Below are 573,227 nucleotides of genomic sequence, written 5' to 3' on the forward strand. Positions count from 1 at the left end.
TGGACCAAATCAGCTTTTTCCAAAAAATACATTCACATTAACAATTTCAGACAATATATATAAAAGAAAGCCAAAATCACCCATAATCCCACCGTACAGACGATTCTGTTTTTTTTTAACCAAGTTTGTATACATTTATGCCTGAACAATTATGATGCGTACTGACTTCTGTGTCAGTTTTGTTTCTCCATCTCATGAATGTGTGCTGATTGTCTTCTCCCCATCCAGATGATAAACTCCTGAGAGGTACAGGTTCTGTCATGTTATTTGCGTGCCCCCCTTGTTCCCCATGAATGTAATACAATGCTGTTTTACCCATTCAGATGTAGTCATCATTTTGAAACTTCAGGATTCAGAGGTTTAAAGGTGCTTCTATTGGATACAGCATGTCTCCTGCCTGTACTGTCTCTAGAAGGAAGATGTTTGGGATTTCTGTCTTTAGTCTAAGGGTTGCTATTTTATAGAAACTTGGGATTGCCTTCATTCTGTTCATTATAGATTACAAAATATTTTAAAATTATCAATAGGTCTTGGCTTACAAGGAAGAGGGCCAAATAGGAAGGAGGACTTGAGAATCAGATGAGCAGAAGAGACATGATCCTAAAGAAAAAGATGATTAAAATAACTTCTTACTCCTTTTGTGACTCACTAGTGTGGGTTTCTAAAAGGAGGAGTTGATAGAACATCTTTTGAAAAAAATAGCCAAGCACATTACTTTGTTCACATTTTTTAACCTTTGGGTTTGGTAAAATAGTACACTTCACAGTGTTGTTACTGAAGTGCTCAAGAGAGATAAATAGGCCCTATTTAGTCATTGATTTTTGGCTGTACTGGGTCGTCATTACTGCACTGGCTAGAGTTTCTGTAGTAGAGAGTGAGTGAGTGAGAGCTACTCTCGCTGTGGTTCGCGGGCTTCACATTACTGTGGCTTCTCTTGTTGCAGAGCACAGGCTCTAGAGTGTGCAAGCTTCCGTAATTGCAGCGTGGGGGCTCAGTCTTTGATGCACGGGGTTTAGTTGTTCTGCAGCAAATTGGATCTTCCCAGATGGGATTGAATCTGTGTCCCTTGCATCGGCAGGTGAATTCTTAACCACCGAACCACAAGGGGAGTCCCTATAGGTAAGCTTGTTTGGGGGGTTTTTTTCATTTTAATTGGAGGATGATTCCTTTACAGTATTGTGATGGTTTTTGCCATACATCAATATGAATTGGCCATAGGTATACATGTGTCCCCTCCATCCTTATCTCCCCTCCCACCTCCCTCCAGGTTGTTACAGAGCACTGGCCTTGGGTACCCTGCATCATACATCAAACTCTCACTGGCTATCCATTTTATATATAGTGATGTATATGTTTCATTGAAGGAAACAGCCATAGTATGAACTTGATGATTGGATCAGCTGGGGTTGGGCTAAAGGAATCCACCCTTGGTTGGCACTGGGCTGAAGGAATCCACCCTTGGTTGATAAATAATAGGCGTTTTATGATCATGTTCTGTGTACAAGCCACTCTCATATATATTAACTCATTAAATCACAAACAGTTGTGTAAAGGGACAGGGAACTGGCATATGAATCAAGGCCATCTGGGCTTCTGGGTCTGATCCCTTCACCACTCCTTCTGTGTGGCAGTACAGTGGTCCATCAGTATTTCTAAGGGTTTGGTTCAGGATCCCCACAGATAACCACAGTCTGCACATGCTCAAGTGCCTTATATAAAATGTTGTAGTGTTTGCTTATAATTTTCCCATGTACTTTAAACCATCTCTAAATTACTTACAATATCTAATGTAATGTTAATAGTTGTAAATACAATGTAAATAGTTGATAGTGTTAGTCATTCAGTTGTGTTCGACTCTTTGGGACCCCATGGACTGTAGCCCAGCAGGCTCCTCTGTCCTTGGGATTCTCCAGGCAAGAATACTGGAGTGGGTAGCCATTCCTTTCTCCAGGGGATCTTATCAACCCAGAGATGAAACCCGGGTCTCATGCATTGCAGACAGATTCTTTACCATCTGAGCCACCAGGGAAGTCCTAAATAGTTGATGGCATGGTACAAATTTAAACTTTGCTCTTGGAACTTTCTAGATTCTTCAAATCGTGATTGGTTGAATCTGTATGTGGAACCAAAATATACAGAGGGCCAGTTGTATTTCAGAATGGTCCATGTTCATAATGGCCAAGGTGATATGGGGAAGCAGCACAGCATTCCAGAAGGGGCTTTGGCCATGGGGTCAACTCTAGATTCACCCCTCATTTTATTTTTAAAAGAATGTAAATTTTAATTAAGAAAAGTCCACAACTTAGTTCATCAATTTATTTATTTTGGGGGCTGCAACCAAGACTTCAGTTCCCCAACTGGGGATCAAATCTGTGCCCCCTGCAATGGAAATGTGTTGTCTTAACCACTGCACCACCAGGGAAGTCCTCAACCTGCATTTTAAGTGGTTAAATAACTTCAATCTCACAGCTTTCAATACTAGCCACTCACTGTTGACCCCCTAAATTTGTGCCTCCAGCCTCTCTTCTGTACTGCTGACACAGGATACCTCATGTCTTAAAGGCTCTTGGAATTATTGTTGTTGTTCAGTTGCTCAGTTGTGTCCGAATCTTTGCAACCTCATGGACTGCAGCATGCCAGGCTTCCCTGTCCTTCAACATCTCCCGGAGCTTGCTCAAACGCATGTCCATCGAGTCGGTGATGCCACCCAACCATCTTGTCCTCTGTCATCCCCTTTTCCTCCTGCCTTCAATCGTTCCCAGCATCAGGATCTTTTCTAATGAGTTGGCTCTTCATATCAGATGGCCAAAGTATTGGAGCTTCAGCTTCACCATCAGTCCTTCCAATGAATATTCAGGACTGATTTCCTTTAGAATTGACTGGTTTGATCTTCTTGCAGTCCAAGGGACTCTCAAGAGTCTTCTCCAACACCACAGTTCAAAAGCACCAATTCTTCAGTGCTCAGCCTTTATGGTCCAACTCTCACATCCATACATGACTACTGGAAAAACCATAGCTTTGACTAGATGCACCTTTGTCAGCAAAATTATGTCTCTGCTTTTTAAAACGCTCTCTAGGTTTGTCCGGCTTCCCTAGTGGCTTAGTAAAGAATCAGCCTATGATGCAGGAGACCAGGGTTTGATCCCTGAGCCAGGAAGATCCTCTGGAGAAGGAAATAGCAACCCACTTCAGTATTCTTGCCTGGAGAAGTCCATGGACAGGGAGCCTAGCAGCCTACAGTCCATAGGGTCGCAAAGAGTCGGACATGACTGAGCAACTAACATACACTAGGTTTGTCATAGCTTTTCTTCCAAGTAGCAAGTGTCTTTTAATTTCATGGCTGCAGTCACCATCTGCAGTGATTTTGGAGCCCAAGAAAATAAAGTCTCTCACTATTTCCATTGTCTCCCCATTTATTTGCCATGAAGCGATGTGATCAGATGCCATGATCTTTGTTTTTTGAATGTTGAGTTTTAAGCCAGCTTTTTCACTTTCCTCTTTCACCTTCATCTAGAGGCTCTTTAGTTCCTCTTCACTTTCTGCCATAAGGTTGGTGTCATCTGTGTATCTGAATTGATTGATATTTCTCCCTGCAGTCTTGATTCCAGCTTATGCTTCATCCAGCCTAGCATTTTGCATGATATACTCTGCATATAAGTTAAATAAGCAGTGTGACAATAAATGGCCTTGATGTACTCGTTTCCCAGTTTGGAACCGGTCTGTTGTTCCATGTCCAGTTCTAACTGTTGCTTCTTGCTTACAGATTTCTCAGGAGGCAGGTAAGGTGTCCTGTTATTCCCATCTCTTAAAGCATTTTCCACAATTTGTTGTGATTCACACAGTCAAAGGCTTTAGCATAGTCAATGAAGCAGAAGTAGATGTTTTTCTGGAATTTTCTTGCTTTTTCTATGATCCAGTGGATGTTGGCAATTTGATCTCTGGTTCCTCTGCCTTTTCTAAATCCAACTTGAACATCTGGAAGTTCTTGGTTCATGTGCTGTTGAAGCCTCGCTTGGAGAATTTTGAGCATTACTTTGCTAGCGTGTGAAATGAGTACAATCGTGCGGTAGTTTAAACATTCTTTGGCATTGCCTTCCTTTGGGATTGAAATGAAAACTGATCTTTTCCAGGTCTGTGGCCACTGCCAAGTTTTCCGAATTTGCTGGCATATTGAGTGCAGCACTTTCACAGCGTCATCTTTTAGGACTTGAAATAGCTCAGCTGGAATTCCATCACCTCCACTAGCTTTGTAGTGATGCTTCCTAAGGCCCACTTGACTTTGCACTCCAGGATGTCTGGCTGTAGATGAGTGATCACACCATCGTGGTTATCTGGGTCATTAAGATCTCTTTTGTATAGTTTTGTGTATTCTCGCCACCTCTTCTTAATATCTTCTGTGTCTGTTAGGTCCATACCGTTTCTGTCCTTTATTGTGACCGTCTTTGCATGAAATATTCCCTTGATATCTCTAATTTTCTTGAAGAGATCTCTAGTTTTTCCCATTCTATTGTTTTCCTCTGTTTCTTTGCATTGATCACTGAAGAAGGCTTTATCTCTCCTTGCTATTGTTTGGAACTCTGCATTCAGATGGATATATCTTTCCTTTTGTCCTTTGTCTTTCACTTCTCTTCTTTTCTCAGCGATTTGTAAGGCCTCCTCAGAGAACCATTTTGCCTTTTTTGCATTTCTTTTTTTAGGAGATGATTGAAATCATCGCCTCCTGTACAGTGTTATGAACCTCTGTTCATAGTTCTTCAGGTACTCGATCAGATCTAATCCCTTGAATCTATTTGTCACTTCCACTGTACAATCTCACCTACTTTGAGGACCTAAATCTTGGTGATAAACAGATTAAATGGCTTAAAATAGTAAATTTTTTCCCAACAAAACTCTCACACATTTATTACTAAGCCAAAGCACTAGTGCAGAAACACTGACACCAAGAGAAAAATTATTTTCCCAATAAAACACATCCAGTCATTGAAATAGTAGTGCTGTTCTCAAAGTGATGCAGTCAGATGCAAGTGACCTTGACACGACATACACTTGTACTACTTCATATGCGAGGCTCCTTACAGACCCAGCTTGGTTCTTTTCCATTGCCTTCTCTTCGAGTTGTACCTGATGTTATTACCAGTTTTCATTCAAATCCAGTAAGAAATGGGGCCATTCGGTTTTTGTTTCTTGGCCAAGAATCGCTTGATCCTGAAAGTCATGTGAGAAGACATGGCAAGGAGCAAATTCAACTGCACATAGGATGACAGAGAAGAGAAGAGAGTGGCTATGATTTAATGATCATCTATCATGGTTGTGGCTGTGCTGACTCAACAAAGCAGTTCTCACTCAGACACTCTTAGGCCATTGCATTCATAGTGGCTGATCCTGGGGTCATTGCAAAGTCTTTTCATTCACATCTGGCTGTTGGCTGGGACCCAGCTGGGACTGTTGGAATACCTACACGTGGCCTCTCTGGCACTTTTATCTTCACATTCCAGGTTCTAAGAGCTAACACCCCAAGAGGACCAGATAAAAAATTGGTCTTTTATGACCTAGCAGTCTCAGAAGTCACACGCTGTCACTTCTGCTGCCTTCACAGACCTGCCTGGGTTCATGGGGAGGGAATACAGACCTCATCTCTCAATGGGAGAAATTCCAATGTATTGCTCAGCTGGTAAAGAATCCGCCTGCAATGTGGGAGACCTGGGTTCGATCCCTGGGTTGGGAAGATCTGCTGGAGAAGGGGAAAGGCTACCCACTCCAGTATTCTGGCCTGGAGAATTCTATGGACTGAATAGTCCATGGGGTCACAAAGAGTCGGACATGACTGAGTGACTTTCACTTTCACTAAATGTTTGGCTTGAACAACTTGAGAGATGGAGTTTCCATTTACTTACAAGCTGTGCTTCGTCACTCAGTTGTGTCTGACTCTTTGTGACCCTCTGGACTGTAATCCACCAGGCTCTGCTGTCCATGGGGATTCTCCAGGCAAGAATACTGGAGTGGGTTGCCATGCCCTCCTCCAGGGGATCTTCCCAATCCAAGGATTGAACCCAGGTCTCAGGTCTCCTGCATTGCAGGTGAATTCTTTACCATCTGAGCCACCAGGGAAGATCAAGAATATTGGAGTGGGTAGTCTATCCCTTCTCCAGGGGAACTTCCCAACCCAGGAGGTGAACCAGGGTCTCCTGTATTGCAGGCGAACCCTTTACCAGCTGAGCTACTCAGGGAAAGACTGAAAGAAAAGGGATGTGGGGATGGGGAAATTCACTTGCTTCATTTTGTTCGCTTTAAATTGAGGGTGACTTTAGTCGTCCAAGTGGCTATGTCAAATAAGTAACTGGATAATTGAGCCTAGAGATCATGGCAGAGGTCCAGACTAGAGAAATTATTTGGGGAATCATTCTTATACTTTAAAAATGTTTGATTGTCTTATCTATGAGCTTAGTAAATATATTTGATTTTGTTTTTAATGTACCATAAAAATTTAAATTTTTCTGTTATGGTTTTGTGCATGTTAAGTTTATTTCCTAATTACTTTAGCCAAATTTTTTATTTTATTTCATTTTTTTGACCATGCTGTGTAGCTTGAGGATCTTCTTTCCCTGACCAGAGATTAAGCCTGGGTTCCATGGCATTGGAAGTTCAGACTCCTAACCAGTGGACCACTAGGGAGTTCCCCCTAATTACTTTAGTGTTCATATAGTTTTATAATGGAAAATATATCTTTTCTACTATACTTTCTAGTTAGATATTATTGGTGTAGAGATATGAGTTTCTGAAGTATATCTTTTGTCCAGCAATCTTATTTCTATTAATTGTGGGATTGTGATGGGGTTTCCTATGTAGATACATATATCATCTGCAAATAAAGATAGTTTTGCTTCTTCCTTTCCAATTTTTATACAACTCACTTTTCTTATTACATTGGCGACAGCTTTCAGCACCCTGTAGAACAGAAAAAGTCAGACTAGGCATCTTTTTAAAAAAATACATTTATTTATTTGGCTGCATTAGGTCTTAGTTGTGGTGCACAGGCTCTATAGTTTTGGCTCACGGGCTCCAGAGTGCATGGGCTCAGTAGTTGCGGTGAATGTGCTTAGTTGCCCTCTGGCGTGTGGGATTCTAGTTCCCTGACCAGGAATCAAACCCACATCTCCTACATTGGAAGGCAGATTCTTAACCACTGGACCACCAGGGAAGTTCCCAGACTAGGTATCTTTGTTCCAGAATTAAATGGGAGAGCATATAAAAAATTTTGTGTGTGTGATTTTTTAAAAATAATTTTATGTATTTATTTTATTTTTGGCTGCTCTGGTCTTTCTTGCTGCATGGGCTTTTCTCTAGTTGCAGCTAGCAGGAGCTACTCTCCAGTTGCGGCCCCTGGGCTCTAGAGCATGGGCTCAATATTTGTGGCACATGAGCTTAGTTGCTCTGTGGCATGTAGGATCTTTCTAAACCAGGAATCGAATCCCTGTCCCCCACATTGGCAGGTGGGTTCTTTACCATTAAGCCACCAGGGAAGACTAAGGTGTGTAATTTTTTTAAGGGAAGTTTTGGGGAGATCATCTGTATCAAATTGTGCAGTTTCCTTCTATTTTTTATTTTAAGAAAATTTCTGGACTTCCCTGAAAGTCCAGTGGTTAAGACTCTAGGCTTCCAATGCAGGGGGGCAGGGGTTCAATCCCTGGTCCAGGAACCAAGATCCTATGTATTACTCATCCAAAAATGAAAAAAAGAAAAAGAAAATATCTCTGTTAAGTAGATATTGAAAATTATCAAGGGCTTTTTTTTCAACTCCTGTGATTTCACATGGAGACTACTATTGCTGAGAATTACACTATTAAATATTTTTATCTTAAACCATTCTTGCATTCCTGCAAGATTAGTTTCAGCTACCTAATATTTTATTTAGAATTTTTGATCTAATTAGCAAAAATGAAATGACCCTATGTTTTGCTTTTCTACTTTCATTCTCATCCAGTTTTGGAATTAAACAGTTTATTGGCGTCAGAAAATTAGTTGAAGATATTTTATTCACTGAGTAAATATTTCAAAGCTATTCACTGAGAACCATTATGTGACAAATACTGTTCCAGATACAGGAAAATAAAAATCTTTTCATCATGGAATTTATGTTCTAGGGAGAGAAAACAGAAAATAAACATGATAAATAAGTAAAATATACAGTACATTCCCTAGTGGCTCAGTTGCAAAAGAATCAATCTGCCGATATAGGAGACACAGGTTCGATCCCTGGGGTGGGAAGATCCCCTGGAGAAGGAAATGGCAACTGACTCCAGTATTCTTGCCTGGGAAATCCAATGGACCCAGGAGACAGGCAAGCTAACAGTCTACAAGGTCACAAAAGAGTCGGACAAAACTTAGTAACTAAACAACATACAGTGCAGTGGATGGTGGTAGATGATAAAGAGAAAAGTAAAATAGAGAAGAGGGAGGTGGGTGGGTTCCAATTTTATTTAGGATGGATAGGCAAGACTCCTGAGAAGATGACATTTGATCTTTCCCTTTTTTTTTTTTTTTTTGGTTTTCTGGAACAAACTTAGATGCTAGGGATCGTATATACTTTGAAAATTTTATGGGACCTTCCTAAAATAATCTAAACCTGGCACTTTTTCATTGTGGGATACAGTTAGGAGTATCAGGGGCATCTAAGGAACCTGTCACTTTCTTTAGTCGTAGTTATAGATGAGTTCAACATAATATTCCTTTTTATTATGTTTATGTCTGTAGTTAACTTCCCTTTTTCATTATGAATAGTATTTATTTACATCTCTTTGCTTTTTCTTTATTATTCTTATCAGATGATTCTCTAGTTTATTATTTTTTTTCAAAGAACCAGCTCTTGTGTTTCTTATCAAAGCACTATGTACATACAGAAAAGTACACTTCTCCTACGTCAGCAGCTCCATGCCCCTTCAGGGACCCAACCATGCAGTCAATGTCTGACCAAGAAAAAACATCACCAGGACTTGAGACCCTTCCTGTTTTATTCCAGTTACTGTTCTTCCCAGAGACCCGGAGAGGGACCACCATCCCCATAACTAACTTCTGATTAACTTTGTTTATCGTGCTTTTGTTCTTAACTTTTTATTCCCTCTCTGTACTTTGGGTTTACACTTGTTCATTTTCTAGCCTCTTGAGTTGAACACATATATTTTCTGTTTTATTTTCTGGTAAATGTATTTTAAAGTTATAAATTTTTCTGCAGTGCTGTTTTCTTTTAAAATAAGTTTATTTATTTATTTATTGGCTGTTCTGGGTCTTCGCTGCTGCCGTGGCTTTTCTCTAGTTGCAATGTGTGGGCTTCTCATTGCTGTGGCTTCTCTTGTTGCTGAGCACAGGTCCCAAGGTGCTCGGGCTTCAGTAGTTGTAGCACATGGCCTCAGTAGTTGCGGCTCGAAGGCTCTAGAGTACAGACTGAATAGCTGTGGCCCATAATCTTAGTTGCCCCACGGCAAGTGGGATCCTCCTGGACAGTGGATACAACCTGTGTCTCCTACACTGACAGGCAGATCTTTACCACTGAGCCATCAGGGAAGCCCTACAATACTGCTTTAACTGTTTTCCACCAACTTGGACATGTAGTGTTTACACTGTTATTCATTTCTGTCTTTTATGATCCCTTTATGCTTTTACTTTCAAGTGTTACTTAGTAGTACTTTTAAAACTTCTAGACATGCATCTATAGTGACATTTAAATCAATTTAAAATTTATTTCTCATTTTATCGTATTGTGCTCTGAGAACAATTGTCAGAATGATGTTGATTCTTGGAAATCTATGAAGGCTTCTCTGAGGCCTTATGTATGATTATTTTGTAACTGTTCTGTGTATCTCAGTGTGTTTTCTCTGAGAAAGAAAAATTGCAGGTGTGAAATTCTGTGTGTACTTATTGTGTGTGTGCTCAGTTGCTCAGTCGTGTCTGACTCTTTGCCACCCCACGGACTATAGCCAGCCAGGCTCCACTGTCCTTGGGATTTCCCAGGTAAGAATACTGGAGTGGGCTGACATCATTTCCTTCTCCAGGGGATCTTCCCAGTCCAGTAATCTGAACGCACATCTCCTGTGGCTCCTGCATTGGCAGGCAGATTCTTTACCACTGCACCACCAGGAAAGCCCATATGTATTTATTACATCTACTTTGTTAATTATGTTATTTAAATTTTCTCTATCTTGGCTAACTTTTTTGTCTGGTTTCTGGGGACTCTGTTTATTCCTGAAACATTTGATAAAATCTCTATTCCCATTGTTGAGTAGAGATTTTATTTCTCTCTGTGGTTTTATTAGTAATTGTTTTATATCTTTTGAGGTTATGGTGTAAGGGAGATAAAATCATTTTTATATTATCTTGATTATCTTTCTTTTTGCCATCTTTTTGTCTCTTAGGAAGTTTGTGTGTGTGTGTGTGTGTGGACCCTTTTTTTTTTTTAAGAAGTCAGAGGTGGAGTTTTTGGTTGTTATATATTTATTTGTTTTTGGCTGCACTGGGTCTTCATTGTTTCTCTTTCTGTAGTTTCAGTGAGTGGGGGCCTCTCTGTCGTGATGCTTGAGCTTCTCCTTGCGTTGACTTCTCTTGTTGCAGATCACAGACTCTAGGCACACAGGCTTCAATAGTCATGAAGCACGGGCTTAGATGCCCCGTGGCATGTGGAATCTTCCCAGACCAGGGACTGAACCCACACCCCCTGCACTGGCAGGCAGGCTCTTATCCACTGCACCACCAGGGAGGCCCCATGGACATTTTTGAGAAGAAAGTTGAGCCGGATGTGGTGACTGTGGGAAGGAATAGGCCTTTCTCCTCCCCTTTTCCCACTCTCTCCAGGGGTGAGTTGTGGAGATGGGGTGGGCTGTGGCTGGCTTGAGGCATCCCTGAGAACTTGCCGGCCCTGACTGTTTTCTCCTCTGTGTCTATCTACCCCTCTTAGGAAATTTTTCATATTAATTTATATCTTGTGTGGGTGTTAGTCGCTCAGTCGTGGCCAACTCTTTGCAACCCCATGGACTGTAGCCTACCTGTCTCCTCTGTCCATGGGATTTTCCGGCAAGAATACTGGAGTGGGTTGCCTTCTCCAGTGGATCTTCCCAACCCAGGGACTGAACCCGAGTCTCCTGCATTGTGGGCAGACTCTTTACCATCTGAGCCACCAGGGAAAAATCTTATCTAATATTAGAATTGTTTCTATGGTGTTGTTTTGGTTTATAGATTTGCCTAGTATGTCTTTCTTTTTCCTTGTTTTTCTCTCTACCTTTTCATTATGAAATATTAAACCTATTCAGAAAAATTCATAAAACATAGATGTACAACTTAATTATTATAAAGTTTATACGGTGTAACTACCACCGAGGCAAAGAAACAGAACATTCCTAGTGTTCCAAAAACCTGTTTAGTGCTGGTTCCTCATAACAACACTCCTGGGACTTCTCTGGTGGTCCAGTGGCTAAGCCTCCATGCCCCCAATGCACTGGGCCTTTCGTTCAGTTTCTGGTCGGTGATCTAGATCCCACATGCCACAACTGAAAAAAAAAAAAGATTCCACACACTGCAATGAAGATAGAAGATTCTGTGTGCCACAGCTAAAACCCAGTGCAGCCAAATAAATAATTATTTTTTTAGAGATGAATACTCTAAAAAAACTCAACACTCCTAACCCCCACCCAAAGGTAAACATTATCTCAATTTCTAAGACAATCACTTCCTTACTTTTCTTTCTGGTTTCATCACCTAGGTATGCATCTGTACACACTAGAATTTAATTTTATCTGTCTTTTATATTAATTATTTAATTATATTTAAACTAATTTAATATAATTAATTTTATATTAGTTTATATAATATAGATTATATAATTTTATATTAATGTATTTATAAATTGAATATATTTATGTCTGACTTTTCTTGATATTTCATCATAAGAATAAGTATAGTCAGTATTACTGCATTACCCATGATTCATTCATTTTCATTGGTATATATATTTCACTGTATAAATATACCAAAACATTTTTTATCCATTTTCCTGTTGATAGACACTTGTAGTTCCAGTTTGGAACTATTACAAATAACTTAGCTGTTACAAATAACTTAGCTGAATAAGTTTCAGGACCCATTTGATGTTAGATTTTGGATCCTGGATTTTTGTCAAATGCATTTTCTGCATCCATTGAGATGTTAATGTAGTTTTTTATTTTAGGTTGTTAATATGAATTACACTGATTAATTTTTTAATGTTGAAACTTGCTGTTCTGGGAACAATCTCACTAAGAACATCATGTATTTTTCTTTTTATTTGTTGTTTGACACAATTTGCTAACATTTTGTTAAGAGTTTTTACATTTCTTTATATCTAATATTTATATTGGATTGTGAATTTTTCTTTTCTTGTAATACCTTTTTCTAGTTTTGGTAACACCCTCCTGAATTTTTCTCTGGATTTGGGATGCCAATTTTCAAAGTCACTATGCTGTATGAAACAGTGCTTCAGCATTATCATCCATGATGCCATTGCTCTCTTTCTCTGTAAATGTATACACATATTTTTGTAACGTTTTCTCTCTTAGTCCCTTCTTGGTGTCTTCTAGCGGAATTTCACAGTTTGGTCTTCCTACTCACTAAATCCTTCTTTGTATGCATTTTCCTGTTGTAGCCTCTATCTCCAATTAGTTTTTAAAAACTGCTTATTTTATTGCGTGTGTGCTCAGTCACTCAGTCATGTCTGACTCTTTGCAACCTCTTTGGACTGTAGCCTGCCAAGCTCTTCTGTCGGTGGAATTCTCTGGACAAAAATACTTGAGTGAGTTGCCATTTCCTTTTCCAGGGATCGAACCCGCATCTCTTGCATCTTCTGCATTGGCAGACAGATACCTTACCACTGAGCCACCTGGGAAGCACTTACTTCATTAATTACTACCAAATAGCCTATCTCTTTGAAGATATTTATTATGCTTATTGGAAATTTTTGTTGTGTTTTAGTCCATTAATTCTGCTTCCTCTGATATGAGTGGTTCTGTTTATGGTTTCTGATTTATGTTTTAGCTGTTTTGCTCCTTAGACGTACATTATTTTCTTATGAGCTCACCTTCCTCTGGGCACTCTTAGTTATCTGCATGGTAATGGCAGTGTGTAGTGAGCAGGAGCTAAAGCTCAGGGCCTAATGTGTGCCCTCCTGGTGAGTATATGTGTGTGCACACATGTGTATATTGGAGGGGTGCATCTAAGAGGGAAGAATTGGTGACATTATATTATAGGTCTCATGAGTCCCCATTTGTCATCCCAGCAGGTCACACTGCCCTTTAAGAAAACTTCTCCTGGGAATTCCTTGGTGTTCCAGTCATTAGGACTCAGCACTTTCACCAAAGGTGTCCAGATTCAATCCCTGGTGGGGAAACTAAGATCCCTACAAACTGTATGGCGTGGCCAAAAACACAAAGAAACCTTTTTGTACCTCTTCCCCAGCACTGTTCTTTTCCAAGAGCCTTTTACTGTGGTTAGTATCACCTGGTCCTTAGGGAATTGGGGAGGAGAAGAAAATAGTGGGGTCAGGCTTCTGTCTCACAGCCTAACTACCTTGTGTCTCCTCACGGATTTCTGTTTTTGTAGTTTCTCAGTCTTCACCTCACTCTCTATCCTGGCCTCTCCATGGCTGGGTTCAGTGGTATACATTACACCGTCTAATTCACCCAAGAACCCTTCTGGTGTTAATAGATAGTACCGTCATCCCATGCTATCTGCAGGGGATTAGTTCCAGAACCCCTGAAATACCAAAATCCATGGATGCTCAAGTCTCATATAAAATGCTGCAGTGCAGCTGGCCCACCTTCTCCCCGGGTTCCACAGCTGTGGATACAGAGGGCTGACTGAATTATCCTCTCATTTATTCTGGCCTAGAGAATTCCATGGACTGTATATAGTCCATGGGGTCACAAAGAGTAGGACATGACTGAGCGACTTTCACTTTCTGTGTGCTTAGTCACTCAGTTGTGTCCAATTGTTTGTGATCGCATGGACTGTAGTCCAACAGGCTACTCTCTGCATGGGATTTCCCAAGCAAAAATACTGGATTGGATTGCCATTTCCTCCTCCAGGGGAGCTTCCCAACCCAGGAATCGAACCAGTGTCTCTTGTGTCTCCTGCATTGCATGTAGATTCCTTACCCGCTAAGCCATCAGGGAAGCCCTCTCATTCTACAGATGAGATTCAGAGGAGTTACATTACTTGCCTGCAACCACACAGCTGCTAACTTAAAACACTGAAGCTTATCTATTTCTTCTTGTAAGGTACTCTTTGGAATATTTTGTCTCAAAAATAAAGAAATATGGGCAAGAGCTTTGCTTCAGTCAGTTTGAAACCCCATGGGATCCTGGGATAAATAAAGAAACGTCAGTGCTGCCGACAGTACCAACCGGACACAGCCTCCTTTAAATCTTCCATTCTTTTGTATCCTGTATCACTTTTTATGGTGTTTTAAATTGTTTATGCTCTTTTGTTGAAAGCTAAGCACAATTTATTTTTGGATAAATTGCCACTAATTGAAAGGTAGAAAGTGGACAGGCAAACTGGATTGTGATTAAAAAGCAAAACCAAGGGACATCCCTGGTGGTCTAGTGGTTAAGACTCCATGCTCCCAATGCAGGGAGCCCGGATTCAATCCCGGGTCAGGGAACTAGATCCCACATGCCACAAGAAAGATTCAGGGTGCAGAACATAAGACATGGCACAGCCAAATTAAAAAAACCAAAAACGTGGCATCTCCAATCCTGTGATACCTTGAAGCTCTTTTGGTGCGAGGTATATGTGTGTGTGTGTGTGTGTCTGTGTGTGTGTGTGTGTGTCTGTGTGAGAAGGAGTAACAGAGACAGACAGACTGACTGTGGGGGCTGTGGTCAGAACTTGTCTGGTCCCCAGACCTGTCTGCTCACTTCACTGCTGGGCTGATAGACTCTGGAGATTATTTCTGTAGCTTTCCATGTCCTTGTAAAACAAGCATGTTACCTGTCAACATTACATAGATGGAAGAAAATTGCTGATGTAATGACTTAAAAAAAAAAACACCTTGAGCTCTCAAAAAGAACAGCACATTATGAATAAACAGGGTTAATTTTGAGCCATAAGTTCAGAGTCAGTTGTTTCATATAAATATTATAGATCTAAATGCTTAGCTTCTTCCTCAGAGACACCTTGTCTTGAAGACTGTACTTGATCATCCTTTCAAACCACAACATACCTAGTCTGTTTTAGTAATGTGAAAACATTTTTCTTTTCCAGTTGATTTCTTTTGGATGATTGACAAATACTATAGCAGCCAAGAGGAGCTCATGCTCAGTTCTCTCTATGCTGCCTGTGTTGTGCCCATAAATCTGGGTCAAGAAAAAGATTTAATTTAGAGTATTGCAGACCATGGGGCTTCCCAGGTTGACTCAGTGGGAAAGAATCCACCTGCCAGTGCAGGAGACATAGGTTCAATCCCTGGGTTGGGAAAATCCTCTGCAGTAGGAAATCACAATCCACTCCAGTATTCTGGCCTGGAAAATCCCACTGACAGAGGTGCCTGGTAGGCTACAGTCCATGGGGTTACAGAGAGTCGGACATGACTGATCAACTGAGTATGCATGTCCAATGCATGCACTCACAGACCATATTGCAATTTTGACCATTTATTTCAAAACCTTGAGCATATCCTTTTAAATGGCCAAAAAAGAGGAGAAGGGAGGTAAGAGGAATAAGACCGGTGAATTTGGCAACACACACTGGTGACTATAAGAGGCTCAGACTATCAACTGGAAGTTTAACGAGTATTAAGAGATGAGAGTCTCAGAATTCCCTGGCTAGTAGACTTCTTGGTCTAGTGTTTAACAACCTGCCTGCCAATGTAGGAGACAGAAGAGACTCGCGTTTGATCCCTGAGTTGGGCAGATTCCCTGGAGGAGGGCATGGCAACCCACTCCAGTATTCTTGCCTGGAGAATCCCATGGACAGAGGAGCCTGATGGGCTATGGTCCATAGGGTCACAAAGAGTTGTACACAACTGAAGTGACTTGGCATGCATGCATACACTAGTGGTTAAGACTCTGCGCTTCCAATGCGGGGGGCACAGGTTTGATCCCATGGGTTTAGTCAGGGAACTGAGAACCCACATGCTGTGCAGTATGGCCAAAAAAAATTTTTAACTTAAAAAAATTATAAAAAAGAGAGATATTCTCATTCCAACAGAGAAAAATGTGGGCTCAATGTAGATTAGGGTCAAATTCGAATTGGGGCTTCCCAGGTGGCTCAGTGGTAAAGAATCCACCTCCCAATGCAGGAGACTCAGGTTTGATCCCTGGATTGGGAAGGTCCCCTGGAGAAGGAAATGGCAACCCACTTCAGTATTCTTGCCTGGAGAATCCTATGGACAGAGGAGTCTGGCAGGCTACAGTCCATGGGGTCACACAGAGTTGGACACAACTTGGTGACTAAACAATTTTCCCATCAGCTGATTTGCCTGAGAATTGCAACCATCAGGAAGGTAGCAAGTGAAAGGAATGAAAATCTAGTTATTAGTCCTTGTGAGTGAAGTGAAAGTTGCTCAATCGTGTTCGACTCTTTGTGACCCCATGGTCTATACAGCCCATGGATTTCTCCAGGCCAGAATCCTGGAGTGGGTAGCTTTTCCCTTCTCCAGGGGATCTTCCCAACCCTGGGATCAAACCCAAGTCTCCTGTATTGTAGACAGATTCTTTACCAGCTGAGCCACCAGGGAAGCCCTACTAGTCCTTACCCATTTTCCTTTTGAGAAAATTGAAGACAGCATCCCTATTGAAGGAGAAAAAAGGAAACAAACCTTTAAAAAAGTTAAGAGGCCTCTGTTTCTCTGATTGCAAGCGTGGACTAAGAGGCTGAAAGTGCTGCCAAGTAACCTCTTTAGCTATAAACTAAATATATCATCTCTTCTCTTTTTACAGATTGTATCTTCTCATTGAAGTGCATACATTCTTGGCTGTGATGCAGGTATGACCTAATTTCGATGTGAAGTGTGTGGGAGAATGAACTTTTAAAGACAAGCTTCTAAAGCTGAGATGTTTGCAGCAGAGAGAATGGATTTGGTTGAATCAACCAGAAGGCCACTCTGCTTTTGATGGAATTCCAATTTTCCTTCTCCATTCTTTTTTGATAATTAATATTTCATCAATGTCTGTTTGTTTTATGTATTATAAAGAGTGTACTGTACCATGCTGTGTTGAAGAGCATGGTTTATTTTTGTTTTTATTTGTTAAAGATTTATTTATTTATGGCTGGGTCTTTGTTGCTGCTTGAGGGCTCTCTCTAGTTGCTGCGAGCAGGGGCTACTCTTCATTGCAATGCACCGGCTTCTCATTGCAGTGGCTTCTCCTGTCTCAGAGCAGAGGATCTAGAGCACTGGCTTAATAGTTGTGGCATACGGGCTTAGCTGTTTCTTGGCATGTGAAATCTTCCCGGGCCAGAAATTGAACCCATGTCTCCTGCATTGGCAGGCAGATTCTTTACCTCTGAGCCACCTGGGAAGCCTGAGCATAGCGTTTGGAGCCAGATGTTCATGGATCTGAATCCTGACTCTACCACCACTTAACTGTGACCATGAATAAATTACTTAATCTCTATATGAGTTTTCTGTGGCCGCTGTAACAAATTACCACAAACTGGGTAACTTAGAATAATAGAATTTTATGATTTCACGTCTCTGGAGGCCAGAAGTCCAAAATCAGTATCATTGGCTGAAAAATCAAAGCCTTGGCCAGGCCATGCTCCTTTTGGAGGCTCTTGCCTCTTCTGGTTTCAGGAGGCTGCTCTCTTGGCTTGTGGCTTCATCATTCCAGTCTCTGCCTCCATGGTCGCACTGCCTTCCCCATTTTTGTATATGTGTATGTGTGTGTGTGTGTGTGTGTGTGTGTATTTTTTGTCATGCCCCCAAAGCAGGTGGGATACTAGTTCCCCAACCAGGGATTGAACCTGTGCCCCCTGCAGTGGATTCTTAATTACTGGACCACCAGGGAAGTCCCCCTGCTTTTATATGTGTTGTCAAATTTCTGTCTGCCTCTCTTTTATAAGGATACACAGGATTGCATCTAGGGCCCATTTTTTGATCTCATCTCAAAATCCTAAATTTACATCTACAAAGACCCTGTTTCCATATAAGGTAGTACAGTTTCCAGGGGTTGGGATGAGGCATACTTGGGATGCAAACTCCAGGAGATAGTGAAGGACAAGGAAGCCTGCTGTGCTGCAGTCCATGGGGTCACAAAGAGTTGGATAAGACTTAGTGACTAGACAGTGAACAATAGTTGGGACGCAACATTCCAGCCTCCACAATCTCTCTGAGTTTCCTTAAATGGGAATTTGCAACAGTAAAAGTACCTATTTTATAGACTGTTGTGAAGATCAAACGAAATAATTAATGTGGAGTGCTTAATATAGTTCTTGGTTTATAGTAAATGCACAAGAAATACCAACCGTAGGTATTCCCTCCCTGGTGGTCCAGTGGTTAAGAATCCGCTAAGATCCCCCATGCCATGCAGTGCTGGCAAAACAAAAAAAATCAGCTGTTAACATCACTATCACCATCATCTGTTGAAGTTCTTTGTGTCTGGAGAGGAAGGAAAAAAAACCAGTAAGTATAGAAATCCAAGACATTAGAACCTGAATGTTCTTTAGAACTCACCTACTCTAATTGCCTTATTTAATCATCAAAAAATGAAGTCTAGAGATATTGACTTGCTCAGGATACCACAGCTAGGATGAAACAGGTGTATTTCTTTATAACGTTTTCGATACTGTGACTCTATAATCAATAGATAGGAAAACAAAGGAAAGGAGGAGCAAGATCACTTACAGGGAAAACTTCAAGAAAACTTACAAGAAAACTTCAATGAGCTTGTTTTTGACTTGATGGGACTATGGCTTTATTATTATTACTATGACAGCACATGGGACATAGTGCCTTACACTCAGGCTTGTTTTTGGCCACTCCACGCAGCCTGAGGAATCTTACTCCCCTGACTAGCGACTGAAACTTGGCCCTCAGCAGTGAAAGTCCTAACGACTGGACTGCCAGGAAATTCCCTACACTCAAACTCCGACTTAATTTGCACAATGTAAAGAGTAAACTAGGTATTATCTTTACTTCTATTTTATTTTTCTGTATTTTTGGTTGTCCTGGGTCTTCCCTGCTGCACCCGGGCTTTCTCTAGTTGTGGCAAGTGGGAGCTACTCTTCCTCGCTGTGAGCGGGCTTCTTGTTGCAGTGGCTTCTCTTATTTCGGAGCGCAGACTCTAGGTGCATGGGCTTCAGTAGTTCTGGCGCATAGGCTCAGTAGTTGTAGTGCATGGGTTTAGTTGTTTCTCAGCATGTGGAATCTTCCCAGACCAGGGATTGAACCTGTGTCCCACTGCATTGGCAGGTAGATTCCTATCCACTGCGCCACGAGGGAAGTGTTCTACTCCCATTTTAAAGATGAGGAGACCAAGGGTTATGTGCTCAAGGAAATGTGGCAAGTGACAGAATTAGAATCCAAACATTTCGATTGTAAAGGCCAGGTGCTCTCAGCCCATCCCTGCTCCCTCTTTCCTGTAGATGCTTTCTTTCTGCATGAATTATTTGTTCGTCTCAAGTGGCTGTACGCTAAACAAGGGTGAAGTGAAAGTGTTAGTTGTGTCTGACTCTTTGTGACTCCCTGGACTGTAGCCAGCCAGGCTCCTCCGTCCAGGTGATTCTCCAGGCAAGAATACTGGAGTGGGTAGCCATTCCCTTCTCCAGGGGATCTTCCTGACTCAGGAATTGAAGCCAGGTCTCCCTCATTGCCGGCACATTCTTTACCGTCTGAGCCACCAGACAAGACCCTAACAAGGTGCAGTTGCCAGGAGGTGCTGTCTAAGAGCTGGAGCTTTAGGGCAAGCTCTGCCTTCAGGAAAGTCTCCTTGGCCTGCAGATTGGGAATGATGGAGATGAGGGATCATCTGATGTATCATGACCCTGCTGAGCCCCATTCCCCTGCACTGTGCTCCCAGCTCTGTTATGCCTGGATCGTCCCCAGTCCTGTGTCCTAGCATCCCTCCTAGCAGCTCGACTCTCTCTGGAGCTGTAGGGAGCCAGTTTCAGGCTCCATCTTCTTCCCATGTGTTCTGGGGCCATCTGTCCCTGGCACAGCAATTTCCAGAAACAACAATTTGGTTTCTTTAATCATGGTTTTAAGACTAAAGTTAATTGATACAAGGTTGTGCCTAATTAGTAAAAATGCTTGTTACAGAAAAATGATACGTAAACTGCAATTCAGAAGACGGGAAATCTATGCAGAGGATTCTTATTTGGCTGAAATGATGGATCCCCAGTCAGGACCAGGAAAAAGCCAGACGCACTGATTACAGCTGACTGTTTTTGTGACGAGCCACCAGCTGATTAAAACAAAATCTTGCACTAATCACTGGGAACAAAGAGAACATACTAAATTAAAATTTCCCTGAGATGGAGGAGGTGGGAGAGAGACTAAAGAGAGAGGGGATATATGTGTACATATAGCTGATACACATTGTTATGCATTAGAAACTAACACAATATTGTAAAGCAATTATATTCCAATTTAAAAAATTTTTTTAAATAAAATTTCTCATTTTTTTAGTTTTGACAAAATTATTTGTGCTTGATTCTAGATTTGTTACTTCCTCATGGATTGTTTGGTATTTACTGTGTGACCCTCAGCAATTGTGCTAACGTGCAATGTGTTGTATATATTACTTGTTAAACTGATATTCATTTCATATTTAAATGAACTGATCATTGGAGAAAAAGGGGGGAAATCATACCAAATAATTTTTCTACTGACTTTAACGTCTTTAGAGAATGTGTCACTTTTGGGGCCCTACTCGATAGGACTTTGAAATTACTTTTCTAGAATGGTGTTTATATGCTGCAGTATGATTTTGACAGTTCTAGACAATAACAGAATTCAGTTTTTGTATTAGTTTGGTTTTTGGAGATAGATAAAAGTCATTTGGATCCAAATGTTATCAGACAGCCAAGTTTTTTTGAGATCTTACATATGCTTTTCAAAATTTTAATCCTTGTCATAATAAGCCTCACTTCTAGCGTTGCAATCTCCCATTTCCAATTTGTTCCCACCAATTTCATTATCTAAATAAAAAGTCAGGCAGTCATGCTTGTTAGAATTAGTGGTACAACATACGTAAAGAGACACTGAATGCAGGCCTGAGGAATTTTCCAGTGGGTAAGATATTTTTAGTTTTATAACATCTATATTTGTTGGTTTTCTTTTCCTTCCTTTTGGATTCTGGGTAGTTGAAGCTATCAACAACAACAAAAAATTAAGTCCTCAGCAAACTAGAAGGTTTTCTGTGCTCATTGGTTTCCCGATGTGGTGAACTAACCAGTTCTAAAATATCTTCCTGTTCTGTTTCTCTGATTCCAAATAACCTCAGCATAAGTGGTGTCACTGTATGTGAATATTAATAAGTTGAACCCAACTTCATGCTATCTATGGAGAAAAGCAGAGCACTTATTGATTTATCTTGAGCTCTATGTTTTTGTTATTTAATACAGTGTTTAATATGCCCGTCGATACTATCGATTGCAGGTTTAGTGAGGCAGGCCCTCAGATCCGCCCCGATGGGGTCGGCCCAAGGCCCTGGCAGAGTGCTGAGAAGACGGTCAAACTTGACTTATCTAGAGGAAGTAAAAGTCGTAACAAGGTTTTGTAGGTGACCCTGCGGAAGGCTCATTAATGTGGTAATCCTGGATCTGGAAGATCCCCTGGAGAAGGAAATGGCAAGCCACTCTAGTACTCTTGCCTGGAAAATTCCATGGACGGAGGAGCCTGGTAAGCTACAGTCCATGGGATTGCAAAGAGTATACACATACTTACTTATATGAAGTAGATGTTGTTGACGGATTAACATTTAAAAAGACTTTATATAAAAACAAAGGTCTTTTCTGCTTCAACACAGCAATCTCCTAAGTCCAGAGTCCAAAAACATAAGCAGTTTCTATTTTTCAATGTGCAACATGATCCAAGACTTAAGTACAAGTGTTACCTGATATTGGTTAAAATAACCAGAAGAGAATTCTCTTCATGGACTTGGATAATTCTGCCGAGAACCGCAGTCTGAATCCTCCCAGAAATGAAAATGGGCTCTTCCTAGATTTTTGTCAGTGTGAGTGGTGCCATGTGCGAGTTTTGAGTGAATACAGACTCAATCAGGAAGGCCAACTGTTTGGCTAAGATGAGGCGGCCTTTCACATTGCAGGCTGTGGGACCAGTGCATCTGAAAACCAGGTCAGAAAGAGGATTATGGCTTATGGTCTCCCGCCCACTCAGCCCTTCATGCTTGGTCCAGCTGCCACCAGTCAGTCCCTCTGATCCAGTTGCTGACCCAGCCTGCAAAGAATTACCGGTGGGACCACAGCTGGGATGCCTTAGGACAAATACTGCCATTTTTTTTTTAATTGGAGTATAGTTGCTTTACACTGCTATGTCAATTTCTACTGTACAACAAAGTGAATCAGTCATACATGTACATACATCTATTCCCTCTTTTATGGATTTCCTTCCTGTTTCAGCCACCACAGAGCACTGAGTAGAATCCCCTATGCCATATAATAGGTTCTCATTAGTTATCTATTTTACACATAGTAGTATACATATAGGGCTATCCTGGTGGCTCAGCGGTGAAGGAGCCACCTGTCAATGTAGAGACATGGGTTCGATCCCTGGGTGGGGAAGATACCCTGGAGAAGGAAACAGCAACCCACTTCAGTATTCTTGCCCGAGAAATCACAAGGACAGAGGAGCTTGGTGGGTACAGCCCATGGGGTCGCAAAAAGTCAGACATGACTTAGTGACTAAACAACAACATCCTGATTTTCCAATTCATCCCACCCTGCCCCTTCCCCCTTGCTATCCATATGAAATATTTTGCAACAGGCAGTAAAAAATAGAGACTAACCTTAATGGTACCCACACATGTATACACCATTTAACTCTATCAACATTCCCATCTCAGATCATGTTTTTCCTAAGAAGTAAAATATTACAGATAGAGTTGATGCCTCCTGTGTCCTGCTTCCTGCTTCTTTCTCTCTCCTGGGATAACCTATATTCTGAATTTGGTAATTATCATTCTCAAATGTTTTTTCAACTATAGTGTTTTATAGTGTTCTTCTGCATGTTTTCAAACTTTATGTATAAATGACATTATATGGCACACTTTTTTTTGGTCAACTTTATGTTTTTAAGATTAGCCATTGTGCTGGCTATTTACCTACTGCTTCTCAGCCCTGTACCTACCCTTCTATAATCTGTATTTCTCAAGCTCCTTTGCTAGTTGATTTCCCTTTGGGTTCTGCCAGTAAGAGGTATTGAGGTGAGTAGAGAATTCATAGTTTTTCTTTTATTTTCACCCTTTTCTTTCTTCTGGTGCTTTTTCCTGATGCAGCAGCCTCTCCTCTTCACCCCCAGCTCCAGTCTTGGCCCCTCATCAAGTTTCCTAGCTTTGGTAACACCCCTCCTCATTTTTTTCCCTCCCAATGCTATGGGTGTAGCACTTTCCTACAGTTGCTAGTGTCTGATTTTTATGTTATCCTTTGTTTTTTTCTCTTTGAGCCTGGGAGCAGCTGGATAACCATTTCTTCTATTAAATCTCCTGTGTTTGTAATAACTGTCATGGTTTCTGTTTCCTGACAGGGTCCTGACTGCTGTAGGTGTGTTGTTAAGTGTAGCTCTGGATCTTTTGTTTTTACTTCTGCGTAGCATCCTTGTGTATACTATGTACGTAGTATATAGTGATATAATTATCACTACATCACAGTTTATTCATCCATGTCTCCAGTTAGACATTTCCACTTTTCCTTAGTGCAAACAATATTGCAAACACCATTTTTTTTAAATGTATTTATTTATTTTTGGCTGCACTGGGTCTTTGTCGCTATGCCCGGGCTTTCTGTAGTTGTGGTGCGCCGGCTTCTTTTGTTTCAGGTCGTGGGTTCTAGAACACAGGCTTAGTAGTTGTGGCACTCGGGTTTAGTTGCCCTGAAGCATGTGGAATCTTCCCGGACCACGAATCAAACCTGTGTCCCCTGCACTGGCAGGTGGATTCTTAACCACTGAACCACCAGGGAAGTCACTCAAACACCATTTTGTACCTGTTTCCTTAACTACCTATGCAAGAGTTTCTCTAGGGTATATACTAGAAGAGGAATTGCTGGGTTAGAGGGCTATGCTCCTCTTCCAATTGTCTAGTTGTTAACAAAGTTGTACCATTTTACTCCCTGACATTACTTGGTATCATTATATTTTTCATTTCTGGCAACTGGATGGATGTGGTATCTTACTTCCAGTGAGTTACATGTCTTTTCATACCTTCCTCTGTGAATTTTCTTTTTTGTTCCTTAAAAAAATTTTTGGTCACACTATTTGCACATTTTTTTCCTGCTACATTATTTATATTTTCACATTGATTTGTATTATTGTAAATTGATTTCTCTGTATATTCTGAATGCTTCGTTGGTGAAATGTGTTACAAATACATTTCTCCAATCTAAGGTTTGTTGTTTTATGGTATCTTTTGTTATATAGAAGTGTTTTTTTAAAAAAAATTATAGTTAAATTCATAGCCTTTGTGATTAGTACTTTTTTTCTCTTTTTATTTCAAGGTGATAACAATATTTTATATTTCTTACTAAAACATTTTAAGCTTTGTTTTTCTGATTTAGGCTTTCAGTCCACGTGAAATTTACTTTTTGTATGGTGTGATGTAAGGAGCATGTTTCAGCTCGTGCGTTCTAGAGCACAGGTTTAATAGTTGTAGCGCTCGAGTTTAGTTGCTCTGAAGCATGTGGAATCTTTCCGGACCAGGGATCAAACCTGTGTCCCTGCAGTGGCAGGTGGATTCTTAGCTACTAGACCACCAGTGGTTTACCACATACTTAAGCAATTATCCCACATCATTTATTATCATTTATAGCTTATCATTTCTCCACTGATTTTTAATGCCAATGCTGTCATATGTTATATTCCCATATGTGTGTGATCTGTTTCTGGACTCTATTCTGTTTCATTTCTGTATTTGTATGTTCTTGTGCCAATGCAACAGAATTCTAATTAGTATGATGTTACAGAAAATCTTGTTAACTTATGGGCAAATCCCCACACCTCATTCTTCAAAATTGTCATGGATACTCTTGGATATGTTCTAGCACATTAATTTTTTAAAATGGACATAGACTAGATTTACTATTTGCATTTTACTATCACTTTGTTAAATTCCATAAAAAATCCTGTCGAAATACTCATTGAAATGACATTAAGTTTGTAGATTAACTTGGAAAGAACTGACATGCTAATACTTTCTTCCTGCCCCCAAATAAAGAACACCTCCATCTATTTAGATCTTCTTTAGTATGTTTCATCATCTAATTTCATACTACCCTGAACGCACTTCATCTCATCGAATGTGTTTCAACAATATAGTTGTATAACTTTTTTCCATATGGGTCTTGCTTATCTCTTGTCAACTTACCTTTAAATATTTAATAGTTTTGTTGCTATTTTTAACAGAAGCACTTTAAATCACATTTTCTAGTTAGCCATTCCTAATGAAAAGGAGTACCTTAGATTTTTTTATATTGACCTTGTATCTAGACACTTTATTAGTTGTGGTAGCATGGCTCTGTGCATCACATTTATAAATCTTTTGATGTTCTTTCCTTGTATTCTAGGGATAACTATTGGGCCATGGCTAAATTCAATTGTCTACTACTATCCGACTTTTGAGAGATGGCTCTGTACAAAATCTGTAACCTGAGAACCTGAAGGTCTCTGCAGAGTGATTTCATTTGTCAGAGGGGCAAAAAGCTTAGGTAGAGCAGGCTATTTTGGTCTTGAAACCTAGCACAGTCTTATCTGCCTCTATTGACCCTTCTCTGTGTACTTTTGCTTAATTTGTCTAGAGCTGATTACCACCACATTCCCTTCACTGTCTCAGATTCTTTTTAATTTGAACTCCATTGAGGGCTCAAACAATACTACCATCCAGGTTTTTGTAACTCTCCATGGTGCTTACCTGAGTACTTATGCAAAGAGCTTTTTTTTAAATTATGAAAGTATAACACATTTACAGGAAATTTGGAAAATACAGAACAAAGTTACATATAGTTCCACTATATATTATGATTATTTTTTAAGTAGATAAATTAAGAGTTTTAGTTGGCATTTCAATATCAAACTCTCAAAAATTAATAGAATAAACAGACAGAAAAGAAGGCTATACTAGATCTGGAAAGCGCTATGAAACAATTCAACACAATTAAGGTTTATACAATTTTCACACAACAGCAGGATACATATTCTACTCAAGTTCCCATAGACTATAAACCAGGAGACGCTGGAACATATCCAGGGACATAATACAAGGTGAAAAAATTTCATGGGCTAAAAAGGTGTTGAAATCATACACAGTGTCTATTCTCTTATCACTGTGGAATTATGTTAGAAATCAGTATCAAAGGATATTTGAAAATAACCCACATGCTTTCAAGTGCAATGTGACATTTACCAAGAGAGATCTTTGACTTAAGAGATTTTCTTTTTGTTAAGGAAAAGGTTGGTGTCTACTGATGAATCCGTGAGCTTCTGTTTATTAACTCATTGTAATTCTGTTTTTGTCATGGCCTTCAGGAAGCTACCAGGTGGGTTTTGTGCTCAGTGGTGGCACATTCCCTTGAATCTATTTTTTAATATTATTTTTCTTTCTGTGCATTCCCCTGTTTCAGACAGCCCTTTCCCCTATACAGACTTTTATTACTTAAAAAAAATGATTAACTTTACTCCTACTTTAATGCTATACAGTTTTATTGCTTGTATGCTTCAATGCAAGCTATGTCAAATCCTTCTTTGGATAGGTGGAGTTTACATTCTATACGAAATGAGAACTGTTCAATAGCTGTTGGCTGGGTGGCGAGTATGAGGAGTTTAGCGGTGGCGCAAATCGTCTGAAATCCTTAGTGTGGAATTTTAATTTTGATGTTTTAGCGTCTCTGCTTATACAGAGGCTTTTTAACATCCAATTCTGTATTGAATTCAGGGGGGGAAATCAGATTTTACTTTAAATTTCTGCTAGTAAATCAAAAAGCATATCATAACCTTGTAAAATAGTGATGCTTGGCATGATAATTACCCATATTACTGTAGAATTAATATTTTGTTAAGTACTGAATTGTACCTCACGTGAACAGTTGTGTACTTTTTCTTTTGACCTGAATCTAAACCTGATTTTTAAAAATCGCTAGCAGAGCGCGTGTTCTCCGGGTTTCTGAATTCCAATAACCCTCCTTCAAGGGAATCTCCCAGCGGGGAGCTCGGTCGGTTAACTCCAGGCGATACAAAGCATTTTGTTCCTTTACTCACGGCCCTTACTCGGTCTCCCAAGGAGACAAGTTGAATGCCCACTAAGTCATGCTTTTCCATTACTCATTCCGCCTTTTTTTCCCAAGGTGGCGTGTGGGAGGTGTTGTGCTCGGGCTCGCTAAGAATAGGCCGGCAAGCTTTCTGCGGGATAGTACACTCATCCTTTTGCGTGTTTCAGCTCCGACTGCGCAGTGCTCGGCGGCTTCAACGTGGTGAGATGTTTTCCAAACGGACAATGACTCCACACTCGGCCGCCTCCCACATTCGTCTCTGCCCCTCCGCAGGCGTCGGGTCCCCACAGTCCCGCCCCGCCCCACTTAGCCTTGCTTTGTCCCCTTACAAGGCTGATCACCGGGTTAGCCCGGCGCGGCAGCTGCCGACTAACGCCCTTCGGGGTCACCCGGGAGGGGACTCTGGGCGCCGCCTTCCCCCACCCCACACCCCCACACATCAGCTCCGGCTTCTGAGCCACCAGGGGGCGCCCAGCCGTCTCCGCCTCTCTCACCGCTCCCTTCACCGGCTTCCCCTGCGATTGGCCGGCCGCTCGGAGCTCTGCACCCCGATTGGTCGCCGCCCGCGTCAGTCGCGGGCGCCAAGGCGGACCGAGGTGACGCACGGCAGCCGGGCTCCGGGCGGTGTCCCAGGCCGGCGGCAGCAGGCGGAGCTTGGAGAGGACGGACGCTGAGCAGTCTTACGGCGGCGGTCCTGGGAGGTGCCAGCGCTAGGCTGAGCCGCTCTTCGCCGGTCGCCGCGCCCGGGTCTCCTGGACTCCCGCCCTCCGCGGCCCTTGATGCCGGGCTGGCCAGCTGTGTGATGGGGCTGCCGAGCGGCGCCCTGCGGCTCTCGGCGGCCGCTGCTCGCGCTAAGGAACATCGGTGCCGGGTTCCCCGCGCCCCCGCGCGCCGCGGCCCTTGCTGACCCGGCCCTCCCGCCCGCCCGTCTGTCTGTCCGCAGAGCGGCTGAGGTAAGGCGGGCGGCGGTTGGCGCTGCGCCGCCGGCCTGAGAAGGGGACCGCCCGGGGGGAGGGGCGGCCAGGCCGGGGGCTGACGGGTTCCGAGCCGGGGAAGCTCTGAGCCGGGCCGGAGCCGCGAATACTGAGGGCGCTGCCCCAGCGGGGCACCGAATGGGGCGGGGCGGGGTGGGGGAGCCTCGGCTTCGGGGGTGGGGGACCGTCCCCGGGCCAGCAGCGAGCCCCGGGCTTGGGTCCAGCGGCCTGCCGGGTTCCCCGCAGTGGCCCGCTCCAGCTCTCCGCCTCCCCTGAGTCGCCAGGTTCCGGCTGTCCCCGGCGGTCAGCCGAGCCGCCGCTGCCCGTCGGTTCCCGGGCTCTCTGCGCACGTTACGGCTCTCTGCTCTGTGCTGAAGCCACCCTTTCTCATTTCTCCCCATCCCCTCTCCCCCGTTAGGGTTGGCATCGAGGCTTCGGCTAGGAATGTGGTTGTGCCCTTTTGCCAGATGAAGGCAGGCGCGGGCATCGCGTGGGAGGGGGGGAGCCGCTGGCGCAAGGACTGGAGAGCAGCGCGGTGGGAAGGGAGGGGGCTCGCTGGATGCTGGCCATCCGTGGCGGGGGCTGGTGTGGTCTCGGCGGTCGGCAGCCTGGGATTACTCTGGCAGCCATATTGGGAGGATGATCTGACAAATCCTTTAGGAGCCAAGTCCCGTTGCTGGAAGGCACCGAGTGACAGCCCTGGCAGCTTTCAGGGTGACTGGCCACACCGAAGCCAAGTTGTGGGGGTTGGGAGCCTGCTCCAGCGAGCTAGTCATTGTTCATGCAACACAAAACATTCCGGGCCCTAAAACCAGAATGGAACTCCGAAATCACTTTTTTTTTTTCCTCCTTGGTGAATCGCTAATTGAGCTTCCAAGGCAAAGTGCCTTCAAGATTGCATTCTCTTTGGGGTGACATGGTGCATTTCTATGTTCATCGCCTATGATCAGGGGTATGGACACAGAGGGATGGTGATGCCTTACTCGCACAGAGGCAGATCGGAGGATTGCTAAGGCCAGTTTACCAGGGTGGAGGCCTGGCATTATCAGTGGTATATTGCGTCGCCGGATGGATAGATTTTCAAAGTAGCTCAATATGCAGAGGTGAAGTCAACTGGAATATTCTGATGATGGAAGAGGGTTGCAGCAGTATTTTTGAGGACGCAGGTTGTCATGTTTGTGGAATCTCGAGGTGGCTGAAATTAGATTGTCAACAGATCCCTTGCTCACATATCTTTTTACTGTTCTAGGCAGCTGTTGTGGTGATACTGAACATGTTGCTTTGTGTCTTAAATGGGTCTTTCCGAGCCCCCTGAAAGTGTAGTGGTTGGGTTCAAATAGCTCTTAAGAGGTGATATCATGGTGGATATTTTATTTAAAGGCTGGCATTTTGTCAGCTTAGCTTAGTCATAGTAAAATCTTAGCTTGTGTTCTCTAAGAAGTGAGGAGATGCTTTCTAATTAACTTGGTATGGCTGTTGGATTATGAGGCAAGTGAAATCGGTAAGGTACCACTTAAGGATGGAATATGAAGAGTGCACACATGTTAGCCTTGTAAAAAAAAAGATCTGGATAGGAGCAACAACTGAATTTAGTGTGAGCCTATAAATCTGTCTTTTCCTACATTCTAGGTGTGGAGAGGTCCTGGAGAATGGCATGCCCACCTTTTTTGTCCTATTGCTTTCATTCACACTCCCTTTCTTAATGAATAAATTCCTGTAACTTAAGTGGAACTACTTAAACATTTTCAGATAAGGTTTTCTAAGAAAGGTCTTAACACTTTCTTTTTAGTTTTATCATTAAGCTTTTCTTTTGAAACTTGGTTGAAATAAAAAAAAATGACTTCAACAGAAACTAGTGTTTTTTGCATCTTACTAATAATGGGAGAAATACAGAATGTCTTATGTTTAAATTCCATGCCCCAATTAAGAAATATTTCTAAGATGTAAGTTTTTACATTTATTTTATTAATAAGCAAGATCTGAAGGATGGTAGTTAAATGTAGTCTCAGCACGTTAAAGTCAGACCGGACTTGGAGTCTGGGAGGCAAGATTTTGTGCAGCTCCACTCTGATGAATGTTTTTCCAAAGTTTATCCAATCAGGTACAACTTCTGAGCAGACTTTCCAAGACCAGATACGAATGCAATTTTCCTTTTTTCTCTTTTTTCTTTTTCCCACTTTGAATTTGTGCTGGGAATAAACTGCCAAGAGAAGTGCCAACAGAGGCTCTCCAAGGCCAGAGCTTTCTAGCTCACTTCCTGCTATGGTCTTGTCCTGGGTACAAAGTGAAGGACAACAAAGGGCCCCTGCTTTGTAAACCCTTCCCAGGTCGCTGAGCACAGTAGGTCTTTCTTGGGAGTAAGATAGCCCTTTGGTCTTATAAACCCATGTGATATAATTTCACCAGTCTCTAAAGTGAAAGGTATAGCATATCTTTATATTGTTTTCTTTAAAAGGTGGTCTCGCTCAAGCAGATACTGGTGAATTTCTGGAGTTCATGAAAGAATATGGATAAATACACATTTAGAACTTTTTCATCAGTAGAAGGTAAATGAAGCAGATGTAGCTGTGACAGGAAAATCCTGCAAAGGGTGCTTTGGACTTCTGACTTGGATTTTTTGATGACTGGCCCAGTAATTCGTTTATGCTCACTTTGACAACATTCATTCCCAGTTGAGTATATGTAGAGATGTGGTTCTTTACTCAAGGAACTTATGCTTTACCCTATGTCTGTGGATATGGTGAGATCAGGTTAACTCCAGCACCTTTCTGTTTTAGTACATATGGTTTAGCGTATCACTACCCTTGCCATGGCAGTTTCTATGATTTTCAGTCAGAGCCTCTTCCCTTTCTGTGTTGTACTGTAATATGTGTTATCTAATACTCAGTTGGTATTTTTGTTTTGTAGTGCTTTGTATATTTGTTATAACTCACAAGATTGTAAATGGCTGATTTTAGAATATTTTTTACATTTAGTATCATTGTTTATGCAAAGCAAAGCATGTCATTCAATTACACTATCCTCTACCATTGCTCTATTTGAAGACACTGGTACTTGTCTTAGTTCTTCCTTCCATCTGAATTTCTGACATCATTCTGGCAGATGTCCATAACTGTATAAACAACCACCATCACAACAATAGTGATAGAATAGCTTACTCGTACTGAGCTCTTTCTGTGTGCCAGGCTCTTTTCTAACCATGTTACATTTACTCACTCAATCTTTATAACGGCCATATAAAATACATACTGTTATCCCCATTTTATAGGTGAAACTGAGAGGCTAAATGATTCCCCCAAGGTCACTAGAAGTAGTAGGTGACCATTAGGCTGAACTTCCTTTGTAACTACTCTTAACTGTAAAATTCCTTAACTTCAGCTCAAAGTTAAGGTTCATTCTGTTCCAGTAACTCATAATGTGACCATATCTTCTAACATGTCATCACCTTCAGATCTTAAACTCGGATAATTTACAGCTCTCACGTTAGTTGTCTCTTGCTATGCGTTCTCCTACCTCAGGTCTCTGGCCTTATTAGCCCCTTTCAGATTTTACTTCTTTGTCTGCTTTTTCTCCACTGTCATTTCCAGGGTGCATTGCCTCAGCTATTTTCTTACTAGCAATTGCAGTTTTTATTTCTTCTCCTGCCAGTCTTCAGTTTTCTTCTCAATGCAGACTTGAATCTTTCCCATCACCCATAGCCTCCCTTTTCTAACTGTGTTGTGGAGAAATCTCACACAGTGCTGCGCATTAGTGCCTCAGTGGGTGTCTAGTCTCGGATCTCCCGTAAGGCTGTCTTTGGTGTCTGTCAGAGCATTTCTGCTCAGTTCCCTCTCCCACTCTCCACAGTGGCTTTTCTAAAATCTTGACCATTTTGGTTAGGCCTCCTTACTGCCCCACAGTGAGGCAGTCTCAAGGGAAAGGTTACTCTCTTGACTTCAGCTCACCCCTGGGCTTGTGTTTTGGATATCATTGCCTTCTTTTCCTTTGGGACTTGCTGTATTGGCTACTTCCCTTTCCCTCTTCTGCTGTTTCCCCTCAGTTGCTTGAAAACTGTAGACACAGTCCTACGTTAGGGCCTTTGCTTTGACTCTATGCTACTTGAAACACTCTTTCCCTGAAATCTGCTTGGCTAATTCCTTCACCTGCTTCAGGCCTTTGCTTAAACTTAAACCTCACTATCTCAGCAAACCTCTCCTGACCTCATTCATGCATCTGCATGGCACCCCTTCCCACCACACTCCTGATCCCCCCAACTTTGCTGTAATTTTCCTCCCTCACAGCACTTATTGACACCTCACATTCTGTGTAACCTATTTTAATGTCCCCTCTGCCCTACTAGGGCTTCCCTTGAGGCTCAACTGGTAAAGAATCCACCTGCAATGCGGGAGACCTGGGTTAGATCTCCAGGGTTGGAAAGATCCCCTGGAGAAGGGAACGGCTACCCACTCCAGTATTCTGGCCTGGAGAATTCCATGAACTGTACAGTCCATGGGGTCACAAGGAGTCAGACATGACTGAGAGACTTTCACTGCTCTACTACAATGAAAACTTCTCCATGGCAAAGATGTTTGTCTGTTTTGTTCACTGATTTATCCCAGACTCCTGCAACTGCCTGTTACGTTGGAGGCACCCCATACATAGCTGTTGAATCAAGGATAGAAACATAGAAGTCTTTTGTATTAATGAAATGGGGTGGGGAGGGGAAGAATTCTTCATTACTGTTCCCTTCTGGCCATCTCTCTGCCCTCATAGCCAGGTTCTGGAAGCAGTGAGGATACTTGCATTTCCAGTTCTTGCCTCCTCATTACTCCCCAGCCCACCACAGACTGGCTTCCCTGAACCCCCACTTCACCGACATTGCTGGCGCTCTCATTACCAGCCCTTTGTTATGATAGCAGGGGGCACGCTTCACGCCTGTGCAGTGTTGGAAGTACTGCTCACTTCACTCCCTCCTTTGTCTGCTTCTGTTTTGTGGGGCTGGTTTCAGTCTTCTGGGCTTTGTGCTTTTCTGGCCATTCACATGGCTATCATTTATTCAACACAAATTTTTGTATAATTTTTAAAGACTTACTTTATTTGTTTTTAAGAACTAGAATTTTGACTACATAACATTTTCAGTGTCAAATAACAGATTAGGCATTACAGGAAAGTTTTATTTAGTTATAATTTATATCACTTACTGCTTTGAGAAAGGTTTTGAGCAGCTTGCCACAATACTGTAGAGGCTGTTAAATACGGAGAAGAAACAAAAATCTATATGACAGGAGGAAAAAGTAAATATGCAGATTACAGCAGTTTGTCTATGTGTGCATGCATGCTCAGTCGTTCTGACTCTTTGAAACCCCATGGACTGTAGCCCGCCAGGCTTCTCTGTCTGCGGGATTCTCCAGGCAAGAATACTGGAGTGGGTTGCCATGTATATAAAGTGTATGATATGTTATTGTAACTTAGTCTTGAAACTTTTGAAAGTCAGATAAAAAGGGAAAAGGTAATTATACAATTTTCATTCTGGTAAAAGAAAGGTAATGGTTTGTCAAGAGCAGCTTTTTTCCTGGTAATGAATTCTAAAGAAATTTTAAGAGGAAAGCCTTACAGACATCCTGATGCAAAGATATACATACTAAATGTTTTCAACAGATCTTTTAAGTAAAAGGAAGTGTTCTTCAAAGACCTATTTTAAAAAAGTAATCCACCTGCTTTTCACACTGAGTATACAACATTAAAATATAACTTAAGTCTTTTCTGTGACTAATGTGGTTTGGGTATATAACTTTATGTAAAGGTAAGTCTGAGTATCCCAGCAGAACACTCATTATTTAATAACTCTGGTGAGAACCTGGAATACTTGTATTCTGTGTTGTCATCTCAGTGCAAACATACCTATTAAACTTTGGGTAGTGGTTTATCATGTGGCAAGACTGACACATTGTTGCCACAGGGAGAAGTCTGACCTGCATTCTTGCCCAGCTAAGGAGCTACTTACCAGGCAGGTAGCTGCAAAGGTGTGGTCACAGGAAGATTTCAGAGAGAACCTTGACTCATACCAAATTTGAATTAACCTTTGATTGAAACTTCCATTTCTACATCATAGCCAAGCTGAGTTCATTTTAACCTGGACAGTCACCAGGAGTAGCTGTTGTCATCCACTTTGACAGTAGAACATCAGTGGAATATTGGGTTTTGAGTGACAGAGTTCCCAGTGGATCTGTAAAATAAAAATTATAAGATGTGGTTTTAGTTATTAGATTGAATTGACTTACTAGATAGAGTTTAGTGTTAGCCATCCAAACAGTGAAAAATAAGAAAACAATGGAAAACTTTCATTTAGAATAATTTATTTTAAGCCATAGGCCATAGAAGCTGTTGTTTCTGAATGGACCTCTTGGTTTATGAGAATCAAATCATGTCACCAGTAAAAAGGAAGGTTCTTGATTTCTTAATTGCAGTGACAAGAAGACACGTGTCTAATCTAAAAATTGTTTTGGTTTATTTTCATAAATGGTTAAAACAGTTGGGTAGCCTAATTGAGCTAGTTTAATCTCATTGGAAACTGAAAATCTCATCTGTCAGGAAACTCTTCCTGTGCAGTCTGATTCTTGTCATTGGGTTAGAATGCAGAAAGAAGCTTTCCTAGCATATGATCCATTTTGAGCTTTTGCAGCCTGGCTCATGGCTGATTTTTATCCATAGAGTCAAAGACCAAGAATAGACGTACGTGCATACACAAAATACATAAACATACAAAAATGAATTCTTACATTTTGGGGGCCATTTTATCAGTACAGCCTTGGTCAGTGACATAGAGTATTGGATCCTAAAGCCTGCTTGGTCCTCATGGAAAGTATTCAACCAAGAGGGCACAACTTCCATAATAACAAGGAAATTTTCACACCTTCCCCAAATGGGCTCATTAGCTACAGATATTTATTTTGAGGGTATCCACTTATTCTTTGCTATCATTCATTCCTTTTTTTTTTGGCTGTGTCACTCCGTTCCCTGACCAGGGATTGAACCTGGGTTTCTCGGTAGGGAAAGTGCCCTAATCACTGGACCACCAGGGAATTCCCTAATTCATTCTTTAAAATGTAATTCGATAGAAAAGATTATTTTTTTAAATAGATTGCTTGTTGATATTATAAATTTGTGGGAATATAGCAGATTGTGTAAAGGTTGAATTTAAAAGATTGCATTTCTTGGTTAAATTCTATTTTTAGTTGTGACAAACATACTGAATAAAGTAGCAATGTACGCGAGTTAACTGCTGACTGCAACACAGGGCAGAAAGAAGTAAGTAGAAAAATAAGGAATCAACACAACATTTTTAGGGAACAACGAGATAGAAGGTATGACTTTTAGCTTAGAAAGGGGGATGTTAAGGAAGATATGACTTAATGCTTCCTGCCTCATGGTGGCCTTGACCTTGTCCTCAAAAGATATGGACTTTTGTAATAGATTGGAAGGGAGATTGAGCTTCTAAGCATTGCATGTTTGGTGTGATAAGAATCTTGGTGAAGAAGGTTTCAAGTTGGACAGTGAAAACTGAGGCTGGAGAAAGAGGTTGGATTGTGGAGGCTTATCAATTTTTAGGTTGTTTTCTGAGGCCATGGGAACCAACTGAAGGCTTTTAAGAAGAGGGAATGACATGAATTGACCTCTGTTTAAGGAATATAATCCTGGCTGTTTTCTGTTAAAAAAAAAAAAAGGAGGGGGGGCATTACAAAACCAGCCAACCAAAAAACTAAGATTATTTCCTTCTTGTTTGTTCATTTTGCTGAAAAGTCAGTTTGAGAATTTGTCTTAGGCTCCCAATAATCCAGAGTGCTTCTGAGGGCACGAGAGAATTGCACAAGATCAAAGTTAAGCAATGGGGCAAAAATTTAGAAAAATTCAAATGAATTAGATCTAAATGTTTTATTATCCCTTTATTGTTAGTGAACGCTTCTGGAATTTTTGCTCCATTCCACTTTATAATGCTTCTAATGGTATGTCATAACGAACGAGAACTGGTCGGAGGAACAGTCTAGAACTGAGGCTGTTAAGAGATTTAGAGTATGTATGGTTGCCTTTCCTACCTGCCTTTGGCTTTTTAAAACTTGGAAAATGTATTTTTACTGTTTTCCTATAACTTCTTAAAAATATTCTGTAATTGTTATTTCTCACTGAAATTTAAACTTGATTTCAGATTTACATAATTGGTAATTTTTTTTAAAGAATCAGGAGGTTTTGAAACTGTAATTCTTTGATGGGCAACTATTATAAAAGAGATACTCTTTGTGTGTAGGAAAGTAACAAAGTAACACTTGCTATAGCCCGCTCAACTGTAGTTTCTTATTTTACTGTGTAAAATTTTAACTTACTTGTGAAGATGCCTGGAGCCAGCCCACGAGATCCCACCCATGACAGACTCATGGGAAAGAGGAATGATTGAGCACGGCTTCTCAGGCCTCAGGGATTCTCAGAAGGCTGCCTCAGTGCTCACCTTAAAGATATCTGTCTCTCTGATGTTTACTATAATAAACCTCTTCTTATTTTCTATGACTTAGGCAAAAGGCCTTTCCTGATTCCCTTCTAAAATAGATCATTCTGAAACCTCAAATCAACAAGGCCCCTGAACGGTAGCACCCTAAATAAAATTATCTGAGATATAGAGTATGCTGATCTAAATTCCTTTTGCTAACATATTAGTTTGTTTAATAAATAAGCCTGTGCCTTTAGAGCTAATATACATAACTGTTCCTTAATAATAAAATAACATTGAGAGCCTCCACACAGAAAGCCCCTATGGGCACAAAACCCTTCGCAGGAAAAAAGGCTTGTTAGGAAATATAAGAAATATTGCTTTATGAAACTGTTACTTAATCTATATTTACTCACTATGTTTTTACTCTTAACGTATTTAGCCTATATAATAAAAGCATAATAGAGATTTATATAAGTAGAAGTTTAGCTTTAATACAAATAATAAGACAATTGTTGATTTAACTGATGATTCTTACTTAAAGCTGAACTTCAGCTTGCTGTTCTTTGACTTTATGGAACTGCATTCTTTTCTGTTAAGCTCAAGGCATAGAGTAAATTACCAAAAACAGGTTTTACCTTAAAACTTCCTGTGGATGAATTCTTTCCTGATGTGCCCTATACAAAAGTGTTCTAATTGGTCAACCTTTATCAATAGAGAGTCACAAGATGTTAGCAGGCCCCCAGGCCAGAAGATGATGTAAACAAAATGAGGCTTTTGGTAACTAAAAACATGCAAACGGTTTCGATGAAGGTCAAAACTGCTGGCCTATTAAGCTGAATTGGTATGCCCACTAAGCTGAATTGGTATGACTCTATACTTTACATTTGTTTCTATGTACCACAAAAAATATAAAAGCTGTCTTAAAAGTAATAAAGTTGGAAGACATTTGGGAGACACTTGGAAACGCCAAGACTTTCTGTGTCTTCTCATTCACATCGCCGACACCATCCATCCTGAGGGAACCCCTGGACCTGCTGGAGCTGGACTCCGGCATGAAGGTAGTTGCAGTTTTACAACAGGACACTTAAATCAGAAAACAAAATATGTGTTTAGGTTCAGGTAGTTTGGGGAAAGTAATTTTAAAATGTACATATCACTTCCAAAGAAGAATGACTGTTAAGCTATTTTAATTAGGGAGGAGTCTGAAATTAATTTTATCCTTTTTCTTTTTCATCAGTCCATCTTTCTCTATTTTGAAACAGCTTGCTTTTTTATTGATACCATTCCAACATCAGTTTGTTGATACACAGTTGTTCAGTCACTAAGTCGTGTCCAACTCTTTGCAACCCCATAGACTGTGGCACACCCACTCAACCAAAATATTTTGACTCCTCTATTCAAGACCATGTGATGTATGGGATTAGAAACATGACTAAAATTCTGTCTTGTCCTCAAGGAACTTTAAGCTGTTTTTCTTTATTGCTAATACAGCTTATTCTGCTCTTGATAAAGTTAATGAGTTGAGAGGTATTAAGTGGAGAAACATTTCCCTTTGGTTTGCAAGAATTGGAGAATCCATGAAGCCTTTAAAAATAGGTAGCATATGAGAAGGTCCTGGAAGAAAAATTGGATTTTGAGAAGAACAGGGGAGGTAGAAGAGTACAGTGGGTAAAAGGAGCTTTGGAGCAAAGGCACAGGCACAGAAAAACATGAGATGCTATCAGAAAACCCTCTCGTGGGTGGTTGTTAAGGAATGTGGATGAAAGGCAGTGTTTTGTGGGCTTGTAAAAATAGGTGGTTTATGTTACAGAACACATTGAATGCCAGTGTGGGGAGTTCAGTCGTTCTTTCGTAGGCAGTGGAGAAACTGAGGATTTTTAAGTGAAGAGACTTGTGCTTCAGGAATATGACATTGACAGCTTTGCATAGTGTGGATGGAGTAGATGAAAACGGCAGTATGGTGTAGTGTGGTGGGGATAGGAGGAAGAAAGAGAAAAAGTGCTTAGGACAGTTAACAGTCTTGGGTGAGATGTATTGAAGGTGTAAAAGGGGTGGTATGGTGGTGGTAGAGATGAGAGAGATTTTATAGGTGAAAGCCATGCAAGTTGGCATTGATTAGATGGGTAGGGGAAGCAAGCTCTTTAGCCTGCGGAAACAGGAGAATGGTGAGAACACTGAAAGAAATAGAAAACAGCTGGAAGAGCTGGGGGAGGTGGAAAGATATTTGAGGTTTGGGTGTGTCGAGTTGAATGAAACACTGGGAGGATAGCTGGGTAGAAGGGTCAAACAACTGATGAAAAGTTTATGTATGGGGACACTCTGTATTAAAGATGTTAGTATTTTGGTTCCTGGTACTTTATATCAAAAGTTAACAAGGAGATTTCAGCCTTTATTGTTTATAAGTCAGTTAGCAGCATTCAGCATTTCAGTAGGCCCTGGGTAGAACACAAAAGAAGAAAGTGGTTTTTTTTTTTTAATTTAAATATCCACAATATTCATTAATTGTCAGCATTTGTCTCTTTTATTACTGCCCCCTTGCCCATCACGCTATTTAATTAAAGTTACTGGGTGTCTTGAGCTGTAGAGTTTTCTCTACTCTGGGTTAGGCTGTGACTGTATCTTCTGGGTATTGTTTAAACTGTTTCTTTGCTCCCCATGTATCCTGTAAACGAGGCTTGATTCTGTCTTTTTTTAAGGGGGTGGGGTAAGAATATGTGCTAGGAGGTGCTGTGTGTCTCCTGTTGGAACGCATCAGGAGGTGTAGGCCACGTCGGTATCCCACTTTTAGTGTTGTTAAGGTTGATGATCCTTTGGTTCAGATTATGTTTCCCTAATTCATACAATATAATCTTCCCACATCAATCAGCCTTTCATTTAAGGCTTTTTTAGTAGATAGTTTTGATGCAGAGAGCCTTTTTGTTAGTAGGGGTGGGAAATGGTGACATTCTATTTCTGTCATTTCTTCTGTATTTATTAGCTGGACTTTTTCCATAAAAAAGAACTTGCCCTCATTGACTAACTGTCCTGGAACATAGTTTATACAGGATACAGGGACTGGATGTATGCTCCATTCCTTTGTTTTATTTGCAGTTTTCAGAATAATGAGCTTTTTGGAAGTATTGTTATGAACTTACGAATTTATGTGTTTAATGTTTTGCAGTCCGTATGCAGTGTGCTTGTACGTATGCATGTGTTTTTATGCTCCAGTTATCCCATCTTTGTCCAGTGGGGGCCCCTTTCAGTTGGCAGCTGTGTCTTTTCACCATGACCCCATTCGTCTTTGATTTCTTGCTTATGGTCATACTTAAATGTTCCAGAATCATCCTGAAATTTCTTGCTCAGGCTTGGAATTTGCCATTTTTTTCAAGGAACCTAAGTTTCAAAGAGTTTTTGAAGGAATAGGATGTTCACTTTGGGAAGCTATTAAAGAGCATACGAGCTAGAGTATGGTCATGTAAAATGATAGCAGTGTTCTCACAGTGCGTTTGGGGTTATAAGTGCTATAGGAAATACCAGTGATTCCTGGAATGTTTGGGTCCTCATTTGAAAGAGGTAAGACTAGAGCTGGGCCATCAGCTAGAGGAGAAAAATGAAGGTTCATGGGGGAGAAATTGTTATAATGTGTGAAAGAATGTGTGTGGGATCATAAAGGCACTTGACCAGCCACAGAGTACCTTGACTGGTCTTGTAAGCACTGGGGGAGTAAGGAAACTTTCTTGGATTTGGAAGTGAAATTGAAAGTCGTGCTTTAGAAAGGTTAATACTGCAGTAGGGTTAAGCAATTGCATAAAGTTGGGTTCTCAGCGGGAGATTTGCAACATAATTTTTCAAGAATGAAAAAGCAAAACAAAACTAGCCATACCTGGGCCCTATCTCAAAATCTGAAGTCTAGGCTCATTTACTTTTCTAAAGACCCTGTGATTGTTTTGTGCAAACCCCTTACCCCCATTTAAAGACTCGGATTAAAACTAAAAGCTCAAAGATTAGTTTCTCTATTGCATGTATGCTAGGTGTGAGGTAGTAAGGAAATGGATTAAGGTTAGGGCAAAGGAAATGAGAGGAGGGAAGGGATAGAAAAATGGAAATTTATGTTTTAAAAGTTTTCATGTGGTATTTCATGAATAATGTTACCACTAAGGAAAGGATTCAAAGAGAAGGAAGCAAAGATGACTCCCAGGTTTATGGTATGGGGCCAGATAGAAATCGGAAGATTGGCAGAGATTGCTAGTTTTAGGGAGCAGATAATGGGACACATTGAGTGTTGAGATGCTGGCTGTATATTAAAGTGGACTCTGCGCGTTAAAGTGTGTTCTGTGTCTTGCATTTTGTGAATGCTTCACTCACTCTCTTGACAGAGTACTCAGCTACTGACTATAGGTCATGTTATATAGATTGGAAGAGTTAATAATTCTAAGCTTTCATTTAATAAATGTAATTAAAATAAATGATGTACTGAAAAAAAGAACCATCTGTTTATTGTAAAATAAAATGTGAAACAGACTGGAAAAAACATTGTAGCAAATATAAAAATATTAATATCAATAAATATTGTAATCATTTAAAACACAAAAAAGTAAACCAGATAAAAGATAATTCTTACAATTGAAAAATATAATTCATTAGTTCATTCCTTCAGCAAACATGTAGTGAGCTCTTTCATCAGATACTATTTTAAGTGGTAGCAGACAAGATCTCTGAGCATTCTGGTGGTGGTGTGAGAGACAGACAACAGACGTGTTTCCCAGAAAACAAGAAATAAGATAGAGTATTTTTGCCTTTTCTTATGGAAAGCATTAGTTGTACAGCTGGAGGTGAGCATTTTTAACGGTTGGTTACTTAATATGTGGAAAAAGCTGGTCAGGACCAAAAAATTGGTCTCTGGTAATTGGACCCGTAAGTATTTTTAGTTTTTAGTTTTTTCTTTTGTTCATTTCTTCTTGAAGGTGTTTATATAACAGAGTACAGATTGAGATCTGTTGTTTCTTGTAGAAATTACTTATGTGAGTTCTTTTCACAGAATAGTGTTCGTTTAGTTCTGTGGGGAGGAAAACTATTCCTCTAGAAAATGTTCAGTTTTCCCTGTGGCTTCATTCAGTAGTGAAATGTAGTGAAATGATTCTCCCATGGGTCAGAGGATAGAACTTGGGTCTCTTGGAACCATCTCTGATTATTGTACAGGATGGTTGTGAGGGCCAAATGAGATACCTGTGAAAGGGATCAGCAAAGTTAAAGGAATTCCTAGATACCTACAGGTAAAGAAGCTACCTGGAGCATATCTCTGTCCTTTGCTGTTTAAATATACACCGTGTAACTAGATGTTTCAAACTGAAATTAAAATATAAAAAGTTCAGTACATTTCTTTAAAAACAAGTAATAAGTTATTTTGCAGATGGGAGGTTACTTGTGTAAGAACCCTCTTTAGCCGATAAACATTTTTTTCTATATGTTATTGAAAATTGATCCAGAAAAACACAGTAAATAAGATGTTTGTTATTTTGCAGTTATATTTTTTGTCATTAAGTCTAGGAACTTTTTAGGTTTGGTAAAGAGATAATGGAACAGGAAAACAAATTACAGTCTTTAATTTTCTATCTGATAATTTACTGTTGAGAATATAAGATTTGTGGGGCTTCCCAGATGGCACAGTGCTAAAGAAGCTGCCTGCTTGTGTAAGAGAATGCGAGTTCAATCCCTGGGTTGGGACGATCCCCTGGAGGAGGAAATGGCAATCCATTCCAGTATTCTTACCTGGAAAATTCCATGGACAGAGGAGCCTGGTAGGCTACAGTACGTGAGATCACAAAGAGTCAGACAAGACTGGTTACTGATTTATTCATGGACACATACAAGATTTATAGGGAAGAAAAGGGATGAGATTTTTAGAAATGGAAACAAATTGTACTAAGATTTAATAGCTCTTATGCTCAAGTTAGCCTTGTTTTCTTTAATTCTGCCTATCTTAAATGAACTTTTTTTCTTTTTTAAAGGAAACTTGAACGTAACTTCCTGAGAAGATTTGATTCTTTATTTCTGGACTTCGTGTATATAACAAGACCATCAGAATGTCGGGAGCCTCAGTGAAGGTGGCTGTCCGCGTTCGGCCCTTCAATTCTCGAGAGACCAGCAAAGAATCCAAGTGCATCATTCAGATGCAGGGCAACTCAACCAGTGAGTGCATGTTGTTTTCTGTCAGTCCTGTCTCATCTTCCTATCCTTCCCCCCTTTCCTTCTTGCTGTCATCAAAATAATGAACATGTGGCTAGTAACACTTTGAACTTTGCAGTTCTGAATGTTGCACTGAATGTTTCCCCCTGTGATTTTTGCCGTAGCATATTTAAATAGTGGCTGTTCTTTACAATTGAGAATTCCCTAGAGAACTGAATGAATTCAGCTAGTGTTATTAAGTTGAAATCTTAATGATAGTGAAGGTGTAAGCAGTGATTTTTAATAAATGATGCTGTGAAATATACCTTATTGAGGGTGCAAGATTGCTTTACTTCCTTGATTTTCAATAGTACTTGAGCTTGCCAAGATGGTCTTAACACTTACACTGCTTCCTTACGATGGTTCTTTGAGTTGAACAACAGATATAGCTAAAGCAGATAATAAACTTGTAAATTATTACTAAAAATGATCAGTCATTGCTTCCTGGTTTGTTTCTCTGTACAGTTCCTTAGGTGAAAAATGACGGAAGCTGGAGTTTTTGGTACTTGCATTAGTTACTTGATGTGGGTCTGTAGGCAGACTATTACTTAAATAATGGTAGGTTCTGCCATTTTAAAACCTGTAACTTTGGGATAAAGTAGAATTGTTGTTCTTTCAGAGCCAAGTCAGTGCTAAATATTTGAGGAAATATGCTTATCTGTGGGCCAGTGTTCTGTGTAGAGGATTCTCCCAGTGGGGAGTAAATCTATATGTTATATTTGAGGTAGACAATGTGGTGCTTTGATATGTTTATACATTTTTAAATGATCAACACTATCTAATTAGCATATCCATCACTTCTCATAGTTACCTTTTATTTTAAGGTAAGAACACTTAAGATCTACTCTCTCAGCAAATTTTACATAAACATCATTAACTATAGTCACCATGATGCACTTTAGGTCTCCAGAACTTTGTACCCTTTGATCAGTGTCTCCTTTTCTCCCCCAGCTCCCAGCCATCATTCTCTGTTACTGTGAGTTTGCATACATATTCCCCGTATACAACTTTGAACTTTCTTTTGCTAACACATTTTTCTGAACTTGCTAAATAGGACTTGCAACATTCTATTTTTTCAAAAAGGGTCAAATGTTGAAGTCTAAATTGCTGTACCATTGTTTGTGTTTTACATTTCCTTGTCAGTTGTGCCAGTGGTTCTGTGAATTATATATCCTATGAATAATTGTAAAAGAAAGATGCAGAATTTGGTATTATTCTCTAACTAATGTTATATTCTTAAATGTCACTCATCGAAGCTATGTTCTTATTTCTATTTCATTTTAAGAATTAAGTTTTACACAGTATATAACTAAATCCTTGCACAGGGCCTTGTTAACCTTCTCTGTATCGTTCCAGTTTTAGTATAGGTGCTGAAGTGAGCACATTAAATTTTGATTTTTGCGCCCTTTGCATTTATTTATAACTTAGTATGGAGGCATTTTTGACTGTTGGTGTTGCCTCTAAATGTGCTGGTGTATATCACAAGTTCTTTTAAAGGGTGGACATTAGGAAATCCTGGATCAGGAGCCAGAATTGATTCCAAAAAAGTCTACTTTTCTCTGATCAGTTTTGCATACTGACTATCCAGGAGAAATCCCCAGTGTCATGGAGATGGAGTTTCATTCATGGTTGGGATGTTGGTACTTTCTTTGTAGAGTTGGAAATCTTATTAAAACTTTTAAGTAGAAAGTGAGTATTAAAAGACCATGTCCATGAATGCAAAAGTCATATAATAAAAATAAAGGAAAATGCTTACTAGCACAAGTAATAATATTAATGTTTTTCCTTGATGAGTAATCATTTTAGAATGCCCACATCTTAAATGGATTATATGTTTCTAGTCTTGTCAGGTCAAATAGCATTACCTAATTTCCCCCCAGTTTTGACTTATTTTTGTGAATAGGTAGGACATTCACAGGGTATGAATTTCAAAAAGTGTGAAGAGTGTACAGTACAATCATTCCTCTTACCCCATCACATAGGCAACCAGTTCCTCTCCCCAGAAGTAACTTCAAGGGGAGATTTCCTTTGAGAGATGGTTTAATTAGTAGCAGGTGTAATAATAACTTTTCTTTCAGTCTTGACTGCATTGTAAACACACGAATAAAACTTCATGTTTATATCTTGTCAAAATTGGTTTTTTGTTTTTATTTGAGATTTTAGCATGCAAGGTTATCCATATAAGTTAATAGGATTTTATTTACTAACAAGTATCTACTATATGTTTAATGATATGCTACGTACTAAATAGATATAAAAAAGCTAATCTATTGACTGTTCAGGGGTATGTAGCAAAATTAAAATTTTCTGTAGTTCTGGATAGTTATGTGAAATGGATTTGGGTCCACTTGATTTTCTTTGCTTTTATTTTTGATTATCTGAGTTAAAAACCTCATTGAGTTTACTGATGGCTAATAAGAAAGGTATTAGTCTTCATTGTATCTAAGATATATGGCTGTCTTTTTTACTTTATTATTTTGACTGTATAGACAATAATGTTAGGTTGGGGGAAAAAGGTAAAATTACCCAAACACTGATACTCACTCTGGATGAAAGATTTCAAGTGTTTTCACTGGTAGATAGCAAACTGAAGAAGGAAATTAGATTCCTAGTTGAACATTTTCTAAGGATAAGGCCATACATTTTGGAGTTTTGTTTACTCATTCTTGTTTGTTTCCCACAAAGATATCTCCAGAATTATTGAAAATATTTGTCTTTTGATGAAATATTCACGAATAAATGCCTAGTTTTTATTAAAAGTAATTAATATGGTTCAGTTCAGTCACTCAGTCGTGTCCGAGAATAGACCTGAAAAAAAAAAAAAAGTAGACCTGGGCATATTCTACTAGTCCTATGAAAACCAGCCTGTGGACCAGCTTAAACACCATGCTGAACTACCAGTGGTTTGTCCATCATATTTTGTCCACATCCTTTCTAGACAGCAGTCTGAGTGGCTCTGCTCTGCCTTGCTCTTTCTTTCTCTTCCTCTTTAACACATTAAGCATGCACGCGTGCTCAGTCACTCAGTCATGTCCAACTCTGTGCGACCCCATGGAGCCCTGCCAGGCTCTTCTGTCCATGGAATTTTCCTGGCAAGAAATACTGGAGTGGATTGCCATTCCTACTCCAGAGGATCTTCCCGACCCAGGAATCTAACGTATGTCTCCTGCGTCTCCTGCATTAGCCAGTGGATTCTTCACCATTGTGCCACCTGGGAAGCCCCTGTAACGCATTGCCTCTTTGCATTTAAACATTTTCCAGGAGAAATTTGTGACTTTTAAAACAATATTAGTCTCCTGAAACAAAAATCCCTCATTAGCCTTAGAAAAAGTAGTGTTAGTTTTCTAGCTGAATGCTTTGTCATGGTTCAGTAAGTTTGGGGTAATTTTGGTTCCTCTGAAAAGTGTTTATTCTTCGAAGGCTAATTCACTAATTGTATCAGAGACATTTTCCTCTAGAATTTTTGGCATTTTTCAGTTTTCTTCTATTTTTTTTTTCCCTACAATTTTATATGGCATTCTCTTAGTAACTTGACTAATATGTAATCCAAATAACTTCTGAGTGAGACATTTTACGTGAGTCAGTTTGTTATATTTAGAAAGTATTAATGGCTTGTTTTTTTAAAAATTGGGCTTAAGATTGGGAGAGAGCATGGATTTGGAACCTCGAATTGTTGCAAAAAATGAAATGAATTTACTGTAGCCACATGTGTTAGCTGCATTAAAAGATTGCTATGCTGGCAAGCTGGCCTGGACTGCTGCTCGCTGGGATTAAAGCTGGCTGTAGATGGAATGCAGTGGAATGTTCCTGCCATAAGGTCTCTTATGAAAAAGTAGAAGAGGGTGAAGAGTACTTTAGGGAATGTGCCAGAGTTGAAAACTGAGTAGTGGCAGTTTTATTCAAGCACTTTCTGGTCTCAGAGGGAGTGTTTTCCATGACACAGATAAATGTTACTGCCTTGACGTTTTGAAGACTAGAGTGCATACAAATAGCTTTGCTTAATAATACCCTGTTATATTCTAAGTTTCTCCCACTTTGGAAGCATTTTTTGTTGTCTAATTACTTTAAAAAAGGAAAATGGGAGAAAATTAATGCTCTTACTGCTCACATTTATGGTTAGGTTATGTTTGTAAATCTGGAGACTTTGAAGCTGAATAAACTCCCCTCTGATCTTTGGCTTTGTTTTTAACCATAATAGTCTGTCTCCAGCCCTTTGGTAATTCTCCTTCATATTTTTATTAATCTTTCTGAGTCTAGGGTCTTTTATTTATTTTTTTCCCTAGGCCCGGGTATCAAGGTAGGATAAAATAAATCTTGGGTTGTTTTCTTTTTCTGCTGATTACTTACATTGTACATTTAAAGACTTTTTCATTCACACATGTGCATTTCTAAACCACATGCTGCGCATCACAACTGGTACAGAGAATGACTTCATGTCCATTAATGAAAATCTGGAATCAGGGAAGGGCTGGGACAAAAGGGAGCTTGGAAAGGAAGACTTTTGAAAGGAATTCTTAAAAAATCTGTATGCTTTTTTGGCATAAATTAATAGAAGGGCACAAAAATAAATGGGACTTGCCTGGTAGTCCAGCAGTTAAGACTCCGTGCTGCCAGCACAGGGGGCCCAGGTTTAATTCCTAGCCAGGGGATGAGATCAGCTTGGGTACCAGTGGCATTAAACTTTTTAAAAAATTCTGACATGAAACACTTTTCCTGTGGTCCAGACTTGGTGCTAGTCTCCTCCTCACCCAGGGGGACAGCCACACCCTTTCTCTCTGGGTGTGCATCTCTGCCTTCCTTCTTAACTGAACAAACCACTGCTCTGTGTGCTCTCCCACTAGTTGTTGTGGTATGTCTCTAATAATAGACTTTGTACCTGCAAAAAAAAAAGAGAAAGACTTGAAGCTATAGCAGACCTTTCATTGTGTGTGTTTGGGATGGAGAAATAAAGGTGCCCCTGAAATGGTATTATATTTACTCAGTTGCAGTTGATTGAAACCAGTTTTGTCCTTTAGAATGACTTTTGGAATGAGTTGATAAAGGGAAGGTCCAGGTGGTGCAATGTCTGTTGCCTTCTCACAGTTCTGTTTGGTATTCAATGATTTCTCATATGGCAACTTACTAAGCTGGCTTTTTGGAATGTATTCCTGTTTCTTAGGTTTTTCTTATACTGGATAAAGTTTATGGTCTTAAGGAAGGGCATTAAAAAAAAAAAAGGAAGGGCATTAGATTGCACCCTCTACTAGATGAGATTAATTTATCTGTAACTTAGTGAGCACATTTTTTTTCTTTTAAATTGGAGAATAATTGCTTTACAATGTTGTGTTGGTTTCTGCCATATATCAGCATGAATCAGCCATAGATATGAATGTCTCCTCCTTCTTGAACCTCCCTCCTACCTCCCCTCTCCACACTGTCCCTCTAAGTTGTCACAGAGCACAGAGTTGAGCTTGCTGTGTTATACAGAAACTTCCAACTAGCTATCTATTTTACCTGATGCTGGGAAAAATTGAGGGCGAGAGGAGAAGGGGATGACAGATGATGGGATGGTCAGATAGCTACACTGACTCGGTGGACGTGCGTTTGAGCAAACTCAGGGAGATAGTGATGGACAGAGAAGCCTGGCATGCTGCAGTTCATGGTGTTGAAAAGAGTCAGACATAACGTAGTGACTGAACAACAACAAATGTGTATGTTTCAGTCCTGCTCTCTCAGTTTGTTTCACCCTCTCTATCCCCCCTGTGTCCGCAAGTCTGTTCTCTATGTCTGTGTCTCTATTCCTGCCCTGCAGATAGGTTCATCAGTGCCATATTTCTAGATTCCATATATATGTATTAATATACGATACCTATTTTTCTCTTTCTGACTTACTTCACTCTGTATGGGGCTTCCTTTGTGGCTCATCTAGTAAAGAATACACCTGCAATGCTGGAGACCTGGGTTCAATACCTGGGTTGGGAAGATCCCTTGGAGAAGGGAAAGGCTACCCACTCCAGTATCCTGGCCTAGAGAATTCCATGGACTGTATAGTCCATGAGGTTGGAAAGAGTCAGACATGACTGAGTGACTTTCACTTTCTTTCTTTTCACTGTGTATGACAGGCTCTAGGTTTAGCCATCTCAGTAGAACTGATTCAGATTTGTTATTTTTATGTTTTGTTGTTGTTTCGTCTCTTAAATTGTGTCTGAGTCTTTGCAAGCCTATGGACTGTAGCCTGCTAGGTTCCTCACTGTTGCCATTCCCTTCTCTAGGGGTTCTTCCCCACCCAGGGATCAAACCTGGGTCTCCTGCATTGCAGGCAGATTCTTTACTGTCTGAGCCACCAGGGAAGCTCTATATAGTCAGCAAGAACAAGACTGGGAGCTGATTGTGGCTCAGATCAGGAACTCCTTATTGCAAAATTTAGGCTTAAATTGTAGAAAGTAGGGAAAAACACTTGACCATTCAGGTATGACCTAAATCATATCTCTTATGATTATACAATAGAAGTGACAAATAGATTCAAGGGATTAAATCTGATAGAGTGCCTGAAGAACTATGGACAGAGGTTCATAACATTGTACAGAAAGTGGTGACCAAAACCATCCCAAAGAAAAAGAAATGCAAGAAGGCAAAATGGTTGTCTGAGGTGGCCTTACAAATTGCTGAGGAAAGAATGGAAGCGAAAGGCAAAGGAGAAAAGGAAAGATATAGTCAATTGAATGCAGAGTTCCAGAGAATAGCAAGGAGAGACAAGGAATCCTTCTTAAGGGAACAGTGCAAAGAAATGGAGGAAAACCTTAGAATGGGAAAGACTAGAGATCTCTTCAAGAAGATTGGAGATACCAAGGGAACATTTCATGCAGAGATGGGCACAATAAAGGGCAGAAACGGTAAGGACCTAATAGAAGATATTAAGAAGCGGTGGCAAGAATACACAGAACTGTATTAAAAAGGTCTTAATGACCCAGATAATTGCCATGGTGTGGTCACTCACCTAGAGCCAGACATCTTGGAATGTAAAGTCAAGTGGGCCTTAGGAAGCATTACTACAAACAAAGCTAGTGGATGTGATGGAATTCCAGCTGAGCTTTTTCAAATTCTAAAGATGATACTGTTAAAATGCTACACTCACTATGTCAGCAAATATGGAAAACTCAACAGTGGCCACAGGACTGAAAAAGGTCAGTTTTCATTCCAATCCCAAAGAAGGGCAATGTTAAAACTGCTGTACAGTTGCGCTCTTTTCACATGATAGCAAGGTAATGCTCAAAATCCTTCAAGCTAGGCTTCAACAGTATGTGAACTGAGAAATTTCATATGTACAAGCTGGATTTAGAAAAGGCAGAAGAACCAGAGATCAAATTGCCAACATCTGTTGGATCATAGAAAAAGCAAGGGAATTCCAGAAAAACATCTACTTCTGCTTCATTGACTACACCAGAGCTTTTGACTGTGTGGATCACAACAAACTGGGGAAAATTCTTCAAGAGATAGGAATACCAGACCTCCTTACCTGCCTCCTAGCAACCTATATGCAGGTCAAGAAGCAGCAGTTAGAACTGGACATGGAATAATGGACTGATTCAAAATTGGGAAAGGAATTCATCAAGGTTGTATATTGTCACCCTGCGTACTTAATTTCTAGGCAGAGTACATTGTGCGAAATGCTGGGCTGGATGAATCCCAAGCTGGAATCAAGATTGCTGGGAGAAATATCAACAACCTCAGATATGCAGATGATACCACCCTAATGGCAGAAATCGAAGAGGAACTAAAGAGCCTCTTAATGAAAGTGAAAGAGGAGAATGAAAAAGCTGGCTGGAAACACAACATTAACAAAAATAAGATCGTGGCATCCAGTGCTATCACTTCATGCCCAGTAGATGGAGAAAAAGTGGAAACAGTGGTAGATTTTATTTTTTTTGGCTCCAAAAATCACTGTGGATGGTGACTGCATCCATGAAATTAAAAGATGCTTATTGTAATTCAACTATTCTTCCATAAAGTATATATATTATGGGAAAAAAGGTACTTGCTCCTTGGAAGAAAAGCTATGACAAACCTAGACATCATATTAAAAAGCAGAGACATCACTTTGCTGACAAAGGTCCATATAGCCAAAGCTATGGTTTTTCCAGTAGTCATGTACTAATGTGTCAGTTGGACCAGAAAGAAGGCTGAGTGCTGAAGAATTGATGCTTTTGAACTGTGGTGCTGGAGAAGACTCTGGAGAGTCTCTTGGACAGTATGGAGATCAAACCAGTCAGTCCTACTGACTAATAACCCTGAATATTCCTTGGAAGGACTGATGCTGAAGCTGAAGCACCAGTACTTTGGCCACCTGATGTGAGGAGCTGGCTCACTGGAAAAGACCCTGATGCTGGGAAAGATTGAAGGCAGGAGGAGAAGGGGATGATAGAGGATGAGATCGTTGGATAGTATCATCAACTCAATGAACATGAGTTTCAGCAAACTCTGGGAGTTAGTGAAGGACAGGGAAGCCTGGCGTGCTGCAGTGCATGGGGTTGCAAAGAGTCAGACACGACTGAGTGACTTAACAAAAACAAAACACTTTAAAACATAGCATTTAAAAATTTTTTGTTTATTTATTTTTTACGCTATGCTGAGTCTTCAGTGCTGCTTGGGCTTTTCTCTAGTTTTGGTGTTAGGGGCTTCTCTTGTTGCAGAATACAGGCTCTAGGGCGCTCGAACTTCAGTTACTGCAGCACATGGGCTCAGAGGTTGTGGCTCCCAGGGTGTAGTGCACAGGCTCAATATTTGTGGCGCGTGGGCTTAGTTGCTCTGCAGCATGTGGGATATTCCCAGATCAGATATCTAACCCATATCTCCTGAATTGGCAGGCAATTCTTTACCACTGAGCCACCAGGGAAGCCCCATCAGATTGTTTTTTGTGGTTGCTTTTGGTACCTAAATTGTTGTATTCGATGGGAATATACATTTAAAGGCAGAAACAGTTGAGCCTGTCATTAAAGGAGGAGGCCATTGGTATTACATATTTTGAATTGCTTTTTATTATAATGTTTAATTCAGAGTTCTTTAATTATCTAAATAAGTTGTTTTCACATCTAGATTGTGAAATAGCGAAGAGGGAAGACTGAAAAAAATCTTGTAGGAAACCTGCTGCTTTGCATTTTGCTGTTCTAGTCTTTTGAGGTTGTCTTGATTAAATCCAGACTATACTTTTTAGTATAGGTAGCCTTTTTATATGCATTTGTTGCTTTTTTCAAAGGGGAAAGCAACCATGCCCAGTTGTTTTTTTTTTTTTTAATGCCTTCTTTGTGATTCTCAAGAGATATTTTGGAGTTCATTTTTTTTTTTTTAGTTCATTTTTGAAAGTCTGTGCTATCATTGAAGTGCTGATTGCTTTTGGTAGCTGCCCAGTGAAGTGTGAAGCACTGCAGTGAGAGCTAGGAGGTCCAGAGCGCGTGGTTAGAGAGACTGAGAAAGGAAGGGGCTGCTGCTGCCTGTCATCTTGTGGGCCAAGTTGGTTTTTGGAGATTTAATTTTTGGTCATATATCAACAACATGCTTATTTTATGAAAAAACATTTCTAGTGGGGTAAGAACTGTTCTTGGCTGTACTGTGTAGAGATGAATGCTTTGTACAATAGGTGGTAAGAAAAAGAAATACAAAATTAGGTCCTTGAGAGCATCTGTGGGAATTGAGATTTTTGTTATTCAGCAAGCATAGGCTAGGAGGCAAGTAGGGGCCCAGAGTGTGTTTAGTCTGAGAGATAAGTGATCAAAGCAGTGTGGTGACCTTTATGAGGCTTTAGGAGAGAGATCTGAATAATTGAGGGGCAGGGCCAGGAAAGATAGAGAATGTCTCGGAAGCCTCTTTTGTTTTGGCAGAACAGAAAACTGTAAGGCCAGAATTAGCAGAAGCTGTACAGATGAGGAAATGATTTAACTACAGTTATTGTTTTCCTGTGACATTGTTCAGGTCTGATTCCAGAGTTCATTTTGTAGCTGTGAATAAAATGGAGAAGGCAAAACTGGTGAAGGGGAAAACAAAAGCAGCTTTTACTTTTTAAATTGCCTTTTAGTTGGGGAAAAACCACTACGATTACCAGTTAACACAATAATAAACACTTAAGCTGTGCCAGCCACAATTAGGCCCTTACAGACTAACTCATTTAATTATCAGAACAGTCCTATGGCAGATATTATTTTTCTCATATCACAGATGAGGGCATGAATTCTGGTTAACTTGCCTGAGGTCTCACGTCTAGGACTGAGAGAAACAGATAATGAACTGGTGCTGTCTGACTCCAGAACCCTCATTTTTTTTTTTTAATTGAAGTATAGTTGATTTGCCAACATCTGCTGAATCATAGAAAAAGCAAGGGAATTCCAGGAAAACATCTCCTTCTACTTCATTGACTACGCTAAAGCCTTTGTGTGGATCACAACAAACTGGGGAAAATTCTTAAAAGAGATAGGAATACCAGATCACCTTACCTGCCTCCTGAGAAACATGTATGCAGGTCAAGAAGCAACAGTTAGAACTGGACATGGAACAATAGACTGGTTCCAAATTGGGAAAGGAGTGTGTCAGGGCTGTATGTTGTCACCCTGCTTATTTAACCTATATGCAGAGTACATCATGAGAAACGCTGGGCTAGATGAAGCATAAGCTGGAATCAAGATTGCCAGGAGAAATATCAATAACCTCAAGTGCAGATGACACCACCCTAATGGCAGAAAGTGAAGAGCAACTAAAGAACCTCTTGATGAAGGTAAAAGAGAGTGAAAAAGCTGGCTTGAAACTCAACATTCAAAAAACTAAGATCATGGCATCTGGTCCCATCACTTCATGACAAATAGATGGGAAAACAATAGAAGCAGTGACAGACTATTTTCTTGGGCTCCCAAATCACTGCAGATGCACTGCAGATGGTGACTGCAGCCATGAAATTAAAAGGTTTTTGCTCTTTGGAAGAAAAGCTATTACAAACCTAGACAGTGTATTAAAAAGCAGAGACATCACTTTGCTGACAAAGGTCCATCTAGTCAAAGCTATGGTTTTTCCAGTAGTCGTGTATGAGTGTGAGAGTTGGACCATAAAGAAGGCTGAGCACCAAAGAATTGATGCTTTTGAATTATAGTGCTGGAGAAGACTCCTGAGAGTCCCTTGGATTGCAAGGAGATCCAACCAGTCAATCCTAAAGAAAATCAGCTCTGAATATTCATTGGAAGTACTGATGCTGAAGCTGAAGCTCCAATACTTTGGCCGCCTGATGCGAAGGGCCAACTCATTGGAAAAGACTGATGGTGGGAAAGACTGATGGCAGGAGAAGGGGGCGACAGAGGGTGAGATGGTTGGATAGCATCACTGACTCAGTGGATAGAGTTTGAGCAAACTCTGGGAGATAGTGAAGGACAGGGAATGCTGCAGTCCATGAGGTCACAGAGTCCAACATAGCTGAGCGACTGAACAACAGCATAGTTGATTTACAATGTTAGTTCCTGGTGTACAGCAAAGTGATTCTGATATAGATATATATATCTTCTTATATCTATTTTCTTTTTGATATTCTTTTCCATTATGGTTTATTACAGGACATTAAATAGAGTTCCCAATGTTCTGTAGGACCTTGTTGTTCATCTACTTTTATATATAGTGGTTTGTATCTGCTAATCCCGAACTCCTAATTTGTCCCTCTTCTACCCCCTTTTCCCCTTTGGTAAACATAGGTTTGTTTTCTATGTCTCTGAGTCTGTTTCTGTTTTGTAACTACATTCATTTGTGTCATAGTTTAGATTCCACATATAAGTGCTATCATATGGTATTTGTGTTTCTCTTTCTGAGTTACTTTTTAATACTCTTGAGATTGAGTATGTAGTTGACCCTTGAATATCAAGGGGGTTAGGGTGGCAACCCTCTGCAGTTTAAAATCTGCCTATAATCTGTAGTTGACCCTTTGTATCCGTGGTTTGCATCCATGGATTTAACCAATCCTAGATTGTGTAGTACTGTGTATTTACTATTGAAAACAATCCATATATAAGTGAACCCATGCATTTCAAACCTGTGTTGTTCAAGGGTCAGCTATGTAGTAAACACATATAGTACATTTATCCTATTTTATAAGATTTAGAATCTAATTTTGTTGTGTTAAATGATTAGGAAATTTTATGATTGTAGGTTTTGTGCTCAAATCTACTTTATGGTAATATACTTTATACCATTTTAATATATTTTGAAAATATACTATTCTAAGTTGGGAAGAAGCTGCATATGGGGTTTAGTTTTATGGTTTTGGATATAAATTTAAGAAAAATGCCATATTTCTTAAATTTGGATATAGAAAGCTTTTGGAAATGCAAGTTGGTGCTGAAGATATCACTGGGATTTTTAACAAGCTCAAAACATGCTGTTTTAGAAAAGTTAATTTAAAGTTACACTGTTGCCACAATGATATGTTAATTGTAGTTGCAGGCAAAATCTTTAATAGTTTGCCAACAACAGTGTAATTGCTACATAGAGACTTTGAGATATTAGATAAACAAATTTATTCTGGAGAATAAAAGGGCTTTTTGAGTACAACTCTTGTTTTGACTGCCTTGTTTTCTAGGACTTAGTAATTAAAACATTTCTGCATCTTGATGCTGAAGTAACAAAGTTGGAAAGAAGGCAAGGGAAAAAAGGGGGTTAATTTGGGGGACTTAGCAGTCTTTTAAAAGCTAATTTTGACTTGAAGGGACTCCAAGAAAGAGAAGATGGTCCATCATCAATAAACTAAAACCTATAGAACATTTTATGGAAATCATTTTAAAGGTATTTCCATTTATCTTGGATAAGGGTCTTCAGGCCTTTACATGAAAGATGCTATCCTGTTTACTCTTCTCTCGGTCTCCTAAGGTAAGGGATATCAGCAGGAAGAAAAAAAAGTTTGAAGACAAAAGGGGCAAGGTGTGAAAGTTGCAGGGGAGGATAAATAAATGTGAAGTTATCTACCCTGTGGACTTGGGGAAGATAGAGTCAAATCAGACCTTCAGTTCTAAGGCTGCCTTTCTGATTTATGAAGGGAGACTTAAGAAAACAGCCTTGAAGCCAGACGAGATGTGGATGATCGTGATGGGAGCCAAGGCCCAGAGGTGAGGATGAGCAGAGTGAGTTATGGGGAAGTGAGTAGATCGCCTGAACAAAAAACTCTTCCTCTGGGGAGTCCAGAAGATGGTTATGATAATAAACACTAATGACAGTAGCTAACATAGCCTGACTTCCTTTGTCTCTTGTCTCTCAGGATCCTGTGCTCTCCTGATTGCCTGCCTTCCTCACAGGCCATTCTATTCTGTTACCTTATTTCCTGTGTTAAAAGTACATGAGGACTTTGTCTCTTCTCTTTGATATATTTTCTGTCTCCAGAGAAGACAGACTCCCTAGGTGATTTCATCTAGGCTCAAGGTTTTAAATGTCCTTGAGGTGACAGTAACTCCTAAACTCATTTCTCCAGCCTGAACCCCTTTTTAGAACTCTAGACTTTACCCAACTGCTAACTTAACTGTACTTAAAGGTCTAAGAAGTTATCTCAAGCTCAGCATGTCTTCAACAGAACTGATTTCCTCTCCTCACCCAGCTCAAGTGGCTCTTCCTTCATTCTTCCAATTCTTTTAGTTTCTTAGACCAGAAATATTGGAGTCACTGTAGTCTTCTTTTTCTTACAGGCCATGTGTAATTCATCAGTAAATCAGTTCTGTTTTCTCTACTTTCACCATCTCTCCTGAATCTGGTTACTTTTTATCATTTGCACTCTTGTCCAAGAACACTCCAGTAGCTTCCCGTCTTTCTCCTTCTGCTTTTGTTCCTATGCAGTAGCCAGAGTCCTGTTTTAGATATACCTTAAAACTCAACATTCAAAAAACTAAGATCATGGCATTCGGTCCCATCACTTCATGGCAAATAGATGAGAAAACAATGGAAACAGTGACAGACTTTATTTACTTGGGCTCCACAATCACTGTAGATGGTGACTGCAGCCATAAAATTAAAAGATGTTAGCTCTTTGGAAGAAAAGCTATGACAAACCTAGACAGTGTATTAAAAAGCAGAGGCTTTACTTTGCCAACAAAAGTCCGTCTAGTCAAAGCTATGGTTTTTCCAGTAGTCATGTATGGATGTGAGAGTTGGACCATAAAGAAAGCTGAGCACCAAAGAATTGATGCTTTTGAGCTGTGGTGTTAGAGAAGACTCTTGAGAGTCTCTTGAACTGCAAGGAGATCCAACCAGTCCTCAAAGAAATCAGTCCTGTTCATTGGAAGGACTGATGCTGAAGCTGAAGCTCCAATACTTTGGCCACCTGATATGAAGAATGGACTCATTGGAAAAGACCCTGATGCTGGGAAAGATTGAAGACAGGAGGAGAAGGGGGCGACAGAGGATGAGATGTTTGGATGGCATCATGGACTCGATGGACATGAGTTTGAGCAAGCTCCTGGAGTTGGTGATGGACAGGGGAGCCTGACCTGCTGCATTCTGTGGGGTTGCAAAGAGTGGGACATGACTGAGTGACTGAACTGAACTGAAACCTCATTGTGTCAACCCTGTGCTTCAAATCCTTTTTTGGTTTCTTGTCACTTTCAGAATATAACCAAAGATTCTTACCTTGACCACACTATCTGGCTAGCTCTCTGACTTCACAGGTCATTATTGTTTATACTGGTGGTCCTGCAGTGCCCTAAATGTCCTGCAGATCCCTGCTCAAGCATCATCTTCTCAGACATGGCAGTCTGCCTATTCTCATCATTCCTCCCACCTCCATTACTACTTTGTATCTCCTAACTCTTCTTTAATTTTCTTTACCAGGTTATACTATCTCTCTTAGTTAACTGGCTGATTTCCTGATTAGAATGTAAGCTCCTTCAAGGCAGGAACTGATTTTTCATTGGATACCTTCTTGCTTGGGGCATGGTAGGCACCCAAATATTTGTTAAATGAAAGAATATTGTGAATATTTACTTTATGCTAGGTCCTGAGCTAAAACTCTTGACATTGGTTGGTGTCCAACAATTCTATAAAGTTAGGCTCTATTATTATTATACCCAGTTTACAGATAAGAAAATTGGTGCTTACTGTTTATTATGTGCCGAGTTATACATGAACCTTAGAATGATACTGGCAACCCACTCCAGTATTCTTGCCTGGAGAATCCCAGGGATGGCGGAGCCTGGTGGATTCCGTCGATGGGATCGCACAGAGTCGGACATGACTGAAGCGACTTAGTAGTAGTAGTAGAATGATACTGGATACTCATGGTGGGGTTAGATCAAATCTTCTATAGTAGTCTATTTTCTTCACTGTTAAAATATTTAATAATGTCTTCTAGAAATATATTCTAGGTCATCATAGGTTTTGATTATTGAATATTGGGTCAAATTGTAAAACAAAATTCCATTTTGGATCAAGAAACACAATGGTTTTGATATGGAAGTGGACCTTTCTTTCTCCTGGCCCCCACAAATGCCACACACTGGAACTTATGGGTTTCTGATGCCTGATGCAGTTCTCATGGGAGTTTTTATGTAAATGGAAAGCAGAAGTTCCCACATGTTCTACAGTGGTGGTTGTGTTCTGTGTAATTGGTCTCCATGCTTCCATTCATGCTTTCTTCTAGTCTTGTCTCCATGTTGTGGCCCATCCATCACTGTAACCAAGTCACTCCAATGGCTTCTCATTGGTCAGGGATTCACCCGCTCCTTGGAGTCTGCCCATGATCCTGAGATTTTAGTGCTTTTCTAGTCTTTGCTGCTCACTGCACGTGAACTTCACCTGTCAAGCCAGTACCTGCGATTCACATGCTTCTTTTTGCCCCCGGGCTTCTTAGTGCAGTTCCCTGGCCTGTGATATACCTTGCCCAGTGGTTCAGAGCCTTGGAGTCAGATGGTCCAAATTCCAGTTCAAGCTCTGGCCTTGGGCAACTCAGGTGCTCCAAACGTGAAGTGGAGATGATGATTGCATAAGGTTATTGCGCAGGTTAAATGAGTGAGTCCATGTGATGTGTTAGCATGGTGCTCGGGACATAAGTGTTCGTGCTCGGTCATGTCCAACTCTTTGTTGTCCTATGGATTGTAGCCCACCAGACTCCTCTGCCCATGGAATTTTCCAGACAAGAATACTAGAGTGGGTTGCCATTTCCTACTCCAGGAGGTCTTCCTGACCCAGGGGTCAAAGTCTCGTCTCTTGTGTCTCCTGCATTGGCAGGCGAATTCTTTACCCCTGTTGCCTCCTGGGAAGTGTTAGCTGATATTATCAGCACTGTCTCCTACTTATCCTGCAGCCTGGCTTTCTCTTTCACCGAGTCAGAGTCTATTGACTACAAAGCATCTGTTTTTTTGTATATTTCCTTTTATATATTCCTGATTATATGTTCTTACAGGACCCAAGGCTTGTGTAGCATGGATTGTGCCAGAATTTGAAAGCATGTATTTATTTTGTGGGATTGTATGTCTGTCTCCTCCATTGATTCTGCGCTCTGGAAGGGCAGAAAGAACTCTTTTGCTTGGCGTCACATCCCTAGCCCAGTGCTTGGGACATAGTTTTACTTCATAAATGTGCTCAGTACATGTGCCCAATGAAGAAAGGGCTGCTTAACTTTTCCTTTCTTCAATTAGGATCTTGAAATCTTCTGCAATAGCCCTTCCTTTGAGAAAGAGTAATGTTGGTGTAGAAACTAGCTTTGTTTCACACTTGGGAGCTCATTGAGTATATGTACACTGGGCAGGGACCACTGGAAGACAGGCAGAAAGATCAGGAGCATGGACTTTTCCGGATGGATGCTGTTGGGACAGTACTTTTGTCCAAGGGCTTTGAGTGATGCACCATTCTGGTTGTAGCTGTGATACTCAACAGTGATTCAGCCACTTCCTGTTGAGTCTCTGCTCTGTGCTGGGCATTGAGCCATTGAGATACTGAGCACCTCACCCTTCTAATTGAATGTATGTTTCAGGGGAACTACTTGGGAAGGTGGAACTACTTGAATGCTGAGAACTTAGCATTTATTTACATCTTCTAGTGTTTATGATAGGGCAATGCCTCTTGGGTGTGTGCCTTGTGTGTGAGGTCAAGAATGTGTTTCATACCTACATAAGAAGTCTCATGCAAGGCAAGCTTATCATGTCTAGACCACAGGAGAAAATTTGGCAGCAGTAGATTTCAATGGTAAGATACCTCTGTCTGCCATGAGATCCTGCATTTCCTGTGAAATACAAACTGTAAGTTGTTGTTGTTTAGTTGCTAAATCGTGTCTGTCTCTTTTGCAACCCCATGGACTGTACCCTGCCACACTTCTCTGTTCATGGGATTTCCAGGCAAGAATACTGGAGTGAATTGCCATTTCCTTCTCTAGGGAATCTTCCTGACTCAGGGATCAAACCTGCATCTCCTGCTTGGCAGCGGGGTTTTTTGTTGTTTTTTTTTTTTTAATCACCGAACCACCGAAAAGACAACTCTGCAGACCTGGGGAAGAAGAGGGTTTTTCAATACCCATTCCACCCTTGGGCCTCCAACGTATGACTGTCCATTATCCTTGCCCTTCCTGCTGACCTCCATCAGTACTTCTTCCTATGCCTATACTATTAAAACCTGGTCATTTTCCCTCTTGTTCCTGATTTACCTACTACTGCTGTTTCCTAGAAACTGTATTTCTGTTCTCTAGTTTAAAATTTAGATACCTCGTTCCCAGAGGTTAATGATTCTTGCCAGAAGCTGAATATGTTGGCTACTCAGGGAGAAGACTCAGGAAGCAAGTGGTGTTGAGAGAGTTACTTTCCTGTTCACACATAAGCATCACCTACTTACCAAATCAGCACTGTGAGTGATATAGAAAGAGGAGTCATGGTTTCCAGCCACAAAGAAGTGACAATCTATAAGGAAAGATAAAACTAACAAATTCATTGGCTCTTTGGTATATATTGAGTATCTACCATGTGTAAGGCACTTTCCTGGTACTAGAGAGTAGAGCAGTGAATGAAACAGAAGTTCTGGTCTCATGGAACTTACTTACACGTGAGTGACTCATATAATAAGTCAGGTACTTATGAGAGCAATGAAGAAAAATCAGGCAGGGTAAGAGGATGGAGAGTGAAGTGAATGCCGATTTAAATCAGATGGTCAGAAAAGGGCCCTGTGATAAAATGATGTTCAGTTGGAGACCTGTGTGAAATTGAGGGGTGCTGGTCAGATACCAGGGAGAAAGTATTCCTGCAGAGTAGTAAGTACAGAGACCCTGAGATGAGAATGTGTGTTTAGTAAGAAGGCCAGTGGGACTGGCGTGAAGGGTGCCTCTTTGGAGAGGAGGTTGCGGAAGGAGTGGAGTTTTGTTGTGTATGATTGGAGGGTTCCCTGGAGGCTCATCTTGAAGCTGGTCTGGATTGCGTCTGAGAAGGATCATTACCTGCAGTGTGGAGATGAGCCTTTTCAGAGGCCCAAGGGATAAGTGGGGAGCCCAGTTAGGAGATGTTGTAGTCATCCAGGTGGGAGAGAAGGTGGCTTGTACCAGGATGGTGATAATGGTGGTGGTGACAAGTTGTGGGATTCTCAGTACATTTTCAAAATAGAGCTGACAACGTAGATGAGATGTGGAGGGTGAGAGAAAAAAGTCATAAGTGATTTCATGATAGTCTGCAGAAAATTGCTAGTGGAGGTGGGTCCAGATCTGGAGTATACAGTGTGTCTAGAGAAATCTTGATGGAAGAGGAGGCCTCAGGTGCACAAGGAGTCTTGAAAAGCGGTGTGAAATAATTTTATATGAAATAAAGCACCATGAAGTATAATGCAGCACTTCATAAAATAGAATTACGTTTAACTCTAGTCCTAAAAATATACGAGGAATCCTTTCCTTGAAGAAGTGTTGATTTATCCTAGAGAAAGCCTGTATATACTGATGACACTTGACCCTGGGCGGCATACTATATTTGTAATACCTTTTGCATTGGTGAAAATATGGTTTAAATATTGAATGTATTCATTAATTGCTATAATTCCATTCACATGTGAGTGCTTTTAGTTCAGTTCAGTTGCTCAGTCGTGTCAGACTCTGCGACCCCAAGGACTGCAGCACACCAGCCTTCCCTGTCCATCACCAACTCTCGGAGTTTGTTCAAACTCATGTCCATCGAGTTGGTGATGCCATCCAACCATCTCATCTTTTGTCGTCCCCTTCTTCTCCTGCCTTCAGTCTTTCCCAGCATCAAGGTCTTTTCCAAGGAGTCAGTTGTTTGCATCAGGTGGCCAAAGTATTGGAGTTTCAGCTTCAGCATCAGTCCTTCCAATGAATATTCAGGACTGATTTCCTTTAAGTTTGACCAGTTGGATCTCCTTGCAGTCCAAGGGACTCTCAAGAGTCTTCTCCAACACCACAGTTCCAAAACATCAATTCTTCGGTGCTTAGCTTTCTTTATAGTCCAACTCTCACATCCATACATGACCACTGGAAAAACCATAGCTTTGACTAGATGGACCTTTGTCGGCAAAGTAATGTCTCTGCTTTTTAATACGCTGTCCAGGTTTGTCATAGCTTTCTTCCAAGGAGCAAGTGTCCTTTAATTTCATGGCTGCAGTCACCATTTGCAGTGTATTTGGAGCCCGAGAAAAGAATGAGTGGCAAATTAGAAGCCCTGCACACTGTGTTTTGGCTCATTTGACTTTGATACAAGAATCACTGTTTTAAATATTGCCCAGTCTTTTCAGTGATAAAATTCTCTATTCGGTGAAAGTTGATAAAATTTGTTGGTATATTTTTTTTAACTACTGGTATTTTATGTGTATACTGCATAGGTATATACTGTTTTGGCTTTTCTTTTTTGTTGTTTTTCTAGAAAATGGTACAGGATTTAATGAAGTTAAAGTTATATATGACCCGTGGAGGACATTCATCTGAGTGCCTGCTTGATGTAGGGCAGCACAGAGGATCCATAAGACATAGTCCATGTACCGAAGGGATTTTTAATGGGGTAGGAGCACCAGAGATTTGATGGCACGTCTAAAGGACTCCAATGTAGTATTGATTCATTGACTCTTGCCAAGAAGTTGAATTCTTATATTATGCATTAGCTTATTTTACCAGTAAACTTTTCTCACTTTGGCTTAAAAACCCATAGAATATGGGTTATCATACCCACTGAGGGAATTTAAAACAAGATAAAATACCTAGTTTTGAAAATTAGCATTTGTGTAGTGCTTTACTCATTTAATCCTGTGAACTAGGTATTACCTCAGTTTTAGAGAGGATACGAAAGTGTGACAACACCCAAGGTCATAAGAAAATCTAAATATATTTCTTGTTCTTACTGATACTGGTCCTCTGATTACAAGTCCTATATCCTTTACACATGTACACTCTCCTCTCTCCCCTCTTTTATTAATGGTTGGAGACATCCTGTTTCTTAGTCGACTTAAAGGAAGTGAGTTAGATTTTAGCTGTTCAGGAAGAAAAATCCTCTGGCACGTCCTTTGAAAATGTGAATTCATTGTCCGTGAGCTCAAGTACTATCATTAATATTTTATCCTTATCACAGTTTTTTTCTCTTTGCAGAGTTCTGGAGTCTTAAAATTTTTTGATAGTAAATATTTAATATATTCAAGATAATATTTATGTTATATATATGTAAATATAAAGAATAGTATAAAACAACTCTTTAACTGCTGCCCATTCTAATATATAGAAATAACCTATGCCTTCTGAGTCTGCCTACACTTCCCCCTGCAACAGGTAACAATATTGAATTTTGCATTTTTCCAAGGTGTCTTATTTCATTTAGCAATTAGAATTTTTTAAATATTGTGGGTAAATTTCATCTTGTTTGACATAACTGTTAACATAAATGGCTCTTTAAAATTCTGTTTTGATTTATTTATTTTGGAGAAGGAAATGGCAACTCACTCCAGTGTTCTTGCCTGGAGAATCCCAGGGACGGCGGAGCCTGGTAGGCTGCCATCTGTGGGGTCGCACAGAGTCGGACATGACTGAAGCGACTTAGCAGCAGCAGCAGCAGACATACTTTTGTTAATAATAAGGCAGTTATAAAAAAGGCAGTTTGATGTAGAGTATTCAGAAGTAGAAATAAAATGTTGTACACATGAACTTAATCTAATGTTGTAAACCAGTATTACTTCAATAAGATATAAACATTCAATAGAAATTTGAAAAAGAAAAGGTGTATCTTTCTTATCTTTGTATACGAAACGCTTACTATGCAGCAAATGTGCCCCCACCCCTGCCAAAGTTTGTTAAATAAATTCATGCATCTGTGTGCTGAGTGGAATACATCGTAGCTGGAAAGAAAAAAATAGATAAAAATAAAAGGCAGCTTGATTTTGAAGCTGGAAGTTAGGAATATTTATTAGTTTCAGAAGTTTCTAAGATCAGGGAGAAGACTCTGTTAAGGAAGAGGAAAAGGATTTTGTGTAATTCAAGGAAATTACTCGCTGGAGGACTTTTTCTTTTGCTTTACTAGAGAAAGGAGAACAAAGGGGTAGGATTGGAAAACTTGCCCTTTCTTAAATTGTTCTTGGCAGACTGGTACTGCCAGTGAGTAGCCTAAGAGTGAATAAAATATGGTTTCAAGTTTTATGACAGCAGGTCTTCACCGTGGTTTTGAGTGGTGATGACTACTTCATAGGTCATTTCCTAGATCATGTAATTTTCCTTTTTGCTGAGCCACTGAAACCTGGAATCTGATTCACCAAGTATGATGCTAATTTCCGTTTTCTTGGTAGAGTTTCTGTGTGGTCTTTCATCTTTTAGGAACTGTAATTCTCATAGTTCCTTGTTTCATATGGATGAGGAGAGTTCTGAACAATGCCTGCCATACAGTTTGGGTCTGAGGTGGTCATAAATGTGCATACACATGCACATGCATAATCACATGTATAAAAGTGCCTTACTCTGAAAGAGATGGTAATACCAGACCATCTGACCTGTCTCTTGAGAAACCTGTATGCAGGTCAGGAAGCAACAGTTAGAACTGGACATGGAACGACAGACTGGTTCCAAATAGGAAAAGGAGTACGTCAAGGCTGTATATTGTCACCCTGCTTATTTAACTTCTATGCAGAGTACATCATGAGAAACGCTGGGCTGGAAGAAACACAAGCTGGAATCAAGATTGCCGGGAGAAATATCAATAACCTCAGATATGCGGATGACACCACCCTTATGGCAGAAAGTGAAGAAGAACTAAAGAGCCTCTTGATGAAGGTGAAAGAGGAGAGTGAAAAAGTTGGCTTAAAGCTCAACGTTCAGACAACTAAGATCATGGCATCTGGTCCCATCACTTCATGGGAAATAGACGGGGAAACAGTGGAAACAGTGTCAGTGGAAACAGTGTTTATTTTTTTGGGCTCCAGAATCACTGCTGATGGTGACTGCAGCCATGAAATTAAAAGACGCTTACTCCTTGGAAGGAAGGTTATGGCCAACCTAGATAGCATATTTAAAAGCAGAGACATTACTTTGCTAACAAAAGTCCGTCTAGTCAAGGCTATAGTTTTTCCAGTGGTCATGTATGGATGTGAGAGTTGGACGGTGAAGAAAGCTGAGCGCCGCAGAATTGATGCTTTTGAACTGTGGTGTTGGAGAAGACTCTTAAGAGTCCCTTGGACTGCAAGGAGATCCAATCAATCCATCCTAAAGGAGATCAGTCCTGGGTGTTCATTGGAAGGACTGATGTTGAAGCTGAAACTCTAATACTTTGGTCACCTCATGCAAAGGGTTGACTCATTGGAAAAGACCCTAATGCTGGGTAGGATTGGGGGCGGGAGGAGAAGGGGACGACAGAGGATGAGATGGTTGGATGGCATCACCGACTCGATGGACATGGGTTTGGGTAAACTCCGGGAGTTGGTGATGGACAGAGAGGCCTGGCGTGCTGCAATTCATGGGGTCGCAAAGAGTCGGACACGACTGAGCGACTGAACTGAACTGAACTGTGTTTTCCTTGGTGATCGCTGCATGTGCAGAGTATTTGAGTGGTGGCTGTCTGGGCTCAGGAGCTGGACTCCCCAGATTCACCTCCTGAATTGCCACTAGCTAGCCCTGGAGCCTTGGGTTTTCCTTAACCTCTTTGTGATGGTTTCTTTATAAAATGGAGATAATAAAGCATCTGCCTTATTAAGTGATTCGGAGGATTAAATAGGTCTGTGCATAGAAAGTACATACAGCCTGATTAAGTGCTCCATGGATTTGGCTGCTATTTAAATCTTGCAGGTAGGGCCTTTTGTTTAGAAACATACTTCTTTGCTTAGATTACCATTTGTGTGGGGGGGAGATGTTCTTTCTAGAACCATGTCTCCTTGTCACATGATTATGTGCTGTGAGCCTTATTAATCTTCTGTCAGCATTTGAGGTTGGAACATAAGTGTGGCCATACCCTGTGGAATCCAGTGAGAGAGAACTAAGCACCGTAGCAACTGTTGCTATTTGTGTCCCAAGCAGCAGCTGCCCGGGGGACAGATTTATTTTTTAATCCTGATCTCACTGATAGCTTGGGATGTGGCCCTGCCTTAGAGAAGTGGATTGGTTGAGATGCCCGGTCTTTGAGGCGACTTCATGGCCACATGTTACAAAGATTCTATTCCATGTGAAATATGAGGTACTAAAGCTTTGTGTATGTGAGGGAGGAAGAGAGGCCAAGCCTCAGTATTCAGTTTAGGCCCTGAAGTATGTGACTGGATTAAGTACACAAGAAATCACTTTTGATGTAAACAGTGATTTCAGAAATAAAACTCTCCTTCCAATGAATGCTTCCTTACTGAATGCTTTTCTTAAATAGATAATAAGATCTTTAAAAAGAGTTTGTTTCAAGCAGTGGTTGGATTAATTCAATAATTTTTCTACATTTTATTTTTAATGTGTTGATATATTTCAAGCCTTAATGCTGCTGCTGCTGCTGCTAAGTCACGTCGGTCGTGTCCGACTCTGTGCGACCCCATAGACGGCAGCCCACCAGGCTCTGCCATCCCTGGGATTCTCTAGGCAAGAACACTGGAGTGGGTTGCCATTTCTTTTTCCAGTGCATGAAAGTGAAAAGTGAAAGTGAAGTCGCTCAGTCATGTCCAACTCATCGCAACCCCATGGACTGCAGCCTACCAGGCTCCTCCGTCCATGGGATTTTCCAGGCAAGAGTACTGGAGTGGGTTGCCATTGCCTTCTCCGCAAGCCTTAATGAAGTACCTTGAAACAGTCACATGACCCATTTCCAGATTTTTTTTCTTCGAACTTACCTAGATTCAGTCACAGGATATTTACTGAATATCTACTAGATAGCAAGCTCTGTTGTAAATCCTGGTGACATCTTGTAAATGTTGTTGGTCGGATTTTTTTTTTGAGTTCTATATATAGACCCTATCTATTAAAAATGTGATTAATTTTATTTTTCGGTTGCTCTATTGAGATTCAGTTGTATGAGTTTACTGATTTGAATGTTTTGAGCTTACTGCATAATATCATGTTGAACTAACATTTAATTGAGTGACTTATAAAATCAAAACATTTTCCTCCTGCAGGTATTATTAACCCAAAGAACCCAAAGGAAGCTCCAAAGTCTTTCAGCTTTGACTACTCCTACTGGTCTCACACCTCGGTGAGTGTACCCATGGTGCAGTGCAGTAGAACATTGTGGGTTATAAATGGTTTGAAAGAGCCTGCAGGTCCGCAGGGAAAGCAGAGATTACCAACATCTAGGCAAATGAAGAGTAGGACCTTTTGCAGTGTGCCCTTAGTTATTACAGGACCCCAAATCTTGCTGGCTTCTAGTGATTGTTCCTAGAGTTTGCTTCTGCATCTCTATTACACATTTTTTGTTTTTCCTGTTTTCCATTAGAGTAGGAGATGTTTTAAACTACTGCAAAGCCTAATTGCCAAGGGAAGAGTCTGTGAAAGGGACTGGAAAACATTCTCCAAAAGCTGTGTTTATTGAGAAATAACCACACTACCTGGAGCAAGTTCAAAGAATTTTTTGTTGTTGTTGTTGCATGTGGGTTGCATTTGTTGCAATTTGTTGCATTTGGCATGTGGGCTCTTCCCCAACCGGGGGTCAAACCCATATTCCCCTGCATTGGGAACACAGTCTTAACTACTGGACTGCCAGGGAAGTCCCCAAAGAAGTATTTTTATATGTGGACTTGATGTTTGATTTTCTAGTCACATTTCCCACTTAAGAAAATTTTCTTGGAGCTCCCTATGAATGGAAGAGTGATCCTTTCAAGGTTATGGAAAATGAAATGTAATCATGTCAGATAATTTCATGTAGATATTTTTATGTATGGGTGGCCTTAATGTCTCTAATAGTACCTGTGTGTGTGTGTGTGTGTTTAATGAGAAAAATAAACTATATATAGGGGGCACTATTCTGATTTGAAACACTTGTTTATTATAGAAGTAATAAGCATAGGAAAAAGTATAAATAAATGCCATTTATTTTTCCTTTTAATCTTTACAGCCTGAAGATCCCTGTTTTGCATCTCAAAACCGTGTATACAATGATATTGGAAAGGAAATGCTCTTACATGCCTTTGAGGGATATAATGTCTGTATTTTTGCCTATGGGCAGACTGGGGCTGGAAAGTCTTATACAATGATGGGTAAACAAGAAGAAAGCCAGGCTGGCATCATTCCACAGGTACAAAACACAGCAACAAAAAACTTCTGTTCATTATTACTCTTAGTCCTTAATTACTTTAACAGTTTTTATTTAGCAAAAATTTATTCAGGGACTATCGTATGCAGGGCTCAAATGTAAATCACCTGTCCCTTTCCTTCAGAGGAGCTCACAGCCTGATGGAAAAGACTGATATGTATTCAGAGTCTGTTTTTTAGCCAATATCATGTTACTTTATCTTTTGAACAATGTTATCAGCTTCTTTTAAACATGATGGTAGGTGCCAGGTTCTGTTCTGAATCCTAGGAACACCTAGTGAGTGTTGTTGGTCTCATATTTTCCCCCAGTTCATGTTTCTTAACATTGTGAGCACCCAGATCACTTCTTAAGAATATGATTATTTTTGTTTTTTGATTGCCTTCTCTTTTGTGTTATTAAATTAATTCTATCACTTAAACTTTGAGCAGTCTGAGATTTTTTTTAAGAGCAGTTAGTCTTGATTTTGTATTTTGTTTGGGAATTGAGAAAAGTTGTCACATAGGTATATTTAGAAGGAACTTCTTTTGCTAATAACAGGAACATGGTTTGCTTTTATTAGTGATATTTGGGATTAATTTTAAAATGTCCTTTTACTGTAGGCCTAGTGTGGCCATTCGGAGAAGGCAATGGCACCCCACTCCAGTACTCTTGCCTGGAAAATCCCATGGACGGCGGAGCCTGGTAGGCTACAGTCCATGGGGTCGCTAAAAGTCGGACACGGCTGAGCGACTTCACTTTCACTTTTCCCTTTCATGCACTGGAGAAGGAAATGGCAATCCACTCCAGTATTCTTGCCTGGAGAATCCCAAGGACGGCAGAGCCTGATGGGCTGCCGTCTATGGGGTCGCACAGAATCGGACACAACTGAAGCGACTTAGCAGCAGCAGCAGTGTGGCCATTGCTGTATTCTGAAAATAAAATACATAAGGAGAAATAGCTACTTTTTTGAAAGGATTATTGGATTTATACTTTTAAATTCAGCTATATAATTGAAATTATTAAAAAAAATGGAAGATACTAGCATACTTTTTTCTGTAAAAAGTATGTGTCTGAATTAAGACATATGTTTGGGAACTGTCCTTTATGTAGAGTAATGGTAATAATTATAATACTAGTTAGAGAAAACATTGTGAGCACTCATCACACGCCAGACACAGGTCTAAGTTCTTTACAATTCTTAGCTCATCTAATCCTCTTCATGTGACCCTGAGAGGTCGGTGCCCTTGTTTCCCTCATTTACAGATGAGGGAACTGAGGCACGGAGAGAGCATGTCACCTGCACACGTACATGGCAGATCCAGGATCCACGAGGAGGCAGGGTAGTTCTGGAGTCTTTGCTTTTACTTTTATGTAGTAACTTCTTCAGCAGTAAAATAATCGTTTGTAGATTATAAGTTATTTATTTTATCCTATTACCACACTTAGTTTCTCTTTCTCTTTTGTTTAATTTGTTTGTTATTGTAATTCTTGCATGGTTACATATGTATCTCTTTTCCTGATAAAATTTTGGAATATTTTAATGCCAAAGCATGAATTTTTAAAAAGATTGTTAAGTTCTAGAAACTGACACTTGTAATTACATATTAAGTTCTATTTGAACTTCTAAAGAATCATGAACATATAGCTCATTTTTCAAAGGTATGTTGATTGCTTTAATACGAAGCATATAGCAAATGAAAATTCAGTGGATTTTTATTAATATTCTTATTTAAAGCATCACATATTTTAAGTAAATTAAAGGATAGGGAGACTAAAATTTTATAATTTTCCTGATCTAGAAAAATTAATGTATTCCACCAGAAATGTCACTATGTAATGGACTGGCCTCTCATAAGAGGGGTTGGAATCTTAAGGCAGAGGTAAAGGGGAGAAATTATAGAGTCAAAACTCTTCTTGAAAATACTTTCATTTACTTCCTTCAAATAACGTGTGTTTTCCCTATACATGTATATATGTATGTATAAATTTACAATGTATATATAACTGATAACATATAATAAAATTTATATATCATGATAAATAAGTGTGTAAAATAGTTTAATAGTAATTTTACTTCTACAGTTACAATACTCATGGTAGAGTCACAGTTAATTCTAGTATGATATGAAGAGTTGAATTCCCATGAAGTGAAATCAGTGACATAACAATAGAAGACAATTCTCTTCCCCTAAATGTGATTTTCTTTCTAAGGAAACGTTGAGGTGATATTGTTGAGGGAAAATAGAGATTAGCTGAGAGGAATGTGTTCCAGACTTTCCTTTTATTTCATTTAAAGCATTTACCCTTGATGTTGATGCCATTAACATTTTGAAAAAGAGAAAACGAATCTTGCTAATCTCTAGCACTCATGGGTAAGTTCTGACTTATGCCTCTCGTTCTGCTCCTACAGTTATGTGAAGAGCTGTTTGAGAAAATCAATGACAACTGTAACGAAGAAATGTCTTACTCTGTAGAGGTGCGTACAGCTGTGGGTTAAAAACAGTCCTCGGTGCTCCATTTCCTCAAATGCTACTTTTAAATAGTTCCAAATTATGACAGAGCTATAGATCACTTAACTATTTCCCCACTTCTGTACTTTGAGGCTATTTCTAAAGTTATGGTTAATATGAAGAATGTTGCAATTAAATCTTTGTTTGAAAGTCTGTGGCTTATTGTATAGTTAAAATTCAAAGGGTAGGGAGCATGATAATGTGATTGAAATTTTTGAGCTTATAGGTAGTAGAAGAGGATGCCATTTTCTTTCATATTATGCAGAATTCACAGGCCTTTTTGGAGCATAGGGTGTATCCCTAGTTGATATTTTGTTTTTCTTTACATTGGTGGGACCTCTACCTCCTATCTTGTTTCTCTTCCTTGTTCACTCTGCTTCAGCTGTTTCTGGAACACACCAGGAACATTTCTGCCTCAGTGCTTTGTCACTTACACTTCTTTTCGCTGGAAATTTTCTTTCCAGGGTATCTTTTTGACTAAGTTTTAACACTAATAGAAATCTTATTTTCAAGCTTTTGGAGTAATTGTAATCCTCAGTTATTGACAACATCGTACATTAGAAAAAAAGCCCCATGAATAACTGATTTGTTGTTTAGTCACTAAGTTGTGTCTGACTCTTTTGTGACCCCACGGACTATATGTAGCCCACCAGTCTCCTCTGTTCCTGGGATCTTTCAGGCAAGAATATTGGAGTGGGTTGCCATTTCCTTCTCCAGGCTATCTTCTCTACCCAGGGATCAAACTTGCCTCTCCTGCATTGGCAGGTGGATTCTTTACCACTGAGCCACCTGGGAAGCCCTAATAACTGATAAGTTACTACTAAAAGGGCTTCGCAAGTGGTACTAGTAGTAAAGAATCCACCTGCCAATGCAGGAGATGCAAGAGACACAGGTTCGATCCCTGAGTTGGAAAGATCCTTGACTGCGAGTACTCAGTTATATCTGTGCTACTGGTAAGAGAATAAAAGGGACTAGAACTATGGCATTTCACATTGTAAAGGCTGTTGATCTTGAATTGAGAGCTTTTAATAAAAGATGGAAAGATAAAATGATTTAAACTTTGTAATGTATAGGATTTCTTTTTCCAAGTCCTCTAAATCACTTTAATAACATATTCATAGGTGAGCTACATGGAAATTTACTGTGAGAGAGTACGAGACTTGCTGAATCCCAAAAACAAGGGTCATCTGCGTGTGCGTGAACATCCCCTTCTTGGCCCTTATGTGGAGGACCTGTCAAAGTTGGCAGTCACTTCCTACACAGACATTGCTGATCTCATGGACGCTGGGAACAAAGCCAGGTATGGGAGGAAACAGACTCATGATCGAGGTTTTTGGTACGTTTTGAGCCCCTTAGTTCCTGGTTAAGGGTTTGAGACCACATTTATAGCTGTGGAAGTTGCTTTTACCGTGGAGTGCTCTGATCCTTTGGCTGTACTGGAAAAGCAGTGGTCTCAGCGTATTTGGTGTTCTTATCCAGACAGCACACTACTGAACCACATCAGAACTTTGGTTAAGTTCTGCTGTTAGGTTTTGATCAAGTCATGGTAAAATATTGGTCATCACACGCCTATGGTAGTAATTGATTCTTGAATAATCGAGCATCTAATGAACAATAAAAATCAGATGCCTCAGTGCTTTCTAAAGGTAGAGCTGGAATATCAAAAATGATTCTGATGGGGTGCCTTTGAAGTTGGAGGTAGCTTGATAGGATCACAAATTGTATTCAGAGCAGTTTTGTGAAAGTGGCAGTCTTGTAATATGAAGAAGTTTAAAACTGTTGCTTGTGATTGATATGCTTATAATTTGGAGGCTGCTGTCATTTTAACATTCATCTAAGGATTCCATTATCATGTGATCACCTTTATATTTTTTAGGACAGTGGCAGCTACCAACATGAATGAAACAAGTAGCCGTTCCCATGCTGTGTTTACCATTGTGTTCACCCAGAAGAAACATGATACTGAGACCAACCTTTCCACTGAGAAGGTAGGAGAACTTCAATGTCTGGGCTTGAATTGTGTGGAGTGGAGATTTTTGGAAGCCCCTCCTGCTACCTTTGGATTTTGTGGAAGGAAGGAAAGTGCCCTTTTACCTAATGGAGGGTACCTTATACTTTATGCTTGTCATTTATATTCCACTCTATACCAGTTCTGAGTGTGGGTTTTTAAGTGAAATTGCAAGGTAGAAAATAAGAAACAAACCAAGACACTTGAGTCTCAAAAACTACTCCATGCAAGAGGGTTAAGCAGTTCTGTGGGGAAGAAAATGCTTCCTTTGTTTCTTGATTGGAACCTCTTAATTACCTTACTAACATCTTTGGTATATGTATTTTACTTTTTTGAGCTCTGATAATATTACTGTGGAATTAAACTGTTTAAGCAAACAAGATACGTTTTATTTGGGGGGTTAAAAATAGCTACACAGCATTTTTGGTATTCTTCAAATGCTTGTGCTTGTTAATTTCTCATTTTCTACAGTGGTTGGCTAATACAGTAGATTGGAATTAAATTGTTTTCTTTAGATCTTGGCCTTCCATTTTTCAGCATTGTTATGTTGGGCAAGTCACTTAAACTCTTTGTGCCTCAGTTTCTCTAACTTCATAGGATTGGTAAGGAGGAGTAAGTATTAATATAGGTTAAGTGCATGTGTCTAATGCCTGGCACAGCATAGCCATTTAATAAATGTTAATTTTATTGGCATTACTATTAATAATAAACTTATGTTGACTTCTACTCTGCCTGCTTTCCTAAGTAGCATGCAGCTGGATTTTTAAATCTGAAGTTAGTTATTATACTGGCTCTTATGAAAGATCTCGCCTGAGAACTTTGTGATGCCAATATCATTAAAAACTAAAATCACCTTTTACTTGATGACTTGTTTGTTTTTAGCTGAAGATAATTTTTTTAAAATGTACTCTTCATATAAGTAATCAAATAGCTTGACACTGCTTAGCCAGAGGTTCTGTATTAATGTAATTTAGTAGTATTTGTCTGAATGGCACCAAGGAACATCCTGTGTGAAAGCATTTTTTTCTTTTCTTCCATCATGTCAGCTCTACAACAATAATGATATTAACCCCATAACCGTAGCTTCCCTGACAATCCATTTTGGATACTTTGCTGAAGTATTTTTAAAAAAACAACTTTATTGAGGTGTTATTGAAGCACAATAAACCACACATATTTGGAGTATAAAACTAGATCAAGTATGTATATAGTAAACCCCACCTCCCCCATCTGCAGGGGATACTTTCCACAACCCTCAGTGGATGCCAGCAACTGCAGATAGTATCAAAACCCTTATATATATTGTTTTTTTCTCATACATGTATGCTGCTGCTACTGCTGCTAAGTCGCTTCAGTCGTGTCCGACTCTGTGCGATCCCATGGACGGCAGCCCACCAGGCTCCGCCATCCCTAGGATTCTCCAGGCAAGAATACTGGAGTGGGTTGCCATTTCCTTCTCCAGTGCATGAAAGGGAAAAGTGAAAGTGAAGTCACTCAGTCATGTCTGACTCTTAGCAACCCCATGGACTGTAGCCTACCAGGCTCCTCCATCCATGGGATTTTCCAGGCAAGAGTACTGGAGTGGGGTGCCATTGCCTTCTCCGTATGTTGCTGCAAATGGCATTATTTCCTTCTTCTTATGACTGAGTAGTATTCCATTGTATGCATGTCCTACATTTTCTTTATCCATTCTTTTGTCGATGGATATTTAGGTTGTTCCCATGTTGTGACTATTGTAAATAGTGCTGCTATGAACATAGAGATACATGTTTCTTTTAGAATTATATTTAAAAACTACTTTTTAAAGATGAATTTCAGTATAATGCTAGGAAAAGACTATAGCAGGTTGAGCATGTCAACCCTCCCTCTGAAAGGGATGAGAAAATAGGATTACAGTAGTTTGAGAAGACCTCAGATGTTGTTTCGTTCTGAAAAAGTAAAAACTAAAGCAGTTGGAAATGCTGATGGGAAAGAACTAGTAGAAACAAGTTGAACAATGCAGCTGGTCAAAGAGGAATTCAGAGAGGTGGTACAGAATCTGAACAGGCAGCAGAGTCTTCAGTTCTGAGTGTGGACAAACAGTGTTGCTTGTCATGCCAGTAAACAAAGGATGTTGAGGCCACCAAGCCAGCAGCCTCTGCAGCTACCTTCAAGGGACTCAAGATGGGAAGGAGTAGGATACTGGTCCGGGATAGCTTGTGATAAAGTTTAATTTATAAATTAGGGACATTAAGAGATTAACAACAGCAATAATAAAAATAGGACAATTATAACAATATACTGTGATATTGATACGTAAATGTTGTCTCTCTCACTCTCAAAATATCTTTCTGTACAAGCTTAGTGCCTTTTCCCTCTTAATGAAGCAGTCATCACACACTGTGGGCCTAACTTTTGCAGCCTGAAGTTCGGCAGTGAAAATTAACAGAAATTTCTTTTTCCCTCTTTGCAATTTCATGATTAGAAGATTCATTGCTACCGTAGATAGTAGCAACCTTAGCATACACTTAAGAGAAGCTCTGTATTTATATGTCAAAGGCTTCTCTTTGACATACCTGAATTATCAGTATTACTGCTTTTGTGTTTTGGGACTATTTTTAAATAAGGATCACTGGAACACCAGAACTGTTGATACCCCAAGAGCTAATCTGGTAATTGAGATGGCTACTAAGGTACTGATTAGTGGGATATGCTGGATAAAGGGGTGATTGCATCCCGGGCATGGACAGGGATAGAGTGAGATTTCTTCATGCTACTTAAAATAACACACAACTTAAAACCTATGAATTGTTTGTTTTTGGAATTTTCCATTTAACACTTACCAAAGATCCGCTAGAGAAGGGAAAGGCTACCCACTCCAGTGTTCTCATCTGGAGAAATCCATGGATTATAAAATCCACGGGGTAGCAAAGAGTCGGACACCACTGAGCGACTTTCACATAGTTGACCATGGATAACTGAAACCATGGGAAGTGAAATGAGATATACTGCTGCTACTGCTAAGTCGCTTCAGTCGTGTCCGACTCTGTGCGACCCCATAGACGGCAGCCCATCAGGCTCTGCCGTCCCTGGGATTCTCCAGGCAAGAATACTGGAGTGGGTTGCCATTTCCTTCTCCAGTGCATGAAAGGGAAAAGTGAAAGTGAAGTCGCTCAGTCGTGTCCAACTCTTAGCGACCCCATGGACTATAGCCTACCAGGCTTCTCCGTCCATGGGATTTTCCAGGCAAGAGTACTGGAGTGGGGTGCCACTGCCTTCTCCGGAAATGAGATATAAGGAGGGGGCTATTGTACACCTGTAAAACCGGTACCACAGTTCAGATAATGAGAATTTCTGTTACCCTAAAGAGTTGCCTCATGCTCCTTTGTAATTTCTTCCACCCTCATCCTCAGGCCATCTCTGATTGGCTTTTTGTCACTATAGATTAGTTTACACTTTCCAGAATTTTGTATAAATAGAATCATATTGTATGTACTATTTTCAGCCTGGCTTCTTTCAACTTAGCATAATGGTTTTGAGATTCATCCGTGTTGTTGTATGTATCAATAGTTATTCATTTCCATGACTGATTAGTATTCCATTGTGTAGATATCTCACAGTTTGCTCATTAATTCATCTGTTGATGGGCCTCTAAATTGTTTCCAGTTTTTGATCATTACAAATGAAGATGCCATAAACATTTATGTACATGAAGGTCTTTGTGTGTGTGCTTCTTTTTTGTTTTTCTTGGTAAATAACTAGGAATAAGATGGTTGAGTCTTACGGTCAGTTTTTGTTCAGATTCTTAAGAATCTGCCAAACTGCTTTCAAAAGTGATCATATCATTTTGCATTCCTATCAACAGTGTGAGAATTTCAGTTGCTAAAGCTTCGTTTTTAATATGTCACTTAGGGACTTCCCTGGCGGTCCAGTGGTTAAGACTTCGCCTTCCAATGCAGGGGGTGAGGGTTCGATCCCTGGCAGGGAGTTAAACCCCACATGCCTCCGGGCCAAAAACTAAAACATAAAACAGAAGCAATCTTGTAACAGATTCAATAAAGACTTTAAAAATGGTCCACATCAAAAAAAAAATCTTTAAAAAAAAAAAAAATGTCACTTAATGGGTTAGTGAGTTTTATATATTTTTATGACATAGCATTTTAAGATGTGTTTATTCTGAAATTACTTCTTTTAAACCAAGATAATTGCTGTGAACTCTTTTTGCATGCTGTTTAAATTGACTGCCATATATTTGTCTTCCTGTGCCACATATGAGGCCTAATTAATCTTTTTAGTGTTCTCTATGCCTTAATCTTTTAATTTCTTGCCTCTAAATGTTTTCTGCTTCTCCCTTGCTTATTTTTTAACTGCCTCAATGTTCTTTACCAGGTCAGTAAAATCAGCTTGGTGGATCTAGCAGGAAGTGAACGAGCTGATTCAACTGGTGCCAAAGGGACTCGATTAAAGGTATTTATCTTACCAAGTAAATAGCCTAGTCAATCAATGCTCTATGACACAGGTTAGCAAGCTATGGCCAGTAGGACAAATCCACCCCACTGCCTGTTTTCAAAGATAAAATTTTCTTGGGATACAGCTGCATCTATTCATGTATTGTCTGTGGCTGCTTTCGTGCTACAGTAATAGGGTTGAGAAGTTGCAGCAGAGGCCGCGTGGCCCACAAAACCATTGACAGAAGAAATTTTCTGACTTCTGACTTGTAACTTCAGTGCAAGATATGTTACATGATAATAGTTAAGGAGGACTTCATAGTCAAGGTGAAAATTGAATTGTATTTTGGGGAATGGTTAGAATTTGGTTAGATGGAAGTAAGGGACAATAATTGGAAAAAGATACACAAGATCCAGATGTGAGAACAAGCATGGTCTTTTCTAGAGATTTGCTTAACGAGAGGAGAAATTGCACATCAGTGAGTTGTGGAAAGAAGGCTGCATTTGTGAGTTTTTTGAGCATAGACATAGTGACGATAATTTAGGACTATAAGTTAAGCATGTGGTCTTGGCCTGTCAACAAGTGGAGAGGAGAAAAGATTGAGGGTTGAAGTTTTTAGAACTTGTGGTCATAAATAATGCTAGCATTTGGCTAGTTGTATTTTATGTATTATATATGATGTGGCATTAGTAGAAATTCTTTATCATAATTCTTTTATGTTTCATATTGATTTCAGGAAGGAGCAAATATTAATAAGTCTCTTACAACTCTGGGTAAAGTCATTTCAGCCTTGGCAGAGGTGGTAAGTGTTACACTTCATTGTAAGGGAAAATTTGTCTACTCAGCAAATGTACTTGACTAATATTTTATGATTGCTCATAAAGGGTATTCTCTTTTTTCCTTTTATATAATGTCTTTCTCTTTTTAGAGCTTTTCAGATAAGATAGTAGGTGTGGCACACTTTGTGCTGAAAATAAAAGTGATTAAGGAGAATGAAAGTAAATGTAGATCTGTAAAGGCTAGAATTAAACTAGGTCTTTTCAAAGACCTGAGGTTTGACTGTTTGAGCCTTACTTTGTAGCTCTTGTAAAAGCAACTATATTTATTGTATTTTATTTTCTATGTGATCTTTTCTAAGTAGGTTACTGTACATTTTGGAATATTTTGAGCAATTTGCCTTGACAAGTGCTGTTGATTTGTGGGCCAATAAACTATTTTTTAAAGTAGTTTTATTTTTTTTCTTATTTCTTAGAATTAAAATGAAGCCCCTTATACAAAAATAGTTGAAACAATTTTTGTATAAGGGGCTTCATTATTTAGGTTAGAAGCTAAGGAAGTGCTGGTTATTTTATGCTCTAGTTTGGTACCTCATTTGAATCTCTAAAAAGGATTAAATGTTTTCTTGCTTGTCTCTGAGAAGTGATATTCAATTTACGACTTAAAAAAATTTTTTTAATGACTTAAAATATTTTCTGTTTGGAGGCTTATCCTGTGTTCTCATTCTCTTTTAAATGCTTTTCCCCATAGGATAACTGCACCAGCAAGGTATGGTGGGGCTTGATAGAAATGATCTAGCTGTATAATCAGTTGCTGATTTTAAATCCTCAACAGGATGCTTGGAGGCATAAGTAGGAATGGAAACTTCAAGAAGCATTATATTTGTTTTCTAGCTCTGGAATTTAGAATTGCTATTTAGGGTGATCGTGAATCACGAGACAGCACACCAATACAAAGAGGTTTAAGAAAAATACAGCTATCATGTCAAGAAGCCAGCTATGTTTTAGAATGGTGCCCATAAAAAATTTAATTTTATTGCTCTTAGGAGGCATATAGGTGATTGCCATATAGATTTTCTACCATGAAAAGTCACGGATTATTTAAATTATTAAATTTTTTTCTTATTCTTTAGTTATACATAAATTGAAGGCTCTAAGATCAAATTGAATTTCTAACTGTTTTTAACTGTTAAATGTTTCCAGAAAACATTGTTTGCATTCTTAGTAATCCAGATACAGTAGATTTTTCTTTTCCTTATATTTCTACACAGATATTCCAAAATTTGTTAATACTCTTTTGCAGAAATAATAAGGCACTCAATAGTTTGATCTGAATCACAAGAGTATCATGGGGGATAGAGGCAGTGTTTGCTTTGAAATATTTTTAAATATATAGCTTTGCATATTCTCTAGTTCTATAAAAATATTTTAAAAAGTGCTAGCTTTCTGGGTTTTTGCTTTTTGTTTTGTTCTGTTCATTGGACAAAGCTGCCTGAGACAAAAACATCTCTCTGCTATTTGATATAATACATGTGTGGATATTCTTCCAATATTTAATAGGTCCTAGAACAATGAAGACTTAAAATTTAGTGATTATTCTAACTTGTCCTGTCCATTTGCTCATCTATTTACATCTGTATCAACCAGAGGAAAAGTTTACGAAGTATTTTTCTGTGTATTTCCCACACTGATCTATGTCACAAAATTTTGTAAATGATCTTTTATAATCTGTTTTATAAAACCCAGTTTAGAACTGTGTGTCTGTGTCATAAACTGTAACAGGTCAGAAATAAATGTTAGTTTTTATATAACAAGCATGATTTTTGGTGAATTAAGATGTATTGTTATTTTCACTGGGAAGAGAAGCAGGATTATTTCCATTCATAAAATAGTATTAAATTTAATACTATTTAATTCATTAAATAGTATTTTTTAGTAAGGTTAATGATCTAAGTAAAGCTTGTAATGTAGCTGCTGAAACACTTATTTTTTTTTTTGATTGTGGATGTGAGAACAGGAGATTAATTTGTATGAGAGCAAGCAGAGAAGAAATGGCTGAAGTTCTGGGATATTTTTAAATGGAAAAGATTGAAGTTCTATTTATACTTCTTCATTTAGCTACTCCTTCTTAGTTTAGCCTAATTGACAGAAATGAATATGGAACATTTTAGAATCTGACACTGCTTACTTATTTTTACAGTTCTGTTGGCAGTCACTGTAATTGGCATACTGTAAATCTTGCAGCATTTTCAGTACTAAGGATAGGCAAAGTGAAGTGTTTAGATGCAGTGGGGAAAGGAGAGGATAAACTGAGGTTTCAGGCCCCAAGAATTTCATGTGGAATGAAAGTCCCACTCAGCTATGAATGACTGAGAGGATTAATTCTCCCTAAAGGTCTGAGTAACTTAGAAATACAACCTGCTGTGGGAAATGATGTCCTCATAGGTGAATGTGTCTGTGAGTGGAGCGGGATGAGATGTTGTTGTTCAGTCACTAAGATGACTTAGCCTGACTCTTTGCGACCCCATGGACTGCAGCATGCCAGGCTTCCGCCTGTCCTTCACTATCTCTGAGAGTTTGCTTAAGTTCATGTCCATTGAGTTGGTCATGCTATTCAGCCATCTCAAGATGTAGGGGACATGTTTGATGAGACGGAATTCAAGTACCAACTTGCCTACTTCCTTTCCTTCTCAACAAATCAGAAGTCACCTACTTAGTACTCTTTTTCTGAATACCCAGGATTTAGCAAGTAGCAGATTATGCTCAATAACCTCAGATATGCAGATGAACCACCCTTATGGCAAAAAGTGAAGAGGAACTGAAGAGCCTCTTGATGAAAGTGAAAGAGGAGAGTGAAAAAGCTGGCTTAAAACTAAACGTTCAAAAAATGAAGATCATGGCATCTGGTCCCATCACTTCATGGCAAATAGATGGGGAAACAATGGAAATAGTGACAGACTCTATTTTCTTGGGCTCCAAAATCACTGCAGATGGGGACTGCAGCCATGAAATTAAAAGACACTTGCTCGTTGGAAGAAAAGCTATGACAAACCTAGTAAAAAGCAGAGACATTGCTTTGCTGACAAAGGTCTGTCTAGTCAAAGCTATGGTTTTCCCAGTAGTCATGTATGGATGTGAGAGTTGGACTATAAAGAAAGCTGAGTGCCAAAGAATTGATGCTTTTGAACTGTGGTGTTGGAGAAGACTCTTCAACGAGGAGATCCAACCAGTCCATCCTAAAAGAAATCAGTCCTGAATATTCATTGGAGGGACTGATGCTGAAGCTCTAATTCTTTGGGCACCTGATATGAAGAATGGACTCATTGGAAAAGACCCTGATGCTGGAGAAAGATTGAAGGCAGGAGGAGAAGGGAATGACAGAGAATGAGATGGTTGGATGGCATCACTGACTCAATGGACATGAGTTTGAGCAAGCTCCGGGAGTTGGTGATGGACAGGGAAGCCTGGCATGTTGCAGTCCACGGGGTCACAAACAGTCGGACACGACTTAGCGACTGAACTGAACTGAGGTCATCCTTAGTTTAATATGACCTCAGATTATGCTAGGAATAGATTATAAAACTGCCTGTTACTGGGGCGATGCCTATCAGTGAACCCTGGCTTTCCCCTTAGTAACTTCTTAAATTATCACCACACAGTAGTCAGCCAGCAGATATTGGAGTAGCCAAAGCATTTGCATTGTGTTTTACTTTCAGAGGGTATAATTTCCTTCATTTCAGCACTGGTTTTTCATTGGTGTCTTTTGCTTTATCCTGTGATAATGGGATGGGGCATGGAGAGAGCAGTACAAGGAAACTTTTGATAAATACAGAAACTTTATCTTGCAGTGTTTCTAAATCTCCTGATCAGCAAATTGCATTGCTTTCTTAGACCTTTTCACTTTGACTCCTAATTCTAATGGTCAGATTTATTTTTGACATAATTTTCTTTTAAAAAGAAAATTTCTTTTAAAATTAAACAACACGCTTCTGAATAACCAACAAATCACAGAAGAAATCAAAAAAGAAATAAAATTATGCATAGAAATGAATGAAAATGAAAACACAACAACCCAAAACCTATGGGACACTGTAAAAGCAATACTAAGGGGAAGGTTCATAGCAATACAGGCGTACCTCAAGAAACAAGAAAAAAATCAAATAAATCAACTAACTCTACACCTAAAGCAACTAGAGAAAGAAGAAATGAAAAACCCCAGGGTCAGTAGAAGGAAAGAAATCTTAAAAATTAGGGCAGAAATAAATGCAAAAGAAACAAAAGAGACCATAGCAAAAATCAACAAAACTAAAAGCTGGTTTTTCGAGAAGATAAACAAAATTGACAAGCCATTAGCCAAACTCATCAAGAAACAAAGGGAGAAGAATCAGATCAACAAAATTAGAAATGAAAATGGACAGATCACAACAGACTCCACAGAAATACAAAGGATCATAAGAGACTACTACCAACAGCTATATGCCAATAAAATGGACAACTTGGAAGAAATGGACAAATTCTTAGAAAAGTATAACTTTCCAAAACTGAACCAGGAAGAAATAGAAGATCTTAACAGACCCATCACAAGCACGGAAATCGAAACTGTAATCAGAAATCTTCCAGCAAACAAAAGCCCAGGACCATACGGCTTCACAGCGGAATTCTACCAAAAATTTAGAGAAGAGCTAACACCTATCCTACTCAAACTCTTCCAGAAAATTGCAGAAGATGGTAAACTTCCAAACTCATTCTATGAGGCCACCATCACCCTAATTCCAAAACCAGACAAAGATGTCACAAAAAAGGAAAACTACAGGCCAATATCACTGATGAACATAGATGCAAAAATCCTTAATAAAATTCTAGCAAACAGAATCCAACATCATATTAAAAAGATCATACATCATGACCAAGTGGGCTTTATCCCAGGAATGCAAGGTTTTTTTAACATCTGCAAATCAATCAATGTAATACACCACATTAACAAATTGAAAGAAAAAAACCATATGGTTATCTCAATAGATGCAGAAAAAGCCTTTGACAAAATTCAGCATCCATTTATGATTAAAACCCTCCAGAAAGCAGGAATAGAAGGAACATATCTCAACATAATAAAAGCTATATATGACAAACCCACAGCAAACATTATCCTCAATGGTGAAAAATTGAAAGCATTTCCCCTAAAGTCAGGAACAAGGCAAGGATGCCCACTCTCACCACTACTATTCAACATAGTTTTGGAAATTTTGGCCACAGCAATCAGAGCTGAAAAAGAAATAAAAGGAATACAGATAGGAAAAGAAGAAGTAAAACTCTCACTGTTTGCAGATGACATGATCCTCTACATAGAAAACCCTAAAGACTCTACTAGAAAATTACTAGAGTTGATCAATGAATATAGTAAAGTTGCAGGATATAAAATTAACACACAGAAATCCCTTGCATTCCTATACTCCAATAATGAGAAAACAGAAAGAGAAATTAAGGAAACAATACCATTCACCATTGCAACAAAAAGAATAAAATACTTAGGAATATATCTACCTAAAGAAACAAAAGACTTATATATAGAAAACTATAAAACACTGATGAAAGAAATCAAAGAGGACACAAACAGATGGAGAAATATACCGTGTTCATGGATTGGAAGAATTAATATAGTGAAAATGAGTATACTACCCAAAGCAATCTATAGATTCAATGCAATCCCTATCAAGCTACCAATGGTATTTTTCACAGAACTAGAACAAATCATCTCACAATTTGTATGGAAATATAAGAAACCTCGAATAGCCAAAGCAATCTTGAGGAAGAAGAATGGAACTGGAGGAATCAACCTGCCTGACTTCAGGCTCTACTACAAAGCCACAGTCATCAAGACAGTATGGTACTGGCACAAAGATAGAAATATAGATCAATGGAACAAAATAGAAAGCCCAGAGATAAACCCACGCACCTATGGACACCTTATCTTCGACAAAGGAGGCAAGAATATACAATGGAGAAAAGACAATCTCTTTAACAAGTGGTGCTGGGAAAACTGGTCAACCACTTGTAAAAGAATGAAACTAGAACACTTCCTAACACCGTACACAAAAATAAACTCAAAATGGATTAAAGATCTAAACGTAAGACCAGAAACTATAAAACTCCTAGAGGAAAACATAGGCAAAACACTCTCCGACATAAATCACAGCAGGATCCTCCATGTCCCACCTCCCAGAATATTGGAAATAAAAGCAAAAATAAACAAATGGGACCTAATTAAAATTAAAAGCTTTTGCACAACAAAGGAAACTATAAGCAAGGTAAAAAGACAGCCTTCAGAATGGGAGAAAATAATAGCAAATGAAGCAACAGACAAACAATTAATCTCAAAAATATACAAGCAACTTCTGCAGCTGAATTCCAGAAAAATAAACGACCCAATCAAAAAATGGGCCAAAGAACTAAACAGACATTTCTCCAAAGAAGACATACAGATGGCTAACAAACACATGAAAAGATGCTCAACATCACTCATTATTAGAGAAATGCAAATCAAAACCACAATGAGGTATCATTTCACACCAGTCAGAATGGCTGCTATCCAAAAGTCTACAAGCAATAAATGCTGGAGAGGGTGTGGAGAAAAGGGAACCCTCTTACACTGTTGGTGGGAATGCAAACTAGTACAGCCACTATGGAGAACAGTGTGGAGATTCCTTAAAAAACTGGGAATAGAACTGCCATATGACCCAGCAATCCCACTGCCGGGCATATACACCGAGGAAACCAGAATTGAAAGAGACGCGTGTACCCCAATGTTCATCGCAGCACTGTTTACAATAGCCAGGACATGGAAGCAACCTAGATGTCCATCAGCAGACGAATGGATAAGGAAGCTGTGGTACATATACACAATGGAATATTACTCAGCCATTAAAAAAAATACATTTGAATCGGTTCTACTGAGATGGATGAAACTGGAGCCCATTATACAGAGTGAAGTAAGCCAGAAAGAAAAACACCAATACAGTATACTAATGCATATATATGGAATTTGAAAGATGGTAACGATAACCCTATATGCGAGACAGAATAAGAGACACAGATGCATGGAACAATTTTATGGACTCTGAGGGAGAAGGTGAAGGTGGGACGTTCTGGGAGAATAGCATTGAAACATGTATATTATCATATGTGAAACAGAACACCATTCCATGTTCGATGCATGAGACAAGGGCTCAGGGCCGGGGCAATGGGATGACCCAGAGGGATGGGATGGGGAGGGAGGTGGGTGGGGGGTCTAGGAAGGGGAACACATGTAAACCCATGGCTGATTCATGTCAATGTATGGCAAAAACTATTACAATATTGTAAAGTAATGAGCCCCCAACTAAAATAAATAAATTTATAAAAAAAAAAAAAAAGAAATCTAATGTGTATTACAATGTAAGAGTTACGAGATATGCAATAACCCCCTTGATGATTTTGTGGTTGACCAGATAAATTTATTAACTAAATGAGTTGCTCCTACACATCCAACCTGTAATGCACAAGATTCATATTTGCCCCTCTGCAAAAGTAAAAATTATTATTTGAAGTTTGGCATTAGATGATATTAAAAAAAACCATTGCTTTAGAGCCCTACACAAGCTATAAATGACAGGATATTAGATAGTAGTGTTATATTGGTGTTAAATTTCCTGACTTTGGTCATTGAACTGTGGATGTGTAAGAAAATGTCCTTATCTGCTGAAGTGTTTAGGGATAAAAGGGCATAGGGTCTGCAGTTTCCTCCAGAATGGTTCAGAAAGAAAAAAATGTAAGAAAGACTTTGAGTGAAATTGAAATGTGATTGGTGAAATATTGATAATGGTCAGAGCAGCGTGATGGATATATGGTAGTTCGTTAGGCTATTCTCCGAACTGCTGTGAATACTGTAAATTTTTCAGAATAAAATATAATAAATAATTATTTATTGAATGAGCTTTGGGTTTTGTGAAGAACTGAAGCTGTGAGTGTTAAATTTCAACAGTGATGGCACCTCACTGTAATTTAATTTACTTGGAAATTTTAAACTGGTTTGCCTTCCATCTGAATTATTCCTCTCTAACAATGCTAAGAAAGGCTAAGGCTATTTCTTTCTGTTTAATAGAGTAAGAAGAAGAAGAAAACTGATTTTATTCCCTACAGAGATTCTGTACTTACTTGGCTCCTTCGAGAAAATCTAGGTATGTAATCATCTTTTTAAAGGTGTGTAATCATCTTTTTGAAGCTGTTTACCAATTATCTTTGTGGTTCATTTTCCTGTGTGTCTGCTTTTTGAAAAGAATAATCTCTGTTACTAACTTTAGTGATGTTTCTCTTTTTTCATTTTTACTCCTGATTAAAGTTGGATGAATTTGCTTACCTTAATTGTATTTACTTATTTTTACAAGTTTTTTTGAGATATAATTGACCATACAGAACTGTATAAATTGAAGGTGTGCAGCATAATGATTTGGCTTACATACATCATGAAATGATTATCACAATAAGTTTAGTGAACATCCATTATCTTGTATAGATTAAAGAAATTAAAGAAATAGAAAAATAATTTTTCTTGTGATGAGAACTCAACAACTTTCATATATAACATGGCCATCGTTCAGTCACTTAGTCATGTCCAACTCTTTGCAACTCCGTGAACTGCAGCACGCCAGGCTTCCCTGTCCTTCATTATCTCCTGGAGCTTGCTCAAACTCATATCCATTGATTTGGTGATGCCATCCAAACATCTCATTCTATGTCATCCCCTTCTCCTCCTGCCTTCAATCTTTCCCATCGGCGTCTCTTTTAATGAGTCGGCTCTTTGCATCAGGTGGCCAAAGTATTGGAGCTTCAGCTTCATATATAACATACTTCAGTGTTAATTATATTTATCATGTTATAGATTATATTCCTAGTACTTATTTATCTTATAACTGGAAGTTTGTACCTTTGGACTGCATTCATCTAATTTCCCCTCTGCCCTAATCACTGAAACTGGTAACCACAAGTCTGTTCTCTTTTTCCATGTTTGTTTGTTTGTTTTTTTTTGAAATATAGTTGACCTACAACGCTAGGTTAGTTCCTGTTACACAAAAAGTGATTTGGTATTTCTATGCATTTCAAACAAGTCACCAATAAGTCTACTTAACTATATGTTACCATACAAAGATGTTATGTAGCTCTTCACTGTATGTCCCACACTGTACTTAGCTGTCTTTATATGTGGATTATTTTGAATTATTGATCTAAGTTCATGCATTTTAACAACCCAGCCTTTTTACTGCTCCTCAAGTCATGTTTAATGTTTTAACATTGTATTTTACATCTTTTGTTTTGTGTATCCCTTAACTCTTTATTGAGGATAGAGATGATTTTACTACTTTTGTCTGTTAACCTTCCAACTTGCTTTATACATGACTGATATACTGCCTTTACTGTATATTTGCCTTTACCAATGAGATTTTTCCTTTTGTAGTTTTAATGTTTTTAGTTGTGGCCTTTTCTTTTTTAATTAGAGAAGTTCCTTTAACATTTCTTGTAAAACTGATTTGGTGGTGCTGAACTCTTTTAGCTCTTGCTTAAATGTAAAAATTTTGATATCTCCATCAAATCTGAATGAAAGCCTTGCCAGCTAAAGTATTATTAGTTATAGGTTTTCCCCTCTCATCATTTTAAATATGTTGTGCCACTCTCTTCTAGAGAGTTTCTTCTGGAAAGTCAGCTGAGAGCCTTATAGTAACTTGTTTCTTTTCCCTTGCTGCTTTTAATATTCTCTCCTTATCTTTAATTTTTGCCATTTTAATTACAATGTGTCTAGAGTGATTCTCTTTGGGTTGATCCTGTTTGGGACTCTCTGTGCTTCCTGGATGTCTTTTTTCTTCCCCAGGTTAGGGAAGTTTTCATCTATTATATCTCTCTCTCCCTCTTCTCCGTGGGCAGCCTTGTGTTTGTACACTTGATGTTGTACCAGGGGTCTCTTAAACCATCCTCATTTCTTCCTATTCTTTTTTCTGTTCAGCCTTAGTTATTTCCTCGATTCCTTCTTCCAGCTCCCTGATCCATTCCTCTTTTTCATCTAATCTACTGTTGATTCCTTCTAGTGTATTTTTCATTTCAGTTATTGTGTTCTTCATTTTTTTGTTTGGTTCTTCTTTATATTTTCTAACTCTTGTTAAAAACTTTTATCTTCTTACTCTGTTCATTTAGTCTTCTCCCGAGTTCTTTGAACATCTTTACAATCATTACCATGAACTCTCTATTTGGTAGATTGCCTTTTCCACTTAGTTCTTCCAGGGTTTTATCTTGTTCCTTCGTTTTGAACATATTTCTCTGCTGCCTCATTTTGCCTATTTGTTGTTTTTATTTGTGTGTATCTGGTAGGTCGGTTATGTGTCCTGACCTTGGAGAAGTGGCCTTTTGTGGGAGACATCCTGTGTATCCTAGCAGTGCACTTCCCTCTGATCACCAGAACTGTATGCTCTAGGGGTGTCCCGTGTTTGGGCTGCATGGCTCCTTCTGTTGTGGCAGGCTGGCTGCTGTGGGACATCTGGGAGGGATGGCTGACCCCGGTTCTGGTTGGTTTCCAGGCCCTATGTTGTGTGGAGGCTGCCATCCATTGATGGGTGGGGCTGAGTTCTGGAGTGGGTGGTTACAAGGCTGAGGGCCTGGATGTGTTGTCAGTCTGCGGGCAGGCAGGGCTAGTTCCCAACAGGATGCTTGCAGAATCTGGTGTCCCAAAGCTGGTGTTGGCATGCCAGTGAGTAGTGCTAGGTCCTGGAGTAGCTGCAGGGTCCAGGGTGTCTTGGAGCTGGTATTGGCCTGCTGGCAGATGGGACTGGAGCCCAGGACATCCTGGGGCTAGTGCCAGCCTGTTGGTGGGCACAGCTAGGGCCTAGGGTCTCTGACTGTAGGTCCTTGGGGCTGGGGCTAGTGCCAGTGCTCTCATGTAGGGTGGGGCGCAGGTCCTGGGCACTCAGGTAGATAGGACTGGGTGGCTGTGGGTTCTGGGGTCTTAAGACAGCAGAACTGCTGGTGGGTGAGGCAAGTCCCAGCATTCATCAGCTAGAGGGAGAATTCCAAAGTGGAACTTTCTGTACCAGTGTCCTTGTGGTAGAACTAGCTCCCAAAATTGGCTGCCTCCAGGGAGCACTCCTGCCTCTTGTTCTCCAGGATCAGCCTAGGGGTCTGATCCAGTCTCCTTTCAGGTTGCTGCTTCTGCCCTGGGTCCCGGGGCACGTGAGATTATGTGTGTACTCCTTAAGAGTGGAGTCTCTTTTCCCACAGTCCTCTGGCTTCCCCAAAAATAAGCCCCGCTGGGCTTCAAATCCAAACATTCTGGGGGCTTACCTTTTTGGTGCAGAAGCCCATGCGGAGCTCAGACCCCTTGTTCTTTGTGGAGAACCTCTGCAGTTGTAATTATCCTCATTTGTGGCTTGACCACCCAGGGCTGTGGGTCTTGACTATTCCGTATCTCTGCCCCACCTACCTGTCTCCTTGTGATTCCTTCTTTAGTTTTAGGACTTTTCTGCTAGTCGTTTGATTTTTCTTACCAATAGTTGCTCTGTAAATAGTTGCTATTTTGTGTGCCTGTGGAAAGAGGTGAGCTCAGGGTCTTCCTGCTCTGCCATCTTTGCTAATAGAGTAGCCAAGGTGCTACTTTTAGTGAGCATCTTTAATATCTTTCCTGTGATATTATTGCCCACCTTTAAATCAGGGTTTGCTCCCATGTCTTGTTTACCTCAGGACATGAACTGTGGAGTTGTTGTTTATCTGACCACACACCTGCTTCAAACTGTTGTTCCTTTTTGAAAACCCCATGCTCATTTGAGGGGCATGTAATCAGATGTAACTCCTCTTTGCTGATGTTTTTGGATCTTTTTACCTGTCATTCACTGTTCTTTTAGCCCCTTTCCCTCTTTCTTGATAAGGAGGGAGTGATTAGCTGTGTTACATGTTGCTGATAGAAGGAAGTGACTGAGAATGGCTGTTCATGTCACCAGTGACTTTTGTATCATTAAGAGTGGCTCTAGTGGAGTGTCTAGGGAAACTGGACACAGGACATTCAGACACCAAGATTTACATGTAACCATACCTGGCCTGGGGACATTTCAAAAATTTACTGATTAAATCTTAGAATCTGAGGTTTTGCTGTCTGATTTGACACAGTCAATAAAGTTTTTTATAAAACAAGTATGATTTGAGATAATCATGATTCATCTTTTTAGGTGGCAATTCTCGGACTGCAATGGTTGCTGCTCTGAGCCCAGCTGATATCAACTATGATGAAACTTTGAGCACTCTGAGGTACTCCTGTTTGATCTCAATAGTTAACGAAAACACAGTGTTCCCCGTAAGTCATCTTGTTAGGTCATGGGTTGTCTTATGCTATGTGGGTAGTTGCTTGAGTAAACAATGACCCATCCTTTTTATAACAGAGGACACACACACGCGCGCGCGCGCGCACACACACACAGACACACACACACCTGTTTATACTTTTCAGTTTCATTGAGAAAAGCAGGAACTTTTTCATAGGAAAGATATTAAATTTGCTCTAGTGAGATTTTTAGATAACTTTTAAATAATAGCAAAAACTTCTTACAATATTTTCAATAAAAAGAAGTGTCCCCTTCTCGTGTTTGTCATTATACAAGTGCTCACTCACATCATAAAAAGTAATAAAGTTATGAGTACATGTCATATTTTAAAAATTACTGACAGAATGTTCACTAATAGGATAGTTTTGTATATGATTAGGTTCGATTACATTAATCTGGAACTTTCAACTCTTCTCTCATCAAAATATTTTTGATATAATGGAAGAAACACTATATAGTCTAATAAATTAGTTTCGATATTTATTTCGATATTAGTCTCTGATATTTACTTCCTTTGTAATCTTGAGGAAATCACGTAGATTCATTAGAGCCTTTTCCCACATCTTTATAAGGTACTAAAAATAATGCTTTCTACAAATGTATTTTTACTAAGGCTCGTAAAATGTGTAAACACTCAAGCTGTTTTTAGAAATAATGGTATGTTACTTATGACAAGTAGAACATTTAAGGAATGGCAAAAATGTGTCTTCTTTTTGGATCTAGATATGCAGATCGTGCAAAACAAATTAAATGTAATGCTGTTATCAATGAGGACCCCAATGCCAAACTGGTTCGTGAATTAAAGGAGGAGGTGACACGGCTGAAGGACCTTCTTCGTGCTCAGGGGCTGGGAGATATTATTGATAGTAAGTGAATTAAGGACCAACACAAAATCTATTCCTTGATGAACTTGATGAAACTTGATGACAGAGAGTTTTTTTGTTTTTTCTTAACTTTTTAAGAAGCCCATTGAGGGTAGTTCCCTGGTGGCATAGTGGTTAGGATTTTTGGCTTTTACTGCCATGGCCCAGGTTCAATCCTTGGTCAGGGGAACCGAGATCCCACAAGCTGTGCAGCACACCCACCCCAAAAGCTCATTGAAAATGATCTCCGGATTTCTTTTATGTACCCATGTATCAGGTTTTGAACTCATGAAATTACTTTTTAAAACATTACATATCATTACTTATATTTTTAATTGGATTTCTATTTTAGATCAGCAATGAAGTTTATTTGGAATGTTAAGTTTATTCTCATTGCAAAATTAATCACTTCATAAAATTGTTACTTCAGTTTTTCGTTTTTGTGTTTTGTGTTTCTTTGGATTAATGTAGTAGTAATACTGAATATATTTGCAAGAAACCCACCATTCCAGTCTCCTTTCAGATAAGATTTACCTTTGAGTGGTTAAATGCCCCCCAACTCACTCCTTCTAAACTTGTAAAGGGGCAAATAACCAAATCCTGTCAAGTTCAAGAATTAGACTTCCAGAGAGTCTTACAATGTTGTCTTAAAATGACTCTCTAACCTCAGTGATATGCCTACAAAATGTCTAATCAGAAGTTCTCCTGAGGGAGTTAACTAGAAAATTCAGTATAATAGTATATGAATTTACTCAATAAAGCATATTTTTATTTTTTGAGTTTCAGATTAATATTATTATTTGGCATTCTAATAAGATTTTCAAGGCCTCTTCTAGTTTAGTTCTTCTTACTGATTAACACCTGAATTTAAAGGAATACATACAGTTTGTAAAATGGTAGTATGTTATTCTAAGTGTTAATTATTTTCAGCTTCCCAAATACCAAATACTGCTCTGTTCCCTCTCTGTCACTGCTGAACCTGAACTTTGACCCTTTTTGTATTTTCCCTCTTGCTTACCTTCAGTTGATCCATTGATCGATGATTACTCGGGAAGTGGAGGCAAATGTGTGTATCTCATGTATTGGTGGTTTCCAGTACTCTGACTTGCTACTCTGCCTCTGCTGGATCAGCCTTAAGATGAGCTTTGCATGTCAGCAATCCTAACAGGGAAATCCCAGACAGAGCATAGTAGATTTAGAAATTATTCCTATTTTTGTCCTTTTCCATTAGCAAAGCAGACTTTGCTAAATTTCAGTTTGTGGCTTAAATTAGGTCAAGAGACTTAAAAACCTCTTGTTGCTTTACTCTTTAGTTTTTCCACTTCAGCTTTGTGTGATTAAATTGAATCCAAACTCATAGATGATGATAGTAGTGATGACAGCAGCTCACATGTATTGAATGTTTATAATGTGCCAGGACTTGTTCCAGGTATCTTGAATATATTATCTCTTTTAAACACAGGTATCTTGAATATATTATCTCTTTTAAACCTGTTAGTGACTCACACAAAGTTCCTTTTTTGCCCATTTTGCCAACGAGGACACCACTGCCTGGAGTGGCTAGTTTGCACTAAATGAGATCCCGTGGTTTCTGTGTGGTCAGACTGGATAAGAGCCCTCATTTTTAATCATTATGACACCTTTTTTGGCCTCTTGATCCCTCAGGGTCTGATTACTTATTAGAAAAATCCTTTTAAAATAGCTGTCTAACTCTGAGCCTTAGTGTATATATAATTGAAAGAAGTCACTTCTAGTTAGCCAAATCTCTGTGCTGGAGTAGCTCTGTGATGTTGGATTAGCACATTGTGCTTATTCCAGGCATATTTCCTCTAGATCTTGGATCTCAGCTTACTTGATGATTAGGTAAACTTTTTCCCTCATTCATGAAATACGAATTAAATTTTTTAAAACCTGGGTGTCAAAAATGTGTGCTTGAAATGAGGACTTTTTATAAAGGGATCACACCTCATTACTCTCTCCATATCTATCACCCTTTTAAGCTAATTCATCAGGAAAGTATTAGAATAAATGAAGAATCTTCATTTGGGGGTGATTCAGTTTTAGATTTTTGTTGATTTGTTTGTTTCTATGGGAGGTCATGTGATAGGACTTGGCAGATGCAGGAGAAGCCCGGTGCAGCCCTGGCTGCTGTCTTGAGTTTTGGCCTCGAAGGCCCTGTAATGTCCTAACCCACAGCGACTCTTGGACCGGAAATGCTCTGTCTGAGATTTCTGAAGCCAGCTGGTTCTCGTGTGGGAAAGACACCCTTTGTTCTTGCTTTTGTGCTGCAGGTGCTGCTGCTGCCAGCTTGTTGCCTCACTTTTTCTGAGCAGTTGTGGCATCTCCCAAAAAGCTATGCATGACTGAGTTTTAATTCTGTGCCCGTGCAGGAGAGCAGCCCTGACAACTGAGTTTCCGTTTCGATCACTGCACTTAATGACTTATAGGGCTTGCATGTGTCAGCTGGACCTTCCATCCTGTTCTTTCCCACCTTGCTGGCACCACCTGATGGCTAATTTTTTGCAACAGTTCCTACCACCCTCCCTTTTAAAATCTGCTTGTTTTCCTATGTTCTATTTTTGCAGATGGTGGTTCTCAAACTGTCTTGAAGCAACCACTGGTTTTAAGGGGATTCAGAACCTGGCTTTGACTAAATTCCTGTGGGATAGACTCAGAGAAAGCTAATAAGATTTTTTCTGACTGTTTGTATTGACTCATATCCTTTAAGGAAAACTTACTTAGTTTTGATATGAATTTTGAGCAGTGTAGATTTTCTTACATATAAACATGAGCTAATTTAAAAATAAGAATGCACCAGTACTTATGGATTTCCTCTGGTGCCTACTGGAGAAAGGTGACTAATGAAGAAAAGTACAAATGGCAATTTAATGGATTTGTTGTTTGTGGCTCTTTTTACCAAAACTAAGTTTAAAAGCAGAACTTAGAATTCTGTTAAAGACTTAAGTAAATTAAAGTATCTCCCTAAAACTTGCATATCATACTAGGAGCTCGGCTTCCCAGTGACTCATGGTCATTCTGTTAGGCAAAGTGAGAGCCTTACTTAAATTAGTAGATAATCAGCCTTAATTTTTGCTTGCTCCAGTAGATGAATGTGAGCTACACCAGATTTAATAATTTGCTCATTGATCGCTCATTGTTCATCCCTGTTGAGGTAATTAGCCCTGAGTTCTTAGCCAGGACTTATACAAGACTCCTGTAGTTTCTGCACTTACCTCTCCTTTTTTTAAAAAGGTATATTTAAAAAATCCTTGTTAGCATACAAAGAACACTACTAAGTGCTCAGATTTTTGTTTTTATGTAACATTTTCTTGGGAGTTTTTCCTGAGTTCCTTAAGTTACTGGGCCAGGCTGATATGTACTGATATTGATAGATAAATGATCATCTTTTTTCCTTTTCTGTTAGAACTATTGGCATTTAACAGTTGTGTAAACCTAAGACATTAGAAATTTGGAACCATGGATGGGATGGAAGGCAGGTTAGCCTGGTTGTGGGGACAGAGCTTAAGCAGTGTCCTTGGAGGCTCTGTGTCCCTCTACCAGATACAGTGTTAACCCACACTGGACTTTCTAGTTTCTAAATTTAGGAGCAGTTCTTAACCTCTGCAATGCCAGTATTAAAAACAAGACAGTCATGTTTGAGAACTGCCATCTAGAACAATTACAACTTGTCTTCGTATCATAACTTGTCTTTGTCTTGCTGCTTTAATGCTCTCCTTTCTTACACTGGTGTTCCTTCCTGTCTTTCTTCTTCTTCTGCTCCTTTCCTCTTTTCTACTTTTTCTGCCTTCCCTTCTTTCCCTAGATCTGAAAGATTTTCAGAACAATAAGCATAGGTACTTGCTAGCCTCTGAGAATCAACGTCCTGGCAATTTTTCCACAGCATCCATGGGGTCCCTTACTTCATCTCCATCTTCCTGCTCACTCAATAGTCAGGTGGGCTTAACATCTGTGACCAGTATTCAGGAGAGAATCATGTCTACACCTGGAGGAGAGGAAGCCATCGAACGTCTGAAGGTAGGTAGTACCTACTCAGACTCAATGGAAGGTATTCTATGTCATTCTACAAGGCAGAGTAAGGATGAGAAACCGTTGAGATGTTGGTTCAGCACATGAAAGAACTTTCTAACTCTCAGAGGTGTCCTGAAATTACTGCTATGTAAGGTGATTAATTTCTTTTCATCAGAATGCTTGAGTCTTACATGGCTGGGCAGGGATGGGAGGGAGAGTTGCATGCGCAGGTGAGAGTTTGGTCAGGCAAGGTAACTGATAAGTAGGTGTGTCCATCTGTCATGTCTGTAAGTAGATGTGTCCATAGTTTATAAGTCATGGTGAAATCGTTTAGTTAGAAATTTCATTGGATACTATTAATTAAACATTTGGTTTCTTTGGAAGATGAAATTCCACAAAGAGCAGAATCGGCTTCTGTTAGTAAAATATGTAATCAAAAGAAGGTTTACACATTTGAGTAGCTATACCAGCTTTATTCAGAGACACGTGAAATTATATTTTCTGGAAGTTCATAGAAAGCGCTGTGATCACTGCAGTGGAAGGGCTGCCCCTCCTGTGCAGGTGCACACAGGTCATGGATCTTCGTGCTGGTGCCATGTACTGGAGTCCCATGTGTGCAGGTCACCCGCCATGCCACCCAGTGGCTGACTCTTTGAGGTACTTTCTTGTCTCTCTCCGTGAATATGAACGTTGTTCCTCCTCTATGACTACAATGAGAGCAGACAGTTGTCACCTGTGGTGCCATCCATCACATCATCGTGACAGCAACACAAATGCCTTTTCTTTCCCTGCTTGTCACTTCCAGGATGAGAGTTTGATCTGTCCCTTGTGGCCTTTGTATTCAAGAGACCAGGTTGGGAAAAGCAAGGAGGGCAAAGAAACTGTAAGGAGCTGGGTGGTTGCAGCCCTGTGCCCAGCGAGCAGTCCTCGTCACATGCACTCAGCATTCTCCACCACGGCTGCTCATTCAAGGACCGTGGGGAACAGTGACACACTTTGACAGGTTAACAATAGAAAAAGTTTGCTGAACCTTTTTGCTATAAGGGAGTTTAGCTTGATAATTGTTGATGCTTCCATTTTGATTTGCAGATGAGGCTGCAAAAGATGTTAAAGAATTGACTTCTGCCTGTTAATCAGCCTACCTTTTCTTTGGCATTTCAGTTACTTCTAACATAAGGTGCTTCAGAAACAAAAGTAATGATCTTGCTGCTTCCTTCAGGATTTGTTAGTGGAAAGGGGGGAAATTCTGAAACACCTGACAAAGGGACAGGGAGTGAGAAATCTTTTCATTAAATATTGCAAAGAAAAGGATAATTTCTGCTATTGTAAAATTGACTTTGGAATTTTACTGAAGATGTTAGTGAAGGCCTATGCAAGAATTGTTTTTTGTTTCTGTATTTTATCATGAGAGGCATCAGTGACAAAGTTGCTGTGTAGGGTTCTCTTCAGGCCAGTGGCAACATGCAGGGATTCTGTGGAAAGGAAAAATGGAATCTGTCATTTATTATAAAATGTCATTTTTCTTTGGGAATTTGGAGTCTTACTATTTGAATCTTACCTAATGTACAAATGAGATTATACTTCCTTAAACACTTCATGTATGAAAAAAATTCTTCCCAACTGCTAAATGGAACCAACTGAAAATAATGTTGAATGTTAGGAGTCAAGATGTGGACCAGATGCTTTAAGTGTTAAGTCGCCCAGTATCTTCCAGATAGTTTCTAGGGAATGACACTGTCTTTATTCAAGGAACCCCCTCCCCAGCCTCCCTACTTCCCACCCAAAACAAAACTGTATTATTACTTTTAGCAGAAATAAGTTTCTCTGTTTTAATTCTCCTTTAAGCCAATCTAAATGACATTTCCTATTTTTACTAGCTTTAGAAAATAGTTTCTTTATGGTTTTGCATTCAGTCTTGTTTTTTAATGCAGCATGGTAGTAGTGTAAGCACCGTAGTTCTGCTCCTAGTTTGTGAATGGTGAGAATTCCATGTCAGCAGACCTGCATTTTAATGCTGCAGGCAGATGACATCCTGTGTTCACAGAGCAAGATAGAAATGCTTGCAGATTTCTCATTTTGGAGACCGTTTCATTGTTCTGAATGTGAAGGAATGGCATTCTTAAGACATGACACTGTAGGAGAAAAATACCGTAATGGAAAACAGTAATACAGGAGGGTCATTCATTTTCCTAACATTTTATATCCCTTTGTTTCTTTTTACTTTTGACTTTTTAAAAAAAGGATCAGTTGGTAGAATACTTTTACACAGGGCATTACTATTGCTTCATTCATTAAATATCCTGTTTCCATGTGGAAGAGACCCAGATTACCCATCATAAATACCCAGGGCCCTCTGCACATCTCTGGCAAAGAGAGTAAAATGTAACTGCTTTCTGTTTTTAGCTGCACCTCAAAGTGAGTTGAAATGTTGTATCCTTGATTTGGATTCCAACTTAAGAAGGTTTTAAATATGTAGCAATAGCTACTAGGTGGTGCCTCTGGTGTTTATTAGTCTGGCATCAGTGTCAGCACTGTGAGTGCCATTGCTCAGGCTTTTAGACTATAAATATCCACAGATATCCATTACAGAAGCACGCAAGGGTAAATTCTGTGCTCAGCAGCCTGAGGGCCCCACACTTGGAGCTGCTCACTCACAAAGCAGGCTGCATTCAGTACAGTAAAACTTATCTGATGGCTTCAAGGAATGTTCCATGTAGTAAGCATTTACCTATTTAAATATCTCAATCTAAACTATAATTTTTTTTTTTCTGGGAAAATGTTTCTGACTTGCTCTGTGGACTTGTCTGCCATCTTAACTGATCATGATGAAGATTTATTTGTGTTCAGCATTATGAACTGACTTAATAGCCAGTGCTGTACAGATAGCCAGACAGACATGATGTGAGATCAAAGGTAAATGATACCTGAGCCCAGCATGCCTGCAAGCTTAAAAAATGTTCCTGATGTCACTCTGTTTTTTCAGGATTTTTTTAATGTACAGTACCTGTAGGAAGGAAGACCTTTGAAGAGTCTCTCCCTGACTCCTCATTTCTAAAGCATGAATTCCAATTCAGTTTAATCTTAAATTCAGCTTCTAGAATAAGTTATAGGCAGTGCTGGACACTCATGTGCCAGGCCTGCCTGCAGAGTGAATTGGTGACTCAGACTGGAAGCTACCATCCTGTTGGCATCTCTGTTTCATTTATACTAAGTTTGTTATTTAGCCTTGAAGAAAGAATATTCCTCTCTCTTTCTTAATTTACGGTGAGCTATCTCATAGAATATCTTATTTAAAGCCTGTGGATTCTGCCTTAGTTGGAAGAAGAACACACAGGAAACGCAGCCATAGACCTGGCTCTGGGAGAAATGTGGCCTGAGGATAGTCACTTAGTTTCTGTGTGTTTCTAGAATGTCTCAGGAACAAGTGGCTTCTTCTAGCTCTAAAGTTTTGCTAAAGGACACTCAACATTGTTTCCTCAGAGTTAAAAAAAAATAACTTTCTAGACAACATAAAAGTTGCAGCTTGAAGCTATAATGAAAGAATGAAAGTAGTCCCTTCCCCAGCTTACTCCTTAAGTCTCTTTCCTACAAGGAGGTCATATTCTGACTTACCCTCCAGATGGTGAGTAAAATTAGAGAGGTCACACCAGAGTTGGCAGCAAGATGGTAAGAGGATTCCTAGACAGTAACTTGCTTCCTTGGGGTGAGTTTACAGTTGCCCCAAAATATCTGGCTCTTTATACTTTAACAGAGCCAGATAAATCTCAGCTCTGACATACTCCTTCTCTAAAAATAACCAATCAGAAAAAAAATGTATTTCAAGCATCTCATGGGTCAGTTTGTGTTTTATAACTGACATCAGTGTGGCTTGTGGACCACAGTATATAAAATAAGCCCTAGTGCAGGTGCTGTGGTTTGGGCATCTTGTTATCCTGTGCCTTTGTTTTTGAAGTTGCCACATAATGTGAAGGTTTCTATCCAACTCTCTTTAATAAGCCTGAGACTCTTACAGGTTATGAGGCCTGCTTGTACTGTACTTGCCCTTTGACAGTCATTTGCAGAAGCATTAATGCACCCCTATTTGAGCTATTGAATAACTTTGGTGGTGAGTTAGACAGGTTCTTGACCACTTTATACTCAGTACGCTTCCTTTCCTGCCCGTCCTCTTTTGGAATTGTGTGCCTTTCTTGGCTGCCGGCCCTCTACAGCAGCTTGTAGTTCCTCACTTGGCTGTGGAGTGGCCTTTGCACTGCAGATTGTTCATTCCTGTTGGAGGACTGTAGAGATGCCATCAGGTAGCTATTCTAGTCTTTCAGCCTGTGAGTGTGTTCAGGGGGTTAATGAGAGCCAGTTCAGGTGATTTTTGTCTCTGCCCTCCTGCCTTCCACTGTAGGCTGGCTGTAGCTTCTTGCACTTTGTAACAGACTCATTTCTGAGTACCTCCTACATGGTCCCCTTTCTACCTCCCTCCCTGATGCCCAGGCCTTTTCTGAGTGTTATAAGTTTTGTTCTTTGTTCGTTGTTGCTCCTCCTCCTCTGCCATTATCATCACCCTTCTCCTCATCATGCCCTCCTGTGTTTCTTCTGGCTCCTGAACTCCTTTGCTTTTGTAGTTGCTTCCGTGAGTCTTTACTCTGGGCTTTTACCATGCTCTCTTCCTCATTCTAGAAAACCAAGTGCCAGGTGCCTTAGGGCATTATTGTATTAAATCTTCATAGTTTCTTTATATGTAGATATTAATACTTCTCTACATTAACTATTCTACTCTTCTACAATTCTACATTAACTATATTAATAGTCACCTACATTAACTACATTACATTTGCCAGAATGGGTGAATTTAATTCAGATGACCATTATATCTACTACTATGGACAAAATTCCTTAGAAGAAATGGAGTAGCCTTCATAGTCAACAGAAGAGTTTAAAATTACCAGTACTTGGGTGTAGTCTCAAAAACTACAGAATGATCTGTTTGTTTCCAAGGCAAACCATTCAGTATCACAGTAATCCAAGTCTATGCCCCAACCACTAATGTGGAAGAAGCTGAAGTTGAACATCTCTGTGGAGACCTACAAGACCTTCTAGAACCAACACCAAAAAAAGATGTCCTTTTCATCATATGGGACTGAAATGCAAAAGTAGAAAATCAAGAGATACCTGAAGTAACAGGCAAGTTTGGCCTTGGAATACAAAATGAAACAGGGCAAAGGCTAACAGAGTTTTGTATAGAGAATGCTCTGGTCATAGCAAACACCCTCTTCCAACAACACAAGAGATGACCATCACCAGATGGTCAATAGCGAAATCAGATTGATTATATTCTTTGCAGCCAAAGATGGAGAAGCTCTATATGGTCAGTAAAAACAATAGCAGGAGCTGACTGTGGCTCAGATCATGAACTCCTTATTGCAAAATTCAGACTTAAACTGAAGAAAGCAGGGAAAACCACTAGACCATTCAGGTATGACCTAAATCGAATCCCTTACAGTTATACAGTGGAAGTGAGAAATACATTTCAAGGGATTAGATCTGATAGAGTGCCTGAAGAACTATGGATGGAGGTTCGTGACATTGTACAGGAGATTGTGGTCAAGACCATCCCCAAGAAAAAGAAATGCAAAAAAGGCAAAATGGTTGTCTGAAGAGGCCTTACAAATAGCAGAGAAAAGAAAAGAGGCAAAAAGCAAAGGAGAAAAGGAAAGATAGACCCATGTGAATGCAGAGTTCAAAAGAATAGCAAGGAGAGATAAGAAAGCCTTCCTCAGTGATCAATGCAGATAGTAGAGGAAAACAATAGAATGGGAAAGACTGGAGATCTCTTCAAGAAAATCAGAGATACCAAGGGAACATTTCATGCAAAGATGGGCACAATAAAGGTCAAAAACAGTATGGACCTAACGGAAGCAGAAGATATTAAGAAGAGGTGGCAAGAATAAACAGAAGAACTAGACAAAAGAGATCTTAATGACCCAGATAACTATGATGGTGTGATCACTCACCTAGAGCCAGACATCCTAGAATGCGAAGTCAAGTGGGCCTTACGGAGCATCTCTATGAACAAAGCTAGTGGAGGTGATGGAATTCCAGTTGAGCTATTTCAAGTCCTAAAAGATGATGCTGTGGAAGTGCTGCACTCAATATGCCAGCAAATTCGGAAAACTCAGCAGTGTCCACAGGATTGGAAGAAGTCAGTTTTTATTCCAATCCCAAAGAAGGGCAAACTACCGGTTTCAAACTACCGTACAGTTGTGCTCATTTCACATCTAGCAGGTAATGCTCAAAATCCTTCAAGCTAGGCTTCAACAATATGTGAACTGAGAACTTCCAGATGTTCAAGCTGGATTTAGAAAGGGCAGAGGAACCAGAGATCAAATTGCCAACATCTGTTGGATCATAGAAAAGGCAAGAGGATACCTGAAAAACATCTACTACTGCTTCATTGACTATGCTAAAGCCTTTGAGTGTGTGGATCAAAGCAAACTGGAGAAAATTCTTAACGAGATGGGAATACCAGACCATGTTACTTGCCTCCTGAGAAACCTGTATGCAGGTCAAGAGACAACAGTTAGAACCAGTCATTAAACAACGGACTGGTTCAGAATTGGGAAAGAAGTATGTCAAGGCTGTATATTGTCACCCTGCTTATTTAACTTATATTCCGAGTCAGTACATCATGTGAAATGCTGGGCTGGATGAAGCACAAGCTGGAATCAAGATTGCCGGGAGAAATGTTAATAACCTCAGATATGCAGATGACACCACCCTTATGGCAGAAGCAAAGAAGGAACTTCACCTGCTTTATGAAGGTGAAAGAGAAGGGTGAAAAAGCTGGCTTAAAACTCAACATTCAGACAACCTTAAGATCATGGCATCCAGTTCCATCACTTCATGACAAATAGATGGGAAAACAGTGGAAACAATGAGAGAGTTTATTTTTTTGGCTCCAAAGTCACTGCAGGTGGTGGCTGCTCCCATGAAATTAAAAGACACTTGCTTCTTGGAAGAAAAGCTATGATGAACCTAGACAGCATATTAAAAAGCAGAGACATTACTTTGCTGACCAAGGTGCATATAGTCAAAGCTATGGTTTTTCCAGTAATCATGTATGGATGTGAGAGTTGGACCATAAAGAAGGCTGAGCGCTGAAGAATTGATGTTTTTAAACTGTGTTGTTGGAGAAGAGTCCCTTGGACTGCAAGGAGATCAAACCAGTCAGTGCTAAAGGAAATCAACCCTGAATATTCATTGGAAGGACTGATGCTGAAGCTGAAGCTCCAGTACTTTAACCACCTGATGTGAAGAGCCGACTCATTGGAAAAGACCTTGATGCTGGCAAAGATTGAAGGCAGGAAGAGAAGCGGATGACAGAGGACAAGATTCTTGGAAGGCATCACCGACTCAATGGACATGAGTCTGAGCAAGCTCTGCGAGAGATGGTGAAGGACAGGGAAGCCTGGCATGCTGCAGTGCATGGGGTTGCAAAGAGTCAGACATGACTGAGTGACTGAGCAACAATTATTAATAGTTATGTTGGGGGATCACAGAGGCTTTGTAAAATAGCCTGTTAAATGAATTTGAAATATTTTTTGAACTATGAAGACTTCTCATCCTGAATCACGAGCGCTACTGTTATCTTGTCATCGTTATCATCATCATCATCATCTGAGTTTCTAATTTCATATCCATGACTAGCATTTTCTCCTGCTTTTTGCATGTGCTCATCTCCCTTTTTCGTATCCCTTCTTCCTCCTTTTTTTTTTTTTTTTTGCCTGAACAGTTCCTGCTTGTCCTTCATTCACAGTATGAATATCACTCAGCCTTGACTCATCCACCTTCTGGCAGACCTGTGAGCACTTCATTTCCAACACTGAGCAAACTGCCTGCTGTTCTCCTACCATTCCCATCACAGTCCTGCAACATGCTGCTCTAGCTTTGCTGTTGTTCCTGGAAAATACTAGGCATTTCCCACCTATTCCCTCACACACCCATGCTCTTTCCTTTTGTCTGCTCGTGTAGAACCTTGTCAGTGAGCCCAGTTCTGCCAGCCCCACTGCAGATTGCTTTCTCCCCCTACCTTCTCTCTTTTCTTTGCTTTATTTTTCTACAAAGCTCTTATCTCAGTCTGGCATTCTATAAACTTGACTTATTGATTAAAATGGATTGATTATCGCAGTCTCTCTTCTGGAATATAAGTCTCATGAGAGGTAGGAATTTTGTTCCCTGCTGTATCTGTAGTTACCTAGAACAGGGCTTGGCATGTAATGAGGTTATATATGATTACTGAATGAATGAATAATGGTTACTTCTTTCTCTCCGTATTATACAGTAAGCTCCTTGAAATCAGGAAACATGTTTTAGTCCTTATGTTCCTGGCACATAATAAACACTCAGCTAGAGATGGAAAATTGTCTCACTAGTGGCTACATGCCTTCAGATGAGATTAATATGAAACCTTTCTATATTGGGAATTGGGCTGTGTTCAAGGGGGTATTGTGTAGAAGGGGAGGAAAAATATCTTTCCTTTTACCCTTCTAGGTTCTTGGCTGGGGCTTCTGTAACAAAACGCAGATTAACAAGTGAGAAGTCTACAAATTTATTTAGTATTTGTTTACATGACGTAGCTCAATGGTAAAGAATTCTCCTGCCAAATGCAGGAGATGCAGGTTTGATCCCTGGGTTGGGAAGATCCCCTGGAGAAGGAAATGGCAACCTACTCCAGTATTCTTGCCTGGGAAATCCCCCGGACACAGGACCCTGGTGGGAGATTGTCCATGAGGTCACAAAAGAGTCAGACATGACTTAGTGACTAAACAGCAACAACTGTGTGACATGGAAGACTTCATAAGGAAATGAAGACCCAAAGAAGTGTTAAACGTGAGCATTTTTATGCTAGGGCTTCCCTGGTCACTCAGACAGCAAAGAATCTGCGTGCAATGAAAGAGACCTGAGTTTGTTCCCTGGGTCAGAAAGATCCCCCTGGAGAAGGGAATGGCAACCCAGTCCAGTATTCTTGCCTGGAGAATTGCATGGACAGAGGAGCCTGGTGGGCTCTTTGGTCCATGGGTTTGCAAAGAGTCGGACATGACTGAGTGACTAAACATACACACTTGGTGAAGTGTGAAAAGTGGTGGAAAAGTGTGATAGAACAAGGGGGAGTTGAGCTAAGAGTATTGGCACCGCAGAGAGATTGCTGGTTTACTTCCAGAGCTCAGCAGTAAAGCAAATAGCACAATAAAGTGAGTCACATAAATTTTTTGGTTTCCCAGTGCATATAAAAGTTAACTTCACACTATACTGTAGTCTAAGTGTGCTGTAGCTTTATGTCTAAAAAAAACTATGTGCATACCTTAATTGAAAAATACTTTATTGCTAACAAATGTTGTCATTTGAACCTTCAGCAAATTGGAGTAGTGACATCAAAGATCACTGATCACCTGTCACCATAACAAATGTAGTAACAGTGAAAATGTTTGGAATATTGCAAGAATTATCAAAGTGTGATAGACATGAAGTAAGCAAATGCTGTTGGAAAAATGGCACCAATAGACTTGCTACATGCAGGGTTGCCACAGACTTTCAATTTGTAAAAAACACCTTACATGTGAAGTGCAATAAGTGAAGTGAAAGTGAAGTCGCTCAGTCGTGTCCGACTCTTAGCGACCCCATGGACTGCAGCCTACCAGGCTCCTCCGTCCATGGGATTTTCTAGGCAAGAGTACTGGAGTGGGGTGCCATTGCCTTCTCCGAAGTGCAATAAAGCGAAGCACAATAAAACAATGTCTGTCTGTAGCAACCTGGGGAGACTTACCAAGGTTTGTCTGTTCAGATTCTTCTTAGTGTTCCTTCATCTTCTAGAAATAAGGATGCTGCATTCCTCCAGGGGTAGGAAGGTTATATCTCATGAGGGTCTTACGACTAGCTTTAGGAGGTCAGAGATTCCTTCCTACTTGTACCATTTCTTAAATCACCGGGCTTAAAATACTCAGTGTGCCAAGATATCATATTTTAGTGAAGAATATTCTAAACCCCTTCAGTGTTGTGGTGAAATTATAGTGAAACAAAAAACAATGAATACCTTAGAGAGCTTTATTCTTTAGTAGATGTAGCTGTTAGAAATAGTGCTTTGCATTTGGAGATTTAGTATTACCTTTTCTTCTACACACACACACACACACACGCATACACCCTCTCTTTCTCTCTCTTGCACTGTAAAGGTATTTTTATTAGGACTTAAAGGGAATTAATGTATCAGGGGCTGATTTCTTTCTTTATATAGTAAGAGAGAAAAAAAAAAACCAAAACACCTCATCATACTAGATTCTGCCTCACATGCTCTGAGGGCATCATCTGCTTCTTGCCATCCTTCCTAGGCACAGAAGGTTAACTTACAAGACTCTTTAACACTGTAACTGTGGACTTCCTCCTTAGGAATCAGAGAAGATCATTGCTGAGTTGAATGAAACCTGGGAAGAGAAGCTGCGTAAAACAGAGGCCATCAGGATGGAGAGGTCAGGAAGTTAAACTCTGGAATGTTTCTAAAATATCTGGGGAATTTGGATTACGTTTGTAGTAAGAAAAGATAAAATAGAAGTTAAAAACAACCTTTCCTTCCCAAATACAGAACCAACAAACAAAACCTGTGTGGGACTTCTGGCCAGATTCACACTCTGAAGTGAAATTCAGATATTTGAATATTCTCTAGGCAGTCTTGTTCTTAGTTACCTACTACATGTTGCTAGGGATCCATATAAAAATTGAAGATATTGAGGAATGAGTTCTTAATTTGCAAAAAGATTGCCTTTAATAAAAGCCCAGAGGAAAAAAACCTGTTCTGATTATTGTCTTTCAGAGTGACTTTTCCTAAAACCTCTTTGGTAAGAGGTTAAGTAGTTTCAGTCGCCAACTTTTAAAATCTGTATTTTATCTTAACCTCCTGATTCTCTACCCTAAGAATGAACAGGACCTCAAATAATACTTTTGCTGTTGGAATAAATAGATATTTTAGGGACTTCCCTGGTGGTCCAGAGGTTAAGACTCTGTGCTTCCAATGCAGAGAGCATGGATTCAGTCCCTGGTCGGGGAAATAATATCCCACATGCTGTGTGGCATGGCCAAAAAATAATAAGAATAAAATAGTTGCTAAAAATATGTACATTTTAGTTAATGTTAGTTTCTTCTTGCTTCCTGGAAGATGAGGCAGAAGTGAGTGCTAATGTGCTGATAAAGTGAATGTATGAAACAGAATTTTCTTCTTTATTGTAGAGATTTTAAGCTAAAATTGTTAAATCAATGTGATGGTGGGCATGGGAACATGACATTTGAGAAAACCACATTTATAGATAATACTCCCCATATCAGAACTACTTTCTGACTGCTTTTGTTGATTTTTAAGAAATGGCTCCTTTAATTGAATGTATTGCCTTCAGGGCATATTCCTTTCTTCTTTTTTTTAATATTAATAGACATATTATTTATGAATCATTTTCTGCTTCCAAAGTCAGATGTGACAAAGTTCCTATTTGGGTAAATACAGTTTTACATAAGACAGGAACATAATTTACTTTGTACTATTTCTCTTAAAGATAATTTCTCTTTGATGAAGGGTTAAGTAGATTCTTTCACATTTGTTTTACTGACTTTAAACATAGATAATTGTTTTTGCTTTGCTTGTTTTACCTTCCAATTCATGTTAGACTGATTTACTTATCATTTTAGTACTGTGATTCTGATATGCTTGTTGCTCTTTCTAGAGAAGCCTTGTTGGCTGAGATGGGAGTTGCCATTCGGGAAGATGGAGGAACCCTTGGGGTTTTCTCTCCTAAAAAGGTAGGAAACAGTGTTGTGAAAGTGAACCAAACTGAGACACTTTTTGTTTGTCTTGGTCCTCGAGGTACTTCATATCTTTCAGGGCTGGCTCCTCTTCTTCCTTTTCTTTTAAACCTTGAGACATGGCTTAATTTCTGATATTTTTTATTTCATCTTATACTACAAGGCCAACCTGTTTCTAAAATGCTTTCAGAAATGTTTACTGTGTATAAAATAAAATCCAAGGCAGTAAATCGGTAACTTTTGGTCATTATTCAGTGTGTTTACTCATCTTAATGGTTGCTTTCTCTTAAATGCCTAGCCTAACCTAGTACATCAGGCCTCAGTTTGGCTACTCTTTCTATGTAGATTTCCCCACAGGTACCAGCAACCCTGAATTATAACTCTTTGGAAGCAATTTCAGCTGTTCAGGTTTGTGTAGAAAAATATCGCTTCAGTTTGCTTCTACACTTTGTGTGATAGCCATTGTCCTGAGTAAAGCAGTTTCTGTGCTCATCCTAACCTCCTCTGCTCCCTTCTCATTTTTTTTTTTGAATGACTCCAGTAGTTACCCTCCTACTTACTTATGTAATCATAGTTGTTAAGTAGTAAATTTAGTTAATTAGAAAAACAAGCTTTTTTTTAGTAAGTTGCTTCTTAGTTATTAATAGACACTGGGAAGCTATTATGAAATGGTTATTTTGTGTGCTTATTTATATAATAATAATAGAACATATACTGGTGTACAAAGCATAAAATTATACTAATAACAAATGGTCTTTCATTTCAAATGACTTCACATTGGCTACTGGATACTTAAACTTCTTCATGCAAGGGTCTGATGGTGGTCTTTCTAGGTTAGCCTAGAACAATGGGGTATAGAGTTTTCAGTTGGTACTTTTATTTTATTTGATATGAGATACTCCTGTGGTTTTTGTTAGGATATTTTTGGTTAGGTTTTTCTTTTTTTTAAATAAGTTCTGCTGTATTATTTTCATCAAAGAAGATTGATTTAAAGACATTTTAGATATGTGCTATACACCTGGAACAATAGTAACAGTATTTTATATGTTTATATTGCCAAAGGTGAGTGATTTTCACAATTTAATAATTTTTCCTTCAGTAAGACACTATTTTATTCAGATACATTATTTGTGATTTTAGAGTTTTTAGCAGTTATAGGCTTAATAAAATTTAGATTGTGCCTTTGCATATATCTAAAGTTATTTTTTAACATCTTTTAGTGTTAAGAACAGTGAGGAAAATTTTTATAACAACTTAAATAACTTGAATAAGTACTGTGTTATAAACAGCACAGAATTCCAAACTGAGATATCTGTTTCCAGAGCATTTTCTTACTTGCTTTAACTTTCTAGACTTCTTCAGGAAAGAAAGGGATACCGCTAACCACATCCAAATTCAGTTTTAGAACCTGTTCCTGATGTATTAACTTGATTGGTAATCCTTGCACATATATGTATCAAATTGACACCTTTTACAATCACATTGTGCAACTTAAATATATGTAGACTTTGTCATTCATATCTCAAAAGAACTAGGAGAAACTACTCTTCAGGCAAGAGAAAAAATGAAAACCTGTTCTTGAGGTTCTGATTTCCTTAGGCCAGTGCCATGCTGGGTTTTAAAGAATGCTGCCCAAGAGGGCTTTGACTTTCTCAAACCAGCTATAGAGACATGTTAGTTGGAAAGATGTAGAGGTTTTCCTAAATTTCTTTTAAATGATCTTTTGCACTCCCTTTTCTTAACCTGCTCATCTGACTCTCCTTTCGTTTTTCCACATTTGCTGGCACTGTATCTTGAGTAGATTTTGACCCCAAGACCATGTGACTTATTTTTGGATCCCAGTGGGGTATTTTCACCAAAAAAGGTTGGTTTTTAAAAGATTTTAGAAACATTAAGAGTTAGATGAAGAGGATTTTTATAAGATGTGTTATTGAATGTCAGTAATTTTTAATTCTTGTTTAAGATAAAGAAGGTTGGTTTTTAAAAGATTTTAGAAACGTGAGTTAGACGAAGAGTATCAATAATTTTAATTGAGTATCAATAATTTTAATCAGTATGTTATTGAGTATCAATAATTTTAATTTCTTCTTTAAGATAAAGACTGACAAACTAAAGACAATAACTGGGACCATGGAAGAACTGATAAAAAATTATAGAGGGAGATGATAGGAGACATGGGAACATTTTTATGATGTAAATGAAAAATTATATATTTCTTGGCTGTTGTAGGGGATGAAAAATAATTTTTCCTCTACCCTTCTGAATTCTTGAATGAGAATAAAAGATTAACCAGAGGAAAGAAAAGTTTATTTAAACATGTGTACCTCATGTATACATGGGAGAACCCCATGGAAAAATGAGTAACTCCCCAAGATGATTTAGAATTCTGGTTTAAATGCCATTTTAATAGGGAAAGGGACAGGGAGGCAGGCCTCTCAAGGGAGGGTAATTGGCTTTTAGGAAAAGATGAAGGGGCCCTTTGAAGAGTAGATGGGAGATATGATAAAGTTTGTTTGGTGTGGTGTCAACTTCTACTTTTCTCTCCTGGTTGTTAAGACTCCAGGAGGGGATTTCTAAGTTCCTTTTGGACAATATGTGTTTAGGCAGGAAAGGGGATTCAGAGGAAGCCTCTCCCTGCCTGTGCTATTGTGTAACAACTCAAAATAATCAGTATGTCAAAGTGGAATATTAGGAGTGGCAAATTCTGCTGCTCTTCAAGAATTTTGAACACTCTTGAAGTGTTGTAAAAAATGATGTCCCCCGCCTCCCCAGAGAATCAGCCTGTTCTGATTTTTCTATTGTATTCTCCATGCTTTGACCTTATTAAGAATGGGATATTGTTCTTTATCCCAGAGCTCATGTTTTTAAATAGAATGCATTAGTGTGGTTTGAAAAGGCCTGAAGAGAGTTATTCTCTGTTTATCATGGAATTGCAACTAAGAATGAAGGAAGTCCTGCTTCTAGGCACTCTGGTAATCTAAGGAGCCCTCCAGCCTCCTCTGTGCCCCTATCACTCTTGCAGCCCTCTCAGTGGTGCTTGCTCCATGCTGATCATCTCTAACCTTTTTCAGACACCACATCTTGTTAACCTCAATGAGGACCCTCTAATGTCCGAGTGCCTGCTTTATTACATCAAAGATGGAATTACAAGGTACATTTGTTTCTTCTTTTGGTCACTCAGTGCTTTCTTTTCTCTTAGGATGATTGCATAGCTAAAGGGAAGTTGTTTGGTAAAAAACTTCTTTTATTAATTTGCTGTTTTTCTCATCTGTAATAGTTAAAAACTGTCCTCTGTACTCTTTTCAAATCAGTGTTTTAACCAGCTGAATCAATTAGCATGTGTAGTTTTAGAAGACTAAGTAAAATTTATCCTCCTAACATCATATATGAATTCTTTAAGGAGATTAATTTACTGGTATCTTTTTATGATGCTCTCTAAGTTATTTGGTGTATGTGCCTCTTCATTTTTTTTTCTCATGTAGGGAGGTTGATCACATATGAAAATAGAGTTTGCAGTTCAAAGCCTCTGATTAAAAAAAAAAAAAGCAGTACCTTTTTTGTACATACCAAAGAATATTCTTTGGGAGAAAGAGGCTCATTGTTTGTGGTGCTTTCTGTGTCTGAATTTCCCTGGGAAACACTTTGCCTTGTGTTCAGGGTTGGCCAAGCAGATGCTGAGCGGCGCCAGGACATCGTGCTGAGTGGGGCTCATATTAAAGAAGAGCATTGTATCTTCCGGAGCGAGAGGAACAACAGCGGGGATGGTGAGAGTTCTCGGCTCAGCTTTTCCAGCAACCTTTTCATTCTATATTATGAGAAATCCCCAAGACATGGTATTCCCTGTCTCTTTCAGTGATACTTTCTTATACAATCTAATATTTGAAAATGGGGGGACCTGGGCTGCTTATGAATGCAGGCATGAACATAGCTACTTTACATGAAAAAAGCCTGGACAAAAGCAGCACTTTAGTTACCGTCAAGAATTGAGTAGGACATAGGCAATTAGGCTTGGTCTTGAATCTTAATTATTTAATAGACGAGTAAGAAGGGAACAGATATCCTGGGTAGTGGGAGATTTGAAGGGCCTTTAGTCTTGATTCAGTACAATTTATTTATACCTAAAAGGGAAGAAAAAGTCAATCTTGATTTTTGCCCAGGTTATTAATGAAACCACAAGCTAATAGTGTGTTTTTGTGCTATATAATTTATTCCTTGCTAATCAAAATATTGGGCTTCCCAGGTGGCTCAGCAGTAAAGAACCTACCTGCCAATGCAGGAGACATGGGTTTGATCCCTGGGTCGGAAAGATTCCTTGGAGAAGGAAATGGCAACCCACTCCAGTATTCTTGCCTAGGAAATCCCATGGAGCCTGGCAGGCTGCAGTCCATGGGTTTGCAAAAGAGTCAGATATGACTTAATGACTGAACAAAAACAACAGCAATCAAAATATTAGCCTTCCCTGGTGGTACAGGGAAAAAATTTCTTCCCTGATGCTGGGAAAAATTGAAGGCAAGAAGAGAAGGGGGTGACAGAGAATGAGATGGTTGGATGGAATCACTGACTCAGTGGACATGAGTTTGCAGAAACTCAGGGACATAGTGTTGGACAGAGAAGCCTGGCATGCTGCAGTTCATGGGGTCGCAAAGAGTCAGACAGGACTTAGCAGCTGAACAACAACAGCAACAACTGGTGGTCCACTGACTGGGACTCCACACTCCCTATGTGGGGGCTCAGGTTCCATCCCTGGTCAGGGAACTAGATCTCACATGCTGCAGCTAAGACCCCGCCACAGCCAAATAAATAAAATATTTTTTTTAAAAAAAGAAAAAATATTAGCTTTTGATCATAATTTTCTGATTATTACCTATATCTCATACTTAAGATTTCTGATGGTTTTCATTTTTATATACTGAACTGTCCAGATATCACTGAAACTAACATTTCCTGTCTTCTTCTGAAGTTTATCAAATTCTTAAGTGAATTTAAGTATGTTTCCATCTGAGCCATAGCCCTGGTCCTGGTGCCTTAAAGTGAACTGTTATATAGACACTGAGCCAATTGATTGGTTGCAGAAATCTATGCTAGTCACCTTGAGTCCTCAACTGCTTCCCATTGTTTTCTTCCCATGGTCTGTGATGCTAACATTAGTTTGCCTTCCTCTTAGTTATTGTGACTCTGGAGCCCTGTGAACGTTCAGAAACCTACGTAAATGGCAAGAGGGTGACCCAGCCTGTTCAGCTGCGCTCAGGTGAGACTGGAAGAGGCTTGAAGTCTTCAGAGCACATGGCTTGCACAAACAACTTTTTAATTTTTAACTCTTTGTCTCAGGTTGAAGTGATAACATTAGGATTTATGTTCTTGTAAAACTCCAGAAACTGCTTTTTGCTTTAGGGAGGGTGAGGCTATTAACCAAGATACAGTACATTTAAAAAGTGATTTCTTAACCCTATTTCTGTTTTGTGCTAGGAAACCGTATCATCATGGGTAAAAACCACGTGTTCCGTTTTAACCACCCGGAGCAAGCACGGGCTGAGCGGGAAAAGACTCCTTCTGCTGAAACCCCCTCTGAGCCTGTGGACTGGACGTTTGCCCAGAGAGAGCTTCTGGAAAAACAAGGAATTGATATGAAACAGGAGATGGAAAAAAGGTAATGTACAGATGTGATGTAGCCCACATGACTCGTACTTCTTTTTGGTGTTTAGTAGAATTCCTGAAACAGCTCCATGATTTTACAGTTTCTTTTCTCTCTTGCTCTTCTTTTCCTTCTAGGCTACAGGAAATGGAGATCCTATACAAAAAGGAGAAGGAAGAAGCAGATCTTCTCTTGGAGCAGCAGAGACTGGTAGGAGCCCATCCTGCATCCTCCGTTAGGGAAGGGCAGCTTGCTCTCATGTCCCACCTTCCCCATCCCACAGACGAGCACTTGCCCGTTGCTTCTCCCGCTGTCACTGACACCATGCGCTCTTGTCTCATGTCCTTCATGGAGAAGGACTTTCCATCCCCTGGTAGCCTTAGCCTGAAATACTGTCCTTAAAGGTACTACTTCTGTGCCTCTATGTCTTAAAGTCACATCTTCTATCAAAACCAAGTGCTTTTTGAGGAAATACTGAGAGCTTTTCTGGTAGCCTTGGCCTCTTGATAGTGGTTTTAGAATATGCACCAGTGGTGACTCTCTCAATAATAATTACTCTGAATATTGAATTTGATGGGTGTTTGCCTTGGTTTTGTTTCTGATCACCTGATAGTACTAATTCTCTGCTCTTGGGCTGACTTGGGGATTGTTCTTATGCTGGGTGGACTTTTTTTTTTGTAAGTTAAACTGTGTCTAAAAGTGTTGCTGCACAGTTGCATGTGTTAATCCTTTTCTGTTCCCTGCATGGAGTCTGAATTCTCAGTAAGGGTCTCCGTGGCATGTGGGGTGACAGTGGAAGTAGGGGCTGCCCAACCAACTCCAAGAGGAGAGGGAAGTCTGGTTTCTCTGGGTTGAGAAAGCATTTGTGTGAGTAGCTGAGAAATCAGTTTCAGGTTGCAGCTTGTGTTGCTAATGGCAATAGCATTTTATGATGTTAATTGATTTTCTAGGTTTTATAGAAATTGAATCGCATGAATAAATAAGTTTATCCGTTAGTTAGATTTTCATGTTTCAAGCCATCCAGTTTTAGATTACAAAGCCCTGGTTATAGGAAGCTTCTAGGCATTCATCTGGTATATATTATTGAGAAAAAGGCATAACAACCTTTGGATACTGTGGATCCAGTTTAGGAATTTTTCATTTTTTAAGATTGATGGACTTCTTGGGGGTATTAGGAAGAAAGGGGGAACTGGTTAAGGAGGCATTAGTGAGAAAGCTGGGATACTGGTTTCTTCCCCTAGCATAAAATACAGCATATAGAATACCAAGTGTAAACTACAGTGTGTAAACCATAGCCTTACAGCTGTGCTGTGCTTTGAAAAAGAGAGGCTGTTGCTAAATTAATCAGAAAAGCCAAGGACTTGTGCAAAAGCAGTCTTTTCCAGGGCAGCTCGATTCTCACGCTTGGCAGTGCGTTAAGTCAGTTAGTTTGTTATCTTGGAAGTTATAGTAAAGCCCAAAAAAGAATGGATTGCAAGAATAAATCAAGTGTTTGGGGCAAGATAATAGCAGTGTAATAGAGTCTCTTTAGGAGGCCTCGTTGGCATTTAGTTTGTAATGAAAACACAAAGATTCAACTACAGTGTGATTAAGGGCTTGAAAACTTTGTGACACATGAAGGAGCCTTTTATCTCGATAATGTAGTATATCTAATAGCATGCCTCTGATGGTCTGCAAGAGATCAAATGAACACAGGTATAATTAAGCTGTATTCATTTTTTAACAGTAGTATCTTGTATTTGTGTACAGCTTTATAATTTACAGCGAGTTTTAACATCCATCATTTTTCTGATTTCCAAAATAACCCTCTTTGGTTGCTATATGTAAATAAAGTGACAAATATTTCCTCTGGTTTATAGTTGAGGAAGCCAAGTCTAAAAAAATGCTAGCTTGCCCATTCTTCACTGATGGGTCTGAGGCTTAAACCTGAGTCTTCTGGCTTGCTTCGGTGTTCTGTCCAGTAGAGCAGTGCTTCTCAACATCTTGGGAGTCTTGTCAAATGCTGATGCTGATCCTGTAGGTCTAGGGTAGGACCTGAGATTCTGCATTTCTAAGAAGCTCCCAGGTGATGCCAATGCTGCTAGGACCATTTGAGTCACTATCCAGATGTAAAAGAATAGTGATGGCTGGTGATCATCTGTGCTCTGAAATAAAGACAGTGACTATTAATAAACAGGAAGTAAATTCAGATAGTTAAAGATATGCCTGCAATGCAGAAGACCTGAGTTCAATCCCTGGGTCAGGAAGATCCCCCTGGAGAAGGGAACGGCTGGCTACCCACTCCAGTATTCTTGCCTGGAGAATTCCATTGTCGGAGCCTGGCGGGCTACAGTCCACGGGATTGAAAAGAGTCTGACACGACTGAGTGAATTTCACATCAAACCAGATGGCTCCAGGACACATTTAGTTTCCAGAGGACATACTTAGTTTGCAACTAATCAGGTTCTGATTGTCAATTGCTCTGTATCTGAAGGCAGTCTAGGATTTTAAGAGCAGCTCCTTAAAGCAAGGGGGTTCTTTCCTCTCATAAGTCCAACTGTCTGTTCCACTTAAATTTCTCGTCCTCAAAAGGAGTTGATTTCTAACACTTCAGCCTGAGGAATATTTAGCCATTAACAGTACTGAATTAAAAATGTATTTTTATGACCCTATATCAGTCAACCAACAGATATGTTTTAAATGCACCCTATGGATAAACACTGAGAGGATACAAAGGACTTAATATTCAGTAAATGTTAATTATTTATTGTATGTGATTATTTTTGCATAATAACAGCATTACAAAAAATGAAATTCAGGCTCATGAGTTTTTTATTACAATAATTCCCCCACTGTGTCCTATTGTTACGTTGCTGAACATTCTTTCTTAGTTAGTGCTTGATTGTATGCCTGATCCTTTCTATGCTTGCTCTTTGACACATGTTTTGGGAATCTTCTCTCCTTTATTTTCATAGTCTTCAGGCAGAGTCTCTTCAGGAGGCCTACTTTGCATTTGGTATTTAGTCAAAACAGAAGGATCATTTAGTGACATGTGAGTTGGACAGATCTGAGTAGTTTTTCCAGCCCTGTAATAAATGAATCTAAATATCTTAAAATCTTTTTTTTTTTTTTTTGACATGAGAGAGGATTTGAATCTTGGCACATAAGTTTTGCAAGAGTTTTCAACATTGTGGCCAGTAATAAGTGATAGGGGTGATATGTTTGAGCTTTAAAGAGAACATATTCTACAGAGGCAATATGATCAGTATTATAAAAAGAAAGAAAATTATGGCCACTTGATTTAATTTAGTTCTTTTGAATTTATGTAAACTCGTTTAATTATGTTTTATTTTAGAGTTTAAAGGCGTAACTTTTGTCTCTTAAATATGATATTAAAGTAATGATTAGAATTTTTATTTCCTTAATTAGGTATTCATTTCATCATTAGGCAATTTTTAAAGGAAAATAAAAGAAGCCCAGAGGAAAAAACTGATAGTTAATTATATAGAAAGAATCAGAGCGAATTTGTGTTCTATATAACTCAGTTTTTGCATGTATACAAGAAAACCTTTTTAGACGTCAGACATACTTTTTTTCTCTAATGTTTATTAATGTCATCCTTTATCACTTAAGATTAGATTTTATTACTTAAGATTTTTAAACTAAAATGGAAAAGGAAAAAATAGCATAGAGTCTGTAAATTTAGCTTTATCTATAGTTTTTTGTTGCTAAATTTTCAAATAGGTAGGTATTATAAATGGTTTAGTATTCATTTATAGGCAAATGTCAATAATACAGATCAGTAGTAATGTCTCCAAATTCAGGGGCCAAATTATTGGTATTATTGTTAGGGTTTATTTTTTCATTTCCTAGAAAGTAACTGTACATACAGACATAGAAGTCTTTGGTCTATAAAACAAGATACTATTTATCAGTTTCAATTCTTTTTTTTTTTTCTAAACCTTTCCTAGAGATGATTATGGTAACCATAGCCAAGTCAAAGATACTGTTAAGTAAGAACATTTCATTTACTAGACTACCTTGAACTACCCTTTTAGTGAGTAATTTCTTTTCCCGGTAACTTTCATCTCCTGAATAGAGAGCCCTCCTTAATCTTGTATGTCATAGGGAGTTCTAAATCCAACCCAGCTTTCATTTAGAAAATGTTACCAAGATTTGCTTGTGTTTGTTAAAAATAATTGGTTATTATCCAAATAGCCATGAAATTGCTTAGTTGTAAAGTCAGACTGCTGTTTTAAGCCTAAGTAAAGTTGTTTGAAAAAGAGGTAATGGTGCAAAAACAGCTGGAAAGACAGAGAGTTGGAGATAATGTTTTAAATAGCATCCACAAGCAGAATATAATCTTTGTGTTTTACATGTTGATAACGAGAGTTGTCAACTTAAAGTAATATTCCTCAAAAAACTAGAAACACCATAGGTTTTCATAGATGAAACAACAGATCTCTAGGTTGTATTTATTAAAATATTACTTTGGCAATTTTCAATAATATTTAAATGAAAGTATGTTTTCCTAGCTTAGTTTATGTTCTGGAGATTTGTTTCCTAAAATTTTGGAGATGAGGTATTTATTGGTTTAAGTGTGTGGAAAACAAAATAGCAAACTCACTATAAAGATCCTTTTTTTAATGTGCCCTTATTGTATGGATAACAAACTTTAATTGTACAAATGAAATAGATCAATTTGTCATGACACAGGAAAGTAGCAAATCTGATGTGTGCTCATGGAAAGGCTAGTTTCAGAACCCTCTTACCTTCTAGCAAAAAAACAATTTGGTTGATAAGAATCTCTCATGGTCTGCTAATAGGGATTCTTAGCATTTTTAACATCCCTGTTTGACTGCTTCTTTTTCTACTTTCTCACCTCCTAACTTTTTTCTAGGGCTGCTCTTTTTAGTAAAGCTAAACAAAACGTGGCATCCTCCAGCATTACTAACCTTTGTTAATCCGCCTGCTCGTCACATCTTGTATGGCATCTGTGCTCACTCATGGGGGAAAGAGTTTCTGGAAGAAGCAACAGCAATAACCAAGGCAAATGTGGGGAAGTGGCTGCATGGGTGTTAGCATGTATGGGTTGAAGGTTTTAGTTCATTCTTTTGAGATAGCGGAGATGTTATTTCACACCATTTTGTTAATAACTTCATGTGACCATACAGTGAGAGACTTTCTCACTGTTTCAGCCCTCCTAAGAAATTTGATTGCAGGTTCCATCACTTAAGCCACAAAGTGGAAATTTGGATTAATGTTACTAGAAAAAAAAACAAGCAAATCTTCATATTGATAATAATCTACATAAGCATATGTCTTAATAGATTTGTACATTATCTAGGGGTTTTTGTTTGTTTGTTTTTGTTTTTTTAGCTTTTTTGGTTTCATTTTTAAATTTATTAGGGCTTTTTTACTTGCTTTTTCTTCAATTTGAGTTTCCTTTTTGCATTTTAATTTTGGTTATTTTGGGGCCATTTTTGATTTTGTTTTTCCAAAGGACGCGGATTCTGATAGCGGGGATGATTCTGACAAGAGGTCCTGCGAAGAGAGCTGGAAACTGATTACTTCTCTGAGAGAAAAGCTGCCTCCCAGCAAGCTGCAAACCATTGTTAAAAAATGCGGCCTCCCCAGCAGTGGGAAGAAACGGGAACCAATAAAAATGTATCAGATCCCCCAGAGAAGACGCCTGAGTAAAGATTCCAAGTGGGTCACCATCTCAGATCTTAAGATTCAGGCTGTGAAAGAGATATGCTACGAGGTTGCTCTCAATGATTTTCGGCATAGTCGGCAGGAGATTGAAGCCTTGGCCATTGTTAAGATGAAAGAGCTTTGTGCCATGTATGGGAAGAAAGATCCTAATGAGCGGGACTCCTGGAGGGCAGTGGCCAGGGATGTCTGGGACACCGTCGGTGTAGGGGATGAGAAGATTGAGGACGTGATGGCCAGTAGTAAAGGCGGGACTGATGTGGACGACCTCAAGGTTCACATAGACAAGCTGGAAGATATTTTGCAAGAAGTCAAAAAGCAAAATAACATGAAAGATGAGGAGATAAAAGTCTTAAGAAATAAAATGCTCAAAATGGAGAAAGTCTTGCCGCTGATTGGGTCTCCAGAACAGAAAACCCAAGGAAACCAAAAATCAAAGGAACCCGGTGGTGCTGGTGGCAGTAGCAAGCCTGAGAATGATGTCAGTAAAGGTGACAGCGGAGACCTTGGGAAAGAAGAGCGTGTCTCCCAGCTGATGAATGGAGACCCAGCTTTTAGACGTGGACGTCTGCGTTGGATGAGGCAAGAGCAAATTCGGTTCAAGAACCTGCAGCAGCAGGAAATAACAAAGCAGCTTCGTCGGCAGAATGTACCTCATCGCTTCATCCCTCCAGAGAACCGGAAGCCCCGGTTTCCGTTTAAGAGCAACCCTAAACACAGAAACTCGTGGAGTCCCGGGACACACATCATCATCACAGAAGATGAGGTGATAGAGCTTAGGATTCCCAAAGAGGAAGACGGAAGGAAAGGAAGTAAGCCGGAGAACCAAGAAAAGGGGACTAGAGCAGCTTCTAAGGATCCCCAGTTACCATGGGGCCCTCAGGGCACTCGAAGTCAAGATCACATTCAGGTTAGCAAGCAGCACATTAATAATCAACAACAGCCACCTCAGTTACGCTGGAGAAGCAATTCTCTCAATAACGGCCAACCGAAAAGTGCACGCTGCCAGGCATCTGCTTCCTCAGAAGTGCTCGCCTCCCACAGTGGCCACCCCACCGCTGACCTGCAGACTTTTCAGGCGAAACGCCACATGCACCAGCACCGTCAAGCTTACTGTAATTATAACACTGGAGCTCAGGTGGAGGGCAATGTGGCCACTTCTTGTCAGAAGCAGACTGACAGACCCAACCACTGTAGCCAGTTTGTGACACCTCCGAGAATGAGGCGACAGTTCTCGGCACCCAATCTCAAAACTGGTCGGGAAACCACAGTCTAAATTACTGGACAAGCTTGAATTCTTGGTGGAGGAAACAGGCAATGGTAGCTTATGATTTGAGTTGGTTCTAGCCTTGGCCTTGAGTTCTTATATTTACATTGTGACTGTAATGTTGTGTTCCTAAAATATGAACTGATTTTATTGTTAAAACATAAGACACTGGTAAATGTTTCAACACCTCCCTGTTGTTTGTGTACCGTAAGTGGGCAGTTTCTGGAATTTTGGACAAAACACTGAGACCTCCCTTATTTTTCTGAGACTGTCCTCCTTTCTTGGTGCCTAGATAATATACTTACTTACCCAGACTGGTCTTGTTTTGGTGTAAGTTTGTTATGTTTTTGTAAAACCTATAAATTTATCTGATATCCAGAAAGACCTGCCTCTTGGTTTATGCAAACATTCTAAAGAGGAATTTGAGATGTTGAATGTCTATTATTTCCCCATGAATGTTAGCCATTAGTTTAAAAATAAGAACATGCAGCTGTAGACAGACACAGCTTTGGATTTCCTATCCATGTCTGTTTCTTTTTTTAAATATCATTGGAAGTTTCATGAGCCAGAACAAAATGTCTTTGGACATATTTTATAGTCCACAACTTTGCATCTTCTGGGGAACTTCCACATCTTCTTACTCAGCTGTATTTTGCATAGAACTGATTCAGTAGGTTTTTTCCCTTTTGAATACATCGGTGTATGTATAAATTGTCATAATACTGAAATCTTTAAGTTGGCACCTGCCTGGATTTCTGTTTGTGGTTTGCATTTTGAAGTTTAACATAATTTCTCACACAAATACATACAGAAAGACACTGAACTATTCACCAATGTCACGCCAACAGAAATACCAACAAAGTACTCATATAATGCTTTGAGCAGTATATGTAAGTTTATTAAGGAGGTTATTTGGTGAAGAGAGGGAAGAGGTGGAACATGGGGAGAAGGCTGCAGCCTTTGGCTGTGTGCTGCTTGTTTTCAGTAGGTGATGAAATATTGAAATAAGTTAACTTTGGTCTGATTTAGAATAAAGGAGATGATGTTTAATAAACTATTCTTTGGTCAGCAGCAATAATGCTCACAGATACTCAAGCAAGGAAAGAGACGTCCTGATGAACAGTTACTGTATCAATACCTCATTTTACTGTGTTGTGGTCTCAGTTTGCCTCACTGGAGAATCCACTAAAAAAGATGGATTTTGATGGGAAGAAAAGAATAGTTTTCTACATCCTTCATTTCTTGAACTTGTCAGAAACTTTTTTAAGAGGCGGTGTGAAGAGCCAGAGATGTCTGTGAGATTGCCTGACACCACGTTGTTGAAGATCCCCAAGTCAGACGCTTGTCTTCCAGATGGTGTGAAAAATTACATCCAGGATAGCAGCTAATGTTCAAGGAAGCCTCACAGATTATGGTTATATAGGATGTTTTTCCTTTGCGTGTGGGCACTATGCTTTATTAGAACATTGTTTTTAATCATAGTATTTTTTTTTCTTTGCTTCTAAGAAAATGCTTTCATAATGCACAAAAAGTTGCTTCTAGTTAACTTCGGGGGCTATTTTTGCTTTCATAGCTAGAGCAGTCCTAGTTTGCAGCTGAAGTTTTATGGCAGATTAGACAGGAGTGATGTTTGTAATGAATTGACTTAGTTGAGATGACTGTCCTGTACCAAGTGGTTTGAATGTACTTGGTAGGCTACTTCAAATCAGTCACTTCAGTGCATCTTGTGTACTCCACGTTTGTCCTTCTTAGGCATAGTTTTCTATTTCTTTCTTGCAAAAGCTCATTTTCTAAAACTAATAATAATAATAACTCAGCTTTCAACTCTGTATCAAAAGTGGGCTCTCAATTTTCCAACTTGAGATAACATAGGATAGACCTATGTATTTTCATTTTTATGGTAGCCTTTTTAATCTTCTTATGGACAGGTATCTCCCTTTGGCACTGAACAATGGGAGTGAGTTTCTACAGGTGATCAGGAGGCTGTAGAATGAAAAGAAATACAGTGTTTTCATTCACAAATGTGGGTTGTGGTAGGCACTGTACCCACACTGATACTCCAAAGGATTAGATTTACATTGTGCTTCATCTGCTGATCCAGGCACCCTCAGATTACTGAAATGTTTAGATATCTAAACTAGCCCTTAATTTCAGATGACCAGAAAGAAATGAACCAAGGTTTGATTGATTGCTCTGTATGTCCCTTCATGTATTTCAGAGCAGATGGTTATCTTAGAAAATAACTATATGAATGAAATTACTTTATTGACTCTCACTAAAGAAGTAACTAGTACCATGCTTTTGTGATTGGTTATATTGCTTTGTTTTGTTTTTAAATTTGACAGTATCCCCAAGCGTAAATCCTAGAAGACCAAAGGTAAATGGTCACCACTAAGTCGTTATTGTATTACTGAAATATCCCTAGCTGTTATCATGGTGCAGTTTTTAAGAAAAGTTTGTGTTGTTGAAATTACACAATGATCTGACAATAATAGACGTTGAGTCCTAATCAATTGGTACAATTTCACAAATCAAGCCACACACTGTGGTATTCTTTGCAGAGTTAGTTTGTTTATCTAACAAGTCTAAACCACAGGGCTTTTCCTTTATTTTTACTTCTAATTCTTTCTGGTGCTTCTCTTTTCACTGGAAGTGCGTTGAATGGGAATTGTTTATTCCATTGAAGTGACTTGAAGTGACCTCTTGTGCTTTAGGTGCAGATTGATGCTGGGGGAAAAAAAGAAAAAAACAGGACAAAACACAGTTTGCCACACCGATGTCTGCATTAAAAGCTGTCAGACTACAGGAAGTTACATAGGTTTCCTGCGGTCAGCTGCTATGCCCCTGTGCCTTCCTGGTCCTTTGTAGACTTGCCTTAATGATATACACAAAAGGCTGGGAGCAGGGGAAGCTGCTGTCCTGGCATACCTTAATGAAGTTGCCTTCTTAGGTGCAATGCAAAGCAAGTATTTGTTCTATGCTGTCAGAGCCTGATTCTGTATTATGAACAGTTTTCATAATTGTCCACTTTATGTCATCTTTATGAGATTTAAAAATCTGCTCTAGATACTTGGTTTGAACCACTGTAGGTTGTGAAGTGTATTGGTTTCCTCCCATCGTTACTGTAAAAAGAAGTTGTGGATCTTCTTGTTAATGAACTATGGATTTCTCCCCCAGTTTCTTTTTTGAAAAATGCTTGAAGATTGGTCTTTGAGTGTAAGATCTACCTTTACAGAAAGGGAGAGTTAGTTTGTAATGTTAAAAAATAAAGTCCTCATTCAATAAAAACTGAAGTTACCTTTTAAGAGTGTGATTTGTCTGTGATGTGGGAGGAGGGGAGAGGGAAACAGCATGATTCTGATTAAACCTGGTCTTGACTTTTATTTATTGCTTTTTCATCTGAAGATGGTTATAAACCATATCTTTTAAACAATATTTCTACATGAACTTCATTTGTTTAGAGCTTTTACTTTTCTTACCCTTTTTATCAAAATTCTGTCTTAAATGAGATCTTCAACCCTTATTTTATGCTACCTTTTACTTAAATAAAACCTTTTCTACTTTTGACGATGAAGGAAGATATCAGATATCCCTGTATGATTTCTCTGAGTTTACCTTGAGCTGTATTTTCTATGTTTTTACTATGTAATTTTGATTTAAAGTTTTCTTTAAATGAAATGGTAAACTTCCCTTCATATGGGTAGACGTGAAATTTCTAAAAAGCTTTGAGTAGCTCTGTTTAACTTTTCTTTTTTTCCTTTAACCATTGCTTTTCTCCACCCCGAGTATTGTGATATGTTAGAGGTGAACAGGACAAAACAGAAGATTTTTCTGGAACGGACCATCAGTCTCATTGAACATTTGGACATGCATTATTTTTTGTGTTGATAAACAACATAATCATACATAAGAGAGTAGAATACAATATCTACGTGGGTTTTTTGTTCCCCTGCCATAAGTTTTTAATATGAAATCTGGAGCTTGAGGGAAACATTATACTTGGATTGGTTTGCTTCAGGCTTTTTCTCTTTCCCTTCAGGTACTTTGTATCTCTCTGCTGTCGGTGAAACTGGTGGAAAAGTGGCCAATATCTGACCATTTCTAGGACAGTACAGACGATTCCAGTGTAGTATAATATGTGTAGTGATATGCACAGGATGAGCGTGGGCAGAGTGGGAAAAGATTTCTGAAAGAGGAAGCCCTAAGCCAAGAGGAGAATCCCAAAGCACAAGTGCCAACGTATCCAAGTGAAGAATGGCAGAGGGAAGGAGGAAAGGTGTCAGGTCCAGGGACCTGCACGTGACTTGGGGGTGGTTGGAACACAGCTGTGTGTTGGAGGGTGATAAGAGATGAGTGGACCTGGGGAGAGGGAGCAAGGGTCAGACTGGCATGCTGGGTTAATGGCATCCCATCCCATGGCTTGGGATTTTGTCTTGAGTGTGATGGAAGCTAACACATATTCTACAGGGAGATTGCATTATCAGATTAACCTTTTAGAAATGGCTGAAGTTTGGGTGGGAGGATGAGTTGGAAGAAGGCAGATTCAGAGCCCAGTGCTTCAGTTGGGAACTTGCTGGAGGAACTGAATGAGAAATGACGCTTTCAGAGCAGGCAGGGAGAGAGGAGAGAGGGCGTGACTGATAGATTATTTGGAGATAGAATTAATGAATCATTTTATGGTGGGGATAAGCCTGTGTATATATCCCACGAGGTGGTGAATGGCTCTTGCTTGAACCATGGTTGGAAATTAAAGTAAATGAGACCAAAACAGGAGAAGACAGGACAGTACAGATGATACAGTACTGTCCTGTACTGTCCTAGTACTGTCCTAGTCTGTACTGTCTTTTCCTGAGAGACAGGAAAAGACAGGGGCTGCACAGGTCTAAGAACAGGTGTTGCGGGACCCCCAGAGGCATAGATCTGAGGCTGTGTCTGCATGGTGCTGCTGGTGGTGAGTAAATTAAGGTGTTGACAAGAACTGGAACATGGATGTTTCCCTTCTAGCTATTGCTTGCTAATTATAATCCACCGCAAAAAGAGGAAGGCAGTATTAGCAAAAAGAGCCAAGCCTCTAATGTCAAAAGCAGTGTAACTGGAAAACCCAGAATTATGAGATTCATTTTTACCTTCAATGCCATCTCCTCAGAGATGCCCTCGTTGTGACACCATCATCTCTCACTAGTAGTACTGCAGTAGCCTCCTAACGAGTCTCTGCTCTCCTGTTCCTGACCTCTGTACATCATTGTCCACACAGCAACCCGCATCATCTTTTGAAAACAAAAGTCAGTGCCAGTGGCCTCCAGTGGCTTCCCATGGCACTTGGTAGCCCCCAAGGCTGTCCGTGTTTTGGCTTCTTGCTTGCCTCTCTGACTTAACATTCTCTTACTGTGCAACCACTTTGTTCTTGGAGCTTGCCAAGTTTGTTCCCACCTCTGGGCTTTGGCACTTCCTCAAGACTAGAATCCTTTCTCCTTGTGCCTAACTCCTCTTCCAGATCAATGCTCACGTGCCCCTTTTCCTGCCACAGCCAATCCCAGGGCAGCTCACTGTTTAATATTAACTCTGTGCGCTTATTTGGTCCTTGCATGAGAATGTAAATTCACTTAGAATAAGTATCTTATCTGTTGTGTTTTCTTCACCATCCATCTGTGCATGTCACCCAGAAGAGTGGTTCTCAAAACTGTCATGTGCATGAGAAGCTTCCGAGGGGCTTATGAGAACATAGAATGCTGGGCCCAACCCCAGAGTTTCTGATTCAGGAGGTCTGGAGTGGGGTCTGATACTTGTGTTTCTGATAAGATCGCAAGTGATGCTGCTGCTCCTACTGCTGCTGGATCAGCATCTGTCTTTGAGAACCACTGTCTAGAACAGAGACTGATAAACTTTTTCTGTAAAGGGCTGGGTAGTAAATATTTTAGGCTTTGTGGGCCTCATATATAAGTAAGTGTTAGTCAGTCAGTCATGTCCAACTCTTTGCGGTCCCATGGACTGTAGCTCGCCAGGCTCCTCTGCCCATGGGATTCTCCAGACAAGCATACTAGAGTGCGTAGCCATTCCCTTCTCCAGGGAAACTTCCTGACCCAGGGATCGAACCCAGGTCCTGAACACAGGTCTCCTGCATTGTAGGCAGATTCTTTACCTTCTGAGCCACTAGGGAAGCCTCCTGTGAGCCTCATGGTCTTTGTCAAAACTGCTCAGCTCCACCCCACTCCAGTACTCTTGCCTGGAAAATCCCATGGACAGAGGAGCCTGGTGGGCTGCAGTCCATGGGGTCGCTACGAGTTGGACATGACTGAGCGACTTCCCTTTCACTTTTCACTTTCATGCATTGGAGAAGAAAATGGCAACCCACTCCAGTATTCTTGCCTGGAGAATCCCAGGGACGGGGGAGCCTGGTGGGCTGCCGTCTGTGGGGTTGCTCAGAGTCAGACATGACTGAAGTGACTCAGCAACAGCAGCAGCAGCTCAGCTCCGCTGTTGTAGCAGAAAAGCCGCTGTAGATGATACGCAAAGGGATGGATGTGGGTGTGTTTTGCTAAAGCTGCTCTATTTATAAAGACAAGCGGTGGTCTGGAATCAGCCTGCAGATTTGCCAACCCCGGAATGTGGTCGCTTCTGAGAACTGTTGACTAGAAGATCAGCACACAACTGTGTATCTGCTCTAGAAGACAGACAAGTGCCAGATGCTGGTGATTCAGTGGTGAATGAGAGCTTCCTGGCCTCATGAAGGTCACAGAGTCATGGAGGAGATAGCCATTAGACGGTCACACCAGTGGTCATGTAGTACGTTTGTGACAAATACCTTGAAGGAAAATCACAGGATGCCCTGAAGGTTTACAACCAGGCATCTCAGGAGATGAAAGATGGCCTTTTTTTGCTCTCAGCTGATGACTTTCATTTTGCGAAAGAGACGGAATCAGGAAATTTTTCTTTTTCTTCCCACGTCCAGGTCTGCATGTGTCCACACATCCATACCCATACCTGGCCGTCCCTCCTCTTGGTGGAAGAACTGTCCGTGCTCCTGTCTTAGCCCAGCCCTCGTTCCCTTCATTCCGTTTTCTGAGGGACTTACTGTACACCTACCCCTTCTCTTTCACAGCATCTGATTTTCTCCTTCTACATTATTCCTGCCAGCATGCAAACACCAGTTTCAAAAGAAGTTTGTGTTCCCTGTGATCTGCCACTGTGTTTGTCTGTTCCTTTTTCTAGAAATACTCCTCAGAGTGTTTTCTGTACTTTTCCCCACTGGCTACCTTCTTTTTCTTGTCTCCACACATTTCTGTGGCCTCAGCTTCCGTGTTCACACAGTTGATAACAAAGACAGCACCTCCTGTTGAGCATTTACAGTGAACCTTTGAAAGACACATGTTTGACCTGCATGGGTCCACTTAGATGTGGATTTTTTTTCAGTGAATACGTACCACAGATCCACATTTGGGAATCTGCAGGTGTGGAACCTTGGAAACTGAGAGCCGACTGTAAAATTATATGCAGGTTTTCGACTGCATGGAGGGTCAGTGCCCCATCCTGTATTGTTCAAGGGTCAACAGTACTTGGACCAAATACATGTAATACATTTTACATGTATTAACTCGTTGAATCCTCCCAGCACCCCTCCTCTGTGAAGTGTAGGTGTTGTTAATCCCATTTTACATACTTTCCCAACCTCGCACAGCTGCTCAGTGGAGTCCAGGTCCAGTCTCAGGCAGGCAGTCTGTCTGCAGACCCCTGCCCTGCCTCCCTCTCTGCTGACTCTCAGAGGTACTCTCTCCAGCCTGGGCCTTCCCGCAGTCTCTGGTCACAGACACACAACTGTGACCTGACTTCCAGAGAGTTAACCGGCACCTCACATCTGAACTATCTAAACCAGAGCAGCTAGCTCAGACCAGAATCCCAAGAGTGATCCTCAGTTTCCCTTTCTTTCTCACACCCCACGGTCACATCTTCATCGGCAGGGCACACTTCTTCTGCCTCTAAAACATATGCCAGCTCCATTTGCTTTTTATCACCTGCTGAGACCCTGAACCAGGCCACTGCCATGTCCCTTGAAACTGCAGGGACAGCTTCATGGCTCCTGGCCTTTTTTCCAAGTCCACAGACAATTCTCCATGGACATTGGTATTTTTACTACATGCGCTAGATTTCCTGGCTCTAGGCTACCAGTGACTCCCTTAGAATAAAATCCACAGTCCTTTCTGTGGCCTGTAAACCTGTCCATAACCCAGTCCCTATCTGATAGTTGTCAACTGCTTCTCCGACTCTTCTCATTCCTCCAGTCCACCCGTACAGGTTTTCTTGCTTTTCCTTAAACACACCAAGCTCCACACCAGGGCCTTTGTGCTTGCTGTTAGCTAAATTTGACTGGAATAAACAACCTCCACCAGGGATCTCAGAGTGCTTGCTTAGATCTCTGATTAAATGTTATCTCTGCAGAGAGACCTTCCCTGAGCACCTAATCTTAGCTTTCCTCCACCCATCTCTTCTCTCTATTGGCCTCTGATAACTCCCTTTCTTCATAGCACTTCTCTCTTCTGAAATCATAGCATGTACTATGTCTGGTTACTGTTTATTATATCTCTGTCACCAGTGGAACTTTTGTCTTATTGACCACTCACTATATTCCTAGCATCTGGCACATAATAGGAGTGAAGATGGTATTCATTTGTCAAATGAATGGATGGATAGTGGTTTTTCTTTGAAAAAAATAGCATGCTCTGAGTCCAGTTGCTTGGGTTCAGGTCCTTTTTCTACCACTTTCTAATTTTGATCTTTGGAGAATTACTTAATTTCTTTAAGGTTTTTCTTCTTTTTTAACACGAGAATAACAATAGAAACATTTTCATAGCATTATTGGGATGATTGGAACAATCCATGTTAAACATTTAGAACAGTTCCTAGCACAAGGTAAGCTTGAAAATAAGCATAGTCGGGTGGGAGAGAACATTCCAGAAGAGGAAACAGTCAGTGCAGTGCCTTTATAAATATGGAGCATATATTCAGTTAGTTGGAACTTTTTATAAACACAAAAGACTATTGGTAAATATATTATTTTTTAGCATGTTTTCTGTAATGATTCTAATTTTCTCCATGAAATGGACAGAACAGTAGTATCTGAATCTCTTTATCCATTTATTGCAGGAAAATCCAGGGCTTAATATTTTTCTGGTAACATACAAAATATCCTTGTTGGAAGCTCATATGCAGCCTGGTTTGGGGAAGAGGAGGCCAATTCAAGAATTGGTGTTGACATTTGGGGGCTTCCCTGATAGCTCAGCTGGTAAAGAATCCACCTGCAATGCGGGAGCCCTGAGTTCGATCCCTGGGTTGGGAAGATCCCCTGGAGAAGGGAAAGGCTCCCCACTCCAGTATTCTGGCCTGGAGAATTCCATGGACTGAATAGTCCTTGGGGCTGCAAAGAGTCAGACATGACTGAGTGACTTTCACTTTCACTTCACTTTAATTGACATTTGGACTAGCAACTGCTTATAGGAATTTTTCCTGGTCAAAGTGCAGTTAAAGTTTTAGGTCTATAGCATTATTGAACATCTTTTTATGTCAGCTTTACTGCCACTAAAGCACAACTACAGCTTTTAGGAAAAGTCACTCTTTTAACTGTCAGAATCTAAGAATTTTGTCTTCATTTGGTAGTTTGACCAGCTTGTAAACTCATTTTTTTTCCTTTTCTTTTAAGTATAATTGCTTTCCCATGTTGTGTTAGTTTCTGCTGTACAACAGAGACTCAGTTGTATATATATGCATATCCCCTCCCTCTTGAACCTCCCTCGCCTCTCCCGTCCCACCCATCTAGGTCATCACAGAGCACCAAGCTGAGCTCCCTGTACTATACAGCAGCTTCCCACTAGCTATCTATTTTACCCATGGTGTAATCCTATTCTTGAGGAAATCCTCAAAAATAAACCAGTCACAAAAAGTCACAAGTGTATATGATTCCACTTATATGAGATACCTAGAGTAGCCAAAATCATAGAGACAAAAGGTAGAATGGTGGTTGCCCAGGGCTGCAGGGGTGGGAGTTAGTATTTCATGGACAAAAAGTTTCAGTTTTACAAGATGAAGAATTCTGGAGCATGGACAGTGATGATGGTTGTACAACGTTATTATTTCATGCATTAAAATGGTTAAAATGGGAAATTTTATGTCATGTGTATATTACTATAATTAAAAAATTGGGGCAAAAATGCAAAACAAAAAATTCTCAAGCTAAAATATTAACATTTTTTTCCATCTGATACTCTTTAGGTAAATCAACAGTCTTTCTCTTTTTGCTGAAAGAATCCTATGTCATACATAGGTTTTTTTAAAAAAACCCCAACCTCTTATTTTGAAAAAAAGAGTACAGTGAACCTTTGTATACCCATATGTATATACTATTTCTGAATCATTTGAGAGTAAGTTACAGATACCATGTTAGTTTACCCCTAAATGCATGTATATATCCTAAAACCAAGTATATTCTCTTAATACCATTATCCCATCCAAATATTTAATACTGATTCAAAATCATGTAATATACAGATAATTTTCAAATTTCCATAATTGTCTAAAAAATATAAATGTTAGAAGTGTGTATGTTTTTTTAATCCAAGATCCAATCAAGGTTTATTTATTGCATTTGGTTCTGGTGTTTCTTTTATCTTTCATTACATAGGTATTTTTGAAGAGTCTAGGTCACTTTCTAATTTGATTGTTTCTTCAAGATTTGATTTAGGTTAAACATTGTTAAGAATGCTATAAATGTTACATTGTGTACTTCCATCTGCTTCACATCAGTAGATGTAAAATGTCCATTTGTCCTATTTTCAGTAATGTTAAAGTTTAATAAATTTAGTTAATGTGTTTTTTTCTAGTGCTTTCTCAGTAGTAGGCTCTTGCGATTGTGTGAATATTCTGTTTTCCATCCATCTTTCACTCAGTTGTGATAGCTTGTATTAATGATCCTTGGATGATTCAGTTACTGCATCTGGGGTTGCAATATAGTAGTGATTTTCTATCATTCCCTCTTCATTTATTAACTGGCCTTTTGTTTTGTTTTTTGGTAAGGAAGAGCTTTCCCTTTTTTCTCTCCATCTTTCAGTATCACTGTAGTATCATGGATTCTTTTTATACTCAACATGCTATATATTCTTTTCCTGTTGTTATTATTTATTGACCAGTGGGAGTCTTTGTCCTTTTGAAATGGTCCTGTTGGTCTTTGAGTACTCTGTGCTTTCTGGCACAAGATATTCTGGGGTTACCTTGTATTTTCCTTGCTCCAAATCTGAAATCAGTCATTTTCCTAAGGAGCCCTGGTTTCTGTTATTGGAGAATGGTATTTAGAAACCAAGATGGGGGGCTGGATGTACGTAGACAAGAAACTTTCTAAAAACACTGCTTGCCATTTTGATAGCATGTTGCCATTTAAGAGGACTTTCACATACATTTTAAAATGGTTTGTCATTTGGTCCCTCCTGGAGTCCTGCCTTAAATTTAGGCAGGTGGAATAATAAAATCTTCATTTTAAAAAAAGGCCAAAATGAGGTGTTAAAAGGATTAACTTTCCCAGAATTATAAAACTAGTAAGAGCAGGTTTGAGGAGCAAACCCCATGTCTTTATACCTGGTACTTTATATTTTTCTTTTTCTTTTTTCCCCACAGTACATGGTCTCCTAAAAAGCATGTTTAGATGTCTTTAAAAAGCTGTTTCGCTGGCTCTTGGTCACTGCCAGCTCCACTAAAGAGAGAAAGCTTCCTTTGTGAGACTAAACGATAAATGACTAGAGCCTGGAGAATGTTTGCATCCTTCTTGGCATCGCCATTGGGAGCCCCTTTTGTGATGGAGTTTGCTAACTGGAGCTCCTCTGTAATTCATGGAATATTTGATTTGTGACTTGGAGAGCTTTGTTTAAAAACAGTACACGGTCGTACCTAAACCTTCTATCTCTTTACAGCCTGTAATCATACCACTCCTAGAGAAGCAGGAAGCCTAATAGTTTATTTTTTAAAGGCTGTGCTTAATGCTGTGATTTGGTATTTTACTGTGTGAAGGTCTTTTTCTTAACTTGTTTTGTTGTCAAAAAACACAAGCTTTTTTTTTCATGAACACTCCAAGGAACTGTTTTAGACATTTTTTTCCCTGTTCTCTCCCCACCATGCTATTTTAATACCTCAGATATACAGGGTATCAGTTTACATACTTTATGTATATTTGTACTTTATACATTAAAAAGGTTTTTTTAGTCCCCAAGAACCATTTTATTTTTCACTAATAGTACCGATATGGAAGCAAGGGAGAAAGGAAGGATGAATATGATTTGTAATATAATAGTACATTTTATATTGTAACAGTATACTTTGATATAAAATTTCTCTATTGAATAAATAAATGCAGCATGTAGATTATTTAAATCCTAATAACACTGTCTTCTCTTAACACTCAGGTTCCCTGAAAGCTAAACTTATCCTACATCTGCAAAGATAGTAATATTTCATCCATAGAGAGTTTCAGAGTCTACGATCTGAATTTTTTCTCCCATCCAAACAGATAATTGGAACTCTTAGCAATACTAGTGAACTTAATCTTTTCTAGTATTGTTTTTCTTTGGAATTCGTGGATGTGTCAAGATCCTGTGCTATACAAGCAGCTTCCCACTAGCTATCTGTTTTATACGTGGTAGTGTATATATCGGAGAAGGCACTGGCAACCCACTCCAGTACTCTTGCCTGGAAAATCCCATGGACGGAGGAGCCTGCTAGGCTGCAGTCCATGGGGTTGCTGAGAGTCGGACACGACTGAGCGACTTCACTTAACCTTTAAGGGACACATGCATTTTTTTTTCCTTGAAAATTCCCCCTTTTCTCTACTGTAATCCCAAATCAAGAACTTTTTGAGTCTAAGGAGTAGAAAGAGAGACTGCAGTTAGATTCCCTAGAATACAAGATCTTTTAAAGCATTTACCCAGTGCAAACTATTTTGTGTGCTTTATGGCTTTGTTCAGAAGCATTTCTCTCTATGTCTGTCTTTTTATTGTAGCTTCCTGCCTCTGTCTTCTTGTTTCTTTGTCTTTTGCTGTCGCTCCCTCGCCCAATCTTCCTTTCATTTCTCTTTTCCTTCCCTCCTATTTCCTCTCTCTCCTACATGTTATCTTCTTTGTTTTCGTTCAGGACTATGAGAGTAAATTGCAGGCCTTGCAGAAGCAGGTGGAGACGCGATCCCTGGCTGCAGAAACAACTGAAGAGGAAGAGGAGGAGGAAGAAGGTGAAATCTAGAGACTGAAACTTTCCTCTGTAGATGTTTTGAATCTGTGTTGTCAAATTCCTGAGCCAGTTTAAAGATGATTTAAAAGATGCTCAAGGTTAAGAGTCCGGGCTGTACTCTGTGAGGTGGGGGTGGGACTAATAGTGTCTCTTAGAACCCAAGGTTTCTGAGCATAGTCTCCATAGAAATCTCTTGGGCAGTTTACATAAACTATCTCATATTACTATACATATGAAATTTATATATATGTGACAAGCAAATACAGAGCTTAATCTTTGTTAAGATGCTCTGTTTTAGGGACTCCCCTGGTGGTCCAGTAGTTAAGATTCCACATTTCCGATGTAGGGGGCGAGGGTTTGATCCCTGTTCAGGGAACTAAGATGCCACATGCTGAGTGGTGTGGCAAAAAAAAAAAGGATGCTCTGTTTTATTTGCTGGTTTATGTCAGGGATTTCCCCATGAGGACTTTGGAATATAGAAGCGTGCATTAAATCTCTTTCTGGCAGATTGCTCATCACATTGTTTTGTCATACCTACCTATCTTAAGTTTTCTAGAATTTCTTAGTTGAAATTAAAATGCAGTGTGAACATTCATATTTTATTTTTTCACCCAACCTCTTTAGTAATCTCAAGGCTTCATAATAACTTTAAAGGAACTCTTAATTTATACACTGAATTCTTTATTTTTAAATATCTATGTGAAATATGACCTTCTTTTTCCTCTACTAGAAAGGAAAATAGATCTGTTTCAAGTTGTACAACAGACTAAGGGTTTTTCTTTATTATAAGCCACACAGAGCTGTATCTAAAAAAAAAAGAAAGAAAAACTGGAAAGTAACTTGATTTTTTAAAAAAGCTGAGGTAAAGGAGGGATATAATTTCTACATAGTTATGAGTCCACCATTAAATACACCTGGTTTGCTCTTTCAGTTCCGTGGACACAACATGAATTTGAGCTGGCCCAGTGGGCCTTCCGGAAGTGGAAGTCTCACCAATTCACCTCATTAAGGGACTTACTCTGGGGCAATGCCGTTTACCTAAAGGAGGCCAATGCCATCAGTGTGGAACTAAAGAAGAAGGTATGGAGGTTGTGGGAACAGGGACCATCCCAAGGCAGAGCTGAGCCTGGTGGGCTTCATGGTCCTCCTCTTAAGACCACTTTTCCCTTGGGTGAACTCAGCAGCTTTTTGCTGTGAAATATGTTTATATATGCCTTCATTTAACATATGTGTCTGGAATGAAGTAGGTACTAGTTGTTGTTCAGTTGCTAAGTCATGTCCGAGTCTTTGCGACCCCATAGACTACAGCACACCAAGCTTCCCTGTCCTTCACTATCTCCCAGAGTTTGTTCAAATGCCCATTGAGTTGGTGATACTATCTAACCATCTCATCCTCTGCTGCCCTCCCCTCCTCCTGCCTTCAATTTTTCCCAGCATCAGAGTCTTTTCCAGTAAGTCTGCTCTTCACATCAGGTGGCCAAACTATTGGAGCTTCAGCTTCACCATCAGTCCTTTCAATGAATATTCAGGACTGATTTCCTTTAGGATTGACTGGTTTGATCTCTTTGCAGTCCAAGGGACTCTGAAGAGTCTTCTCCAACACCACAATTCGAAAGCATCAATTCTTCAGCATTCAGCCTTCTTTATGGTCCAACTCGCACATCCAAACGTGACTACTGGGAAAACCATAGCTTTGACTATATGGACCTTTGTTAGCAAAGTGATGTCTTTGAGTATTTGTTAAATGAAATTTTTAAAATAACATGTTTTCTAGCCTATTTTATATATGAGGAGACTGTATTCCTGATGAGAGTTAAAGAAACATATCAGTAGAAAAATATTTCTCTTGGGTTTTGAAAATCTGTTTTCCTTTAGTTCTCTGCCATTATGTTGGCACCTTTAAGTCCTCTGTGCCTTCTCTACTAGGGTCTGAGAGGCAGTTTTGTGTAATGGACAAGCACATGCATTCTGCACCCAGACAGCCAGGTTCCTACCCCAGCTCTCCCAGTTGTTTGACTCTAGTAACCTGGGCCTCTAGTCCCTCATCTACAGAAGGAGTTTGGCAACCAGGCCCACCACCTAGGGTTTTTGTGATTTCGTGAGGGGTGAGAGAATGAATACACATACAGTGCTAAAGTAGTGTCTATGCATGGTAATTGTGACGCCGGAAACATCACACCACAGTATAGATTCATTGTTCTGCATGTCCCTCTGTTTGACAGTCTCCTGACTGCTAAGATTACGGGGAATAGGATGAGGGGCAGTACTGAGAAGTAGGTAAGATCTCACACTGCCTGACTTTGGGGGGAAATCGTTCTCTTTTTCTAGGGCTGTATTTTTAGTTCCGTGAAATAGGGATAAGATCTCTTATTCTTTTGTAACTCCATTTCATTTTGTGATTATATATTAACTATTTCCCTCTTCAAATAGATTAAATGATGGCAGGGGCTAGATCTTTCTTTCTCACAGCTGTACCTAGCATTTCATTAATGGTTGGTTAAAAAAAAAATAGGGAGTTACTAAGAAATTAATGACAGGATGAATGCAAAGCACTTTTCTGTAGTAAACACTTTTAAGAGTAACAGTTATAACCCTCTGAATTTTATAGAAAACCTTAGCACGTGTCCACCCGCTCTCATTTGGAGATGCATTCCTGGGTCCACCTTCTGTTCTCTATGGAAGTCTTCGTTCCGTCAACCAGGATATATTTATTGAGATTTTAGATTATGCAAAAACACTGTGCCAGGCCAGGAAAACAAAGGCTGTAAATAGCTAAATGATTAATATACAAGTAGCCACGTTTCTCACTTAATCAGAAGCTGTTGACCACATGCTGCTGTTTGACGTCTTTCCCATTGGGCCTGATTATGTTGCCTTGTTTCTCAACCTCACTTGGAAAAACAAAAAGCCTGTTTGTCCATGGTTTCTTCTGTCCATTTAGGTGCAGTTTCAGTTTGTTCTGCTCACGGACACGTTGTACTCCCCTCTGCCTCCTGAACTGCTTCCCACTGAGATGGAAAAAACTCAGGAAGACAGACCTTTCCCTCGTACAGTGGTAGCTGTAGAAGTTCAGGATCTGAAAAATGGAGCAACACATTATTGGTCTTTGGAGAAACTTAAGTATGAAAATGTTACATGTAAAGCCAGTTGTTTTATGTAGAAAATAATAATGAATTGCTCACATGGGCTCTTCTCTCTGTGATGTTGCCATTGCTTCCTTGCTATGCATCTAAGTGCTGTTGCTGGTGTTGGTAATAGCACTGTCCATTCATTTTGTTCTAAGTGAACAAATCGCGCTCTGTGAATACCTTTGTCATTTGTAGAGGTGGTTTACATTTACCCTCCATAATGCTGCTTTGGCAGCATGTATACTAAAGTTGAAATGACAAAGGGAAGGTTACATGGCACCTGTGCAAAGATGGCACGCAAATTTGGCAGGGAGGGGGGTGGAATTAAAATTAATTAACCCTCCATAGACCCTCTTATATTTTAACTCTTTTAATTTTATAATATCTGTTTCTGTCTTGGATCTAGCAATTATTCATCTTTTCTGTCCTGGATCTCATGATGATGATGAATAAACAGGAAAGTTATAGCATAGCTTCCTTTGCCTTTAGTATAATGAGGTATTTTGTGCTGTTTCAGTATATTTGAGATACCATATGCCATTGAACTACATTTATCCTGGGACTCAGTAGAGATTAGGTGGCCATTCTTGACTTTCTTGATGGCTTCTCTTTAGACTCTGACACTTTGGATACTGAGTGTTAGAGTTTCTGTGCTTTTTGCCTTCATTCTTTTTTAATATCATTAAATGGTGGGAGCAGCTTTTTAAAACCTTGCATGGAAGATCCTTCCAGTTGAAACTTTGATGTGACCTTGTGATATTAACCTAGTGCACTTTACGTTTACTGTCCAGGCAGAGGCTGGATTTGATGCGAGAGATGTATGACAGGGCAGGGGAGATGGCCTCCACCACCCAAGATGAAAGTGAGAGCACCATGACTGGCAGCGATCCATTTTATGATCGATTCCATTGGTTCAAACTTGTGGGAAGGTATGTGATGATTTTATTCTTTTCAGGTAATGGTTTTAATTGTTTAAAACCTCACAGGTATTACATAAAGTTAAAGAAAAAAGTACAAAAAAGCCCCCATTTATAATCTTATTCACTCATACACAGCCACTGTACCATTTGGTATTTTTCCCTCCCCTTTTATCCAGCTGGCATGTTTAAGTCTCAGACTTTGAAACAAAGTAGCTGACAGTTTTCCCTGCCTCTCAACTCATTCACAAAATGTCTTACTCTTGACCAAGATAGATTTAAAAGAAAAAGAAAACCTGTGTCTGTATCCTGTGTCTGTATCCAGCATGGTTCAGAAGCACCGTATGACATGCAGTTTATCAGACTACAGCTTCTCCATGACCTGATATGTTCTCACTTTAATTTTTAAAACAGTGCATCTCAGTTTAGTCTTTACCAAGAGTGAATAGTTGCACACCTGAGTAGCCCACTTGCACCTCTTTTATGTATACTTTAGTTTCAGCGTTGAATGTGAGTCCATATTGAGTCAAGTTCTTAGAGATTTGGAATTGTAAAAGCAGAGAAATGTAAGTTTTTACCGTAACAATTTCAGAATTTGAATTATTTTCTGATTGAGAAAACAGTTTTAAAAGAACTGGGTTCAAAGGTGGAGCTGAAGTTGTAGTATTTCGTAGAAATGAAATTAGTCTTTTTCACTCTACTCTAATAGTAGAGTGTTTTTTTTTAAAGAGATGAATTGGCCAGACACGTCTTACCTAAGCAAGGTGTATACCTACTTTGCCATATATCATTCATCCATTTTGTTTTCTGCTCCATGATGACATGGAGATTGGAATAAAGATTTAAGCTTTATTATTTCACTTGATATTGAGTGGCTCCTCTGAGGCCTGGCTGCTAATCTTTTGTGTGAACGGGAGAACATTAATGTTTTACGTTATTTACCTGGCATATTCTACTCATGTATTTCCTTTGCTTTTCTTATTCTAAGGATCAGTCCTTGTTCCCTTTCACCTGAACCAGATGATTTATGCTTATTTTATCCTTTTGCTTTTCCACTTGCTTATTTTGTTTTGGTTTCTCAGTGGGTTCTGTCCTGTTGGCACCTGTAGCTTCCTGTTTAACCGACTGTTCCTCTCTCCTTGGCTGTGTCCATCGGCGTATCCCCTGGTGTCTAGCTCCCCCATTTTCCACGGCTGTGTGAATGAGCGCCTTGCTGACCGCACACCCTCCCCCACTTTTTCCACGGCCGATTCCGACATCACTGAGCTGGCTGACGAGCAGCAAGAGGAGATGGAGGACTTTGATGAGGAGGCATTCGTGGATGACACCGGCTCTGACGCAGGGACGGAGGAGGGCTCAGATCTCTTCAGTGATGGGCATGACCCGTTTTACGACCGGTCCCCATGGTTCATTTTAGTGGGAAGGTTGGTGAGGTTAAAGTGAGAAAGGCAAAAAGGGACCAGCTCTTGCTCTAAAGAGGCTCCTTGTGCAATTTTGGACAATTTTGCTTTAATCTAGTTCAATTCATGATGCGGGTGAGAGAGCCCTCAGGCAGTGTCTGGGAGCTACTTGGCCTCCTCAGTACAACATATGTAGCAGCATGTGAAGACTTTACATGGAGGATCCCTTGTCTTACATGCCTAGTAATTTTGTTCGGAACGAGGAGACCCCAGAGGAGAAAGTAATTAAAGCCAAGAGTCACACTCTTCTGGAGTTGAAGAGTGTTATTGTGGTCTGATATTTCCTCTTGTAGCAATGTGAGTGAGGAAGCCTAAGGGAGAAATATGAGAGGGAGAACAGAGCAAGTCCAGTGTTAGGAGGAAGGGATTCTTGGCATCAGCAGGAATCATAGGGACAAACGTAGAGTAGCATTAGGTTTATTTCTTGCATAGTCTGTGAGCCCAGAAAAGAATCAGGAACGTGAAATTCCCTCTTCGTCTAACTCAGATGGATACCTCTCTTTGGCAGTTTCATGGATCTTTGGCTTCTGCTAAGATTTTACCTGTAGGCATTGTAATGATGAATCTCATAAAATTATCTGTTGAAACCGTCAACAGTGGATATTTGTTCAGTGCACCATGACACTGCTTTGTGTTGAGTTTAGCTGCCAAACTGAGGCATTGTCTCTGGCCCCATCTGTCAGTGATGCAGAGCTTTCATGCACATGTTCCTCATACTGGGGTCTTTGTCTACATCCTTCCAGTCTTCTTGCTAAAGTAATTTTAATTACAAATTCAACAGTGCAGCACTCACTGGATTAAAAGAAGTATTATGTTTCAGGTATTAAATTTAATTTCAGTGGTACTTTAAAACCACGTTTTGTTGAACCCTTTAAAAATAAAGAGAAATTACTTCAGTGTTAATGGATTAGCACCAGTTATCTAAAAATAAACCTAAAGTGCAGCAAGTCTCCTGATCCACTAGGTATGTAAGGTTCTAAAGCTTAGCTCATAGTATGGTGTTGGTTGGTTACCTGGTGAGAACTAAATGTAGAAGATAATCAGCTTTATGGAAAGGGAGAAAAGAAAAGCTCTTTGATGAAATGAAGACCTCAGTTATGACCATGGGTTGGAATATTAGACAGCCTCAGGGTTTTATAATGGTAAAGGGGCATTTATTCAGGTTTTCCATGAAAAGGTATTATAAATGTAAAGGTATACAGCCATGAATATTGTCTGGTGTATGCCGGGAACAGATGTTCAAGATTTCAGAGGAGCTGATTTATATTAAAACTGAGGAAGGCAGTTCTGTGCACGAATCAAGGGGCCATAATGCGTTCCTTGTTTTACGGCCATTCCTACCTTCTTTTCTAAGAGGGTCTGAAGTTGGAACCAAGTTTTTATACATAAACTGCTCAGTCCTGGTGCCGGTTGTGCAGCTTCCCACCTTCTCATGCTGCTCACTTTTGTTCTGCATCATCACACATGAGGAATAGATGGCTTCACACTATGTGGCGTGTTGGGAAGAACACTGACCTAACAGGGCTGACAACTTAAACTGAGGCCTGTTGGGTTCTCAAGTGTAAGACAGAGTTAGGTAAGGAAAAAAAGAAAGAACCTTATAGATCTTTTTATTCTTTCCTATTCTTTCATGCATACTAGAAAAGTGAATATTCTGGTTAAGAGTTCCACTCGGAAGCATTTGTATTTTGAGCCAGTTGTATAGAAAACTTAAGTCAGAATCCCATTTAATGGGGGAATTCTCTGCCTTAAGATGTATGTACTTTCTCTCCTTTTAATCATATCAGATTTGTATAAGGCAGTCACCTCTGCTTCAATTTTCAAATAAATTACTTGTGGAACTATGGCTTAGGAATTGACTTTTCCATTTCTTTGGGTTCCCTGGTTCTGAAACTCACTTGACTTTGCAAGGAAAGCAGTAGGGAGGAGGTGAAATTGTAGTGGTCAGCGGAGTGAAGGCTGGCTCTTTATTTTTGCCCTTGACAGCATTCCTTACCTACAGACAATTCATAGCAACAGAGTGTCACCCAGTTACGTACTGGTCATTCTCTGTGTAAGAGGAGCAACTTCTTTGCTTCATGGGATTAGATTTCCCCTATTGACATATAATTGCAAGTACAATTCACATAAAATTTTCTAGTTTTTAAAAAAATTCCATTTGTAGGTTTTGATTCATGGCCTTGGCTGCCTCTGGTGAATTTTTACATGAAAATTAAAAGAGCTTGTCCCTTTAGCTGTTCTCTTATGGCATGCTGGGATGTTATGAATCATCCATCTTCACTTGGGATGAAATGTGAAGTATTTAAGCTAGTTTTCTGGTTAAAGGTCTCCTGTGTTATTCTGTGACCTAAGTACCTGAACTGACATTCGTTCTGTAACTAGGATCATAATTGCGCTGGTCTTCATTATCTTTGTGTTGACAGAATTTGTTTCTCTTTTTATGTAACCTCACAGAGCTTTTTGCTAATATGTCCTTTACATCTTCCCCTCTCTCATCCCTCTTCTCTTTCAGTCTGCTAGATCAGGGAACAAGGATTCTCAAGAATGAATAATAACTATAAAAATTCCAGTTTTAAAAGCTTCGTAAGAGGACTTTTATAAAATCCAAAGCATTGATTTTGGGTTAGAGAGCCTGTGTTCTCATAGGACAAAGAGCTGTCTAGAGACTGTGGGGTTGTGTAGACACAGGGCCGATGCCCTTAACACTGTCTTTGAATTCTAGAGTTCTCTCTCTAAAAAGGGAAATCCACAAGGATGCTTTCTATTCTTACGCTTTTGAAGTAGCCATTACCATAGACAGAAAGGAGATTCTCATCTTTACTGTGTGCTCAGATAGTACTTATTTCTTGGGACTTCCCTGGCGGTCTAGTGGTTAAGACTCTGAGCTTCCACTGCAGGGAGCCCAGGTTTGTACCCTGGTCGGGGACTTAGGATCCCGCATGCCATGTGGCACAACCAAAAAGTTAAAAAAATAATTTTAAAAAAAGTGTTCTTGTTTTTGAATAGCTACTTTTAAATATGAAAACAGCCGTGTAAATTAAATATGGTTAAGAATCTAAACATGTCCTATATAGTTAATATCTATTATGAGTATGACTTTGAAAAATCAACCCAATATAAAATTGAATGGTTTTGCTTCTTACCTCTGGTTTAACCTGTTTTTCTGGAAAGATCTTCCACTTCTACTTAAAGATAAAGGGCAAATCATTTTCCCATTCACTTATGTCCATAGATATTCAGTCATTTCACCAGCTATTTTTTGAGTGTATTTATTCAATAAATCTAGCCAGGCCCTCTGCAGACAATGGCAAGTAAAACCAGACATGGTTCCTGCCCTCACGGGTTTTCCATGTGGTGGGTGAGATGGACAGATGATTGCATAAATAAATGGAAATCATAGCAATGATGGAGTTGTGTGTTACTGAGATCATAAAACATTGGGGAGACGTGTCCTAAGAGAGTGGTATTTGAAATAAGACCTGAAGATGTTAAATCAAAGGTTTGAAATGGGTAGTAGAGCTCAGAGAGGACAGCAGACAGGGGTGGAGCATACGCCATGGCTCTTTAACGGTCAAGGCATTGGAAGGGGGCAGTGGCTGGAATGCTGGCAGAAGATGAAGGTGGTCTGTATGTGTGCTGACTTTGGAAGTGAAAAGATCCATTTAGTACCTTATGCCAAATTCTTAGTCTTTAAACTCTGTCATGGTAGTTGATGTTTGAGAGTCTTGTTTGTAATCCTTTTCAGACTTTTCATTTAAAGATTTTTGCACCACACAGCTTTTAGCCCTCTTTTTTAGCATTGACCTCCCCCACCTTTGGAGCAGACTGAAAGGGAAGCAGATGTCGTTTGATCTGATTCCATGTTCACTTGCAGTTGGGTTTTTTTTTTTGGGTATACTTTCATTCATACTTCATTTATGCTCTTTTACTTTTATTAACATTTGTTTTTCTGTGGTGTATTTTGTCTGTTTTCAGAATTGTTTTCATTTCTTTGAGTTGAAATCCTAAGAATCTACTCCATCTTCCTTTGCTTTGTTTTAAAGTAGATTCAGAGCAGGAAAAGGTACAGACATGCATACAAGCATACCTCGGAGATATTGCTGGTTTGTTTCCAGACTACCACAATGAAAGCAAATATTGCAGTAGCCAGTTGCATGCCTTTTTTGATTTCCCAGTGCATGTAAAAGTTATGTTTACATTACATTTGGTCTATTAAGTGTGCAAAGCATTGTGTCTAAAAAAACAACATACGTATCTTAATTTGGGCTTCCCGGGTGGCTTAGCAGTGTAGAACCCACCTACCAGTGTAGGAGATGCAGGTTCAATCCCTGATCCAAGATTCCCTGGAAAAGGAATGGTAAACCACTCCAGTGTTCTTGTCTGGGAAATCCCATGGACAGAGAAACCTGGTGGGCTACAGTCCATGGGGTTGCAAAAGAGTCGAACACAACTTACTGACCAAACAATGATGACCTTAATTTAAAAATACTTTATTGCTAAAAAAAAAAAAAAATGCTAGCCGTCATCTGAACCTTCAGTGAAATAGACTCTCTGCTGGTGGAGGCTGCTGTTTGATAGCATTTTGCCCACTGTGTTGTTTTTACTGTGGAGCTTTCCAAATTGGAATCAGTCCATTCAAACCCTGCCACTGCTTTATCAGGTATGTTTATGTAGTATTTTAAATCCTTTGTTAACCATTTCAAAAATCTTCCCAGCATCTTCCCTGGAAGTAGTTTCCATCTCAGGAAGCCACTTTCTTTGCTCCTCCATAAGAAGCAACCCTTCATCCCATAAAGTTTTATAAGACGGTAGTTTAGTCACATCTTTAGACTCCTCTTCTAATCCCTTTTCTCTTGCTGTTTCTACCACATCTGCACTTAACTTCCTCCATTGAAGTCTTGAATCCCTCAAAGTCAATCATGGGGGTTGAAATCAACTTCATCCAAACTCATGTTAATATTGATACTTTGACTTCTTCCCACGAATCACAGATGTTCCTAATGGCATCTACAATGACGTTTCCTTTTCAGATCCATCAAAGAGATCACTGTCTATGGCAGCTGTATCCTTACAAAATGTACTTTTTAAATAATAAGACTTGGAAGTCAAAATAACTTCTTGACCCATGGGCTGCAGAGTGTGTGTTGTGTTAACAGGCATGAAAACCTTCATCTCCATCAGGGCACGTGGGTGACCAGTGCATTGTCAGTGAGCGGTAATATTTTGAAAGGACTCTTTCCCCCCTGCCCCTGAGCAATAGGTCTCAACAGGGGACTTAAAATATTCCATAAAGCATGTTGTGAAAAGATGTACTGATCATCTAGACTTTGTTGTTTCATTTATAGAACACAAGCAGACTACATTTAGTTTAATTCTTAAGGGCCCTAGGATCTTCAGAATGGTGAGTAGGGATTGGCTTCAGCTTCAGGTCACCAGTTGCATTAATCCCTAACGAGAGTCAGCCTGTCCTTTGAAGCTAGGCATTGACTTCCTTCTAGCTCTGAAAGTCTTAGATGTCATCTTCTTCCAATAGAAGCCTATTTCATCTGCATTGAACATCTGTTATTTAGTGTTTTTGTTGTTGTTGTTCAGTTGCTAAATCATGTCCAACTCTTTGCAACCCCCTGGACTACAGCATGCCAGGCTCCCCTGTCCTTCACTGTCTCCTGGAGTTTGCTCAAATTCACGTCCACTGAGTCAGTCATGCTATCTAACCATCTCATGCTCTGCCACCCCACTTCTCCTTTTGCCTTCAATCTTTGCTAGCATCAGGGTCTTTTCCAATGAGTTGGCCCTTCACATCAGGTGGCCAAAGTATTGGAACTTCAACTTCAGCACCTGTCCTTCCAATGAGTATTCAGGGTTGATTTCCTTTAAGATTGACTGGTTCAATTTCCTTACAGTCCAAGGGACTCTCAAGAGCCTTCTCCAGCACCACAGTTCAAAAGCATCAATTTTTTGGTGCTCAGCCTTCTTTATAATCCAACTGTACATAACTACTGGAAAAACCGTAGCTTTGACTATACAGACCTTTGTCAGCAAAGTGATGTCTCTCCTTTTTAATATGCTGTCTAGGTTTGTCATATCTTTCCTTCCCAGGAGCAGGTGTCTTTTAATTTTAAGGCTGCAGTCACCATCCACAGTGATTTTGGAGCCCAAGAAAATAAATTCTGTCACTGCTTCCACTTTTTCCTCATCTATTTGCTATGAAGTGATGGGACCAGATGCCATGATCTTAGTTTTTTTGAATGTTGAGTTTTAATCCAGCTTTTTTTCACTCTCCTCTTTCACCCTCATCAAGAAGCTCTGTAGTTATTTAGTGTTAGCTACCTTCATTAATTATCTCAGCTGGATCTTCTGGATAATTTGCTGCAACTCCTACATTAGTACTTCTGCTTCCTTTTGCACTTTTATGTTATGGAGACAACATCTTTCCTTAAGCATCATGAACCAATCTCTGCTAGCTCCATACTTTTCTTCTGCAGCTTCCTCATTTCTCTTGGCCTTCATAGAATTAAAGGGAGAGGGCCTTGCTCTGAATTAGGCTTTGGCTTACGGCAATGTTGTGGCTGGTTTGATCTTGTATCCAGACCACCCAAACTTTATATCATCAATTAGGCCTTTTCACTTTCTTATATCATCTGTATATTCACTGGAGTAGCACTTTTAATTTCCTTCAAGAACTTTTCCTTTGCGTTCACCGCTTGGCTGACTGACACACAAAGCCTAGCTTTAATTGCCTTCCTCACTAAGCTTAATTGTTTCTAGCTTTTTATTTCGGGTAAGAGACATGAGACTCTTCCTTTCACTTAAACACTTAGAGGCCATTGTAGGGTTATTACTTGTCCTGATTTCAATATTGTTGTGTCTCAAGGAATGGGGCGGGAGGGCTCAAGTATAGGAAGAGAGACAGGGGAATGACCTGTTGGTGGAGTAGTCAGAACACACATTTACCGAGTAAGTTCACTGTCTTGTATAGGTGTGGTTTGTGGCATCTCAAAACAATTACAGCAATAACATCAAAGATCACAGATCACCATAAAAAATACGATAGTGAAAAACTTTGAAATATTATGAGAATTACCCAAATGTGACAGAGAATCATGGAATAAGCAGATGTTGTTGGGAAAATGGTGCCTTGCTGGAGACATGGTTGCCACAAACCTACTTACAAAAAATGCAATATCTGCAAAGTGCAAAACAGTGGAGCACAATAAAACGAGGTATGCCTGTATGTGTCACATTGGGTTACATTTGATTTCTTGATGTAAATGTTTACCTTTTGTCTTGTCTCATGTCCAAGGATCAGCATATATCAAATGGGAAGACAGGAGCAACAGTAGGAACTAGGTTCTGTTTCCCATCCACTAATTGGAATAAACACCGAAACTTTGTGATCACCAGTTTGTATTGCTTAAAGAAAAAAATCAAAAGCTACAAAATTATGAAAGAAGATAAAAAGAGAACCAATATGATACAACTTTGCTAGTTCATCTAAAGTAGAAAATGTTAGGTCTTACTTTGTGTATCTGATTTCTGAGTAAGGTTTTGGGCCCTAGAAACAAAAGCCACCCTTTGCGGATCAGTGTCTCCTTCCTTAGCATTTTTGTTGATGTCAATCTTGAGTCTCCTACAAGCTCACTAACAGATATTTCTGGCTTCATAGCCTTTCTGCCCATATGTGTCAGTCACCTTGCCTAAATATCATAGTCATTTCTTAGAGTAAAAATAAAGACCCACAGTGTTGTGACTTTAAATCTGTTTTAGAGTTATTAACTGTATTTCAGTCACATTTCTCTGGGCTTTTTTTTTTTTTTGTCTCCTGATTTCTGTTTTATCTATTGGGAAAAACAAAACCAAACCTCTTTATATAGTTACATGAAAAGGTTGAAACTCCTTAATAGGCTCCCTTTTCCCTACCCTTAGCAGTATTCATATCTTAGAAGTCTACTTCCAACTGTTACTCCTCTACCTGTTGTAGTAATTTTTATAGGGAGTAATTAAGTGTAAGTTGATCTTTCACAAGCATTTGCATTTGTTTATACGTTATTTGTGCTGAAAAAGCATCTGGAGACAGTCTGAGAGTACAAAACAGAGTGGCAGCCTTAAGACAGGGCCCAGAAGCCAGCTTACAGTTTCATGAAGATATTCTCGGTAAATCTGAAAGTCAGCCTCTCTGTCTGTGGGATGCTCAGATGCTTGTCTCCTGGTTTCTGTCTCTAGGGCCTTTGTTTACCTGAGCAACCTGCTGTACCCCGTGCCCCTGATTCACAGGGTGGCCATTGTCAGTGAGAAGGGAGAGGTGCGTGGATTTCTGCGTGTGGCTGTGCAGGCCATTGCAGGTAGGTGCCCCTCTTCTGAAAGGAAAGCTGTGGGTTCTTTGCCTTGAGACAAAGGAGGCCGGTTCCGTTTGGGCCGCATTTCAGTTACACACTTCAGAACAAACTGTGGTGCATCTGACTGTCTCAAAGAGAGCCTTTACTGCTTCCTTTCTAGCTTTTCTTCCCAAATTTCACAGGTAGATCCTGTTTGGTTTGTAGTAGATCCTATTGCTATTTTTGAATAATGGGGTGAAGGGATTTCCTTTACCATGAGGAACAACTCTTGGATTAACTTTATAAAAGTCATTTGCATTTTAAATAATGGATTTTAACTGCTTTAGAAGTAACAAGATTTTCAGACGTTTTCTTGCCTACTTTTCTCTCAGGGTACAGCTAGACAGTTTGTGCTTTGGCTGCAGTTTTGTAATGTGTGGATCAAGATTTTGATACTTTACACTTTTACAAGATCCAGCCTACCTCCTGAGGAAAGAACATGGCTATTCCCTGTTAACTTTTCTGTTTTAATTTCCAAATGCTGTGCTGTATTTAATGACCTTTCAGCTTTTCCCCATGGAAATGTGTGACAGTCACCGATGTTGACTTTATGATGGTCTCCAAAAGTTCAGTCTAGTATTTTCAAACATTTGTTGAGTATTATTGAATATAGTCTCACCAAGGAAAGGGAACAGTATTTCTAAGTATATTTGAGCAGTATCAAGAAGCAAACTGATTCTTTATTAACTAGTTTCATTTGAGTAAGGAGGGGGGTATGTTTCCCTGAGTGGAGGTGGAAACCCTATTTGATCTTACTGCTTTGGTCTCATTCTTTTTCATGCAAAAGACTTGTTCTTTAGTATCTCCTCTTACATTAAATTTTTGGGACCTTAAGTTTCCATTACTTTGCTGTTTATTTTGTAATCCAATGAGTCATTTTCCCTCGGCCCCATATGTCGTCTCATCCTTGCTTTTTTTTTCCCTGCCTAGCGGATGAAGAAGCTCCTGATTATGGCTCTGGAATTCGACAGTCAGGAACAGCTAAAATATCTTTTGATAACGAGTACTTTAATCAGGTGAGAAATCTTCCAGGAAGAGAAAAACCTTGTGGAAGAAGAAAGTAGACAGATTTATTAGGAGGACGGATGTTCAGCACTGGAGAGAAGTTCACCCTAGAACTAAAAAGTGTAGGTCATAGGACATGTCTGACAGTTCCCAAGGTGAGGGTGAAGGCCCAGCATTTACACTATGTGGTATCACCTTTTCTCAGGCAATCCTTAATCCACGTAACTTTTCAGTCACGATTATTTGTGGGGCACATAAACAGATGTAAAAGAAACGTGGGAAAAATATGTTGTCATACTACTTATCATCTTCTTACGCTGCCTTGTTTTCAGAGTGACATTTCTTCGGTTGCACTGACCCGTTGTGGTCTGTCCTTGGAGGAGCTGAGGATTGTGGAAGGACAGGGTCAGAGTTCTGAGGTCATCACTCCTCCAGAAGAAGTCAACCGAATGAATGACCTGGGTGTGTAATCAGAGTGCTGTGACTGGGGGTGCTTTCAAAGAGGGGAAAACACTGATCATTGTCAAGGACGATCACCACTTTTATCAACTAGTGATGGAAGGATACGCTCGTCTCTCTGAAAGGTGCTTTGTCATTACTTGAACTGTACCTGTGTTCATTTGACCCGCTTTAGACCTGAAGTCAAGCACTTTGCTGGATGGTAAGATGATGATGGAGGGATTTTCTGAAGAGATCGGCAACCACCTGAAGCTGGGCAATGCATTCACTTTCCGGGTCACAGTGCTGCAGGCCAGTGGAATCCTCCCAGAGTATGCAGACATCTTCTGTCAGTTCAAGTAAGCCCCACTTTGCTCCGCCTCCCCAGCCGTTAACCTGGGTGATGACTTTTGTGCACTGTAGAGTGCTCTTAAACTTTCCAGATTGTTCACTCTCGAGAGAGAAATGACTCCCAGACCCTGAAATAAAATGCTTTCTTTACTCTGGATGGGAGTAAGAAGTGGAAACGGGCAATGGAATAAAACAGAGTTCATAGTGGGAAGGAGTGCGGCCACACATCCTGCTAGAGGTTCAGTTGTGGACTGTCCCCCTCTGCCAGGAGTACAGGGTCAGATCCAGTTAAGCTTACTCATCAGCCTTTTTAATATTCTTCATGCCAAAATGTCTTGTTAATAAACAAGTCTGAAATCAATGAATTATCCAACTGCCAATTTTGCCTGTTTAATGCTTGGGAAAGGCAAAATATATGTCATTTAAAGAACAGCAAAATTCTATATCCATTGAAAGAAAGCTAGTAAGTAAGTAGAGAAGATGTGACAGGTTTCATTTCTCATCTGTTTAATAAGCATTTTCTATCCTGTAACCCTCTGGAGCTCTGTGCTCTACTTACTTTTGTCTTAAGACTTCCAAAAACATTTTTTTGGAGAATCTTAAGTTTTAATGCTCCCAACATCAATATGTCTTTTGAGTACTTGGAAAGGGCCACAGTATAAGAGAAGGAAGTCTGAACTGCCCCATTCCTAAAGCCCATGGTTTGCTGCTGGTGCCACCAAAAGGCTGCCTTATCCTTTCTGGAGGCCTCATGCAGCTTCGCTTTCTATGTAGTTGTCAGCCAAGTCCTCAATTAAATGTGGTTATTACGGAGTAAGCTGCTAATGTCATTTGCTGAAACTTAACAATTGATGAAATATTATCCATCCAGTGTAGATTTTACCCATTTAATGTGTTTTCACTAACAGTCTCCATTAGTAGCTGATGTATTTTACAGAAAAGACCTGCTTGGTCAGCTGACATCTGAAATGGCAAGAATGGTCTATTAACTTCTGTCCCAAAGTCTCCTGAAAAGAGAGTAGCATTTCCACCTGGTGTAAGCACTAGAGGAAAGGGTATGTTGACTCATCTTGAAAGAAGACTCAGATTTTTCTGGGGTTTTTATAAACTCTCATCTGACCTGCATTGGGAAGACACAGCTGTAGAGCACAGTCAGTGGACTCATGTGTTACTTGTGTGGAACCCCAGGATATTGGTATCTACTCCAAGGAGAGCCTTGGAGGAGTGTAAGGCAGAGACCAGCTGATGCTTATGCGGCCTCTGGCAGGTGCACTATGTGGTCTGGAAAGAAAGAAATTGGAAGAAAAAGAAAGGAGTAAAAAGTAAGAGAGAGGGAGAGAGGTAAGGAGAAATGAGAAGAAAGAAAATAGGCAAGAGTACGCATAGTGTGGAAAGATGCAGTGTCACGGTGCTACGTGATTTGATCACCTGGCAAAAGTCCAGCACAGTCTTCAGGCTGAAGAGAATTATGGTTGACCCTTGAACAACTCAGGAGTTAGGGGCACTGACCCTCCTTCACAAAGTCCGAAACCCAAGTGTATATCCAGGGTTCCTCTGTATCCGCAGTTCCACATCTAAAGATTCAACCAACTGTGGATCATGCAAAACCATAGAATTTACTATTGAAAAAAATCTATATATAAGTGGACCCATGCAGTCCAGACCCAGAACACCAATGGTGTTCAAGGGTCAGCTGTAATATGGAAGACCAGGAGTTCATGGAAGACCTGGTCTCTCTGCCCCCTCTTTTTCCCTTTTTTCTTGCAGGAGTGTAGGGTATCTTTCTAGTGGATATTTCTGTCTAGCAGTACATCTTTGAATTGTGTATTCTGTAATTCTCCACTTCTTTTTATTTCAGACTAATATTAGGGAGACAGAACAATAAAATCTCATTGTTTAAGAGAATAAGTAAACATAGCCCAGTGACTCAGCAAACATTTCAGGAGTAAATGTGCCTCCCTGTGGGAGACACACACTCTCTTTTGGGGAAACAGGCAAATAAATACATTATTACAAATAATAGTATCATTGCTATTGAAGAAAAATGGGTCCCTGTTGCTATGGAAACGTAGAACTGTTTGAGTGAGTCAGGGAAGTCTCCCTGGAAGAGGTGACATTTGAACCTACTCCTTGCTGGTCTTAGAGAAGGCTCCCAGCAGATGTGCCATCCACAGGCTTTAGTACCTTATAGAAGCATCAATCTGCCAAATCTTTTCTATACAAAATGATTTCACAGTTTTTATTTTCAGTAAAAAACTTCTACATGGGAATGAGAGTTCACTGAATTCACTCTTCATACGTTTTCATAGCTAAGTGGTGTGTACTCAGTTGCTTCAGTCATGTCTGACTCTTTGAGACCCCATGGACTGTAGGTTTCCAGGCTCCTTCTCTGTCCCATGCCCTCCAGGCAAGAATACTGAAGTGGGTAGCCATTCCCTTCTACCCTACCCAGAGGATCTTCCCTATGCAGGGATCAAACCCATGTCTCCTGCATTTCCTGCATTTCAGGCAGATTCTTTACTGCTGAGCCACCAGGGAAGCCCCAGCTAAGTGGTAGGGTTAGTTGATTTTTCAGTCAGTTTTGAAATAAAATCTAAAATGCTATCTGTGTGATATGGAACATGTTCTCTACAGGGAAATGCAGATAACTTGTCTCAGTTAAAAACTCGGCTTAAGATGCTTCTTTCCATGGGATCCAAGATAATCCTGATGAAGCCATTTAATGTGAAATTAACATGGGTTTTTATCTTTTTCTCTCTCTTAAGCTTTTTACATCGGCATGATGAAGCATTCTCCACTGAACCCCTCAAGAACAATGGCAGAGGAAGTCCTCTGGGCTTTTACCATGTGCAGAATGTAAGTCACGTGGACATTTTTTGCCAGGTGTATTACAGGTTGGTGGTACCCTGGAGCAGCTGGTGCGAAGCAGGCGTCATGTACGGGCTTCCTTTGGCTTTCTCAGCCGAAGAAGGATGGTAATCTGAGCTGCTATGCAGGGGGAGCTCTGTGGGTAGAGTGGACAGTGGAGGGAGCGGCCAGGGCCCTGAGTTCATCCTCAGTGGACAGAGAAGTCAGCATCTTCTCTGAATGACAGTGGGCCTGTGCGTAGCATTGGGGGTTGGTCTGCCAGTAAATTCTTTGTCATCAAATTGTGAATTGTTTTTAGTGTTTCCGTCCTAGAAAAATAAGCATGTTTAATACGAGTTTTGTTAAAGTTAATATGTTCTTTAAAGCGTAAGAGACATAACATTGTTCGGTTGCAAATAATGTAGAAACTATGAAATTCTTTTGTAGCTAAACTAAGCTTCAGAATCTTTTTCCTTTCAGCTGATTCGATGATTAATCCTTTAATGCCCCTTACAACTCTCCCATAAGGGAAGTAAGAGAACAGACCCTCCATCTCTTCTAGAAAGATTTACTTAACCCCGTTCAAAAGTCGTCATTCTCATCACAAGAGCTAATATTCACTGAGAGCTTATGTTGTGTCAGTCATTGTTAGAGGTGCTTTTTCTGTCTTAATTGATTTAATCCTTTCTTTTATGCCACATACTGTCATAATCCCCATGTTATAGTTGAGATAACTGAGGCACAGAGCAGTTGAAGTCACTCACCAAGGTTACAAAGCTAGGAGGAGACAGGTGGGATTGAACCCAGGGAAATGTGACTCTAGCATCCAGGATCTTCACACCTGTACAGGAAACAGTCTCATTCTCTTGCTAACCATAGTCCACTCTCTAAAATACAAAAGGGGGACTCCCTTGTGGTCTAGTGGTTAAGACTCCACTTCCACCGCAGGGGAAGTGATCCCTGGTCCAGGAACTAAGATCCCACATGCCGTGCAACTTGGCCCAAAAAAAAACAAATAAAGAAGAAAGGACAACTCCAAAAATGGAACGAGCAAACACAAAACACAGTTTTCTTTTTTATGTTTAATTGTATAAACATGAACATGCCTGTATATGATCAATATTGATTGTCTCCTGTGTACAAGGACCGTGCCTGATGCCACTGTGTGGGGATGAGGGGGACACTTAGATGAATCACAGGGGATTATGCCTCTGAAGACTTTAGAATTACGATAGGAGAAATAAAATGCATATTTATTTTATGTGCAATTTATAAAAATAGTAGTACAACTTATGGAGATATTCGAAAGGTATTCTTGAAAGGCAGTGGGAATGGGAGTAGGGAGAAGTATTTCTACTAATGGAAAGAGAATTTTATGTTACATTCTTGGTTGAGGGTGGATGATTGGATGGAAAAAGAAGGTTGAGGAACTTCCTGAAGGCTGCAGTGTAAATAAGAAAAGGTGGGTCACTCTTGGCCTGGTACCTGGCACATAGTCAGCAGTCCCAGTTTTCATGTTGTTGTTGCTGTTTGATCTGTGCCTTGAAGTACAGGGATAACAGAGGGACAGAAGTGGGAATGCCTGCTGGGCAGGGCTGCCGTCTGGGCCTACCCTCAAAGTGGAGGAGAGAACAGGCGAAAGGAGCAGCCGATGGAGTCCTCATACTGACTGAAGGATGCAGAGGGGCTGGAGGTCAGTTAGGGTAGGTAGTGGAGGGTCTTGAATGCCCGGATCTTGGTCAAGTTGCTGTAGAAGGAAAACCAGAGAAGAGCCCGTCTCTTCTGGTGTGAGAGGCCTACAGAGTAAAATACCCAGCACATACTGGGTACTCAAAAGTGCCTAAGTGCTGTTTGCTGCACACATGTGCATTTTCCTATAAAAAAATCTTTTCCTAATCGAGCTTGGCTCTACTCCTTATTAGATTGCAGTGGAGGTTACGGAATCATTCGTGGACTATATCAAAACCAAGCCGATTGTGTTTGAAGTCTTTGGGCATTATCAGCAGCACCCACTTCACCTGCAAGGACAGGAGCTTCACAGGTTTGGGCCAAATGAGCAAAGATTTTTATTGTTGATATTGTTGTTGTTATTGTTACTTGCTGGAAAGGAAGAAATCTTTTGAGGGGTTAAGATAGGTAAGTGACAGTTTTATATATTGTCCTACGTTTCCTTTTTAGAAATGTCACCATCTTTCTTCTAAGCCACCCAGTCACTAATTGTAGGAGGAGCAAATTGAGTTTTGCCCAGGGGGCCTTGAGTACCATTTTCTTGTAGGAAGAGACCTTTGAATAAGATAAAGTTGAGGTAATCGAGATACAACGTGGAAATTGTGTATAATTATTCCTACCCATCTACAACTGCATGGAGCATAGAGTCACTGTGAAACGTGTGTCTGAGTGGAGACACCAGAATGAGGGAGGAGACCATGATGAGGACTCTGGGATGATGGCAGAGTGTCAGTGTTAACAGAAAATTTTTCTTATTCATTAGGTAAGACTTACAAGGGGACTTCTATTAGAATGTCTTAGCCTCAGTTTTACTGTGTGGGAATATATCTGATATCTGACAATGTGCCAGTGTTGAAAGTACAGATGATCTGCTTCTAAAGGGGATTTAAACATGCCATTAAAATTAGCACGGGGGTCTTTTTAGTCTTGAAGAATTTTCATCTTCCTTTGCAGTCCGCCCCAGCCATCTCGACGATTCTTCCCTCCACCCATGCCGCTATCCAAGCCAGGTGAGTGCCGGCTGGGTTCTTGATATGCTGTACAGCTCTTATTCTGTGTGACTTTGCAGGTAAAAAGTCATATTCAAATTCCTGCTCAACTTTTGTGCATCCCGTGTGTTCCAGTATCTAGCAGGACCTAGAATTGTTGGTGAGAAACTCTAGGGCTCTATCCACTCCAACACTCTGGTCTTCTTGTTGCAGATTTTGATAAACTCCCTGCTCCTCAGTCTCTCTGCTCTGTGTGTAACCCCTTTAACTTAAATGGTGGGCATTTTTTTGCATGTTACATTTGTTCTGCATGTTCATGTATCTTGTTTTGACTTTTCTTTGTTTATTTTCATCCTTTTTCCTCATTGCCCACTTGCCACATTCCTCCCAACCCCATGCTCATTCTCCACCTCTGTGCGCCTTACCTCCATCTTGTCTTCAGACCATGAGAGAAAGATTGAGCTGATCCGATTTCTCGTATCTGACTATGTGAATGTGCATGTGTTGGACACATTTTCTGAGCATGCCAGCGTGCTTGCCTCCTCCACCATTGCCACCTTCCAGGATGGGACTGACCCATCACCACCTTTTCTCTTTCTGCCAGTTCCCAGCTGCCAGCCCGAGAGGGTACCTAAACGAGATGGTTAGTAGCTAAATTAGTTCTGCCATAGATGTAGAACCATCCTCAGCCAGTCCCAAAGCCTGGCTCTCTGTGTAGGAACCACAGATGTTTCTGTTTGCTACTTGACCTGAGTGTAGAATTCACCACATTGTCAAAATCATGTCACATTTCCTTCAGAGAGATTTTTAGGAGGCACCTTGTCTATTTATGCCCTTTTCACATCATGGGGTGGGGGTGCTCCTTAGGTATGTTGGTTTGGATTCTTGGCAGTGGTATTATTAATATGAAGGTTTTTTTAATAGTAGATGGCTTTTAAAAAAAAAAATGCTTCTGGTTTTGCTTTCTGACCCTTAGATGCACACCAGTAACCCCCTGTTACCTTCTTGAGTAGCATCATCACCAGATCACCTGGAATTCAGCTAGGGTGAATAATGTCGACAGGCCATGCATAGTGCTGCAAGAGTCATAAAGCCCCTTTAGATTCATTGCATCAATGGTTTCTCACAATATCTTTTCAGATAGTAAGCTAATATTATGATCTTCATCTTAGAGGTGAAGAGACAGACTCCCAGGTGTTAAGTGACTCAACCAAAATTTCAAAGCTAGTTAGTGGTCGAGTGATAATTAGAACCCAGGTCCCTGGACTCGCACACCACTGCTCCCGGATTTGAAGCAGAGAACCCTCTTCGAATCACCAAGATTTCAGGATTTCTATGTAGTGTTTCAAAATGCCCACCTTGTAGAATCTGACATTCTTGGAAGTACTAGGGTTTTGGTTAATGTATTTCATCAGTACAGATAAAGACTTGGAATTTACATCTGAAGAAACTGGGTAACAGATCATTTACAGAATCCTGTGTCTACAGGTTAGACCCGTGGTTCCCAGACTTGTCCATACACTGGAATCACCTGGGGGGCTTCAAACCTCTCAGAGGACTGAGCCCCATCCCTGGAGATTGTTCTTTAATTGGCCTGCGGGATGGCCTGGTCTGTCTTTGAGATCCCCAGGTGATGCTCATGTGCAGGATGTTCAGGAACCACTGGGTTAGGGTGCTCTCCACACACAGCACACACAGCGAGACCCTCCCCACATTATCTCTCCCACGTTGTTATGTGCTCTGCATGCTGCAAGTGTGAGAGCCTCAGGGAGGTTTTTTTAATGGTTTCGTGAGCACATTTATGTTGCGCGAAACCTGTGTTCACATCATTGGATATTTTGTTGAGAGGGAGAAAGATGCTGACCCTCGGTTTTCCTTGTTCCCTGAAGTTAGAGGTGCACACAGAGTTGGTGGTGTCTCTGGGTCTCCTGCACTGAAATCTGTCCCCTGATTCTTGCTGCCTTTGCCAAGTGTGTCCTTGAAGACGGACATTAGAGAACCTTGTACCTTTGCTGAGTAGACTTGGACCACATGCTAACATTTTCCAAAAACTTTTAAAAGTTCCAGCCACCAAGTTAAATACCATGAGCAAAACCAGCCTTGGCCAGAGCATGAGCAAGTATGATCTTCTGGTTTGGTTTGAGATCAGTGAACTGGAGCCTACAGGAGAGTAAGTCCAGCTTTATATATTTTTAAATATGACAATTTTGCAAAATTAAAAAGTGTAATTTTGAGTCTGTCTTCAGATTCACAAAACGTCACATTCTAGTTTTGAACTGGATTTTAGGGGTGTTTATTCTTTGAATCAGATGTTTGACAGAGAACTACCTAGTATTATAATTTACTTTTTAAAAAAATGTTTTCTCATTTATTTCCTTGTAGAACATACCATATTCTTATTCAAATGAGAAAATCTAGGCTCAGAGAAATTAAATAATATGACCAAGGAAGCAGTAGGGTGGGGTTTGAACTCAGGACTGTCAGCTTCCATAGGACATCTTTTATTTCCACATTTTGTAACAGTAAACAATACTTACTGACTGAATAATTTAACTTCTTGTTAGCAGGAGCATGGAGACTGGCACTTTGTTAGGAGAGAAGGCAACTTACATACTGGGTTTTATCAGCAAACAAGCAAAGGGAGTCAGAAGCATATTGTGCACAATGGGGCCAGAGACTTATATCCACATCTCAGGGGCTTACGGGACAGAATATTTCCGTAAACCAGGGTTTCTCAGCCTCTGCACTGTTTGGGGGCAGATGATTCCCTGTGGTTGGGGGCTGTCCTACATGTTATAGGTATTTAACTGCATCCTTGGCCTCTACCCATAAAGTGCCAGTAGCCCCTCCCCTCCAGTTGTGACAGTAGACATTGTCAGATATCCCATGGGGGCAGAATCACCCCCAGTTAAGGACTTTTGGCTCCAGTCAAAATAATCAGCATCAGCTTACTTTTAGCTATGTTAGACTCAGTGGCAAATGTAATCACTGTTTATAGTTGTCTTGGAAATCCTTTTGAAAAAACACAAAAGAGATCCCTCTCCTGAAACAGAGGGAAGAGGCTGTATCAGTTAAAGGATAGAGGATAAATGTTATCTTAACGATCCTCTGCTTATCATGCTGGGTACCACCATCACAGTCACCTCCAGGAAACATTAATTGAGTTCCTGCTGTGTGTGAGGTTTGGCTCTATCGATCCTGTATGTAGTCATAAGTAGTGACATTACTTTAAGGAATTTGACTTTCTGTAGACAGATCCATAATGTGATTATAACTTGCATTATGACAGAGAAGTAGTTACAGTGAATGGTTTCCACTGAGTTAATTGCTTTCTGATTCTTAAAAATCTGAAATTATCTCTTCCTTATCTCCTGACACTTGCCATGGCAGTAATACATTATTTATAGAATATCCGTTAGACAGGGAGCTGGGATGGAGCCAAAAAGTGTTACTGCCGTTTGAACATTTCAGTCTAGTCAGGATGATGAAACATGGATATGGAGAAGTTTTACTAAATGCAAATGACTGTGCGATTGTGTGTCTACTCCAGATGACGAGAAGGACGTGGGATTGGAGTTTAGGAAAACAGAGACCACTGAGGGGTAGCATGACCAGGGAGGACCTTGCAGGTGAAGTCGCAATTAGTTATTAGCACAAGCATCCATCTAACCTCTTTCTTTTGTATTTCTTTTTTTATAGGTATATCCCAGCCGTGGTGGACCATACAGCAGGCTTGCCCTGCCAGGGGACATTTTTGCTTCACCAGGTACTAACAAAGGAGCCAAAGAGGGCCTAGAGGGGAACACCAAAATGAGTTAGAATAAGAAACAGCTGTGTTTCTTTGCCTTTTTCTCTTCATTTGAAGGGAATATGGAGGTTGGGAGACTTTGCCCTATCCTTTCCTTAAAATTTCTCAAACCTTAGCTTCTGTGTATAAATACACATGTTAAAAGAGCTATTTTGAAAGAATTTGTTTAATTCAGTTATTAGAATGTATGCACCTCCCCTGTGGTTTTATGCCATTTTCACTCTGTGATGTTTAGAAACTCTGCTTTCACAGCCGAAAGATTTTAATGGAGATAGAGCAGAAGTTTCAGTGGACTGAAAATCCGGCCGTGAAATGCATGTCCCTCTTTGGCAAATGGAAAGTAGTTTTAATCAGTGCTCATAAGTTCTTGTGAACCAGATGGGCACACTCTGGGACTTACAGTCTGGGCATTGGTTCTTGAAGCTGTATCAGCACCTGGCTCTTCCTCAGTCCCTCACCTGTGTCCCTTGGTTCAGAATAACAGTGTGGACAGCACTTCCCGTCTCTCTCCATACCTCCCCTCCTTGCCATCCCCACACCAGATGACCCAGTAAAGGGCAAACAAGAGGAAATAAGAGATGGCCCCAACTAAATTGCAACCCTGCCCCATTACCTAGGGCATCCAGCGGAGGATCACAGTGACCATCATCCATGAGAAGGGGAGTGAGCTCCACTGGAAGGATGTTCGTGAGCTGGTGGTAGGTGAGTACATTTCTTCAGATGAGGACGGAGCCAGGCTTTTTTGGAGATGTGATTAGTCCCTGTTTGGAGCACAGGGAGTATGTGGAAGTCTGCACTGGAGAACATGCCCATCAGAAGAGAGACTTTGAGTTCAAAAGTACTCTTGTTTCCCAGCTCCCTTCATAGGTTATTCAACTGCCATTATTTTTCTCAAGGACTGTGGGAGTGGTTCTGTGACCAAAGGCCCCGAGAAGGCCCCAGAGAAACCTCTGCTCCTTGTGCACTTGTGATCTAGTGAGGAACAGCATGTGTATGTGTCCAGAGCTGTTTGAGGAGTGAGTACCAAATGAGGACAACTGAAACAGACCTGGGCTAGGAGAGTGGACAACAAAAAAGATCCAAGAGAACTGGGTTAGCTGGTAGATGCTCTGAGTAGATTAGAGAGAAATTGGAGGGTTTTGTTTGTTTTTTTGCAAGCATTTGGAGTTAGAGTCAGGAATATCTAATGAGCATATGGCTAGAAACCTATGGCCAGAGAGGAGAGACAGAATTGAGGTCCTGTGAGAGGAAAAGATTGAACCAACAGCATCAGCTGTAGAATGAGAGGCCAAGGCAGGGGCCTGAACCTGTTTTTACCATGGACCCATTTGGCAGAGATGAAGCCTCAGAATTATGTTTTTAAATGTAGAAAATAAAGTACTTGGGATTACTAAGGGAACTAATAATATTGAAATACAATTGTTAAAATACTAAAATTTGTAACATAGGCTTTCTATGATGTGTTAAATAAGCAGAGGGTCTAATTTGTATCATTTCAAAGTGGTAATGAGTGTCATATAGTTTATATTAGTGTGATACGGAAACATCTGTGACTCCTGCCTGGGACAAAGGTATGAGTACTGCTCAGTCTACTGTGGTTTGTGCCCTCCCCTCGTAATTAAAGGAAAAGCCAGTTTCAGTTAGAGACTCCTGAAAATAAAGTTGTGATTTTTTTCTCATACAGTTTAGCCTTTCTGAATTTTATGCATAAACCTCTTGGGTACCTGCAGACCAAATTAGGGACCTCTGGAAGGATGGTTATATACTCTGTCCTATCCAGGACAGTGATTTTCAAGCTTTTCAAAATTAATTTTTACACACAAAAAAAGAGAGATGCTTTCTGACCAGAATGGGTGGCGAGCAGAGGCAGCAGTTACTAAGGCTTTTCTGTAACCCTGTGGCTTATTATTATTTTTAAAAAAGCATGAAATGTGGCAGGTGTTTTCCTGAATGCTCTAAAAGTGTTAGTTCACATAATATAACATAACATATAATATGATCATAAACATCTTTAAAGGGAGGAATTGTTTTTCCCAGTTGGCAGGTGAGGAAAGTGAGGCTCAAAGAGGTTGAGCATATGCCCAGGCCTCACAGACAGTTAGTGTTGGAGCTGAGATTTGAACCCAGGCAGTCCTGCTCCAGAGACTGTTCTGAAACTGTGCACTGCTGCATACCCTAGTCTTAGTATTTGAAAACGAAATTGTAAGATATTAAACAAGAAAGTGGTATAATGAAGGCAGTGGCTTAAGAACATTATAGAAGGTGAGTGTGGGGTGGATTGACATGAGAGCAGCTGGGAGACCAGTTAAATGACTGTTGCTTGTCTCCGATCAGAAGGGGATGACCTTCCCCTGATGAGCAAGGCAGTGATGTTGGAAATAAAAGTCGAGATGAATATGAGAAGCTCTTTGAACAATGAATAAATGTTCACAGTTGACTGAATGTGGGATGTAAAGGGGAGACAGAATATGGAAAAGAATGGAAGACTGAGAATTCCCAAATTAGACTTCAACTACAGTTAACCAAATGACCCTTCCAGCACCTGAAATTACACAGAGGTCTGACAGTCTCTTTTTGGCTTAATGGATTACTGTTTTGTTTTTAAATGTCCTCATGTCCTGGTTTCTTTCTCTTTTTTTAAATTTAATTTATTTATTTATCTATTTTTTTACTTTACAATATTGTATTGGTTTTGCCATACATTGACATGAGTCCTCCATGGGTGTACATGTGTTCCCCTTCCAGAACACCCCTCCCACCTCTCTCCCCATCCCATCCCTCTGGGTCATACCCGTGCACCAGCCCCGAGCACCCTGTATCATGCATCGAACCCTGGTTTCTTTCTTGTCTCTCTCAGGCCGGATCAGGAATAAGGCTGAGGTGGATGAAGCTGCAGTGGACGCCATCCTCTCCCTCAATATCATCTCTGCCAAGTACCTGAAGTCGTCCCACAACTCTAGCAGGTGGGCCACTGGGGCGAGTGATGAGTCAGCCCTGGGGGGTTGATTGCTTCACCATTAGATTCTTCATTGATTAATGGCTCCCCACCTTCTCACTTAAACTCCCTATTTCCTCCTCTGCCTGTCCTGTTCTTCAGAAATAAATAACATAAATCATTGGAGATACTCATATATTATGTTACCCCCAGAGAACGAAAATTTTCTTTGCTTTGGGGAGTTTGAACGTTGTAGCACAATGTTAGAGCAAAAGCTATAGCTATAGCACAATGATAGAGAAAAAGCAGAAGAAAACTCAGCATGCCACCCAAGGGTTTACATGTAGATTAACTATGGCTAAGACTATGAATTCATAAGAATATGAATGTCTTCCTATGAAGTGATTCCTGGAGAAAGACCTCTCTCGTTCGGCCATGGAAACCTGCTCTCCAAGGTGTAGTGAACTCTTGTGTTCATATTTGCTGCTGCCAGTGTTGGCTCAAGCAGTCTCGCTATTTTACTTACGCATTAAAGGCAATAAATTATTATAAACTCTTCTGACCAAGATTGGCTGCTATAAATAATGAATTTTAATTTTAAGCTAGTTTCCCTTAGAATTCCATTTTTAATCAAATAATGACAGAATGCATAAAGTACATAGCTATTCTGCTTTTCCATGTAAGACTAAAAATAAATCTTCTGGGGCGCATTTCCCTCCCTGGGGAAGGAGCCCCGTCGTTGTGCACAGAGGCTCCATGTCTTTATGAAGTGAGGTCTGGGGAACAGGAGTGGCTGTGTGTTCTAATGTGGGTCGGAACACAACCTTCGAATTACGGGATTTCTCTGTGGTCTGTCTGCTCCTAAAAAGTTGCTCCCATCTGTTGGCAAGCAGGAGAGGAAAAATAAGACAAGAAGCAGAAGCAGAGTTAAAAGTTTGGGCCAGGGTTAATTTCTTTCCATTGCTCCCTTGTGTTTCTGATTTGCATGGGAATGAGGAAAAGGAAGCAGATGCGTGTTTGCTTTTTTGCCTGTTGGAGAAACTGGCAGGGACTGTGGGGAGAAAGGGAAGGTGACTGAGGGGGCGGGGGGTGGGGTGACAGAAATAAAGCAGGCTGCTGCGATCTCCCTTGGCCTCTTCCTGGGCGAAATCTTGAACAACACCATTTCTGTGAAGTTAGCATTAATCCCACACAGTGTTCTCTCTGCTGCCAGACGTTTACAGAAAGTGTTCAGCTGGCATTCATCACATTTTCCTTGCAACTATGAGAAACATATCTTAACCCTCCCTGTGGTACTCCGTGAAAGATGGTGAAACATGGTGTTTCGTTGACGTACTGGTTGTGCTGAACTTGCCTCCATTAGAGTAACCTTAACCAGTCCTTTGACTCATGCCTGGCAGTGGGTTAGATATGTAGAAGATTAATTTGACTTTGTTAGAAGCAACTTATCTTAGCTTCTCCTTTGTTCAGCAACTGTTCTGCCCTTTGGAACTCAGAGAAAGTCGTGGAGGCTGGACTCTAGCCTACAAGGAATGGGGGACGAAAAGGCCTTCATTCCAGGGGCCCCACAGGGCCATACTCGGCATCACCACCACCAGCAGGGGCCTGAAGTCAGGATGACTGGCCAGAGACAACCTATAAACTAACCCCATCACCCTAAAACCCAAGACTGTGAGCCATGTGGCAGAGCAGTCCTCCTGGGTTCCCTTACCCTGCTGCTGCCCACCCTGGTGCCCCTTCCTAATAAAATCTCTTGCTTTGCTTAAAAAAAAAGAACCAACTTCTATCTTTCCCAATAGAAGCTTAGAATTAATTAATCAAAAAAGTTGCTAAAGTCAAGAATAATAAAAAGATACAGACTATAAACACTTGTTTTAAAGTATATAAAAGTACATAAATTTGTCAAGCTCTTGCTGTAGGGCCAAGGCCTTTTCTTTAATTGTAGGCTCATTTATTAGACTTCTGACTGTCTTTCTGACAAAGCCACACCCATAATTTGTCATCTATAATTTTCAATTTGGTGGAACTAGAAACTTATGAAGAAAATCTAAGTGCAAAATCCTTTTTATCATGTATCACCAAAATTTTATTTCCCTCTTTCTTTTACATTCATCTCACCCAAACTTAATTGAACAGCTGTTTTTTTAAACAACTCACCATTATCAAGTCTTTTAAAGACATTCAGTTTAGTTTTCACACTTAGTTTTGTTTCACACTAAACAAAAATTCTTATTGCTCTCATGTTTCAGTGATTTATCTAATATTAAATTAGATCATTGTAATAATGAACACAGCTGCATAGACAGGTTTGGGACCAAATACTACTGATACTTGAGAAGCACAAAACTCAGCTCTTTGGAGCAAATTGTCTGGGCCTATGCATGTATACTAAGTCGCTTCAGTCATGTCCAACTCTTGGTGACCTCATGGACTGTAGTCTGCCAGGCTCCTCTGTCCTTGCGATTTCTCCAGGCAAGAATACTGAAGTGGGTTGCCATTTCCTTCTCCACTGGGCCTATGAGCTACCTTTTTATTTTAGAATAATGCTCAATGAGAAATGGATGTCAGTCTTTACATTCTAGGGTTGTGAAGAGCATAAGTTCATATGGTGAGTGGCTAGATGGAGTTTGGTTAGGAGAGCTTTTGTTCTTTCTGCCTAAAGGTTTAGTGTTTAAAGTTGAACTTACAGAACTCCAGTTGGGTGTATTAAGTATACATGATTAGAGGACACTTGTGATACATTGATGGCAGAGTGCAGCTGACAAGAGCCATTGCTCCTTTTCTTCCCGGTCCTACATTTCTCTTACCTAATTGGTTTGGTTTTCTCATAACTCCACAGCAACTTCCTACCATTTCCAATAGTAAGTCACCTCCTAAAGGGATGTTAATCAAAACTGTCTCCCTTCCACGTCCAGCATTTCCTTAACACAGCATCTCAGGAGAGGGACTCTTGTCATTATAAGCTGTTTATCAAACTGTGTCCCATGAAATTCACTGTTAATTGTCCACTTGAATTCACTTTGCTTGTCAGAAAATTTGTGTTATATATCTGTTTTTTTCTCTTCTCCTCTCTCTCTCCCCCTCTCTTTCTTTCCTTTTTTTTTTTTTTTGGACTTTTGCTGTACTAACGAAAGTTTTTTCTATGTTTTTGCAGGCTCTGTCTTGATAAGGATATTCCTAGGTATTTTCTGTATGCTTTTTTGCACATAAAGATTCTGTTTTATCAGAATGCTTTATGTCTTATGTTGCTTTGACTGCTATTGTAATTTAGTAGTTCTCCCCTATGTAAACTTGCACCCACCTAGGAATAGAGCAAGACCTTACTCTGCACCCTTGTGCCCTAGGTTTTTCTAATGCATGTATAGTTTCACTTGTAGGTTCTTAAGTAATCTGTAGAGTTCATAATTATTTTCTCATTCCATTTAGTAAACCTGCTCATTTTATTCTTAGGCCACGTCAAGTTTTCCCCTTCCACATTGCAAAGTAGAATGTTTCTGCCTTCATTTCATATGGAATCTCAGGCTTATGTGACTGTTCACCTTTTTCTTTGTTTTGTCCTATGTAGTATCAGAGACCAGTTTAGTTATTTGGGTAGCTGAGTCTGTGAGAAATATTTTTTATTTTTAAACATTTCTCTGTCCTGTCAGGACTACTTGTCTCATTTATTGTCTTCTTTTGGAATAGAAAAAATTCCTAGTTTTGTAGTGAAGGAAATTTCTTCCCATCTCTCTCTTCATCTGATTGAGGAAAGAAAACTGAAGGAAGTGACACATAACAGTATAGCCTAAATGTTTTTTTAAGATGCATATACGCAAACACCCACACAACACGTAAACACACGCTGCTTTTATTTAGAATATCTTGAGAAATCAACCTGGGGTTATTTCCTGACCACCTTAAAGTCATATAAGACAGCATGTTTTAGGACTCAGCCCTGTTTCTGACTGCCAGTTCTCTTGCTCGCTTGAATCCATTGACATTACTCGTGCGTCTTGGTTGTAGTTTGTATGACCTCTTCTCAAGAACTGCCACCCTTGGTGAGTATTTTGGGAAAAAATGTGCAGCTGTAACTCCCAAGCACCAAACAAATCAAACCAAAAAAAAAAAAAAGCCACCTTTTTCTCCTCATCCCAATACAGGGAGATCTTAGTGATGTAAGAATTTTTCTATGTTAGCCAAGTTTCTATCATAGAAATTTCTTCTTTAGGTTAAATGAAAACCAGACAACAGGAATGTGAAGAGGCTTTCTCACACACATTCAGAACACTTGCCTCATTTGAGAGGGAATCATGAACTGTAAATCCTGGCCGCAGGAAACACAGGTTCTGGTTCATTTCTTAATGAGTCACAGGTCCAGGCAGCAGGGCTAGGAATCACTGTTCAGTGTCTCCAGGGTAAGACACGCCCTCAGCCTAGGAAGGGGCTTTACTTAGGTGGGCCCAGACCTGTAGGGCCACAGATAGGACCCATTCCAGGTCCCTCGGCAGACACTGGGACACAATAAAAGAGCCCTCAGGTGGCTTCTGCTAAAGTAATGGATTCCACCACCCAACGTCAGAATTTGTCTTAAACCAAGCTAAAATTTAGATTCGATCAAAACAGGGCTCTGTGGGTGCATAAGGGGCTCTCTGGTGAGCCCAGGGGCAGGGGAGAGGCTTCTGTCGTCCTCCGTGGTTGCTGTTTGGGTCTCTTGGTTGCTTCGTCCATATTTGTCTTGCTGTCTCTCTGTTCCTTTGGTGTCTATGTAGAGAATTTTCTTGACCCCTTATGCACTACCTTAAGAGCTGGATCTTTGCAAGAGTATCATGTATAGCTGATGACTCTTAACAACACGGTCTTGAACTGTGTGGGTCCACTTATGTGTCAATTTTTTTCAGTAGTAGGTACCACAGCACTCCGTGATCCGTGGTTGGCTGAACCTGCGGAGGCAGAACCTTGGATATCGAGGGCTTACTATAAGTTATACATGGATTTTTTCTTTTTTTTGGCTGTTCTGGGTCTTCATTGCTACACAGACTTTCTCTAGTTTGGGCTAGCAGGGGCTACTCTTAGTTGCAGTTCACGCTTCTCACTGCGGTGGCCTTTCTTGTGGAGCACGGACTGTAGGCACTCGGGCTCAGTAGTTGTGGTGCAGAGGCTTAGTTGCCCTGTAGCATGTGGGATCTTCCCAAACCAGGGATCAAACCCATGTCTCCTGTGTTGACGGGCAGATTCTCAACTACCAGACCACCAGGGAAGTCCTATACATGGATTTTTAAGAGCATGGAGGAGGGTCAGCCCCCTATCCCCTGTTGTACAAGGATCAACTGTACTTCAAGATGACTTACAACTGTACTTCTAGAAGCAGCTACAAGATGAAATCATCAGGCTTCAAACACTAGCACTCAGGATGAGGTGTGGTTACGGAGTTCATTTAGAAGTATTGTTTTCTCTGATTATTTCTGGAGAAAGTTTAAGCACAGAGATGTGTTTAGAGAGAAGATATGCCAGCTATTTGCTAACATCTAGAAAAGACAGCTGCAGTGAGATTACTGTTTGGGAAGGAGCGAGGTGGAATGTACTAGGCAGGGAATAAAGTGTGCAAAACTCCAGTTGTATCGGGTGATGTGTGTTACACATGCAGAGAGTGTGGTGCTGGACAGCCCACTCTGCAGGGGTGGACAAGGTGTTTTCCCTGACAGTTCTCTCGGGGGTTGAGTTGGGAGTTGATCTCTGACACTGCTGTTGAACTCAGGATGGTGTTTCAGGTGAGACCCGCTGAACTGGAAGGTTTAATGTCAAGTAGGGGCTATGGTGTTTTTACTGGGAGGAAAAAAGAAAGGTATTAGAACAGTTTACAAAATCCGTTTATGGGTGTTTATTAAATAATCAAACTTCTAGTTGCTATTTGAATGTTAGATTCTTATGTGGATTTTTGGAAAACTGATAAATAGTAGTTGGCTAGCTCTGGTACTAAAAATCATTTCCTTTTACTGAAATGTCAGCTGAGAATGACCTCATATTTTATTTAAAACAAGGTTCTCTATACTGTCTCTCTCATCAGTCCTCCTAGATGTGTGTGTGACGTTTCTAAGGTTCAGCAGGACGGGATTGAGACATGAAGGAGGCTGCTTCAAGTGATTGAACCTCTGCTTCCTGCCCTGGTCACTGACTCACGGAGGAGCTCACTTAGTCTTTCTTATTTTAGTTTCTGTCCACACTCATTTCTGATTTTCATCTTAATTCTTTTGATTGATCTCACTATGTTGATGTTTATAGGCAGGGAAAAAACAGACTTGTCAAAAAAAGAGCATAGCTAAGTGTTCCTTGACAACAGGTGGAGGCAAGAGTCTGGAGGCTGACCTTTTTCTCCCAAGAGATGAAGGTTCTACTCCGTTTTCAGAGTTTGGGAAGTTAGAACTGTGGGTCGCTGTGGGTTCTGCAGCATTTCTGATTGTGGCATTACCTGGGCCAAGGTGACTTCAGGGCTCTACAGCGTTTCCGACTGTGGCAGTACCTGTGCTTAGGTACCTGCAGCTTTAGGTGACCCCTCTTGCCTTTTCGACCGTAGGATCTTCTATCGTTTCGAGGCCGTCTGGGATAGTTCCCTCCATAACTCCCTCCTTCTGAACCGAGTGACACCCTACGGGGAAAAGATCTACATGACCCTGTCGGCCTACCTGGAGGTGAGAGGACCCACAACTTGAGTTGCCGTGACCTGCCAGCCCTGCACAGTGGGCAGGTTACAACAAGGAAATGGGGAGAAATGATGCAATTGATTTTGTCCCTTTCTCCCTGCTCATCCTTAAGTTACTTATTATATTATACTTTGCTAACTACTCTGGTTATATTAGGTTCTGTTCCCAATCTCTAGTTAACCAAAAAGTCACATAACTTCTATTTCATTTTCAGTTTTAGTAGCCTAATCCCCATCCTTCAGAGAACGCATGATTTTAAGAAAACGGCCTCTTGTTTTGGAAGTTGTGGATGGAACCAAGTAGTGGTTAACATCGCAGATGGTATAGCTAGCCTGTCTGGGTTTAGGTCCCTGTGCTGTCACTTAACTGCCCTCCTGTCCTTGGACAAGTGATTTCTCCTCTATGCCTCAATTTCCTCATCTCTTGAACAGGGGTAATGAGAGTATTAATACCATTTACCTAAGAAGGTTGTTGAGAGGTCACAAAAGGGATTTAGGGCAAACAGTGCTGGACATATGACAAATAATAAGTATCAGCCATTGCCTACAGAAAAAAGCTTTGAAAAAATTTTGAGAAAAGTAAATGCACCTACAAGGAATACCACCTGACCTTGCACGTATTGTTTTCTGATTTTGCTGTTGAAATAAATTGTTGGTAGAGCTGAAGTCCTCCACTTCCCACATCTGGGACCAGCTTTCCAATGCTATAGTGCCCAGACTGTAGTCACAGGTTTTCTGTCTGCTTTCAGCTGGATCACTGCATCCAGCCGGCCGTCATCACCAAGGACGTGTGCATGGTCTTCTACTCCCGGGATGCCAAGATCTCGCCACCACGCTCGCTGCGCAGCCTCTTTGGCAGTGGCTATTCGAAGTCACCAGACTCGTAAGTTTTGGAGACAAGTATTGCCTTGGGTTGGTGGGCCCCATACAAAATGAGCAGTCTCCTAACTGCTGTTTTCAGGGTTCTCAGCCTGTAAACCATTTGTTAGCTGACACCTGGAGTGCAGTGAGGTAAATGTTGGCATTTAGTAAAATATTAATAGATGGATGAGTAGTAAAGAAAGGAAGGCATGTTACATTGTGAACACTTCTCCAACAGTTTTGCAGGGACTGAGTGTTCTTTTAAATGTCATTATTATTATTTCTAACAGCTTACTGTTGGGACGTTCTTATTCTTAAGATTTATTTGTGTTTGAGATACATACGTGTACATCAAGAATAATACAGTGACTACCTGTGCATCACCACTCAGCTTAAAAATGGTTACTTAAAAATGCAGTAGAAGGTTCAGTCCCCTTCCTAACCACACCCCCTAGAAGCTGGTATTTATCATTTTCATTCTACACAGACTTTTACTCCCTCGTCTCTTCTTCATTGTGGTAAGAAAAGGCAAAATTCAATTTTCACATTTGTATTATACATTTTCCAGTTTATTATTCAGTTTTTTCCTAAGTTCAGAATAGGAGAAGAACAGCGACTGACGAGAGATGTCTGTAATTATATTTGAGGGTGGGTTGCAATTCCAGCCCAGAAGACAATGTTTTAAGCAGAGAGAATTGAGATTCTTCCTGTTTTTGTGCTGTTTGAAATTAAGCAATTGTTTGTTTGTTTTAATTTGCATAGCAATCGAGTCACTGGAATTTATGAACTCAGTTTATGTAAAATGGCAGACACAGGAAGTCCAGGTAAGCTCTGTGGATCAGGGAAGGGAGAGTTACCTTTGCATTTGACCGCAGTACACTGTATCAAAAGTTTACCCCCCGCCATGCAGGAAGGATATACATTTTTGAGACACCAGTTATATTTTACAAGCCACTTTGGTGGTGGTGGTGGGAGTTACCATTTTCTGAGTTAAAACACTGTTTGCTTTATGACATGCTATACAGTTATAAAAACTGTACAGAACAGAGTGTTACTAGGCTGTGGAATATTATCAGTATAACAAATTCAAGCATATTATGAGAATTCCCTGGCGATCCAGTGGTTAGGACTCAGTGCATTTACTGCCATGGCCCCAGGTTCAGTCCTGGTCAAGGAACTAAGATCCTACAAGCCCTGAGTCATGACTCCCCTACCCGCCCCCCCCCCCAAAATATCAAGTGTATTACACTGAATTTGATTTGGAAAACTTCAGAACCATTTCCCTTCCTACCTTAGCCCCAAAGATAACTCAACAGTGTGACTTTACAGGTGCTGTCAAACTAGAATTTGAACCTCCTAGGCTGTGGAAAGACAAATTATTAATATTAAGCTGAGCTTGTTCTGTGTCCCTTTTTATGTCTCTGTGGACTGCTGTTATTCCTTCAATGTGGTGGCCTTAAGCAGCCCTCTGTGTTTCCATGTTTGTGAAACTGGCATGGACAAAAGTATGGGTTTTTCAAAACATTTAGTGTAAGTTTGAATCATTTTAGAGAACATATGTGCAAAAGAGACTGAGGCCCACAGGTAAGAATGGAGATAAAAGGAAAATTCTGAGTATGAATCTAAGTCCCATAGCAGCTAATTACAGTGTCTAGAGAATTCCTTCAGAAATTTTTAAATTAACATAAATCCATGTCTTTCAGGGGCTTCCCTGAGAGCTCAGTTGATAAAGAATCTGCCTGCAATGTGGGAAACCCCAGTTTGATTCCTGGGTGGGGAAGACCCATTGGAGAAGGGATAGGCTACCCACTCTAGTATTCTTGGGCTTCCCCTGTGGCTCAGCTGGTAAAGAATCCACCTGCAATGTGGGAGACCTGGGTTTGATCCCTGGGTTGGGAAGATCCCGTGGAGAAGGGAAAGGCTACCCACTCCAGTATTCTTGCCTGGAGATTTCCATAGACTATACAGTCCATAGGGTCGCAAAGAGTTGGACAAGACTGAGTGCCTTTCACTTTCACTTCACTTTCATGTCTTTAAATTTGAAACCAGTTCAGTTCAGTTCAGTTGCTCAGTCGTGTCCGACTCTTTGCGACCCCATGAACTGCAGCACGCCAGGCCTCCCTGTCCATCACCAGCTCGCAGAGCCTACCCAAACTCATGTCCATTGAGTTGGTGATGCCATCCAGCCATGTCATCCTCTGTTGTCCCCTTCTCCTCCTGCCCTCAATCTTTCCCAGCATCAGGGTCTTTTCAAAAGAGTCAGCTCTTTGCATCAGGTGGCCAAAGTATTGGAGTTTCAGCTTCAACATCAGTTCTTCCAATGAACACTGAGGACTGATCTCTTTTAGGATGGATTGGTTGGATCTCCTTGCAGTCCAAGGGACTCTCAAGAGTCCTCTCCAACACCACAGTTCAAAAGCATCAACTCTTCGGCACTCAGCTTTCTTTATAGTTCAACTGTCACATCCATACGTGACTACTGGAAAAACCATAGCCTTGACTAGATGGACTTCTGTTGGCAAAGCAATGTCTCTGCTTTTTAATATGCTGTCTAGATTGGTCATAACTTTCCTTCCAAGAAGTAATTGTCTTTTAATTTCAGGCTGCAATCACCATCTGCAGTGATTTTGGAGCCCCCAAAAATAAAGTCAGCTACTGTTTCCATTGTTTCTCCATCTATTTGCCATGAAGTGATGGGACCGGATGCCGTGATCTTAGTTTTCTGAATGTTGAGCTTTAAGCCAACTTTTTCACTCTTCTCTTTTCACTTTCATCAAGAGGCTCTTTAGTTCTTCTTCACTTTCTGCCATAAGCATGGTGTCATCTGCATATCTGAGGTTATTGATATTTCTCCCAGCAATCTTGATTGCCCAACGTTTCTCATGATGTACTCTGCCTATAAATTAAATAAGCAGGGTGACGATATACAGCCTTGACGTACTCCTTTTCCTATTTGGAACCAGTCCATTGTTCCATGTCCAGTTCTAACTGTTGCTTCCTGACCTGCATACAGGTTTCTCAAGAGGCAGGTCAAGTGGTCTGGTTTTCCCATCTCCTTCAGAATTTTCCACAGTTTATTGTGGTCCACACAATCAAAGGCTTTGGCATAGTCAATAAAGCCGAAATAGATGTTTTTCTGGAACTCTGTTGCTTTTTTCGATGATCCAGCGGATGTTGGTAATTTGATCTCTGGTTCCTCTGCTTTTTCTAAAACCAGCTTGAACAATTGAAAGTTCACAGTTCACCTATTGCTGAAGCCTGGCTTGGAGAATTTTGAACATTACTTTACTAGCATGTGAGATGAGTGCAATTGTGCGGTAGTTTGAGCATTCTTTGACATTGCCTTTCTTTGGGATTGGAATGAAAACTGACCTTTTCCAGTCCTGTGGCCACTGCTGAGTTTCCCAAATTTGCTGGCATACTGAGTGCAGTACTTTCACAGCATCATCTTTTAGGATTTGAAATAGCTCAACTGGAATTCCGTCACCTCCGCTAGCTTTGTTCATAGTGATGCTTTCTAAGGCCCACTTGACTTCACATTCCAGGATGTCTGGCTCTAGGTGAGTGATCACACCATCGTGATTATCTGGGTCGTGAAGATCTTTTTTGTACAGTTCTTCTGTGTATTCTGGCCACCTCTTTTTAATATCTTCTGCTTCTGTCAGGTCCGTACAATTTCTGTCCTTTATCGAGCCCATCTTTGCATGAAATGTTTCCTTGATATCTCTCATTTTCTTGAAGAGATCTCTAGTCTTTCCCATTCTGTTGTTTTCTTCTATTTCTTTTCATTGATCACTGAGGAAGGCTTTCTTATCTCTCCTTGCTATTCTTTGGAACTCTGCATTCAAATTGCTATATCTTTCCTTTTCTGCTTTGCTTTTTGCTTCACTTCACAGCTATTTGTAAGGCCTCCTCAGACAGCCATTTTGCTTTTTTGCATTTCTTTTTCTTTGGGATGGTCTTGATCCCTGTCTCCTGTACAATGTCACGAACCTCTGAAACCAGCACAGCATTTTAAAAAATTAGTGTGAAATAATGGAGGCAGAACCAGTTGGTCATCTACCATCTTGACTGAGCCATGAAACATGAGGGAGGTGCATATAGTCCTTTCCCACTTTTTTCCTCTTAGTGTATTTTTATATATTTGAACCAATAGTGTGCAGACTATTTAATCTCTGTGTTTTCACTTAACATAATATTTAGCATTTTCTCAAGTTGCATTACCAGCTTCATAATTATCTAAGAATATAAAATTCAGTTTTAAAAGAAGTTCAGAGAGTTGCTTTGGAGCAAAAGAGATACATTTTTATTAATAATACCCCATGTATCTTGAGACTCAACTGTCCTAGTGTGCAATATGTATGAATTATTCATTCCTTTTGAGCTAAAATTAGACTTGGGTTTTTCTGTGGAAAAAAAGAAAAAACTGGTTTCCTCTTATCTCAGGCATGCAGCGGAGGAGAAGGAAAATCTTGGATACCTCAGTGGCGTATGTGCGCGGGGAGGAGAACTTGGCCGGCTGGCGGCCCCGGGGAGACAGCCTCATCCTAGAGCACCAGTGGGAGTTGGAGAAGCTGGAGCTCCTGCACGAGGTACTGGGGGCAGGGGGAGGCAGGCGCAGGCGAACTCTTGGGCGAGATGCCCCAAATATCATCTTATGCTCAGCTGCTGCCTGTGACCCAGGCTTGGCAGTTTTCCTTCACAGTGGAGGTGTGATATAATACATTGCTTATTAAGACCTTGATAAGCTTGCATTTGCTGAGGCTGTACTGTTGGTCTTCTTAGGTGGAGAAAACCCGCCACTTCCTGCTGCTCCGCGACAGACTGGGTGACAGCATCCCTAAATCCCTGAGCGACTCGTTGTCCCCCAGCCTCAGCAGTGGGACCCTCAGCACCTCCACTAGCATCTCCTCTCAGATCTCAACCACCACCTTTGAAAGTGCCATCACACCCAGCGAGAGCAGTGGCTACGACTCAGCAGACATTGAAAGCCTGGTGGATCGAGAGAAAGAGCTGGCTACTAAGGTGGGACTCCCTGTCTCTGCTGAGCACTTCCCCCTGAGGCTCTGTGAGCTGGTCTTTCTGTTTTCTCTTTTGCATTTTCATCTTTCTTTGAGGGCCTCTGATTCAAGGCCTGTGCTGACACTGTGAATATAGGAGTAAAGAAGACTTAATTTCTACCCTTAATAAGTTTACAGGCGAGTAGGTGGCCAGTTTTTAACAGAGGCGTGATCTGAAATGCTGTGGGAGGCAGAGGAGAGGCCTGCCCAGGAGGGCACTCGTGAGCTGACCTTGGAAGGATACACAGGCGAGAGCCAGCAATGTCCTGCATGACCAGTGTGAGGGAATCCGTGCAGGAGAGGGACAGGAGATGGAGTTGGGGAAACCGGCCAGGGCCAGATCACGAAGGGCCTGGGTGCTGGACTAAAGCATTCAGAGTATTCTGGAAGTGACCTGGAAATGCTTCAAATGGGTATTTGTGTTTTAGAAAGATTTCCCTGGCAGTAATAAAGAGGCTAAATTTGTGGTGAGGAGACTAGAGGCAGAAAGAATTCTTTATTTCAGTAATCCAAATGAGAAATGATCAAGTTTTTTAACTATGTTAGGAGTATGTGGAATGAAGAGAAATCATCAGAGAGACGTTTGGAAGGTAGAATCCACATTGTTTGTTGCCTAGGTACCACAGGAGCGGGCATTGGGCTTGTTTGGGATGACCACCAGGCATGTGGGTCTGGGCAACTGGCTGACAATAGAATATAGAAATAAGAGGGAGTCTGTGATTGTTTCAGTAATCAAATGCTAATCTAGTTGATTTAGGAACATATGTCATCTAGAAATCTCCGTGCCTTTTAGTACCAAGGCAAGTTGAGAATTAGAGATGCCATTGCATTCTTAAACACTTTAAACTGTGGTGTTTGCAGTAATTCACTTCCGCAGTTTTGAGAATGGCTTTTTATCCACTTATAATAACATCTTTATTAGGCAGGTCCAAGGCTTCCCTTGCTATATACCTAGCTAATTTCCCAGGTTATTTGAGCAGCACCTGAGCTCCACTGTGGGTCTTAGGCATGTTATTTTCCCTCCCTGCTTTAATTCAGGGCTTTGTTTAACCATCAAAACTTACTCTTCTCATTCTCTTCCCTAGTGCCTGCAACTTCTCACTCACACTTTCAACCGAGAATTCAGCCAAGTGCATGGCAGCATCAGTGACTGCAAGGTGAGCAGCTCATGTTTCCTGTACTCAGGTTCTGCTGCTTTTAGGTGGCTTGAGATGGGCCTGGTGTTATGTCTGAGGATGTCTGACATACCTCCTCCTGCATTTATTTATTTAATTTTTCAGTCAGAACACTGACTTCTGAAGATGAACATATCCATCTCTGTCTCTTAGACCAATTATCAGATGGGAAACATTTGGCTTTTCCCTGGATCCCTTGGAGAAGAATATTCTGTTGAGGGTGATACATTATTATATAGCAGGGCACAGCAAGTCCTGAGGTTCTTGGTGGCATGAAATTTTGTTGTCCTCTACAGAGAGTGAGGTGAACACTTGAGAGAACTTCTGCTTCACTCTCCTCCCTGCATTATCCCCTTTCCTGCTCTTCCCTAGACACACCAAGCTTTCCGCCTTGGATCTGTACACGGCCTGTTCGTTTGTCTGGAATAATCCAGATAGTCCCATGATTGGCTTCCTTAGCTATTTCATCTTTTTGCTCAGATGTTGCCTCTTTGAAGTGAATTCCCTTAACCATTCTCTGTGAAGCCAACAGCTCTCTGAAACTTTTTAACCTGCTTCCCTGCTTTCTGTTTTGCTGTAGCATCAATCCCTGCCTGATACTTCTTAAAGTGTTTGTTGATTGGTTGATTCTCTGCCTTCTCCACTTAGAATGTAAGCTTCAGGAGGGCAGGGCCTCTGCCATGTTCTTAGAACAGTACCTGTTGTTCTCGGTACTCGGCATGCATAGACAGGGTCATTTAGTCAATGAAGGAGGCTATAGCAGTAGAAAATATAGGCATATTTTAGAAATATAAAAAGCAAGCCTTACCTCTTTTGTAAATATGTGTATTCCTATTGTGACACTTAGGCCATTAAATATTTGTAGAAATTGTTTTCTTGAAAGACCCGAAACACAGGAGATTTATGAATGTGAGATCCCTGGCTGCCAAAGCTTCTCAGTGCAGAGGTCATTGTGTTCATCTGAATCTCACTTGCTGAGCTCTGTTTTCTTCCAGTTGTCTGATATCTCTCCCATCGGCCGGGATCCCTCTGTGTCCAGTTTTAGCAGTTCTACCCTTACTCCCTCCTCTACCTGCCCCTCTTTGGTGGAAGCTAGGAGCAACTCCTTGGATCAGAAGTAAGTACCCAGACTTCACCGAGAGAAGCTAACGTGAGAACCAAGGTAAATGCCGACCTTCTGCTTGCTCAGTGGTTCCTAGCTGAGCGCAGCACCATCTCCCAGGCAGCACTGGGAGATATGTGGGAGCCTTTTCTGGATGTCACAGTGGCTTGGAAGGTGCTCCTGCCATCTCTGAATGTCACACCTTCCTAAATCTCTGCACCATATCACTGACTCCTCTTCTTCACCCCTTTGCTTGATTTGTTCTTCAGTTCACAACCCCAGGTGTCTCCCCATTCATATCAGACACAGGAAGCCCCATCTAGGGAAAAATATTTTGAAATGACTTTGGAAAAAATATTTTAATGACACAGCCAAATATATAGGTAAGAGTAATAGACACCAAGTCTAGGTCTCGTGACTTAATCGTTATAATCACTGCTGTGCAGTTGCCGTCAGTCTCCTTCGCCCTGTCTCCATTCGTTACGCTCACCTGTCTGAACCCACCTGGTTATCATCCAACTGTCTATCTTTCTGTATCAATACTGACACAGTGGGCTGCAGAAAACAACACAACAGGGTGATTTAATTGAATTTCACTGCCATCAACTGTAAGACATTATTTTTATATGGCACTAAAAAAACTTCCCTGTTGGCGCTAGTGGTAAAGAACCCACCTGCCAATGCAAGAGACATAAGAGACATGGGTTCGATCCCTGGGTTGGGAAGATCCCCTGCAGGAGCGCATGGCAGCCCACTCCAGTAGTTTTGCCTGGAGAATCCCATGGACAGAGGAACCTGGAAGGCAATGTCCATAGCGTCGCAAAGAGTCAGACATGACTGAAGTGACTTAGCACATAGTGTCCAAGAAAGCCAAAGCACTGTCACTGCAATGTGACATGGCATCAATTATAAGATTCATCCCAATTCGGGAAACAATGAAGTGTGAGAAAAATGGGCTTTTTGGAGTTAGTGAGATACAATTGATTAGACCAAGCTGTTCTACAAAGATAACAACACAGAGCGCAGGAATTGTCTCTCACAGCAGCTTTGCTCCAGACGGTCACATGGGAACCCAGTTCTTTTCATTTGTTGCATGTTCCACTGGTCCTTCAGGCAGTGGTTCTCAGACTTTAGAGACATCAGCATCACCTGGGAGGCTTCTGAGAGCCCGTTGGCTGAGCCCCATCTAGGGTTTCTGATTCCACGTGTCTGAGCTAGAGCCGGAGAATCTGAATCTCTAACACTCTTTTCAAGTGAAGTTGATGCTGCTGATCAGGGACCTCACCTTGAAAACCCCTGCCCTAGGTGGTGCCCTAGGTGTGGCCTGGGGACTGGACAGGAGCATACCAGGGAATGATGTTCATACTCCTCAGCCTTCTGTTCAGAGGGCTTCCAGACAAGAGGGGAGACTGAAAGACTTGCTGGTCATCAGTGAGAATTTCCTTTGTGTTAATAACTACCGAAGGATGACACCCAGTGGATGTGGGATTAATTACCTTTTGGATGCCAGCTCTGTCTTCTTAGCCAGGCTCTGAGGAGCTGATGTTGGCAGGGTCCCTGGTGTTTGGGGAGAAGCATTGTTTTGTGCATTGACCTCATGGAAGCTCTTGGTACCCCCTTTCTTTCTAACCTCTGTCTCTTTTCAAGGACCCCAGAAGCCAATTCCCGGGCCTCTAGTCCCTGCCCAGAATTTGAACAGTTTCAGATTGTCCCACCTGTGGAAACGCCCTATTTGGCTCGAGCAGGAAAAAATGAATTTCTCAATCTTGTTCCAGATATTGAAGAAATTAGACCAGGGTGAGTACTGTATGGAAGAGATGCCGGGTATTAGAAGACAGATTAGCGGGAATTTACTTCCAACTGTTAGGCTTAAGTCTAATGCGGATGGACCCGGGATGCAGGAACGGGACTGGGTTCTGCTCCAGGTGTATCTCCGTCCCTCTCACCTGACACGGCCTGGCAAATAGATCATTGCCTGTTTCCTTCAACCTAGGGATGTGGCCTCAGTCTGTTTTGTTGGCCTTCAGCTTGTGATGACTATTTTTCTGAGGAACTAACCGCTGCTGACCTGTCCTTTCAGCTCAGTGGTCTCCAAGAAAGGATATCTGCATTTCAAGGAGCCTCTGTCCAGCAACTGGGCTAAACATTTCGTCGTGGTCCGTCGCCCTTATGTCTTCATCTATAACAGTGACAAAGACCCTGTGGAGCGGGGCATCATTAACCTGTCCACAGCGCAGGTGGAGTACAGCGAGGACCAGCAGGCCATGGTGAAGGTCAGTCCTGCCCTCTTCGCTCTTCCTTGCCATGCACGGCCTGCCCTTTTGAGTTCTGAACCCTGTTGTGTGGTACAGAATCTCTGTTTTGTGTTTGGTGTATCTGAACCGTCCATGTGAAGGGCCGTGTGCCCTCTGAATGTGGCAGGCGGTCACCATTGTTCAGTATCCATAGGAACCTTCTTGTTCTCCTGGGTCTCTTCCAGACACCGAACACCTTTGCCGTGTGCACCAAGCACCGTGGAGTCCTTTTGCAGGCTCTCAATGACAAAGACGTGAACGACTGGTTGTACGCCTTTAACCCGCTCCTTGCTGGCACAATACGGTAAGAAGCTCTTCTTGTGTTTCCTTCCTCTCCTTGGCTGTTGGTTCCAGGGACGTCAACATAAACAGGAAAGGAAGCCTTGTTGCGAACGCTTGTAAGTTGGAGGAAGGACAGGAGTGTGAGTGTGGGCTTAAGGTCATCAGGTGTCCTGAGGGGCTCAGGAGACTCTGAACGCAGAGTTACGGTTGTAACCAGAGTTACATTTGAACCCAGTTAATCTCTTGCTTCGACTTGTTCTTCTTAAGGGGGCTGCAGCTAGAGGCTGTGGGACTGAGTAAAGCAAAGACTGGGAGAACCTTAATGGTCCCCAGTGTTCAGCTGTGTGATCCAACCTCAGACCCCATGAGGGGCCTCTTTCCCAGGATCCCCAGAGTGAGGAGGACCGTTGGCTGGTCTGTTTGTCCAGGGGCCTGACGACTGGGCCTGCAGTGCAGGATGGGAGGACGAAGGACGTGAAGGAGTGGGCACAGAGAAGCAAACCTCTGGGGCAGGGCCCTGTGAATCCCAGCCTCCAACTCTGTGTCTATCTCATCCTCTCATCCCTTTGTCGCCTGCAGGTCAAAACTCTCCCGCAGATGCCCGAGCCAAGCGAAGTACTAGGTGACTGCCGAGCACACTCACCCGCCTTCCGAAAGATAAAGAAAGTGTTTCCCCTCATTTCTCTTTGTGATCCTTGACGGTTACTCTTGTGTGTGATCCTGTGGCTTAACTACTTGTCCCTCGTCCAGCACTTTTTCTAGTGCTCCGGGTCCCCATCCCCATTGCTCTGTACTCTTTTCTTTTTTCCTGTGCTGAGAATCTTGTTAGAAGCATGTGGCCTAACAAAAGTGGGGAAAAAACAAACAAAAAAACACACACAAAAACCCCAAGGAGATCCAAATTATTTTTTGGTGTACTTTGGCTTCCTTTTGTATGATAGGTCCCCATTATGACCACTGACATCTGTGCTGCTGTCTTTGGATATCTCTGTCTGTTTTTCAAGACACCATAATACTTCTTTCTTTTCTCTGTTTGGGATATAATTTTAACTTTTCTTGGGTGGCTTAGAGACTAAAGGAGGAAACATCTTACCCTTCCCCTTTCTGTCGCTTCTTGCCATGACTAATCCCTGCATTTTCCATTCAGGAAAACAAATGGTTGTAGTGAGCTTAGAGGTGGGAAGGTGTATTCTCTGAAATTGGGGCTTATTTAGGACATAGTTATGTAATTTTAATATGGTGGAAGAGAGGAGAAGAGAGGGACTTTTCAGCAGGTTTGGGACAGCAGTCGCTGTTGACCGTGTTAGAAGGGAAGAGCCAGGGCTGCTGCCAGTGGGTCTCACAGGCCCGGGGGCCTTGGTGGTGGTGGTCCAGAGGATGCCGGTGTTCCCTCATAGGAGGGCTCCTGTGAGCGGTTTGTCTCACTGGGAGGGAGCCTCTTCTGAGTCCCAGTTCTGTTCTGGGCATTAGTAATGATGGTGGCTCAGTTCAGAATTCCTGCCATGATGTCATACACAAATATCCCACCAGGAGGGAGTGTCTGCCTTCCTGGTGATGAACCTGGTGGTCTTTGTCATCATCATGATTATAGTAAGGCTGGGTAGTGACCTTGTGTTGGTTGTAGCTCCCTTTGATCAAAGAAATGTAGCTCTAAGAATACACTTGAACAGAGGAGCCTGGCGTACTGAACTCCATGGGGTCACAAAGAGTCGGACATGACTAAGCGACTGAACAACAAAATACACTCAGAAGCCTCCCTCTGAATCCAGTGGCCATTTTCAGTGAGCCTCATCCAGTTGGAAATCCTGTCAGTGATGCTTGTCTCCCTCCATGAACAAATAAATAAGTAAACGTGGCAGGCTTTGTTTTTTGGACCCCAAAATTATAACAGACTGCCTTGCCCCACTGAAAGCAAAAGGACACCTGGGAGCAGAGAAGCAGTTCCACCTGAACCCTGGCCCCAGACGTAGTTGGTCGTCTCCTCTGTAGAAATCCTGCCAGAGGGGAGAGGAGCCCACTACCCACAGCCTCCTGCTGTGACAACAGGCTCGCCTGCTGCCCGAGGCCTTGGCAGAAGATGCGCCTCCTCTTCCAGCTGCAGTGCGTGTCCCAGGAATGAACAGGAGAGGAGCCTCTGGGTACTTTGGTTGCTTTGCAGTTGACTTGGGGATGTCCTCTACCATCCTTTCCCGCCCTCACTCACACCTTTCTTTGACCATCCCCCAGGCGATCAGGAAAGTGGCTGCTCTGCTTTGTGGAGACGGGAGGTCCCCAGTCTCAAGGGCACTGACTCAGGCAGTGAGGGGGAAGGGCCCACTTGCTCCTCAGAACTGGTGCTGGGCAGGCATGCCAGCACCCAGACTGTGGCCTCTGCCTTCCTGCTGGGGCTCATCTTCTGGCTTCATTCGTAATTGCTTTGCAAAGAGGAGGGAAAGGAAGTCACTGGAGAGCTGAACAAGAGAAAGAAGAGTAATCAAAGGCTATGGCCTTACCTGAAAAATTATTAAGAAAAACTGTAGTAGATTTTTAAACTTTCTTCCTCTCCTTAAATGAAACATAGGTCACTAACCCTAATGTTACTTGTTTTCTAAGTGATACTTGAGACTTTAACATAGTTAGAGGTTTCTTATCTAATGGGCACAATATGCCCTTCCAGTGTCTACTCAAACCCAGGGTCTGTTTGTGCTTAGAGACAGCTTCCTGGGCTGAAATTAAGTAATTTCAGGGAACAAAGACGAGATTCGAAGGTTAACGTTTAGAGTTAGGTTATGGATGCTGCTGCTGTTAAAGTCTGACAGGAGGACCCATGTCTGCAACTGAAGGAGGTGGGGGAAGCAGAGGGAGAGAGAAATCAAGTGACAGACTGACATGACTTGTTTTTTTTTCTCACTTAAACAAAACTGACTGGGAAAGTCTTTGCTTTGGGATGTCAGATACTACAGACAGGCTGAGGTCAGAAGGCCTAGTGAGGCGGCGGGGGCCACAGCCATGGCTCACTTGTACAGCCCCCATGGGGGTCCCTCTTCTCTAGGAGCCTGTTTTCAGATTAAAGCTGGAGCAAGGGTTGATGTTCCCTTTCCAGGCAGGCCCATCTCCACTTTCAAGCTCTGAGAGGGAATTTATGGCAGGAATTATGAGGCTTTTGTGGAAGAGGAAAAGTGAAAGAACTCAAATCTTTAAGGAAGCTACCTTTTAAGGTGGTTTTGGTTTTTTTTTTTCCCCCTAATGCACTCTTTTAAGCAAGCAGAATAAAAACAACCAAGCAAGGAAGAACACTCATACAAAGTAAGGAGAAATGAGTGCTATTTAAAAGTAACCATCTCCTCCCTGCGTCCTCCTTACTCCTGTCAGAGCAAAAGACGGCCCCATGGCTTCCACCAGACCGGTGTCCACACCCTCCTTGTCTCTGCGCCTGCCTAGGGGTCAGTCAGCTCCCGGGCTGGGCTCTGCGGGGTCAGCCAGCCCGTGCACGGCCACCAGCGCAGGGAGGGGCTGCCTCTGGCAGCTGGGTGGGAACTTGAATTCCAGTCCATTTTTATAAGGTGAGGGAAGTTGAGGGAAATGATTTCTCCCAACTAAGAAACCACTACTTTTTTCCCCTTCAGCTGTATAGAACTTACACAACTGCTCACTTTCAATGGGGTTTTTCAGCCCTTTTAAGATGAAGGAATCAGCTAAATCACTGCAAGATCTTTTGGTACCTAAAGTAAAAATGACTTCTCCTGGCACATATATCAAAGCAAAGACTTTGTTGCCTGCTGCTTGTTGTCTAATTTACAGGGATATTTAATTTTGTAAGGTATTTGTATATTTACACAGCTGTAATTAATTGCACATTGAACTGGAAAAGCAAAGTGATGCGTTCGTAGCACCTGTCGGTACTTGGCACCCCTCATCCTGGTTCCACTCGGCTTCTCTATCAGGGCTTGTCCGTTTCTTGTTTGATGTGGGTCCTTCGTTTTTCCCTTTTGGTTCCCTTTTTAAAATGTGATTGTTAACCTGCTCTTTAAAAAGAAGAGACTAATCCTGCTGCTGCTCTCAGAAGGTTTGCTGAATGTATTTTCAATAGGACTCTTAATTCCTGTGCACTGCAGCTTTCCCCTGTGGCCTGTGACGCTTCACCAAGGTGTGGCTAGACCGTGACCGTGTAGCGGGAACGGATCGACTTGTGTTTCCTTAGTAAACGGCTCGATCGGCTGAGAGACTCCCTGCTGCTGTTGTTCAAAAGGCCATTTATGAAACTTGTATTTGAGCCCCATCAAATGTTATGAAAGCCTCTGATCGCTTAAAGGAAGGAATCAGAGTTGATACAAATTTCACGTTACAGAGTCAGAGCCAAATGGCCTGTGCTCAGATAGTAAGTCCTAGCTGAGGTTGGTCTCTTGCCAAACCCTGGCTGTTGCGTGTTGTTTTCACGTCTTCGAGTTCATCCTTTTCATTTGCACATCCTGGCATCATTCACCTGAGGAACCTAGCAGCCTTCGATGAGTCGTCCCCAACTTGGTGGTTCTGAAGCATTTGTCCCGCGAGACTTCGGGTCTCGTCACCCTCCTCGTGCACAACCACAAGACCCGTGAAGCATAAGTGGCCTTTTTGAACCAAGACTTTGCAAACTGATCTCTCCCCAGGGAAGGAGTTGAGCACATTAGCAACAATGTACATTATTAATTTCAGATTTTCATTTTCATGTTTTATTATGTAAATATGATCTGACTTCGGAGCTTGAGTATACAGAATGTAAATATAGTTCTTGTATTTGTACTAATTCTGGTTCTTTTGCTGTATAGCCTTAGATGTGCAATGCAGACATTATCTAACTGTGTATGGTAACCTTGCATCACGGAACTATTAGTAAACGAGATCATATTAATAAAGGTACAACCAGTGCATCAGAAGGCTCTTGATTTGCATTTATTCTTGCACCATTTGAAAGGTATTTACACAAAGATTTTTCTTGACTGGGAAAGATACTGCTCTTCTGGGAAAAACGTCACAATGCCATGACCTACACATTCCTTTCTGAGAATTCCAAACAACAGTTATTATGTAACTACTGTTTCTTTGAAAGTACTGCCCTCCCAGGTATGGGAGTGGCTATTCTAGATGGAAGATTTGTCCCTTTTTTCTCCTGAGGTCCCTCTTTGTAAACCTATCAGTGAGTCTGTAGTGTGTGGTATGGTAGTGATTCTGTAGGTGGTGCAGTGGTTGGGATTTTCGCTGTATCAGTTTAACAAGTTCCTGTTGTGAGCAGAGCACGAGCAGGGGTCACTGTCCTGGGTGCGTGGGGAGGAGTGGAAGCAGGGAGTTGAAGTGACGTTCAGATGAAAAGCATTGACTCAGTTCACCTGTGCCCGCATGTGTCTGGATGCTGATGACTCAGCAGCGAACCAAACAGGCCTGGTACCCGTGGCCCTCCCATTCCGGTAATGGAAGACATGACATTCATTACACAAATTTAAAATGTTACAGAGCAAAGTAAAGCTGAATAAAATGTTAGAAGGGAGGGGAAAGAGGTGTCTTTTTAGATGTGTGGGCAGAGAAGGCCTCTGTTGGGAGATGACATTAGAGTAGACTCAGAGTAAATGAAAGGGTGAGCCATGCAAGGGGCATGTGTACTTAGTCGTGTCCAGCTCTTTGTGACCCGTGGACTCTAGCCTGCCAGGCTCCTCTGCCCGTGGGATTCTCCAGGCAAGAATACTGGAGTGGGTTGTCATTTCCTTCTCCAGGGAATCTTCCCAACCCAGGGATCGAACCTGTGCCCTGCATTGGCAGGTGGGTTTGTTACCACTGTGCCACCTGGGAAGCCTGAGCCATGCAAATCCCTGGGCACAGAGGTCTCCAAGCAGGGGAAATAAGTACTTTAGGCAGCTGTGTCCTCAGAAGGTTCCAGAATAGGGAGGTGGCTGGGGTGGAGACAGGAAGTAGTCAGGCCTGGGTGGTTTCTAGGGCTTAGGTAACTAATTTCATTAGAGTAAATAGGAACCAAGGGAGGATTTTGAGAAGATGCATCCCATGATCTTCTTTGTGTGTTTTCTTTGTTTAAATTTTTTAAATATTTATTTGGCTACTCTAGGTGGGATTCTCGATCTTAGCTGCAGCATGCAGGCAGGTTCTTTCTTGTGGCATGTGGGATCTAGTTCCCAGGCCAAGGATTGAACCCGGCCCCTCTTCATTGGGAGTAGGGAGTCTTAGCCACTGGACCACCAGGGAAGTCCTTTATTTGTGTTTTTAAAAAGGCCATCCTGGAAAGCAGCCTGTGTGCATAGAGACAGGTGTGTGGAGGAAGAGGGACCACGTGGGAAGTTGTTACCCCAGCGTTGAGTGGTGGGGGATGGAGGCTTGGACTGAGAGCAGCGAATCTGGGGAGAAAGGGTCAGATTCAGGACATGTTATCCTGTTAGAACTTGGAGTTTGCTGAGTGACTGCATGTAGAGAAAGGAGGAAGGTAACTCCTGGGACGCATGCCTGAGCAAACAGGAGAGACTTGTATATCCCTGGGGTGAAGGAGGCTGGAGGAGAAAAGCAGAGGGTGGTACTGAGTGGATGACTTGGCTGTGGCCTGTTCACTCTGAGACATCAATGCTCCCACCTGCAAGTGTGCTCCCTGAGGCAGCTGAATGTACTTGTTGGATTCAAGGGGAGAGGTTGGGCTGGAGGCACATTTAGGAACTGTCACATGAAGGTGACAATAAAGGCAAGATGAACTTCCCCGCAGTCCAGTGGTTAAGAATCTGCCTTGCAATGCAGGGGACAAGGATTCAATTCCTGGTTGGGGAACTAAGATCCTACATGCCACGAGGCAACTAAGCCCGGCACCGCAATAAAGAACCCACAAGCAGCAACTAAGATCCGCCAAGGCCAAAAATAAGGAAATCAATAAAGGCAAGAAGTGAGGAGACCTGGGGAACGAGAAGCTGGTGAGAATCAGGGCTCTGTGGCCTGGGGCAGTCGGGAGAGAGGACGACAGCAAAGCCCAGGAGAAGTGGTCGTGAAGAGGGCATGGTATTTGGCAACCAAGTTAAGGAAGTGTGCGAAGATGGAGAAAGTGACAACTGTGTCCGGTGCAGCTGACTGGTTAAAATAAGAACTGAGCAGTGACCACAGGTTTTGGCAATGAGGAGGTTCTAAGAAGTTTGAGAGACCAGTGGAATGCCATCACTGCTTCCCAGTTTCAGAGCCAACTGAGAAGGCAGAAGGGCAATCAAAATTTCACCTTCATAACCATTAAAGCTGCAATTGGAGAATGTGGCTTAGGTCTGGGGTTTAATGGATTCCCTAATCCTGAATGTCAGAATTAGAGGGTGGGCAACAGTGTGTCTTGAACTTTAATGTGCACTAGACTCCCCTGTGGGTCATACTAAATGCAGATTCGGATTGAGGAGACCTGGAGTGGGGCCTGAGACCCTGCATTTCTCATAAGCTTCCATGTCAGCTGAGAAGTTCCCTGATAGCAGCCAAGATCCCCAGAGAGAGAAAATGGCTGGCTTGGCCATGCCAGGGTCTCCTTCCAAACTCAGGCAGTTTCATTTCTTTCCTGTGTGGGGCTGATGGAAGCAGGAATGATCCAGTAACAGAGTCACTTCACGTGAGAGGAGAACTCAGTGGTGCCTCTGCTCTGGTGAGGTCGTCGGCGACTAGAACATCTTCTGAGTGGTGCCAAAGAGAGTCTAGCTGGAGTATGTGCCAGGGAAAGTAGGAGGAGGGAAGGCTGAATGAGGAGTATGGTGGGGAGGGGGACGGGGGAGACATGGGGTTACAGAGAAGTTTTTATTCTAAAGCAAGGTGATAGGCCAGCATGTATGTCCACTGATGGGGATGAATGAACTGGAAGGAAAATGCGATGGGTAGTGTGAACCCCTGGATGTTGCCGGTGGGGTTGGAGCCAAGACAAGAGGGGAGGTCAGATCCAGGTCCTGTGGGGAGCAGCATGGTTTATCCTAAGTGCTAGGAGGTGATGCCAAGTTGTAGGCGGCCTCCAGACAGACAGCTAAATGACAGAGCTGGAGTGGGTCGTCCTGGTCACTGGTTTTTCCTTGGACTCATTGGTCAGCTGTAGGTCATGTCTTCCTGAACTCCACTGAACTTTTTGCTTGAACTGTGTTAGTTTTTATAAAGTGGGTTGTCCCCTGCACTTGGCCTCATCCAGGGTCTCGTGGCCACCATGGTGCTCACAAAGCTGATGGCACAGAGCATCAGGAGGGTCCGTGGAACTGTGTGTTCATTTAATGCATCACTCCCACATCTGATTTTTCTTGGCATTCTGCTTTCAATTTTAGAAACTTCTAGTCTCTGCATAGTCCTAAATCTTTAGCTTTTCAGAGCACATCACACACTTACATTATTGCTTTTAGAATATATCAGTTCAGTCACTCAGTCATGTCCAGCTCTTTGCAACCCCATGGACTGCAGCACGCCAGGCTTTCCTGTCCTTCACTCTTCTCCCAGAGCTTGCTCAAACTCATGTCCATTGAGTTGGTGATGCCATCCGACTATCTCATCCTCTGTCATCCCCTTCTCCTCCTGCCCTCAGTATTTCCCAGCATCAGGGTCTTTTCAAATGAGTTAGCTCTTTGCATCAGGTGGCCAAAGTATTGGAGTTTCACCTTCAGCATCAGTCCTTCTAGTGAATATTCAGGACTGATTTCCTTTAGGATTGACTGATTGGATCTCCTAGCACTCCAAGGGACACTCAAGAGTCTTCTCCAACAACACAGTTAAGAAGCATCAATTCTTCAGTGCTCAGCTTTCTTTATGGTCCAGCTCTCACATCCATACATGGCTAATGGAAAAACCATAGCTTTGACTAGACGGACCTTTGCTGGCAAAGTAATGTCTCTGCTTTTTAATATGCTGTCTAGGTTGGTCATAGCTTTTCTTCCAAGGAGCAAGCGTCTTTTAATTTCATGGCTGCAGTCACCATCTGCAGTGATTTTAGAGCCCAAGAAAATACAGTCTCTGGGTTTTTTCAAAAATCACACTTTCTTTCTACCTACTGTGTAAGCAAGCCATTTGAAATCAGCTGTGGGGATTATACAGCAAGTGAGAGACCGTATAATCAAATCCACCCCAACTAGTATGTGACTTACACATCCTCTTATGTAAGTAAGTCAAGCAAAGGGTTTGACCTGGGGAGATTTGCAGGAAAGGGTTGTTTCTGTAAAATTTCTGCTTAGACTTTGGTTTTGGATTTGGGGATTTAGGGCAAGGCAAAAAAAAAAAAATGATAAGATGAAAAGTAAGTTAACTTGAGCATTATAAGCCAAGAACTTGAGGGTTTTCTAAAAACTAAAGGTCAGCCTGGAGCCATGACCCAGTCATCCTGGATCTACCCTCTTCATCTTAGGGGAGACTTGGCTTTCTCCCAGCCCTGCTCTCTCTAAACCAGTCTGCAATAGTTTTCCAACCATATTGGGAAGCAGTATTTTTTTTTTTGCTGGTTGTTAGCACTGTAACAAAAACATGAGAGGCTGTGTAGCACGTATCGTTAATAATAGAAGAAAAACTGATTGACAGTTTAATTTGATGTTTAACATGTTTGCCTAAAATGATGCTTCGCAGTAGTAGCTTGGGTGTGTCCAGATGTTTAGTCACATTGACTCAGCATAATTTCTCCCTTGCTAAATCTCAGACTAGAGCAATCAATTTTTTTCCTGCAGCAAAATCTGATAGTAGGTTTTCTTTGTAACGGAGCCTCACAGAAAAAGGAAATAGTTGCAAAAACTTGAAAGTTCTGAGAGGCATGAAGGCCCTCTTGAAGAAAGCAGTTAAAATTGTGTTAAGTTCTGCCTTGTAAAATTATTACAAGTACTGTTTGTTCCCCAAAAATAGTCACTGAAAGTTCAATTTACCTTTCCACTTTAAGTCAACTACACGTCTCTAACATACAGATACACCCAGTTTCTTTGTGACAGTATGTCTCTGTGAGTTTGCTTAAGTATGGCCTGCTTATCTGATTAGGAAAGAGTGTTGGGCTCAGCTCTAGCAGACTTGGGTTAAAGTTCAGTTCTGCCACAAATTAGCTGAGAAAGTCAACTTCCCTGAGCTGAGTTTCTTATTTCAAATTAGACAATATTAATAGTGGTATCTTGAAATCATACAGCATTGGAAATTCTCAAGGAATTTTCATGTTTTTCAGTTGCTCAGTTGTGTCCAACTCTCTGCAACCCCATGGACTGCAGCACGCCAGACTCTCATGTGCTTCACTATTTCCTAGAGTTTGCTGAAACTCATGTCTATTGAGTCAGTGATGCTATCTAACCATCTCATCCTCTGCCGCCCCCTTCACCCTTTGCCTTCAATGTTTGCCAGTATCAGGGTCTTTTTCCAATGAGTTGACTCTTTGCATCTGGTGGCCAAATTATTGGAGCTTCAGCATCAATCCTTCCAATGAACATTCAAGGTTGATTTCCTTGAGGATTGACTGGTTTGATCTCCTTGTAGTCCAAGGGACTCTCAAGAGTCTTCTCCAACACCACAGTTCAAAAGCATCAATTCTTCAGCGTGCAGCCTTCTTTATGGTCTAACTCTCACATCTGTACATGACTACTGGAAAAACCACAGCTTTGACTACATGGATCTTTGTTGGCAAAGTGATATCTCTGCTTTTTAATATGCTGTCTAGGTTTGTCATAGCTTTCCTTTCGAGGAGCAAGCATCTTTTAATTTCATGGCTACAGTCACTGTCTGCCGTGATTTTGGAGAACAAGAAAATAAAATCTGTCAGTGCTTCCACATTTCCCTCTTCTGTTTGCCATAAAGTGATGGCACTTTCATAGACATTAGCTTACTCTGATATGGGGAAGTTAGCAGGACACACAGAAAGTGGTGCCCTGTGGTCAAGGGGCTATTAACCCCTAGATGATGGCAGGAGTTTGGGGAGGTTCCATTCTGTTTGCCCTTTATGAAGCTTCTCTGCATTTTCTGACTCTGGGTCTCTCTCATTTGCTACAAGGCTGAAGTGTCAAATGCATTCTGTGGAAGAGGATGGAGATCTCTGAAATAAAAAATACATAACTAAATATAAGATACTTTATATTTTTTTCTCTTAATTGAAAAATAGATTATTTAAACTAGTAATTATAACATGTATTATTGGACTTACAATATATATTGATAAAAAATACACGACAGTAATAGAAAACAGGAGAGGGAGAAAATGGAGCTATATTGTAGCAAACATTCTGTATTTATGTGAAACTTTCAATATTAAGCTGAAGTACATTATAATAAAGATGCATGTTGTAATCCCTAGACAACTACTTTTCATTCCAATCAGTTTTCTTTCCAATCCCAAAGAAGGGCAATGCCAAAGAATATTCAAACTATCGCACAATTGCACTCATTTCATACGTTAGCAAGGTACTGCTCAAAATCCTTCAAGCTAGGCTTCACAGTATGTGAACCGAGTGAGAGCTTCCAGATGTACAAGCTAGAGTTTTAAAAGGCAGAGGAAACCAAAGATCAAATTGCCAACATCCGCTGGATCATAGAAAAAGCAAGAGAATGCCAGAAAAACATCTACTTCTGCTTCATTGACTGGCTAAAGCCTTTGTCTTTCTTAAAGAGATGGGAATACCAGACCACTTTACTTGCCTCCTGAGAGACCTGTATGCAGGTCAAGAAGCAACAGTTAGAACTGGACGTGAAACAATGAACTGGTTCAAATTGGGAAAGGAGTACATCAAGGCTGTGTATTGTCACCCTGCTTATTTAACTTATATGCAGAGTACATCAAGCAAGAGCCAGCCATATGTTCTCTACAAGAGACTCTTAAGATTCAAAGACACAAATAGTTTGAAAAATTTACCACATAAGCAGTAATCACAGGAGAGCTTTAAAGGCTCTGTTAACACCTGACAAAACTGACTTTTAAGGCTTCTCTGGTGGCTCAGTGGTAATTAATCCACCTGCCAATGCAGGAGACATGGTCCCGGAAGATCCCACATGCCATGGAGCAATAAACCTGTCCTCCACATCTACTGAGCCTGTGCTCTAGAGCCCAGGAGTGGCAACAAGAGAAGCCACTGCAATGAGAAGCCCACACACCACAACCAGAGAATAGCCCTCACAACAATGAAGACCCAGCACAGCCAAAAAAAAAAAAAAAACAAAAACCTGACTTTGAGGCAAGAAATATTAGAAACAAAGAATATTTCATGTTGATAAGAGGGGTCAACATGTCAGGAAGTTATAACCATTATAAATGTATATGGATCTAGCTTTAGAAAATCTTATAGAACTTAAAGAGTTAAAATACATGAGAGTTAAATAAATCTTAACAGAAAAGAGAAATAGCTGAAAATTCACAATTAAAATTCTCAACAAATTAGGACTAGAGGAGAAATCCCTCAGCTTTATGAAAGGCAACTATGAAAAACCTAAACATACATACATAACAGTGAAAAACTGAATGCTTTCCCTCTAAGATGGGGAACAAAGCAAGTATGTCTCCTTTCACCACTTCAACATAGTACTTGAGACTGTAGCCACTACAACAGGCAAAGAAAAGAAAAGATGTTCAGACACGAAAGAAGTAAAATTGTGTTTATTAAAAGATGACATGCTTGCAGATGACTAAGTCTCCAGACAGAAGATCAACGTACAAATATTAGTTGTGTTTCTTTGTATGAATAATAAACAATCTGAAAATGAGATTAGAAAAATTTCATCCACAGTAAGACCAAAAATTGTATTTGGAATACATCTAATGAAAGAAACAAAGACTACACTCAGACTACAAAACACTGCTGAAGCAAAGAAGATCTAAATCAATGGAGATGGCAACTCTTCCAAATAATCTATAGCTTCAGTACCCTCCCTATAAAATCCTAGGGGCATTTCGTGTAGAAATCAACAAACTGACTCTAAAATTTATACGGAAGTGGCAAATGACCTAGAATTAAAAACTGTTAAGGTCATGAAAAAAAAAAAACAAGAAAAGATCAGAAAGTGTCATAACCCAAAGGAACTAAGGCGACAAGGGTGACATAATGTTCTGGATAGAAGCAGAGCAGGAGAAATGCGTTAGTGGGAAAATTGTACTTATTTTTAAAAAATACTTGTTTATTTGTTTGCACGGGGTCTTAGTTGTGGGAAGCAGGATCTTTAGTTGCAGCTTTTAGGATCTAGCTCCCTGACCAGGAATCGAACCTGGGCCTCCTGCATTGTTGTGAGTGCCGAGTCAACCACCAGGCAAGTCCCCAAATCGAACAAGCGAAGGGTCTGAATGGATGTCTTTTTATTTTACTCACTAAAGAAGATACGTGAATAGTTAATAAGCACTTGAAAATGTCTTCAACCTTATTAGTCATTAGGGAAATGCAAATTAAAACCACAAGGAGATACTACTTGACACCCACTAGGATGGCTGTAGTCACAAAGACAGTATCAAGTGTTGACAAGGATGTGGAGAAATTAGAAGCTTCATACTCTGTGGGAAATGGTAGCGCCACTTCAAAAATAGTTTTAGACTTCTTAAAAAATCAAACATACACTTAGCATATAGCCCAGCAATTTCACTCCCAAGCATCTACCAAAGTGAAAACATACGGCCACACAATGGATTTGTGCATGAATGTTCAAAACAGAATTATTTATTCTTTATTGCCCAAACTAGAAAAATCCAAATAGCCAACAGATAAAAGGATAAACAAATTATGCACAATGGACTATGGCTCAACAATAAAAAGGGATGTACTACTCTATAAATACAATGACATGGATAAGCCTCAGAAACATTATGCTAAGTGAAAGAAGCCAATCACAAAAATTACATATTATTCCATATTTCTAAGAATAAGCAAAACCATACAGACATTAAGTAGATCACATGTTTCTGGGGCTGGGGAGGGAGCAGAGATGGACTACAAAGGCATTTTTGGGGTGTTGGAACTTCTGGGGGTGATGGAAGTGTTCTCAAAAGGATTGTAGTGATAGTTACACAACAGTGTAAATTAACTAAAAATCATCCAACTATACATTTTTATAATGGATGAATTGGCTTGCATATAAATTATACTTCAATAAATCTTTTTTTTTGAAGTGCAGTACTATGAAGAAGTGATCATATCATTTTACAGTAGGGTGCCACTATGTCATTCAAGCCAGAACAATTGTGAGAAATGAAAGTGATTTCTGTGAAAACTATGTAAGAAAACAAGTGTGAAAAAGGACTGTCCCAGACTGACTGGCTTGAATGGTGCCCCTTTAATAAAACTGTCATTTAATATCAACCGTTAGTGACCATCTGTTATGTGCAGGGCATAGGAAGGTGATAGAAACACACTTAGGAATGAGAGAGACATTGTCCCTGTCCTCTTGGACGGATGGTGCAGTGACGGAGACAGAAATGAAGGCAGGCTGTGGCAAGCACTGTTCCCACAGGCACATGGCATCTAAGTCGTCCTGGGAAAAGAGAGGAACCCATGAGCCAAGACTGCAAGGTGGCGGGAGGTAGCAAGGAAGAGAGCAGGCCAAGCAGCAGCTCAGGCCCTTCTCTGGAACCAGAAAGTATTTCAGTGTCTGGAACACAGCCTAAGAGAAGAGAACAGAAGTGAGTCCTTGTCTCACACTGTTGTGCATTGTGTGTGTGTGTGGGGGGGGCAGTCCTTGAATTTGAAAGTAAAATCTATTACCTGGGCTGGAGATTTAGCAGAGAAAGGGCTGTGTTCACCTCCCTGGTTAATGTGAAGAGCTTCCCTGGTGGTTCAGATGGTAAAGAATCTGCCTGCAGTGCAGGAGACATGGGTTCCATCCCTGGGTCAGGAAGATCTCCTGGAGGAGGGCATGGCTACCCACTCTAGTATTCTTGCCTGGAGAATTTCATGCAGAGGAGGGCTACAGTCCATGGGGTCGCAGAGAGTCGGTCATGACTGAGCAACTAAGTCAGTCACATTGGTCAGCCCTGCGGACCAAGCTCAGACTGAGCGTGTGTTCCAGACAATTGGGATCCTCTGGGGAGAAAAAAGCACTTTTAATAGGATGTGCTGGGACTTCCCTGGTGGTCCAGTGGCTAAGACTCTGCACTCCCAATGCAGGGAGCCTAGGTTCAATCCCTGATCAGGGAAATAGATCCCACATGCCACAACTAAGAGTTTGCATGCCCCAACTAAAGATCCTGTGTGCCGCAGTGAAGGTAGATGATCCTGTGTGCTGCAACTAAGACCCAGCACAGCCAATAAATGAAATTAAAATAAAAGGGGGAGGGATGCTTGTGCATCCTAAAGGGGTGTAGAACTGAGGTAATGATCATGGGGAAAAGGAGGAGATGCCTGGAATGATGTATTTGGATTGGAAAAACAGATGTTGTGAAATGCACTGGCATGTCATTGTCAAGTGGGAATATTTTCTACAGCAAACAATTCAAGTAACAGACCACTTTCTCACCAGATGGGTTTGGTCTGTGAGAGCATGGCAAGAAGCTGCAAAAGTGTTTTTCTACCCTTGTCTCCCCAGAAGCTTTCACAAGAAAGCTGAGAGCAATTTTTAAATTCAGTCCTATTTTCCATTGTGGTTTATCTCTCCTTTCTGAGACTCCTTCATAACAAAGGAAGAAACTAAGACGTGAGTTCTAAGTACCAGACACAAGTCCAGTGGTCTTCATTTAACCCTAGTGTTACCCTGTGAGACCTTGTCAATCCTGTTTCACACATGAGGAAACTCAGATTTGATAACTTGCCCAGTTGCATAGCTAGAAAGAACTGGAACTAGAGCCAGCTAAGGTCAGAGTGTCACCAAAACCTATTGCTTTTCCTTCTCCAGCCAGCAGCCTCCAAGAAAGACATTTTGGATCATTCGAGAAGCCATCTGATCTGACTTCTGGGACAACAGGCTCCCCGACCACTGAGGCTGTCTTCTGATTCCAGGTTTTACTGAGCAGGACTTGGAGAGCACCCAGTCCATCCCACCAGGCAGCTCTGGTGTCTCACTGTGTGACTCAGCAAGTCTCGGCTCTCTGAGCCCCAATTTCCTCCTTCCCTAAAATATGAGTTGGGCTAGATCAGTAGTTCTCACACTTGTTGATGTCAGGACAACTTTACATTCTTAAAAATTATTGAAGACACAACAAGCTCTTGTTTATGTAAGTTATGTCTATTAATATTTACCATTTAAAAAAAAAGAATCCTTGGAATAACCATTTTCCAAAACAAAAGGAAATGCAGTGAGATGAGCGGTGCGTGCATGCTCAGCTGTGTCTGACTCTTTTGTGACCCCCATGGACTGTAGCCTGCCAGGCTCTTCTGTCCAGGGGATTTCCCAGACAGAAATACTGGAGTGGGTTGCCATTCTCTTCGCCAGGGGATCTTCCCAACCCAGGGATCAAACCCCTGTCTCTTGCTGAGATGAGTGGTATTGTTTGACAGTTTTTTAAATCTAACGAACGCCATGCTTCATACAGCTTAAGATAGACGGATTCTCATATCTGTTTCTACATTTAATCTGGTCAATGTTACATGTAATGCAGCCCCTAGGGAAACTCCATGGTACACTTGTGAGAGAAAGAATGAAGAACGCAAATAATACCAGGAAATAGCTTCGTCCCCACTTCCCCGAAAAGGGTCTCAAGGACTTCCAGAGGTCCTGATCACTCTTTGAGGATTCTTTCTTCCCGCACTCAGAATCACCCGGGGGTCTTGACAAAATGCACATTTCCTGGCCTATCCCAGACCTGTGGTCTCAGAATTCACATTGAACAAACTGTGGGACTTTCCCTGGTGATCCAGTGGTTAAGAATCTTCCTTCCAATGCGGGGGATGCAGGTTCGATCCCTGGTTGTGAACTAAGATGCCATACGCCATGGGGCAGCTAAGCTCGCAACACTGCAACTAGAGAGAAGCCTGAACACCACAACACAGATTTGATGAGCCAATAAATAAGTAACACTGGAGTTTGGGGACACTGGGCTGAAAGAGCTCCAAGATTCCGACCAGCTGGTTCATCTAAAGCTACCAAATACCCCGTTTGGGTAGAAATGGGATTAAGGCTCAGGTCTCAGTGCAGTGCTCACTGTGGCAGTCAGCTTGCGTGCTCTGGTTTGCCTGGCTTATCAGTTCATATCTCCCTAATCACCTCCTTCCCATTTCAGGGTAGTGCTGAGGCCAGCTGGGCACCTTGCTTATAGCTTTAAAATAAATATGAGGCTTGCTTACAGCTATATTCTGCACCCATAGAAGCAAGAAGGGACCCATGGGTGGGGACTGCTCTTGCCCTCAGGAGGAAGTTCTGTGCCAAGCTTGGCCCCACCTGGACATCTGAACGGTGAGTCAACCACAGTCCATGAACGTCGTGCCTGCCAGGCAACAGGAGAGTAAAAAGAAAAATTGTACACTAAAAAGTGTAATAAGGCCTGGCCGGTGCAAAACAGGCAAATATGGAAGCAATTCAAGGAAAAAAACTGATAAAAAGTATGTCTCTAGGGCGGCGAGGGGGCGGGCCCATGCGCGGGAGTCCATGTGGGCGCCGGTGCAGCCGGGAACCGTGCGGGTCGCCATGGCGGAGCCGCAGCAGCTCCGGGTGCAGGAGGCGGTGGACTCCATGGTGAAGAGTCTGGAGAGGGAGAATATCCGGAAGATGCAGGGCCTCATGTTCCGGTGCAGCGCCGGCTGTTGTGAGGACAGCCAAGCGTCCATGCAGCAAGTGCACCAGTGCATTGAGCGCTGCCATGCACCTCTGGCTCAAGCCCAGGCCCTGGTGACCAGCGAGTTGGAGAAGTTCCAGGACCGCCTGGCCTGGTGCACTATGTACTGCAGTGACAAGGCCAAAGATTCAATAGATGCAGGGAGTAAGGAGCTTCACGTGAAGCGGCAGCTGGAGACCTGCGTGACCAAGTGTGTGGATGACCACATGAACCTCATCCCAACCATGGCCAGGAAGATGAAGGAGTCTCTCTCTTCCATGGGGAAATAGCTGTCTACTCGTGACCATCAGGGCTGAGGGCAGGAAGCGATTTAAAAAGAGGAATGGGGATTTGGGTCTTTTAAGGAAAGTCGATGAATGAGGAAATTAAGGATGGCAGCAAGTCTAAGGCCTGTGCTTCTTTCCTCTGGACGCTGGTTCCTTTGTGTTTCAATCCTAGAACGTGAAATGGAAAAAAAACGGTGCTAAAATTTGGGTCACAGATAGCACAGGAGGTTTGTTATGAGCCTGAACTTCATGTAGCAAGTACTTCTCCTGCCAGTAGGGAGTCTCCCTTGTACCAAACCAGGGCCCTCCGAGGTACCAGATTTTCTTACTGCACAGATACCAAGAGGCTGGCAGGTTCATGTAACCTGCTAATGGTCTAGTGGAGTATGAAAAGAGGTGTTTCTATTTGTTGCCCACCTGCTGTTTACCAGAAGGATCACTACAACATTTTCCACAAACTGATAAAATCCATGCAGTCACTAATGTAGAAAGGGGCAGGGGGCTTCTAGGGGGTTTGTTTTGCTTGTTTTTCTTTTATAGACAAGGGCATGACGTTAAGATGTAAAGTTGGGGGAGGCAGTTTGAATAAAATCTTTGAAAAGTACCACCTGCAGGTGGTACTCATTTCTGACCATCAAGATGTGGATGTGTGTTTCTTAAAATTCTCACACATTACATCATTCAGCCTGGAGACCCTGCAAAAATGTAAGAAGTGCTATCACACTGGTAAGGGAAGCAAGTGATCCCTCTCACTGGCAGCCATGGTGGGCCTTGAGGCCGCCTGCAGCAGAGTCAGCCAAGCGACAAGACAATCTTAACAGTGACACTCAGCCTTGAAGGGAAATGGGATTTTGGCAGTATTATGTGCTCATATTCAGGAATGAACAGTGAAAGAGGAACTGTTAGCTACTTAAATAAGAGGGTTATGAAGTACGGGCTTTGGAAAAATCTGTTTTTCATGAGACAGAATGAAAGCCTAAACCCAGTGTTGCTTACTTTGCCCCCTGAAATAACAGAGCTTTGTTGAGACAATCCGCTGGCAACAAAAAAACTCGAGAGGAAAAGTAAGCAACTCAGGGATGAACTGTGGCTCCTTCAGAGCGATAAAGGGACTGCCCTCCGTTACCAAATACCACTTTTGCCAGGGCCTTTGTTACATGCGTTGTTCTTGTTCCAGTTCTGGCCCCTTATCATTTTGATAAAGACCTTGTCTTTTTACCAACTTACTACTTGAAATGATAATATTGTCTCTATGCTGTTTCAAGACTGTGATATATTTTCCTAGTGGTTTGGTTTTCAAAATAAATAAGACTTAATTTTCAAAAAAAAAAAAAAAGTATGTCTCTAGTGGAGGAACCCTCATATAGAATAGGTACATACAAGATAAAGTGGGCTGTGATACCATTTTAAAATTTCAGAGTAAGATTCCACTATTGCATTAACAGAATTAACAGAAACATTGCATTAACAAACATTGTTTCTGTGATTTAATTAACACAGGACTTTCAATAGGCAAAAAAGGGCTATAGTGGGACATCTGCTAAGGTGGAAGTTGTAACAGTATCTGTTAAAACCTATGTTACAAATTAACCTGTGCAATTGGTGCCGTGGAAATAGCCTTGAATGGGTCACAACAGGGTCACTATCTAGCCATTTACTGGCTGTGTGACTCTAGTAATTAAGCAGCTGCTGAGCACTTACTGTGTGCAAGGCACTGTTAGGTGATGCCAAGCATCCACAGAAAACAGAACAAAACTCTAAAAGGTACCCAAGGAGCTAAGCTTCGTTCACAGGCATCTGCACAGGAGGAGGCAGGGTTCAGGGATGAGAGTGAAGACGCCTCCCGCACCGGGGACTGCGCACGTGGGAGATGGTATTTAATGCCCTGAACTACCCTTTCTCCCTTATGTGGTTTCTCGACCTCCAAGCCAGGCCCCATCGCAGCCCAGCAAGTGCATACCCCGCCTGCTCTCTGAGCCTGTTTCTTCACCTGTTAAAAAGAGGCAACACGTCTCCCCCACAGGGTCGTGGTGAGGAGCAACGTTTCTTGGCACTCGTCACACGTGCCTACAGACAAGAATACACCTCCGGGGACTTCCCTGGTGCTCCAGTGGCTAAGACTCTGCGGGGTCCGGGTTTGATCCTGGTGGGACAACTAAGATCCCCCATGCCACAACTGAGAGTTCTCATAATGCAACTAGAACTAAAGATCCCTTAAGCAGCAACTAAGAGCCAGGCACAGCCAAATAAATACAAATTAAAAAAGGAAAGAATACACCTCGGGCCCTGCCCAGGGTGGAGCAATTCCACGCATAATCCCCAGAGTGCGCGCAGCGAAGGGAGGGAGTGATGGACACTTGGACAACAGGCGTCCAAGTGCCCGCTACACTGGAAAGCGCGGCCCGACGTGAGCCACCACTCTTCCGGACAGAGGCTCGGAGCAGAGCCTAGGCCCTACGTGTCCTTTGCCCGGGACCCGCGCCCACCGCCCGCGCCACGCCCCCGCGGGCGAGCAGGAGATGTCATCGATGTGCTCGGCGCTCTCTTGAACCAGCCCTAGGAGTGGGCGGGCCTACTTGCCTCAGGTGGTCTAACAGGCGCCGGGCCGGACCAATGGCATGGCATCAAGACTCCGCCCCGTCCTTCCGATTGGCCAGCGCTGGAAAGCCGCGGCCTGAGCCTCCTGGGACGAGCCGGATCGGGACTCAGCCTGGGTCATCCTCGCTGTGCGCTCCCTGCGCTTCGCGTCTGCTTGCTTCAGCCCGCTCTGCCGCCGCCGCCGTCGCCGCCATGGCCCAGTGAGTGACCCCGCGGGTGGCCAGGGAAACTTCCGGGGGCCGGCGCTGACACCAGAGCCGCCCCTGACGTCGCTTCGCCCCGGGGGTCTCCAGAGCCCGGCCTCGTGGCGCCCGGAGCCCGGGACCTCCAGAGAAGCGCCAGACCTCATGCCAGCCCCGCGGCCTCTCCTTTCCTGGGACCCAGCCCCTCTGCCTCTCGCGGCGACGCGGGCGGATCCCGTTCCTCGGAAAGGGGAGAGGGGAGGGGACAGGCGTGGCCGAGGGCAGCTCGGGTCCCTGGACGGTCCGGCTGCGGAGACGGAAGGCCTCGGGCGCGTCATCACCAGCTCGGCCGTAGCGCAGAAAAGACTCCGTGCCGTGAACGCCCTCCTTGTGCCTGTGTTGTTGGTCCAGGAGAACTTGGGGACCCTCGAAGTGGTAGATGGGGGGTGGCCTGAAGGCTGCAACGGCAGGGTCTAAAGTGCAAGAGGGAGGAGTGGGCTAGAGGAAAGTTAAGACGAGTTGTTAATTGTGTCAAAAGCTAGAAAACTCTGCGTTGTGATAAATTAAGTGCAACTGACACAGTTTCCTTTGTTCCTCTTCCCTTCTTTCAGAGCTGACATTGCCCTGATTGGACTGGCTGTCATGGGCCAGAACTTAATTTTGAACATGAATGACCATGGCTTTGTGGTAAGTGGGGAGGGGCACACTCTTCCCCTTTGGGGTCCTGGGTGCCTTAGCCTGAGTGCTGGGGACTGTTCTGATTTGGAAGATACCCTGTAACCTGGACTGTGGTTCTCTTTCTATGTGCTCTGTTGCTGCTCAACATTTTTGCAAGAGAGAGAAGCCCCACTTTACATGTGGGGGTGGGAGGGCCCACTCTACAGGCCTCTCAGGAAGGAGTCCTGCGGAATGGATCTGCCCATTCTGTAAGGTGGCCTTGAGTAAACTTGCCCCTCTCTTGAGGAATCTTGGAGAAATCCCTCCACAAGTGTAGATCTCTAACTTTATTGCCTAATGGGATCTGGAGAAAAGTTCTAGTGTGAGTACTAAACTGGCTTAGATACAAGGATTATCAGTGACCAAAGGTAACAGTCTGGAACTAGCCAGTTCCCAGATTTAAGTCCTAACCAAATAGTGACAGGCTCTGGCCCGATATGTTACGGTCAGTTGACCTTTGCTTATATCCAGTCCTTTGCTTTTTTATCCTATTATAATTAGCTTGACGGTGATCCACCAGCTCTTGGAGAAAAGTTAGAATCAGGGTCCTCCCTCTCCCAAACCTTGGGCTGTATAGAAACCCATTGTCTTGATCCTCAGCCTGAAGATCTTCTGTGTCCTAGATCTCCTAATCCGGCCCTTTGTCCTTCTAGGTCTGTGCTTTTAATAGGACAGTCTCCAAAGTTGATGACTTCTTGGCCAATGAGGCGAAGGGCACCAAGGTGCTTGGCGCTCACTCCTTGAAGGAAATGGTGTCCAAGCTGAAGAAGCCACGGCGGATCATCCTCCTTGTGAAGGCTGGTCAGGCTGTCGATGATTTCATTGAGAAACTGGTGAGGCCGGCTCTCTCCCAGCTGCCACTCATCTGACAGGACTTCCTTTAGCTGTTTCACTGCTTTTTGGTTAAGAGCTTTTGTCCCTTTTCAGTTTATGGATGTGATCTGCTCACTTCTGACAAAACTGCTGCTTTAATGACTCAGTGGTGGTTAACTTGATCGGTGCTAATTAAGTAACAGTATATCCTCGGGTGGTAATAATTCTTTGTATATAAAATTCTGAGGCCACCAAGAGACATGTCAGTAAGAATTCATTATCAACCAGAATAGAAATATCAGTAATCTCAGTGAACTCTATCTTTGATGTTCAAAAAAACTTAACAGTTCTGGGACTTCCCTAGAGGTCCAGTGGTTAAGACTCCACTATGCCTCTGTTAAAAAAGAAAAATGACCTAGAAAAGAAGAACGTTGTGATAAATGACACACCAGATTTTTTGTGTAGTAAGATGTCAGGCTGCCCGGGACTAGTTCCGGACAGAATGAACTGGAAAATTGCAGAGTACTCTTCACTGTGTGTGTGTGAGAGAGTCACTCAGTCGTATCTGACTCTTTGCGAACCCCTGGACTGTAACCCACCAGGCTTCTCTGTCCATGGAATTCTCCAGGCAAGAATACTGAAGTGGGTAGCTATTCCCTTCTCTAGGGGATCTTCCTGACCCAGGGATCGAACCCGGGTCTCCTGCACTGGAGGCAGATTCTTTACCATCTGAGCCACCATGGAAGTCCACTCTTCAGCATAGGACAATATTAAGTAATGTAAACTGGAGCCTTGGGGAAGATTGAATAATGAATCTCCCTTGTTGGGGGAGACTGAATGATAAAGCCAGCTTGGTTGGTGAGCCATAGGAAGATATCCTCATTCAACGCCTGGTCTTTTCCTGCCATCTTCAAATGGTGGTGATCAAATCATTTATTCATATACCAAACCATTAGATATTTACTGGACCCTCACGCTGTTCCAGGCAGAGATTTTATAGATCTTTTAAAACTAATCCAATCTAGGAATATAAATCAGACAGGTGGTACCCATTGGAAATATAAAATTTTCCAAGTCGGATTTGTTTGTTGTAAAAATCTTAGTTAGAATTATTTCAGTTGTGGGGAGTTCTGACTGGGTTTGCTTGCTAGCCCTAAGCTTTTAAATAGGGTTTCCCTGGCCTGGTGGGTCAGACAGCAAAGAATCTGCCAGCAGTGTGCAAGACCCGGGTTCTCTCTCTGGGTTGGGAAGATCTCCCAGAGAAGGAAATGGCAAACTGCTCCAGTATTCTTGCCTGGAGAATTTCATGCACAGAGGAGCCTGGTGGGCTATAGTCCAAAGGTTTGCAAAGAGTCAGACATGACTGAGTGATTAACACTTTGACTTTCAGCTCTAGCCTCAGAGAGGATTGTTGAAGATTAAACTTTACACACACACACACACTTTTAGGCTGGGTTTATTTGGGATAAATTCTTGTTTGTTTTAACTGGTCAAGGTATGTTCATTTTTGTCTTTCATTTCTTTGCCTTAATGTTGCTGTCTGGTTAACAGGTACCTCTGCTAGACATTGGTGATATCATCATTGATGGAGGAAATTCTGAATACAGGGATACCACGGTGAGTGTTCCTCAGTCCACATTCTTCCAGGTTCTGGGAACATTTTAGAAAAAAGTAGCAGCACTGCACATGTAACGGAAGAGTGGACATCCTTCTGTGGTGCTGATTCTTTGGGGACTGGCCATCAAGACATACCTGATGGATGAGGGTCTCACTGGTCACACATGTAACTCAGAAGGATGACTGTTACTTAGACTTGGCAAGCTGGGCTTTTATGCTCATGTTCCCTTTCTCTCCACCAATCCCTGATACATCATTGGACAGTGTGGGTGAGGACTGCTGTGCTAATGGTTTCATGTGCTGGGAAAGTCCCGGTACAATCTTAAGTGCTGAATGGCCGTAAGTCATGCTTGTATTATACCACTTCTTCATTGAGTCTTATTGTACAAGGTCTGTAAGGTGAGAATGTATGTTTGGCTTTATTATTTCCCTTTGGGATCAGGGTAGCTATCTTAAACATCCATGGATTTTTTTTTTTAATTCCCAAACTGAGGGAATTAAATATCTTGAATGGCCAGGTTATTCTTGGATTCTTGGGTCACTGAAGTCAAATGTGGGATCTCCACACCTGTCTCATATGGTGGGAGAAACTGATTTTAGGAAACATGATGAAATTCTTTTTCTTTCCTGTAGAGACGGTGTCGAGACCTCAAGGACAAGGGCATCTTGTTTGTGGGGAGCGGAGTTAGTGGTGGAGAGGACGGGGCCCGGTATGGCCCGTCACTTATGCCGGGAGGGAACAAGGAGGCCTGGTGAGTACCACAGGCACCACCCACTTGGGCACAGGGAGCCTGGACCTGGAGATTGGTGGGTGGAGACCAGCCCTGCCACCCACTCTCCTTTGTGCAGTCTGAGTGATGGAGATGGGAGATGCTGGACATAGTCTTTTATCTATACATTTTGTTGCTTTGATGTAATGTGTGTGCCTGTTTTTCTTTTCCCTTTTTTCTCTGTTATTTCCTCCAGTACCGATCATGGAAGTTCTAAGTAGGCTTCAAGGGTTCAGAGGCTTTAAGAAGGCAGCTCAGATAATGTACTCTCTGGACTTAGGAGTAAGATTTGCCTCTTCAGCTCAGATATGGTATAGTTAATCACTATGAGTAATGGCAGTCAGATGGGGCCTCTTCCGTTCCCTGGAAACCAGGTAGAGAATTTTTACTTAACTAAGGAAGAAACAAATTTTACATTGCTCACTGTGCTGTGTGTAAGAGGACGGGTAGTCGGCAGGAAGGGAGGTGCTCTGGTGATGATGTAACAGGTGGGCTGTATGAGACACAGGGGTTGGGGTGGTAAGCTGGGTAGAGGATTAAAATGAAAAGATGCAAGTGATTAGTTGTATGTAACTTAGACTGAAGGAAACACTGCTACTGAGGCTGCAGGAAAAGAGAAAGCCAGATAGAGGACGATAGATGGAGCAGAAGAGAAAGAAATAGAAAAGGAAGGATCCCTGTGAGGGAAATATGGACAGGTAACGTGCTTTTTTGAATGAGTTTGGTTTCTAAATATTCTAGGCTTATATTAGGCAATTTAAGTAAGGTGTGATCGGAGGACTTCCCTGGTGGTCTTATGGTTAAGACTCCAAGCTTCCATTGTAGGGTGCATGGGTTCAGTCCCTGTTTGGGGAACTAAGATCTCACATGCTTGAAGGCTTGGAGGAAAAAAGTTAAAAAAAAAAAAATTAAAGAATTTATTAAAAAAGCAGTGATCAAATCCAGTCCTTAGAGATGAGGGGTTTATTGAGGAAGATTATTCTTTTAATTTCTCCCCTAACGATTAGTTAGTTCAGTTGCTCAGTCATGTCTGACTCTTTGCGACCCCGTGGACTGTAGCACAGATGGCTTCCTTGTCCATCACCAACTCCCGGAGCTTGCTCAGACTCATGTCCATCGAGTCGGTGATGCCATTCAACCATCTCATCCTCTGTCGTCCTCTTCTCCTCCTGCCTTCAGTCTTTCCCTAATGATTCTCTTCAATATGTTAAAATCTAGAAGCAGAGGCCTTCCTGCTTCTCAAAAGTTTAAAAAGATTTACCTTGGGTACTGCCCAGTGGGAGCTGTTAGAATTGGAGACAATACACATGAAAGTGCTATACAGACATTCATGAGTGCTCCAGTTCCCATGAATACATTTTCCTCACTGGCCCGTCAGGAGGAGAAATGGTACTTTTACCTGAAAAAGTGAGTCAAAGTTCAGGGAAGCTCTAAAGGGTTAAAGTGGAGCTGCCTCAGCCCCTCATCCTGAGTGTTCACTTTGCAGCCCTGTCAGGTTTTGTGTCTTCACCGAAACCCTTTTGTGAAGTAGCCTGTACTGGTCAGTAGTGAGGAGAACAGAAGGAAAAGGTGTCAGGAGTTACAGGAGGCGTGCAAGGAATGCAAAGCAGCCGCTTTTTCTCCGAATGATAAGGAGTGCAGCTCTTGGAGGCGCTGCCAGGTTCTGTCTGTCCAGGATCCTGCTGTCCATGATAACATCATTCTAGACAATAGAAGCCTCTCTGGGAATGGGCGGGGATCACAGTGTCTTCTGAGATGCACGGAAATTTCTCCTGGGGCTTTGCTGACCCTTTCGCCCAGGCTTTTTGTCTCCTGTCTCAAATCAGATAGTCCGCAGCCCCCAACTGGCTTACCTTGAGGACTTAGCTTATTCATTACTTTTTCGAGGGCACTTCCACCTCCCATTAGAAAGGAAAAATTGGCTGAGAGGGGCCCGTCCTTGAGAATGTAAGGGAGCCCTCAGCCCTTCTGTTCTCGGCAGCTGAACCATACGCTTCCCTCCCGCAGGCCCCACATCAAGGCCATCTTCCAAGGCATCGCCGCCAAAGTGGGGACGGGAGAACCCTGCTGTGACTGGGTAGGTTCTGGGCCCCCCTCGAGCCGGTTGGCACCACAGGCAGAGGTTGCAGAGGATCACCGCGGGCCTGGTGGTTTTGTTTTGTCACATGAGCGCCTCAATCTTTTAAGTCACTAGCATAGCTGGTGCCTAAAATGTGTCTATTGTACATTCCTTGTAGCTTAGTATTCATAACTGGAGGTTGATATTAAAAGGAGCGCTTCTTAATTCATCTAAAATATGGATTCCTTAAAAGAACTGGAAAGACAAGGTGAACTAAGATTTTTAAGTCGTATTACTTCATGGCTAAAGAAAGAATGCCAAGGGAATTCGCTGGTGGTCCAGTGGTTCGGACTTTACGATCTCACTGCCATGGCCTAGGTTCAGTCCCTGGTTAGGGAACTAAGATCCCACAAGCTGCACAGCCAAAAAAAAGAATGTCAGAATCAAATGTGGAGTTTGCTCCTGGATTGGTTACTCTGTGCTATATTAGGACAGAGAAGCTGCAGCTTTTTGCCCTCACTGAATGTGACAGAGGCCACGGTTAATACCCCTTCCTATATTTTGTGTTATGAATAAAATACATTCTGTCTCTTGTTACAGCCTCAGTCCATCCCATCAATGAAAAGAGTGCTGGGCTGGGGACACCTGAGTTGTCATGCTGGCTCCCCACTAACTAGAACTGTGACATTAGGTGGTCACTGTGTCCCCTGGGCTTCAGTCACTGTGTCCCATGGGCTTCAAACACTATGTTCCCTGGGCTTCAGTCACGGTGTTCCCTAGGCTTCAGTCACTGTCTTCCATGGGCTTTAGTCTCTGTGTTCCCTGGGCTTCAGTCACTGTGTCCCATGGGCTTCAAACACTGTGTTCCCTGGGCTTCAGTCACTGTGTTCCCTGGGCTTCAGTCACTGTGTTCCCTGGGCTTCAGTCACTGTGTTCCCTGGGCTTCAGTCACTGTCTTCCCTGGGCTTCAGTCACTGTGTTCCCTGGGCTTCAGTCACTGTCTTCCCTGGGCTTCAGTCACTGTGTTCCCTGGGCTTCAGTCACTGTCTTCCCTGGGCTTCAGTCACTGTGTTCCCTGGGCTTCAGTCACTGTGTTCCCTGGGCTTCAGTCACTGTGTTCCCTGGGCTTCAGTCACTGTCTTCCCTGGGCTTCAGTCACTGTCTTCCCTGGGCTTCAGTCACTGTCTTCCCTGGGCTTCAGTCACTGTCTTCCCTGGGCTTCAGTCACTGTCTTCCCTGGGCTTCAGTCACTGTCTTCCATGGGCTTCAGTCTCTGTGTTCCCTGGGCTTCAGTCACTGTGTCCCATGGGCTTCAAACACTGTGTTCCATGATCATCAGTCACTGTCTTCCCTGGGCTTCAGTCACTGTCTTCCATGGGCTTCAGTGTTCTCATTTGTCAAGTATGGGGGTTGGGCTGGGTAACCTCCAAGATCGCTTTAGCTCCTAATCCCCTGGAATTTTATTCTATGTGCCATTTTTATGATGTTTTGTTGTACATGAGATAAAAGGTAGGGATGAAACAAGGACTCGAGGACACAGGGAATTGAGGGGTCCTCCCCATGCCCGGGCCTGACAGGGCCTGGTGACTAAGCTGCCCTCACATTTTAACCCGTGGTCACTGAGGTCAGTCAGAACCCCTTGTGTTGAGGGGCTGGTGCTATGATTCAGAGGACTGAGTAACTTCCTCACAAGTGTGGAGGACTGGGAAGGGAGTTTGTTCCTTGAATAAATTGCTACAGTAAAAATGAAGGTACAGTGGCAGTAACTTTTTTTAGATACATTTAGGACATAACCATGGAGAAAATAACAGTATTTGCCTGTGTATCTTGGTCAACTCTGGTTGACTTTCCACAGCCCCAAGCCTTACCCTTAGGTTATTGAAAAAAACTGGTCTAGACACTAAAAGCGGGCACCCCTTAGTTCAGTACTGAAGTTACAGGAAGGAAGGGGTGAAGCAAGGTGTTACTAGCCATGTTATTTCATGGCCAAAGAAACTGTCAAAACCAGGAGGGGGTAGGTCAGCAGTAGAACCGTGGACGGAGGAAGTCTCTGTGTAAGGGTGACCTGTGACAGCATTTCTCCCGGCTGTGTGGCTGCGGGGACACCCCTTGGGCCACCAGCACCGTCCACGGGCAGGCACGTCCCACACGTCCCCATCCTGGAGATGGCAGCACCTGACTGTGGAGTCTGATGCCCCGTCACTCTCCCTGTCCAGACTCCTTGCCCTCCAGCCAGTTTTCAGGTACTCTGGCTTCCCCTGTGGCTTTGTCCACAGGGACAGAGGAGGGTGTTGCTTGGACTAACATTGGTCACCACTAAGATACACTAAGTTAAATTTCTCATCGTAAATTCACAGACTGGTATTGTGGTTTTATAACCTTGCTGGCTTTATTATACATCAGAACCTTGTCCACTCTGGCACCCTGGTGAGAACACATTTCTAGGCTTACATGGTTGAGGGCCAGACCTTGCATCTGAGGTCTCCTTACTTCTCAGTGGCTGTTACAACTACAGAACATTTCTATATTGTTTGAAGTACAAGTGGTTTAATTGGCCAGCTTCTTTTCCCCTTGTGGTTGAAAATACTATATATACTAAATTTTTTTTGTCTGGGGAGGGAGCCTGGCCAAAGAATTGGACATGGGCTCCTCTAGTGTGTTCTGTGGCCCCCTGAAGGCCTCCTGGCTTGTGGCTCTAACAGGTGGGTGACGAGGGCGCGGGACACTTTGTGAAGATGGTGCACAACGGCATAGAGTACGGGGACATGCAGCTCATCTGTGAGGCCTACCACCTGATGAAGGACGTCCTGGGCATGGGGCACGAGGAGATGGCCAAGGTGAGCCTGGGCAGGGGGTGGGGCGGGGCGGGGAGGGACTGCTGTGTGCTCAGTCGTGCCTGACTCTTGGCGACCTCATGGACTGTATAGCCCGCCAGGCTCCTCTGTCCATGGGATTCTCCAGGCAAGAATACTGGAGTGGGTTGTTCCTTCTCCCGGGGATCTTCCCCACCCAGGGATCTAAGCCATGTCTCCTGCATTGGCAGGTGGATTTTTTTTTACCACTAGCACTGCCTGGGAAGCCCCAAGGCGGGTAGCAATAAATCCTTGCTCACTCTTTTTCCCTTGGTCATTCTGGTGGCCTGGCTGGACTCAGCCTAATTCAAGGGCTGCTCTCAGTAATAGGATCATAAAATCTGACAGGCGGTCACTCAGCCAGGGGCTCTTGATGGTAATCACCACCCCCACCAGGGACCTGATGGTGTGTCAGGCCAGTGTCACTCAACTGCAGGGTCCCTCGTGGGAGGAGCAGCAGAAGCCCGCTTTTCTGATCAAGGTGGGACTGGCTGACAGTTAGTCAAAAAGTTAGAGACGGAAACAAGTATCTCCCCCAACATTTTATTATGAAAGTGTTCAAACATACAACACAACTGAAAGAATTCAAGTGATCACTTACATACACACAACCAAGACTATACCATTAACATTTTACTATACTAAGTACTTGCCTTATTGAGTATCTGCCCATCCCTCTATTAGTTTTATCTTATATAAATATATTTTATATATATTTGAAATATATACTTCAAAATAAACTGCAGATGTTAGTACTCTTTAAATACTTCAGCATCATTAAATAGGCAAACATTTATTTTTTTGCCACATAATGGGTGGGATCTTAGTTCCCTAACCAGTGGAAGTCTTAACTACTGGACTGCCAATGAAGTCCCCTATTCTGAGCTTCCACTGCAGAGGACATGGGTTCCATCCCTGGTTGGAGAACTAAGACCCTACATGCCTTACAGTGCAGCCCCAAAAAGAAAATATAGGAAAGTATGTTCAAGGGTTCATTCACCCATCATTTTATGAGACTTGGGTCATTTTAAGTATGGCCATGCTGATCAGCATTCTAGTCAACCTTCTCATCTAGAGTTCGTCCTTTCAGTTATTTTCAGTGGAACATGATTGAAAGACACTTACTTGCAAGGCACACAGTGTCCAGATTCTCTACATTTTTTTCCTCCTAATTTTTAAATGTGTGTCATCCCCATTTACCTTGTTTTACTGACTTTTCTTTATTGTTCTTTCAAAAACAATGACTTAGTTTTCATAGAAACATTACTTTTTTGTGTGTGTTCATATTTAATTGGTTTACATAATATGAGTGCTGTATTATATGCCAGGCACTCTTCTATGTTGGGGATGTATTAGTGGAAAAAAAAACAAAGTCCTTGCCCTCATGGATCTTGAGAAGACAAACAATAATGACTGAATATAAAAAGCTAACTCATGATCATCACTGTAAAGAAAAGTAAAGGGATGTAAGAGGCCGCTCTCCGGATTGGCTGACGGAGAAAGGTGACTGTACGGAGACCCATGTGAGGTGAAGGTACACCCGGCTCAGGGAAGCACAGTCTGGTGATCAGAAGACCAGCATAAACAGGCTGCAATCAGACGCAGCTGACTCTTAGCATAAAACTCAGCTGGTGGGAGAAGTGTTTGGGTGTCCTGGAGAGGAGCCGGTTAGCCTCAGGTGTTGAGCAGGTTGTGAGCATCCGTCAGTATTGACGGGAGAAGGATGAGTGTGTTAATGGAGTGTGTCTTGTATAATCCTGGTTCCTCTCACATTGTTTTCTTTCATGTCTTGCACACAGGCCTTTGAGGAATGGAATAAGACAGAGCTGGACTCATTCCTGATTGAAATCACAGCCAATATTCTCAAGTTCCAAGATGCTGATGGCAAACACCTGCTGCCAAAGATCCGGGACAGCGCCGGGCAGAAGGGCACTGGGAAGTGGACCGCCATCTCCGCCCTGGAGTACGGCGTGCCTGTCACCCTCATCGGTAACGCTCAGCTTTTGACTGACCGTTCTGTCTCACGGTTTTGATCCTGACATCCTTCTGGAGTGTTAGTATAGCCCGGCCACTGAGAGTTAGCAGGTCTTTCAAAAGAGCACCTGTTCAACCCTAGTCGGCTTTCCGAGTACAGTCTGCTCTTTCTGCATTTGCGTAAGTTTACAGTGTGAGACAGGCTGAAGCTGCCTTTGAATCTCTTCTTTGTAATCCTTCTGCCAGTCATGTGAGCTTTGAGATGAATTCCAGAATCACTATCTGTCTTTTGCAGTTTGACTTTGAGGATTATTATTATTATTTTTTTGGCTGCACTGCTCAGCTTGTGGATCTTAGTTCTCTGACCAGGGACAGAAGCTGGGTCCCTGCAGTGAAAGCGCTGAGTCCTAATCAGTGGACTGCCGGGGAAGTCCCTGGATCATTTTAACATGAGTGATTTAATTATAGTCAGTGACTTAAGGTCTTTTTAATAGGAAAGGTAACTGTAATGGAATTTTTCATACAACAGTTCACACAATAATAAAGCTTAGGTACTCAACATTTATTACTATTTTGCTAATGTTTTTTCTCAGTTATCTAATAAAATATTACTTACGCATTTCCAGTCCTTTAATATTTCCTTCCTAAGTTCCTTCTCCTTTTAGAAGAGTACTGCTGTCCTGAAGTTGTCTTATATCCTTCCCACCCTTGTTTTTTTATCTTAATGAGCTAAGCATCAAACTAAAAAAGATGTAGAGAGAAGGAAATAATCAGCAGAGATAAAAATACTAAGAGGATTAACAGAACTGCATGATGGTTCTTTAAGAATAAAATAGGGACTTCCATTGCAGGGGGCACAGGTTCAATCCCTGGTTGGGGAACTAAGATCCCACATGCCTTTCTGTGTGGCAAAAAAATAAAAAAGAATAAAATAGATACATTCTGGCAAGACTGAAAAGAAGAATGAAGGCAGGCTCTGGCCTGTTTAATGACAGGTTGTTCATTGCTCCTGGCAGAGTGGTTCCCCAAAACTGTTGGCTCTTCCAGACATGGGTTGCCTTTCCCTCCCTAATCTCCTCCCACTTTGGTTTTGTGGTTAATTACACTTCACTGTTCACAGTGAACAGGGTGGTTGCAAGCCTGGTGAGGAGGGAAGCAGTTAGTCCAGCTCTACAGAGAAGGAAGTGGACTGCTATTTAGCTAATCTGAATACCATCCGGGGGGGCGGGCCACAGGACCAGTAACTGGGAGCAGTTCGTTCATCATTGACTCAAATATATGAGTATTACAGCCCTCAAGAGAGTCCTATTCAGATGTTTCAGAGACATTGTCCCTTCCTAGTGGACGGCAGGCAGGTTTCCTCCCTGGCCAGGTGCCATTCTTGCTTGCTGAACTAATGGGGAAGCGAGTCTTCTGTCTAATCTTTAGGCAACCCTGCGGTTATACCACACTTGCCTTCTTGTGCCTTTTGTCTTTCGAAGCCTCCACCAAGGACTGCTAAATATCATGTGTGTGCAGGAACCCAGCCAGAGAGGCAGACAGGGCCAGGGAGACACCTGCTCTCAAGTCTATGGCCAGAATCCTTTCCTCAAAACCGAGGTCCCGTTAGTTCCTAAAGGTTTTACTTCATTTTGTCTGTTGGGAAAAATGGTCAATTATTCTAATTTTGTAAATTTTCAATTAGGAGAATATAAGTGATGATTTTTAAGATACCAAATGGTCTTAATATTAAAATACTATACTGAGGGACTTCCCCGGAGGTCCAGTGGTTAAGACTCTGCACTTCCACTGCAGGCACCATGGGTTCGATCCCCAGTCAGGGAACTAAGATCCTCTATGCCACCTGCCTCACCAAAAAGATAAAGTACTATATTGAAATTTTTTTATTCAAATGAATTAAAACTGTTAAACTGTAACAATGATCATGGATATACCAAAAATTAAACTGTAAGAATTAGAAAATGGAATTTTATGAAGGGTGAAGTCTGTGTTACTTCTCAATGTACTGGCTGTTTCAAAGTTATGGGTATTAGTGCTTAAAAGAAAATAAATTGAGTCGTTGTTGAGCATTTGAAAATTAAAGTCCTCCCAGCTGAAACAGGAATTTTTCTGTTGGACCAACACTGAGTTAATGCTTAATAGTGATTTTGCTGCTTCGTTTTCCCCCTTAAAGCACCCCCTTTGAATTTCATGGTGGTCTTTGTGGTTGACTGCCTGCATTTATGTGGAAGACTGACTTGGGCTTTTAATTTTCAGATTAACTGTTTCGAGCTTCTTATGACAGTTTGTTTTAACTCTGGTGGCCTAAGGTTGAGACTTTCAGCTCTTTGTAAAACTGAAGTTGTGGCTCCACTTCTGCTCCCCTCGCCCACTCTGGCTCGAGCGCTCCTCCTCGGGTTCTGTGTGTGCACATCGGTGACACATTATCTACCTCCTCCCCCCACGTAGGAGAAGCTGTTTTCGCAAGATGCTTATCATCTCTGAAGGACGAGAGGATCCAAGCCAGCAAAAAGCTGAAGGGGCCTCAGAAGATCCCGTTTGAAGGAGATAAGAAATCATTCCTGGAGGACATTCGAAGGGTGGAGTGCAGGCCCCGTGGTGGGGGGTAGGGGAGAGGGCTGCTGCCGGAGAGCATCCTGAGGACACATGGACAGGGAACAGTCCAGCCTTGCCCTTTGATCTGATCTGCAGCCTGTCCTAAACTGTAGTCCTTGCACTGCTGGGGGTGGGGTGGGGTGGGGATGAGGCAATAGGATCTGTGCTGCTGGGGGGAGTGGGGAGGGGGCAAGGAGGATAGGGCATCCGTGTGCTGACTGCAGTTCTGATGAGTCTTGGTGTCCATCTTCAGGCCCTCTATGCTTCCAAGATCATCTCTTACGCTCAGGGCTTCATGCTGCTAAGACAGGCAGCCACTGAATTTGGCTGGACCCTCAACTATGGTGGCATCGCCCTGATGTGGAGGGGGGGCTGCATCATCAGGAGGTGAGTGCCGGTGGGGGAACCAGGGGCTCAGGCACTCTCAGAAGGGCTTTCCTGGAGCTGTACAGGAGTCCTCTCACTGGTGACCAGGCAGCTTTAGGTGTCAAGTCTCACCTTCCTGTGTGTCAGTTACTTGAGTGTCCACACTGCCCCATCTAAAGTGCTTCCATGTGCACCATCATACCCTCTGCCCAGACCTCTTAAAACCTGGACTTCGGTGTTCCTGGTCCATAAAGCAAGCTTTGGGGGTGGGGTCGGGAGGATAGGTAGCTCACTGGGGTATCTGTTACTTCCCCTCCTTTCTGCCAGGCCGTCAGCCTGCTACTTGAGATTCATTGACTTCCTCTCTCTTGGTTATTTCAGTGTATTCCTGGGAAAGATAAAAGATGCATTTGATCGAAACCCAGGACTTCAGAATCTATTGCTGGATGACTTCTTTAAGTCAGCTGTGGAAAACTGCCAGGTGTGTAGCCCAGAGCTGGGTGGTACAGGAATTCCATCTCAGTGGGTTTTGCTCTGAGGGGTGTCTGCTTTTTTACACACGCCTGAAAGTCAGTTGTCTTTTCCGAGAGCTAATCACTAGTTTCTGGCCTTGCTTTTCTGGCTCAGGACTCCTGGCGGCGGGCCATCAGTACCGGTGTCCAGGCAGGCATTCCCATGCCCTGCTTCACCACTGCTCTCTCTTTCTACGACGGGTACAGACACGAGATGCTGCCGGCCAACCTCATCCAGGTGAGCTTTAGGGTGGGTGGTGAACATCCATCTGGGTGGTGCCTGGGGTCCCGTGCCTGCCTCTGTCCTAACCAGCCTGTCCCTTGTTCTCCAGGCTCAGCGGGACTACTTCGGGGCACACACCTACGAACTCTTGGCCAAGCCGGGCCAGTTCATCCACACCAACTGGACGGGCCACGGGGGCAGCGTGTCCTCATCGTCGTACAACGCCTGATGGGATTCTGTTCCAAGCCACGACTCCACAGACTGGGACATTCCATTTGCCACACAGCACTGCTTACATGGCCCTTTGCCCTACTTTCTGCTCAGATCTTTTAAAATATCATGTGTTGTAAGAGACTCCTCTGAAGAGTTGGCCCTAGTCTCTAGGTGTCAAATAGTTCTGAGAGAACCAGCATGCCCTCTCCCCTCACCTCTTGGGACAGAGCAGGAGTGGAGTGTGTGTGAGACAGCGTGAGCCAGCTCCCCGAGGCAGAGTTCCCCACATGTCCCCGGTGGGTGAGGGAGGCAGCAGTTCTCATCAAGGTGGGGAAGGGTTTTGTGGAATTTGATCAAACTGGAACCTTTGTATCACACACCTGAACTCCCTTTCCTTTTACTTAATAAAAGAAAAAAAAAAAAAAAAAACCATGAAAAATCGTATTTATGCTTTTTCTCCAGACTCTAAGTAGTCTTACCTCATCCACACTGAGCCACAGCCTCACTGGCAGAAAGATGTGCATCTGATTTCATTACATTTGAATTAGTTTATTTCCTTTATTTAGTCTTGTTAAATATTTTCTTCTTTATTTTCTTTAAAACAATAAAAAACCAATACCAGAAACACCAAAGTTAAGTAATGATTAACTCTGGAGGGAACGGTGAGGAAATAGTCAAGAAGTGAGTGAACTAGCTTATGACCTACTAGCTATATGACTTAAGACAAGTAAATTATTTAAGATCTCTGGCCTCAGTTTTCTCATTTGTAAAATGGGGATAATAATCATACCTGCCTCCTTAAGACTCTTGTGGCTCAGCTGGTAAGAATCTGCCTGCAATTTGGGAGACCTGGGTTTGATCCCTGTGTTGGGAAGATCCCCTGGAGAAGGGAACGGCTATCCACTCCAGTATTCTGGCCTGGAGAATTCTGGCCTCCTTATGGCTGTTTTGAAGATACACCTGGTAAAAACTGAACAACACTTGACACATAATAAGCACCTACATCAATGGTAATTATTATTGGTAATTATTGGTAATGGTAATTATTACCACTTGAGGGTGTGCCTGTCCTGGACACAGTGGTGTTTCTGAAGAAACTAAATGTTACTTCTCAGCACTTACTGGTGAATTCACTTTACAAACCAGCCCCGAAACAGTTCTTGGCAGGGCTCCTCTGTGTGCTCAAGTGTGTAAGTTAAGCAGATCTTCACTGAATATACCACCAACATAACCCCTTCACCACCACCCTGCCAGGGGGTGGAGCTTGGCAGGGGTTAGGGGTGGGAGGAGGTAGACTCTTGAGTCAGCAGGTCTGGGGCGGGGAACCCATAGAGAGTAATTACTTCACGATATTGTGACGGTTTTTGCCATACATCAACATGAATCAGCCACAGGTATACCTGTGTACATATTCTGCATTTCTAGCAAGCTTTCAGGTTCCCATTATGGCACAAGAAGGGCAAGATAAACGGAAGCTGTTTTTATTGTGAAAATAATATGAGTCCTTTGCCTGGGTGTTTTGTTTTTTTTTTTACTATATATGATTTCATGCCTTAGGAATTTTACATACCATGACTTATTAGAAAAATACATTGATAAAAAACTCCCTACATTAGCTCTAGTAAAGGCAGCCCAGCCCAATGGTTAGAGCCTGGGCCCATCCATACCTTAGATTCACCATTAATTCATGGTTACTTTGATCCATAATCTTGGTACCTATGGGCTGCCTTGTATGTAAAAAAGATGATAATAGCACCTGTGTCACAGAGCTCTTTTGAGGATTAGTGTTTGCCACACAGTGAATCCTATTTACAATTTGCCATTTATTACCTACCTCCTGGTGAAGGTGAGGTAGTTGAACAATTCTAAACGTGGATGGAGGTGGACACAGACGGGTTCTGCTCCCAGCCAGGTGGGTCCTGTCCAGCACAACCGCTGCAGGGACAATCCGGTGGCTGTTCTCGCAAAGGGCCTCCCTTGGCAAAAAAAACCTGTAGGTCTATTATGATGTCAGCCACAACTTCTTTCTGCTTTATTTGGGACAGAAAGAAGTTAATTAGAAAGATATGTGGGGGAGGGAGGGAGGCTCAAGAGGGTCAGGATATATATATACATATATACACACATAGACCTGATCGATGTTGTTGTAAAGCAGAAACTTAACAACACTGTAAAGCAATTACACTTCAATTGAAGAAAAAAAAAAAAGACATGGATCCGACAAGGGAGCAAACATGATCTCTCAGCAGAGGCTTTAGTCAGGGGATTTGCAGCTGTCATCTTCGAGGCAGATGGAAGCCATCTTTTCAGGAGGAGTAGAGAGACCGTCAGGATGTATATGCCATGTTTAGTGTGTATGTTAGCACAGACATGTTCACTGTCTAGTAATGGATACGCTGTGCCAGTTTCTGCCCAGTATGTAACAAACCACCCCAAACTCCACTGTGTAACATAACTACCATTTTTTCATCCTAATTCTGAGGGTCAGAAATTTGGAAGGCTACCGGGGTGACGGCTTATCTCTGTTCCACATATCTGGGGGCCTCAGCTAGGAAGACTTGAAAGCTGGGGGTGGTTCCATGGCTGGGACCATGTGGAGGTGTCTGTCTTCTTCATTCATCAGGTGGCTAGTGTTGGCTGGGACCTCAGCCCCGGCTATCAGCTGGAAAGGTACATGGCGGCCTCACCATGTGGCCTCAGCTGAGGCAGACATCTCACTTGGTGGCTCAGTGTTGCAGCTAACAAACACCGCCTTGCCTTTAAGGCCATATTGGCCGGTAGATGGGGAGACAATGGAAACAGTGAGAGACTTTATTTTCTTGGGCTTGAAAATCATTGCAGATGGTGACTGCAGCCATGGAATTAAAAGACGCTTGCTCCTTGGAAGAAAAGCTATGACCAACCTAGACAGCATAGTGAAAAGCAGAGACATTACTTTGTCAACAAAGGTCCAACTAGTCAAAGCTATGGTTTTTCCAGTGGTCATGTATGGATGTGAGAGCTGGACTATAAAGAAAGCTAAGAGGCGAAGAATTGATGCTTTTGAACTGTGGTGTTGGAGAAGACTTGAGTCCCTTGGACTGCAAGGAGATCAAACCAGTCAATCCTAAAGGAAATCAGTCCTGAATATTCATTGGAGGGACTGATGCTGAAGCTGAAGCTCCAATACTTTGGGCACCTGATGTGAAGAATGGACTCATTGGAAAAGACCCTGATTCTGGGAAAGACTGAAGGCAAGAGGAGAAGGGGACGATGGAGGATGAGATGGACATGAGTTTGAGCAAGCTCTAGGAGAATAGTGAGGGACAGAAAAGCCTGGTGTGCTGCAGTCCATGGGGTTGAAAAGAGTCAGACACTACTGAGTGACTGCACAACAACAACGGATGTAGCAGAGCATTACTCCAGCCATATTATATCAGTTACAAGCGATTCATAAGTTAACAGAAGGGAGTATTAGGCTTTACCTCTTGATGGTGGAGTGGAAAGTTCTAGAGGAGCATGTGGGTCAGGAGATTTTTCTTTTTTTTTTTCAAATATAATCTGCCACATATGCTTCCTTTGAAAAGGACAATTTGTGACATGGGAAGGTTGGGAACTCTGGCCTTATTTGGGGGTTTTCCTGAGGGTCTCATATAGTAATCAATGGCACGCATGAGAATATAATAATAGCTAACAGAGGGTATGCCAGGCACTGTTTTGAGTTTACTCGTTTAATACAACAGCCTCTGAAAGAGGTACTATCATTATTCCCAGTTTACAGACAAAGCTTGAGGATGTGAAGTGACCTGTCCAAGGTCACAGAGCTCCTGCAGAACCGAAGTCTGAGCCGGAATCCACACACATGATCACCAGATTACCCTACCACTCAGTGTGCCCAACGGGTACAGTCACACACCGCCATCACCGTTTGTTTGGTGGAGAGGGAATCTGAAACTCCTGACCCCATGAGTTCCTGTGCTCAGTCACTCAGTTGTGTCTGACTCTCTGACCCCATGGACTGTAGCCCGAGAGGCTCCTCTGTCCATGGAATACTCCAGGCAAAATACTGGAGTGGGTTGCCATTTCCTCCTCCAGGGGATCTTCCCAGCCCAGGGTTGAAACTGTGTATCTGTGTCTGCTGCACTGGCAGGCGGTTTCTTTAACACTGTGCCACCTGGGAAGCCCCTATACGACACTTGATCTTAGCCAAAAGCCACCAGCTCCTAGAATATATGTAACAGCTGATGGAGATGGAGTTTTGAATTGACATTTTACAGTGCAAATTTAGGGAAAATAAAGGATTCAACATTTATGGTCCCCTATTTCATGCAGCTGGAAAGGACCCAGGAAGCCTGCACTGTGCTTGCCCTGTATATGGTGAGGGCACTGGGACCAGAGCAGAAGACTGTGGACTCAGAAGCCAGGCTGCTTCAAATCTGGGCTCTACCACTTCCTGCCAGTTTTAACCTTAGGCAAAGTTCTTTCACCTGTGGGACCCTCTTCATAATAAAAATGGGGGTAATAGTACCTACTCCCAGGGCAGGGCACCTGGTGCACATTCATGAGCAAGTCAGCGCTCTGCTGCTGCTGCTGCTAAGTCGCTTCAGTCGTGTCCGACTCTGTGAGACCCCATAGATGGCAGCCCACCAGGCTCCCCCGTCCCTGGGATTCTCCAGGCAAGAACACTGGAGTGGGTTGCCATTTCCTTCTCCAATGCATGAAAGTGAAAAGTGAAAGTGAAGTCACTCAGTCGTGTCTGACTCCTAGCGACCCCACGGACTGGAGCCTACCAGGCTCCTCCAGCCATGGGATTTTCCAGGCAAGAGTACTGGAGTGAGGTGCCATTGCCTTTTCCAAAGTCAGCGCTCAGTGAGTGTTAAGCCCCAGTGATCACCAGGAGGGCCTAGTTTCCTGGTGTGATGCAATGCTGCCACATAGTGGCCAGTTTGGAGAAGAAAATGGCAACCCACTCCAGTATTCTCACCTGGAAGATCCCACAGACGGAGGAACCTGGAGGGCTACAGTTCATGGGGTCGCAAAGAATCGGACACAACTGAGCAGCTAAGCACACAGTGGCCAGTTTACATGGCAGCTTTTCATCCAGTAAAAACAGTTCCTACCAAACAGCTGACCTTGAACAAGAAGTGGGTGGGGTTCGCACCACCCCCACCCCGCCCTTGAAAATCTGTGTATAACTTATACTCATTATAACCTCCAAATCTGTGGTTCTGCACCTGCAGATTCAACCCACCTCAGATTCTGGGTGTGCTAAGTCGCTTCAACCATGTCGGACTCTTTGCAACCCTATGGACTGTCACCCACCAGGCTCCTCTGTCCATGGGATTTCCCAGGCAAGAATACTGGAGTGGGTTGCCATTTCCTTCTCCATGGGATCTTCCTGACCCAAGGATTGAACCCATGTCTCCTATATTGGCAGGCAAGTTCTTTACCACTGAAACCTCCTGGGAAGCCCTAATCAACCCCTAATGACTTTGTTGAACTTCTGCCTCCTCTGCACCCCTCCCCTGCTTAGGATTCAGTTGAGATGAGGGGTAGCTGTGGGCTGAGGAGTCAAAGGAAACCCTGCATGATTCTTCATCTGCAGTCTCTTTCTCCTCTATCCCTGACTCCTCTGTAGAGGTAGTAAGAGGGAGGCTGCTTGTATATTCTTTCAATTAAGCACAAATAAACAAACTCTGTGCACCCTTCTTCTCCTTGGTAGTTTTACATTTATCAAGAAAGCCATATGATTTTAACCTGCAGTGAGAAGGTGCTGGAATAGAGGAAAAGTCTTGGGTGTGATGAGGCCTCTAGGGGCTCTCAACATGAGTTAAAAGTAAACACAGTACTACACTGTAAAAGAAGTGTGAGAAGGTCTGAAAATACTACTTCCCCCTGATGACTGCAATAAGGCTTTAGAATATAAAGAAGTTCCCCCCGTCCTGAAAGTTCAAGTTCTGCCACTTGGTGGCGCAGTGGTAAAGAATCCATCCGCCTGCCAATGCAGGAGACGCAAGAGGCCGAGAGACATAGGTTTGATCCCTGGGTTGGGAAGATCCCGTGGAGGAGGAAAAGGCAACCCACTACAGTATTCTTGCCTGGAAAATTCCATGGACAGAGGAGCCTACAGTCTATGGGGTCACAAAGAGTCGGACGCAACTGAGCACCTGAACACATACCTCAGCACCTGTTGTTTTGCTAACAGAAAGAGAATTTTCACTTTTACCAGAAAAAAAGCCATAACCATAGTAATGGAGAACTTCGTAAAAAAAATGAAGTGGCTGAGGCACTTCCTTGGTGGTCCAGTCGCTAAGACTCCATGTTCTCAATGCAGGGGGCCAGGGTTTGATCCCTGATCAGGAACTAGATCCCCCATGCCACACCTGAGAGTGCGCCTGCTGCAACTAAAGTTCTCGCATGCTGCAATTAAGTGCCAGCGCAGCCAAATAGATACATAAATAAATAAATATTTTAAAAAACAAAGAGGCTTACTGCAAACTTTCAAAGGCAGGGGATACCTGTATGTCCGAATCAAATTTCTTTTCAAAAGAATTGGGGGCCCTTGCATTGCTGATGACCCGGCGAGCTGGTCTGTTAATTAAGGAGCCCCTGCTTTTTCAGGACTCACTGAGATGCTGCTGTGAGTCAGATCCTCAACAAACATTCAGTGAGCCCCCACCACGAGCTGGGCCCTGGGCTCTCACTGTACCTCAGTTAAGCAGGCTGGGCACTCAGGTCTTTAAAAACTGACTTCAACATAGTAGATTCTTTCCACTTATTAAGTGCATACTATGCACTCACTGGGAGAAGGCAATGGCAACCCACTCCAATACTCTTGCTTGGAAAATTCCATGGGGTCGCACAGAGTCGGACACAACTGAAGCGACTTAGCAGCAGCAGCAGCAGCATACACTCATAAATAAGTGCATACTATGTGCTAGGCCAGAAGTGTGCTAGAGCCAGTTGCTACAGCGAGAGGTGAATGCTTAATTTTCAAGATAACAGAAAACTAGAGACAAACACAGCCATTACTAAGAATTAAGTTACAATGGGACTTTCCTGGCAGGCCAGTTGTTAAGATTCCGAGGTGTGTGCAGAGGGTAGGGGGGTTGATCCCTGATTGGGGAACTAAGATGCTACAGGCCATGTGGTTAGGTCAAAAGATAAAACAAATAAGGAGATTTTTAAAAAATTTATTTTTGGCTGAGCTGGGTCTCTGTTGCTAGGTCTTTTTGGGCTTTCTCTGGTTGTGGTGCGCGGGCTTCTGGTTGCAGCTGGCTTCTCTTGTTGCGGACAGGCTCTAGGGCATGCAGGCTTCAGTAGCTGTGGCTCATGGGCTCAGTAGTTGTGCATGGGCTTAGCTGCCCCATGGTGTGTGGACTCTTCCCAGATCAGATATTGATCTGTCTGCATTGGCAGGCAGATTCTTTACCACTGGATCATCAGGGAGGTCCAACAAACAGATTTTTATAAAGACATTAAAAAAAAAAGAATTAAGTTACATAAATTCAGACTTAGAAAACTGTATTAAAAACAAAGGTAGTAAAAACTCAAAAGTCATCACTTCTTAATTATGCTACTTGCTGCACATTTTTCTATCATCTGTTCTTGGTTATCTCTATCTATAGTGTCTGAATGGTGGGTGTGCAGCATCTCTTCCCTGTGTGAAATCACGTCCAAAGGGTTAACAGAAGCTCAGCGTGTGTCCTACAGAACAGCAGATAAGGGAACAGCATGTCAGAAACCTTCCTGCTTGCAGCTTCTTTACTGATTAAGCCTGCTGACTTGCTTTTTTCCCCATTTTCTAGCTGCATACCCTCTGAGCTTCACATAGCCAAAGTAATGTATCACTAGACTTTGAAACCAGCCCTACAGATAATGCTTCTGATGTATGGGTCACTATAGTAACGGGGATTTTACATTGTTTTCCAGAACTCTGGAGTTGGCTCCTGCCCAGTTCAGACGAGCTAAGACCAGTTCAGACCACTGAGCCTAAAATTGGGCTGGTGCAGGACACGGATTGCCTCACCTTTTCCCTGGTTCCAATCATCCTTCCTCATGCCTAAGACCACTTTGCTGCTTTTAATTTGACCTTGCCCTGCGGCATGTGGGCCCTTAGTTCCTCTGCCAGGGATTGAACCTGCACCCCCCTGCATTGGAGGGCAGAGTCTTAACTGTCTCAACCACTGGACTACTGGGGACATCCCCACCTGCTTCTTTATCCCATAACTATCTCAAGCCTCTGGCCCTCGGAGTTGGATCTGTGATTTGTTTTCCTTTTGTGATGACCTCATCAACAGACTTTCTCTGCTGCAAACTTCAGTGTCAGGCCTGCTGCTTGTGGGGCAAACAAGCCTGTTGTTGTTCACTCAGTCATATCTGACTCTTTGTGACCTCATGGACTGCACTGCAGCACGCCAGGCTTTCCTGTCCTTCACCACCTCCCAGAGCCTGCCCAAACTCATGTCCATTGAGTCGGTGATGCCATCCAACCATTTCATCCTTTGTCATCCCCTTCTTCTACTGCCTTCAATCTTTCCCAGCATTAGGGTATCTTCCAATGAGTCAGTTCTCATCAGGTGGCCAAAGTATTGGAGCTTCAGCTTCAGCATCCGTCCTTCAATGAATATTCAGGATTGATTTCCTTTAGGATCGACTGGTTTGATCTCCTTGCAGTCCAAGGGACTCTCAAGAGTATTCTCCAACACTACAGTTCAAAAGTATCAATTCTTAGTGCTCAGCGTTCTTTACGGCCCAACTCTCAAACAAGTCTCAGTTCAGTTCAGTCGCTCAGTTGTGTCTGACTCTTTGCGACCCCATGGATTGCAGCACGCCAGGCTTCCCTGTCCATCACCATCTCCCGGAGCTTGCTCAAACTCATGTCCATCGAGTTGGTGATATCATCCAGCCAACTCATCCTCTGTTGTCCCCTTCTCCTCCTGCCTTCAATCTTTCCCAGCATCAGGGTCTTTTCCAATGAGTCAAACAAGTCTAGTTTGTAACAAATGCTGAGTTCAGCTTCTTCAGATTGGTTGCTGGAAATCTGGCAATAGTGGGAGTATTTATACCAAGGAAACCTGCAAATCAGGGTTTAATTCCTTGTTGACAGCTTACGGAAGGAGGGAGGGGCGGATGTTAATAATGCAGATTGAACTTGAATGTGCATGGTGTCTGTACCCTTTGTAGCATGAATAGTATAAGTTGAGGAAATATTCTTTCAGTACTTGACACTATTATTCAGTTCAGCAGAGAAGTTCCTTCCTCACGTCATCCAAGAGTGAGTGAAACTCCAAAGAGTGAAGCTGGGGAGGAGGATACAACTGAAGAAAGTTTGGAAGCAGTGAAGATCCAACTGTCAGGTTTCACTGTTTTTCACTTCTTCTTTTTTTTTTTTTTAAGTCTTCATTGAATTTGTTACCGGGCTTCCCTGATAGCTCAGTTGGTAAACAATAGTGCTTCTGTTTTCTCTTTTCTTTTTTTTGCCACAAGGCATGTGGGATCTTAGCTCCCTCACCCGGGATTGAACTCTACTGGATGGACCACCAGGGAAGTCCCTTATTTCCATTTTTTTTTTTTTAAATTTTTGGCCGCCTAGCATGTGGATTCTTAGTTCTCACACCAGGGATTAAATCCGCACCCCGTGCAGTGGAAGTGCGGAATCTTAGCCAATGGACCGCCAGGGAAGCCTGGGAAGTCCCCTAATTCTTAACATAAAGGAAAATCAGCTAACACTTGGGTCAAAACTATATTCCTTTGGCAACAGCAATGGGGTGAGAAATTTTTTCTTTGAAAGGGATAGAAATCAAACATTTATCAGTGATCTGACTTTGTGACACTATAGAATTATAAAAAACTCACACTAGATTTTGCAAGGCATATCGAAGTTTCAGCCGCATGGAATTTACAACCGAGTTGCGAACCCTTGTCCCTACACACACGTTGTTTCTGAGAGCTGGTGTTGACAACTGTGCGGGACGCAGAGCTGGGTCTGAGGTCCCCGGGGAGCTTGGCTGGGGCGGGGCGGGAGCAGGCGCGCCGTGAGGCCCCCTTCCCAGAGTCGCCGCTAGGGGGCGCGCGAGGCAGCCGGCAGCTTCGCGCTTTGGCCCCCAGCGCGGCCCGTCGCCCGGCACCGCGGCGGAAAATCCGACCAGGTCGCCCTGGCGGGCGCGTTTTTCTGTCCTGGCGCGCCTGCCAGGGTCCACCCGCGGTGATGATGGAGGAGGAGGAGGGGGCCGAGGAGCAGCAACGCTTCTCTTACCTACAGGTACAGGAGAACGGGGTCCTGGCGGGGCTGGGGAAGGACGGCGTCGAAATTCTGCGGGAAAAAGGCGCCACCTCAGCCCAGCCTCGTCTTCGTACCTAGGCCCTGGGTCGGAGGTCGAGCCCGGCCGCCTCCGGCCTCTGGCGCCTGCGCAGGAGCTGACCCGGCTGCCGCGGGGGGTGCTGGGAGACGGTTTCCTTGGTTTCGCGGGTAGGAGCTTGGGATGGCTGAGAGGGAAGGTTCGGGGAAAATACCTCCCGTGCACCGGGAGTCCGGCGGCGGAGGCCCCTCTGGCTTTGTGACAGGCTCAGTCTCCTTCTCGGACAGGGTTGTTTTGAGGCACGCGGCACGAGCTCTAAAAATGTTGGCTCCTTTAATCGGTGCGTTCTCCATCCTGCGGAGGAGGAGACGGCCTCGGAACCTGGTGCAAACCCGGGCCGTCCGGCTCCGGAACCCATCGAATGTGGGTTCACTCTAGACTCGGCACAGAGGGTTGTGTTGACTCTCCCCGAACTCATTTTCCTAGATGGAAAAATCGGAGTGATAATAACCAGCTCTCGGCGTAGTTGCTGGTATTCAGTCTTTCAGTCAGCACCGCTAATAAATACCGTGTGGGAGAGTCGTGAGAAAAACCAAGAATCTCAGAGGATTAACCGAAGAGAATTGGGAATGAGCTCAGGAAAGGGACGCTTCCTAAATTTCAGAAGCTGTTAATCCACCGCCTCCCTTTATTTTGAAGTTCGAGCCTTCAGAAAAAGTTGCAAAATTAGCGCATTCATCACCCATGTGCCCCGATTCACCAGTTAACATTTTGCTGTATTTGCTCCCTTCTTTTCTCGAAATTATTTAAGAATTAAATACACTTGACGCTTCACTGTTAAATTTTAATGCTTTAACATGCTTCTTCCAAGAACACGATTATAATCTCTGATCACATTCAGGAAGCTTGATATTGATAAAATCCTATTATCTAATATGAATCCATATTCAGTTTTCCCCAGTTGTCCCAAAGATATTCTTTCATGGTGTTTTTTTCCTTCACCCAGAATCCAGTCGGGGATCATGCATTGTGTCTAGTCCTGGCTTTGGTCTCTCCTGGAACGGTTCTCCACCTCCTTTGGGTTTCATGATATTGACGGTTTCGAAGAGTCCATTGATGGCAAAGATGTGGGAGATAAACTCTTTGAGAGTAGGGACTGTCCTTTTCAGTTTTGTATTCTCAGCCCTTAGTACAGAGCCTAGCTCTCAACAGACAATAAATGCTTACTGAATAAGTGAGTCAAGCTGCAAAGATGGACTGAGAAATTTGAACCTCATCCTCTGTGCAGTGGTGAGCTAATGGAGGATCCCACTGTTCACTCAGCCAGGTGTTCTTGGCGCTAGGTGGACAGCCGTGAACAGTACTGAAGGGTCCTGCCCTCGAGGAATTTAGAGTCTAGTGACTTAGCCTCTGACCCAAGCCAGTGGCTCATTGGTAAAAAGTCCGCCTGCAAGGCAAGAGACCTGCAGGAGTCCTGGGTTCCATCCCTGGGTGGGGAAGGTCCCCTGGAGGAGGAAATGGCATCCCACTGCAGTATTCTTGCCTGGAGAATCTTGTGGACAGAAGAGCCTGGTGGGCTGTAGTCCATGGGTCACCGAGTTGGACATGACTTAGCAATTGAGCACGCACAGGCACGACTTAACCTCTAAGTGAAGAAGGCCCTTAACCTATTCTGGGAAGTAGAGGAGGGGGAAGGATGGAGGAAACTTCTGGACCAATGAGAAGGGTCCTTGTCCTGTTCCCCCATCCCTAACCACACCTCTACACATATCTAAAGAAAAGATGACTTTGGAGGGTCTTTATTCCTCCCATGGTGGTGGTCTCTTTGTCTTCTTCCACCAACACTTTCCACTTACCTGCTCTTGTGACATCTGAAACTAAGGAAGGCAAGTCCCTTTCTTATCTGTCTGACCTCTCCTCTGGGGCCCTGGACTTGTGTTTTTGCACTCCCTCCTTGTCTTCTCTCTGCCATGAATACTTGCTGTCTTGGGTTCACCCATCACCACGTCCAGTTCAGCTCCATCCGCAGCATGGGTGGCGTACACACAGGGCTCAGCAAGTTTGTTGACATGAGACTGAGACCTTGGCATGGCTTGTTTTGTTTCTTTACTCCTCCGCATGGGGAAGAAGTGTTTTCCAGCACTGGAAGGTGTTGCTAAGGAGCAGTGAGGATCCTGTTGAGGTGGGCTAGCAAACCAGCAAATCAGAGGAGGATCCAGTGTGCCCTCGGGAGCCTTCCACAGTGTTGTCCTGATATTCATCCTTTGTCTCATGCAGGACTGGGGCTGGCAAGGACTTGAAGCACAGGGACCAGTCCTTTTGTATTTGCTTGATTAACTTCCATCTAGAGGCAAAAATCCCTCTCTTTTTTCACTGTGTTCCCCAGATATCTGATACATTATTGACCAGGGGATTCTTTTGCAGAAACTAATTCCTGTGGCCAGCGATTTGTTATGCAAGTGATACTGAAACATCTCGGGTCAGTGACGTTCACGTAGCACATAATACTAACGTGTTAGCACACGCCTTCACCCAGTAGGCACTTGGCACATAAATGTGGAATAACTGAGTAAAGTTACACAGGTGCCTCCCAGATACCAGTCTGCCTTCTCTCCCCACTGACCTGCCATCGTCGTTCCTTATATTTACTTGACCTAAATCATCACCATTAACTAGGAAGTGATGTTTCTACAAGTCGCATTCCAGAGACCCCATTGATTTATTAGTACACTGGAAAAGTCTCTCAGCCATTATGAAAAGTGCCGAAGGAATTTAGGCTGAGCAGACCCTCTTCTTGGTCTTCATTTTTTAAGATGTGAAGAGCTCTTATTTGCAGTCTTACCCGTGAAGTGTTTTGATTTTACTTCAGAGGCTAAAGGCAGCGGTTCACTACACGGTTGGTTGTCTCTGCGAGGAAGTTGCGTCGGACAAAGACATGCAGTTCAGCAAGCAAACCATTGCAGCGATCTCAGAGGTGACCTTCCGACAGTGTGGTACGCAGCCCTGGTCTTCCTGTGGGTGTGTGGAAAGCCTGGAGGTTAATTTTGCCTGGGAAAAATGCAGAGTGGGTGCCATGGTGTTATCTCACCAGCAGACAGAGAACATTAACACTGGACACCATTCATGAAACGTGTCTTCTATTGGCTGTAAGATTCAGTTTATGGAAAGAGCTGTATTTTTTTCTATTATAAGATTTATATATTTTTCTTTCTGTTACACTAACGGGGGCATCAGCACCTTTATTTTATTGTTTTAAACCACCCAGAATACTACTTTTTTTTTTTAAAACAAGGGCTAGGACGGGCTGCCCTATTTATTTATTTAATTTTGGCTGTTCTGGGTCTTCGTTGTGGCTTCTGGCTTAGTTGTCCGGAGGCATGTGGAATCTTGGGGGCTTTCCTGGTGGCTCAGATGGTAAAGAATCTGCCTACAACGTGGGAGACGCAGGGGGTCGAGAAGATCCCCTGGAGAAGGAAATAGCTTGCCTGGAGAATTCCATGGACAGAGGAGCCTGGTGGGCTACAGTCCATGGGGTCACAAAGAGAAGGACACGACTGAGCAACTAACAGTTTCACTTTCTTTCATGTGGGATCTTAGTTCCCTAACTAGGTATAGAAACCATGTCTCCTGCACTAGAAGGCCGATTCTTAACCACTGGACCACCAGGGGAAGTCCTTGGACATTAAATTTTTTGTTTCATTGCTTTATAACTTTTTTATATCACCCACAGTTTGACAGCTGGTATTTGCTTGACGTCAGGGGAGATGAATGTCTTCACAAGCTCTAACTCCTAGCAGAATTTAAAATTAAGGGATAGTTTCTAGGGAGGAGAGGTGTAGACACAATTACCAGAGGTTTGTAATGAAGGATGGAGGTGGCAGGGAGGACACAGAGGTTGTAATGAATTCAGCAATACAGCCGCCCGAAGGGCCTCCTCTCATTTTCAAAAGGATTTGTAGTATTAGTCACTACATTTACTGTAGACATTGAGATTTCACTTTTCTGCTTCTGAAATAAGGTTGAGATAGGCTAATTAAAGCACATCTCTTTTTCTCTTTCAGAAAATTTTGCCAAAGACCTTGAAATGTTTGCAAGGTGGGTAGAGAGCTTGATTGTCGGATGCTGGGCTTGTTTCCATGCTTTGATGCTCCCCATCTGGTGGTGAATTTCAAGGAAGCTTGAACCCCTCCCTGCCCCATGTTTTGTGGAGACTCAGTCTCTAATCATGATTCTGTAAGAATGGAACATCTGCCTTAATCATGTCCATTCAGACTTGATTGGGCATTTTTTGAAGTTTTCCTCTTATTTGTCGTTAAGGGAAGTGAAGTTATTCAGTTCCAGGTTAAAAAGGTGTGAGTCATGTCTCCAGGATTCTGTGCATGGTGCACTTGCTTTTAAGACTGTTTCTGCAGGTGGTGCAGTGCTGGGGTGTGAGGCTGGGCACTGGGCTGGGCTGCTTCGTGCTTTGTGGGGCAGTGTGTAGGTGTCGGGATAATACAGCCCACGGCCCCCTCAGCCTTGCATTTGCCTGCTGGCGACAAGTGAGACACACGCTCCTTGAAAAGGGTGTGTGACTGGCTTTCAGCTGGTAAAGTGTTAGCTTTTACAGGTGATTTATGCTCCTCTCTTCAATTAGTTCCACAGGTAATTGAAAACAATTGCAGCGAATTGCTTTTATGAAGCAATTTGAATGACGAAGGCCTGAAAGGGCTAAAGCTTTCTAATTTGCTCCCACTTCTGATTTGGTGCCAGCCTCTCCCATACCCCATACTTTTCACCTTTCTCCTATAGCTCTTTGTTTCTTCCATGAATATTCTGAATGAATTAAAGCAGTAGGTTCTCAGAGGGCAGGCTCTAAATCTTGCCTATTCCTGTGTATATGAGTCCCTAAAAACTGCTTAGCATCTTCAACTTGGCCAAAAGGGATCAGGATAATATATGGGATAAGATGGTTCCTGCGTCTTATCATCGTTAATTCAGGTGGTTGCCCCTTACCTGTGCCCTGCTCCCACCCCCACCCCAAGTCTCCTGTGAAATACATTTACTGCCTTTACTTGCCATCTTTTTTTTTTTAAAGATTTATTATTTTATTTTTGGCTGCACTGGGTCTTCATTGCTGCGCCTGGGCTTTCTCGAGTTTCCATACAAGGTCTCCTCATTGCGGTGGCTTCTCTTGTTGCAAAGCACGGGCCCTTAGGCACACGGCGCTATAGTTGTGATGCACAGGCTTAGTTGCTCCAGGGCATGTGGGATCCCTGGACCAGGGATCGAACCCATGCCCCCTGAATTAGCAGGCAGATTCTTAATCACTAGACCACAAAGGAAGCCTCTTGCCATTTCTTCTTCTTTTTTTTTTTTTGACCGTGCTGTGGGACTTGTGGGATCTTAGTTCCCTGACCAAGGATCAACCCCACACCCCCTTCATTGGAAGCGTGGCGTCTTAACCAATGGACCACCAGGGAAGTCCCTTTTCTTTTCTTTTTTTTTAAATATGAGTTCTTTTTTTTTTTTTCATAAATTTATTTATTTTAGTTGGGGGCTAATTACTTTACAATATTGTAATAGTTTTTGCCATACATTGACATGAATCAGCCATGGGTTTACATGTATTCCCCTTCCTGGACCCCGCACCCACCTCCCTCCCCATCCCATCCCTCTGGGTCATCCCATTGCCCCGGCCCTGAGCCCTTGTCTCATGTATCGAACATGGAATGGTGTTCTGTTTCACATATGATAATATACATGTTTCAATGCTATTCTCCCAGAACGTCCCACCCTCACCTTCTCCCTCAGAGTCCATAAAATTGTTCTATGCATCTGTGTCTCTTATTCTGTCTCGCATATAGGGTTATTGTTACCATCTTTCAAATTCCATATATATGCATTAGTATACTGTATTGGTGTTTTTCTTTCTGGCTTACTTCACTCTGTATAATGGGCTCCAGTTTCATCCATCTCAGTAGAACCGATTCAAATGTATTTTTTTAATGGCTGAGTAATATTCCATTGTGTACATGTACCACAGCTTCCTTATCCATTCGTCTGCTGATGGACATCTAGGTTGCTTCCATGTCCTGGCTATTGTGAACAGTGCTGCGATGAACATTGGGGTACACGCGTCTCTTTCAATTCTGGTTTCCTCGGTGTATATGCCCAGCAGTGGGATTGCTGGGTCATATGGCAGTTCTATTCCCAGTTTTTTAAGGAATCTCCACACTGTTCTCCATAGTGGCTGTACTAGTTTGCATTCCCACCAACAGTGTAAGACCAGAAACTATAAAACTCCTAGAGGAAAACATAGGCAAAACACTCTCCGACATAAATCACAGCAGGATCCTCCATGACCCACCTCCCAGAATATTGGAAATAAAAGCAAAAATAAACAAATGGGACCTAATTAAAATTAAAAGCTTTTGCACAACAAAGGAAACTATAAGCAAGGTGAAAAGACAGCCTTCAGAATGGGAGAAAATAATAGCAAACGAAGCAACAGACAAACGATTAATCTCAAAAATATACAAGCAACTTCTGCAGCTGAATTCCAGAAAAATAAACGACCCAATCAAAACATGGGCCAAAGAACTAAACAGACATTTCTCCAAAGAAGAAATACAGATGGCTAACAAACACATGAAAAGATGCTCAACATCACTCATTATTAGAGAAATGCAAATCAAAACCACAATAAGGTATCATTTCACACCAGTCAGAATGGCTGCTATCCAAAAGTCTACAAGCAATAAATGCTGGAGAGGGTGTGGAGAAAATATGAGTTCTTTATATTACAAAGAAAGACACAAAAATGTAAATTAGTAGACAAATGGTTATTTGATTTGAACATAGAGTTTATCAATACAGATCAGAGTTTTTCCACCTCAGCACTGTTGACATTTTGGACTGAATGATTCCTCATTCTGGTGGGGGCTGTTCAGTGCATCGTAGGGTATTTAGTGGCATCCCTGGCCTCTACCCACTAGATGCCAGTAGCAAGTCCCCAGCTGTGAGCTTCCTCCTCATTTCTGTGTTAGCTGTAGGAAAAGTCAATGACAAATTTTAAATACTAGAAATAAAAATGAAGCTATAGCTATTTAGCATTGTAACATGTTAAGTTTTCAGGTACTGTGTGTTTTTTATAGTTGAGAAGTCTACTTCCTTTTGCTGGGCCCTAGGGCAGAGAGGTAGGCTTCTCAGGTGGCATAGTGGTAAAGAACCCACCTGCCAATGCAGGAGACATAAGAGACCCAGGTTCGATACCTGAGTAGGGAAAATCCCCTCAAGGAGGGCATGGCAACCCACACCATTATTCTTGTCTAGAGAATCCCATGGACAGAGGAAGCTGGCAGGCTACAGTCCATGGGGTCACAAAGGGTAGGACATGACTGAAGTGACTTAGCATGCACACACGGGGCAGAGATATGTGGGCATCACTTAGACTGTCAGCTGCACAAGGAAGGACTCATCTTTTGGGTAAAGGAGTCTGAGTAGAGGCTGTCAGCTGATGCTCTCTGAGCAAGACTGTCAGAGGCCTTACCTAGAGATGTTTCCTCTTCCGCGGTGCTCAGGGGTGTATACCAACACTCCTTAGACTTCTTGCTAAGAACTCTGAGTGAATTCAAGTACACATTTTCTTTGAAGAATTATCTGTTGTCTTAATTTTACATTGTCAAAATATTCCATTAAAAAAAAAATCCTGTCTTAAAGTTTATCACTGAATAGGACTCCCTGGTGGTCCAGTGGTTAAGACTCTGCACTTCAGATGCAGGGGGCCCCAGGTTCAATCCCTGGTTGGGGATCTGCATGCCATGGTGTGGGGGGAAAAATGTTTATCACTGAATAAAATAAAAAAAGCTTCCCTGGTAGCTCAGTCAGTAAAGAATCTGCCTGCAGTGCAGGAGACCTGGGTTTGATCCCTGGGTCTCGAAGATCCCCTGGAGAAGGAAATGGCAACCCACTCCAGTATTCTTGCCTGGAGAATTCCATGGACAGAGGAGCCTGGTGGGCTAGAGTCTGTGGAGTTGCAAGAGTTGGACGCAACTTAGCGACTAAACCACCACCACTGAATAAAATTGATAGTCCCAGAGGGTCACCTTTATCTTATGGTTTTGAGTTTTCCCTGTTACATAATGCCTGCTCTTATATTACCCCAGTTTGAGAAATCTGAAATAGATACTGCTATTTCAGGTTGGCTACATATTAAATAGTCTTTGGAGGCTGGGAACCTAACTAGTATTGTAACAATGTTTCTATGAAAAAAAATGCGCTTAAATTGTAAATACTATAAACTCAGTTCACTTATAAACTTTGGAAAATAATCTCTCCACTTAAGTTGTGAATTTCCTTCATTTAATGTCTAGTCACCTAATGTTAACATGGTAAAGATGAAACATTTTGAAGAAGATAGGTATTCTACGGTAAATGAAGTCTAGGGGCATTTTTGTTGTTGTTCAGTCACTAAGTTGTGTCAGACTCTGTCACACCATGGACTGCAGCACACCAGGCTTCCCTGTCCTTCACCATCTCCCGGAGTTTGCTCAAACTCTTGTCCATTGAGTTGGTGATGCCATCCAACCATCTCATCCTCTATTGCCCCCTTCTCCTCTTGCCCTCATTTCCCAGCATCAGGGTCTTTTCCAATGAGTCAGCTCTTCACATCAGGTGGCCATAGTATTGGAGCTTCAGCATCAGTCCTTCCAATGAATATTTAGGGGCATTTTGGGAACAGTCTTTAAAACCCGTGTTGCTAAAAGTGTTGTATGAAAAATTGCTTTGTTATGTTCTCTAGAGTAATTTTCTGGAGCCAGAGGTTTGATTTAGGGGAGTCTGTGGTGTGCAGTGGCTGCATAGGATGTACCTGCCCCTTCATCTGGGAAAGTGGCATCGTTAAAACATGGTGCAGAGAAACCGGATGACCAGTCAGGTGGTGGAGAGGGTTGGCTCTGCTGTTTCCTGAATGCTTCCTGTGATCATATATGCTGATCTTAGCTGAATAGTTCAGTGCTGCTTCCTCCTTACTCTTTGGCCCTTTAGGAAGATGGTAACACCAACAAAGCAGCTTGTTGTGTGATACAGATGAGGGCCACAGCATATCCGTGGCTCCTGACATCCTCCATGCAGGGCACCTCAGGACCGGCTTTGTGGTCGCTATTCTGTCACTTTCTGTCTGATTCCACCACCCCCCCCGCACCGCCCCCTTTCCTTTGTACTAGTCCTTACAGGTGGCTAATGAGAAGTTATCTTCTGACATGGATATTATCCCAGGATAGGCAGATACTGTCTGTCATGATGAGATGGCATGTGATCTTTTCATGTTTGGCAGGATGTGAAGGACTAATGTGGCCAAATTACAGAATATAATTTCTGTGAGTTTTATCTTTAAGTCAACAGATATTTAGTGAGGACTTGCCATGTGCTGGTCACTCTGATAGTTATTAAGAACACAAAGATTTCCGCTTATTCCAACTTACAAAGTTCCTACTTAATTTTGGAGGAAGTTAGAAATGGCAAGAAAGGGTGTAATTAGGGTAATAAATTATTGAATCGAGCTCATTGTTTCAGATTACCTTTTAAAGCAGAGATAAGAGAACTGGAACAAGAACTTGAGTCGGTGTTGTGAGCAAGAAACAGACTCTAGTTGAAAGGATGTTCTTTGTCCTAGCTCGGCTGTTGTCCGGGACGCATTATCTCCTAGTTAGGGAGGGACACGTGCACAAGCCTTTCCCTGTAATGTAGCCTTTGGAGAAGAGCATTAGGACCTTGGTATAAGCAAAGCCGTGCTCTGTGGAAATTCTCTGTTTCTTCTATTTAGCGTTCATTTAAGCAACGACGATCTTTGTATCATGAGCTCTGTGCTGTTTCCTCTTTTCACTGAAGGTGCCTCACGGACCCGCTTCTTTTTGCATGGTGGTCGCTGTGCCCACTGAGCAAGCAGGCCATTTGGGAAGGCTTGACTGCCTCTCACTCCTCTCCATGCTCACATTCTCCAGATAACCTTGGCCCTCCGGGGGAGGTGGACAGACCGGCTTCTGCCTGCTCTCAGTCTCTTTATTTAATTTGTATCTTGGCTCATCACTTCACTCATTTCTGTGTCATTGTCACTTAATGACCCTCACCTGAAAAGATGGGCTACTTAGAGATCCTTGCTAGTGTGAAGTCTGGCCATGAACTTTTGTGTTTCATCAAAACTAAATAATATGAAACATTTTGGCGAATTGTTTCTGCCCTTTCTACAGACATGCGAAAAGAAGCACAATTAACACTGAAGACGTGAAGCTCTTAGCCAGGAGGAGTCATTCACTGGTGAGAGATGGATTTCTTTCCTCACTCCCCTTTCCCATCAGAATACATTATTCCCAATTAATCACTGGCGTCCACGAAGTGATTCCCTCAGGGCACCTTGCGTTAAAAATGAGACACGTTTCAACCGCTCAGACCTGCCTGTAATTTACAGTCTTTCTTTCACGATGATGGATCTTGCTAAGCCAATTTGAAATTTTCTAATCAGCGCTCTCTGGATTTCATAATTTGCCTTTTCTGTAATATCTCAAAACTTTGGTCCCATGTTTCAGCTACAGCATGGTGTCAGAGACAGGTCACAAGCTGCAGTATCTAGGGGGTGTTTTTGTATGGAGCCCACAATTTTGGTGGGCCAGGTGTGGAAGGAGTATCAGTACATCTGGGGTGTGCAGGCAGTTGAGCACATTTTCTGTCTTTTTGGAGACGTCGGGACGTCGTCCCATCCATGCCCTGACTTTACAGGTGATGCTGTGATCATCCTAGGCTAGTGGCTGTGGCCGATGGCAGATCCAAGACGCCTATGAGGTTTCCTGACTTAGTCTGATCTTAGCAGTCAAAATACTTTTACGTTCCTCCCCAGGATGTGAGCTCTATAAGATAGGGATTTTTATGTCTTTCTTCTCAGCTCCATCTGCCATGCCTAGAAAAGGGCCTGACCCACAGTAGGGGCTCATGAGTAGTTGTTGAATGAATGAACTTGTGTAGCACTTGACATTTCACACAGGACTTCTGTAGGTCATATTTTACACACATTATTTAAAGCTCACAACCACCCTATAAGGGTTTTTCATAACATGACTAATTAGCCCCATTTTATAGGCCAGACTACTAGAGTTAAGTAATTTCCCAAAGTTAAATATGAAGTTTTCTGGTTGACAGCTGACCCTTAACCTTCAAACCCTGAATCCAGTACTGTTTCCATTGGACTTTTTTTTCTGTCTCTGCTCTTCTAATATTGTTTCTTTAAAGTTTAAGTCAAGGTTAAGGATGATACGATTCCTAATAACTCCGGTGCCTGGTGGTGCTGCATATCAGTGGAAAAGACATTTTTCTCTCCTCCGAAATTCTTTCTCAGAACTGTAACTTGGTCAGCTTCAGTAAGCCGTTTCTATCTTTTGCAAGGAATTGTCGATGCAAGTCATCTTAGACTATTAATTGGGAAGTTTCCTGCTTATTGCGTATGTATTTACCTCAGAATGTTGTTTTAATTTAGGACTGTTAAATTTTTTTCATCTGACAGAAACCTATTACTGAAGAGTTGCAGCTAAATTTGTGCGTTTGACTAAATCTTCCCTGAGGGCAAGGACCTTGTCTTATTACCCTTGTGTCTCTAGGATCTGGTACACAGGAATTGCTCAGTAATTTTAGTTGGGTAAATTTAGGGCTTTTGACTTTATTTGTGCTTTGTAGAGTATATTTGTGATTGGCATGCCTTTCATAAACTACAAGTTTTAATTCTTCTGATTATTCAAGGAACTCCTATGTGAGTAAGCAGTGAGCTGACTTTTGTCATTGATTCCTTCCAGAAAAAAAAATTTGAACCCGTGTTTAACTCCAAGGAACATAACCCCGGGCAGGAGTGGTTGGGAAATGGCATAGATTTTTTTCTCCCCGACTAGACTTATCAATGGCTTTACAATCAGGTAAAAATGTAATTAAAAAAATATTTTTTGTAGCTAAAATACATCACAGAGAAAAATGAAGACATCGCTCAGCTTAACCTGGAAAGAAAAGCAAAAAAGAAGAAGAAGTTGGAGGATGAAAACAGAAATTCAGTGGAGTCAGCAGAGGCTGGTGTAGAGGAAAGTGAGAATTAAATCCTGTTGCCGTTTGGAGAAAGTGGCCTTCAGCAGGCAGAGTGGCTAAAAGCACATATTGCCAGTAGAGGGTTCTGAAAAGATAAGTGGAGATTAAAAGACAAAAGGCTTGAGTGCCTTTTGTATTGTACACTCCAAGTCATTGACTACAAAAGCTGGTTTAAAAGAGAAGTGGCAACTCTTAAGCAAAATACTTCCATGTCTTACTGAAGCACATGAAAAGGGCATGTATTTGAATGGTATATGTTGGAAATTGTATCTATTGTGTTAATAAAATTATGTTAGCAATTATATATGGTTGACTTTTTCAAGCAAAAAAATCATATGTTCATTCTTTTATATAATTTTTCAGGTTGACAATCCCTGAAAGATGACTAAAGCTATATGTATTTAGTCCCTTTTTGGCTGCACCATACAGCTTGTAGGATCTCAGTTCCCCAACCAGGGATTGAACCTGGGTTCTTGGCAGGGAAAGCGCTGAATCCTACCCCCTGAGCCAACAGGGAAGTCCACCAATGTTGTTTTTTAAACACATGTCACTTGTGATCATAAGGTAAAAGCGTGGATATTTGGAAATGGTCCTTTTCACTTTTTAAAGGTGATTTTCTTCAGAAACAGTTCATGTGACTTTTCTCTGGCTATTTTGTAATTGTGGTTGGCCACAGTGGATGGAACTTTTGCTTGAGAAGAAAGTCTAACTACTCCTCCAAAACAGTTCAGTGTGCGTCTTCTATTTCAGGTTGTGAGAGGTGATGCTTCCAGGAATCCCAGGTCTGCTGTCTTCTCCTTGGGGTTTCTTAGAGGGCCAGGGCGAGCGTGCCTTTTAACCCATTGGGACAATAGCGGCAAAGAAAAGGGACTGGCATTTACAGAGCCCATTCTGTGTGCCAGGTGCTACTCTAGGTGCTCCATAGAGTATTTCTTCACACACTTTCATGGTATTTTTATTTACTTTAAAATATTGATTTATTTATTTGGCTGCACCAATCTTAGTTGTGGCCCAAAGAAAGTTTAGTTGCGGCATGCGAACTCTTAGTTGAATGGGATCTAGTTCCCTGAGCAGGGATCGAACCCAAACCCTCTGTGTTGGGAATGTGGACTCTTAAGCCACTGGACCACAGGGAAGTCCCTGACCTGTTTATATTTTAGACAAGTAGTCCTACCACACATTCTTCAGGGATTTTAACACAGGGGTGGTCAGACTTTGTAAGGAGTAGCTGGGTGTAACCCTGAGTTCTCAGGAACTGCCTCTTGCCCACTGCATGTTCTGCTCAGTTTAATTTACTCTGGCGTGTTCATGCGATGTCAGTCACCCTTTCCCATTCCATCTTTGCTGACCGTTGGCAGAAAGGAGTTGTAGGGCTCGTTCTCACAGGCTTGCTTCCTTAGAGTCCTGGAAGCTTGTCTGAACTTTGCTGCTAAGTCACTTCAGTCGTGTCCGACTCTTAGCGACCCCGTGGACTGAAGCCTGCCAGGCTCCTCCGTCCATGGGATTTTCCAGGCAAAAGAGTACTGGAGTGGGGTGCCATCACCTTCTCCAGTCTGAACTTTAGACATATTAAACTGTATAACCAGCTGACTGCCATATAAAGCAGCACATGTCTTTGAAATACATGTGGCCTGGTAACATAGTTGGGGCAATTTACATTTATAATGTTTGTCTTCTTTGTTACACCAACTCCTCAAAAAAAGGTGAAATAAAAGATCCTGCATTAATTTTTTATTACTAAATTAACAAACCAGGGAAGTTCCAAAGCATCCCCTTCTATACACAGCAACAGCTGGAATATGCTGGTCGACACTTGTCATATACAGCTGGTACCTCGACACCTAGACGTCTGGGAAAGTGTAATTAGGGCCCGCTTACTGCCTTTACTGAATTGTGGAATCTGTAAAGAACCCTTAGAGGTCATGGAGTCCAGTCTTCTCACCAAGTAGGAAGCCCTTCTACAGCACTGATGACTAAGGTCCCCTAGGCTCTCCTGAACTCCTCAGGTGCAGAGTGCCCTTTCTGTTAATGGACACTAATTGTTGCAAGTTTCTTCTGTGTGTAGAGAAAAGTCTTTCACCTTCTATTTAGGTCCAAGTTCTGCCTTTTAGAAGAAACAATCTCCCTTTTTCAAAATAATCCAGTACTGAGTCCCTTTTAATCCAAGTTCCCATAGTACATCTTTTCAGAAACACACTTTCTTGCATAAAACATTAGATTGTCAGCTCCCTGTGGACAGGCTTTGAAATGGTGATCACTTGGTGCCTTGTGTAGGGCCACACACACACAAATGACAGGTACCCCATGAATACTGGGTCCCTGGAGACTGAGATGAGCGGCGGGGGCACATGGGAGGAGGAACCCTTGCTTGGCTTTCATGGCTCTCACCAGGGATTTCCATTGTTTGTGGTGGGGAACTTTTCCTTATACTGTGGGGAATAAGGACTAAGGACTTGGAGTATCTTCTTTTAAAAAAAATATATTTTTGGCTGTGCTGGTTCTTTGCTGCTGTGTGCAGGCTTTCTCTTGTGGTGGGTGGGCTTCTCATTGCAGTGGCCTCTTGTTGCAGAGCACGGGCTCTCAGGTGCCTGGGCTTCGTTGCTCTGTGGCATCTGGGATCTTCCTGGACCAGCCAACGGACCACCAGCAAAGTCCCAGGATATCTTCTTGGTGACAGTTCCTAATGTGAGTCCTGTTGTGTTTTCCACTTGTGTTAGGTGCTTATCATGATCTTATTTGATTCTCACAATTCTACGATGTAAGCAGTAGGTACTGTTTTTATCCCTATTTTATAGATGAGGAACCTGAGACCCTAGAGAGGTTAATTAAATGGCAAAACCATGATTTTAGTCTAGAGCCCTCACCTTGAAGTACTAAGATATATTACCACCTCCTTGAAAGCAGCCAGTAAGATCACACAAAGCCTTCCCCAGCCTGCAGCTCATAACCTTCCTGTCACACTGAAATTTTACTTTTCTCTCATTGCAGAGCATGTATCCTGCCCCTTAGCGAGGCTGGAACAGCCCCATCAGGGTGGATGGTCTTTGTCCTTCTAGGTAGTACACACTAGATGTTCAGTGTTCAATGAGTTCATGAAACAAAATCTTCAAAATATTCTAAAGCTATAAGAAGCTGGGTGAGCTACCATGATTCTCTCATCTGTAAGAATATCTGAAGTGAAAGTCGCTCAGTCATATCTGACTTTTTGCCACCCCATGGAATATACAGTATATATACAAAATATATAAAAATACACTCAGAGGAAAAAAGTGGGAAAGAACTATATGCACCTCCTTCACGTTTCGTGGCTCAGTCAAGATGGTAGATGACAAACTGGTTCTGCCTCCATTATTTCCCATTAAATTTTTAAAATGTTGTACTGGTTTCAAATTTAAAAGACATGAAAGTGAAGTGGAAGTGAAAGTTGCTCAGTCCTGGCTGACTCTTTGCGACCCCGTGGACCCCATACAGTCCTTGGAATTCTCCAGGCAAGAAGACTGAAGTGGGTAGCCCTTCCCTTCTCCAGGGCACCTTCCCAACCCAGGAATCCAACTGGGGTCTCCTGCATTGCAGGCGGATTCTTTACCAACTGAGCTATCAGGGAAGCCCTAAGAATATCTCAACGTTTTAAAATATCATTTGTAGGAATTAGGCAAAAAAAAAAAATTGGGGGGTACCAAAAAAGGACTAAAGCAAGATGCACTTTATGGCCCACGGTGGGTCATTTGGCTGTGCTGATCTTACCTAGCATCTTAACTAATGTGCAATGCAATGAAATTTTAAGTTGAGATTTCCCTTGTGGAGGGGTGTGAACCAGCACTTTGGAAAACTGAAAGTGTCAACATTCACTTCTGGAACGTGCCATCAGTTCTTTGGTCGCTTTACTTCCCTTTAAAACCTGGCCTCTGATGTCATCTTAGTAGGTTTGTGGTGGATGTTTCTGATTTTCCTAGCTGTCTCAGGTGGAGAGGGTCTGTACATTTGTCTGTGTGATTCTGAACCTGGGACCCACAAGGAGGAACCAGGGGTGGCAGAGACAGCTTGATGTTGTGGATTCTCAGCAGTGGAGCTGTCGTCAGGAGGAGAGGAGACCCTGGGAGCTGGTCAAGTGTAGGGCATTCACTGGACTTCCCTGGGGGTCTAGCGGCTAAGATTTCAGGCTTCCACTGCAGGCAGGGCGGGGCAAGGCGGGGGGAGCGGGCATGGGTCAGGAAAGTGCCACATGCCTCGAGGTGTGGCCAAGAAAAGAAGAATCTATCTGCATTTCCACCTTAATAAGGTGACTGATGCAAAGAGCTGACTCATTGGAAAAGACCCCAATGTTGGGAAGGATTGAGGGCAGGAGGAGAAGAGGGCAACAGAGGATGAGATGGTTGGATGGTATCACCGACTCACTGGACATGAATTTGAGCAAACTCCAGGAGATAGTGAAGGACAGGGAAGCCTGGAGTGCTGCAGTCCATGGGGTGGCAAAGACTTGGACACGACTTAGCAATTGAACGACAGCAAAAGGTGATTTGGGTCCACATCACAGTTCGGGAAAGCCTGGGCCAGAGGACCGTGGCCTGCTGGCAGGGAGGTGGTGCTGGGAGAACCAGCACTTAGTGGCCTGAGCTGGTCTGGTGAGACCAGTGGATGCTCTGAGCGGCTCCCGGAGTCCTCACCATCTCCTTGTTGCTTCTGCCCAAGCTGATTCAGTCGTTCTTTCATTGGGCAAAATTGCAGATTTTAAGTTCCTTTGTTGTTGAAAGTGTTAGTCCCTCAGTCGTGTTTGACTCTTTTTCGACCTCATGGACTGTAGCCCATCAGGCTCCTCCGTCAATGGAATTCTCCAGGTAAGAAGACTGGAGTGGCTTGCCATTCCCTTCTCCAGAGGATCTTCCCAACCCAGGGATCGAACCTGAGTTTCTTGCTTTAGCAGGCAGATTCTTTACCACTAGCACCACTTGGGAAGCAGGTGGTGTTCCTTGTTCAGTTGCTCAGTCATGTCTGACTCTGTGCGACCCCATGGACTGCAGCCCGCCAGGCTTTCCCGTCTTCCACTATCTCCCGGAGTTTACTCAAATTCATGTCCATTGAGTCAGTGATGCCATCCAACCGTCTCATCCCTCACCCCCTTCTCCTGCCCTCAAACTTTCCTAGCATCAGGGTGTTTTCCAGTGAGTTGGCTCTTCTCGTCAGGTGGCCAAAGTATTGGAGCTTCAGCTTCAGCTTCAGTCCTTCCAATGAATATTCAGGTTGATTTCCTTTAGGATTGACTGTTTTCATCACCATAAGCTCCTTATTCAAGGCTAATTTTGTATTATGTTAAATCACTTGGTTTTGTTCTCACGACTTCCTGATTGCTTTGGCATAATTGCGAGGAGGTGGAACTTCTAGGCAAGCGCACGTGCATCCCCAAGTAGGAGCAAATCCACTCTTGACACAGGAAGAGCACTGAGGCTTTAATGAAGGGGTTAAATCCAGTCCTGAAGCACTTTTGTGGGTACTGATTGCTCAGGCTCGTGCGTCACCACTTGAATGTGAGGGGAGAGGGGGTACAGGCTTTAGATAGGCATATATACAAAAAAAAAAAAACAGCTGCAGGTTGAGCTGAAAATAGCCCCCTCAGTCTGCAGAGAAGAGACTCAAGTCCACAAAGCACTGGTTTCAGGGGCTGCCAAGCAGGATGAGCAGCTCCAGAGCTGGAGAGAAGTACCAGCCAGCCTGCAAGATGCTGCCCCTCTGCTTGCTGCTGCCGCTGCTGCTACTGCCCTCTGGGGCCACCACTGCCCTCTCCCCAGAGGGCAGCCTCGCCAGCCACGAGAGCGGGGTGAGTAGTCTGACTCGGCTGCGTGTTCACCCTCTTGTGAACTGTCCCTTCCCTTGGCACATCTGGCCACCCCGTGGATACCCCCTCTTCTCTGTGGCTGAGTGTGTGTACAGGACAGACTGCAGGGCTGGACTTTGCCATGTGCCCCTCAGCTGCCCTGTGCTGTGATGTACACGTAGACCATTGACTCACCATCATCTTCAGTCATTAGGAAACTTGTTAGAAAACGCTGACACTAAGGGGAGCTTCTTCAAGCTAGCGATCTCCATCTGCCAGTCTTTGAAACACGAAGCCACCACACTGGTCTATTGCAGTGCAATCGGTCTACTGCCGCTGCCACTGCGGTGTTAAGTCACACTTACTTGTAGAATCTTAATTTATACATACAGCGCAGGTTCTCACTGGCTTAGATTAATTGACATCATTACATTTTCCATTGTGAGAAGTTGTAACTTTATGAGGTGATTTACTTGTCTTTTTTTTCATTTTGAAAAACTTCCAAGGAAGAGTACATAAAGTTGACCATTAAAAATGGATTTTTCTCTGAAATTAGCAGCTGAGTTCCAGACAAGCCATTCATCATCAGATTACTCCTTAAAGCTTTCTAAGGAGTCTGAAAGGCCAGAATATAATGTCTCAATCTGATCTGTCTTAAAAAGCAATTTGTGGACAGCCAGGAGTAAGACCAGAGATGGAGAGATGGGAAACCAAGTGAAAGGAGCCTCATCTAACTTGGGGGGCTTCTTACCTGCCAGTCACTTGTCAGGGAAAAGGAGACATCTCCCAACCTCTTATAATTAAAAATATTAGGGGCAAAATAAACAGGTTTTTTTCCTTGATTGAATATATTCAAGTTTTTCTTTTCTCTAATTAGAGCAATTCTCTTGAGGTGTTCTCTTAACTTTGCATGCATGCTAAGTCATTTCAGTCATGTCCCTTAACTTTCTCATCCTTTAAATGGAAATTTGGTTTGTTGTTCTGGAGCATCATTTTTTTTTTTTAAAGGAAGGAATTATTATATCTTAATGCTGGCTGAATCAGATGATTGATTTGTCTTTCCTTTGTCCTCTGCTTCTTTTTAAAAGCACATGCAGGAAGTGGCAGAAATAAAGACAAACAGCCTGTTGACTTTCCTTGCGTGGTGGTACGAGTGGGCCTCCCAGGCCAGGGCAGTGCCCTTCATAGGAGGGGAAGCCAGGGAGGTGTCCAAACGGCAGGAAGGCGCACCCCTCCATCAGTCCACGCAGCAAGATAAAACGCCCTGCAAGAATTTCTTCTGGAAGACCTTCTCCTCCTGCAAGTAAAACTCCACCCATAATTACTCGTGCAAAGAAATGTAACAATGCATCTGAATAAAATATATTAAGCAGCTGTGATATTTCTTCTTTGTGCAGTTATCTTCTCTTTCTCATGTAATTTGAAAAGTAGTTTTTATGTAAACTTTATTATTTTTTTTTTTATGTAAACTTTAAAAACACTGACTACTAGATGTCTTGAGTAATTTGGAACCCAAGAGAGTATTTTTATTTATTTTTTACTGAAGTAGAGTAAATAGACTAGTAGTCTACTTACTAGTAAGTAAGTAGACTTACAGTGTTGTGCCAATCTCTGCTGTACAGCAAAGTGACTCATGTATACATACATACATACATATATATATGTATATACATTTTTAAAATATTCTTTTCCATTATGACTTATCCTAGGAAACTGGATATAGTTCCCTGTACTATGGAAGAGAACCTTGTTTATTCATTCTAAATGTAATAGTTTGCATCTACCAACCCTGAACTCCCAGTCCATCCCCCTCCCTCCCCCATCCCCTTGGCAACCACAGGTCTGATCAAAGAAGAGTATTTTTGATAAAGATTTTTGTGGTTTTTGCCATTATTGTCAATGCAGCCATGAGGCTTTCCTTCTACATTCATTATGTGCTTAGAAGTTGTTCTATCCTCATCTTCCTTGCTTTGATTTATAATAGGTGAAAGCTACATATTTAAGTGTTCAGAATAACATTTCAGTTTACTTTGATATAAACTGTCTAATGTAAAAAATATTTCCCTCATATTAAAAGCAATTTTAAACACTGTTCTCAAAGAGCAAAATGATTATTCCTCATATTTTGGCTAAAATTAATTTGAAAACAAATATCATGCTATAATTAAACAGACAACATCATGATGACATGCTTATGAAAGTTCCATTTGAACCTGCTGTTGTAAAATACCCATACTAATTGTAATCAGTAAGTTAATATTGCTATTACAATTCTTATGGATGAGAGCTTCAGGTTTATTTCAAACCAAATAGAGTGAGCAGTGCTACTTCCCAGCCTGTAGCTTGATTGTCTTAACTTCTAATACAAGGACCTCCAGGAAATTCCCTGGTGGTCCAATGGTTAGGACCCTGCCCTTTCACTGCTGAGGGTCTGGGTTCAATCCTTGGGGAAGCAAGATCCTGCAAGCCAGGCCTCAAGGTCAAAGAAAACAGAAAAACAAAACCTGGGACCTGCAGAGTCACAAGATCTGGACTTGGTCTGAGACAGAGACTATGTATTGAAATCTATTATGTATATAAATGTTTTATTTTCCCATTCCTCAATATTTCCCACAGAAGTAAGTGGATGATGGTGAAAGGAGGGGGAGATTCCTTTCTCATTTCTCTTTCTGTGATGTAACACAAAGCAACTGTCAAGCCTCGCGTGGATCAGGATCTGGGTCCGCTCAGATGGAGGTAGGAGTAAACACATGCTCAGGTTCAAACCCTAATCAAATTTTAATCCTCCCCATTAGCCCCGTAATGCTTCCTTGATTACACACATTGTTTACAGCTCTTGAATCCTAGACTCTAAAGAAAACTTCCAGCATGTGGTTTTTTTAGATGCTAAACTTTAAAGCTTAGAGATTCCTACCAGGAGTTAAAGAAAGTTTCTGACGTTCAGGATTACTATCAGGAAACTGGCAAAGGCTGGCATTTGCCAGGATGGCATTGTGAGGATGTTTTCTTCTCTGGACACCCAGGGAGCAGACTCACAAAGTATGACTGCTGACAGTTCCTTTCCGTCTTCCACAGAGCTGAGCTCATATTCGTAATTACTAGCTGAGTGAAGTATAATGCGATGGAAGAGTCTTAATAGCATCCTCATTTTCAAACACAGCAGCTTTCAGGGACCTGTAAGTGGGTCAGCGCACTGGTGGAAGATGCCTACCTGAAAGGCCAGCTGACCTTCAGGATTTAAGATTCTTCTAGAAGAAAAGCATGCTCACTGTCTTTCAGTTTTGCTTAGGGCCATACGTACACATTCCTTAGGATTAGGGATTTTAACTTTATAAAAAAATAAATGTTATCTTTGGCTGCACTGGGTCCTTGTTGCTGTGTGTGAGCTTTCTTTAGTTGCGGCGAGTGAGAGCTACTCTTCATTGTGGTGTCAGGCTTCTCACTGCAGTGGTGTCACCAACAAGAGAGCACTGGTGCCCGGGCTCTAGGGTGGGTGGGCTCAGGAGTTGTGGTGCATGGGCTTAGTTGCCCCATGGTAGGTGGGATCTTCCCAGACCAGGGGTCGAACCTGTGTCCCCTGTACTGGCAGGAGGATTCTTAACCACTGGAGCACAGGGAAAGTCCAGAGATTTTAACTTTTAACTAAGTAATATCTGAAGGAAATGAGGCTACATTAATGGTACCTCCAGGAAATCCATCAAGTTTAAGCCCACCTTAGTTCAGGGGCCTTAGAAAAATGTAAACTGGCATCAACTGCATATTAGACTACATTAACATGTTCATCATTAGTAAACTAGGGTAATTTCCTACCATCAGGTTTTTGGTAGACTTTAATCCTACCTGGTTCAATTCCTGGGTTGGAAAGATCCGCTGGAGAAGGGATAGCCTACCCACTCCAGTATTCTTGGGCTTCCCTTATGGCTCAGCTGGTAAAGAATCTGCCTACAATATGGGAGCCCTGGGTTCGATCCCTGGGTTGGGAAGATCCCCTGGAGAAGGGAAAGGCTACCTACTCCAGTATTCTGGCCTGGAGAATTCCATGGACTGTATAGTCCATGGCATCGCAAAGAGTTGGACGCGACTGAGCGACTTTCATTCATTTGCATTTGTGTAGTTCAGTATAGTCAAATGTGCAGATCTAGGACATCGAGGCCTGGACGGCTGCTAACTCATTCTCTCACATTTGTTTCCAATATTTGTCACCAAAGTAGATCCTTAACTGCTAAGGAAGAACTGATGTGACATAAGCATTCAACAGAAGTCCTTTCATAGTATTTGAATGTCAGGGCTGACAGCAAACCATTTCAGTGGAAACTCAGGCCTGTGAGCTCATGGGGGATACATACACCTTGACCTGACAGCGCTTGCTGAAGGGATCAGTAAAGACAAGGATTTGATCTTGAAGAAATCAGAAGAGGATATGTCATTCAGCTGTTGAAAAGAAGGAGATTAGAAAGAATGAGGCAAAGACACTGGGCAACCCCATTTCTAGCTTCTCATAACTTTAATAAAAATTAACACTAATTTATCCTTTTTGTCTATAATTAAATAGTTAAGTGATAAAAGATACACATTCTGTTCTTATCAAAATAATTGTAAGTTGGGACTTCCCTGGTGGTCAACTGGCTAAGACTCCACGCTCCCATTGCAGGGGGCCTGGGTTCAATCCCTGCTCAGGAAACTAGATCCCACATGCTGCAGCTGAGTTCGCATGCCACAGCTAAAAGATCCTGTGTGCCGCAACTAAGACCTGGCATAGCCAGATAAATAAATAAATAAACTATTTCAAAAATAACTGTAGGCTGGAGAAAAGCTAGAATTTTCATGGTGATAGTTCCTGTAACATGGTGTTAGAATACTGAAGAAAATCTCATAGCTCTGCAGTAACCTGTTGGTTACTTCCGTGTATTGATAATCGTGGAAGTGCTGTCTGACTTAGTTTGACCAAACAGCCAACGTTAAGGATGTGCAATCTGAAAATTCAGTGCATTTCCTGGGGAGGAGGGGATCTGTTCCCTTTACTGGGGGCTTCCTGACAGGGCAGAGGACCTCACTCTGTCAGCTGTGTAGCAGATTCAGGCAGTGGATATTTGGAGTAAATAATTTCCAAGGTCCTTAAAAACCTCAAGTAATATAAGACAGCCAAAATAACTTAAGGCAAAATACAACAAAATAGGAGAAGAAATGCTGAAGGCAAAAAAAAAAAAGATAATAAAAGTTAATTAGGAAATTAAAAAATCTGGTGAGTAAAGGCACATTAATAATTCTTGTAACTAATGTATTTTTTAACAGACTACTATTCTTTTATTCCTTTCTTTCTGGAAAATGAAAAATCCATTAGTTTTTTTTCATTTTGCTTTTACCCAGAAATTAAAGGTTGGTAAGTGGTAATTAGCACGGCTCCTGTCAAAGCCAATTGCCTAATGGGGACCGACATTTGACTTGAGTCGAAAGAATGGAATATGGCTAATGTAGAGTTCATTAGTCCCAGCTGCTTTCTTTAACAGTCTTTCCTCCTAACATGGGCTGTGCCCTGCTCCCTCTCTCTCTCCTATTTTTAGACTATTGCTCTGCTGCTAGGTTCTATTCTAGAAGGCCTGGAGGCACAGTGGTGTAGGGGAGGTAAGTGGTACCTGGGGCAAAATAACTTTTGACTCTTCTTTTGGTCTAGGGTTTGCAGAATAAGGTCTCTATTCCCACCCACCTCTCTCTGGCCCTGGGGAGATGAAAGGGAACCATTCCCTCTACATCGCTGGGCTGGTACTATGCTCTTCCTCATACTTGTTGTTCAGTCGCTCAGTCTTGTCTGACTCTTCGCCACCCCATGGACTGCAGCACGCCAGGCTTCCCTGTCCTTCACCATCTCCCAAAGCTTGCTCAAACTCATGTCTACTGAGTCGGTGATATCATCCAATTTCCTTTCATTTAATTTAACCCCTTCCACCTTGAGGCCTTAGGCTAACCTTTCATTTTTGGAAACTGTCCCATAAGGTTAGACTCCATGTGGGTTGGTCTCGTTCCAAAGGCCAAAGTACTTTTTCTTTTCTCCTATGCAGCTGAGATGCTCAGTAGGTTTGTTTCTAATACAGAAGACCAATACCAACACCCAGCCCATCAACTAAAGCTCTACCGTGTATTTGGTGGAAATAATTGAAGAAAACATTTTTCAATCGGTAGGGCAAAGATGGAGTTGCTGATGTAATTGGTGAATAGAGATAATTGCTGATACAATTATTAAATAGAGATGCTGTTCTACTATTTCTGGAACCCAGGCTTCCTTTGCTTCTGTGCTAACTATAGTGTTCACAAGGCTAATTCACTTCTTTTACACTATCAGCACAAGGACTACATTTAGAAATCTTTTAGCAATCATGTTGCAAACATATTAGGTCTTTTCCATTTGGAGCTGAGTTCAACTTATTATTTTGGTATTAACAAAACAAAATAATAGGGAAGGACAGGGAAGCCAGGTGTGCTGCAGTCCATGGGGTCGCAGAGTCAGACACAACTGAGTGACTGAATCACAAATTAACAAAACCAGTGATCTGGATGTACAGTAGAAGAGTATGTAGACTTAAGAGAAAATACAAGTAAGTGGAAAGAACACCAGGACTGCAACCAGAAGACCTAGGAATTCCTGGTGGTACAGTAATTAAGACTCTGTGCTTTCACTGCCAAGGGCCCAGGTTCAATCCCTGGCTGGGGAACTAAGATCCCACAAGCTGGGTGGTATGGCCAAACAAACCCAAAACCCCAAACCAAAATAAAGCCAAAAGACCTGCCTTTGAACCCTGGCCCTCCAATTAGCCTTGTGACATGAGGCAAGTCACTGATCCTTCTTGGGCATGACTTTGCTCGTACAAAATGAGATGACATGCCACACCCTCTTTAGCTCACTTAAGTTTCGAAGCTCCACTTGGCACAGAGCTGACTGCAAACTGCAATAAAAATCCTCAACTGGCATTACTGCCCCTCCAGGGGCATTTTGAGAACCTGGGGGCTCTTGTCAGCTGTCTCAGTACCTGGAGGCTGCTACTGACACTGAATGGGTGGGATGGGAGGTAGGCTGCTAGTCTTCCTGCAAAGCCCAGGACAGTTCAACATAGTGAATTATCATCCCACATCCCACGTGTCTTCCCTCCCACTCCCACCACATGACTTTTATGTCATGCTGGCTGTTCACAGGAATGAAAACCCATTCCAAATCAGCCCCAAACCTAATTCTGTTTTATACACAAAGTATTTTTTCCAGTTTTAACATTCCCTGGCTTTGTCAAGAATGCAGCCACCTTGTAAGTGAAGGACAGATGTGTTATACTGCCCAGAATGTCACTGTTTTGGGAACTTCCATTACGAAGGGCGACGCTGCTTGTGGAATTTGAGTCACCAATCACTATGTACCATGCATGGCTGCTTCTAACAAACTCAAGGTAATTCAATTGTAAGGATAAGCACCCGAGAGCTTCCTTGTGCCTTTTGATGGTCATCTACAGAAAAGGGCATACTGAGATGGGTACAGACCATCTTATTGAAAATTATTTTCCATTGTTTCCATTTGGGGGTATTGTGTTGATGAAGGTATACATGTAGGTAGGTTATCAGCTCTGGCTTTCATTTAAGGATAATTAAGAAGGCATTATAAAATATGCTATTAAAAAAGAAAATATTGGGGCAAGTGAGAACCAATGGCATAAGGCACTAGTAGGAGTATGCTGAGTAGACCTGAGCCCTCCTTGAGGAAGGTCATAGGAGAAGCAAATAGCTCTTTTTGTTCTGTTTGTTTTTTGCATCTCTGCCTCACCTTAGGACTTATTATTACATTTCTTTATTTAATAATTAGCCAATGTATTCTTAATACTATTCCATTTTCCTCTAAGTATGCTTAAAAAGTAAGTCAAATAAGTCAATAACTAATTATCTTTTTCCTGCAAGAGAGATTGCATTGTAGATTATAAAACTTGAAGAACAAGTTAGTACAGAAACAAGAGGAATATAAACCAGAAGTCTCTGTTCTGCACCCAGAGAGACCTGGAGTCGTATCTCACAGAGATCAATTTAATGACATTTTATACCCCCTGCTGATAAAACATATTAGAAAACTGAAAAGTTTCACAGTGGTAATGGATATAATTTCACAATACTGAATTAGATATTAGAAACGGTGAATTAGACTCTCTGTATGTCCCTCTGGTCTGCAAATTTAATATGTGCCTTTAAACAAACAAAAAAAATTCATTAACTTGAGAAACAAGTTTGTGGCCATAATCAACACTGATGCGTCACCTTCTCTACCATTATTTGTGTTTAAAATTCTGCAGTTCCATCTTTAGAATAAGAATTGTGCATCTGGGCTTCCATGATGGTCCAGTGGTTAAGAATCCGCCTTCCAATGCCGGGGGTTCGGGTTTCATCACTGGTCAGGGAGCTAAGATTTAACATGCTCCGGGGCCAAAACACCAAAACATAAAACAGAAGCAGTGTTGGAATCAATTCAATAAAGACTTTCAAAATGGTCCACATCAAAAAAAAAAAAGGGAAAGAATAGTAGGTCCATTACTATGATGGTTGCATAATTATATCATGAAAGAGATATACCATTTGTCTGATGTAGAAGGAAAAGAAAAAAAAAAGGATAGTTGGTCTGAAACATGACAGCTTCTTTTCCACGCCCTTCACAACTACTATTACACAAAGAACATATGAACTCGCAATTAGAGGAGCTGGTGCAGCCTTATGGTTCAATAAGTAAAGAGAGCTGGAATGGCTTTTCTGAAGAAGACCTGAAGCCCGTCTTCCAGTCTGTTCCAGGAGAACATTCTGAAAGGCAGGGGGCAGAGTAGTATGTAAGTAGCTATAATGATTAGGCTAAAGGTATTTACTGACACTGACACAAAACCCAAGGTTTTCTTTGGTATGTTGCTGGCTGCCAGCTACATGGGGTCTCGTCTGGTTCGTTTGGGGTTCTCCACGTCTCCAGGCAGTGAACTCGTCCTTGCTGAAATGCTCCTCAGAGAACGCAAGCTCTGCACCTGCTGGAGGCGTAGGCTAAGTTCCTGATTACAGGCCTGTTGAACGGCTTCCGTCTTCTTTATGTCCCAGTTCAAAGCAACAGCCAGTGCTTTAGGGTCCTCCTTGGCAACCAACTGCGGTGAGAACAAGAACCACTGAGAACCAGCCCCTCTGCTGCACTCGCGATTTTCTTTAGAGGAGGTGAGAATCAGCAGTATCAGTCTCTAGCTTTATGCTGAGATGCCAGGTTTCCCTCCTATTAAGCTGTCACAGGTCTCTGCTCACCGTACAATAACAACAGGAAAGGACCTCTAGAGAGTAGTTTACTTGGAGCATAAAGTCCTCCGCTCACAGGAAATTTAGCCAAGTTCAATTCAATACACCCTCTTTCCCTTCTAGGGACACTGAGGTAGTGCTGGGAACAGGGACAAGGAGGAGTACCCACTCTGATGGGTTCCCTTCTAGTTCCCTGGTCTGAGAGTCAGTACAAGACGACCCCGTTGCACAGGTCCTTCCCAGGAATATTTCGTGTACCTCTGGGCCTGAGGATCTTTTTCAACCACTGGCAGATGCATCTCAGAAGCCTCAGTCCTATAATTCCTCCCTGTCGGGGTCAGACATTTCATTACCTACTCTGGACCAGAGAATAAGGTTGGATGATCCGAGGGAGTGCACCCATTTTGTTTAAGATTTAGATTATGTGAGACGTTTGCAAACGCTTTGCACGCGGTGGTTTAGTTGCTAAGTCGTGTCCAACTCTTGCAACCCCATGGACAGGGAAGCCTGACAGGCTACAGTCCATGGGATTCTCCAGGCAAGAATATTGGAGTGGGTTGCCATTTCCTTCTCCAGGGGATCTTCCCAACCCAGGAATCAAACCCAGGTCTCCTGTATTGTAGGCAGATTCTTTACCAACTGAGCTACAAGGGAAGCCTTGCATGTAATAACAGGCAAATTGGCAGCTATGATTCAGAGTCTGCAGAGGTGGAAAAACCCGATACAAGTGTCTCCCTGCAAAGGTTAGGGTCCCTGGTGCTTGCCCACCTCCAGATCCTGACTAGACAAACTCAGCTCTGGGGCAGGTTTCTCCTTCAGCACCAAGAGGATCTGGCTTGCAGGCGTAACTTTGGAGGAGCTCTCTCTAACGCCCGTGTCAACAGCGTCCCTCTCATCCCCGAGGTCAGCTCTGGATTCTGAAAAGCAGATGTGAGACAGAGGGTCCATCAGCATGTCACGCGCACACATAGCCAACCCAACAACCAGCCAGAGCAATCAGGCAGGCAGATAGCAGCCTGTCATCTTAGAATACCCACAGCTGTGGCATCACTCTTCTTGAGCACACGGGAAGCATCTGGCTATCTCTCAAGGAAAGGCTCTACCGAGATCTCAGCACAACGCCTACCTTGCTGCTTCGACAAGATGCCGCCTTCCTTCTCCAAAGCCCGGAGGTAAAGTTCCAGGAGCTGCCTGGACTGACGGGCTTCCTCTCTCTGGTCAAGCACCTGCTGGAGGGTGTTCTGGAGCCCCTGGACTGCCACATGACTTTGGCCGAGCTCCTGAGCCAGCTCCAAACAAGGGACATCAATGAGCATCTGACAAACAAATACTGGCTTTAAGACATCTGAAAGTACTTTCCAAACATGATGTTATGTCTCTCAAATGCATCAATTTCAAAGACTCATTTCATCTAGTTCCCAAAGTTACCCAACATGGCTGCCTGAGAGTCAGGAGTGCTGTGCTGTGCTGTGCTAAGTCTCTTCAGCTGTGTCTGACTCCTTGCAACCTCATGGACTGTAGTCCGCCAGGCTCCTCTGTCCATGGGATCTCTCCATGCAAGAATCCTCTTGCAGGAGATCTTCCTGACTGAGGGACTGAACTTGCGTCTCTTAAGGCTCCTGCACTGGCAGGCAAGTTCTTTACCACTAGTGCCACCTGGGAAGCCCAAGAGTCAGGAGAGAGGCATGTAATTTTTTCAGTTTCCCTCTGGTGAAAGAATTAAGAAAATGTTGCCTTAAGTACCTTATTAAAAACAAAAGAGGACATCCCTGGTGGTGTAGAGGTTAAGACTCTGCACTTCTACTGCAGGAGGCTCAGATTCAATCCCTGGTTGGGGCACTAAGATCCCACCTGCTGCACTCACTATGCACCACTGAGAAAACAGACGTAAAACGCTTAGGACAGAAAGTGACAAGGAGGGCTGCTGGAGTTTGCAAAAGGCTTCTTTGAGGAGGCCACTTTATAAGTTACCCTTAACTTTCACATTGCATCCAATTTTGAACAAGTAATATTAATACACATTCATAAGGTCCAACATTCAAGAGGCACAAACTTTATGAGGGAAGTACTAGTATTACCACCATTTCATAGATGAGGAAAATGAGGCAAGAGCAGTTAATAACTTTGCAAGGATCAGTGTCAGTGCTAATCCTTAGGACCCTGTGCTCTTCCCTTCTCTCTCTTCCGTTCTCACTCCCCTTGGTTCCTTTACCTGCCATTTTTCTCCTATCTGCCATGTGGCCAGCCTCTGCAAGCTCCTGTCCTAAACTTCCCTGTGCAGAGTCTAGCTGTCAGGGCTGGGTTCACTTGTATTCTAGCATCCCTGTTCTGGTGAGGACTGTTATGCCCTTTATCCTAAGGGTATCATAATTTGCTAGCCTGTTGGGATGGGAAGGGATCTCACGACCCCTTTCTGTTTCTTAAAGAAGAAAAAAACAAAGAAGAAAAAAATTCCTGCCTTTCCTCTGCTTGGCCCCAACCTTTCCATGGCAGGTACCTCTTATTCTTCAGTTTCTTTCTGTGTCCCCTCTTGGGACCTGCCAAATGTTTCTCAACTAAACTTCTATGAATTTATTCTATGGACAAGCACGTGTGCAAAATGACACTGCTCTAAGTTTTTTTGCAGTACAGACTGAATAGCAAGATTGATAACAACTTGCATGTCCCCCACTGGGGAGACTCATTAAATAAGTTATGGTGGGACTTCCCAGATGGTCCAGTGGCTAAGAGTCTGCTTTCCCAATGCAGGGGGCTTGGGTTCAATCCCTGGTCAGGGAACTAGGTTCCAAATGTTGTAACCCAGAGTTCACATGCCTCAACTAAAGATCCTGCATGTCACAACTAAGACCTGGCACAGCAAAATAAATAAATAGAAAAATATAGGCATGAAATGGAATACTATGCAGTGATGAAAAAAGAACAAGATATCTTTTATAAAGTGATCTGGAAAACTTTCCAAACTTTTCTTTGAAACAGAATACCTATGTTTCCATTTATGTGATGAAAGTGAAGAGGAGAACATATATATGTAATTGTATATAAAATGGGCCTCCCAAGTGGCTCAGTGGTAAAGAATCCACCTGCCAACGTAGGAAACTTGGGTTCAATCTCTGGGTTGGGAAGATCCCCTGGGGTTAGGAAATGACAACCCACTCCATTATTCTTGCCTGATAAATTCCATGGACAGAGGAACCTGGGGTTGCAAAGAGTTGGTCACAACTGAGTGACAGCATATATAAACTATCTCTGGAATGGGAAACTGACAGACTAGTTGTCTCCAGGAAGGAAAGCTGGGTGGCTGGGGACAGAAGTCAGACTTTTTCTGTATATCTGTTTTTTCCAAACAGCTTTATTGAGATATAGTTCACACACCACACAATTCACTGATTGAAGCATATAAATAAGTGGAGGTTAGTAAAATGAGTGGGATTTTTTGTGATTGTGCAGTCACGACCACAGTCACCAGCCCAGAAAAACCGTACCCATCAGTAGTTACTCTCCATTCCTCCTCATCTCCAGAAACCCAACCCCCAGACAACCACTAACCTACCGTCTATCTCTACGGACTTGCACAGTTTGGCCATTTCATAAAAATGCTATCATGAAATCTGTGGCCTTTCATGTCTGGTTTCTTTCACTTAGCTCAATGTTTTCAAAGTTTCTCCATGTTGTCGTCATTGTTAGGTGCTAAGTCTCGTCCAACTCTTCGCAACCCCGTGGATGGTAGCCCACCAGGCTCCTCTGTCCATGGGATTCTCCAGGCAAGAATACTGGAGTGGGTTGCCATTCCCTCCTCCAGGGTATCTTCCTGACCCAGGGATCAAATACGAGTCTCCTGCATTGCAGGCAGATTCTTTACCGTCTGAGGCACCAGGGAAGCCTAATGTATTAATACTTCATTCCTTCCTACGGCTGAATAAAATATTTCATTATTTGGATAGACAACATTTTATTTATTCATCAGCTGATGGACATTTGGATTGTTTTATTTTTGGCTATGTCTCTCGGATTTTGAACCATGCGAATGCATTAGTATTATTTATTCAAAATAAATATACGAGATTAAAAAATAACCGAAAGGTCACCTCCTTCAAGGAGACTTCCTTGATTTCCCAATCTAGAGTAGCCCCCATGCTCTGGTCAGACTGTTGGTTTTGTCCACCTCCTTCCACCAGAATTTGAGTTCCATCAGAGCAGGGACTGTGTCTGGCCTGTTCACCACTGTGGGTGGTAAGTCGCTTCAGTCGTGTCTGACTCTTTGAGATCCCATGGACTGTAGCCCACCAGGCCCCTCTGTCCATGCGGATTCTCCAGGCAAGAATACTGGAGTGACTTGCCATGCCCTCTTCCAGGGGGTCTTCCCGACCCAGGGATTCAACCCAGGTCTCCTGCATTGATAGGCAGGTTCTTTTCCACTGCCACCACCTGGGAAGCCCTGTAACCCTATGGAAAGAACTATGCCACACACAGGAAAGGGGCTCAATAAATATTTTTCTGAATTATCACATACTGTTTTTACCTCAGTTTTACTGGAGAGGAAACGTAAGCAGAGAGGGTAAGTGACTGGCTACAGTCTTTGTGATGGAGCTGAGATTTAACTCACATTCTTTAGCTGTACCTTCTTGTCCCACCCCTTGGGCCTAAATAGTCTACATGGGGCTGTGGCATCTGTATTTTTTAAAAAAAGCGTCACTGGTGATTCTGACGGACAGTGAGGAGTAAACAATTTCTACTCCAAGCAAGAGAATTAGAAAAATGAAGAACCTTGGCTGTCATCTGAGAACTACTTAAAAATGAAGGAATAATGAAATTATGGTGGCAAGATGCATGGAAACTAGGACGCAGAAGGTAGCAGAGGCCAGGTGAGTGTGGCTGCAGAGAAGGCTCACCTGGAGCTCCTCCTCAGACAGCAGAATGATGCTGGATAGGTCTTCCTTCAGCTGCCTGGCCATGTTTTTCCACTTCAACCCTGTCCCACTGTCTGTTTCATCTTTGTCGAAGGACTCTTGGGTAATCCACGCTGTACCTCCATCTGATACAGGGAGAAAATGCCAGTTAAGAGTCAGATTAACCTGCAGTGCTCTTTTCACTTCCTCCCCCAACTTAGACCACCAGGATGTCAGCACATCCTTCCAACTGACCATTTAGAATAATTTCAATGCTGAAGGAAGCACCTTTTCTCAGGGATTCATGGGAAAACCAATCCCCATCTAGGGCTTTAACTTTCCCACTTGTTCCATCTTCCATTTATTTCTGTGTGAAACTGCTCTGTATTCTCTTATGGAAAGAAGCCACTTAAATCCAGTGTACGGTCATGCATACCCAGGATGCTACCACGCTTCCCTTTAGGTTAGTTTTTTGTCTATTTCCCTATCCAAAAACATTCCTCCTCATCAGCATTTCTCTGTGCTTGGGGATGGGTCTCTCTCTTTTTTTAAACTTTTGATTTTGTATTGGAGTATAGCCGATTAACAATGTTGTGATAGTTTCAGGTGGACAGCAAAAGGACTCAGCCGTACATGTATTCGTCCTCCCCCAACTCCCATCCAGGCTGCCACATAACACTGAGCAGAGTTTAGAGTTCCCTGTGCTGTACAGTAGGTCCTTGTTGGCTATTCATTTTAAATACAGCAGTGTGGACATGTTCATCCCAAACTCCCTAACTGTCAGGATGAGTCTCATTCTTTTTTTTTTAATTAAATTATTTGGCAGCACAGGGTCTTAGTTGCAGCACTGGGGATCTAGTTTTCTGACCAGGGATCGAACCCAGGCCCCCTGCATTATAAGCTTGGAGTCTTAGCCATTGGATCACCAGGTAAGGTCGGGTCTCATTCTTGATTGGAGGAGCTGCAGCCACTATTTGCTGTCCCTAGGGCCCAAGTAAAAAGGTGGTTGGGAGAGTCATTGCTGAAGGGTGATTTCCACACTTTGGTGGCCTGGGGACTCTCCTCAAGACACTTCTTTAGCTCTTTGATCCTTGTTCATCCATATTAGTTCCCTTTGTATTGCCGGTGAGGATGACGGTAATGATAGTGACAGGTAATATTGATTTATCTGACTGTATGCCAGATAAGATCTAAATGCTTTCTATCAGTGGCTCTTTCCTGGGAGTGATTCTGCTCACCACACCCCCGTAGACACGTGACAATATCTAGAGGCATTTTGGGTTGTCACAATTATGGTGAGGAGATGCTACTGGTACCTTATGGGTAAAGGCTAGCAATGCTGCTAAGTATCCCACAATGCATAGGACAGCACCCCCACAACAAAGAATTTCCTGGCCCAACATGTCAATAGCATTGTTGAGAAGCCCGGGCTTGATACGTACTATGTTCTAGCATCCTTACAGCAACCCGAGGAGACAGGTACAATAATTAAAATCTCAATGAGGGGCTGAGAAATTAGATAATTTGCTCAGGGTCACATGACTAGTAAATGGCAGAGCTGGGACTCAGACCAGGTAGTCTGACCCCACCTGTGGCCCAGATCTCTCTGCCCTGCTGTGTTTTAGTTACTGTGGGTCAGTGAGTTACTTGAGACCTGACCCCATCTCATTCATTTTCATCCCCAGACTCAGTGTCACTCTGGCATACAGAAGGCGCTCAGTAACGCTTGCTGCATAAATGCTGAAACAGCCAGCCAAACAGCAACCAGGTGCCATGTATAGTAAAGTAAATCACAAAGGAGGGTATACTGTATATATGGCCAGCATTTCTTACCTGAATTGTGTGTCCACTTCTCATTCCCAGCCAATGCCACAAACTTAGTATTGGCAGGAAGACACAGGAAGTAATCATCGTCATCCACTATGGTGCCATCCTCTGCCAGGACCAGGGTTACTGGTGCCAGGGACTTATCAATGGCCAGAATGTCACAAGCTGAGAGGAATAAAATATTTGGCAATTGACAAATATCCATAGGGAAATTATATCTGTCTTTGTACTCAGTATGTACGCCCCCAGAGCCTAGATAAATCCCTGGTAGCTAGTAGTAACTATAATGATGACCACTAATACTAATATAATATTTACCATGTGCCTGGTACTATACTAAGTGCTTTTCATATACAGTACTTAATCTCATGACAATCCTATAAGATAGACACTACTGTTACTCCCATTTTTACAGATGTCAAACTCAACGCTCAGAGAGGTCAAGTAACTTGCTCAAGGTCACACAGTAAGTAATTGGCATTTAAACCCACACAGTCTGGCTCTCGAAAATGTTTTTCCTCCAGCTACTCAACACCCTCATTAGGAGGCACTTGACTCTTTCCTTGGATGAACAACCAACAAAAGTCTGATTTGATTCTTTGAGAGTAAGTGTCTTTTGTTCATTTTCTAAATGACTCAAATTCTCCCATGTGTCCAGAGAAAAAGAAAATTTTAAAAAAGAAAGAAAAAAATACTTTATGTTCTTGCAATATCTTCTTCACAGTCTTACTAACCTATAGGAAAGTATAAAGGAGGCAGAAGACAAGTTTGTAACAGGAACTTTTCATCTGTGTGATCAATGGGCAAGAGGTTTTGTCCAGGGCAGGTCTGTACTTGCCTAATGATGGCACTGCCTAAAATGCTAATGAGACTAGAGCACGCAGAGACGTAGCCAAAAGACTACAAATATCATCGGGCAATATCGTCTTGCACCCTGCAAACTCTGCATAGGCTGAACTCCAGAAACACAAGCACTTATATGGGCCTCTGTGCCAAGTGCATCCAGCCACTGCACTAGAGGGGCACTAAAACTTAAGAGCCCTCATACCAAGAAAAAATATGTAAACACTTACATGGCAAAAGCTATGTCACTGAAGCATTTAGAGTGCTTTGGCTGTTTCTGTGTCTCTGAAAGACTTCTTTCGGATACCAGCTGGGCTGAGTGACTCTGGGAGGAAGCTCTGAACAGGCAGACATACACCTTCACTACCTGCCTAGGGATGACTCACATGTTTAACCTAAAGAACTTCTTTCGGTAAACAATTTATTGCTACAGGCTAATAACTTGTAAGTCATTTGAATATATCATCTCTTTGGAGAGTCCCAACAATTCAGTGAATCAGGACTGGAAATATAGCCACTTTGCCGATGAGAAAACTGGGGATCAAGAGATGGTTACCTGTAAGGTCAGGCAACTAGTAACAGTATGAGGCTCAGAACTTTTGAAAGCTAGGTCACTCACAGCAGCTGTTCCTTTTCTGGACCTCTGGGACGGTGGGTAGCGGCTCCCTCTTTACCGCACAGGTACCTGCTAGAGCTGACGGTGGAAACCCGCCCCCACCTCGCCGTAGGCTCACCTGGGGACCCCAGTACCACCTTAGGGAGCCCAAGTGGCAGGAATACATCGGGCTGGGTTCGATCCACAATTTAAGTCACCGGAGGCAAGACACCGAAGTAGAGTCTGTTTTAATTCATTTGCATATTGCTTCCCGTCTGCCTTTCCACCATATGAATCTCACATAAAGTAAATTAACTTAAAGCGCTTGGCACAAACTCTGTGAAACTGATAAGTCGCTATACCCACGTGAGTCATATCCGTCCCAAGGCTCCTCCATTTGAGTTACAAGAAGCCCCAAGTCGCCTTTCTTGATCTCGGTTAGCCCCGCCGGACATCCTCACCCTGCCCTTGGCTCCCTTCAGCCCGGGCTCCAGCCCCCCAAAGCCCTCGCCCCGGTCCCGTGCCTACCCTTGTTCCTCAGCTCCTCGAGGCAAGAGGCCGCCACGCCGTGCTGTTCCCGGCCTTTGTTGCGGCGCAGCAGACACTGCTTTAGAGCCCGGATCTCGCCGGGCTCCGGAGCTGCAGAGCCGCTGGCCACCTCCATCCTCTTCAGGGTGGGACCAGACCGACAAGAAGTCAGGGAGGCTGGGGCGCGGGAGTCCGCCCCAACTCCTTCCCCTACGGCATGCTGGGAAATGTAGTTCTCTCCATAGCAAATCACGCGTGGGACCAAGGCACGCCGGGAGATGGAGTTCTCGTTGCTCCTAATCTCCTGCGGCCCACGGGGGCATGCCGGGAGCTGTAGTCTGTGGGTTCAAAGCCAACTTAAGACGCGCAATTCAGTCCAGGAGGTGTTTTTGTTTTTTTCCTACCTTATATTAAGGAGTTGCATTTGCTCGTTCAAAATGAGGTCAGTAGGGGTTAATTTTGCAGTATGAAGGACACGCTTGTGTATCTCCTTGAATTATTTCCTTGAACTCTTTCCTGCGTGTATATTGTTTAGTTGCTAAGTCGTGTCCTACTCTTTTGGGAACCCCTGGGCTGTAGCCCGCCAGGCTCCTCTGTCCATGGAATTTCCCAGGCAAGAATACTGGAGTGGGTTGCCATTTCCTTTCCCAGGGGATCTTCCCCCACCCAGAGATTGAACTGGGGTCTCCTGCATTGCAGACAGATTCTTGACCACTGAGCCACCTGGGGTCGCAAAGAGTGGAACACGACTGAGTGAATGAACTGAACTGAGCCGACTGGGAAGCCTCTTTTGCATATATAGATGCATGATATTAATACTTAAAAGTGTCCTTTTACTTTGTACTGTGTTTGTTTTCCTTTCCAACCTGAAAAGATCTATAAAATGTCCCAAACTTCACGCTGATCTGAAGGAAATGAGTTTTTAAAATTGATGAGTGTAGTTTTCAATCTTGCAGAAGACATAACAGAGAAGCGTAAAATACTCCCACATTTCCACGCATTCGATTCTCTGCTTCAGCTCTGTAAATTGGGTTGGGACCTCAGAATGAAATGCTTAAATATTAGGTTAAACATTATGATCTCAAATCAGAGAGGAAAGGGGAAATGCAAACCACATCACTGTTGAGATTGTCCAGATGCTGCTTGACAACATATTTGTCCTTGTTCTAATACTGCTAGTTAGGGAAAAATCTATGTTTTTCACCCCTGAAAAACCAACACTTAAGATTAAAATAATACAAAAAATATCAAAAAGTTTCCTGGCTTAAAAGGGGGCCTTGTTTATTTTACATAAACAAGGAATAATTTGTTGTTCCTGTTATTCCTGGCCTGCTGCAGTCCATGGGGTCGCAAAAAATCAGACGACTGAGCGACTGAACTGAACTGAACTTAAGGAATAATTATCAGCCTGTACTAATTCAGGGTCAATCCCTTTCATATTTTATTAAAGGAAATCAGATATTATCTCAAAGAAAAATACATTTAAAACAGTGTTTGGTAGGAAGAATTGTTAACTGAGGCAATGCTTTTGAATACGCTGTCACTGATCAAAACACAACTGTGATATGAACTGACTGATGTTTCTAATGTATACCGGTCTTTCGTGTAATGTCACAGTTGGCTTAAAATCTAACAACTCAACCACTCTAAAGTAATAACGGTTCGTAGAAGCCCCGGCTCTCCCAAAAGCACTCTCCTCTTGAGTTCTTCTAATAGACCTGCAGACAGTTATCAGACTCCTATCTCCAAGATGTTTTAATTATGTGTGTGTGAGTGTGTGTATTTGGCCTGGACTCGAAAGCAGGAGTTGAGTCTTGTATCTTATTTCTCGCACCTACCAAATAGCCAATAGTAAGCACTCAACAAATGATACTGAACTAAATCATCAGTTGATTAATTTCCAAGTCTCTTCACATTCATTAACTACTTAGCGTGTCCCTACATGTGCCCATGGGCAGAGATTTAATCCAGTAAGTGTAATACACATATAAGAATGCAAAAAGGATAGACTTCGGTTTTGCTGTAAAGGAGAGACCTAAAGGAAATAGCGCATGCTGACCCTGTGGTGAGAGTTCCCCTCTTCTCCCACAGTGACCCGCCCGCCCCCTCATCGACAGCTCAGTTCCGGCTACATTAGTCTGAGCAGAGAGCGAGAGCGAGGGCTCTTGGGAGAAGCCTCGCCCAGCGGCGATAGATTAGTCAGGCCTCAGAAAGATGGCGTCCTCGGAGCAGGCTGAGCAGCCGAGCCAGGTAAGGGGAGTGGGGTTGCCCAGTCGTGGTGGCGGGGACCCCGGCTGGAGTGGGGGGGGGGGTGGCTTGGCGGGTGGCTGGGAGCCCAGTGGGGACCCTGAGCCTCGGAAGCAGGCTCTCGCGACCTCTGGCCACCTCCGGGGCCCCGCCCCTCGCCAGGTCCTCGCCGCCCGGCCCCTCCCCCGGTGACCCCTCTTTGACCACATTCCCGAGCCGGGGCTTGGAGGCGCCCGCGGGCCCCCCTTCCCGCCTGCCGGCCCCTCGGGACGCACTTGTGCTTGGCTGGGGCGGTGGCAGGACCCTTAAGAAATCCCCCAGCCTTGAGCTGCGAGGGCTCCTGCTTGAGAGGGGTGAGAGGCTGGATCGTTCCCGGCCCTTCCGTCCCGGGAGGGGCCTGACTCCCTCAGGGTTCCCACTTTCTCGCAGCCTCAGCCTCCCAGGCCACCCTGCTGCCAGCCTCTTCGTTTTCAGTCACCTTTGCTCTTCCCCTTCTAAGTTGGAGGGTGGGAAATATACTTGGACTCTCTCAGTGCCTTGGTAGGAAGGGGACTCATTGTAAACAACAGACGCCACCGAGCTAATGGCTGGTAATCTGTCTTTGCTGCCCGGTTTGGTTTTCTCAGCCAAAGACTCTAGCCTTTCAGCCACAGATGCAGCCAAATCCCACTCCAGTCCGGGGACCTTGAAGAACAGTGGTCACCCCTGTCAGGAAGCAGTGGATGAGAAGGCTTCTGAAGGCGTTTGTAGTCCAAAGGTGGGGTGGACTGGGGGTAAGCGGTACTTTACAATTACTGAGTGTGTGCTATCATGCCGAGGACAAATTACGCTTATTATCTTGTTTAATGCTCATTACAACCTTTATGAAGTACAGGCTATTAAGCGCCATTTTGCAGGGTCTGTAACGAGCCTGATTAAGCCTGGATTTGTGTCTGACTCCACTAGTTAGCCCTGCATATGTAAGTTTAGTTAGGATTGGACAGAAGAGGAAGAAGATGGTGTCAACCTGGGCTCATCGTTCATTTCTCACCTCCTTGAAACACCTGTGGACTTTTCAGCCGCCTACTGGTATTTCACTTCCTTCCTTGGCAGAAGAATACCACTTAGTGTTTCTTACTACTCTTTCATTCTTTATGATAAGTCTATTACGGGAATTGCACTTAGAGGAGTAGCATGTTCCCCAGACCAGCTTCTGCTAGCGGAGCGAATAATTCAGAGAGATGTCTGCATTGTAAAACATGAGAAATAAAGAGGGCTGCTTTGGTCTTCTCATTGTCGAAAATTCTGGAGTGTGGGGAGTGTCCTGAGTTGGAGGGGGCGGGGCTCTTCATTCTTGCCTTAACCCACTTAGCTTGCTGAAATACTGAGGCTTCTCAGAATCTGGGCTTCTCTGAACTGTTATGTATTAGGAATGCCTATAGGCTGGGATTAAAGGATGCCAGAACATGTAATTTTCCTGTAACTGTGAAGGTTACTAAAATTTTTGCTACTGGAAGGCTTTTTAGCACCCAGGGAGTCCTTTGGTCTTGTCTTCTCTGTGCAAGTGGAAGGGATCGAAGGTCCTGAAGGGGGCTTGGCCAGCATCTGTTTGATTTTCAACTCTGCTTCTCCTTTGCCCTCCTTTACAAAGCTGGTAGAGATGGGATTGCATCAGAAAATGCTGGCAGCCTGGGGCAAAACTTGAATGTTTCTCACCAGATTCTGTCACTGTCTGACAATAAGCTGTAAATGCATGCATTTTTAAGTGAACCAACTCTCTTTAGCAGTTGCTTCGCATTTCATTTTCTAGTCCTGATCAATGGTTTTCCCATTTCTCCAGTAAAACACAGTGGAACTGAAGGAACTGTTTGTATATTCCCCCAAACCTGGTTTGGATGTGAGAAGAACGTATCACACCTGTGGGATTGAGCCAGTATTCTGTCTCTTGTAGAAAGTTTGTTAGCTTTGTGGCATCAATCTCTTGTTTTGAAAGATTGAGGGTAGATAACCAACACTTTCTTTGAAAGGCAGTATAGAGCAGTGGTTAAAAGTATGCACTCTGAAGCCGTCCCCACTGGGCTAGAATCCTAGCCCCACTACTTACCAACTGTGTTGGTCTTGGACGAGTTACTTCTTTGGCCTTAGTTTCCGCATCTGTAAAATAGGAACAATACTAGTGCCTATCTCATAGCACTGGTCTGAGGATTAAATGAATTAACTTGTTTTAGAACAGTGCCTGACATAGCATTATCGATTAGTATTCCGTGTAGTAAACTCTGGAGTTTCACTCACAAGCCATCTAAGCCATTCCTCAGTCCCTGTTGTAACATTTTTGGGAGTATGAGTTTTCATATGTTGACCAGAAGTTCACTAAAGTTTTATTTGCTCTGAAGTAATCACCTTAAAATTTAAAGGAATACCCTACCTAGTGATTATCCTTGCTGTCCTTTGTAACATAGATTTCACTGATACACTTACTTTTTCATAAGGGTATAGTTGTTCTAGTCTGTCTTCAAAACAGTCTGTTGGAATTGCATTTATTGCTTCGTACTATTGTTGTATTTACTCTCCATTACTCTGTTTTGCAAGGCTGATCTCTTATCAAAGTCCCTTTTAGTCTGTACATGTTATAGCCCATAGGAACAGGAAATGTTATCCCTATTTCTGTACTTTCCCACCAGCTTTTCTGTCTTTAGTGAAGAGAAGAGGTATGGTTCAATCTGACGGTTTAATGGTTGTTGAGTATTGAGAATTATTACGGAATGTAGGTTTCAGATCTGTTCACGTTCACTGGATGTAGTCGATTTTGAACTGAAAAAACACAGAAGCAGGGAAGGAAGAAGAGTACAGCAAAGATGTTATGGAGAGGAAGACTTGTTTTCCTGATTGACTTTGGTTTGAACTCTAGCACTCACTCACTCACTCTTGGACTTACCACTGCACCTCTCTGAGCCTCAGTTTTCTTCTCTGTAAAATGGGAGTAATAATAATTAACCTAGAAGGTTGCTTTGAGGGTTGACTGAAGTTAACAGATGTTAAGAGTATGTGGTGCATTTTAAGTACTCATGTTGTGAATGTTAATTTCCTTCTCCAGGTCTCTGCATGCAGTTTTGGAAGATACTGAACTCTTGAATAACAAGTTCAAACAACATATTTTGTCCCTCACTATTTTGAAAAGTTTTCAACCTATAGAAAAGTTGAAAGAATAATCCAGAGAATTTCTCTAAAACTCTCATAAAAGCTTACAAGATGCATTGTTTACCTTTTGCTGAATTTGCTCTATTTCAGTCTGTTTATATTTTTCTTTTCTTTGGCAAGGATTTGATAGTTACAGACATGTATTTCGTTCTAGAATACTTCACCTTGTCTTTCGTAAGAGTAAGGTTCTTCTTCTACATAACCATAATACCACTATCAGCACAAGAAGTTTGGTATTGTTAAAATATTATTTATTAGTACAGAGCACATTCAAATGTTTCCAATAAAAAACAAATTTAGGATCCAATGAAGAAATAAGGAGTGCATTGATTTGCCTCTTTAGTATAATTTAGGTTGATTTCCCTAGCCTTTAAAATTTTTTAAAAACTTTTTATTGGTGTTTAACATACACCCAGGAAGTCCACTAATTATGTGTACAGTTTGGTGAATGTTCACAGAGCGAACACAGTCTTGTGTAACCAGTACTCAGATCAAGCAATCAAACATAACCGGGACCTCAGAAACCTCTCTGGCGTCCCTCCTATTACTGTCCAGTCCCCAAAACGTTGCCCCATCCTGACTTAACCGTATGTTAATAGCTTTTTGACTGACTGAGTCTTTGTGGCCAAAGCTTTACCATGGATTTCAAATAGATGTCTTGTGGTCAGTTTTGACAAATGTATATATACCTGTTTAACCACCACCACAGTCAAGATCAAAACAATTCCAGTATTCCCAAGTGTTCCCTTACTCTGCTTCCCCAGAAAATCCTAGCCTTTGGCCTCAGGAAATCTGAGCTGCTTTTTTACCACTAATAGATGGTATATGTCTCTCCTAGAATTATATATGAATGTATTCATAATGTATATAATCTTTTATGTCTCACTTCTTTTGCTCAGAATAGTGTTTGGGAAATTTTATATTGTTGTACATATGGCTTAGCAGTGAAGAGTCTGCCTTCAATGCAGGAGATGTGGATTTGATCCCTGGGTCAGGAAGATCCCTTGGAGGAGGAAGTGGCAGCCCACTCCGGTATTCTTCCCTGGGAAATCCCATGGACAGAGGATCCTTGTGGGCTATATAGTCCATGGGGTTGTAAGAGTTGTACATGACTGACCAACTGAACCACCACCACCACCGTGTATCAGTAATTCATTACTTTTTACTAGTGTGTAGTATTCCATTGTATAGGTAAATCGGCAGCTCAGTTGATCTGTTCACCACTTAATGGACATTTGGTGTATATTAATTGCCTGTTGTCTAACAATGTTATTACAAATTTAGCAGCTTCATGCAGCACACATTAATTGTCTTGCAGTGTCTGTGGGTCAGGAGTCAGGACACAGTTTAGCTGTGTCTCACAAGGCAGCAGTCAAGCTGTCTGTCAGGGCTGTGATCTCATCTGAGTCTTGACTGGGGAAGGATTTGCTTCCGAGCTCATGTGGTTGTTGACAGCATTTGGCTCCTTGTGGACTGAGGACCCCATTTTGTTACCATCTGTCGGCCAGAGGCCACCCTCAGTTTCTTGCCACATGAGTCTTCCCTGGATGGCCACTTGTTTCCTCAGAGGTGAGTGGACATTACGGTCTTGCTGCTGCTGCTGCTAAGTCGCTTCAGTCGTGTCCGACTCTGTGCGACCCCATAGACGGCAGCCCACCAGGCTCCGCCGTCCCTAGGATTCTCCAGGCAAGAATACTGGAGTGGGTTGCCATTTCCTTCTCCAGTGCATGAAAGGGAAAAGTGAAAGTGAAGTCGCTGAGTCGTGTCCGATTCTTAGCGACCCCATGGACTGTAGACTACCAGGCTCCTCCGTCCATGGGATTTTCCAGGCAAGAGTATTACGGTCTAACGTAATGTAATCACGTACGTGTAATTACATGTGTTCTGTCACCATACTATATCGGCCAGAAACCTGTCACAGTTCCTGCCCACACTCAAAAGGGCCAACACAAGGGCATGAATACCAGGAGATGGGGATCATGGGAGCCATCTCGGAGTCTCTTCCCCACATAGTTGGTTCTAGTTTGGGGCTACTATAAATATTCATGTGTGTTTGTGGAAACATAAGTTTTCATTTTTCTTGGTAAATACCTCCAAGTGTAATTGCTGGGTCACATGATAAATGTATGTTGAGCTCTGTAATAGATTGTGTTCTTGTTTTGCAAAGTTGTTGTCCTTGTTGTTGTTTAGTCACTAAGTCATGTCTGACTCTTTGCGACCCCATAGACTGCTGCATACCGGGCTTCTCTAACTTCCACGGTTGCCCAGAGTTTGCTGAGATTCATGTCCGTTGAGTTGGTGATACTATCTAACCATCTCATTCTCTGCTGCTTCCCTTCCGCTTTTGCCTTCAGTCTTTCCCAGCATCAGGGTCTTTTCCAGTGAGTTGGCTCTTCACATCAGATGGCCAGAATATTGGAGCTTTGGCAAAGTTATACTGTTTTTCATTCCACTAACACAAGCCAACTTTTTCACTCTCCTCTTTCACCTTCATCAAGAGGCTCTTTAGTTCTTCTTCACTTTCTGCCATAAGGGTGGTGTCATCCGCATATCTGAGGTTATTGATATTTCTGCCGGCAATCTTGATTCCAGCTTGTGTTTCTTCCAGCCCAGCGTTTCTCATGATGTACTCTGCATGTAAGTTAAATAAGCAGGATGGCAATATACAGCCTTGACGTACTCCTTTCCCTATTTGGAACCAGTCTGTTGTTCCATGTCCAGTTCTAACTGTTGCTTCCTGACCTGCATACAGGTTTCTCAAGAGACAGGTCAGATGGTCTGGTATTCCCATCTCTTTCAGAATTTTCCACAGTTTATTGTGATCCACACAGTCAAAGGCTTTGGCATAGTCAATAAAGCAGAAATAGATGTTTTTCTGGAACTCTCTTGCTTTTTTGATGATCCAGCGGATATTGGCAATTTGATCTCTGGTTCCTCTGCCTTTTCTAAAACCAGCTTGAACATCTGGAAGTTCACGGTTCACGTATTGCTGAAGCCTGGCTTGGAGAATTTTGAGCATTACTTGACTAGCATGTGAGATGAGTGCAATTGTGCGGTAGTTTGAGCATTCTTTGGCATTGCCTTTCTTTGGGATTGGAACGAAAACTGACCTTTTCCAGTCCTGTGGCCACTGCTGAGTTTTCCAAATTTGCTGGCATATCGAGTGCAGAACTTTCACAGCATCACCTTTGAGGATTTGAAATAGTTCAACTGGAATTCCATCACCTCCTCTCGCTTTGTTTGTAGTGATGCTTTCTAAGGCCCACTTGGCTTCACATTCCAGGATGTCTGGCTCTAGGTGAGTGATCACACCATTGTGATTGTCTGGGTCGTGAAGATCCTTTTTGTACAGTTCTTCTGTGTATTCTTGCCACCTCTTCTTAATATCTTCTGCTTCTGTTAGGTCCATACCATTTTTGTCCTTTATCGAGCCTATCTTTGCATGAAATGTTCCTTTGGTATTGAAAAAGTTGGCTTAAAGCTCAACGTTCAGAAAACTAAGATCATGGCATCTGGTCCCATCACTTAATGGGAAGTGGATGGGGAAACAGTGGAAACAGTGTCAGACTTTATTTTTTGGGCTCCAGAATCACTGCTGATGGTGACTGCAGCCATGAAATTAAAAGACGCTTACTCCTTGGAAGGAAGGTTATGGCCAACCTAGATAGCATATTTAAAAGCAGAGACATTACTTTGCCAACAAAAGTCCGTCTAGTCAAGGCTATGGTTTTTCCAGTGGTCATGTATGGATGTGAGAGTTGGACGGTGAAGAAAGCTGAGCGCCGAAGAACTGATGCTTTTGAACTGTGGTGTTGGAGAAGACTCTTGAGAGTCCCTTGGACTGCAAGGAGATCCAATCAATCCATCCTAAAAGAGATCAGTTCTGGATGTTCATTGGAAGATCTGATGTTGAAGCTGAAACTCCAATACTTGGGCCACCTCATGCGAAGGGTTGACTCATTGGAAAAGACCCTAATGCTGGGTAGGATTGGGGGCGGGAGGAGAAGGGGACGACAGAGGATGAGATGGTTGGATGGCATCACCGACTTGATGGACATGGGTTTGGGTGGACTCCGGGAGTTGGTGATGGACAGAGAGGCCTGGCGTGCTGCAATTCATGGGGTCGCAAAGAGTCGGACACGACTGAGCGACTGAACTGAACTGAACTGAACAATGTATGAACATTCTGATTGCCCCACACCCATACCAACACTTCGTATTGTCTGTCTGTTTTAATTTTTTTTATTTATTTATTTTTTTAATTTTTTTTAAAATTATTTATTTATTTGACTGCACCAGGTATTCATTGAAGCATATGGGATCTAGTTCCCTGACCAGGGATTGAACCCAGGGCCCCTGCATTGGGAGCACAGAGTCTTAGCCACTGGACCACCAGGGAAGTCCCTGTCTGTTTTAATTTTAGCCGTTGGAGTGTGTAGCTTGAGTGAGTGTGTAGTGGTATTTCGTTGTGGTTTTTCTTTGCATTTCTGTCATGAAAAATAACATTAAGCATCTCTTTTCATATGTATATTGGTAAAGGCTGAGGTTAATGTTTTTCCCCATATGAATATCAGTTGTTCCAGCATCATTTGTTGATTTTGCCATCTTTGTAAAAAAAAATTGAAAAATAGTATATAATAGAACTGTCTTCTGTTCCATTCATCTGTTACCTATATGTTTCTCCTAGTGTAAATGAAGTATAGTTGACTCTTGTATAACATGAGTTTGAACTGCATTGGTCCACTTATACTTGGATTTCTTTTTCAATAAATACACAGTACAGTATATAATATACTACACAGTTTGTGGTTAGTTGAATCCATAGATATAGAGGGCTAACTGATACTGATTTATAGTTTGTGTGTGTGTGTAAGAGAGAGAGAAATGTGTATCTAACTGTCAAGGTAATACTGGCCTATCAGAATGAGTTGGGAATTTTTATCTTTTTTTTTTTTTTTGGCTGTGCCATGCAGCTTGCAGGACCTTAGTTTCTAGACAAGGGATTGAACCTGGGCCGCAGTAGTTGAAGCCCAGAATCCTAACCACTAGGCCACCAGGGAGCTCCCTCACCTTTCTTTTCTCCTTTCTGAAATAGTCTGTGTAAGACTGCTATTCCTGGGCACTTCCGTGGCAGTCCAGTGGTTAAGACTCCATGCTTTCTGCTTTTTTTCTAGGGTCAGCTTTGACATAATGTGTCTCAAGGAATTTGCTGTCATTTCAGTTGTCAAATACGTTTTTAAGGTGTTCCATAATATTCTTTTTTTTTTTTTAAGGTTTCTTTTTTCCCCATTGTGGACCATTTCTATAGTCTTTATTGAATTTGTTGTATTATTTCTGTGTTATGTTTTGGTTTTTTGGCCGTGAGATCTTAGCTCCCTGACCAGGAATCCAACCTGTATTCCTTGCATTGGAAGGTGAAGTCTTAACTAGCGGACTGCCAGGCAAGTCCCTCCATTATCTTTTATTTAAAAAGAAGTTAATTATTTATTTTGTTTTTGGCTGCTCTGCGTCTTTGTTGCTTTGTGCAGGCTTTCTCTATTTGCGGCGAGTGGGGTCTACTCCTTGTGGTTTTGGGGCTTTTTGTGGTGGCTTCTCTTGTTGTGGAGCATGGGCTGTAGGCACACAGGATCAGTAGTTGTGGCCCTCCCTTATCTTTTAGATGTCTATAAAATATGCAGAGATTTCCCCCTTTTCATTCCTAATATTGGAAATTAATGTCTTTTTTTTAATTGATCAATCTGGCTACAGATTTATCAGTCTTAGTATTCCTCAGAAAAATGGTTTTTACTTTATTGATTTTCCTCTGTTGTTTTTAAGTTTTAAACTTTATTTCTTTCTGTTTACCTTGGGTTTCACTTGTTCTTTCTCTAGCTTCTTTTCTAAAGTCACTAACTAAAACTGTAAACTTCCTTCTAAGCACAGCTTTAGTTGTATTCCACAAATTTAGATGTGTTGTGTTTTCATTTTCATTCAGTTCACTTCAGTCACTCAGTCGTGTCTGACTCTTTGTGACCCAATCGACTGCAGTGTGCCAGGCTTCCCTCTCTATCACCAACTCCCGGAGCTTGCTCAAACTCACGTGTGTCATGTTGGTGATACCATTCAGCTATCTCATTCTCTGTCGTCCCCTTCTCCTCCTGCCTTCAATCTTTCCCATTATCAGGGTCTTTTCCAGTGAGTCAGTTCTTCACATCAGGTGGTCACAGTATTGGAGCTTCAGCTTCAGTCCTTCCAGTTAATATTCAGAACTGATTTCCTTTAGGATTGACTGGTTTGATCTTGCAGTCCAACGGGCTCTCAAGAGTCGTCTCCAACATCACAGTTCAAAAGCATCAGTTCTTCCATGCTTAGCTTTCTTTACGATCCAACTCTCACATCCACATACGATTACTGGAAAATCCACAGCTTTGACTATACAGACCTTTGTCGGCGAAGTTATGTCTCCACTTTTTAATATGCTGTCAGTTCAGCATATTTTTTCTGTGATTATTTTGTCTTCTTAATGCCTTTATTTTGAAAAGGTCCTTGTTTATCATTGGTAATATCTGTTAGTTTGAAGTTGTCTGAGATTAATATTGCCAGTACAGCTTTCTTATGATTAGTGTTTGCATGGTCTATCATTTTCCATCCTTTGGCTTTTGAGCTGTGTGTGTCATTTTGTTTAAAATGGGCTTCTTATGGGCAGTCTAGAGCTCAGTCTTGGGTTTTCTCACCACCCTGTCTGACAGTCTGTGCCTTTTAATAGGAGTGTTTCATTTGTACTCAAGGTAAATATGAATGTGGTTGGGTTTAAGTCTACCATCTTGCAATTTTTTTTTCATGTTCTTTATTTTCTCTTTTTTTGTCTTCTGTTGGATTGAATTATTGTTTCGATTTCATTTTATCTCTACTGTTGATTTGGCTGTACCTCTACCAGTTTTTTTTTTTTTTTTTTTACTAATTAATGATTTCTCTAAGGTTTACAATATGTTACTTTAAGTTACCACAGCCTATTTTCAAATGATATACTATTAAATAATTCACATATAGTATAAGAACCTAACAGAAATATGCTTCTGTTTTTCCTTTTATCCGTTATACTATGTGTCATAGATTTTACTACTACATATGACATAAACCTCACAGTACATTTAAATTATGTTTTAAAAATAAAAATATTTTGTATTTTTGCTAACATGTTGACCATTTCTAACGTTCTTCTTTCATATAGATTAAGTTTCCATCCAGTATTGTTTTTCTTCTGCTTAAATAATTTCTTTTACCATTTCTTGTGTTACAAATATACTGTTGATGACCACTGCCTCTTTTTCCTTTTGAAAAAGCCTTTAATTTGTATTCATTTTTGAAAGAATTTAATTAGATATAGAATTTCAGGTTGACAGTGGTGTTGTGTCCTGCCCTCTGTGGGCATTTTAAAGATTTTTTTTGAAATGCCAGATGGCCAAGTTTTTGTGGTTTTATTAACACAAACGGAGTGTGCACATGAGCTGTCTGTTCATCTTCTTTGCTGGGCAGCCTGGCATAGGATTGGTGATTCTGAGGGCCGGCAAGATTGCACTTTCCACACTGGCTTTGAGTTCGTGGAGGAGACATTGTGAGTAGTGACCTAAGCACAGAAAGGTTGTTGCACGTCAGCAGCACTTCAGGCTCTTTGAAGTTGTGGACTAGGAACTTCCAGGAGCCGTTGGGCAGTATGAACTTTTTGTTCTTGTTGCTCCCGTAACCAGTGTTGGGCACTCATATCTGGCCCTTGAGTTTCTTGACCACCCTGTTGTCAGTGCCTCTGGGTTTCCATCAGTTCCACTTAATTTTGACATATCAGTCTGGCTGGTGTGGGTTCAACTTCTTGGTCCTCTTTTTGACGAGCCTCATGAAGGGTCTGAAGGTGGCCCTGATGGCTGTCACCTCTGTAAAGGGGGCAGTGCTGAGGAAGAGCCAAAGATACTATCTCATTGTATTTTTTTTTTGGCCTGCACATTTATTGATCAGAAGTCTGAAGTCATTTTTAATCTTGATTAGTATCTGTAGGTAATGTTTCTCTTTTTTTTCTGGCTGCTTATATTTTTCCATTTTCATATATTTTTAAAATTTGGTTATGGTGTACTTTAGTATACTTCTGTGTTCTGCTTGGGGTTTGCTGAGCTTCTTGGATCTGTGAGTTTCTAGTTTTCATCAAACTTAGAAACTTTTCAGTCGTTATTCAGATATTTTTCTCTTTGAGGTCCCCCACCATCCTTCATTTTAATCAGTTTCTGCTGCAGTGTTTTCAAGTGTGCTTACTTTTTTTTCCTGCAGTATCTAATCTACTATCGTTACCATTCAGTGAAATTTCTATTTCAGATATGTTTTTTCATCTCTAGAAGTCCTACTTTCTTCTTATACCTCACATTTCTGTCCTTACTGTGACCATGTTTTCCTTTAAGTTCTTTTTTAAAAGAAAATATTTTATTTAATTTATTTGGCTGTGTTGGGTCTTGGTTGTTGCACATGGGATCTTTAGTTGTGGCGTGCAAACTCTTAGTTGTGGCATGTGGGGTCTGGTTCCCTGACGAGGGATTGAACCTGAGCCCTCTGGACTGGGAGCATGGTGTCTTAGCCACTAGACCCCCATGAAAGTTCTCTTTTTAAAATTTATTGAGGTTTTTTACTTGACATACAGCATTATATTAATTTCAGGTGTACAGCATGATTTGATATTTGTATTTTTTAATTGAGCTAAATTCTTGAATAAAGCTGGACTGGTGAGACTCATGGATCTGTGTGGACTTGGTTCAGCTTCTGACAAGCAGTTTGGCTGCTCAGACCTTACCCCTCTTTCAAAACCATGTCTGAGCTGCGTGTTAAAGATGGGAGTCTATCCTCCTCCTCGTCATAAGGAAGTGGACTTGTTAGGATTCTTCCAGGGGTCCGATTGGTGTTTTGAATGGAGCAGTCCTTCATTGTGTCCATTGTAGGACATTTAGCCCCCCAAACCCCTGCCTTCTAAATGCCTGTGGGGCTCTCTGGTTACTGTGACAGCCAGAAGCACCTCCACACACTTTTAAATGCCTGTCTGGGGGTGATTCCACCCCAAAGTTGAGATCCATTGGGTCATGACATTGTTTTGAAACTGGCCAGGTTTGTATTTTGTTGGTGAAATGCTCCAGGGAAAGCCACTGCCATTGTCCTTTGCCTGCTTCATTTTGGCCTGTGTATATGAAGTGGTTCCTTTGTTTTAATTTTTTAACTAAAAAATTAATTAAGTACATATTAATTGAGTATCAATACCAGTGACATTCTAAGTGCTGAAGATCAACTTTCACCAAGGTGGTACAGTGCCTGCCTTCAAGGAACTGAAAACTAGCAGGGACAGACATTAATAAGCAAGTTATATAATGAAGAATTTCAGATGGTATCATCAAGGAAATCAACATGCAGAGTAGTAAGGATGAATGATGCCTGTCCTGGTCATCAAGAAATAGTTTTCTCAACAACACAGGTATCAGCATGAGCTAGAGAATCTGGAAAATAATCGTATTAGGCAATTCTCAGATTGGTAAGAAGTCATCTGTGAGGTCACTGTAAGGTCTGATTCACCTCATACAGAGCAGTGAGTTGGAATACGATGTGGGGAAATGCTTGCTCCTTTCTTAGCAGCCCCCGAGAATGGGCTTGGAGGTCAGGCTTTGGTGTGCTAAGACCCTAGAAGGCTCTGTGAAGCCAAAGTTTGAGGAATTCAGAGAGTGTTGCTATTTAAGCTCCTTGGTGGGGCTATGCTTCTTACACACTTTGAATATCCCAGAAAGACTGTAAGGAGCGAGCTTCAGTGGTGGGTCCCCAAGGAAGAGGAGACTGTTGGGATGAGAAAGGAGCTCCTTTTTAAATTTTTTAATACTCAGTTTTTTAAAACAGAGTATATTTACATGGCTCACATAAAAAGGTACAAAAGGATGTATGATGAAACAGACTTCTTTGGTGCTGTGTATGGTTTAAAGTTTTTCCTCTGGCAAATACTAGCTGTTCAGGAGATGAACTAATTTAAAGGGAAGTTCCTTGGAGGTTATGATTCAAAGTGATTAGTTGTATCTCAGGAAGCAAGTGTTAGTTTCAATCAGAATGAAGCTTCCTGAATAATAGAGCTGTTTGTGTTAGTTCCATCTAGTCACATAACTTACATTATTATTTATGGGATAGCATTAAGGTTGTTGCTTAATAAAATGTGGTCTAAACAAAACTCGATTATTTTGATTAAGTAGAAGAGCTCCAGTCCTTTTGGTACCCGTCCTTTTAGCTGAGTCATCATAGTTCATAGTTAGTTCAGTCGCTCAGTCGTGTCCGACTCTTGTCGTGTCCGACTCTTCGTGTCCCACTCTTTTCGTGTCCGGCTCTTTGCGACCCCATGAATCATAGCACGCCAGGCCTCCCTGTCCATCACCAACTCCCAGAGTTTACCCAAACCCATGTCCATCGAGTCGGTGATGCCATCCAACCATCTCATCCTCTGTCGTCCCCTTCTCCTCCTGTCCCCAATCCTTCCCAGCATTAGGGTCTTTTCCAATGAGCAGGTTATTTAACCTCCTTTGCCTCAGTTTCCTCATCAGCAATACATACAGAATGAAATGAAGAAGGAGCTAAGTAAATGTTTGCATTTAATATTTACCAGACGGACTGAAGGAAGCCCTCTAGAAGGCAATGAACTTTATATAATCTGTTCAAACCCAATCCATTCTGCTCTTTGTTGCCCATTCATTCATTCGACAAGTATCTATGGAAGGTCTGTGGCTCAGCGGGTGAAGAATTTACCTGCAATGTAGGAGACACAGGAGAAGTGAGTTGGATCCCTGGGTCAGGAAGATCCCCTGGAGGAGGAAATGGCAACCCACTCCAATATTCTTGCCTGGAGAATTCCAGAGGCAGAGGAGCCTGGCGGGCTATAGTCCAAAGGGTTGCAAAAGAGAGTTGGACACGACTAAGCAAACAAGCACATAACCTGTGCCTGATACTGACCTAGGGCCCAGGGATACAGTGATGAGTAGACACGGTTTCTGCCCACTTGGAGTATATAATCCAGTGAGGACACAGACATCAGTCGGATATCACACACTTAAAATTGCAGTTCGGCTTAGTCCTTGAAGGAGAGGTAAACAGTGTGAGTGTATATTCAGGAGATTTGAATATACAGATATTCTCCTGTCAGAGAAGGAATGCTTTCCCAAGAGTGACTTAGCTGGCATCTGAAGGATAAGTTAAGCCGTCAGAGAGAAGGGAAGGAACAGCTGGTGCAAAGGCCCCTTGACGGAGGAAGAAAAGGCGAATGTGTGCGTTGTGGGCAGGGCTGGGGAATGTGGTGCCAGACATGGTATGTAGTCAGAGGAGACGCATGGCCAAACTGACAAGGTTTTTCTGTATTAGAGTCGTTGTTTACTGGGGCAGGTGGTGGATGAGATCAGATTATCGTTTTGAAGTGATAGTCTGCTTGCAGGGTGGAAACTGAATTAGAAGAGAGAGCCAGCATGGATGTGAGTGAACTGATGAGAAGGCTGTGGCAGTAGTCCAGGCAGGGGTTTTTGGAAGCTTGGACCTAAGTGACGTTAGAAGAAATGGAGCAAAGTGGATGGCCTGATTCCATGGATGTTTAGGAAGGCATCTGGGAAGACTTGATATGGTGTTTGCTCTGGCAGATGAGGGGAGGTGCTGCCCAGGGTGGTCTTTTGGATTCTAGTTTGTGTATTTTGGTGGAAGTTTGACTTTCACCCACACAGGGAAAGCAGAAGAGGTCATGTGTGGCGGAGGGAGAGGATTATGAATCTGCTATGGGATTTGTTAAGCCCAGGAGAAGGCAAGAAGTTGTAGAACTCAAGAGAGGTGTGGACTGGAGCCCTAAATACATCAGCTTGTGGATGCCTGGAGCTTTAGGAGGGAGGGAAAGCATGCTCAGGTTTCTAGTTACTTTCCATACTTTCTAATTTTATGCTGCTCACCTTCTTGTCCTGAGGAAGAAGGGGCTCTTGAGAAGGACCTTGGATGAGGTGAGGTGGTAGGGTCCTTCCAGCAGAGTCCTTGCTTCCCTGTGTGGGAGCAGCTGGGCATGAGGAATCTTTGGGGACCCTCTGTGGACTGGACTCTTTCCTCTCTCCACTTCCATCCTTTTCCCCAGAAGGCTTAGCACTTGCCATCTGAACCAGCTGGGAGGAGTTTGGAGGCTGGCTCCACAGATTAGCTCATTTGTCTGGATATTATCTGTGGATAATTGGGAATTGGTTTGAACATCAGTAACAGTAAACTAATCATGACTCTCTCAAGCTGCTTGTCTTCTTCCTTTGGAGATTTGTAGATTTCCTCCTAGGCTGTCTGCCTCTGTCTCTGTCTCTCCCTTTCTCTGAACTGTGGCCATGTCAGCTAAGGGTTGAAGGTAAATTTGAGGGTGAGGGGAGAGATCCAGAGAAAGAAACAGACTAGGACCAGGCGAGTAGGCCACATGCTCTCATTGGTCTGTTTATCTGTCACTTGTCACTAGCTTATTTTCAAAAACCCGACTTTCTTTTCTGCTGGGAATTGGTATCCTGAGGACAGGTGGTAATAGGAACCAGTGTTCATAGTTTACTGTTGCCCTGGCTCCAAATAGATGCTAAGTGTAGGCAACTGGGGCCCCCTTGTGGCTGGATCTGGTTCTCCACTTTTGCTCTGCTTGCTGGTCAACATGGAGAGGGGCCGTGGGCAGAGATGGCAAAATGAAAGTTTGGCTCTCACCTAACACCTTTTGTGGACTTTGCTATTGCTGTGAGTTTCATGATGGTCCCCAGCCACTGCTGCTCAGCTGCTTGGGCCTTCTGAAGCCAAATGCAGCCTTCTTGAGGTGTTGTGACTGTGAACCTGAACCCGGAAGCCCTCTCTCCATGTTCTCTAGGAAATTTGGGCTCCTTGGGCTACTTCTTACAAGGAACCCACCACAGACCTTTCCGCCGTATGGAAACTGGGGAGAAGTGCCAGAGGTAGTTGTTTGTGTGTGTCGCTCTGGAATGGCACGCCTTTGGTTTTTTGATGTCCATTGGGTGGCACTGCAATCTTACTTTTGTTTTTATTTTTCTTTTCAGCCAAGCTCTGCTCCAGGAAGTGAAAATGTGGTGCCTCGAGAGCCGCTGGTAAGAACCCACGATATATAGTATGAGTCTCTATTAATTAAAATACATAGTATGATTCTCTATTAATTAAAACACTGAGTTTAAAGAAGCCTGATGATCCTATAATCGTGCATCAGTAGTGCCCCCGAATATAGGATTGGAGGTGTTCTGTGGAAACCAAGCCCATCAGCGACCTCTCGCTTCTGACTGCTTTTCAGGCATGCAGAGGTTAGCGAGATTCCCTCTTAGTAAAGCCTGGTCTTTTCTGGAATGAAAAGCATCCACCCCTGGTCTGGTGATGCACCATTTTATTTATTGTTAATCAGTGGGACACCCGAAACCTATGGAGACTAAGCTGAAGCGAGGTTGCTGGACCTGACCAAGAAGCCGAGCTGCTTGATTGTCTGAAATAGCCATTCTGTTCCTTAGAGTGAGGGCACTTCAAGTGGCCTTTGAAGAACAGATGAGAGTTCTGTTTCTGCCTGGCCTGTAATTAGGTTTGTGATGCTCACTACCAACATTCTCTGCTTACACAATTGATAGGGAAGGGGCCTACTAAGTACTGAAGCTAATTTTCTTTACACAGTGCATTTGCCTTGGTGGTCTTAGCCCTAGTGCCTGCCCCATTTTCATTCTGTTTTGCATTTCAAGGCCTGCTGCAAATCCTCTTGGCTGACTATTAAGCCCTGTTCTGTACTGGAAATTCCCTGGCAGTCCAGTAGTTAAGACTCTGCACTCTTATTGCTGGAGCCTGGGTTCAATCCCTGGTTGGGGAACGAAGATTCCACAGACTGTGTGTCACAGCCAAAAAAAAAGACTTGTTCTCAAGATAAGTTTTACAGAGGGGCCAGCTTTATGTTTAACTTTGCAGAGCTTTTTCTGTCCTTGAATAGTGATAGCAAGCTTAAGGATATACCGCCAAGCTTTTGTTTCAGCAGGGCCTGTAGTTTTACCCGTTTTCCTTCCCTCTCGTTCTGGAGGTAGTGGGAGGAGGTGACGTGAGGCCCTTAGCTGGTAGGAACAAGTCTGAATTCCGTTCTGTGCTAAGACTTTCCAAGGCAGGAGGTGAGTTGGATCTGGCTGAGCTGGAGGAAGGCCCAGGTGATACCAGCCCTGCCGGGACTGGTGGAGGGAGTCACTGTTGTCCTGTATGTCACCTGCTCTTCCCAGGTATGGCTCACTTCCCACCACTCCCCCAGTGGCTTCATTTCTCTCTTCTGGTATTGCGTGTTCTCTTCCTTGTGGTCTTGGTGTGAAAGCCAGAGGAGGCTTTGCTTGGCCAGTCCCTTAGTTGGGAGCTTGTTTCCCATGGGGCCTGCCTCAGTGCCCCTTGGACTAAAGTTGTGGTTGACTTTGGACTAAAGTTCAAATTGAACACTCTAGTCCTCTTCAGTCCTTTATTCCTCAGTCTCTTTTCACATTTTTATCTACTCATTTAACTATTGATCACCAGAAGAGCGAGCGGCTGGACCATCTTTTGGGCATTATACTTTTGGCTGTTCTTTCTAGCACGGAGCCCTGAGCAGTTGGTGGCATCACTGACTTCTGGGTGCTTGGAGCCCCATGGCCCCTTTGCTCTGCTAATGTTTCTGTGCACTGCTCTTTTCCTGCTGCACTCGGCATCTGCATGTTGGTTGCTTATATTTTTATTTCTTTCTTTTCTGGGAGGCCCTGAGCAGCCTTCAAACCCTAGTAGCCGGCGATTGTCCAGAGTTCAGACTCATTCTCTCCAGGCCAACTCCACAATTACCTTATATTTAATTAATATTTTTTCCCCTCTTTACGTACTTGCTGCATAATTGCTCAGAGGAAAGAAAACACATAGCAGCAATTTATATATATATAAAAAAACAATAATTAAAAAAAAAACCCGAAATAAACTCCCATCTCATTTGGGTTGATCCTATGAGTTGGGTAATTAGGGCCCTATTAAAAGGTAGACCTTTCCTCCTTCCCCCTTTTTTTTTTATTAATTTTTTTATATTAAACTCCCACAGTCTCTCAGTCATGCCCTTATTGCTTTTGGCCAACCATTTGCAGCAGCCTGATTAAATGAGGGCACCAGCCGAGTTGTACACTCTTGTGTGAGCTACTTCTGCCTCTTGGGAGAGGCAGCAGGAGGGTGCCAGGCAGAGAAGCCGCCGAGGGCTAGCGGCGGCTTGTGTGGCTGGTCGGGGACAGGACGAGCTGCTGTGAACTGGCAGCAGGCTAGAGAGAGTCGCAGGGTGCCAGAGAGGTGATGGGGCACCCACCCACAGAAAGCCCCCTAGCACTCAGCCCGAGGGCCTATCTACACCCTCACCCCCACCCCCCAGGGAGGTTCCTCAGGCTGTATGTGTTAGCTGTCTCCTGGGTGCTCAGGAGGAAGAGACAATTGAAGAATAAAGCTAAGCCTTCTTCCTAAGTAATTTATGTATCTTATTTGGGGAAGAAAATGCATTTGTTACATGCAAGACAATTAGCAAATGGCACAAGGTTGTATATAATTTTAGCAAACAGTACAAAATTGTATATAATTTGGTGCAGAATTGCCTGGCTGGGAGTATAAGAGAGCCTTCATTATTCAGAGAAGGAAGAGTTCTCTGGTGGGTGGGGGGTTGGGTGAGGGGTGGGGAGGGTTGGGGTGGGGTAGGGTGGGTGGGTACTTAGTGATGGTTTTTGTGAAACTCGAGGCCAGGGCTGGAGGAATAGGGTAGTCCAGTGTTGGAGGGAACACCGCGCTCAGTTATTTTTGGTTTTGTTTTTAACCAAGTGGAGTGCATATTTTCCACAAAATTCCTAAATGGAAGATGCCTGTTCTCTATACTAAAAAGGCTAAGCTTGGGATGCTGAAGGCAAGTAATCATGTTCTTTGTCTTCAGAACTAGATGAGCACTTTGGGGTAATTTTCCCCTTTATTAAAAGAGAGGCTGTCCTGAGGGATCAGCATGGTGCAGGTGACGTCAAGTGGACGTATTCAGGTGTCCGCACTATTGCTTTGCTCTGTTTCTAGGAAAGGAGGACCTGGTTTTCATCTCTGTCCTCTCTGGACCCTAAAAGCTGGCTTGTGATTTTGAGTTGATAATAGGCTCATTCGGGTCTGACTGTTTTGTGATCCTATGGACTGTAGCCCACCAGGCTCCTCTGTCCATGGGATTTCCTAGGCAAGAATACTGGAGTGGGTTGACATTTCCTCCTTCATGGGATCTTCCTGACCCAGGGATTTAACCTGAGTCTCCCGCGTTTCCTGCAGTGGCAAGCAGATTCTTTACCACTGCGCCACCTGGGAAGCCCTGATAGGTGGTCTTGTGGTCTCTAATTGGCACACTTGTGGGTATAGCCATCCCCTCGTCTTGATTCTGGCCATGTAGTGACACTGCACATTACCTTCTCTTGCCCCTTCAGACCTCTTCCCTTCACTAAAGAACCAACCCAGCAGCTCTGGCCATATTAGTGGGGTAATTGCTCTATAATGTCATGATATCCTTGAGGTGGTGATTGGTGAACAGACTCCCCTTGATAAATTCTGTGAACTCCCCGTTGAAATTCTCTGATTGTTAATGACAGAACTCTTTGCCAGAGTTAAAATGGCTGATTACTTTTTCTTTACACTTTTTTCACTGGGCTTTGCCTCCCAGGGCGAGCTCCAGAGTACTGACCTCTAGCTTCTCCCAGACCTGCTCAAAACCTGTAAATTTCCTGCAGACCTGGGTTTTCTCATCACCTGTGTGGGCACATGCTCAAGCCGTCGCAGAGGCTCTGGGCTGGTCCCTGCGCTGCTCTACCAGGATCGAGTGCTCCTGCCTAGTAGATAAATCTTGAAGAATGGCTGGACGATTGTCTGCATAGAGTTCCTCCCTTGCTTTGATACAGAAACAGGGGTTAAGTAATCTTCTTAGAGTCCTTCCAGTCATACAAGTTCAGGGTATTTGAAGCAGCTGTAAATATGGTTTCGTTTACGTCTGCTCACTTTTTTCAGTACAAGTTCCTCAGTGTTCAGCAGTACAGTTGCTTACATACGTTATATAACGCTTATGGATCTGGGCTAAACGAGAATTTCAGCATTTTGCTCTTTGAAACCAACTTATTTCTAATGGGTGAGTCTTCTACCGTCTTCTCTTCTGACCTGTAGGTATAGGTTTTGTTTTTGTTTCTGTCCTTTTCCTGCATCCCTCTACCAAAATAACCTCAGACAACAGCTAATGTACCTTTATAAATGACGATGGTAATTCTACTTTATCACCTTCCCTAGGATTAATGTTTTTTGGTATGCTGAATTCTCTCCTTTTTTTTCAAACCTTACATCCCCATGACTTAATTATTCTATAACTGGAATTTTGCTCCTTTTGATCGTTTTCACCCATTCCCCCCACCCTCCTCTGAGTTCTATTTTTTAATTTTAATTTTTTAGGCTCTACATATCTGAAGTACAGAAGTATCGTGTCTCCTCAAGTTTCTCCCTGAGGCTAAGACAGAGCCTTGCCTGGGGTGGAGGGGTTGGGTGGGTGGTTCATGTGTTTGATCTCCACCCTTCTGGGGGAGCTCTTCTACCTCATACCTGGACACCTAAGATTTTCTCTTTGGTTTTTAAGTCAGTTAACCAGAGGCTGGCAATCAAAAGGCTTTTAAGGGACTTCCCTGGTGGTACAGTAGTTAAGACTCTGTGCTTCTAATACGGGGGGTGCGGGTGGGGGGGAAGGGTTTGATCCCTTGTTGGGGAACTAAGATCCCACATGCCGTGTGATGTGGCCAAAAAGTAAAATCTAAAAAAGGTCATTAATATCTTGATGAATTCAGGGAGCTCCTCTTTAGGAGAAGAGCTGTGGCCAGTCTCCTGTCTCCTGGAAACCTCTCACTCGTACCTCTGGCACAGTCTCCCCTGCATTTGTATCTTTTGTGGTTCAAGTACTTAGGTAAACTTGTTGGCAGGCTCACTGTGGGTAGGTGATTCTCATGTTTTTTTCCCCACCAAAACATTTCTAAAAGACGACATTCACATGCCCAGTGCGTTTCTTTGTGTGTACTCATATGCATAATGTGTGTATGTGTATATGCACGTATAGAACATATAATACACCTATATTTATTTTATAAAGTTGAAAGCACTTGGCAGAATAAAATTGATTTTAACATTGTATTCATGGAAGTATTTTATAAGCATGGAGTAGTGACACTAGCCACTTAGATTTTAGGAAATTGTCATTTATTTTTCCAGGAAAAATAAATAAATATGGCAAATCTAAAGTATTAAGCATTATTATTTGAAGAGTCTGTAATGGTTGATTTCTGTGAGTGTAACAGAGTTGGATTTGCTCAACTGGCTGTGATTTCCATCTGTTTCCCACTCAGGGTCTACTTGGAGGCAGGTGACTGGGGATGATGATGTAGTCGTGTCCGACTCTGTGTGACCCCATAGACGGCAGCCCACCAGGCTCCCCCGTCCCTGGGATTCTCCAGGCAAGAGTAGTGGAGTGGGTTGCCATTGCCTTCTTTGATGATGTTGTAGGGATAACCCTAAATCTGCTCTATTTATTTATTTGTAAAAAGTGAGCCATCTGCCAGTTTTGGTCCTTACTGTACCAAAGGCACAAGGCACCCCTCACAGCTGCTGTAAGAAACTTGGAACCTAAATCAAATGTAAACACCCAGAGGGTGGGGCTTGTGGTACACCCCCGGCGTGTCGTGTGTCCTGACTCCAGATGTGGGGCTGGAGATCCGGGCACTGCAGATTGGAGGAAATGTTGGCTTTCCTCCTCCCCAACTCCCCCAAAACGTTGCTCTTTAACACTGACACCCCTTGTCAGGAGGGAGCCTGAGATTCCTGCCTGTCCTGTGGATTAGGGGAGGAAACTGGTGAGAACTAAATGCTGAAATGGACGAACCTGAGAAAAGCCTCATTCTGTCTCTGGTGGCTTCTCTCTAATCTCTAGGCCACTTACTGATTTTGAAATTACTGCCTCTTCCTGCTCTGTCCTTCCTATTACAGACTGAGGAGGTTTATTGAATAGACCAGGCGGTGCCCTTTAAATTCTTTCCTCCTTCAGGTAAATGAAGAGGTGTGTTTTTTTGTTTTCTTTTTTCAGTTTTAAGGTATCCTTTTACAAATAATTATTGGATGAAGCGAAACTCTTAGGAGTAATAATTAGAGAAATGGAATTTGAAATCATTCAGCTTTGTTTATATTTTGGGTTCCTGCTTTTGTGGTGATGCTTTATATTTGCTGTAGTTCCGGTAATCAGAGGCCCAACTTTTGGATAACTGAGCAGTGTCCTCCTTCTGGAGATGTGGAAACTGGCAAGCTGAGTGCCCAACTGCCTTTTTTCAGAGCCACAGTGATCAGGGAATTGGGTTTTTAATCTTGTCACTGGCCTCATTCTTTGAAAAACTGAAAATCACTCAGTCGTGTCCGACTCTTTGTGACCCCATGTACTCTAGCCCGCCAGGCGCTTCTGTCCATGGAATTCTCCAGGCCAGAATACTGGAGTGGGTAGCTGTTCCCTTCTCCAAGGGATCTTCCCAATCCAGGTATTGAACCCAGGTCTCCTGCATGGCAGGTGGATTCTTCACCATCTGAGCCACCAGGGAAGCCTCCCTTTCCTCTTGGAAACATGGTCTCAGAAGTTCCTACCCAGGCATCGCTGGGCATGGGGTGTTTAGAGCTCTTATTTGGGCAAAGTGACCTTCTGAAAATGTTTTTTTGTTTAAAATAAGTCGGTATCTTATTTAGTTATTTTTGGCTGCACTGGGTCTTTGTTGCTGCACACAGGCTTTCTGTAGTTGTGGCGAGCGGTGGCTACTCTTTGTTGTGATGCATGGGCTTCTCATTGCAGTGGCTTCTCTAGTTGTGGCTTGAGGGCTGTAGGACTTGGACTCAGTAACTCTGGCTCATAGGCTTAGATGCCCTGTGGCTGGCATGTGAGATCTTAGTTCCCAAACCAGGTATCGAACCTGTGTCCACTGTATTGGCAGGCAGATTCTTAACCACTGGACCGCCAGGGAAATCCCTTAAAATCATTCATTATCTTATGTGAAAGAATTTTCACACTAAAGCTGATTTTACAGTGTGACTTAAAGGGGGTTATTCTGTATGACAGACTCAGCAAATCCCCCACAAACCTCCAGTTTGTGAGGCACCGGATATCATGCTTTGGGCAGCCGTGTGCCCTGCGCTCTCCAGGATAATTTCAATTTAAAATACTCTAGCCCCTTGTCAAACCATGCAGACCAATTTGGGTTTGAAGAATCCGCTCTCGTAGTTAACCCCACTCTGCGCTGAGAAGCTGCGGGAAGATAAAGTGGTGCTCGGGAGAAGGACGCGCTCGCAGCCCTCCCTCCTTCCCTCCCAGCTCTCCTTTCTTTTATGGTTTGTAGTTATAACCAAGATTTATGCCTGTTGCTCCACAAATCTTCTCCCTGCCATTATGAGTTTGTCTGCGCAGTCTAGAGATGGGCCGACGCTGAGTGATGCTTGAGGTAAATCTGCGAGGGGCACTCCCTGACACCGAGTCAGCCAGGAGCCGACTCCTGGACCCCGAGGATGGGGTGTCCCGATAGATCGCCCCGTCGGGAAGAAGACGTGCTGCCACCTTTGTGACCTCTTGCCTTTGGTGACCTTGGTGGCACTGCTCTCCTGCTTGTGTTCACAGAGTCTGCGGGGTGGTACCAAGAGGCCTTTCTCTGTCCACTCTGGTCCAGTTGGGCCACAGCAGAGCATCTCTAGGGGCAAGGCTGCCTTCCAGCTTGGAGGGGAGGAGCTGCTGATAGAATCCAGCACACAGGTTGATGATCATACATGTGTGAGTGCCCAGTCACTAAGTCATGTCTGATTCTTTGTGACCCCATGGACTGTAGCCCTCTAGGCTCCTCTGTCCATGGGATTCTCTAGACAAGAATATTGGAGTGGGTTGCCATTTCCTCCTCCATAGGATCTTCCTGACCCGGGGGTTGAACCCACCTTTCCCGCACTTGTAGATGGATTCTTTACCGCTGGGCCACCTGGGAAGCCCTGATCATACATAGACATGCTTTAGCTTTACAACAGTTTGCTGAAAATGGGTTTACTAGACATCTTTTCCCCCCTTTCCTCATACTTTCTATTTGCTGTATCCTTTTGTGTGTACCTTTGACTCATTTCAAATCTCTTGTGAAATACATATTTTAAGAAAAGTGTCAAGAGCTTGCATTAGACACCGACTAGCCGTCATGGTGCTGGGAAGCTACTCGCCAGGCCTGGGCGCTCTGGGCAGTTGCTGCCTGGTCACACCCACACCCCTTCTGCAGACCAGGAGGGAGTCAGCTTGTCTTCAACCTGTGTGCCAGTTGATTTGTTAGCGAATTTTTTAATTAAATATCCTGTAAACAGGTGAAATATAATGTGAACAGAGGGATAAACAAATATGGTGTGTTTTGTAAATATAGATGTAAAAAGAGGATTCTGTGAAAACTAAGCTGAATGTTTTGTTAAATGCAAATTGCTAAAAAGCTTACTGTCCTTTTAGGTGTGAGTGAGGAAGACCCTAAAAATCTAGAAGCATTCTGTACTTTAAGTTTGCTTTGCTTTAGAAATTGTGAAGGGTGTGTTATGGGTGAAGTTTATGCAAGAAAGACGTCTGGGAACTTCAGTCTGTGGGCCCACGCTCAAAGAAAAGCTCTTGGCTTCACATCAAAAGATTAGCAAATGACTGTACATTTGTTTATAGGTTTTAAGTTCATGTGAAATGTTGAAGGTATGTAGATAGACTCCATTTTTAATGATTCCCTGCTTTAACCGATTTTTCGATTAACTAACCCATTACTAGCTCTGATCACCGAGGCCGGAAGGACTTCTGCTCTGTGATGTGCTGGCCTCTGTGCTGGTTTCTTTGTTTTCATTATCTTGTTTCATCCTAACAAACTGGTGAAGATCCCTCTTCCTCCGGGTACAGCGAGGAAAACAAGCCCAGGTTCCCCTGGCTAGTCAGCAGCAGGACTGGGGTGTAAACCCCAAGGTCTCGAGCAGGCTGGGGGAGCAGGTGGACGGCGTGCCCACCTCGCGGGGCACAGAGGGGTGGAAGACTTTGGCTTTAGGCTGTTTTAGACTTAATTTTTTTTAGGCTTTGGCTTGTTCACGTGCTGCCTGGTGAGTCTGTGCTTCTCTGAAGCCGCTGCCTTCATGCACTGTCGCTGGTTGGAGTCTTTTGTGCACACCTTAGCTGTTGAAAAGGCACCTATTAATTTATCACAGGTGATGTGGGCCTCCTTGTGCTTGGAGGAGGCGTCTGCACCCATGTACCTCACTAATGACGGGTTACAGGATGGAGGCGAGATAATAGGATCTTTTCATCTTCTGTCTGTTGAGCAAGGTGCTGTGTCCCTGGTAGCTTCTAGGGGGCAGCAGCTGCTTGTTGTTCCCTCTCCTGCTGGCAGAGGGGAGGGTCCACAACTGAGTGCTTTGCTTTCCACACCACAGAAGTCAAGAAACTACAGACTTCGAGATCTTCCTCTCTGGCTTTCCCTGCCCCTCAGGTAAATCTTTTATCTGTGTCTCCATCAGCAGTCACAAGTCCTTCACTGTCAGAGTTAAGGCAGCAAAGGTCACTTGCTTTGAAGATAAGAGACTAGAGATGTCTTCAGAGAGTGAAATCTTTTTGTCACATCTTACTTGTTGCCATTGATAACCCACTCCATTACTGTTTGGATGTTTTGAAACTTCCCCCGTGAACACGAGCCTTTATTCTGTTGGGAACACTGCTCTCATGTGGTTGATTATCTGTTCTTCCTGTCAGCACGTCCCTTCACTTCCTCCAGTCCCCCACCCCCACCCCAAGCCGGGCTGACAGAGGTTTCTCTTCCATTCTCAATGACTCATTGCATAAGCACATTAAAGAGGAAACTTCGGATTTGTCAATCCTTTTAGACTTTGGGGCCCACGATCCATATGGCCAACTTGTGCCTTGTTGAAGTGAGTGACTGACTCCCCCATGCAGAAGCCCCAACCCTCAGATCTTCTTCCAGTTGTGTGGCTGAAGCAAGTGACGAAAGGGGGAAGGTTAGGTTGCAGGCAGAACTGGATGGTTGCAGTACACTCGGAGAAGCAAATTGGCCGCACCGGTTCAGCCCTGTGAGGTTTATTTAGGATTAGTTAAGAATTCTCAGTCCTGACTCCACTGTGGAAGGAGCTGGTGACTGCCGCTCTGCCTTCTTGCAGGCTTTCATCTGAGGAATCCTAGGACCCTGGCTCGCTGGGGACTGATAGGAGCTTCCTTGCCAGCTACGAGTGGCTTTCCTCAGAGACACAGCAGGCCTCCTAACCTCACCTCTCTAGCTCACTCTCTGTTGTCTCTCTGAAAAATGGCAGTTAATAGAATCTGCTAATGAGCAGAAGTAACTAGAAATAGCGGCAGATCATTCAGCAGTGAAGTGGTTTATAACTTCTGTTTATCAAATGATTATTATTATCATTATTGTTATTTCTGTTGGATTTTGAGGAATTCAGCCTGGTCTCCAGAGCCGCATCTATAAGACACTTTATTTCTTCCTTTCTCATGTCTAGAAATAACTTTATTCCAGTGAAATCCAGGTCTGTGGTTCCCCTCCGCCCAGCCCCTCCCAGCTGTATTTCTCCTCTGCCTTTCCGCTCAGCTTCCATTACTCAGCGGGCTCAGGCAGGTGGGGTATCCCCGGCTGACCAGACTGGCAGAGCTAATACCGGCTGGAGGCACGCTGCAGTGTTTGTTTTCGCAGTTCCTGGATTTGGTTTAATGTACAATTGATTTTTTTAATGTATTTAATCATTTTTTTCTTACCTCATAAGGATTAACCTGCACAAACCTCATTTTATCCTAAGTGTGGCTTTGGGAGGAAGGGAGAAGAAAATTGAGTTTCTCCAGCTTATTTTATTCTTTCACTTTTTATTTTCTGAATGGCTTTTCCTGCTGAAGCAGCTCAGTAAAATACAATGTATTTTAGTGGCCATTACTTACTCATTACTAACTGGTCTCTCCTGCTTCCCTTTGTCTGTGGACTAAATACAGGGGGCCTGACGATAATTGGTAGCTCCATCACAGACTCACCAATTATAGATCAACAGGGAGAGCAGCCCAGTGATGGTTTGTGGTTGGCACTGGCTGCCCACCTAGCACTCTTGAGTTCTCGTTCTGCATCTGTCCCGAGTCGGGCTCGACTTGAATGGGTTCTCTCCTAATTTCTTACCTTGGCTTCCCTAATTTCATCGCACGGTCTCCCCGATTTACACATTTCAACCTCATCTCATCCCTGCGTGTGGTTTTCACGTCCATGTTGTTCTTTCTTAGTTCCTGCCCCTTTGTTACGTCTATAAAGTATCACTGTGGAGAGATTCTGTTTCTGTCTTCTGTGTGGTTCCCTGATGTCTAGGATGGTTAGGTGGTAAGCTGCAGATAAAAGATTATCTCGAAACCAGTGGTTTTCTGTACAGTTTCATCTGCTGAGTCCAAGTGAAGGCACGTCTTTGTGGGTTCCCAGTTTAGCCCCCTTTGAGCATTTATCTGGTTTGTATTCCAGCTTATCCACTTGGCTCTGGCACAGGACGGGGAAAAGCTGCGTCTCACTGTTAGGCTGCCAAGCCTTGTGTCAGGCTGCTTGGTGCTGAAGTAGCAGAGGAGCCCCTGTGATGCATGGCCGTATTTCCAAGCAGAAGACAGTTTTTGTTTGTTTGTTTCTTGGAGGTTTGGTACCTAGGCCCCTTGCTTAACCCTGCCTGTCTGGGGTGGGCGTATATCCTTATCCCTCACCTCCCAGCAGAAGTAGGCACTGCACACACGTTTGTGGGGTGTGTGTGTGTGTGTCCTCACTTATGTAGGTGGTGGTGATGAGCCACAGGGCTGGGGTGCACAGTTGCTGCCTACTGGGACTCGGGAGTGCAGCGTGGCCACCAGCGCACATACACAGATGTTTAGTGTACCACCACCACGCAGGCAACATAAAGCGGGCGTTTTATGAAAGGGATCATCAGAGGAAACATTATAGCTGAGACCTTTATAGCCTTTCCATTATTATGGTTTAAATCTTGACAGTCTTTATTCGCAGTGACACCGGGACCAGCAGAGACAGTGCTCGCTCCCACCTCCCCGTGCGCACTCCCCACATCCTGCTCTGAAGCAGTGATAGGCATCATTAAGTGTGCAGGCAGCAGGGCTGCTTTGTAGTTTGTCTAGAAACAGCTCCTTTTGACTCAGAAGTTGGAAACCAGATGACTCACCATTCTATTTGTTTTATTGCAACTGTCATTTCATAAAATGCCCTGAAACCTTTAAATGCCAAAGTAAGGTTTTCGTCTTCCTTTTCTATTTTGTTACCTCTCCTGTTATCTCTGATCTTTTCTTTCATGTCTCTCTTTTCTGCTTCTCTTTCATGATTATTTTCCCTTTCATTTCTCTCTCTTTCTCCCTCTTTCTCTCCTGAACCATCCCCCCACCCCTGGCTCCCCCCACCCCCGCCTTTGTAGTTGAAGTGGTCTCTGCTAACATCATGACTTCTCTTCAGGTTTACTGCCTTCTGATTTAGAGTCTCCACCCCCCAGTTTATGTGTGTGGTTTAGAAATGGAAACATACATTGAAGTTTATAAAGCACTCACTGGCTTCAGTTCTAGAAGCTAAGTGCCACGTCAAATCATAACAGTAGCTCACTTTTTGTGATACTGCCTTTTGCAAACTTGTGGGTCTCCCCCACAGAGCCATTTCCTCCCTTGAATGGGTACCAGGCTCACAGTGTGACTGAGATCTCCAGGCTTTCCTAGGACAGCCAGTAGGGTTCCTACATCAGGATGTTGATTGCAGGGAGAGGGGCCTTGATCTTATTAACCGTTTTCTCTCCTGAGATGGTATTTACCTGGAATTCCTGAAGTAGAGAGCACCTGCTCATTCTCACGGCTGAGGTGGGGTGTCAGGATCTAAATTTTTAAGAACTTGAGCTCTCCAACCAGGACTTGTTGGATCTTTCTGCTGACAGTTTCTGACATTGTGGCACTCGATTGAGTCACCTGATGGATGACAGGAGCATCACTGGGTGTTCAACACCTGGCCAGGGAAACAGGGACCCTCCATGGATCTACCCAAAGGAGGGCAGACAGGTTGTGGAATTTTAATGAAGGGGGGGGGTGGGTACCCAATGTTCATCTGCTTTGGAGCATAACTGAATCCTAGCATTTACTTCAGGAGTGTATGTGGGAATCCTGCACTGGTGTCAGTGGTTATATTCCACATTTATCAAACTCATAAATCCTACCGAACTAATTTTAAAAGTTTAATCCGCATTGCGGGCGGATTCTTTACCAACCTAGCTATCATGGAAGCCCAATTTTAAAAGTAGCTAATTATAATGAAAAAGAACAACAACTTCAAATGCACAGGAACCTCTCTTATATGTTCCTTGTTTTTCTTTATTCTTCTTTTTTTTAAATGCCTTTGGTCTGTTTTGGCCTTCAAAGTGAGCCATCCTCTGAATTCTGTTGTGAGAAATTCTGTCCTTTCCTACGTATCTCCAAGGGAGGAGAGTATTTTCCATGCTGTGAATGGGGGAAGATACGGTATTGTTACAGTATTTAATAGATTGACGGCTCTGAGCTTCAAGCATGAGTTCTGTGTGTCTGCTGGGCAGCACTCAACATAGAATGCTGTGTTTTAACCCACTTGGCTCAATGTCTTGTTTCTGACACAACCGCTTTTCATGCTGCTGGAAAACAGAAAACCACAGGCTGTTAACTCAATACTCTTCCCTTCTGGGGCTAGGGTGGGAGCAGGGCAGGGGCACAAGGGGGTTCAAATCAAGTTACTCCCCACTGGAGAAACACATTCCCTCCTTCCAGCTGACAGTTTGGACAAGGATTCTAGAGTTCCTGGCCACTTGAATTAAACCTCAGTGAGGGGTGCCCTGTGGCCTGCTTATGACCTGGGCATTTACTCCTTGGACTGGGAGCTGCCTGCCAAGTGTCTCCTGCAGGCTCCCTCTGGATTCCCTACCTACGGATGTCTTCTCCCTTCCTGGGCAGAGCCCTTTTGAGAGGAGCAGAAGGATCATTTAGTGCTTGTGGCCTGCTCATTCCTTGGCTTCTCTGCTGAGCTATCCAGCAGGGGTGCCAATTCTTCCATTTAGCTGACTATTATATAGCCCTTAAAAGGGAAGGGTTTATTTTAGCTGGCTGCTATATTGATTGCTATAGGGACGTTTCTATTTTCACTGGCTGCTATATTGACTGGGAAAAGGAAAGGGGCCGTATTGCCGGGAGCTGTCATATTGACTGTTACAGAAAAGATCTGTATTTAAGCAGTACCAGTGCACTGGGATCTCCCAGGCAGGATATTAATGCTAATTCATCCGCTCACCCCCTGCTGTGAGTGTTATTTGTTTAAATCTGTAGATTCCCACAGCGCGTTTATATCCTCACTAGAGTGAGTTTCACTCCCTGTAATTATTTAACATTATATGCTGATATAAATTGTAACAGTTAAAGAATGGTAATGAGTAGCCAAAAAAGAGAAGAAGAAAAGAAACAGAAAAAAAAAAGAGAAAAGAAAATATAGTAAAAACCTATATAATGTGTACATGTCATTTTTGTTGTATGCGTGCGCATGTGTGTGTGTATATGACATTTGAAATGGCAGAGTTAGGTTCTAAGACAGCAGTGAGCTACGCCTGCCATCCTTTCTCCCACTCTGGGTTGATTTGTACAGTGTTGCTGCATCCACGTATTGTGCATCTGTGTGTGTCCATACACATGTGCACATGTGCTCATGTCACCCACCAGAAAGAGACTATAGTGACGTGCGCTCATACCATCTACGTGAGTGTTCCGTGCAGCAGCAAGAAATTTCTCCATTAGCGCCTCAGCTTCCTGACAAGTAGCTGATGTTTCCTTGAGCTTCCATGTCAGCGCAGGAGCTCCGGGCCTGAGACCCATACCCTGGGGAGCGCTCAGTTGGGATTGAACTCGTAGGCCATTGGGTGTCACTGTCGCTCTATTGTCTATCTTCGAAAGAGGGCTGTTATGCTGGGGAAACTGGATTTCAAAAGAAAGTTGTTTTTCTGCCCAAGTGGAGGGTTGTTTGTTTGTTTGAGATGTTTTGCATTTTGAGACCCACTCCATCCCCTCCCCTTGCCTCTTTAAAAGTAGCTGTTTTGTTGGCTGTTTCCACCGTGGTAAGCTGGGCAGTTTGATTTTGTTCTTGAAAATTGTGTGCTGTGTTTGAATATCACCTGGAGCACCATGAGCAGAAAAGTTCCACGTTTAAAAGAAACCAAGAGGCAGCTCCACAGCATTCTGGAAACCCACTTAACGAGGAGTGAGGCCCTGGGCAAGAAGGAGGACGCCAAGTCTCCTTGCCCATCCTAAATGTGCCCTGAACCTGCAGCCTCCCGGTGGCCCATGCTGGCCGCGTGGAGGTGGGAAGATGATGGCGAGTGAGGCGGTGGTGAGGCGCAGGCGCGTCTTCCAGCCGGCTGCTCCCGCAGCGTGGAGCCGTGCCAGGCTTCACCACAATTCATACTGTGTCAGTTTAATAAATGCACTACTTAAATTATGAAATTACAAAAGAAAAAAGAGAATGCACTTATTCAGACTCTTAATACATTAAAAATAAGGCATTAAAACTCTGACTTTTTTTTTTCCTTCCAGAATCAATAATGAACAGGAAGGGTTGTAGACATTAACAGTCATGGACATTCAAACTCTTATACATAAATTATCTTAGAAAAATGCACATAAGACTTGAATAATGTAAATACATTAATGCATTTAATAATTTAAACATTAAAGCGCAAGCAGGAATTTGAGGCAGAGGCTGTTCTGAGGTAAGGGATTGGTCCTGGAGCGAGTGTGTCCTAGGATCGATGGGTGATTTCCCCTTGAGACACCCTGGAAAGAGAGTGCCTGGCTGGCTGATGTGAGCTCCCATGCCAAGAATCCCTGGACATTCCTGAATTCTGCTACCAGCCACCCCCTAATTTTTGCATATTCTGACCTTTGTCCTCGATTCGGTATTCTCTCTAGTCCTGTACTTCTAATTGTTTATTAGAAAATTAAATGCTCCCACTTCAGTGAACAGTGAACTTCGAGAAGGTCTTGGTTGGAAAACCAAACTAAATTAAAAAAATCCTTCACCAGCAGACTCTGGCTGCCTGTGATTTGGAAACACGGAAGTGGTTGGCTCCTCACAGCAGTCTTTCTCTCAGCCTGGAGCTCCTCTCCAGCACCGAGGGCCCTGGATCCAGGCTGTGAAGTGATTGGAGATAGACCTAATGGGAAAGCAGAGGTGATGGAGTGTGTTAGCCTGTGGGTGCCGGGCATCACGGTGGCAGGTCGCCATGCCAGGAAGCAGTCCAGTTGCCATGGAGTCAAGATTCCGAGGGCAGGGGTCGTGCCTTGCTTTAATCTGAGGGTTTAACCATTGGATGGACTGATGTTACTGTTTTTTTCCCCCTTACTTACAAAATCGTGTTTGCAGTGGCAGAAAGTCACTGGAACGTTAGAGCCCCCTTTTCTGGCATAATGCAGAATGGTTGAATTTTGTTTTTGACACCTATACTGTAACATGGCTTGGCAAGAATGAAGCAGCTAGGACAAAAAACCTAGCGTGACTAGGTTTCATTGATTAGCCCCAATGCTGTTCTCCAGTAGTTTCTTAGCTTCATTTTATAGCCCAGATCATGTGTGAGAAACTGGGAAAACCTCAGACCCTATGTTACTAGGTACATAGTCCAAGAACTTTTACTCTACCAGTAGGAGTTGCGTTAAGTGCGTGCATGCTCAGTCGGGTCCAACTCTTTGCGACCCCATGGACTATACAGCCTGCCAGGCTCCTCTGTCCATGAAATTTTCCAGGCAAGAATACTGGAGTAGGTTGCCATTTCCTCCTCCAGGGGATTTTCCTGACCCAGCGATCGAACCCAAGTCTCTTGCTTCTCCTGCCTTGGCAGGCAGATTCTTTACCACTGCGCCACTGGTGCCACTTTTAGGAAAGAGATGTTTATTTCGTCAGTAAAGCAAATGTTGCCCCACTGGGTTTGTTGGGGGCCCGAGGGATCCTTGAGAAAAGGTTATCAGATGGTGGAGACTGAACCAAAACTTTTTTTATTATTACCAAATGCATTGGCATCTTCTTAAATCTGGATCTCAAATCTCCTAGCTGCAACTTTATGTGGGGTTGCCTTGATTTGACTGAGGCCTGGTCTGTTCTGGTATCTGTGGCTTTGTTTGCTATCATTTCCCATCTTTGTTGCAGCCAAGGGCAGCCTGCTTTCCAGTGAACATGGTTATGAGCCAGCTTTTAGCCATTTTCAGGAGAGCGGCTCTAGACTGTCCTGGCACGTGCAGCAGGTACAAACAGTGTGGGGCTGTGTTGCCCAGAGCAGCCAGAAGGAGAGCCAGTTCTTTAAACACTACTCATCGGGTATTGACTTAGAGAGGAGTAGTGTCAGGGACCCGTGAGGACCGCCTGGGAACTTGAGGTTGGTACATTGTCCAATGTGTTCAAATTCTTCTCCAGACCTTGTGCACAGTATCCTTAACATCACGCCCCTTCTCCACCTGTTTAGCTTTAAAGAGGCATGGCTTTTCTTACCAGTCTTGTTTCAGCTTTGGGATGCATGTCAGTTCCAGGCCTGTTGTGTTCTTTTCCAGACTTTTCCAAGCCCAGGCTGCTCCCTCTGTTGCTTGTCCAGCCTTGAACAATGGCAGCTGCCTGCACCCCGTGCTCTTCATCCCGGCAAAGGGAAGAGGGTGAAACCAGGGGAGCACTCTAGCTAGGAAAATCTCATTCTCTTTGGATTTGGTTGGTCATACCCAGGAAAGCTTCCTTTTCTTCCCTTACATTCCATGAGATGTTTTATGGCCTTAACTGCAGAATAGGCTTGTGCCAGATTGGGATCGTCCATGAGGCAGGACGCATGGGTTGGTGGGGGCAACTTCACACTCGAGTTGGGGTGCAGGGTGCTGGTGGCCATCACGCAGGAGAGCAGAGAGCGCCGATCCGGGGTCAGGTCACCCCTGTGATATATCCCTTATGCAGATTTCCTTTGAAGAGAGAGGAGTCAGGTTCATTAATTAAAGGAGCCTGGCTCGAGCGCCCTGTAATTATAGGTGCTAGAAATCTGAATTTTAAGAGGTCTGTGCAGCTGCATTTTGAAAAATGTAGGGAGGCACCGAGAAGTACAGGCTGTGGGCAAGAATGTGGCTGAACCAGATTTGGGAGGTTTGGGTTTTGGCAGAATTCCCCTTCAAATTCATATTTATTCTTCCTATCTTTCTTTCTTTCTTTTTTTTTTTTTTAAATGGGAAGCTGAAGCTCTGATTTTTTTTTTTAATGAAGGTTACACTCTGCGACAGAGAAGCTGGTATTATCAGAGCATGGAAGGCAGAAAGGAGTTGCCATAAACTAGAACGTGCTTTGTTTTGAAGGAAGCAGGGGATATCTTTGGGCTCTAGGGATGCTGTCTTTGAAAAAGTTATTTCTTCTTGAAGTGAGTGAGGGGAACAAGGAGCAGAAGGTTAATTTGGATGCAATCTAGGGAGATAAGTCCTGGGCGTGTATGGGACTCTGGAATCTTTGCACCCGTTTCTCTTCTCCAGCACGGTATCTCCTCCTGTCATAAGTCAGTTTTTGGTAATGAACCCAGAGGTACAAACAGAAAATGGTAGACCTTTATGGGAAGTCCTGACTGTTTCTCATTTCCTCAGTTGTTGGTATCTTGATCATTTGCTTTGGGTGCTTTCTCTCTCTCCCTTTTCTTTTTTCTTTTCCTATTTGATTTATAAGGTCTCTTTCTCCTTCTTGTCGAAAACCTTTATTTTGGTCTGTGACTATTTGCATCTCTGTTAATTAACCATGGCTCATTTGGGATGTGAACGGAAGCTTCCCAGGTGACTCAGTGGTAAAGAAATCTGCCTGCAGTGCAGGACGCAGGTTCAATCCCTGGGTTGGGAAGATCCCTTGGAGGAAGAAATGGCAACCCACTCCAGTATTCTTTGGCCTGGAGAATCCCACGGACAGAGGAGCCTGGTGGGCTACAGTCCATGGTGGTTGCAAAGAGTCAGTCGTGATGGAAGTGACTGAGCACACAGACACAAATGCACTTGGGATGCGGTCGGGAGTGGAGAGAGTTAAGCTGAGTAGTAGGGGTCCCCTCTTTGCCTCCCCCAGGAAGGAAAGAAGGGACTCGTGGTGAGAGACCTGTGTGCCCAAACACTTGGTCGGAAGCGAACCTGCAGCTGCCACCAGCCTCCTTTCTCCCTATTGGCTTTGTCTCCTTGGAGGGTATTGCAAGCATCCTCCCCATTTCACAGCTTGAGCCCTCTGCCCCTCCTCAGGGGTTTGCAAGGGGCTGAAAAAAAATACTTTGTATGATACATATATTTAAAAGATACTCCTCTGTAGTCTTTTCTTCCATTCTTGCATGTGTGTATGTTGGGAAATCTACTACTTGTGAACCCATAAACTGTGGAGTAGAACAGAAGTCTCAAAGACTGTCACTTGGTGCATTTACAATATGCAGATTGCAGTTCCAATTAGATTGAAACCTCTATTTAGCAGAGTGGTTTTGTGAAATAAATAACTTTTGAAGAAGGCCTACTATATATAATAAATACATATTTTTTCCTTCAGTTGCCGGCACGGAGCTTCCTGCCTTCTACACATTGGCCTGAAACGCTGATTCAGAGGCAGGCAGCATCCGTGGGCCCTCCCAGAAGAGTCTCTCCTTCGCTTTCCTGGCACTGGGATTTCATCCTTGATTTACAGTGTGCAGCTTGTTAGCGCCAGCGGACGGGAGCTGGTGTGAAGGTCACTGTGTCCGTTCTGTCCTCTCAGAGAGAGAGTGAGGGGGTGTGTTTCTCCCCGTGCGCTTGTGGTGGTGGTGGTGGTGGTGGTGGTGGTGGTGGGCTTCATGGCCCCCTCTTCTGTCCAAATTGAGTGATTCAAAACCCTGGCCTCTTGTCTTTTTCACCCTCTATACCGCCCACCATTCAACAGGGGGTTTTGAACGCCTGATTCAGAATTTCAGGACGAGTACTGCACCACCCAGCAGAGTGCCTCCCCCGCGACACCCCCTCTCACGGTCCTCCCCTTCTCAGTCCAGCCGTGACAAACTGACAGATAATTAACAGATTGGGTCCTCCTATCAGGCGAGTCCGGGGCTGGAAGCAGCTCTTGCTTTATACACAGGTCCTTCAGCAGCCCTGTGTATGTGGGTGGTGGTGGTGCTCTGAGCCGTCCTGGCAGAGAGGGCAGTGAGTGCTGTGGGAAAAGCAAACAGAATGTTCTTTGGGAGAGAGAGTGCTTAAAAGGGAGCGAGGGGCAGGCAGGTGCCCAGCTTGAAAGCACCTGGTGAAAATACCTGGGCTTGCAGGGTTGCGGTTCTGCACACCACCACTGTCTCAGGGAGCGGCGAGCTGGGTTATAATAGGATGCCTGATTACAAAGAACATTTTGAAGGCCACTTAGTCCCAGGTCAGCCTGTGCATTAAGTGCGCTAATCCTTTGCCATAGCACTGAACTGGAATCGCAAAATTGGAACTACGAAGTCTGTTGTGTTTCAGCTCTGGCTTTAAATATTGCTATACTGATGCTGCCCTATGTGGCTTTTTCTCAGCTATCCAACTTTTCTTTCTCCAGTGGAAAGAGAAAATTCATCATGCGAATATTCTTGTCTACCTACCAGTGACTTTGAAAACTGCTTTTCTGCTTGTTGTATGTGGTCTTCATGATTTGAAATATTAATGTGTAGATAAATATAGCAACATGGAGGGGCTACACATAGGCTTGGGTCCTAGGGCCTGGCACATTGGAACAGAAAGAAATACCTAATTGCATCAGAACCACTCTTAAGTTCATGTATGTGGAGCCCATCAAGCTGAAAGCATGCAGACAGCATCTGCTGTTATCAAATCACTCGTGAGTCCAGCTAATTAAAATAGAGCTTCATTTTTCTGAACCATTGTTTGGCAGGAATTCGAAACGGGTCTAACCCAATTTCTGTGTGTTTATGAGCCTTTATTATATCAGAGGTACTTTTCTGTAAATGTACAGGGCAGCGTTAAATGAATTGATCCACGCAGTATCACTGTAGACGCACTGTGGACTTGCTAATGATTTCCCTTCCAGCTTTCTGGTTTCCAGACATACTCCTTATAGCTTTATGTTCTGTTTTTCTGTCCTCTGCTCTTTGTCCTCTGATTTTATTTTTTTTAGTCAAAAAAATTTAACGTTTTTTTCTTGGAAAACAGGAAACACTTTTTATTTGTTCCCTAATGAAGTTTTCTTTTCTGTTTCTCTCTGTTTCTTCCTCTCTTCCCCTTTTTTCTCCTCTTTTAGGATTTGCCTTTCTTTATTTCTTGCTGCTTTCTGTTCCCTTCTTGCCCCTTATTTTTCTCTCTTATCTCTCCTCCCTTTTACATTTTCCTCAGTGCCTCTCCTCTAACCTTCTCTTTTCTCCTTTCACTCTTCTTTCTACCTTCTCCAGTTTTGCCAGTAAAAGGTTCTTATGCCTTTGTCTCTACATGCAAATACAGATTACAGCAGAAAGCGGCTGCCTATGGGGGTGAAGACATCTGGCCTTTGGGAGATGATGTCAGCCTGTTTTGCCTCTCTGAATTTGCTTGCATACTTTATTTTATGTTTTTAAAAGATTTTTTTCAAACCACATCTACTCCACTTTATAGTCTAATAATCTTACTTTGAAGATCAAAAGTCTTACATAAATGCTAACTAATTGTTCCTTGTAACACTTTGGTGAGTCCCTAAGTAGTTACAGTCCCATTTGACAGATGAGGAAGGAGAAACAGGAAAGGTAAGTAACTCGCTGAAAGTTACTGAAGAAGTTAGTGACCGAGTTAGAAGTAAGGCCAGGTCGCCTTTGGCTTTAATTCTTGATTACCACCTCCTGGGCATTTCCGTTTCCCCCCATAAGGATCGTGTGTCTTTAAGATGAGAGTGAGAGAACATGGTGCCCTTGCCCCCTTTGCTTCATGTACGTTTAGCCTTCTGAAGTTTCATTTGAAGTCTGTAGATGTTAAATGAATTTCTAGGTAATTCCTGGGAAAGAAGGATGCCAAACCACTTATGGGCTAGTAAAAATCCCCGTCCATTACAGTCTCGAAGCAGAGCGCTCACTTTCTGTTTCCAGCAGCTTCCAGTAAGTGGGCCCACGTCATACGCGCTGGCCCTGGCGATCATAGCATTGTAGGAAGCACTGCCATATTTGATTGAATTTAGCCATCCTGGAATGACGTCTGTATGAAGTCGTCTCTTGCATTACTGCGGCCTTTATTATTGCTAATGCATTCTGACATTACAGGTGTAGCCTTGGCTCTCCCAGAAAGGGCAAGGCTGCTCTTACCAGGCTTAAGAGCAGAATTCGTGAACCTGTTATATAGTGAAACGGGTGTTCACATTTAGTTAATAAGCAGAGTAAGGGAAATGCTTTTATAGAAAAGATAGCCAAGAGACAGAGGCCTCTCCTCCTTCCTCATCCAGCATTGTCTCAAAAAGTAGATCAGTTAGTATTATTCTCCATCAGAAAACTAGGGTCAGTGGATAGAAGGTTCAGGAAAGTAGATTTCAGCTCAGTTTCAAGAAGGACTCCTGAAAAGGAATTGACAATCTTTTAAGAGAGTGAGTTCTCTGTTCATTATAAGCATTCTAGTGGAGGCTTGCTAGTCATGTGTCAAGGTTGTTGAAGAGGGAAGTCCTAGGTCATGTATGGGACCAGATGGCTGTTCTTATCTTAGATTGTAACTGCAAAAACAACATCTTTGCTTGTTGTTCTTGGTTTTTTAAGTGCCTGGTATCCTGTGTAGACCCAGTGAAGGTTAGTAACTTGTTCAGTCGCTGAGTTGTGTCCGACTCTTTGCGACCCCACGGACTGCAGCACTCCAGGCTTCCCTGTCCTTCACCATCTCCTAGAGCTTGCTCGAGCTCATGTCCATTGAGTTGATGATGTCATCCAGCCATCTCATTCTCTATTGTCCCCATCTCCTCCTGCCTTCTGTCTTTCCCAGCATCGGGGTCTTTGCCAGTGAGTTGGATCTTTGCATCAGGTTGCCAGAGTGTTGAAGCTTCCAGCTTATTTAATCTTTGGCTTCCTGTTTCTTACTCTTACTTGAATAAAAACTGTTTTTTGTTCAGTTCAGGAAAACTACCCTCTCTGCCACCCTCCTGGAATAAGTCATTCTGGGTAGCCACACTGTTTAGATGGCCATTGAGAGCCATATGAAAACAAAACACGTAAAACTTCTAACTGGGAATTAAATAAAATGGGTTATACGCTTTCTCTCGCTGTATAAGGTAGAATATCTAAGACTATAATTTAATCCTGATGACTCAGTATCATCATTTTAGATGTAAATGTTTATATTGTATTTTAAGTGTAGCTGTTTTCCAAACCTGTTGAAATACAGATCTGTTGTGTATTTGCTCGTCCTCTGAATGACTCCACCTATGCCAGATGACCCCGGACTGATAACTTTTTGAGTTTTCTGTTTGCTTTTTATAGATGAGTCTCTCCTGACATTTGTTGCCAGGCCTTTTTCACTATCTTGTCTTTGTTCTGCGAGTATTTCTTGGCTGTTTGGCTTGATTCTCCTTTCTCATTTGCAGTTTTTAATCTTCTGTGATTTGGACACCAGATAACTAAGCTTCTGTATGAAATAGATAGTAAGTAGTGTGAATAGAGCTTTGCTATGTGTAATGTATATGGAATTTATTTATTTTTTTGGCAGCAACAATGTCTTCTCCCTTCCCCTCTCTCCTTCCCCATCTTTGTTGGCTTTCTATTTTTGGCTGGATGAGATTGGAGAGCTGAACTCCGGATTAGCTCCAGAATAGCTCTGGGTCTGGTCCCTGACCCTCACCCATGTCCCTGGCCTAGGTAGGCTGCCTGATGGAATCAACTTGGAAATTATAAAATGATGTGGCTTGAAGGGTCCAGAAGGCCATCTACTCAAGCCCTTCTTTTATAGAAATGAAGGAATCCGAGGCACAGAGCAGGGTTGTGAGGGGCCGGGTTCCAAGACACACGCACGTCAGGGTTGGACTGTGTGTGGGTTCCCGGCCCACTCTCTGGCCTGCCTCTCCACCACCTCCTGTTCCCAGCCATCTCTGAGCAGAATGGCTGTGAATGGGGAAATAGAGGGTTTGGATAAGGTAAAATCACAGAGGAAAATACTTTGCTGGCTGTGGGCAGGTTGAGAATTAAAGTACATAAATCAAAAAAGGTTTCTGTTTGTTGCAGTGTTTGGCTGTGTTTGCACTCACCACTGATATTGATACTGTAGGAGAAGCTTTAATCCTTTCATTCAAATTTACAAGAAATGCTGTTTCCTTTCAGTTTAAAAAAAAAAGTCCAAGAGAACATTTGATTTAAGGAACCAAAACTCTAGAAAATGTATCCGGGAGTCCTCGTCAATTTGGGGCATAATGAAATATAAAAAATACTCAATAAAAGCTCCTTTATTACTTTAACTGTTTAAATGTGGAGTTTTTAGCCATCAGGTTAATGTTTTGGTATCATTTTTTTATTTGATTGTGAGCACTTTTCCAGGTAGCGCTGCCACTCGAGCGCTAATCAGATTCCCACAAATGAATGGTGCTAGCTGCAGCCTGACATCACCGCGTTTTTGCTTCGACATTATTTTATTTGGTTTTCCTGTAAAAGTTAATAACTCTGTGTCCATGTGTTTAAACAGGCAAGAAGAGAGAAAGAAAGGACAGTGAACAGAAAATGATGAGTGATGTCTCAGGACGCTTTGGCCAAATTGAGGAGATGTAGGGATTTTTGTGATTTTAGTCTCTCACCCTAGCATGAATTAGGTGTGGAGAATCAAGAAGATTGCACAGCAAGATGGTGATTCTTAATCCTTCCTCTCTGTTCCCCAGACAGAGTGGGAAGGACTTAGAAATGAGTTGCCATTGATCTAGAGGAGGGGGAGGAGGTTGCTCAATAGAACTGATCTCGTGATGGTGAGAACTGGTTAAATCTTGCATTAATTGTAAGTAAAATACATGCTCATTTTAGATGACTGAGATTGCTAAGAGCATCAGAGATAGGACAGGAAGACTTTCCTTTTTATCTTCCCGTTAGAGGTAGGAGACCCTCGTGGCCAAGATGGCTCTGGTGTCTGTCTATTAATAATAGACCTCTGCTGAATCTTTTATTTTTTTGAAGGTGTGTTTGTTTGTTGCAAGCTGTGGTTGTTTATGGTGTTTAGTGAAAGGTTACTGAACAGTTCAGAGCCACAGTGATTACCATTTAATTCCTTCTGTGTGCTACAGATTTCTTTGCTGAGCTAAAAATTTCTAAATTGGTTTTGTCAGAGGAGGCAACTAGACTGATACCTCTCTATTTCTCTCTCTCTCTTTTTAAAAAGTATTTATTTACTTTTCATTTTTGACCACATCATTCAGTACATGGGATCTTAGTTCCCTGACCAGGGATGGAATCCCTACCCCCTGCATTGGAAGGCGGAGTCTTTTTTTTCTTTTCTTTTCTTTTTTTTTTTATTTTTTTTTATTTTTGGAAGGCGGAGTCTTAATCACTGGACAACCAGGGAAGTCCCTTAGACTGAGTCTAAGAGTCCCTTAGACTCTTGATTTAGATTCTCTTCCAGATTTGCATCTTGGTGCTAAAGACAGTCTGACGGTACAGATCCGACCATGGGTACAAGAATCAGTCCTGTGGTCTTTATCTCAATGCCTCTGAAAGCTGCGTGAAATACGATAACTCACTCAACATCCATGTCAGGGGCGTGGCTTGTCTTGCTCTCTGCGCTACCCTCATGTGGACAAGTTACTCCTGAAGTCATCTGGAGCCATGTGGCCCATGTTAGATACCCCTTCTTAGACAGTTGAACTGGCCACCAACTTATTTCACACAGCTGTGAGGCACATTTGCTGTCTGTCACCCCCCCCTTGCTGCTGGAGCCAGTTCCCAGACTGTACTGTCTTGGCCGGTGGCTGTCCCTGGGCCCTCCCAGGGGCCTCTGATTCTACTTGACCGTTTTTGTCATCTTACTGTAAATTTGAAGATTTTTGAGTGCCAGCTTTCTCTCTGATGCATCATACTTTTGGAACTCTTCTAGTTTTTCCCCTAGGTCACAGAAGAATCTAAGATAATAGCAGGAAGAACCAGGCTTTGGTAGTCTTAATGTGTGTGCGTGCTCAGTCATGTCTGACCCCATGGACTGTAGACCTCCAGTCTTCTCTATCCATGGGATTTCCCAGGCAAGTACTAGAGTGGGTTGCCATTTCCTTCTTCAGAGGATCTTCTTGACCCAGGCATCGAACCCGCGTCTCCTGCATTGGCAGGTGGATTCTTTACCGACGCACCACCTGAGAAGCCCCTGAATGAGCATGGCTGTGTTCTAGTAACATTTTATTCATCGACACTGAAATTTCAAGTTCATATGATTTTCACATGACTTCTTTTGCTTTTTGTTTTTCTTAACCATTTAGAAATGTAAAACTGTTCTTACAGACTTGTGATTGCCAGGAGGTGGGGAAGGAGGGACTGGGAGTTTGGGATTGTTGTTGTTCAGTCACTTAGTCATATCCAACTCTTTGCAATCTCATGGGCTGTAGCCCACCAGGCTCCTCTGTTCTTGGAATTCTCCAGGCAAGAATACTGGAGTGGGTGGCCATTTCCTTCTCCAGAGGTTCTTCCCAACCTAGGGATTAAACCCCTGTCTCTTGCTGATTCTTTACCACTGAGCCTTAATTGTTCACTTTTTTCTGCTTATCAGGGTATCTAAAGACAATTTTAAGGCTACCCACGTGTCATTTCCAGTTCTTTTCTTGTTGTCTTTTTGGATTCGAATTGTTTCTAAGCTGTGACTGCTTCTTTTTTGGTATTCAAATCTTTATTTATTTTTGGCTGAGCTGAGTCTTCGTTGAGGTGTGTGAGCTTCTCATTGTGGTAGCTTCTCTTGTTGTGGAGCACAGGCTCCAGAGCTTGCAGGCGTCAGGAATTGTGGCATGTGGAGTCAGTACTTGTGGCTCACGGGCTTAGTTGTCCTTTGGCATGTGGGATCTTCCTGGACCAGAGATCAAACCCATATCCCCTGCATCAGCAGGCAGAATTTTTAACCACTGGACCACCAGGGAAGTCCTCAAATCTATTTTTTAACATTTAGAAATGTTAAAAATTGAAAAATTGTCTTTCTCCAGTTTCCTTGTAGGATGTCTGGTAGGAGTGCCATTTAGTGACTCCTCAGAGTTTCAGTTGTGTGCTATGTGGAGGGTGATGCTCGACAGCATTTCCTGATCCAGAGCTCATCTTCCTTGGAATCCAGGGGCCCATCTTGTTGCTCTCAGAGCGGAAGGTGCTCAGTGATCATGCAGGGACCCCACCCTGTACCACCTGGTGGTCACCTAGTCAGCGTCTTACCCCAGTGATGGCTTGATGCCCAAAGGTGTCACTGTCCATGATGCAACCTCTCTTTGCCCCCTTGCTGATCATCCCACTTCTCAGTAGCATGTGACTAGAGAGAGCTTAACCCCAGGGTCCATCTGGGCTGACTTCAAAAGAAGTGGGAACTGAAGCTCTATCTGCTGAGCACACGAAGGTGCTGGTGTTTAGAAGTAACCGTTGGAAAGCATCAGATACAACTTGTGGTAGGGAGAAAGGGACTAGAAAGTAGAGGCAGCGGTGTCGCGTTAGGAAGGTCCCGGGCACTGGGAGCCACATATTTTTAGTGTTGGAGTCACCAGCCACTGCCACAGAGTGAGCTCACAGTCCTCTTCAGGAGCATCTTGGACACTGAGTCATTACATTCCTTTGGAGTGATTCAACTCAACAGCTTGACACCTTCATTAATTTTACAACATGAAGCCTGGGTGCTCTCTGCTTCCTCTTTAACAGTACAGGGGAATTAGAAGAATATGGAAAAAACAGCAAGGGAAACCGGAAGAAGGAGCAGTCAAGAAGCTGCTGAAAGATACCATGTGAGGAAATTGAACTCTTTGCCTTTTCTTGGTATCTCCTGGGACCGAGCACCCAAAGCTTGCCACCCGTCGCTGGCACACATAAGCCTTTTTCACTCTGTTCCTGGCACGCCAGCCAACGCTCCGACTCGGAGCCAGCTCGTTTTGCCTTCTCTGCTGAGGTCACTGCTACCGTGATCCGTGTATAATGGCATTTTCCTCCTCTTTTCAGTATGGAGGCTATTACAGTTTCCTCTCTAAACAAGACTTCAAACAATTTGCTGCCAGTTGGATTTCAAAGCCAAGGAAAAGGCAAATGTCATCCTTTTTTTCTCTCCTCTTTGGGTAACTGCTTTGTTGGTTGCATCAAAAATTAGAGGGGCTGCTCTCTAAATTCAGGTGGGGATGCGTGGGGACGGGCATTTAAATTTGCTTTTCTTTCTCCCCAAGGAGAGAACCCTTTTCCTTCTCAACCTTTCCTAAGAAGGAACTTTGATCATCCCAGAAAACAAGGGTTTTTATTTCCCGCACAGCAAGCGTGTGCACCACCGCGCTTTCTGTGGCATGGTTCCGGTCGCCCTCTGCACTGGCAGCTCTGCATGTCAGCTCTGCTGCTGGCCCCCAGCTCCCTTTGAGCTGCAAGTTGGCACCCAGAGTACTCTCCAAGTCACCCTTGCATCCCTAAAATCACTCTCACTTGATACTAAATAGTGCCTGTTGCCTTTTCACTTCCACATACATTTCTGGAAGAACTAGTTTAATAAAATAACAAAACCACCAACATTCTGACAAGCAGTTCATGCAATATTTTTAACTAGGGCCAAGAAGAAAAATTTAAACACAGATATTTCATTCGAAGGGTAGTTATTGTGCATATGACGTTGCCACCTTTCATAAAGGCTCTCACTGCATATATCAGTGTTTTTAAAGCGAGACTAAGGTCAGTAATGCGTGCTGTGGAATTCCCTAAATGCAGATTTACACAATAGGCCTCCACACATATTGTGTTCTATCTTGTCAACTCATGTGCACTCCTACCAGAGATCTTTTATTTCGTTAATGCAAAAAACAAAAGAACAGAGTAAAGTAAAACAAAGGAAATTAGGGCCCACAGCTTAATTAGTATAGGGTTGTAACCCAAGTCAACAATGGGAAGGACACAATGACAAAAAGCAGGAAATTCCAAGTTGAAAGAGAGGCTCTTTCCTTTAACTCCTTGAGAGCCAGGGTGCTTGCAAGTGTACTGCTCACCCAGGTGCAGGAGGCTGGCTCAAGTACAACTCCGTGTCTTTATTTTTGAACTTCCTGGCTTTTTGTTGACTTTCCCCTCTCCTCTCCCCCCCCACCCCCCATGTAAAGGAAAGGTACCTTTGCATGTGCGTGTTAATTGTAGATAAACGGGCGAAAAGTACCTCTCGATTTTGTAACCCTCAGAGAAGGAGAAAGAGGGGGGGAAATTTCCCTGTCACTGTCATCTGTTCATTTTTTAATGAGCAATTTTAAAAAATTGAAAATAAAAGAGGAAAATGAATAGGTGTTGAACCAGCCCGTGATATGTAAATGCCAACTAGTAATTACCTAAAACCTCAATTTTCATTCTGTTTCATCTTGCAAAACATTTCATTTTCCCGGAGTGAAAACACTTGGTCGGGGCTCGCACGAGGCAGCGGGGCGGCTGCCTCCTCCGGCCTGCGCGCCCGCCGGCTCCGGCTAGGGGGCACTTTGGCTCCGTGCTGCGGTGGCCTCCGCCACGGCCAGCTCAAGGTTATTCCCCTCTTGCCATTCCGGCGGCTCCGCTCCGCGCTGTCGTGGCGCCCCTCCCCCCACTCGCACTGGTCTGGTTTCGGGGAGCCTCGTGCCTCCTTGTCCTTGCGGAGGATCATAGGATCGTATTGAATTTTGGCTGACCGAGCCTTCGTCTGCATATTAACTTTCCCCTCTTACCTGCCCGCTAGACCCTCGGCCTCCCTGAGTTGCATTTCACACCCTAAGAGCACTTCTCCGCCAGGCTCCCTCTCTCCCTTGGCGATTTCAAACGCTGCAGTCTTCTCTTTTCCGTTTTATTGCTGCTGCTGCTGCTTTTTCCTCCTTTCGTTTTGGAGGCTGGGGGCGGCTCTTTTTGACTGCTGCTCTCACACATGTTCTCTCCTGCCACATTAGAAGGGTGATTCCGACATGTCTTTTTTGCATGCTCCTAGATTTTCTCTTACTCTGGTTTAGGAGCTGTATTTGTGAAGCATCTTGGGATGTGGTTGGGGGATACCCCTGTTTCAGGGCTGTTTGCCTTCCCCCCTCCTCAGCCTGTTCCCTGCTGAAAAAGAGAGTGTAGAGAAGTGAGAGCAGTGAGCCTGGTCAGGACCCTTAGCTGTAGGTCAGAGAGGCTTCTGAATGCAGAAAACCAGAATTATGTTGTCCTAGGACCCTGGATCTGAGAGCGTTCTGCCTGGAATCTCAAGGAACACGGCCTCTTTAGTGAGATATATGGCTTCATAATTAGCCCGTTGCATTTTTTCACGAGTGCTAGCATCAGCGTTCTACGATGTGTTCCTCTGATTAACAGCTGCTTTGCAACTATTTCCTTGTGCCACCGATGACCATATTTGTCAAGGAACTCCTGACAGAGTACTGATTTCTTACTAAAATGCAGTGTTTCCATTTGAAGAGGGTTCTCGCATTCTAGGCACTGCCCGGCTTTCCCAGTCACTCCTTGTAAAACCTCGAGTTGGCTTTGGTCTAACGCTTGTTAACAGGATTCGGGGTATCTATCTACTTTAGAGTACGTGCAAGGAACCTTTCACAGGCAATTTAATCTTCTGAGCCGTGCACGTGTGGCGCTGCAGTGTTGGAATGGGGTTTCAGGCCCGCCTGTTGGTCATCTTCTCTTGCCCTCTAGTTGTGATCTCTCTGGGTGAAAAAGGACTTGGCTTTGGTTGTTAGTGTCTTTGATTTTTGACTATTTTTAATATTTTAAAACGGCTAATGAATGCTCACATTTTTAGGAGATAGATGTGCGTGTTGCACACAAGAGTGCAGAAGTTGGTGACGTTCCAAGTAAGTGTCACTAGAGACAGCGCATCAGGTTTACGTGTCAGGTGCAGAGTGCTCAGGCTCCCTCCAGCCCCAGGTTCATTGTTAGGCAAGCTCTGTTCTCCTGTCCTCCTTGTGCAGAAAATACTGCGTGCATTCTGAAGATGATAGTGTGCAGATCTTTTGTAGGAGAGAGGAAAGCATCTAGGAAGCATCGCTTCAGTGAGGACTGTCAGGAACCTCGCTGCTTCTCACCAGGGATTACTTACCCTACACAATGCATTTAACAGCACGTAGTTCATTGTAGATAGCCCCTGAGTATACTGTATTCCATTGATTTATACAGTCACAAATCCTGGTCTCTCACACACAAATCTCTCTCAATTGGCCAATCATCTTGGATCCAAAGGTGTTTTTCAATCTGAAGTCCCCTCTTTTTCCCTGGGCTGCTGACAGTCACTCCAGTGGACCCACTGCCAAGGCAAGAATTTGCTCCTCCTCTTCGCACTCAGGTTTTATCTCTAGCTTTAAATGATGAACAAAGTAAAATCATCAAACTTCCCTAAAATCGCGGAGTCGATGGTGACAGGATGGTTTTGTTTCGCTTTTTGAGGGAGGGAAGGTGGGACACAGAGCATCGGGTCACAGGAATGGGGTGATGAGAAACATTGCTTCTGTTTCCTTCTGAGTTTGTCATCTTTATTTTTATGAAACCAGTTACTGGTAATTTGCCTTGCGCTCATTAAGAATGCTCGGGGTGCAAGAGAAGGGGAAAGGAGGGCCAGTTCTGTGTCTCCCAGGGACTCAGCAGCAAGTGGTCTCCGCAACGCCATTGGAGCTTTTCACCAGGATTCTCCATGGCTTGCTGCACTCCTCCACCGGGCACAGTAATGTTCCCGCCTCTGTATTACATCTGTGACATTGAGGCGGAAAGTTTGGCCTGAATTTATGTAATTTAGTTGGGCACAAATATAACCCATGAATAGTCACATTCATATCCTAATTAGAAAATCAGACGATAATACAGGACAGGCTGCAGGCACCCTGTCATTTCATCCGACAAAAGGGTGTTGTGTCTGTCCGACCTCCGCCAAGGGAAGAGCCCTTGAACTGCTCCATGAAGTTAATGGAGAGTGTCCAACAATAGTTGAATGAAAGATGCAAACTGAGGACAGCGTCTGTTATCTAGGCGTGTTCAAACCTTTGCATTATGGGGAAAGGTTTGGAGAAATCTTCTACCATCTATCTGTGAATCATAGGGCTTGTAAAATTCTATGTCGGATGGGCTCTTTCCCACCTTGTTGAAGTTCCAGGTCCTTATGAGGAGAGAGAAGAGTAAAGAGTAGCTGAAGAAATAGCTAGTGAAAGGAGAGGCGTTCTCGTATGTCCAGCTTACATGGATGGAGCTGCTTATCTGGGTATCTTTCTTCTAAAGCCCATTATGTTGAGGCTGATAGTTTGGATGCTTTATATTTTTGCATCTGGTGTAGTGATACTGGTGCTGTTAAATATGCGATTTGCCTGTCGCCTGCATTTTCCTACAAAGATCAAGAGGGACATAAACAAGCTCCAAATATACTTTATGTAGGTGTTTGGCAGTATTATTTTATATGGCTCGAAATTAGTGAATGGGAACTTTAAAAGAAATTGTTCATATTTTTTGCAAGTTTGAAGTGTGCCGGGACTTGGTCAAATTCCCGTTAAAATAAATACGTCAATTTCACCTCCCTTCCAAATTCATTTATCTTGCTTTTTTAAAAGGTGTTTTCTGCTTTACCTGATGTTTAAATTGGATTCGCCCGTTTATGCTGTTCTTTGCTATATCCCCCACGTTTTTCTTAAATGAATTACTAATGACAGAGCACTCCATCATTCCCTCTCTGCAGCCACTTTAAGGAAAGCATGGTGATCTAAACCTTTTAACCTATTAAAGATGATTTTCCCCAATTGAATCAGACCCACCACAGGTGTAATAACTAATCATTTAAACTACACCTGCTATTATGTATTTTTAAGCCATTATGCGTGTTGGATAGATGATAATTCATGTTTATTGCATTGTCCGATGGATCCGTTTTGCCTACACCAGGCTGATTAATGTATTTAAAGAAATAAGAGATGCAATTTTTAAAAAAAAAATTGATGGAATGCGCCAAGCACTGCATTGAGTGCACCATTAAACCCATCAGAACTTTGCTCTCTGACCAGAAATGCATATACCAAGGACTGTATTAAAAAAGCAAGGTGAAACCTGTGCGTTTTAGTGGTGGGATTCTGTTATCTTTCTCTGTCATGGAAAATTTTGGAAGGATGAAGGAAAGGTTTATGCTTCTACCAGTGAACATCAAGAGCTGTGCCGTTGGCACCTTCCTGCTTAAGACCTGCCTGTCCACAGTTCCTCTGACACCTGGGACCCATCCCAGGGTGTGTGGAGCCTACCACATACACAAATGCCGTCCTTGTCTTGTATGTTGAAGGTGTATTTTTTCTCCAGGTGAAGAGCAATTAACCCCAAGGCACCTGAGCTGGGCAGATGGGCCTTGAGCCCATGGGGCCTGGGATGGTGCAACTGTCCGCCTATTCTAGGGCCAGCCTCTCCTCATCCTGTTTTTCTCCTTCGCCACTTTCCCCTGGCTCTTAGCTGCTTTCCTTTTCCTTTTGCCTTCTTTTCTGTTCCATCTCCTCTGCTCATCCATCACCCCCTCCTCCTTGTCTCCCTCCTTCACCCCATTCCCTTTCCCTTTTCTCTCTTTCTTCCCCTGTTCTATTTCTGCATAAGAATACAACCATTTTGTTGATGTTTGTCAGATTTTTCTCTATTTGGATGCAACCTGAGGTGCTCGGGAGTGAGTATGTAATTGTGGGGTTCTAGAATCCTGAGCATTGATTTCTCTTTCGTCCAGGACCGATTGGTTATCACTGCAGTTCATGATGGTAGTTAAAGTGTTCACAGTGTTTGACAGATTCTAATCATTCTCAAGGAATGCTCCATGTCTTATCGCTGACAGGCCCAAATTTGGGAGTCGGGGATACCTGAGTTCGTCCTTGGGGGAGAGTGTCTGATGCAAGCCTCCCATGGAGGGATCACAGGGGAAATACATCAGGGGTTTGCCCTGAATTTGTTTTTTTTTTTTCTTTCTGATTTATCCTCATATCTTTTGTTACCAGAGAGGTGTGTCTGGTCTCATGATGAAGTTCATATAAAATACGAAGAAGATATTTGTAGCTTGTATTCCGTTTGTAGTCACAGTACTTTCTGTTTGAATCTCTGTTCAATTGCTGTCTTAGTTTGAAAAATCTTAGAAAACTTCCTTACATTTGGTCCCTTAGAAATTTTTTCTTTCAACAACTTATGAGCAAACTTCAGGGTCTGTTGACTTTACCTGTACCTGGAAACTAAATGATTCTTTTGGTTCTGATGAGATCAATAATGCCAGTCATTTACAGTGGCCCCTTTCCTCTGGGGGCAGGTTGGCATTTCCCACCCGTCAGACGAGTGTCAGGGATGGAGAGCAGACAGGCAGTGTGCAGGCACACACTTCGTGTGCACTGAGTAATGTGAAGGTTAATACCATCCATAGTTTTCCTTCCACCCCCTGCTTGGCTCATTCGTAGATGGGTAGATTTCTTTAAATAATATTATTTCCAGAGGTAGGTAATAATCTTTTAGTCTGTCAGCTTTTAGCCATGAAACTCTAAACTTTGTCCTTTGAAGGCTCTTTAGAATTTGGCTGCATCGCATAAGAGGGACCAGTGTGAGTGGCTGTGACTTATGTAAGTCTTCCCAGCCAGTGGATGCTCACTGCTTTACCCGGCTCTGTAGAGGCAGCCTGGTCTCTTCCCTTCAGATGCTAGCAGTGTGGCTGGGGAGGCAGCCTGAACATTAGAAGACAGTAGACTTATGTCTTCAGCTATATGGCACTCACCATCTGCACTGAAGAATTGAAGAGAATGGGGAGATCAGAGGTGGCTTGCTTATTCAGGGAAGACTTCAAGGAGTTAGAACAGCCTATAGCAGGCCTGGGCTGCTGCTACGTGTGCAGTGTTTACACTGGTAGAGGCTGGAAGGGAAGGCCTTCTAGGAAAAAGGGCGTAGCATGAACACAGATGGAGTGACATGGGTAAGCGTGGCCAGGGAGGGCTCCCTGCTGAGGAGTGTGGAGAATCAGCTCGAACAGGGAGAACAGGAAATAATTATTGCAGATCTTAAAAGCTGGGCTGAGGGGATTAGATTTGATAGAACCAGATATAGAAAGCCAGTGATGGTAGGGGACCAGCAGAGTCTTTTATTTAAGCAGATTTTACATGTGAGAAATAACTGGTTAGTTTGACCCCAGTTTTGCGCTTATTTCTATGGACCTGGGGTAAACGTGTAGGATTCTTAATCTTGAAATGTAGACTGTTGATGTTTCCTCCTCTTCTTTGTTTTATCTCCCCTACCAGATTGCCACAGCAGTGAAGTTTCTACAGAATTCTCGGGTCCGCCAGAGCCCACTTGCAACCAGGAGAGCGTTCCTTAAGAAGAAAGGTACAGGTTCCCCATGGCCGTGCACAGTGGCCTACAGAGAGGGGCTGGGACAGGGTGGATGGAAGCTGCCATATTGATGAATGGTCTCCTGTAACCGTCCCACTGGTGTGGGAGTGGGGGTGAGGGACGCCTCCAGGGGGAATGCATGCTTCTTTTCTTACAGTAGAGCAGAGATGCCAGGATTCAGATAATTGAGCACTAGATGTAAGGCCAACAAACTTGGCCCAGGGCAGCCTGCATCAGCTGTGTTCAGCAGCAGAAGAGGCCCGGGGAGAAGACTGGGAGGACTCCTGCCCTCTGGTCTGTTCTGATCGTGGCCCTGGCTGCAGAAAGACTGGCCTTAGATTATGAAGTCAGCTGCTTGAGTAAAGAATGAGGAAGAAAGAGATGAATGAAGGACGAGGGAAATGAGATGACTAAACAAGGTCAGGTTAAGGTCAAGTCTGGGGTCAGTCTGATTTACAGATTGAAGTGGTAAATTACTAGTTTTATGGTATTTCTGTAAGCAGGAATTAAATGGATCTTGACAAATTCAATATTGGCTGAAGCAGACAGAATCCCTTTTGGTTTTATTGAAATTTAAGATATGTTTCTTTTTTTGTGAAATATATATTAAAAAAAAAACCCTATTGAACAAAGAAATTTGATTCTTTGCATTCTTTTCATTCTTTGCATGTCTAATTTTCTGGAAAGCTAGGAAGTTGTTTAAAGGCCCTTAAATACCATGGGTGAGGGGAAGTGAGTTATCTCTGCTCTCCCTACCCCCCCTCCCCCCAAACAAGACTCTTTTTCTTTAAGGAACTGGAATGTTGGCCTCAAAATTCTGGGTTTTGAGCTTTAAGTTATTAGTGGCTGAAATGTAAGAGGGCGTGGCTTGGTGGTGTTTCCTAGGTCTGCTCCATGGTATCCTACTGAAGTGATGCTTAGGACCATGTAAAACTGGGTCCCAGGGCTGCGCCCACAGGGTTAGGGCAGAATCAGCCCAAGCGTTTCATTCACAGGCAGCTGTTTAGAAGCAGCCTCAGGGTCGGTCCCTGTCTATGACTGAGTTGATGAGGGGCACTTCCTGGCGGCATCCTGGTTCCCCCCACCCCCAACAGTAGGAGATTATTAAAATTTGGAGTGCACTGGCTGGCCCTTCCACTCCACAGCCATCATGCTGTAAAAGAGTTTTTCCTTGAAATATGTGTACCTATGGGGAGTAATTAATCATAAAAGCTCAGGGGTTTCAGCTCTCATCAAAGCATTGAAGCTGGGGAAAGCTGAGCCTAAAAGCTGTGCTGATTACCCAGGGTAACCTGAGACAAAATCCATAGTTGCCAAGAGATCCTTCGCCCCAGTATATTGTGCAGTATTATAACTGCCTGATCTTCTCCTCCACTGACAATGACCAGTTATTCCTCATTTTCTCTCAAACGCAGCTGGGTTAGAATTTCATTTGCAGAAGGTATTTAGAGCAATTTAGAGACAAATGTCTCTGGTGTTTGCTCGGCACTTCCCCACTGCAGGCTTTGCTGAGCAGTTTGAGTATCAGGAGCTCCATCTAATCTGTTTAATTTTAATAAATCCCTGACTGGGAGAGGGAGAGAAAAAAGAGAGAGAAACTCTGGGCCAAATAATACTTCTTTTGACTTGGTTGGCTAATAATTACTGTAGAAAACTGTCCTGTACAACTATCATTTGTTGCTCCTTTAAAAACCAATGACCATCAATTAATTAATTCAGCTCATAGTGTTTGCCCTATGCTGAGAGCAGAACAGACAAAACCCCTGCCCTCTCAGAGCTTGAGTTCTACTGGGGGAAGGCAGACAGCAAAAGAAAACACAAAACGTGGTTTATTGGATGGCGAGTTCCATGGAGAGGAGTGCCTGGGTGGTGGGCTGTAAGGAGCCGGTGCCATGTGGGAATGGATTGTGCTTCTCAACGGGGTGATTAGCAGGTGTCCCTCAGGGAGGGTGACATGTGAGCGAAGACCTGGAGGAGATGAGTATTTGTTGCGGCTGGAATTCCTTCTCGATCCTGAATGTGGTTTAGAGTTTTTAGAATGTTAGGCAGCAGGAAACCAGAAAGGCATCCTACCTTTCTTCTAAAGAGAGTTTGCCCCGAACTTAAACCTGGAGTCCGTGGACTTAATCACCCACCTCCATTATCGTCTAAAATGCTGCTTCAGTCAGTAATTATGTATTTCCGAGTTGAATCCCAATAGAGTAAGTTCTGGCAGGACCTTTTCTGGGCAGAGAATTCCAAGGTTTGATGGGCATCTGGGGAAGAAGAGCCCTCTGTGGATTTAAACTTCACTTTTCACATTTCCCGTTCTCAGGGTCAGGTGTACACAGATCACGTTCACGGAGCTTGGTACCATCTCCGATGGGTTGAGGAAGGAGGGGATCTTATAAAGGAGTGAGCGTGTGCCCTGTCCCTAACAGTAGTTGAGAAGGAAAGGGAGTTGGCTTGCTGGTCTTCAGGGGCGGGGAGTGCATTTGGAGGGGAAGGACCAAGGTCCTGGCATCCACGAGTCCTGTCTCCCACAGGACTCGCTGCAGTGGAGGGTTGGAGCAGTGGCTTTGGGGAGCTCACAGCTACTGTAGTCTTGGCTTTTCTAGCAAATGTCACTTCAGGGAATTGCAGTGGAGCCCTGTCTTGAATTATAATCTTGAGTTTCTCTTTTTTTAATAAACATCTCTTTCCCGAAAAGGCAAATCCAATTTTGTTTTTCTTTTAATATTATTTAATATTTAATATCGAAATCGAGGTCCCTGTAGTGCATGTCACTTCAGTGGAAAATGAGGGTTACTTTAAAAAACATCAGCTGAGTTTGTTTTATTTTGAAGCTGCAGCCCTGAGTAGGGACCTGGTCCCACCTATGTTACTGACAGGTTTACCTGTGCCCTCTGATTTCAGGGCTGGGGAGGCCGGGGGAGCTGATGGCATAGGGTTTGCAAGGGTCTTTTGTGGTTTTGTTTGTTTGTTGTTTGTTTTTTGTTTCTTTGAGATTTCTCTTGGATGCTTCAGAGTCTGAACATGGAGTCATTAATGAGAAACATGAAGTTATTAGAATCATTTATCATTTTCTTTGAAGCTTGTGCTGCCAGTTTATATAATTTACAACATTTCTTTCTTTTATCGGGAATTTTTTTGGATGCAAGAGAAAAGCAGCTGTTCACCTTCAGAGTATTAGAATAAATGTTTTTGTTTTCCGTCCAACCACTTGATTCTGCAGATGACATCAATTGCGGAGTCAGCCACACATGAAGATAATTGGACTGTGTGTGGGGTTTAAGCCCTCATAGAAGGAACGGGTCTATATATAGAAGCAGTTCTTGCCAGGCAGGCATCCTATCTGGGGCTTTAAGCAGGCTACAGTCCAGGAGGTTAGAGTAACTTAAAAACAGCAGTTGGATCAGTCCAGAAAGTTAGAGGCTTGGATGCTGTCATCAATAAGCTTATGTTAATCTGACACCCTGTCCAACCACAAAATGTAGGAGGCAGCCTGCTTCCAAACATGTTTGGCAGGCTGAGTATAAGGTGGATAAGAGAGAGGAGCCTGTTCGTGGCAGGTAAAGGGGTAGATGAGATGGGGGGAGGTAGACTTCTCTGTTAGCTTTCTCTCATACATCTGTTGCAAGACAGAGTTCTAGAAAAGAGATGAGCGTCGTCTGCTTTCCCGTGTGATTTTGCATGGTGGGGCCTGGGTGGTGCTGACTGACCCTTTGGCTTACCGTTGTCCTTCTCAAGTGTATAAATCAAGGACTATATTCTCCTTCATCTAATAAATAGAAGAGGGGTGGGGGGAGGGTGAAGGAGAACGAATCAAATAAAACGCTACCATGCTTCCTCATTCTAAAAGGTGAAACAAGATCTTATCTCTCTCTTGTTCCTGGAAGCGGAACCCCCAGTAGCAAAAGTGCCTCCTTGCTGGAAATGAGCTTGAGGAAGCAACCTGCCGGTCTCAACCTTGGTAGTGGGGTAGAGGTGAAGGGCTTCTCTCACTGGAGTATTTTAAGGGGGAGTGAATACTTACACAGATTTCAATTTAACTCTCTTTTATGACTTTTCTTTTTTTGTCATTTACGTCCATTTCATGAGGTAGTTTGCATGTCCTTGAATGGAATCTCGTTACCATGAAAGCTTTTTTAGCATTGATTTCATAACAGTCTTAATTTAATAGCTCCGTCATTACTGAGTAGCTCTGGGAGTGGGGCCCTGGCTTTCCAGGTCACTGACCTTTTAATTACAAACCTTGTTCTGATGGCCAGGTTATCGACTGGACAGCTCCCAGCTTGTGCCCCCAGGATGAAAACGAAAATAACTGTTTCCTCCCCCATCTCCAGGAAAAAAAAAATTGTAACCTCATGTGTTTCTAAAATTAATTTTCTCCTTCAGCTTTGCTTTATAATTAATTCTTTAATGTGTCTTAGTAAAGCCAGAGTATTTTTATATCATGTTTTTTTTCTAGAGCTTGGGTCCAGTGGATAGCTTGGAGGGGGCAGGGATGAAGAGCTTGCCAGCTTCCACGCCATGCTTGATCAGGGCCTATCTCCTCATCCTCAGAAACTCCTGCGGCTGAGCTGGAAAGAACAGTATCAGCTCTGTGAGGGGCCGTCCGGCCCTTCTGATTCTTTGCTAAACAGACAGGGATTGCGGCATCAAGATGTAGACGCATTTCTGCATTTGCTGGAATAATTGAACCTTGCCTATCACAGACGTTCCCGTTCTGAGAAGAGACTAGGGTTGGATGAGTTTTCTTACTGAGTCCTAGCTCTCTGCTAGTCATGGGTGACTGGAGGACACAGGGACCCTCCACATGGGGTGCTGCTCAGTTAGGAGCTTAGAGCTTGGGTCCATCTAGATTCTCTCTCACTGACAATGAAGGGGGAGCTTGCCCTCGAGCGGCATCTTACTCAAGCACTGCCTGCTCTCATTGCCCCAGCCTGGCCCTGCCCTGACCCGATGGGGGTCCAATGCAGAGAGCCTCTGGGGGAGGCTGTGCTGCCCTGCGGCAAGCGAGATACTGCCAGAGCCGGAGCAGGCCGGGCTGCGTGTGGCGGCCGCCTGCGTCCCGAGGATGATTGAGCATCGCCATCCATCTGTTGTGAGCGGAAGTCTTCCTTCCCTGCCCGTCCTGCATCTGCATGCCCATCACCTGCTGTTCGGGACCAGCTTATCCATCATCCTGACTGGTGTTCCCCCATCTATTTTCCTGCTCCCCTTGTTATCCACACTTGTCTTGAACTCCGCAGATTTTTTTCAGCATTCAGGATGAGAGCTGCAGCAGCTCGGCTGGCTGAGCACTGTGGCCTCCCCGTTCAGAGGGGGAGCCGGTAGCACTTGCTCTCCCCGGACAGCTGAGTCAAGTGCGTTTCTACTCCTCTCCCTGCAGTCAGAGGACGGCTGCACGGAGGAGCTTGAAGGGGAGGGGAGACAGCTCTTTTAGATTTACTGAGTGGTTTTGAGATTTTTCTCTGAAAATGAAGAATGACTCCTTCTTTCTTGACTTGTGTGCCTGCAACAACACTGAAGAAAAGCAATGTGACACCGCCATGTACATACAGTGCTGTTTTTATTTTTAAAGATAAAAAAAATTTTTTTTAAGCAAAATACGTACATGGTTTTAAGAATTCAAACTGAAGGATAGCTAGTGAAGAAGTAAGAATTCAAACAGTGAAGGATAGCTAGTGAAGAATAGGTCGTCCTGTCATCTCTTGCTCCTGCCCCGAACCCATCCTCTTTCCTAGAGGACGTTGCTATTCAGTTTCTGTGTACAGTGAATCCCCTACATATGAATGAGTTCCATTCCAAGGGCACTTTCCTAAATCCAGTTTGTTCATAAGTCCAACAAAGTTAGCCTAAGTGCCCAACTAACACAATCAGCTGTATTATATCATACTTTAATAGGTTTATAATACTTTTCACACAAATAATATGTACATAAAAAACAAGCACAAGAAAAATAAAGCAAGCATTTTTAATCTTACAGTGCAGCACACTGAAAAGTACACTAGTACAGGAGCTGGCGCACAAGTTTGTGTCTTTGAAAGTTCACAACTTAAAGGTTTGTATGTAGGGGATTTACAGTATCATTCCAAAGATCTATCCATATAAAAGCACATGACTATTTAATAACATAAACACCTTTTAAATACAGTGGTAGAATGTTTCACATTTGGTAGTGGTAGTGGTTTCACACTTTACCTTATGCTTGCCGTTGTATCTTGGCTTGCATTCCACTGTAATACACGCAGGTTTGCCTTGTTCTTGTCAGTGGCTGCATAGTACTCCATTGTATTCCTCTTATCATCATTTTTTTGAGTCAGTCCCAAATGAGGGGACATTTAGGCTGATCCCTGTCTCTTGTTTCAAACAGTGCATCAGGGAATATTCCTGCCTGTATCTTGTTGGACACTGTGCTAAACATTTTCTGTATGGTACCTAGGCTATGGTATATTTTTCGTAAGATTTTAGGAGATCATGTCACTCTACCCTCAAAGCAAACTGTTTTTTAATATAAACATGACCATAGATAGAAATTAATAAGAGAAAAAAGACAAATTATTATGAACACTGGGCACACATTTGTATTCTGAGGGGACATTCTGGTCACTGGTTACATGAAAAATACTTTTCTTTCTAAAAGAATCTTTTTTTAATCTCATTTTTTGAAGGGATGTGGGCTCATAAATTGAATTTTTGATTCAAAATAAACATTCAAATAAATGGAAAGATTCAGAAACTTGAAAGTGAGTATCTGTTTTCAAATGAAGTACAGTCTGTCAGTATTTTCTGGGGATTGATTCCAGAACCTCCCCCAAAGGATATCATATTTGCATATATCCTACGTATCTTCCCATTTAAATCATCTCTCATTTTACTTATAATACCCAGCAGTTCTTGCCAGGCAGGCATCCTATCTGGGGCTTTAAGCAGGCTACAGTTCAGGAGGACTATAAATGATGTGTAAATAGTTGCCTGTGTTCGGCAAATTCAAGTTTGGCGCTTTGGAACTTTCTGGAGTTTTTTCCTCAAATACTTTTGACCCATGGTTGGTTGAACCTGCGGATGTGGAAACTGTGGATATGGGGGGCTGCCTGTCATCCCTCAGTATCCAAGCAGGGATTAGTTCTAGGGCCCAGTCAACAACAGGGACTAACAACATCCACGGAGGCTCAACTCCCATAGTCTACCCTCTGTATCAGGGTTCAGCATCCATGGATCCAGCCCACCTCGGCTCATGTAGTACTGTAGTATTTATTGAGAAAAATACACGTGTAAGTAGACTTGCACACTTCAGACCCGTGTTGTTCAAGGTTCAAGGGTCCACTGTATAGCTTAGTTTTCTTTTGTTATTGTGGGATGTGGTGTGGGTCCTGGGCTGTAGGTTAGGTGATCAGCCTGTATTCAGGGCTTGGTGTGTGCAGAGTATTATTACATTAGGGCTTCATAAAAGAAAAATGAAATACTCGTTTTATGGACAAGAGGCTCATTAGGAGGTGGGAATGGCTGCCGAGTGCTTATCAACTGTACCGACGTCTATCCGTGAAACATAGCAGTACCGCAGAAGTGAGCAGACTCTTACGAGGGAGCCATGGTGTAGAAGGCTCCGCAGGGCTGTAAGCACCTCAAGGAGGGTGACCGCGTCTCCTCCTCCTGACATTCTCAGCAGCTACATAGCAGCCTCAGTCACAGGCCAGTGAGCAACAAGTTAAGTGATTGGGTAATAGTTAGAAGACATTTACCTGGGAAAGTTTCAAAAGGAGATCTGTTCTTCATAAGTCCTCAGTATATTTATTTGTTCAGCCCTGCATATGTGGAAAATGGCTTCAGAATCACTACCTAAATGTCTTACCAATACTCTAGTGTTTATATAAATAGTATTTATATGCAGTTCTTTTTGTCTTTAAGTCTTACAGAATCCAGCGAAAGTATTCTTTTCAAAGTTACTTAGGTCAGCAGAACTAAGTTTTGACCTAGGCACTGAGGGAGGCAGTGGGTGTAGATGGTCAGAGCAGGGGGAAGGACATTGTTGGTGAGGGAGGCTCACACGGAAACCCGTGTGCAGTTAACTGGGTTGGCCCATTGGGCCCTCAAAAAGAAGAGAAACGAGGTTGGTGAGGTGGACAGTGAGTGAGGAGCCAGTGTTAGGGCTCAATGTGATAAATTTAACAGTTGAGAGGATTTTTTGAACCAGTTGAAATACTCCATGAGACTGTACTTGAGGACATTACTCTAGGCTCTGTGTGTAAACTGAATTGGCCTGTCGATAAGACCAGCTATGAAGAAGGTCCTGCCAAGTCCTTTGTTAGGTGCAGAGTCTAGACATGGAAGGAATAGCAGTAGAAATGGAAATAGAAATGACATCATATTTATGTGCAGAACTTTGTGGTTTACAAAGCACATAGATGGGTTCTTTTCTTCTTCACTGTATTCTTACATGTGGTTATAAGCAGGTTAATAGATATTTGCTGAATGAATGAATGCATGATTTAATCTCCCATTTCACAGGTGAGGAAACTGAGGCTCAGAAAGGTTAAGTAGTGCAGATTAATAGCAGAAATAGAACTAGAACCAAGTCTTATGCCTAGAGTTCTTTGAACCATAGCATCTATTTTCTGGAAAGGAAGGACAGAACTACAGACAATGTAGAAAAAGGGAGTAAGCCAGGCTCAGTAGTGGATATGTGTGAGGTGAAGGAGACAGGACCAAAGTCGACCCTCAGGGTTGCTGTATTATGTTAAGCAGCTTTATTGAGATATAACTGACATACAGTAAACGATACACATACTTAATTTGTACAACTATAAAATTTGACCTATGTTTGTGTACCTGTGAAACCATCGCTGCAATCAGATAATGAATCAGACTGCCCTGGCAGTCCAGTGGCTAAGACTCCATGCTCCCAATGCAAAGGGCCCAGGTTGAATCCCAGGTTAGGGAACTAGATCCCACATGCTGCAACTACAAGGAACCCACGTGCCACAGCAAAGATCAAAGATCCTGTGTGCCGCAACTAAGAACTCATGCAGCCAAAAAAAGATAACACACCCATCACCCCCCAGATATTTCCTCATCCTCCTTTGTAATTCCTTCCTCCCCACCCAAGCACATGCTGATTCTCCAGTAAGCACTGATCTGCTTTCTTTCTCTACAGATTAGTGCATTTTCTGGAATTTTTAAAAAATTAAAAATTAAAATTTTTGGCTGCACTGCACTGGGTCTTCGTTGTTGTGCAAGGGCTTTCTCTAGTTGCGGCAAGCGAGGGCTACCCTTCATTGCGATGTGAGGGCTTTTCATTACGGTAGCTTCTCTTGTTGCAGAGCACGGGCTCTAGGCACCCTGGCTCAGTAGTTGTAGCACACAGGCTTAGTTGCTCCGCAGCATGTAGAATCTTCCTGGACCAGAGATTGAACTCGTGTCCCCTGCACTGACAGAAGAATTCTTATCTACTGTACCACCAGGGAAATCTGCATTTTCTAGAATTTTATATAAATGGAATCATGTAGTATGTATCCCATTTTGGGCCTGGCTGTTTTTACTCAGCATGATAGAGATTCATCCATGTTGTCACATGTATGAGTGATTCATTCCTTTTTCTTGCTGAATAGTATTCCCTTGCTTTGGTTATACCACAATTTGTTTATCCATTCACCTGTTGATGGACATTGGAATTGTTTCCAGTTTTTAGCTATTAAAAATGAAAGCTGCTATTAATATTTCTGTATAAATCTTTGTAGAGACGTGTAATTCCTTTTCTCTCGGGCAGTACTGAGGGATAGACTGTCTGCATCATATGATAGTTACATGTTTAACTCCCTAGGAAACTTCCAAACTGTTTTCAAAAGTGGTTCTACCATCTTCTGTTGTCACCAGTGGTTGGTGAGTGTATTAGGGTTTTGAGCCTGGAGAGAAGGAACCTGCAGGTGTTTTATTTGTAGCTTGTCTCTAGTAGCAATGCCACATGGCTTTGGAAGCATTCTTTTGGAGTGACTAAATAATCGGTCAGGTTTGAGATACTTCAGCTAGGGAGGCAATAGGGCCTAGACTGCTTGGGTTCTAATCCCAGCTTCATCGCTTTCTGACTGTGTGGCCCTGGGTAAAATTCTTAACTTCACTCTGCTGTGGTTTCCTTATCTGTAAAATGGGGTTAATGGTAGCGTCTACTGCAAAAGGTTCTTGTAGGAGTCAGATGAAAATAGTGTGAGAAGTGCTTAGCAGAGTGCCTGGCACTAAAATCATGGCTTAATTAACGATGACAGTGATCAACAGTACACGTCCTCTTAGAAGGTATATTCTTAATAGGCCATAATCATTTTGCTGTAATGTTATGTTAAAAACATAACATTTTATGAATAAATAAAGGGCTACACTGGCATGCGGGAGACTGCAATGCGGGAGACCTGGGTTCGATCCTTGGGTTGGGAAGATCCCCTGGAGAAGGGAAAGGTTACCCACTCCAGTATTCTGGCCTAAAGAATTCCACAAACTGTATAGTCCATGGGGTTGCCAAGAGTCGGACACGACTGAGCGACTTTGACTTTCTATGTTAAAAAGATAAACTTGTTGGTATCAGAAAAATTCAGGCAACAGGAACCTCTCGGAATTCTGGTCAGAGAGGATTTAATGTAAGAAGTTGGGCATTTCCTCTTTTGTTGAAAGGGCCAAAGGAGTGGACACAAAGCCAGGCCTCTAGGAATGATTTCCAGAACATTGAAGGACTATCTGGGAAGGCTGCTCCCTCTGCTCAGCCAGGAAAGTAAGGGCTCAGGAGGCTACCACTGGGACTTTTGAGTTACACCCTTTTAGGGACTTCCCTGCTGTTCCGGTGGTTAAGAATCCACCTTCCAGTGCAGGGGAGTTTGATCCCTGGTTAGGGAACTAAGATCCCACATGCTGCTGGGACACTAAGCCTGCAAGCCAAAACTGAAGGAGCCTGAGCACTGCAACGAAAGATCCCGCGTGCCGAAACTAAGACGCGATGCAGCCAAATAGATAGTTGTTTTTTTTTTTTTAAGGAGCACACCCTTTTAGCTGTGTTCCAGAGATCAGGATGTCACTGCTGCTGCCACCGCAGTGTGTCCCAACATCCATAAAGACAGTGAGTGACAGGACACTGGAATATGAACTTGGCTTCTACCTCTGACAAAATTGCCTCTTGACCCCCACAAATGAAGCTGGAGGCTAGAGATTGGACTGTAGTAGGAAACCATGGTGTTTCCAGTGTTCGCTTGACGATCTGCTGATGTTTGCAGCACTCAGAAGTAGTGGATACAGGTCTTTGGCTTCATTTCTACTTTCTGAATCACCTATGAGTGCACCTAATCCCCAGCCAGAGCTCTAGCTGCCAAGGTAAGTGTTGCTGTGGGTGTGCCAGCCTCTCTGACACCAAAAGTCCCACTAGAAAGAAGGGCTGGATGCTGAGTGCTATTGGAGGAGTCCATAGAAGAAAGGAGATTCACAAAATGCAACAACATAGTTGCCCCCAAACAGTACAAACACACTGATGTCACAAGCCCCTCACTTTGTTGTTCAGTTGCTTAGTCGTGTCCGACTCTTTGTGACCATATCTTTTTGCTTTTTCATACAGTTCATGGGGTTCTCAAGGCAAGAATGCTGAAGTGGTTTGCCATTCCCTTCTCCATAAGAAGGTGGTTTGCCTGTTTCTTACTGAAGGTTTAACTTGGTATTTTTCAGGCCATTTTCATAACAGCCTACAAAATGAGGGAAACATTCATTTTGTTTCAAACCATGCTAATAAAAAAAGAGTCAGGCAAAAGAGAGTTTGCCTTTCCAGTCTGGAAGCAGGTGGCAGTGGTTTATTTGTAAATCTGAAGTATTTCATTCAACACAGAGCAGACTGTGTGTATGTTTGAGGGCAGGAAACGTTTTTAGTTAACTGTTTTTGAGAAGACCTGGGCCTTTAGTTGTTAAGCAGTTAGTGATACATCTCCAGTTTGTCCCAGAGATAAGTGCTGATGTGTTCTGTATCACATCGCTAGCTTTTCTGAGGTGATTTTAAAGGTTTGTCTACTAAGGGTAGGTGAGGGAATTTTCACCAGAGGAACTGCGTGGTCTGTGGGTCTGTTGGAAAATGTTGGAAGTGGAGACTTCCAAAATTTAACATAAGGTAGAACTTAAGGCTGTCTACTGAAAAATATTTTATGTTGATTGGACTATAATTAGAAAGATTCTTAATTAACTTTGGATAGTATTCATTCATTAACTAATCCATTGTTATATTAACATTTTTGAATCTCTGCCTTCTAAAAATAAATTTATCTGCTGCTGCTCTGTGTGTGTGTGTGTGTGTGTATTACAGTGTCTAGTTTGTGGAACATAAGTTAGCGTGCTTTTAAGTGTACTTTTCATTGTAGGCTTGCTGAGTTGGTCAGTCAGCAGCTTTATGTTTTCTCCATCTTTGGAGTAGAGTAACTCACTAGAGGTCCTCAGTGAATAGAATGATGGAATGTACTCTCTATATGTGCACATGCACACATTCACACACACACACACACACACACACACGCCAGCTTATATTTAACTTGTGCTAAGAACTGAATGACTGTACTGATTTTTCCCTTCCACTTTAAACAGACCTATGTTTGGTTTCTAAAACATTCTGATAGGAGCTGTTCTTCTCAGATCTCACCCCTTTCATCAGACAGAAGACGACTTGGGAATGCACTAGTCTCTCACTGTTAATTATTCTTTTTAGTTTTACAGCCCTTTAAAGTAATCTTTCTGTAATTAGATTGTTGAGTAGATTGTCTTTAGTGATAGGGTGGTCTTTAAATTTTGTGTAGATTTTCAGTTTGTTACATGATTGCAAAAGCTTTCATTCATAAAGTTGAAGTTTACCTTATCATGGCATTTCAGGGGAAAAAAATCATGCTCCTCTGTGATAAATTAAATATCACAACCACAGAAATGTCATCTTTTCAATGAAACCTACAGTGCATAGGAATGGGGCTCTCTTCCACTCTGTTTTTGGCTTCAAGCTGGATCTATACTCTTAACCAACAAGAAAAATATTTTACCACCAACAGTGGTAAACCTGTGAAGCTGAAGAACAAAGCCATACCCTCTCCTGCTTTCTGAGTCACAAACAGAATTGTCAATTAAATTATTCTAATTGCAAAATTTGGGGTCTTGGCCGAAAGAACACAGGTTGAGTTTGAAGAAGAGGCAGTTTAAAAAATCAGTTTAACTTTACAAACGGAGCTAATTTGTACAGAATGTAATTGGAAGAGAATAAATATGGAGCTTCATGATGACTTCTCTTTTGAGTCCATTTCTGGTATTTACTTTTTTTTTTTTTTTTCAATCAAAAGGCTCTCCTTTATGCAGTCCTGCAAAAAGGAGACTAAGGACCAAAATAGAAATAACAGAAAATTATTCTCTGGAAACCCTTAATACCTGACTTTGAAAGATTTTTATCATTCATTTGTTCATCCATCCAGATATTTATTGAGTGCATACTCTCTTACTATGCTGGTCCTGGGGACTGAATATATACTGGTAAGTAAAACAGCAATCTGGGGTAGAGACAGACTTCCCCAGAAATCTGAAATGTGCAAAAACTGTTACAAGTAAGCAAGGTGCTGTGGTAAAGAGTAAAAGAATTTTGATAGGGCAGGGGACGGCTTGCTTTGGGAGGATCGCTGAAACTAGAATGTGAAGAACGAGAGCAGAAGGACAGCCAGCTCAGAGACTCCGAGGTAGGAAAGGAGATTGACTTGACCTGGAAACCTATGGTCGGACTGTAGCTGTGAGTGAGAAGAGTGAGCTCTTTCCAGCTTCCATCTGGAGATGCCGTTGAAAAAAAAAGAAAAAAGGTTCTTTCAGAGTTCCATATCCCCTAATCTGGAATCTTTCATATCACCAGTCACCAAGCTCAGCTCTGCTCACCATGCATTCCTAGTCTCATGTCTGCTGAGGGCCATGCTAAGTGCAGTTGGGGCACAAGTGGTCCATGCCCTCAGAGAACTTGGTGATGAAACTGTGGCAACTGCTTAGAAACGCAGGGACTGTGATTTATGAGCAAGCCTGAGATGACAGATACAGACTATATGATCACCCCCAGCCTGTCTGTTCTGCTTTATAATTTAAGAGCATTCTCACATGCATTTGCTCATTTCATCTTCACGGTAACCTGGGTTATTTCCTCCAAAAAATGTGCATGTGAGCGTGGAGACTAACAGGAGTCGACCACATTTGAAAAACGTGCCTCTGTCCTCATTGAATCATTGAGTTTCAGTGCATCGTCTGCTCACGTGGACCAGGGAGCTCTCCCCGAAGAATCATATTATTAGAAATGAGATTATTTATTTTATCCATGCCATTTCATATACATTTCTATTATCAGGAATAGAAGATGAATTTAATTTTCGTCCTCTTTAGTTCTGGAGATTGTCTTGCTGGCTTCCACGAGGGTTCAACCCAGAGAGTCTGTGGTAGTGTTTGAGAAGAGGAAGGCTCAGACCTGGGGAGGACGGCTCTGCTAGTGAGTGCCGTTGACTTTGTTGTTCTGTACTGAGACTTTTATCAGGACAAGAAAGGGTAAACAGGGCTGTCTCTGCACCGGCGGAGAGGTCGAATGGTTACATTGCACAGTCTTCCAGAGCATCTTGCCGCAAATACATGGGTTATATTAAAAATTGCAATCATATCATTTTTTATAGTAAATTGCTGACCTTATGCAGTAGAATCAGCTTTATTGAATTTCACCAAAAATGCGTTTATAATTCTGCCATACACACATGATATTCATGTCCTTGCTGCCCATGTGGAAATGTCCCTTTTTACGATGTTAAACAAATTAAATCGACTTTCTCCTAAGCTGCCTGCCTCACCTTTAAGATCCACTCTGAGGAGTCGAACCTTTGCGGAGCAGCATGTGCCTCCCTCAGCTCGAATGTCAGCGTGCAGAACGCTGGAGTCTGGCACCATAGGAAGCCTTGCCCCCGTGGCACAGGTTTGGCCTTGAGATTATTACCAGGTGGTACCGGGACAGTTAATGTATATCTTGTAGGCTGAGCGCTCACACGGCCTTATCGTAATTACTCTATTTTGAGGGAATGGTAGGTATTTGTTTAAAAGGACCTCATGGTGAACCAAGAGTGCACAGGTACAGTTAGTTCTCAGCTGTTTACTTGTAAATATTTATCACGAAAGTTTAAATCAGTTTTCCTTTAATTCCCTGTAGCTGTACTTCGTCTCCAACCAGTGTGGGATTGGGGATGTGAAACAATTTCATTGTCAGTCTAACAGAAGCACAATCAGGAAGTTATAATGTATCTTTAAATGAAACACAAAGAGTTCTTAATCTGCTTTTTAGAATCATTTCCTTCTAGTTTTCTCGCTCCTTTTCATATATCTATTATCTATATACCTACATAGGTGTTTGTATAAATTGTTGATTCCCAGACAGTGTTGCATACAAAGGCAATGTGATACAGTGGAACAATCATCCATCCACTGACCATTTATTAAGTGTACATTTCCTTGGTGTCCCAACATTTGTGCTAAGCACTGACATTTTTACAAAAATAAGGTTTAAATTAGTGTGATTCTACAGTATGCGAATAAATGCAGGATGGATGATAAAATATTGCAGGTGCTGTAATAGGTATACATACATATAGAGGCCCAGAAGAGAGAGTGATTGGTTCCGTGGTGGGCGAGGAGGACTAATGGGGATGAGTTAAAAAATGAGGAGGTTACCCTTACAGGAGTCTTTCTAGAGGATTAGTTGTTTGGGGAGTGGTGGTGACTTTAATCCATGCTAGGATGCGATGGGAATACAGTCTCCAAAGGAAGAAATGATTCAGAGAATCAGGAAGCAGGCTGGTAAGTTGGGGAGGTAGCAAGGGTCAGAACTTCTGTGCGTGAACACAAGGGTTTGGATTTTAGTGTGTAGATGGTGGGGAAGCCATTGAAGACTTTTATGTGGCATAGTAATGGATCCCGTTTGTGTTTCTGAAGCTCGCTCTTCAGGTTGGGTGGGCACTTAGGAGCCCACTGCAAGAATTCAGGGGAGAGGGGCAGTCACGAGAACAGAGAAGGTGATGGATTAGGGAGAATGAGGAAGTAGAATTGGCAGGATTCAAGGAATAAAGGAGAGGGAGGAATCTGTGCTCACTGTCCAGAGTTTTTGGCCTGGGAACTGGCCTGGCGAAGAGCGGATGAAGGAGTGAGAAGAGTTCCGGGCCCAGAGTTGAAGATAGTGGGAGGGAAAGGGGAAGGGAAGCCGACAGACCCTTGTGATGTGGCCAGGGGTTTTGCGGTTGAAGACCCCAGTCAGGCTGTGTCACTGCCCTTGTCAGGCTGTGCAGTGTAAGTCCCCTGGCTTTCGAAGTTGCTTCCACTGGGTGACTGATAGCCTCACTTTCTCCACATAGACATTATGAAGTGGTGTTGCTGAAATCTGAGGCTCTCTAAAGAAAAAGAAGTTGGCATTTGTGAAGCAAGTGTTGTTTTATATGGAAATGGCTTCTCAGTGAGAGGCCTGTCCGTGTTCCTGGTAAAACCTTCCTCTCCTGCCAAGAAGCGGGTCCCCTTAAATCAGACCATGGTCATCGTGGGCTGCTGCTCCCACCTGTCACTGAAAACTCATTCTCCAGAAAGCTCCTCTCTCCCCCGGCACCTGCTCCGTAACTGTTCCTTTCTGAGTTTGTCCGTTTTGGTCATGTTTGTGTCTATTCCCACTGATCTTTTTGTTTGTGACAGGTGGCTTTGCTTATGTGGCCTCAGGACCTCCCCGCACACTATAAGACATGGCGGTTACAATAACCTGACCCCGCAGGTGCCTTGGTTCTCTGGCAGCAGATGACCTTGGTACCTTAACTCCTGTAAATCGATGAGTCAGAGGGGTAAAAGGTGTGGGACTAAGGCAGAGAGCCTAGCGGTCAGAGAGTGAGGATGAGAAAGACCCAGTTAGCGCATGATAACTGGTTAGCCCGGTTGTCTTCCTGGGAGATATGCTAGTTTCCGGTCACTTGTAAGAGGGCTGGAGAAGAGAGTTTCCCTTCCTCTGGCCCCTCCCCTGGTGCTGGCCCCTCTCCCCCAAAGGACTCTCAGCCACTGTGGCTGGAGGTGTCTGCCTTCCCAAGCACTGCAGCCTCAGACGCCATGCAGCTCCATCCAGTCCCATGTGTGGGGCTGTGAAGTCGACTCGTGTTGGCCTGAATGCTGATCTGCAGTTTTGAAGAGTGTGTAATTGTAAACTTTTCAGTATATCTGAAAGCATATTTCTTTTCTGTAGGCATCTTGTTCACTTGTCTAGCCTTTCCATGGAAAACAGCCTCCTTGCTTGATCTGCGTGTATGCTCAATCACTTCTGACTCTTTGCGACCCCATGGACTGTAGCTCGTCAGGCTCCTCTGTCCACGGGATTCTCCAGGCAGGAGGACTGAAGTGGGTAGCCGTTCCCTTCTCCAGGGGAATCTTCCCAGTGCAGGGCTTGATTTGAGGCTGCCTTGAAGCATATCCGGACATCTCTGGATCTCACCCCTCCTGCCTCCCGCTAAAACCACCTACAGGACTGACCCTCCCTGCCCCAATAACTTTCACCAGCCACACCTCATCTCTCACTGCCCATTTCTGTCTGAGACGCTCACTGTATTAGTTCACTTTGCTGGCTTTCACCTCTTCCTTCTGCCTTTTCTTTTTATTATTAAAAACTTTAAATAAATGTTAAATTAAAAAAAAATTTTGAATGAGTGGTTTGAACCTTTGGTATTGTTATCCATTCACCTCTGAGAAACTGTTCAAGACATGGACCTAAAGACCTTTCTCCTTCCTTCCTCCCTGTGTACATAGCGGGGAGAAGGATGCGGAAAATTATAGATGAAAACATGTTAAAAATGATTTTCAGGATAAAACAAGAAAGGGAAAAAAATCAACCTTTAAGGAAACCCAAAAAAAGCACCTCTCATTATGGTAATTAAATGGCAGCATTTAACCTATCAGAATGCTGCATGTGTGAGACAAGCCAGGGAGCTGTGTGTTTGAAATTAGAGCTGTAATCCTCAGGGAAGAGAATAGTTAAATAATTTGTTTTCGATGTGTGAGAGCAGAGCTGAGAAGGTGTGAGTGTGTGTGCACACAAGTGTTTGTGTGTGTGCGCGTTTGCATGCATGTGCACACTGCTGCCCGTGCTGATGTGAGGCTGGGGCCGTGTTTACCAGGAATGCCCTGGAGGTCGATATTTATCAGCACCTGTGTGCTGTCAAGAAGCACACAAGCTGCCGTTGCCCGTTCATTAGGTTTTCAGAAGAGCTGGGGCCTCACCTGTGGCCGAGCATTGCATCAGAACTGTAGAACTTGCTTCCCTCTGGCCCTCTGGGACTCACTGGAATAGATCTGAGAGACAGGATGAGACAGATGGAGAAAGAGAGAGACAGGAATTAGGGGAAGGAAGAAAGCGGAATTTTGAAGAATGCACACAGCACAGACTCTGCAGGACAAAGCATTCCAGCTCCTCCGTCTGGCGCTCACGAAGGGTGGACGTTCCACAGAACACTGGGCACAAGCAGTGGCCAGGGGCAGCCCTCTCCAGACAGGGGTCCCCTGCCAGTGTTCACTGCCATTGGCGGGGTCCTTTCTGTGCCAGGAGGCAGTGTTAGGATTCACAATGACAGAGAGGGGCAGTGTGTCCTGTCTGCCCCCCCAGAGTGGCCTAACCTCTGTCTTTCTGTGCCCCTGGCAGAGTTCGGGGCATTATGCATGCCCTGCCCCTCTGCAGGCTGCTCCGTCTCTCCCTAGATATTCCCATAGCTCTGCAGCTGCGATCAAAATTCCACAGGACAGGCTGACGCGTGGCAGAGGGGGGCCTGCCCATCTGTCCCTGCACCCCTCATTAGGCCTTGTACTCTTTGGTGACTGGGGTGGGGGCGGTGTATGCTGAGACTCATGTGGTCTTTTTAGGTTCCCAGTCTCTGCGGTCTCTACGAGAGCAGACAGGGTTTCTATTATGCTAATAAGGAGCCCCAGGGATGCCGGTTACAGTGTGATAATCGTCCCCTTGGAGGCCCAGAGGCATCAGTGTGCGCTGACCTCATCCCCGGGGAGTGCTGATGAAACCCTGACTCTGCCTCACCGACCAATAGGTGGGGGAGGTTGCCAGTGTTTCTTCTGCCTTATTATTACCAGGCTTACTTGTCTTTGGGGCATTTCATCAAATCTTCTTTAGTTTTGCTTAAGAACTTTGGTGAGCCTGATGGAAAATTTTCTGTAATAACTCAAGTGCAGCAACACACGTCACAAATACCAGCTAATTACTCCTCAGAGCACCCTGGGGACAGTAGAGGGGATGATAGTGGCCCTGGTGTTTTTTTATCCCCATTTTATAGGCTGAGAGACTGAGGCACCTCAGGGAGACTGTAACCTGAGCCAGAGGGAAGGCTTTGGAAGCTGAGGTTTTGAGCTCCCTGCCTTTTGGCTGCTATTGGAACTGACTGTTAAGTCATTTAGGAAAACACCCTGGGTTTTGTTTTTTCCACTTGCTGCTGTGTCTTAGGTATAACTTCATGTCCATAAATACAGATCTCTGTCATCAGTTTTGATCACTGTCCGGTGTTCTGCTGAGATCATATACCATGATTTATTTTACCCCACCCCCTTGATGGATAGTGCTTCCCAGGTGGCGCTAGTGGTAAAGAAGCTGTCTGCCAGTGCAGGAGACATAAGAGACACGGGTTTGATCCCCAGGTCGGGAAGATCCCCTGGAAGAGGGCATGGCAACCCAGTATTCTTGCCTGGAGAATCCCATGGACAGAGGAGCCTGGTGGGCTACAGTCCATGGGGTCACAAAGAGTCAGACACAACTGAGCACAATCATATATATCCCCTTGATGGATAACTGAGTTATTTTCATTTTTCACCATTATAGCAGCTCTTCTCGAATGTTCTTGAGAGGTGGGTATTTTCCTGCTTTCAGGGATTACTTCTTTAGGGTAAAACCCTTTGAGTTGGAACCGTGGGTTCAGAAAATGGGCTTGTCTTCATTTTCCTTTGCTTTGCTGACTGCCCTTTAAAGAGGCTACCTCAGCTTCCAGCCTCAGCACCTGCAGTCAGTGCTCTGAGTACAAGTTTCAGCTCCATGGTGTCCAGCCAGCTGGCTTTTAAGATTTCTTCTTTCAGTTAAGCAGTGAAACTCCCTGACCTCAAGAGCATAGAAATACTCACCAATTTTTTCCTTTTATAGTTTTAGTTTTCTTTTGTGGTATTTTTGTTGTTGTTGATAGTAGAACCATAAGGGATAGAACTTAATTTTTTTCCTAGTGACCAATCTGATTGTTCTAGCATTTGTTGAACAGTTGATTTCTTCCCACACCCATCACACCTGTCACCTTTGTTATGTACTAAATTCTTAAATATACTGATGTGTGATCAAGGGCATCCTGTTCTCATTCTTTGATACACTTTCTGTTTGTTTTGCTAATACTGCAGTGTCTTTGTTACTAGAGATTTGTGACACATTTTATCTGTTGGTATAAGTTGTACTGTTTCTTCATTGTTCTTTTTTAAAATATTCTTGGCTTTTCTGGCCCTTGTATACTTTTAAACTCATTTTAGAATCACTTTATCACATCTCTTCTTCTTGATCCCACCGTACCCGTACCGATGGCCAATTAAAAATAAAATCCTTTTGTGGTTTTGATGATAATTCAGCAGTGACTTTGGAAAAAAATCGGCATCTTTGCAGTGTGTTGGTCTTTCCCTCCACATTCATGTGATGTATCTTTAAAGTAAAGCACGTTTTTCACTAATGACGTTTTATGAAGTCGTTGCACGGTTCCTGTGCGTTTCCTTTAATTCCAAGTATTTTTATTATTGTTGATATAGGACCTTTATTTTCATTATATTTTCTAACAGAGCTTTGCTAATATTTAGGAGAGCTATTGATATCTGTGTTTTTAAAAATCATTTTACTGTGTTCTTTTTAATAGCCTTACTTGTTCTTATCAGATCTCTTAAGTCTTCTCAGTAGTAGATCATGTGAAAATAGTAATATTTCTCATTTCCAGTGTTACATGACTTTATTTTGGCTGTGCCTTCCAGAACAGTTTTAATTGATTATGAGTGCTCAAGGAGTAAAATGGATATGATCTCATTACCTCCTTTTCTTCAGAGCATTAATTTAGAAATGAAGGGCATAGGAGTATAAGAGAAATAATCATAATGGCCCCTGGATTTTTCAAAGCTCATAGTCTCCCAAGGGACTTCATTTTTTCCCACCTGTTTTGGCCATTATTTTATTCTTTGCTTAAAACTGTTTGACATGCTCATAGAGGCTTGGTATCAGAGGAGAAACTCAACATTATTTCTGTTTTTTCAGGGAGAAAATCTGAAAGACAGTGGGCTTGACTTCCAAAGTCACTTGGCCAGTTTAGCTTAACGAGTAAATCTTGGGAGTCATTGCTCCTCTAGTGAAACAAAGCCCCATAGGTGGGGGGTGGGGTGGGAGGTAGGTGCTGGTTTATCACTGGAGCTGCTGTAATTGCTTGCACTATTTCAGCCCTTCCTACAAACAGTGTGAGGTGTGGGTAGGAAAGGGCTCAGTTTTGCCTGAAAGTGCACACAAAACCTGAACACTCTAGGACATCAAAGTAACTATTCTACAGAAGTGGAGACCTCTGCATCTCAAGGACAGGTGTACTGACGCCTGGCTCTGTGACCTCAGCACACAGGTTCTGTGATAACGGAGCAGTGGTATGCTATGGGCAGGGCCCGGGTGTTCCCGGTCTCACCTGTCTGGTCCCTTTTGTGCGTTGCCACCAGGTCGGAAGACCCGAGCTCTCTGTTTAGCCCATCTCTTCCCTGCACGGAAACTTTGGGTAGTTCTTCCTTTCTTACAGGATAAAGTCTTGTCTGTTTATAGTATTTCCATCGTGGTTTTTTTCCCTCCATCTTTTCATCTTGAATAGTTTAAAATTTACAAAAAAAATTGAATGGTGCAACAAGCAGCCAGTTTCTCAGTTGTTAACATTTTGCCACATTGGCTTTCTCTGTCTGTCTCTTACTGTCCTAAACACACACACACAGACACACACACACTTTTTTGGACTGTTGCAGATATCATGACACTTCAACTATAGGTACTTCAGCATGTCTCTTGGATAGGATGTTCTCCCATGTAACCACACCACACTATCCCACCTGAGAAGATTAACACTAGGTCCATAAGTTGTCTGATAAATATATTCTATATTTAAATTTCCCCAGTCACCAAATTTTTGTTGTACTCTGTCAGCAGGGGACAATCTGGGTTCCTGCAGAGCATCTCATTGCTGTCTCTTTATCTAGAACTGTCCTCTTAATTCTTCTTGTCTTACTATCACTGACTTTTTTTGTAGAGGTCAGATTGGTTGTTTTTTGTAGAATATAGTACATATTGGAATTATTTCATTGTTTCCCCTTGATAAGATTAAGAGTAAACTTTTTTGATGAGAAAACTTGATAAGTAATGTTGTCTGTACTATTGCATCACATCAGAAGGTGAGAAAAGTCAGGTTCTTCTTAATTGTTGCTGAGGTGACTACCAGATCTCTCTACCGTAAAGGTAAGGTACACTCTGCACCTTTGAAAGAAGTAATCTGAGAAGTGTTTGTTTGAGATCCTGTTGTCTTGTTACTCAGCACCCTTTCATTCAGTGGTTTTAACATCTACTGGTGAGCCTTGCTTGAATCAGCTACTTCTCTGGGATTTTTAAAAAATTGTGATTTTTCTGTTTTTATGATTGCTTAGGCATTTATTATCTAGTATCTTTAAAGGAGAGCTTTCTCACCTTCTCTCTTCTGCCTTGCTCTTCCTTACTTTTGAGTATCACTATATACTCTTTATTTCAGGAGATTATAATCTGTTATTATCATACTTCTTTTTTTTAAAGGTTACAGTCCATTTACAGTTATTACAAACTATTGGCTGTATTCCCCTGTGGCTCAGTATATCCTTGTAGCCTGTCTTAGCACCCAGCAGTTTGTACCTCCCACTTCCCCACCCCTTTATCATTCCTTGCCTCTCTCCACACCCCAGTAACCACTGGTTCATTCTCCAGATTTGTTATCTCTAAGTCTGCTTCAGTGTTATATTCACTGGTTTGTTGTATCTTTTTTTTCTAGATTCTGCATGTAAGTGATATTATGCATTTGTCACATTTGTCTTTCTCTATCAGACTTATTTCACTTAGCATAATGCCCTCCACGTTCATCCACGTCATTGCAAAATGGCAAAACATCCTTCTTTCTATGACTGTGTAGTATTGCATGTGTATACACACCACACCATCTTTATCCATTTATCACTGATGGACACACAGGTTGCTTCCATGCGTTGGCAATTGCTGCTCAGAACTTTGGAGTCTGTGTATCTTTTCAAATTCGTATTTTGTTTTTTTCATATATACACCCCAAAGTGGAATTGCTAGATCATGTGGTAGTTATTTTTAATTTTTGAGAAACTTCCATACTGTTTTCCATTGTGGCTGCAGCAGTGAATGTTCCCACCAACAGTGTATGAGAGTTTTCCGCACATCCCTGCCAACGTTTGTTGTACTTTTTGATGATGGTCATTCTGAGAGGTGTGAGGTGATATCTCGTTGTGATTTTGATTTATATCTCCCTGAGGAAATGCAGATGGCCAATAGGCACATGAAAAGATCCTCAATTTCATACTTTAAAAAAAGTTATTTATTTTTTATTTTGGCTGTGCTGGGTCTTCATTGCTGTGCAGGTCTTTCTCTAGTTGCCATGAGTGGGGGCTGCTCTCTAGTTGCAGTGTGTGGGCTTCTCATTGTGGTGGCTTCTTTTGTTGTGGAGCACGGTCTCCAGGGTGCACAGGCTTCAGTAGTTGTGGTGCACAGGCTTAGTTGTTCCGCGGCATGTGGAGTCTTCCTGGGTCAGGGATCAAACTCGTGTCTCCTGCCTTGGCAGGTGGATTCTTATTCACTGAGCTGCCAGGGAAGCCCCATCCTTTTTTTTTAATGCTCACATTGTTCCAAGTTTGGTCAGTGGGCACCAGTGTGCAGTGGCTCTTGGGTCTTTTGCTTTTTGGCACAAATGTATCAGGTGTACTTATATTGTCTGTGCCCCAAGCCCAGAATCAGACATTTTCCAAAGGTTTCTTTTATTGGGAATGATACTTAGAAGCCTAGATCTGAACCCTAGTTACCTGTGTTCCTGGGCAGTCGCTGCTGCTTTGTCTTCTTCAGAGCATGCACAGAACTCTACACACATGTGCACGCACACACATGTGGTCTTGTTTATTTGCAGTATATATGTGTGTATGTATGTGTGTGTGTGCTTAGTTGTGTGTGACTCTTTGTGACCCCATGGATTGTAGCGTGCCAGGCTCTTCCTCCTCCATGGAATTTTCCAGACAAGAATACTGGAATGGGTTGCCATTTCCTCTTCCAGGGGATCTTCAAACTTAACATTACAGGATCTTACTTACATCTCTTATTTTATGTTTCCATCTTTTTTTTCTTATAGTAAGACACTGGATTCCTAATAAGTTTGATGTGCCTATCGTTTGTGTCACATATGAATAAAATGGTTTTAAAATGACAAACGAGTATGACTGCCAACATTGTTTTCTAAGTGAAGTTTAAGATTTCTTTGCAGTGATTTGTGTCCTTTGGTTGGATTAGCAGTTCACAGAGTGTGGTCTGTGGTGCCCTCGTGGCTCCTCGAATCCATCTCAGGGGACTGTGAGATCAGACAGTTTTCATAGCAGGCAGTAAGACATTGTTTGCCTTTTTCAGTGTGTTGACATTTGCAGTGATAGTGCAGAAGCAGTGGTAGGGAGAATGGCCTCTCACTGTGTTTTCTGTTGGTGTGCAGTTGCAGTTTTAAAAAAGCCCATTTTACTTGATTGCCTTTGATGTAAGAGTTAATTGTATTAAACTTTGCCACTTGAGTACGCATCTTGTAATATTTTGTGATATTTGATATTTGTGATATTTGTAATATTTGACAGAATAAAATACTTCTGCTGCGTCCATAAGAACAGTAGTGGATCTATGCACAAACTTGGATAAGCACTTGTGCAATTAAAAAAAAAATGTTTATTTTGTAGTGGGGTATAACCTATTAACAATGTTGTGATATTTTCAGGTGAACAGTGAAGGGGCTCAGCCATACATATCCACGTATCCATTCTCTCCCAAACTCCCCACCCATCTAGGCTGTCACATAACATTGAGCACAGTTCCATGTGCAGTACAGTAGGACCTTGCTGGGTATCCATTTTAAGTATAGCAGTGTGTACATGTTGGTCCCAAACTCCCTAAGTATCCCTTCCCCCATCTTTCTCCCTGGCAAGCTAAGTTGGTTCTCTAAGTCTTTGAGTCCTATTTCTATTTTGTAAGTAAGTTCATTTGTATCATTTCTCTTTAGATTTCACTTATAGGGGATGTTATGCAATATGTCTCCTCTCTCTGACTTATTTCACTCAGTATGACAATCCCCAGGTCCATCTGCTGCTGCTAAGTCACTTCAGTCGTGTCCGACTCTGTGCGACCCCATAGACGGCAGCCCACCAGGCTCCGCCATCCCTGGGATTCTCCAGACAAGAATACTGGAGTGGGTTGCCATTTCCTTCTCCAGTGCATGAATGGGAAAAGTGAAAGTGAAGTCGCTCAGTCGTGTCCGACTCTTAGCGACCCCATGGACTGCAGCCTACCAGGCTCCTCCATCCATGGGATTTTCCAGGCAAGAGTACTGGAGTGGGGTGCCATTGCCTTCTCCGCCAGGTCCATCTATGTTGCTGCAAGTGGCATCATTTCATTCTTTTTAATGGCAGAGTAATATTCCATTGTGTATATGTACCACATCTTCTTTATCCATTCATCTGTCAGTGGACATTTAGGTTGCTTCCATGTCTTGGCTACTGTAAATAGTGCTACTATGGACATTTGGGTGCATGTATCTTTTTCAATTATGGTTTTCTCCAGATGTATGCCCAGAAATGGGATTGCTGGATCATATGGCAACTCTGTTTTTAGTTTTTTGAGGAACCTCCATACTGTTTTCCATAGTGGGTGCACCAATTTACATTCCCACCAGCAGTGTTAGGAGGGTTCCCTTTTCTCTGCACGCTCTCCAGCATTTATCTGTAGACTTTTTAATGATGACCATTCTGACTAGTGTGAGGTGGTACCTTGATTTGCATTTCTCTTACAATTAGCGCTGTTGAACATACAGGATGCATTTTTGGACTTAACTAAGTCTTATGTAAGTGAAAATCTTTACCACTTTCCAACAATGCTAACATCTTCCCATCCTTCAGTTCCCTATACCTTTTTCCTGTCTTTTGTGTTAACTGTGGGATTTTACGCAGTTTAGTACCAAATAGATTTCAAACGCTGTAGACATTATTATTGTTTTATATTCTCTATATTTGTTCTTTCCTTTACTCCTTGTACCTTACTGCGTTTTCTACACTTCCAGCAAGGAGCATTTTCCTTCTGTCTGAAAAACTCCTTTAGTGTTTCCTTTAGTCCAGGTCTGCTATTGATGAAATCTCTGATTTTGTTTATCTGAAAATGACTTCATTTCACTTTTAGGGCTTTTATATTTTGAAATGATCCCTTTAATATTTAATAATATTTTAAAATAATTTGTAAGAGTTGTACAAAGAATTCCCGTATACCTTTCCCTCATATTCCTGAAATGTTACCATTTGCTTCATCATTTATTCTCTCTCCCCATTTTTCCCTCCCTCCTATCTCTCACTCCCTTTCCCCCTTCCTCCCTCCATATATGCTTTTCACACGTGTGCTTGCATCAAAGTCAGGAAAATAAGCTGATCAAAGTCTATTATGTAATCTATAGACCTTATTCAGATTTAGTCAGTTGTCCTCATAATGTCCTTTATAGCAAAAAAAAAAAAAAAAAATTTTTTTTCCCTAGTCCACAATCTAGCCCATCATTGTGAGTTTCATTTCTTTTTAGACTCTTTTAACTCAGAGCAGTGCTCCACCAGCTTTCTTTGTCTTTTATGACCTTGACATTTTTGTAGGCTATAGGCTAGCTTTGTACACTTACCTCAATTTAGATTTGTCTGCTGTTTCCTCTTGACTAGGTTTAGTTCATGCATTTTTTGTAGGAATACTGTAGAAATGATATTATCTTTCTCAGTGAATAGTATCAGGAGGCACATGGCATTGGTTTGTTGCTCTTTTGGTGACTTCACTTTGATCTATGGGTTGAGGTGGTATATTGGTTTCTCCACTGTAAAGTTACATTCTTTCCTTTGTAATTAATAAATGTCTTTCAAAGAGATACTTTGAAACTATGTAAATATCCTGTTTTTCATCTTTTTTTCACTCACTATTTTTAGGATCCATTAATGATTCTTAATTATTATGAAGGTTGCTGAATCCTCGTATCACTTGCCTTGTATCAATTATGATGAAGCTTGCTGAATGGTGGTTTTCTAATTCTTTCACATTTGAAATATATTCTTGCTGGCATAGAATTCTAGATTGGTAGTTATTTTCTTCCAGCACTTTAAAGATGCTATTTCATTATTTTAAGACTTATGTTGTCATTCATCAGTCTTACTGTTGCTCCTTTGAAGTTAATATGTCTTTTTTCTTCTTTGGCTGCTTTAAAATTTTTTTCCTCTCTAATCTTTTTTTAAGCGGTTTTACTATGATTTTCCCCCAGTTGGTTTTCTTTGCAGTTATCTTGCTTGAGTTTCATAGAGCCTTACAATATGTGGCTTGATTTCCTTTTGTTTTGTAAAGTTATTGACCATTGTGTCTTTAAATATTGTTTCTGTCTGGTTCTTTTTCCCTTCTCTTTCTTGGACTCTAGTTTTAATTGCATTAGAGTATTAATCCATGTTCCATATGTCTGTATTGTTCATCCTTCTTCTTTCTCTTCTAAACTGTATTCTAGTTATTAATCCTCTCTTTCTGCTCTGTCCAGGTTGATGTTTGGTTTGTCTCTGTGAGTACCACTGTCGAGCTATCTTATGTTTTATTACCTGTTAGACTTCATCTTTCCTTATCTTTTCAATTATTCAGAATTTTCCTGGCTATTCTTGTTCATTACTTTCTATATAATTTTCAAAATTAGCACACCCAGTTAAAAAAGAAAAATAAAGAATGTTTGAGGTTTAAAAATTAGAATCACATTAAGTTTGTAGATTAATTCAGGGTAGATGACATCTTTATATTACTGATACTTCCTACGTAAGAATAAGATAATCTTTTCCAATTATTCAGGTTTTCTTTAGTATCCCTCAGGTATCTTCATACAGATCTTGTCCATTTATTTTGAAATCTATGTCTTGATATTTTGTCTTTTGTTGCTACTTTGAATAATATCTCTTCTTTATGTCTTTCATCAAGTTTTTAAATTTGAAGGTGATTTTTATATATTAATTTGAAGGTAGACACTTAACAGAATACTTACATTGCTTATAATAGGTTTTTTATTTTCTTTTTTCAGTTAATTCATATTAGTTTTCTAGGTCCTATTTGGAAATAATATTGTTACCTCTTCTTTGCCAATATTTCTATCTCTTCTTTTCTTGTCCAATGGCATCAGCTAATATACCTCCAGAAAAGTGATAAACAAATGTGATGCTTTTGTGAGCATCCTTGTCCTGTTCCTGGCTCTAAGTGAAATGCTTTTATGTCTCCCTGTTAATTTAAACATGATGTCAGCTTTGGAGGGTGGTGCTAACCGACACATATACGGGTATTCCCTTCCTCTCTGTCTCGCTTTCTTTCTCTCTCACCCCTTCTCTTCCCTCCTTTCCTTTCCCTCTTTACCACCCCCCTCTTCCCAGTCTTCTTAAAGAAATATTAAGTGTTTTTGTTTTTTTTTTTACTGTTTGAGGGGTGGGGCAATTGCTTAGTGTTCTATGTCCTTATCACTTATTAATTAATCCTCAAACTTTCTGCCAGAGCTGTGAGATTCCCCTCAGTACAATCAAAGATGTCAAGTAGCTTATAATTTTTTTTTTTTTCTTGGTGCCATTTGCCCTTCTGCTCCAGTCTGATCTCTTTGCTTCTAGCTGTGCCTTGTAGCTGTCATCCTTTCACTACTGTCCTTGGTAGTCCCTTTTTCTTCCCTGGGTGAATGATTTCCTGTTTCCTGACTTCTTTTTGTTGTTCTTTCTTGGATTGCTTCTTTGGTTTGGTAGAACAAATCCTTCAGAAGCTTCCTAAGAAGGTGTGATTGTGGGGTAAACTTTTTTAGATCTAGCATCTCTGAAAATGTCATTAATTTGCCTATATATTTCATTTTTAGGGTGGCTGGATTTAGAATTCTAGATTGGAAATAATGTTTCTTCAGAATTTTGAGGGTACAGCCTATTGTCTTCTAATCTTTCAGTGTTGCTGCTCAGAAATCAGATACTATTCAGATTTCTGAGCCTTTCTATGTGAACTCGTATTTCCCTCTGAAAATTTTACTCCTCATCTTTATTCTACATATTGTGAAATTTTACAGTGATGTGTGTCAGGGAGTTTTTTGGTTTTTTTTTTCTGTTTAGTGTTGGGCACTTGGTGGGCCTTTTCAATAGAAAATTCGTATCCTTCAGCTTTGTATTACTTTTTAAAAATAATTTCCTCTCTTTTGTGTTGTGTTCTGTTTTCATAAAACTCTTGGTAGTTGGATGTTGGTGTCCTGGGTTGACCCTCAAACATTTTTTAAAAACTTTTGTCTTTCCTACTTTTCATCATTTTGTCTCTTTTAGCCCTACTTCATGGACAGTCCTTTCCAATAGTGTGTTGTCTAAAAATTTTTATCTTCCAGTAGTTTTCTTGGAAGTTGTTTTCTGCTCAGATCATTAGTTTGCAGTAAATAGGGATTTTTTTGTTTGTTTTTTTCTCGCATTGCTCCTTTTTCCCCTTAGTATTCTGTTCTTGTTTTTTGGATGTGACATTTTTTTCCCCTCTGAGAATTTTTTTTTTTTCCCCTATTTCCTAAGGAATTTCTGTTTCCTCTAAGGTCTTTTTTTATTATGTTCCTGGAGCTCTGTCACTTCAAGGTTTGCCTCAAATGCTAGGTGTTCCTTTGCTGGTCTGTTACTTAAGAGAGAGGCTAAGAACTGATTGGAAGGTATCTGGGCATGAATCCTTTTTAGCATGTTAATGTAGGATGAGTGAAAATCAGGAGCAGAACTGTGTTCAAGCTGCTGTGTCCAACTGGAAGTCTCCTTAAAAGGAAATTTCCAGAGCAATTTTGACTATAAAAAATTTCACTGTATGTATAAATATAGGGTCTCCAGCTAAGTTGTGATTCCATTTTATGCTCAAGATAATTGCTTCTGGATGGTGAGAATGTATGTAGTTTTTCACATCTGATTTCAACTTTTCTCTGTTAAAACAGTTGCTTTCAATTTCTGAATATTTCTTTCATAATCAGAAAAATATCAAAAGGAGTGAGTTTTATCTGTGCTCCTTCTCTAAACCACCATTAATCTTTGGAAAAGTTGAAACAGAACATGGTGTTTTCAGTTAATTTACTGCAGTCAGGTGGCTCCATACTGGATATAAGTTAAAGAGATTTTACTCAGCTATTTCCTTAGATCAGAAATTTTCTGAAGTTAAGAGTTGACAGACTGAACTTGTTGCATTGCTCAATAAATTCCATGAGGACAAGAATGATACTTTCTTGTTCACTAATACTCCAACTCCAACACGAATCTGACTTAGTAGGCTCTCTATAAGTATATGTTGATGAATAAATAAACAGAATGTGACATGGTCTGAAAAATGTTATTGAAATAATCAGATACTTATGGGAAAAAAAAATCGACTTTGACCCTTACCTCACAACATATATAAACAAGAAAGGTAAATCTATAAATCTTCTATGTAAAAACACAGCAGAGTAGCTTCATGACCGTGAAGTAAGCAAAGATCTCTTAACCAGACGATAAATCTCCCTACCATAAAAGGAAAAAAACCAGATTACGTCAAAATTAAAATCTTCTACTCATGAAAAGGTAACAGAATGTGAAAAAACAAACCTTATACTGAGTGACTGAACTGAACTGAACTGAAGTGTACGGAAGACTTGAAGAAGTATTTTAATAAAGAACATTTCTAAATGGTTAACAAGTATATGAAAAGATGCCTAACCTCATTACTCATTCAGTTCAGTTCAGTTCAGTCGCAGAGTCGTGTCCGACTCTTTGTGACCCCATGAATCACAGCACACCAGGCCTCCCTGTCCATCACCAACTCCTGGAGTCTACCCAAACACATGTCCATCGAGTCAGTGATGCCATCCAGCCATCTCATTCTCTGTCGTCCCCTTCTCCTCCTGCCCCCAATCCTTCCCAGCATTAGGGTCTTGTCCAGTTTCTCAACTCTTCGCATGAGGTGGCCAAATATTGGAGTTTCAGATTCAACATCAGTCCCTTCAATGAACACCCAGGACTGATCTCCTTTAGGGTGGACTGGTTGGATCTCCTTGCAGTCCAAGGGACTCTCAAGAGTCTTCTCCAACACCACAGCTCAAAAGCATCAATTCTTTGGCGCTCAGCTTTCTTCACAGTTCAACTCTCACATCCATGCATGACTACTGGAAAAACCATAGCCTTGACTAGATAGACCTTTGTTGGCAAAGTAATGTCTCTGCTTTTAAATATGCTATCTAGGTTGGTCATAACTTTCCTTCCAAGGAGTAAGCGTCTTTTAATTTCATGGCTGCAGTCAACATCTGCAGTGATTTTGGAGCCCCCAAAATAAAGTCTGATGCTATTTCCACTGTTTCCCCATCTATTTCCTATGAAGTGATGGGATCAGATGCCATGATCTTAGTTTTCTGAATGTTGAGCTTTAAGCCAGCTTTTTCACTCTCCTCTTTCACTTTCATCCAGAGGCTCTTTAGTTCTTCTTCGCTTTCTGCCATAAAGGTGGTGTCATCTGCATATCTGAGGTTATTGCTATTTCTCCCGGCAATCTTGATTCCAGCTTGTGCTTCCTCCAGCCCAGCGTTTCTCATGATGTACTCTGCATATAAGTTAAATAAGCAGGGTGACAATATACAGCCTTGACGTACTCCTTTTCCTATTTGGAACCAGTCTGTTGTTCCATGTCCAGTTCTAACTGTTGCTTCCTGACCTACATACAGGTTTCTCGAGAGACAGGTCAGGTGGTCTGGTATTCCCATCTCTTTCAGAATTTTCCACAGTTATTGTGATCCACACAGTCAAAGGCTTTGGCATAGTCAATAAAGCAGAAATAGATGTTTTTCTGGAATTCTCTTGCTTTTTTGATGATCCGGCAGATGTTGGCAATTTGATCTCTAATGTAATTTTAAACCACTGCAAGTCACCATTATGTATCCACCAACATGGCTAAAATTAAAGAGACTGAGAATACCAAATGTTGGCATGTTGCATATGGAGCAAGAGTGACCGTCATACTTTGCTAGTGGGAGTGCAGCCACTTTGAAAAACCAGTTTGGACCTTTCCACCAAAGTTAAATATATGCTTGTTCTATGCCCTAGCAAGTCCATTACTAGATATAGACCCAAAGGCAACGACCACATATATCCATGAAAAAACACATGTAAGACTATACATTGCAGTTTCATTGAAAATAGCCAAAACCAAGGCAGAAATGTCCATCAGCAGAAAAATAAGTAATTCATGGTGTAGACACTCAGTGAACTATTACATAGAAAGAAAAAGATGAATTACCATTCTGTACAATTACCTGGATGAATCTTAAAGAATTCTGTTAAGGAAGCCAGGTATAAAAGAATCCATATATTTATATGATGTTCAAGAACAGGTCAAATTACTATTGATGATAAAGTCATAATGGTGGAAAAGGTCAGTTTTTGTTCCAATCCCAAAGAAAGGCAATGCCAAAGAATGCTCAAACTACCGCACAATTGCACTCATCTCACATGCTAGTAAAGTAATGCTCAAAATTCTCCAAGCCAGGCTTCAGCAATACGTGAACCGTGAACTTCCAGATGTTCAAGCTGGTTTTAGAAAAGGCGGAGGAACCAGAGATCAAATTGCCAGTATCCGCTGGATCATTGAAAAAGCAAGAGAGTTCCAGAAAAACATCTATTTCTGCTTTATTGACTATGCCAAAGCCTTTGACTGTGTGGATCACAATAAACTGTGGAAAATTCTGAAAGAGATGGGAATACCAGACCACCTGACCTGTCTCTTGAGAAACCTGTATGCAGGTCAGGAAGCAACAGTTAGAACTGGACATGGAACAACAGACTGGTTCCAAATAGGAAAAGGAGTACGTCAAGGCTGTATATTGTCACCCTGCTTATTTAACTTATATGCAGAGTACATCATGAGAAACGCTGGGCTGGAGGAAGCACAAGCTGGAATCAAGATTGCCGGGAGAAATAGCAATAACCTCAGATATGCAGATGACACCACCTTTATGGCAGAAAGCGAAGAAGAACTAAAGAGCCTCTGGATGAAGGTGAAAGAGGAGAGTGAAAAAGTTGGCTTAAAGCTCAACATTCAGAAAACTAAGATCATGGCATCTGATCCCATCACTTCATAGGAAATAGATGGGGAAACAGTGGAAACAGTGTCAGACTTTATTTTTTGGGCTCTAAAATCACTGCTGATGGTAATTGCAGCCATGAAATTAAAAGATGCTTACTCCGTGGAAGGAAGGTTATGGCCAACCTAGATAGCATATTTAAAAGCAGAGACATTACTTTGCCAACAAAAGTCCGTCTAGTCAAGGCTATGTTTTTTCCAGTGGTCATGTATGGATGTGAGAGTTGGACGGTGAAGAAAGCTGAGCGCCTCAGAATTGATGCTTTTGAACTGTGGTGTTGGAGAAGACTCTTGAGAGTCCCTTGGACTGCAAGGAAATCCAATCAGTCCATCCTAAAAGAGATAAGTCCTGGGTGTTCATTGGAAGGGCTGATGTTGAATCTGAAACTCCAATACTTTGGCCACATCATGCGAAGAGTTGTCTCATTGGAAAAGACCCTAATGCTGGGTAGGATTGGGGGCAGGAGGAGAAGGGGACGACAGAGGATGAGATGGTTGGATGGCATCACTGACTCGATGGACATGGGTTTGGGTAGACTCCAGGAGTTGGTGATGGACAGGGAGGTCTGGCATGCTGCGATTCATGGGGTCGCAAAGAGTCGGACACGACTGAGCGACTGAACTGAACGAAAACAGGTCAAATTAGTACTGATGATAAAGTCATAATGGTTGAGGGTATAGATGGAAAGGACTGCTCTGCAGAGTGCTGGGAAAAGTTCTAGATCTCAGTCTGAGTGGTGGTTACACAGTGTATTCATATGTACAAATTCTTCAACCTGTGTATTTAAAGTTAACTATTTATTGTTCAGTCACTCATTCGTGTCCAACTCTTTGCATCCCCATTGACTGCAGCACGTCAGACTTTCCTGTCCTTCACCATCTCCCGGAACTTGCTCAAACTCCTGTCTGTCGAGTCAGTGATGCCACCCAACCATCTCATCCTCTGTCATCCCCTTCTCCTGGCTTCAATCTTTCCCAGCATCAGGGTCTTTTCTAATGAGTCAGCTCTTCGCATCAGGTGGACAAAGTATTGGAGCTTCAGCATCAGCATCAGTCCTTCCAATGAATATTCAGGATTGATTTCCTTTAGAATTGACTGGTTTATTCTCCTTGTCGTCCAAGGGGCTCTCAAGAGTCTTCTCCAACACCACAGTTCAAAAGCATCAATTCCTCAATGCTCTGCCTTCTTTATGGTCCAACTCTCAAATCCATACATGACTACTGGAGAAATCATAGCTCTGACTAGACAGACCTTTGTCGGCAAAGTAATGTCTCTGCTTTTTAAAGTTAACTAGGAATATTACTCAGCCATTAAAAAAAAATACATTTGAATCGGTTCTACTGAGATGGATGAAACTGGAGCCCATTATACAGAGTGAAGTAAGCCAGAAAGAAAAACAACAATACAGTATACTAATGCATATATATGGAATTTGAAAGATGGTAACGATAACCCTATATGCGAGACAGAATAAGAGACACAGATGCATGGAACAATTTTATGGACTCTGAGGGAGAAGGTGAGGGTGGGACGTTCTGGGAGAATAGCATTGAAACATGTATATTATCATATGTGAGGCAGAACACCATTCCATGTTCGATGCATGTGACGGGGGCTCGGGGCCGGGGCAGTGGGATGATCCGGAGGGATGGGATGGGGAGGGAGGTGGGTGGGAGGTCCAGGAGGGGGAACACATGTAAACCCATGGCTGGTTCATGTCAATGTATGGCAAAAACTATTACAATATTGTAAAGTAATTAGCCCCCAACTAAAATAAATAAATTTATAAAAAATAAAAAAATAAAAAATAAAAAAATAAAAAAAAATAAAGTTAACTATATTATCTCTCAGTTTAGGGCTCGTCATTATTTGACTAGAGGAAAATAGGATTTAAAACTTCTAAGTCACATTCAGAGGAAAGTAAAAATGATCAAATCAGCAAAGGTCAGGAAGGGGGAAAAAATACTATAAAACTGCAGGTGGTGAGCACAATAAATACTTGTAGGATTTTTTAAAAATCCCTTATTAAAAGACAGATCCCAGACTTAGTAAAAACTGGAGGAAAAAACACTGTTTACACTGTTTACAAGAGATTTACCTAAACCAAAACAACATAGGAAAGTTGAAAACAAGAGATGGGCAGATGTAAACACTTTCCACTAAAGTTAAATATGTGCTTGTTCTGGGCCCTAGCAATTCCATTACTAGATATAGACCCAAAGGCAATGAGACCCAAAGGCATCCCCAAAGGAATTAGAATTGGCAGTTTCATATTAGACAGATTACAAATTCCAGGTTAGAAAATATTAAGAATGAAGGTTAATTTATACCATTACAAAGTTCATTCCACCTAGAAGACATAATCTTGAAACTTTATGCACTTAAAATATTCTAAGTAAAAGCAAAAGCTATTAGAAATATAGGAAGATTTAAAACCATGTAGTTGAAAATATTAGCACACTTCAGAGTTGAACAAGAGGCAAAAAATAAGAATATAAAATAATTAGATGACACCATTAATAAACATTTGATGTATAAATACATAAAATCTTAAATAAAATTGAATATTCAGTTTTTCAGTACTCATGATCCATCAATAAGCAGTTATGTAAATTGGCCACAAAGAAGAATTTCAGTGAGGTCCAAAAGGCAGAAATCATGTACTACCTTTCTGTGATCATAGGGCAATAAAACAAAAACTTACAGTGAGAAGCCCTGCAAGAAAAATTTGTCCACTTGGAAAATTTAAAACACTCTACTACAGAACTCCTTTCCTCTACTCTGTTTCAATTTTCCTGATGACCTTCTTCTAGCTTCTTGAGATGAGTACCTAATTTATTTTCTTTCTTTCTTCCTTTTTATTTATATAGGAATTAGGAGGAAATGGCAAATAGTACTGTCTGGTATTCCCTCAAAATAGATTCCTAAAATGAAGTATTAAATCACAGGGTATGAAAAAAATAAAAACTTAAAAAAAATCACAGGATATGATCTTTTTTTAAGACTGTGAGTACATAGCAAAGTTTTCCAAACAGTTGTACTAATTCCTTTACCAGCGTCTGAGAGTACACATCTCAATATACAAAATGTGTCTAGTCTCTAAAAAGCAACAAAATAGCAACAAGACCACGTTCTCAGATTGTTTTAATTTGCATTTATTTGATTAATAACACAATTGAGCCTTTAAAATAAGTTTATTTCTCCTTAGAAGTGTTTATCCAATCCTTTATTTTCTACTGGGCTATTAGTGCTCTACTTATTGATTTTTAAATGCCCTTTATATATTAAGAATATTAATTCCTTGTCATGTTTGTAAACATTTCCCCCATTGTTCCTTGCCTTTTATGTTTTTTAATATATAAAAGTGATTATTTTCATATAATCAAATCTATCAATCTTCTGATATTTCCTCTATTATTTTTATGAAAGAGATTCCTTCCCTACAATTATGAAATAATAATAATTACAGTAACAACAACAGCAACAGCTAACATTTGTTGGGGGCTGATTATGTGTCAAGCAGTGAGCTAAGTGGCCTTATTTAATCACAGAACCTTATGAGGTAGGTATTTTTTATTATCTTCATGCATTTGAGAAAGAAACTAGGTTCTCTTTCCAGAGAGATTTAATACCTTACTCACAGATACAAAACCAGCAATAAGTTAAATATTCACCCACATATTTAACTCTTTAATCTTGAAATTAAAGAAGTGATATGTAGTGAAACTTGTTTCAAATATCACTTTCCCTAAAACTATCCCTAAAATAAATAAATCCTTTCCCCCTTTCTTTGTTATACTTCTTTTATTTAACAGTATATAACAAGGTCCCTTTTGGAGATATCTGGGTTTCTTTCTTTTTTGACCTATATGTTCTTACATTATATGCCATGATGTTGTTTTTAAAGTTTTATTTATTTATTTTATTTTTGGCTGTACTGGGCCTTCACTGCTGTGTGGGCTATTTCTGTAGTTAAGGGACTACTCTTTAGTTGCTGTGTGCAGGCTTCTCTTGTTGCGAAGCATAGGTCCTAGGGCATGTGGCTTTTGGGCTCTAGAGCGCAGGCTCTATAGTTGTGGTGCACAGGCTTACTTGCTCTGCAGCTTGTGGGATCTTATTGGATCAGAGATTGAACCTGTGTCTCCTGCACTGGCAGGTGGATTCTTTACCACTGAGCCGCCAGGGAAGCCCTGCCATATTGTTTTAATTGCTGTATCTTTATCATCAGTTTTAATATGTACAAGAACAAGATTCATTTTACCATTCTCTGTCAAAATTAGTCTGATTTAGATTTTCAGTATTGACTGAATAGCTTGTATCAGACTAATATTCTCACCAATAACAAATGTCAATTCTGGGCAAAATATTTTAAAACATTGTTTGAAGGCACAGGAAAACAACCAGCAGCTTAGAATTTGAATCTCAGCAAGTTAGTGGGGTATTGGTAAACACCTTGGGCTTTCCTTTGAAATCCCAGAAGGACCACCTCTTAGAAGCATACACTGCACTGTAGGACTATGGCATTTCCCTAAAGGCTAAGCACAAAAAAAAGAAAAAAAAGAAGGCACAAAACTGAAGTTGCCCAGATCAAGGTGATCTGCTAGTAATTTAACTACCTACTATAAAAACCTCAGTGCTTTAGGAGAAAACAGAATTCAGAGCCTCTCCAGCCTGTCATCCACAACATCTAATGTAAAATAAAAACTTACTAGACATGTAACGATGAAGATACAGGAACTGTGACTGTTTCAGAGCAAAAAGTCAATACAAGTAGACTCAGACCAAAATTAAAAAAAAAAAATTTAACAATGAAAAATTATGTTAAAAGAATATAAATGAAAAAAATGGATGAACAGATGAAGAGGTAGGCAGTTTCTGTACAAATATGGAAGTTGTAAATAGAATGAAGCAGAAATCTTAGACCTGAAGAACATCAAGCCGGTCACTGAACTGTCACTGGATGAGGTTAACAGCAGAATGGGCACAGGAGAAGAAAGGATCAGTGATCTTGAGAACAGGCTGGTGAAAATCATCCAAACTAAAGTACATAGAGGACAAAAGGTTGGAAAATAGGACCAGTGCCTCAGTGACCTGTGATAGAGCATCCACTTGCTTAACATATGGATAATTGCAGCCCCATAAGTTGCGAAGAATGAGGTAGAAAAAAAAAAATGAATGTTGACTGAAAATTTTCCAATTTTGATTAAAACATATCCACACTCAGAGCAACCTTGGAAGTATGGCCAGCCCCAAGGAGAATAAATACAAAGAAAATTACATTTACGGTATATCATAGTGAATCTGCTGGATACTAAAAAAGAAAAAGGGAATAGTGATTAGAATGATGACTGACTTACAGTCCAAAGCCATGTAGCCCAGTAAACAATGGAATGCCATCTTCAAAATGCTGAAAGAAAAAACTGTCAACCTAGAATTCTATATACAGTGAACGTATCAGTCAGGCATGAAGTTGTTGCCAGCAGACATGCATTGTAATAAATATCAGTAGAAGACCTTCACACTGAAGAGAAAATAATGTGAGATAGAAATTTAGATCCTGAAGGAATAAACAGCTTGAGAAATATGAAGCACTGTGGTAGATATAAAGTACTATTTTAATTTTTATTCTTAAATTATGTAAAAGTAAGATATTACTGGACTTATACACACACACATATATGTGTGTTTGCTATGAACATTAAAACCATAGCACTAAGACAGAAAAGGATGTGAATGAAATTGTTGTTTCTTAATAAAATGTATTAATGCATACAATTTGGCACATAATGTTAAGGTTCTTAATCCTAGAGGAGGAAATGGTGACCCAACCCAGTATTCTTGCCTGGAAAATCCCATAGACAGAGGAGCCTGGTGGGCTACATTCCATGGGTTCGCGAAGAGTTGGACACAACTGAGTGACTGAGCATGCATGCAAGGGTCTTAATATGTAAACAGGTGTAGTATGAATTCAGAGTACTCTGATGAGTTAAAGATGCATCTTATAATCCCCAGAGGAACCAGTCTAAAAAAATACAAAGAAATGTCTAAATATCTAGTAGAGGAGACAGAATGAGCTACCAAACATTCCTTATTATTTTTTTGTGTGTGTGCTTAAACAAAATAAGCTTTTAAAGCTTTTGAGAAAATTTAAAATAATTGGGATTTTTATTGGAATTGTGTCAAACTTTTCAGATTAATTTATTTCAATGCCCTTTTATTTCCCTTTGCAAGGTTTTTATGTACATCTAACTTGCCTTAAGATTATTCATTCATAGTAATTTTATATTTCTTGTTGCTACTGTGAAGGAATTTCTTTTCATTTTACTTTTTAATTACATATTACTACTGCATAGAAGTGTGACTGAATTTAAAATATATATATAGCCATCCCATTAAACTTTCTTATGGTTAAATTGATTTTTCTAGATATATAATCATATTGTCTACAATTGATTATTTTGTGACCTTCTTTCTGGTTCTTAGATATTTTTATGTCCTGCCTTATTGCATGGGATAGAACTTCAAAAATAATGTTAAATGTTAATGGTAAAAGTGTAATGAGTTTTATGATAAATAACTCTTTATTAAAAGAAAGGAAAAGATGGATTGTCATCAGTTGTTACTAGTACCTCTTTAAAGTTATTAAAAATCTGCAGTCAGTTAAACACTAATAAGCTTTATTCACATTTACTCACACACAGAAAAGATATTCAGTGATGCCCATTTCAAGTCAATCAGTGTTTTAGGTTTTTGGGGAAACGTCAATGAATAAGACAGAGACAGTAAAGTTCAACAACATTAGAAAACCATACAAGACAAAAGAAAGGTTACAAAGCCATCTACGTTTTGAAAACCAGAGAAATATATAGATGGTAATCACTATTATTTTATAGATAAAATAGATATTATATGGATAAAAATTACTATCTATATAATATTTAGTAATCTAAATATTACTAATAAATCTGAGTGTTCTTGCCTCGAGAACCCCATGAACAATATGAAAAGGCAAAAAGATAAAACACTGAAAGATGAGCTCCCCAGGTTGGTAGGTGCCCAATATGCTACTGGAGAAGAATGGAGAAATAACTCCAGAAAGAACGAAGAGATGGAGCTAAAGCAAAAACAATGCCCAGTTGTGGATGTGACTGGTGATGGAAGTAAAGTCCAATGCTGTAAAGAACAATATTGCATAGGAACCTGGAATGTTAGGTCCATGATTCAAGGTAAATTGGAAGTGGTCAAACAGGAGATGGCAAGAATGAACATTGACGTTTAGGAACTAAAATGGACAGGAATGGGTGAATTTAACTCAGATGACCATTATTTCTACTACTGTGGGCAAGAATCCCTTAGAAGAAATGGAGTAGCCCTTACAGTCAACAAAATGGTCTGAAATGAAGTACTTGGATGCAATCTCAAAAATGACAGAATAATCTCTGTTCATTTCCAAGGCAAACCATTCAGTATCAAAGTAATCCAAGTCTATGCCCCAACCAGTAACACTGAAGAAGCTGAAGCTGAACAGTTCTATGAAGACCTTCTAGAACTAACACCACAAAAAGATGTCCTTTTCATCACAGGAGATTGGAATGAAAGAGTAGGAAGTCAAGAGATACCTGGAGTAACAGGCAAATTTGACCTTGGAGTACAGAATGAAGCAGGGCAAAGGCTAACAGAGTTTTGCCAAGAAAACACACTTGTCATAGCAAACACTCTCTTCCAACAACACAAGAGAAGACTCTATACATGGACATCACCAGATGGTCAGTACCAAAATCAGATTGATTATATATTCTTTGCAGTCAAAGATGGAGAAGCTCTATACAGTCAGCAAAAACAAGACCAAGAGCTGACTGTGGCTCAGATCATGAACTCCTTATTGCCAAATTCAGACTTAAATTGAAGAAAGTAGGGAAAACCACTAGACCATTCAGGTATGACCTAAATCAAATCTCTTATGATTATACAGTAGAAATGACAAATAGATTCAAGGGATTAGATCTGATAGAATGCCTGAAGAACTATGGTTGAAGGTTCGTGATATTGTACAGGGGGCAGTGATTAAGACCATCCCCCCCCAAAAAAGAAATACAGAAAGGCAAAATGGCTGTCTGAGGAGGCCTTACAAATAGCTGAGGAAAGGAGAGAAGCCAAAAGCAAGGGAGAAAAGGAAAGATATACCCATCTGAATGCAGAGTTCCAAAGAATAGCAAGGAGAGATAAGAAAGCCTTCCTCAATGATCAGTGCAAAGAAATAGAGGAAAATAATAGAATGGGAAAGACTAGAGATCTCTTCAAGAAAATTAGAGATGCCAGGGAACATTTCATGTAAAGATGAGCTCAATAAAGGGCAGAAATGGTATGGACCTAACAGAAGCAGAAGATATTAAGAAGAGGTGGCAAGAATACACAGAAGAACTGTACAAAATAGATCTTCATGACCCAGATAACCATGCTGGTATGGTATGATCACTCACCTAGAGCCAGACATCCTGGAATGCGAAGTCAAGTGGCCCTTAGGAAGCATCACTACGAACAAAGCTAGTGGAGGTGATGGATTTTGAGTTGAGCTATTTCAAATCCTAAAAGATGATGCCGTTTAAGTGCTTCACTCAGTATGCCAGCAAATTTGGAAAACTCAGCAGTGGCCACAGGACTGGAAAAGGTCAGTTTTCATTCCAGTCCCAAAGAAAGGCAATGCCAAAGAATGCTCACACTACTGCACAATTGCACTCATCTCACACACTAGCAAAGTAATGCTCAAAATTCTCCAAGCCAGGCTTCAACTGTATGTGAACCATGAACTTCCAGATGTTCAAGCTGGATTTAGAAAAGGCAGAGGAACCAGAGATCAAATTGCCAACATCTATTGGATCATCGATAAAGCAAGAGAGTTCCGGAAAAACATCTGCTTCTGCTTTATTGACTGTGTCAAAGCCTTTGACTGTGTGGATCACAGTAAACTGTGGAAAATTCTGAAAGAGATGGGAATACCAGACCATCTTACCTGCCTCCTGAGAAATCTGTATGTAGGTTAAGAAGCAACATTTAGAACTGGACATGGAACAACAGACTGGTTCCAAATTGGGAAAGGAGTATGTCAAGGCTGTATATTTTCATCCTTCTTATTTAACTTATATGCAGAGTACATCATGAGAAACGCTGGGCTGGATGAAGCACAAGCTGGAATCAAGATTGCCAGGAGAAATATCAATAACCTCAGATATGCAGATGACACTACCCTTATGGCACAAAGCGAAGAAGAACTGAAGAGCCTCTGGATGAAAGTGAAAGAGGAGAGTGAAAAAGTTGGCTTAAAACTCAACATTCCGAAAACTAAGATCATGGCATCAGGTCACATCACTTCATGGCAAAGAGATGAGGAAACAATGGAAACGGTGAGAGACTTTATTCTTGGGGGCTCCAAAATCACTGCAGATGGTGACTGCAGCCATGGAATTAAAAGACACTTGCTCCTTGGCAGAAAAGCTATGACAGACCTAGACAGCTTATTAACAAGCAGAGACATTACTTTGCCAGCAACGATCCATCTAGTCAAAGCTGTGGTTTTTCCAGTAGTCGCATATGGATGTTAGAGTTGGACTATAAAGAACGTGAGTGCCGAAGAATCGATGCTTTTGAACTGTGGTGTTGGAGAAGACTCTTGAGAGTCACTTGGACTGCAAGGAGATCCAACCAGTCAATCCTAAAGGAAATCAGTCCTGAATATTCATTGGAAGGACTGATGCTGAAGCTGAAACTCCAATACTTTGGCTAACTGATGCAAAGAACTGACTCATTGGAAAAGACTCTGATGCTGGGCAAGATTGAAGGCAGGAGGAGAAGGGGATGACAGAGGATGAGATGGTTGGATGGCATCACCAACTTGATGGACATGAGTTTGAGCAACCTCTGGGAGTTGGGTGATGGACAAGGAAGCCTGTAGTGCCACAGCCCATAGGGTCACAATGAGTCAGACACGACTGAGCGACTTAACTGAACTGAACTGAATCAGTATAGAAAAGTGCTTCTGGCTAGGGTGATCAGAGAAAGCTCTGGTGGTGGAAGACAGAATCCAAAACAGCTGACCAGATCTGAGAAGCCCTGGGAGAAAGCTACTGTGATGGGTGGAGCCCCAGGGACGGAAGACTGGGGAGTGCAGGACCTGTCGGGCTGAAAAACAAAAATAGTGTGCCTTAGTGCATGGTGTATTCATGTCAAGGGGCTCCTTGAAGGTTCTAAAGAGATTCTTCAGGGGCAAAGAGGAGATCATGAAGGTGGGACTCTGGTTTTTTTCCATGTTTGAACTGGCCCTCCCCAAACCTGAACAGCATTACTTTTATGTGTGTTGCGTATATTCTGTTTGTTTATTCTTTCTGCATCTGCCAGGTACCAGTAGACCCCGAGCACTATTCTAGGTACTGGGAATATAGCAGTTCATAAAATCACCCCATATCTCTTATTTGCATTGAGCTTATGTTCTAATGTTGGGGAAGAAGGGAGACAGCAGTGAGTAGAATAAAAGGTAAATCGAATGTGAGTAGAGTAAGAGCAATAGAGAGTTCTTGGAAGATTGCAGTTTTAAATGGAATGCCTTGGGAAAGCCCTACTAAAATGACATGTGAGTAACCTTGAAGAAAATGAAGAAGCAAGCCATACAGATTTCTGGGGAGAAAGAGTTCTGGGAAAAGGGAACCTCTTGTGTAGAAGCCTGAAGAAGGAGCATGTCTGGCAAATTCTAGGAATGGAAAGGAGGCCAGTGGGTAGGCAAGGTGAGTGGGTCATGGTGAGAGGTAAGCTCACAGTGCTGTCAGGAAGCGAGATTGTACAGTGAAGTCTTGACCTATGTGAGAACTTCAGTTCTACTTTTAGTAAAATAGGAAATCATCAGAGGATTTTAAGCAGAAGAGTGATATAATCTGACTTAAGCTGTAACAGGATCACCCTGGCTGCCAGTGTTAAGAATGGATGGTTGGAGAGCCAGGGTTGGAGCCAGGAGAATTCCTTAGATCCCTAGATGTTATTTGGAAGTAAATCAACAGAATATCCTGATTTGTTAGATCTGGAATCTGAAAGAGAAATAGAAATTAATGTTAACTCCAAGGCTTTTATGGATGTGAAAGTTGGACCATAAAGAAGGTTGATCACTGAGGAACTGATACTTTCGAATTGTAGTTCTGGAGAACACTCTTCAGAGTCCATTGGACAGCAAGGAGATCAAACCAATCAATCCTAAAGAAAATCAACCCTGAATATTCCTTAGAAGGACTGATGCTGAAGCTCCAGTACTTTGGCCACCTAATGCGAAGAGCTGAATCATTGGAAAAGACCCTGAAGCTGGGAAAGATTGAGGGCAGGAGAAGGGGACGGCAGAGGATGAGATAATTGGATGGCATTATCTACTCAGTGGACACGAGTTTGAGTAAACTCCAGGAGATTGTGAAGGACAGGGAAGCCTAGCATCTGCAGTCAGTCCATGGGGTCGCAAAGAGTTAGACCTGACGTAGTTACTGAGCAACAACCAAGGTTTTTTGGCCTTGTGACTAGAAGGATGGAGTTACCATTAGCTGGGAATGGAGCAGTTTGGTGAAGCAAGATTTGGAGCTCAGGGTTAGACATCCATACCTTGAGATTGCTCTTAGACATTCATGTGGACACATGGATTAGTATGAGGAGAGGTCTGAGCTGCAGGTATAAATTTGACAGTGCTAACTTCTCGATTTTGATAATTATACTACGATTATGTACGAGCATGAGCTCGTCCCTCCCCAAACCAGGAAATGAATACTGAAATATTTAGGGGAAAGAGGTTATCATGTCTGTAATTTAGTCTCCCAAACAGTTCAGGGAAAATAATTATATAGACAAGTTGACAGATAGAGAATAAGAGCACAGAGTGATAAATTTAACATTTGGAGAATCTGGGTGAAAGATGTGAGACTATTCTTGCACCTTTTCTCTAAGTCTGAAATTATTTCACAATAGAACACTTTTTATAAGCAAAGGATACATTTCTAGATAAACAAAACTGAGAATTCATTGCCAGCACACCTGCACTGAAAGAAACTCCTGGAGTTTTCAGGCAGAAAGAACATGATCCTGCATGAAGACACAGACATAGGAAGGAAGGAAGAGCAAAGAAAAGGGCAAATAGAGATCAGTATTGGCTGTGTAAAATAATGTTTAAAATACACATATAGAGACTTCCCTGGTGGTCCAGTGGCTAAGACTTTGCACTCCCAATGCAGGGGGCCTGGGATCAATCCCCCAGTCGGGGAACTAGATCCCACATGCTGCAGCTAAAGATCCTGCATGCCACTTTTCCTTTAGAGCAGCCAAATAAATAAATAGTTAAAAATAAAAAATAAAATATTTGTATAATTGAAGTGTATGGCAGTAACACAAAACGTTAAAGGATGGAGTAAAAGTGTTCTGGGTGTTAGGATTGTTGGTGAAGTGGTAAATTTCTCATTTACATGTAATGTCAAGGATGTATCATGATATCTAGGGCACTAGTTCTCAAACATCTTAAAAACTGAGGGTCCTCCATCAAACACCATAGTAATTATCATTGTAGACAACATCATCCACCAATATGTGCTAAAATTAGAGAGTGACTGTTCAAAGTAAAATAGCCAATAGTATCTCCTGCCCCGCCGACCCCTCCGCCCCACTTCCAAGCTATTTAATAACTACAAAAGGAAGAGCGTAACTTTACAGTGGAGAAATCCATCAAAACCCACCTCGACTAAAGTTAATAGATGGAAAAACAAAATTTTTAAAAGTTGGCTTGAAGAGAGAAAAGAGGGTGTTAAATGGGTCAAAAGGGAAGTAAACTGTAAGATGAAAGATATAAACTGTAAAATTTCAGTACTTACATTAAATGTAATTAGACTAATACTGCATTAAAAGCAAAGTTGATCAAGATTGGATTTAAAAAAAACTAAGCCCCCTTCATTGGTGCTTACAACAAACACCCCTTTAATGAAAAGACAAAGAATTAAAAGTAAAATGATGGAGAAAGATACCATTCAAATGTTAGCCACAGGAAACTTGATATTAAAATATCAGTTCAGTCGCTCAGTTGTGTCTGACTCTTGTGACCCCATGAACCGCAGCACGCCAGGCCTCCCTGATCATCACCAACTGCCAGAATCTACCCAAACCCATGTCCATTGAGTCGGTGATGCCATCCAACCATCTCATGCTCTGTCATCCCCTTCTCCTCTTGCCCTCAATCTTTCCCAGCATCAGGGTCTTTTCAAATGAGTCAGCTCTTCGCATCAGGTGGCCAAAGTATTGGAGTTTCAGCTTCAACATCAGTCCTTTCAATGAACACCCAGGACTGATCTGCTTTAGGATGGACTGGTTGGATCCCCTTGCAGTCCAAGGGACTCTCAAGAGTCTTCTCCAACACCACAGTTCAAAAGCGTCAATTCTTCAGCGCTCAGCCTTCTTTATTGTCTAACTCTCACATCCATACATGACTACTGGAAAAACCATAGCCTTGACTAGACGGACCTTTGTGGACAAAGTAATGTCTCTGCCTTTTAATATTCCGTCTAGGTTGGTCATAACTTTCCTTCCAAGGAGTAAGAGTATTTAATTTCATGGCTGCAATCACCATCTGCAGTGATTTTGGAGCCCAAAAAAATAAAGTCAGCCACTGTTTCCCCATCTATTTGCCATGAAGTGATGGGACCGGATGCCATGATCTTAGTTATCTGAATGTTGAGCCTGGAATGCAAAAGTAGGAAGTCAAGAAACACCTGGAGTAACAGGCGAATTTGGCCATGGAGTACAGAATGAAGCAGGGCAAAGGCTAATAGAGTTCTGCCAAGAGAACGCACTGGTCACAGCAAACACCCTTTTCCAACAACATAAGAGAAGACTCTACACGTGGACATCACCAGATGGTCAACACTGAAATCATATTGATTATATTCTTTGCAGCCAAAGATGGAGAAGTTCTATACAGTCAGCAAAAACAAGACCGGGGGTGGACTGTGGCTCAACTCTTTATTGCCAAATTCAGACTTAAAGAAAGTGGGGAAAACCACTAGACCATTCAGGTATGACCTAAATCAAATCCCTTATGACTATACAGTGGAAGTGAGAAATAGATTTAGGGACTAGATCTGATAGACAAAGTGCGTGATGAACTATGGACGGAGGTTCGTGACATTGTACAGGAGACAGGAAACAAGACCATCCCCAAGAAAAAGAAATGCAAAAAAGCAAAATGGCTGTCTGAGGAGGCCTTACAAATAACTATGAAAAGAAGAGAAGAGACAAGCAAAGGAGAAAAGGAAAGATATACCCATCTGAATGCAGAGTTGCATCTGAATGCAGAGTTCCAAAGAATAGCAAGGAGAGATAAGAAAGCCTTCCTCAGCAATCAGTGCAAAGAAATAGAGGAAAATAATAGAATGGGAAAGAGTAGAGATCTCTTCAAGAAAATGAAAGATACCAAGGGAACATTTCATGCAAAGATGGGCTCAACAAAGGACAGAAATGGTATGAACCTAACAGAAGCAGAAGATATTAAAAAGAGGTGGCATGAATACACAGAAAAACTACAAAAAAGATCTTCACGACCCAGATAATCACGATGGTGTGATCGCTCACCTAGAGCCAGACATCCTGGAATGTGAAGTCAAGTGGGCCTTAGGAAGCATCACTACGAACAAAGCTAGTGGAGGTGATGAAATTCCAGTTGAGCTATTTCAAATCTTAAAAGATGATGCTGTGAAAGTGCTGCACTCAATATGTCAGCAAATTTGGAAAACTCAGCAGTGGCCACAGGACTGGAAAAGGTCAGTTTTCATTCCAATCCCAAAGAAAGGCAATGCCAAAGAATGCTCCAACTACTGCACACTTGCACTCATCTCACACTCTAGTAAAGTAACACTCAAAATTCTCCAAGGCAGGCTTCAGCAATACTTGAATCATGAACTTCCAGATGTTCAAGCTGGATTTAGAAAAGGCAGAGGAACCAGAGATCAAATTGCCAACATCCACTGGATCATCGAAAAAGCAAGAAAGTTTCAGAAAAACATCTGCTTCTGCTTTATTGACTATGCCAAAGCCTTTGAGTGTGTGGATCACAGTAAAGTGGAAAATTCTGAAGGAGATGGGAATACCAGACCACCTGACCTGCCTCTTGAGAAACCTGTATGCAGATCAGGAAGCAACATTTAGAACTGGACATGGAACAACAGACTGGTTCCAAATAGGAAAAGGAGTACGTCAAGGCTGTATATTGTCACCCTGCTTATTTAACTTATATGCAGAGTACATCCGGAGAAGACAATGGCACCTCACTCCAGTACTCTTGCCTGGAAAATCCCATGGACAGAGGAGCTTGGTAGGTTACAGTCCATGGGGTTGCTAAGAGTCGGACACGACTGAGCGACTTCACTTTCACTTTTCCCTTTCATGCACTGGAGAAGGAAATGGCAACCCACTCCAGTATTCTTGCCTGGAGAATCCCAGGGACGGCGGAGCCTGGTGGGCTGCCATCTATGGGGTCGCACAGAGTCAGACACGACTGAAGCGACTTAGCAGCAGCAGCAGCAGCATCAGAGTACATCATGAGAAATGCTGGGCTGGATGAAGCACAAGCTGGAATCAAGATTGCCAGGAGAAATATCAATAACCTCAGATATGCAGATGACACTACCCTTATGGCAGAAAGTGAAGAAGAACTAAAGAGCCTCTGGATGAAAGTGAAAGAGGAGAGTGAAAAAGTTGGCTTAAGGCTCAACATTCAGAAAATATCAGACAAGATAGACTTAAAAGTCAGGTGAGAAATAAATTTCAGAACGGTCCACTACCAGCAAGATTTAACAATTCTAAGTATATCTGTCCCAATAACATAGTTTCAATATGCACAAAGCAAAAATGGACAGATTGAAAGAAGAAGGCAAATCTTACCATAATGGAAAGTTTTAAAAGATTACCCTCAATAATTGAAAGTACAAACAAACAAAACAGTCAAGATTGTAGCAACATAATGAACAAAATTTCCATATTACATATATGTAAATATACCATATTTATGGACTTCCCTGTGGTGCAGTGGATAGGAATCTTCCTGCCAGTACAGGGGACTCAGGTCCAGTCCCTGGTCCAGGAAGATCCCACATACCGCAGAACAACTAAACCCATATACCACAACTAAATGGTTCTGTGTCCTAGAGCTCCTGCTCCACAAGAGAAGCCACTACAATGAGAAGCCCGCACACCACAACGAAGAGTAGCAGCTAGAGAAAGCCCAGGCGTAGCAATGAAGACCCAGCACAGCCAAATCTAATTAATGAATGATTAAAAAAACAAATATACCATATTTATATAGTTTTATATAAATATTATACATACATAGATATAAAGACTGTTGCTAATAAAGACAGTAAATATACAAAAAGATGTTCGACCTCATTGAGGTTGTCAATAGAGAAATGGAAATTAAAGTCAGAATGAGATTAAAACTAAGAACTTCAGTGTGGGATGTACTTTTGGTCTAAGTGTCAGTAGCTAAGAGTCAGTTGCAAGTCACTTAGGAAACTGTTGGCAGCATCTGTTAAAGCTGATAATACACATACCCCATATGGTCCAGCAGTTCCCCTCTAAAATATATGTATAAGGATCTTGATAGCAGCACTAATTAGATTGTTGTTGTTCAAAACTGGAAACAGATGAATTGTGGTTCATTCTTATCCTATGTAAGAATAGTACGTATCAGTTAGAATGAACCAGGGCTGAGGGCAATGGGGAGGATGAATCTCTCAAGCATAATACTGAGTGGAAGAAATCCTTTGTAGAAGGATGCTTTCTGTGTTATTCCATTTGTATAAAGTTCAAAAATAAGTGATCTTGACCAGTGGTATTAGAAGTTAAGTGGCAGCTGTGGGGGAGCAGGGGGGATATACCTGAAGCTGTTCTGGCTCTGATCTGAGTGGTAGTTACCTGGACGTCTCACTGGGTGAAAGTTCGTTAAGCTGTACACTTAACATTTGCATGCTTTTCTGTATGTTTATAGAACCCCAAGAAATGTTAAAACTACAGTGAGACCATCTTTTTTCCTTTCAGAATGACAAAGATAAAAGGCCTTGATAAGATCATATAGGCAAAGTTGTGGGAAACAGACACGTGCACACTGCTGGGAATGTAACTGGAAATAACCTCTGTGAAGGGCAGTTTGTCAGTATTTATCAAAATTAAAACTGCACGTATCTGAAGATCCCCTGGAGAATGGAATGGTTACTTCCAGGGACATACTTGCAAATGTACAAGGCCTTGTATTGGGACTTAGTTTATAACAGTAAAAGTTCGCTAAGGGACAAGTTAAGTTATGGTACATCCATGTGACAGAATACCTCATAGCCATTAAAATAGAGTGGGAGGGCTCTACAAATACTGACAGTATGGAATGTGCTCTAAAATACAGCAAGGTATAAAGTAGTATTTATACCATTCTATTATTTGTATTAGAAATAATTATGTGTGAATATAAATATTAATATATACATATGCATGTAGTCATGTATGAATGTGAGAGTTGGACCATAAAGAAGGCTGAGCGCTAAAGGATCGATGCTTTTGAGCTGTGGTGTTGGAGAAGACTCTTGAGAGTCCCCTAGGCTACAAGGAGATCAAACCTGTCAATTGTAAAGTAAATCAGTCCTGAATATTCATTGGAAGCACTGATGCTGAAGCTGAAACTCCAATACTTTGGCTACCTGATGTGAAAAACTGGCTCATTAGAAAAGGGGACAACAGAGGATGACATGGTTGGATGGCATCACCAACTCAATGGACATGAGTTTGAGCAGGCTCCAGGAGATGGTGAAGGACAGGGAAGCCTGATGTGCTTCAGTCCGTGGGGTTGCAAAGAGTCTGACACAACTGAGTGACTGAACAAAAACATATACATGTGTAACATGAAATATAAGAAAAAGTGAAAGTGATAGTCTCTCAGTCATGTCCAACTCTTTGCAACCCCATGGACTACAACCCACCAGGCTCCTCTGTTCATGAAATTCTCTAGGGAAGAATACTAGAGTGGGGTGCTATTCCCTTCTCCAGGGGTCTTCCCAGTTCAGGGATTGGACTCATGTCTCCTGCATCATAGGCGGATTTTTTACCATCTGAGCCACCAGGGAATTTCCCTATATATAAAATAATGAATATATGAAAGCAATTTCATATTCATGGACTACCTATAGAAGGTGTATAAGAAACTAGTAGTGGTGGCCTCTGGAAGAGATAACTAGTTGGCCTGGTGGCAGGAGCCAGAAAGAGACTTAACTTCTCATATACCCTTTTGCATCTTTAGGATACAGAATTGGACTGTGGGGATATAGCTGGGGCTTCCCGGGTGGTGCAGTGGTAAAGAATCCGCCTGCCATAGGAGACGCAGGAGACATGGGTTTGATCCCTGGATCAGGACGATCCCCTGGAGAAGGAAATAAGCAACCCACTCCAGTATTGTTGCCTGGGAAATCTCATGGACAGAGGAGCCTGATAGGCTACAGGGCATAGGGTTTCAAAGAGTCAGATAGGACTGAGCAACTGAACACACACAGACACATGAGAACATATCTATTAAATATTAATTTTCCAAATAATTGTTCAAAATCCCTGAGAAAGAAGTGATGCAAGAGACTGGTGTATTACCTTTCAGTAGGTCCAGTACAGCCTCATTTTCCTTCACAGTGAAACAGATCTTCGGTTTAACAGCAGATGATATGATTGGCTTCGCATAGGGGTCCCAAGTTTTATGGGGGAAAACACCCTGCAGCAGGTGCTCAGGCTGCCCGGGTGTGTGGGAATGAGCTGATGAATAGACGGTAAATCCAGACCTCCTGTCTCTTGTTCACTTGAAGGCTCAACACTCACTGAATGAAAGGGTGGGCCTCTCTATACTGTTGATAATGTAATTTTTCCTCCCCTCCTTCCTTCAGAACAAGGATAAGTTGAATTCAGATTAAGTTAAAAATGATGCAACACTGCTTCTTTTCATACTTTTAAAAAAATGTAATCGTCTCCTGCTATGAATATAACATCTGCTTTTTTATGTCTTAATGTATCGAAAGCATTTTCCCATGCCATCACAAATTGTTCATATGACTGTGAACGTTTGAATAGTATTACATTACTCAGATGTGTGATAATTTGCCTAATCATTTCTCTTTGGGCATTTATGTTGTTTAAATTTTTGTTTATTTTTCAAAAAGTGGCAACAAGCCACCTTTGTATATTAGTCTAATACTACATTATTTTATTATTTCTTAGGAGTATAATAGTTGTCAAAGGTTGTGAATATTTTTAAATCCTCTTGAGATAGAGTGCTGAGTAGTCTTCCAAGAACTGCTCGGCTTGCTCTTCCATAGCACCCTTGCCAGCTTTGGGTATTCTCATGCAAAAAGGTCATTTTTAATTTGAAAAAACTCAGTCTTAATAATTTTAGCAGTACATTGACTGATACACTAGAGGTTGGGGATATCAGGGTCCCTTTCAACTTGAACAAGGATTTGGACTGTTTGCCTTTGTGTTGTGTGACATGATGAAGAATCTGTGTCCTGAAGCCTGCTCCCCACCTGCGGCACCAGGACCTTGGAGGAGTGGCCTACCACCTGTGTGCTTCTCGCCCTTGTCTGTGAGGGGGGGAAATAAAGTATTGTCGCCACCCGTGGCCACTGGGGATATGAGCTCAACGGGCCCGCGAGGCCACAAACACAGTGCATGGGGCCTCGAGTTGTGCATCTCCATGGCCCTGCACAGGAATTCAAAGAGTTAAAAATGTGAAAAGCTCTCAAAACTCTTTGACACTTGGATTCAGTCAATTTTGGCTGTTGTTCAGGATGGAGAATGGAAATATGAATGATATTTAAATTTACTCTGTGCTTTTCTTTGGGCTTCCCTGGTGGCTCAGTGGTGCAGAATCCGCTAATGATGCAGGAGACGCGGGTTCGATCCCTGGGTTGGGAAGGTCCCTTGGAAAAGGAAATGGCAACCCACTCCAGTATTCTTGGTTGGAGAACCCCATGGACAGAGGAGCCTGGTGGGCTATAGCCCATGGGGTTGCAAAGAGTCGAACATGACTTAGCAACTAAACAACAACAATATATGCTTTTCTTTATTTCCCATGTTTTCTGTAATTGATGTGTTATCTTTATCAATAGGTAGATGTAACTGTATATTAAATGTCATCTGTCTATATATTATAATGTTACAGATAGTATATAATAGATAGGAGACAGCCAAGATACTCTTCCAACATAAGTAATTGGGGGGAAGAGGAAAGCTGCCATTTCACAGGTAGGAAAGGTGAGGTCACCTCTCTCACATATTGCCTAGCAAAGTAAGCACTCAAATATTTATGGACATGGTTGAGGGTGTGTGTGTGTGCTAAGTCACTTATGGTTGAGTACTTAATATTTTTCACCAATAATGAACTACACTAATAATGTAGCGTAGAACTACACTAATAATGTTGACAATAGCAACCAATACCAGATTCATTTGAGCTACACAAATAGGTGGTGACAAAGTAATATATTGACCCATTAGAACATAACATGTTTTAATGTGTTCATATCAGATTAATATGAGGACTTAAAAAAATCTGATAGCTGCATGGTAATTTAAAACTCTAAGAAGCAAGTTGAATGGCAAATAACAGACCTTCTGATCATATGTTTATGATTCAAGATGTGAAAGAAAACCCCACGTGGACATTGAACTTCTATAGTATTCAGCTGAGTGACAGAGTGTACCCTCGGTGCATGGAACTCTTGTGACAGGGTTTTAAGGAGCAAAAATCTCCACCTTGGTTTGAGCCCCACAGTATGATTGTTTCCCAAATCAGGCTTTTCGAGTAACATATGAAACAGCGTATGGCTGTCCCTCCCATCCCAAAGCAAATGTTTGTTTTGTTGCAGCGATGGAAACATTTCCATTGGTGAAGCAAATATTTAGAGCTGAAAGAAACATTTGGGCAGCCAGGATGTGTCAAAATAGAACAGATGCCTGCCTTTTGAAAAATACAATTAAAAAAAAAAAAAAGCCACCTTGTATTTGACTACTGGGGTTACAGCCACAATGGGTTAAGCAAGAAATTAGATGCTGTGAATGTCATTCTGATCCCAGCTTCTGGGCACATCCCTGCACCTTCTTCTTCCTTGGCTTTTCTCTTCCAGAAAATGGGGATAATCATTCCAAGTGATTTTGTTCACAGTTAAGTTTCCTTTTTCCCTCCAAATATTTTCTTTGTTCTTAAAAATTAACTTATTCTTTTGAGTCAGAAATATGTTCACATGGAACACAGTTCATAAGGATATAGAGTGAAAAGGCTGCCTTCAGTCTGTCCCCAGCTAAGTCTCCTCTCTACCTGGGACCAACATTACCTGTTTGTCATCTGTCTTTATTTTATGCTTATACACATGACTAAACAGATGTGTTTGTGTGTGTGCATACTTATATTCTTTTTTTTTTTAAACATGGAGGTTCTATGCACTCTTCATATAGTTTTCCCCGTGTTCCATTTATCCTTTTTGTTTTTCCTTGTCTTTGAGACGTTGGTTCTAAGAGTTTGCTTGTTTAAAATGCACTCACTGTGTCAGGGAGCAGGCAGGTCAGGCCGCACTTGCTCCATCCCTCCAGGGCGGTAAGAAGAGCTCTGTGCTGTGTTGGGCCTCTGGTTCTTCCCCAGGTCTCACCATGGCCGCCAGTCAGTGCCCCCTCTCCCTGCTCTATTCTCTCCACCTGTAAAACAGAAGGAAAGGAAAAGAAAAAGAACAGGCTAGATGATCTTCCAACTTTTCTTCCAGATCTGAATTACTTTGGTCGTCAAAAGTTTTCTTTTTCTTTTTCTTTAAACAAACTTCACCGCCTCTTTTGGAGAAGGCAGTGGCAACCCACTCCAGTACTCTTGACTGGAAAATCCCATGGACGGAGGAGCCTGGTAGGCTGCAGTCCATGGGGTCGCGAAGAGTCGGACCGACTGAGTGGCTTCACTTTCACTTTTCACTTTCATACATTGGAGAAGGAAATGGCAACCCACTCCAGTACTCTTGCCTGGAGAATCCCAGGGACGGCAGAGCCTGGTGGGCTGCTGTCTATGGGGTCGCACAGAGTCGGACACTACTGAAGCGACTTAGCAGCAGCAGCAGCAGCAGCAGCAGCACTGCCTCTTTTAAAAGGAGTAAGAGTCAAATATGGTTAAAGGTGTTTATTAACTTGGCTTTCCTATCTATGCACAAACATTACATCTGGCTTCCTTGGCCTTTGGCATTCAAGTATCAGTGATCCCTGATTGTCCTACTCCTGAGCCCTTAAGATGCAGTTCCTCCCCAGGACTCGTTCACTGCACAGTGGGAAGGGCTGGCTTCCCAGCCTGTTGCCAGGAACCTGCAGGGTTAGACACTGCTGTCCGGCACAGCCAGCAGCAATGTTTGTCGGGCTTTGGAATTGATGATCATATATGAGAAGCAACTCCTCTTTGTTTTTGTTTTTAATTTAGCAGAGAGGGATTAAGAGGAAAAAAAGGAAAAGCCTTTAGACGCTGGATCTAAAAATAGACATCACAGATGCTGACTGGAAACCCTCCCAGTCTTTCATACGAGAGATCTCAATTTGTGTTACACAGAGGGGCAGCTCACGTCTGTCTTGTTCACCAGTTATACTACTCCCCAGAGAAGCTCAATAAATTTTATAGGGAAGTTTCCTCCTTATGCGGAAGGAGCTTAAGCTCAGCGACTGGTGTGGCTGAAATAATTTAGGGCTCCAAGGGAGTCCGTCCACCTTGTAGAGTAATGTAACGGAAGTAAATGTGCAGAAACTTTTGATCTTGGTTGATTTGGCCATGTCATCAGTGGTGCTGGGCTCTGGCTCCTATGACCCCAACCTGTCTGATCTGGAATAAAACTGCTCCCCAGAACTTTCATTTAGTCCCACTGCTAAAATGGCCCTTCTGCCTGATTAACCGGCAGTGGCTGTGGAGCTTGCCTGCTGGGGTTCTGCCGTTTCTACCACTAGAACTTTGAAGCCTCTGAACTTGGCTGAGTTTTTACATTTCCCTTTTGCCTCTCTAAACTGCACGAAGATCCTCTCTCATGGACATTAAGAAAGCAGAGCTGCCTTCTCTGCTTAGACTGACAGTGGACCAAGCCTGGTGGTCCAGTCTCTGAGCTAGCTAGCTCCTCAGTCTCTGAGCTAGCAGCTCAGTACCTTGTGCACTGGCTTTTTACTCAGTGATTTATACTCGGAGACGTGGCTGGGTGATATCTAGTGTCCTTTTGTCTTTGTGTTTATTTTTCTTGCACATTTAATGTATTTAAAGGATATATTGTCTTTATGGTTCACTGGGATAAAGGAGGGGATTGGTGCAAGTTTTAATGAGAGGTCCCTGGCTCTCTGTGTTGAAATGAGAATTATATTCTTGGTTAGATATCTTTCTTTCTTTCCATAGGTGGCAGGAGGCAGTGTTTTGCTGCTTTGTGAAATGGCATTTCTGCCTAACGATTTTTAGAAGGATATTGAGGACAATTTCAGGGCATCCTCAGAAACTTTTCTTCCTGTTGTTTAAACTTTGCTTATTTAAGGAGAGGTGACAGTGTCATGTCCTGTTCTTGAATTTACATATCAATATCAAGATGGTGGAGACTGGCCCCACCATCAGATCAATTTTTATAAAAACTCTTTCCATTCAGAGTAATGCTGTTTGAAACTAGTTTTCTCAAAAACTGTTTTTTTTTTTTTCTTGCTGCTTGGGAAGAGTTAATCAGCAGAGGAGAAAGCATTTGGCTTATTTGCTTAATATTTTAACCAAGTGAATTAGACAGGTTGGGGGGCTGGGGGGAGGGGATAAGAAAGTGGGTGGGGGAGGCCCCATAAACAAGGTGATATATAATATTTTTTTTGTTCTCCTTTTAAATAAATACCGATCAGCTTTATGTTCAGAGACAATAGGAGCCGTTGGCTTAAATTTGCAGTTTACTGTATTTATGGCTGTAATATCAAGGTGCTGCCGTCGTAATTTCATGCCCCAATGAGAAGAGCAAGGTCGAAGCAAATGCTTCCATCGGCATCTGCTAACACACTAACTCATAAACAAGGCCCGGCTGGATCAGGTGGCACGGAATAATACAGGCTAATGAAATACAGCACAGCTTTCCATTACTGTTAGTTTTTACAGTGTCGTCATTACGTGTAATTTATGTTTAAAAAATTCAATTTTATACAAGGCACTGGGAAATAGGGGTCTACAGGTCATCCAACGACTTTTAGAGGCTCTGAGAGTCCTTATTGTACTCCACCATTCCAACAAAATGTTAATAAAATTTAAAAAAAAAATACTTTTTCCCCCTGTCTCCTCCCCTAACCTTTTCTGAGAGAGTTGATTTTTCTTTTAATTTGGGGAGTATTTTTAGCCAGCTGTCTTCTCTGCCTCATCTCCTCCCAGAGTGTGCCTGGGTAGATAACTAGTTGTGTTCCGAGAAAGGTGACCCTGCTCAGTTTCCCCGCATCCCAGATGAATCTCCCAAGTCCTGTAAATAGATGACTGAGATGAGGGAGGAAGACGGCCGAGTGGCCAGCCCATAACTGCTGCCTGTGGCCATTGGCCCCCTGGCCCTGTTCCCTGATCCCCGTCAGACTCCACATTTTTATTATAAAACTCGGGCTCGGCCGAATGGTGCTGTCGGGCGTTCATCACCTTGCTTATTTCCCAACTATTCCCTACCCCTGCTGTCCTGGTGGTTGTTTGACCTGAGGATACAGAGAACAGTGCTGTTTGCTGTCCTCTTGTCTCTCTGCTTCTCCTGCATGGAGCCAGGCAGTGCCCAGCAGATCCTTATTCTGACAAAGTCTGGTTTGGTTTTGTTTGCATTTTAATAGAAACCTTTAAACAATTTTGTTTATCTTCTAAGGGATAAAAATAAGTAGGTGTGGCAGCCCTGAGGCCATTGACTTCAGTTGCTGTGGCTTTATTAATCAGCAGGATGTAGTAGCATGCTTGTTCTGTCCTTTTAAAAGAATCCCACCCTGCAGAAAGTGTTGGAAGAGAAGTCCCTGCGCAGCGTCTACACGGGGGCTTCTCCAGGGAAAGGGAACCTTTCCGGGAGGTAGATTCCAGGGAACTGAACCCGAGAGGACTAGAAGTCCTCCCTCCCTCCTTCTCTTCATCTGAGAGAGGCTCCCTCTGAATTCAGCACAGTTTTGCAGATCAGGCAGCTGGGGTCTTAAAGGTGAAATGACAAGAGGCGGGCATCCCGCTCTGCCTGCTCACCTTGAACAAGTCCCTTTGTGTCCCTTTCTCCTCCTCTTAAGTAAAGCTAGCGAGGGGATGGGATAACTGAGCAGGACTTTCTTAGTTTTGCTCTCTGTCAATAACAGAGTTTAATTGTCATGTCAAAGACTGGGGGAGGAGCTGGTAGCTCCTCAAATCGCTAGTAGCAGAGGTGAAGACCCTGAGAGAGCATCAAAATGCAAAGTGCTAACAATATTAGGTCATGTCATTGACACCCCAGCTGAAAGGAAATGTTAGACTTCCTAAAATTTGTGAATTCTTCCAAAGACAGCAGCTAAAGGATAACTTGAGGTGGGGTGGCGGGGGAGGAGGTCTGCCTGCCACAGGACAACGACACCCTTTTCTCCTGTCTGCTCTGCTCAGCCCTTGCTCAGTCCCTCTGCAGTTAGATTACTCCTTGCAGATAGCAATCAACTGGAAGGAAGTGTGTGTGTCTAATTTGCATGAGATTATTTAAAACAAAAAAAAGGTCTGCATTAGTCAGGGTGATGGTAAACAACGCAAAGAGATGCCTTTTATAATATAGCCTGTGCCTCAGCTTTCAGAGCCAAATATAATTCACTTACAATTGGCAGTTTCCTTTATTATTCCTTTTAACCTTTTGGATTCTGCAAGGTCTCTATCTAATCTCTCCGCTGTTTGTCTCAGTGGAGGTGGATGGAAACTCGGATGTCTTCTCTGTGGCCCCTGGCAATGCCCCATCCATCCGTAAGGGCAGGGTCCTTTCAGCACCAGGAGCTGGTGACAGGGTAGGTAAGTGCTGTGTTCGGAGAGGAGTGACACTCCACCTCACCTCCAGCTCTGTGAGTCCCTGATGAATCACTTGAGTTCTGTAGAGTCAGTCTTCCCTAAGCTGGCAGACACTCCAGAGGAAAGGCACTAAGGGAAGCGTAGGCACCAGCCTGTGAGAAGCCTTGGATTTATTTGATTAGAATATGAGGAGATGAGGTCGCTCTATCCTTGTCACTTGGTGGTGTTCAAAAAATTGTCCAGGTGACATTTGCAAATAAGATCAGGAGTTAAGTTCCCGTGTCATTTTGGTATAGCTGCACCATTGGCTATTACCTGGCCCTGATGCTGGGAAAGATTGAGAGCAGGAGGAGAAGCAGGCGGCAGAGGATGAGATGGTTGAATGGCATGACCGACTCAATGGACATGAATTTGAGCGAACTCTGGGAGATAGTGGAGGACAGAGGAACCTGGCATGCTGCAGTCCCTGGGGTCTCAAAGAGTTGGGCACAGCTTAGTGACTGAACAACATAGATTGTGTGTCAGTGAGGGGAGTAGGGGAAGATAGGTTAGTCCTCATATTTTAACAAGATTGAAGGCTTCAGGCATCATTTTGGAGTCTGCCTTCTGATGTGCTAGAATAACTCTGTGCCGTCATGGGAAGTCACCAGGCTGGAGACGGAAAGCCTGGGGTTTCATCTGCCATCACCAGGCTTTTACTACTAGGATTTGAGGCATAGTTTTCACCCTCCTTAAGCCTCAGTTCGTTTGTTTTTGTTTTTTAAATCTGTCAAATAAGGTCGGTGGCTCAGATGATGGCCCAGCTCTGAAATTATGTTGTTCATTGAGATTGTCAAAATGCTTCTCTTTTTTTTAAAAAAAAAAAAAAGAAAAATAATTCATTTTCTGTAACTAAATCAAAATCCTGCTTCTCCGGAGAACTGGGGATATCAGAACTCCAGCCAATGTAAATATGACGCATCACATGATAAGGTCTCTGTGAAACAAGAGCTTGGAAGGAAGTGCTGATACCCTTTAAGCTGTGGCCGCTCTTGTGGGCTTGGCTGCAGTAACTCAGGGAACACGTTTTATTAGGAAAATAGGCTTCGTCAGAGCTCCGGGCCAGAGGGCAGGACCACGCGCAAGGGAGTTCTGTCCCTTTAACCGGCCCCAGCTCCCAGCGCCATAGCACAGCCTGTAACTTGCCGTATATTTCCCCAGTGCTAAACATTATAGTACTTGTTTATATTTGAAAGAGCCGAAAGGGAAATGAGAATGCAACCAAATGCTCCTTTTGGGAGAATTACCCTCATTTGCAGCCAGCGACTGACAGGGCTCGCGAACCACCAGGTTTATAAAGTCCTGTCGTGAGCCAGTGACCAGCCACTCGTGCTGATGCCGCAGGCGTCCTGTCTCCTCTCGTGGCTGATAATGGGGGTGAAACCGTTGATGATGGGGGTGAAACCGTGCCCTTCCTACTAGAACTCGGAATGGGGCTCCTCTCCTACCTGGAAGGACAGACGGGCAGTCAGCACCCGGGCTGGAGCCCGGGAGGCGCTCACTCAGGGAAGCGTGTTCTCTGTGTTTGCCCGGCTCGTCTGTCTGTCCTGCCCCTGTCCTTGGGAGGCCGCCGCACAGGAAAACAGGCTTTTGCAGCAAGCTGGGGCCTTAGCGAGGAGGAACGTCCCCTGCCCAGTCCCACGTACTCAAATTCAGCTCTTGTATTTGAAGGTGCCATGGCCTTCCCTGGTGGCTCAGACAGGAAAGAATCTATCCTTAATGCAGGAGACCCGGGTTTGATCCCTAGGTCTGGAAGAGCCCCTGGAGAAGGGAATGGCAACCCACTCCAGCATTCTTGTCTGGAAAATTCCTGGGCAGAGGAGCCCGCGGAGCCTGGCAGGCTACATACAGTCCATGGGGTTGCAGAGAGTCAGACATGACTGAGTGACTGAACAACAACAACAAGCGCCAGTGAATGGTTCCTTTGCCCCCTGCCAGCCTCTCCTCTGCCCCTGATGTCAGCCTATTGAGAGGACGCTCCACTTGCTTGGGGGACCCAGCAGCACTGAGACGCCATGGAGGGGTGGCCTTGCCCATACTGGCTGGCATGCCGGGGTGAAGAGGACAAGAGACACAGTGTTAAATGGGGAGGAACCTCAAGTGCTCAGTGCAGAGAGGAGAGATGGCCCAGGGCCATTTAGAGTTGTCCAGGTATTCTCCCTTGACCACTTGTAGTGGGGCGTGAGGAGTTTGAGAGGCAGCTGCAGCCAGCTCACTTGCCAGCATGGTGCAGGTCAGGCTGAGCTTGGGCAGCGCTTGAGCATTAATATGCTCCAGCTATTAGCCCCTTGGCGCAGAGCGCGGGGCCCCACACTTTGGAAGATGCTGATCCTTAGAACCTCCTTGTACTTCATCTACCCCCAGGGGCAGATAGACCATGCTGAGGACTTCTAATGGGGAGCTGCTGAGCAGATGTGGACGCACTCTCCGCTCGAGTTTAAAAGCTCTGTGTGGTGGCTGGGCTGGATGCCGGCATTCCCAGAACAGCCAGAGTGCTTTGCAGACTAGCAGTGGCCTCCCACCTGCTTCTCCCACTCTCAGCGCCTGGAGTACTTCTGTGTGCAGGATCGCTTCCCCGACTGCCCTGTGGAACGATCTCACACCTGTGTGCCACTCTTGACCGTCCTGAAGCTCTCGATCAATAGGTCGGGGCCCTTGTCTCTTCCCCAAGAGCCAGCATCCCCCTGTCTGCCTCCGACCTGTTGAAATATCCCAGCTGTGCGCCCACTGGACGTGTGGTCTTCATGGGTTTTTCAGTTGCCTTTTATTCTTCCATGGGCAAATCCTTTCCACGTGTCATAGCCACTGCAGATGGCGCCCTGCTATTTCCTCATGTCCCAGTGCACTGTGGTTTAGAGTGTTGGGAGGGTTTTTTTTTTTTTAAAGGAAAAAGAAAAACTAGCCAAAGGCTATATAGGCAGCCTGTGATAGGCTAGAGTAATAATCATCTGAAAGTTTGGGCCTGGCCTTGTTTTGATCTGTTTTCTTGTTTTATTTTCTTCTTTACATTCTATATCCCATTCATACTAATCACAGTCAGTCCTGATTTTTCTTTTTATTTCTGCATTTGTCATAAAATAAAGAAAATTATTCCCGTCTTCAGAAACGATCTAGACTAATTAGTCGTCTCACCCAATAATTAGTTTTTTGTTTCCCTGTCTGTTTTCATGCATTATTGTTAGTTTTTTCCCCTCTTTTTTTAACACCATTACAGATTAAAATGAGCCACATTTGCAGTTGATGGTATCTGTTTTCGGGGGAAGAATGGAGAATTGCAGTACGGAGCGACTTCAAAAGCAGCAATAAACTCAAGGATAAATTAAGGAAATTGAATGAGCCACATTTGGAAGCAGTGTTGAGGCTAATATTCTGTCGCTTAAGGTTAAATTGCAGCCGAGAGAGGTTCCGGAGAATCCGAAATCGGGGAAGCAACTTAGCAGGATGCTAAGCGTCCTGTGACTCCAAGGCCTTTTCTCAAATGAAGTTTTTGTTGCAGCCATGGACAGTGGCAAAAGGCACTCACCTGCAATTATGTCCTCTTCTCCCCCAGGGCTGACAGATGAGGAGATCGATTTGGCTTTCCAGCAGTCAGGCACGGCTGCCGATGAGCCTGCGTCCTTGGGCCCAGCCACACAGGTGGTTCCTGTCCAGCCCCCTCACCTCATTTCGCAGCCATACAGTAAGTCACCTGCTCAAGCTCCTGCTTTAACCTTGACTGGGATTCAAGACTCTGGCCAAAGGGTAGTACTTCATGTCTCTCAGGCTCAGCAAGCCAGGGGAGACTGGGCATAGGAGATGGCTCTTGGGTTTTTCCAAAAGAGTGTGACACACCCAGTCCTCTTCTAGACAAACTTTTAAGTATGTGAAAAAGGTTTAAGACACAAGAAACAAGAATAAATGAGTTTCTTGTTTTGTTTCAGGTATTTGGGTTTTGAGCAAGAATCTGTAAAAGTATTTATTGGTTCTGTTTTCATTTTCTTATATTAGTGCATTTTGCATGTTCAAGTGTTAGTTGCTCAATAGTGTCTGACTCTTTTTTGACCCCATGAGCTATAGCTCGCCAGGCTCCTCTGTCTATGGGATTTTCCAGGCAAGAATACTGGAATTGGTTGCCATTCCCTTCTCCAGGGAGTCTTCCCGACACAGGGATCGAACCCGGGTCTCCTGTATTGCAGGCAGATTCTTTACCATCTCAGCCACTAGGGAAGCCCATGTTACTGTTTTGCTAATAAGAACATAAACATCTGATTCATGGGTTCATTCTTGTTTGGTCACTGAAATAATTTGTTTCCTAGTTTTATCTTTTAAAGTTAATATTAGTAGGTTTAGGCTAGCCCTCCCCACCCCACCCCTCTTCTTCCTTCCTTCCTTCCTTGTCCTGGCTATACCACATGTATTTATGTAGTGGCAGTCTGTGAGAGAATTTCAGATTAAATGTGAAGGTCCTTTTTGATTGCAACTTTTAATTGTTACATGAGAACATGACCCATGAGAGGCTTTTGTTGTTGTTAAATGAAAACTGCTTTTAGGAATAAAGATTCTTTAAGCCAGTAATAAATGTACGCTTCCAAAATAGAGGCAGAACCCCATCTTTAAGTCACTTACGAAAAATCTAAAAAGGTTAAAATTGACTCCAAAGCAATGGAAAATTGCTCAGTTTTGTGTGAAGACCTTAGCCTTGGATTTGCTGTCTTTCAAAATGCCTCTTCTATAACTGTCTATCTCAGAAGTTTTAATTTTTTCAAAACATGCTTTTAAAGTGTTAGATATCCAATCCAACTGTGCATATTTTAAAATGCACAGTTTCAAATGCCAGACTCATTTTGACCCCCACCACATGGCCTGGAACCACCTTCTGGCCCCCGCTTTGCCGTCTTTCCCATAGACAGGGAGGTGCAGTCATCCGTATAGACAGTGCAGGGGCCAGGCAGTGGTTAGAATCTGCTTTGTGTGTTACAGGTCTCATTTAGACCTTGCCTTTCCTTTGCTCCCTGGATAAGCCTGGGCAGTGAGGCCAGGTACCATGAACTCCAGTTGATCTCATCCTTGGTCGCCTGGTCTCACAAACCACTCTGAGACCAGAGAACCAGTGCCCAGTGCCGAGCCTTGTCCTGGGGCTGCCAAGTCAGTGGGATTCACTTGTTAGCCTGGGACTCCATTCTTCCTGGCTAACGTTCTTGTCGATCCATTGTGTTGCCTTGGGTCACTACACACACGCTCCGTGTTTCTTTCAAATCAAAGGCTGAGTCTCTGCACTTTTTCTCCAATTGTGTCCCTGGGCCCAGGGTTTGGTGGGATTCGTTGAGGACGGGTAGTGGCAGCTGGGGTGCAGAATTCTCTTAAGATGCACATCTGTTCGGTTTCAGCTGTTCCCCTTGTGACTTAATACCAAGCCAGTCTCCTGGCTACTTGGCAACTTCTTGCTCAGAACAGATTATTCTGTGGGTCACAGCATTGGCTAAAACATGATACATTTGCCTACTTTTAGTGGGCACAAAGGGTTAAAATGCTTGCCTCTCTGAGAGGGGCAGAAGAATGGGGCTGGGGGGGCCATTCAGTCATTTCAATCACTCTCCTGCCCAGATCTGTCTGAGAAAAAGCATTGCTCCGTTTAGGTATTTGGGTAGGAGTATTTTTGAGAGTCTCCCAGCCCTAAAAATAAAATACATCTTCTTAGAGACAGACTCCTTCCTGCTTTGACACTAGTATAAAAACAATGGTAATGGTAATTTTAAATACCTTGAGTTTTTAGTTGTCAGTGTCGAGCTTTACTCTTCTTGTACCGTTACCCTGCTCCTCTCAGCTCGGGGGTGACTCTCCCTCTCCACTTCTGTACTTTTGCCAAGAGGTGTCAAAACTACTCCAAAAAAAAAAAAAAAGCTTGATTTTGATTAATATAGAGAAACAAGACTTTGCCTGACTGATAATAAAACTGATAAATGACATTTGAATTACTTGTAGCGGTAATTTATTACATAAAATATCTTTTATTTGACATGCGATTAGTTGCTGGAAGCATCACTCAATCTGACTAGTTTAAACATGCTCTAAAATGAACCCCAGTAAAAACCAGGGCTGTCTGCTGTTGGCGTTATGAAATATACTAATCCTGGAGTGAGGAAAAAAATCTGACTTTAAATATTTAAATGATTAATTGGGTTTATATATTTTTTTTACCTTTCTAACCCCCTTAATTACAAGCAAACTCAGGGGAGTTGCTGAACTAGGTGTGCAATCTGCATGCTTATCACCGAGGCATTGTCTGAGTCCTGGGAGGGATTTATGGCCTCCATTCATGTGTGTTCCTGCCGATTTTACATCTGGAGCTTGGGCAGCCTTTCCTTCCCATTTCTTGGCTTTTTAAGGACATTCCATCTCTGAGCCCAAGCCTAGAAAATGGGATTTTCTGGGCTCAGCCCCAAAATGCTCATGTCTGGGGAAGGGTGGCTTTTCCAAGACCACCCCTGGGAGCCCAGTGCTCACAGATCATCACCTCTTGCCCGCCCTCCTGCTTGGTGGCAGGTGTCCCACTCAGTTCCTCTTTTGATATCTGTGGTTGACCTTGAGGTGTTTGCAAATGCCAGTGTCATCAAAGAGAACATGGAGACCCACCAGACTGGGACCAGTGCAGGTCATCAGTGTTTATGAGGCACCTATGGTGAGACTCGTGAGCATATTTAAAAGGCGTTGGGAGACTGTTTGAGAGGGGGGTAGTTTGAATAGACAAGGAAAATGAAATAATAATATATGTTTCCTAGGAAAGTTGGGAAAGAATATGGAGTTGGTTCTGAGCACAAGTAGAAAGATTTACAGTAGATCACAGAGGAGAAGTGCTTCCCCAGTGGCTCAGCGGTAAAGAATCTGCCTGCAATGCAGAAGACACAGGTTCGCTCCCAGGTTGGGGAGATCCCCTGGAGAAGGAAATGGCAACCCACTCCAGTATTCTTGCCTGGGAAATCCCATGGACAGAGGTATCTGGGGTCGCAAAGAGTCGGACACGACTGAGGGACTAAACAACAACTGTAAGCTCAGTACAGTGTCATGAGAGATTCAGAACATGATCTTTAAGATTCTTACAGGCTCTCTGAGAGAGATAAGATAAACTCTTAAGAAAAAGATAATAATATAAGACATTGTGATTTAATGCCAAAATTAATTATACAGACAAGAAACTCCACAGGAATACAGAAAAGAGAAAAATTAATGTGGGCTCAAGAAGTCGAAGAAGGCTTTGTGAAAGTGGTGGGAGGTTGACACTGAGGGGAAGCTTGGTGTCACCTGGTGTGAGAATAAACCAGTGTTGTCAGGGCTTAAAAGAAAGTCGGGATGAGCTCAGGAGAAGTCAGATCAGGATGTGAGAGGAACTCTGACATTCTCTCTTCTCGATTTGGCTTCTTTTTGTTAACTTCAAAGCAGGAGTCAGTGTATGTGTCTATGTGCAGAGCTTAACAGAGTCCCAAAGGTTAAGTCCTGATAAACGCTTGATTGATTCATTCATTCTAAGCGGACTTTTCTTCTTTCCTCCCAAAGAGACAAGAATCAAGGTAGCTTTGAGATACAGGCACGATCAGTGTGAATTTTATACGATAATAATTTTTCTTAGGCTTAAATATCCTCCTCCCCCCCTACTGTCTTTGATAAAGAGTTTAGAATTTTTTAAAGACTGCCCTACAGCTTCAGTTGTCTCTTCTTAAAATAGGATGTAAATGTCTGAGGTTGGTGAAAGGCTTTGACATTTCATTAGAACTCCTGAGCAAGAAAGTGTGTTCTTTCTCAGTCTGTTTTCCCGCTGGCCTGTTTAGGAACAGAAACTTAGCCTTGATTGTCCTAGGTCCCTGAGCAAGCATTTACTGTTGAATGCCTGCTGTGTGCCAGGTGTTGTGTGGGACCCCAGGGATGGGACGATTGAGGCCTGGCTGGTCACTCCCTCCAGCCCTCCTGTCCAGTAGGAAAGGCACTTAGGGGAACACAGCAGTGCTGTGAGGTCAGCCCAGGGGAGGCTGGTGGGATGGACAAGGTGAAGGGCACTTCAGAAAGTGGTAGGGGCCTAACTTGACTTGGGGCATGATGGCTGCCCTGACTAGACAGGATGGACCGAAGTGTCCAAGCTAAAGCAAAGCCACATGGGCGTGAACCCATGTGATGGTCAGAGTGGCTGCACCATGGGATGGGAGTATCAGAAGAGACGACTTGAGAAGAAGGTGACAGCCAGGTCATCACCCTGATGGAGGACAGCCAAAATCACATGGACTTCATACTTGGAAATGCATCGTCTAATTATTCATGAGGCCGTATTACCCTTTTGACCGTATAATTCTTCAGTTCAGTTCAGTCGCTCAGTCGTGTCCGACTCTTTGCAACCCCATGAATTGCAGCACGCCAGGCCTCCCTGTCCGTCACCAACTCCCGGAGTCCACCCAAACCCATGTCCATCGAGTCGGTGATGCCATCCAACCATCTCATCCTCTGTCGTCCCCTTCTCCTCCCGCCCCCAATCCCACCCAGCATTAGGGTCTTTTCCAATGAGTCAACCCTTCGCATGAGGTGGCCAAAGTATTGGAGTTTCAGCTTCAACATCAGACCTTCCAATGAACACCCAGGATTGATCTCTTTTAGGATGGATTGATTGGGTCTCCTTGCAGTCCAAGGGACTCTCAAGAGTCTTCTCCAACACCACAGTTCAAAAGCATCAACTCTTCGGCGCTCAGCTTTCTTCACCGTCCAACTCTCACATCCATACATGACCACTGGAAAAACCATAGCCTTGACTAGACATACTTTTGTTGGCAAAGTAATGTCTCTGCTTTTAAATATGCTATCTAGGTTGGCCATAACCTTCCTTCCAAGGAGTAAGCGTCTTTTAATTTCATGGCTGCAATCACCATCAGCAGTGATTTTGGATCCCCAAAAAATAAAGTCTGACACTGTTTCCACTGTTTCCCCATCTATTTCCCACGAAGTGATGGGACCAGATGCCATGATCTTAGTTTTCTGAACATTGAGCTTTAAGCCAACTTTTTCACTCTCCTCTTTCACCTTCATCAAGAGGCTCTTTAGTTCTTCTTCACTTTCTGCCATAAGGGTGGTGTCATCCGCATATCTGAGGTTATTAATATTTCTCCCGGCAATCTTGATTCCAGCTTGTGTTTCTTCCAGCCCAGCGTTTCTCATGATGTACTCTGCATATAAGTTAAATAAGCAGGGTGACAATATACAGCCTTGACGTACTCCTTTTCCTATTTGGAACCAGTCTGTTGTTCCATGTTCAGTTCTAACTGTTGCTTCCTGACCTGCATACAGGTTTCTCAAGAGACAGGTCAGATGGTCTGGTATTCCCATCTCTTTCAGAATTTTCCACAGTTTATTGTGATCCACACAGTCAAAGGCTTTGGCATAGTCAATAAAGCAGAAATAGATGTTTTTCTGGAACTCTCTTGCTTTTTCCATGATCCAGCAGATGTTGGCAATTTGATCTCTGGTTCCTCTGCCTTTTCTAAAACCAGCTTGAACATCTGGAAGTTCACGGTTCACGTATTGCTGAAGCCTGGCTTGGAGAATTTTGAGCATTACTTTACTAGCATGTGAGATGAGTGCAATTGTGCGGTAGTTTGAGCATTCTTTGGCGTTGCCTTTCTTTGGGATTGGAACGAAGACTGACCTCTTCCAGTCCTGTGGCCACTGCTGAGTTTTCCAAATTTGCTGGCATATCGAGTGCAGAACTTTCACAGCATCACCTTTGAGGATTTGAAATAGCTCAACTGGAATTCCATCACCTCCACTAGCTTTGTTCGTAGTGATGCTTTCTAAGGCCCACTTGACTTCACATTCCAGGATGTCTGGCTCTAGGTGAGTGATCACACCATCGTGATTATCTGGGTCATGAAGATCTTTTTTGTACAGTTCTTCTGTGTATTCTTGCCACCTCTTTTTAATATCTTCTGCTTCTGTTAGGTCCATACCATTTCTGTCCTTTATCGAGCCCATCTTTGCATGAAATGTTCCTTTGGTATCTCTAATTTTCTTGAAGAGATCTCTAGTCTTTCCCCATCTGTTGTTTTCCTCTTATTTCTTTGCACTGATCACTGAGGAAGGCTTTCTTATCTCTCCTTGCTATTCTCTGGAACTCTGCATTCAGATGAGAATATCTTTCCTTTTCTCCTTTGCTTTTAGCTTCTCTTCTCTTCCCAGCTATCTGTAAGACCTCCTCAGACAGCCATTTTGCTTTTTTGCATTTCTTTTCCATGAGGATTTTCTTGATCCCTGTCTCCTGTACAATGTCACGAACCTCTGTCCATAGTTCATCAGGCACTCTGTCTATCAGGTCTAGACCCTTATATCTATTTGTCACTTCCACGGTATACTCATAAGGGATTTGATCTAGGTCATACCTGAATGGTCTAGTGGTTTTCCCTACTTTCTTCAATTTAAGTCTGAATTTGGCAATAAGCAGTTCATGATCCGAGCCACAGTCTGCTCCCGGTCTTGTTTTTGCTGACTGTGTAGAGCTTCTCCATCTTTGGCTGCAAAGAATATAATCAATCTGATTTCGGTGTTGACCATCTGGTGATGTCTAAGTATAATTCTTAGACTGATATTAAAATTATTTGTACCATCTGAGCAGGTGCAGCATGGGGAATTAGAGAAGACACCCTGGGGTTGTGCTGAATGGGGCAGGTGTAACTCCCTTTCAAATGTCTCCATCCCAACTGGGCCTGGGACGCCCCTTGCCTCTGTCAGTCCCCTGCTTGCCGCCACATGGCGCTGAAACGTTTCCTCACTCCCGATTAAGCTGTGAGTTCCTTGAGTTCAGAGGGTTTTGGTTTTGTTTTTAATCTATGGCCTGAGGCTCTGACTTAGCAGGTGTTCTAGAAACACTTGTTAAATGAATCAATGGTGGTGGACATGTGCTTGAGAATTGGAAAGTGCCGGGTTATACCCTCAACTTAAGGTGAGGGGCCGGGTGTGCTGCCCAGGTAGCCAGTCATTGAGGCCTCCTGCGTCCTCTGGGCCCGACAGCTGCGGAAGTAGAGGACAGGCCTTGCTAACCCATGCCATCTTGTATGGTGTGAATGGTAAGAGCTTTCGGGATTTAAGAACAAAGGAAACCCCCAGGGTGCTGGTCTCAGGCCAGGCCTTATGGAGGAGACAGGTCCGCGGAGGCATCTAGAAGTGGGGGTGGGGAGCGGTGGAAGTAGATCTAGAAGAGACTGTAAATGGAGGCGCTGTGGACGGCATCCCTGTTCCCACCAAGAAATAAAAGGGGAGGAATCTCCTGTTTCTCTCTCCTCCATTTCTGTCAGTTTAGCACACAGATTTCACCTTCTATACTACATAAAAGTTACTGGTTTGCTGATAGAGGAAGCATTTCTCTAATTTTGAGGAAACTGTTTTTCTTCTTTTGTCCCTGTGACTGGTTGAGAATAGCAGCTCTTCAAGGGCCAGCACCTGTCTGTTTTCCTTGCTTTGTGTTATGCTCGGTGTGGTGCCTTGTGGGTGCTGAGTAAACACCACGTGTGGTTATTGAAAACCATAAGCATTACCTTAAACTATCGAGTGGAAAAATCCTCTCCTTAGATTTCTGAGACCACTCAAAGAGTGTTTGGTGCTGGAGGTAGCTAGGATCATGGCTGTGCTGACAGTGCAGCCTGAGTTAGTTGTATAAGATTCTGCAACAAATAAGAGTGGTTTAAACAAAACAAAAGCCTCTTTCTCTAAGTAAACATAGGCAGTTGAGGCTGCTGCGCTGGCTCTGTGGTCCTCAGGGACTCCGGCATCCCTCACACCTCGCGGTCATGTAGCTTGTACTCCAGTGTGACTGCTGCAGCGCCAGCTGTCCCCTCTGCTCTCCAACAAGCAAGAATGGGGAAAAGGAAGGAAAAGGGCAAGTCACCTTCTAAGGACACTTCCTGGAAGTCACCCACATACCTTCCCTCTGGTCCCCATTGGCTGGAAGTCAACCTTGCAGCCACGCCTTTCTGCATGAAGGCTGAGTAATGCAGTCCTTATCCTGCCGGGTGTGTTCTCAGTGTTCATATCCCATAGAAAGGTTGAGTTGGAATCAGTACTAAGTTCAGGATAATGGTTATTTCTGAGTGGAGAGCAAGATGTGGCTAGTTTCTGTGGTGTTTGGAAAGTTTTAACTGGTTAAGTAGGTGGGTTTAGGATTGCTAATCTTACTCTCATGTTTCATAACTTATCTAAATGTTGTATTCTTTTATATGTGTCAAATAATACAGGGTACATTTAAAAAGTTGGTTTAGAACTCTCACCTCTTGATTCTTCCCTTGATGTCATCTGCTTCACTTAGCAGAGAGAGAACTTTGAGCCCACCCTGACGGGTATTGTTTCAGTCACTGCTGACTTCCTTTAGCTCTCTCTTTTAAAAAGCAAACACTCTCTTCCAACAACATGAGACAACTCTACTCATGGACGTCACCAGATGGTCAATACCGAAATCAGGTTGATTATATTCTTTGCAGCTGAAGATGGAGAAGCTCTATATAGTCAGCAAAAAAAAAGACCAGGAGCTGACTGTGGCTCAGATCATGAGCTCCATATTGCAGAATTCAGACTGAAATTGAAGAAAGTAGGGAAAACCATTAGGCCATTCAGGTGTGACCTAAATCAAATCCCTTAACGTTATACAGTGGAAGTGACAAACAGATTCAAAGGATTAGATCTGATAGAGTGCCTGAAGAACTATGGACAGAGGTTTGTAACATTGTACAGAAGGCAGTAATCAAAACCATCCCCAAGAAAAAGAAAGGCAAAATGGTTGTCTGAGGAGGCGTTACAAATAGCGGAGAAAAGAAGAGAAGCTAAAGACAAGGGAGAAAAGGAAAGATATATCCATCTGAATGCAGGGTTCCAAAGAATAGCAAGGAGATATAAGAAAGACTTCCTAAGTGATCAATGCAAAGAAATAAGAGGAAAACAATAGAGTGAGAAAGACTAGAGATCTCTTCAAGAAAATGAGAGATACCAAGGGAGCATTTCATGCAAAGATGGGCACAATAAAGGACTGAAGCGGTGTGGACCTAACAAAAGCAGAAGATATTAAGAAGAGATGGCAAGAATACACAGAAGAACTATACAAAAAAGATCTTATTGACTTGCATAACCACGATGGTGTGGCTACTCACGTAGAGCCAGACATCCTGGAGTACGAAAACACGTGGGCCTTAGGAAGCTTTACTATGAACAAAGCTAGTGGAGGTGATGAAATTCCAGCTGAGCTATTTCACATCCTAAACGATGATGCTGTTAAAAGTGCTGCACTCAGTATGCCAGCAAATTTGGAAAACTTAGCAGTGGCCACAGGACTGAAAAAGGTCAGTTTTCATTCCAATCACAAAGAAGGGCAATGCCAAAGAATGTTCAAACTACCGCACAATTGCGCTCATCTCACATGCTACCAAAGTAATGCTCAAAATCCTCTAAGCCTGGTTTCAACAGTAAATGAACTGAGAGCTTCCAGATGTACAAGCTGGATTTAGAAAAGACAGAGGAACCAAAGATCAAATTGCCAACATCCACTGTATCATAGAAAAAGCAAGAGAATTCCAGAAAAACATCTACTGCTTTATTGACTACACTAAAGTCTTTGGCTGTGTGGATCCCAACAAACTGTGGAAGATTCTTAAATAATTGGGAATACCAGACCACCTTACCTGCCTCTTGAGAAACCTGTATGCAGGTCAAGAAGCAACAGTTAGAACCAAACATGGAACAATGGACTGGTTCCAAATTGGGAAAGGAGTATGTCAAGGCTGTATATTGTCACCCTGCTTATTTAACTCATATGCAGAGTACATAATGCAAAATGCTGGGCTGGATGAAGCACAAGCTGGAATCAAGATTGCTGGGAGAAATATCAGTAACCTCAGATATGCAAATGACACCACTCTCATGGCAGAAAGCGAAGAGGAACTAAAGAGCCTCTTGATGAGGGTGAAAGAGGAGAGTGAAAAAGCTGGCTTAAAACTCAGCATTCAAAAAACTGAGGTCATGTCATCCAGTCCCATCACTCCATGGCAAATAGATGAGGAAACAATGGAAGCAGTGAGAGTCTTTATTTTTGGGGGCTCCAAAATCACTGCAGATGATGACTGAAGCCATGAAATTAGAAGATGCTTGCTCTTTGGAAGAAAAGCAAAGACAAACCTAGACAATATATTAAAAAGCAGAGACAGTACTTTGCCAACAAAGGTCTGTATAGTCAAAGCTGTGGTTTTTCCAGTAGTCATATATCAGTGCGAGAGTTGGACCATAAAGAAGGCTGATCGCTGAAGAATTGTTCCTTTCGAGCTGTGGTGTTGGAGAAGACTCTTGAGAGTCCCTTGGTCTACAAGGAGAGCAATCCTTAAGGAAATATTCATTGGAAGGACTGATGCTGAAGCTCCAATACTCTGTCCACCTGATGCGAAGAACTGACTCATTGGAAAAGACCATGGTGCTGGGAACGATTGAAGGCAGGAGGAGAAGGGGATGACAGAGGACTAGATGGTTGGATGGTATCACCGACTCAATGGACATGAGTTTGAACAAGCTCTGGGAGATGGTGAAGGACAGGGAAGTCTGGCATGCTGCATTCCGTGGGGTTGCAAAGAGTTGGACACAACTGAGTGACTGAACAACAGCTCTTGTTTTAAAAAAAAAATTCTGAACAGACTTTAAAAGACTACTTTATTGAGATATGGGGCTTCCCAGGTGGTGCTAGTGGTAAAGAATCCACCTGCCAATGCAGAGGATGTAAGAGATGGATTTGACCCCTGGGTCAGGAAGATCCCCTAGAGGAGGGCACGGCAACCCACTCCAGTATTTTTACCTGGAGAATCCCATGGACAGAGGAGCCTGACAGGCTATGGTCCGTGCAGTCACAACTGAAGCAATTTAGCACACATAGTGAGGTATGTTTTACATAAAATAATGCACCCATTTTAGTTGTACAATTTGAGTTTTGACAAGTGTACACTCCTCTGTGGCTGTCATGATCACTTTGTGGAGCAATTCTAGTACCCCAGAAGATTCCCCATGATTTGTTCCCAGCCAGCGCATCCTGTCCTGACTCCGGGGGAACCCCTGGTCTGCTTCCTGTTGCTGCCCATTAGACTCCTCTTTCCTGGTTTTGTATGAAGAAAATCATGCCATATGTCCCCTCTCATGTCTGGTTTCTTTCGCTCAGCATCATGTATTTGAGATCCATCTAAGTTGTTGAACAGATCAGAAATTTCCTCCTTTATCACAGAGCTGTGTCCCGTGGTAAGGACGCTCTGTGGTTTATGTGTGCATTTACCACTGATGGACTTCAGGCTTTGGACTGTTTTCAGTGTTGAGCTGTTATGAGTAAAGCTCTTTTAAACATTTGTGTACAAGTCTTCGTATGTTTTTGTTTCTCTTGCGTAAATGTCTGGGAGTGGAATTACTAGGTCATAGGTTAAGTGTAAGTTTCACTTTATAAGAAACTGCCAAACTGTTTTTCAAAGTGGTTGTACTGTTTTTCATTCCCATCTGCAGTGTACAAGAGCCCTAGTTATTACATATCCTAACAGTTGATATTTTCTGTCTTTTTAATTTTAGCAACTTTCGTGTGTGTGTAGTGGAAACTCAATAGTGGTTTGAGTTTACATTTCTGTGAAGACTAACAACGTTGAGCATCTTTTTATGTGCTTGTCCATTTACATATCTTTTTTTGTCAAGTGTCTGTTCCAATCTTTGTCCATTTTAAATTATCTTATTATTGGATTGGAAGAGTTCCTGTATATTCTGCATTCAAGTTCTTTGTCAGATATATGCATGGTTAGTATTTCTTCCCAGTCTGTGGCTAGCTTTTTGATTTTGCTTTACATTGCCTTTTGAAAAACAAATTTAAAATTTGATGGCATTCATCTATCTTTTTTTTTTCCCCAGCAATTCATGGTTTTTGTGTCCTAGCTATGAAGCCTTTGCTTATCCCAAGGTTATAAAGATTTTCTCTTGTGTATTCTTCTTGAAGTTTCATTGTTTTCGTTTTTCTGTTGAAATTGTGATTCACTCTCAGTTAATTTTTGTGTGTGTGTAATGTGAAGGTCAAGGTTCATATTTTCCTGATGGCTATCCTGTTGTGTCACCACCAGAGATTAAAAACATTGTCCTGTCCCCGTTGAGTTATATGTCCCTTTATCAAAATGCAGTTGTTTATATACTAATCAGTCTGTTTATAGCCTTACTTGAAATTTTCTAAGCTGTTGAAATATATTTTACATATTATTAAACTCACCCATTTCAAGTGTCCAATTCAGTGATTTTAGGAACTTTACGAAGCAGTATATATCAGTTTTAGAGCACATTCATCCCCCAGATAAGCTCCTTTGTGCCCATTTACTATTACTCTCACCTTCAGCCCCAGGTGACCACTCACCTACTTTCCACCACTGTAAGTTTACCTTTGCTGAACATGTCAGGTAAACAGAATCAAACAGAATGTGATCCCTTGAATGCGCCTTCTTTCAGTTGGCATATTTTTGAGGTTCTCCATGTGATAGTATGTAGCACTATTTCCGTCCTTCCTATTTCTAAACAGTATTCCATTGTACAGCTGGACCACATTTTGTCCATCAGTTCACCAGTTGGTGGGCCTTTAGGCTGTTTCCAGTTTTGGCTACAGGACTCATGATGCTGAGGATGTGTGTGGACGTCCATTCTCATTCCCTCTGGGTGACCATCTAGGAGTACGACTGCTTGGTCATACGGCAGTCTTATGTTTCTGGATTCTCAATTTTTTTTCAGCTTTTTTGAAGTATAATTTATACATAATATAATTAATCAGTTTCAAGTGTACAATTTGATGAGTTGTACATACTGTAACTCAATTAACTCATGTAACCGACACTAAGTTTCATGTGAAACTATAACTAAAACTAAAATTTCATGTAAACGGGCTCGTACAGCAGTCTTTTGTGTTGTCACGTAACACTTTTGAGATTGATCCAGGTAATGAATGTTTTAGACTTTGTGAGCTACACGCTTCTGTCACATATACCGTTCCCCGCCCCCCATCCTTTAAAAATATGAAAACTGTTCTGAACTCACAGCTGAACAAAAGCACAATGACATGGGACTTGGTGAGCTTGCCAGGGTTTGCTAACTCCTATGACTCCGCTGTATGGTTGTTTCACAACTTGTTTATCCATTGACTGTTGATGGCTGTTTGGATTGTTGCCCATTTAGGGCTATTGTGAATAATGCTTCCATGACATTCACATGCAAGAAGTCTGTGTGTGCACAGATATTTCCTTTCTTTTAAGTAAATGCCTAGGGGTGGAATGCCTTAGTCACATGCTGGGCATTATGTTTAACTTTGTACAATATTGTTAAAACTGTTTTCCAAAGTGGTTGTGCCATTCTCCATTCCCATCAGCAAGGTGTGAGAATTTCAGTAGTTCCACATCCTTGTCAACACTTGGTATTCTCAGTTTTTTAAGTTTAACCATTCTAACATTTAGGTAATAGAATCTTATTATAATTTTGTGTTTCTCTAATGACTGATGATGTCAGGCATACTGTCGTGTGCTTAATGGCCATTCATGTCTCTTTTGTTAAGTGTCTCTTCCAATCTACTGCCTAGTCTTTTTTTAAAAAATCACCTTGTTTGTCTTTTTTATTATTGAGTTGCAGAAGCTCTTTGTATATTTTAGTTATAGGTCCTTGATCAGATATATGTTTTGCAGATGTTTTCTTCCAGCCTACAGAGATATATTCTTGACAGGGCCTTTTGAAAAGCAAAAGTTAATTTTTCTTTTCTTTTTTTTTTAATTTTTGGCCACACAGTGTGGCATACTGGATCTTAGTTCTCAGACCAGGGATCGAACCCCTGCCGCCTGCAGCAGAAATGCAGAGTATGAACCACTTGATGCCAGGGAAGTCCCCAAAAGTTTAAAATTTTTATGATGTCCATTTTATCTTTTTTTTTTCTTTATGGTTCATGCTTTTTGTATTTAAGATATCTTTGTCTACCCCAAGGTTGTGAAGATTTTCTTCTGTTTTTTTCTATTTTCTTACTGAAGCACTATAGTTTTTGCTTTTTGGTTTAGGTACATGATCTATTTTGAGTTAATCTTTATGTATGGTGTAAGGAAAGGGTCAAGGTTCATTTTTACCCCTCCTATGGATATCCAGTTGTCCCAGCACAATTGTTGTGAAGATTATCCTTTTCCCATAGAACTACTTTGGCTTCTTTGTCAAAAATCAGTTTACCATTCAAGTGTGAGTCTGTTTCTGGACTCTTCTAAATTCTTACCATTTAATTAGAGCTCATATTTTTTAATCTGTGGGTGAGGTTGCGGAGGTGCCTCTCAGTGTCCTTCCTGCCTAAAGATGACACTGCTGATAGTGTTGCAGCCCATGAGACGTGGGAAAGACCATCTTTCACAGGATACTCATGCGAAGACAGGGCTTGGATTCCCAGGTGTGACTGCTCCCGAGCTGCCGTGGTACCCTCAGCCTTCCAGGCTCCAGGTGCTTCTGTTCGGAGCCTAGCTGCTCTGTTTCTAGTTGCTATGCTCTGGGTCGGTTTGTCTTTCTGGCCGCTGCCAGCCGTCCTCAGCTCAGCCTGTAGTGCCGTTGAGCTGGTCATCAGTCTCCCTGTCCCTTTAGCCTGCCAGTCCTCTGCTGTAACAAACACTGATTTGGCGGACTGGCTTTATTCCAGGACCTCGCTGTGGATGATCCTGTCTTACCATTTAATTTTCAGGGTGCCTTGCGAGCAGAACTGATGGGATGATTTAAGAAGCTAGATCCACTGCTGTGTAGTCATGGCTTCAGCCTTGGTGAGCCACGGGTTGGGGGTGGGGCCCACAGCTAGACTTGCCCAGTGCCTGCCACTGCCCAGCCCCGTGCTCAGGGCACCAGCCTCCCCAGGGACTTGATAGATAGTGTCTCCATGTTGTCAGCCAGCACAGCCCTGGATACAGATTGTCTCAGCAAGATAGTTTCATGACAGCTTTCGGCTCTCTTTTGTTGATGTCTCTTTACTGGATCGTGGGATTTCTGTGGTGTCCATGGGCCCCTGGCTCAGTGGTTTCAAGCTCAACATTGCTGTGTTGTGCGTGTGATTCCTGTGCTGCCTGTGTTCTTATTTGATGATGTCTGTTCTTGCCTGCAGGTGAAAATCTCTTGGTAGATTGAGATACAGCTAAAGGAGCTGAGTAACGTTGGCTTAGGTAGTGTTCAGTGAATGGTTAGGAAGCCATGGGGTGCAGCCCTCCTGCCCCTGACCCAGCTGTCATATGCCACGGATTCACCCACAACCCGAGCCTCTGGGCAGGAGGGCCCCAGGGGCAGTGTCTGAGTTCAGGCCAGTTGATGGAGTCCTTGGAAGGATAGGAAGGCATTGAGTTTCAAAGAGCTCAACCTCTGACCTTGTTGCAGCCTCAGACATGAAGGCGGTCCCGGAAATGCTCAGTTGTACAGGATGAAAAATGCTGCCACCATTGACTGTCTTCATTCCCGGGAGAGGCCAGCCTGTGAGGTGTTGGTAAAGCCCTGGGCCTCCTGGGCAAGCTGGCAGGTCTCACCTGTCGGGCGAATGCTGGAGACAGTTGGAATCTGAATGATAGTAAAAATACCATTGTCCCTGGGTTCTTTAAATGCGGCAAAGCTCTCCACCTTCAGTCAAATGGCCTGCACTTGGAAAGAAGAGAAAGCTGTCCTTCGGGAGACTCATCTGGTGGGTGGTGTGGAAGCTCCTTGCCTGCTTGGCCGGGGTCTGCCTTGGGTGCAGGTGGGCGTCATGTCAGCCTGGAGGCGCTAAAGCTGTTAGAAGAGCTCATTCATTCCACTTCCCTTACTTCTGAGCTGGAGCATACTAGCAACTGGCCCTGTGTTCTGCCCTTAACTGTATTTTCTGGACACTCGGGAACATAGTGACAGGAAGCTGTATGTAGCTCCCAGGTGCCCTGGGCTCCCTCGCTGGGGGTTCACACTGGGCTTGGGAACGATTGGCCCCAGGGTGGGCAGCGTGAGGGCTCCAGGTGGTCATGGCCTGGGGTGGGAGCCAGTGTGGCGTCACACTACGTGCCTTCTCCCTAGCCCTGGTCTGTACCCTTTGAAAGAAGTGCAGTGGAAGAAGAGTTATCTCCTTCTTAGTTTTCCTCTTTTTTCATTTTGCCACAAGACAGGATTGTATCACACATCTCCAAAATGAGTAAAATGGCATTTCAGCTTCTTGTCTTTATAGACTCTCTGAACTTTAGGAAAGATCATTCTGGTCCCTTTTCATTAATAATGAAAACCAGGGGGCAATAAAATGTTCTTAACGCGAGCACGGCAGAAACAAGGAGCAGCACAGGGGTGAAGGTGCGGCCGGCAGGGAGCCACAGGTGTCTCCTGTGCTCCAGGAGGTCGCACTCTGTAGAAGGGGGAGCAGCTGTAGGAGGGGTCCTCATTCTCAGACCCCTGACCTGCCAGCATCTGCTCAGCCTGGGCTCCAGTACCCAGAATGTGAGGCATGCCCTGAGTGTTTATAGGAAAGAAGAAGGATGCTGCAAACTTGGGGTTCTGGTCCAGTGCTCAGCCCAGTTGCAGCTGTGTTCTTGTAAGATGTTTAGTGGGCATTTGAGAAATCACTGGGGATAGAACGTTCTGGACATGTGCCCACTTGGAATACATTCTCTGGGGTTCAGGCAGCACTGATGGATGTTCTGGGAGTGGATTGAAGCCCCACAGAACAGTGACTCTTTTGAAAAGTGGCACGGTTACTCTGTCTTCACTATTTCCTCCTAAAAACGAGCTTGCACTGGATTTTGGAACCAAGACACTCAGAACAGAGCAGGCTGGGATGAGATAGGTGCCTGCATGGAACTCGGAGCTTCTCAAGGTCGCAGTGAAAGGTCTGCCTCAATGATCTCAAGAGTTTTCCATTTCACAGCAGTTGTGGCTTATCTGAGTCACTCTACATCAGAGGAGGGTGTTCTGTGCAGGTCAGAGCAGGAGGGCGCCCTTCTGGAGACAGTGTGTAGACGTGATCCTGAGTGTCACAGACAACCCTGGAGGGGAGGGGGGAGTCCTGGCTCACCATGACCCAAACCCCTGAGTCCATAAAAGGGTAGATGGGTGTGTTTATGTAAACAGGAAAACACTGCATGCCACAAAAGCAGACCAGAAGCCGAGTCAAAAGAAAAATATACTAGGAAAAATTTTGACAACTTCTGTCACAGACAAAGGGCCTCATTTCCTTGTTGTATAAGAAGGTTCCATGAATTGATGAAGGAAATTAATAAAGAAATGGAGTAGAAAAGTAGGGAGCATACAGTTACCAAAATGGAGATGCAGATGAAAAGATGCTCACTCCTCACTTGTAATAAGATAAATGCAAATTAAAGCTAGAGCGAAGTAGTGGTTTTTTTGCTCTAGTATTAGAAGAAATCTATGTGTGTGATTAACCCATTATGTTGGGGTGGCTGTGAATGAACTGGTTCAAACCCCAGGGAGCACAGTTTGGCAGGCTGTCTCATAACTGCTGGTACATGTACCTCTGACCCAGCCTGCCAGGAGTTCACATTTACAGATGGCCTTTTACATGGATGTGAGAGGCTGTGTGTAGACGCTTATACTGATGGCAGCTTTGTGTGGAACAGGAAGAGACTAGAAATCATCTAAATGTCCATCTGTAGGGAGTTTGTTTAATGGAATATTATGCAGCTTTAGCCAAAAAGAAGAATGAGAGATGGGGAAAGGGGAAGGAAAATAATGCCTGTATGTGTTGCCTCATGTTTGCATAAGAATTCTTGGCTGGATAAAGACGACACTATGAGCACAGACGTTCGTGGTGGTGGAAGAAGCCTCTTTGCAGTAGACTGACGTGTGCTGCGTGATGTTTAGACCACGTGCGTGTGTGTGTGCGTGAGTGCTTAGTTGTATCCGACTCTTTGTGACCCCGTGGACTATAGCTCGCCAGGCTCCTCTGTCCATGGGATTCTCCAGCAAGAATATTGGAATGGGTTGCCATTTCCTCTGAAAGGGGTTCTTCCCGAGCCAGGGATCGAACCCGAGTCTCTTGCTTCTCTGGCATTGGCAGGCGGATTCTTTACCAGTGAGCCAACTGGGAAGCCCAGACCATGTGCATGTTACCTATTCAGAAACTGTAAACCAGAGAAGGGAATTGATTACAGTCTGTGCAGGAGACTTTGGGGTTGGGCCACATTGAGAAACTCAAGTGGAATCCACAGGCAGACGGGGCGTGGGGGTGGGGCAAGAAGAGACTCTTCCAGCCTCCTCCATCACTGTCGTCTGTCTCCGTCTCCTGAGAGCCCCTCTCAGCAGCGCAGGGAGCGGGGAGCGTCTCCCTCATCCCCATGGAGGTCTTTGCCTCTTGGATCCCCAGTCAGACCGGGTGCCAGCAGCCCCTCCTCCCCACGTGCCCACATCCAGCAGGGACTTTCAGAACCACTGCCTCCTGCTCTCCTTCAGTTGTGAAGCGCCAGCATGTGGCCAGTACCTGCAGGCCCAGGGGAGAGAGGGGATGGCTGGAGCCACAGGTGTCCGTCTGTGGGGAGACAAGGCCTTCAGCCGGGCCTGGCCACATGTGGGTTCCCGGGAGTGCAGTGGCTCTTCCTCCCCTGTCTCTCCCAGGCTCCCCTCCCAGTCCCAGGTCCTTGTCACGTGGACGCGCCTTGGGTGCACACCTTGAGTCACGTTCCCTGGTGCCAAGGTTGAGTCCACAGACTGGGGGTGTCCTGCACCACCAACGGTTCTGGAGACAGTGGCCCTTGCCCCCCCACCCCTCCCCCCCGTGACTGCTCCCTTGAGAGACGGCCGCTGGGCAGCCCGGACATGGCTGCTCCAGTGGACATTCCAGATGGAGCTCGTGCTTTCCTGTGCGCCTCCCAGAGTCGCCAGGTGTCAGATCAGATTATGGACCTGAAAACACATCGTGAGCAGTTCATGGGGAGGTTGTGGGGTAGAAAACTCTCCTCCCCACTTTGGAGCTAGGATTTCACTCAGGGGCTGGAGGGGCTTTGTGCTGAAGGGCCCATTCCTGTGTGTAGACCAGCTGCCCATGTCCGGATCCCCAAGACCTTCTATCCTGGCCCTGTCCCGCTCGCCTTTGGTGGCCCTGGTGGTGGTCTCTTCCTGCTTTCTTGCCTCCACAGCCCCCCCCACCCCCCGTAGCTGTCCACAGTGCTCCCCATGTCGTTCTCCCAAAGCACAGAGCCAACCACGTTACTCCTTGATTCAGAGCTGTCAGTGACCCCGCTGCTTGTGAAGTGACGGCCGGGTTCCTTGGGTGCATTCTCTTCCGGGCCCGGCCCTTCCCACCTTTGCCCTCACCACTCCCCACATCCCCTCTCTGGTCTCTCTGTCTCTTGGCCGGCAATGCCCCCTCCTCGGGACGGCCCAGGGGCTCCCCCATCTGCTTGAGCATAGGTCAACCCCAGCCTTTGCACTTCCCTTGCCTGGAGCACTGTGCCCTAAGACCCCACAGGTCTCAGCATTGTCCTCCACCGAGGCCCCGCCATCCCCCTCTCACCTTGTCCTGACTGTGTTTTCAATCCCTCTCTGGCATCACCTCATTCAGTCATGTGTGGGCTGCTCGTCTCCCCAGGCTCACTTGAGTGAGAGGAGAACAGAACAGGACAGCGGTCTCGCCACCACTGCCCCCTGTGCCCTCAGCACCATCGTGTGCACTGTCAGAGCTTCATAAAGCTGAACAGGCAGTGACACAGCCTCTGGCCCCGACTCTCAGGTGGCTCCCAGCTCATGTAGGAGGCGTGTGAATGTGTGCGTGTGCACAACCCGGGTGCTACGGCACCCTCACTGGATCCTTTATTCCTCGAGCATGGAGCCTGTGCCCAGGTCTTTAGATTGCCTCTGCTGTTCTCCCCCTACCCCCGCCTCAGTCCCTTGAGACAGCGCCCCACGGCAGGCACAGCACAGTCTGGAAGCCCAGGAGGAGGGAGACAGCTGAGCCGCATTCTGATGCTCATCCCCCATCTGAGCACGAGACACACCCCGACTGAGACGAGGAGCCTGAGTCCACGCGCTCTCTGCCCCCAGGGGACGCCAGGGCCTTTCCTCCTGACCCCAGCTTTTCTCCCGACTCCAGGCCCGACGGGCTCCCGGTGGAGAGACTACAGCGCCTTGGCCATCATCATGGCAGGGATTGCATTCGGCTTTCACCAGCTCTACAAGGTAAGCCGGCCTCCCCGCACCCCCTTGGCGCTGCCCTGAGTGTGGGGACAGCAGTGGGCCTGCACGTAGATGCTGAGGGCCCAGATGAATGTGCTCTCTGGAGGGGTGTCCAGGTCAAGTCCTGGTCCTGCCCTCACCTACAGAATCTCTCCTCCAAGTTCCTGCCTGCTGCACAGGGTGACGGGGCCCATTACGCGGAGCCGTGTCAAGTACTGAGGACGTTGCCCGGCATGCTCTGAACAGGCTGGACCCTTTTAAGAGACAGAACAATGTGCAGTTAAGACCACAGAGGCTGGACCCCGGCTGCCAGTGTCACATCCTGGCCCTGCCACTCGGCAGCTATGTGACTGCAGGGTCGGCGGGCTCACCTGTAAAACAGGACAGCAGGATCTACCTCGAGAGGCTGTGGTGATGCTCACAGCAGTTGGGCTCCTCTAGAAAGGACTGTGTTCCCAGCACGTCGCAGGCGCTCTGTACCCTCTTTTTTCACCTGAGTATTTAACACCAGTTTTGAGAAACTCAGTGTGATCATATTTACTAGTTTTTCCTCCTGTATATTTTGTTGGCTTCCATGTAAATCTAGTGTTTTTCATGGTCTTCGTAGTCAGCCGTCAGTAGCAGCCCAGAGTTCACTGCTTCCGGCAGAACTGCAGGCGTGAAGTAACATTTACTTCCTTGATACCAGATCCTGATCAGACACTAGTGACCATGTACTGACTTTGATTTGAAGCAAGCGAGTGTTTTTTAGAAGATGCAGAGCCAGGGTAGGTAAAATAGAGACAGAAGGTAAACTGGTGGCTGGAGGACTTAACCTCTGTCGGTCCTGCAGAGAGAGGTTCCTTTCTTTCTGAGGCCACCTGCAACTCCATCCCTCGTTTGGAGATTTAAAAAGAAAAGAATTGGAACTATTGGCTATACTCCCAATATAAAATAAAAAGTCTGGAAAAGAGAGAAGACGACTCTGAATGAATATCCAGACTCATGCCATAACTTTGTTTGTTTGGCTGTTCCATGCATCTTGTGAAGTCTTAGTTTCCTGACCAGGGATCAAACCTGTGCCCCCTGTATGGAAGCTTGGAGTCCTAACCAGTGGACCCCCAGGGGATTCCCTCACGTTATAACTTTCAGCACATGGAACATGTTTTCACATTGCTTCCTGGGACTCTTAATTTTTGACTGAAGTGAAGTTGATCTTTTCACTGTAACATTTATTCTTGAAGTTAAAAGTTTCCACCTTAGAAATCAGGAAGCAGGATGTGGTGGGTCCCAGGACTGCTCGCTCTGACACCATGCATCCACTCTCCCTGTGTTCTCAAAGCCTGTCGTCTCCAGTCCCTAAGTGTATACAGTCACCAGGAACAAGAAAAGGCTGAGATAGAACTCTCCATTCCTGTCCCGGATGTGCTGAGCAGGACCCGCTTAGTCACGTGGCTGCCCTTGGGTAGCCTGTGATCTGGTGGAAAGAGGAGGCGTAGCTCCCCTTGGAGCTGAGAAGAGATAGCATCAGTTGTTTCCACCAAGCTCTGATCTTTGGTCTCTGCTTTAAGAAAGAAGAGACAGGAAAGATCAGTCACGATGATGACAAGAGAATTTTAAAAATACCTACTAAATTAAAAAGCAAAGAAGAGAGGTAAGCTCTCATTTTATAAATACCTGAAGATTCAGGCTGAGATGAGGTATGTGTTCAGGCTGAGACAAATCTGTTGCTTTCTTTGGAATTTTTGATCTTAGAAATGGAGTTTTTAGTCCATTACATGTATAGAATTTCTTGACTTTCATACTTAGGAAATTTCCAACCTGGAACGTAAGGCTATGTTTGATGCGTTTCGGCTAAGTTGTGGGTAATAAACTAACACAGTGGTTGGAAAACACTGCAAAATAGGAAGTGCTTCCCTACGTGTCCTAAATAGTGGTCTTCATTCAGGAGTTGCTCTTGAAATGAGCTCTCCCACAAACCCCTGTGAGAGACCCCCTTTTCCCTCCCCTAGTACAGAAGCCTTAATGGAGCAGTTGCTGTCTTTTCCTGTCTGCGCCTCAAATGGAATGAGAACCAAAGTTTTCTTTGGTCAAAGTTGCCAGTTATCACCTCTGCCAGGCCCACACCGGGCACCCCTGGTACCACCAAAGTAAGCCTGGCGACTGGTCTCAGGCCCCTGAGATGGGCGGACACCGAGTCCTGAGGTTGTGGAGTTTGGAGCCCAGATTCTTTCATCCAGCAATCCCAGTGGGCAGCTTGCCGTCCACCTCTACCCTGTACACCTCCGAGCTGGCCGCCAGTCAGTGGCTGCACCCCACCTGCCTTCTTCCTGAATGTTCTAGGACTCTCATCCTCGCCTCGTCTGGGACCCGCACGTCCTGGGCCCCTTGTTTGGTTTGCGCCACAGCACGCACTTCTTTTTCCCCTCATGGTCAGTTTCTCCCACTTCTGCCCCTTCCTCCTCCTCTGCCCAGCGTCTCTATTCTGGGAGAATCTGGTTGCATTTAACTCTTACCTGAAGGAAGTCTGTTCAGAGGATACAAGACTTTTAGAAAAGACTGGGTGTGACTGACTTAGATGGCCATGGAATACCCACATAATACCCACTCCTAGTGAAAGAGCCAGAAGCCCTACAGGTTTACTGTGGGTTTTGATCTTGTTTCTTCAATAATATCTAAATTTTACTTGCTTCTTTCTGAATGGATAATTCATTCCCTTGGTACAGAATGTGAAAGATTCAGAAAAATGTACCGCAAACTCCCCTCCCACTCCTCCCTGGAAGCCACCAGTGGTACCACTTTCCTGTATAACCTACCGTTTTATCATACAACTTCTAAAGTAGAATTCTGAGTATTCTTGGTCATAGAAACTCTCTATATATAGCACCATTTAGAAAACTGAAAGAACCCGAAAGTGCTCCATCGCAGTCGGTCAGATTGATTTTTTTGTGTCCCTGTTCCCTCCTTTTGGTCCTGACTCAGGAGTTTTCACGTGGTTCTACTCGCAGCCTCCTAACTTTCAGATGTCTTGTTCACTTACGGCGTCGGCCTCGGGTTTCCAAGGCCCAGGGGTGACGGAGAGGAAGTTGGCGGGTGGAATTGGAGAGCTGGTTGGGGAGTCACCCCAGGTACGTACCCATCCCTCACACACCCCCCACTCCCTGCAGAAGTACCTGCTCCCCCTCATCACTGGCGGCCGGGAGGACCGGAAGCAGCTGGAGCGGATGGAGGCAAGTCTGTCGGAGCTGAGTGGCAGCGTGGCCCAGACAGGTAAAGATTAATGACTCCATCAAGTCACCCCTCAAAGCCTTCTCCGAGCAGCCCCTTCTCTGCCCCCTCCCCTCTCCCCTCCGTCTCCACTTTATGTGGTGACTTCATTTATCTGCTCTGAGAATCTGTTCACATTTGCAAATGAAGCCGCCGTCATTTCGGTTTAATTTGAAATTGCTTGTTTACTGTCGGCGCGGCCTCAATTAATTATGTTTTTACGGAAAGGCTCCCAACCTCAGAATATTAATAAGGGGAATAAAATGACAGCCTTTCTAAGGGCTGTAAAGTTCATTTTTAATTTCTGCTTCCATGAGGTTTTCAGGGGGGTTTTCAGCAATTTTCCCCCTTCTCTCTAAGAATCCCACGCAGGGTCAAGAGAGGCTGTAATTACTGCGGCTCCGGGGACCCCGGCCACCTCCTCTGTCATCGACTCCACGGGGCCCGTGTTCATTACCCGGTGCCCCACTGGTGGCCCAGATTAGCTGGGACCTGTCGCTCCAGGGGTGGTTTTTCCTCCTATATAAGCTTGTTTACTAGATGGAGGCTCAGAATCTAAAAACTTGGGCACAGAGAGAGCTGCCTGTCCTAGACCGGAGTCTGTCCCTCAGGGGCGTGTCTGTGTAGCCCCCAGAAACCCTCTGGGGCCCAGACCCTGCTGGCAAGTCTCCTCAAAACTGACAGTGGACAGGGAGCTCCAGCAGCCTCGGGGCTGGGTGGGGAGGACAGGAGGGAGCCATATGGAAATGGGATTGGCAGTTTTTAACCACTTCTAGATGCTGTGGACCTAAGCTGTGTGTCTCCCAGGATCGGAGACTGTGCCTTGAGTTTTACAAGGACACAGTGAGGCCTGGGAGATGAGGGAGGCAGGCAGTCCCGAGGTTGGAAGAGCCAAGCAAATCATAAGCAGATATAATTAGAGGGGAGAGGTTTTGGACGGATATACTGTTGACCATGGACAACTGCACAATAGAAAGATAAAGTAGAAATACTAGAGGTTAGATACAGTGCAGGTAGATTACCCAGAGTGCAGATGAATTATATGGATTGCTGGAGGGCGGGGGGGATGTCTGCAGATAAATTAGAGGCAGCGGCTCGTAGGTATGTGGACAGAAGGGGGAATCTTCATGTATCATTAACAGAAATGCGCCTGCTCTCTCCTCCCAGTGACTCAGTTACAGATGACCCTCGCCTCAGTCCAGGAGCTGCTGATTCAGCAGCAGCAGAAAGTCCAGGAGCTGGCCCATGAACTGGCCACAGCCAAGGTACTTGTCCCTGACCCTCTGGCCCCTCCAAGCTCTTCTTGCTCATCCTTGTGCCCAGTTCGTTGCCCGTCTGATGTCCTCTTCTGATGCCTGTTACACTGCCCTTGTGGAGAAAGGAGGCGGTCACCAGGTGGGCGATGTGGCATTCAGTGACGAGGGCTGTCCTTTCTGTCTCCGAGGCCCATCCCCCTGACCGTGGCAGCACACACTACAGCTCTGCTGGCGTAGACACGGGATGGTCTCCACCTACAAGATAGGTCACAGGCCCCAGCGTTGCCAAGAACAGTTCTGGGGAACAGGGTGGGAGAAGGGTGCCCAGGCCCTGGGCTAAAATGTGGCTGTTGGCGAGTTCTCTAAACCCTGGTCTTGGGATCTGGTAACCCCTGAAAGATGCAGACCCACCTAGGATGACCAAGGCAGGTTCATTGCCTCACTTCCCACGTCTGGAGCCCCCATGGCAATATCAGATCCTGGGATCAGACTGCCCAGGTTAAAGCTCTGTGCCACGTGCTGGCTGTGTGACCAGAGACGAGTCACTTGCCATCTCTGATTCTCAAGTTTCCTTGTCTGTAAAATGGAGCTGTAACCCTACCTCCCTCATTGCGTGCACCTGCTGGGAACAGTGCCTGGCTCCTGTCAGCTCCCAGGATCGCAGCTTCTTGGTCTGCGTTCTGTGCGTGTGTGACATGGTATTCCTGACACAGCCTGGCCCAGGAGACAGTGGTTCACAGCATCCGCTGCCCTCCCCACTCCATCCCCACCTCCCATGTAGCTTTCTGGCTGCTTCCATGCAACTCTCACCCAAGGGGAGAGGTGGCTTCCTCCAGGAGAGCCCCACCTGAGCATACCGCTCAAGGTCTCTGTGCTCCTGAGAAGAGGGTGCCTGGGAATCCCCTCGTGGGGTGCCCCACCCACGGAGGTGCCACCTGTATACATGGTCATGGTTACCAGTGGCCACTGCCAGCTACCACGCATCCTCCCTGTGGGCAGCAGTCCATAAAGCAGCCGGGGAGGGGCTGACAGCCCGTGCCCTGCTCTCCTCCATTATCTTTGGGAGCGGCGGCCTGCCTGTGGCCAGAAGCCATTCCGGAAATTGGAAAACTGTTTTCAGACCCTAAGCATTAAGATTAAGACCACATGTTGCTTTTTAGAGGGGAAGAGGGCCCGGGATGGCGTTGGTGGTTGAGAGCTGCCCCTGGGAGTTTCTTGGGCTTGTTTCCTTGATGTCCTGCCCCCCCAGCCCCTCTCATTCTCTCCACTGAAGCTGGGCTCACTGGTCTAAACCCATATGTGTGTGACTTTGGTTACCCCATAAACCGGAGACTCCGAGCTGTGTTTTCTCAGCTGTAATGTAAGTTTTTATATCTGGCTTCCAAACTCCTACTGCAGCACTGTAAAAAATTAAAAAGAAGAGCGTTAAGTAATTAAAAAACCTACATAAAACTGAAGACTGGGAGTTTTCTACAACTGTTTTTTTTTAAAGAGACTGGCTAAAAAGCCCCAGATGTCAGATTTTATTTCTAAATCCTGGCATCTGGCACCAGATGCTTTTGGAAATTTGAGTCCTTTGTCGGCCGGTGAGTGGAAATTGCTCCCTTGTTAATGGGCTGCGATAGCTTTCAGGGCCTCTGAGAAGCCAGCACAGTGGCTGCTGGATCTGTGCTGTCTGGTGGTCTGGAGAGTGGACCCCGAGGGGATGTGTGTGAGGGCGGCAGGCGTCTGTGTGTGCTCGCTCCGGCTGCCCCCTCACAGGGGTTTCTCCCTGCCAGGTTGTGCCTGGCCAGATTGCTTGCTGGAGCTTCCCTGGTGGCTCAGTTGGTAAAGAATCCACCTGCAATGCAGGAGACCCGGGTTTGATCCCTGGATCGGGAAGATCCCCTGGAAAAGGAAATGGCAACCCACTCCATTATTCTTGCCTGGAGAATCCCATGGACAGAGGAGCCTGGCGGGCTACAGTCCATGGGGTCACAAGAGTTGAACATGACTTGGCAATTAAACCACCCTTAGGCTGCTTGCCAGGGTGGTGCCCACAGCAGCCTCCACTCCACATCAAAGCCCCTGCAGGCTGGCAGGAATGTGTGGGGCCCCTCTGTTCTGCCAGCCTGGGGTTCCCCGCTTTCTCCTGAACTTATGGCCCGGGGGTTTTGTGTCAGGTGGGAACATTGGTGTCAAAGGGCAGGAGCCTTGCACCTGGAGGCGGCCTCTAGCCTGGAGGACCAAGTCCTGCATACAGGCAGCTGGGCCACAGGCAGCTCCCATTTGGGGGATCACTGTTTTGGCTTTCCTCTCCTCCATTTATCGCAACAAGGTTTGCTGAAGAAAGGTGTGGTTCTCTGAAGTTTACATGGAAAGTGGTGTCAAAATGCAAAGGAGAAGGTGTGCGGAGGAGGCTGGCATTTGTCCAGCATCATTGTGGCTATTTCCCCTGTGGGCCCTCCTCCAGATCGTTGTCTTTTTCTCTGCTGAGCCTCAGGGTCATCCCAAAGAGCGCATGTCAGTGGGCCGCCCAGCCCAGGGCTCCTGGCTTTGCAGGCAGTGGGCCCTGATGTCACAGCAGCGTGGGGAGGGGCACCCAGGGGAAGCCTGCTTTCGGGGTTGATGAAGAGTGGGGGCCGGGGGATGGGCCAGGCAGGTGCTCAGGTGTCCCCTTGACTCTCCAGGGTGGCTCCAGGTTCCAGGCCCTGTGGTTGGAGGTGGCTGCCTATCTCAACCCCAGGGCTCCCGTGGGTGGGTGGGTGTGTGTGGGTGTGATCTCTGCAGGGAGAAGGACTTAGGTGGAAGGAGTAGTTGGTGTAGAGATGGAATTTATCTTGTTAGTTTGGTTTTAATGGAATGTTTCAGACACGCATAGAGTAGCGGGCCACTCAGTGAACCCACATGCTTTGGCCACACAGTGCAGCCGGTGCCTCGGGCCTGTCCTGCCCGAGGTTCAGCACATTCCAGACAGTGTATCTTTTCACACTGCAGACACTTCAGTTTGTATCTGTAAAAGATGAGGGCTCTCTTGTTGTTTTTTCATAACCAGGATACCAGTTATACCTGAATACATGTCATGTTTCCCTAAGATCGTCAGCTATCCCAATAGAGTTGCAAGCATGTTTGTTTTAAGGGAGTTGTCATTTCAGCAGAGATCCAGGCAAGCAGACCCCAGAACGGGCCGTAGCAAACCTTCCCAAGGGCGTTGGGTCCGCCTGCCGTCCCAGCGTCTGAGTTTGGAGGGGTGGGAGGGAGGTGCCACGCTGATCCTCAATCCCCTTTGTTGTGACTTTCAGGCCACCACGTCCACCAACTGGATCCTGGAGTCCCAGAATATCAATGAACTCAAGTCGGAAATTAACTCCTTGAAGGGGCTTCTTTTGAATCGGTAGGAGCTGCAAAGGCGTGGGCTTCTGTTCTGTTCTCTGTCTGGGACTGAGGGAGGGAGCTCTTGGGGCCCATCCAGCTGTTGCTGTCGTGGGTGGTGGTGGGGCATCTCCTGGGGCAGGGGCGCCCCGTGTTTCCCACCCTGGATTGAGCTGCGTCATTCGGGCATGGAGTTTGGGAATCTCCGGCGATTCTACCTACCCTTCCCGGCAAGTCCCTCCCTCCCCGCTTTAGGAGTGACTGTCTGAAGGGCCCACAAGAGTTTTGAGATACAAACAGTTTTCGGCCCTGTCCATACCTAGTCAGGAACAGCTGGAGCCAGAGCAGGACCTTGAGCAGAGGAGACCATCCCCACCTTCCAGGCAGGGTCACCCTCTCTGTCCTGAGGCCCGGCTGGAGCTCTCAGTGACAGCTGGGTCCCAGAGAAGGATCCCCCCTAAGGGCCAGGCCAGGGGTCTCTGTTCCCGCTCAGTTTGAAGGGCAGAAGTGATTGATTTCAAGGCAGAGGCCTGCGCAGTGCCCGTCCCCCACCCCCGGCTCCTGTGGTCTCGCTGTGTCCCTCCACAGGGACAGCACCAGTGCAGCCCCAAGAGGAGGGTGACTGACTTGTCCAGGCTTGCCCAGGCCTGCCTGGTTTTAAAGCTGAAAGTCCTGTGTCCTGGGCCCCCGGGACAGTTGACCGCCCCACCTGCATAGCACCCCAGGGCTTAGTGGGTGGCTGAACAGGTCGGCACTTCACTCCAGGTCCAAGATGAGGGACTGGCAAGGTCTTGTGGTCACAACCAGAAGACCCAGTTCACCAAGTCACTCACATCCAGGCTCTCTGTGGGGACAAAATTGTGGCCTTAAGTGAAGTGTGGCCGAGCTTGGAGTGCCAGCGGGCTGCCCCTCGGGGACGTGGTGAACACCTAGGCCCTGGTGGTGGGCTCCATGTGGCAGGGTCTGAGGGGAAGGACTGTCTGGGACCAGAGCTGGCAGGCAGCCCAGGAGGCAGCAGGCCTTTGTCCTCTGGGCTCAGGCCGGGGTGGTCTGGTTCCACCTGTCCTCAAGCTTGATTTCCAAGCCATTGCCGAGCGGACCTGACTTCCCAGGTCTGGGCTGGGCTGGCTGCCAACCCAGGGCTCAGGGTGGGGATACGGGAGTGGGAGGGAAAGCTGGCTCTTCTGTCAAGTGTCAAGCTTGGAAGTTTTCTAGAAAAGTCCAGGTCTGATATCTCTGACCCTGTGGCCCAGGGCCAGGCTCTGCTCCACCCATCTTTGCTCAGACCAAATTAGAATAGAGGCCCAGGGGTCTTGGGTTCCAGGCTTCTGCCCTCAGCCCTTGCTGCCCCTCCCAAGGCTGGAGGCTGGACACTGCTGTGAGGACCAGAGGGAACGGGCTCTGAGGTGTGGCAGGCTCCCCAGGGCCAACTGTCCTGCAGCTGCCAGTGAGGGTGGGCCTGGCCCGGACAGAGGGAACCCAGATGGCACCCTGAGTGGGAAGGGTACTTTCCAGGCAGCCCTGGTGCCTCTGGCTTCTGTCTCAGCTTCTCTAACCTCCAATGGGCCAAGAGGCCTGTTTCCAGAGGAAGGGAAGGAAGGGCAGCAGGTGTGTGTGGCAGAGCCTGTCCTGTACCCTGTGGGCTGGCCCTGGCTCTGCTCACTGTCCACTAGCGTTGGGGGTCCGGAGGGGCGGCTCTGCTGAGGGCAAACCCGTCCGTCTTCTCCCTCCTCTACCAGGAGGCAGTTCCCGCCCTCCCCGTCGGCCCCGAAGATCCCCTCGTGGCAGATCCCCGTCAAGTCGCCCTCGCCCTCCAGCCCCGCAGCGGTGAACCACCATAGCAGCAGCGACATCTCGCCAGTCAGCAACGAGTCCACGTCATCCTCACCCGTGAAGGAGGGCCACAGCCCTGAGGGCTCCACAGCCACGTACCACCTGCTGGGCCCCCAGGAGGAGGGTGAGGGGGTGGTGGACGTCAAGGGCCAGGTGAGGATGGAGGTGCAGGGCGAGGAGGAGAAGAGGGAGGACGAGGAGGACGAGGAGGACGAGGACGTGAGCCGCGTGGACGAGGAGGACTGCCTGGGGGTGCAGAGGGAGGACCGCCGGGGTGGGGATGGGCAGATCAACGAGCAGGTGGAGAAGCTGCGGCGGCCGGAGGGTGCCAGCAACGAGAGCGAGCGGGACTAGGAGGCCTGGGGGGTGGGGCCCGGGGCGGGGCGGGGCGGGGCGGGGCCCGAGCGACTGAGGGCAGAGCCTGGCCACACAGCCCGCCCGGGACAGAAAGGCCTCTGACCTTGATCTCATTCAGGTCGAGGGCTCCGAACTCTCTGGGCTCAAGCCCCCCAGTCCCCTCCCAGACAGACGTCCGGTCCAGGGGCGTTAGCTGAGCGTCTTAGCCAACCTAACACCGTGCATGACAAGAGGAAGTTTTATTACCTGACTCCTGACACTCGCAGAGGGGAGCCTGGGGACCCGGCGTCTGCCGGCCCCTCCCTCTGCCCCGGCCCCCTCACTGCTGCTCACCAGTGGCCACGGGGGCCACACTGTCGTGATTCCAAAAGCGACGGCCCTGCGCTCCCCTCCGGGCGAGGGTCCCTGGGTCCCCCCAGCCAGGCCCTGCCAGGATGATGCCGCCCATGTGTGCTTGTCGCAGCCCCAGCCTGGTCGCCCGCCACACGTGACAGCGCACTGCTCCTGACCGCTGGCTTGCCGCATGGTGGCTCCGCTACCGCTCTGGGGAGATGTCCCACCTCACCAGAAGCCAGGCCCGGGGCCCTCCTGTCTGTCCCTCGCCCCGCCCCCAAACGTGTTCTTTTGTGTGATCAGGTATAGGTATCAGAATATAAGATCCGATTGTATATAATTGTAATAAATACGAGTTGCCACTATTTAATTCCTGCCTATGGCTCCCTGTCTGCTCACGGCACCCCAGGCCTGGGGGTGGATCTCGGCCAAGGCCTCACCAGGTGGGTCCCAGGGAGGGGATGCGGGGGCAGCCCCAGGTAGCCCTGTGGTGGGCCTGCCGCCCTCGTCCAGTCTCACCCACCAGGCAGGTGTCGCCACTGCTCACCCACAGTTGGAGGGTATTGTCCTGGGTCTGGAGCAGCTGCCGCAGGGCGACATTCCACCCCAGGAGGAGAAGGGACCTTACGTTACTGTATATAGACCTGGTGTGGAGTGTGATGAGCTTGCCTTCCTTAAATGGTTGCGTGTGCTCCCAGGAGAGAGTGTCTCGTTCCCTCTTCCTCCCCCGTCTCCACTCCCTCTCACCCTCCCTGTCTCCCTTTAACCTTCACACGGCGTTTAGCTAAACCCAGGAAAACAGCACACGATGCCCCTTCCGGGGAGCTCCCGGGGCTGTGGCCGTTGGTGCAGGGGTCAGAAGGCCTGGTCCCACCCTGGGCCTTGTGTAGACACAGGCTTTGGAGACAAAGTGCAGGGACTGTGGAGGTGGAGCTGCAGCGGGTATGTACCCTCTGGGGAGTTGGGGGGGCCGAAGCCTCCTGACCCACTGCCGGCCTCCCGCCCACCCAGCTCTGGGGAGGGAGGAAGCCGCAGGCCGAGGGTGAGACACTTGGCAGGGGGTTGTTTTGTCTCAGAAAACATTTCTACTCTCACTCAGGCCCCTTTTTCAGCTCCTGCAGCGAGCTCCTTCCTAACTTTCAGGCGGGGGCCCTCATCCTGCCCCTCTGAGTGTCCAGCCCGCTCCCTGGTTTCCCAGGTTTGGTCTTTGATGCTCATCACCTCACATGGTGTTCCAGCTTGTGCTCCCCAGGGACTAGCAGAACCCCACCCTCCACCCCCTCCCCCTTCTGAGTCACCTCTGCCTCTTGCCACCCCCACAGAAGCCAGGTTTCTCCATCCCCAGGACTCCCCGTCTCATCTGGATACAGGACCCAGTTTTTGGGAGTCATGCAGGCAGACCTGGGATGACAAGCAGAGAGGGGGCTGCCCACTGGGTCGGAAGCACCCCTTGGCCTCAGGGGCTAGAGACGGGGTACCCCCCCAACCTCCTCGGGGAATGGAAGCCTGGGTCCTGCATGAGCCATCTCGAGGGCCCCCCCTCTGCTTGGTGACATTTCTCATGACCTCTCACTTTGCAGAGGTCTTTCCTGCAGTGGGACCAGGCAGGGTGTCAGAGGGCAGACAGCCTGGGACAAGACGCAGCCAGAGCTGCTGGCATGGGGGCCACGGGGCATCGCAGGGCACGTCTTCCCCAACCTGAGGGGTCAGGGGTCTCTTGGGTCCCCAAACTCACTGTGGGAGAGAGGGACGTAAACCTGGGCCTGGGGAACCTTTGCCCTGTGGGTCTCGAGCAACGATTTCAGCTTTTGAGGACAGAGAATCTGGCATGATTTCAGGGAGAAGAAAAACCCCTCCCCAAAACGGCGTGAGTGCTGCCTAATAAAGGCAGCTGCTGGACGGAGGGAAAACAGCCCTTTGGAAAAAAAAGCCTTTCATTAGAAAAATAATGCATTTCATCCAAATAAGGTAAAAATATTTGGAATGGGGCAGAAGTGAGCAGCAGGCAGCGCCTTTCAGGCCCTTTCTGGAAGGGAGAAGATTATTAAGCTCAATTACAAAGTATTTTTGTAAAGTGTCTTTTAAGAGAGAACTCACCCCGGTGCTCAGAGGCTGCAGGACAGCCCTCTGGCCCCCAAGGTCTCGCCAGCTTCCCCGGGTGTTCATGGGCTCTGCCTTGGGCAGGGTCCTCCCTTGGGCAGCCCCCGCTCCCCTGCTCCTTGAGATGCCCCCAGAACAGGCGAGGTGGCCGCTTCTGTCCTGTCTGCCCCGGCCAGTCGGCTTCCTTCCGCGAGGGCTGAGCTGTCGCTGTCCTGGGACACCCTGGCGGGGAAGGGAAGCGTTCTAAGCGAGGGGAGAGGGATGCCGAGCTTGTAAAATGTTCTCTTTTTCGTACTGTGGAGGTTCATGTCAGGTGTTCAAACAATCCAGCCTATATCGAAGGACTGGAGGGGACAAAACCCCTCTTGGGTCTCTCCGCTTGGTTTCACAGGTGTATGGTTGTAGTCTGTCTCTCTTTGTCTGTCTTTTTTAATAAAAATGGGAAGTTGCTCTTCAGTGTTGTGTGGCTTGCTTGTCTCCCTGAAAGTAAAGCGTGTGTGTCCACGGGGTGCACACCAGTTGGGAGGAGAGGGCTTCTCTGGAAGGTGCCTCCCCTGGGACCCAGCCAGGACTTAGGTGCTGCTTCTCGAGCTTCGGCCTAGAACCTGCCTCTCCTCTGGTGACAGCCCGAGCCCTGCCTCAGACCCACCCTACCTCACCCAGCCCCTGCCGAAGACCAAGACCCAGGTTCTGCTCACGGAGGAGGAAGGGCAGCAGACAGGGGACTGGCCTGACACCTGATCCTCAGGAGTGTACTTAATCCTTAGTGTTTCTTCACCTGTTTGTTTAGAATTGTTTCTGCCGAGGCACCCAAAGAAGAGGGTCGGCGTCTCCAGACAGCAGGCAGGAAGGCGCCAGGGAGACCCTGAAGGTGGCGGTGGCTCCAGCCTCAGGTGAAGCGCTCACCTGGGCGTAGACCCAGTCCTGACTGACCCCTCCCTGCCCCGGGCACCCCTCTGGCCCCTGCTTCTCTATCCTGAACAGGTGTGTCCCATCCTGGGATCGGTCACCCCCTGCCAAGGTCAGGCAGCTCCAGGGTGCCTGAGGTGATGGTGTGTGACTGCCACCTTCTCCCCCGAGAGCTGGCCCAGCCCCTCCGCAAGCCATGCCCTCCCTCTGGTTCCACTCTAATCCAGAAGTGGAGTTTAAATCTCCAGCCATGTCGGGTGCTTTTCCCTGAGTGGTGAATAAACCTTACCAGTTTACTTTCATCAAGCACTTTAAAGCTCATGCTGTCCTAGAAGAGGAGGTGAGATTTTTACCATTTCATAAGGAGGTTGCCTGAAGCCTTCCCTGGCCTGACACGTCTGGGAGGACCTTCTTCATAGTGATGAGGCCATGTTTAAAATGCATCTTGGAAACACAGGTGCCCGGCCCTCCAATCCTAGCCTGGTAGCTCCGGGAGGCTGTTTCCAGGGCGTTAGTTCCAGGGTGCCCTGTAGACACAGTGTGCAGCAGCCAGGCCTCGGGGAGACTCTGGGCAGGGCTGAGGGGCTGGGGGTCTTCTGTGCGGGAAAAAGCCTTGGACTTTCTGAGGCCCCGCTGTCTTCCGCAAGTGGCGTGGGTGATGGGCTCACAGGAGGAGAAGCTGCTGGGTCTGGGCCTACGCTGGCTGTGTGCCCCTGGGAGGTGCGCCCCTGGGAGGCACCTCCTATCTACCCCCTAAGGTGGGGTGGCTCCTTCAGCCAGGGTGGCACAGGCCCGGCCCCTGTTCATTCCCCAGGATGCCAGCTGGTCCGAGGGGACCTGCTTCCTGGAGGCCTTCCTGGGGGCGACAGCACTTCACTACCCCTGTGCCCTGGCCCTGGACCAAGGCTCCCCGAGGGGCCAAAGTCACCTCTCATGAAGGCGAACGGACAACAGGCTGTCTTGGCCCAGGGTCCAGGTGGGCTGAGGCTGGGTTGCCCATGAATGCCGAGGCCCAACTCCCATGGGTGACTCAGCCACTGGTAGCACCCAAGCAGGGCCAGGTCTGTGGGAGGTGGGCAGGCCACTGAGCTCAGCAGGAGCCTGTGCAGCTGGTTCTGGCTCTTTCCAAGAGGTTACAAAACTCTTGAATTTGCCCCAGTTTGGGTGTAGGAGCATCACACCACCACAGCTAATTAAACCCCAGAATGAAAACATGTTTTACTGCAATTCCTACTGAGTCCAACAAGCCACAGGGAGTAAGTACTGCGGGACCCAGGCCCACCCCGCACCCTGGGGCGGGGCACCGCCCCCCCAACCCCGCTGCAGGCCTCTCCCTCTTGGGGGCGGGTCACCGGTCTCAGGGGGCGGTGCCTGGAGCTCAGGGCTATGGGCTGACCTGGGTGCAGCTTCCTCCTGTGCCCAGGCCCCTGTCTCCCTGAGACTCTTCTGAGGGGTGCCCTGAGGCCCAGCCCACCCTTCCCTGGGCCCTGTCTTGTCCTGAGTGGAGCCTAAAAGCTAGCCCTGCCCTCAGCTAGGCTGAGCCTCCTCCTTACCCACGTATGGGTCTCCCAAGGTCTATCCAGCCCCAGGAGACCTGGGGGCAGCTGCAGAAAGGGCAGTTTTGGGGGGTTTATCCCCAGTCCCTGTCCTTCCCCCCACCCTCCACCTGGAGTTGGAGCCTCTGTGGGCCCTGCCCCTGCAGCAGTGCCCAGGTGGAGCCCTGTGGTTGCAGCACCCACCCACCCGGCTGAGGGCTGAGGTCCGAGCCTGGCTCCCTGCCTCCCTTCAGGCCCCGCGGGAGGGCTGCTCTGCCCACTAGGGCCTGTGAAGCTCCAGTAATGGTTTTAATTTGTGTTTTATCCCATAAATTAGTCACTGTTTTATTTAACAGAATCGAGATATCCACAAACAATAGGCGAGTTCCAACTTGAACATTTTAATAAGACAGAAAAAAGTATATATTTTCGCGTCTGTTACAAACATATTTATGTAAATAGCCTGTGGGCTGCATTCCAGGAGGGAAGAAAAAGGGAAGGGCCCTCTGTGCTGGGGCTGGGTTAGAGAAGAGGCTTTCACAGTGGAAAAGTGACCATGTTGAGTGGGGCCCTGGGAGCGGTGCAGCCCCCTCGCTCGTGACCCCTGTGGTCCTGGGTGGGGAGGTGACCCCTGGGTGGGGAGGCGACCCCTGGCTGGGGTGTCACTTTCCAGCCCCTCCGTCCCTCCCCAGGAAAGGGGCGACCTCCTTGTGAGGATGTGACATCGAGTGAGATGCTCCACCTTTGAAGGCGGAGGAGCCCGGAGGCCCAGCACATGTCACATCTCCTCCCCCACGCCCCGAACGCCTGGCCACCTGGAAGGAGGTGAACTCAGGGCAAGGCTGGCAAGATGGTGCAGAGGAGGTTTACCGAGACTCAGGCCACCACCTAGAAGTGTCAGGGCTAAGGAGGTGGGAGGCCTGCTCTAGGCGGGGCTTGACTGGAGTGCTTGCGCCACCCATGCTTCTGAGGGAGCCCCAGCCATGGTGCCACCAGAGCTGGCAACTCAGGCCTGGGGCTGGTGGCTACAGACTCAGGCATCGGCCCCCTCCGGCTCTGCCCCGGCGTGCTCCTGCCAGGAGCCGAGCCAGCATCCGGATCGGATCCGGGTACGCGCTGTTCCCAGCCCGGGCAGGTCCCCGCAGGAAGGAGGAAGGAGCCGAGGGAGGAGGCAGAGGGAGGACCCTGCCAAGCGCCTGCCCAGTAGCCCTGGCTGCTTGGGGAGAGGACTGGCAAGGGTGGGGGCCCGGGAGCCCCTGGAGCTGTGCTGGAGGCCCGAGGCGTCTAGGCCAGGTACCTTCTGAGCCTCCATGGGGCCTTCAGGCAGGGCCGGGCCTAAGGCCCCCACTGTCTGTTCCCAGCCACCTGGGAGCACTTGGCCCCATCCCAGAGGTGAAACTGGGCTGCCCCCTTCCCTCCCAGAGTTGAAGGGTGACCGACATCCTCCTCCCCTCCCTGCCTTGGCACAGGAGCCCAGGCTGCCATGGAGGCTGGGCCACCCTGCACAGCTGTGTCACTGCCAGCTGCTTGGGGCTGATTTCAAAAATAAAAGATAACTTGATAGATTTTTTTTTCCAGTTTTTATTGAGTGAAAATGTCAAACCTTGCATCAGTCATGCAAAAAAAAAAAAAATCAAATAAATAAAACACATATATTAAATTTCTAATAGCACTAAATTCAAGTGGAAAAATATTCAGTTCTTAATAACCAGGTGCCGAGGAGACCAGATTCAAGTAATCAGAGCACACGCTGTTCAGTTCGGTTTTCACGTTCTGCATTTTCGTCTCAAAACCTCTCTATATATCTCTATATATCTATATATGTATATACATATAGATATATACACACACATATGTGCATACATATTATTTTATATTTATATATATACACATACATAGTTATAAAACATTAAAAAAGCATTGGTGGATCAAGCATTGTTTTCCCCACAGAAAGAAAATAAAACAAAAATTACACATTAAAATTCAAAATGAGCTAGCAATGGCTTATAGTCCTAGTGTGCAATATGAAGGTTACAAAAGGCTAGACTTCGCACTGTCGGCATCTTCTTTTTTTTTTCTTTCTTTTTTTTTTTGATTTTGCTACATTGAAAAAAAATTTTTTTTTTCCTTTACAAAACTCCTTCCACAGACTCCACGGTTCTGTGGTCGGGCACAAAGTCTGGGCAAATGCTCAGCAGCAGCACATGGTGCCCACAGAATTCAGGAGGCTCTGGTAGGGGCTGTTCTAGAAAACCACTTGTTTCCTGTTGAATCAGGTACATCCGTCTCACCACTCCTCCCTCCTGCTCTCTCTCCAGTTCAGATGGTCCTGGCTTTCTGGCTGTGGGCAGCCAAGAGGACAAAAAGAAAAAAAAAAATGGGAAGAAAAGAAAAAAAAAAAGGAATCGACTGCCCTGTCCCCCTCCAACAGCCCGGTCAGGCTTCCCCTGGAGACCCAGGGGTAGGAGTCTATGGGTGACAGCCCCTCCCCCAGGCTGGACCTAGAGCTCTTCCTGTGGCCATGTCACAGGGTCCAACTAAGATGGGGCAGGTGGCCTGACCTGGAGAGAAGGTGAACAGGAGAGGCCTTGAGCAGTGTGCCCTCGGTCCCTGTTGCCATCAGAGCCATTGGCTGGGTGTGTGCCTGGCAGGTGGGGCCCGGCTCTGGGGTAGGTGACCTCATCGTTGCAGGGGGCGGTGATGGGGAACAGGGGTGTATTTTGCAAAGGGAACCAAATCTGGGTGGGTTGAACCAGCAAAGAAGTATCCCAAACAAAATAATAAACTGGAAAAAAAAAAAAAAGCCCTATAAAGCCACACGCATAACCAATAGAGAAAAACTCAAATGTTAAATTAACTACAAACTTGTATCAACAATAATAGTCCTTTTTTCTTGTCTCTACAAAATTCAAGTTAAAAGTTGGAATCACGCAGCTCCCATCAGTGCTAGTGTAAAGACAGACAGCCTCAACCTGGTTAAGGCCTCTAACTAAACGCTAAACAAAACCCCACGTGAGCAATTGCACTCGGGTCTCCAACCTCAGGGCTGGTCCGGAGGCGGTCTGTGCTCTGGGCGCCCGCCTGCTTCTTTTCTTTTGTTCTGTGTAGAATAATAAACCTTTACAGGAAAAATACTGTACAACTTCCTCGAATTTTTTTCCATCTTGACTATTAAAGCCCCAAACAGTCGCATCCTTCCTGTTTTTACCACCTGGGTGGCGCAGACCCCCTGAGGGCCCAGCACTCCAGCACCGGCTGGCAGGCAGCGGGTAGGCCAAGGCGCCCCCTTCCGAGGCCCCAGCCCTCGGGCCCGACACCCGGCCCAGGCTCCGCGCTGGGGGCCGAGTGCCCCGTAGCCCTCAGCTCGGCCAGTTCCAGGAGGTTCCCTCCGCGGTCCCTGTAGTGTCAGCCGCCGGCCGCCTCCTGCCCCGCCCTCCCCGGGGCCAGGAGGGAGGGTCTTAGCTGCACGAATGGGAGGCCCTGCAGATGCTACAGGTGCCCGCCCGCCTCCGGGGGTGCGGGGCGGGGGTCACGGTGACCCCCGGCACCCGTCCCAGCCCTGAGCAATGAGGAATCCCAGCGGCGCGGCGTGGGGAGGGGGGAGGGCGGGGTCGGCGCCCGCCTCACCCTCCGGGGCCCCTGTCCCACCCCGGACAAGAGCACCTTCTGTTTCCCTGAAGAAGATCCCCGGACCGCGGCGGAGGAGGGTCCCGCCCGGGCAGCTTCTGTCCTGCCGGCCGCCGAGCTGCCGCGCGGGCGGGCGGGCGCGGGGGCGGCCCCGAAGCACCAGAGGGAGGCCCCCCCCGCCTCTGTCCTGAGACGGACTCGGGGTCCGGAAGCACCGGCGGGGCGCACGGGCCCACCCGGGCCGGAGCGCCTCCCGACGCCGGGACGCGGCCGACACCTAGCTCTGGACAAGGGAAGCTTTACAGATAAATACCGTTTCTTACAAAATTAATAATAATAATAACAATAGAATAAAGCGGCAAGATCCCGAGGGCGCCGCGCGCGCCCGGCCCCCCGACGCGCCACCCGCCCGGCGGCTACGGGGAGGCGGCGGCGGGCGCGGGGCCGGGCGGCGCTGGGGCGCCGAGGGCCGCCAGCTCCGGGCTCCGCGCCCCCGGCCCCGGCGCCTCCGGCAGCGACTCCTCCGAGTCGGTGCGCAGGTCCTCGTCGTCCTCGTCGTCGTCCTCGTCGTCGTCCTCCTCGTCGTCCTCGTCGTCGTCGTCCTCGTCGTCCTCCGCCTCCTCCTCGTTCAGCTCCAGCTCCTCCTCGTCGTCCTCCTGCGACGACTCGCCGGCCGCGGGGCCGGGCGCGGCGGGGCCGACGCGGGGCCCAGGGGCGTCGGGCGGGCCGGGGTCGTCACTCGGCCCCAGCGCTGGGCCGGGCAGGAAGAGCAGGGCGGCGGCGGCGGGCTCGGCGCCGGGCGGGGGCGCGCCGTCCAGGCCGGCGGCGGCGGCGGCAGCGGGGCCGGGCGCGGGGCCCTCGGGGCCGGGGGAGGCGGCAGGCGGCTCGCCGCGCTCCTGCTTCTCGTGCTTGCGCTTGTGCGAGTCCATCTGCGACATGCCCACGACCGTGTGGCGGCAGCCGGGGTAGGTGCAGTGGAAGTGCGAGCACTTGAGCTTGTACTTGCAGTCGGGCACGGCGCAGTCGGCGCTCGAGCTGAACTGGCAGAAGCCCGCCGCGCTGATCACGTCCTGCTTGCCGTGGTGCTTGCGGTGCGCCGTAACCTTGGTGCTGTCGGTGCAGCGGAAGCGGCAGCGCAGGCAGTGGAAATGCGTGCTGCTCCCCGAGAAGGGGCAGTCGGCGAAGTGGCAGCTGAGCGAGGCCTTGAAGCGCTTGAAGTCGTCCAGCACCAGGTTGTCCACGCGGTCGTGGTGCTGCGCGTGCTTGTACATGTGCGTGCGCCCGCAGAACTTGTAGCCGCAGTTCTCGCGGGTGCAATGGTAGTGGGTGACCTTGAGCGAGAACTGGCAGGCCGCGTCCTTGCAGTCCTCGTAGAGGTCGAAGCGCCGGAAGCCCTCGAGCATCATGCCCTCGTCCAGCATCTTGCGCGAGGAAGCAGTCTTGCGCCGCTTGCCGAACGGAGACATGTCCTCAATGATCCAGAAGCGCTTTTTGGCCCCCGAGGCTGTCGGCATGGAGATGGTGTTCCCTGGGGAGGGGGGCTTGGTCAGCGCGGGCACCATTCCCAGGATCACACTCACTCGTGGCCCCTGATCCTGGCCCGCTGGCCAGGGGGCTGCACTCGAGGACAACCCCTCGGTTCCCCGTGGCTGGCTCCACGGGCCTCTCCCGTGACCTGCCCCCCAGGATAGCCGGGGGAGCCCCAGGCTTCCCCCTTAGTCATCCCTGTCTGCAGGCTGACCGCACAGGCGTCCACCCTCGTGGGTGGCAGAGCATGCAGCTCTGGGGGATGTGGTGGCTGCTTCCTGGCCCGTTTGGGTGGGAAGTGAGGACACGTCCTGGCGCTAATTGAAGCTGAAGGGGGAATCTAGGTCGGCAGTGTAATTACCCAAGTTGGACCAGGGCCAGACGCCATCACGCGCCTGCCTCTAATGAGGGACAGGCCGGCTCCTTCTCCCTCCCACTAAGCAGTTTCCCGGGCTGCCCGCCTGTCTGCGCCTGGGACCAGCCTGTTTGCCACAGGGATGCCGAGCACCTTGGAACTGTTTGCAGCAGTAACTCCCTGCCCCACATGCAACCTTCTCCTTGGTACCAGAAGGTTCATTTAATGGCTTGAGGTTTCCAGCCTCCAGTGGGCTGGGAGAGGGCAGCTCTGCCGAGCAGCCAGACTGGAGCACAGGTTCAGCCAGCAGATGGGCCGCACTTGTGCTCTTCCACCTGGTCCCAACTGCCTCGCTGGGCTCAGGATGCCCTGTTACCACCCATGACTGCACTGTTCGGTCATGCATCCATGACCACTTTCTGCACAGGCAGCTGGGGAAAGGGCAGCTGTCCCGGTCACTCCCTGCTCCATGCCTGGCCCCCCGCAGCAGGCAGGGTGGGCACCCTCCAGGCTCCCCCTACACGTTGACCCACCCAGCCCTCCCTGAACCTGTCTAGAACGCCCACCCCAGGCACCAGGCTTCAGTACCACCCACCTTGGGAACAGACCCAATCCTCCCCCATCCCAGCCCCTCAGCAGGTGGAGAGAAACAAGGACTGTGATGGACTGGGGTACCCAGCACGAGGCAAGGGAGGGTCTGGGGCCTGCGGATCCACGTGGGAGAGGAGTAGCTGCTTTGGATCTGAAGTCACTGGTTATGCCAGCGACAGAACAGGGGCTGAACTCTATGAGGGGGAACCCTCTACAGTGCTCTTTGCCAACCTTCTGGGGAAAAACAAATGGAAGAGGCAGAGGCAGAGCTGGGGTGGTGCAGCAAAGGGCAGGGGTGGGCAGGTCCCGTGCCTGCTGGGCAGCAGGTACAGGGCGGGGCCAGGAGCCACCTCTGCCATGAAGCACTCTCCGGGGCCCAGGCCTTATCCTGTGTGGCTCCAGGGATGGGGGTTCAGCCTGGTGTCAGGACACTCCAAACCTGGGTGGGTCCCAGACATCAGGAGCTTTCCCTCATCCTGGGTCCCGGGTGAATGCCCCAGACCGCGGAGGACAGGCTCTGCTTTGCTGTAGGATTGGAGGGGGGGTGGGGTGGGCACAGCCATCTTGGGTTCTGGCCAGTGGCTGAGATGGGGTGAGATGGGGTGAGTGAGCCCCAGGGAGCCCTGGTGGTGATGTTCTGGCCTGCTCAGTGCTGAGCAGGAACCGAAAGAAGGTGTCCTCGGGACAGGGGCCAGGCTCTCTGGTCTCAGGCGGGGTGGGGGAGAGGTGGGGCTGGGCTGTGAGGAGGGCAGAGTGGCCCTGTCCTTGGCCTGGCAGGCCACAGACAAGGGCCAGATCCTGGACCAGGGCCTCGAGGTTTGGCCAGAGTAATAAGACAGCGGTGGAGAAGGTGTGTGTGAGTTACCTGCAGCGTCCTGAACTAGGGGGGCGTCACTTTTTACTGGAGATGGAGTGGCAGTGACGGGCGGGAAGCTGGGCGGGCTGCTGATGGGGTGGGCCAGGCCCCGGGTGGCTCCGAGAGTGGCACTGAGCAGAGAGTATGAGAGACAGGGTGGAGAAAAGAGGCATGGGAGGGAGGGGAGGGGCGCCCGGAGCACCGCCGGAGAGAAGGATGGGGTCAGTGGGGGCTGCGGAGCCCCGCGGGCAGCCTCGTCACCGGCAGCAGCAGGAAGAGGAGGAGGAGGAGGAGCCGGGCAGCCTGGAGAGGGTGGAGAAAAGCAGAAAAAAAAAAAAAGAAAACCAAAACAAAGAACAAACAAACAAAAGAACCAAAATGAGAAACCCAATGGTAGAAGCAAGTATGATATGAAAATACATGGACAGATGAGCAGACAGATGCCACGAAGAAGAGAGGGGAGGAGGTGGCAGAAGAGAGAGACTGGGAGGGTGTGGCAGTGCAGGGGAGGGTCATGGCAGCTGGGGAGGGCCCATGGGGAGGACCCCACTCTGGGGCCCAGGGACGGTGCTGGGGACCAGGGCAGAGAGGCCAGAGGAGGGGCCAGGGCTGGGTGGGGCCCACCTGCCCCTCTGGCTGTAGCTCTCAGCTCAAGCCCGAGTCCTCTCCTGGAAACGGAAGCCAAGGGCAGAGCGCAGGGGAGGTGGGCAGGGCGGCAGCAGGCGGGGACCCGTGTCCCACAGACCAGCCAGCCCAGCCACACACTGGCTTGTCCTCCTTTGAGGCCACTTGGCCATGACGCTCCAGTCCTGAGCCAGACCCGGCACTGCCGGCCCTCGGGAGGAGGGGCCCGTCCCAGGCCGGGTGCCTCCCAGGCCCCCGTGGCCCTGTCCTGGCCGCCTGCTCACCTGCTGCGGTGCTCTCATTGCCCACAGGGGTGCTGGAGCAGCTTCGGTCCATGGTGGAGGACTCGGAGGACATGGCGCCTGGGCTGCAGCCAGTATAATCCATGTACTCGTCCGTCTCGGTGTCCATCAGGCTCGGGGGGCCCTGAAAGGAAGCAGGGGGCCCTGAGCAAGCACGCGCTCACTTCCGGCGGCCGCCAGAGTAGGACACTGGGTGATGCCCTCTGGCCCCCCAGGCGGGGGAGGGGTGGCTCACCTGGGAGGAGGGCACGCGATCGAAGTTCTTCCCCAGCATCCTCCGCATGTGCTTCCGGGCATGGGAGGTCATCTGGTGCTTGAGGAGGAAGGAGAACTGGCAGCCCTCCCGGATGCAGTGGAAGTGGCTGTTCACCTGGTTGTACTTGCAGCCTGTGGACACAGCCCCACTTGGCTGTGAGCTTTCCCCATGGGCCAGCTGGCGCTCATGTTACCCGCTGCATGGTGGGCACTGTTCTGGGCATGGGCACACATGCCAGGAAGATAGTGTCTGGGGAAAGGGCACTTGCCCGTGGTGGCATTCCCCTGAGGAACCTCCCACCCCCCCCACCCCCAGAAAGTCCTTGAGCACCTGGATGTCCAGAGCCTGGGTCCCCCCTCCAGTCTAGCATGGACTCGCAGGCCGATGGCAGGCTGGCCCCCTTCCCTGCCCCGCACATTGAGAGGTCCATGGGCTCCAGGTAAGGGGACCCTAGTGACCTGTCCACTTTGATCAGCTGCCTCCCAGCATGCCATCTGTCCCCAGCTCTCCTCTGGGGACCCCAGGTGCTGCCCCCCGCCCCGGCTGCAGGCCGGCTGGCCCTCTGCCCTGCCCCCACCCACCTGGGTTTTTGCTCTGGGCTGAGGACAAACAGAGCGGCCAGACTGAAATGGTATCAGCAGAGGGCAGGTGAAGGCCTGCCCGTTGCCATGGCACCTGAACTGGCCAGGTGTCTTATATCATCCCCCAGCTTTGTTTTGGCCCCAGCTACCACCCAAAACACCCCAACTGAGTCAATAACGGCAACTACAGAATCCCCAACACCTGTAAGCTGAACCCAGGACCACCATGGGTCACCGAGTGTTGATATCTGTTGCTGTGATAACCAGCCCTCTCTCAGGCTCTGAATTATTTTTGAATTAATACCTGAAGGAAAGATTTGTTTCCTTTCATTTCTGGCAGTTGACTTTGAATCTCTCACCCTTCCCCTAGGGAATGGCCAGCTGGCTGCAGGCAGTAGCCCCCATTTGTACCCCCTGGACCCTGTGGCCATGGCCACCTGAGTCACATGAGCCCCGGTGTCTGCGCCCAGCCTGCCTGGCTCCCACCTGCCTTCCAGTGTCCGGTCTCCTCCTGGGCAGATTCCTGCCCCATGTCTGCAAGTGACACGTGGCTCCATCCTGAGGCAAGAGGGTGGACTTTGCATGGAGCCCGCTCCCCACAGCATCCTGGGGCTGAGGCCAGTGAGCTCCTCAGGGAGGCCTTATTCTGAGGTCGGGGGCAGCTTCCTGGCCAAGGGCTCAGCTCTCAGCAGTGAAGTTAACTCTGAGGCACCTGTCCCTGAGCTCAAGGTCACTTCCTTGCCCCGTGGCCGCCTCCTACCAGGTCACCCCAGGTTACAAATGCTCTGGGCTGAACCGACCAAGTACCTGCGTGTCCCACCAGATCCCCAGCACCAAGCCTGGTGCCAGCCACAGCAGATGCTCAAAAAAGACCTCAGCTGCCACTTCTACCTCCCACCTCCTGCACCTGCTGCAACAGCAAAGAGCCTGGCCCACGGCTGCTCTTTAATAAACCTCTGCTGAGGGACCTCCCTGATGGTCCAGTGGTTATGAATCTGCCTGCCAATGCAGGGAATGGGTTTCGACCTCTGGTCAGTGGACTAAGATCCCACGTGCCACGGAGCAAATAAGCCTGAGAGCCGCAACTACTGAGCCTGCACACCTACAGCCTGTGTTCTGCAACAAAACAACCGCATTGCCAAGCCCATGTGCCGTAATGAGAGAGTAGTCCCTTGCTCGCTGCAACTAGAGAAAGACCTCACACAGCAAGAAGACCCAGCACAGTCAAATAAAAAATAAAAATAAAAAAATAAAATGTCTGCTGAGTGAGTGAATGAACAAATGAACACATCACACGGTCCATTCTGGATAAAAACCTAATAGTTAAAACTATGGAAAGACATCCCAGGGCAGAGAATGTCAGGAATTTTGAAGACTTACCCGCAAGGCCTTCTTGAAAAGAAAAAGAAAAGAAACCAGGTCTGGAGACCAGAGATGAGGCTCCAGGCCATTGCCCTGGGGGTGACTGGAGTGTTCTGGGTCACCCTCACCCCTCTTTCCAGGCTCTTGGGGTTTTGACTGTTTTCCCAGTTTGACAATGCCTGGTCTGTGACATTAAAAAAAAAAACCCATGGAGCCTGATGTGTGGCAACAAGAAGTGGCACCAGGGCCTCTGGGGCTAGAGCCACAGCCCTGCCCACTGCGGCAGTTCCCCGCCCCCAGCCCTGGCCTGCGGTACCTAGCCTGCCGCACTCCTCGCGCTTGGTGAAGTACTTGAACCCATTGGCTGCCCGCCGCTCAGCTTTCTCGTGCTTCTTGATGTGCCACGGCAGCTTGGTGGTGATGTTGGTCACAAAGTAGCAGCCGGTCCGGAGACAGTGGTAGTGCCCACGCATCCGGAACTCGCAGTGCTGCGGGGAGGGACAGGAAAGTCAGGACCAGGCAGGCAATGGCCTTAAGCCCCACCTGCCCCAGGCCTCTGGGCTGTGGCTGGCCCTTTGCCTTTGTATGTTCTTCCATGCTTGGAATCAGCAAACACAACTGTGTAAAGATCATTCATGTTTTAAAAAGCAGTAAGTCCCTTCTGTCATTTGACTAAGGCATCCTATCTGGTGTCATTCCCATCTCTCTAAACCCACACCCAGAGCAGACATCACTCATCTATCCCAGCACTCTTCTCTGTGTGCCCAGACCTAGGCAGACATCACTCATCTACCCTGGTACACCTCTATGTCCGGATCTAGGTTCAGACTCCTCCTCAAGGCACTGTCAGGCGGCCCCTACAAATTTTGGGGTAGGCCTCTATAATGAATCTGACCTGCCCTTCCTGTCTGGAACACAGACAGTTCAGTATCTGTCCAGTGTTTTAAAATTCCAGGCCTCTAGAGAAAAGGAGCGTAGCTGTTCCAGGATGGGCAGAATGATGCCAAGTGCCCAGCGGCTGCTCATCATAGAGTCATCACTGAGGGTTAGGATAAAATGACAGACCTCACCAAACAAGAACCAAGCTGAACTGCTGCCCAGGGGTCTCCAGGGGCCTGGGGCAGACAGTGTCCTTTCCAGAGTCTGGAGGAAGCCAATTAAAAAGGGTGTGAGAAACAGAGTCTGTGCCAGGAGGAGCTGGTCCAGGGCCCTGTGCCTCCCTGCTCCCACCCCAGGCCCCACCCTGCCCGTCCGCCTTGCTGACCTGGTTGGGACAGAGGCACTGCAGGGAGTAGTAAGCAAACTGGTCTCGCACGTTCACCAGGTTGTTGTTGGGGTTGATGTGGTCCAGGCAGTGGGACTCCGCCTTGCCAGAGGTTTTGCAGACGTACTTGCAGTTCCCAAAGAGACAGTGGAAGTGGAACTTGTTGGCATACTTGCAGTCCGTCGCGAGGCAAGGATCGCTGGAATGAAACCACGGCCCAGGTCATTGGCATTCCCAGTGCCCTCCCCGCCGATGTCCTGACATTGGTTCATGCTGGGGTTCCGCTCCCCAGTCTCCCGTGGTGCCCTCAAGAGGAATGGCCCCAGGACTGCCCTCCTGCTCAACAGGGCCATTTGGCCAGAGGAGACTACAGATCCCAGCATGCAACCTTGCCCTCTTCTTAGAGCTCTGCTGGCGCATGAGGGATTGCGGTGTGCAGGCGGCCCAGAGCACTGCATGCTGGGACACGTAGTTTCCATGGCCACACCTCAGGCATATTATAGATAAGGATGGCTGCAATCATTTCTTGGATATGAAAATGAGGGATGGTGCTGCCAGCCTGGCGGGACGCCAGTGAAAGCCTGGCTGACGTGGCATGGGCGCTGCCCTGGCTGTGGCTGACTGACAGCATGCAGATGGGTGGGCAGCTCCACCGGGAAGTTTTGCTACCGCAGGGCCTCAGCCAGTGGGAACCTGTGCCTGGTGTCAGGTCCTGAGGCTCAGCTGCTGGGGCTTCCAGGGTCAGCTTGGAGCTCAGGGCTGCCACCCACACAGAGAACACAAGCCAGCTCAGTGATAGGGCAGGGTGCCAGGTGAGCCCTGCCCTGCCTGTCCTGAGTGGCAGCCCCCTGCCCCAGACCCCTGCTTCCCAGGCTTCGGGCAGTAGTGGAGGGTGCTGAGCTCTGGCTTCTACCCTTTCTGGCCTGGCTGACAACGTGGCTGCCCCCTACATCCACATTGGACCTGGGTGGAAACTCTGACCAAGGCCAGGATGCTAAGAAGGCTGGGGAGGTGAACAGAGGAAGGGAAGGTGGGGAAGGGTCAGAGTGGAGCGCAGGTGCCCTTCTATGCTGTGGGCCCAGCCCCAGGTGCTCAGAGAGGGAGGACAGCTGCCACTCAGGCGGTATGTGTTCACATCCAATTTATTACTTTTATTGAGAACAGGAAGCCGCACACATCACGATACAGAGTCACCGTTCTCGCCGCAAGGAGCCACCACCATCCATTGAGGAAGGTCCTTTCCACCCCCTGAGAGCCCAGGCCATTGTGCAGGCGGGCGGGGGCCTTGGGGAGGGTCTAGCCCCTTAGTCCCCCCCAACCCCGTGACTTGGTTTGCCCTACAGATTCAGTTGCAGGTGGGAGCCACAGGGACCAATAGGGAGGCCCGGAGGGAGATGTAGCCCTCCTTGATGGGCGAGGCCCACCCCTCCCAGCCCACCCCGGCTGGTCCTCACAGCATCGCCACCCGTCTTTGTGGAACCGTGGCCACTACCTCCACCATCTCCCCCCACCCTAGCCACTTGCTCTGGAAACAGGCAGTGAGGTCTGAGCAGCAGCAGCAGCTTTGGCTAGAAGGACATGGCCCGGTGACCAGGTCCCAGAGAGGCTGGGGACAGCCGGGGCTCCTGCAAGGTGAGGAGCAGCACCTCCTCAGCGGCCCTGGCTAGCACCTACTCCCGAGACACCCGGGGGACACAGGACTCCCGGCTCATCGAGGGACTCACTTCTCCTGGAACTGGAGGAATCCGGGTTTGACCTGGGGCTTGGCGTTCTCTAGAGAAGTCGTTGCCAAGGGCGAAGTGGGCAGGTGAGGCACTGATGCTGGAATCTGAGGCATCTGGGGTATGGTGGAAGCCAGTTGCTTCCAGGCGAGCAGGGTAGGGGTGGAGGGCATGGCGGCCAGGCTGGGAGTGGGCCCCTCAAGAGAGGAAGCCGTGGCCGTGGTGACGGGTGGCGCTGGAGGGGACGCGGGGGCCAAGGAGGGTTTGGTCTCAGCAGCCGAGGCCGGGAAGGCAGCCTCTGTGTTTCCTTTCACTGCTCCTCCCTCTGTCCGGAAGTGGAAGCTGTGAGAGGCAGAAGAGGGGGTCTCAGGTGGGGGGTGGAGAGAGCCCTTCCCTTGTGCACCTGCCTACCTGCCTGCCCATGGGCAATCCCATCTCAAGCCTAGGGGTCCACTGTCCCCACCTTGTCTTCAGTGCCAGGTGCCACCAGGAGGGAAGGACTGAGAGCAAATGGCTCTGTCCTTTCATCTGCAACTTGGGCTCCTGGCTCTGTCCTAATGACACCTCCTTGTGAACTTCCAGATGTGCTGTCCCTAGCTCCTCCCTCCTAGGGACACAGCAGGTCCCAGCTCAGGAAGCCCACCCTTCAAGAACCTGCTCTGAGATTTAAAAATGGGTCTCAGTCCAGGAGCTGGAGCTGCCTAAGCACTGAGAAGAGCCTGACCTGGGGCTTAGAGAGCAGTGAAGATCTGTTTCAAATGTTTACAAGTTCTGGGTTCAATTACAGCAGGCAGTTGGGCTTGCTGCTTTTCAGCTCAATGAACTTTACAAATTAATTTCTTTTATTTTTAGGTCAAAGAGAGTCTACAAATGCAATATTGTGGCTTGGAAAGGCCTTCACCTGGCGTCCCTCCTGGGGTCAGAGCTGGGTCTGCAGGAGGGCTGAGGGCTACATGTGGGAGGGCAGAAGGGGCTCCTGCTCCAGGTGGGGCCTGGGTGGGCTGAGGGGGCCTCACTGGGGGCTGAGCTAGTGGGAGGATGGGAAAGTCTGCCTTTGGCCAGGCAGCACAGCCTGAGAAGCCAGCTCAGCTTCTGAGGTCTCAGGGGTCCTGCTTGGAAGGCAGTTAGAGGCCTGTGCAGCCCCCAGCCCTGAGCCAGGCTGGGATGAACGGGGCTTGGTTTACACGGGTCCCCGACCCCCACTCACTTGGCGTGCTTGATGGCCCCGTCCAGGGTGCTGAAAAGCGCGCCGCACTCCTCCACCACGCAGTGGAAGTGGGCCTTGTGGAGGAAGTCACACTGGGAGTTGCAGAAGTCCTTGGTGCCAAACCTGGCAGAGGAGCCGGCCACTTAGAGAAGACCCCAGGGCTCTGGCCAGGCCAGGGTGGGTGGTGGGGCTGGCCCCTGGCCCCCGGGACCCATGGGCATGGCCCTCCCCTCCCCCTTGCTCACCCAGAAGCCCCTCACCTGCGAAGGTACACCTTCCAGGGCTCTGACAGCTTCTCCTGAACCATCGCCTTCACAGCCTTGCCCAGAAACGAGGGGGACTCCCCGGCGGGGCCCCCCTCCGTGTCCGTCTTGACGTTCAACAGGCTGCCGAGGTTGGGGCTGCCCTGAGACATCTGCCAGGAGGACAGGCCCGAGCTTCAGGTTGGGGACCTCAGGACACTTGGCCCCACAGCCCTGGGACCAGCGGCAGCTCTGAGCAGCGTGGACTTCTCCAAACCGACCAGAGCATCATGGTGCTGGCAGTTGGGAGGAGAGGAGGCCCGACTCCACGCGGCTTTGGCTGCACAGGAGCCCACAATGAATGGATGCTGCCGCGGGCAGCCTGCTGCGCCGCCTCGGCCCCGCGGAGCTGCCAGGGCTCCACCACACAAACCCCGTGCTGCTAGGAGCCATCACTCAATCTGCGGCCGAGACTCAGGGCACACACTCCAGCCCAGCTTTCCCCAGACTTCACGGCTCCCTGGTTATTTTCCTGCCAGGTTTTCAAAAGAAGTGCAGGAGGAGGGATGGGGGGGATCCCCCACGAATTCCTTGAGAACAAGAGAAGGCACACAAAGGAGGAGCCGAGAGGGAGGGAGGGCGGCTCACAGCTCACGGGGTGAGAGCAAGACAGGCGGACGCTGGGAGCGGAGGGGGGCAGGGAGCCCGTGGAAAGGCCTGACCCACACGGGCGGGGTGCAGGGCTCCGACAGGAAGGAACAAGGGAGTGCAGGGAGCAGTGACCCCAGGATGGAAAAGGGGGGCAAGAGAGCAACCAGGGGAGGGGAAAAGGTGGAAGGCGTGGGTGCCCTGAAGCCAAGGCCAGCAGGAACCCAAGGGCCCAGCAGGACCCCCACCCAGTGAGGTCCGGCCCAGACCCAGCTCCCTCCTTGGCAGTCACTTGTGTACAGTAACCAAATTAATCTTGCCGTAGTCAAATTTATCATGTGAAGGGGGGAAAATATATTTGAGATGATGTATAATTTACAAAGACCCTGCATTATTTAAAATAAATATTCTGGAGCGACCTCTGCAGAAGGCGTCCAAGACCATTACTCAACCAGAAAAGTGGAAATTGATGCTTTGCTCCCACTTTAATCCCCCCCCCACCTTTTTAAACAAACAAAAAATATATAAAATAAATAAAATTAATAACTAAGAGCAAAAGAAGTTAGAGGGCTCTGGAAAAGCTTTAGGAACCCTCCATCTGAAGGGAAAAAAAAAAGGGTGTCAGAGGCTGGAATATATTTCTTCAGCCAGTTCATTAAATTAATTTGTAAGCAGTGGCTCTGAAATTATATCCGATGAAAAATGGCCTCAAAATTTAAATGGTACAAACTCATCTTATTAGAGGCAAAACATTAAAAAACAAACACATCCCCCCCACCCCCCAGCATAGCTTTAATTTCTCTGGGTGGGGGAATGGGAGGCGTGTGATGGATGGTTCTTACCTTATTCATAAGCGAGGATAAAAGAGATGAATTTGCCGGGACTGCGTGGCCATTTGATTCATTACTGGAACACACAAACCAAGGGGCTTTAGCTCAGACGTACGTAGGACCGAGCCCGGAGACTCACCCCTCCCAGCCGGCCCGTGGGGCACTGGCCCCGCCCAGCTACATTTCCCGGAGCAGGTGGATGACCCCTGGTCAGGAGAGGTGGGCCCCTGGCACCGCGGGGTCTGGCTCTGAGGGTGCTGTCCCTGGAGCCTCCTGCAGGGGGCAGAGCTGGGAGGCCTGGGCCTCGCCTCACCTGGGCTCCTTCAGAGTCAGGTCTAAACTGCGGTCCTGGGAGGCGTCGTGGGGACCTGGGGCGCCAGCGCTCTCACCCGGCTCCTGCTTCACCGGGGCGGGGGGGAACCTGGCAGGGGTGGCCTGCTGCCCGTTTCCTACAGGGGAGGGGAGGGAAGACGGTGTTAGAGGGACCGAGGGCTTCATAGGGGCACCAACCGGAACCCCCCGAGGGGAAGACGGCGGGCCGGGTGGGCTGGGGCCCTCTGGGAGCCTTGACTGCTGGTCAGTGGTTCTCCCCACTGACATGATCGCTTGTGACGCTTCCCCCTGTGTGGCAATTCTTCAAGTGATAATTATTGCAAAATTATGTCAAAGTTGTCCTGGCTCAGGGCCTCCTGGAGGAGAAGGGCGGGAGGCTGGGGAGGGGGCTGGGATGGGGGTGGGGGCCCTTCATTTTCTCCACCGACTGTCACAGTCAATTTGTGGGGCTGCCGCTTAGGCTTTTATTAAAGACTCTGTTAATGCTGAGGGAAAGTGGCAGATCTAGACTGGGAGCTGCGCCCCCTCCGCGGGTCCCGTCCCCTCTGTTGCCGGGGCGACGGCCCTGCCTTCCACTGAGCATGCCCAGGAGGGGCATCTGCTGTGTCAGGGCTATGGAAGCTGACAGCCAATCAGAGCGGTTCAAACTATGTGACCTCGCCCGTCAAGCTGTCCAGGGCAGGGATATGAGGCCCACCCTGGCCAGGCTCGGCTGGATGGGGTGGGTGGGGGGAGTGGGCTGGGTGTGGGCATGGGTGCAAAGGCTGGAGCTGGGTGGGCAGAAGACTCAGGAGGCCAAGCAGAACAGGGCCAAAGAAGTTGCTGACAGGAACATGTCCACTGAGCCTTTCTCCACAATCCCCAAGTGACTGAAATATTAATCTGCCCCAAGGCGCTGCAGCTGACAGAGAGCTGCTTCACAGACAGCAAGTGTCATTTTATTAAAAAATAAAAGAAAATGGCCCCCTCCCCTTCACTTGACCTTTCTTTTCGGGGAAGGAGCTTTTTCTTAAGAAGAGAAAGTACTTGACAGCCTGGCCACTAAGCCCCGTGTGGCCCCAGCCTGCAGGCACCTGGCCAGAGGTGCACGGCCCTGGGCAGTCTGGCCTGACCCTCCGACACGTGGAGTAGAAGGTGGGTATCAGCTGAGAAGAGTGTCCCAGTGGGAAGATGCTAGTTTTCAGAACTCAGAGTCCACATTCCAGGAGCTCCCCAAAGCCACTAGTCCAGGGTCCCCAGGGAAACAGGGCCCTGACCCTCCAGCCAGCTCAAGCTCCAGGCGGGGGTGGGCCACAGGGACCCTCAGTCTTGGTGGGTCTTGAGACATTCTCAGGAGCCAGACTACTGAGGGCCAACTTGGCCACCTCCCAGGGGGTGTATTTGGGGACAGTATATCCCCCCACTGTTCCATCAGCTCCACAAGGCAAGGACTTTGTTTGTTGTCTTCCCTGCCATGTCCCCAGCCCCCGGCCTGGCGCCTGGCTCTGCAGCAAGCTGCCTTCAGTGAGCATCAGTGGTTGACGAATGAAGCGAGCCCTGTCCCAGACAAAAGCAGAACTCTTCTTAAAGATCTTACTAATGCTAATTACCTGAATGGGGGGAAACAGACAAAGAGGAGCAATGGAAACAAAAAAGTCAAAAAAAAAAAATTTCAGAGGAAAAAAAGTAGAATATTTTTTTAAGGATCAGAAAACTTGAGAGAAAGGGGAATCACTCTCTATGATGAGCCAGAGGAAAGACAGAGACGTGACCCGGCAACTCCGACACGGCAGTCACTGACCAGATATGGCTCAACTGAAAGAAATCCCAATCCAGGTCTGGGACCCACTAGCCAATTTTAAGCATTCAACAGCCAGGTGACGACGGGCTACTATATTGGACAGTGCAGAACAGAATGCCTCCACTATCACAGAACGTGAGACTGTACAGTGCTGACGGAGAGCGAGACGGAGTGCTGCCTGGGCAGGGCATCCTTGGTCTCAAGGGGCTGTCCAGGCCTGAATCCCCTGAGCATCCCTGCCGTGCGGCCACCCTGGCCCTGGGCTGAAGTCGTGTCCCCTCCCATCACCTGGAGGAGGTCGCAGGGAAGACTGGGGCTCAGGGACCGCTCCCACTGGGGCTGGACTTGTGACATGGCAGGGTAGGGGGAGCTCGCAGAGGCCCTGGGGACGCACAGATACCCTGTGAGGCTGGGATTACTGCCCCTACTTCACAGATGAAAAGACAGAAACAGGAGTTGCCTGTGATGGGCAGGCCAGAGAGAGGGGCCCCAAACAGGAAATAAAAAGGATGGAGGCAGAAATCAGGAAAGAGGGGCGCGGGGGCCTCGGGGCCAGGGATAGAAAGGCACCCTTGCCAAACACCCCCACTCTGCTCTGCACGGGGGCCAGTGAGCTCCTGGGGTTGGAGAGGAGCGGGCTTCCCAGGCAGGGCCCAGCCTGCTCACCTGGGTCAAAGGGGGCAGAGGGCTTGAGGGCGGCCGCGGCCAGCCTGGCCATCATGGGTGAGATGAGGCCTTTGCTGGCTGAGATCCTCTCCATGATGGAGGCAGGGGGCACAGGGACCGAGGCAGCCCCCGCCACCGCTGAGTCACCGGCTCCCGAGGCCGCCAGGGCGGGCGTGTCAGGGGTTGCTGAGCCTGCTGTCCCGGACGACATGGCACCCATGAGGCCGGGGGCACCCACCGTCAGGGAGGCGCTGCCCCGGCCAGGAAGGATGGGAAAGTAGGGTGCGGTGCTCGGCAGGCCGGAGTTGGAGAGGGCCAGCGCCAGGGGGATGGAGCCGGGCAGGCCCTGGGCCAGCAGCCCCGAGATCTTGCTGTTGGGAGGCTTGGTGGCGCTGGGCATGGCCTCGGAGGTGGCAGTGGCCACGGCCAGGGAGGCGGAGGACTGCTGGCTGGTGGGGGAGGCGCTCAGGCTGGAGTTCTTGCTGCTCAGGGCCGAGAAGTCGACCAGGTCGTCGTTGCTGGACTCCTCGTGCTCCGTGTCCTTGGCGCCCAGCAGCGAGGGCGGCAGCCCCAGCACACCGGAGCCCGAGGCGCGGATGTGCCTGCGCTCGTGCTTGCGCTTGTGCGAGGTCATCTGGCTGGTGGAGGTGAAGGTGAAGCCGCAGCCGGCGCGGATGCAGTGGAAGTGGTTGGTGGCCTTGCTGTACACGCAGCCCTCATACTTGCACTCCTCATACTTGTAGAACTTCTTGAAGCCGTCCTTGGCGTAGGCGTCGTCCTTGATGTGGTAGCTTTTGTGCTTCTCGATGTCACACTTGTTCTTGAAGGTGAACGTGCAGCCGGGGCGCCTGGGGGTGGGGGGTGGGAGGACGTTGGGAGGCTGTCATGGGGCCTCGCGAGATCAGGAGGACTCCCTGCCCTGCTCCCACAGTGGCCCTGGGAGGGATGGGCCTCGGGGTGGAAGACCAGGCTGGACGCTCAGGCAGGGCCTCTGAGCAGCCCTTGGCTCCTGTTCCTACTGCCCTGAGGAGGCAGGGCTCCGAGCCACCCAGGGACCTGGGGCCATGCTTTCCAGCCCTCCTCAGGCCAGGAGCCTCCCCAGCCGCCTCCGCTCACCTGCAGTGGAAGTGCGTGGTCTTCTGCCCATAGAACTGGCAGTCGGCCGTGCCGCAGTCCTCAGTGGCACGGAAGCGTTGGAAGCCGTCGTTGATGAGCTGGGTATTCTTCTTATGGAAGTTCTCATGGGTCATCACGTCTGACGTGCTCGTGTACACCTTGTTACAGCCCACCTGCGGGGGCCAGAACAGCAGTCAGGGGAGCCGAGCCGGGCACCCCAGCGAGCTCAGAGAGGCTGTTCCTCTAGGTGCAGTTGACCCGGGTAGGGAAGCTTCGGCTCCAGTCAACATCCAACTAGTGGGACTGCAGTTAATGAAGGATGACCCCTCAGGCCCCCAGGGCCTAGTCTGTGCTGGGCGCAGGCTGTATTCAGAGAGCCTGGGACACCTCCCCACACAGGCGTGGGAGTCCTGTGCTGCGGGAGGTGGCTTTTGGGTCCCCAATCTGTGGCTCTACCTCTGAAGCCCCCTGAGTGAGCAGGGCTGGACCCAGGGGCTGGCGGTCACCTTTAGCCCAGGGACTTGCTTGGCGGACAGTTCCTGGCACTGGGCCCTCCCTACCCCACCCGAGCTGGGCCAAGGCAGGCAGCGTTGCCATATTGAGTAAAAACCAGTGGAATCCGAACACTCTTGAGGGCTGGGCCGTGCCAGTGTCTGCACCATCTCAGAGCCCAGAGAGCGAGCCCCCCTCTCCTCCTGGCCCAGGTTGTTTCACAGAGGCCATAACAACCCCCTGACAAATATCGGGGGAGGTGCGGCGGCTGCTATTTGCAACCCAAAGTCGCTCCCCCTGGACCTGACACCTTGAAAAAGCCCAGACTCTGTGTGGCATTAAAACAAAGAATTAAACAAAAACCTCCTCAGGAACCATTTGCAATGCTGCTCTTGGTGTTAAAGCCTGAAAAATGTCGGTCTGTATAAACAGCTCGCTGAATTGCACCCGCACCAAGTATGGCCATGGGGAAGGCCCCACCCCGGTCCACCGGGCACTGCCCGAGCCTGAGCCCCGGAGACCCTCTCCTCTGACCGTCCAGCCCCGGGAAAGGGGAAAGGGAGGCGCCCCGCCCTGGGCAGGCCAGCCTCCGGGGAAGGGTGGGGTCGAGGGCGGGGGCGGGGCACCTGCATGCAGTGGTAGTGGGTGCTCTTCCCATTGAGGTGGCAGCCGTGGTAGTAGACGCTGCAGTCATCCAGCGGGCTGAAGCGCATGAAGCCGTGCTGCAGGGAGTTGTCCCGCTTCTTGTGCATATTGTAGTGCCGGATCACGTCCTGCTTGCTCGTGAACCTCTGCCGGGAGAGGGCCTGATGGGCCAGAGGCCATGCCTGGCCCTAGGGCCCTCCAGTCCTCCTTACAAAGAACTCTATTTGGGTTGAGGCAGCCCAGACTGCCCCAAGGCCAGCACCCTGGACTTGGGAGGGAATCATTTTGAAGGTTCCAGAACCACAGACCCTTCCCTGACCTTCCCCATGTCTCTCCATCATCAGGCCCAGAAGTAGAGAAGATGAATGGGGCCAGGCCTTTCAGCTAAGGCCTCTGACAGGTGACAACTCATTTTGTCTAGTGTCACTGATGGGCTCTGCCAGGCTGGGCTCCCTGGTGAGACAGACCGCCTGCATTCCCCTCTCGTTCGCTTGCTCTGTACTCACCAGAGGATGAGCTTTGAACATAAGGGACAGTCTATCTGAACCTCAACATAATCATCTGTAAAATGGGGCAGTAGTACTAGCCTCATGAGGACACTGGGAAGAACTGACTAGACACAGTACGCAGGCTGTCTGAGCAGTCCTTGGCGCATGGTGGACTCAGTGCATGGGAACAAGAATAATTATTACTGGGGAGGCAGAGGGCTCCAGACCCCATCAGATGCCTGTGGGCAGCAATCTGGGAATATGGATAGGCTGGGAATTTTTCTGGCCTCTCTTCCTGCCCAAGTCAAGTTCAGGTGGCCCAAGCAGAACCCAGCAACCCTGTCCTGCTTCCAGAAGGCTCCTCTGCTGCTGTGCCAGCCTGCAGGAGCAGGACGTGTGCCCACGGGACATACCTGGTAGTTGCACTCGGGGTCGAGGCAGTGGTAGTGCTCGCGGTACTGGTAGGCGCAGTGGATGTGGCCACAGTGCTGGCTGCCTGAGAACCTGCAGGGAAGAGGGGGCGGGCTCAGGCCTCTCTGGATATCAGCTCCAGGGTCCTCAGCCTCTGTGGCTGAGAAGAGTCTGTGCCTGTGCTCCAGAGGACTTCTGCTGGGGTGTGGGGGCCCTGGGTAGAGATCTGGAGGGGAAGAGGTGGCCCCTGTGTCCGTGAAGCAGAGGCTGAGAAGGCCAAGGAGAGTGACGGGGGCGCTGGGAATCCCAGACCCACTGAGCTGCAGACTGAGCCTTACCTGCCCCAAGAGGGAATGCTGGGGCGGGGCGGGGGGGCCACAGAGGCCTGGCACCAACGCTGGGGGGAGGAAGTGGGGCCAAGGCAGAAGCCAGAGCAGGGTCAGGGGAAGAGGCCCGGGATGGGATGGGATGAGGGGGGGAAGGCATGAGCCCCAAGGGGGCCAGATGCTGTTTCTGCAGGTGCTGCCCTCCCACTCTCCACCCAGCACCGGGTCGGGTGCTGGGGACCCCAGTTGGGCCAGCCCAGGGCTCGGTGACTGAGAAGTGTTAAAGGGCTCCCTCTGTCCTGGGTTTTCCCGACACTTGAAACAGTCCAAAGTGATGAATTTTTAAAGCCCAGCATCTGTTTGGCTTCCTGTGGTAGGGAGCATGTTCTCTAGCCAACTCCCCAGCCCGGAGCCCCTACTAGCTGCCTAGCCACCACTGCCTGCGGTCCAGAGTGCCCTGGGCCTTTGCCGGGGTCCAGCACTGCCAGAGTGTGGGATCTTGCAGCCTGAATGATGACCACCCCAGGAGAACACACTGTGACAACTGTGGACAAGGTGGTGGGCGCTTGCCTGTCCCACCATGGAGTGAGTGAGGGGAAGCCCTGTGTAATGGGGAGAACCACTTGCGAATAAACATTTAAGCTGAAGCTGCCAAAAGAGACATCTGCTGAGGCACTAATAATAATGATAATAATAATAATAAAGAGAGCACAGCAAAGCTGAAAAGACAAGGAGAGACAGGAGGGAGATACAGAGAGGGACGGAGATCAGCAGAAAGACAGCTGCCAGAGCCTGGCCCGGCCAGGTGCTGCCCCACCAGGCACTGCCCGCCAGGGGCCTGAGCTGGGGAATCTGATGAGGTGAAATTTCTTCACCTGCCAAGCCCGCTGCCTTAAGGAAGTAAAGGGGCAGGCCTGGACTCTGGTGGTGAGGGTCAAGGTCTAGCCCAGGGTGGGGGGCGGGGATTGCACACTGGGGCCACCTGCCCACACCCCTTCTCATCCCCTTACTGTTCCACAGTGGCTTGCATTGCCCTCCCTGCCCCCTCCACAAGGCTCTGGATGAGCTGTGGAGGGAGGCCCTGTGCTCACCTGTGGCCGGGCCCTGCTAGTGGGCCCTTTCGGGTACCCGAGTCCTGCCTGGGATACAAGCTGCTTAAGGGCCTGTGTGTGGTCTGGACCCCATGAAGGGGGCGGAGGCTCTGAGATGGGGCAGCGGGCAGTCCCTGGAGGGAGTCTGGACGCAGGAGTGTGTGGGGTTGGGGAGACAGCAGGCAGCTGATACTAGCGGTCAGATGGGCATGCGGTCCCACGGTCCCCAGCATTCCTGCCCCACCCACCTCTCCAGGGCAGTCTCCTCTCCAGGGGCCTACCTGGCAATATATTTCTGGTAAATGTTTACATCTTCAGTGACAGCTGGTTTATCTGTGGGCAATCCGTTCCTGGTGAGAGACACACAGGGCACAGCTGATGAGTGGACGAGGCGGCCACCTGCCCCAGGCGAGTCTGGGGGCAGCTCCCTGCCCTGGGGTCCTGACCCTTCTCTCCCTTGCTCTGTATTGTCCTTGGCACTTGAGGTGGGACGGGAAAAGCCCTTTGTCAGAAAACTAGCACAGCTGGGTTCAGTTGGCCCACCTTTGGCAAGGGCTAGGCTGTCTCAAGCTGGAAGGGCTGGAGGGCTCCACTCTAAACATGGGTCTGACCTAGAGTCCAACCCTCAAGAAGCCTGGGAAGCTGGGGCCTGGCCCCTCTTGCACACAGGGGGGTCAGGACACTGCTGGCTGAAGAGGGGTACCAGGGACCACTGGGGAAGACCCCAGGGGAAAGGGAAAGAGCAGCACCAAGCAAGTGTGGCTGAGGGGTCGGAAAAGCCCCCCGCCACCCCCCACGCTGAGGGCGGCTCTCTAGATCTGCTCTCAGGTTTCCGGACCCTCCCCCAAGAGGGATGGCTGTGGGGAAAGGTATTCTCAGCCCCACACATGGATCCATCAGTCATTTTACCACTGCCAAGGGCTTAGCGCTGGGTCCGCCCGCCCCAGCCTCCTGCCGTCTCCTGCTGCCATTCACACGGCTCAGGCTCTGAATTCAGGAGCCAAGGCCACCAGCTTTTAGCCCAGAACCCCCAACCCAGAGTAGGGCTTTCCCAGTCAACCATAAGCCCGCAGCTGGCCCTCACGGTGGCAGGCAGAGAAAGCCTGTTGTGGGCAGATGGGGTTACAGTACTCTGTGGCAAGTGTGTCAGCAGGTGAGCAAGTGCACAGAAGCACAGGCAGACCTTGGAGATAATGCAGGTTCGCTTCCAGACCACCGCGATCAAATGACGGTTACAATAAAGCGAGTCACGTGAGTTTTTTTGGTTTCCCAGAGTACAGAAAAGGTATGCTTACGCCATACTGTAGTCCATTAAGTGTGCAATAGCATTATGTCTGAAAAAACCATGCATATGTCTTAATTAAAAAATGCTTTACTGCTAAAAAGTGCTAACCATCAGCTGACAACGCAGGGCTGCTACAAACCTTCAGTGTGCAAAAACACACAACATCTCCGAAGCGCAAACAAGGTTTGCCTGTATGTGGTGTGTGAGTGTGTGTGCACACAGCAAGATGTGTAGTGTGTGGGTCCATGAACTGGGTGTGAGTGATTATGTAGGCAATGTGTGTGTGTGTGTGTGTGTAAGTACATGTGTGAGAATCTGGGTGCATGGTGGATGTGCATAAGGTGTGGGTGCGTGTGTCCACAAGTGTGAGCAGAAAGAGGGTCTCTGGGTCACCCCAGTGCTGGACTCAGGGCTGGCAGTGAGGGTGGCGCGCGCCTTACTTGACAGTGGAGACGGTCCCCGTGGTGATGGAGTCTGTTTTGGAGAAGGTTGACTTCAGGTACTCGGGAGTGTTGAAAGGCAGGGAGGCAGATGGCTCAGGGCCTGGCCCAGGGGCGCTGGGAGCGGTGGGCACGCTGGTGAGGGGTGCGGGAGCCAGGCTGGGGGTGGGCGGAACCTTGGCGGGGCCAGGCTTCTGGATGGCCCGGACGTCGTACTTGGAGGGGCGCCCCACCTTGCCCGTCTTGAAGGCGATGGCCCCGCCCATGTCGGGGCTGCCCTCCCCGGGTTTGAAGAGGTGCAAGTACTTGACATTCTCCAGGTCGTACTTGGACGGCTTCTTGTAGGCGCTCCCGTTCTGGGGCCGCAGGTTCTCGCCCGTCTTCAGTTTCTGAATGAAGAAGTCATACTTGGAGGCGCGGGCCACCAGGCCCTGCATGGGGACGCTGCTGTGCGAGGGCAGGGGCAGGATGGTGGCCTTGGTCTCCAGATGCGCGGTGCTACTGGGAAGCCGCAGGCCGGGCAGGGGGCCCAGTGCCTCCTTGCCCACCCGCCCCTCGGCTGTGGTGCTGTGGGTCGGCCAGGACAGCTGCTCGCCGGCCTTGAGCTTGCGGATGTACTCCTCGTACTTGGAGAACCGCGCTCGCTTGCTGAGGGCGTCCTCGGAGGCGGGCAGCACGGAGGAGGTGGCCGCCTCGGGGGTGGAGCCCGCGTGCAGCTTCTCAAAGCTGATCTTCCTGGCCAGCTCGTCTCTCGTGTTCTGGTCGTCATAGCCAAACATGCCAAGGAACTCGGTCATGGTGGAGGCCGCATAGTCCCGCAGCGAAGAGGCCTCTCCTATGGGAGAGGAGAGGGGCTGTCACCTCTGGGAGGGAGCAGGGTAGCCAAGGGACAGGCTACCCCCAGAGAGGGAGGGGGCCGGCCTGGGGAGGGGGCGGAGCAGGACATGATCTATGGACATTTGGCTCACTTGTTAGGTTTTACGACTCTTAAATTAATTTGTTTAAAAAAAAAGTAATTAATACTGGGGTAAAATAAAACGAGTTCATCAATGCCAGGAAAATCAATTTCCTAAATGTTCTGGCCGATGGCTTTTCAGTACATTAAACAAAGTTTCATAAATGTCTCCGCTCTCTCGCCTTGGCCTAATATGAAAGAGAAGTCATTTTACTGGAAGTAAGGCCAGATCTCAACCTGCCTCCGGGGTGGGGGTGGGAATGGGGGCTGGGGACAGGTAGGGCTGTGAGCCAGTGGCTGGGCAGTCAGGAGGACCCCTGGGGACTGGTCAGGGGTGGGACCGGCAGAGCTGGCCTGGAGGGCCCTCCCTCCCCCCACAAATGGACACACAGACCCCTGATCCCCGGGAGGAGGACAAGGGGCTTGCCCCAAGCCTCCTCAGAACCTGCTGTCCTTTTGGCCCCTTCCGGCACCCCCGGTTGCTAACGGCCCCAGAAAACAGGACCGAGGGGGCAGAGAGTCTGATGATGTGTTGCTCAGACTCCTTCAGGGCCCCACCCCAGCCAAGACTTATGATGCGGGGAGGCCTACAAACCTCCCTGCCACCCTCTGGTCACTTGTGTTCATGCACAAGGGTGGGCCACCCCGAGGAGAGTCAGGGCCGGAGACACAGCGGCTGATGGTCCGCATCTCTCACTCCAGTGTCCACGGCAGGGAACATGGGGAGTCCCCCCTCAGCCACCTCCTCATGGGGCTGTGCATGCACACACACTCTCACAAGCTCACGTCCCAGTGACCTTCCCAGACACACATACATGTGTACCCAGACCACCTCAAACTCTACATCCAGCTTCCCAAGACAGTCCCATTTGGCCTGGGGCTGTTCCCTGGAGATGAACCCCCTTCCACACACAATGTGCTACCATTGCAGGCCTGTGGGACCCCCTCTTCCCCAGGACGCGCCTTTCTGTGCAGACACTTGCTAACACCAACCACCTGCTATACCCCGCCCCGAGTCAGGGGTGGGGACACTCAGATGGGTGAGACTCATCGGGCCCCAGAGGACGTGTGTGTTCTCTCTACTCCTGTCTGAGCCTGCACACCCGGGCACACAGAGCAGCAGGACCCCAGGCTGGAGGTCCTAACAGCATGGCCAAGGAAAGGTGTGGCCAGAACCCAGCAGCGGGCTCTCCTCCCACCCCCAACCCCACTGGGAGGTGGTCTGAGAGCCAGTCTGGGCTCCGGCACAAGAGAAAACCTAGCAGCATGTAGACAGAGCCTCTGCGCTCCTGGGAGGAGGGGAGGAGGGCAGTTCTGTGGGGTCTGGGGCCCTCCGGGTGAAGACAGAACAGTCATGGACAGCACCTGGCCCCCAAGGTGGGCAGAGTGACTCCAGGAACCGACAGATGGCTGTCCTCTTGGGCCGGCTGGCTGGTGGGCTGCCGTCCTGACCTCAAGCCACTTGGGGTGGGGGACCCAGCCTGGGAGGGGTGGGCTCTGGATGCTAGATTCAGTGGCTCAGGGACCAGGGAAAGGGGCTAAAAATAGCTGGAGGCAGCTGAGCCCTCGCTATATATGGCAGAGAATCAGAAGGCTTTGAAGGGCAGACGGCTTAGAGCAGGGAGGGGGCCAGGCAGGGGTCCCAGGGGCAGCCCAGAGGCCTGCATTCCCAAGGCCACGGTGGGCAGCTTGGACTCCGGCTGCCCAGCTTCAGGGCCCAGGCTGAGCAGGCTGCCTGGCGTCACGCAGCCGCCCCGCTGCTATGCTGCTATCCCAAACCCGAGGGGGCGAGGCCTGGAGCCATGAGGCCACCAGCAGTTTCCAGCCCTGCCCCCTGCTGTGCCGGCTCGCCACTCCCCCGGGAGGAACTGGGGCGCTGAAGGGACAGTGGCCCTGGTCCCTGTCCTTCCCCGCTCCTCAGGCCCAGCGCAGTCACCTTGTGTATGGGAACGGCAAGGGCTTTTCCTATCAGAGGAAACTGAAGGTCACACTTTTCCTCATTGATCTTGCAATGTTTGTTAATTACTCTGTCACTGATGTGGCGAAGGATAATTAAACAGCTCTGTTTATATCTTATATGCATAATTATGTGGCTGCGCAGGGCTCCCCGCACAGGGAGGAGATGCGCCCCTCGCTGCAGGGGAAGGGGAGGCTCGGAACGCCAGGCGCCTGCTGTAAGGAGGCTGGGGAGCTGAGAAGAGAGCCCGGGCCCCAAGTTCCGGCCCCGGCTGGGCCCCCTCCCATCCAGAACTGAGGTCCTCCCTCTGCAGAGCAGAAGGAGCTCAGGGCTGCTCTGCATCTAAGGACATGCGGATCCCAGAAGAGCCAGGCCTTAGCTGTCTTGTGGGAGAGAGGTCAGCCAGGGGACCGTGTCCGGGGCAGGTGGGTACAATGGGATCTGCTGGCCGGCTGTCCCTCCCTGCATATCCAGGCTCCTTCCCAAGCAGGTACTTGTGGCGAGCCATCTACCCACACACTATCCATCCATCCATCCATCCATCCGCCTGTCCACCCATTCACTTGTCCTCCTGAAGACCCACTGTGTGTTCGGCAGCCCATCACAGCCATGCTCACACTCTGGAAAGCTGCTTTCTCAGGCCCTTCCCTTCTCACTCCTGCTGCACACCGCACCCCCCCGACCTCTGCCCGACTCATCTCCTCCATTCCAGCCATGACCTTGGGCCCAGCCTCCACCCGCTCAGGAGTCCTCTGTGGGCCCAAAAGAGGGGTCACTACTTGGAGCAAGAGTGAGGGAAGAGGGCGTGCTCTGTAGCCACACCACTCCTCCTCCTCGTGGGGTTCTGTCCCATCCAGGCTTAGATACCCACCTGAAGCCTGCTTGGCACTGGGGCCACCGTCATCCTTGGAGGCTGCCCCATCCGAGTCCTTCTCCTCCAGGACACTGCCGTCCTTGGGGGGCTCTTCGCCGTGGTCCTCCTCGTCGCTGCAGCCCTGGGGCTGGACCATGTAGACACCCTCGGGTGGCAGCTCCAGGCCCTCCCGGGTGATCCGCCCCAGCACGGGTGCGGGCACCGGCTCCTCACTGTACTCCCCGTTGACCCACTTCTCAATCACTGCCCGCCTCTTGTCTTCTTCGCTGCGGGGGGTCCGGGCCACCCCGGACTCGGGGCCGCTGCGCTCTTTGTCCCGGAGCCGCAGTGGGCTGCCTTCAGCGTGGGCACCAGCCTCCCCGCCCTTCTCCACCACCACCTGGCGGCTTAGCTTGGCGCAGATGGCATTGAGCTTCAGGCCGCCTTTGCGCTTGGCCGCCATCGCGGGCTTGCCTGCAGGCGGGTCGGTGCACCGGGTGCCTTCAGCTGTGGGGATGGAAGAGAGGGGTCAGAGGCACCGCCACCCACCTCAACAGCCCCACGTCCCCCAAGCCAGAGGTCTCCCCAGTCACGTTCGACCCCACTGCCCTGAGACCATGGCATGTCTGTCCCCTCACTAGACTGTGGGTTCTATTCTCAGAGCCTGGCGTGGACTACGTGGTTCAGAAATATCTTGTAAATGAACGAATGAGTGAACAAATGACTTCACGCACAGGAGCAGTCTTCTTCTGAGCCCTGGCTCCTGGAAGCACTTCCTCCCCGCGTCTGGCCCCGGGAGCCAGGCCAGCTGTGCCTCAGGATGTCACTCTGCCTCGGCCAGCTCCTGCATCCCTGGGGGGCCTGGCTGGCCTCACGAAGCCCACTTTCAAGATCTGAGAAGTGGGAATAGATTGGGATTCGTCAGATCCCCAGCAGAATGCTCAGAAGCTGCCGTTCTAGTGCCTCACCGCTGAACATGATAGCGCAATGTAAACGGCCTGGAACTGTAAGTAGGCTGCCCGGGCACTGGCCACCTCTCTCCTGGCCACTAAGCAGGGCACCCAGGGTCTTGGGGGGGAATGGCAAGACCACCCCCATACAGCTGGGACCTGCCACAAATGCCAACCAAAGCTGACACACCTACACCTGTTTATTTGTATATCGGTCCATCGGTCTGTCCACACATCCATTCAGTGAACTCCTACACGGCAGCGCCAGGGGTGGGGCGGTGGCCATGGCAGACATAGTCGTGGCTCACACTCCCTTTGTGCACAGGGGGCCCCATCGAAGCCTCTAGAAGGCAGGGCTCCCAGGGGATGGGCATGGCCGCGTCTCCACCCAGCTCAAAAGGCTAAGCCGGGGAGGGACTCCGCTCCCACGTCCACAGTCAGAAGGGGCGTCACTGTAATGGATCAAGAGGCTAGAAACACACGCCTGGAGCCCACTGAGAGGCTGACTCAGACAGAGGTGGGCACGTCTGGGCCAGGACCTCATCTGTAGGCAGACTTGGCTTGCGCACACAGATGGTCACCCCCCAGTACAGATAATGCCCGGCAGCCCCAGGTCCTTGTCTTGAAGCCAGCCGCCCAGTTCTCCCAGTCCTGCGGCCCTGGCTCTTCCGGGCCCCACCTTCGCCCTAGCCGGATGCCCACTCTACGCATGTTTGTCCACATCTCCAAGTCTGCACTGCCCACACCAAAGTCTCCAAGCATCATCGTGGGCTCTTTCTCAAGGCTCATTGATGGGGCCCCTCATCATGCCACCTCATACGACCTCCAGGCCAGCCACCAGGCTCCGCGACACCAGGCTTCCTCAAGCAGGCCTATGGGGGGCAGGCCGCACCTAGGCTCCTCTGCCCCTGGCCCTTGTAGAGGAGGGTGGGAGTAGGGGAGCCTGCTCTATTTTTACCAGGAGGTAAGCAGCCAAGTGTGTATGGCAGACGGCAAATGAATCTATAAATATTTATCCCAAGGAAGAGGGAAGCAGAAGCTCCCAGGGCTGCACTTGCTGCTGGTTACACCGCGTCCCTGCGCCCCCGCCCATCCTGGAGCCTCCTGGCACTTGGGCCCACCCAGTCCTGCCCACCCTCTCCCGATGCCGGCCGTGTGCCTGGCTCAGTCCCTCGTGGGCCCCCACCAGCTGTGCTGCAGCTGTGTGCTGGGGGGCCCACCCTCCGCCTACAGGCCCCTTGGCTCCGCCCACCCCACCCCCCACCCCCCGACACCTGCCCTCCAGCTGCTGCTCTGCCCCAGCCCACCTGCCTTCCAGATGCTGCCCTCCCTCTGACTCCCGCTGCTCCCAGGGGTGGACGCGGGGAAGGCATGTGGGCCTGGGGTGCAGGGCAGGAGGCAAAAGCTGGCCTTTCTCATAAGTGCACACGCGTGAGTCTGGGGCTGTGAGTAGAGGGGTGTGTGTGTGTGTGTGTAAGAGTTGAGGTTCAAGTTGCCTGCCTGCCCGCCTTCCGGCCCACCCCGTGGGGCTTTCTCCTCTCCCCCTCCTTCAGGACCCTGGGACCTGCAGACTACCCCCTTCATGGTCTGACCCCAGGCTCCTGTCCATGTAAACATTCCCCTGACTTTCTTCCCTAAAATATAAACGCCGTGGCCGGGCCTCAATGGGAGGAAGCCATCCGTCCCCGGCCCTGTCACTGCCCCTTTCATCTCCTTCCCGCCACCAGCCTGCCCGCTGCTCTATTTACACTGGAAACTTCCTCTGGGAACAATACTGCCCAGGAGGCCGGCTTGGGCTGGAGGGTGGGAAGGCGCTGGGACTCCCGTGCCACTAACCCAAGGCCCGGCTCCAGAGAGGAGGCAAGGAGCAGGGCAGCTGCAGTGGGCCCAGCTAGGCCTGGGGGAAAGGAGCAGGCCGATATCTCCCTGTGGGCAACGAGCCCAGGGCGCCTCCCAGCCTGCAACCTCTGGCCCCAGGGACGCTGGATGGGCCAGGGTGAGCCCTGGGAGGCAGCACTGCACCCAGGTGTGGCCTGGCCTCTGGGGCAGACAGTCTTGAGTTCAGGGCCTGGCTCTGCCCCTCGCTAAGCTCTGGGTTCTGAGTGAGCTTTCTCCCAATGAAAGGGTTGCAGGACTAAGGTGACAGGGTACCTGTCTGTGCCACGCACAGGTCCTGACAGTCAAGCATCTGGGAAAAGGCAGCTGAGCTCTGAGAGGGGACAAACAGGCAAGTGTGGTGCCACCTCTGGGCATGAGATCCCTAGACCAGGAAACCACACCTGGGTCAGAAGAGGTTGCTGGCTTTGGGGACAGGAGAGGCTGGAGGGCCGGGCTGTGGGCAACAAATGGCCCCTCCCTGGCTCCCAGAGCCTGAGCCCCCCCTTCAGGGGCTCCAAACTCAACAAGCCCCCTGCAGGCAGCTCTGTCTCCAAGGTGAGGGGTTCCTGCTCAGGGTGGAGAAAGGGAGGGGCAAGAACTGGCCTGTCCTCCTACCTGTCAGGCATTAGTTCATGGTGTCTCACCACGACCCCGTGAGGCAGGTACTGCCGTCATCCCATTTGACAGAGGAGGAAGCTGACCCTGGAGCCATGAAGACACTCCAGAACCCGAGCACACGAAAGCTGGGGTGCAGGTTCAGGCCTGCCACCACGTCCCCGTGGCGGCTCCAGAGGCTCCAGGAAGTCCCAGGCCACCCCGAGAGGGCTCCTCTCCACTCCTGCCCATCTCCTCCTCACCCCCACTCCCGGTTCCCATACACGGAGCCCCCTAAAGTGTTAACTGTGATGGGTAAAATGGTGCAGCAGATTGCTACAATAAATAATTTACTGATATTTATAAATATGCAAATCAGCCAGCTTCAGAAATCGAATGAAGGGAGGGCCTCGGGAGAAGGGCCCGTTATGGCAGGAACCGCATCACTCCCTCCACAGGCTGGGGAAGGCCAGGGCTCCTGCCAGCTCTGGGGGAGGGAGGGGGCTCCTCTAGCTGCACCTGGGCCCCTCAGCCCTGATCCCTGGGGACTGAGGAGGGGCTGGATTGGTTCCACCTCTTTGCCCCGTTAGGGCCAGGTCCTCCCTAGCCCTGGGCAGCCTGGGCTCAAGGGGACCGGAGGCTCCAGTGCCCGATGCCCACGACCGGGTCTCAGAGTCACCCGTCCTGCCTGGGGGTGGGGGGTGTGGGGGCTAGTCCCCAGGGGCTGGCAGGCCTGGCAGCCCCTCCCCATTGGTGAGTAATGTGTTTTGGGGCCGGGCGGACTGTCAGCTACCAGGCTCCGGGTGCTTTATGGGCTCTGCCTGGTGGCTCTGAACTCCCTGGTAGGAAATAAAGTTCTCCCTGCGCGTCCCTTCTAAACATTTCACTCAGTGGAAACGGTGTTTAAGAAAAATGAGGACATATTTCTTCCTAAGGATGCAGTGTCCCCTTTGGGCGGCCTAATGCCCGCTGTATATCAAGAAGTGGCAAGGCAGGGGCCAGGCACCCGTCCCCTCCAGTGGGGGTGGTCCAGGGGGCCAGCCTGTCTGCTGCCAGGTGGCTCAGGGGCCACGGGCACCGCTAGGCCACTCTGGTGGCTGCCCTGGCCCGCACAGCCTAGAGCAATATGGTAGCTGGCACCTTCTGAGCACCTCCCCTGCTCTGTGGACAGCACTGGGTAACAACTCAGAGCCTCAGTGACACACCCACCCCCATCCCAGCACGGCCATCGTCCTGTCCATTTCCGGATGAAAAAGCAGAGCCCAGTGAGGCTGTCAACTGTCACGGTCATCCAGCATCCCTGCGAGAGCCGACTTGGACGTCTCACCATCTGAGACCTCCCACAGGAGGTCAGGGTGGCAGCAATTTCGGAGCCTCCCTGCCACCCCTAAGGACTTGTACTTGACAGGCCACCAGCCCCAGGGCTGGGGTGCCGAGGGCTGAATTCCGAGGACATGACACGAGCAAGCAGACTGCCCTGGTTCCTGCCAGGATGGACGGTTCAATTTAGACCAGGGGGCAGATGCTCGCTCAAGTCATTACAAGCGTGATCACTGCGGTGAAAAGTCTCGGTGCCATAGGAGCGGTGAGTCTAGGAAGCAAGGAAGGGTTCCCAGAGACACCTGCCCTGTCTCTGCTCCCCCACAAGCTCCCTCGGGGCCCCACCACACCCCTGTCTCCCTCCTCCCCCTCCTCCCCCTACCATGCAGCCTAACTCCATCTTAACAGTTCCAGCCCCGTCTCCCCAGACACGACCTGTGCCCTAGGAGAACAGGGGTGTTCTTCTTTCCCTCTTGGGCCCAATCCTGCGCCTCACTTGGGAGAGAGGAGCAGCCACTGCTCCTCGAGGCCCTCAGCCGGGCCCCCTGGTCCCCAAAAGCTCCAGGTGGGGAACTGGGTGGGGGGCAGCCGCCCGGCCCTATGTGTGCCCCTTTGTTTATTTATTTATTATGATTTTTTAGTCCAGTTAAAAGGTTTACTATCCAGACGCGTCTAAGTGGCCTCACTTAGCGTAAGTAACTCTATAAATCAGGGAAACTGTTAGCATCCACCGCACAGGCTGGCCATCAATCTCCCCCAGGTCACAGCCAAACAGGAAGGGGAGAAAAAAAAAAGAGTTGCCACCCAGGGGAGATTTAAAACACACACACACAGCGCACACGCAGACTGTGCGCGCACACACACTCGGGCGTCTCAGTATTTGTACAATCATATTATAGTCACACGTGTACACACACAGCGGCCCGGAGACTGGCTGTGCTGCGTGCGTCATGACATGGATGCACGAATGCGGCTCCTGCAGCCAGAGGGGGACACACCTGAGGGAGGGGTGAGCCCCCAGGGCCAGGCTCTCAGTGCCTGCGCCACGCTGCCCAGGCAGGCGGCGCTGGAGGGTGGTGGGACCAGGAGGGTGTTCAGCTGGGTGCCTTCCCCTTCTGTGGCCCCTGCGTCTGCCAAACCCCAAGGAGCCAAGCTTTCCCCTTTTGCGTGCAGGAGGCAGGGAGGTGGTGCCCAAGGATAGGGCAGGGAAGTTGTCCGCCCCAGGCCACTGACAGGCCCTCGTCCCCTGTGCCCAAGGCTGGGCACACCCCAGATTCAGCACGTGACTCAAGGAGGGGAGCACCATCCGGAGGAGTGACCAGCTTTGATGCAGAGCCCAGGAGGGTGCCAGGCGAGGCGAGCTTTCTGCAGCAGCCTCAGGAATGCCTCACCTTCTCACTTGAGGAGATGTGGCTGGATGCGCACAGAGCTTGGACACAGGCTCCCACCCCGTCCCCAGAGAGGCCCCAGACCTAGAAGGCCCCCACCAGGAATGGGGGTGGGGAGGCCATTCCTGGCATTCTCTGAGGGTCCCCAAGGCCAGGCCGGGCAGTCCGATGGTGGAAGACCCGCCCAAGCTCACCGCCTCTCCTACCTCGCCCAGAAGCCTCACCGGCTCACCCGCCCGCCTGCCCGCTGCATCTCCCCATGAACTCTATTTCTCTTTCCTCTCTGAAAACAACTGAGCTGTAAATACTGTTTAACCTTCTCCCCCCCTCCCCCCCACCCCCTCCCCTCCGCACTATAAAAACACAAATATGCCATAACTCAGCCGGCCCGGCCGCCCAGCCTCCAACATGCCCTGCGCCCGGGCCTCTCAGGAAGGTCATTACAAACGACTTTCCGATTCACTGCTCCTGAAATAATTTTGTGTATTAAAACCTGAATCTGCACTTTCTGGGGCCGAAAGCCTCGCTTAATTATGGCGGGTGTCCTTGGGACGGACAGTGATCCTTCACTCGCCAGCCCGCGCTCCAGCCCTCCGCCCGCCAGCCCGCCCCCCTCCCGGGGCCCAATCTGTTTTCAAAGTGTGTCTGTCCTTTATTAAATTGTTTTCTTTTCCACATTATCAGTTGCCATGGAGACCTCATCTCTCGGATTATTTGAATTTCATTATATCTATTGATTTGGGAGCATTTCATCTTTTTTATTGTTTTTCTGTCAATTTTCAAAACGAATAACCATCTAATTTGCGTCAGTGCTGATTATGTTTGTCCCTCAATAGAGGTCGGCAGCTGCGCTGGGGAAACAAATCAATGAAAAACCATCATAAAACTCCCCACTCCAGTCTCCAGGATGTGTGGGTGACATTCCACGCCTGCGAGACACACACTCATCAGCTCCAAGTTCGGCTACGGTGGCGGCTGCTCCTCTCCACGTCCGCCTCCTCTGGCCTTAATATTTAATTCTGCGATTTGGGGCATTATTAGTGGTGTGTTTATTAGTGTGTGTGCATGTGAGTGTGCTGTTGCGTTAATTTGTGGGTGAGGCAGGGAAACCCCGGAGGAGAGCAGGGTGGAGGGCACTGGGGGTGCGGTGGGAAGTGGAAAAAAGGGGGGATGCCCAGAGGAGGGGACGGGGCTCGGGACCACCGGGAGGACCACGATGAGGGCTTGGGAAACGGGGGACGCAGAAGTGGGACTGAGCCAAGGGGAGGAGAGGAGGGAATTCAAATTGCTTACTTTGTTGGTTTTTTTTAAATAATTTATGCAATTTTAAGCATTTATGTATAAATTTTTTAATAAGCCACCCTGGAGCAGGATGGCCATTAACATCCCAACGTCCTTCTGTCCAATGGGCTGGCGGAGAGGATCAATTTCTGAGAGTACTTTCCCTTTTTTATGACATGATAAAATGCTTTTAAAGCAACTTACACAAATATGGAATTTTTTTTTTCTTTTTTTCCCCGTCCCCTCTCCCTTCCCCTAACAGCCTTCTTATCCACCGGGGATGGGGGGGTGTGCGCGCACGCACACTCGCACACTCGCGCTCACGCTCTCGCTCCTGAGGGGGGAGGGGGCGGGGGGCTGGCCGGGAGAGAGCCCCAGTTCTAACTGGAACTGGCCGCCTGTCCTTCTAACAAGGGCATAAACTTTCATTACCCATGCACGCAGTCAAAGACAATTTAGGGAAACGCGCTGCTCGGAAAAGGAAAACCTCAGCGATTCGTGGCCCACGCTGCCGCTGCCATCTGGGGGGCTGCTGCCGCCTCCAGCCCCCAGTGAGAGGGAGCCAGAGCCCTGAACCTCGGGCCCTGCCTGGCAGGAGGCAGGGAGGGGCCCCCGAGGGTCACAGCCACAGAGGGAGAGGAGGGACCAGACAGAGCGCCGGGAACACCCAGCTTGGGCGGGGGCTCCTTGGTCACGCTCCCCCCACACCCCTTTGCTCACCCCAGTCGGGCATGAGCCCTTGAGGGCAAGCACAGGACTCCAGGGCTGTCCCAGAGTGGACACTCAGCTCTGTGGACGAACAGATAGAGGGACCGAATGAAAATGAAGCAGGAAACTGTCCAGATCGCAGGGGTCCACGCTGGAGACTCACGGTGCAGGGGAAAGGCTCCCTCTCCAGGTGTCACCTGCTGCAGAAGTGGGCCTGGGGCAGGAATGCTTCTGGGTGTAAAGGATCAGGGCTACCAGAGCGAGAAGGGGTGTCCTGGCCACTACCACCTTGACCCTGCACTTGAACCCCTAACTCCCTGAGATGGAGCCAAACCTTGTGAGGAAGAGGGCAAGTGGCTTCAGACTTGAAATAAGGACGATTCTTATTTCCGGGACCCCTTTACCTTCCAGACCCTCGTCCTGAGGTCTGGGGCAGGTGGAGGGGCCTGAAGGGTGAGCCCAGTCCCAGGACTGAGGGGGACGACCCTGGTTCCCAGGGCAGATCGGGACAGCGTTCACCCTGCTGAGACCACACCTAGGCAGCTGGCCTTTAGAAGCTTCCAAATAAGATAAATTGACATTAGAAACTTGGTATGCTACATCACCACAGTTGTGTCCAACTCTTTGAGACCCTGTGGACTGTACCCCCTGCAAGTTTCTCTGTCCATGGGATTCTCCAGGCAAGAATACTGGAGTGGGTTGCCGTGCCCTCCTCCAGGGGATCTTCTAGACCCAGGGATCAAACCTGTGTCTCTTACGTCTCCTGCCTTGGCAGGTGGGCTCTTTCTCATTAGCACCACCTGGGAAGTCCTAGAAACTTGGTCCCCCTCATAAAAACTTGCCACTTGAAGCAAGTTACATCTCTACCCTGGACATCCGTGTCCTCACCTGAGATGCTGGGTTGTTGAAAAAGAGGACGTAGGGTGACATGTCTGGCGCAGAGCTGTGCAGCAAGGTGGCTGCCACCGTACTGGATGGTGACTGTGGACAGGGTCCCCGCTTCGGGAGCAGGGAGGGCTGTTGCAGTCAGCGCAGAGTCCAGCCCTGCACGGCCCAGGCTTTGCCCAGAGATCTGGGAGGTCTCAGCCTCTTCCTGCCTCCCCCCGCACCCCAAGCTCAACTTTCTCCTGGGGCACTCCCACCCTGGAGCCCCGGACCATCTCTCCAGACGCATCCCATTCCATGATGAGCCTGACCCTGGGCAGCCCAGGAAGGGCCCCACGGTATCCTCAACCTTCAGCGGCAGCCACACGGGAGCACCCCTGGGGTAGCCTGTGGTCAGGCTACCCCAGCCCTCTCGGGACGCGAGTCGAGCAGGGCTGTGCCCACCCCCCTCCTCACTGGTGCTCAGCCCACCCCCTACCCCCCAACTGTCATTAAAATAACAAGTTTCTGTTACAATCTAAACATTCCCACATCGCATAAAGGGTTATATTACACCCGAGTCACTCCCGGGCCCATGTTTGCACAGAAAAGCTCACGGCAGGTCCCCCCTCCTGACGAAGTGACTTATTAAAGTTTAAACAGTAATTAACAGAACAATAAAAATAAAGGGATGTTTGGGGAGTCATAGCGCACACAGGGTTTTTGGCAGTGCCAGCAGTTTTTCAGTGCCCTGCGCTGGCAGCAAAATGTGACTGTGAAGCCAGGGGGGACGGAGGACCGGGCCAGGGTTGGGCTGGGGAGACTCCGGGCCTGGAGGGTGAGAAACTGAGGGTGGACGGGAAGGAGGGGACGAGAGGGCTGCTGGGAAGCCCTTCTGGAATCTGTGTGGGGCCACCAGCCCCGCCAGGATCCTGGGTGGCAGGCTGGGCGTGGGGGGAGCAGGAGAGGCGGTCTGATAGCCACAGTAAGTCCACCGAGCTAGGCTGCAGAGGCTCTGTGATGCCAGGGCCCAGTTTGGCCCCAGGCCCTTGCTGGGAGTCCAGTGCCCTGGTCACATCCAGCCAATGCCAGCATGGACCTGACCGGGGGAGGAGAGTTGTCGGGTACCCTGGTCCTGTGGGCATCACCAGACCCTGCAGCTATTCATTCCTGGAGCTGGACCCCGGCCACTCTGGCTTCGCTCCCAGTCGGGCAGGGACCTCTCCCTGTTCCTGTGGTTGGGGCACTGCAGTGCTGAGAACTGTCGCGAAGCCCCTGGCCTCTACTAAGCATGAGTAAAGACTCAGGGGGAGCCTTCTTCTTCACCTTCTGGGAGGTAGAGACCAGCCGGCCCACTATCGTTGGGCCCAGCCTGAAGGGAGGAAGCACCCGGCTGGCTAGGCCAAGGTGGGCCCCACTGGTGGGCCCTTCACTCGCAAAGGTCCTCAGGGAGCAGGCCCTGGGGGAGCTGGCCTAAGACCAGGCCACTCATCTTTCGCCTCTCCTGTTGTCCCTCCACAAATTCTACCTAGATGCTTAGACAGCTGGGCTGGGGGCGAGGAAGGGATAGGACGGAGGTCCGGAGGGTTGGGGGAAGGGGACGGCAGAGAACAGGGAGGAGCCTCGGAGAGAGGAGGGCCTCCACCTGGATGAGGCCAGTGAGCTCAGTACTGTTTCCTCAAAGACTTGGGAGCTGGGGAAGAAGGGACCACAGGAACGCTTAGTGGCCATGGTGCACATGCGTTATCTCACGCTGACCAGGTGATGGGCACCAAGGTACTACTGGGCGGGCCCTGGACACACCGGCTCCCCAAGCTGCCCTCTCAATTCTTCCAGACTCCCCAGGCCCCGGCTGTCACAGGCTATGTTGCTGGGTGCTCTCCCAGGCTGTCCTCTTATAACCCAGGGCTCATGCCCAGTCTTGCTGCCCTCGCCTGCCCTTCCTCTCCAAGGAGAGCCTCTCTGTAGTCACTGTTCTCACCACAGGACGTTAGTCCCCCAAAGTGTTCTTCAGTATGGCATCCCCAACTCAGGTTCTCCCCACTAGGGCAGAGCAAATGGTCCAGTGTGGGGCCACCATGAGGACCACGACAGTGGTCTCCACCTTTCTCTTGGCCTTCTCCATCTCTCTTGGGTCTCCGTGAGCCAACCCGCCCTCCCGCCTGCCTGGGGATCCTAGTTCTGCCGTAGCCTCCCTCCACCCTGGTGCCCACCATTGACAGCCTGGGCCAATGTCAAGCCCAGAAAGCAGCCTCTGGCCCCAGGCAAGCAGCCCCACCAGGTCCTGGCACAAGCTCCCTTGCTGGCTCCTCCACATCACAGCTGCAGGGACTGATGGGAGCGGCAGCTGTGCATGGAGGCAAGAAGCTGGGCTGAGCTGAGAGGTTCTCTCCAACCTCCTGGGATCAGGTTCCTGGGCGGCTGGTGGGCGTAGAGGGCAGGAACTCGCCTAGGCTGGGCCTTCATGGTGCCCGGCCATGCCGCTGCCTCCCTGCAAGGGCCCTGCAGACCCAGCCGGCCAGAGTATAGGGCCCCAAGGCCCTCAGTGGGCACAAACTTTGCCCCAAAGACATGGAGAAGAACCAACAGCTTTCCCTCTCCCTCTTTCCCAGGTACAGTTCTTTGGGGCTCCACCCCTTACCCCAAGATGAAGGACTCTTGGTGAGGGGAGAGTGACATTTCCCAAGAAGCTTTGAGAAAGGGGCAGGTGATGCTTCCCAAGTGCCCAGCTGCTCTGCTCAGGAGCCAGTCTGCAAAGAATGACAGGGGTTCCAATGCCCTGGCTGGAGGAGGCTGACTGAGTTACGCAGCATCAGGGGCAGGGAGGGTGTGCTGGGGGTTAGGAGGAGGACTGGCGGAAGGCAGGGTCCCAAGGAGGGCAGGTGGGGACAGAGGCCTTCTAACTGCTCTGCTCTAAGGTGGGCAAACTAGGGGCAGGTTGCTCATCCTAATCCACTGTTCCTAGAATCCCCAGCTTCTCCCCTGCCCCCACGGCCCGGCAAGGACCCCTGGCTGGACAAGGCCCTCCCAAGGGTGGCAGCTCTCGGGGCAGAGGCTCCTACATGTGTACAGAACTTTAGAACCGGAAGGGCTTTGAAGCCTAAGATGGCTGAGAGACTTGTCAAAAGCCCAGGTCACTCACTTGTCAGGACCAAACAAATGAAGAAACCCAATTCCTTATCTAGGCCCTCTCATGACCAGCAGATCACACTGCTCATTTGTGTTTAAAAGTTGAATTTCCTGCAGCCTTGGAGACAAGCCCCCCGCCAGGGCCCATCAGCCCCGAACTCCACAAGTGTTCCCTACTGGAGAGGCTTCAAGCCCCTCACTTGCTCCCCTGGACAAGGACCCTAGATGGTTCTAAAGTAGCCCCCCTAGGGTGCAGGGCCCAGAAGTCAGGCTCCTCACCTCACCCAGGGAAGCACAAGTGGTGTCTGGCTCTGTGACCTGGCTTACCCAGGGAAATGGGCAGGACACCTGGATGGATGACCTTTCTTGCAGGAAGGGGCTTCCTGTTTCAGGGACTGAGACCGCCACCCCCCCACCCCCCGCCCAGAACTTGTTAACTGTGCTATGAAGAGGGAAACAGGGCAAGCACCATTCTGGGAGGAGAGGAGAGACCTGGGAGAGAGAGGTCCGGGGCAGGTAAGCACAGCCTCCAGGAGCCCCAGGAAGAAGGTGGGGATGGTAGCAGGTGGCAGAGGGGTGCTGCGGATGATGCTGCTGCCCCCACCCTCCCTACAGCCCATCTCCACAATCCCCCAGCTGAGGGCAATGACGATGACAAGAGGGGACTAATTTAGGAGTATTTTTAAAACTGTGGCCCTGGTGGAGGGGTTTAGCAGTTGTCAGCCATCTGGAGTAAGGAATTACCGTCACCTTCTTGATCCTATAGTCCCTAAACCCAAAGCTGGTTACAGCTCAAGGGGGAGGCAGCAGGTGGGTGGGGGCTGGGGCCCGTCCCAGGGAGATGCCCACAGGCCAGGAAGCACCTTCTCTGCCCTCGGAGGGGGGCCTGGGGCCGGGGGAGGGGGCTGGAGAGCCCAGTGTCCTCTGCGCCCACTCGAGCTCCCCCGCCCGCTCACGCAAGCTCGCTCCCTGGGCCATGCCGGCTCGCGCAGGGGCCGTCAGGTAAATTAGATCTGAAAGCTGACAATTTCTGACCATATTTCCTTGATTATTTCAAACAAATGCACAGCAGCCGCTGTAAGGAGATTAAAGTGACATAAACGTCCCGAGTGGGAGGGGGGAGGGCAGAGGATTCAGGTCACCCCCATCCGTCCCCCGCCTGACAGACGCTATATCGCTATCCAATCCAATAAAAAATCCCCCCCTTTTGCTTTAATTAATTTTACAGCTAGCTTGCTTAATTACTTTCAATCAAAATCCTCCTGCCATCGCAAAATTAGAGATGGTTGAGCTCCATTAGCCTAAATTCTTCATTTCCATATAGAAAAGAGGCTGTCTGCATAGCCAGCCTGGGCACCCGGCAGGACAGACGCCCGTCTGCCCGCCCGCTGCCAGCCAGCCCACTCCTGGCTTCCGCTCCATGGCTAACTCTAGTCCGTGTATTTCCCCTCATTCTCCTCCGTCCTTGCTCCTTGGGCTGAAAGGAGGTGAGGTCCCGGATGGGGTACCTTCCCCAGTGTCCCCCACTCTTCCCCTGACTCGTGCAGGGACCGTAGAGCTGGGCTGAACTGCCAGCGTCAGCTGGCCATGGGAAAAGGAGTGCCAATCCTGGGGCCCCTGCTAAGGGGTGCCTGTTGCTCCCAAACCCAGGGCAGACCCAGGGCCCTCTGCCTCATCCGTCTTCACGAAGCAGACCTCCCAGCCGGGCAGGACCACTTCCAGCCTTGGACTTGGCCCCTAGTCGGTAAAGACCACCGGAACCCACGTTACCCAGGGTCACCTCTCTGCTGACTCCTGGCTGGAGTCCTTGCTCACTATCAGAGCAACCCCAGGGCCAGCTGTCTCCATGGTGCTAACAGGTACCATAGCAGCTCCCATGTTCTCCAGGGGGCCCCATGAAGGCCCCTGCTCACACTCCCATACCCGCTTTCCAGCCTGTGACAGCTGCTCGGGCTCCTCCACCCCCGGCCTGGGGCAGGTGGGTGGTGGGTCTGGGCTCCATCCACGTCCTGTGCCTGCACCGGCTCCCTTCTCCTCCCCTCCGCCTGCCTCCTCCTCACAGCCCCCAACCTCAACTCCAGAAGCTCCACTTCAGGTTTTCCAGGCTACAGCCCTGAGTGTCACCACAGGGTCCAGCCCAACCTGGGCTCCAGCTGATTAAGGATCTGCAACAGGATGTAAGGATTACAATAAAACCTGGCTCCGGATCTACAGGGGCCGAGGGCCAAATCCTTGCCCTGGGACTCCCCTTGCCTCCCCTTTTGACACGCCCCCTCCCTCTTAGCTGCCAAGGGCCAAGAAAGCCTGGGCCTCTGGGTCCTCCATGGGGTCCTGGTTGGACTGTGGATGACTGTCATGGGTAGCATGCCGGACTCAGGCCAAGTCTGGTGGGAAGGCAGGACTGGGAGGGGTTGGGGAAGGGGACTGAAGGCTGAAACCTGCCCTGGACCCTCTACAGGGACAGGAAGCCAATCTGGCTCTCCCCCTCAGAGAACCCACAGGAAGGTGGGTATCCTGGGTCTGACTTCTGGAAGCTCTCGGTGAGGATCTTCCGGGAGCAGGCTTCAGGGCTGCCCTATCGCTATGGCTGAAGGACTCTGGGATTGGGCAAGGTAGTGGAACCTGGATCTTGGCAGCCAGCCTGCCCAGACACCAGGAACCCACGGTCAGTCTGCAGGCTCCTCTTGGATCTTGTGCTAAGGGTTAACCCAAGTCCTCCCCTTCCTGGGTCAGCTGAGCTTCTCAAATACATTCCTAAGTACCTATGGGCATGGTCCCCATTGGCCCTAGGGATCTAGGGAGAATGATTTCAGATATCAGGGAGCTCAGATTCTCATGGGGAAGACCCACTAGCACCAAAGCATTCCCCACACCATGGAAGGCACAGAGAGGAGGCCAGCTGAGAGTTCCAGGAAGGTGTCCAGGCCCAGATTGTGCCTGGGAGGCCAGCAGGTGCAGAAGGTGGGGGATGGGGGGCATGGCCCCACTGGGCTCCTGCCCCTCCAGCCGCTCTGCCCTCCACACAGGTCGGCATCCTGTCTCGTGTCCCCTCCTCAGGGAGCTGTCAGCGGGATGGGCAAGGGAGCTGCGAAGGGCACGAGGAGTCCCGGCCTCCTCGGGGGCACCTCTGGACTTCCTGATCACTCTCCCTCCCCTTGGGGGCAGAGTTGAAGTGCTAGCTAACAGAGCAGCATTCTGGCTCTGCCCCTGAGGCACCAGGCCTGGCACAGTTGGTAGAAGGGTGGTTGGAAGAGCAAGTTCCAGGCCAGCTGCCCAGAGTTTGAAGGGGCTTAGCCGCAGTGGGGTGGTGAGGTCCCCACCCGTCCCGCCAGCCAGCACCCTTCTCCTCCCCTCCGCCTGCCTCCTCTTCAAGCCCCCAACCTCAACTCCGGAAGCTTGTGGAGCAGGAGCACCTGGCTCTCACCCCACTCACTCCTTCAACTCGGGAAACACTCCTGCATCTCAGCCCGGCTACCCCTCCTCCTGGGCTTCCCTGGTGGCTTAGCTGGTAAAGAATCTGCCTGCAATGCAGGAGACCCAGGTATAATCCCTGGGTTGGGAAGATGGGTCAGGAAGATCCCCTGGAGAAGGGGATGGCAACCCACTCCAGTATTCTTGCCTGGAGAACTCCATGGACAGAGCAGACTGGCGGGCTACAAGTCCATGGGGTCACAAAAAGTCGGACACGATTGAGCGACCAATACTTTCACCTCTCCTCCTACACACCCCTTAGTGGGTCTTGGCTGAAATTTTACTTCTTCCGGGAAGCCCTCCAAACTGCAGTGCCCCCCCTCCTCTGCCCTCTTGTTGCATGCTGCTGTTAGCTAGCACTTCGGTAATAACTCGGTTAATGACCCCTCTGTCTCGCTAGACTGCAAGATCTGCAGGATGGGACCACTGTTTTAGCACAGTGCCTGACCCAATAAATATTTACTGAATGGATACAGAAAACTAAGTGCTTCTCAAGTTCATCAGGGGAAGAGCTAGGATTGGGGTGGGGTGTGGCCTGACTTCTGTCCCAAGCCCCCGTGGAGCTCCAGGGTCTTTCCTATCTGCGAGGCTGGGACTAGGAGGGACTGAGGCTGAAACTCCTTCTCCTGGGTCTCTGGCCCTCTGGAGCCTCAGGTTAACCTCCAAATGCCCTTCGCAGGGCTCTGCCTGGAGAACAAAGGAGGCCCCAGTTGTTCCCACATTGCTCTGGGAGAGGAGCAACTGCTGCCGGCCAGGCCCTGGATGAATAAATCCAGCAACTGTTTGCAGGACAGTGAGATTCACGATTCTCTCCCGCTACTCCCGTCTCTGTCCCAAAAAGGAGAAAGGGAAATTGAAAAAAAAAAAAAAAATGGGGAAAGATCCCATCCCAAGCCCCACGACCTCCCTAGCCCCTGCTATCCAGTCTGTCTGAAAATGTTATTAACCACGCAGAGGGCACAGGGACAGCCACCTGCCGTCGCAGACAACTGGGACAGCCGCAGCAAAGGGTGAGGCTGTGAGATCAGGACCCAAAAAAAGGAGGTGAGGGAGGGAAGGATTGGGGGTGGGGGGTGGGACACAGGGCAGGAAAGATCAAAGAAAACTGACTCTGGAGAACACTGAATGCCCAGCTCAGCAGTCGCAGGAAAGGGCCCTGAAGATGAGCAGAGGGAAAGGGCAGAGACCCGCAGAGACACCTAGAACCAGAAGGCCCAAGAAGGCCCTGGGACACCAGGCTGAATGGGGAGGCAGGAGGTTTACGTGGGGGCAGAGGGTACAATGGCGGGGGTTGGGGGGGAGGTAGCGAAGGAGGAAACGAGAAGTTGACTGGGGAAGAGGGAGAGAGGTCTATTAAAAACCTCTCAGTGCATAACACAAAATGTCAGGGTTTATAGCTTCATTCTTGGCATTGCCGGGACTGAGAACCCTGCACAGAAATGTCACCGCTTGTCATGTTTAATCACCTGCTGTTTGTTAACACCTTCCCTGCAAGGAGCCTGTCTCAATCTGCCCCTGGGCCCCCAAGGGACCCGGAAACAGAAAACATCCCCATCTCCTTCTTGGCCCTGTCCCCGGGACCTTGAGGGAGGAGCTCCATCAGCCATGCAGCTGAAGGCCTCCCCAGGAGCCCCAAAGTGACCCTTCTGAACAGGCGGGCCCGGGAAAGGGACCCACACGGTCCAAGCAAGGGGCCAGGACCTCTGGCCACGGACTACGTGTTCTGAGTGGCTGGAGCCAGGGTGCTCCCAGGCTGACTCCTTTCTCCTGCTGCCTTCCGTCTGCTCTCGAGAGCTGCCTGTCCATTCTGTCTGACCCACTCCTGTCCCCACCTCCTGACCCCGGGTGGAAGAGAAGAGAAATAAAAGAGGGCCCGCTCAGATCCCTGCAGCCTGGAATTCACCAATCTGTCTGCTTGAACAGCAACTGCCACATAACATCTAACATTCAAAGCCACCATCCTTCCAGTTACAATCCTGGATCACACCATCTGTGGCTCTGGCTTGGCTCTCTCTGAACATGCTTTGCTGGGTTGTTTAGACTAGGAATTCTCAGTCCTACTGCCCCGTAATTCCTTCCCCTGGGGTGGGAGGGTGGAGTTGGCCACTCGAGCAACACAAGTCTTCCTAAGAACACCTGGCTGCTCTCTATCCCTGAAAGCATGGTGTGGTTAACACCAGATGAGGGGCTGGGTCCTCTCTCAGATGACACCTACACAAACAACCCAGTCCCCAGACGAGAGCCCCCACGCAGGGGCAACTGTCTGCAGAGCAGCAAGTCGATCTTGTACAGTTCCCAAGGTGGCCCCGTTACTTCCAGAAGCGATGAGGGCCAGTGATGAGCTGAGCGGCAAGGGTTTCTCATCCTTCCAGCAAAATTCACGCTTACACAGAAACATATCTGACAAACATGCAGCCACACAGCTGCCTCCCAGGAGAACGCCTGTTCATTTAGACTTTCTTCCTGAAGAGCCCTTCGACCCATCCATTCATTCCCAACAGAAACAAGTCAGAATATTTTCAACTCCCTTTCGATCCTTCCCAGCAAATAGACGGCAGCACCCCTTTCTCAGGAGATTGGCAGTAATGAAGGCTTTTAGAGGAGGCTTCCTCCAAAAAGTTCAAACTGTATTTGCATCAACAATTGCATTTTATCTTGCAGGGCAGGCCCAGGGATGTGTCCACGGGTTACAGCGAGGATGTAGGTGGGGCCCGGAGGTCTTGGGGATGTGGGCCGGGCAGCAGAGTTACCATCCTGGCCCACATCCCCAGTGGAGGACTGAAAGAGAACTGCACTCCATGCTGCCATTGGAACTGTCCCTAGGGAAGCCCCCTTCCTCAAGGGCAGCCCTACTCTGGGTCTGTCTCCCTTCGAAAGTGTTAGTCGCTCAGTCATGTCCAACTCTTTGCGACCCCATGGACTGAGGCCACCAGGCTCCTCTGTCCATGGAATACTCCAGGTAAGAATACAGGAGTGGGTAGCCATTCCCTTCTCTAGGGGACCTTCCCAACCCAGGAATCGAATCCAGGTCTCCTGCACTGTAGGCAGATTCTTTACCATCTGAGGCACCAGGGAAGATGCCATCTCTTTGCATTTGGAAACAAATCCCTAAGTGTCTCTGGGCCTCCTGTTGCCCCACTGGTGAAAGGGAAAACTACTTGTGTCTTTCTCCAAGGGAATTGAGAAGAAATGGATAGTCGGTGTGGTGTGCCTGGAGTCTCTTGGAAGGAGGGCACTGAGTAGACTGACCGGGTTTATATTGCCATGATTCTGCGTGTTGCACCCCGTCCTCTCCAGGGAGGAGGGGGCTCACTGTTAAAAGGGTAGGGAGGGTTAGGGGCTCAGCTGCAAGACCTTTCCCATGCCCAGCAGAGGTTTTCAGGTGGTGCCTTATTGTGCCAGGGGAGGTGTGTGTGCATACCCACTCGAGTCCACAAGCACGTGGCTGAACACAGCCCATGGAGCTGGAGCAGGGCAGGTTTAGGTGGAGCCAGTTGTAAATAGGAGACATAGGAGACACCATTCAATCCCTGGGTCAGAAAGATCTCCTGGAGGAGGAAATGGCAACCTACTCCAGCATTCTTGTCTGGGAAATCCTATGGACAGAGGAGCCCGATGGGCTCCAGTCCATGGGGTCAAAAAGAGTCAGACATGACTGAGCACACCTGCACACGCAGTTGTAAGTAACCCCTCTTGGTCGGAGACTGTTCCACAGGGGCTCGGGCTCTCCAGGACCCTGAGGGAGGGGCCATGTCACTCAGCCCATCTTCCTGCCTCCAGGCCCCGGGGGCTTCATGGCACATGGGTTTTTCCTGTCCTGGGCAAACCAGGGCGGGTGGTCACCACATCGCTGACTACGTGGAGTGACAGCTAGGAGCCTCCCCAAAGCCCCGCCTTCTCGGGTGTCAAGGCAAGTGCCCCACCTCCTGGGTACGCTGCCCCGTGGGAGGTAGGACCTGAGCCCCTCCCACTTCAGGGATTTGTAAAGCTGGTCCCCATCATTGAGGTGGACTCTGAACACACATGGAATGTGTTCCCGCCCAACTCAATAGGTCAGGGTGGAGCCCCAGAGGAGCCAGGAGCAGGGTCTGGCCTGAGGTTCGGAGGAACCCCAGGGTCCAGAGCTGTTTTCTCCAAGCCACTTGGATTTATCAGATGAGCACGGCCTCCCAGCCAGACCCCCTGGTATAATCCTTTCATTAATTTACTGTTCGATGGAAAATTACTCCTTACCCAGGAATATAAGTTTTCATCTTATTTTAAGTTTGATTCTTAAAGCAATTACCCAGGCATCTGGCAATGACTTCACCGCTGCAGCCGGGCCCTGGAGGGGAGAAGCTCGGCCCTGAAGCTGCACAGACTCCTGGCTCCTGGCCCTGGAGGGAAGTTCAAGGAGGACTGGGAGCCCCCAAACAACTGGCCTGGGTCCTGGAAGGGAAGTGGGGGGGCACACCACTGTCTCTGATATTTGCTGTGTGTGGAAACGCTCCTCTCAAGCACCACCTGCCCCATGAACCCACTGGTGACAGTTGTTGAAAAGCCTCAGCAGCTGGTGCCGCGGGAGCATTTTCTATTTTTAATTGTTTGATCGGAATATTAACTCATCTCCGCCCGTTCCCAAGACACACTTCCCAGCCAGAGGGTTTCCCCCATTCCCCAGACCTTTTTCTCTCTCCCTCTCCAGTCGGAAATCTGCTTTGAAAGTAATAACTGGAAACACAGACCTCTGTGAGTTTGCAAAGGATCAGCGCACGGGAGAGAGAAAGAAATAAGGTCCTCACCAGCCAGCGTGCCCTGAGCAGACCTCAGAGCCACAGGCAGGGCAGGTGGCTCGGCACCCACAGGCACCGCTGCTCCCCCTCCCCCTTCCTGGCCAGCCTCTCCCTCTCCCCTCCAGTCAGCCCCACTGACCCAGTCTGCTCACTTGTCAACCTCAAGTGGGGCGGGCGCTCAGGAGCCTCCCAGGGTGGAGGCCCCGGGAGGGAGGCACGTGGCCCTGGGCTCAGTGGCTGACTTTCCTTTCAGCTGCCATTTCCGAGAGGGAGGGAGGGGGAGAGGGCAGCCTCTCCATGGAGCCACCAGAGAACCTGCCAGCTAGGCCTCCAGGGAGAAACACAAGGGCTCCAGGCCCAGCCCCGACGGGAGGGTCACCTGGCTCAGCCACTGCCTGAGCTGTTGGGGACAAACTGGACCCTGGAGGGCCCCCCTCACCCATCATCGGAAGGCCCCCCCGCAACCCAGCAGTGGGGCCACTTGGCCTCCTCGCCCTACCTGCCCTTGGCCCCCCTGCTGGGCTCGTCCCTCTCAAGGTCGCAGGGCTGTCCACACCAGGAATATTTACTCACCAGACTGGCCCTGTTAGCAGCACTCACCACAAATATGCTTTCTGATAAAGTTGGCAGAAAAAAAAGTTCTAGAGCTGGAAACAATGTCAGAAATCATCCCCTACCCCCACCCAGGGAGGGTGAGGTGGGGCCTGCGAGCAGGTCACACAACCAGCTCCTGGGGGAGGCTTCTGTCGCGCTCTCCCACTTTTCTCCTTCCTGTTTTACTTCCCAACATAGAGCCTGTTGCCAGGGGACCAAGGGCTGGGGATGGCTCTACACGAGCACCCGAGCACTGGGTCTTGGCCCCCAAAGGGCACGGCCCGGAGGCAGGGGTGTGGGCAGCAGCCCTGTTTCCCCCGCCAGGAGCTCTCTCGGGGGCCTCTGGGGGACGAGGCCAGGCGGCCTCTCACCTCTGCTTCTCCCTGGGCCGTCTCACCTCGCTGAGCTCCTGCCCACCCGCCCGCCCTCCCTCAGTGCACATGGGCTTTAATGTTTTTATTACCTGTTTGACTCGCTGCCTTATTGCTTCTCCCCTTAATGGGGCCGTAACCGTGGAAACGAGGAATAAACGGCCACCAGAAAATGAGATGATTAAACAGGTCACCCTGGCAAAACAAACTCAGCCAAGGAACCTCTGGGGGGTGGGGAGGGTAGGCTCCTCCTCCCCCACCCATGGCTGGAAGGCTCGGACCAGACTGGGGACCAATGTCCCTGTCCCTGAACTGGGGCAGATACAGGGGGGCGCCCCCTGCTGGACAGTGTGGCACCCGGCCCGTCCCTTCCTCAGGCTCCCCTATCTCCCAGGCAACCCTCCTGGCTGGCCTTGGGCCCTGTGCTCTTCGGCTGAAGGGGTGGCAAGGAGGAAGGCCGGGGCCTAGAAACAATGAAGATCATCACCAAGGAGGAGATGCACTGCCTGGTGACACAAAGTTCTAGAATTCTCTCCCCGCTGACTTCCTGGATGCCTCCGACTTTCTCACTGAGCTGGAATCTCCCATCTAGTGCATCTCGGGCTCTCACGGTGCATAGTCCCCCCCACCCCCAGGGTCCCTGAGTTCCTGGAGAAAGCTCTAGAAGAAAAAGCCAACCTAGGCCAAAGTTCAACGTGGGAAGGTCTCCTCCGAAAACCCCTGGTCTTTGGAGCCACACCATATTTCTGTGCCTCCCCTGGGCCAACCTGCTCCCACGAAACCTCAAGGTGGAAGGCAACACGAGAGGGCCTTCTTGACAGTAGGGAGACTCCTTAACCCCTCCGCACTGGCTAGAAGAACCCCCAGGAGGGACCCTATGGGAAGCTGAGAACAGACCCCAGAGCCAGTGCAGGAGCAGCCAAAACCACCATGCCAGGGGCAGAGGGACATGGGGTGGGCCTTAGTACACGCCACCCCTGCTTTCTGGCTTCACTCCAGGCACTGCATCCACCCAGCTGGAGGGGTCCTGGGCCTGAGGGGCAGGACCTAGAGAAGATGGGACATGCCACAGTGAGGTTTCTGCTGGGGGGAGACTGAGACGGGCAAGAGAGGAGGCAGAGGAGAGTCCCGGACCCTCCATTGGCTACTGCCCCCAGTCCCCTCCAGGGCAGCAGACTGTGGGTGTGTGACCCCCCCACCCCAAACCACGGTCATGGCTAGCAGCTAATGGGGTCCCTGTCAACCACTGGCCACCTGTCTTCATCCTCATGCCCACTTTCCCCCTCATGTCATCCCTCATCCCAGCCCCACTCCTTCCTGTAAACCAGGCCTAGAAAGCTCTGGAGGAGCCAAAGCCCAGGTCCCAAGGCAATCAGCCAAGTGTTTCCTGCCCGCCTCCTGCTGCCCCCGCTCAGAACCTGGAGAGGCACATCAATCAACCCATTCCACCAGCACTAACGATGGGAAGGCACGAGGCCGGCCCTGGACCACGTGCTGGAGGAGAGGTGGATGCCTAGCTAACTCTAATGGTCACTGTTAGGAGCAGCAGCAGCAGCAGAAGGCAGGGCTCCCGGCCTTGGCCTCATGGGGGAGGGTACAGTAGTCTGAGTGCTGCTCTGACACACCAATGTCATGGGTATAACCAGATCCTCAGAGCAGCAGGCTCCTGGCCAAGCTCTGACCTCTTATCTCCTTCCAGGGCCAACTGGGTGTGAGGCTGCAAAGGGTGAGGGGCAAGAAGGTAGGCAGGAGGGCCTGGCTTTAGGGAGCTGGACGGCCTGGGCCAAACAGGTCAGAAAACTATGGTTGCACAATGGGAAGCAAGAGTTCTGCTCTTCAGGTTGGGGGAGGGGAGAGGTAGAGGGGAGTGAGGAGTATGAGGCAAGAGAGGCAAGGGACAGGAGGAAGTCTGGAAGGTATGGGTGATGCAGGAAACATTGTCTGCCTATCTCCATCTGTCCCAATACATCCCATCCATTATCAAGTTCAAAGGCCACTCCTTCACAAAGCTCCCTGGGCTCTCCGCCCCAAAGCTCCTCTGCCTGGTGGGACAGGTAAACACACCTGTCTCCCTCCACCAGGCAGACCCCAGGAACCTGGGAAGGACCAGGTAGCCTTCGTTGTTGCAGCTCCTACAGCGGGTGCTCCTCAATGCTTACTAAGAACTGCAGGCCTCACTACCTGCCTGGGGTTTCCTCCCCTTTGGGGAACACCAGTATGTCCTGGTGCGTCGGGATCATGAAGATGCTATGCCATGGTCAGGCAGCCAGAGGGGTGAGTGCTGGACCACCAAGCTGCCCCTGTCCCAAGCCATCCCCAAGAAGCGGCTCCCTCCCCCTCAGCTCCCTAGGACCACCAGCTCTCCTCCACCTCCATCTCCTCCCCCTGAACCCTGGTCTAGCTACCCCAGAACAGCTGCTGCCTGCTGTGGGGACCCACAGGCTGTAATTACTACAGAGCAACTTCCTTCCCCCTGAAGATGAGGAGGAGGAGAAGGAAAAGGAGGAGCAGGAGGAGGTGTGGCGGCACCAGGTGGTCAAGGTTTGAAAACCAGTGCAGGGAGGGCAGTGTAAAGGACACGCCTTAGGGGCTGGTGTTGGGGGTAGGGAGCAGGGAGGGAGTGTGTGTGAAAAAGTGGCCTGACTATATTCTAAGAATGCTGGGCCAGGCAGAGGAGGCTGCCCAAGAGGGGGTGGGTGCATCACTAACCTGCCAGGTCTAGGAAGAGGAGTCCGGGCCCAGAGCCTCCGGGGCCCCACCCCATCCCCTGCCCAGGGACTCGAGCCAGGGGCAGCAGCTTTAATGAGGAGATGCTGCTGCGTGACTCAGCCCTCCAAAGGTGCCTCCATTTATTTTATTTTTCCATCATAAAAAAACCCAAGCTGCAACTCGGCCAGATTCTCCAGCCGTGGGGGATGGGAGAAGACCGGCCCAGAGAGGACTGACTAACTGGCCCCAGTGTCCTTCTTAGAGGAGAGACTTAATGGGTTCGTCTGGTTGGTCCCAAAGGGAAAAAGGGCCTGGGATGGGGTCCCCCGAGAGCTCTTTCAGACCTGCCCTCACTGCCTCTGTCTCCTGTTGGAGGAGAATGGCTACGCCGGGCTTTTGATCCAGGGTAATACTCTGATATCACATAACTAGTGCCCGGATTGGTTCAAGGGGCCACTTCGCAACCCACAGCTGCCTCTCTCAAATGCTATCTTACGAAAAGCAGGTCCACTCAACCCCTCCCCAGGGTTCCTACTGAACCCTCTCGGCAAAATTAGGTTGGGAGTCAGAGAACCAGAGACCTTAAAGGTCATCTGATGCTTGTGTTGCTCCAAATGTCACAGCCAGCCTCTGTTTGAATGGTACCAGGAAACCCTCAACCTCCGAGGCGGCCCATTCTGTGCTTGGCTCTATTGCTCCTTCCTGCCAAGATGGCACCAAAGCACCTACCCCTTGCAGCGGACTGGCAAAACCGGTGCTCAACCTGACGGTTGGTAGGGACCAGCCCCAACTTAGACTGGTCGAGTGGGTGTATCTGGCCAAGTAAAGGCTTGAGGAAGGAAAACTGAGGACAACCTGCTCTGCCCCAAGCCCTGCATGGAATCTCTTCCTTCAGAAACACCAGAAAAACCTTCCCACTCCCCATTGTACATCGGGGTGGAAGTGTAACCACAGCCAGCAAGGTTCCTAGAAGCCTCCAATCCTGGCAAGGCCCTAGCCTTCACCAGTGGCTCACAACAGTCCTGAGAGTCTAGCGGTGGGCTACACTCAGACGCAGCAGGGGCTGGGCTCAGGAAGCCAAAGTCTTTGCTCTCTGAGGTCAGATACTGCCTGGAAGAAGTCTGCAGCCTTTCCTTTCCTTCCTTGAGACTGTGAACCCTCGAAGCACATGGCCACTATGCTTTTCCACTCCAAGAACCAGGCTACTAAGCCAATCTGTCTCAGTCTCCCTTGACCCTGTCACTTCTGGCCTCATCCACAGCTGAGCCCATGGACAGGATACAATGCGGGGGGTCTGTATGCCATGAAAAGGGGTCCAGGTCTAGAGTCCCAGCTGAGCTGATCCAAGGGAAAAAGAAGCAGGCCTGGTTCAGTGAGCAGCACTGATCCCTCCCATGACTTACCTCGACGACACAGTGGCAGCCGCGGGGCCCAGTGTGCAGTGCTGGCCCTCATGGTTCCCACTGGGGTCCCTGGTCATCTCTTTGAACTTGCTCTCTTGCCCACTTTGCCCTTTACCTGGCAGAGTCCACCTTGGGTCCTCTGATGGACAGCTCCAGCCCTGGACAGCTCCTCATCTTCTCAGGATCTCCCTAGGGAGACTGGGGGCACTTACAACTAGATCCTCAAGAATGAAGGGCACAAGTTCCTTCTCAAAGCTTAACCACTGTTTCAAAATCATTTTCACCCTGGCCTCCAGGTTTTCTCAGGGCCTGGGAATCAGCCTAGTGGGGCCTAATCCTAGGGAGCCTCCCAAGTGCAGCCTGGATTCACCTGTGTCTGAAAGCTTCCTTCTTCCTCCCATCCCCCTCCTGGTTCCCTCCCCCAGGGAAATCACTCTAAAAGGGCCTAATGGAACTATGTCCTCCTCTCTTCCTCTCTCTCCTCCCTCCCTCCCTTTCTTTCTCTTTCCTCTTTTTTTTTTTTATTAGCATTTGTGGAATTTATTCCCAAACTCTCCTAATCTTCCGTACACAACCATTTGATTTGCATAACCCAACCCCCTCTCATAAAAACTGGCTGCTAGTTTAATTAAAAAATGTAAATTTGCTGTCATCTCGGGGCCTGGTGAATTAGGACGACATCGGCATTTTTTATTGCTAAAGACGTCCAGATTGATCCAGCCCTTGGCTGAACTATGGTGGAAGAAAAGGGGTCCACATTGTCCCCGAGGGCCTTGAAGTCCTGCTTGAGGTACCCCCCGGTGAAGCCATGGTTCTCCCACCACTGAGTTACTTATGGCTGGAGTGCTTCCCTAGACCTGCCCGAGGCTGGAGGTGATGTTAACCCACAATCCTGTTTACTGGGTCCCTGGTGCCAGCAACCCTTTGGGGCCTGTGTCTCCTCCAGTGCTAGCTGCCCATGATGGTCTCAAGGAAGAAAGCCCCTCACCACACTAGAAATGAGCCGAAGCCAGAAATGAGGCCCCTGGCCTTGGCTGTGAGCAGAAATACATTCAAGAGGTTGACAAAAGATGAGATGGAGTGAGCCCAGAGACAGGCTCAGAGGGGATCTCAGAGTTCCCACCTGCTTCCCTTTTTTTGTGAAGAGGGGAAAAAGTGCTTTTCTTCTGAAGTCCTGAGATTAAGTGAAACTTCCAAGTTCAAAGAAAAGGTATCACCAGATGACTCCTCCAGGAAACAGTCAGAACTTTGACACCCTGGACCTCCCCTCACTGAGTGCCCAGAGCCCAGGCCTGGGTCCTGCTGACAGTGCCCTGCTCCAGCTACCGGAGGGACCAGCTGACCTCAGGGGCCCTTCTAACTTCCAGGAAAAGTTCCCAGAGTCTGCCCCTAGAGTGCAGAGACAAGTAAGTGCGACAAGAGATTCTGTCACCCACAGGCCCAGCAGGCCCTCTCTCCAGTTGGGGATACCCTACGGAAGGGCTTTGGAGCATGCTCCAAGAGCAGGGTGATGTAGGGGTGGAGGATGGACACCAGCTCCAGCTGCCATTGGGTTTGGAAGGAGGAAGATGAAGAGAGCCCGACTTCCAGCTGAGTAATGCCTGTGTCCCCTGTGCCCGCCCACAAGCACAGGATCACCTGCCCCAAGTAGGGGGCAGTGCATTACCATCACTGGCCCATCCATAAGGTCTGCTTCTCAGCTGGGATGGGTGGGGGCCCCCTGTTTCTAAAGAAAAGGGGTGGGGCCTGAGAGGGAGTTGATGAGACACTTGATTAGAGGTGGGGGCGGGCTGCTTCTCCATGGGAGGGAAGGGCAGGGAGGGGCAGGGTGGCAGCCCTGGCCTCAGACACCTTAACCACTTTGCCCAGCAGGGGGTGTCGCACCCTTCCTGGGCACAGAGGTCGTGTGGACCTCCACATGGGATTCACCAAGACCACACCTGGAGGAACACAGTCTTAATACTCCCTCCCCCACAAACACATCTCCCTCCTTCCCAACGCCAGCCGCCATGTCCTGTCATTGGGCCCCCCAGTGCTGTCTCCTGCCCTCTCTGCCCACTCTTTTGACTTCAAAAGGTCAAATGTTGTCCCTAGGGGCAACGCCATGGACTTGGACCATTATAAACAACAACTCTGACCCATACCACCTTCCATAAATGAAACAGAAGGGTTCAGAGATCAATCTCCAGGAATTATCAACCTGTTTAGCACAGATTTAAAAACATTTAGGAAGAAGACAGTGCCTGGGATGAGGGTCCTGGTCAAAATTCCATTTCAATACGGAGGGCTAATGGGAAGTCTCAAGGAATTTAAAGTAAACCATCATTCTAGACTCAGATGGGAAAAGAAGTGTTGATACAGTTAGATTAAAACCAATAAAACACCAAAATCTCAGGATAAACTCTGCTCCAGGCCAGCACTATGCTATCTGGTACCCTAAACTAGGAGCCATGCTAGGCACCCCAAAACTTGGACGTCCAAATTGAGTAGTTTGTCTGGTCTACCCTCTCCCAGGGTGGGGGCTAAGGGGGATGGGAGCGAGTCCTGGGCCCCTCACTTTGAACTGATAACAGCCGCCTCATCCCACGGGTTCTCAGGTGAAAAACACTCATTAGCCATAATAAGCAGCTTGTTCATCCGACACGGCCTTGTCCCAAATAAATTAAATTCCTTTACCTTGAGACAGTCGCCCCGAAACCAGACTAACCACCTTTCCCAACAGGACGCTGCTTTCAAAAACTAAACCAACCCCCCCACTAAAAAAATAAAAACACACACCCCACAGCCAGACACATAGAGATCTTTCCTAGGGAAAAAAACGTACAGCAAAAACACGCAGCCATTCAAAAAACACGGAGAACAAACAAAAAAAAAAAAACCCCACAAAAAACCCCTAAATCCTCTCTCTGGGTGCCCCCCAGCTCCCGCTCCTCTCTGTTCTTTCATAATGACAAGCATCAAATTAGTCACAGTCACTAAGCAAGTAACAAATAATAACAATAATATCATCAGAAGCCTCGCAATCCAGAAACCAGGGCGAGAAGCGCAGCCGGCACCAGACCCTCTCCAGGCCAGCCCCCACCCCCTGCTCAGCTGCTACCTCATTGGGCTAAAAATAATAACTTCCGTAAAAGAACCGAAAGAAAAGTGAAAGAGCCACCCCCTGGTTCCCACCGGCCGGTACCTGTACCAAGATCCATTCTCCTCTCTTTGGTCCCAAACTCTTCGAGGATCGCCAAAAAAAGAAGAGGAAAGAAAAGAAATCTGTTTAGTCTCTCGCAGTGCCCCCCACTTCCCACCCCAGCCTCCCCCCTCGGCACCCCGCACCCTCCCCCCATCGAGGGGCGGTCAAGTCCCCGGGACGAGGGGAGCGATGAGAACGGGGACCCGGAGGCAGAGCGAAAGTTTCTCCCTCCCGCCCCGTTGGCTCTCGCGCTCCGGCATTGCACACTCGAAGCAGCTCCTCGCCGCTCTCGACTTCATTAAACTAAAAGAGAAACTATTTATAGACACGGCCCGGGTCTGGGGTCCCGGCCGGCCCGCGAAGCCGAGGGGCGCCCCCGCCTGCGCCCGGCCGGGTTCGGCACCCGCCGCCCCCGCCCCGCCCAGGCGCGCCGCGCCGCGCCGCGCCCCCCGCCCAGCGCCCGGGTCGGAGCCCCGCGGCGGCGCCCCCTGCCCTCCCCCGCCCCACTCCTGTACTCACCATAGTCGGAGAGTCGAAAGCCGAATTCACTTAAATAATCAACTTTCATAATACTTAATTAATGCCTAATTGCAACTGATTACTCCCCGAATAACAAGTTGTTTTAAAGCCCTGATGTCATTGCTCCTGACGGTAACACTCAGGGTAACAGTTTGGCAGGAGGGAGCGGGCGGGCGGGAGCGGCCGGGGGCGCTGCCAGGCGCCGAGGTGATTGGCAGGGCGGCCGCGGCACCGCCTCCTCCAGGCCGGGCCCGCGCCGCCCCGGCAGGTGAAAGAGCAGAGCTCGGCCCGCCCGCGCCCGCGCGCCCGCGCGCCCGCGCGCGCCCGCCCTCCGGGATGCTGGAGTGAATGGGCTCGCGTTCGCCCGCCCCGCGCCCGCTCCCTCACGAGCGCCTCCGTCTGGTCCCCCCTCCCGCCCCCCGCGCGCGCGCTGCTCACACGCGCGCCCCCGCCCGGCACCCGCTCGCGAGCGCGAGCGCGCGCGGCTTCAGCGCACTAGCCCGGGCGGCCAGCCTTATTGGCTCAGCGATTGCCCAAACCTTAGACTTCGGAGGGAGGAGGGAGGCGGGGACTCGGAGGCCGGGGACGGGCGGGAGCCGGGAGGCGGGCGGGGGCTCGGCGGTCCGAGAGGAGCCGGCGGCCCGCTCTCGAGCCCCCGCGCCAACTCTGGCCGGACGCTGGCGGGCGCGCGCTCGCCCGCTCCCCTCTGCGCTCCGGCCCCGCGAGCGCGACTCGATGGTGGCCGCGCGCGGACTCACTCCCCGGCGCCGGCCAGCCAAGGGCTCGTGGCGCGCGCGGCCGAGCAAACTTTTGGGCGCAGGCGGGCGCAGGTGTGAGCACCGCGGGGTCGCGCCTGCTGAGCCTTACTCTACACCGCGGCTCCCCCCTCGCGCGCCTCTCGGGTTTGGGGTGCGGGGGTACCAGGGGCTTTCTTTCCTCCCCCATCCCTGTTGGTGGTGTTGTTTTTTATTTCTGAGGAGAAAAGACTCGGGGGCGGTGGGCCTGGGTGTCCCGCGGAACACGCGCGGCGGCTCGCGCTGTTTCGCACACCGTGGCCCCCCGCAGGCTTCACGAGTGCAGGGACCCCCGGGGTTCCGCCACTTCGCTTTGGCCTTGCCTTTAAATGCACCCTGGCACTCCACCCCACCCCGATCCCTGGTCTACCCAGGTCCCCTCTACGTCTCTGCTTTCGGGATCTTCCTGCTCCTCTTGCTGCCCGGAAGTTCAGCCCCCAGCCCCGCAGCCGGAGCAGCATCTCCTCTCTCACCCCGCCTTGGCTATGAGTCCTAGGAGCGCCCTCACCACGAATCCGCGCTGTCACTTGGGTTTCCAACCCGCCCTCTTGCCTCCGCCACACCCCATGCAGGGCCCGGGCAGACAGGGCCCAGAAAACCCTCAGCCGAGGAGCCAGCGTCCTGCCACCTGCCCCCTCGGACATCGCCACATTTCCTGTCTGCCAGTTCATCGCTGGACCAGGCAACTTGTTCTCTCCTTGCCGTCTTTTCACCCTCAGAGAAAGCACTTTGGTGGGTCTTTCTGTCCCCAGAAGTCCCCGCTGTAGCCGGATATGTTGAAATTCCTTCAATTTTAGTCACCTAGGTTACCCACGGGGAGTGGGGGTGGGGGGATCGCCGTGCCGAGGAAGGAAGCAGGCAGGTGAGCAGGAAGCTGGCGGTTTTGCAGGTGAAACACCTGGACTTCACTGTCCCCAGCTCTCCCTCGGGCCCTCCTGCACCCAGCCTGCTGCCTTCTCCCCCTATCCTGTTTCGGGGGAGGCCACACTTCAATGAGGGGTTCAGAACCCAGGCTTTCTTTTCTCTGTTCTTTGGGCAAAGTTCAGCAAAATGGTGTTGGGTTATTTTTGCAATATTTCTATTTTGCAAAGGGAGGGGCCCAGGGAGGCCTTGGGGCAAAGAAGTCAGGGAGTTTAACAATCTACTGTTTCTCCCACTTTTCCCTTATTTTTGTTCTTTTTTTTTTTTTAATTGCGCTTTAGTTCCAAGTGGCCTCACAGGGAGGTTAGCATCGCTTCCCCATCTGACCGCCCTCCTTGATGCCTTCTTGGCAACCCCCATTCCTGGTGGTCACACGACCTTTACCCTTCAGGTCTGCCCCATCATTATGGAGGATGAATAGCTGGAGAGGCCCAAGAGCTCTGAGTGTACCCCAGCCCTAAAATCCCAAATAAGTGACCAGAACTCCTTAAACAAACCAAGCCCAGTGTTTCTTAGATGTTGCTGGCACAGGGCAACCAGGCAGTGAGGCCACGAGCTTCTGCTTCCCACATAGGATCTCAGAGAGGGCACTGCAGCATCCAGGACTGCTCTGGGGTACACACATGCCTCTGGGTACTCCCACCCCTGACTCCCCAAAGCAAGGCTTACAGCTTTGGGTTGTAACAGCAGGCAGTCCAACCCAAATCCCAATCTGAGTGTCTACTTCCTGATGTGGGCAACTGGAATGTAGACCGAAGCCTGAAGACATAGGGGTGAAAAGGGAATTCCTGGGTGCATTTGAAAAATGCACCTATGGGGAGCTCCCTGCATATGTGACCCACATGGCCTACGGGCTGCCTATGAATGTCCTTCTGGGCTTCTGAGGATGGCGGTCAGGGCCTGGAAGGGCCTACCTGCCTGTTACCCACCACAGGGCCAACAGGATTGGCTGCACATTAACTTTGGACCTCTGGTGGACCAAGGCTGGAGAGGAATGGCTGATGGGTAGAACTGAGAGAGCTGGAAGGAAGGGGGAGCAGGCAAGGTGGGCTAGAAGGTCCCCCGCCAAGCACAGCCAGTACTTGAGGGAGGCAGGAACGGCCCAGAGAGCCTCAGCTCTGCCAAAATGATGGCCACCATCAGGCACTGCCAGCATAAGAAGCGCTGCCCAAGAGTGAGGGGCCTTCCTTCCTGAGACACACAGAAAATGAGGCCATCCTGGCATGTTATGATCTGAGACCTGAGAAGGCTGAGGCTTTGAGGTCATGGATGTGAGTCATAGGCTGTGTCACAGCGGGGTCCCCCAATCTCTCTTTTCCCTTTATGTGAAGGGGAGAGGCCCAGGATTCTGGCACCTCTGAGCCTGTGCCCCATTTTGCCTTGAGAACCCTGATGTGGTAACACCCCTGTAACTCGGAGGCCAGGCCACAGTTTCTGTGCCCAGGGCCCCAGGGATGGAAAGCCCAAAGCCACAGCTCCTCCTGGTCTCAAGGGCCTGGGCCCAGAGCCACCAGCTCCTCCTCATGCTCCCCACCCCTGAAGGAAAACGAGGAGCCCTACACAGCCATGCCACCCACCGGGCCCCTCGCAGGGGTCTCGGGAAGCCTGTCAGCTCTCCCCGGGGCAGGTTCCCTCGATGGCTCCCGGCGCCCTCGCATCCGCAGTTTGCCCACTCGTTTTCTCTCCCTCCCGAGCCCGAGGCCTTCTCAGTCAGCAGCCTGTTTACACACCAGGTATCTCATGCTTTATCTGCTCTCATTTTGAATTTGTAACTTTCACATAAACTTGAACAAAGCTCCTTTTGTTCCTGCACCCCACCCCAGGATCCCAATAAACTGGTTCCCTCTGAGGCGACTGGGCCAGGGCACTGGAGCCTTAGCCAGACGACTGTGTGTGCCTGTGAGCCAGCATGTTCGCACCTGCGAGGGAGCCCGTGTGCCCGCGTGTGAGTGCCCTCCCCGGGAGGACGGTGGAAGAGTGTCAGAAAGAGCCCTAAGTCAGCAAAGTGTGAACGGGAAGGATGGTGGAATCGGAGGGAAGAGCCCCATCACCGTGGCCCAGGGGACGGGGATAGCCTGAGGCTGGGTGTGAGAGGTCCTGGGCCCTGGATGGTTTCGGTGTCAGGGCCAAGGGAAGACGGGATGAAGAGGAAACAGAGGGCAGGGGAGGCCTAGCAGAGCCAGGGGCTGAGGCCGGGCTCAAGCTAAATGTAAGGCAGATACAAGGAACGCATTATGGCGGTTTAGGGGCTGGCAGAGCTGCCGCACGCTCGGCCCCGTAATCCTGTTAGCCAGCAATCTCCATTCCGAAAGAGCTTCATTTCTTTGTGAATATTTGTAAACTAGATATCTAATGGAAAATTATAGGAAAATTATAGTGAAATTCATGACGGAGAAATCCGATTATCCCTAATTCAATTATGCCATCTTAGCCCACACAGCACATTTCCCATTTTTTTCCCATAAATACCGATGCCAGGGGTCCCGGTAATCAAATAAAATTGAAAATCATCTTCCCATTAAATTCAATTAGCCGCAATTTCTAAAGCCTATCAGAGATTTTAATTACTAAATTATAAAATTCTCCAATGCTAAATTGAAACCAAAAAAATTGCACATCCTTATATTTCAGAGAAAAAAAAAAGGGGCCAGCAAAATCCCTGGAAGATGCCCTCCTCTCTGTGCCCAGCTCCAGAGCAGATTCCCTACCTGGAGGGACCCCACGCACTGATGCCTGCTTGCCCGGCTGGGGACGAAGCTAGGGGGGCAGGGGAGAGGGCCCTGTCAGGGAAGGGGCTGAGGCATATTAATTTAGCAGAGTGGCAAAGCACACCTGTACCCCCAAGCATCAGGGCTGGGCCGGGCCCTGGTGAGGACCCGCCTCCTCACTGGCTGTCCTGGCTCCTCAGATGCCCTCAACTTTGTCCCCCACCGAGAACAAGGTCTATAAGTGTCACCTTCTTGGCCCACGGACATGGCTTGGGCCCAGGTCATAGCTTGGCCTCAGGGCTCTGCACAGTTCTGGGGCAGCAGACCAGAGGCAGCCAGCTTCTGACCCAGGTGCCGGCTCTCCGGGCACCCAGCCGGGTCCCCAGATGGCCTGGGCTGGGTCAGAGGTGAGAGGAGGACAGGGCCTGATGCCCAAGATGGCCAGACATCATGGGATGGTCCTGTGGCCCCCAGCCTTCTCCAGAGCATTCCCAGGAGCCATGGGCCCTGGCAGTGTACCAGCCTTCTGGGAGAAGAGCCGGGGATGGACGTGGCCCAAATCTGGCCTCTCCCTGCACTTCCAGCTCATTCCCTGTTCTTCGCCTCTTCTGGGAAGCCAACCGGCTTAACTAGCCAGAAGGACTACCCTTGCCCCACAGGAGAGCTCACTCTTTCACCCCCATTTCCTTTTAGGGAAGTGCTGGCTATAACCCCAATAGTAGGCCCTCCTCTCCACCCCCCCACCGCCATCCCAGGCCACTTACCCCACTCTCTAAGGCTGCTCCTGAAGTCAGAAGAGCCTGGGGAGGTGGCACCGGTGGTAGCATAAAGTGACCCTAGATCTCCAACCCAAGGTGGCTGGCCAGGTGGGCAGCCACTGGGCCCGGCAGTTTCAGGGCGGGCAGTAGCTGAGTTGCTGGCAGCCCAGCTCCCGGGAGCAGGGAGCAGGTTTAATTTGCCAGGCAGTCAGGAGTGCCAGCAGGGGAGGCACCCGCAAACAAAACAAAAACAAAAAAGTTAATTATCTTTGGCTTTTTCTTAATAAATATCCAAACTGGCCCAGCCGGATCTTCCGCTTTGGAGGGAGAGGGAAGAAGGAGGAAAAAAACCCCAAACCAAATCCAACAGACTCATTCTCTCCCTTCCCCTTTTTCTCTCATCCTTGTATGTATCTCTTATCAGAGCAGTAACAGTTTCACATTAATTCCCTAATTTCTCAAGTGCAAAAGTATGGTCACAAAAGGTTGTTTTTGTTTTTGTTTTTAGTTTTAGAGTAGGAAAGTGGGTGTGTGGAGAAGAAAGAGGCAGGTGGGAGGGGAGAAAGAGAACTGGATAGAAGTAAAAGAGAGTGAGAAAGAGACAGAAGGAAAGAGAGAAGAAAAGACAGAGAAAGTACGATGCAGGGAACTGAGTTTGCTACCTTGCCCCCGGGGGCACGGCCCAGCCTGTGGCCCCAACCTGGGCAGGGACCTGTTCTGGAATGTTGTGTTGGCATTTTATTTCAGTTACAATTATCAGCTACAGGAGATAATGGGTATTCTTCATTTTAAAGCTCCAAACCACCCAGGTCTCACTGGCCACTTTGGCTCCCTTGTTGATGTCAGTCCCTGTGCCAACCCCTCCCCTCCAGGAGCTTGGCTGGGAGAGAAGGGGGCGGGGGTTGGCTGTCCTTCTGGGGGGGGTGTGAATTTTTCTATGTGGAATTGCAAGTGTACCTGGGGAGAGACATGCGTGTTGCCACCTGGGCTTACGTATTTAGATAGTGCTCATACACGCCTGAGTCCATGCTGTTAGAAACATCTGGTAGGGCACCTGCGTGTGTCGGGGCAGCCAGGACATCAGGCAGTCCCTCATGGAGTACCCGCGCCAGAGTTCCACTACCTGGGTTCAAACCCCAGTTCCATCTCTCACCAGCTGTGTAACCTCACTCAAATCACTGACCCTCTCTGAGCCTCCATTTTCTCAGCATCAAAGTGAATAATAATTAGTGATTGCCTAGGGCTGAGGGTCGGGGAGAATGAAGAGTGACTGCTAATGAGCACCGGCTTTTTTTTTTTCTGGGGTGATGGAAATAGTCTAAAATTAGATCCTGGTGATGGTGGCACAACCTTGTGGATATACTAAAAACCACTGAACTGTACACTTGGCATGTGAATTACACCTCAATAAAGTGGTTATAAAAAGTGGGGACAAAAAGGGGGAATGCTAATAGCACTTATGGCATTGAGTTGTCATAAGGGCATATGCAGCACACAGCCTGGCACAGAGGACATGCTCAATAAGGACCGGTGATTAGTCAGTTCGTGTGGGTTGGGGGAGGATGAGTTGGCATCCTGGGCCTGGGCTGGTCTCCATAAGCACATACTGCTGGGGCTTACAAAGGTCTACCTGGGGCCCAGGGGCCCGGCAAGCAGCTTGTCAAGCCTCTGAGCTGCCCCCCACCCATCCCTGCTCAATACTTGGTTGGGGTTCCTGGGCTTCTGCTCCCTGGCAGGCATGGGAGAGTGCGCGGCCCTCCTCCTGCCTCCCTGCCCGGGTCCCTGGAGAGGAGGCTGCCCAACACGGCGGGCAGACTCTGCGCTCACTCTCCCCGTCTCACAGTGCACTCATATTTTCCATGTGCAGCAGACCATGAATTCACCTTCATACTAGTTACAGGGTTATTTAGCCTCTCCTGACACTGACAATCACCAAACTTTAATTCGCTGCTTGGCTTCTCCCTGCCGTGCCCTCTGCCCACCCCCCAAATCCCTGGGAGAGGATGGGAAGAACCTAGTCCAGCCTCTTCTAACAAAGCCTGCCCTTTGGAGTGATGGAGTGATGGGAGGTTGGAGGGGGATGGTGAGAAGGGGAAGATGATGGACAGAGGGCGGAGGGAGAGAGCAGTACCACCAGGGCTAAGGGGAGCTTGCATCCTACTCCTTGGGCCTGACACTAATGTATTCAACCCCATGTCCATCCTGTTATGAATGAAGACTCAGCTGACCGGGCTTCGGGTCTGAGGGCTGGCAGCCCTGGCCAGGACCAACGGGGCCAGAACTCATTGAGATCCCAGGACCAGGTGGCTGGCATGGGCTGGTTCCTCTGCCTGATGCTGGATGAGCAGGTGCCCATCTGAGAACCCACCAGAGGGAGCCCACTCTTACCAACCTGAGAAGCCAGCTCTCATTTCTCTGGCCTCTCCCAGTGCCAGTCTCCTTAGGCCAAGCCCTCCTGCCCTGCAAAGGCTTCTCCCTGGTTTGGAGCCCTATTGCCTGTATCATGTCTATGTTCCTTTGATGAAGGCAGGTGCATGTGTGCGTGCTGAGTTGCTCAGTCATGTCCGACTCTTTGTCACCCCACGGACTGTACCCACCAGGCTCCTCTGTCCATGGGATTTTCCAGGCAAGATTATTGGAGCGAGTTGCCATACCCTCCTCCAGGGATCTTCTAGACCCAGGGATCAAACCTGCGTCTCTTACATCTCCTGCATTGGCAGGTGGGTTCTTTACCACTAGTGCCACCTGGCAAGGGGTTCTGCTCAAAGCTGCTGACAAACATTAGATTGGAAACAGAGACTGAGACATCGCCCACCAAGGATCTAGATCATACCATCCTGGGACTGTGGAGAAAGACAGGGCCCCAGTGTGTCCACAAGTCCACTTCTTCACCCACTGGGAGAAGCCACTGCTACCTGGAGCACCCAGGCCAGCCCCAGCACTGTCTTTGTTTCTCTTCCCTTGCCTTTAGCAGATCCCCTTCTTTCTATCTCCCCTGTGCTCCCATACCTTTCCAGGAGTGGGCCTGGCTTCCAGAAGTTCCAAAGAGGCCCCTGGTTAGCTCAGGGGCCAGGCAAGCCCAGAGACCTCAGACTCTTCCTCTTGAGCAGTCACTGTCACTTTCTCCAAGACCTCCCAGGCAATCGAGGTTTCCTCTGAGGACCATTTGGTGGAATCATCATATGCACACATGCTCAGTCATGTAGTCATATCTGGCTCTTTGCGACCCCATTAACTGTAGCCCTACAGGCTCCTCTGTCCATGGGATTGTCCAGGCAAGAAAACTGGAGTGGGGTGTCATTTCCTCCTCCAGGGGATCTTCCTGACCCAGGAATCAAACCCATGTCTCTTGTACTGGCAGGCAGATTCTTTACCACTGAGCCACCAGGGAAGCCCAGGAACTCTCTTATTTGCCAAAACTAAGCTGGCTCCATCCGTCATTTGTTAGGCAGAGAGTCTGGAAGCAGCGAGGACTCACCAGACAAGGACCCAGACTAGGGGGCTTGGAAGAGCAGAGGTGGGGCCAGGGCAGAGCCATGAGAGGAGAGGCAGGGAAATCTATCAATGGGTCCCAGCTCTGCCTGCTGCTTCCCAGCCCCCTTCTGCTGCCCCACCCTTGCTGGCAGGGGAAGTGGCCGTGGTGGCCTGGGCAAGAGAGATGTCAACGGGAGCGATGGCAGAGATGGGAGAAGGGGCTTGTTGACTACAAACTGTCCATTATGGCTCAGATTATAAGCATATTGCGCAGGGCTCTCTGCACGCTGCCGAGGAAATCCAATACGCTGAAAGGTTAATGCAATCAATTAGGGTGACAAGGAAGTAAAGTAAAGCCTTTGGAGTAGATGAAAAGGAGAGAGAGGGAGAAAGAGAGAGTGCCACGGAGTTGGGGGTGGCAGCATGAGTGGTGGGGAGGTGAGGAGGAAGAGAAACTAATGGGATGTAGAGAGAAGGCTTGGAGGGGAACACAAGCCTACAAAAGGCCAGGAGCCCTCAACGAGATGATGGAAAGAGAGACAGCGGCAAGGGCAGCAGAAAAGGGCAGTTAGTGATCTGTGCGGGGACCCATCTCCAGCTCAGACCTCTGACAGCTGCACAGCTTCAACTTCCTCCCCTCTCCCTCTCCCTGCCAACCTTTTCTCTGGAGCTTGGAGCCCAGATCCCAGATTAGCTCAGTAGTAATGTGCAGCCTTGGTCCCTGCCCCTGGACAGGGCAAGTGCCCACATAACATCCAGGGCCTTCTCCCTAGAACTGCAGCCTCGTTCCTTCCTTCCCCAGAATGAACCCCAACTTGGCCTCCTTTGCCCTCACCAGCCCCCAGGATCACAGCTTTCCTCCCTGTATCCTAACTCTTGCTTGCAATGAGCCTGAAGAGCAGAGAGCATGGCAGTCCCTTTCACAGATGAAAAAACTGATGCTCAAGAGGTGATGCAACTTCCCAGGGCCCTGCAGCAGACGTGCAGGACATGGGACTGACTTGAGAACTCAGGGACACCTAGTTCACCCCCGAGAGAGGGGCATCTTCCATAGCACTCGCTCAAGCGAGGAGCCTCAGCTTCTCCAAGATGAGGGACTTAGAGGTCCCGGGGCAGGAGAGGGGCTCTGCATGGAACCTGCTGAGGGCTGACTGCTGCCTCTTACATGCCCGGGGGAAGACCTCCACTCTGGCAGGTATAAAGGAATGAAGGAGGGAGGGAACAAAGGAGGTAGGTGTTGCCTACCCGTCAGACACCTTCAGCCCCATCCACTCACATGCGAGATGGTTAGATAGCATACTGACTCAATGGACATGAATCTGAGCAAACTCTGGGAGATAGTGAAGGACAGGGGAGCCTGGTGGCCTATAGTCCTTGGGTCGCAGAGAGTTGGACACGACTGAGCGACTGAACAACCATAACAACTTGTCTGAATAACCCTGCAAATGAGATATTCTGCTTACCTTGCAGAAGAGGAAACTGGACCTGAGAATTTCTAAAGGCTACAGGATGGAGATACAAGGCTCCTGGGATGCTGGGAGCAAGAGCTCTGAGGAAACTGTCAAGGAGAGGACAAGTGGGGCTTCTCGGGAGGTGGGACTCAGCAGGAGATGAGGTCCTACAGAGATGAGAGAGAGAAAAGGGGGCCCCAAAGGGATCAGGACTGCAAGCGGTCCCATAAGCTCAGGGATGGAGCTCCCTGACAACTGCCCGGGCGCCTCAGAGCAAGACACGAGCACAAAGCAGGATAGCAGTTGCACAACCCTGTGAATGTACTTAATGCTAGGGAACAGCACACTTAAAAATGGTTACAGTGGTAAACTTCATGGTATGTCTATTTGACCACTTAAAAAAAGAGAGAGAGCAGCAGACAGGAGCCAGAAACTCCAGAGTGACAGACAGTAAACTTTTCCTATAAAGAGCCAGAGAGTAAATACTGTAGACTTTTCAGGCCAAACATGCTCTGCTGTAGCTACTCAGCTCTGCCATCTTAGAGTGAAAGCAGCCATAACTGATACACAAATGAGCAGGTGTGGCTATGTTCCAATAAAACTTTATTTACAAAAACAGGCAGGGGGCCAAAGTTAACCCTCTGGCCATATTTTGCCAAGCCTTGGTCCAGAGAATGGAAGGAAGCACCTGGGGCTGACTTTCAGGACAGAAGTAGCCAATCTGAACCTTGCCAAGAAGTAGAAAGAAGGGCTGGGCAGAGGGCAAGTCAGGGTCTCCTTACCCGAAGCGGGTGGAGGAACAGAAGAAAACGAGGGTTGGCATGGGAAACAGATGTTCAGGAACCAGTCCTTTCCAGCATCCCAAAAAGCCCTTCACTGTGCTTCAGATGCATGAAGGGGAAGAGAGTTGCAGCTCTCAACATTCCAGGAGTCCTGATGCCAAGAGAGAGGTGTTGGGCTATGGCTAAGAGAGGATGGGAGTGGGCAGCTGCGAGGTCGGGCTGGCCAGAAGGGATGCCAGGGAAGAGAAAGACGAGGAGAGAGGCCCGGGGAGCAGAGCTGTAACCAGGGTGGTGCTGGCGGCAAAGGGAGGAATTCATGGGCCCCAGCGAGAGCGCAGGGCGCGGGCCGGGCCTGCCCTACACCGGCCGCCTCTGATCACGTTTTCAGGGCCACTGCCCGCCGGCACAGACAATGCTGGGGGAGCCTTTGAAGTCCGAAAGGGATGCCGCGGTGGGAGCCGCGCGAATCTCTTCCCTCCCCCCATCCTCCTGGGGGAGGGGGCCAGCAGGACAAAACCCGGAGCCGGTCACAGCCGGGGCCCCCAAAACGCGTGAGACAAAAGGAAAACAAACAGGTTTGGAGCCAGGCGCACGGTGCCGTGTCTGTCCCCCGCCCCGCCGCGCACGGATGATGGATGGCTGCAGCCAGCTAGCTCGCCCGCCGGGCAGGCCCCGCTATTTACATAACACTGGCGTTCCACCGGTCACCTCTGACACGGCACTGCCTGGGGCCGAGGCCCGGTGGCCCCCGAGGTTCCTCGAGCCACCGGAGGACTGGGACGGTGTGAAGGCCCAGCCAGGCCAGGGGAAGGAAGGACAGCAGCCTGCTCTGGGCTCAGAGTCTAGGGCCTCCTCCCTGCCAGCATCCCATGGAGGGAGGAGGAGGCCAGGGGGTGGGGCGGCAGCCTCCCAGGAGAGGCAGGACTGGACTTCTAGGGCTTTCAAATCCATGTGGTTCCCAAGCACGAGTTGCAAGCAGGGCCTCCAGGAAGAGAGGCAGAAGCCAGAGGGGAAGACAGCACTATGGAGAGCTGGGCATAGTCCTGCCAGGCAGCTGACATCTTAGCCTGATCCTGCCTTGAACACATTCCACGCCCAAAGTCAGTGATCCACAGGTCCCCAGTCCATTTCCAGCCTAACCATCAATCTGAGACACTTCTACCAGGGTCATCATTTCCTGCCAGGTTCAAATGGCAAGTGTGCCTCTGATTCCCTATCTCCATCTTCCAGACCCACCCTGGGTGCTCGGCAGGACTGAGCCCAGCTCAGGGTGGACATATACCAGGTGCATGGTCTCTAGTCGGGGGAAGGACGCAAGGATCCAGAAGGGCTCAGGCCTTACCTTGTCGTGGGTCCTAGAGGCTCCTCTCTTGCAGTGGGGGTGTCACTTCATCCTGAGGAGGGACAGAGAAGAGCCTCTTATCCTTTCAAGGCAGGACACGTACAATTCCCCAGTGTGTGCCACCACCACCGCAGCCCCCCCGACCCCCGAGCCAAGAGACTGATGCTCCAGGGTGGCCAAGGGAGTCAAAAATTCAGATACCTGGAGTGGGCACTGATTTTGGACCACTGAAGTACCTGCCAAGCAAAATTTGAAAAAATTCAGAAAGCAGCAGGGGCTGATCACAGTGGAAAATATGGTCCTCAGGACCCCCCTAACCAAAGAGAGAGAAGTCAGGCAGCACTGCATACACATCTGTGGAAGCAGAGATGCACATGTATGGGTGGGGTGCTCCCCTGGAGCTCCAGTGGCTGAGCAAGGGGGCCTGGGGACAGTAACAGGACACAGTAACACTCATTCCTTCACTCTCTTCCCTTGGCCCCTGAAAATAAAAACAACAGATGCCAAGCTGTTCACTACAGCAGGTGGGTGACAGAAGGGCCAGGGCAGACCAGGGGCCAGGTGACCGAGAAGCCTCAGCTCCCAGAGATAGGCTGCAGACAGCACCTTCCACCCTGGGGTCCCACTGATGAGTCACAACCCACACTAGGGGCCCATGTAGGGAGAGGGAAGATGGTCCAACAAGACAGGAGGTCTTAAGCCAACACGCAACTCAGCCCAGTTTGCCAGGTTCAGGCCCTCCTGCCCAGAGTGTGAATTTGGGGAGCCAGGTTCAAATGGGACAGACTCCTCATGTGGACAGAAAACCCAAGGAGCTCTCTGCCTGCTGACCTGGGCCCACCTGCCCTTGCCTGAGCCAGGCCCTTCATCCCCACCTCCCTATCCCCCACTCCCACCCCCAGGGCCTTCAGGGCTCCACCCACACTCGGGAAGGGTTTTCTGTTTATTAGTTGGTGTTGTTTTTTTCCTCCCCACCCCCTCATTTGTGGCTTATCAATGATGCAAGAGGAATAACACCAATTTCCTTAGGCTGTGTAATCCCCAAATCAGATTGGGGGGATTGCGAAAGGTGAGGTGACCTTGTACCGGGCTCTTGGAATGCCACCCAGTCTCGCCGCCCGCCCTCGCGTTCCCAGGACATATTTAGACAGATAATGCTAATTGTACTTGACACGTCCTCCTAAGGAGGGCTGGGTCCTCAGCCAGCTTTCGCTGCCTTTTCTGGGCTGCCTAGGCAGAGGGTGTCCACTGGGGCGGAGCCCACCCTGCTGGACACAGGGCTTTCTGGCGGGCACTGAGCAGCTGGGGCAGCGGTGGGTGGTGTTGTTCACAGACCGCTGAAGCCCATCTGACCGAGATGGTGAGAAGCGAGGATTCTGCATAGAGCTGGGCGGAGAGAGATAGGGGGCAGCAGAGAGGAAAGGGGAGCCCTGCTGAGATGGATGATGGGGCAGAGGTCAGCAGAGTGGAAAACAGAAGCAGTCGGAGAGGAGAGCTGAATGAAGTGGAGGCCAAGCGGGGCTGGGCTGCCAGGCAAAGGATGGAGACCTTGAGCCTCCGCTGAGAAGCACTGGGCGGGTTTGGCTGTCAGAGCTCACATCCCAGCCAGCCAGCCAGGGACCTGGCAGGGCGTCGTTGTTGTCCGGTCCATCCCACACCCGCCTGCCTGAAATCTCTCAAGGCGCCCCGGCCAGCCTCCCTTGAACCCCCAAAGCCCCCCAACTCCACAACTCCAGTATCTCCCTTCTACCACCTTTTTCTCCCCTCCCATCCTCCCCGGCAACTGTGCATTTATTAATTCATGAGGCACTAATTAGTTCTTTGTTTAATTTTGTGTTAAACAGACTGACCGGAATGATAACGACTTGCAGCGCAGTGTTGCCGTCCCCAACCACCCCTGTTTTCTGACAACAAGGGAGTGCGGGAGACCGGAGCGCTGAACCCAAATCCCTCAGCAGTTGCACTTCATTAAGTCAAAATGTGACAAGAAGCTTAGAGAGCAACTTGCAGATCTGATCACACAGAACAATCGGGGAGGAAACTTTCCAGGAGTTGGTTGAGGATGGTGGAGAGAAGGGGAGGGGCCAAGGCGCTTACCATGCGGGGACCAGGATGAGAACTGGAGTCCTGTCCCTCCCCTGCCCCTGGGGCAAGGGCCTCTCTGATTGGAGCATGGAGGCTGTCTCCGGGTGGGATCTGGGACACTCAGTGGATCCTGGAACCCCGGAGGAGAAGGACCTGAGAAGTTCAACTTTATCTCTCTCTCTTGCCTGGGCCTCTTCTCCCGTTTCTCTATGCCTCTCACTACTCCTGAAGTTTGCTTCTGGCTTGTGTGAGTGAGTGACTGGGCACACCCTGGGCTTGGTGGAGAATCAGAAAGCTGCTATAGTTAAAGGATTCTGCAAGGCCGGGGGGAGGTACAGAGTAGGAAAACACAGAGCAGAAGAGGAGCCCCCACACTTAGGAAGGTTGAATAAGTGCAACCCTTCTAAGCTAAGCAAGAGAAGTAACACGCTCAGGGATGCTGGCCACTTTCTCTACCGCTATCCATCCACCCATCTATCCATCCATCCACCCATCCGCTCATCCATGCACTCATCCAATGTTCTTTAACTCAAGTATTTCGACCAGCAAACCGAGGATCAAGAGGTTGAGCTCTGTGCAGAGGTACAGGGCAAATCAGAAACAGAACCGGGTCTATTTGGCTTCTGGTCTGTGGTAGATGACTGTAGACCAGCAGCTGAGCTAACAGTGACAACAAGCCTTGTTACTTGCTCCCTCCTGTCCATGTGAAAGAGCAAAATCTTGGCCCAGACCTATCGAGCTTCTAATCCCATAGAGCTACAGGGAAGGATCAGAATGAAGCCCTGTTCTCGTCTAAAGACCCTCCTTTTACCTGACCTTAACCTCAGAAGATGTGGACAATGCCTAACATGAATGAGAACATGGAAGGGGACACGAGGAGGAGAAAGAGAACAAAAGCACACAGAGGAAGTTGACAAACGTGAGCCTAGATTGTATGTGAAGATCCTCTTGCCTTCTTCCCATTGGCCACTGCGCCAGCCCAGGTGTGGCCTCACTCATCCGTTGAGAGCCCGCTTGGCCAGCTCGCAGGCCCAGGCAGAGTCTGGAGGTCAGCCTTTCCTTTGCCCTCCCCTGACCAGTTGGGAAGTGCAGTGGTCTCTTGCCCGAGCCTGGCAGCCCTGAGCTGGCTTCTGTTAATTTGCCGTCAGGCTGCCTAAGCAAACCAATTAAAACTAATCATTAATTATAAAAGAGAGCAAGAAGAGTAGAAGACAGGGGAGAGGGTAAAAGAGTGAGGTGGGAAGGAGGCGAGGGCAAGTGGGGCGGACAGACAAGGCGCAGAGGGCCTGCAGGAGCTCGCCACGGGGACCGTGGGCCTGGGAGCCGGAAGGGACCAGAGGCCCAGGGGGTGCTGGAGCGGAGGGAGGGCGGGAAGGGAGTCAGAGATGGTGGGTAGGGGGCTGCCACAGGCCAGGGGTGGAAGGAAAGGCCGGAGAGCAGGGGGGAGGGGAGGGAAGGGTGAAGAAGCTGCAGTGACCAGCGTACCAGGACCCGAAGAGGCCTCATCCGCCTGCAGTCAGTCCCCTCTGGCTGGAGCCGCCGACCCTCTGGGACTTGGCTTCGGAGCATCTCACCCCCAGTTCCCCGGCTTGATATTTATGGGCCAGGCTCCCGGCCCTGCCGCCCCTACCTGCTCCCCAGCCCTCTCAGGCCACGAGGGGCGGCCCGGGGCAGCTGTCGGCCCATCTACCCGCCCCCCACCCCCAAATCCCCATGCTGCCTCCTGCCCCCTCCCACACCCGCACACATCCCCCTCCCCGGCCAGGCCCTTTCACAGGGCTGAGGCCGTGTCATAGGCAGCTTGAGGAGGGGGGCAGCGCAGACAACAAGGGGCAGTGTCATGGAAACGGGCACTTTCCCCAAGAAATATTCTGTTTGGCCTCCTTCCTGCATTGAGGAGCTGTCAGGAGCCTGAGTGAGAGCCACACCACCCTGGGACCAGGCGTGACAAAACCTATTTTCTGCCTCAAATTTGATTGATTAAAAAACTTTTTAGGAAAACCATGTTAAAAGAGTGAAAGAGAGAGGGAGAAGGAGAAAGAGAGAACGAGAGGGAGAACGAGGAACCAGGGGGAAGGAGAGAAAGTGGATGGCAGAGCTGCTGGGCGCAGGCCACAGGCAGGACCTGAGCGGTTGCCCGGCCATGACACCTGGGCAGGCATGTCAGCGGGATGGCCGCCACACAACCAGGCAAAGCGGAAAGGTCAAAGGAAGCTCCAAGCTTTTACACAGTGGTTAGCGGGACCATGGTGGGTGCTGAGGGCCCGCACAATCCAGCAGGTGCCGGACCCAGATGAGGCGGTGGCCGGGGTGGATTGTCCATCCCGTTTAGAGAAAAGAGCCCTGCACTCTGAGGCTGGCCCGAGGCAGGTGGGGGTCAGTGCCAGGCCTGTGGTTTGGCTCTGGAGGCGAGTGGGGTTTTGCAAACAGCTGGGCTGGGATTTGGCCAGAATCCTGAAAAATCTGCACTGGGTCAAGAGGAAGGGTCTAGGAGTCTGGGGCCAGGAAGGTATTTTCCCACCTTGTTCTCAAGAAAATCCCGGCTCAGTAGGTACCCAGCTGACCCACCCGTCCTGCAGGGGCCGAAGCTGCTGCAGGTTCAGCACCCCTCACCTGCCCTCTGGGTTGCATGTCTTCCCTCCCCAGGCCCTTGGCTCCTTTGCTGGATGCTTCCCTCTGTGGTCCTCACGCCAGGCTCGCCCTCCCTTTTCCTGTCTCAGAAGCTAAGACAGGCCTGCCACAGGCTTGGACTGTGAGGGGAGGCCATGCCTTTCTCTCTAGGGCTGCAGGAGAAGGGCCAGACTACTCCTCCTCCTGAGCCCTCAGAAGCCCCACCTGATCACTCCAGGCAGAGGTGGCTCAGATCTTCCTGGCGTCCATGCTCTCCCCAAGAAGAGCAGCCCAAGTGGGTGGCTGGGTTTTTGTTCTCCCCTGTCCGAGGACCTCAAAGGTTTAGTTGAAGAACGGATCTGGCAAAGCTGTCAGCAAGAAGGCTTCTCCCAGGTGCTGGGAGGGGTGCTCAGCAGCACCCAATGTGGTCTCTGCAGCTCAGGGCTCAATGTGGGTGAGGCAGTGCCTCCTTGGACAGACAGTGCATTCTACCAGACAGATGCCCAGATGGAAAACACCTGCTCTGGGCCCTGCCCAGCCCTCCTCCAGGGCATTGACTTAGATCTCTGCCCGTCCCTACTCCACAATAATCATCAGATATTCATTGAGTACGTCCTGTGCTCGTGACACTGTGCTAGCCCTAAGGAAGGTAAAATACGCCACTTACATGAGCAACAGTAGAGTAGGTAAGACCCGATTCTGAATCCTGATTCTGTCACCCTCCGTGGTGTCTGCTGGGGCAGGCAGGCTGCTTAAGCTCTCATGGCCTCAGCTTCTTCAACTGAAGAGGTGGAGGGTATGAGCCCCCACCTCAAAGACAGTTCATTCAGTAATATTTCTTGAGCACCTACTATATGTTGAGTACTCCCCTAGACCTGGAGAACACTGGTAACCAAAGACAGTCCTCACAGAGCTCCCATTCTGCGGTTCTTGTGAACACTCTGAAATAACACACTGCACTGTGGTCTGGCACATAGTACATGCTCAACAAATATTACCTGTTATTAGCTTTCAGGAGCCTTGCCTTTAAGAAGCAGGGGAAAGGTCTAGGAATTTCACTCCTAGGTATGTACTTGAAAGAATGGAAAACAGGGACTCAAACAAAAATTGTACACCAATGGTCATAGAGCATCCATTCACAATAGCCAAAAGGTGAACCCAACACAGACGTCCATCAACAGATGAGTGGATAAACAACATGGGGTCACCCACACAATGGAATATTATTCAGCCATGAAAAGGAATGGAATTCTCATACAGGCCATTACAAAGAATGAACCTTGAAAACATTATGCTAGGTGAAAGAAGGCAGACACAAAACACCACACACTATATGGTCCCTTTTACATGAAATATTCAGAATAGGCAAAAAAAGAGAGACAGAGAACAGATTAGTGGTTGTCAGGGGCAGGGAGAAGGGAGAAACAGGGAGGGACTTCTAATGGGTGTAGAGTTTCTGTTTGGGGTGATGAAAACTTTCTGGAATGAGATATTGGTCATGGTTCCACAACACTGTAGATGACGGAATGCCACTGAATTGTACAGTTTAAAAGGGTTACAACAGTAAATTTTATACTATGTGCATTTTACCACAATATAGAGAAATGCTATAGCTGAAGAAGGAGAAGGAGGAAGAGACGAAGAATGAGGGACTTCCCTGGCGGTTTAGTGGTTAGGACTCTGCACTTCCACTGCAGGCGGCACGGGTTGCATCCTTGATTAAGGAGCTAAGGTCGTACATGCCGTGTGGTGTGGCAAAAAGAAAAAATAAATACATTTTTAAAAAAAAGAAAAGAGGGAGCCCCATCTAGGAGAGGAGAAGGCTATTCCCACATGGTGGCTTGGCATGGATATTAGACAAGCCAAGCAAGGGGACGGAAGGTGAATTATCCTTCTTTCAGATAGGTCCCCTCTCCCTCTTGTCTTCAAGGACATCGTGCACTCCTGCCCCAGGTGTTCCCAGGCCTCACAGGTGCGCTGATGGGATAAACAACATGGGAAGGCTAGGGTGGCTCCAGAGATCGGAGGACACGTCCCTCAAGAGCCTACAGTCCAGTCTCTCTAGCACTACTGACCGTCTGTGCACACGTGGTCTGGCTCCTCTCACACGTGGATCTCAACGCACACAGCCTACTCCATCCCTCTCTCTGCCAGGCTCCCCAGATAACACTTGCTGCTGCCCAGCATCTTAGTGCAACATGCTGCCCTCCACATGAGGAAAGAGGGTCTGAGTCAATAGCTTCCCCACCCCTCAGGGCTCCAAGGCTCCCTGAGGATCAGGAGTTCCACCTTTCAGGAAAAGCCAAGGATAACCAGGGAGCTAGGCCCTTGAGACAGCCCCCCTCGCCCCAACCAGCCCTCAGCCCACCCTCCTGGCTGCTCCCGAATGTGTGTGCACACAGAAACCCCTGTCTTGGCCCGGGAACTGTCAGGAGATCAACAAACAAAAGCTGCTTCTTGACAGGGAGTCATTTATATTTTAGCTTCGTTCCATTATCCTAACGAATCCTTCATCAGCAGATGCAATATTAACAGCAGAAAATCAGCTCATTACATCCGAGGGGATTTCATCAAGACGGCAATCATGTATGCAGCTCCCCAAGCCTTCAAGAGGCCAGTGTGGCTGTTATTTATTTATTTTGTTACTTATTTATTTAATTTTTGGGGTTCTTTCCACATAATTGCACCGCATCTCAGATCTTTAATAAATAATTTGTAGGTCCTGAACTGCACACAGCTTTGCTCTCTGCCACGAGAGCCTGCATTAGCCAAAATATTTACCAATATTTGAAAGTCATTAGGATCAGGAGGGAAGTGGGGAGGGACCGCTCTGTTCTTCTAGAAGCGGCCTGCTCTGTGGCTGCAGGGCTGGGCCCTCATTCCGGTCCTCCACGCCCGTCTCCTAGAATGAGGGTCTGGCTTGCCCGGCTCACTGAGTTTGAGCAGGGGATTCCCTGGAGCTTCTAGAGAGCAAGGTGGCCATCTCCAGGGGTTCCTGTGGGCTGCTCATGGCTGAGGAGCCTGGCTGCTGGAAAGGACCTTCTTGGTGCAGAGGCAAGAGGCTGGAGCCCTCTGTCGGGGTGACACTGCCAGGGTTCGCCTGGCCAGTGAACAAAGGCTGAACGTCATTTCTGAGGGAAGCCCTCCTTGTGCTCCAGCCCTGGCTCTGCTGCAGCTGAGCGTGAAGAAAAGTCTGACCTGAGAATCCCCTGTGGGCCAATGGTTGGGACTCACTGCTGTATGCCCACGTTCAATCCCCGGTTAGGAAACTAGGATTCCACAAGCCATGCAGCATGGCCAAAAAGAGGAAAAAAATTTAAAAAACAGTCTGATCCATTCCTTTTGGCTTCCCAAGGTTATGCCTCCCACTTCAAAGGAAAGAAAAGTTTAGTGGGCCCAGAAGCAGACTTAGTGGGCCCATTCTACAGACGAGAAAACTGAGATTCAACAAACTGAAGCTCTCTTCCCAAGGCAACACAGCTAGGCCCAGAACCAGGATTTGGACTCAGACGTGACCCTGCTAGGCCTCCATTCTTTCCCCTAGTCCATAGCCATCCAATGACATGGCCTGGCCTTCCAAAACGTCCTGGCTCCTACCTACAAGCCTGGAGTGGCTACTCGGGCTGCCGGGCACCCCCTGCCACCACCACTGGGCTGGCCATGCTTTCACAGGTTTTTCCCAGCAGGGGCTGGATTTCTGCCCAGCCAGGAATGTGCTCCCAGGATGTCAATTCTAATCTCCCCAGTGCTCTGACAGAATTAAGCTCCAGTTTGTCCGACAACATCCCAAAGTTTCAGAAATCCAGGGCAGACTCTCTAATCAGGCTTCAGGACAAAGGTCTGGCCTGACCCTGTCACTTCCATTTACTCCTCCTGTCTGTCTCCCAGCCGAGGCCTTTCTGCAGCTTCCCCCACCCTCTGCCCTTCTCTGGCCAGCTCAGCCCCTGCCCTCTCCTCCAAGCTCCCCTGTTTCTCCGCCCTGCACTTCCCCTCTCTGAGCAGCTGGGCTAATCCTGTTGCTCCACTATCTAAAGCGAGGAATTCCTCTGAGACTGACCTGTCACTCAGGACTCGCTAGGCCTGCTGGCCTCACCTTGCCGGGGGTCCCTCTGGTTCACCGCCTCTAGGGAGCGCACAGGCTCGGCCCTCCTTGGCTCTGGAGAGGGTGCGCCTCAGTGCAAAGTTACTCTCAAACTCCGCTGAACCTTGCCAGCAGTCAGCCTGACTTTGGGCTCCCGTAACTGCCCCTGAGGCATCCTTTGGCCTTGCCCAGCCCCTATCCACCGATTCAATGGACATGAATTTGAGCAAACTCTGGGAGACAGTGAAGGACAGGGGAGCCTGGTATGCTGTAGTCCATGGGGTCACAAAGAGTTGAACACACGGCTGAACAACAACAAAGCCTCCATCCTGTCTGAGGGGGCAGCTTGTGGGCTCTGGAAAGCCTTGGCCCCTTAGCCATGCTTGGGGGCCCCTCTGTTGGCAGAGACCTCCCCCCAACCAAGCCTGTAAGCCACCAAGAGGAATGCTGGGATGGGCAGGGCCTGCAGTGAGAGCCCCCAGGCCTGGCTCAGCCAGACTGTGGTGCCACCAGAAAGGGGTGAGGAGCGGGGGAGCTGGGCACCTGGGCCAGGAGAAGCCCCACTGTGCAGCCAGACAGAGGACAGCTCCCCAAGATGCCGGGGATGCAGAGGTGCCTCCTTCTCTGTCACCCACCACACCCAGTACCAAACTTCCCTTTTTCACAGCTCTAGTGTGGACACAGAGCTCTGATACCTGCCTCGATTTCCAGGGAAAATCACACACACAGGCAAGTCAGAGGAAGCAAAGCCTTATGGAGGGGCATCAGTGGGGACCATGAGCTTGAATCTGGTCTGCTCACATCAGAAGACTCCAGGGGGACAGAGGGCACCGGGAGCAGTGTGGACAGTCAAGGGGAAGAGCAAGGGTGGCTGCACTTGAGCCTGTGTTCTGACCAGAGGATCAGGGCACCGGGCTCCCCTGGACAAAGCAGGCGCAGGAAGACACACACAGGGCGAAAGGAGAAGGCTCAAGGTGGAAAACAGGCATGGAAATGTCGCTCTGCTCTTTGACTGACCCTCCGGAGGCATAAGAGATCTAGAGTGGCCGGGGCAGGGGTACCCCGTCAGAGCCACCCAACCTGCAGGGAGCATGGAAAGTGCTGGGATGTGGCAGGCAGGCAGGGTCACTCCAGGCTCCTCAGCCTCCCCTGTGACCTGGGTGGAGACCTTACCCCGGCGGCGTGGAGTCCCGTCCCACCCAGGCTGTCTCACGCCCTCCCCTGCCTGGCTTCCTCGGCCATGGCCACACTGTACGGAGTGGGGATCGCTGGACGAGGGGTGGCTCCTCACTCTCTGACGGTCTGTCCTGCATCCCATCCAGCATCACCATCCCAAGGATGGTCCTGCCCTCACCAGCACAACCAGTGTGTGGCCTGGAGGATTCCCCGAGAGCCCGGGGTAAGGGACAGAAGGAGGGACAGAAGCAAGAGCTAGGCAACACATCTCCATAATCAGCCCTTTCTCTGGAAGAGCAAAAATAATTACTGTATTTTTTTACTTAATAACAGAAAACTCTATGCAAATGAAGGCCACCAGGGGAGAGTGGAAGAAGGCCCACCCATCAGCTCTTTCGAGGAAGTCTCTGCAGTCCCGTGGGCTCCACCCCCGACAAAGTCACAGCCCCACAAAACTCCCAACTTTGCTTTTCTGCCTTTCCTTCTGCCGCATCCTTCCTTTCTTGCTGTGCTGGGTGTTGGTGAGATGGTGGGGTTTTTTTTCTTTTTTGCAATTTATCAGCAGATTGTGTGGAGCTGAGTGGTGTGAGCCTCACCCTGCTAAATAAAGCTTTGGTATTTCTGATAAAGCCATCAAATTCCTTATCACACTGACACAAAGTGCATTTAAAGAGACAGACACCCTGTCCCTCCCTTCCCACCAGCCCCTGCCCCCTCCACTCAGTTCAGATTTCCAGCTGCTCAGGCTCTTGTGGATCAGACACCAAATACGGCTCCTCCGGGAGGATGTGGGAGGTGGGGGAAACCAAGGGGCGCGAGGGCTGCCTGCTCCAACTCCCACCCACCTGTGTCAGAGCGACCGGCACTCTGACCAGGGACTCAGGTCCACAGGGAGTGGCATGTGCTTCCTGTCCCAGCTCTGGAGCCAGAGGGAGCAATCAATAGACACGCCCTGCAATGGTGGGGGATGGGGTGCGGGGGGGTAAGAGGGGGATGGCTTCACGACAGTGTAGTCCTGTGTTAGGACAACACCCAGCAGCTTCTAGAGGAGCCCCCAGTAAACCACCGGGTCCACCAGGCTGCTCAGCCACTGTGCACACATCAGGTGGCCTGAGCCACTGCAGTACCCAAGCGGAGTACAAGGACAGGGCCAAGAGGGGCCAATGATACCCATGAAACACAGGGCTGACCATGTTCCTGTCAGGCTTGACCACGGGTTCAGCAAAGCCCTGATTCCTCACACAGCCCTGCAAGGCGGTGGAAGTATCACCCCATTAGGGTATTACTCGCTCAGTCATGCCCGACTCTTTGCGACCCCATGCACTATAGCCTGCCAGGCTCCTCTGTCCATGGAGTTCTCCATGGCAAGAATACTGGAGTGGGTTGCCATTCCCTTCTTCAGGGAATCTTCCTGACCCAGGGATTGAACCCGGGTCTCCTGCATTGCAGGCAGATTCTTTACCATCTGAGCCACCAGGGAAGCTGGCAGAACTATCACCCCATTTGATAGATGAGGAAATTGAGGCCGGCCTGAGGCCTCAGAGCCAGTGGCAGGCCCAGCTGCAGCTCCAGCCGAGGCCAGCCAACAGCTCTGCCAAACGAAAGACTCTTTACTTAATCGATTTGCAGAGTTCACGCCCACCTCCCCATTTACGATCCCACCAAGACAGGCCTTCCCGTGTCCCAGTGCCCCCCTTCCACCTCCCTGGCCCTAGCTCGTCAGCCCAGGCCCTGCGCCCACACACAGCCTGTTGGTTGAGGAATCAAATTTATTATTTTTAATTATTTTGATTTATCAAAGCAGCAGCTACAATCATATTAAACCAACTTGGCTTCTTGGCATTGAACAGATACAGCTGCCGCCGGACTCCCCCACATTCTATAAAACGCCCAGGCTGTCCGTGTGCTCCCCAAGGAGGGCACCCAGGGCCCCTTCTCTAAGAACCCCGAATTTGAACACCACCAGGCCTCCCCTGTGCCCGGCCAGAAGTACAGGCAAAGATGCCGAGGGCCAGAGAATGGGAAAGGAGCATGCTGGGGCTGAGCTGCCAGGTGCTTTGGGACATAGTCACCTCCATCCCTCAGCCTGGAGACCCTTCCAGAGTCTTGACCCACTGGGGAATCATAAACCCCTCAGCTGGCATTTGTGGGTGCTATTATCACTAGTGGTAAAGAATCCTGCCAATGCAGGAGATGCAAGAGATGCAGGTTCGATCCCTGGATCAGAAAAATCTCCTGGAGAAGGAAATGGCAACCCACCCCAGTATTCTTGCCTGGGAAATCTCATGGACAGAGGTGCCTGGCGACAGTCTATGGGGTTGCAAAGAGTTGGACATGACTGAGCACAGCTATTTGAATTTTTGAATATAATTATGTCTCAGGCCTGCATCGGGGCACTCAACAGAGATGAACCAGACTGTTCCTCAGCCCCTGCCCATAGGAGGAATGATGGCCCCCTTTTTGCAAGGGAAGAAACTGAGATTCACAGAAGAAAGGTGATCTGCCTGGGGTGCATAGCTCTTGAATACAGCCAGGCTGGAATCCAAACTGATTCTTTTGAATGAAAAACCCTCACTCGACAAGAACTGTCTGCCTTCTCCTTAATCTGGGAGCAGTGCTCCTGCCCCAGTGCCATAGCCAGTGGAAGAAGGTGGCAGAAGAGAGAGGACTTGAAGTTCAAGGTGATGGCCCTGTGGGGCAGCAGCAGCATCAAAACAATTGGTTCTCAAGAGAGGCCCAAGCCCACCCCAGGGCATGAAGAGGGGGTGGCCTACCTGAAGGGCACAGGTGGGGGTGGTGCACAGGTGAGCAGATGTACCACTCAGCCAGGGAGCCAGGCCATGCCTTGGGGCACAGCCCAACCCCTGTGCATCCAGGAGCCAGCCTGTGCACTGCAAGGCAAGACCCAGCATTAGAACCAAATTTCTTGGCCCAACTTGGCACACAAAGAGCATGAGCGAATGATTCTGGCAGGCCTGAAACAGGCACCTCCAGGGTCCAAAGGCCCACAGAGCACACTGGAGTCAGCTCTCTGCCTCTCATTGTTGTTTAGTTGCTAAGCTGTGTTTGACTCTTTTGAGACCCCATGGACTGTACCCCACCAGGCTCCTTTGTCCGTGGGATTTTCCAGGCAAGAATACTGGAGTGGGGCCATTTCCTCCTCCAGGGGATCTTCCCAATCCAGGGATCAAACCTGCATCTCCTGTGTTGCAGGCAGCTTCTTTACCAGGGGTCACCAGGGAAGCCCTCTCTGCCCCTCAAGGGAAGGCAAATCAGGCAAGAATACTGGAGTGGGGCCATTTCCTCCTCCAGGGGATCTTCCCAATCCAGGGATCAAACCTGCATCTCCTGTGTTGCAGGCAGCTTCTTTACCAGGGGTCACCAGGGAAGCCCTCTCTGCCCCTCAAGGGAAGGCAAATCTTGGGAACATGGGCAGGGCTTCCGGTGGGGTGACAGGAGGCAGCAGTGCAGAGACAGAGTCTCCACACCAGTCCTCTGACTTCATGCCCTGGAATTATAGTTGGCTGCTGCCAAACCAGGAACCAGACTCCCACTGGTCCCCACGGCCCAGAGGACCCCCCACCCCAAGTCCAGTGTGAAGAGCTTGGCTCTGGCTGAACCGCAGTGGGTATTGAAGGGCATGTTATCTGGCTTCTCTGAGGTTGAGTTTCCTGATTCGTCAAATGTGCGCCCCTCTCAGAGAGAATCTGCCTGCCAATGCACGAGATGCAAGAGACTTGGGTTCAATCGCTGGGTCGGGAAGATCCTCTGGAGTAGGAAATGGCAACCTACTCCAATATACTTGCCTGGAAAATTCCACGGACAAAGGAGCCTGGTGGGGTACAGTCCATGGGTCGCAAAGAGTCAGACATGACTGACCACCACTCACTCACTCCCAGTGCTGCTCTCAGAGGGCTGTGGTGGGGATTCCAGGACACGATGAGTGCAAAGCTCTTACAAAGCCTCTACACATTTTCTGTGTGCAAAAAGTGATGGCAATTGTCATCATCATCGTCATCATCGTCATCACCTAAACACCTCTCTATCTGGAGTACAGCACTTCGGGTTGTGCCTTTGGAGCTAGGATGGCAGAGAGCCCGGGGGGGCTCAGATATGTCTAGGAGAAGTCTTGCCCATCACCCTTGGTACCGCAGCCAACGAGGACCTAGGGTTTAAGGCAGGAGGAGAAACAGGATGACACGTGGCGGTCACACTTGCCTATCAAAACCCTACATTCACACAGCTTTCCATGGGGACTCATGCCCTAATATGGACCCAGCAGCTTTCTGGGTTATTTCGAGTGTGTGTGATAATGACTCCAGGCTTTGCGTCTGCTGCCCCCAGACAACTTTCCATTTGGGGAGAGGGATGATGGCTGGCAGAGAATGAGAAGGGCACAGGGAAGCTGAAGGTCAGAAAGGTTGTAGGAAGTGGACACAGATGGGTAAGCCAAGGGGAGAGGAAGAGCAGGAGCCTGGAGGAGTGGAGGGGTCAAGGTGAGAGGGGAAGGACAGAGAGCTGGGCAAAGCCAGCCAGAGCTCCAAGACACAGGTGGGCACCGGCCCCCTCCCAGCAGGATGGCAGTGGGGCCTGAAGCCTATCTCCTCGCCAAAACGCCAGTGGGGACCCCTTCTATTCAGGGGTCAAGCTGGGCTCCTGGACAACCACTCGATGCCTAGGAGAGCCCCTGACTCTTGGGTTTATTCACATATAAATGATCTTCTGTCCAAGCTGGGCCCATCAACTTCCAGGCTGCATAGGGTTAACTCCAGAGGAGGGGCTGGCTGGCTTTGCCTTCACTCTACCTCAATTTCTACTGCTCCCATCACCTACCTCCCCCACCCCCTGATCTTAGGAAAAAAACCCATCAAAATAACTATTTTATGTCTCCAAATATGCAGATCATTTTCTTTAATGAAAGATGCTTGACGTCTCCGATCCAATTAATATGCAAATGCAGGAGAGGATTTATTTGTGACATTCTGTCTGGGTGAGAGAAAACAAAAAAGGCCTGTTAACCAAAACACTAATTGCTGTGACTGATTGTCACATATCATCATTTTCATAGGATCTCCTCCATTCCCAGCTCTCAGGGAGCTTGAAACCAGGACTCATCCACGAGGCATCAAGGAGAAACAGGGCAACCGGCTACCTGTGGGCAAGGCCCCTCCCATCAGAGCTGTGTCTGGGGCCAATGAGGGCGGAGGCTCAGACTAGTTCTGGCCCCATGGGGGCGGTCCCGATCTTCTACAGAACTTGCCGGTTCATCTTCCTTCCTGCAGCGCACTTCACCACTTAGATGCTGATGTCCAGACCGGAAGAGAAGAGGTCTGATCTCGACTGGATCTGATAGGCGTGGGGAGGCCTCAGCCCATAAACCTTCCTGCTCTGCTCCAGGTCAACTGCTTTTTCGCCACCTCCTCCTACCCACTAGAAGGTGGAGGCCGGCCAGTGTTCCAAGGAGAGAAAGCCTATTAGGGTCCTGTTGGTTACCGCCCTCCACTGCCTCTTCTCTTGCTTCTCCTGCTCTTTCACCTTGAGGTCCTTGCAGCACTTGTGGAGAGAAGTCACCTGGGGAAACTGACGCATGGCGTCAGTGTGGCATCTTCTTAAGACACATGGACACGGTTGAGCAAACTCTGGGAGGTCCTGATGCAGGACAGGGAAGTCTGGTGTGCTGCGATCCGTGGGGTCACAGAGTGTCAGACACGACTGAGCGACTGAACAACAACAAGGGGCCCACGCAACTAGGTATCATGTCACCCCTTCTCCCCTGACTGCACTGAAGGGGGTGGGTCAGCTGTCACAGCCTCATCTCCCCTGAGCAGCTCTGACCCCTCAGTAGGACTATGAGGCCTCCTTTGGGGAGACCAGGGAGGGGAATGACTGTTGATGGATATCCTTGTTTACAAAGGCCACGGAGGGGGACTGGAAAAGACCCGTTTTGCTTAAGTTACTGGGTAAAGGACAAGAGGGTTCTGGGTGCTACCCAGTCCACACTCAAGGCCAAGGGGCAGAAGAAGATTCGCCAAAGCAGCTTCTTTCCCACACGGGCCAGTGGACAAGTGAAGACTAGAAGGCAAGACTCTGGTCTCCAGTAACTTAGAAGGCTGATTCCTGAGCACTCGAGCATGAACATTCTGGGTGCTCAAAGAAGGCCTCTCTACCTTCCCGTCTCCCCTGTGGGACTCCCCAGAAATTCTGAGGACACTGAAAACTGGGGACTGGGGAACCAGTGTGGCAAGGCCAAGGAGCCATGGGGGTCCCAGAGCCCCTCTGTGGGTGCTGGGCCCAGCTGAGGGTACAGTGAGGGCTCTGCATCTTCCAGGAAAAGTCACTGGAGGTCAGTGAAGCAACAGTGATCTACTGAACACCAATGCATACCAGCCCAAGGGTCAGAGGTCACCCCCAGCAGGGCCACAGTGGTGGCAGGAAGGTGGCTGCCTTCCACTGACCCCCATCTCAGCTGTTCCCATCTCCTGCCCTGGCCCAGCCGCTTCCCTCTGGCAACTCCGCCAGGGCCTCCAGGGAGAGCTGGCGCCAGGGCAGCACGGGGCAGACACTCTCCCCCCAAAAGGCCTGCCCCCGCACCCCTCGAACAGGCTCAACAGGATGCCATGCGGGGGAGCCTGGAAGCCTTCCGGGAAGAGCACAGCCCTGGCACCAGTCCAGCGGGGAAGAAGGTGAGCCGGTCTGCCACTTGGTCTGCCGCTCACCTGACTCGCGCCCACAATGGCTGAGCACCAATGGGGTGTGCGTGGGTGCAGACGGAAGGCAAGCATCATGGCGCCAGGGGCCCAAGGGGGAAGGGCGGGCGGCTGGGGAGTGGCAGCCGGTTGGCTGGTCAGCTGAATGGAGCTCAGCTGTAAGCGCCAGGGGTGAAGGCCCCATCCCCAGGGAGGGACCCGAAGAAGAGTCCTTGGGGAACACTGATCCTGTCTTAGGTGGCCCGGAAGCACCCATGTTCCCCGGCCTTCCCCACCACCGTTAGCCATTGAGAGCAGACAAGCCTCGCTCCTGCTTAACTTGTGTCCACTCGCAGACACTCACAAGCACAACCTGGGGCACTAGGGCTCAGGAACCATTGATATGGCCTCACTGTGCTGAGTCTGAACCCCTTTAAAACCAACCCATCTGTACATAAACCTCTCATAAAACAAAGGAGTAAGTGGCTGTCACTGTGAGCAGTCTGTTTATTAAAGATGCCTGTCCCCTACCCCATGGCCTCTCACTTACCCTAAGAGCAGCACATGGAGACCCAGGCTATGGAAGGCGGGATGAGCAAGGTCTGGTTGGGTGAGACCAGCTTCCTAGCACTGGGCAGAGAGGCCCTGCACTTGTCGGGGCCCCTTCATGGCTAAGAGGAGGGGTCCCCAACCTCCTGGCCACAGACCAGTACCTCCTGGTAGATCACCTGTGGCATTAGATTAAAGTGCACAGGACCTCCCTGGTGGCTCAGTAGTAAAGAATCCACCTATCAATGCAACAGACAGGGGTTGGATCCCTGATCCAGGAAGATCACACATTCCAAGGAGTAACTAAGCTCAGGGACCACAACTACTGAACCTGTGCTCTAGAGCCTGGCAGCTGCAACTACTGAAGCCCTCATGCCCTAAAGCCCACACTCCGCAACGAGTAGCCACCACAATGAGAGGCCAGCACACCACAACTAGAAAGTAGTTCCCCACTCACTGCAACTAGAGAAAAAGTCTGAGCAGCAAGAAGACCTAGCAGCATGAAGACCTAGCACAGCCAAAAATAAAGAGATAAAATTGTTTAAAAAAAGAAAAAAGAAAGTGCACAATACACGTAATCCACCCGAATCATCCCCAAACCACTCTGCCCCTGGTCCGCGGAAAAATTGTCTTCCACAAAACCCGTCGCTGGTGCCCAGAAGGTTGGGGACCCCTGGCTTAGAGGGAACACCTGGACCCCAGGGTATCATATTCTAGGCTCCCTACCCCGCTTCGTCTTCCTTGGCTTTTCTTCTCTGAGCTAACGCTCCTCCAAGAACCAGATGCCAAGACAACACATCCCGTTGATGCATTTCCATCTACTTCCCTCCTGCAAACTGGCTGCTCTCATGGTCAGCTTGACTCTGGCCATCTCAGGTGGCGCTGCTTCAGTGTTACACACCTCAACCCCAAAGACCTCCTTTCCCCAGATCCTGGGCTTCTCCCTAAGTCCAAACCACATCAGCAGGGGTCAGTCCCTAACTCACACCCAACACAGGATCTGCCCGAGTCTCTCAGTTCATTCTAGTTCTGGGTGGGGACAAATCTAGAATCTGTTTCCCAAATCCAGGGCCTTGGAGCTCTCTTTCTTCATGGGGCACTTTCAGAGAGGTAGAAGAATGTCCCCCACATCTTTGCAGAAAGGGGTGTAAGTCAGGCCACACCAGCTTTAAAAATACCCCAGCATACAATCCTCAGGGTTAGAGCAAAGGCCATGTGGCCAGAGCCGGACTATAAATAACTAGCAAATCACTTCCCAGAGCTGGCCCCCTCCCCAGCACCAAGAACCTTTCTGAGGAAATCAAAGTGAACACAACTGTTACCAAGTCACTACTAAAATATTTACCAGCCTGGCGAGGTGCCGAAGGTGCTTGGCACCGAGTGTTTGCTTATTTACAAGGCTGCTTTAAAGGGTAGAAAGCAAAATAAGGTAACCTGAGCTATTAAACCAAGGGGGCCAGGTGGTACCTACCAGCTGTCAGCTGTCCCAGGCGCGTGGGGAGCTGGAACAGCCATTGGTGAAGATTCCCCTCAAAATGGGTCGGAAAAAAGAAACAGACAGGCCTTGGAGCTCCAGAACACCCTAACCAGCTGGGGTGGGGCGAGGGCTTGGGCAGCGGGAGCGGGGAGAGTGTTACAAGTTAGAGGGGCTTCACCCGCAGCCCAGACCACGGGGCCAGCACAAGCCCCCAGGCTGCCCCTGGGCTTCTGCATCCTCACTCAGAGGGGACACCTGGGACACTGTCCTGTCCAGAGGTGGGGGCCTCCAGGAGAGACAGGGGAGGCACAGAGGAAGGCAGGCAGACCGGGGCCCCACCGAGGATGACATCAGGGGACACACGCGACTGAAGAGGAGAACACACTCCAGGGTTCTTCTCGTCCTCTTCTTCCTCTTTCTTTGAAGTTCCCTTGTGGTTTGAATTTAATTTTGATTTTCTCAACTTTAGCAGATTGAAGTTGAAATAACCTACAAATTACTTAATGTGTTGTAAATCTGGGGGAATTCAGGAGTAATGGGGACCACATGCTGGCAGGAGGAAGCCCAGAGAGGGCTGAGGGGAGGAGGTGGCCTTCACAAGACACGCAGGTGGCCGTCCCAGGCCGGGACACTCTTGCCCATGCTCCCCTGGAAGGAGGCGGGAGGGGGGGCGCTTGGGCTCCCCCAGGGGAGTAGGGAGGATTCCCAAACTGGCTGGGGAGCGCTGGATGGACACAGCGAGAATGTGTTAAGACGGTGGACGGACCAAGCTGCCGCCTGGGGCCTCCCGGTGACCGCGGACAGGGGGCAGCCAAGTAGGCCGTGTGCCAGGCGCCTGCCAGGCCCCTCGGCTGCGCCAAGGCCGCCGTGCTGGCCCTGCTCCCCTCTGGCCTCGCGCTGCATGTGTGTGGCTGTCAGCTGAGCTCCTACCTCCCTTCTCCCCCCAGCCGCCCTCCCTCTTCAGCAGATTTCTCTCAAGTACTAAGCCATATGGTTCCAGTTAAGCTCCATATTTTTCCTTGTCGATTGAAGAGACACACTTTCCTCTTTGCCAGACAGTTTGCAGATTGCTCTGTTGGCTCAATTTCTTATTGGATTTCTCAAAAAACCTGACATTTTAAATTAATTTACAGCCACAACAAAAAGAGTTCAGAATTTTAATGGTGTTGTAAGTAATTTTTAGGTAATCCACTCCAGATTTTGATATTAACCTTTGAAACTGGAGTTCATTCAGCTACTATGTTACAATACCCAGTCAGATTCCAAGCCTGGGGGAGGCCAGGCTGGGGTAAGAGGCAGAAACAGAGTTCTGGGGACCCCGTTCTGCCAGGAAACCCCCAAAGGGGTAGCGCCTGGGGAATCCTGGATGGGTGAGTGACAGTGACATTGGGACAGGGAGAGGACAGTAAGGGGCCTGTAAGACAGCAGGGTGGGTGCTGGAGAGTAAATGGGAGGGGGTGGATGGGCCTGTGGAGCATTCTAGAAGGACCTGCTGGACTCATCATCGGGCAGCAACCCCAGGCCCCTCAGGAGCAAGAGCAGGGCTCAGGGTATACCTGAGGCTCCACCTCAGTGCACCAGAAAATAGTAACAATAACAATAATAATGATGACAGCTAACATTTGCTGATCACTCACTGCATAGCAATGACTTACACTGACATGCTTTACACACATCATCTCCCTGATACCTCCAAACTATGGGGGAGCCACTATCATCATGACCACTACCACTAATCGCATTCATTGTTGACATTTACAGAGGGATTTCCCCAACCCAGGCAAGGCATTAAGTGGTAATGGAATACTATTCATAGCTTCACTTTACTGAGGAGGAACTGAGGCTTAGAGAGGTGAAGTCAGGTCTCACAATTTGGCTGCTACTAGGATCCCATCTGCCCTGGCTCACCCCACACCTTGCTTCTCCTTCACAAAAATGCTACAAAATACTTTCCAGTAGTCATGTACAGACGTGAGAGTTGGACTGTAAAGAAGGCTGAGCGCCAAAGAATTGATGCTTTCAAACTGTGGGTGCTGGAGAAGACTCTTGAGAGTCCCTTGGATTGCAAGGAGATCAAACCAGTCAATCCTAAAGGAAATCAATCCTGAATATTCATTGGAAGGACTAATGCTGAAGTTGAAGCTCCAAAACTTTGGCCCCATCTGAGGAGAAGAGCCGACTCATTGGAAAAGACCCTGATGCTGGGAAAGATGGAGGGCAGGAGGAGAAGTGGGTGACAGAGGATGAGATGGTTGGATGGCATCACCGACTCAATGGACATGAGTCTGAGCAAACTCTCAGAGATTGTAAAGGACAGGGAAGGCTGGCCTGTTGCAGTCCATGGGGTTGCAAATTGTCGGACATGACTTAGCGACTGAGCAACAACAAAATATTTATTGCCATAGTTGTCCCTGGTCCTTCTGGCTGGAGGTGAAGGGAATGGGGGAGGAGGTGTGGTCCTCTGGGCTGGCTGGGCTGGGGCCTGCAGAGCAGGCCACCCCCTATCCGTGCTGCCTGGGGCTCAGCTGAAGGCTGCACGCCAATCCGGACAGAGGAAACTCTGGGCGTGGGGAGTGGAGGCCTCGCCAACGTCTTTACTAGGCTCTGGCACTCAGCGGCCCCTGCCTGGGTACAGTGCCAGCTTACTACACCAGTTGAGTGTTAGCATTCCTTTCCTGCAGGAGCTTCCCAAGGCACCCAGGAAAGGAGAAGCAGAGATGGGGCCCCGGCCAAGGCCGTCCCAGTCCCTAGAGGGTCCTCTCTCCAGCAGGTATCCAGAGGCCAGAGAGCCACTGAACAGGGCTGCCCCGAAAGCAGGGGCTGCCCTTGACCTTCTTGTCTTGGGGGAAAAGTGTTCCTGGGCTGAGTCAGTCCCTGCCAGACCCACTGAGATGTCACGTAAGCAGCGCTGTATGGGGCCTGGGGCCAGCTTCCTCGCCATCAAAGCTGGGACAAAGGAAGGCAGACGGCTGGGAGGAGCACTGCAGCGCCACCAGAAAGGTTTTCACTGACTTCGCTCTAGAAGTGAACAGAGCCCCTGAGCACATGCACGAGAAGGACTGAGGGCTGAGTGAGGGCAGAGAGGGCACCTGGGGAGCCAATGTCAGGCCTGCAGCCGGCGAGGAAGGGCAGAGCCAGAGTGGAAGGAGCATGGGCAGAGAGAGGGTCAGGGAGGAAGGGCTGGAGCAGCGTCAAGCAGCAGCGTCAAGCCTAGCAAAGCCAGGCGACCTGGGTGTAAGGTAGAGCGGCAGGAGCAAGCCAGTGACCCCATGTCTCTCCAGCCCCGCCTACAGCCCTCAGGAGAGGAAGTGGCCCAGGAAAGCCTGCTCTGCCTCAGTCATCTGCCTATCTATCCATTTACAACAATCTGCCTGTTCTGGGTTTGCTATTCTGGGTGCCAGGTTCATACGAGGCCTCGGAAGTCCAGGAAAAAAAAAAAATCCAGCCTCCCAGAAACCCACAGATTAAAGAATCTCAGCCTCTTTATCCCCAGGACCTGGAGACACCACTCAGCCCCACAGCGCCCAAGGTGGTGGGAACCCCGTGCCTGTTCTCTGAAAGGTTCTGCCCCAGGGCTCCCTTCCTTACTCCCCTCAGGCCTCCAGTCAGATTCCTAGACTCCACAAATGAGCAAAACCCCCCACAAGGTGCTGAGAACCCGAGAGGAGCTCTTGGCCTCTCAACACTTCCTCGGAGAAAAAGAGCCTGAGCTCTCAATTTCAGGTGTCCGCGGCTGAGCAATGAGGGTGGGGCCGAGAGGCTGGCCTTCTCTTCCTTCCTGATCTGAGCTCTCAGGAGGGCCTGGCAGCGGCTGCCAGGCTGCCCGCTGCCATGCCCAGACCGTGCCCGTGCCCATACCGTGCAGACCTCGGAACCTGTGGAGCCCCTGGCTAGTGGCCAGAGAGCATGTATGAGTGCCGGGGGGTGGGGTGGGGGGGCTCAGGCTTACCATGCCCCCGGCACCATGCCAACACGTGGAAGGTTGAACTCACCCCTGGCGGGATGCCACGTGCCCAGGCAGTGGGCATCTGCTGGCACGGCGTCGTATGAGGAACGAGGGGTCCCAGTGCCGCCTGTCACTCTTGGCTCCCCCTGACACGTCACAGGGGTAGGTTCACTTTTGCCCCGTGTGGCATGGCGCATGGGGGCCCTCCAATGTCCCCTTGGCACCATGCCCACCACATACCGTGGGCCATCCCCACTGGCACCGGGCCGTGCATGGAAGGACTCAGACACTCCGCTGGACTCCAGCCAGGCTCTGAATGGCTCTCCCTGCTGGCTTGAGGCCATAAACTGGGCATCTCTGGGTTTGGGCCCACGGTACCATGTCTTCACTATAATAGCCCATAGGACTGCCCTCCCTCCCAGTCTGCCCACAGACAACCATGTTCCATCATTTTAATGGACCACAGGAAAATGCCGGAAGCCTTCGCAAAATGAGTTGTAACCTGCAAGCTATATGTAAAAATTACAATGAACATCCTTCCCCTCGGGTCAGTGGGACACTCCCATCCAACAGATTGAAGTTTCATTTGTGTTCCAATTGTCAGAGCAAAAACCCCAGAAACTTTCTGAATTGTTTCCCTCCCCAGTTGTCTACTGGCCTCTCGCTCTCCTTCCAAGTCTTTCTTTCTTGGCTTTTTTATTTATTATTATTATTATTATTTTATTTTTTATTTCCCCCTCTCGGTCAGGTTAAAGCGCTCCTGAGGGGTGATTGACGGGGGTTGCCGTGGAGACCCTGGCTTGAAAAAAAGCCTCGTGAGTTGCCAACTCTGTGTGTTGTTGTTTTACAACTGTGACCGACCGTCACATGAGAGGGGGGACAGCTGGGGGCCGGGCAGCACAAAGGGGAATGGCTTTTTAATGGAGTGCCTGGCCGGCGCTTGAAGACTCAATAAAGAGTTGCTGGTGAGTCCCCTCGCTGGGCCCGGCCCAGCACACGGGGGCCGGAGGCCCTTTGTTCCTCAGGAGCTGGGATGGGAAAGTTGGGAAACCAGCCGCTGAGAGGTGAAAACAAGAGGCCTTCCCCCACCGCTCACCGGACAGCTATTTTCTCTCACTCTCAGGGTGCCGGGATTGAGGGGACAAAACCCAGTGTCTCGGGCAGGCTGCCGTGCTGGGGGAGGTGGCTGGGGGGCAGCTGGGGGAAGCGGAGAGGGGAAGCAGAGGGAGGCGGAGGCCCGCCTCTGGCTCCAGCCCCCCCCTCCACGGCCCTCAGCGTGAAGGCAGGTGGCCGATGGGAAACTGGGCCGTGTGCGGCGGGGGCAGCTGGAGCCCCAGCTCAGGACAGGCCTGAGCCCTGACGGAGTCAGAGGCTGCGGGAGGGTCTGCTGGGGGAGGACAAGGCTCTGCAGGGGAGACTCAGGCCTCAGGCCCAGAGGATGTTGGCATCCACAGACACAGGCTGCAAGGCAGTTCCTGCCCTTCTCCCAGCCTGCCCATGAGGACCCCACAGTTGCCTCCCCCCACAGCAGCTCCAGACAGAGGCTAGAAGAGCCAGGAAGTGGTACTGGATCAGACCAAGAACTTAGCCCTTTCTGAGGACAGAAAGCAAGTGCCAGAGTGAAATACTTATTGCGGGCTCTGATCAGAGAGAGAGAGACAGGGGTGGTGGTTCTCAAAGTGTGGTCTGCAGGCCCCTGGGGTTCCTGAGACCCTTTCATGATACTACTAAAATGCAATTTGCCTTTTTTTCTTTCCTGCTGTGGTGACATTGGCATTGATGGTACAAAAGCAATGGTGGGTAAAAGGGCTGACGCCTTGGCACAGACCACAGTGTAGGACTGGCAACTACTGCATTCTTCAGTGCCATGCACTTCAGTTAAAAGAAAGCCATATTCACTTAAGAATGTGCTTGATAAAGCTATAAAAAGTGTTAATTTTTATGAAATCTTGAGCCCTGAGTGCATGTCTTTTTAATATTCTGAAGGATGGACGGGGAAGTATACATGAAGCACTGTGCTGCACCCCACGGTTTGAAGTTCACCCCGGGAAAATGCCCAGGTGACTGGGCTGATGCTGAGCCAGCTGCTCTTTTCACGGAGCCCCCTCTGAACTTGAAGGAACGACTGACTGACAGATAAACTCTGGTTTTTCAGATCTGAGGATTTGGCAGATATTTTCTCAAAAGTGAACAAAGTCAGACTGTGACTTTGCGGGGGAAGAAAAACTGGCAATATTTGTTGCCAATGGTGAAATCTGAGCTTTGAAGATTTTACTAGTCTGAGAACTAGACTTTGGAGAAAATATCTGCCACTGTGACTCTGATGGTGTCCTAAAACTTAACAGCTTTTCTGATGAGACAGGTGATGATATAATGAGTGTCATTTTCTTTCAAACGTCGTGTAGTGAAATGTGTCAACACACAGCAGATCTGTGTTCCTCAGTGAACCCGTATTCCCCAAATGACCCATACGTGACCAAAGTCATACTCGGGGGATGATTCATTCACAGTGCAAGACAGACCAAAGGGTTTTCGTGTAAGAAGAGTTCATAAGGTTCACCGATGTAGTTTCAGAGTCCACACTGCAGCTAACCTTTGAGAAACCACCACTTGGCAAGTTTTAGTGTAGTATCAAAGAATAGCCACCATTATCTGCAAAGGTTATTAAAACTGTCCTCTCTTCTCCAACTACATATGTGTGGGAAACTGGGTTTTCTTCATAGACTAACGTAGTAGAATCTGCCTGCAATGTGGGAGACCCAGGTTCGATCCCTGAGTTGCGAAGATCCCTGGAGAAGGGAAAGGCAGTCCACGTCAGTATTCTTGCCTGGAGTAATCGCATGGACAGAGAAGCCTGGCAGGCTACAGTCCATGGGGTCGCAAAGACTCGGACACGACAGAGCAACTAACAGTTTCACTTCACTAAACAACACATTAGCAAGGATTGAATGCAGAAGCACCTCTGAGAATCCGGCTACTCTCGCTAAGTTGGATATTAAAGAAACTTGCAAAAATAAAAAGCAATGCCACTCTTATCACTAAAATTTTGTTTGGAAAATACAGATATTATCATAAAAATATGCTCTTAATGTCAGCATATAATGGATTTATCATTGTTATCTTTCCTCCCATTTAAAAAATTCAAGTATAGTTAATTTACAATGCTGTGTTAGCTTCAGGTGTACAGCAAAGTGATTCAGCTTGTTCAGATTCTTTCCCATTATAGGTTATTACAAGACGTTGAATATAATCCCCCATGCTATACAGTATGTCCTTGGTGTTTCATGGTTATCTTGAATAAATTCATAATATGTTTTTAAAAATTTCTGGGTTTTAATTTATAATATGGAGACTATCGATTGCTGTAACTCACATCAGCCAAATCTCTTTGGGCTCATCAATACTTTCTACGAGTGTAAATAGGTGCTGGACCAGCAGTTTGAGAACCACTGGCTTGGGACAGTGGGACAGAGAGAAAAAGGAGCAAAGAATATGATGTTGTTGGGCTCTGTGGAGCAGGGCTCGGCTGGGATCAATCTCTGCCCCTGCAGCTGGCCTTGGACTGGGTGAGGGCTGCATGCTCAGCACTGCCAGGGCATTTGAGAATTCCACATCCCATCCTAGGGTGAAAGATACAGCATCGGGCAGCATGGTGACTGAAGAAGATGGTACTAGCAGATATTGAAAAAACAACTCAGAGGTCCTGGAGGAGAAAAGGGAGAGTGAAAGGAGGCGGCCACTTTCGCCCTGAGCTTGAGCAGGGTCTAGCCCCTTGGGGTGACAGTCCAGGGATGTGGGCAAGGTTCTGGGGGCCTGAGCCCCACTGCCCCATCAGAATGTAAAGAGGAACTATTGGAGGGGGTGCCCAAGAATTTAGAGCAGAGCAGGGATTCTTGCCACCTGTGTGCAATTCACAGGATGCTCCGGGCCCCTTCCCAGGGATGTGTTAATTATCTTTCCCCACTGGTCCCATGGGCAACCAGGCTGGAAATGAGCAAAAGTCAGCTCCAGCTCACTTCGCTCTGTTCTGCCTGGGAAAACCAGTGATCCTCAGCCCTGAGCTTGGCTCTGGTGCAGAGATGTGGAATTTTCCAGGAAAACTTCAAAATCATCACTGAGAGAAGGCATTTGAAAACTACCTTGAAGAGGAGAAAGAACAGAAAGGGCAGACCAGGCTTATGCCTAGGACCCTGGGGCTAGAGAAGCGAAAGCTGAAGCTGTGTGTTTTCATCTCATGCACAGAGTCCTCAGAACAGCACTCAAACTTGACCTGGGGCCCCAGGTCATCCCCTCCTCTTAAGACTTGAAGCTCAGGGACCCCCAGGCCCTATGGCTTCTGCTGAGCATGGCACCTAAGAGGGCATCTCTGGACATTCAACCTGCTGAATGTCTACCTTGAGTCCCTACCGTCTGACACCCGGAGTGGAGGCTCAGGGGGCAGTACCCTAACAGACACATTTGCAGGCCAACCCACCCTACAGATTGCACCAAGAGCTGGCTTAGTACAGGCACTGCACTACATGCTCGGGGTCCTCAGGGACAATGGCAGAAAGCCCTCCACCATCACAGGTCTCTGTTCTTAGAGAAGTAACAGGACAACTACAACTCAGTGGGACAGGCACATGGACTGTGAAGTGGTGGGAAAACAGAAAGAAAACCCTAACTTAGTCTTGAGTAATCTGGGAAGGCTTTTGGGAGGAGGTGACATCTGGAGGACCCAGAAAGAGAGACAGTACAGTGTAGGTAGTAGGAGCCTGGGCTCCAGAGGACAGACTTGGGTTTGAATCCTACTTCTTAACTCTGTGATCCCAAGTGATGGCCCCCTCCTCTATAAATCAGAGATGTTATTAGTACCTGCCTCATAGGGTTGCTGAGGGATTAAGTAAAATAATGCAGGTAAAGAGTATGACATGGGGCTTAGCACGTACTAAGAACTCAATACAAGTTGTTGTTCAGTTGTTAAGTCATGTCCAACTCTTTGCAACCCTATGAACTGCAGCACACCAGGCTTCACTGTCCTTCACTATCTCCCAGAGTTTTCTCAAATTCATATCCATTGAGTTGATGATGCCATCCAATCATCTCATCCTCTGTCACCCCCTTCTCCTCCTGCCCTCCATCTTTCCCAGCATCAGGGTCTTTTCCAATGAGTCGGCTCTTCTCCTCAGGTGGCCAAAGTATTGGAGCTTCAGCTTCAGCATCAGTCCTTCCAGTGAACATTCAGGGTTGAGTTAACTGTTGTATTTATAACCATGCAAAGCTCTGTTCTCGCTCCTGATGGGCCCACTCTGGTCAGAGCCCCAGACCAGCCCATACCAGGGGGAGCTGCCAGCCCAGAGCAGGACTGATAGACCCCTGACCCTCTCAGCCTCAGCCCCCAACCCTTTCCACATATACAGGGAAGTGGAGGAGGGATACCCCCAGAGCCTGGTCCAGCAGGTGATAGGCAGAGGTGGCACTGCCCACCTCTCCTGAGCCTGAAGGGTACTGAGCACAACTCAGTGCTGATCTTCAGGACTATCTTCCAGAAACTCCAAGTCACCTGCCTGGGAAGAAGCAGGAAAAAAAAAAAATCTCACGGCCATGCCCTCCCCTGGAAAAAAAAATTCTAGGAAACAAAATACAACGACATCTTTTTATTTTGTTTTTTTCGGTAATTATACTAAAGATGAAAAACTCATAATAAACATCTCCCAGTCCCCACCTGCTAACAGTAATTATAATAGACTCAACAATAAATGGTAAAGCAGGGCAGAGCTGCATCTCGGGAATTCTCTAGGGCATGTGGATTAGCTCGGAAAGCCTGAATGATTAAAATACACTAATTAAAATTTTGTGTTCCTTGGTAACTCGTCTGCCTGGGCCCCTGGTGTTGGCAAAATGGGAATTAACGTGACAAAAGCAACACAGAGGGTTTTTGTTTTAAATAAAGAAAAAAGGAGAGAGAGAGAGAGGGAGAGGGGAAGATCTATATAAACAAGTTAGACACCAGGAGACAAGAAAGGCGAGGTGGTTCTCTCTCCTTTTCTAACTGGAGCACCAGCATGCTTGGGACAGGAAAGTGTAAGAGAGAGGGTCGGGGGCTTGGAGGGGAGTCCCTTTGCCTGCCTTGGGGTCCCGTGGGGGGCAGAGGGAGCATATGCCCAGGGGTCACTCTTGAAAAATAATTACTGGAGAGAAGAGGGTAGGAGAGGGAGAAGAAGGGGCAGCAGGCGCCCACCCAGGTCAGCTTTCCAACGGCATTCCTCCAGGGCGGGCCACATACCCCCAACTCCCCGCCCCGCGGCCAACGGGACCCTGGGAGGACACAAGGGAGCTTCTACCCCATTGCAGTTGCACAAAAGAAATTGAACACTTTTGAGTTGCCCTTAGCAACCTAATTGCATCAGTACATTGCACACAGGAGCCAAAGTAACTGAATTTTGATGAAAAGACGGCGGTAATTTACGGCATCACAAAATTAGTTGTCATGGCGACGGGTTAATTACATCTCAAATTAACAATGCAAGTGTGGTGAAATTAAATATAAATCATATTTTCTGCATAAATTATAGGGGTTGATTAGACCGGGGCTCTGGGAGAGGGAAAGGTTGAGCCGCCACGGGTCCCAAGCTGCATTCTGAGCTGACGAGCGAGGCGCCTGCAAGCGCGGGCGCGTATGGGGAGCTCTTGGAGGGGACGGGGGACCAGCGGAGTCAGGCGCCAGGGCTGCCGGGGGCTGCCTCCCTCTGCTCTCCCTGCCACTCGCAGGCTCAGCTGGCTCCTCGCAGCGCCAGGGCTGTCCCCAAAGTTTGCTTCTGTTTGGATCAAACTTCGGATGGGGGCAGGGGCGGCCAGGCAGGAAGCAGGGCTGGCTGGTGCCTCTCAGCTGAGTGCCAGGGACAGAGGTTGTACCTTCGCCCGACCCCACTGACTCCCAGTTTCTGCGCCCCGAGCCCTCAGAGAATTCACCACAGATGGCTGGCTTAACCCCGCTCTCTTCAGTTAAACGGGGTCAAATGGTTTCTGAGTCACCAGCATCTGCCTACCAGGGGACAGGCCCCATGCCACCCGACACACAAACACGCATGGTCAGGGCTGCACCAGGTGGACAGGGTGCTTTGCAGGTGCCCGGGGCAGCCAGGGGCAGCAGCTTGTGGCCCTGGGAGGTGGCAGGCACATCTGGCTGCAAAAAGTGCTTTACCGGCTAGCCAGCTCTGATCGGGCAACTATGCTCCCGATCCCACGCCACTCGCTCATACCCTAGGGCAAGGCAGCGTGACCCTGCCTTCCTTGAACGGGGAAGAATGGCTGAGAGTCAAAGGCAGAGAAGACCCCACAGAGCACCGTGTCTGGGTCCCCTGGGACCCTGACTGGCACTATCCTTCCCAAGTCATGGGAACACCAAAGAGGCCGGGGCTGGAAAGTGGTGTGTGTGTGCTAAGTCGCTTCAGTCGTGTCTGACTCTGTGTGAGCAACCCTATAGACTGTAGCCCGCCAGGCTCCTCTGTCCGTGGGATTCTCCAGGCTAGAATACTGGAGTGGGTTGCCATCCAAGGGATCTTCCTGACCTAGGGACCAAAACTGTATCTCTTACAACTCCAGCACTGGCAGGCGGGCTCTTTACCTGGGAAGCCCTATGGAAAGTGGAAGGGGCCCAAATGCCCAAGCCTGGGTCCCACCCACCTGTCGCTGATGGGCAGCACTTCAAGGCCCTGACATCGGGCACTGCTGGACCAAGTTCAGCTTGGTCAGGCCAGGCAGCTTTCCGACAATACCAGGTCCACAGACACTCAAGAAGCATGCTTCTCTCCTCCTATGCCTGGCCTTGTTTCTTGGGTTCTGGAGAACACAGAGGAGAACTCTACTTGCTACCTGGACACAGGTATCATGAGGCAATACAACAGGAGTTACAAACTTTCATGAGCAGTGAATCACCAGAGAAGCTCACTAAACCCATAAGGTCCTCAGGCCCCTGCTTCAGAGGTTCTGATTCTGGATTTGGAAGGACCCAGAATCCACATTCTTAACCTGCTCCACCACTCATTGGAAAGACTGATGCTGAAGCTGAAGCTCCAATGCTTTAGCCACCTGATGCAAAGAGCAAAAGACCCTGATGCTGGGAAAGACTGAAAGCAAAAGGAGAAGGAGATGACAGAGGATGAGATGGTTGGATGGCATCACCGACACAGTGGACATGAATTTGAGCAAACTCTGGGAGATGGTGAAGGACAGGGAAGACTGGCATGCTGCAGTCCATGGGGTCACAAAGAGTCGGACACAACTGAGTGACTGAACAACAACCTGGTCCACAAGGGAATCTGAGGCAGGCAGTCCCTTTAAGTCCCCCAATCAGGAAGCACCAGCAACACTGTTATTAGCCCCATTTTGCTGATGAAGAAATTGAGTCCCAGTGAGGTTAAGTCACTTTTGAAAACAGACCAGAGCTGAGATTCAAAGCCACCTCTGAGGTGTTGCTCATCCCATGCAACGCCCTCCCCACCCCCCACCCATGGCTGTGTCAGGCACCCTGCCAGGCCATGTGGGAAATAGGGACCAGTGAACCATAAAGTTGTTCCTGAGGAGTACACAGCCTAGTGGGGACACAGAGGGGCAGGCAAAAAGCAAGGCCAAACATGTCCAATTCATCACTAAGGGACAGGGATGTGGGAGCATGGGAGCCAAGGTGGGGACAAAGGGAAGGCAGGGACGAATGTGCCCCGTCAGCCAGCCCAGGGGAGCAGGCACTCCCTCGGGGTCCCCGAGCTGGCTGCATGCCCAGCAGGGCTGAGCCACACTTCACCTGGCCCAGGTGGGAGGAATTTCCTGAAAGGCTTCTGCAGAGAGATGGGGCAAAGGAAGGAAGAGAAGGCCCTTGGCGGTCCCCCTGACCACGGATGCGCATGTATAACTCATGAATATTTTAGTGGCCATTTATTTATCCCTGTACCACCCAGCTGCTGGGGCCATGGACCCAAGGTGGATAAATATAGCCACGGGGCGATCAATGAGGCATCCGCTACCCCCCACCCCCACCCCCAGCCACATCCATTAGGCCCCTTGTTCCCACAACCTGCTGGCTGGGCACCTTGTCCTGCTCAATTGGTTTCCGATTTTCATTAGCGGTGGAGGCATAGCCCCGCTCCAAGCCTGGGCGTCCCCCTCACCCTCCTCTGCCCTCCCTCCTTGGGCTGGGCGTGGAGCCCGAGGCAGCCGTCAGCCTGGAGGGGCCTTTCAGAGAGCCCAACCCACTGGAGTGTGAGAGCAGGGAGGTGCAGGTCCCCGTGGCCAGACTTCACTTCCCGGGCTGGCCCCGCTGTGTGGCACTGAGGGTGGTGGGGTTTCCTGAGGACTCCAGCAAAGGTGACGTGGAGGTAGAAAGCTGAGGCTCTCTTTTGCTCATCCTGAAACTTCTGGGGTGCCTCCAATGCCTTATATCTGGGGGAAGGGTGTCTGAGAAGGAGTTCCATTGCCTGTAGAGTTGGGTTCCTGAGGCTACCGCAAGGGGACCCTTGTTCTTCTGGGCTGGAAGTTACACGCAGGCCACCCTGGCCTCCTGTCCTCCCGAGCCATCCTAAGCCTGGCTCCAACTTACCATCCAAAAGAATAAGAGTGGGCTGCCGTGCTCTCCTTTAGGGCCTCAGATCAGACTGTAAGGTGCTGGCCAATTCCTGGCCCCTGCTCCTTGTGCCCTGACATCTCAAGCAGGCTAGGGCTCAGCCCCTGGGGGCACTGTGTCCAGCCAGCCACTGACTCCAGGGGCAGTCTCAGCCCTGACAGGGGTCCTGCTGCCAACTCTCCCCTCCACTCACTCATTCTACAAACAGTTCCTAAACTCCACAGTGTGCCAGCCATTGTCCCAGGGTTATAGCTGTGAACGAGACAGACCCAAATCCCTGCCTTCATGAGATTTAGCCTCGGTGGGGGTGGAGGTGAGATGGGAATGGGAGGTGGGGACAGACAAATAATCCAGTAAACAACTAATGAGTTTAGAGGATGATAAAACAAGAGACTTAATAGAGAGTAACAGAGGAGACAGGTAGGGTGACTGCAGCTACCTCTGAGGAGGTGACATTTGAACCAGAGATACAGTGAATGATAAAAGAGAACATGGCAACTGGGCCTTCTGGTGAAGGAAGGTGGGAAAGTGGGTAGGAAAGGTCTCAGGCCCAGGAGTTGGTTGACACAGGGGAAGATGCCAGAAGGAGCACCCACAGACCCCTTCCTTTGGTGCCAGGTGGCAAAAGGCTTAGGCCAGTGGCTGGCAGGCTGGTAGAGCATCAGCATGGGCTGGGGAAGGGTAGGAGGGGAGGAAGGACAATGGCTGGCAGAAGACCAAGGGCTCGAGGCCACCTGCCTGCTGGCTGTGAATACAGGCCCTCGTCCAGAGCCAGCACCAGGACAGGAGGGAGGCCAGCCAGGCCTGCACGGGTCCTGCCTGCATGGAAGCTGCAGGGTTGTGGGGTGACCAAGGGCCAGGCTGTCTTCAGCCCCTTGACTCCACCCTGAGCCAGCTCCAGAGACAAGAGCCTTGACTCTCTGGTCCCTGTCCTTTCCCAGCGAGGACACAAAAGGTGGGGTGTGAGGTGAGGGGAAAAGATCAGGCATAAATCCCAGAGGGAGATGAAGAGGGAGGCAGGCCTGTGCCTTTAAAAGAATTTTCATTTAAAGGCTCTTCTCTCTTCCACCATTTCAGTGATCTATATGCAAATATGCTAATGCATGCAAATTAAGACACCACTTTTAGTCCCAATTTAATAGAAAGCATTAAAATACCATTTTTTTTTCCAAAAAACTCCATATGCATGAAGGAAGGATTTTTTTTTTTTTTTACTTTTCGCTAAAGTCACATTCCGGCAGCAATTTTATGCTGTCAAAATGTTCTCAACAAGGGGAGATTTGACTGGCTTCTCTGAGAGACAGTCATAGGAAGCCCGGGCTCTGCTTCTCTTGAGTTTTTCTTTTTCTTCTTTGTTTTAATTTGGAAGGGGTGGAGGAAAGAAGGAAAGAAAAAGAAAAAAACAAAACAAAACAAGACACCCAAGAGTTTTTTGAAGGGTGCCCGGTTTTCAGGCTGGGCACCAATCCCCCTCTGTGTAAAGTGTGTTAAACCCATAGCTGCAGGAGCTGTGTCGGCCCGCAACCTGGTTGGGTGCGTTTGTGGTCACTCCTGCTCTCTGGAGCCGGTCAGATAAAGCTTGAAGTGCCATTCTGTGTGTGCCACTGGTGGGAACATCCTCCCAGTGGCCTGGACCACTTGGGAGGGCAGTGCCCTTGGTGAGGATGCAGGAGGGCAGGAGGGCATGGGGGGAGGGGGGAGAGGGAAGGGAGAGGGGAGGGGAGGGGGCAGGGGCAGGGGAAGGGAGGGGGCGTGCCTGGCATGGCCCAGCTCAGTAGCCCCAGGTGCACACGGAGGGCTGTCTATTTTCACTCCATTCGCTGCTCTGTAATTAAACTCACTGCTTCCACTTGGGCTACCAGACATTTCCCAGAGCGCCCCTCATTCCCACTGGGCCCATTCCTCCTTCTTCCAGCCTTCTGGGCCACTCTGTCCATCCAAACATCCTTCAGGAGATTTCAGATCTGGGATCTGAAGGGCCTCTATCAGAATAAGGGCATCAGCCCCTGACTTCGTTGCAGTCCACCCTTCCCTTCCTCAGGCCCTGTTTCTGGGGTTCCAGTTCCTGATGAGAACTCAGTACTCCAGCATGTGAATTTTGCCAACAATTTCGCTGTTCCTTTCCTTCCTGGGTCAGGGCCTGACCTCCGGGAAACTGCAAGGCCCAGCCGGATTCCTCCAGAAAGGTGACAGCCTCTCACTGAGAGAAAGGGGCAAAGGTCAAGTGGGTGCCACCTTCGTGGGCCAGGCTCGGACAGGGTCCCAGTGAGTAGCCGTTTTACAGTCAAGGGGAACAACGCCTACCACCAACTCCTGGGGAAGGGCCAAAGCTGGTCACGTGTTGGCTCAGTCACTCTTCTCAGCAACGGCATAGACAAGAATGACCCATTCCAGATTACAAATACGGAGAAGCAAGGCTCAGAGAGGTGAGGCTATCTGCTCCAGGTCTCACAGAAACTGTTGGCGAGAGGCAGAGTGAAGCCGGTGTGTCATCCTCGCTCCCAGAACCAGCTGGAAGTTTGGAGGCTGTGCCTCCCGCCCCAGTTCACACACACCCCACACATGAGGAACCCCTGATGCCCCACTGGGGGCTTCAGCTCCCCATCCGTAGAATGGGAGAGGGCGGGCACAGCCATCTATGGCTCCTTCTGGCTCCATCTGTTCCCGACTGTGTAACAGATGGAAGAGAAATAAGGGTGGGGTGGGGGTGTCCCCCAGCCGGGCAGGGAGGCAGACTGGCTCCCCAGGGCTGCCCCACACTGTGTTAGAGGCCCTGCGGGCAGTGGCCAGGAGGTCAGGCAGAGCTCAGGAAGGTGAGGAGAGAAATTGAAAACTAGGGATAGGAGGTGCCTAATGAAATCAGAAAAGTACTTAGATTGGGTCTTGAGGACTGAGAGCAGAAGCCCCATTCCAGGGGAGTGCTCAAAGGAAAAAGCAAAGACAACAAGAGAGAAGACTGGCTGGCATGGATCCCGAGGCTGGGAGTGGGTGGAGGGTGGAGAACAGGGCAGACAGGAGGGCTTGGGGTGATGGAGGGGGCTTTGTATAGATGTTTCTCCAGCGAAAATGCAAAGGCAGGAGAGGGGAGCGGTGCTGGGCTGGCATGATGGGGCCCGTTGAGCAGAGCCCACGGTGGAAAAAAGAGATTTAGATATTTACGGCAAATAACATTTGTTGGTGCCAAACTCCTGGTTTTATTGTCGGGGGAGAAAACAAATCCAACCACCGAAACTCATCCTCAACTGAGAATACACACAGAGGCAAGCGATTTCCCCATCAAACCAGTTTTATTGGATATAAATATCTAATTATTTGTAGCAGGCCGTGGAATGCCAGACATTTTGCAGCTTTTATAACATGTGTAGGAGTCTTTATAAATGACATATACACACATATATACACACACACACATATATAGTTACATATTAACAAACCTGATTTGAATTTCATCTGAATTATTTTTCGCTTAGTGGGTAGTTTTTGTTTTTTTTTTTTACAAATCCAGAAAAGCTACAATGTTTTCAGTGCTGCTCATACTTTCTTTGTGCACTGGCCATTTTATGAGCCCTAACATGCCTGACCCAGAAAGCTCTGGGGAAAGAGACCCCCGCACCACTTTGCTGTGACCCACACGTCCTTTCCTCTGCCGCCATGGCCACTGGGCAGTTTGGCAGTGCACACTCACTTGCTCACAGCACTTTACAACCACAGGACCCACGGCTGCAAGTCAATACCTCACACATGACACAAACATGAGGTCCCGAGCAGACAAACAGAAGTATTGACTTTTCGAACGTAAAGCACACATCCCTTGTGTCAGCCTTCCATCCACAAGCTGTGGATGACGACAGAGTCCTGGGCAGAGGGGGCAGGAAGGGGGGAGGGGGAGGAGGAGGGAGGGGAAGTTGTCTTATGGGGAATAATGTGGATCAGCCTGTCATCTGGAGACCCATCTTCATCTAGAATTAATGCACTAAAGTTCTTTTGTTTTTCCTCTAAATGGTTTTAAAGAGACAGTGGATTCTCGGCCCGGACATGGGTGGCTCAGTGTACAGCTGGTCCAGCCTCCGGGAAGGGAATGGGTGGCCGATTCGAGCCAGGCAGAGTGCATTATCGTTCCATCCCTGCCCCGGCCCTAACCTGCTGCTGCTGTGTTTTCTCCCAATTACTCTCTGTGAAAAGAAGTTTAAAAGTCTCTGGCTTTCAGGGCCCCTGACCCAAAGGCTGTGTTATACAGAGTGAAGAACTCCAAAGCCCTTGGCTAGGCAGGATGAAGGGTGGGAGAAGAGGAGAGGGTGTGTGAGGACTCGAAGATCTCTGAGCAACATGTTTGGGTGGGCAGGTGGGTTGGGGCTGGCAGCAGCCCTCTAGAGGAGTGCTAACAGGAGCATGCAGTGAGCACCGCAAAGGTCAGTGTTCCCCAAACAGGAGCGCCCAGCCCGCTGAAGCCAAAGACACAGGGGTGGGGGATGGGAGAGAGAAGTCGGAACCAGAGAATCCAGGGGGAACCCTGGGGGGTGGGAATTTGGATCCAGAGAAGCTGTTCAGTGAGGTCTGAGGGCCGAAGGACTCCAGTTAGACTGATACCTGGGGAGACTCTAGCCAGGGGCTGGCTGTCCGCAGGAGAAGGAAAACCCACCACATCTCCAAACGCCCCTGACTCAGACCTACAGATTCACAGGGAGCCAGGGCTGGAGATGAAGGAGGGCCCTGGGCCTCTGCCGAGAAGCTCCTAAGAATGCCCACACATCCTCTTCTCAGAGACCTGCACTCAGGGGGATGGGCTGGGGGCCGGGGGAGCTGAGAACAAACAGCGGCAACAGGAACAGAGTTGAGCCATTTCAATTATTCATATGCCAGATGGATTCTTTTCCTGCCTTTTTTTTTTCCTATAAAAATAAGGAGGGAGGGAGTAGGTCTTATGACAGTCTCCAAAATGAGGGGAAGCAGGGGCAGAGGGGAAAAAAATAGAAATCAGAAGCCCCCCCCCCAATTCATACCCACCCCCTGCCCTGGAGATCCCTGATCTCCGGACAAGAGGGCAGGAGGGAGAGAATGCCTTCTGTCGGCAGGGACCAGAGGTGTCATTCAGTTTCTCTATGAGCAGAGAGCAAGAAGCAAGGAAAATTGTTGAAGAAAGGGAGGGTGAAAGAGAGAATCACGGAGCCTGGGGTGGAGGGAGTGGAGGGGGGCAGGCAGAAGAGGGTTCCGACCTTCTGTGAAGGATATAAAAAATCCAGCTGCCTCAGGGGACACCCAACTATCTAGCATATTGCTGTTAAAATGTCTGCAAAATTTAATACACTTGGCATGCCATCTAATCAGTCCTTGGAAACTCAGGCCCTCGCTCCCTCCTGTGATCAGACCGCTGCACAACTTCCGCCTCTGGGATTCCCACCCCCAGCCTGTCCCCCCATCTTACAGAAAGCTGATCCCCCCTCACCAACACAGCTGTTGCAGCTTTTAGGACACATCTCATCCTGAAGTTCACCCGAGGTCCAGAATCCAGAAGGTTCCCTAAGAAGCAGGTTTCCACTCTTAGCAGGGAGAGCCAAGGGTGGGGTGTGAGCTCCAGGACTTGGGTACCTAGGCTTCTTCTTAGTGGAAGAGACAAAGGGCGCCGGGCAGGCATGTACTGACAAAGTCTGTGGTCCCAAGACAGGCAGGCAAAGGCTGCTCCTTGCAGGGGAGCCAGTGAGAGCCTGACAGCTCTTTTTAAATAGCCGCCCGGCACACAGAGCTGAAACCTCACCAGGACACAGACACACACCTGTGTACACGTGGACGCATGCCCAGCCATGTGCTCCATCAACCCACCCGTTCCTGGGAAGCTTCTGTGAACCCCGCAAGATTCCGAGGCTACTCCAAGTCCCCAGCAGCCAGCTAGAAGTTCCCAGATTAGACCACGGATGGTTGCCTGACCTGCCACCCCAAGTGCAGCCATCAGAGTCCTGCAAGACCTGCATACTTCAGCAGGTCACCACTCAGTTCACCTTGACCTTGCAGAGTTCATGAATGACACTGTATGGGACAGATCTCCCCAAATCTGCATACTCTACCCAAAGAAAGAGAGTGCTTGTCAAGTCCTCTTTGTCCATTAAAAAAAAATTTTTTTCTTCACCTTTGATTGACCTAAAACCTCAGCTAGTCTTCAATAGGCCTGGACCCTAAGAGGTTTGTTACCGTTGTCTTTTAGTCGCTACGTCGTGTCTGACTCTTTGCCACTTCACTGACTATAGCCAGATAGGCTCCTGTCCATGGGATTTCCCAGGCAAGAATACTGGAGTGGGTTGCCATTTCCTCCTCCAGGGGACCTTTCTGACCCAGGGATCAAACCTGTGTCTTCTGCACTGGCAGGTGGATTCTTTACTGCTGAGCCACCAGGGAAGCCCCCTAAGAGGCTTAGGCAACCCCAGAAAGCTCATGGCATGCTAAGGTACTGTGAGTACTTTCTCATAAGATGGGGGGTTGGTGGGACAGGCCAAGACTGGGGAGGACCCAAGCCTCTGTCCACAGGAAAAAGCTGCAGTGGCCAGGGACACAGAGCACAGGCGCCTCCTATGTAACTTCCCTGCCCCTCACCACACGGGTGGGAAAAGAGGCAAACAGGTGGAGGAGATTCAAGGGGGTGCAGTCACACAGGGACCCATGCTCAGAAGGGCACGGGGTTAGTTCAGTGTCCTGCCTGCAGTTGCCATTATACAATCCTTAATAATTTTATTATTATTATTTTGGCTATGCTGGGTCTTTGTTGCCCTTTGCCCTTTGCAAGGGCTTTCTCTAGTTGCGTTGAATTGGGACTACTCCTCCTTGCGGTGCTTGGGCTTCTCATTGTGGTAGCGTCTCTTGTTGTGGAGCACAAGCTCTAGGTGCGTGGGCTTCGGTAGTTGCAGCATACAGGCTCGGTAATTGCTGCTTGTGGGCTCTAGAGCACAGGCTCAGCAGTTTTGGCGCACAGGCTTAGATGCTCCGTGGCATGTGGGATTTTCCCAGACCAGGGATCAAACCCGTGTCCCCCACATTGGTAGGTGGATTCCTACCCATTGCACCACCAGGGAAGTCCTCTTAATAAATTTAGAATGAGGGGTCCTGCATTTTCATTTTTCACAAGTTTCCCCCTTGCCCCTGCCCCAATTATGAAGCTGGTCATGGGTGTGGGCTTTAGAAGATCAGAGGACCTGGGATTCAAGCCCAAGGCTCTATTCCCCATAAGCTGAGTGACATCAGAAAAGCCACTAATTATCTCTGGCTGCAGGGAGCTTCGTCTATAAAGTGGGGTGATCACACCGCTCTCGGGGTGGCCAGGAGGACCAGGAGGAGTAAACTAGGGAGAGAGCTTTGGGAACACAATTACAGGTTCCTATTCAAATGCATGGTGTGCTGACCAGCGGGGGAAGTGAGGCCTGTTTGCATTGGTGGTGGCTTTCCCCACCCAGGAATGACCCACTCCATGTGGTAAGAGGTCTCCTTCCAGAGCAGTGTGGTAGGGAGGCCTCTGGCAGGCCTGACCTGGCTGGCCCCATTCACAGGTGAAGAAACTGGGACAGCTGACCTGCCTGTTGTCACAAAGCTGCCTCAGGCAGAGAGACTCGGAGGACATACTGTTCTCACTGTCCAGGCTTGGCCTTGGCCTTGGTTGCGGGACACTTGAGATGGGGACAGTAAGAAGGAAGAGTAGACAGCAGGATTTGGGAAAGAGGAAGGAAAGACCTTTTTACACTACATCACACACACAAACACACATGCACGCGCGCGCTCATATACACATACAGACAGCAAACTTAAATCTGAGAACTTGGCTAAAAGGAAAAATCCTACCCTTGTTCCATCGAAACTTATTTTAGGGCAGGAGGTAATTGCCAAGGACCCAAATAAAAAGCCAACCGCAGGCTGTAAATGGTTCCAAGTCTTTAATTAGACCCCAGGAAAAAATAGTGGCGAAAAGAAAATGAAAGTAGGCAAAGGCTCCTCGAGGAAGGAACAGGCATGTGGTCCCCCCATCCCAAGTCCAGTGGCTTCGCATGAAGGCTACACATGCCTATGGCGGGCATCAGAGCACCTCCTGAACAGGCAGGCGCTGCCCACTGTGGGGACAGGCACAGAGCCAAGGCAGCAGCGCACACCCTGGGTGAGGGCAACCCTGGTCCTGGGTCCTTCTCCCAGGACTTCCCTACACCACAGCCCGCGGAGGCTGGCCTGGGGTCAGAGCACCATGGGCCGAGCGGAATGTGAGCTGTTTCTACCAGCCCAGGAATCGAGGGAGCACAGAAAGGAGAAAGCTTTGGGTCTGGAGTGGCCTCTGCCCCACTCAAAGATCTGCCCATCTGGCCACAAGGCCCAGCTCTTTGGCCACTGACTGATCTTCCTGCTCAGCATGTCCCCCATCCCTGGAGCTGTCTCCAACCCCTCTCCTGGGCCCATGTGGAATTAGGTGGCTCTGAGACTCGGTGGGCAAAGCAGGCTTTTCCCCTCAGGGACCCCCCCTCACTAGTGGCACACTCAGAAATCCTCTGGTTGACAAATGTCACGTGACGGAAAACCCCCAGCCACTGTTCCATCTCATCAAGACAAGGAAAGCACACACAGGCCCTTCAGGGATCTGAAGGCTGCTCCATGATTCTCTCCCCAGCCCCTATCCAGCCTCTGGCCTTGGGGAAACACAAGCGACCTGGGACTAAGGGTGGCGCTGGGAAGAAAAGGATAAGCTGTGCTCGGTAAGGTGGGGGCCTGCAGACGGTGGATGTCCATACTTTCATACCAACAGGACAACCCAGTGGGCCAATCAAATGCCACAGGTGGGGGGAACTTGCCAAGTGCCAAGAAGAACATGCCAGACATGGTAGAGGCAGTGGCCTCCAGCGATGTTAAAACAATGATCAGGTCCTAACGACATAAGGTGGGTATTCCCCCCCACAGCAGGGGGAAGGGCTCAGGGGTGGAACATGGCCCAGCCCATGTGAAGGATGGAGTGGAAGCTGCTATACCGGTCCCTTCTCACAATGTGCCTTCTCACGGTGGCAAGATGGTGAGATGGGCTCACAAACAAAGCCCAGCGCACTACAAATGGGCACGTCCCAGCAGGGGAGAGGGGAATCATGCCTGACCACAGCTGGCATCAGTGGCAGCAGGGGCAATCACACTGAAGACCCCTATCCTGCTCCCCATAGCTGCCCAGAACCAGAGCTGTCCCACTCGACTCCGCTTCCAGAACAGACTCTCCTCTGCTCCTGCTCTTGCTTAGCCGAGCACAGGAGGACATGCTCCAACACCCTCCGGCCCCCTTGCCTGAGTGGACTGGCCTCCCAGCCAGAGTGGCAGGCTGTGCCCTGCTGTCTACACCATATTCTTCACCCGTTTTTTTTCCTATTTCTGAGACAGTACTTTAGCAACCACAGATGAGGAGCAGGTCTACTAGCCATAAGGGGGCAGATACCCCTCACACAGTGGGCTTCCCTGGTGGTTCAGTAGTTAAAGAATCTGCCTGTGATACAGGAGACACGGGTTCAATACCTGGGTTGGGAAGATCCCCTGGAGAAGGAAATGGCAACCCACTCCAGTATTCTTGCCTGAGAAATCCCATGGACAGAGGAGCCTGCCAGGCTACAGTTCATGGGGTCTCAAAAGAGTGGGATATGACTGAGAGACTAAATAACAACAACCCTTCATTCAGCATCTAAAGGTCCCAGGCCCTGTCATAGGCACTTGAGACACAGCATTCTTGCAAAGAAGGTACTACTGCGCCCATTTTACAGAGGAGGAGGCTGAAGCTAAGTGTGGTGAAGTGATGGCTGCAAATGTACAGAATGGTGAGTGGGACTGCAGCTCAGGTTGGCCTAGTTCCAAAGTCTGTTTCTGTCCATCGTACCTTTCTCCCAGCTGGTTCTCCCATCTGACCACAACATCTAAGCAGGATAGGCCTGGCTGACCTCTTCCTACCCCTTACCTCCTGTACAGGTTGCTGGTTTAATACCTGCAAAGTGTGATGAAGGTGACAAGCATGACCCCATTCCCAGCCACCCACCATGCCCTGCTGTGATGGCTAAGGCTTGCACGGCCAGAGCAAGATGGAAGGTCTTCCCGGGAGGACAAGCAGGTGTGAATCCGAGGCAGCCCCTAGATAACCATGTCAATTAGGAGAGGCCTCCCTGCTGGCTCCCCTCCTGCTTGCTTTCCTCCATGGTGGGTGGGTGGGGGGGTGGTCAGGCTTCTATCCATAAGGATGAGAAGTGGAATTCCTCTTGGATGAGGAGCCCTACAGTTACTGCTCCCCAACTTCCTTCCCAGCTTGGAAATGGGTTGAGAGTAGCAGTCCAGGCCCCTGGCAGAGGCAGCAGGAGTCCTGCTAATTAATTAGCCTTCCATCTTCCTCAAGTGCTCACCAGACACAACCAGATGGTCCCTGCGATACACCCTCTACCACCACCCTCCCCTTGGAACCACTCGGCATCTTCCCCTCATGCCCCTCTCCCCCTGCCCCACCCCCTCTGCCACCACATCTTTCCCTTGTAAACCCCAAGAGAGTCCCTCCTTCTCCATCTCTGCCAGGCCTGGGCCCAGACAGCCCCAGATGGGCAGGGAGGACAATGACATCCCTGGGTTAGTTTTGCAGGTCTGAGAGTTCTAGGTGGGGCCAAAGTTCAGGCAGGTTGCATTTTCTCCTCCTGCCTCCAGACAGTTCAGTCAGGAAGCTAGGGTGGGCATGGCAGGGATGGGGGGGACCCAGGGCTGGGTCTGCCCTTACTCCTTGGAAGATTTAAGAGATGGCCCTACATCCAAGAAACTCCAACTTATAACCGCAAACAGGAGAATGGATACAAGTATATATATATATATATATATATATATATATATATATATATGGCTAAGTCACTTCGCTGTTCACCTGACACTATCACAACATTGTTAATTGGCTATACCCCAATATCTCTGTCCTGGAGAATCCCACGGACAGAGGAGCCTAGAGGACTACAGTCTGTGGGGTCGCAAAGAGTCAGATACAACTGAAACAACTTAGCATGCAATGCAAAATAAAAGTTAAAAAAAAGTAAAACCCCAAACAAACAAGGCCTGACTGGTACCCCCTCCTCCCGCAGGAGGGCACCACATAGAAGCTACAGACAGGATGAGATGGTTGGATAGCATCATGGACTCAGTGGACATAAATTTGAGCAAACTCTGGGAGATAGTGAAGGACAAGAAAGCCTGGTGTGCTGCAGTCCATGGGGTTGCAAAGGGTTGGACATGACTGAGCAACTGAACAACTACAACAACAAGCGGAAGCAGAAGCCTGTTAGGACCTCTTCAGTACCACAGACACCCCACTGGCTCTCTGTTGGCACCTCCAGGTCCTTGGAGGGGTGTGGCTTGCAAAGTGCACAGCTGTGTCTTCTAGGTGGCCAGCCTGTACAGGGATACTTGCCCAGGTGGTTGTGCTGAATAACAGAGCTGTGTGGTCCCAAAGGCAAGGAGCTGGGGTCAAGCAATCCTGGAGCCACAGCTGAGAAGCCCTAGAAGATCTGAGGCCTAGGAGCCGGGATGGACGGCCCTCTGCAACAGGTCCTGCTTTGGGGGAGACTGCACAATGACCAGAGCCCAGCATCACTATGCAGCCCGAGCCCTGGTGCCAACAGCTATGTGACATGGGCTCTAGCTGGTGACCCTGCTTCACTTTTCTGGACATCAGTTTTCCCACTTAAAAAACGAGCCTGAGCTAGACGATCCCTTGGGTGGCTGGGAGCTGGTGCATGTGGCGTGACAGGGCAGAAGGCCCACTCACAGTTGTGTTCAGGACACGTTCACTGGGATCGTGACTGTTCTCATTTTCATAAGCATCACTCTTTTTGATTCCAAATATTCTAGGAACCTCCTTTCAGACAGAGTTACAAAGTCATGGGGAAGATCTGAGCTTACAGCCCAGGAAAGCCACATTTCCTGAATTTTTTATGCCCAGAATCAAAACTAAGTGTAATACTGATTTGATCAGAAGCTAGGAGGGGTTTGGTTTGGTTTCCTTGAGCCTGAGTAACCCAAGGCTGGCCCACCCACCCGGGATCTAAGAGGCACTGACCCCACAGCACCAGGAGAACATAGACACGTGACAGGCTCCTCCAGGCCCATATTAGCGGGGGATGGTCTTTGGGGTGAAACATCTTTATCTGGGGCTGCAAGGGTTAACGCGGGGCTGGGAGAGGCCAGGCAACACGGAGCACTCCCTGTTTATTAATAAGCTATTTATCACCAGCTTTGCTTTTAATGCCATTTGGGCTTAATGTCGTTAATGAAATATAAATACCCACGCTAACGATGTCGGTCAGAGGCAGCACGGGCAGCAGACGGCTCGCGAAACAGGGCCAAACCGCTGGGCACGCTGGGGAAGAGGCTGAGCGCTTGGGAAGCGGAAGAGGTTCCCCCCCAGCTCGGCACCCCCAGCCCCTTTCTGCTCCCACCGCAAGACTCCACAGCTGGCTGTGCAGGGAAAGGCTGGGAGGAGGACTGTCCAGGGCCGGGGGAGGCTCAGGATGCTGTTAACTCCTGGAGGACAAGGCAGAGTGAGGGCTCCCACCTCGGGGGCAGTGCCCTGGCATCAGGCCCCTTGGCTGCGGGAGGCTGGACTACCACCAGCTGGCAGCAGGCCCCTCTGCCACCCTGAGTTCTCTGACCCCAGGGAAAGGAGCCCTGGTAAGAGGGGTCATGAGAGGGAGCATTAGGACTCCATCACATTTGCCAATAAAGACCACCCCTCCCCACTCCTAGAGTGACATTCCAGGTAGCCCAGCCCCCACTGGATGGCACCCCCTCCCTAAGAAGCTGGCCAGGGGCTACTTGGCCACCTTCACGTAGGCTCAGAGAGATGGGTAGATGGATGGGTATTTCTGGTCAGTGCCTAGTGGCCGTGCAACTTGGAGGCAGCCCTGCAGGGCAGGCTGTTGTTCCTGACCTCGGGCCTGACCTGGGATGGCCCCCTTCCCACACAGGGGGCCATCTCTCCGGCCTCTTTCTGGGCTCAGAGCAGACGCCCTTAGCAGATGACCACCTAACCCAGCAAACCACAGAACTCCAGGCCTCGATCTCAGGTGAGGCCACAGACTGCTCCCAGAGGCAGCCTCACCTGGAAGAAGCGGCCCTGGCACTTGCTCCCCAGCCCAGGGACCCTGGTGCCTTTGGAAGAAACGTGGACTCCACTCATCAAGGGCCACCTGGGCCCAAAGAGCGGCTGGAGACTCTGGCCAGTGGCTGCACTAAGCTCTGTTCTCCTCTCCTGGTACCACGGCAGTGGAGGTCACCATGCCACAGCTCCATTCTGCTTGCCGAGCCCCCAGGCAGCCCCCCAAGGGTGCTGCCTCTTCCAGAGGGAGCTCCAGGCTGTTTCGGGGAGGGAGCTCCGCAGGCTCTGGCCCTCCATGCTCAGGGTTGCCTGGGGAAACGCAGGACAATCAGCAAGATTTGAATTTCAGATAAACAGCGAATACTGTTTCAGTGTATGTCCCAAACATTGCATAGAACATACACACACTGAAAATTATTTGCTGTTTATCTGAAATTCCAATTTCACTGGGCATCCTGTATTTTTGTTTGCTAAACTGGGCAAGGCTATCATACAGTTGCAAACAGTCGGACACGACTGAGCATGCATACGTGTGTGTACCTCACCCCTCAGCAGGTAACACCGGCCAGTGGGGAGGGTCTCTGGTTGGTGAGCAGGACTGGAGAAGGAGGGCATAGAGGGACAGGAGACCCCTGCCGTTGTCCCCTGCCCATCCTTTCCCCTCCCTGGTTACTACCACACTGCCCAATGCCACGGCTCACTTGTAGGGGGTCCCCTCTCTCTGCACCCCCAAAGTCACCTCCATGTCCCCAAGGAGTACAGGGCTCATTTGCTGGGGCCTGGTGGAGCTCAGCTCAGCGGCTAATCCCCTGGGTGGCTCCTGTCAGATTATTAATTAGCTAAAGCGGATTGGTCCTGGAACGACATGCGCTTGGACTTCAGATAAAGCAGGCCAGGGAAGCCGGGTGGGGAGCGGCTTAAAGTGACAAGACCCCATTTCTGAACTGCTCCCTGAGGTGGGGCTGAGCCGGCAGGCAGAGCCAGGGAAGGGTGATTGCTGACAGCCCCCCCGACCCCCTCTCACTCCTCCGTCCACTCAGGAGAGCATATCGGAGCAGGTGTGTGTGGACACACCTGTATCCGGGTGCAGACGGCCTGCGAGAGGAGGAGCCAGCCAGAGTGGGTCTTGCTTTTAAAGAGCTTGTGCCTAAGCAGATCATGTCACTCAAAACTCTTCAAAAAGCTTCTTATTCCACTCGGGGCAAGAGCCTGAGTTCTCACAATGGCTTCAAGGCCTGCAGGAGCTGGGGGCCCCCGCACTACTCCCTTGACCACACAGGGCATCTCCCCAACTCCAGCCACACCATGCCTCCCTGCTATCGTCCAACATGCCAGGGGAGCTCTCGCCTCTGGGAGTCTCGCACACTCATTTCCTTCTGTCCTTGTTGTTGTTGTTTACATACTAAGTTGAGTCTGACTCTTTTGAGACCCCAGGGACTGTAGCCTGCCAGGCTCCTCTGTCTATGGGATTTCCCAGGCAAAAATACTGGAGTAGGTTGCCATTTCCTCCTCCAGGGGATCTTCCCTCCCAGGAATCAAACCCAGGTCTCCCCCACTGCAGGCAGATTCTTTACCACTGAGCCGCCAGGGAAGTTCCTTTCTGTTCTTGCCCCAAAGTCAACCATCCCACTGATGCCTTCCCCAGACACCACACCTAAAATGACAAACCATCTGCCCACCTCCCCCCGCCACACACACTCCCTATTCTATCCTCCAAACCTGCTTCACTTTTCTCCCAGACACACATCACCATCCAATATCTACTCTACTTCTTTATCGCATTTATCATTTGCCTCCCTCCACAAAGATGCAAATGCCACAAGGACAGGAATTCTTGCCTTGTTGGGTCACTGCTGCACTTCCAGTCCAGTCTGTAGTGTCATCAAGCATCAGTAATGCTTGAATGGCCAGAGGTTAAAGGTCAGGATCTGGACTGTCACCTCTTCTGGCTCTGAGTCCTATATGGCTGAGTCCTGGCCAACCCTGGGGGGCTCTGCCAACCCTCCTCCCCCACTCTTTCAGAGCCTACCCTTCCCAGTTCTGCATCATACTGCATCACATTAGGTCCTAGCATTTCTAGCATTTCCCCGCAGATGCATTTCTAGATTCAGGGTCTCCTAGGGATGTCCTAGAGCACCCATCTCCTTTCCACCTGACCCTCCCCTACCAAAAGGGATTGCTACTCTCTCTGCCCTGGAAACAGAACAGGGTGATGACAGCGAGGAGTGGGGGACACCAGGACTCTCAGCTGCTGCCCGGGCCCAGCTCTGCTGCCAGCAAACTCTTGGGCCTGGATTGTTTTGACTTGAGTCGGTGAAGCTGAAATATTGAGTCACAACGGCCCTAAACTTCATTACCAGCTCTCAACACAGATTACTAAGGGAAAAAAGTTGCTTTTAATTGCTTTTTCCGATTAGCATTTCTGGAGAAGAAACTAGTGATTAATTACACCTTCTCTCCCCTCAACCACCCGGGTCGCAGAGATCCCGAAACCAAGCTATCATCTGAAGGCTCAGGGTCAGAAAAGCCTCATGCTTCTGAAGGACCAAGAAACCAAACCAGACTGGGTGGTAAGCTGAAGGTGGAGACCATCCTGGGGGCTGATTTAACAGAGCAATCAGCTGACGGTGCAGGGAGGCCCGGGGAGGCCCATCCAAGGGTCCTCCTATGGCTGCCCCATGCCTCAGCGTGGTGTCCACTGGGCTGAAGGACTTCCACAAGGACTAGGACTATACCTGGGTGCATTCTAGAATCAGAGAGGCCCAGGAAGCTGGGAAAAGATGAAATTGGGAAGCCTGAAGATCTGCAAGAGAAAACGATGCACTTGCAGCCACTGGGACTCCCCTTGGGTGCAAAACCCACTGTTACTTCTCCAATGCCAGCGTGTCCTCCCAGCGGAGGCTCCAAGGTGACAGGACAGAGGCAGGGTGGAAATGTCCTCCTCTCATCCGCAAGACATCAACCCCCAAAACCATGTCCTTTTTGGAGTGAGCAGACCACTCTGGGTAGGTCCTGGCAGTCAGGCACTGCCAGCCCTGCCCAATCCCTCTCCCTTTGGGTCAGTGCCTGGTGGAACCCAGGGGCTTCCAACCCTGCTAGGAGGGAGAACTGGGGAAGGAAGTGCATGGTGAGAGTGTTGGCAACACCGAGCAGAATCCTAGCACAGATTAGAAGCCAGAACACTCAGGAACTCTTCCTAAACAATCTCTCCATCACATCTCTGCCCGGCTCCACGGTGTTGGGACCTTGGAGTCCATTCATCCAGGCTGCCACCTGGGGAAGGGGGTGCAGGTGGAGGACATAGGCCCCCACTCCCCTTACCCAGCACCTCCCTCTCCTGATCCTGCCCCTCCACACTCCCACCCCAGCTGCGGGCTCTGGAGTGGCCGGCCCCACATCAGATCAAAGCCCTGGAGGACGGAGTTAGAACTGTCCAGTCCAGTTATGAGTGAAGGCCATGGATCTAGTGCAGGCCACGGAGGCAGAAAGCAGAAGATCCTCCCACACATGCACAGACACACACGGCTGCCCACCCAGACACACCCGTCCCCAGGCCTCAGCCCCGTGTTTTGATGTCAGCAGACACACCCGGGAAGACTGGCTGACACCCCCTCAGAGCCGGAGGCACCAGCTGCACGCCTGGGACATCCCCATCACCCGCTGCAAGGCGGCGTCGCCAGCCTGCCCTTCTGCTCTCTCCTGTCACTCCCCCTGGAGGTCAGGCCTCCAGAGCGTTCCTGGAGGGCTGAGCCAGCCCATATGGCTGGGAATATGTTGCCAGCACAGGCGAGTCCTCACTGGGGCCCCCGCGGTTGGCTGTGACAGCTTCACACTCGCTCTAGCCAGGCCTCTGGCTGCTGTCTGGGCTATACAGTGCCCACTTAGGGGGCTTGTAGATGGTTTGGCTATTACAGTATCACTGCTGGTACTGCCTGTCCTGTCCTGGCCCAAGCAGATGATTCCAGGCCCAGGAGAGCAGGGCCTCACATCAGGGACCCTGGAAAAAGGCACAGTGGTCTAGGTCAAGCCTAAGGAACGATCTACCGCAATTCACACTGTGAATTGTGGAACGACTTTCCACGTGGAGAGACAGCTAGGATCTCTACCCGTGAGCTGGGGCTGGAGACTAAACTGGCCATTTCTGGAAATGAAGGAGTCTTAGAGAAACCCATTTCTCAGCTCTCAAAGCTGGTCAACTGAGGTTCTTTGTATCCAGGTGCAGAAATAACATTTAAAGCCACAGTGAGAGGACTTATACAAGCTTCGAGGCCCAACCTCAGACCCAGCAAAGAATCCATGGAGCAAAGGCACAAAACAGGCTTCCATGCAAAATCTTAAGGCCACAAGGACAGTGAGCTGGGAAATCTCTGCTGAAATCGGTGCTGAATATAAGCAGGCTCAGGCCTTCCCTGCACACGGTGATGACCCAGGGGTGCTAATGCACTCCACCAAGCTTTCTTAGCAACCAGCCCAGTGCCCAGGGTCGTGCTTCTCCCCTTGGCACTGTCAGGTGGAGACATGAGTGACAGGAGATGTAGGGCCACACATCAGGGGCCTGGAATGCCAGAGCCACCCTGGGATCTTGTCTCTTCTGTTCCCGATCAATCCACCAGCAAGGCCAGCTCACTCTCCCTATAAACACACGTGGCCTCTGCCCTCTTTTCTCCATTTCCCCCTTCTGTCTCAGTCACTTGCAACTGATGTCAAATGGAGGAAAGGAATAAAAACAATAAAATCTGTCTGTGGGATGTTCCCAGGGGAAAGAGAAAGGTTCCACTTGGTTCCTAAAATCACCAAAAGCCCCCTCCCAGAATGTAACCTGGTTGGCTGAATCAGCCTCTCACTCCAGTGGCTGCAGCAGCCTCCCCTCCTGGTTTCTGCCTTTTCCCCCTCAATCCATGCTCACCATGGCAGCCCCAGCCTTCTTTTTAAAACAAAATCAGATCACTTCACCTCCCTGCTTTAAACCCTCTAGCAACTCCCCTATCACCCAAACAATAAAGCCCTAACTTCCCCTGGCACAACACACCCTACAAGCCCTGGCCTAGCCCTGTCCACCTCCCAGCACTAGGGCTTCTCTCTGTCCACCAAGCACCCTGAGCTCTCGGCCTCAACTCCTCTAGACTATGTTTCTCCTGCTGAAAATATTCCACCCCTCTTAGGATGGGTTTCCACTTTCTATTCCTCCATCTCAGCTAACTGTCATCTCCTCAAAGGAGCCTCTTGGACTGCCCAGTCACTTCCCACCACTCATCCTGTCTCCATTCCGCACTAAAGATTTCCTTGTCATTCTTTTGGTGTGGGTTTGTTTGTTGTCTGCTTGCCTAACCAGAACTCCACGAGAGCTGGACTGTCTTGTCACTCTATCCCTAATGATCAGAAGACACCAGGCCCTCCATAAGTGTTGAATAAACATAACCAGATCTTCTGTGGCACAGCCAGAAGTGGGGAGAATCTGAGTCAGACAGGATCAGTTCTGCAGACCAGACCTAAGCACAGACTTGCCCCAAGCCCACACTCTTGTGTGGTGAGGCAGGACACCTCTGAGACCTCGGGTCACTCAGACTACAGAGGACCCCAGGCTGTGGCCAAATGGCCGGGTGAGTGAGGAGGGGCTCGGCCATGACATTCCCGCTCAGAGCCCTCTGAGTTCCCAAGCTTCACTACCAGGGCCAAGACGGCCGATGCCGGGATGTAGGAGTCCCTGAGGACTCACAGAGCCCATACCTTATGCCGGGTGCAAATCTCAGCTGGCATGGCCCCTGGGAGTCAACAGTGAGTGGAAACTTCAGAAAAGGAAAAATTGATGGGCATGTTTTGCCGAAGGAAAGAAGAAAACAAAAAGCCTGCCACGGAGGACAGAACCACCAAACACTGCCCCCTGGAAAAGAGGCTCCACAGACACTCTGGCAACTTGCTCACATGCAGGGCACAGGCGGCTGGGGAGACCATCCAGAGGCTTGAGGGTGCCTGGGCTTGTCATCCCAAGACCCATGACCATCAGGGAAGCAGAGTCGTACAAGAAAAGCCCAGGAAAGGAGCAGAGACGTATAGGAGTTGGTGCTGACCCAACCGGACGACTGCACAGCCACCAGTCTACACAGACCCATTGCCATCAGGGAAAAACAGCTGCACATCCTCAATGTGGATGGACCAGTTCCTGGACACTGGGAAGATGAGTCTCAGCCACACGATTACTCCACCACAGCAACGAAAGGCCACGCTTACAGCTGATCTGCAAATCTCTAGCCTTTATCCATGGCTTCTGCTGGTTCCCAAGGTGGCATGGCCCAAAATGACCAGGTCTGCTGCTCTAGGAACCACTCAAACCTGGGGAACACCAAGGCACCCATCTCTGCAAGTACCTCCTCCCTGCAAGTTCAAAGTCTAGTGTTGCAGCACTTGGCCACTGGAGGGAGGGGCGGGACACGCCTGTCCTTGGCACCTGTGGTGCCTGCCATACCTGACCCTACAACCAGAGCACAAGCAGGTGAGTCGGGGCTGCCGCCTCCAGTCTGGCACACATAGGAGGAGCAGCCCCCAGGCCTGCCTTCCCAGCCACGCTCCAGGGCCTCAGCCTCAGCCCCCCACCCTAAGATGCTGTCCATCAGCTTTATCAACCCAAGCCCTCTGGGCTGGTCCCTTCAGATTGTAAGAGAATACTGGCTAATGATCAATATGTGGTAAGTTACCTGCTTTGTATCAACCCTCCCCCCATGGGCTTCCCAGGTGGTGTAGTGGTAAAGAATCTGCCCGCCAATGCAGAAGATGCAAGAGACACAGTTTCAATTCCTGGGTCAGGAAGATCCCCTGGAGTAGGAAATAGCAACCCATTCCAGTATTCCTGCCTGGAAAATTCCATGGACAGAGGACCCTGGTGGTCCATGGGGTTGCAAAGAGTCGGACATGATTGAGCACACGCACATACATCTACCTTATGATCTGCCACAATTGACACCTGCAGGTAAATATCTGACAGTACCAGCCCTGTAGGCTACCCATCCCAGGTACCTTAAGCATGGGGCTAACTTCTGAGCTGGGGTCGAAAGATATCTGTGTCCTCTTCTCTAAGGTGGGTCCTGCCTGGGCTGGAGGGCCACCAAGAGAGCCCCAACAAGTCACACCTGAGCTCAGAGCAGAGCCAGAGCTGCTGGATACATAGATGTGTTGGACCTACCATTCCCAGAGATGATGTTCAAAAATGACCCGTTAGGTGGCTCCAGGAGCCATGTTTTCCACAGGACTCACCTGGAGTACCTGCACACTGCCGGCACCACCCAGTGTCATACAGTGGTGATGCTGGGAGGATTCTCCAAGGTCAGTGAGTCCCATCTCTTTATTTTACTCATGGGGAAACAGAGGTCCAGAGGGGAAAAAGCAGTGACATGAAGTAGAGCCAAGGCCAAAATGCAGATTCCGAGGCCCTGGCTCTTTTCTCAAACCTGCATAGTCTCAGTTTTGCTTAGGAGAGCTAAGCTACCCACCGCTGAGAAAGGCCGATGCAGTCTCTCCCCTAAGAAGGAAACCCTGGCCTGGCCAACAACAGTCCCACCCACATTTCTCAGTGACATCTTGGGAATCTTGGGAGTGGTTACCTTTGCATCCCAAGAACCTGGGGTCCGAAGTCCATTCCCACACACACCACGGGAGCAGCAGGACCCTCTTCTACAAGAAGGGCCAACGCCGAGACAGCAGGAAAGGCAGGTAAGATGGATGGTCTTCGCCTTCACTCAGAGAGGGCTGTTTCCCTACCAAAAGGAGAAAGGAAAACAGATTTATTTGGCTACTGTTGAGACCTACAGAGCTACTCAGAGAGAAGGACAATGGAGGGTAAGGTTCAGACACCTTGCACAGCAACCAGCCAACAAGGTAAGAGATTCTCAGGCCTTACCTAGCGATCAGCAGATGGCATCACCATGGTGCATGCCATGCCTGACCCTACAACCAATGTACCCTTTGCACGATCATTAGCCAGCTACTACAAGGTTGTCCCACCTAATGAAAGAATCAAATGGGTAGAAACGAAAATAGGCCAATCAGGTGCCACCCCAAGTAACAACAGAGTGACCACACCCTAGACTCGGCACCAGGGGTGAAAGGTCAGCCTGAAAATGAATCAAGCTGACACTGGAAACCAGATCAGACCCATACAACCAAACCAACCCTTGGCCTCCCCAGCCTCCTGCACCCTCCAACGTCCCCTCGACCAGCTCCCAGCTGCTCCCCTGACCCCCACAGTGGCCTTATGGGAGTCTCTAAAAATGGAATAAGCAGGTGTCTCTACAGCTACTACAATGGTGAGTTTGGCCTCTTCTCTTTCTTTCCCCTTCCCCATGCTGGCTCTGTGCCCTTATATCTCATTAAAAAAAAAGAAGAGAGGGTACACACACATGCCCCCTAAAAGGGGGCTGCTGAGGTTCATTTGTGATATAGGTGTTGGGCCAGAAAAAAGTGGCCAAAGAAACTTGGTAGGTTTGCCCTGCTACCGGCAACCTTTGTGTCAATTTAAGCAAATATTGTGGTGTTTCCATGGTGATTCCTGTTTTGAACATCCACTACACTCACTTTTTAAAGGGCTTTTCCTGTTTGCGTTTCAACTCCAAACCTGTAAATATTTTCAGCCTTTTTAGAAAAATTAGCCCACGTGCGTGCAAACACAGATACACCACCACCGACACTGGCACACAACCTCCCGGGCCTGGAGTTCCAGCCTCACAGATGTGAGAGCAGGGTGCAGGAACCCCGAGGGGGCTGTCTCTCTGCTCTCACACCCACCCGGCACACATAGGGCTGGCATCAGGGAGGGTGGAGCCTAAAAGGCCAGTCCTTCCCTTCCCCCTCTGCCAGGTCACTGCAGCACCCTCGGTGCCCGGCCTGTGTATTCCTAAAGCCTGTGAGTGGGCTCAGCCCTGACTCCACAGTGTGGCATGGTGTGGGCAGCGGCCTGGCAGGTTCTCCCACTTGGCCCAGCCCCTGGATCCCCTGGGGCCTCCCTGGAGTGCACGAACCCCTCCTCTCCTGTCTCCCAAGGTTGGGCCATGAGTGGAAGGGGGTAGTTGGTGCTCTGAAGGCCAGAGCTTCCAGCACCCGCTCCACCCTACCTCTGCTCTGGGCAATGCCACCGACCCCAGCTCCCCGGAGAAGCTTCGGGGCAGCTCTGCAACAGTGGTCCCGGGCTTGGAGCAGCCCAGCTCCCACCCCACCCTTCGGCAGGGTTAACAGCGGGTTTCCTGGTTTCCATGGATTCCTGCCAGGCCCCTAATGTGAGTTTCGTGTGATTTGGGGGAAGTGAATTTCCTTTGTTTTCCAGTTTGGGAATATTTTTTTCTTTAAAAAAGAGGAAAAAACACTTTAATGGGAACTTCAGGGCCACTGAGAGACTCACTCCTCTGGGCTCTGACACGCCCCTCACTGTTGGTTCAGAACCCCCCAAAGCCTGGGGCAGCTCATCCACTGACCAAACATCTCTGAGCTGGAAGATGGGGTGCCAGCCATCACCTACCGCTCCCCATCCCCAGATCACACTTCTGCTGGGGGGCTCTACTCAGATATCCCATCAGAAGGACTGCTGCCCCACCTGAAAGCCAGCTGCTTACACAGCTGGAGGACACTCCCCCGCTTCCAGGCACACACGTTTCCCCAGAGAAAAGGTCAAGAGACACGAAGGGTAGGGTTCCTCCCTGGCTCCTGGCAAAGAGCTAGAAAGACCCGAGTCTGACCACACACAAAAGGTGAACATGAATAAAACCAGGGTCTTACATCCTGGTTCAGAAGGGGTTTTCCAGTTACAGAGGAAGGGGGTCTTCCAGACTCTGGTGGGGACTTTGGCCTCCGCCAGCTGAGGGAGGGGCCGGTCCTGGGCAGAGGGACCTTCTCAGCTTTGGCAGCAAGAACAACTGAGTAAAGGGTGTGGCCAGGCCTTCTCCTCCTCCTTCCCATTCCTGCATCCCCCAGCCCTGCCAGAGTGTGGCCAAGCTCCAGGACCATCCCCAACCAAGTGGCCTGACCCATTTACCAAACCAGGGCACAGGCCCCTGTCTGCCGTGGACAGGGCCCTCCCACAGCACAGGCCCTAGGGCCATGGCAGCAGCAGGAATCTTGGTCAGTAGGTACAGAGCCCAAAGGACCAAGCTCTCTGGCCAGCAGGTGAAGGGGTGAGAAGTCAAGTGCAGGCACAGAAATAACACTGGGCCGAGACTCAGAAGACAGGGGTCTGAGTCCCAGTTCTGCTGCTTAACTCACTGTGGGCCCTTGGACAAGCCATGTACTCTCCCCAGGGCCCGAAACCTTACTGGTCCAACAATGGTAACGCCTTCTTCCCGCCTACCTAGCAGACGTGGAGGATCAACAAGAGACATGAAAGGTGTTCAGAGTGTTCTAGAAACGCTCTTGACTCCCCGCACCCTCTTCTTGAAAGTCTCTTCAAGGTAACTTTTCAGGATCTACCTCAAGCAGGCCCATGTGCCCCTCTACTCCCTTCCTTGTGAAACTTTCCCTGTGGCATTTAAATCTGGACTAAAGTCATTTGTGCACGAGTCTGTCTCCACCATTGATTTTTAAATCCTCAAGGGCAGAGACCAGGTCTTAATTATTGTTGCATCCCCAGCATTTAGCACAACAGCTGGCCCACTGTGGGCAGCACAAGTGTTTGTGAGATTGAACTAGTCCCTGATTTCATGTCAGAATCAGATGGGCCTGGCGCAGCTTCATCCCCCTCCTCCGACAGGAAATTTTGCCACCTACTTTCATGCTTGCTTCTGTTTCATTCCTCTAAGCCCCAACCTATGTCCTGGTCTCTCCCAACTCCTCCATCAACACCATGAATTCATAACTTTCAGGTTCAACGAGACGGCTTGGTTACATGCCCCTCCTCCAGCTGATTCCGGTAAGAGGTGCTTGAGCACCTACTATGTGCCAGGGAACATAGTGGGAGTGGAGGGCACACCCTCTGCCATGAGGCCTATGTGAGAAGAAATATTAATTTTCCAGACACCTTCTATTCACTAAACAGCGTGTCGAGTGCTGTGTATGTATAATCTCATTGAATCTTTACAACATGAAGTAGGAAGGATTATGATCCCTGTGGCTAGATTGGGGAAGGCAGGCACAGAGATATATACCAAGCGACTTTACAAAGGTCATGTAGCTCACAAGTGCTGGAGCAAGGCCTGGACTCAGGCTGATGGGCTCCAAGGCCCAACTCACTTGAAAGTTCCCCTCGTCCCCACCCATGACCTCAGTCCCCACCCACACCTAATGTTTTTTCCCCTCCTGAATCTCAGTTCTCCTGCCCTCCAAACAAGTCTCCATCAAATCCTCAGAGTCACCTGAAAGCATTCAGAGATCACAACCCAGAGGGAAGGCAAAGGCCAAGGTTAGGTTGGAGGGAGGTGAGGCCTATGGTGATGCACCTGGTGAGCAGGAGGAACCCCTGGATCCTGGTCACCAGGGTCCCAGCTGTGGGCATGACCTCCTGGAGAAGAAAGGGGTTGGGCCACCCGACGCTGTCACTTGATGGGATAAGGAAGAGGCAGCCACCCAGGAGAGGGCCACTCTGAGTCAGGAGGCCCTCTGGGTATGGGACAACCTCTATGTCTTCTCTCCAGACCCAGGGTTAAGCCAAGAGGCTTTATCCTGGGGTGGGTGGGTGGGTACACAGAGATTTCGGCTGTCTCCCCCACATCAATACCTCCTGCTGCAATGAACACCTGCTTCAGAGATGCAGGGCTGAGAAGTAGGGCCACGAGATCCCCTGACCTTCACCGGATGAATGTGCAGTTGAGGCGGGGGTCACCTAGCATCTCCCCAGTGGTGAGAAGTCACTGGGAGGTGTGGCAGGGAAAGATCTAAATCCAAGAGGATAAAGAGGTGGAAGATCAGGCCAGGTGGGGAGAGGACAGAGCCCTAATGAGCAGATTTCATAAACCACCTGGAGTGAAAACAAAAACACAGACTTGCACATTGCCCAACTTCAGGGCTGTATGGAAAAGGGGGAAAAAAAAACAATAAAAAAATCCACATCTTAATACAAAAATCCTACACGATGTGTTGTGGCACGAAAATGTTTTTCACTGCATTTTTCATCTGTGATCTCACACAGCCTACGACGGGTACGCCCAACTCAGGAGGTATTTGATGGTACACAAACAAGGCAAACACATACACAATGAACGAAAACAAGAACAGCAAAGATTCAGATTGGTCCGAGCTGGCATCTCATGGCTTCAGGTGGCCTCTAGAGATGGCTACACTGGCTCCAAGCATGGGCCCCCTTTAGATTCCTGAGGGAGGAATAAACGGGGCAAGAACAAGCTCAAATGGAAGGAAACGTGTGGAGTTCTGAGCATTCAGAACCAGGGGAACTCCAGGCCAGCTGGTTGTCTGGCTTTCTCCACTGCCGGTGCTGTCCCGTCATCGACAGAGGCCAGAGGGGGATCGCACACCCCGAAGGCCCCTCCTGTGTGTCACTTACCCCACAGTCACTATCTGTCTCCTGTTTGCCCCACCCCTCCCCCCTTTTAATTGTTGGATAAGTTTACAGAGCTGTGTGCCAAAAACAATCAACTCTAGGGAACAGAGTTATACAAAAAAGGGCGTGTCGCCAGAGGGAGACGGATATCCATGGAAACCGCCACCTTTTCTTAGTAGCCTAGGTAAAGCCAGGGGGAGGGGGAGGGGTGGGGTGGGGCTCCACCCAGAACAGGTCCCCAGAAAATGCTGGGGTCGCTGATGACCTGAGGGAGCCACGTCTCCTGGGGAGGGTCAGGAAGTGGGGTCAGCCAGAGACCACCACCAGGGCAGAGCTGTTGGAACTCGAGGGCACACACACACGCTTGTGTGCACACACACACCACCTCATCAGATCACTGGGCCAGGAGGCCATAGTAGTTTTGTGTACAAGCTTTGGAGCCAGACTGCCAGGTATGAGCTGTCATTTACAAGCTGTGTGACCCTGGGCAAACAAACTCCTTTGACTTCTCTGTGCCTCAGTCTCTCCATCAATAAAATGAAGATACTAATGCCCTTCCTGCATATGGTTATGAGGATTAAATACTGTATTACGTGTAACATGCTGAGAAAAGTATCTGGTACATAGTAGGTGCTAAAAGTACTTAAGAAATTAAATCAATCAAAAGGGCTAAATGAAAAGAATGGAGGAACGTTTCTAGCCTCTGCCCCAGTTGAGGAGGAAAAGAATGATAGTTTACGTTTATTAAGGACTATGTGCCGGGGACCTGAATATATTAATACAAATAACCATCACAAGAAGCCAATGAGGCAGGTTATTATCCTAACTGGATACTTAAGGAACAAAGACTCAGAGAGGTATATGACCCACCCAAGGTCACATACCAGGGAGAGATTTGAACCCAGGCCTGTCCGACACCTACACAACACGCTGCTTGGCAAGGAGAGGGAGAGGGAAGCAGGTGGGGAGGAAGCAAGAGAGGGATAGATGAGCTTCCAGGAGGTTCTCTTTCCAGACGGACTTAGATGCACAGCAGTGCAACCCAAATATGTTTTTCTTCAAGCTTACAAAGGAAAATGGAAATCCCCTGAACCAGTGACCACTGATGGAAAGAATAAGTAGAGGAAAGCTGCGATGGCCAATAGGCTCAGGTATCCACATTCCTCAGGGGGTCCTGTTCCAGTCCCAATCCCAAGGAGACAAAAGATGCTCTCCAGAATCAAGAGGTCCCTGGAGGGGAGGTGGCAGAGTTAGTGGGTCCACCTCCTATTGATGAGGGCCCAACGCCTGGGAAAGATCCTGGGAAGAACCCAAGTGTCTGCCTTCTAAGAACCCAGGCAGATTCCTGGAGGGGACAGGGCACAGACAAGGGGAACATAGGCCTCTCGTGTTGCCAGGTCAGGCCCAAGTATGCGCAGGAGGCCTGGAAGGCTGAGAGCTAGAGTCAGAGGCTGCCCACCCTGAACGGTCTGGTTCTTACCCTGCTTGGAGACAGAGGCCACACAGGCTTGGTGGCTCATCCCTTTCTGCCATCGACCACCCAAACTCATTCAGATATTTCCTTTCTCACTTGCTTTTTTAAAAAAAATTTAATGTTCTCTATAATTCATCCGTCCCAGAAGATAATCGATAGAGCCCGTAATGAAAATCTGAGCCATATTTTATGATCCGCTGCAAGCAGAAAGGGCCACATCAGCAGGTCCGGTTTCGGTACTCCCTATCTGTCTTACCCACTGCCCCGGGGATTACTTACCAGCCAGCCCTGGCCACAGCCCCCCACCCAGAGCTCTGCCCTTGGCCACCCAGGAAGGCGTGGACTGCCCAGCTGGTAAAGAGACTCAGGCCACTACCCTGGCATCTCCCTGACGCTCACTCCACCAACCCTAGTCACAGGATGGTCACCCACCATTGCGGGTGTCCTTCTGAGTCTTTCTGAAGCTGTCCTCCCCCCGCCCCCCACCAGGACCCTGGCACCCCCCCCCACCCTGGAATCTTACAATCCTCTTCAGTCAGGGCCCTTCCAGAAGCCAGAAGACCCTCACTAGGACCTGGAGGCCTGGGCAGGCCTCAAGGAGCCAGGCCAGCCCCCATCATGGCTTTTGCTCCCCACCAAGAAAGGCCTTTGGTGGCTCCCGGGGCGGGGGCGGTTCCTGAGGAACATCTAGGACCCTCTGGTCAGTGGAGGGAAATAATGATTGCTCATGGACGGAGGAGCCTGGTAGGCTACAGTCCATGGGGTCGCTAAGAGTCGGACACGACTAAGCGATTTCACTTTCACTTTTCCCTTTCATGCACTGGAGAAGGAAATGGCAACCCACTCCAGTATTCTTGCCTGGAGAATCCCGAGGACGGCGGAGCCTGGTGGGCTGCCATCTCTGGGGTCGCACAGAGTCGGACACGACTGAAGCGACTTAGCAGCAGCAGCAGCAGCAGCATTATTACCACCTCGAGCACATTCCCCTCTTCTTGGTCTCTGCCCTGTGAGGTGAAGGGTATGGATGAGCCAGTCTGAGGGGACTCACGTTGGCTGAGGGGGGCATCCCCTTCTGCTCTGACAGGACTCACTGAAGGAAAAGCAGAGTCCCACCCCTTGCCCTGGCACCACTAGTGGGAGCCAAACAATAGGTGAGGCCAGGCTCCTCCCAGAACTCTGCTGCTTGGCACCAATCAGAGAGCGCCACATCACCAGTGCTGGGATGGGTGACCCAGGGGGCCCAATCAGAGCCCAGAGAATGCTCCAACATCGCAGGAGCAAGAGCTTAAACCAATAAGAAGTGTGATCCAGCCATAGTGTGGACCACTACACAGTCATCAACAGACATTTACAGAAAGCAGGAAATTGTTAAGAGACAAAATTCATATGATTCTACCATTTAGAAGGCTGTCCAGTAGAACTTTCAGTACTGTTCAGTATGGCAGCCACTGGCCACGTGCGGCTATTGAGCACTGGAAATGTGGCAAGTGTGACTGTGGAGCTGAATTTTTAATTTTATTTAATTTTAGTTCAAGTGATCACACATGCCTAGAGGCTACTGTATTGGACAGCACAGGTTTAAAGAAAGAAATTCTTAAATGTAAAAAAAAAATCTTAATAAAAGATTTAAAAGCCTGTTATCTCAAGGCAGTAGAATAATCATTATTAACTATAACAACAGAAAGTGTTAATGTTTATGCCATGTGTCAGGCTCAGTGGCCAATAGTTCAAGCGATCATCACACTGAATTGTCACCATCTTCCAAGATACATATGAGCGTTATCCCCACTTTATAAATGCGGAAACTGAGGTTGAGCAATAAGAAGTAACTTACCCAAAGTAACAGCGCTGGGTGGCAAAGATGGGTCTCAAACCCAGGTATCTCTGTTCACCTGATCTGTACTTTTAACTACACTATGTATTTTTAAACTATTCTCTTCACAGGTTTTTTTTTTATATTTTCCAATGAGCCATGAACATGACTTGCAATCAGGAAGAGCATGTCTTTTTTAAAAAGACCAAAAAGAGGCAAATTATTTTTCCCCAGGAGGGAAGTTTATGGAGAGATTACTGGGGACTCCTGCCAACTGGGCCTCCAGTTTTTGGATGGAGAAAAGAGAAGGCAGTGTGGTTGCAGGTCCCCTCTGTCCCTGCTGCTCCTACTGCCCAGATGCCTGGCACTCAAGGAGGTCTCAGGACAGACGATGCTGGGCTGAGGATCCTCCAGCCGCCAGGCTGCCAGTAGGATCCAGTTTCCTCCCGGCCCCACCCTGGAGTCACTTCCTGACAGGTTTCTCAGCAGTTTTGCAATCATCACCCAGGTCTGCATCTTAAAGAAGGCAGCAGGCCATGGGGCTGTCTGCAAAAGGCAACACACACCATTCTTATCATGCACCACCCTTTCCCACTACCTTCTAGTTGTTATTGCTGTTGTTTAGTCGCTCAGTCGTGTCTGACTCTTTTTGCAACCCCATGGACTGTAGCCTGGCAGGCTCCTCTGTCCATAGGATTTCCTAGGCAAGAATACTGAAGGGGGTTGCCATTTCCTTCTCCAGGGATCGAACCCGCGTCTCCTGTATTGGCAGGCAGATTCTTTACCACTGAGCCACAAGGGAAGCCCCATGTTACTACCTTCTAGAAGAGCCAGGAGCTCTGGGCCAGCAGCCCAAGCCTGGGATATGCTATCTGCCCTCTGTGGGCATGGAGAGGGTTGTTTTCCCAGAGGGGGACAGTCATTGGCCCCATTCACCCACTCTTGGGACTGCAATTAGGTTCAGAACAGGGGGATGAAGAAATTCCCTTTGAAAAGTCTGTGATGAAAGAAAAAGGCCCAGCAAGTACTGAACCTGGCTAGAAATGGAATCAGGAAAGACTGGATTTTGAGTTGTTTTTGCTTTTTTTCCATAGCACCAACCTGAAGGGTGGGAGAGAGGGAGCAATTACCCCCACTTGATCTGGTTTCCATTTCAATGTTCCCCTCCCCACCCCACCCCCCCGCCGAGATGCACAGATTGTTCAGGTTTCAGGGTAGGCAGGATAAATGTCCTTACTTAGAAGGTTTTTATTATTATTATTATTATGGATTTTTGGTTCCATGCTGTCTGCAGTTCTCTGTCATTTCCAATCTACCTTATGTTCCCCTTGGATTTATATATTTATTTTTTGGGGTTGGTTTCAGGTGCTTCTAGTTTATCAAACAATCAGCCCTGTGAGGTACGCTGGGTGTTTCCAGAAATTACATCACAAAAAATCATGCAATTAAAGTGTAAGAGGAAAAAAAAACATAGCTGTTGCTTAATTTTGTATTTTAATTAGCGACTTATTGTAAATGTGGACTTTTAAAATGGAGGCACCTAAGCAAAGCCAGTCAACAAGTTTTTCTAATGAATTAATTTCACCTCTTCCCCCCTCCTCCTCCTCCTCATGGCAAATGTCATCTTCCAGATTTTCTTTGCCCTCTTTTTTTTCTATTCCACTTTTTACTTCTTGCCCAACACATATTAGAAAAAGGATGTGTATTAGTCGCTGAGTGGTGTCAGACTCTTTGTGACCCCGTGGACTGTCGCCCGCCAGGCTACTGTATCCATGGAATTCTCCAGGTAAGAATACTGGAGTGGATTGCCATTCCTTTCTCCAGGGGATCTTCCTGACTCAGGGATTGACTCCGGGTCTCCTGCACTATAGGCAGATTCTCTACCATCTGATCCACCAGGGGGCCCCTGAAATAAAAAAAATCAGGAACCCTGGCACTGAGGACTCTTACAGGAGCCCTTCCTTATATATATGACCATGGAAGAAACCTTGATGATGAGGGTTCTGGCTGAAGATCCAGTGTGAAGTTTGCCACTGTGCCCATTGCCCTGTCCCCAGCACTGTTTCACTGAGGCCAAACCCCTCTGTGCTCAGTCCCAGAGATATCCCTCTGCTTCTGGAGAGAGAAGAAAGCCCAATGCCGCACAGAGTGCCAAGGCAACAGGAAGAGGGTGGAGTCTCAGGCCACCTGGAGCCTGAACAGATATGAGGTGAAGAGATGGGAAGCTCCCAATGTTGTGAAACCCAAGAGACCTCTGGTTGCCTGGAGGAAGGGGGAGAGAGGGCACAGGAGGGAAGAGGAAGAGGGAACACAGAGCCAGAGGATAGAAGCCGAAACCAGCAAGGTCTGTCCAGGTCGCGTGGCCACACAGAGAAAGCACACATCCGTGAGTCCCAGGCACCTCCTGAGGGTCGATCCGCCATCATGGGTGTGGAGTCCTGCTCTTCCCCTTGTAGAAAGCTCACAGCTCTCAACCTCTCTGGTGGTCCAGTGGTTAAGACACCACACTTCCAAGGCAGAGGGTGTGAATTTAATCCCTGGTCTGGGAACTAAGAGAGTTCACAGCTCAGGGAGTAGGGGACAGGAAAGTCAACTAATCTGCCCCTTTTAGCCTAGTTTCTGGGATAGAAGGCTAAGGATGGGGAAGAGTCCCCTAGTTCTCTGTTCAGTCCTGCCATCCCAGGAAAGGTAGACAAGACTCAGAATTCCCAGCCAAGGGAAGACCCCTGGAAGCTGCTTATGGCCTCCGTGTCCCTGTTCACAGGGACTCATCTGAGCCCTCCTGTCACCCCAGAGTCTAGGCCAGCTTAATAAGCGTGGGTGTCCACCTGAACACCAGACAGATGCATGCCTCCTACTCAGTGCTCCAAAAACAGTGCAGAGACACCATAGAGAAACACTCTTCTGGGGCAAGCCAGGGTATTCAGTACCATGGGCAAAACTCCACCCTGGCCATTTTTATTCTGAACAGGAAGAACTGTAATGCTGGGCTCAGGAAAGGTTGTCATTTACCTGCCCCTGCCTCACGACCACACTGGTGGGGGAGGTGGGCACTCAAGAAGGCTCTGGAACACCTGGAGGCAGAATCCTGGCCCCTGCTCCCTGAGATTCCCAAAGAAAGGAAGGAAGAGAGGAAGGAAGAACCTCATTCCTCCAGGGAGGAAGGGGCTGGACCTCCGTGTCATCACTCACCGGTGGGAACCCAGACCCAACCTCACAACAGATCCTGCTCGGTTCAGCTTCAATCGGAAAGGAAGGCACCCATCAAACAGGGGCCAGGCAGGGATGTGGGCACCAAGATTAGGAATTTGGAAAACCATCTGAGGAACCTGGCCCTGGGAAGACAGCAACAGGATTTAATATCTTATCCCGGCTGTCTGGTAAACACCCTGAACCATCCCCACACTCCGTTAGGCAGCCTCGGATCCTCAGGTGTGCTGGCGACGGGCAGGTAGAGACAGATGTGGGCAGAGACAGGAAGGGGGGAGGGAGTATAGGCCTGGGGGGAGGGGGGAGGGAGGAGCTGGCCTGGAAGGATAGGATGGGTGGCAGCCAAGCCAGACAGTCAATGAAACAGCTGACAGGTGCAAGGAAGGGGGGCAGGGAGAAGAGAAAGGTGAGCTGGGGGTTCAGAATACTTGGGGATGTCACCGTCACTCCCCAGGGGAGCTGAGTGGGATGAGAGAAAGAGTTAGAGGCTTGCGGGCCAAAGACCTAAGAGTCCTGGCTGCCCTTTTTCCCAATTAAAGGAGAAATCCAGGCCTCGCGCTCCTCCAAACCAACCAGGACTGAGAAGCTGGTGGGGGCTAGCTTCCAGAGCTTACTGGCCACCTATGAGAGCAATCTGCTAGTATCCTTTAGGGTCACCCTCTCGCCAACACACATACACAGATGGGCTTGGATTGTTGAGCTGCTCAGTTGTGTCTGACTCTTTTTCGACCCCATGGCCTTGTAGCTCACCAGGCTCCTCTGTCTATGGGATTTTCCAGGCAAGAATACTGGAGTGGGTTGTCATTTCTTTCTCCGGGGGATCGTTCTGACCCAAAGACTGAACCCATGTCTCCTGCATTAGCAGAAGGATTCTTTACTACCGAGCCACCGGGAAAGCCCACATACACATATATCCCACGCCAAAAAGATTGTCAAATCAATCAAAATGGAGCTTTCTTCTACTCTAGTCTAGAGCTGACAGAAGAAGCTGGGAGGGTAGGGGGCAGCTCTGAGCGACTCAGAGGGGACTCAGACCTCCAGAGATGGCTTGGGGTGAGTGAAGAGTAGACTAGAAGAAAAGAGGGGCCCAGGCTGGTCCTTGGGGTGTTCCTGGGCAAACCACCTTTGCTACGATCCAAGCACAGAGGTCAGGCCTGCCACCTCCACCACCAGGCCCAAGCAGGCCACACAACTAATTCTCTTTTCCCATTTCCGTCTGCTCCTAGATGTAATTACAGTTTTGGATTGCAATCCACCCAAAGTGTAACCCTGATGCACTCTCCCTGCTCTCAGAGAATCGGAAACCATTTCCAAAGCTAAAAGGCTCACCCCTTTTAAATGTTTTCATCGGCTGGCTTCTTCCAGCCACACTCTCAAAGCTGCCCTGGCCACCTCCGTCAGCACTGGTCCTCTCTCTCTGCCCCCTCAGAACCACAGGATCTCCTGTGTTCCCAGCAAGGGGAAGGAAGAGGTTTCCTGGACTGCTGTGGGTCTGGGCTTGGGGTCCCCTGCCCCTCAGAACCACAGGATCTCCTGTGTTCCCAGCAAGGGGAAGGAAGAGGTTTCCTGGACTGCTGTGGGTCTGGGCTTGGGGTCCCCTGCCTTCTGCACATCCTCTAAACCCCAGGATCCCAAGAAATTCCATCCATGGCCTCTTGATCCAAGAGCCCAAGATGGAAAACCTTCCTCCTCCAACCATAACCATGTGGAACGCAGACCCCTCCGCTCCAAACATAATTCTGTGGGCCCGAGAAGAGCCACCAGGGGAGGCTGGGAGCCTGTGCCCACCCTCCCCTGCCCCAGTGCCCACCCTCCCCTGCCCCAGTGCCAAGTTCTCTGCAGCCCCAGAGCAGGATACTAAGACCCAGAGCTCACAGGTCTGCAGTCAAGGGAAGTTTCAAGTGTCTTCCACCGCCATTTCTGCTCCAGGTTTTCAACTCTTGCCTTGCCCATATCAACAGTTTGAATCTTTGCATTAAACACACACACACAGAGACAGATGCACCACTCCCCAACAGGGAGTGAAAACGCATAGAGAAAAACCCCGCAAGACCTAGGGTTGGAGCTGGAAACCAGTGTCACCGGCTCACCGTCTCCCCCACACCAGGCAGGCAGCCAGAGAACCCAGGGCAATACAAGCTGTGGACCTCTCCAGACATTAGAACACTTGTTCGGGTCCTTACACTTTGGAAGCTGGTCTCCCAGTGCAGTGCTTCGGGCCACTGCTGCTGATAATTTTTCAGAGATAAACAAACCGGTTTGGATAAAACAAGAACCAACCTGAATTCTTTACCCAAAGCTCCAAATGGAACTCTCCCATCACCCCTTTCCTTCCCTTCTCTACCTTTCTGTGCCATTATCCAGTTCCCTAAAATTCAAACACTCAATTTTTTTTTTTTAATTCAGTCTTCTAGCCTTTTTTGTTCATGGACACCACCATTTGGTCCAACTTGAAGAAATACTGGCTTATTGAAAACATTTTTTGTCAAGTTTCTCAAATATGCCCAAGTCGGAAGGAAGAATGGAGAAGGGGAATGTGCCAGGGAGCCTCTTGCTAGACTGGCCTGCGTCTTTTCCCCCTGCTCTTTTTTAGGCTCAGGATCTTTCTTCCATGCTCCTATGGTCCCCCTAAACCTACAGCCCTTTTACAAGGTGTGGTGTGTGGACTGGACATCTGGTCTACCCCTCTTTTTTGAGTAACAGAGGAAAGAAGTTGCTCAGTTCCCTTTGGGGGTTTGGCAGGTTAATTGAGGCTCTATGTCAAGACAGGAAGGAAGCCAAAGGGCAGAGAAGAAAGACACAGCCCTGAGGATTGAGGCCACGTGTGTCTCCCTGAAGGCTTGGTGTATGACGTGCCTGCCTATAACCAGAGTCATTCGTGATTGACACACCCTCACCCACCACCCTGTCCCACCCAATCAGGCCCCCGTGTCCCCTCACCTTCTCTGCTTTATGCACTAAGCTAGTTTGGAACCTCTGCCAGGGATCCTGCCTCCCAAGTCCCTGTTGGTGGGATCTGCTCCGTCCCTGTAGCTAATTTACACCCGTCAGGGTTTAAAATAGCAGAGGCATAAATGAAAAGTCCAATTTCTTCAAATTTGCATTGTAAAACCATCCTTCAACTTCCTTGAAATAAATTTTACTATTTTATTAGTGCAAACAAAATGGTAATAAAACACTAATACAGCGCCTTGTATCCAGGGGAAGAGCTAAAATTAACATAGAGCGAGCAGTGTTTGCTATTACATTCAATTACCTTTTTACTTGAGATTTACATTCTCATCCCCTTAATCTCCATAGTAGTGGCTTCAAAATCATTCCTCCCAGGCTCTGCCCTTCCGGAGCCCCCACAGCTGGAAGCCAGGCCTCCTGCCCAGATGGCGCTCACCCCGGGCACGGTGCCTGCCCCTTTCACCACAGCTGCCTCTCATCACAGGGTACCACTTCGCACCCCTGCTCTTAATTTTCTCACATCTCAGCCTCTGAGCACTCAAAGCAAAGGGCTCTGACACGAGGCACATTCAGACATGCAGTTATCAATAAGCAGGTGCACAGGGCATGGGGTTGGGGGCATCGCTTCATGAGCCTCTGAAGGCTGTCCCTGGCACAAGAAAGGGGCAGGCAGCAAGCTCCTGGGAGCCCTGGGAAAACTGGCATCTCTGGTTTGACAGGTTGTGGGGGACGGTTTGCTGCATGGCACAGCTGGGGCCTCTGGATTGTGGCAGGAAGCTCAGCCATCCAGAAGTAGAAAGGGACAAGGAAACCACAGGGTCCAGGTTCTTACTCTATCCACAGACAGCAGAACTGAGAGCTTAGGAAGCGGCTGCTTGTGGGTGACGGAGGTGAGCCTAGAACACCCTCATCCTGTCTCACCATCCAGCACTTTCCCTGACAGATAGTCCCTAAAACCAGAAGACCAGTCACCCCAAATACAGCCACAAAGTGTCTGAGCCACCAGGAGGGCCCCTTTGTTTCCTGTAAGCGGACAAAAGCAGGACTTCTTGTCCTTGGGGACTGGTCATCCCTGCTCTGAGCCATCAACAGAGATGACCATGTTTCCAAGTGGCACTAAGTCCTGGTTCCAAATCCGTCACTGACTAGCTGTGTGATCTTAGACAAGGTACCTCCCCTCTCTGGGCCTCAGTTTTTTCATCTGGAGTACAATCACAACCATCCCTGTGCTGCCTTCTTGCGAATGGTCCCCGTGACTGAAAGATCAGGAAGTCACATTCAAGCCCACGGAGCCTCAGAAGTTCAACAGCAAATCTGTTTCTGAGATGGTCTCTGCGAGGGCTGGTGGGAGTCCCAAAATGAGGCCAACAGGGCTGGGATGCTTATCAGGGTCTCAGACCTTGGTATCTTGAGTTCCAGGCCACGCCACCTCAGACCTCCATGACTACATTTTTTTTTTTTTTTTGTGCAGTGCTTCAAGGCATGTGGGATCTTAATTCCCTGACCAGGGATTGAACCTATGCCCCCTGAAGTGGAAATGCAGAGTCTTAACCACTGGACCACCAGGGAAGCCCTGTAACTTTGTTTTTAACCCACAAGCCTCCTTCTCTTACTGCTACCAAAGGCCCCACATTATTCCTACAAAATCCTCTGAACTAATTTTGAAGAAGGAATTGCTAATCAGCCCAGGGTCCAGGCCATCTAACAGGTGCATTAGGAGAGATGGTTTGGGGTAGAGGGAAAAGGTAATAAGGGAAAAAATTGTTGTAAGCCCCCACCAATTTTACTTGGCCTAGCTATTAGAACCAGGGGAAAAAGTGATTAAGACTAAAGGGGACACTTGTGTACACAGTCACAATTATGCACAATCATATCACAACCACACATACAATCAGTTATACAACCATTCAATATCTCTCCACACAATCAATCTCACATATACATCCACATACAATCATTCATACAACCACATACAATCACACGTAGAATCATTCACACATATACAATCACTCACACACTCTCACACACACAACTACACACCTCCCTACTGTTCCCAACTCTCCCCTCCCAAGGTCTTTCCTAAATCTTATTCCTAAAATGTCTTCCAATAAACACTGGGAAGAACATTCTAGTCCAATCTGGTACAAGGCAAATTTGTCTTCACCCCTGATTCATGTGAAATTCTGAGTCCCACTACCACACAGTTGCTTCTGGGACACCAGGAGGTGGGAACCTTCTTTGAACCCAACGGGAAGTGAGGGCAAAGGCTGCTGGCAGTAGTGGCCAGAACAGTCAAGTGAAATGTTCACCAGAGGCCAACCTGGCTGTCCTTGCTTCGGCCCTTTCTGCCTGGATCCCACCACTCCCACCCCAGAGATGAGTGTCATGAAGTAGCTTTCACATTCCACAAATGAAAGGCAAAACCCCCCTGCAAGAGGCAACCCCACACCCCAAAATGTGAGTCGTTTTATTTGGTTCAAACTGGTCCTCTGCATATTTTCCTCATTTTTTTTTCTCCCCATTGGGAAAACAAAAGAAAGTTTGTTGTTGAGGCGCAAACGTTTCTTGGGCCTTGTCCGAGTTCTACCTTGTTTTTCTTTTCCTTTCTGTCTGCCCCTCACCCCCACCCCGCCTTCCCTGCCTCCCCACCTTGGATAAATAAAGCACCCGAAGCTGGCACAGGCTGGTAAGGAAAGTACAAACTATCTCATAATTTTATAATTTTTTTAAACACACTGGCCTAGGGTTTTGGGCAAAGGACAAAAGCTATTGTTGAACAGCATAACATGAAGGTCTGAGTCACCGATACGCCTCGGCTTCTGGAGATCTCATAGGTTTCTGTGGCTGGCACAGCCATGAGCTCAGCACCCTGCGGGGGCCGTGGGTACAGGCGCCCTCTCGCCTGGCGCTGCCCCGCCCCCACCCCCTCCCCAGGGCTCCCTACTAGGCCGACACGTTGGCTTCGTCAGTTTTTAATCATAGGGGGGCATTTATTTTTTATTTTTTTTTTAATTCTTTATTGAATTTGTTATAGTATTGCTTCTGTTTTATGTTCTGGTTTTTTTGGCCACAAGGCATGTGGGATCTTAATTCCCTGACCAGGGATTGAACCTCCACTCCCTGCATTGGAAGGCAAAGGCTTAACCCCTGGACCGCCAGGGAACCCCCCATAGGGGGGCATTTAAAGAAAATGTTGTGAAATAAAAAACAAATCACCGTCATCCCATCACCCTCACTCTCTCGTCTTCATCTTAGAGGATCACTTTTGTCCCTATGCATCTGTGATTTTTATATAGTTTCTACCCTGGCATTTTTCACCCTCGGCCCTCGGCGTGTTGTTTTGTTTTTTCACTCACATAATAAACATTTTTTCCATGTTTCGAAATCATCCAGAGGATTATTACGTGTCTAGGTGACAGTATTTCTTCCGCGTGCTATTCTCGGGCCGATGCTACCAGGCGAGAAGGGGAGAAGGGCGCTGGGGGAGACCTCTCCTTGAATTGAATCATTTATCCACCTGATTCTAACCAAGGTGGGGGCTTTGCCTGAGTGATCCGGATCACCTTGACCATGGGGGTTTGGACTTGGAGTGTGTACCTAGTTGAGGAGGAGGACTCTACTGAAACCCTGCCCATCCTGTGCAAGGCCACGGACTCCCCTGCCCTGGTGCCGGGAGAGATGCTGCTTCCAGCAATGGCCTTCATCCCCATGCTGACCTTCACCCCCACAAACTGTACTTCCTCTTTATAAAGCGCCCTGGCAGCAAAAAGGCCCATGACAACACTCAGCTCTCCATTTTTATATCTGAATATCTCAAAGCACTTAGCAAGGACTTTCATTTTCTCATTACCCCAAGGAGAGGAGGTCATTCGGGAAAATGGTACAAATATTCCCATTTGTCAAAAGCAAGAAGGAAGTGAGTTAAAAGGAAAATTCTACCACTTAACTGAGTAAAAAACAACCCAGGAGGGAAGGCAAGGGTCTTTTTTGCCGCCCTGTTCACCCAGTCTGCTCTCACCAACACAACTTCAGGAACCTCATTACCAAAAAGATGGCTCTGGGCCAAAACCAGGTTTCCATTTTGCCAAGAATCAATCACTACCCAGCGGCCCCAGCTCAGGAGACCCTCCCATCTTGTCCTGGGTCTCAACCCAAACCATATTCTCCTATGATTATAATTATGTAAAATGTATATTACACATACATATAGTCACCAAAGGGGAAAAAAACACAAGGAACTACACTAAATGCTAAACGAGGTGGTGTTAATGATAGTTTAGTGATGGGTGGATTTTTTTCCTTTTATGTATTTTCAAAAACCATTTAAAATATGGTTATATTTTCCCAGTGTATGGAGAAGAGCCTGTGTTTCAGAGTCCAATCAACCTGCATTCAAACTCTGACTCTCCTTTTACCTGCTGGATGAACTCTGGTAAATTACTGAACCTCTCTGAGCCTTATTTCCTGATCGGTGCCATGGAAATCAGACCACTACCTGCCTGTGTCCTTCAATCCCACAAAAGTCACAGCATCTGACACGTAGTTGGCACTCAGTAAATGCCTATTTCCTTCCTCTTTTAATGAAATGAAAATGTAAGACCAACTCGGCAAAAAATAAATAAATAGAAAATAAATTAAAAAAATAATAAAACAAACTCAGCTTGCTTGATGCCCATGGGAGATAAAAGCAGGATGCTTTACCTGCCCCCTCCTCGATTTCCTCCAGGTTCGTCATCCTCTAAGCCATCTTCCCTCGCCCCTCACCAGCGAGGCTCCAGCACACAGACCTCAGGATGCTAGTCCTGGCTCTCCCATGACTCATCTGGCGGGTGAGGGCGGGGGGGCTCTGGGAGGAGAGGACGAGCCCCTCTCTGAGGCTCTCCATCAGGATGGGCCCAGGCGAGCCCCTCTGGGAGCAAACAGGCCTTGTGCGAGGACCCAGAGGACACACAGGGCAATCCCCGGGTTTGCACCTTGCTGGTAGCCACCCTCCGGGGATGGATGCCAGGCTGCAAAGGCCACCTGCTCCTGGGGGAGGGCAAGGGCCACGCTCCCAACTCGGAGGAGAGGCCAAGAGAGAAGCAAGATGGCGCCAGCATCTGGGAGGCGGCTCCTCCCCACGCCAGGCAGGCCAGGCCAGGCCAGCTCAGGCGCTGCCACCTCGGTGGTGGTGGGGTTCTGAGAGTCCAGCCCTGGCCATGGCAAGTCTCCTCCTTGCTCCCTCCAGGGCTCCATACTGGGCCAACGTGTTCGCTCTGCTGGTTTGGCATGTATGCTTCAGCAAAACTCCAGTGGCCATGGCCTCTGAGCTGGGGCTCCAGCCCGGCCTTGGGTGTCCAGGAGCCGGGACACAGGGACAGGCCTGAGCCCGCTACCTTCCCACCTTCCTGATGATGCACAGGGAGGATGGATAGTAAGAGTAATAGGAGCAATATTAGCTCCCTTTTGTCACCACATCCCAGGCCTCAGGGCAAGCGCCTTACCAGCCTTTCATTTAATCCTTACAGCAGCCCCATACTATAGGTGGTGGCATTATTCCCATTTTACAAATGGGGAAACTGAGGCTCGCAGGGTTAGGAAGGAGCCTAAGGTCACAGTACTGATACATGAGGGAATAGAGATCTGAATCTGTGCCTCTGCATGGGGGCTGCTTTCCCAACTCAGCTGCTAAAGCGGCCACACTCCACCAAGCTTCTTCCATAAAGGGGCCCTTGGGAGGCTTTCCCAGACACCGGGAGACACATACCTCCAAAGAGCTGACTGGAATTCTGCCAGAATGAGTGCCTTCTCGCCCCCTCAGGAAGAGGAGAGACACCACAAGCTCCACCGAGAGAGGACAGTCAGGAAGCCATTTTACAAACGTGGGGTGACTGGAGGAGCGTCTGCAAGATGGTGGTATTTCCTTCCCTGGCTCTCTAGGGACCTGGGACCATGGGCAAGAGCCAAGGTCAAGTAAATATCCGTTGGCTGATTTACTGATGTGGACACGGTGGAGAGGGAAAACATGGGACAGGGGGCCTGTGACACATACAGACCCTCAAAATTGCACGCTTTCCTTGTAAAACTGGGGATGATGCCAGCTCCAAATGGTGGCAGCACCTTTTCTTTCAAATGAAAACACGTCCCTGATGGGAGGCTGGCCTTGGGGAAGGCACCAGACTAGGTCCCTGAAGCATGGGCCACCAGCTCTCCAGCTGCCAGTACGTAGGTCCCATGGAAGGCGGTGGAGCCCCGCAGGGTGGGGGCCGGGTGGGCCACCCGGGGCAGACAGTCTCCAATCGTGCTGAGCACAGCACATCGCTTCATTCAGGAACCCAGAGTCAAATGTACAGCTGGGTCTAGAGTTGATTCAGCCCTTAACTCGTTAGGGATCGCTGGCGGAGCCATGGAGGCGACGGGGAGTGGGGTGAGGGGTGGGGTTACAACAACCTGGAGGAGGGGGTTAGTCTGTTCCTGGAGACGGGGCAGGAGTCTGGGGCAGAATCCCTACTGATACTGTTGGTACACACCGAAAAGAACCATGATTCTTTTCAAACCCTCTCTCAAAACCAAACAAGCATTGGGAGTTGAGGGAGGGCTGAGAGTGAGTGTGTATTAGGTAGGGGGTAGGGGTGAGGGAGCTTGTTTTCTACCCACTGCCAAATTCTCATTTACTGTCAGCTCCAATCCATTCGGAACTCACTGACTCAATTGCCTTTTCACGGGGAAAGGAGCCTGCACAATGCAGGGGACTTTTCAGCTTCACATTAGCACACAGGGCACTGGGCAATGTCCAGGAATAAACACACACGTCCCTCCCAGAGGCCGCCGACCCCACCTCCACCCCCAAACAACCCAGCCAGCCCTGCCAGAGCCACATCTGCTCCTCAAACTTTGCCCCCAAAACTTTTTTTTAAATGTAGTTTGACTCACGGAGAAGAGTGTGTGTGTGTGTGTGAGTGTGTACATATATAAGCATACTTATATGTGTGTTGGACGGGGTGGAGAGAGGTCTAACTCAAAATACAAAGGCCTGGGAGAATTAACTCTGGGGCAGTTCCAACTCTTCCTTTTGCCCAAAAAAAGGAGGGATGGGGAGAGAGGGAAAGAAGGAATTCATATTAGGGTCCCAGAAGAAAGAAGTCTGGGAGGGTTCCATTAAAGTGTTGATTAAAAAGAAATCAGCATTTGGTCGGGGAGTGTCCCTAAGAACTTAGCAGCACAAAAGCTCTTCAATAATCATTATGAAAATAATACCAACATTTATAATTATAGTGATTATAATAACAGTGGTCCCCATTTCTCAAGTGTTCGCTCGCTATGTGCCCAGCACTAGACTCTAAGCACGGATACTCACCAGCTCAGTTAACTATCACAAGGACCCAGGCAGGCAGGCACTGTCCATTGTCAGCCCAATTCCACAGATTCAGAGAGTTAAGACCCCTGCCCAGGTCACAAAGACAGTACATGAGAGGAGTTTAACTCTGCTCTGCTGAATGTTAGCCTCATCTGCCCCGGGACAGAGAGAGGAAACATGCGTGGGATCTATAGAGAAGGCAGCCCCAGCACCATGGAGGCCTTGGCTCCAGACAGGGAGGCCTCTTTGACTTGTGGGTACATTCCTGCCACCCATCCCCTACCTCCATCACTGTCCCTTGAAGGTTGAAGGTTCATCCCTTTAGCCCAGGCTCTGAGGGGAGTATCCCTCTTCCTCAGATCTAAGTACTTACATGTAAGGGTATGTAAGGGTACTTTAAGTACCCTGATAAAGTCCAATAGAATTTTATGTGATCAAAGTGTTCTTTCTCTGTGCTGCCCAACAAAGTAGACACTGCCTGCTACAGAGTACTTGAAAATGTGGCAAGTTCATTGATGAACTTAATCTAAGTTACTGCATGGGCTGGTGGCTACTGTGTTGAACAGAATCCCTCCAGCTACCCCTTTCCCTCCCAACCCAAGAGCTATGTTAGAAATACACAAAAAGTAACCAAAGACAGAAACAGGACCCACTAGGAAGGCCCCCCGCCCTGGCCCCAACCACCAGGCATCTCCTCCACTCTGTCATGGCCTTTCAGAAATCACTGGTCTGCTTCCAGCTTATCTGTCTCCCTTCCTCTTTTCCTTCCTTCTTTTTTATCCTTCTTTTCTTCCTTCTTGCCCTTCTCCCCTCCCTCTCATTCCTTCCTTCTTTCAGTTCCTCTATTTCTTTTTCCTCCCTCCTTCCTTCCCTCCCTTCCTCCCTGTCTTTTTCTCCCTCCCCTCCTTTCTTTCTTTCTTAGAAAAAAGCATCAATTTAATTAGATAAATCCTCAGAGCACGTGGCCTGGAGTTCGTCATGGAAATTAACCTGCTCCCAGATCTCAGATAGTGAAACAAGAACCGGGGTGTTTTGGCATAGCACAGTGAAATGGGAGAGGCCGATGGAGTTTCATACACTTCATCTTCCATAAGTGCCCCTCGACCCTCCAGTGCTCCCCACTTCACAGCCCCCATGCCCTTGCCTCCTTAGGTCACTGCTGCCAGGCCTCCTCTATTTCTGCTCTGGGCCCTTCCTTCCCCACCTTGGCCCAGGCTTGGGGAGTGCTCCCCCCAACCCCGGCTCCAGGCAGGAGCATCGAAGGGGAGAGGGGAAACCTTGGCTCCACCCACATCATGCCCCTGCCCTAGCTCCCCTGGCTAGGCCCTCTTGCACCCTACTCAGCTCCAGGTCATCCAGGGGCCCACCTTAGGCTTGGCCAGGGGCTGGCCTGTCAATCACCTGATCTTGAGCCCAGGGTCCCTACTGTATGCTGCTAGCTGGGCGAAGTCTGGTCCATGAAAGGGTACTGGACGTCAATCCTTAGCGCGCAGTAGCTACGATCACTCTCCTCTCACCTAATTCTCACAAGGTAGGAATTCCAACTCCCATTTTACAGACGTGGAAACAAAGAATTAGAGGAATTCATCCGCCCAGTGGACAGAAACACAGTTCACACGGGGCTCAGCCCAACTCCAACAACAGCTCTTGACCCTCTGCCAGCGGCACGTCTCCACCACAGCAGAGCCTCTGCGCACGCGCAGACCCCTGGGGGGCCTCCGGCACTCAGCACTTGGCTCCTGGGCCACGAGAACACAGACCAAGGCCACAGGCACTCTGAGTGAGTTCCCAGGGTCTGCCCCCCATTCAACCCCTTGCCTCCTATGTCCAACGGCTTCTACGATGGACCTCCCCCCATCCCACCCCCTCAGCTCCAGGAACGGTCAGTCTGACAACAACAGAAAAAAGAGACCAATGACCCCTGCCCAACTAGGGGCATCTAACTCTGAAAGTGGGCACAGTCTTACTTCTCATCCCCTCTGATTCATCACCAAAAAACATCAGGAGGACTCCAAGGCAGTCCATAGATAAAACACAAAATTCAGAATTTCCAACTGACCCCATAGTGACCCACTCCTAGCAGGGCCCCCGGCCCCCAGATACATAGACAGCTACCTCCCCCCACCCTGGCATCCGCTCCCTGGTGTGCAGCAAATACGTGTACACTCATCCTGACGTGGGTCTGGAATACGCAGGCCTGTTCTAAACACTTCATGCGTTTGCAGGCCTGTTCTAAACACTTCACGCATTTTAGCTTATCTAATCCTCATATCAACCCCACAAGGTAAGGACTGTTACCCCCATTTTACAGATAAGAAAACTGAGGCACAGGCTAATTAAGTAAGCAATGTAAAGGCACGACTTTGGCCCCCAGCTAGCTTGCTCCAGAATCCATCCTCTACAGTGTACACAGCTCCTCAATGAATCCATGTATCCACACAGTTAAGCACACCACACATCTGGAATGGGCTCCCCTATACTGCCTGAAAAGCAACACCACCCCCCAATTCAGCCCCAAGCTCACAGTGATTTCGATGACTTGCTTTTTGGGCTTAATATTGTTTTTGAGATTCATCCAGATTGATACATGTAACTGTTCAGTTTCTTTCTTTTTTTTTTTATTAGTTGTTCATTTTCTAAAAACTGAGTTACACAACTTATCTACCCTCCCCCTCAAAAAATGACCCATATCACAACCTGGTACAGAAATGAAACCCCAGCACCACACAATATCCAGGCTTGTGGCTTTCTGGAATGGAATTCACAGGGGTCCCCTTTGAGACTAATACCGTGTTATATAAAACTGGCTCCTCTGACATTGTGGGCACCCTGCACTTGATAACGCAACCATGATAAATTCTTCATTACGCTTAATTATTTCAAAGGACCTTCACAGCTACAAGCCCAGCCCATGATCAGGGGAACCCTGTAAGGGCAAGAGTGTCAGAAGCCATTTGATAAGAGAGGAAACTGAGGCTCAGAGAGGTCAAATGACTTGCCCAAGGCCACACAGTGATTTACTACAGAATCAAAACTGGAATGGGGTCTCCTGATGCCTGCAACTAGACCTCAGCAGAGCTCTGGACCACCCAAGACTTACCTTGTCCCCTCATCCCAGATCAGGGATGCTGGGGCTTGGCCCATGGTCCAGCCACCCCCACCTCCAACCAAGGATCAGATTTCCCTGAAATTCCCAAAGGAGCCTCCAGGACTAGTGGGCCCGGAAATGGCCCTCACATAGCGAGCTGCACAGCTGAGCTCCCCGGGGGCAAGGGGGGTGGGTGGAGCTGGAGACGCTGGCACAGCCCCCGTGGGTACTCTGCCAGCAATTAGTGCTGGGGAAGGGTGCCAGCCTGGCAGAGCTAATTCCCCCACCCCATCTTCTCATTTACACACACACACACACACACACACACACATACACACACGTGCGCGCGCGCGCTTACCCACCCCGAGAACAGCAGCAGAGAGGCAGCGCAGCTTCCTTTCGGTAAATCTCGTCAGCAAGGCACACGCAGGGCATGCAATTTGGTCATTACTGCTTTTAAACCACAGAAAAGCAGAATCCACCCGCCATTAATCCGTCCTGCTCCCCCTCTGGGCTTCACACCAGCTCAGTCATCAGCCTTCATCTCTAACTCCCACGCACCCCCTTTTGCATGCTCCCCAGAAGTTGCTTTCCAAAAGAAACAGAGTTTTAAAAACACACACACACAAAACCTGACTACAGTAAGTCAAGCCTGTATTGTGTCTTCCTGCCCACCTCTGTCCCCAGAGAAAACAATCCATGGTTCTGATGTCACTTTGGCTAAGACCCTTCCTCAAACACCCTAGGAATCCTGGACCATGCCAGTCAGATGAGGGGGAGGCAGCCTTTGGCCTGGAGGAGGAAAACTACCTAAGCAGGTGTGGCTCTTCAGATGGGAGCCTGAGTATTGGCCCCTGTCCACCTGCGGGGGCCTGGTGTCACAGCTTGACATGGCTCTGCTCTCCAGGTACTGAGGCCAGCAGGGGTGGGAGTGGTCATGAGAACTGCCCTTCTCACTGCTCGCTTCCTCCCTACAGTCCTGGAGCATTGGAAAGAAGCCCACCAGAGCTAGGGACCCTAGAGGGCCCTTAGTTGGCTTTACAAGATCTGTGAAATCCTTCAAAGTAAAAGCAGTATTTGTGCTGATGAAATTTTTTTATTAAGAACATTCTCAAAGGGGTGCACATGAACTCAAAAGAGGAAGAAGCCAAGACCCCCCCCCAACCCCACCCCCATCATGGACTCAGCAGTGCCTCAGGCCCAAGTGGCAGAGAACACAGGGCTGGGCTCCAACTGGCCCTCCTGTAAGTGACCTGACCGGCGGCCTTCCTCCCATGGGAGCTGCCCCTGGCCTCCTCCTCGCCTCGCCTGGAAGCTGCTCACTGGGATCGCCGGCCCTGGGAGCTGTGCCATGCCCCCTGGGCCCGTGCCCACTGGCCCTCCCCCCTATCAGCCAGGGCTGCCCACAGACCCGGCGGAGGACAGGCACAGTGGAGCCCACCATCCGGGAGGAGAGAGGAAGCCAGCAGCGGCTCTTCTTGGAAAACCTCGCAGATGCTCTAAGCCACCTAGTGTCCGGAGCTGAGCTCTGGCCGTGGCTCTCTCTCTCCTGCCTCCCAGAGCGGACAATGCACGGGAGCCAGAGCAGGAGGCTGGGGCCTTCTCCAGGAACCTGAGGCCCAGGGGTGGCGGGGGCCGAGCTGCCTGGGGAGACAGTGCCCAGGAAGGTGCAAAGGCCCTGAGCTCACAGCAGGGCTGACCCCAGGAAGATGTTCCCAACACCACTGCTGCTTGTCCTAGCCAGTCACCGTCTCCTGGAGTTCCCCCGGGTCGTCTTGGACAACTGTCTCCTCTGGGTTCCTCTGGGTGCTCCCCACCCCAGCCTCCAGGCCCCCTGCAGAGTCCCCCAGACTCTGGACCTGCCACTCCCCCGGGGCTGCTTGGGCCCCTCTCACCCCCTCCTTTGCTCTCTCTTTTCTCTGTGTCCTCAAGACTCCTCTCACCTTGAGAAGTGTTAGGATTACCCAGCATTTACACTCAATGCTCTCCTTTATTCCTTAAGACTTATTAAGAATGATAATGAGTTTCGAAGGAGCCACACGTCTCCCTCTCTCTCTCTCTTCTCCATCCTTCTCTCTCTCTCCCTCTCCCCATCCCCCTCTGCTCTCTTTCTCTACGTGTCTTTTCCACCAAAGACACACAGGACAAATCCAGACCAAAAGGGAAAAAAAAAATTCCGACAATATGGAACAAGGGCACTTGAGGATTTATATTCAACAAATCCCTCTCTCTTCTTCCCTCTCTCTAGTTCTCAATTATTCAGATTAAAAAACACACACACACACAATTACCCCTTCCCTTCCCACTGTCCAGGCCACCCCTCGCTTTGTTGGACTTTGAACAGGGGTAGGAAGAGAAGGGCCCAGCTTGCCTGCACACCCTCGTTAACGTGCAGCTCTTAAACGGTTGATTAATTTTTGCAGAATTTACGACGGGCTTTAGCAACCCCCTCCAACTCGACACCATGGCCTCTGAACCACGGCAACTTAACTTGGTGAACTTGAGAGGGGCAGAGACAGGGGTGCCCCCCTTTCCAGTGGTCTCCCGTGGCTGGAACCACGGGCCGCCTGGCGACAGAAGGAAGACGCATCGTTGATGCCAAAGGCCAAGCAGGAGACAGACCCGCTCACAGAGCGACATGGCACCCACAGGGGAGATCACCAGACAGCAAGAAGCCAGCCACAGCTAACTTTTGGCCATGTGGGACTTTTAAATTCCAAAATAAGGAGGCCAGCAGAAAGTGGGCAGAGAGGAAACAATGCTCCCTCGAAACTGACAAGGATGCCCACTTTCCTGCCCACCCGGCCACACCATGCATCCGGGCAGAGGGACCGGGCTTATCGGTCTGCCGGGCTGCCCTTCAGAGAAGGGGAAGAACAGATCCTAATGAAATTACGGTTTTTAAAATGTCTATAAATTAAATCTCTCTCTCTCTGTGAATCTCCCCCTGCACTCCCTCCTCTACAAGGCTTGTTTGCCTCTCCTCCGTTCCCTCTGCTCGTGTCTGTTTTTCTGATATAGACATCAAGAGGTTACGGGCTCAATTACAACTCCGCTGGAGTCTCAGCATCAGACTTGCCTGGCCTTCTCTTCTCTTCTTCAGAAACCAGATCCCAAATAAATCTCTCTTCTGCTTTATATTTTTATTGTGAATGCCAAAAGCCTCAAGATTCATTCAGTTGATTCACAGCCTTTTTTAACTTACTTCAGATGTGGGAACTATCCTTTTTAATTGTGTCCAAGTAGAAGTATAACATAAATGCTTTTCTCTTTATCTCATTCCCCTTTCTTAAGGACACACACAAACCCTTGGCTATATGTGAAATTTCAAAAAGAGGGGCAATAGCATATAAATGTGCCTAATTAGTGTCTGTCTATTGCGGGGGCTGCTGGAGAATATCAGTTGGACACTTAGTATATTTCTAAAGTTACGGGGTGACATCATAAAGCTTCTTATTAGCAAAAGGTCCATTTGAAAAGGGTGGAACATAAATGGTGATTTCTTTTTTTAAAAAAAAAAAAAGGAAAACATGCTTCTACCCTCCCCGATACTGTTACTAGCTATGGAAAGGAGATGTGCTGTCTCTATCATTTTACATCCTCAAAAGCTGCCCCCTCAAAAAAGGAAAAAAAAAGTTTAAAAATCCAAGTCATAGTCAATCACCATAGCTGTTGATTTCTGAGACGCAGAAACCAGGTTCGAGTTGTATGTAGGTCTAAGGGAAAAAAAAACAAAAATAACCCCCCGCTATTATTCTGGAAATACTAACCAGAGGGGATTCCAAAAGGTACTTTTCCAGGAAAAACCACTTGAGACAAAGACTGGAGAAAGCTGAAGTTCAAGGTGAATCAAAAAGAAAAACTTTATCTTTCCAATTAACCAGACTGGGAAAAGGGGGCGGGGGTGAGGGGGGCCTGCACATTACTACCAACTCATTAATTCTTTCCTGTAAACAATGTAATTAAATTCTGCTAAATACAGGAGAAATACTCATTTTGGAGTGCCTCCCCCCACCTCAAAAGCAAATTCCTTCAGGTTACTCCCCCCATGCCAAGACTTCCCCTCCTGTACAACCTTCAGATGAATTTCCAACCCAGGCGTGGACTGCACTGCTCTCGACTGCAAGAATGACAGCCTCATATGTCTGAAAGCTGACACTTTAGCTTTTAAAAGAAATGGAGGAAAATAAGCTGTTGACTTCTTAGTTAAAGTATTTTCTTGTTCTAACTCATGTTCTTATGTCACTGGGCTAAAAAAGAGAGCGAGAGAAAGAGAGAGAGAGAAGAGAGATATGACTTTCCTTGAATGATCTGTTTAACCTAAGCCAGAGGAAAAAAAAGAAAGTCATTAATTACTTATGTGAGCTATTGCTTCAGAAAGACAATAAACCTGCCCGGTCGCCATGGATATGACATATTTGCTCTGAAAACAACACAATAATTAGCAAAGGGGAAAGATACAAGGAGAATATGCAAACTCGTGAGTTTAAAGCCACAGTGCTCTTTTCTACCCGTAAGCCTGTTCTGTTTGCAATCCAAATCAAACAAATTTTTAAAATATAGCAAAGAGGGAAATAACAGGAATGACTCCTCTCTCCTCTGAGCTAAGAAGTAACAACCACTCCACCCTCTTCCAAAATAAAATAATATAAAAGAGAACCAGGATGGTAGAAGGAGAAAAAAAAAAAGTATTGCCTCTGTTTTATTTCCTATAGCAGGGGTGGAGTCTGAGGTTTGTTTTTTCTTCTTTTTTTTTAAAGTGTGCTCTTATTTAGCATTGGAACTTCTGGCCAGATATAAAATTATTTATAAAGCCAAATGCCCTGTGTGCGGCTCAACTCTCCCCAGAGTAAGTGGAGATATCAAGGAGTGGAGGTGGGGGGCTCCAGTTGAAAAAGCAAAACAGTATACTCTGAAAGCATCAGCTCCAGAGAGGGACATCCACTCCCCTCACCTCCAAGAAGATGGAACCCAGGCCTTACTTTAATATTAAAAATGCATTAAATGGATTTACCTACAACTTAGTCCCAGAGGATCATTAGGAAATGCAATCGCTTTGTATCATATCTGTCAGCGTGATAAATATCTGAGTTCAGAGTGGGTTTGCAATTCTTCAGAGTGTCACAAACCAAGATAATTTTTTTCTGCCTTACTTTCTTAATTCACCGCACCCACTCCCTTCAAAGTCACAAGTCTACAGAAAAATAGCTGAGGAGAGGAGAAGAGGAAAAGGGGAAAAAGTTGATATGCTTTCACACACCAGACAGAGGTTACTGATATTCTCCTAAAATAGAAAACTGGAGACTTTAAAATATTTGGGTATTTTTTTTTTTAAAGTACTCCATTAAGTTTGAGTAAAAACTCCTTTCCCCCTCTTCCCAGAGGCTAGTTTTCCAAAAACAGATGGTCAGGATCTAAATGAGAAGCAAATATACCTCAACCCCCACAGGCAGAGAAATCTAACTTTGAACTTCTTTTTAAATTAAAAAAAGTGTGTGTGGGGGGGCAAGATAAACTATTAATAAGTATAAAAAATTAGCTGAGCTACAAGTTTTGTTTTTCTTATTAAAAAATTCTTTAAACACAAGGAGAGCAGATATATAGGAGAGGTTCACATTTGACTGACTTCCTATTTTTTTTAACAATAGTGTGTTGTTTTTTTTAAAGATTGGATTCTTTGATCTTGAAAGAATTTTGCTCTTATATTATGGAGGAGAAGAGGGTGGTGGTGAAATGATCTGTTTTAAATGATGATGCAACTTAGGGATCAAAGCCTTGGCTTTCTTCTAGCCATAATAAGCAGTACTTGCCACAAAGCGTGAGTCTCCGGGCTCTTCTCCTTCGTAAGAAGGAAATAAAATGCACCGAGACTCAGAGAAAGACGCAAAGTGTCTGCAAGGTGCAAAGTCTAAAAAACAAAACAAAAAAAGGCAGGGGGGCGGAAAAAGGAGGGAGGCACTGCCCCTTTAAACGTTTTAGTGCATATGGAGTTTGATTTCTGAAAGAGATCAGTTTAACATCTCCATAGAAACCAGCAACAGATTATCATCAACAGAATAAATAACTAGTCTAATAAATTAAACAGGAGGCATAAGATCGCTGGAAACCTGATTACTGAAGTTCAACAATATTCCCCATAAACTCTCGTTAACCGCCTCTAAGGTGGCTAACAAGATGGGGGTGGTGGTGTCAATCTCTCCAATTCGCCGGATTCCGGGGAGAGAGACGGTGGCCGCTGCCGGGAAGGGAAAAGTTTCCCACTTTGCCCTGGAGAGAGTCTCAGAGCTCCAGTGAGGTGAAAGCCAGAATGCCGAAGTCTGGGAAGTGGGAAAGCGGCTGGGCGTCAGCGGAGGCAGTGCGAATCGCCGGAGATGGCTCGGGACACGACGCCCGCCCGGGACGCACGGCCTTGCCGCCACCAGGGCGCAAACCCTGAGCTTTGCGCTCGGGCGCCGAATGGCCCAGCGCCCCCTCTGGGCACGTGGAGCGCAGCCCGGGCGCAGCCCCCGGGGACCAACTACCCCCCTCACCACGCCCGGCGCAGCTGCTCCTGCTCAGCCCGGACAGCTCCCTTTAGGACGGCGACGTGTGTGTGTGTGTGTGTGTGTGTGTGTGTGCGCGCGCGCGCGCCGTGGGGTGGGCGCGGGGCGGGGGGCGCACCAATTTACCCGGCGATCTGTTTTTCAGTCCCCTCGCACGCTCTCATCGCGCGTCTGTACCAGCTTAGAGGCGCCCTAAATTTACCAACTTTGCCCTACGACTACCCTGGCCTTTTCCCCCTCGCCGCCCCCATCTCTGAGTGTACGGGATGTTGGCGGGACAATCACACACTCTAAGGGTCGTGGCCTCAGACTCTGCCGGGGCAGCGACGCATAACCCCGAGTCACCCCTTGGTCCAGCCGGGTTTGGGGGAGCTCCAGGCTCGTTGGAGGGGTGTTGTTGCTGCTTCGCTGGTGGACAAGTCATACACACCGTACATGCGCCCGCACCCTCCCCAGCGTGACTAGAAGGTCCTCGCCGCACCCAGGACCCACTTCCCAAGCTGAGGCTGGTCGGGAGGAACTTGTGTGGAAGGGTGAAGCGGCCCCCTGACTCCCTCGGCACTCCTTTCCTCCCCCAACTCCGGACCCGGGTCGGGGATGGCTTGGAAGAAGAATCTGCGCCCACCCCCTAGAGAAAAATCTATTATTATTATCTTAATCTACGCCCCCAAAGTGTCCCTCCCGCCGTGATTGACGGCGCATACACCTGTTCCCCTCGCCGAGGAGCTTCCAACGCTGGGGACAGACATTCGCCCCAAAGCTCTGCAGCGGCCCAGAGCCCGCCCGCCGCCCTCGCCCGGCCAGCCCCCGCCCGCCGCCCCAGTGCACCCCTGCCTCGTACCTTGCCACCCCAGCGGCCGCCCCCTCCCCTCCCAGGCCCGGCTCCCCAGCCCGCCCGCTCCCGGCCGCGCTGGCTTCGGAAAGAGAGAAAGAACAGAAAGCAAAACTTCCTGGCGGCCGACGGCCATCAGCTGCACATTCTGCAAATGCCACCGAGTAAAAATAAACCGGCCGCCGCTCCGCCCGGCCGGCTCACCCAAGGCGCACGACTCGGCCCCCTGCCCCGGGACTGTCGGTCCGGCCGGATCCCCCATTCCGGTGCGCCCCCTGGAGCCCCGCTCCCCGACACTCCTCCGCCAGCCACCGCGCGGTCCTTTGCCCTGAAACTCGACCCCAAGTGACCAGGCGGCCCGGCCCTCTCCCCTTCGGTGCCCCCCTGTATTCCCACAAGCTACCATTCTCGGTCCTCCTCCTGGTGCCTATTTCAGCCATGCGCCCCTGGATTCAGGGCTCCCCTTCCCCAACTGTTGAGCCCCGAGTTCACCCTCAGCCCACTCTGGGGGGTACAGACCCCACCAGACCCTCGCCCACCTCGGCCGAGCCCCCTAGGAGTGCACGGCTCCACCCGCCCACCGGCCCGCAAGCCCGGCGTCCCAAGTCCCCGGACGCAACTTCTCTCCCAGCGCACACAACAACCGCGGCAACTCCCCCGAACTTTTCCCGGGACCCAGGCAGGCTCCGGCAGACAGTCACACGGCCCTGAGCCGGCGCCCTGGGTCCCTGTGCCCAGCCATGCCAGCCCTGCACCCGGGGAGGCTAGGGTGGGGGTTGGAGGCAGTGAGGAGCGCCACTTGCCTCGCCCGGAGCAGCGCACTTGAGACAAACTTCCCAGGCACAGATGAAAACGGGGGCGCCGTTCCCCCCGAGCCAAGCAACCTCTCGCCTTCGTTTTCCCACCAGGAGGCACCCCTTGGCACCCCACAGTGAACACTGCCTACCTCTGCCGGTAGCACTTACACCCTGGTACCGGGGCACAAGAGTCGGTTGGAGGGGCTCCCCACCCACCCCTTCCCTTGAACAAAGTCTTGCAAAGTCACCCCAGGCGCCCCTCACCCCTGCCTCCTTCTCTGCCCCGGAGAGCGCATGAACCCCTGCAGCTCGGGGGCTGGGGGGGGAGCGTAGGGGGAAGGAGTGATTACCGGGTATTCGCGAGCACCTGCCCCCCCCCGCCGAGCCCGCACCGCGGGGGGCGCCCCCACCCTATTTGCAAAGTCCTGCACTCGCGCCTGGCGCCTCCCCCTCTTCTCCGCTACCCCGCCGCCCCCTCAGTTGGAATAAGTGACCCCCAGGAGCAGCAGCCCTCTCCTTCCCCGGAATCGCGCGTTGGGCATTCCCTGGCCGCGGCGGGCGACGCGCCGCCCTGCGCCCGGGTGCCAGCCCTCCGTGCCCCCTGCTTCCCGCACGGCCGGAGTTGGGTGGCAGCCGCCGCGCGCAGGCTGGCTGGCTGGCTGGCTGGCTCTCTCGACCGCTCGCTCGCTCGCCCGCTCCCGGCTGCAAGCGGCAGCCCCGAGGGTGGGGGACTGCACCCGGACAGGGGGCGAGGCGGGGAAGCACCCCGGGAGGGCTGCGGAGCTGAGGGGGTCGGGGGGGGCGCGGCGGAGGGAGCGCCGAGTCTCTTACCTGCACTTGGGGCGGCTTTGGGTGACTTTCCAAGTCCGGGGGAAAAATGTGTGTGTGTTTGGGATGGAGCGCCGCGGGCGCGCATGCGCTGCCCAAAGTTGCCGGATCCCGGATTTTTCGCTCCCAGTCTCCGCTCTCGCCCGCTGTGATTATGGAATTCTCCGCGGCCGAGCGAGCGAGTGGGTGGCAGGCAAAACCCGGGCCGGATCGCGGGGCTGGGCTCCGCTCCACCCTCACACCCCCAGACCTTCCCCTCCCGGTTTCTTCCCACCCACCGCCTCGGCTGAACTCTGCTGGCGCGCGCGGCTAGACCGGCCTGCGGAGCAGCATCTGAGCACAAGTCTCCCTTTTGCGGCTGGAGAAGCCTTCTCCATCCCAGACTGAGTGGAGTAGAGGCTGGGGGGACAAGAGAGGAGGGACGGGAGTGGGTTACTTTCCACCTGTTCTGAATCTCGCGAGCCACTCTGCTTCCCACTTTTCCACTGAAGAACTAGCTCTGTTCTGCAAGTTAGGATGTTAGAATTGCTGAACCCAAAAGAATGTGATGTTCTCACTGTTTGATACCTGCTTTGCACTTATTCTTTGCCAGGGAGTTTTTCATTCAGTCCATTGTGCAAGAAATAAATCCCTAAGTGGAAAATGAACCTGGGGCCAAGCGCGAAGGGCGGGAGAGAGTTGCAGATAATGTACATTAAAACAAGTGAATAATATTATTTCAGAGAGTGAAAGGATCTTGAAGAAAATAAAACAAGGCAGTAAAATAAAGAGTATCTTGGGAGAGCTAATTTCCCCTGCCCAGGCATAAAGAAGGCCTCTTTGAAGGGAGACCTTCATACTCCATTGGAGATCAACCCCTCTTTTGTCCCTTTGCCAAACTTGCCCACCTCCCAGGTGGTTTGAGGTGGCCACACCAGGCTGAGTCTCAAAGTCAGCAGCGGTAGCTCTGGTCCTGCCTTTCACAGCCAGACCATCCCCATGCCAGGACTGAGCTAGTCACTGTACCTGTTTTCCCTTTTGAACAAGGACAGGATGGAAATGGACTTGAAAGAAAGGAGGAAACACATCCATGGTGAGATAAGGAGAAATTGACCACAATAGTAAACAAATAGCTACATGATTTATTGAATAAATGAATAAAAACTCAGAGTATGACCAGCAGCTTGGAGGAGTGTTCAAGAGAAACACTGAACTAGGAGGAAGTGCTGCTGGCTGGTCAACACCTTTGTGGCCTGGTAGACTTCGGGGCATCATCTGCAAGGACTCAGCAAAGCCTCTTGGAACTAGGGAGCAATGATGACCTCAGAAGTGGGGAGGTCGGTATTATAACTTTTAATTTGGGCTCATTCCACTTCTAAGACAGTGTAAATACGTGGTAGGCAGCTCGGGCTTTGGGGTCAGACCTCAGCCACTCACCAGCCGGGTGACCTTGAGTAAGATATTTGACCCCTCTGTGCCTCAGTTTCCTCAACAGTAAAATGGGGATAATAATAGTACTACTATTGCCAGGGCGGGTTGAGATGCTAAAATGGGTTAATGCAGAAAAAGTGACTTGGCCAAGGCAGTGATCGATCAATGCCAGTAATTGTCGTTGCTCCCTGGACATCCAGTGTTCCCTCTCCTTCTCATTTCTTCCTGTCCTCTCTCCCTTCCCTCTCGTCTGTCCTTTCTTCTCTCACAACAGTCCTGCGCTCAGTCATTTATTCAGCAGGCATTTACTGAGCCCCAGTGAAGAGTGTGCATCCTTCCCAAGGCCGGGGAGATAAAAATGAACTAAGAGGCTTTGCCTCTGAGGAACTGATTGAGGAATTTGCTTGTCTCTCCCCTCCCTCTTTTCCCACTATAAGGCTCAACTGCCCCCCTCCACACATACCCCAACAGCTACAGTCACCCACCAAACTTGTATTAAAACATTTATTCTTCCCTCCATTTTTTTCCTCGGATGCTTCACAATTCTCCCATCCCCCAAGACTTCTTTCTATCTCCTCTGAAGGAACCTCACCTGGGGTGGTGGAAGCTGGAAACAGTGGCAAGCCTGGGAGGAGGAAAGGGGACACTGGGGTGAGGTGAAAAGGGACGGCTCCCTCTTCCTTTCCCACCACCCCCAACTAAAAAAAAAAATGCAAAACAAACTGAGGGACCAGGTGAAAGCACTCCACCCAAAAAGTAGCCCTCATCTTGAAAACCTCTAGTACTTTCTCCATCCCCTTGCCCTGTTCCTTTCACAAGGACTGAAATCAGATGCCCTTTTCCTCATTTGCTTCATCTTAGCATTTCCTGAGCTTTCCCTAAAATAAAATACAAACTCTTTCCCATGGTCAGCAAGGTCTGGCCACTGCCTGCCCTTGGACCTCACCTCCTTCCACCCTCCCCTTGGTCACATTGTCCCAACACACTATCCTCTTGCTGCCCTGGAAATCACCAAGCTTGTCGCTACCTCAGGGCCTTTGCACTTGTCCCCTCTGCCCAGAATGCACTTCTTTTGGCTGCTTCCTTGCATCATTCTGCTCACATGTCACCTCCTCAGGAAGGCTTTCTCCGTAAAGCAGCTCCCAGCCTTTCTCTCTCAGTTTACTCTGTTTGAGTGCCTTCAGAGATTTTGCTTATTCATTTGTTTCTGTATTTCCTGTCTGGCTGCCCCTGCTACAATGGGAGCTCCTTGGAGGCACGGACTTTGTTTTGTGTCCCCTCATGTCCTCAACACCTCAGCCTGGGACCTAGTGGGTCCTTACTCTCTGGGGCGAATGGAGATAAGCCTCTATGGTCTCCTGCCCTTGAGGGACATATCTGCAGGAGAACGACTAGAAAGTGCCCAGGACAAAGTTGAGGAGAGGGAGGAGGAACTGGTACAATCTGAGGGTCGCCAGTAGTTGCCAAGTTGGCTCTGTGGCTTTGCCAAGTTTTCTACTCTCTGGCTTTTGGCCAGGGGTCAATAGTGGGGAAGCAGATGGCTCTGGTGACCCGAGCCTCAACAGAAGAGGCTACACAGGCAGGAGGGGAAGTGGGGTCAACTAAGGACCCTATGGAAGCCATCCTTCTAGCCCCCTGCTTCTGGGCGGGCTGCCCGTGATCAAGAGCCTCTCCCATTTCTAAATCTCCTGGGAAGACCCTCCCCACTAGACTGTGAGCTTTGCCATGGTAGGGTCTGTGCTTTTGTCACAGAAGCTGAGGAGCCAAGTATGGTGCCATCAGGAGGCTCTCAATGATTGATTGTTGAACAAATAAATTTAAGTCTGTCTCTGTTTGTGTAATTGGTACAGCCTTGAAAGCAATCACAGCTCAGCTTCCTGGTCACAGTGTTTTGGTTTCTGGTCCTCTGCGGTGATGGAAAG

General features: G+C 46.4%; 8 protein-coding genes, 1 long non-coding RNA gene, 2 other non-coding genes and 3 pseudogenes across 43 annotated transcripts; 7 read left to right on the forward strand and 7 right to left on the reverse strand.

Moving 5' to 3' along the window:
* Window positions 1-5,072: 5,072 nt before the first annotated feature.
* LOC145505145 (large ribosomal subunit protein eL39-like) lies at window positions 5,073-5,228 on the reverse strand (annotated as a pseudogene).
* A 19,504-nt stretch (window positions 5,229-24,732) lies between these two features.
* LOC145505968 (uncharacterized) lies at window positions 24,733-36,129 on the reverse strand. The gene is made up of 2 exons (XM_081489419.1): window positions 33,779-36,129; window positions 24,733-32,904 (listed from the first exon to the last, which is right to left on the reverse strand). The coding sequence occupies exon 2, from the start codon at window positions 28,826-28,828 to the stop codon at window positions 28,022-28,024; it is 807 nt and encodes a 268-aa protein (XP_081345545.1). The 5' UTR covers window positions 28,829-32,904; window positions 33,779-36,129; the 3' UTR covers window positions 24,733-28,021.
* Window positions 28,090-198,058, forward strand: KIF1B (kinesin family member 1B). Of its 30 annotated transcripts, XM_081489381.1 has the most exons (51): window positions 28,090-28,406; window positions 42,876-43,056; window positions 67,600-67,676; window positions 68,535-68,714; window positions 71,122-71,187; window positions 72,343-72,521; window positions 73,098-73,209; window positions 77,598-77,675; window positions 78,394-78,459; window positions 79,185-79,202; window positions 86,571-86,646; window positions 90,670-90,748; window positions 91,546-91,688; window positions 92,710-92,751; window positions 95,509-95,720; window positions 106,146-106,225; window positions 107,468-107,543; window positions 110,618-110,697; window positions 111,204-111,310; window positions 112,711-112,794; window positions 113,013-113,193; window positions 113,316-113,388; window positions 133,298-133,391; window positions 134,322-134,470; window positions 136,332-136,510; window positions 137,310-137,447; window positions 138,611-138,859; window positions 147,119-147,237; window positions 148,201-148,286; window positions 148,608-148,737; window positions 148,910-149,072; window positions 151,830-151,920; window positions 153,834-153,952; window positions 154,594-154,649; window positions 155,233-155,271; window positions 156,690-156,798; window positions 158,328-158,394; window positions 159,054-159,138; window positions 161,294-161,399; window positions 167,922-168,036; window positions 168,797-168,930; window positions 169,671-169,732; window positions 173,355-173,500; window positions 173,694-173,933; window positions 175,054-175,125; window positions 176,139-176,260; window positions 177,893-178,042; window positions 178,326-178,518; window positions 178,725-178,843; window positions 179,401-179,443; window positions 194,581-198,058. In XM_081489381.1, exons 2-50 carry the CDS (start codon window positions 42,951-42,953, stop codon window positions 179,441-179,443), a joined length of 5,490 nt encoding a protein of 1,829 aa, XP_081345507.1. In that variant the 5' UTR covers window positions 28,090-28,406; window positions 42,876-42,950; the 3' UTR covers window positions 194,581-198,058. The 30 variants fall into 30 exon arrangements, with proteins under 30 accessions (XP_081345507.1, XP_081345521.1, XP_081345516.1 ...); XM_081489395.1 differs by lacking the exons at window positions 79,185-79,202; window positions 138,611-138,859 and having other exon boundaries at window positions 95,587-95,720; XM_081489390.1 differs by lacking the exons at window positions 79,185-79,202; window positions 138,611-138,859; window positions 194,581-198,058 and adding an exon at window positions 182,916-183,713 and having other exon boundaries at window positions 179,401-179,487.
* On the reverse strand, window positions 44,373-44,475 carry LOC145508079 (U6 spliceosomal RNA). Its single transcript, XR_014055345.1, has one exon. It is a non-coding gene; the product is annotated as a U6 spliceosomal RNA (small nuclear RNA).
* LOC145505969 (protein FAM136A pseudogene) lies at window positions 196,096-198,058 on the forward strand (annotated as a pseudogene). The gene has a single exon (XR_014053414.1). The product of XR_014053414.1 is annotated as a protein FAM136A pseudogene (transcript).
* Window positions 198,059-199,398: 1,340 nt separating this feature from the next.
* Window positions 199,399-214,642, forward strand: PGD (phosphogluconate dehydrogenase). 2 transcript variants are annotated; one of them, XM_081489414.1, is made up of 13 exons: window positions 199,399-199,520; window positions 200,114-200,189; window positions 200,873-201,052; window positions 202,584-202,649; window positions 203,283-203,401; window positions 205,427-205,496; window positions 208,181-208,315; window positions 210,130-210,319; window positions 212,753-212,883; window positions 213,153-213,286; window positions 213,647-213,746; window positions 213,893-214,015; window positions 214,110-214,642. In XM_081489414.1, exons 1-13 carry the CDS (start codon window positions 199,513-199,515, stop codon window positions 214,227-214,229), a joined length of 1,452 nt encoding a protein of 483 aa, XP_081345540.1. In that variant the 5' UTR covers window positions 199,399-199,512; the 3' UTR covers window positions 214,230-214,642. The 2 variants fall into 2 exon arrangements, with proteins under 2 accessions (XP_081345540.1, XP_081345541.1); XM_081489415.1 differs by lacking the exon at window positions 202,584-202,649.
* Window positions 214,643-221,369: 6,727 nt separating this feature from the next.
* LOC145505972 (uncharacterized) lies at window positions 221,370-222,534 on the reverse strand. Its single transcript, XR_014053415.1, has 2 exons — window positions 222,222-222,534; window positions 221,370-221,626 (listed from the first exon to the last, which is right to left on the reverse strand). It is a non-coding gene; the product is annotated as an uncharacterized LOC145505972 (long non-coding RNA).
* Window positions 222,535-224,325: 1,791 nt separating this feature from the next.
* Window positions 224,326-236,894, forward strand: CENPS (centromere protein S). Its single transcript, XM_081489420.1, has 5 exons — window positions 224,326-224,456; window positions 227,363-227,486; window positions 228,555-228,588; window positions 234,723-234,789; window positions 236,463-236,894. The coding sequence occupies exons 1-5, from the start codon at window positions 224,403-224,405 to the stop codon at window positions 236,601-236,603; spliced, it is 420 nt and encodes a 139-aa protein (XP_081345546.1). The 5' UTR covers window positions 224,326-224,402; the 3' UTR covers window positions 236,604-236,894.
* A 5,357-nt stretch (window positions 236,895-242,251) lies between these two features.
* CORT (cortistatin) lies at window positions 242,252-243,775 on the forward strand. The gene is made up of 2 exons (XM_081489422.1): window positions 242,252-242,404; window positions 243,490-243,775. The coding sequence occupies exons 1-2, from the start codon at window positions 242,261-242,263 to the stop codon at window positions 243,706-243,708; spliced, it is 363 nt and encodes a 120-aa protein (XP_081345548.1). The 5' UTR covers window positions 242,252-242,260; the 3' UTR covers window positions 243,709-243,775.
* Window positions 243,776-250,209: 6,434 nt separating this feature from the next.
* DFFA (DNA fragmentation factor subunit alpha) lies at window positions 250,210-260,570 on the reverse strand. The gene is made up of 6 exons (XM_081489418.1): window positions 260,366-260,570; window positions 258,406-258,564; window positions 256,576-256,718; window positions 252,813-253,002; window positions 252,455-252,603; window positions 250,210-251,544 (listed from the first exon to the last, which is right to left on the reverse strand). Exons 1-6 carry the CDS (start codon window positions 260,499-260,501, stop codon window positions 251,332-251,334), a joined length of 990 nt encoding a protein of 329 aa, XP_081345544.1. The 5' UTR covers window positions 260,502-260,570; the 3' UTR covers window positions 250,210-251,331.
* Window positions 250,955-251,014, forward strand: LOC145508146 (small nucleolar RNA SNORD77). The gene has a single exon (XR_014055403.1). It is a non-coding gene; the product is annotated as a small nucleolar RNA SNORD77 (small nucleolar RNA).
* A 1,987-nt stretch (window positions 260,571-262,557) lies between the features above and the next one.
* On the forward strand, window positions 262,558-408,387 carry PEX14 (peroxisomal biogenesis factor 14). Its single transcript, XM_081489416.1, has 9 exons — window positions 262,558-262,615; window positions 278,863-278,910; window positions 314,263-314,347; window positions 377,511-377,639; window positions 398,043-398,128; window positions 401,272-401,374; window positions 402,539-402,636; window positions 405,909-406,000; window positions 407,718-408,387. Exons 1-9 carry the CDS (start codon window positions 262,580-262,582, stop codon window positions 408,163-408,165), a joined length of 1,125 nt encoding a protein of 374 aa, XP_081345542.1. The 5' UTR covers window positions 262,558-262,579; the 3' UTR covers window positions 408,166-408,387.
* Window positions 265,379-276,078, reverse strand: LOC145507419 (large ribosomal subunit protein eL32 pseudogene; annotated as a pseudogene).
* Window positions 408,388-415,118: 6,731 nt separating the features above from the next.
* Window positions 415,119-570,049, reverse strand: CASZ1 (castor zinc finger 1). 2 transcript variants are annotated; one of them, XM_081489423.1, is made up of 19 exons: window positions 471,012-471,428; window positions 470,493-470,531; window positions 441,895-442,383; window positions 438,112-438,946; window positions 436,668-436,736; window positions 434,972-435,062; window positions 434,052-434,216; window positions 432,934-433,106; window positions 431,818-432,665; window positions 429,352-429,487; window positions 429,051-429,114; window positions 427,579-427,733; window positions 427,319-427,441; window positions 426,115-426,453; window positions 424,391-424,589; window positions 423,443-423,614; window positions 421,163-421,314; window positions 420,910-421,051; window positions 415,119-418,200 (listed from the first exon to the last, which is right to left on the reverse strand). In XM_081489423.1, exons 1-19 carry the CDS (start codon window positions 471,058-471,060, stop codon window positions 417,089-417,091), a joined length of 5,352 nt encoding a protein of 1,783 aa, XP_081345549.1. In that variant the 5' UTR covers window positions 471,061-471,428; the 3' UTR covers window positions 415,119-417,088. The 2 variants fall into 2 exon arrangements, with proteins under 2 accessions (XP_081345549.1, XP_081345550.1); XM_081489424.1 differs by lacking the exons at window positions 415,119-418,200; window positions 420,910-421,051; window positions 421,163-421,314; ... (1 more) ...; window positions 424,391-424,589; window positions 471,012-471,428 and adding exons at window positions 483,242-483,293; window positions 536,150-536,302; window positions 569,899-570,049 and having other exon boundaries at window positions 425,517-426,453.
* Between the last annotated feature and the right edge of the window lie 3,178 nt (window positions 570,050-573,227).

The sequence above is a fragment of the Giraffa tippelskirchi genome, chromosome 5 (genome assembly GCF_054371585.1).
Source record: "Giraffa tippelskirchi isolate mGirTip1 chromosome 5, T2T-mGirTip1v1.2.pri, whole genome shotgun sequence".
In the NCBI taxonomy this organism is placed as follows: domain Eukaryota; kingdom Metazoa; phylum Chordata; class Mammalia; order Artiodactyla; family Giraffidae; genus Giraffa; species Giraffa tippelskirchi.

What these genes read in the sequence shown, in the direction of transcription:
- LOC145505968 (XM_081489419.1), bottom strand. Translation starts at nt 28,828, where the DNA reads ATGGGGAGAAATGAGAAAGGGTGGCTTCAGCACAGAGCAGAGAGCCGT.
- KIF1B (XM_081489381.1), top strand. Translation starts at nt 42,951, where the DNA reads ATGTCGGGAGCCTCAGTGAAGGTGGCTGTCCGCGTTCGGCCCTTCAAT. An exon ending in GAGGAACAACAGCGGGGATG is followed by an intron (nt 111,311 to 112,710) that starts GTGAGAGTTCTC and finishes CCTTCCTCTTAG; the next exon opens with TTATTGTGACTCTGGAGCCC. An exon ending in GCCTGTTCAGCTGCGCTCAG is followed by an intron (nt 112,795 to 113,012) that starts GTGAGACTGGAA and finishes GTTTTGTGCTAG; the next exon opens with GAAACCGTATCATCATGGGT.
- PGD (XM_081489414.1), top strand. An exon ending in TGAATGACCATGGCTTTGTG is followed by an intron (nt 200,190 to 200,872) that starts GTAAGTGGGGAG and finishes TTGTCCTTCTAG; the next exon opens with GTCTGTGCTTTTAATAGGAC. An exon ending in GAGAACCCTGCTGTGACTGG is followed by an intron (nt 205,497 to 208,180) that starts GTAGGTTCTGGG and finishes TGGCTCTAACAG; the next exon opens with GTGGGTGACGAGGGCGCGGG.
- CENPS (XM_081489420.1), top strand. Translation starts at nt 224,403, where the DNA reads ATGATGGAGGAGGAGGAGGGGGCCGAGGAGCAGCAACGCTTCTCTTAC. An exon ending in GACCTTGAAATGTTTGCAAG is followed by an intron (nt 228,589 to 234,722) that starts GTGGGTAGAGAG and finishes CCCTTTCTACAG; the next exon opens with ACATGCGAAAAGAAGCACAA. An exon ending in CCAGGAGGAGTCATTCACTG is followed by an intron (nt 234,790 to 236,462) that starts GTGAGAGATGGA and finishes TATTTTTTGTAG; the next exon opens with CTAAAATACATCACAGAGAA.
- CORT (XM_081489422.1), top strand. Translation starts at nt 242,261, where the DNA reads ATGAGCAGCTCCAGAGCTGGAGAGAAGTACCAGCCAGCCTGCAAGATG. An exon ending in TCGCCAGCCACGAGAGCGGG is followed by an intron (nt 242,405 to 243,489) that starts GTGAGTAGTCTG and finishes TCTTTTTAAAAG; the next exon opens with CACATGCAGGAAGTGGCAGA.
- DFFA (XM_081489418.1), bottom strand. Translation starts at nt 260,501, where the DNA reads ATGGAGGTGGCCAGCGGCTCTGCAGCTCCGGAGCCCGGCGAGATCCGG. An exon ending in TGTCTGAGGAGGAGCTCCAG is followed by an intron (nt 253,003 to 256,575) that starts GTGAGCCTTCTC and finishes TTTGTTTGTCAG; the next exon opens with ATGCTCATTGATGTCCCTTG. An exon ending in TGTCTAGTCAGGATCTGGAG is followed by an intron (nt 251,545 to 252,454) that starts GTGGGCAAGCAC and finishes TTCTCACCGCAG; the next exon opens with TTGGTTGCCAAGGAGGACCC.
- PEX14 (XM_081489416.1), top strand. Translation starts at nt 262,580, where the DNA reads ATGGCGTCCTCGGAGCAGGCTGAGCAGCCGAGCCAG. An exon ending in CCTCATTTCGCAGCCATACA is followed by an intron (nt 377,640 to 398,042) that starts GTAAGTCACCTG and finishes TCCCGACTCCAG; the next exon opens with GCCCGACGGGCTCCCGGTGG. An exon ending in GCTTTCACCAGCTCTACAAG is followed by an intron (nt 398,129 to 401,271) that starts GTAAGCCGGCCT and finishes CACTCCCTGCAG; the next exon opens with AAGTACCTGCTCCCCCTCAT.
- CASZ1 (XM_081489423.1), bottom strand. Translation starts at nt 471,060, where the DNA reads ATGAAAGTTGATTATTTAAGTGAATTCGGCTTTCGACTCTCCGACTAT. An exon ending in CTTTCGACTCTCCGACTATG is followed by an intron (nt 470,532 to 471,011) that starts GTGAGTACAGGA and finishes CGATCCTCGAAG; the next exon opens with AGTTTGGGACCAAAGAGAGG. An exon ending in GGGGCCATCAAGCACGCCAA is followed by an intron (nt 426,454 to 427,318) that starts GTGAGTGGGGGT and finishes TGCCTCTCACAG; the next exon opens with CTTCCACTTCCGGACAGAGG.